Source organism: Carcharhinus amblyrhynchos, chromosome 2 (assembly GCF_965287045.1).
Source record: "Carcharhinus amblyrhynchos chromosome 2, sCarAmb.v2.hapA, whole genome shotgun sequence".
Taxonomy (NCBI): Eukaryota; Metazoa; Chordata; class Chondrichthyes; order Carcharhiniformes; family Carcharhinidae; genus Carcharhinus; species Carcharhinus amblyrhynchos.
In genome coordinates this window covers 97,913,216-98,352,190 of record NC_137325.1, presented here as the reverse complement: position 1 = coordinate 98,352,190, position 438,975 = coordinate 97,913,216, and the positions used below count along the sequence as shown (strand labels likewise).

The 438,975-nt window shown below is 42.0% G+C and overlaps 1 protein-coding gene across 1 annotated transcript; it reads right to left on the bottom strand.

Moving 5' to 3' along the window:
* Positions 1-25,134: 25,134 nt before the first annotated feature.
* On the bottom strand, positions 25,135-284,572 carry plcl2 (phospholipase C like 2). The gene is made up of 6 exons (XM_080209629.1): positions 283,865-284,572; positions 134,048-136,534; positions 99,641-99,841; positions 63,314-63,389; positions 44,982-45,091; positions 25,135-30,533 (listed from the first exon to the last, which is right to left on the bottom strand). Exons 1-6 carry the CDS (start codon positions 284,090-284,092, stop codon positions 30,291-30,293), a joined length of 3,345 nt encoding a protein of 1,114 aa, XP_080065755.1. The 5' UTR covers positions 284,093-284,572; the 3' UTR covers positions 25,135-30,290.
* Positions 284,573-438,975: the final 154,403 nt, after the last annotated feature.

Below are 438,975 nucleotides of genomic sequence, written 5' to 3'. Positions count from 1 at the left end.
TGCCAATCAAGTAGGTTGCTTTGTCCTGGATTGTTTTAAGCTTTTTGAGTGTTGGAGCTGCATTCACCCAGGCAAGTGAGTGCATTCCATCTCACCCCTGACTTGTGCCTAAGATTTGTGGATAGGATTTGGGGAGCCAGGAGGTCAGTTACTCTCCACAGAATTCCCACATTCTGACCTGGTCTTGTAGCCACAGTGTTTATATGACTGGTCCAGTTCAGTTTCTGGTCAATGATAATCCCCAGGATATTGATAGTAGGAGACTCAGCAATAGTAATGCCATTGAATGTTAGGGGGTGATATTTAGATTCTCTCTCATTGGAAATACTCATTGCCTGGTAATTCTGTGGCATGAATGTTACTTGTCACACATCAGTCCAAGCCTGAAAGTTTTTGAACTCGTGTAGCATCTGAGCAGAGATTGCATTGGTATCTAATGAGTCATGAATAGTACTGAACATCGTGTGATCATCAGCAAAGGTCCCCACTTCTGACCTTATGATGGAAGGAAGGTCATTGATGAAGCTGAAGATGGTGGGGCTGGGGACACCACCCTGATGAACTCCTGTAACGATGTCCTGGAACTAAGATGATTGGCCTCCAACCACCACAACCATCTTCCTTTGTGTTGGGTATGATCCCAACCAGTGAAGTGCTTTTCCCCAGTTCCCATTGGCTCCAGTTTTACCAGGCCTCCTTGATGCCACACTCTATGAAATGCCTTGATGTCAAGGGCAGTCACTCTCACCTCAACTTTTGAGTTCAACTCTTTTGTTCATGTTCGAACAAAGTCTATGATGAGGTCAGGAGCTGAACATCTCCTGTTCCTGACTTCAGTTTGATTTAGATGTATGCACAGTAATGAGTTTACAGCATGAAAACAAACAGCGTTTAAAGAAATACTAGGCTGTTGCTTAGCACCCAGGGACCACCCTGGGTAGAAAGAAGTTTTGAGATTAGTTTGAAGCTGGACTTGGAAGAGGAAGGACCAGGGAGCTGCAAAAAAACAGACTTCCCAAAACAACAAAAGGGAGTTCAGAAACCATGGAATTGTCTCAGGAAAACAGTTAAAGGATCATAGAACTAAGAAGTTGAAAAATGTCCACTTGGATGAAGTTAAAGTAAAAAGCTCTGAGTTAGAGAGATAATTGAAAGACCTAGATCTCAAGATGGCTAGAAGGGAAGCCAGATATCAGAGATGAATCAACAGTCTGATGATAACTTAATATAACATCTGAAACAATAGTGTTCCATTAGCATGGTAGGATACTTCAGAGAATGTGTGGAAGTCTGAAATCACATTGCAATCCAGGGCACAGAAATACTGAAAGGAGAGTTTAAAACTCTGGAAGTGGATCTTCGGTGAAGGCATCCAAGAAAACGTGTTGTTTGGGAAAAGAGTCCAAGCATGATTTTGAGAGTGCAGTTTGGAAATACTATTGTGGGAATCAGAGTTTCAGTGAGCACAGTTGGTTCACAGTGTGATGAGCATCTGGGGGGATTTGATGAGAAATCCACAGAGGTTATACTGGGAGGCATCTGTCACTTAGTTTCAGAGTGTGGTAGGTTTGACGACAGTAGGTACCGAGAACATTAGAGTGGAAGATATATTTTGTAACTTGTGTTTTCCTGACAAATCTGTGTATGTGTACAATGATAAAGGTGGGGTGAATGAGTAGTGTATTATAGTGAATCTTTTCTGGTGTAATAAAGATCTTATTATTTTATTAAAGGTTAATCAGCAGTCCTGCGACTCTGTTCATTCATGTTTCTTAAGAAAATGTCTGTTGAGCCAGGGTTCCATTCTAGGATCTAACTGTGTAGTCATCTAACATCAGCTTGGATTGTAACAGTTGTTAGTGTAGTGTAACTACCCCAACCAGCAGCAACAGGAGAACGTGCTGGGCATTGTTTGGGTAGACAGTTCCTATGACATTAGGGGAGCAGGAAAATTGCTCTGTTCCAAGATGCAAGCCGCAAGCTGAAGTATGTATAAATTGACAGCACACTCCGAGGTCAGATTTAATGACTGCTTAAGTCAGTGATGCACAGTACTGGAGCTTTGTCCTTGAAGGAGATGTATCGAAAACATCAACAAATGCACAGAGAGGGTAATTTCTAATTAAAACTAATGACATTTCTTAAACCTCTTTAGTGCTCTTTAGTGCACTTAGATTTGTTTTATTTATATTGCATTTTATTTTATATTTCTGATGGAGTTTCCCAGCACTTTATAGGATGATTGTACTGCACTAGTTCCAACTTCACATGCTTCCAGTTAAGTACTGTTATTGCCATGTACTATCATTTGAACTTTCCTCTATATTGATTGTATTTACAAAACTTCTCCTAAACGAATTCAACTTAATTATGTCTGCGTGGAATTTTTTGCAAATTGAGTTTATACGAACAATTATAATCCCTTGTTCTCAAAACCACAATATAGCAGCACCTTTTCTTAACACAAAAGGACTAAATTTGTAACTATGAGGCAAATTTTTCACCAGCATGATAGGAGGCATTTCTCTCCTTGATAATCTCATCACTGAAGCTTGCAGCTAAATTACTCTGGCGAAGGTGATTCACACAGGGGGCAGTCTTGCAGACAAAATAGACAAGGTCATCGGGTTGCAGCTAATACACTACCTGAAAAAACAAAGGCATTATCTGGTTTTCTGGTGAGAGAAATTCAACCAAGGATAGGTAATCATATGTTTAAAAAAGCAAAATACTGGGAGCATTCTGCAGATCAAGTGACATCTGTAGAGGGAGAAAAACAGAGTCAACCTTTCTGGGTGTCACTTAAACTTTCATCAAAACTGGAAGATATTATAGACGTACAGCTTTGAAGCATACCCAGAGCCAGGGGAACAGTGAGAGGAAGGGAGGTAAAAGGGGCAAAAATCTAACACGGTGATATAGTGGAGGGCAAGAATGGTGAAATGACAAAAGGAGTGCAAGGCAAAATGTATTTATAATGAAATAGAGTTCTATTATACTCTGATGGTTCCGGAGGAGGTTCAACTGTTCACAATAGAATAGCAGAGGAAGAGGGAGGAATGAAAGTTGGCAAAGAGATAGACTCCTCCCAGGAACATGTTGGAAGAAAGGCAGACAGACCCGAAGGATATAACACACCCTGTCTTTCATGGACTGATAGGGGATCCCCACTAAGTACCAGCCCACATCTCCTTCACTTCCAAAGGTTGAGGTACAGCCATCCTCCACTACCACTGTCTGAAAATGGGATTAGTGTTTATAACTTTAAAAATGATTCAGTTCAATGCCAAGGCTATAGCGCTGCAAAATGCATTGTCAATAGATGACAATTCCCTCAGTTTGTGTTGAACTTTATTTGAAAAGGCAAGGTCAGAGTGGGATGGAGAATTAAAGTGACAAGTGACCAGAAGCTCAGGTTCTGTATGCACTACTCCTCCTATATATCAGTTGCAGGATGTTTTCTTCCTACTCCTCTCTACTATTGCCAATGCTTCTCTTTCTATTTCTGTTTCATTATAATGTACCCCACAATGGCTGTCTTGGCTAGAAAACCCATCTGGTTTATTCTCTTTGTTTACTGTTGTGGAGTAAACGTGACTTGAATGAAGCACAATTTTTAAACTGAGTGCACAGCTGTGGAATGGATCACATGTTTATTATTAACAATCTTAAAGATCTGAACAGGAAAAAGACAATTTTTGTTTGTTATTTTTTAATCCATTTTTGAAGAGGTAGAAATTTTCAGAGCAGCATCAATGTATAGCCCATACGATTAGCACTTTTCATTAATCCACGTTAACCATTTCATTTGTGTAGGGATTAAGACTAAAGTTGCTTTGTCCCTTGCCATTTTCCCCATTAATTCTAACTAGTTTTTGCACATGATAATGGTCTTGAAATATTATTTTTAAACCAATGTCATGCTCCAGTTCACAGAGGAAATGAATAAATGACACATCAGCTGAAGCTGCAGCTATTGTATTGGCAGTGAGTGCTAAGCATTGATCCTGGTCAAAGCTCCAGTCAGCACTACAGTTAGTCACTGCAAATTAGATTTTAGGAACCACATTTCTTCTTTAATTTCCTCCCTCTCTTCCCTACATTATTAAAGACAGTAAATAGGTGAAATAGATTCATCAAATGCTATCTGTTACCCTTTCTTTGAGGATGTCTTGTGATGCAATAGAGAGGGTTCCTACCTCTGAGCCAGAAGCTCTGGGTTCAAATCCCACCCAACACCTAATGGCCATGGGAGGTGTATTAATGATGTGGCCAAACAGGTTGACTGTCCACCTATAAATCCTTTGAACACGCCTATGTCAGGTGATAAGAGCAGGAGAATTTTCTGGTCAGTCAGAACTGTGTGATTGCTGCAGCATAATGCCATTTTCATGTTAAAAGACTCCATACACAAGCTCTTGCCGTAGGTACCAGTCTGAAAGCAAAAGTAAGAGAAAAACCAAAATATGAAAAAAACTGAAACAAACTGAGGGGACAGAGTGAGAATGCTGGAGAAACTCAGCAAGTCTGACAGCATCCATGGAGACAGAATAGAGCATCTCATCTTCCAGCTGGCACTTTGCAGCCTTCCGGACTGAACATTGAGTTCAACAACCTCAGAACATGAACCCCTCCCACCATCTTCCACCCATTTCCATTTATTTCATTCCATTTCTCCTTTTCATCTTACTCATCCATTTCTATCACTTTTTATGCTTATTTTCAATGCACCTACTCCTCCCCTCTGCTTTCAGCATTCTGAATTGACTGTTCCCTCCATGATATTCTGGACCACTTTTCAGTCACCTGTCATGACACTGTACCTTTAGGGAATGTATGTGTGCCATGTTTCTTGTGAGGCAGATATTGGGATTCAGTTTCGTGTGCGTGGTGCTGATTTGTCTGCAACTCGTGGCCCACATGCTGATTATTCAGAGGAATGATTGGCCCTAATTACTGGGTTGCTTGTTTTGATCTAAATAGGTGCAGTTTTGTTTTTGGGTGTTGTCCCCTGGGGTTTCAGAGTAGGGTTTTATTAGGTTGATTAACATGTGCATGCATGCTAATGGGAGGGGCTAGGCTTACAGACAAGCAGGCAGTTGCTGTTTGAATTTGAATGGAGCAGCGTACTCTTTCTCTCTCCTTCTCTCTCTGCAGGCTGAAGTCTGGGACTTGCTGGAAAATAGGTATCTCTCTCCAGAGGCTGGAAAAGGTAAGAGGTGTTTTCTCTCCCTCTCTCTTTTTGAAATTCTGCTGCATGAAGACAGGTCTTTTTCTGGAGGCTGCTTCTGAGTGTCAGAAGATAGTTCCTCAATCCAGTGGTGTTTAAAGGATAAAGGACTGGCAACTCACATAATCCTATTTCTTTTCGCTAACTGATTCTGATGAGCCGCTTACATCAATGAAGCCTATTGCTTAAATTGGAACTAATAGAGATAGCTAGCAGATAAGAATTATACCTTGTCATGTTTAAGACATTATGCCAATTCCTTTTGGATTATAGTTAAACTGTATTGTTAAATAAAGTTCCTCTTAAATAAAGGTTCCCAGAGTGTCAATAGAATCACACCTGGAACAAAACACCTTATGCTCACACTGATGCCAAAATCAAAACAGTTGGGGTCTAGGCCTTAACTTTATAGTATACTTTGGAGTTTCTGATCAGGTTCCTAACACGCCCAAAACACCCTGTTCCCAACTTGTAGCAACTTACAATGCAAACATAGGAGATGTAATAACTGCCCTTTTGCCTCCTTCTTGCCATCCAAGGACCCAAAACACTCCTTCCATATAAAGGAGCAATTTACATGTACTTTCTTCAATTTACTGCATTTTTTTTGCTGAAAATGTGCTTTGCTTTACACAGGGGAGGCCAAAACCAGATTGGGCAACAACTTTGCAGGGTATCTCCATTCAGTCCACAGGTATTCCTCCATTCAGTACACCTTGTTCTCACATTGGCATCTCTGACCTTGGTCTGCTGCATTATTCCAGTGAAATTCACTGTAAGCTTGAGGAATAGTATCTCATCTTTTGATTAAGCACTTTACAGCCTCCTGAGCAGGTTAAGTTCAATAAGACTTGATCCCCTTATTTTGTTTTATTTTTTGAGCATGTATCGGTTTTTTTCTCTTTTTTTTCTCTTCAGGTGTAGCATACCTGCTCTGGGCACATCTTTTATTTCTTTTTTTGTCCCATCACTCCCTTTGGCCCTCTAATGCTAACCCTCACTGTTGTGTCATTCAATCTCTCCTGCCTTCCACCTGACCACTGACCATCATTGTCCTGCTTGCATTGTCGCTCAAAACCTTTTTGATTAGTACAAACGTTAGATTGAAAGGTCATTGACAGTAATCCTGTTTCTCTCTCCACGTCTGCTGCCTGACCTTCTGAGTATTTCACTTGAATTTCCAGAATCTCTATCTTTAGTTTCTATTTACCTGGCAAGAGTATGTGCTCCCTCCTCGTAAAGTATATGTCTTACATCTATAACTCAGAATGCTTGGGTGCAGGCTGGCATGAAGGAATGTTATGGAACCCAATTATAAAGAGGACTACAACCAACGACTTGCCAACTATTGGTCCAGCAACGATTGCCCTACCTATTAAGGTATCATCTTAGAATATCTGAAACTGAATGCAATAGAATCTCTCCTCCCCCACCAGCACCCCCAACCAAATGCCAACCCCCCACTTCCGTGGGACAGATCTGTCTCTCTCAAACTCATTAATTAGCCAGGCTGACTGGTTAATTGTTAACAGTAACCTGGGGAATTACCGTTCTGCCTGGTTTAAGTATCAGTTTGTTGAAGATGCCATGTGAGGTCCAATTTTCCATGACCAGGTATATGATCCTAATACGAGTTTAACCATAAATATATAGAATGACAGAGGTTTACAGCATGGAAACAAGCCTTCAGCTCAACTTGTCCATGCCACCCTTTTTTTTAAACCCGTAAGCTAGCCCCAATTGCCTGCATTTTGCCCATATCCCTCTGTACCCATCATAGCCATGTAACTGTCTAAATGTTTTTTAAAAGACAAAATTGTACCCGCCTCCACTACTACCTCTGCAGCTTGTTCCAGACACTCACCACCCTCTGTGAAAAAAATGCCCATCTGGACACTTTTGTATCTCTCTGCACTCATCTTAAACCTATGCCCTCTAGTTTTAGACTCCCCTACCTTTGGGATATGACATACAAATATATGTTTCTTATCTTCACCCAAAGAGAATAGTGCCTAAAATAAAGATGTTAAATGTCAGAAGTACTCGGGATGTCAGATCGTATCAGTAGTGAGAGAAACAAAGTTTTCAGGCAAATGATCTTTCATAGTTACTAATTGATCAAACTAGATCACAGTAAATGGAAACACAAGTGGATAAGATGTTCAAAAAAGCGTATGGCATACTTGCCTTCATCAGACAGGGCATAGAGTATAAAAATTGACAAGTCATGTTGCAGCTGTATAGAACTTTAGTTAGACTACATTTGGAATATTTCGCACATTTCTGTATGCCAAACTACCAGAAGGATGTGGAAGCTTTCATAAGGGTTTAGAAAAGGTTTAGCAGGATGTTGCCTGGTTTGGAGGGTATTAGCTATGAGGAGAGATTTGACAAACTTGGTTTGTTTTCACTTGAATGTCGGAGGCTGAGCGGTGAGCTGGTAGAAGTTTAAAAATTATGAAAGACACAGATAGTTGGAGTTCTTTTCCCAGGGTAAAAATTTCAATTGCTGGGAATGTAGGTTTAAGGTAAAAGGGGGCAAATTGAATGGGGATGTAAAAGAGAAGTTTTTTACACAGAGGATGGTAAGTGCCTGGAATGCGCTACTAGAGGAGTTACTAGAAGCAGATACATTAGCAACATTTAAGAGGCATCTTGACAGATATAGAAATAGGCAGGGAACAGAGGTCTACAGATCACGTAGCGACAAAAGGTCTTTAGAAAGTTGTTATGTGTCAAAGCAGGCTTGGTGGGCCAAAGGGCTTTTCTTGTGCTATATTGTTCTTTGTTACTGTTTGTTCTTTGTAGACATAAAATTAGCATAATCTACATTCTCTATTTGAATTTCCTTACTTTGACTTCTCTCCTAAAGTTATTCCAGCATTCATATGTATACAATGAACCAAAATAGACCATGTACAACATTTGTAAGAAAATACTCACCTTTCTGGGTGGCATGACGGCACAGTGGTTAGCACTGCTGCCTCACAGTGCCAGGGACCCAGGTTCAGTTCAGACCTCAGGTAACTGCCTGTGTGGAGTTTGCATGTCTTTCCGTTGTCTACCTGGATTTCCTCTAGATGCTCTGATTTCCTCCCTCAGTTAAAAGATGGGTTACAATTGTCCTTTTCTGTCGGGGGAACTAGAGGGTAAATACACGGTTACAGGGACAGGGCCTGGGTGGGATTATTGTTGGTATAGGCTTGATGAGCTGAAAGAACTTCTTCTGCACTGTAGTGATTCTATGACCTATGCCCGTAAGCACAAGGAGACAGTGGTATGGTGATTTGTCACTGGACTAGTAATCCATAGTCCCAGTATAATACTGGTTCGAATCCCATCGTGGCAAGTGGTGAAATTTGAAATCAATAAAATTCTGGAATTAAAAGTCTAATGATGATCATGAAACCATTGTCGTTTGTCACGAAAACCCATCTGGTTCACTAACCTGGTCTGGCCTATGTGTGACTCCAGACCCACAGCAATGTGGTTGGCTCTTAAATGACCTCTGAATTGAAGAGCAATTAGGAATGGGTAATAAATGCTGATCCAGCCAGCAACGCTCACATCCAGTGATTGAATTTTGTTTAAAAAATTGATAAAAGTTTACTTTTAGGAATGGAAACTGGTCATTAAAAGGAACTGATGGTCATCATTAATATTCCATGTTGAAAATTCTGCATCTTCTGTTAATTTATAGTCATGAGCACTTTGGAGATGAATGTGAAATGACAGGTTGTCACTGTTTTAAATTCCATTTGTCCCACATTTTTGAAACCGCAACGTTGTATTCCCCTGGAGGATTCAATGATTGTAAAGCACCAGTCAGTGTTTAAACAGGGCCAGTGTTTGGGTTAGTAAATGGAAGTCTCTAGCCCACTGATAGATGATATGCCGCAGCAGTAATTGAGCATTTGTCACAGCAACAAAAATTAGACTTGAAACCTTAGTGCATAAATGCAGAGCTTGAGAATTAATAAAAAGCATTGCATTTGTTAACTACTAATCACAGTAATTGACTTCACACCATTTTAAATTAAGAAACCAAGGTGAGAGACAAAGGCCCAGAGGGTAGAAGACAATCAAGACTAAAATGAAAAATCATCAAATAATAATTACAAACTTTGGACCAGATATCTCAAGAGCATTCATAGAATCCCTACATTGCAGACAGAGGCCATTTGGCCTGTCCAGGACCTTATCCCCATAACCACATGCCTTCAGAAGAATTTTCCAGATTAATATGGGCCGAATCTTCTAAGGGGTGGCAATCAATGTTGAATTGTCACTCTGCTCCTTTTTGTCCCCATCTGTCATCATGGGGGAAATACTGAGAAGTTGAACTGGTCAGCTCCTATGGGCTGATCTTTGTCTTTGACAAACTGAGCCAGATGCCATGAGGTGTGGAAGGAAGCAGCTAGGACTTGAGTGGCAGTGTGGGCAGGATGCCAGCTATTAGGGTGGCAGGTTGGGAGGGTCAGTATGGTCAGTAAAAGTTGGAAAGTCGGGGGGGGGGGTGGGGTAGGGAGTGAGGGATCGGGGATTCATTAATTAACCAATGCCTATTTTCTTCGCATTACCAATTAAGCTGGCTATTTATTCTGCTTATATGTATTGCAGTATTATAATTTCAAATTGGTATAAATTAAATCCTTTTGACTGTTGTTTTAATTTTTATAATTAATTCAATTTTATCTTGTACTGAAACTCATTGTGCTTATTTCTTTAGTATTCCTGATTCTGTAGGCACATTCAAAAGCAGGAATATTAGTTATGTACCTGCAAAAGGCACAACAAATAAATGAGCATAACATTGGAAAATAAATCAGTTTCTGGTTGCTTACTTCACCACATGCCTACAAGCTGTGTTGGATGCCACCACCAACATTGCACCATTTTTAACATCTGACAGCTGTGTAGCTCCACGAGATCCCTAATGTCTCCAAACTTTCTTCTGACAACTGATTCAGCTAAACAAGATGCCAGCTGCCAGCCTCCATTGAGTTGAAACAGATACTCAGTGGATTCAACATAACTTCAGATGCACCCACATAATCTTTCACTCGGAGTTTAAAATGTGGTGACTATTTCTGTAACCGTAAGAGAAATGAACTGTGTTAGTGACCCCTAAAAAACACATTGTTTATTTTACACTGCAAATACTGCTCTCAATAAATCTCTCAGAGGATAAAATTTTAAATTAACCAGCCAATGTTTCACCAGATTGGATACCAGTTTGTCATTCAAAACACAGTCATTCTCTTTGAAACTATAAAGATATCCTCTTGTTTCTGGCTAACTTTAACATTGCTAATATTGTTTAAAGTTCATTTCTCATAAAATAATGGGGCTGTTATTGAATTTGAGGTGTCAGAAAATACATGTATTTATCTGTTCAATGACAATCAATATTTCCAGGAGGAAATGTATTCCCATTTTAACAAACTAGGTTATTGTTACGATGACTAAAATTGGGTTGAAATTGGCACAGTAGCCCTGTGCTGTGGTTTATGTTTATGTGCAGTCAGCACCAAGGGGAAGGTTGCTCTATTAATAACAGGAATGCAGTCTGTTCCTACAGAGTGAAGGTGACGGAGGCTGAGATTTTTTTGCTCATTGGGCAGGTTTGGCAAGTATCGCAAGAAGTGCAAAGCTGTGTTTTACATCAGCATGAAAGCATGGCGAGATTATTTTCCCCCCTCCCCCTGCGGTCAGTGACAGGCTGCATTTGCCAACATTCAACATCAGAAACATTATAATGAATTTACAACTCATTAGCAGGCACCTAAACTGGAATAATTCCTCGGCCTATCAAAGGATCTACCCGTGACGGATGACGTGAAGCACAATTGGTCTCCAAAAGCATGTACCTGGCAAACAGACCTCCATGGTGAACTCAGGTAAGTGCAGCATTCAGGAGGGACAGAGTTTTGCCCGGGTACAACCTGGGCTACCTGGACACCCCTTGTACAGGTTGTACACACATGATGCCTGGTTGTGCTGGGTATATGCCAGGGATGGGGTGCCAGGGTGCCTGCCATGGTAAGTTTCTGGGTGAATTAGTTTGCTGTGTGTGTTCTGGCATCATCTTTAAGCTTTGGATAATTCAAAGAGGCTGCCAGTATAATACCAGGTATGTAGGCTGTCCGTTACAGTGATTGGCTGATTGAATCAGACATGTTTCTTCAGTTGTTCATAATAAACCGACTGTAGTCAATAAGCCCACGCTTGTAAAACCAAGAACAATGTCTACTGTTGAATGTGATTTTGTAATTGGGCAGCAATTGTTGAACAATGCAGAGTGAGCTAATAGCTACACTAACAACTATTTTAAAATAATCAGTTGAGCTCATAATGTGGTTCATTTTGGCTTGCTAGAGTGATATACGTTCTGTACCTGTTATCTGCAAACAGCAGTAACAAGTTCAAGCCTTGCACCAACTTTGAGTTACCTGGGTGCTTTGGGAGCCCACAGTATCATGTTGCTTTCACCAAGGCTACACTTCAGTCAATCAGAATTGACTTGCCAGAACCCTTTCCACCTGTAGTACAAATTGTTGCAATCATTTGAAATTTGGTAGTCTTAGATTTGTCTTGACCAGGACAAGGTGAAAAGCTTCAGCAACACGTTACCCCATTCAGTAATATTCAAGTTCTGAACTGTGATGCAGCAGTTTCTATTCTCTCATGGGTCGTGAGCATTGCGGGCAAGGACAACATTTGTTACTCATCCCTAGCTGCCTCAACTGACAAGGCAGTAGTGACTGGGAAAGCAGTGCAATAATGATTCACCAGGTGCAGCAGGTGGTCAGGAAGGCGAATGGGATGTTGGCCTTTATAGCGAGGGGGATAGAATATAAAAGTAGGGAGGTCTTGCTGCAACTGTACAGGGTACTGGTGAGGCCGCAGCTGGAGTACTGTGTGTAGTTTTGGGCGCCGCACTTGCGCAAGGATATTTTGGCCTTGGAGGGAGTGCAGAGGAAGTTCACTAGGCTGATACCGGAGATGAGGGGGTTGGACTATGAAGAGAGGCTGAATAGACTGGGTCTGTACTCATTGGAGTTTAGAAGGATGAGGGGGGATCTTATAGAGACATAAGGTAATGAGGGGGATGTATAGGGTAGAGGTAGAGAGATTCTTCCCACTCAGAAAGGACAGTAGGACTAGAGGGCACAGCCTCAAGATAAGGGGGGGTGCAGTTTAGAACGGAGTTGAGGAGGAACTTCTTCACTCAAAGGGTGGTGAATCTCTGGAATTCTCTGCTCGTTGAAGTGGTGGAGGCTACCTCGCTAAATATATTTAAGACATGGGTAGATAGGTTTTTGGTAGGCAAGGGAATTAAGGGTTATGGGGAGAAAGCGGGAAAGTGGAGCTGAGCCACTTCAGATCAGCCATGATCTTATTGAATGGCGGAGCAGGCTCAAAGGGCTAGATGGCCTACTCCTGTTCCTATTTCTTATGAAGGATTTTGCGTTAGTACTCAAGAGAAGAGAAAAAATGACATTGACTGTGTGGTTGTCCCTTTACGGGCTACACAGCAGAATAGGGGTCACCTGACTTGGGGGACCAATTGGGACAGAAAGTGACTAACCACTACCAGGGGGTGGAGTCCTCTCTTAGGCAGTAGACTAAGGGTGGCAGATGGTGATTAGCACTGCTGCCTTCACAGCGTGAGGGATTTTACATTGAGTTCCTAACATGTAGCACCTTATCTATGAGAAGACATATGGGGGATTAGGGTCGCCATGCAGCTAAAAGTTTTTCTTATTAATAAATTACTTTGTGTTTGTAATGAATTCTGTGGAATTGCATCACTACAGACTACATGGCAGGAATGGAGGAAAGCTAAGAAAAGATCCGTTGAAAGTAAAAAGGAGGGAGAAGCAATGGGGCATGTCAGGTGGCAGCCAAAGTGCCCAGGCATATTTTTACAAGGCATTCTGATTGAGACACGTTTTACTCTTAAAGTAAGGCTCTTCTGCCTTACTCCAGGCACCTTATAGTGCACAGATTAAAAATTGTAATACTCAGAACAGTCTGTATACTTGTGTTACCAAAATATGTTATATTATTTGATAAGCCAACTGCCAGCCAACAGGTGTAAACCCCACTGCATCCATAAGCTCCTCAAATGCTCAAGCATTCCACAGGGCAGGGCTCAAAACTACAGCAGAGGTTAACTTTTTTTGGCAGGGGGTGGTGGGGATACCCCTCTCATAATTTCCCCCTCCCCCCAACCCTGCAGGATGTCTGTTCACCTGCCTACTTTGCCATCCATATTCCTGTTCATTTCTACGTTGTGCCTTTGTGAAATACCCATGTATATCTATTTGAAGCTTCTATCTTTATTTCTTTCCTTGGAATGACGATGACCTCTGTAATCCGTCATTCTTTAAAACTGCAGGAGAATAGGGAGTCTTGTCAGTAACAACCCATGTTACGTTTTTTGTATCACAAACAACTTTTTTCTGAACTTAATCCTATATCTAACTTATTTAATTCTGCTGAGCAAAGGATTGAAATTTGGTTTCACTGTTTGTCAGTATTTTGTTGACAAACTAGTTTGCCCAATGATAGATATTTAGGGGAGTGGGAGCGGCAAACTTATCTTTGATCCGATTGGTACAAATTCTGTGGTCATTCCCTGTTTTAGGGTTTTACAAACAGTTATTTAAATTTTGGTTCGCCTTGGTCTCCATTTTGGTCAGATCCACCCATCTTTTTAAAATGAAAAAAAAGGCTAATATTTGTATCGCACTTTTCACAAGCTCAGGACATCTCAAGTGCTTTATAGTTAAGGAAATAATTTGAAGCATAGTCCTTATCATAATGTAGAATGAAATTTGGGCACAGCAGGATCCCACAACGGGTTGCGACCGTGACTGTTCTTTTGGAGGTGTTGAATCTGGGATAAGTATTGGCCAGGTCCCTGGGAGAACTCCCCTGTTTCTCTTCAAAATAGTGCCATAGGACCCTTTACATCTGCCTGAGAGGTGGGGCCTTGGTTTAACATCTCATTAGAAAATGATGGTACTTCTGGCTGTGCAGCACTCTTCCAATACTGCACTGGAACGTAAGCCTAGAGTTTGGTCCTCAAGTCTCAGCATTGGTACTCAAGCCTGGAACATTCTGACTCGAAGAAAGATTATTACCAAGAGTCAGCGATGGAACCATGGCTCACCCAGGACTGAACCTGTCAGGAATTGCCAAGGGAAGTTAATCAATCTCCAATTTCTTCTTAGAAAGAATGTTAAAAACAACTATTAAGTAAAGCCTTGAGGCCAAAGCATCATTTCTGATGTTTGAAACCTCAGAAAAAGATGGTCCTGGCAGACTGCCACAAAATAGGTTGGTAAAATAATTATGGGCTGCTGTACGTATTTCGATCACATGTTGCTGTGGATTCAATTAGAAGGACAAGATGAAGAGGAGGAACAGAAACAACATCAACAGCAGCCCAAGAGAGCTGCAGAGAAAATTGATGTGTCAGGTATTAATTTATAACTTTTTCCATGGAGAACAGCCTGTGGACCAACAGTGACATGAGTGACCTTATCCTTTATTGTAGAAGAGGTATTTGCTGGAGCAGCATAAAAGTAGTTAGTAAAATAGATGGCATCAAGAATTTGGTTGATAACTATTTTTTAGTAATTTTTAGACATAAATTAGTTGCTTAGATACTGCCAAAACATGGCAATGCATAAGCAAAAATGTATACCAGGCACAACATTTCTCAATGTATACAAATTGTGACAATTCTGAATTGTTCAGTATGAAAACTAACACAAATCGACAACAGAAGAAACGATGGTAGAACTCCAGGCACAGAATTGGATCCAAAACAGTTAAAACCACTTCTACCAAAGTGCAGCATATTGCAGACCCCTCTGGATTGATTTTAAGGTGATAATTAGTGTTTTAAGTCAATGGTTACAAATTTAATTTTTGCCATCTGTACTTATGATGCCATCTAACCCGCTCTTTAGATTAAGACCTTGTAAATACAGAAAAAGTATTTGCCATCCCCAATATGTCCGTATTTTCCATAAGTAACCCTTGCATCAGTCCTTTAGAACCAGTCCTTGAGCAGTTCTAAATTCCACATTGTTGCTGTCAATACTGTCTTCACTCATCCCAATGAACAATGGTATAGTTTTCATCTTTATGGTTTCCAAATTGATTTTGTTCAACTCATCTTTCCAGCAATGTATTACAATAAAACCATTGTAAAAGCTATGAAAGGTCAATCGTTCTAATTATTCTGATCAAACGGAATTACTTACTGTAAGTTTTAATCATTTAACATAAGTCAACAGTGTAAAATTGTCACTATCAAAGCAGTGGGCCATTACACACTGCTTCCCGCTGAAGTCATTGTTTAGAATGTCAGTGTGGAGGTCAGAGTGAGAGCATTTATCTTACATAAACTGCTGTCCATGAACCTTCAGCCCCAATCTTCAGAATTACAAATGACTGACATTTTGAAGTTTTCTCCGCATGGTATTGGTGCGATGTCGTCCCGTGAGATGGACAATGACTCTGAAAAGCCGATGGGGTACATTTTGAAGCTGGCTGGATATGTTCAGGGGCCCAGCACTTGGCCCGTGGGTGAGTCAGAGGGCCAGCAATTGGCGATCACAGGGCTGGCCAGCGATTGGGAGGCTGGCAGTGCAGGTTCACTGCGTAAGCGTTGATCTGTCAAAGCGGAGATCAGCACCTACTGAATGACCTGCTCAGCGGTATGCCGCTGGACTTTCCAGCTGGAATAGGCCCTGGCCCCTGATTTATCGTATGATTCATGCTAGGGATCTCTGCCAGTGCTTGGAGTGTGGGAGATTCATTTTGAAACTCCCTCTGAAAGAAACCAGCGGGATTTACTTCAGTTTTTACATGAATTCGACACTTAGAATTTTTTGGAGAGAATTGCCCCCAAAATATTTGCAGAAAGGGCAGATGAGCGCGGGAGTATAAAACAGTCACTCACCCGAGGATCCACCTCACTGTTCTCTGGAGCTGTGATTTCGACGAGTGGCTGCCTTTTGGTGAGTGTGCTGCATTGTAATTACTGTATTTTGACTTAATTCTAGTTCGAGAGGGTTTTTTGATTATTTTGGCGCTCCGTAGCGGGAGATAGGCACGGGGGCTGCTGGGAAGGGAGCGCGGGTGTATAAAAAGAAGGCCAGGGTAGATAGTGGGCAGCGTCGGGAGCGGGCAGCGGAGTGAGGCGGGAAGCAGAGTGAGAGGTAAAAGGGCTTAAGCTCACTGGGCTTGGGCGAGCGTAGGCTTGGTAACAGGAATTAATAGGACACCTTAAAAGGGGGCAAACATAATGGCAGGGTCTAGGGTTACACGTGTTCACTGTGTTCGTTGTCATATGTGGACATTTCTGGAGACAGCACATCTCCCGAAAGCCCACATATGCGGGAAATGTCTAGAGGTGCAGAGATTAAGGGCCCGGGTGAGGCAGCTGGAACTGAGGCTGGAGGATATGTTTTTAGTTAGGGAAAATGAGGAAATAATGGATAGGGACAGTAACACTGAGCAGATACCAGGACCTAGGAGGAGAGATGGATGGGTTACAGTTAGGAAGAGCAAAAAGAAAAGGAGTCATGGCACTAGGACCGCCCCGGAGGAATTACCCCGGAATATCAAGGGTGGGGTGACAGCTGGGGTAGAGAAGGCAAGGGAGGGAGATCAGAATACCTCGGAGGAAGGGAAGAGTGCAGGGTGTGAGATAGTAGTGGGGGATGGGAGAGTCAAAGGGATTGACAGGCGGTTCTGTGGGCAAAAGCGGGACTCCAGGATGGTAGTCTGCCTCCCTGGAGCAGGGGTACAGAATGTTTCAGAAAGGGTAGAGGGAATTTTGAAGGGTGGAGGGACCGAGTCTGATGTGATAGTGCACATAGGAGAGAAGGATGTAGGAACAAAGTGCAGGGGGGACATACGTAGGCAGTTCAGGGAGTTGGGGGCTAGGCTGAAATGTAGGGCCTCCAGGGTGGCGTTCTCTGGGCTGCTGCCGGTGCCTGGGGCTAGCAGGGCTAGAAATAATGAGATACTCCAACTCAATGCGTGGTTGAAGGATTGGTGTAGGGCAGAGGGTTTTAGATTCGTAGACCACTGGGAAGTCTTTATGAAAGAGAGGCAAATATACAAGAGGGATGGGGTACAGTTAACTGGGAAGGGTGTGCATATCTTAGCTGGAAGGTTAGCTGGAGTGTTTCGGCAGGGTTTAAACTAATATGGAGGGGGGGTGGGGATGTGGACGGAACTGGGATTGGGGATAGGGTAAGCCCGGAGGGTAGGAAGAAGGATCAGATTGTTTCTGAGGGTCTTCGGTGCATGTGTTTCAATGCTAGGAGTGTGACTGGCAAAACAGATGAACTGAAGGCATTAATGTTCGAAAGGAAGTTGGAAGTGGTGGCGGTGACAGAGACTTGGTTAAAGGAAGGGCAGGACTGGCAGTTGAATGTTCCCGGGTATAAGTGCTTCAGGCGTGATAGGGGTGGGTCGCTGAGAGGTGGGGGAGTGGCGTTGTTAGTTAAGGATTGCATCATAGCAGTGCAGAGGGAGGGAGGTATAGAGGATATAGGAATCAAGTCGCTATGGGTGGAGTTGAGGAATAGGAAGGGAGATGTTACTATGTTGGGTGTGTACTACAGACCGCCCAACAGCCCGAGGGCTGTGGAAGAAGGGATAAGCAGGGACATTCTAGATAAGTGCAGGAAGAATAGGGTGGTGGTAGTGGGAGATTTTAATCTCCCCGGGGTAGACTGGAAGGTGCCGAGATCAGAGGGTGCTGACGGGGAGGAATTTGTACAGTGTGTAATGGAAGGATCCCTGGAGCAGTATGTGGATAGCCCGACCAGAGAGGGGGCTATACTGGACTTGGTTCTGGGGAATGAGCCTGGGCAGGTGGTTGACGTTGAAGTAGGAGAGCAGGTGGCTAAGAGTGACCACAACTCTGTCTGGTTTAAGATATTAATGGATAAAGATGAAGCCTGTCCTAAGGGGAGGGTGTTAAACTGGGGGAGGGCTAGATACAACCGGATTAGGCAGGATCTTAAAGATACGGACTGGGGTAAGCTGTTTGATGGCAGGTCGACGCTGGGTATGTGGGAGTCTCTCAAGGGAAAACTAAAAGCTTTGCAGGAAAGGCACGTGCCGGTCAAGAGGAAGGATGGGAAGGGTAGGATTAGAGAGCCGTGGGTAACTAGGGATATTGAGGACCTGGTCAGGAGGAAGAGGGAGGCGTACATTAGATCTAGGCATTTGAGGACAGAGATAGCATTAGAAGAATACAGAGAATGTAGGAGAGAACTTAAAAGGGGCATCAGAAAGGCAAAAAGGGGCCACGAAATGGCTTTGGCGGGTAGGATTAAAGAAAATCCTAAGGCATTTTACTCCTATGTTAGAAATAAAAGGATGGTTAGAGGGAAGATTGGTCCTCTCAGGGACAGAGGAGGGGAACTATGCTTGGAGCCTGGGGGAATGGGGGAGATCCTGAATGAATACTTTGCGTCGGTATTCACGCAGGAGAGGGGCCTGATGTCTGGTGCTGTGCTTGAGAAGTTTGAGGATCCGTTGAGGGAAATAGTCATCACGAGGGAAGAGGTGTTGGGACTTTTAGACAGTATAAAGACGGATAAATCTCCGGGGCCTGATGGCATCTATCCCAGGCTGTTAAGGGAGGTGAGGGATGAAATTGCTGGGCCTCTGACGCAAATCTTTGTCTCTTCTTTGGACACAGGTGAGGTCCCAGAGGATTGGCGCATTGCAAATGTAGTACCGTTGTTTAAGAAGGGTCAGAGGGATAACCCAGGGAATTATAGGCCGGTGAGCTTGACTTCAGTTATAGGCAAGCTAATGGAGAGGATCCTCAAGGATAGGATGTATGAACATCTGGAGCGCTGCAATCTGATCAGGGATACGCAGCATGGCTTCGTTACAGGGAGGTCATGCCTTACGAATCTAGTGGAATTTTTTGAAGAGGTGACAAAAACGGTTGACGAAGGACAAGCCGTTGATGTTGTCTATATGGATTTCAGTAAGGCGTTTGACAAGGTCCCTCATGGTAGGCTGATAGAAAAGGTGAAGGCTCATGGGATACAAGGCCAGGTATGTAGATGGGTGGAGAACTGGCTTGGGAGGAGGAGACAGCGAGTAGTAGTGGAAGGCTCCTTTTCCAATTGGAGGTCTGTCACCAGTGGTGTGCCGCAGGGCTCGGTACTTGGACCTCTTCTATTTGTGGTATATATTAATGACTTGGAAGAGGGGGTAGGTGGTGTGATCAGCAAATTTGCTGATGACACTAAGATGGTTGGATTGGCGGGTACTGAGGAGCAGTGCTTGGCAATGCAACAGGACATAAACAGGCTGGTAGATTGGGCAGATAGATGGCAAATGGAATTTAATCCGGAGAAATGCGAGGTGATGCACTTTGGCCGGAATAATGTGGAGGGGAGTTATACGATAAAAGGTAGAACTATCCGGAGTATAGATACGCAGAGAGACCTGGGGGTGCAAGTGCACAAGTCCCTGAAGGTGTTGGCGCAGGTGCAGAATGTGATGAGGAAAGCGTATGGTATGTTAGCCTTCATAGGAAGAGGTATAGAATATAAGAGTAGGAGTCTGATGTTGCAGTTGTATAGAACGTTGGTTAGGCCTCACTTGGAGTACTGCGTCCAGTTCTGGTCGCCGTACTACCGGAAGGATGTAGAGATCCTGGAGAGAGTGCAGAGGAGATTTACCAGGATGCTGCCTGGTATGGAAGGGCTGTCTTACGAGGAAAGATTGAATGAACTTGGGCTGTTTTCCCTTGAGAGACGTCAGCTGAGGGGGGATCTAATAGAGGTTTATAAGATTATGAAGGGGATAGATAGAGTAAATGGTGGTAAGCTTTTTCCGCTACAAGAAATGGATAGAACGAGGGGTCACGGGCTTAGGGTGAGGGGGGCTAGGTATAAGACAAATATTAGAGGGCAGTTTTTCACGCAAAGGGTAGTGGGGGTGTGGAATGCACTGCCGAGTAAGGTGGTGGAAGCAGGCACGCTAGGGTTGTTTAAGAGTCACTTAGACAGCCACATGAGTGGGCTACGTATAGGGGGATATAGTAGGCCTTACTAAACATTGTAGGCTGGGAATACGTTTTGCCTCAGGGATGTTAGTCTTTGCCTGTTTAATAATGAATTTTTTTGTCTCCACAGGCATTTAAGTCCAGCAAGGGGCATGCATGCGGCAGGTTGTAGTGGGCTGCTCTTGGACGTTGCTTCGGGAGTTGCCTACTGCTTCATGTCGTTAGTGTACTTAAACTGGACCATCTCAAGGGCAACATGACAGCTCAGAGACTATCTCTGTTACTGTGCGGACACATGGATTTGGGCCTGTGTCTGTGGGAGTTTGCACATTCTCCCCGTGGTTGCGTGGATTTCCTCCGGGTGCTCCGGTTTCCTCCCACATCCCCAAAGATGTGCTTTTAGGCTGATTGATTGGGTACTAAATTGTCCCTAAATTGGACCTCCCTGATCCTCGCACGTTAGGTATAGACTAAAATCATGAATAGGTCACTGAGACAGTGGGACGGCGGCGCGGGCTCGTTGGGCAGAAGGGCCTGTTTCCCGTGCTGTGTTGTTCTTTGTTCTTTGTTGAGCCAACTTCTGAATGAAATAGCATTGTAAGGATGCCATCATGCTTTTATATTTATCCTTTTCCATAACTATCAAGATCTAATTGAATTATGATCCCTACCAATAAAATATTCTTTCACTGGTACTCCTTCCACTTGCCACATTTATTCCTGAAACCATGTCTCCATCTTTTGTTGCGTTTGCTACATACTGGCTAAATAAGTGCTCCTGAAAATATTTTAAGAATTCTCTGCCTTCTATCTTTTACACTGACTTTACTCAGTTAATCATAGGTTAGTTGAATTCCCCCACTAATACTGTGCTGTCATTTCTGAAATTCTCAGCTATTTGATTTGATTTATTATAGACACATGTATTGGGCCACAATGAAAAATATTGTTTCTTGCACTCTAACATACCATTCATAGAGTACATAGGGGAGAAGGAAAGGAGAGAGTGCAGAATATAGTGTTACAGTTATGACTGTCACTAGAGAGGTAGTGCTTGATAGGCTAACGGGACTGAAGGTAGACAAGTCCCCAGGACTGGATGGAATGCATCTCAGGGTTCTGAAAGAAATGGCAGAGGTGATAGCGGATGCCTTAGTAATTATTTATCAAAATTCGCTGGACTCTGGGGAAATGCTGGAAGATTGTAAAATGGCAAATGTTACGCCGCTGTTTAAAAAAGGTGGCAGGGAATTATAGGCCAGTTAGCTTAACGTCTGTGGTTGGAAAAATGTTAGAATCCACCATCAAAGAAGAAATAGCAAGACACCTAGAAAAGAACAGTTTGATCGAGTAGATGCAGCACGGATTCGTTAAGGGGAAGTCGTGTTTAACGAATTTATTGGATTTCTATGGGGATGTGACTAGTGCGGTAGACGGAGGGGAACCGGTGGATGTGGTGTTTTTAGATTTCCAGAAGGTGTTTGATAAGGTGCCTCACAAAAGATTGCTGCAAAAGGTTAGGGTGCATGGAGTGGGGGATAAAGTGTTAGCGTGGATTGAGGATTGGTTATCTAACAGGAAGCAGAGAGTTGGAATCAATGGGTGCTTTTCTGGTTGACAGTTGGTGACTAGTGGAGTGCCGCAGGGATCAGTGCTGGGGCCTCAACTGTTTACCATTTATGTAGACGATCTGAAGGAGGGGGCTGAGTGTAGGGTAACAAAATTTGCTGATGACACGAAGATGAATGGAAAAGCGAATTGTGTGGAAGGCGTGGGAAGTCTGCAGAGAGATCTGGATAGGCTGAGTGAGTGGGCGACCACCTGGCAGATGGAATATAACGTTAGCAAATGTGAGGTCATCCACTTTGGGAGAAATAATAGTAGGAGGGATTATTATTTAAAAGGCAAAAAGCTGCAGCAAGCTACAGTGCAGAGAGATCTGGGGGAACTTTGTGCACAAATCGCAAAAACCCAGTCTGCAGGTGCAGCAGGTAATCAAGAAGGCGAAATGATGGCCTTTATAGCCAAGGGGGTAGAATATAAAAGCAGGGAGGTCTTGCTGCAACTGTACAGGGCACTGGTGAGACGGCAACTAGAGTACTGTGTGCAGTTTTGGTCCCCGTATTTGAGAACGGATACATTGGCCTTGGAGGGAGTACAGAGAAGGTTCACCAGAGATGGGGGGGGGTTAGCTTATGAAGAGAGATTGAATAGACTGGGTCTGTACTTGTTAGAGTTAAGAAGGCTGAGGGGGATCTTATGGAGACTTACACGATAATGAAGAGGCTAGATAGGGCAGAGGTAGAGAGATTCTTCCCGCTTAGAAAGGATAGCAGAACTCGAGAGCATAGCCTCAAAATAAGGGGGGAGGGCAGTTGAGGAGGAACTTCTTCACTCAAAGGGTGGTGAATCTCTGGAATTCTTTGCTCATTGAAGTGGTGCAGGCTACCTTGCTGAATATATTTAAGTCATGGATAGATAGATTTCTGATAGACACAGGAATTAAGGGGAGAAAGTGGAACTGATCCACTTCAGATCAGCCATGATCTTATTGAATGGCGGGGCAGGCTCAAAGGGCCTACTCTTGCTCCTATTTCTTATGTTCTTATGTAATCAGATAGGGTGTATGGAAAGAGCAATATAAGGTAGGACCATTCAAAAGTCTGATGGCAGCAGGGAAGAAGCTGTTATTGAGTTAGTTGGTACACAATCGCTTTTTGCCCATATTTTTACCTTTATGTGATTACAGAAAGCAATCCCACAACAGCAACTTAAAGTCCAACAAGCTTATTTGTAGCAACTGCTGCAAGCTTTCAGAACAGGCTGACCCTTTGTCAGTGGCTGGGTCACAGCAGTGTGATTACTCATTTTTTTGTTCTTCAGTTCCACACTCATTTGATGCTCTTCAGGAATCATCCTTCCCTCCTTACAGGGCAATACAAACCCCAAGGAATATAAAATATTTTCCATTGGTATTGCTTGGAAAATGAGAATGGCATCGTGGATGCTGAGTGAGCTATGGATAATTATGTGGAGGTGCATGGAGGGGACATAAGCGTGTTAGATCTGAGTGGGCAACTTTCAAATTTCCAGGCATGATTTAGTTTTAATTTCCTTCCTTTGCCATTTAGGTGAGAATGTTTGCAACACCACCTTACAATTCCTGTCAACAGTGTAAATGCTTGCTCAGAGATAATTGATGATACTGTGCCTTTAAGAGCTATGTTTTAGTGCTGTTTCTTGTGCAGAATCTGTTTTGGCAGTGTTTTTAAACATTATCAGTGCCGATGGCTCTATAACCAGCATCTTCTATTGTTTCTGCTGCAGCAAAATTGCTCCTAATTATTAGAATGCTTATTTTAACCTGAACTAATGCTGTTCTATTTTAGTGATTTTTCCCCTGGGATTTTGCAGAATAGGCCTTGGTTAGATTGACTGACAGTAAAATCAGGTGAGTGGGTGGAGCTAGGCTTACACAGAGAAATCAAGCTTAGTTTCTGCTTGGAAACTGTAGAGAGTAGCCTTTTCTCTCTGAATTCTGGAGACTAGGATCTGTCAGATGCTAGGTTTATTTCTCTGAAGCTCTATTGCTTGAAGATGTATCCTTCTCTGGCAATTACTGTCTGGATCTCTGTCCAGAGGTGTTAAAAGGCTGGAAATCTGTAATTCACATGAGCATGTTGGTTTTTGGTGTTAACTGGGTCTGAAGAAGGGAATTATGCCTATAGTGTGCTGCTTGCAATGAGAATTATAGAGACTGCTATTTGTAAAGATTATACCTTGTCAAGGTTAAGTATTCCCAATTGGTAAATATTGTATCAATTATTTTTGTTATATTTTAACTTTCTAAATAAAGTTTGCTTTAATAAAAGTTTCTTAGTGGGTCAATTGAATCATACTTAGAGCGCAACACCTTATGCTCACCCTAATGCCAAAATCAAAAGTAAAAGCTGGTGTGTAGGCTAACTTCATAATAGACATAGGAATTTCTGATGTGGTCCCTAACACTAATAAAATCAATCTGCTAGCTTCATTTTGGGAGGAAGCATACTCTGGTAAGCAAGAGAAAGCAACTTCTAATTGAGTGAATCTTGTTCAATACAGGAACACTTAATTAATCCTGGCAGAGTATTTTCTCCAATATTTGTACCAGATTTTCTGATTTGCATCTAGAATACTGCTACAATGTATTAGGTTAGCAGATTTTGCCAGTGTATTTCATTTATTCACATGTTCCCGTTGAATTTTCAGACGCAGTTGTTTTCTTGGCAGTTTTTGTCAGCAGTGGTGGGACAATTCCTTTTACTTTCAGGGGCAGTGTGAGGAGTCAGGTCCCAAGTCTGGAACAAGAGTCTAACCTGCACTTCTGACATTGTTCTGAACCACACACTAGTCATTTTGCCAATGGAGCTTATGGTTAATCACAGTGATAACCCAATCTAACTAATACATAGAAAATAGGAGAACGCCATTTGGTCCTTCCAGCCTACTTCGTCATTCATTTTGATCATGGTTGATCAAAGTCAATATCCTGCTTCCTCCCCTCCGCCCCCCATATCTCTTGATCCCTTTAGCCCCAAGAGTTATATCTAATTTATTCTTGAAATCGCACATTTCGGCCTCAACTACTTTTTGTGGTAGTGAATTCCACACATTCACCACCCTCTGGGTGAAAAAATTTCTCCTTAGCTCAGTCCTAAACAGTTTACCCCTTACAGTTGCTCAGTAATAAAGAACCTTTGCCATTAGTATTAATTATGTATAATATACCTACTAAGGTCAGTAAATAATACAATAACAGTGGAAAAACATCATTTTATTCTGACAAATATGATCTTTTATTTTTATATGAATGTTGTATTAAAGCAGAACAGTAGGTTTCAAATTCCTTTTAAAAATAAAAAAAATGAATACTTTTTTCACATTGTTGCATTTCTAAGCAAAATTGTGGCATTTATTTTCACAATCCAGTGGTTCCCATAAGAATAAGTAAAGCGCTACTGAAACATTTTTTGGTAAGAAATCAGAAAACAATTATGTTGGTTACAAATTCAGTGCTACTGACAGAGGTGAATTGACGGAAATTCCTTGACTATATCATGAGTAGCAGGACTAAATCAGGTATTCCTTCCAAAATAAATCCACTGAAAACTCAGTAATATTGCTGCATGGTAGAAAAACACAACTTGTTTATAATGCCTCAGTTTACCTAATATCAGACACAATCATCATATTCATCATAATGGTCTTTCTTAAGCATTATCCAGAAGTCTAATGTTCAGATATCTCGTTACATGTATGATGAATGTATGCATTAGATTCTTGCAACTTGCAAATAACGTTCAGTCTACAAAGGGTGAAGAAATTTAGAATTTGCAAGGATTTAACAATCTTAGAATCAGGCCTAAACCTTGGCTAAGTGCTTTAATTTATCTGTCCTCATACAGAATGATTTGTTTCAGAAACATTGATGTGCTGACCATCATCCTCCGTAATCTGACCTAGTTGTACAGCAGCTAGCTTCCATAGTTTTCAGTAACTTAACATATATTTCCATTATGTCCTGAAGTTAGGCAAGATAAATTATTTGATTAAAATTGATCAATTTGTACAGTGCATTCTGAATTCTTCTTGGATGTATATAAGTGCCTTTTCCAACTCAAATGAGAATTTAGTAAAAGCAGATGGTTAGGATCAGATTATCTTATTATAGAACTGTGAACTGATGCTGCAGTTGTATCTTAATAGAGATTAAATCAGACATTAAAAATTGCAATATAAAACAGTTTATTACCTTTTCTAGAGTGATTCCGTCATGTTTTGATTGAATTTCAAAGCCAGTCATGTTACAAAAATAAATCTATAGAAATTTTGACGCTCCTCTCTTCTTTACAGTTGATAAAATCAGCTTCTTGCAGGGTTATTTTACAAGTCATGTCTCCTTGTGACTGAACCATGAATCAATAAGTGTCAAATAAAGTGACAAATCAATAAAGTTGACAGTGAATTATTTAAGAACCATAAGTAATATTTCTCTGATGAGACTGATCACTGTCACTTGCAGCCAGAAATATGCATTGGGCCATAACACTTCTGCCTGCCTTGTTCAAACATCTGATAATGAGGCAAAGGAGATGCAATTCAAATGAGGAGATAACCTCTTCCTCCTTTATAAGAGAGATCCTTGTGGTCCACTTGGCAAAATGCACCCATTTGTGGGAATGAAAGTCTAAACTCCCGAATTCAAATGATCGATTTGTTTAATTGGGCTGCAGTCCATTGCTATACTTCTGGCTTGAGTTTGTAAATGAAACGTTTTTCAACACGCCACAGAATGAAGTAAACTTCAACCAGTTTGAACATGTGCCCAGTCAATTTAGCTCAGAAATCTATAGCAAATATGAACATTAGTAAAAGAACATGCAATAAGGAAACTCAATGAAGCAAAGGCAGGAAGATGTGTTAGAGATAGAAATAGAGCCACAGATCTCGGACCCCGGAAATTTATTACGAAATGGTAAAAGAATAGACAACCTACTTTTTGTTTTCAATGGTTTCAATGATTAGATTTTAACTCATGATAAACCAAGTGCAAAGGATTATCGGATGGCACGTATAACAGACAATTGCTCAACAATGTTGAGTTTACAGTCTAGAGGTGCAAGTTAAAACTTACTTGTCACATATACAGGAAGGGCAATGGAGCAGTAAAGATTTACCCACCATTTATAAATCCAAGAATTATGAAATGTCCAATTCAGTAGCAGGAAGCGTTTGGGGGCATTTCAGAGGATTGTACCAATATTTATCTAAAGAAGCAGTGGGCATAATGCACTGTCACTAAATTTAGAAGCAACATATATTTCACAATGTCAGCAGAACATTTTCAATATGTAACTACACTGATTGGCAAGGATAGATTGGTTGATGTGATCTAATTGGATTTTGTGAGGACATTTTAGTAATGTTTCACAGAGGACTGTAAATAAGATTTAAGACTTGTGGGTTTGATTTCAAATGGACTAATTAGACTGAAAGTTGGTTTTTCAGTTAATGGCATTTTAAGTTCTATTACTCTTCTTATTATTTGATTCAAGATATGGAGACAAAGAGGTCATTTATTGTCCAATTTGAGTTTTGGCATGCACCATAACATAAAATCACCACAAGAGGTGGCTCTTAGTCAATGTATACTATGAAAAAATTGTAGTATTGTTTTTGATTACTCACTGAATAGCAATGTAAAACAGTTGTCAATAAGAACAATCAAATATTTGTTTAAATTAAAAGAAAATGTTATTTCTAACTTCCATGAATCATGAATCAAATCATATTTTGAATATCAGTAGACATTGCAACAAGCTATTTGAGTGATGTCATGTGTATCCAACTGCAGAACTCAGGTAGAGAACAAAAATCAATATCCGCCCATCCTACATGATTTCTCAAGCCCCATGTCAAGGTGGCACTCCATGCAACTGGCCCATGATGCATTGTGTAGAACCAATGAATCATATAGTGATGTTACAAAAAGTTCTTTTTTAAGTTATTCATTCATAATTTTCCACTATGTTTAGAAAAAGATTATTAGCCACAACACAATACACATGTCAATCATCCAATTTCAATAGCTGAAACTGCAAGCAATTTAAACCTCTTAACCTTTGTAAATAACTAATGCATAATGACAGATCTTTGTCAATCAAGCAATGTTTTATCTGGGACTCGGGTGCTTTAACAGACTAATTAATTTCTGGGCTTTGAGTCAAGCTTCATGTGTATTCTTGTTTAAGAGCCTGCATAATGTTTCTATATAGTGTACAGTGGATCAAGAGTCAAGGCGGTGCTATAGTCTGGCTTGTGTGGCGTGGCATGGCTTTGCACAAGGGCATGAGAAGCCATGTGCAGGTTGTTGGATCAGCATAGCTTGGCATGCTGGAGGACATGAGCTGGCATAGATGGAGCATGGGGAATGTGTGATGGTTAAGGGGATGTAAGGGACATGGGTTGAAGGGCCTGTTTTTACCTTAACTGGGCCAAGGCTCACAGCACCAAAGCAGACTTTTTAAACAACCACCTTGGCACCCAGCAGTCCCTGTGAATAGCTCTGATCTTTATCTTGGCTTGGCTGGCCCAACTCCAGCCCACATTGCCACCCCTCACCCCAAAAACAATATAAATCCCATCCTCATGGGCACTTCCTGGTGAGGCGAGCTTGTGTACAATTCTGTTTTCTATACCACCCCAAGGGTATGCAGTTACTGGTAGCAAGCAGGAAGGAGAAACCAAATTAAAACTTAGCATATAGCATCGCAGGGCAGATTTTCCTTTCTTTATGTTTGCTGTAAAGATCAAATAGTTACAATGCTTTAGGGACATTTGGGCAGAGACAACTGCACACTAATTTCCCTTTGTGCCACGTCCAGGTAACCCTTTACAACAGGTGCAAGAATAGGAACATTTCCTCTCTCACTGCAAGAAGTGGTTAGAGCAGAAAGCTTATGGTGGATACTAAAATAAAATAAAGTGAATAGATTAATTGAACCCTAATGATGCGTTCGAGATTACTACAATCTCTAGAGCCAGGAACCATTGAGAGGGTGGGGGTGAGGAGAGGAGGTGGTGGTGGTACACAGACCATTTACATTTAACTGCTTTGTAGTGAATTTGTAAAACCAAATGTCCAGAACACCAGTAAAAGCAGAATCTGAAAAAGTTTACTGAAGAATTGGATCAATATTTGAGAGAGTGGTGATTCAAGTGCAACAATTTTTTGGAATAGGGAGGTGGAATTGCACCTTTTCAATCTGTTGTACATTCCTCTGCTTCTTTCTGGGTAGGTTACAATGGTAAGTTTCTTAAAAGCTTTCCTTAGTTTTATTTTCATTTTCAGTGATGGAATAAATATGTTATATTTTGAATGAATGGTAACATACTGTACTGAGGAATCTGAGCAAACGTCTGCAGCAAAGCGCTATGCTTTTTTGCAAACTAGACCACTACTAGCTCTAATGGTTTTCAAATGGCTTCTGTTTTAAAAAATATATGCAAATCTTGTCTCTAACTCACTCTCCACGAGCCAGCCCTATTTAAGAAGTTCAGGCTTGTCAACACTGGCAATGTTGTTTAGCAATTTGTTGATTTTGGGCTGCTGTGCTCTATAGAAGAGAGAGATCAAAGTTTCTCACTTTCATCCCAGCGAATCATGTACATTAAACAATGCACATGATCATGGCTGCTGGTAATCCTGTGAATTAATGACTTTTCTGGACTAGACATTCTTCCTCGTGGGAATTAATAAGCCTACTCGCACTTTCACAAAATAGGAATTATATACAACAACCTGCTAAAAGCTGCTGCCTATTTGGTCACCAGACGGCGATACAAGCACTTCAAATGTTTTTTTGACATGAACAATTATCTCTGAAATAATAAGTTTACAGCAAAAGTTTTCCAGCTTTTCCTTGATTAATGGTCTTCATAAAGTGCACTGAAGCTTCAGTGACCACAATCAATAATACACTTCCATTTATGGCTCAACAGGCTTTAGAATGTTTGGGTAGCATCACTACACACACCTCATTGTATTTATATATACTTTACATATTCCTCTGTATAATTACTATTTTTCAATCAAATGAAGTCATGAATTTTAGGTATCTCGAGAAATGTTACATTTACAAAAAAGAATGCAAAATGGCAGCATAAATTACTAGAAAAGAAGTTACACTTCAACTAATTCTTTGTGACATATATACATATTCGTTTGGCAGATGAACATTTAATGGCAAGTCCACTACTTCTTTGAAGCAGTGGTATACTTCCACCACTAGTAGTATACTTTCATTTGGAGAAGTGTTACATTCATAGCTCCATTTGTCACATTATTCTGAGCCTTCAGAATTGTGCCTTAGGATTTACAAAGTACTAAAACCAACCAACTGAGAAGGCTTTGAAGTGCAATCCAAATGTTCTACATGGTTGCATTCATTTGGCAGCTTTGATAGATTTCTGAGTGGTTGTATTCTGGTGAGGTTCAGCACCTTGGTCTCCAGATCCAATGTTTACACTTTCTTTTTCAGGTATGGCCTCTAGACTCCGCCTCGCTTTGGGTTGTTCCGCACTCCCAGTACCTGGCTTGTTCAGACCACAAGACACTGCAGCGTAATGGATTTGCTTCAGGTTGTCCAGTGCTTCAATTTTAGCATGTTTCAACAGGTCAGCTTGTCCCTGTCAAGAATGAATAATTAATCTTAAAGTAAACAAATTGTTTGCGTAGGTACAACACGCAGATATAGGAGAGAAGCTCAAGGAAATTATACTTATTACCATGACTTTAGAGGCTTGAGTCCCAGCCAGAAGCACCACACTCATGGTTGGTAGATTGGATGCAAGACAACATTATTGGCCTGATTCTCCAACTGGTGTCCCCTGTGAGGGCAGCTTCCCACACACAGGGAATAGCACATCCTGGAGCTGCTGTTTAAAGTACATATTGTACAAACTTCCAAATTGCATTGATTCACATCAGGACATCAACTCAATATAATTATCCAGCAGGACTGAGTTGTTTGGGATCAGTGTTGTTTCTAATTTACACCAATGATTTGGATTTGAAAACTGAGCAAACTGGTCATATTTGTACAGGGACAGTGGAGTTACAGGAGGCAGTTAAAATATTAGAAAATGGATTAAACAAAATACTTAAATGGGCTAAAAAGAGCTTGTGTGACTGTATGTCTTTCCACAGATTAACAACCCTTTGAGAGAAGTTATTTCTCCTCATCTCCCTTTATCCTAAAATTATGATCTCTTGTAGATTGCTCCACAAGAGGAAACATCCTTTCTACGTCTACTTTGTCAGTCCCTTTTATCATCATATATACCTCAATGAGATCTCCTCTCATCCTTCTAAACTGAAGAGAGCATAGGTCTAAACTGCTCAACCTCTCTTCAAAAGACAAACCATTCATCTCTGAAATCAATCTAGTTACCTCCTCTGAACTGCCTCTAGTCGCAACTACATCTCTTCTCAAGTAAGGGAACCAAAACTGTACAGAATACTCATGCAATTACAGCAACACTTCTCTAATTTTATACACTATTCCTGCAGCAGTAAATGCCAAAATTCCATCTGCCTTCCTTATTACATGCTGTTCCTGCATACTAGTTTCCTGCAATTCATGCACGAGGACCACCCAGACCCTTCTGCACTCTGATGTTTCTCTCCATTTAGGCAAGTTGCCTTTCTAACCAAAAGCTATATTTAAATTTAATGTCAAGGTATTCTTCTCCACACTGATCAACATTTGGAACGTGAAGAACTCTTGAGTCATTTAAGAAATAATTTGATGCAGTAAAGGTGTGGAATAGGAGGAGGAAGGTGTATAAGATTATTTTGGATAAACTAATCAAGCTGACCCTTATCTGTGATTAGCATTACAAGCTGAGCGAAATCACTTAATGTGTTACATCAAATCATAAAATGGTTACAGCAGAGAAGGAAGGCATTTAATCTGTAACATCTATGTTGGTCTCTGTAGAAGCAACTTAATTAGATCCACTCCAACAGAATCTTGTGATCCCACACTTCACTATCAGGGTGGGCAGATTGGAGATAAAGCAACATTGATTTTACAACTGGTGCTCCTGATGAATGCTTAATCCGCACTTTCAATACATTGCAGATTTATGTAGAGTAATTGTATTAGCTAGATTCAATTTTAATAGGAGGAATCTTATGGGAATTTGCCAGTGTCAGTTCTGGCGAGGAAACCGGTATGCAACACTCCAGCTCCACTGGTCTGTTTTCTCTCCAGATCCTGACAATGTATGGCAGTACAGTAGTTAACACTGCTGCCTCACAGCACCAGGGACCCAGGTTCAATTCTGGCCTTGGGTCACTGTGTGGAGTTTGCACATTCTCCCCACGTCTGCGTGGGTTTCCTCCAGGTTCCTCAGTCTTGTAGGTTAGGTGGATTAGGACAAGAGGAGTAGAGACATTGCTGCCTTCTTAATTCCATGGTGGGAAGGCTCACAGATATCCTTCATACCTTGCCTTAATGCTCACTCAAGGGCTTCTTCATCCACTACTGATATTTACCCACTCTCCCGTTTGTCTTGTGGGAAGCCTGAAAAACAATCACAGCTGGTGTTGCTTACGGTTTCTGGGGTGCTGATCAAGGACTTGGCATTAGGATAAGGGGAGGGGGGAGGTGTAAGAACTGTTGCAAGTCACTCTTCTGCCCTTCCTACCAATACCTTTCCCCAGGCCTGCTTGCAAAACCCTTCTGTAGTTACTCAACTATGCTTGGGCAAAACTAGGGCCTCAGGTGGGTGCAGTACCAGTACTAGCCACTGTCATCTCGGTGATGCTGCCAACCAATGAAGAGATGCTAGCCAGGTTCTGTCTGGCTGGCAGCTCTTGATGGGCAAGGAATTCTTCCCCCAGGGTCTCTGATTCAAGAAGGCACACCGATGCCCAGCAATCTGCCTGGTCTCTTGCCAGCTCCCCACTCAGTTGCCTCCATAGCTCTTTCTCAGTCACATTATTTGGTTTAAAATGAACAGCTTTGGGTGGGATATTTCTCCCTCTCCGCAGTGTGCTTGGCAGTAGCAGGAGGCGGAGTGCTGCTCGCTACTGGCGGGATCTTACAGTCTTGCTCTTGCCAATGGGGTTTCCCTTTTAATGCATCCCTCACAGGCAAGAAATCAGTGGCAAAGTTGTGCTGTAAGATCCCATTGGTGTAAATGTCAGCAAGATTTAGCCGTTTGGCTCTAAGTTCTAGGAACAGAAGTTGAAGACGTGCTAGATTGCTCTAGCTTTTAACTTGAATGTTGACACAGAAATGCAACATTCAAGGAATACTCAATTTCAAAGATGTGACTTTCCTTATACAGTTCTGTTTTCAGCTCTTTCAATAATAAAGAATGCTTCTGCAATCATTCTATATTTTTTCACTTAGATCAAACAATCATCAGACAAGGAGTCAAAATGCAGTAACATCTAACTATATTCCCTTTGGAATAAATCACTTATATGGTAGTTATCAACAATAGTGGTTTATTGAAAAGTAGTACTGTATTTTAACTGGGTTTCACACTATATCTGGAAAAATTCAGAATGTTCCTAAAATAAAATTCTCTTGTTGAATATCAGTGACAATTTTCTTAATAATACATGGGAAAAATAAAACAAAATGCTTAACCACCTATCAGAACACTAACAAAACTTGTTCCTCTGCCCTTGAAGTGTCAATCAAGAGCAAATGATTTCAACACAAATTGAGTATTACTCTTAATGAAGATTTTACACGTTTTTATTGCTTTTTTTACATAGAGCCATATTAGAGTGAGGAAAGTGATTAAATAGACTGGTTCAGGGGTCAAATCTGGGGCAATAGCTTTTATACATTGTACATAAATAATTTCTGGCATTTACAAATTAAACTGTTCATAATTGATAGATAAAAAATGGTGAAGAATAATAGGGTGAAACATTCATTCAGCTATTGGCAAGGGCAGGGGCAAGGTAGATAAGGTATCATAGCCTCATTGGAAGAAGACCAGGAGATCTTGTTATATCTTATAACAAGATATAACAATGTGTCCTTGTTAATATTTATTCTTCAACCAATGCCTAAAACTGATGTACTATGTTATCGGATTCTAACATTGATAAGATCTATTCCCATAACTCACCAAGGATCCTTCAGTAGCACCTTACAAACCAGTGACATCTACCACCTAGAAGGGCAGCAGATGCATTGGAACTACTTGCAAGTCCCCTCCAACTCACCCACCATCCTAACTTGGAACTATATCATTTGAACACTGGATCAAAATCTTCACTCCTTAACCTGCACCACTCGCACTTAACATCACATGGAGTGCAGTAGTTTGCTCACCACCACCTTCCCAAGAGTTATTCGGGATGAGAAGTAAATGCTGGCCTTGCCAGTGATACTCACACTGCACAAATGAATGAAAAAAAAAGACCTGATCGTTTATTTTATTGTTGTTTGTGGTTCCCCGCTGCAAGAAAATTGGCCATTGCTTTTCCTATATTACTACAATGATTACATCTCAAAAAGTACTTAATTAGCTGTCAAGCGATTTTGGATGTACTGAAGTTGCAATGTAAGTGTTCTTTCTTTCGGCTGATAGGAATTAAGTGGAGTCACAAGTAGTGAGCTTAACGTGGACAAAAGTGATGTGATTATTAAAGGCAATATAAAGTGAATAATAATGAACTACAGGACACAAGAATGATGTCTATAGCTATTGTTGGATAACTTATTGAGACCATCACCATTAAGAAAGGCAAAAAAAATCTTGCAGTATGGGCTTATATATAATACGATAATACGGAATGATCAAATGGACAAATAAGTGGCAGATGGAATTTAGCCCTGAAAAATGTGAGAGGTGATACAATTTGGAAGGAGTAATTTGACAAGGAAGTAAGGAATGATAGAAAACTAGGAAATTTGGTGGAACAAAAGGACCGCGGCATCAAAGGAGAAGGGCATGTTAATCGGGTGGTGAAAAAGAATATGGGATGCTGCCAAGGCTCCTGAGCTGGAGCATTTAAATTATGAAGAAAGGCTGGTTAGGCTCGAGTTGTTTTCACTGGAGCAGAGAAGACTAAGGGGCGACCTGATCAAGTTGTACAAGATTATGAGTGGGTAAGGAACAGCTGTTCCCTTAGTCAAAGGATTAGTCACAAGGGGACATAGGTTCAAGGTGAGAGGCAGGAGGTTTAGGGTGAATGTAAGGAAAAGCTTTTTTACCGAGAGGGTGGTTGAAGTCTGGAATGCGCTGCCTGGGAGGGTGGTAGATGTAGGTTACCTTACATCCTTTAAAAAATATCTAGATGAGCACTTGGTACATCATAACATTCAGGGCTATTGGCCAAGTGCTGGCAGATAGGATTAAGTGGGAGTTCAGGTGTTTCTAATGTGTTCGTGTGAACTCGATGGGCCAAAGCCTCCTCTGCTCTGTATGATTTCATGATTCTAAGACTTATGCAGCCCCAAACAGAGAAGAAAATAGTTAAACTGACACTTGAGGAAGGGCAGGACTGGCAGTTGAATGTCCCCGGGTATAAGTGCTTCAGGCGTGATAGGGGAGGGTCGCAGAGAGGTGGGGGAGTGGCGTTGTTAGTTAAGGATTGCATCATAGCAGTGCAGAGGGAGGGAGGAATAGAGGATATAGGAATCGAGTCACTATGGGTGGAGTTGAGGAATAGGAAGGGAGGTGTTACTATGTTGGGTGTGTACTACAGACCGCCCAACAGCCCGAGGGCTGTGGAAGAAGGGATAAGCAGGGACATTCTAGATAAGTGCAGGAAGAATAGGGTGGTGGTAGTGGGAGATTTTAATCTCCCCGGGGTAGACTGGAAGGTGCCAAGATCAGAGGGTGCTGACGGGGAGGAATTTGTACAGTGTGTAATGGAAGGATCCCTGGAGCAGTATGTGGATAGCCCGACCAGGGAGGGGGCTATACTGGACTTGGTTCTGGGGAATGAGCCTGGGCAGGTGGTTGACGTTGAAGTAGGAGAGCAGGTGGCTAACAGTGACCACAACTCTGTCTGGTTTAAGATATTAATGGATAAAGATGAAGCCTGTCCTAAGGGGAGGGTGTTAAACTGGGGGAGGGCTAGATACAACCGGATTAGGCAGGATCTTAAAGATACGGACTGGGGTAAGCTGCTTGATGGCAGGTCGACGCTGGGTATGTGGGAGTCTCTCAAGGGAAAACTAAAATCTTTGCAGGAAAGGCACGTGCCGGTCAAGAGGAAGGATGGGAAGGGTAGGATTAGAGAGCCGTGGATAACTAGGGATATTGAGGACCTGGTCAGGAGGAAGAGGGAGGCGTACATTAGATCTAGGCATTTGAGGACAGAGATAGCGTTAGAAGAATACAGAGAATGTAGGAGAGAACTTAAAAGGGGCATCAGAAAGGCAAAAAGGGGCCATGAAATGGCTTTGGCGGGTAGGATTAAAGAAAATCCTAAGGCATTTTACTCCTATGTTAGAAATAAAAGGATGGTTAGAGGGAAGATTGGTCCTCTCAGGGACAGAGGAGGGGAACTATGCTTGGAGCCTGGGGGAATGGGGGAGATCCTGAATGAATACTTTGCGTCGGTATTCACGCAGGAGAGGGGCCTGATGTCTGGTGCTGTGCTTGAGGAGTTTGAGGATCCGTTGAGGGATATAGTCATCACGAGGGAAGAGGTGTTGGGACTTTTAGACAGTATAAAGACGGATAAATCTCCAGGGCCTGATGGCATCTATCCCAGGCTGTTAAGGGAGGTGAGGGATGAAATTGCTGGGCCTCTGACGCAAATCTTTGTCTCTTCTTTGGACACAGGTGAGGTCCCAGAGGATTGGCGCATTGCAAATGTAGTACCGTTGTTTAAGAAGGGTCAGAGGGATAACCCAGGGAATTATAGGCCGGTGAGCTTGACTTCAGTTATAGGCAAGCTAATGGAGAGGATCCTCAAGGATAGGATGTATGAACATCTGGAGCGCTGCAATCTGATCAGGGATACGCAGCATGGCTTCGTTACAGGGAGGTCATGCCTTACGAATCTAGTGGAATTTTTTGAAGAGGTGACAAAAACGGTTGACGAAGGACAAGCCGTTGATGTTGTCTATATGGATTTCAGTAAGGCGTTTGACAAGGTCCCTCATGGTAGGCTGATAGAAAAGGTGAAGGCTCATGGGATACAAGGCCAGGTATGTAGATGGGTGGAGAACTGGCTTGGGAGGAGGAGACAGCGAGTAGTAGTGGAAGGCTCCTTTTCCAATTGGAGGCCTGTCACCAGTGGTGTGCCGCAGGGCTCGGTACTTGGACCTCTTCTATTTGTGGTATATATTAATGACTTGGAAGAGGGGGTAGGTGGTGTGATCAGCAAATTTGCTGATGACACCAAGATGGTTGGATTGGCGGGTACTGAGGAGCAGTGCCTGGCAATGCAACAGGACATAGACAGGCTGGTAGATTGGGCAGATAGATGGCAAATGGAATTTAATCCGGAGAAATGCGAGGTGATGCACTTTGGCCGGAATAATGTGGAGGGGAGTTATACGATAAAAGGTAGAACTATCCGGAGTATAGATACGCAGAGAGACCTGGGGGTGCAAGTGCATAAGTCCCTGAAGGTGTCGGTACAGGTGCAGAATGTGATGAGGAAAGCGTATGGTATGTTAGCCTTCATAGGAAGAGGTATAGAATATAAGAGTAGGAGTCTGATGTTGCAGTTGCATAGAACGTTGGTTAGGCCTCACTTGGAGTACTGCGTCCAGTTCTGGTCGCCGTACTACCGGAAGGATGTAGAGATCCTGGAGAGAGTGCAGAGGAGATTTACCAGGATGTTGCCTGGTATGGAAGGGCTGTCTTACGAGGAAAGATTGGATGAACTTGGGCTGTTTTCCCTTGAGAGACGTCGGCTGAGGGGGGATCTAATAGAGGTTTATAAGATTATGAAGGGGATAGATAGAGTAAATGGTGGTAAGCTTTTTCCGCTACAAGAAATGGATAGAACGAGGGGTCACGGGCTTAGGGTGAGGGGGGCTAGGTATAAGACAAATATTAGAGGGCAGTTTTTCACGCAAAGGGTAGTGGGGGTGTGGAATGCACTGCCGAGTAAGGTGGTGGAAGCAGGCACGCTAGGGTTGTTTAAGAGTCACTTAGACAGCCATATGAGCGGGCTACATATAGGGGGATATAGTAGGCCTTACTGAACATTGTAGGCTTGGGAATACGTTTTGCCTCAGGAATGTTAGTCTTTGCCTGTTTAATAATGAATTTTTTTGTCTCCACAGGCATTTAAGTCCAGCAAGGGGCATGCAGGCGGCAGGTTGTAGTGGGCTGCTCTTGGATGTTGCTTCGGGAGTTGCCTATTGCTTCATGTCGTTAGTGTGCTTAAACTGGACCATCTCGAGGGCAACATGACAGCTCAGAGACTATCTCTGTTGCTGTGCGGACACATGGATTTGGGCCTGTGTCTGTGGGAGTTTGCACGTTCTCCCCGTGGTTGCGTGGGTTTCCTCCGGGTGCTCCGGTTTCCTCCCACATCCCCCAAAGATGTGCTTTTAGGCTGATTGATTGGGTACTAAAATTGTCCCTAAATTGGACCTCCCTGATCCTCGCACGTTAGGCGTAGACTAAAATCATGAATAGGTCACTGAGATAGTAGGACGGCGGCGCGGGCTCGTTGGGCCGAAGGGCCTGTTTCCCGTGCTGTGTTGTTCTTTGTTCTTTGTTCTTTGAGGTTAGGTATCCGAATTATGATAAGATTGGAGTCTGGATGCATTTGTAATAAGGTATGAGGGAGATTGCATTAATGTTTTCAAAATTTCACAGAGGAATGAGATTTCTCAAAACTACCTTCTGGTTGGCCAGGGTAGGGTAAATGTAGGCTTGGCTCCTGAACATGTTGAACAGATGTGTGTGCAGCTGCTGGGAGGTCAGGCTAAGCATACAGAAGAAGGGAGGAAATGTATTGAAATATTACCATGAAAACAAACAAAAAAATCTATTTTCTGACAAAAGTATTACATGAATCAGGCTTTAAAAAAACTTTTATCAGAACATTTACCAGAAGATAACTTGAATACAATAAATACCCTACAAAATATAAAAGCCTAAAGTTGTGTTAATAACTTTACAGTACGGAACACAAGAACACTGTCAACCATCACAGAATCCCTACAGTGCAGAAAAGGGCTATTTGGCCCATTGAGTCTGCACTGATTCTCCAAAACAGCATCCCATTTAAACCCTTATCCCTGTAACTCGCACATTTACTATGGTTCATCTACCTAATCTACATATCGTTGGACAATTTAACATGGCCAATACAGCAGAACAGCATTAGTTCAGATTAAAACAAACATTTTAGCATTAACACTGCAATGAAGTTACTGTGGAAGTTCCCTAGTTGCCACACTCCAGCATCTGTTTGAATACACTGAGGGAGAATTTAGCATGGCCAACACACCTAACCAGCATGTCTTTTGGAATGTGGGAGAAAATCTGAGCACCCGGAGGAAACCCATGCACACATGAGGGGAACATATGAACTATAGACAGACCCAAGTCAGGAATTAAACCCGGGTTCCTGGCACTGAGGAGGCAGCAGTGCTAACCACTGTTCACCTCCGCAATGGGCAGACAAAGGACATGATTCAAAGCTGTAGGTTACATAATTTGATGAGATATTTGTTGATTTGTTTGAAAATCCTTCAGACAACCTACATCACATCAGGCTGCAAAAGAAAACAATGTGTTTCCCAGGTCACAAATGGCTTTCATTCATCTTGTATGAACAGTGTTATTGTACGGAAAGCTTCAAATGTATTCTATCAGTTATTAATCCTTTTTTCTATAACATTGTTATATCCAATTGTTTTAATCATTAGAATCTTTTGAGACACACAATTGTATCTGCAAGTACTGTTCATTTTTTCCATTATAATTACAGGTTTGTAGTGAAATTAAATTCAATGTGACCTCTGAAATAAATGAGCAGAAGCTTTTAACTCTCCCTAGTCTGTGACTATTTTCCTGGAATTTGGTTTCAACAAATCAGATCAATAACTATTATTGCATTTTCATGGCCATGTTTTCAACTTACTGAGTTCAATAAACACAAATGAGATGGGCTTTCAATGGAGAGCAAACTTGACTGGAAACAGACTGGGGGACAATCTTACCAAAAAAATTAAAGTATCAAACAAATGTGAGAGAATTGTGCCCATTTTTTGGGTGAGCTCCCATATGCAATCATACAGTACTTAGAAAAGAAAGCGGCAAAATGAGATTCTCGTCAGTAGAGGGAGTGGGCAGAACCTAATCATTCCTGGAATCCAGCTGCTGAGCTCTAGGGTGCCATTGTTCAAGCATCGCAAACTCCCAAGTGCACTGTACAAGTATTTATACAGTGTATTAGGAGATTTGTCATTCCCCATTCTCCACCCCCCCCACCACCACTGATTGCCTCCCTGAATGTAGCCACCAATCTCACCCCAGATCTCCCCCACAGCATCCCCCCACCGATCCCCCACAGACTCATTAATCATATTTAAATAACTTAAAGAATATTCAACACTGCCTCGTGCCCTTCCCTGGGCATGAGGCTGCTTTCGCTGGCAGAACAGGGCTGGTAACATCGCAAGAGGTGAGAAGCTGAGTGCTAGCCTGATTTTTCACCTCTCGCCCGATCTCACCGGCTCGCCACACCGATCGACCGGCATGACGAGCCAATAAGATCACCCCCATTATCTTTTATACAATCATGACTATTGAACCATAGGCATTTACAGTACAGAAGGCCATTTAGGCTAATTGTTTTTGCGCTGGCTTTTAGTAGAGCAAATCAAAACTATTCCACTGTTTCCTTTTCTATAGCCTTGGTTCCTCTTTGGGCTTTTCCCACGTTACATGGGGTTGCTTCAATGCTGGTTGATCACCTTCATAGTAACCATCAATTTTGAACTTAACAGGTAGCTTTACAGACGAATGCCCATGCCCATCCTGCCACTAATCCTCCTCATCTATCCAAGCTGGGCACTGGCACCAATATTCTCTGATTTACCTGCAACTATGGCTGGAGTGGGACATGGTCATTCTCTATAGCCTTAGATGCTTCAAATATCTTTCTCTTAAAAGCTACAGTGGTGTCGTTCTCAACCAGTCTTTGCTTCAAATATGCTGCTGTGCAAATAATTTTCTCTTCTCATTCTCTTAATGGTAATTTAAAATTGACATTCCCTTGTCACCAACTCTCCAATCTTTCCCTATTGAATCTGTCAAAACCCTTCATCATTTGAAAGGCTGTATTAAATCAATTTTTAATGTTCTCTGTCGGATGCATTCCCAGTATTTCAAATCCCTTCTTGTAACTGTAGTTTCTCTATTTTTTATCTTTCTAGTGAACCTATGCTGAATACACTATGGCTTTTAAGTCCTTTTTTTCCACAGTAAGGCACCCAAAACTGCACATACTAATTTAACTAATCTAACTTAAACAATATATTTTGTTACACTATTTTTCCTTTGGAGAAAGTTTGATGGTGATATCCCCCAATGATCAGCGTTAAGACCCCTGCTCTTCCTGACGGCCTAGACCTTGTGTACAAGACAATTTCAAAATTTGCAAATGACGCAAAAGTTGGAAGTATTAAATCATAGAACTATAGAACATTACAGCACAGAAACAGGCCTTTTGGCCCTTCTTGGCTGTGCCAAACCATTTTTCCGCCTAATCCCACTGACCTGCACCTGGGCCACATCCCTTTTACACCCCTCTCATCCATGTACCTGTCCAAGTTTTTCTTAAATGATAGGTGAGCCTGCATTTACCACTTCATCTGGCAGCTCATTCCACACTTCCACCACTCTCTATGTGAAGAACCCACCCCTCCGCCAATATTCCCTTTAAACTTTTTCCCCTTCACCCTTAACCCACGTCCTCTAGTTTTTTTCTTCCCTAGCCTCAGTGGAAAAAGCCTGCTTGCATTCACTCTATCTATACCCATCATAATTTTATACACCTCTATCAAATCTCCCCTCATTCTTCTACGCTCCAGGGAATAAAGTCTTAACCTATTCAACCTTTCTCTGTAACTCAGTTTCTCAAGTCCCAGCAACACTCTCTGCACTCTTTCAACTTTACTAATATCCTTCCGGTAATTAGGTGACCAAAACTGCACACAATACTCTAAATTCGGCTTCACCAATGTCTTATACAACCTCACCATAGCATTTCAACTCTTATACTCAATACTTTGACTTATAAAGGCCAATGTACCAAAAGCACTCTTTACGACCCTATCTACCTGTGACGCCACTTTTAGGGAATCATGTATCTGTATTCCCAGATCCCTCTGTTCTACTGCATTCTTCAGTGTCCTACCATTTACCTTGTATGTTCTACCTTGGTTTGTCCTTCCAAAGTGCAATACCTCACACTTGTCTGCACTAAACTCCATCTGCCATTTTTCAGCCCATTTTTCTAGCTGGTCCAAATCCCTCTGCAAGCTTTGAAAACCTTCCTCACTGTCCACTACACCTTCAATCTTTGTATCATTAGCAAATTTGCTGATCCAATTTACCACATTATCATCCAGATCATTGATATAGATGACAAACAACAATGGACCCAGCATTGATCCCTGTGGCACACCACTAGTCACAGGCCTCCACTCAAAGAAGCAATCATCCACTACCACTCTCTGGCTTCTTCCACTGAGCCAATGTCTAATCCAATTTACTACCTCTCTATGTATACCTAGCGACTGAACCTTCCTAACCAACTTCCCATGTGGGACCTTGTCAAAGGCCTTGCTGAAGTCCATGTAGACAACATCCACTGCCATCCCTTCATCCACTTTCCTTGTAACCTCCTTGAAAAACTCCAATAGATTGGTCAAACATGACCTACCACGCACAAAGCCATGTTGACACTCCCTAATAAGTCCCTGTCCATCCAAATATTTGTAGATCTTATCTCTTAGTATTCCTTCCAATAATGTGCCTACTACTTAAATTTACCGGCCTATAATTTCCTGGATTACTTTTTGAGCCTTTCTTAAACAACGGAACAACATGAGCTATCCTCCAATCATCTGGCACCTCATCCATGGACACCGACATTTTAAGTACATCTGCCAGGGCCCCTGCAATTTCAACACTAGTCTCCTTCAAGGTCCGAGGGAATATCCCGTCTGGTCCTGAGGATTTATCTACTCTGATTTGCCTCAACACAGCAAGCACCTCTTCCATTTTAGTCTGTATAGGTTCCACGACCTCCCTACTTATTTGCCTTATTTCTATAGACTCCGTGCCAGTTACCTTAGTAAATACGGATATAAAAAACCCATTTAATATCTCCCCCTTTTTTTTGGTTCCATACAAAACTGACCACTCTGATCTTCAATAGGACCAATCTTATCCCTTACTATCCTTTTACTCTTAATATACCTGTAGAAGCTCTAGGGATTATCCTTCACCTTGACTGCCAAAGTAACTTCATGTCTTCTTTTAGCCCTCCTGATTTCCTTCTTAAGTAGTTTCTGGCACTTTTCGTACTCCTCAAGCATCTTATTTGTTCTCTGTTGCCTCTACATTTCATACATCTCTCTCTTTGTCTTTATCAGAGTTGCAATATCCCTCGAGAACCAAGATTCCTTATTCTTATTCACTTTGCCTTTAATCCTGACAGGAACATACAAACTCTGCACTCTCAAAATTTCTCCTTTGAAGGCCTCCCACTTACCAATCACATCCTTGCTGGAGAACAGCCTGTCCCAATCCACGCTTTTTAGATCCTTTCTCATTTCTTCAAATTTGGCCTTTTTCCAGTTTAGAACCTCAACCCGAGGACCAAATCTATCTTTATCCATGATCAAGTTGAAACTAATGGCATTACGATCACCGGAACCAAAGTGTTCCCCTACACACACTTCCATCACTTGTCCTAACTTATTTCCTAATAGAGGATCTAATATTGCATCCTCTCTAGTTGGTACCTCTATATACTGATTTAGAAAATTTTCCTGAACACATTTTACAAACGCCAACCTGTTTAGAGCTTTAACAGTATGAGAGTCCCAATCTATACGTGGAAAATTAAAATCCCCTACAATCACAACCTTATGTTTCCGGCAGTTTTCTGTGAGGATAGGATCAAACTTCAAAAGGAATGGACGGATATGTGGCAAATGAAATTTAATGTAGAGATGTATGAAACTATTAATTTTGGTAGGAAGATTGCAGAGAGACAATGGTCCATAATTTAATAATGGCACCCCAATAATGCACTAGGGAATCACTCAAGGAGGTTCCCAGGTAAGAGTTTACCTAGCAATCATAAGAGATCAGGGCAGAGTACAGCAAGTGACACTATTCCCATTGGTGGAAGGATCAAGGTCCAGAGGCACACATTTAAGGTAATTGACAAAAGAAGCAATGGCAGAAAATCTTCTTTGTACAATGAGTAATTAGGATCATGAATACACCGCCTGAGAGTAGGGTGGAGACAGCTCAACTGAGACTTTCAGAAGATGATTGGACCTTTATCTGAACAGGAAAAGATATGCAAGGCCATAGGGAAATGGCAGCAGGTGAGTTACTCCTACAGAGGATCAGTACTGCTACAGTAAGCCAAATGGCTCCTCCTGTAACCAGTGATTCTATGTTTTTTTTTTAAATCACAAAAAAATTGGGTGGCATAGTAGCACAGTAGTTAGCACTGCTGCTTCACAGCTCCAGGGACCTGGGTTCGATTCCCGGCTTGGGTCACTGTCTGTGTGGAGTTTGCACATTCTCCTCGTGTCTGCGTGGATCTCCCCTGGGCACTCCAGTTTCCTCCCACAGTCCAAAGATGTGCGGGTTAGGTTGATTGGCCATGCTAAAATTGCCCCTTAGTGTCCTGAGATGTATAGGTTAGAGGGATTAGTGGGTAAGATATGTAGGGATGTGGGGGGTAGCTCCTGGGAGGGATTGTGGTTGGTGCAGACTCGATGGGCCAAATGGCCTCTTTCTGCACTGTAAAGTTGCTATGAAAATTCTATTAGCCTATTTTATGGCTTTATTTACCTGTCAAGCAAAGAGTCTATTGTTTATCAGGCATGGCTTGTACTCTCAGTATTCTCAATATATGATTACCTTAAGAATAGTGATGTTCCAAGTAAAGTTCTCAACAGCTTTGTGCAGTTTTCTTCCTTTAAGACCTTCTTTAACTCCAATATTGTTCAGATTTTCATGGAATTCCATTGCTGGAAGCAACACACATTTGTTATTCTTAAACACAATACATGGGTATAAGTTACTGAATGATACTAAATAATTTATTTGCACTGTTCAGTGGTGCACTGATCCAGATAATTTGTAAGAAAGTAAGGAATGAGAAAAGGGGATCACAATGTTTGATCCTTCTAAAGCAGGCACCATGCAAGCTTCATGCTGTCTGCTAATTAAAATGATGGCAGTACACCATCCTGTACCAAAAGTGCTGGAGAATGGCTGGAAGCACATTAGTGTTAGGTGAGCTCGTCTACAATTCTTAAAGTCAGGCTGCATCTCTTAAAGAGAGGAATATTCTGGCAGGAGCAGGTGCTCAAAGTGGTTGGGCATGACAGTTTGACATATAAAAAGACTGATTATTGGCAAAAAGCATGTTCTAAGATTTTCAGATGCAGAACTGCAGGCCTTGGTGCTGGAGGTGGACAGGAGGACAAAAACCCCCAGAAAAATCAATGGTTTGTCTTTGTCAATGTCAGCAGTGTAGCCTCAAAAATCAGATACAGTGCTGCAAGAACTTTGTGACCTCACACCAATGGCCAAGTTTAGTGAATTCATCTTCAAATGCCATATTCTTATAACTGAAATACTTGCCTCAGACATTGATCAATAGACAACCCCACTTTCACTCACCTACCCAAAGTCTCGATCAATTATGACTCATACTTAACAATGTAGTTTCACCTCACCCTCATATATTTTGCATATCTCACACGCACACCCAACTTAAACACATGCCCAGCTTTCAAACTTTGACAACCAGCCCCACTGATAGTGATGGAACAGGACGATGGCATCTTGGTAGGTGCGGTGCACTAGCTCTATTAAAGGGTAATCCAGCTGGTCCCAGTGCCCCACTCTTTCATACAACTCTTCCAAAAAATTGGGAACAATTTGCAGAGTGACACAGTGCGCAGGAGAAACGTGGGGTGGAAGCCACCAGCCCAATGGCGGGGCATTCTCCGCAATATCATTCAGCTGATAAGTTGTAAGGAATTGAAGGGAAGGGGGAGGCTTACAACATAATGCCAGAGGTGTTGATTGAGCCTGCTTTGCCATCAACCTGGTTTTTTAAAAATTGGCGAGCCATTTCTAAAAGCTGCCCCATACAAAAAATTAAAAATAGAACTCCCTAGCCCCCCCTCCCATCACTTCATCCTACTCAACATCCATTGTCCCTTGATGTTGTGCCCCACAATTCACAGAGCAGTTTCTGGGTATGGCACTCTGAGAAATGCACTCACCTGAACTCCTCTGACAGTTTCTGCTCACCAGGTGCACGCCTAGGGAGACCTGCTTTATTTCATGAAACTGGGGGGCCAAAAGGCGCAATTATCAGGCATAGATCCTAACCAACGAAAATGGAACTGCAAAATCTGCCCAGATGCGAAATTCAATAACCATTTCACTGGGATCTTATGGTTGGCAACATGATCCCACTTTGCATATCTAAATGAGGTTCCAACCTGCTCCAATCTTTAGCTGTCTATGTCTTGGGTCTAATTAAAGTGACATTCTTCACTGCAATACTGTCCAGTTCCTGCCAAAAGCAGGGATAAAAGTCAGCCCATTATGTGCAGTTCAAGTCTATTCCTCATGTCCAGTAATCTGAATGGAAGCACAATCCTTTGAAAATAACAATGATGAGAACTGGGTGAAGATTCTACAGGAGGGCCACCAGAGAGACTAGAACATTGAAAGTCTCAGTGGATCAAGCAATCTCATACTTCTTCATGTAGTTGGCATGATTTTTTTACCTTTCCCCCCCAAATAGGCACTGTGATTAGGAAATTGAATAAAAAGCTTTTCCTCCAGACTTTCTTTCTTTTCAGGTTAACCATCTCCAAGGACAATGCTTAGCAGAAATAAAAATGTACTTAATTAACTTCATTCACTCTTAAATATACTAGAGATTTTGACGAGATAAATTCCCTTATACCTGATTGATTACTCTTACTTTCTGTCAGACATGTGATTCCTCTAGCAGTGTTAAGTATTCTGCTCAATTTACTTGAAGCAATAAAGCCATAATAAAGTGGAAACTACAACTCAGAACAATCTACTCTGACAGAATTGTTTGTAATTAGATAAAAACAAGTGGATAATGCCTTTTCCTTTGATAAACTACTGAGCATCATTGGTCCAATCTATTGAAAATCTTGCAATTTATTTACTGCTTTAATGCAGTTAGCATGTAATTGTTCAATAATTTATAAATTAAGTTCTCATGCACCTTTGTGCCAACAGTTTATAAAAGAAAGTTGTGAGTGCCAGAATTGATTCATCCATTTTTAATGAGACACTCCTACTGTACCTTTGCAGGAAGAGAGAGGCCTGTTAAAGCTATGATGGATGCAATGTGTTCACCCAATACTACTCACTTGTCCATGTCCATAGACATAGCAATCTGGCTTTGGCCAACAATTAGAGTATTGGGAGGCATTATTTTTGATTTGATTTAATTTATTATTGTCACATGTATTAACATAATTAAAAAGTATTTCCTTAAGCGCCATAATGAGAAAACATACTGTTCATAGAGAAGGAAACGAGAGAGTTCAGGAGATAGTGTCGTAGTCATAGCTAGGATGTAGAGAAAGATCAACGTAACACAAGGTAAGTCCATTCAAAAGTCTGAAAGTAGCAGGGAAGTTGTTCTTGAGTCGGTTGGTATGACCTCAAACTTTTGTACCTTTTTTCCGAAGGAAGGTAGTGGAAGAGAGAATGCCCGGGGTGCGTGGTGTCCTTAATTATACTGGCTGCTTTGCCAAGGCAGCGGGAAGTATAGACAGAGTTAATGGATGGGAGGCTGGTTTGCATGATGGATTGGGCTACATTCACAACCTTTTGTACTTTTGGATTTTTCCAAAGAAGAAAGTGAGGAAAACAGTTGCAGTGGCTCTACTGGGAGCTGTGAATGCCTGACCAACCCTGATTTTAATTGCTTCTTAGAAAGGCCCCAATTACAGTATGCCATATTTTCACTGGTACTAAACGAAAGAAAGCAAGACAAAGTGATCAAGTGCCAATAGAATCATAGAACAATACAGCGCAGAAGGACATCATTCAGCCCTTCGAGACTACACCAACTCTTTTGAAGGGCAAACAGTCAGTGTTGGTGCCCCACTCTTTCCCCAGACCTCTGCAATTTATTCTCTTTCAGACAAGAAATATATGCTTGGCTATACTTTTGCACACAGCAACCTGTCAGCTACAAACGTGTTCCACCTGCTAAAAGTCACCTGAAGCCACCATACAATATATGGCCAACGCATTCAATAATAGTCATGGTCAGCTGTAACCTGAAACTTGGCATTACCTCCTTGTAGGCATGTGTCTAATGCTGTGGAGCAACATAAAGACCACTATCTGCTAACAATGCATGGCATCACCTCCACAGCAGCCAAACAGAGAGCTGGGCTCAGAACTGCTTTATTATCTATTGGCACAATCATTCCTAAGAACATAGAACATTACAGCGCAGAACAGGCCCTTCGGCCCACGATGTTGTGCCGACCAATTAAAAAAGCAATGACCCTCTAACCCAAACCAATCCCTTTCCATCCATAAACCTATCCACGGATCTCTTAAACGCCCCCAAACTAGGCGCACCTACAACTGCAGCAGGCAGGGCATTCCAATCCCTCACCACCCTCTGGGTAAAGAACCTACCTCTGACATCCATCCTATATCTACCACCCCTTAATTTAAAGCTACGCCCCCTTGTGCTAGCTTTCTCCATCCGAGGAAAAAGGCTATCATTGTCCACCCTATCTAAATTGGCTGATAGGATTAAGGAGAATCCTAAGGCGTTCTATAGGTATGTTAAGAACAGAAGGTTGGTTAGGGCAAGATTAGGGCCAGTTACAGACAGCAGAGGGAAGTTGTGTGTGGAACCGGAAGAGATTGGTGAGGCATTGAACCAATATTTCTCTTCGGTGTTCATGCAGGGGGACATGAATGTAGCTGAGGAGAACACTGGGTTGCAGGGGTGTAAACTAGACAGTATTGCAGTTGGTAAGGGGGATGTGCTGGATATTCTTGAGGGTTTGAAAATAGATAAGTCCCCTGGTCCGGACGGGATTTATCCTAGGATTCTCTGGGAGGCAAGAGAGGTGATTGCAGAGCCTCTGGCTCTGATCTTCAGGTCGTCGTTGGTCTCAGGTATAGTACCGGAAGATTGGAGGACAGCGAATGTTGTCCCATTGTTTAAGAAGGGGAACAGGGACTTCCCCAGGAATTATAGACCGGTGAGTCTTACTTCTGTTGTGGGCAAGGTTTTAGAAAAAATTATTAGGGATAGGATTTATAGTTATTTGGAGAGTAATGAATTGATTGGAGATAGTCAGCATGGTTTTGTAGCGGGTAGGTCGTGCCTTACTAACCTTATTGAGTTTTTTGAGAAAGTGACCAAAGAAGTGGATGGGGGTAAGGCAGTGGACGTGGTATATATGGATTTTAGTAAGGCGTTTGATAAGGTTCACCATGGTAGGCTTCTGCAGAAAATGCGGATGTATGGGATTGAGGGTAATCTAGGAAATTGGATCAGGAATTGGCTAGCAGATAGGAGACAGAGGGTGGTGGTTGATGGTAAATATTCGTCATGGAGTTCAGTTACGAGTGGTGTGCCTCAGGGATCTGTTTTGGGGCCACTGCTGTTGGTAATTTTTATTAATGATCTGGATGAGGGTATAGTTGGGTGGATTAGTAAATTTGCTGATGACACCAAAGTCGGAGGTGTGGTAGATTGTGAGGAAGGGTGTCGTAGTTTGCAGGGTGACTTAGACAGGTTGCAGAGCTGGGCCGAGAGGTGGCGGATGGAGTTTAATGCGGAGAAGTGTGAGGTAATTCACTTTGGTAGGAATAACAGATGTGTCGAGTATAGGGCTAACGGGAGGACTCTGAATAGTGTGGATGAACAGAGGGATCTAGGTGTACGTGTACATAGATCCCTGAAAATAGGGAATCAAGTAGATAAGGTTGTTAAGAAGGCATACGGTGTCTTGGCGTTTATTGGTAGGGGGACTGAATTTAGGAGTCGCAGCGTCATGATGCAACTGTACACAACTCTGGTGCGGCCGCACTTGGAGTATTGTGTGCAGTTCTGGTCCCCACATTATAGGAAGGATGTGGAGGCTTTGGAGAGGGTGCAGAGGAGGTTTACCAGGATGTTGCCTGGTATGGAGGGGAGGTCCTATGAGGAGAGACTGAGGGATTTGGGGTTGTTTTCGCTAGAAAGAAGGCGGCTAAGAGGGGATCTTATTGAAACATATAAAATGATTAGAGGTTTAGATAGGGTGGACAGTGATAGCCTTTTTCCTCGGATGGAGAAAGCTAGCACGAGGGGGCATGGCTTTAAGTTAAGGGGGGGTAGTTATAGGACGGATGTCAGGGCTAAGTTCTTTACCCAGAGGGTGGTGAGGGATTGGAATGCCCTGCCTGCTGCAGTTGTAGATGCGCCTAGTTTGGGGGCGTTTAAGAGATCCATGGATAGGTTTATGGATGAAAAGGGATTGGTTTAGGTTAGAGGGTCATTGTTTTTTTAACTGGTCGGCGCAACATCGTGGGCCGAAGGGCCTGTCCTGCGCTGTAATGTTCTATGTTAAACCTCTAATCATCTTATATGTTTCAATAAGGTCCCCTCTTAGCCGCCTTCTTTCTAACGAAAACAACCCCAAATCCCTCAGTCTCTCCTCATAGGACCTTCCCTCCACACCAGGCAACATCCTGGTAAACCTCCTCTGCACCCTCTCCAATGCCTCCACATCCTTCCTATAATGTGGGGACCAGAACTGCACACAATACTCCAAGTGCGGACACACCAGAGTTTTGTACAGTTGCAACATGACGTTGCGGCTCCTAAATTCAATCCCCCTACCAATAAACGCCAAGACACCGTATGCCTTCCTAACTGCCTTATCTACTTGATTCCCAACTTTCAGGGATCTATGTACACATACACCTAGGTCCCTCAGTTCATCAACACTATTCAGAGTCCTACCGTTAGCCCTATACTCTACACATCTGTTATTCCCGCCAAAGTGAATTACCTCACACTTTTCCGCATTAAACTCCATCTGCCACCTCTCAGCCCAGCTCTGCAGAGTTGGTGTAGTCTCGAAGGGCTGAATGATGTCCTTCTGCGCTGTATTGTTTTATGATTCTATTGGCACTTGATCACTTTGTCTTGCCTTCTTTCATTTAGTACCAGTGAAAATATGGCATACTGTAATTGGGGCCTAAGAAGCAGCCCCTAAGTTTCTCTGTAAACTATGACACCCCTCTTCACTATCTACCACTCCTCCGACTTTGGGGTCATCAGCAAATTTACTGATCCACCCAACTATACCCTCATCCAGATCATTTATAAAAATTACAAACAGCAGTGGCCCCAAAACAGATCCCTGAGGCACACCACTTGTAACCGAACTCCATGACGAATACTTTCCATCAACCACCACCCTCTGTCTCCTATCTGCTAGCCAATTCCTGATCCAATTAACTAAATCACCCCCAATCCCATACATCTGCATTTTCTGCAGAAGCCTTCCATGGTGAACCTTATCAAACGCCTTACTAAAGTCCATATAAGGCTTGGGGTTTCTTTTTCTATTTGTTGCATCTGCCAATAGTCAAGACATCTTATAATCTTTGAGTTAACCTCTTGCAGCACTGCCTTTTTTGTACGCTCTCCTATAATTTATAATTGTGTAAAATATTCCCCTTCCACCACGAGTGTGTGCCCATCATTAATTTAAATCTGCACCTGGATACCAGGTTGACCAGGAAAGGTTGGGTGCAAACAGCACACTTCCATTTGAGTTGGTCTAAAACCCACGAACCACCAATGGAGAAAGATCTAGGCTTGTGAGTTCACAAGGAGAAAAATGACAATAACCTTTAAATTTAAGCACAGAAATTACAATAAGAAACTAGTTTTGTGCTGATTTCTCCCTATGTCATGAAGGACTTGTAGCTCTGAGGCAATGTATACTTCAACACTACCACCTTATAGGCTTTTAGAATGACAAAAGAAGGAAGCCCCTTTGTTAATACTCTAGTGTGGGTGTTAGTTCTTCAACTGAAATTACTGAATTCAATCTAATTTCTTTCGACTTATTTGCATATCAATCCTTTTGAAATTCTTTCTTCTCAAATATTTATCCTATTTCCAATTAGGTTATGTTGTACGTTGTGCCCAGAAATTTAAGCGTAACCATATCTGACTGCAGGATTGATGAAGCAGGGTACATTCCCTGTGCTTGTTAAGGCTCAAGGTTCCTAGATATTGTGCTTTGGCACAATAGTACAGCCATTGTGGTTTCAGGAGTGGCAGGATGGAGGGTGGAAGCAGCAATTTGTTCATAAAAAGCAGGACAAATCCAACCTGGCCAATTACAGCCCCAAATCTACCTTCAATCATCAGCAAAGTGATGAAAATGTCATCTTTCAGATGACACTCAATAAACTGCTCACTGATGTTCAGTTTGGGTTCCACCAAGGTCACTCAGCTCCTGACCTCATTACAGCCTTGGTCCAAACAAAGACAAATGAGCTGAGATGCGAGTGACTGCTCTTGACATAAAAGGTGGCACTGACTGAGTATGCTATCAAGGAGCTCTAACAAAATTGAAGTCAATGGGAATCCTAGCACAAAGGACAAAACACAAAGATGGTTGTTCAAGGTGAATCATCTCTGTCTCAGGACACCACTGCAGGAATTCCTCAGGGTAGTGCCCTAGGCCCAACCATCTTTAGCTGCTTCATCAATGACTTTTCACTCCATCATAAAGTCACAAGTGGGGATGTTTACTGATAGAGTCATAGAGGCTTACAGCATGGAAACAGGTCCTTTGGCGCAACCTGTCTATGTTGTCCTTTTTCCTAAACCCCTAAGCCAGTCCCAATTGCCCACATTTAGCCCATATCCCTCTATACCCATCTTACCCATGTAACTGTCTAAATTCTTTTTAAAAGATAAAATTGTACCTATCTCTACTACTACCTCTGGCAGCTTGTTCCAGACACTCACCACCCTCTGTGGAAAAGTTGTCTCTCTGGACACTTTTGTATCTCTGTCCTCTCATCTTCATCCTATGCCCTCTAGCTTTAGGCTCCCCTACCTCTGGGAAAAGATATTAACTATCTAGCTGATCTGTGCCTCTCATTATTTTTTAGACGTCTATAAGATCACCCTCAGCCTTCTACATTCCAGAGAAAAAAGTCCCAGTCTATCCAGCCTCTCCTTATAACTCAAACCATCAAGTCCTGGTAGCATCCTAGTAAATGTTTTCTGCACTCTTTCTAGTTTAGTAATATCCTTTCTATAATATTCAACTCAACTCAACCCAATTCAACTCAACTTTTCTGCACATTCACACAGCCCTTCAAACCCTTACTAATTAAAAATCTGTCCGCCTCTTCCTTAAATTTACTCAAAGTCTTGGCATCCATCATGCTCTGGGGTAGTGAATTCCACAGACCCGCGACCCTTATTTCTCCTTATCTGTTTTAAATCTGCCACTCTTTCCTGCCATTCATACAGTTTACATTCCCACAAAACCTCGCAAACAGCAAAATCACAAACGATGAACATGCTTTTGAATGGGAGTCAATTAGATAGGTTCCAGCAATGCAAGGACAGCATTGGTTTGTGTAGATAGTGTACAGCAAATTATGGTACAGTACCTGCATATGACAGATGGGGGGAGCCTCTGAGCAATGCAAGGCATGTACTGAAAATTTTGAAAAGAAACAATTCTCATTTGTATAAAAGGAATCGCCTCAAAACTGGCATACAAAATTAGTGAACATTTCAAAAGCTTTTATTGCAATTCTGGACTGAGATTTGGACATTTCCAGATTAATTTCTCCATTTGGACACATTTCAATACCATCTCCCTGTTAAAACATGTCAAAGTCTCCGTTCTGTTATGGCTGCCTTGTCTTCAGGGAAAGAAATTGTGAATAAGCAAACAATTGCTCATGCAATGGGCAACGTGGAATGTGGTGTACAAAGACTTCATCGTGGTTGGTAAATGAATACACCAACAAAGAAGGAACAAAAGACAGGACTTCACTGCATTGAAAACTCTGCTGCCTGCATCCTAATTTACAGCAGCCACCTTGTTTGTGCTTGCTGACCTACTGGTTCACAGTCTGATAATGCCTGGATTTTAAAACTCTTACCTTCGTTTTCAAATCCCTACACAGCTTTGTTTCTCTATCGCTGTAATCTCCTCCAAACCTTCTCTGAGTTGCTCCAATTCTGGCCTCTTGCACTTTCCTGATTCTAGTTGCCCTATCACTGCAGACACTGTTTTCAACTGCCAAGTCCCCATGCTCAGGAATCCTCTGCTGTAAACTTGCCTGAATCTCTACGTTTCTCCTCCCTAAGGGGTTCCTTTAAAATCCACCTATTTGACCAAGTTTCTACTCACTTGTCTCTGATATCTGTGTGTGGTTTGGCATCAAATTTTATTTGATAACTCTCTTTTGAAGCAACTCGGGAGTTTTACTCAATTGAAGGTAATTATCATAGAAATCAGCAAAATCACCTTTTCTTCTGATCACTTTTTTCCCCACAACAACATTAAGAGTAGCCTGAACTCCATGACATCAGCATGCTTCAGCTGATCCCATCTAAAGAAAATGGATGCACTGTTTAAACATCTGATAGAAATCACTAAAATTTAATGGACTTCCTCTGCCTAAATTGAAATATGTTTTAGCTTAATAGTTCTGACTGCCAACATGTGGAAAACGTGTGAAACTTAGCCAAGCTTAGCATCTCGCGGTCATTATGCACCTGCTGCTGCACAAGCTGCAACTCATGAATGTTTTAAGAGAGAATTGTCCGTATTTTCAGAGGGAAGGTGAATACTATAATCAGCATGGACGAAATATTTAAGTGATGTAATAAAAGATTGTGAAATGAATTCCTGTAATTCACGGAAGTTATGCCAAATAAGTAGTTGAGGAGAAACGATTTTGTCTAAGCATGTTCAGGATGCGGAACTTCCTACCAAATGGAATAAAGTGATATGCTGATAAGGTTAGATAAAGTAGGGTAGAATGAGACTCGTGCGCAGCATGAATACTGAGAAAGATGAGTTGGGCCACATGGCCTATTTCAGTGTTGTAAATTCTATGTAATACAGCAAGAAAGCAAGCTTTAACCATTAGGACAATTTTTAATGCACAGAAGCCCAAACAGGGCTGACAAACCAATGTGATCGCTGATATACTGCTGGCCTTTGATGTTCATTAACTTTATTGTTAAGAACAGAGGTCTCAGACCTACATTGTGCTGAAGGATCCAGTGAGCTCTTGTGCAACAACTATTCATCGGTAAAATTCATATTAAGCTGCAATGTGGAAATGCTTCAGGCCTCAAGTCTGTGACCCTAGGCAAGCACCAGAAGTGCAGCCCTGACTCAAGTACTATTTTGAGCCGAGTCACAACCTCTCTCCTCACCAACCAGTTTTGGATGTCAATTCCTCGTAAAACCACATGCGAGATTGGTTAGACAAGATGTATATTTTTGAACGCTGGCTGTCATGCAATTGATTATTTTCATCTTGATGCCTTACAACTTTGCTCCCAATTATAGATTCCACTAATTTTCTAATTATTAGAGTCCAGTAAGTGGGGTCTGGTAGTTGTCAGAAATCCTTGTTGAATCTAGGAACTCTATGGCGTAGAGTTTCTACCTTGAATCCAAATGGAAAGATTATTCCCAAAGTGTGCTTGAAATTTGCTGGTTAGGTTACATATCAAGTTTCTGTATATAAAATGTATATGGCAATAAATGTAAAATCTTCCATGAAGCAACACAATTGGGAACTGAAATCAAAGACAACTGTTTTTTATTTCCATTAAAAAGTATTCCTCATTTAATGGTAGCAAGAGGATGGTGAGTCTCTGGAACGAGCTGCCAAAGGCAGTAGTAGAGGCAGATATAATTTTATCTTTTAAAAAACATTTAGACAATTACATGAAAGATGGGTATAGAGGGATATGGGCCAAATGCGGGCAATTGGGACTAGCTTAGTGATAAAAACTGGGTAGTATGGACAAGTTGGGCCAAAGGGCCTGTTTCCATGCTGTAAACCTCTAGGACTCTAACCTGGGTCAATTTTATTAATAAAGCTGAAAATGGGTTCATCACAATAATTAAGATTTTTTAGTATGGGTACCATTCGCTGCCCGTACAAATTCAGATTTAAAATAATTGAAACACAGAATTGTTATGGTGCAGAAGGAGACCATTTGGCCCATCATGTCTGAACGAGCATTATGACTTAGTGCGATTCTCCTGTCTTTTCGCTGTACCTCTGCACATTTTTTCTATTCAAATAGTTAGTCAATGCCCTCTTGAATGCCTTGATTGAACCGACCTCCATCACACTTCCGGCAGAGCATTCGAGACCCGAACCACTTGCTGTCTGAAAACGATTATTTCCCCACATCGCTTTTGCTTCTTTTGAAAAGCACTTTAAATCAGTGCCCACTCATTCTCAATCATTTTACATGTGGGAACAGTTTCTCCCTATCTATTCTGTCCTGCCCAGTCATGATTTTCAACATCTCTGTCAAATCTCCTCTTAAGCCTTCTTTTCTGCAAGTACAGCAATCCCAACTCTGCAATCTAACGGAAGTTTCTCAACCCCGAAACCATTCTTGTAAACCTCTTCTGCAGTACCTCCAGTGTGTTGACATCCTTCCTATATTGTGGGTGCCCAAAACTGTACACAATATTCCAGCTTAGATCTAACTAGTGCCTTATACAAGTTCAGCATATTCTCCTTGCCCTTATATTCTAGGCCCCTATTACTAAAGGCCAGAATACAATGTGCTTTAATAACTATTCTCTTCACCTGTCCTGTCATCTTCAATGAGCTATGCACATATAAACACACAAGTCCCTCTGTTCTTGCACATCCTTTACAGCTGCCCACTCCAGCTTGTCTGTGTCTTTTTGAAGTGCTGCACTGTCCTCTTCACAGGTGACAATGCATCCAAGTTTTGTATTGTCCACAAACTTTCAAATTGCCTCTTCACACCTAAATTTAGTGCATTAATATACAGCAGAGATCGACCCTTGGGAACTCCACTCCAAAGTTCCATTCAGCCTGAAAAATAGTCATTAATAATTACTCTCTGTTTCCCATTATTCAGCCATCTTTTGTACCCACGTTGCCACTGTCCCTTTTATTCCATGAGCTACAACTTTTCTCACAAGGCTGTTTGTATGGCACTATATCGAATGTCTTTTGAAAGTCCATGTATATCACATCAATAAGTGACCCTAATCAACCCTTTCTGTTACTTCCTCAAAATACTCCAGCAAGTTAGAAAGAATAATGGAAACCCTACAGTAAAGAAAGTTAGTTAAACATAATTTCCCCTTTAGAAATCCATACTGGCTGTTCTAATCAGCCCACATTTTTCCACGTGATTATACGGAAATAGCTTATAAAACTATACTGAACAGTTTCATGATGTTCATTAGCCAGTTTCTTGGTAAATCAAATCTTTTTAATATGGAAAAGTCTTTTAAATCCTGCCCAATAGAGCTTCTGAAAGTAAGTACAAATTGTTGATCCCTCCTGAACCAGTACAATTGCTACCTTGGGCATACTGGTTTAGTAGGCGAAGATTGATTCTGGCATAAATAAAAACAGAAAATGCTGGAAATACACAGCAGGTCAGGCAGTATTAGAGAGACAGAATCAATGGGGGACTTTTACCAAAAAATGACAATGTGTTGTTTCCAGCAATAGGTGTGTTTCTCTCCAGGAAAACATGATGATTTTCTCTCCTGATCTTATGATACTCTGCCTAAAAAATCAAGAGAGCATATACCACACTGTCATGTAGGGGGCGGGGCTTCAACATGACAGCAAAACCTGGCTGCATTGAAGTCAGGGTGCCTCGAACATAAGAAGAATAAATTGTCCCCCCAGCTCACCTCGGCGATCTCAGGGGCTCTCCTCCCCTCTCCCAGTCAAAGTTGACACGTCTCTCTCCATTCGATCATCAGCCTCTTCCCCCCAGCTACAGTCAGAGCTGGCTCCCATCTCCCCTGTAGGCTATATTTATCTTTACACCCCTGGAGAGACTCCCACGACACTTCACGTCAAGGTGAACCTATTGTAAGTCATACTGATGTGACGTCATGTCAATATCTAGTGAAGAAGCAGATTAATGACATGGAAATATCTTGAAATTCATGTCAAACAGGTTCACAGCCAGTGGATTCTCTGCCCAGAAGAGCAATAGACTTGGCTACCTGGCTGGTGTGGAAGTGGTTGCAGGCAAGGAGCATATATCTGGGTTCACGGGAATGAATGAGGAGAGGGTGCAGGTCTTTGGGGAGTGGGGTATGGTCTGATTATGCAGTGGGAGGGGAGGGATCACGGAGCTGGGCAGAGGTCCGATCCCAGAAGGATTCTTTGCATTGAGCAGCTTGTCTGATGCCAGGCAGAAAAGCAGGGAAGTTTGATGGCTGTAAGGAAGCACGCCTACAGTGCTATAAATGCTATTTACCATTGCCCCAAAGGTGTCCCCTTCCCCCTTTAGCTGATGGGTTTCCTCTGGCCCGTCTAGCTTAAATTTGGAAGATAGGTTATATATGAGGCACACTGCCTCATTACAATGTCTTAGCAGCCAACCAGCTTTCTGAGAAAGATTGTTTGCACGTTGAAACCAGATGTGGGCAACTTGGAGGATGGTTTGAGTCAGAGTTGAGGTCTTATAACTTTTATTATCATATTAATAACTGCAATCCACCTTTTGTTTTGGTGTGAAAATTACCTTCCTCTTATGTCTTTGCTTTACATTTCTATGCATTTTAGCTCTCATTTTGTCTTTTCTAACCATTAAAGGATGATTAGACAAAATTGCCATCCAAGGGTGAAGTCTCATTTATTTCAATTTGAATTTATTCCCCATCATTTCCCATCCATTGACCCTGTCTACACTTCTCGCTGCCTCAGCAAAGCAGCCAGCATAATTAAGGACACCACACACCCCAGACATTCTCTCTTCCACCTTCTTCGGGAAAAAGATACAGAAGTCTGAGGTCATGTACCAACCAACTCAAGAACAGCTTCTTCCCTGCTGCTGTCAGACTTTTGAATGGACTTAGCTTGCATTAAGTTGATCTTTCTCTATACCCTAACTATGAGTGTAACACTACATCCTGCACTTTCTCATTTCCTTCTCTATGAACAGTATGTTTTGTCTGTAGCGCACAAAAAGCAATACTTTTCACTGTATGTTAAGACATGTGACAATAGCAAATCAAATCATTTTACATCCATTAAAAGGAATTAACAGAAAGTAATGGGGCACATACGGTCTCCAACAAACATGATGCTGCCTCTACTTCATGCCATTATTACAGCTCAGCTTCAAGTTGCCTCATTTCTATAAGCCACCAATAACTGCAATCATCTTCTCTCATACGTAAGTCAATCTTATCCTGAAGTAGAAGCTAGGTGCAGTAACATCAATGTTATGACCTTTTCTCCAATTTTATGTCCTGTTTCAATCTGGCTCTTCCTTGGATTGGTACAAGTGAAGTCAGGAAGAAACCACATCCAGTGCTGTGGTGCAATGTTGTTCAAATGTATCCCAATGTTTTGAAAATATTTATCACCTTCAATGGGCTGGATTATGTTTCCCTGCTGGCTTGTTTGAAGGGCAATTTATGGCCACTTAAGTGCCTCACCCCTCCAAAGCAGAGGAAGGTCCATGTTAAGTGGGTGGCCTGGCATTTCTTACAGGGTCAGCTGGTGTCAGGCAAGGGGGAAGATATTTCAGGTTTAATCTTGACTGGTCATGTGTCCCAGGCTTTGGGAAGCTCTTCAGCTTCTGGGGGCAAGGGGAGTTGGGTCCCCTTTATTAGAGGTGCCCCCACAGAAGTCATACCCTGCACCACTCCACCTTTCAGGCTCCCAGCTACCCAACCCTCTCACTGAGGTCTGCCAGCCAAGGCCTGCGGAAACACTGGACTTAATTTCAGTCCGATCCGCCTGACGGCCTCTTTTTCCAAGAATTGTTGTAGTCCCATCAGTGGCCACTGCTTGAAGCTTGTGCAGCTGAAACTCCAGGGCTGCCAGCCAATTGAGTTGGCTCTCTGAGATGTGACTTTGTTCCCAGATGGGGGCAGAATTATTGCTCTGAACCAAATGGAGTGCTGCCAAGCATAAAATGTCTGGGGAGCAGCCGGCGTTCTTGTGGGCAGGCTCCTGGCCAACATCTTAGTCTCGGGTGGGGGGGGGTGGGGGCGTGTTACTGGGAATACAGCGTCCTGTGAATTCCTGCCCAATGTCACACTTTGTGTAAAAGACCAAAAAAAGCAACTGAAAGCAAAAATAGACAAAGATATTTTGATCTTTTAATACCCTGAAGAAGTTACTGAGATGACAAGTGGGTGCCTAGCAGATGCTAATCTAATGAAACATCTAGCAATATAACTGACATCAAAGCCAATCTAGAAAAGTAAATTTCTGAGTAGTACCTTAAAAGGATATGCAGTTAAACATTACAACTTAAAGTTAAAGTTTATTTATTAGTCACAAATAGGCTTACATCCACACTGCAATGAAGTTACTGTGAAAATCCCCAAGTCGCCACAGTCCAGCACCTTTCAGGTACACTGAGGGAGAATTTAGCATGGCAAATGCACCTAACATCTTTGGACTGTGGGAAGAAACCAGAGCACCCAGAGGGAATCCACACAGACACGAGAAGAATGTGCAAACTCCACACAGACAGTGACCCAAGCCAAGAATTGAATCTGGGTCCCTGGCACTATGAGGCAGCAGTGCTAACCACTGTGTCATCGTGTCGCCGTATGTACTGTGCTCCAAACTATCCACAACCTATGCGATCAGTAACAATTTCTCCATATTTCACAATGTTTTCTTAAGGCATTGCCTTCTTTGAGGTCACCTCTGATTGAAAAAGTGGGTGTGAGTTCCTCCAGGCCTTTCTCAATTAATCATCATTGTTGGCAGCCCTTGAAATTGAGGATGATGTCCGCCAGGCTTTGAAAGTTTTCAGATGACCGAGGAGCCCAATTTTGGAGCTATGAGTTCTTCCGCAGTGGGGGCATGTTTTGGCACAAGGGAGTGGAATTTGCAGCCCTGGGTTGGCTTCTCTCTCCTTCCTTTGCTGCCGTCATTCTTCCTCAGTGTCAAGTTGCTAAGCCTCGATGAAGCTTGCGCATTAATGGACCAGGTGGGGTCCTGCTGAGCAGACCACAGTCTTCTCCTCCCAGTCAGTGGTGTTAACGCCTCTGATCTTTAGTGTATCTTTATACCTTTTCCTTCAGCTGCCCTTAAAATGTTGGCCGTTGGAGAGCTGGGAGAAGAGAACCTGCCAAGGGAGGTGATTTCAGGCGTCCGGATGCAATGACCATCCATTGGAGTTCATTCGCAGGAGCAGGGCTTTGATAGGTGCAGTTTCAAGGAGGATGCTAGTATTGGTTGGTAGTCCTCCTGTTTGATCTCCAGAATTCAATGCACTGCTAATGGAAACTCTTAAGAATCTTAACGTGGTGTTAATGGACAGTCCAGGTTTTGCCACAGTAAAGGAAGGCAGTCAACACAACATCCTTATAAACCAGGTCATTGATGGTTTCCAAAGGTCCCTTTTTTCAAAGAAACATTGGCACAGCTTGAAGAAAGCAATACTGGTGTAATTGACGCGGTTCTGAACTTGCTCACTGATGGTCATCCCTTGGGAGATGTGGCTGCTAAGATTTGGGAAGTGTTACACATACTCCAGAGCCACCTCATCTACATGGCACAGGGATGCTAATCTGGCCTGGGGAAGGTTGATGAAGGATCGTTGTCTTGGTGATGTTTAAAGTTAGGCCACTTTTAGAAGGTGTTGAAGAGGTCAAGTTCCCTTTGCATATTCTGTACAGAGTGACCCATCACGCAGCAATCATCTGCACACTGAAAGCTGTGGATATTCATGGTGATCAAATTTGCTTTTGCCTGTAAGCGACCACGGTTGAAAAACTTCCCATCCAGATGATACTGGATACTGACACTGGGTGGTAGTTCAACTGAATCAATATCCTGTTAGTAACTAATACACAAAAAAGGGTTTGTGGAATTTTATATTCTTTCCTTCTCCACAGAGAGGCATACAGTTTTCACTCAGAGCTCTCATATAGGGAATTATCATGAGCCTAAGCTCATATCCTCCTATTTTAGTCACTTGAGCTCCAGAGTCTTACACCAAACTGTTAATTTGATTATTATTCGCATTTTGTTACTCAGTTTAAAAAGCATTACAGGTATGACAAGGACTTTTAGATAAATGCTATTGGTATCTGAATCATTTTAACATATGAGGGGAACAACCGAGCAAGGTGTAATAAAATACTGAACTCCATCACCTCCACCACCATGGAATCAGAGCGGGTGAGAGTCTGATAAATCTCTGTTGACCTTGGGCAGGAATTTCTGTTCTCACCTGGGCGAGGCCGTAAAAGTACCGCCCACTGTGAAATTCTATCACCAAGTGAAACACGTTTTGTAACTACTGTAAAAACATGAAATAATTTAAGAAATCAAGTGATCTTTAGAGGTTTCCACGACTCTCTCTTTCCAACATACACTGCAGAATGTCTGCTATTAGCAACTGGCAGGGCCAGGCTCCTGGTCCACCAAGTCACAAATTTAAAATTCTCACCCCTGTGTTCAAAGCACTTCATGCTTCTGCCCAGCCATTCTCTATAATCTCCTACACCCTTCTGTGTCCCTCCAATTCTGATCTTTTATGCATTGCCAACCTTTTTTCCCCCACTGGTGACTGGGTCTATAGTGTTCTTCACTGGTGGAGCCAAATTACTACACCCCATCCTGGCAGTCTAGGCCCTAAGATCTGGAATCTTGTCCCTACATATCACCTCCTTGAAGCCTACTGCTTTACCCAAATGTTTGTCCATCTGTCCTAAAGTCCCTTTCCTTGGTTTAATGTTATTTTTTTCTCATTGCGATGAATGAATTGTTCTAAACCGATGTAAATAATTCAAGTGTAACTAATGTAGAGATTAAAGGAACTCATTAGAATTCACAACAATAATTCAATGTGGAAGCAGCTGCAGTACATGATTTAATTCCATTCTATTCTAGTGAAGTAGTAGCTTCAGAAGTTGCACCTGACCTACCTGCTTTTTGACACTGCATTATTTTTTCACACACTCCATCACCATTTTCTAGCAGCATTTTGGTTGTCTGGATCATCTAGGTGAAAGGAAGATAAAAGAAACAAAGAATATTAATATACTGCTATTTTTATTCACCATACAGCAATTCCAGAGCCAATTTTAAATGATCCATGCCCAGTAGAAACAATAATTTCCTTTCCTTATGGCAGTTAGGGCACCAAGATCACTGGTTATAGATCCAGGAGTCTGCCTTAAACATTGGGGAGTTGTTAAGAGTGGTATTTACAACCAGTAAGAATCACAAACCAAGGTTTATCAGTTTTATAAACTTCAGCAGATATATTGTGATGTTAACTCCTTCCCAAGCCTAGTCGAACATTATAGTAGTAATAATTATCTTAACCTGACCAAGTGCGAGGGAGGAGAAAAATCAGACATAGTTCTGCTTGATTGATCATCAGTCCCTCCTGTCAGAAAAGTGCACATACGGACTCCCAGTGTCAAACAGCTGACCAACATTCACTGCCTATCTTATTTTTGAAGAATAGTGAGATAATTAACAAACTTTTTTTTTATTCGTTCGTAGGTCGCTGGCCAGCATTTATTGCCCCCATCCCTACCTGTAGGATTATATCTTAAAAATAAGACAGCACCTTCCAGGGGAAGATTGGAAACAAAAATTAGAAGAGAAATAAATGTTACTTATGTATTACTGCATATCAAAATCTAATCTACTAATTCAGGGGAGGTCTAGTGGTACAGTGGGTAACGTGCCTGTCTCCAAGCCAGGTTCGAGTTCCATCCCAGGTCTTGACCAAGGAAGTTGCAATGTTAACACAGTCACACAGTTTGAATGTGTCAACTTGCAAATCCTTCCAAACACACCAATGGCTGATAGTAAGAGTGGGAAAGACTCCTGGTCTGCCATGCTTGATGTAGAGTGGTGCCCCTCAAGCTATAAGCCCCTGGTGACAGGTTAGCAACCTGTTCTGGGAATTATGAGCTATGGGAAATGGATGAAAGTCTGCCTTAGCACAGGAAGAGAATTGGAATTTACTAATTCACAGTTGTGTTTTTCTTAAAAAAAAAAGAATTACCCAGCATTTCTTATTACGTACATTAAACACTTAAAACAGTACAAATGGACTAAAACAAAGCAATGATTACAAATATATTTACTTAAATTTAAACACTTAAAGCTGCACAATATAAATTTGAGTTATTTTACAAAATACGCAGTGATTATCTTTTGCCGCCTGTTGATGGTACATTCACCCATAAGACTATCAATCCTGTTTAGTACGGTGAAAAGATCCAATGGGCACCTAGCTTGTCAATGATTTCACATGAATTACACATCATGGCCATGGTAGGCTTGTCCAGTATAGGGTTGTCAACTCTGGTTTGGTGCACTCCTGGAACATTGTTCTTTGAATGCCATATAATCAAATGTCAAATGATCCAAGAAAAGTACAGCCCTCCAAGCCTGTGCTGATCATGATGCTCTAACTAAAAAAAACTTCTGCCCTTATTCAGTCTGTATCCCTTTATTTCCTCCCTCTTCGTGTACCCACCCAGATGCCTCTTATATGTTGCTAACGTGTCTGCTTCCACCACAACCTCTGACAGCACATTCCAGGCACTAATCATTCTCTGTGTGAAAAATTTCCCCTGCACATCTCCCTTAAACTACACCCGCCCCCCCCCCTCACCTTGAAGCTGTACCCCCTTGTAATTCTACCTGAGGAAAAAGCCTCTGAATATCCACCCTGTCTATGTGTAGACCTCTATCAGGTCTCCCCTTAGCCTCCATCTTTCCAGTGAAAACAATCCTAGTTCATTCAACTTCTCCTCATTGCCAAAACCCTCGAGACCGGGAAACATCCTGGTGAACCTACTTTGCATTCTCCCCAAAGCTTCCATGTCTTTCTGATAGTGTGGTGACTAGAACTACACACACTATTCCAAATGTGGCCTAACTAAGGTTTTATATAGCTGCAACATAATTTCCAAACTCCTGTACTCAATGCCCGAGTGATGAAGACAAGCATGTCATATTCCTTCTTAATCACTTTGGCCACCTGTGTTGCCACTTTTAGAGAATTGTGGACCTCTGTGTATAAATGGTCCTATGAGTTCTGCCACTTACAGTACAATTCATACCTAAATTTGATCCTCCAAAATGCAGCACCTCACATTTGTTTGGATTAAACTTCATTTGCCATTTCTATGCCCAAGTCTCCGATCTATCTATATCCTGTTGCATCTTCTGACGATCCTCGACACTATCAGCAACTTCTCGTGTCATCAGCAAACTTACTAATCAGACCACCCACATATTCGTCCAGATCGTTTATATATGTGACATTTAGATCATTTATATTCAATGTGACATTTGCCCTGGGTATGAATATACTACTGTATTTATATTTGATGAGTACTTAAGGATCATCAAATCTCAAATGAAGGCCAGAATGTTACCACCAATAATGCCAGCGGGATTTTCTCATCCCACGGCAGTGAACAGAGATTTACCTGGGCTCCAAATTCTCTGACCTCGCTGCAGTGGGAATGCGGTGAGAACAGCTAGTAAGATTATACCCAATATATTTGATGTCTTTATAGTGAGATGAATAAAATAATTTATAAATCAATGGAAACATACAAAAAAAGGGTTTCAGGGTGAGTTATGCTTAAAAAAAGTATTACCTTTGTGTCATTTTTACAACATTATACATAGAACATAGAACACTACAGCACAAACAGGCCCTTCGGCCCACGAGTTGCGCCGATCACATCAACACCTATCTATAACCCCCAATCCCATAAAACCCCATATACTCATCCAGAAGTCTTTTAAAAGACCCCAGCGAGTTCGCCTCCACCACCACTGATGGCAGCCGATTCCACTCACTCACCACCCTCTGAGTGAAAAACTTACCCCTAACATCACTTCTGTACTTTCCTCCCCGCACCTTAAATCTGTGTCCTCTTGTAGCGACCATTTCAACCCGGGGAAATAGCCTCTGAGAATCCACCCTATCCATTCCTCTCAACATTTTATAAACCTTTATCAGGTCGCCTCTCAACCTTCGTCTCTCCAGGGAAAAGAGACCCAGCTCCCTCAACCTAACTTCATAAGGCATGCCTCCCAGTCCAGGCAACATCCTTGTAAATCTCCTCTGTACCCTTTCAATAGCTTCCACGTCTTTCCTATAGTGAGGCGACCAGAACTGCGCACAGTACTCCAAATGAGGCCTGACAAGGGTCTTATAAAGTTGCAGCATTACCTCCCGACTCCTAAACTCAATCCCTCGATTAATGAAGGCCAGTACACCATACGCCTTCTTGACCACCTCCTCCACCTGCGAGGCCGATTTAAGAGTCCTGTGGACCCGGACCCCAAGATCCTTCTGCTCTTCAACACTACTAAGACTCCTGCCCTTGATATTGATCACAAGGAGTAACATCTAGGGCTGGATTTTCACCACCGAGGTGGATAGTTAAAGTTTATTTTGTTAATGTCACAAGTAGGCTTACTTTAACACTGCAACTAAGTTACTGTGAAATTCCCTAGTCGCCACACTCCAGGTAGAATTTAGCATGGCCAATGCACCTAACCAGCATGTCTTTCAGACTTTGGGAAGAATCTGGAGCACCCAGAGGAAACCCATGTGGACATGGAGAGAATGTGCAGATTCTGCACAGACAGTGACCCAGGGTCAGAATTGAATCTGCGTCTTTGGAACAGTGAGGCAGCAGCGCTAACAACTGTGTCATCGTGCTGCCCATGTTTGTGTAACTTGAGTTGTAAAATTTTCTCACTCAGCCAACCCACCTTGATACAAAGGGTCCTGTCACAATTCCACAAAAACCTAGTAAATAGAACAAGTTTTTGTACATTTTTTGTGACTTTTTACAACACAGAGCAAGTTATAAAAATAAGCGTAAACCAAACATGGCTCGATTCATTGATTCCACCATACTGCTGTTGAAGTCCAATTTCAGGGACGTGCAGCTCAGTACTCAGGGAGAAGCATCAATGCTCCCTTACTACTAGAAAATAATGCATCATGCAACAGCACATTTCATAGGCTGAAAGAAGTACCTTGCACTTCTCCAGTTTCTATTGTCCTTTGCCTTCCCCAGTTCGTTGCTCTCTTTCTCTCCCTCCTTTCCCATTTTCTGTTCCTCTCTCTTAGATTTCCCAAATTTGTTTTCTCTCTCAACCTCCCTCCCCATGTTGTTTCTCTTTCTCTCTCTGCCAGGTCATGTTTCTCTCTCATGCTTTTCCTCCCCAGTTTATTTTGCTCTTTCTTCCACCCTCAATAGCTCTCAGCATATATGGGGCTGAATTTTAGGATCTAGCTAAGGTGTGAGGGCAGGTGAAGAGCGGTGTAAAATTAATGCCATGGCAACAGCTCCATGCCATCGTCTGCCGACCCATGTGGACATTGTAAGCGCAGCGAGGTTCACATTGATTAACTTGTATGTTGTGTCCATTGGAACCCCCCCCCCCCCCCAACCCACATTCCTCTTTCCTTCCCTCCCTGCCCTGTAGCTCTGGCCCCAAACCCATCTTCAAGGCCTGACAGCTGAAGAGGATCAAGGATAGAACCTTAGGAAACAGCACAAGTAATGGTGTGGGAGCAGTGAGAGAAGCAGTACTTCACTGGGTATAATCTGAAATGAGGAACCATGTGAGAGCAGTTCCACCCCAGCTGGATGACTGTGGAGAGGCATTAGAGGAGGATAATGTGGTCAACTGTATCAAAGTCATAGAATCATGGAATTCTTACAGTGCAGAAGGAGGCCATTCAGCCCATCAAGTCTGCACCAATCACAATCCCACCCAGGTCCTATTCCTGTAACCCCTCCTATTTACTCTGCTAATCCCCCTGACAGTAGGGTCAATTTAGCATAGCCAATCCAACTAACCTGCACATCTTTGGGCTGTGACACGAAACTGCAGCACACAGAGGAAACCCACACAGACATGGGGAGAATGTGCGAACTCCACACAGGCAATGACCCAACGCCGAAATTGAACTGGGGTCCCCAGCGTTATGAGACAACAGTGCTAACTACTGTGCCACCATGCTGCCCTAGTATCCATAAAGTTGAGAAGGACATAGAGGGAAAGTTCATCTTTGTCATAGTCACATTGGATGTCATTTGTGATTTGCTCACAGCTGTTTCGATAACATGGCAGATGAGGAATCTGAATAGATTCAAACATGGGGTTCATATCTAGGGCACAAAGAAATATTAAAGAATATTTGGCCAATAGGCTAGCAAGGAAGTGATGTGTTCCAGGCAGATGATTGGATTGTCTTAAGTTTAATGAGTGACTTTAATGAAGTCCAGGAGTGTGGGTGTTGCTACTGAGGCCAGCATTTATTGCCCATTCTTAATTGTCCCTGAGAAGGTGTTGGTGAATTCCTTCTTCAAGTGGTTTGCTCGGCCTTTTCAGAGGGCAATTAAGAGTCAACCACATTGCTGTGGGTCAAAAACATGCCAGGTCCTTACTTCAGGCCTCTGGATTACTATTTCACTCAAATATCCACCATACTGCTATACCCCCATGGAGCTAACTTTCAAGAGAGAGAAAGAAAACTGGTTCTGTGGTTTTAGAGAAAGTTGGACAAATATGTTTTATCCCTTTCTGGCTCAACAACATTCCTGACATCAATGGATTTCCCAATGTGAATTCTCCTGTTTGGAAAAGGAGGATAACAACTGAAGAGACTCCAGGCAGGACAGCTTAAATGCCCATCTTCCAGCACCTGCACATGCAGACAGAAATGATGAGGCTGTATTTTGATGGAAGGTTAGTGCATACTCCAATATAAACAAAACTGAGAGTACAGACAGGTGTGAAGACCTGACTGGCTGTTCTAATGCATGACCCATCAGAAGGACCCCAATTACAGCATATCTTGTGTTGCATGAAAGACTGATATCAAGATAATAATCAGACAACAAAGCCTTGTTAGCCACAACTACAGAAGGCCGTTCTATTCATGTGTGCATGCCCCATTTACCTGATAATGTCTCTGGGCAACTCTACGTACAGGGTTGTTATCAGCAGGAAGAGAGCTGTAGATTTGCTGTAATGTCAGATGCTGTTAACACACACCATGCATCTAACACAACCAGTAGCAATACCAGTCAGCTGTTAAATAAGGGATTTTCTCTTCCATTCTTTGAAACTTCTTAATACCCTGCCCACATGACATTGGAGAAAAGCTGCTCATGGATTGAAATGCCTTTTGAAGCTTTCGAAAAGCTTTCAGAATTTTTGTTGTTCTATTGTGAGCATTTCCTTGTATGGTGATCATCTTCAAATTCATTTACAAAGTTTTTTTGTTTCACCATGGAGTGTGCTGCATACAACTGGTCAAATCTGCAGCTGGAACTATGAAAAACTGAAAATCAGCTGACTCAGGAAGTTTCTCAGCCATGAGTCAATTGTAACATTCTCAACTTTAGAGACAGAAAGTTGAGTTCGGGGACTGGCACGCAACATCTAGGTCAACACTACAGTCCAGCACTGAGGGGGTACTGCACTGTTGAAGGTGCCTTCATATGGACGATACATTAAAGAGTGGACCTTTCTGCCCCCTCTGGTGGGTGAAAAAGAAGAACAGTTGGGGAATTCGCCCTGGTGACCTGGCCAATATTTATCTTTCAACAAACATCACTAAAATAAATTAGCTGGTGATCATCACAGTGCTATTTTTGGGATTTGCTGTATGCAAATTGTCCACTGTCTTTCCTGTATTACAACAGTGCATGTCAAATGTTCTTCATTGTAAAAAAACAATTCAGGGTACCTGAGGTTGTGAAAGGCACCACACAATATTTGAATGATAATAGCAGGATTATTGCCAGTGTGTAACCCTTTAGATCTGATGCACATCAGTAATCAAAAATCATCCCTCAATTATCCTAAAATTACCCTACACCTAACTTTCCTGTAGAACTCCCAGCAAGAACAACACCGCGACCCACATAAGCAAAATTCAAAATCCAAGAAAAAAAATTACCCTAATTATTAAAAAGCTTCTAAAACTATAGTGATAAGAATAAACTTTACCATTTGGTTCTGGCTGTCAAGGACCTGAGGTTAATAAATTCTTCATTGCTGGTGTAGTGACCTGTCCCTTTGTCACTATTTCCTTTCTAGTCGTTCTAATAAAACCTGTCAGTGTTTTTACAAACAGAAGATTTGCACTGAAGAAAATACTGGGATTATTCAGTGGAGGATAAGATTGGACATTAATGACTTTCAACATTACAAGCGACCAATATTTCTTACTGTTAAGCCAATTAAAGCAGTTCCACAATGCCTCAGCTGAGCTCTATGGCATTGGCATAGGCTGGGAGTAAACTCTCTGGGCCTGTGTGGCTCAGTTACTCAATGGATAAATTTGCTTAGCCACTGGAAGAATATCTGATAATGTGATTACTTTCCAGGCTTATAACACTGGAAATTTTCTTTGCTTTTTCATATGGATCAATTCCAAAATGTTATACATTAAAACATTACTTTTTGAAAATATTGTTTATTTTAAACTCCATTTGCAAAATTATAGTATTTTAAATAAACTGAAAGTATAGTCGCTACGAAGTCATTAACTCAAGGGAATTGAGATTCACTGACAGGATTTGTTTCCCTCACTGTCTGGTTCAGTAACTCATCACAGTTAGTTACCCGATGAGGCCACAAGCTAAAATATTTTACTAAATTTTTTTTTAGTAATTATTAAAAAATATTTTTGTATTAATTGATTATTAATTATTAAATTACATTTAATAATTTTAAATGTATTAAAATTTAATAATAAATGATAATTATCATTTGTTATTTGATTAAAATTACTTATAAATCTTCATAAAAACATAAAATAGACTGTAAGTATTAACTGCAGGTAATTAATTACTATTAAAATTGGATTGAGAAGTTCTTTTTCAAAAAGGGTTGTTAATAACCTTTACTTTAGACTTAACCACCATTCAAAATATCACGAGAATGCTTTTACTGCAGGGAATCACATGAACGACAGTAAACTAGCCACTCATGATGCATCTGACAGAATATTTCCTTCATTTCACATCACTTAATTGGTATATGACAAGCACTTAATTAATTCTGCTGCAAAATATGCAAAGCTTTAGGGTACTAACTCAATGTCAATTTAAAATCACGTTTCAGTGACTTTGCAGTGCAGGGATCTGTAGTTTGTATCCTGGAAAATAGGAGGATCCTATAATTAATATCCACATTGATGGAATAATAGCAATTCTTATTTTGGAATCCCGTGGGGTTGCTTGTTGGAACATGAATAATTCCATATCTTTGCAAACATCATCAATGTGGCAAAAGAGTGACAGTCTCTTTTGCAGTTGTTGACTGCTTCTGAAGCAAGGCTTCTGTTTTAATCCCGGTGAAGTGGTAAATTGCAGTCAGTGGCTAACTCTTGAGATGGTCCCTGAGGATCTCTTAAGCAAAGTTGTTGAGGATAATGATGACCTTTATTCCAACTAATCGTATAAGGTGATTGATTAATTCCTTATAGGTCACTGAGTCTTAGCTCAGCCTAGAGATTCAATATGGCCATTTTTGGCTAACTTCCTTGAGGTGATCGCTTCCATAGATTCAGTAAGTCTTATACCATGTTGATTATTGGCCGTCTGCTGTGCCACTATGCACACTGGCTAACTATCCAATTCTTTCACTGGGTGTGGGTGTCATTGCCAAGACTCATCTCCAATTGCCCTTGAAGGTGGTGGTGAGCTGACTTCTTGAACTGCTGCAGTCCATCTGGAGTAGGCACACTCACAGTACCATTAGGGACAGAATTTCAGAATTTTGATCCAGTGACAGTAAAGGAATGGCAAGCCTCTGACCTTCGGGTAAGCGTTCTCCAAGGCGGCCTTCACGACACACGACAGCGCAGAGTCGCTGAGCAGAGACTGATAGCCAAGTTCCGCACACATGAGGACGGTCTCAACAGGGATCTTGGGTTCATGTCACACTATCTGTAACCCCCGTGACTTGCCTGGGTTTGCAAAACCTCACTCATTGTGCTGTCTGGAGACAATACACATCTCTTTAACCTGTGATCAGTGCTCCTTCCACTCACATTGTCGGCCACTTTAGGACTTGAACAGCAGGTTAGGTGTAAAGATTCGCATTCTAATCAGTAATCTCTAAACTGTCTGTGCTTTATATGCTCTGTCTGAGGCCAGAACTCTCCATTCACCTGACGAAGAGGGAAACCTCAAAAGCTTGTGCGTTTACTATCAAATAAATCGGTTGGACTAAAACCTGGTGTTGTCAGACTTTTTACAATATAGTTCCAAGTCAGAATGGGATGCAGCTTGGATGAGAACTTGGTGCTCCCGTAGGTATGCTGCCCCTGTCTTACTAAGTGCTAGAGATGGCAGTGTTTGGAAGGGGCTGCTTAAAGTTTATTTATTTGTCACAAGTCAGCTTATATTCACACTGCAATGAAGTTACTGTGAAAATCCCCTAGTCGCCACACTCTGGCACCTGTTTGGGTACACTGAGAATTTACCATGGCCAATTCACCTAACCTGTATATGTTTGGACTGTGGAAGAAAACTGGAGCACCCAGAGGAAATCCAATGAAGTAGTAATGGAAAGTTACTGCAGTGCTTCTTGTAGATGGGACACACTGCTGCCACAACATATTAATGATAGAGAGAATGTATGTTTAAATTGGGGCATGGGTGCCAATCAAATTAACTGCTTTGTCTTTAATGGCATCAAGCTTTTTGAGTGTTGTTGGAACTATACTCACCCAGTAAGTGGAGAGGGTATTCCAGCAAACTCCTGACTTCTATCCTTAGTGGGTAGACTGGCTTTGATATCCATCTCTTATCATCACAGTATTCGCATGGTTGGTTCAATTCAGTTTATAATGAACAGTAACCCCCTTTATCTAAATTTTGCACTGAAACTATAGTAAGAATTTGAAAAGATTTCTCCAGCTAATACACTGAGCTACAAAAGAAGCTGAGAACTGGGTCCCTAATATATAAGGATATGAAGTGTTTAGAAAAACAGGGAAGAAAGGAAGGGAGGTGTGTGGCAGTATTGATTAAGGAAAACATTGTAGTATTGGAAAGAAGGGATGCCTGTGAGGGAACACGGATCGAATCCGTTTGATTAGAATTGAAATGCAAAAAGGGTATGATTATAATACTTGCGGTATTTTACAGGTCTCCAAATAGAAGGAGAAAGAATTAGAGGAGTAAATCTTCAGGGAAATCACAGAAATGTGCAAGAACTATAGTGTATGGGATTTGATTTGATTTATTATTGTCACATGTATTAACATAGTGAAAAGTATTGTTTCTTGTGCGCTATACAGGCAAAACATACCATTCATAGAGAGGGAAATGAGATAGTGCAGAAGGTAACGTTACAGTCATAGCTACGGTGTTTAGAAAGACCAACTTAATGCAAGGCAAGTCCATTCAAAAGTCTGACAGCAGCACAGTTCTTGTGTCAGTTGATACGTGACCTCAGACTTTTGTATCTTTTTCCTGAAGGAAGAAGATGGAAGAGAGAATGTCTGGGTGCTTGGGGTCCTTAATTATGCTGGCTGCTTTGGCAAGGCAGTGGGAAGTGTAGACAGAGCCAATGGATGGGAGGCTGGTTTGCATGATGGATTGGGCTGCAGTCATGGCCATTTGTAGTTCCTTGCGGTCTTGGGCAGAGCAGGAGTCATACCAAGCTGTGATACAACCAGAAAGAATGCTTTCTATGCTGCATCTGTAAAAGTTGGTAACAGTCATAGCTGACATCCCAAATTTCCTTAATCTTCTGAGAAAGTAGAGGCATTGGTGAGCTTTCTTAACTATAGTGTCAGCATGGGGGTCCAGGGTAGGTTGTTGGTGATCTGAACACCTAAAACGTTGAAGTTCTCCACCCTTTCTACTTCTTCTCTGTAGACAGGGGCTTCCTGAAGTTGATATCAATCTCCTTCATTTTGATGCCATTGAGGGAGAGAACATTGTTGCCGCACCAGTTTCCCAGATTCTCTATCTCATTCCTGTACTCTGTCTCGTCATTGCGATCCGATCCACCACTGTGGTGTCATCAGCAAACCTGAAGATCGAATTGGAGGGGAATTTGGTCATATGGTCATAGGTGTATAAACAGTATAGTAAGGGGCTGAGAACACAGCCTTGTGGGGCACCGGTGTTGAGGATGATTGTGGAGGTGGTGTTGTTGCCTATCCTTACTGATTGTGGTCTACAAGTTGGGAAGTTCAGGATCCAGTCGCAGAGGGAGGTGCCAAGGCCCAGGCCACGGAGTTTGGAGATGAGTTTCGTGGGAATAATAGTGTTGAAGGCTGAGATGTAGTCAATAAATAGGAGTCTGACATAGATAGTCCTGTTATCTAGGTTTTCCAGGGTTGAGTGCAGGGCCAGGGAAATGGCATTTGCTGTGGACCTGTTGCAGCAGTAGGCAAAGTGTAGTGGATTCAGGTAGTCGGGAGGCTGGAATTGACTCGTACCATGACTAACCTTTCAAAGCACTTCATAATGATGGATGTCAGAACCACCAACTGACTGTCATTAAGGCACGCTGCTTGGTTTTTCTTAGGTACTGGGCAGATAGTCATCTTCTTGAAGCAGATAGGGATCTCAGTATGTTGCAAAGAAAGGTTGAAGATGTCTGTGAATGCCCTGCCAGCTGATCTGCGCAGGATCTGAGTGCATGTCCGGGTACCCCATCCGGGCCAGTCGCTTTTCATGGGTTAACCTTCAAGAAAGCTGTCCTGACATCTGCAATGGTGACTCCAGATACAGGTTCATTCAGGGCTTCCAAGGTGGAGGGCATGCACTCGTTGACCTCTTGCTCAAAACAGGCGTAGAATGCTTTGAGCTCATCAGGAAGGGGTGTGTTGGAGCCAGCGTTAAGTGCCCAAACATCACTTGGGATAATATTAGAGTAAGTGGAAAGGAGGGGAATTTCGGAAATGCATTCGGGAGAACTTTCTTGTTCAGTTTGTTTTCAGTCCAACTAGACAGGAGGCACCACTGGACTTGGTGCTGGGAAACAAAGCTGACCAAGGACACCAAGTTGCAAAATTTGAGTAAGGTTTAGATTAGTAATGGAGAAAACCAAGGAATAATTTAAAGTAGAACATTTCAATTGGAAGTAGGTTATTTTAACACAATGAGAATGGGGTCTCACCAGAGTAAAATGGAACCAAAATCTGACTATAGTGGAACAATCTATAAGGAAATGTTGCTTCAGGTACATGTTGAGTACCTTCCAAAAAGGTTGAAAGGTAGGGGAACCAAACAAGGCTCCTTGGATGATGAGGGAAATGGAGATTATGATAAAAACATAAAAGGAGAGTGTCTGATGCATGTCAGGTGAATCTTTCAACTGAGAACCAGGACAAATGCAGTCTGCTGAAGGGGTGAAGAGGAAAATAAGATCAGCAAAAAGAGAACAAGAGAATAGAACTGTGGTTAACATGAAAGGGACTACTTAATATTTCTGTGCCTGGAAGGATAAAACCTATTGTTAGATTCATGCTGGACAAAGGTGTTTATATGTATGGGGGTTGGTTCAATCCCCGCTGTGAGGGTTATGATGTGAAGAGTAGATCAGCTAGCAGAAGTATGTGTGCCTTGCTTGGCAACTGCAGACCCTTTTAAGGGGAAAAAACTTTTTTGTTCTTAGTTCAGCTGAATTTGATTGCAGTTGGAAATAGGACACTGGGGAGTTAACATCTTTCAACTCTGCCAGGAAAAGACTGGACAGGACAGGAGCTGCAAAGAGGCAGACTTCTCAAAGAACGAGTTACTGTTCAGTTAAGAAGGGAATAGGAACAGTCGTAAGATGAATGAAGTCAAGAGGACAGAGACCAACATATTACTCAGAATTTGAGGAAGAATAAATGAAATGTTCCCAGTTACAAAGCAGTACCCAGATTTAAAGTGGGAAAACAGAATCAGAGATAAATCAAAAATTTGATGCCATATTAATCAAGTCTGGGGATTGAGAGTTAAAGCAATTGTGAACAGTTTGAACAGCAGTTAAGGTAAAGAAATCCTCAAGGGGGTGATGTAAAGCTGGATACTGGATTCACCGTGAAAGATGAAACGGAAGCTTTGTTCAAAGGACTAATTTGGAAAACCTGGACTGAATTTCAGAATGCAAACAAATAATGTAAAGAATTATTGTGAAAGAAGATTTTAAAACATAAGAACATAAGAAATAGGAGCAGGAGTAGGCCATTTAGCCCTTCGAGCCTGCCCCACCATTCAATAAGATCATGGCTGATCTGAAGTGGCTCAGTTCCACTTTCCCGCTTTCTCCTCATAACCCTTAATTCCCCTGTCTATCAGAAATCTATCTACCCGTGATTTAAACATATTCAACGAGGTAGCTCCACCACTTCAACAGGCAGAGAATTCCAGAGATTCACCACCCTTTGAGTGAAGAAGTTCCTCCTCAACTCCATTCTAAACTGCACCCCCCCACCCCCCCCCATTTTGAGGCTGTGCCCTCTAGTTCTGTTTTCCTTTCTAAGCGGGAAGAATCTCTCTACCTCTACCCTATCTAGCCCCTTCATTATCTTTTAAGTCTCTATAAGATCCCCCCTCAGCCTTCTTAACTCCAATGGGTACAGGTCCAGTCTATTCAATCTCTCTTCATAGGCTAACCCCCTCATCTCCGGTATCAGCCTGGTGAACCTTCTCTGTACTCCCTCCAAGGCCAATATATCCTTTCGCAAATAGGGGGACCAAAACTGCACACAGTACTCCAGTTGCGGCCTCACCAAGATTTGTGGGACTGGAGTTTGAAAGCTCTCATGTATCTGGGAGGATTATGATGAGAAATCCACAGATACTAACTTGAGTTCAGAGCAGAGTGTATAAGCCTAAAGCCAATCAGTGTGTTTAAAGGCATTGTGGCCAGAGGTTTACCATCCCGCCCTCCATGGGAATCAGAGCAGGTGAGGGGTGGACAATGGAAGGTCTGTTGATCTTGGGTACGATTTTATGGTTTTGGGACAAACAAAGCCATAAAGGCCTACCCTGTGTATTAATGAGACCATTGTAATTTAAAATGTACTTTGTAATCCACATTAATCTTAAAATGTGTGTAATTGTTAGGATAAGGGGAAGTAATAGGGTGTTGTATCATAATCCAACATTTTCATGTTTAATATTTTTTCTTGTTGTTAAAACCACTTAGGGGTCCTGTGCCTCTAAACCTCCCCATTAAGTACAAGCTATGGTCTTTTGAGCCTGGATTCAATTCTGGAATCTTCTCGTCCAGTTATAACTTCAACTAGGATTATAATAACGTTTTGTTCAGAGCAGGTACCGGGTTGAAACTGAAATCGCTTTTGCTATATGTGTTATCTGGAAGTTCCTTATTTGATTCCATTTTTACCTATTGGATCATAGTCAAAGTATTATTATCTATGGATTTCTTCCCACCCCCTCACTGTCAAATCTGGAATCCCTAAGGATTTCTTTTTGGTTTAATCTATTTTGCCATCTACCATGGTGCAGATTGGCAACATTACCCATTGACATAAGATCAGCATCCAACTCCATATTGCTTACAATCAGCTCCACCATATGCCTGTGCTATTAAATAACTTGTCCCAGGTTAAGCATCATGAAAACTGAGTCATTATCTTAGGCTCTTTCTGCATACCAGCCACTGTCCCGGGTTAAGCAAGACTGTTAACAATGCTGGCATCCTAATATATCCTGACTTGAGCATCTAACTGTGTATTATCCCAATCACTAAGACTGCCTTCTTTTGCCTTTGTATCATCATCCTATATCAGCCTTTCTGTTGCTGCAACTGTCATCCATGCCTTTGTCATTTCCATAAATCATTTCACCTCTCTCTCCTTGATGATTCGTATCAATTCTCGCTTAAACTATGTCTCAATTTTAAAATGTTCACACTTATTTCCAAATCCGTCCGTGGCCTTGTAACCTCCTTAGCTCTGTACGCTCCCCTGTCCCACAACACATCAAGATGTCTGCACTCCTCTAATTCTGGACTCTTGAGCATCCTTGATTTCAATCACCCCCACCATTTGTGGCCATGCCTTTGGCTGCCTAGGCCCAAGCTTTGGAACTGTTTCCCTAAATCTCTCCCCTTTGCTTTCTACTGGTAAGACACTCCTTAAAATCTAGCTCTTTGACCATGCTTTTGGTCATCTGATCTATTACCTCCTCATGGGTCACATTTTGGTTGATAATGCTCACTGGCAGCATCTTGGGATGTTTACTACATTATAGATGCTATACAGTTACAAGTTTTTGTTGCAGTTAGTTCTCCATTTGTGTCGTGCGCATACCTACAAATACATCTGGCTTGGCACGGGGTTTATTTTTAAAAATTGCACAATTTATTTTGGGTCAAACCAACTGTTTCCAATTATTTTGTTTGGTCACATGACAAGGGGATGACTATGACTCAGATAAAAATCTCTCAAAACTGACGGCACTGCTACAGTTTGATGATACATCTGTCTTTGCCAGTCTTTCTTCTATTGTATGCCATTATCGTAAATAAAAGCAACTGAAACAAAATCAAAAGAACGCTGGTGTTCTACATTTCCAGTGATGCCAGTGACCCCACTATCACAGTCTTGAAGATGACAGTAGTCTTTAATGAAAGGTTTGTCTACACATTCCCCACCAACTCAGAACAGCTGTGGGATGCAGTGATTATTTTGATTCAGACACCAAGGTGAAAATTAACTTTTTGTTTTGCATTGCCTTTGCAAAAGGGACGCCGGGAATTTCCTCCAAATGGAAGATTGCTGCAAAACCCAGTGAGCTGTATAACTGGATTTCTGCCACATTTCCACCAAAGTTGTTACGGCCAATTAAGAGGCAGCCAAAGGAAATTCCTGGCCAGACATTTGAAAGAAAATAGAGGAAATCACACAAGCTAATCAACAGCCAATTAAGTAATTGACAATTTTATAATATATTTTCACTGGGGAAGATTTTCTATTGAGAATTTGTTTTCTAAATGATTACATAGCCCATTTAAGACAACGCCTTGTATTATGTAGTTTGGATTTGGCTTATCATATAGTCAGAAATGCAACAATTCTGGTCTATGCATTTGGTGAGTTAGTTCCAAATATTGAGGGGAATCCTCAGTTATCCCTTCTATCAACATATGATGCTAAAATTCTGATACCATTCTGCTGCATTTGTTAAACAGATTGTATGAAGAAAGGAACACTTGGCTTTTCATGTAGCATTTATTTTGAACTAGTTTACTGTACACAATTAGTTTATTATCCAAAAATATTAAAAGAGAAAATATAGGGGAAATAGAGCACTTTTGGCTTAATGTACTCCCACTTTAGAAAAAAGTATCTATTTATCTGTCTAACATATATTAGAATTTGTGCTATGAGACAAACATTCATTGTCCATGTTTTGTGTGTCAGAATTTTTGAATCATGCTTTTTATGTCAACATTTATAACGTAACAAACCCCATGAGACAATTCTCCATTCCTGCTAGCTGGAGGTGGGATCGCTGCTAGCCCGTTGAATTGGGAATCGCGCTGGGTGCTAAACTCATTGCAGGTTGGAACTTAATCCTCCAAGGTGTTACCCCTTCTCAGGGTGTCCTCCCCCAAGACGCCTCAAAACCTCAACATTTTGCACCCTTCACTGAGGCCTGCCAGCATGGCACCTGGCAAGATCCCTACCCCCCCACCCCCCAAGGCACACCAAAATACTGATCCAGCGCTGCATGCCTCTGTCCTGAAGTGCTGTCAGCCTCAGGTTGTTTGGCAGCTCTCCGAGGCAGGACTTTCCTATCCAGAAGGGCAAAGTCCTTAACAGCCGGCTGTTAAATAGGGTAGGTTCAGACAGCTGGTGTCCCCAACCCCCTTTTATCCAAAGGAATCTGGCACCTTGTAAAATTCAGTGCAGTGTGACCGAAACCCCAAACAATTTTAATCCTTTCACTTCCAGCTTCAAGCCACAGCTGGCGAACATAATTTTAAGGAATGTCCTAACCTAGATCGGCTTCACTGCAAACACCAGACAGGAAAATTTCAAATTGGCTTCATTGCAGCTCCAGGGTCACTTGACTCCAGAGAATTACATTTTGGCCAGCAATGCAGTTCATGTTTCCTGGGGCTCAAAATCGCCATCTCATCCTGCATTGTAATTTGCTTGAATTTCTATCTCCCTCTGTTTGCGATGGAACTGTTATAGAACTCATGGGGACACTCCACTCAATTGCTGACATCTGAGAAGTCTAGTAGAATTACAGGTGCCACGGAAGCCGATTTTAAATTATTTTAATATTGTAGTTAAAATGTTCTACACTGAAGCTTGCCTTAAGGTAATTTAATTAGCTCAAAATTGAAACATAGCGAGGTGTCCTTACATATTCAGAGTGCTGCTGTAAATTACTTCAACTAATAATTTGAAACATTTGGCCTAAGCTTCACACAATTTCTACATCGAAGCATATGTTTAATAATGGTTACTTAAGACACAGCGATTCATCTCTCCTAGTACATATTGCATACTGTGCAAAAAGTTAAATTACAGATCCCAATTGGTTTGGTTATCTGGATTCAGCAACGCGGTGTGAATACATTTTTAAAAATGAGAAATATGGGTTAATAATTTGATAGTCCCCAAGGAACAGTGAGGGAATTGAAATTCATGATTAACCTGAACCTGTTCAAAGCAGCACAGAAATTTACTTCATCTCCGCAGAGTCCATAGGTGGGGACTGGTGATGTGTTGGAAGCAAAATGAGATCCACACCATGTGCTGGATACCAGCTTGGAGAGGGTGTCACATTCGGTGTAACTCCTAACCTTTACAATGTTTGAGGAAATAATTAATAATAGTACATTTGTTCTTAACATAGAATAGTACAGCACAGGAGCAGCCCCTTTGACTCACGATGTTGTGCCGAAAATGACGCCAAATTAATCTAATCCCTTCTGCCTGGCCTTGGTCCATATCCCTCTATTTGTTACAGATTCATGTGCTTATCTAAAAGCCCTTTAAATGTCCCATGTAATTTACAAGAATAACCTTTGGTCCTTAATCAATCTCAGGAGTTATTATTTTTGTTGAAAGATAAAATCAATAGAGCATTGGCCTAGTATTCACACTCACTGGGTGTTCCTTGTTTATGTAGCAACTTCTCAGTGCGAGAAATTTAGTTTATGAATGCTTGTGGTGCTAACAGCTTGTTTCTTTTCAATTTTACGCAGCTAAAAATATCCAAACTAATCTAGCATTATACTGGCATCTGGAATTACTTATATCTTAAAGTTAGTGTTTACACTCTTTTCTGCCAACAGAATTACTCAGCTACCATCTCCATGTGCCAGAAAATAATAAAATAACAGTTTTTATGCTACTTTAAGATGGTTACAAGAAAGAAGACAGAATTACATCATAGACATGTGGATGGGACTTTAAAAATTTTTTCACACAGTGACACTGCTGGCTAGACCAGTATTTATTGCTCATCCTTAATTGCCTTCAAGATGGTGGTGGTGAGCCGCCTTCTTGAATAGCTGCAGTCAATGTGGTGTAGGTACATCCACAATGCTGACACGCATTTGCAGGATTTTGATCCAACGACAGCTAATATGCTTCCAATGTTAGGATGGTGTGTGATTGGAGGGGAATGTCCAGGTGATGATGTTCTCAAGCATTGACTGCTCTTATCCTTCATGGTGTAGATGTCAAGGTTTGCAAGGTGCTGTTGAAGGAGCCTGTTGAGTTGCAGCAGTGCATCTTGTAGGTGGTACATACTACGGCCGCCGTGCTTCAGTGGCGGTGAGAGTGAATGCTCGTGGATGGGATGCTAATCAAATGGGTAGCTTTGTCCTGGATCATATTGAGCTTCTTGGGTATTGTTGGAGCTGTACTCAATCCAGCCAAATGGGAAGTATTTCATCACACTCTCAACGTGGGCCTTGTAAATGGTACACAGGATTTGGGGAGTCAGCAGGTGAGTTATTTGCAATAGAATTCCCAGCCTCTGAACTGCTTTCGTAGCCATCGTATTTACTTAGATGGTCCAGCTCAGTTTCTGGTAAATGGTAACCCTCAGGATGTTGATAGGTATTTGTATTCTTGTTGGACATAAGAAAGCATTTTGTACATCAAAGTCATCATCACTATCCAAGCTGAAAATGTGAATTACTAGCCGCTGCCCTCCAAATCTAGGTTCAAAATTTTTGTAATTAAGTCCTCAAATCTTTCAAGGTATCTGTGCTCTTCCAATTCGAGCCCATTGTGTATTCCTGATTTTAATCATTGATGGAATTGCCTTCAGCTGCCTGGGCCCTTCACTCTGGAATCCCCATGCAAATCCCCGTGTGGGATAGTCAGCATGGTTTCGTGAGGGTTAAGTCCTGCCTCACAAATTTGATTGAATTCTTTGAGGAGGTCACTAAGTATGTGGACGAAGGTAGAGCTGTTGATGTCGTATATGTGGATTTTAATAAGGCGTTTAGGTTCCCCCGGTAGGCTCATGAAGAAGATAAGGATGTGTGGGATAGAAGGAAATTTGGCCGATTGGATAAGTAACTGACTGTCTCATAGAAGAAAGAGGGTGGTGGTGGAAGGAAAATTTTCAGATTGGAGGCCAGTTACCAGCGGTGTACCACAGGGGTCAGTGCTGGGTCCTCTGCTATTTGTGATTTTTATAAATGACTTGGAAGAGGAGGCTGAAGGATGGGTTAGTAAATTTGCTGATGACACCAAGATTGGTGGAGTAGTGGATGAGGTGGAGAGCTCTTGCAGGCTGCAAAGAGACATTGATAGGATGAAGAGCTGGGCCGAAAAGTGGCAGATGGAGTTTAACCCTGGTAAGTGTGAGGTGATTCATTTTGGTAGGACAAACTTGAATGCAGATTGTAGGGTCAACGGCAGGGTTCTAAGGAATATGGAGGAACAGAGAGATCTTGGGGTTCTCATCCACAGATCCCTGAAGGTTGCCACTCAAGTGGACAAGAGTCGTGAAGGAGGCTTATAGTGTGTTAGCGTTTATTAACAGGGGGTTTGAGATTAAGAGCTGTGGGGTAATGTTGCAACTATATTGGACCTTGGTGAGACCACATTTGGAATATTGTGTTCAGTTCTGGTCACCTCACTACAAGAAGGATGTGGAAGCATTGGAGAGAGTGCAGAGGAGATTTACCAGGATGCTGCCTGGTTTGGAGGGTGGGTCTTATGAGAAAAAGGTTGAAGGAGCTGGGGCTTTTCTCTTTGGAGCGGAGGAGGATGAGAGGTGACTTAGTAGAGTTTATAAGATGATGAGAGGGATTGATAGAGTGGACGTGCAGCGACTATTTCCTCGGGTGGATGTAGCTGTTACTAGAGGGCATACCTACAAGGTTCACGGGGGGGGAGATATAGGAAGGACGTCCGAGGTAGATTCATCACTTAAACAGTGGTTGGGGTGTGGAATAGACAACCTGCTGTGGTAGTGGAGTCGGACACTTTAGGAACTTTCAAGTGGTTATTGGATAGGCACATGGAGCACACCAGAATAATAGGGAGTGGGATAGCTTGATCTTGGGATTGGACATAGCTTGGCACAACACTGAGGCCGAAGGACCTGTACTGGGCTATGATGTTCTATGTTCTAAACCTCTCGATCTCTTTACCTCTTTTACCTCCTCTCATCCCTTAAAATGCTCTTTAAAACTTACCTTTTGGTCAAACTTCTGTTCAGCTGCAGTAATATTCCTATCCGGTTCAGTGTCAAACCCAATTAAACAATTCGAGGAACCTGGGGCTACAACATGCCAGCAGCAGTCAATTAGTTATAAAGGGTAGCTGCCTGCCCCATTCAGACAGGTATGGGGGCACCGGGGCCAGTCAGGCAGGCCCCAGTGAAGGGAAATGGGGTGTTAGCGAAGACAGGCAGAGGCATAGCCAGTCACTGACAAAACTTAGGAGTACTGAACACTCTCCCCTGTGCTTGTGCACATGCAATGACAACAACCTTCAGGCCCGCTGGTACAATGAATTAAAACCAGCATTGCAAATGTACTTGCACACTAAGTTGCTTCATTGATTAAATTAAATTGACAGTGACTAATAATTGAATCAATAGTGACTACATTATAGAATAATGACTAAAATGTTAATGATTTGAGGATAAAGCACCCACCATAGGAACAAATAGTGGGCATTTTGAATCGATGAATGGTGTTGAGGTTAACATCTTAACGTCAATGCAGGACATCATGTGAGGGCAGTGTCGTAAAGCATACAGGCAGTCTGAGAAGACTTCATTGGTACTAGCTGACCTGGATGTGATAATAACCGATACTGAAGCTACATGACACCACTCACCCTCTAATCTTCAATGGATGATATCAAAGTCACATAAAATCATTTCTGTTGGTTAGTGATCAATGCCCATAAATAAACACCCATAGGGTGGAATTCTCCCAAAAAAAAACTCCTGAGTGTTGAATTTGTGTGAAAACTGGAGTAATTCATGTTTTTTCTCAGTGGGAGTTCAGAGAAGAATCTCCCACACTCTATGCACCTCAGAGGCCACCAGTGTGAACATCATTAAATTTCAGGGGGTCGGGCCTATCCCTGCTGGAGAGGCTGAAATCACTGTGCATGCATCAATCTGCCAGTGCCAAGATCGGTGCATGCGCATTGGCCCCCCAACCAACGGCCTCCCACTTAATCACTGGCCAATCCCACGAACCCCGCAACGTCCAGCCTCAACACTACCACCCCAACACCCCCGGCCCACTGTGATCTCCAGCCAACTCCCCCAACCCCCACCCCTCCTCCCCCCACCCCCAACTGATTCCCGCATCCCTGACAAAACTCTGCACGCCGCAGTCCTGACCACCAACCCCCAGCAGGTGACTGCTCCCCCACCTCCCCCAGCTGACTGCCCCAGCCCGCCCTGATTGCTAGCTTCCCTCCTTCCCTCACTGATCCGTATGCAGGGTGGTTGTGGGACACCCCCCCCTCCCTCTTCCCCACCAATAGTTCCCTAGACCCTATGGCCAAGATGGCATATCAGTGGGAAGAAATAAGACATTCCATCCAGCATTTTCCCATCACCATTTTTAGGCACCCTCCCCAGAGAGCTGGTAAAAGACAGCCTCAAAAGCAGAAATATTACAATTTTCTGAAAATAAAGATACTGCTTTAAGTCTTGACGTGAATGGTGTTTTCTCTGCAATTTATTGGATAATAAACCTGAACAATGTGCTCATAAACTACAATATCCTTCTGGACAGCAAAGAATGCTGCGGTACACATAATAATTAATTATATTATTCATGTAAATTACTCTAGATGTGAAGTTAGTCAAACTTTAATAAACATAGTTTAAGATCTGATAATAAAAAGCACAGAAGCTTAATTGGCTTTTATTTGCTTGGAAGTACTGTATCTGCAACAATTTTTAATTCCATCACTTTTTTTTATCTGCTGTAATAGATTATTAGTTTAGGCTTTATATATATTTGTTCAAACCTCGGCAAAACGTAGTTCAAATTGAGCTGTTTGCCAGTAGAACTCTTTCATGCATTTCTCCACAACACAAATTACAGACTGCATTTTTGAGATCAGAGATGGGTTAGAATTAAAAATATCCCCTTTGGTCAGCATGTTGAATCCACGGCTCCATTCCCTTCCAGACAATTTTTGTGGAAGTGAGGTTGGCGGTCAGCAGGGTTACCATAGGTAGCTTCTAGTTGATTAATCTCATTAAGAGCCTGTTTGACGGTAATTAAAGGAGGGTCAGTGACATTTTCAATTCAGTCTCTAGATTCCCTCTGGTAGTTGGGGCCAGTTTAGGTACCTGGTGCAGGAACCTAACAGTAAGCTGGGGATACAGATGAGACTGTTGGGGCCTTCTTCCTGGTCTGGTTATTCAAGCAGCCATTGACCACACTGCAGAGGGTCTTACCCCTTTCCACACTGGTGGCTTACCAGCAAAACCATTTTCTTAATTAAAGCTTTAATGACATTAGAGCGAAAGTTTTAGAAAGACATGCGTGAAATACTGGGTGTACAGATTAGAGCAGATAAAAGAGGTCTGAACTTGATGGATGTATGAACGCCTTAGATAGGGTCTCAGGTCACCTTTGGGAGAGGTAAGGCATCTTTTGGGGTCCAGTTGTCAAGAAAATATCAAGGAGCTGCCCAGCTACCAAGGAACTGTCCACTGTCAGGGAAATGTTAAGGTACTATCCAGCTGACAAACTTATCCAAAAAATTGGGCCAACACAATGACACAGTGGTTAGTACTGCTGCCTCACAGCTCCAAAGACCCAGGTTTAATTGCAGCTTCAGATGACTGTGTGGAGTTTGCACATTCTCCCGTGTCTGCATGGGTATCCTCTGGGTGCTCCAGTTTCCTCCCATATTCCAAAGATAGTTAGGTTGATTGGCATGCTAAATTGCCCCTTAGCATCAAAGGAATTAGCAGAGTAAATACTTGGGGTTATGGAGATAGGACCTGGGTGGGATTGTTGTCGGTACAGGCTTGATGGGCTACATGGCCTTTTTCTACACTGTAGGAATTCTATGATTCTAAGTATCAAAGCCGTCCAGGAAGCACGGACCCATCATCCTGCCAAAGCTATCCAGAAACTATCAACACTATCAAAGAACTGTCCAAGGATATTAGGTGAGTTGACATGTAGGGGGTAAGGACAAGACTGGTGAGTGAGGGTTTGGCATAAGTGGGCATTAAGTTGACATGGGTATATGGGGTCATGGGGACTGGTAGAGAGGTACTCAGTTGGCAGGAGGTGCGGGGAAATTAGGGGCAGGTAGGGGAGTATTAAGTTGGCACAGGAGATATAAGGACCATAGGTGTATGTGGTGGGTCACAGTTGGCGTGGATGGGGCATAGTTATATGTGGCATGTGAGAGGGGGGTGTTGATTGAAGGCTGGAGAAAAGTTATTTGTTCTATTATGTCTTAGTTATTTAAACAGGCATACTGGAGCACAGAAGCAGCAGGCCTTGTGTCCAGCCCACCTCTACACCAGGCAGCATTCACATTCATTCTGGGGTCACCCTGCCCTGACTCCTGTTTCAGCCCCCTCCCCCACCCCCCAAAAAAATCCAGCGGTGGGCATACATTTTTGAAGTTTGGGTTTGCAGAGTCAGAAAGTTTGCAGAGTGCAGGGATATGGAGGTACTACAGTGTTCCATCTTTCAGTTGAGAGTTTAAATCAAAGCTCAGTCCATCCTCTTGGGAGTCCATGAAATGCATTATTTCGAACTGAAGCAGTGAATTTCTCCCAAGTGTTTGACCAATATTCTCACCTCTCAACCAGCACCATTAAAACAGATCATGTGGTGATTATCAGATTGCTGTTGATAGACCTTGCTGTGTAAAAATTGGCTGCCACTTTTCCTATACAACAATGACCACACATTAAAAGTACAGCACTGGCTGTAAAGCACTTTGGGAAAGAGATTACAAAAATCAACTACTACTTTCCTTCTTCAAAAGAAAGTATTAATAGGGCATGAAAGTTCTCAACAAATTCAAGTTAAGATGGTGTGACTACCTTGGCCATATCAAGATTGGATATTGTTTTAAAAAATGTTACATCAATTTGAATTTCAGAAAGCCAGTATTTCTTTCTTTCTTGCCATCATTCACTTTGAATGAAGAAAATTTATGATGTTTTCTGCAGGGCCAGTTCTTACCAACAATGCTCTGGAATCCTGTTGTGCCAAAAGCCAGTATAAATTAACAAACCAATGTTTATTCAGTGACACGAACCAAAACTCAACTCAATATAAACAATAATTCCAGAAGGCATTGAAAGTGACAGCCTCATACACTCGATGCCAACCATCAGTCTGTCCTCATGACTTACGGTGGACAAACAATCAGTACCGGGGGTGTGGCCACACTTCACTGTGTACAGAGAAGCCTTGGCTTCCACAATGTGGCCCAAAAATCTCAAGCCACTATTCAGACTATGGGACTGCATTTCATTAGGGGTCATTCAACTTGGCCCAGAAGTCCACATTGTGAAATATCAAGCCTGGAGATGTCATGGTACAGTGACATTTTTGACTATCGGACAATCAGCAAGCTACCTGTTATATACCATATAAAATTAGATGACTTGATCACATAGAGAGTGATGAGTACCTGGAATGCGCTGCCAGAGGAGGCGGTGAAAGCAGGCACGTTAGCAACATTTAAGAGGCATCTGGATGTGTACATAAATAGGGAGGGAATAGAGTCTTATGGACCGAGTAGGGGTAAAAGGTTTTTTTTTAGTTTAGTTAGGGCATTATGATCGGCAAGGGCTTGGAGGGCCAAAGGGCCTCCAAATGCTGTACTTTTCTTTGTTCTTTATTCAATATTTTGTGTGCCAAAAAGGATATGAACTGTGGTGAAGTAAAAAGCATGACATTAAATGACAGAAATTAGCCCAGTGGAAGAGGCCACAGAATGAGTTTCAGCAATGGTAGCCTCAGAGAAAATGATGGTAGGGTCAGGATACGTGTCGACCCTGTATGTTTAAACAAAGCGCTACTCAGATCACATCACCCCATGAAGACAGTTTAACAGGCCATCTCAGACATGGTGCAGAACATTTAGTGTGTTAGATGCAAAATGCGGATTTTGGCAAATCCCACTAAATCTGGCATCCTCAGGATTGACAATATTCATGTCCCAGCTGGCAGATTGTGTTTTCTCTGAATGGCAAATGGTATCTCTACAGACAGTAATGTTTTTCAGTGCCTTATAGGACAGCTCTTTGCAGATCAACCACGTGAAGTCATAGTTGTTCACATCCTGGTTTGGAGTTATACTGTAGCTGAATATGATGAGCATCTTCAGCACGTCCTAAACAAAGGCTGGGAAGCTCAACCCTGCAAAGTGACAACTCAGGGTCAATCAGGTGCAGTATGTGGGCCACTGGCTGACCGACGACAGTGTAAAACCTGATCCTGAGAAGACTGTGCCCATGCGCCAGACCGGACATTCTTGGATATGACAGAGTATCTCACAAAATTCATTCTTTGCTATAAAGAAATCACTGGACCACTTCGTCAACTCCTACATCAGGACAGTCAAAGAGTCACTATATTGACACTCTATGCAAGCTGACATTAAGAGCAAGATCTCCAGTTGCTCCCCTGCAATGTGCTTAGCCACAGCAAACAAAAGAGCCCTGCCCTCACATGAGTTCCCAGATCGACTGTGGCTGTTCACGACAGCAGATATTTTTGAATGGAATGGCAAGCAATACCTGGTAGTTGTGGATGTGTACTCTGGATGGTTTGCACTGAACTATTTGCCAAGTACAACCAGTAGTTCAACATTGTGAAACACAAGAGACACTTTGCCACCCACGGCATACTACTAAAGCTCATAACTAACAACGCTTGCTGGCTTGTCTCTGCCAAATTCCATACCTTTTCTTTCATTTGGGATTTTCATCATGTAACAAGCAGCCCTTTACATTCACAATCTGATGGGTTTGCTGAGAGAGCTGTACACTTGACCAAACATCTTCTGAAAAAAGTGCACATGAAATGACACTGATTTCTAAGCTGCAATTCTAAGCCTAGGTAATGTTCCCTGACAGGGCCTGCCTTCGACAGCTCAACGACTCTTCTCTAGATGCTCCAAGATCATGATCTTGACCAAGTCCATGTTGCAGCCAGAACGTGTACCAAATGTGCATGAAGCACTGCTGCAACATAGATTAAACAACAAGGCACACAATGACAATCATGCCCATGCTCCATGTCCTCCAGCACCGGTGAAACAGTCCATTTCTTTCTGCATGAGGTTATGAACAACAACGCTCTGTAAACCAACAGCTATGTGTTGGTGTCCAATGGCAGCCAGTCTGTATACAATCGCTATCCCATTGCCAGTAGTTGAACCACCTCAGGCTCAACCACTTTTCCTGGATCTTAGGCCCCGCACGCCTCCCTCAACCCGGACATGGCTGGAGTCTTTGTAGTCCAAGGCCTTCACACTGTACGAGCGACATGCCTTGCATGCCCACCACAATGCACACTGCCGATGGGACAGTCCCACCTGCACCTATTGGTATCTATACATGTTCCAAACACTTGAGTAAGCCCAACATGCAGTACTAAGACTGTCACGTTTTAAACTGTCCTGACTGACCAAAGTCATTCTGTCCGTTTTACTTGTGCCATTTCCCCAACTTATCCTGAAAGAAAGCGGAGGAATGCACACAATGGGCATACAATGGTCTATGCAGTAGCTGTAAGAGCCAAATTTGTGCTCCATTATTTGTACAGACTTTTGTAAATTTGTTGTTCTGTTGGCACATACTTGGTTGTGAATAGTTATATGCGTACACTGTTACATCTCACGCAGCTGGGGGCACAAAAGAAATGGGGAGGATGAAGATGGGGACATCATGTGACAATGTGATGACACAATTACGTGGAATGTCACGGGGGAGGAGGTTGGCAGGATGAGCCTGGGACCTCAGGTAAAGTAGATGTGTTAGTCAGAGTTCGTATGTTTAATTAATAAACTTCCTATTAGTTGAAAGTCCCTTGTGCATTCTTTGATTTAATGGAACTCGCAAAACTACAGTTGCATAATGTTAACAGTTTATGTGAATGGGGAAACTGTAGCAACATAGGCAAGCATGGGGCCATGTGCTTTGGATCAAAAAAGGATAGAACAACTTACTTTCTAAACATAAATGGTTTGTTATCTTTATTACAAGGGGATTGGAGTACAGGAGTAAGGATGTCTTGCTGCAGTTGTACAGAGACGTGTTGCGAGCACACCTGAATTGGTGAGATTATCCTACAAGGACAGATTGAGGAGACGAAGCCTATGTTCCTTAGGAGTTTAGAGGAATGACAGGTGACCTCATTGAAGCATACAAAATTCTTACAGGTCTCAACAGGGTAGATCCAGGAAGGATGCTTTCCCTGGTTGGGGACTCTAGAACCAGCAGTCTCAGGATAAGGCCCTTAAAACTGAGATGATGAGGAATTTCTTATGTCACAAGGTGGTGAATGTTTGGAATTCTTTACCCCAGATGGCAATGGAGGAGCAGTCATTGAGTATATTCAAAGCAGAGATTGATAGGTTTCCTGACACTGACAACATTAAGAGATACAAGGATACTGTGGGATCATGATGTTGAGGTAGAATTGCAGAGCAGACTCGAGGGGTCGAAGGGTCTACTTGTGATCCAGGGCAAGATTCTCCGGCCTTTCTGTGGCATGTTTCTCAGCGGCGTGCCGTTGGCTGGCAGCGGGATCTTCTGGTCCTGCCACTATCAATGATTCCCATTGAATCCATCCTATGCCACCAAGAAACTCGCGCACTGTCTGTGGAACCAGAAAATCCTGCCAGCGTGAAGAGCTGGAAGATTTTATCCCCCATGTTTTTAAATTGTTAGAAGTACAGGAGGTTCAAAGAGACTTGGGGGTTAAGGTTCATAACATGTCATGAACTGGTACAGAAAATAATAAAAAGGCCCAATGCATTGATCACCTTAGTAGCTAAAAGACTAGAATACAAGCAGATAGAAGCTATGCTACAGTTTTACTAAGCACATATTAGGCCATACCTGGAATAATACCTGGAACCTGGGGATCCAAGTATTAAAAACCATGAGGGGCCGGGATACAGTAGATAGGGACAATCTGTTCTCACCAGCAGGAGAATCGAGAAGGAGGGGCATAGATTTAAATGTAATTAGCATGAGAAACAATGGAGACATGAGGAGAAATATTTTCATGCAGCAAGTGGTTAAAATTAGGCCTGACCGTGTGGTGGAGGTATGTTCAATCAAGGCATTCAACAGAGAATTATACGCTGAAAAAGAAGAATGTACAGGGTTACGGTGAGTGGTCAAGGCAAGGCACTAGGCGCATTGCTGATTTGGAAAGCTGGTGCAGACACAACTGAATGGCTTCCTTCTGTCCTACAATAATTCTGTGATTCTGCAAAGGAGTGCACGGGGAAGAATCTCTGATCTCCTCTGTATCTACGCAGCTGCCAGCGAGAATGGAGAGTTTGGCACTCAGCCAAAACTGCATTCACTGCAGTGGCATTGGAAAATCCCAGCTGTGGAAGAGGTCGCAAGTTTTCGGCACATATCTAGCCCAAGTCTCCAAAACTGAGATCAGTGTATCCGACATTTGCGTAGTGTCCCAGTTGCAGAAATCCAGCCCATCAGATATTTAAACATCCAGGACAGCGCACGTGCACACGTCGGACTTTGTCAGGCTCCTGACACATACCAGCTGCCTAAAGTTCAGGGCACACCAATACCAATAGCTGGTCCAAAATTTCAGGTTGATAACATTTAATCTAATGAACGTCTGATGAAAAGTCATTGAGCTGAAACATTAACTGCGTTGTTCTTTCCACAGATGTTTCCAGACCTGCTCAGTATTTTCAGACTTCTGTCTTTTTATTTCAACTTTCTAACATTTGTAGTATTTCACTTGTGTGCTAATCAAACTAGATCAACATGAAACATTAACTCCATGTGTGTAATGTTAGTTATCCTCAACCAGGAAGGCACGAAAGCTATAAATTCCCTCAGTTCCATGGTTGGCTAGGGATCTCACTTCCAAGTAGTCAAAACAGTAATTCTGGAAGTGCACGTGTGTAGGTGTTAAGAGAGGATCAGGATGACTGTGATGCTTCTAAAGTAAAGTGATTTGTCAACACTCACTTTGAGGATCACCTGAAAAGTGCCTGTGCCTCATACCTCAGTAAGTAAGTAATGCCTTCAGGAGAGAGGAATATTGGTTTAAAAAACAAGAATGCACATAGTACCATAGCTTCAGTAAAAATGGAGAATGTCAATGCTATAAAGCAGGGATACTGGAACATTTCAAAATATACTTTCTCACCTTAGAAACTTGCTTACAGGGAGCATGTCTTGGGAAATCATGGGCACGGTCTTTAATTTTCTATCTAATTAATGTAACAGAACATTGCAGAGGCTGTTTAAAGTTTTTGCCTCTGATACTCCTCTTCCTTTTGTGGAAAAATATATTACTGTAATGCTTAGCTTTAGTTACTGTGTATTTTTCCCATTTAATTGATTTTTTTTATTCATTCATGGGAATGTGGTCCTTGCTGGCTTGGTCAGCATTTACTGTCCATTCCTAATTGCCCTCATTCAGAGAGCAGTTAGGAGTCAGCATATTGCTGTGGATCTGGAGTCACATGTAGGCCAGACCAGTTAAGGATGGCAGATATCCTTCTCTAAAGGACATTAGTGGACCAGATGGGTTTTTACAATAGTTGGCAATGAAGTCATGGTCATGATTAGATTTTTAATTCCAGATTTTTCTACAGAATTCAAATTTCACTATTTGCCTTGGTGGGATTCGAACCCGGGTCCCCAGAGCATTACCGTGGTCTCTAGAATACAGTCCAGTGACAATATCATTATAATACCATCTTTCAACATGTTTTTCTAATTTCTTGTTATTATGTGAGTGACCAGCTTCACATCTAGGATTTGTACACACCATTCCCCTTTATTTCACTTCCAGTTGGTTACTGATGCACTTAGGATCACATCTACTTAATTTCAATTTTTTTTAGTTTTAAGCATGTATTTTTTCTACACGTTTGTTATAATATCTTGTTCCACTTGTCTTCTTTTGAAGTATTGTGGAATTACTTTCTCCAATTTATTTACTTTGGTTGTTCCTCATTTAATTGTGTTTGGAACTTTTTAAAATGATGTATCGACTCCAGGTCTTTGATGTTTCTGACTTCTACATCATGCTAAATTTTACTATTCTGTGGTTGCTGTTCTGCAAGATGCTACCAGAATAATTTCCTGTTCGTATTTTAGATAATAGGTCAAGATGAGCATCGTTTCTTGGTGCACTGAGTCAAGAAGCAGTGATGCAGTCCATTTACCAATTTAGTGCTACTCAACTTGAAACTCTCAATTTATATTTAGTTGATTGAATTATCCTTTAATAATAACTTGCCTATTCTGAAATCTCTTTCAAATACTTTCATAAGGCAATTGTATAATGATTATTTTTGCATCAATAATAATGGAGTAGTAAATGTTGGTTATAAGCACTTCATTTTGTAGCTTTTTACTTTTTACCATGTCTTCTTTTTGTCCGCTTTAGGTCCCTGAATATAATTTTGATCTTCTGGATTGACGGATATTTTTGATTGTTTCAAATGACGTGGTGAGACTAAGACCAGATAGTCTTGCTCTGAGACAACTGGAAGCAGAAACTGAAGGTAAAAGCAGAAGATGGTGGAGTAAAATGGGGTGCATAAATAACGTTGAGACATGGACTGACAGTGACTTGACAAAAGTCAGAGAAGATGCAAGATGATGTCAACAGCTCCACTAAGGTTATGGTGATAGTGAATGACAAACTCATCATATTATTATGAGCATATCAAGTTCCCAATTCCAGCATCTCATTTCTAATGCTTTTAATAAGTTAGCCTCAGTATAGACTTAGTATATAGTATTATAGATAAGCCTCCTCTTGTTCATGGTTTCCTGGTAAGTGCTACAAATAGGCAAGGTTCTGTGCCAGGAACATGCACTTGGAAACTTCAGGGAAAAGGGATAAACAAATAACCCGCAATCCAAACTTTGCCTGCTGTCAGGAATGTCAGTACTACCAGTTTGCTGTTGCAGAATTCCTGGTATCAAACAAGCAGTGGAGGGAAAGATTATCAAGAGGAATATAGAGCAGATCTTATGCGTCATCCATTGCAATAGCACAACATTCATTTAGATGCACCCTGCACATATTTTAAAATCATTTGCAGCACGTGTCTGAATTAACAATGATAAAGAAAACATGCAACAATCAATTTTGTACCACGCGAACTGTTCACATTGTAAAATAACATCAACTAATCAGCCTGTATGTAAATCACCGACAGCTCAAGGGCATATAAGTAATCAGGGGCCATTTTAAGTGCCACCCATTTGGTTTCCGCTAGGAAGGTAAGGTCTTATATTTACCACTTGTATTTTTGTAGAAAGGGAATCAAACAGCTCAATTCCTTTGCAAGGAAGATAAAAAGCATGCTATTCTCAGTTAACTACAGGAGAATAATTTAGTTATTTTAGACACCAGCAGTGAATACAAATATTCTAATAATAAATGTGAGAATATTGCATGGGCAAATGGAGCATAGAGAAGATATGGCAGAAAGAAACTAGAGCGAGATGAGTATTCAAGAGTCCTTGGTGGGATGGGGGAACATGGTCTGTAGGGAGGTTCTATCTCTTGGACTTAAGGGGTTAGCAATGAGAGCCAACCTAATGTATCAGTTTTTAAACTTCTCACTCTCAACACCGTCCCAGATTTCATCGCTCTTATTAAGGGGTCCTTCGCTTTGTACTTCTCTTGGAATCTTACACAAAGCTCATTGACATATTTGTCACTGCTTCTTTAAGAGCAGTAATTCAAAATGTCCCATCCCATTCTCTCACCAACCTTTTTGCTCAGCTCCTGTTGGACACTTATTTTGCCAATCCCCTTCTTGTCTAAGCCACCATTCACAATGCTGAACCTGTGTACTCTACCAGTAGATCAGCTCTCAATGCTCTGCACCATGTTCCCTTCCAGAATGTCTGTTTGCTTGTGAGCAGGGCTCTTGCCATCAATGAGCTTACTGTGGAATGGCCTTGATGGAAATTTAGTTGTGGGTTGATGACACCTTACCTGCAAATGAAGCTTTGCTACTTGGCTATATCTTAAACCACTTGCCCCTCTGAGACCATCGCGATGACTATGAGTCACTTTTCACCAAATCACATATTTGTCCTCTTACTGACACCACCTTCTCCTTTGACCCTCTCTTCTTGTTCTACCCCTCTAACCTCTCATCTAAAATCCATGTTATTTTCTACCCATTCAAATACAATAACTTATTCTCATTAAGATATCTCCATTTCTTTTCTCTCTCAGCCACTGCACTGAGCAATTTCTCATTCTTGGTGACTTCAATCGCTATCTCAATTCATCATGCTTCTCTGAATTTATAGCCCTTCTGTCCTCTCTGAATTTTTCCCTCCATATTGAATTTCCCAACCCATATTCATGGCAATTCACTTGATCTTGCCGTCTCAAGTGGCTTCACTATCACTATGTGTCAATACAGATAAGGCCACCTCTAATAATTTATTTACTTGCTATCGAGATGTGCCATCTTCTCTCAATATTACTTGTATTGGACTGTGGGAGGAAACTGGAGCACCCGGAGGAAACTCATGCAGACACAAGGTGAATATGCAAACTCCACACAGATGTACCTTAGCAAGCTACTTTTACTATTAATTAAGTAACTTGAAATTACAATAAATCCCAATAGCCAAGTCCTAACACCAATTACTTTTTACCCAGCAATAATTGTACTGATGTTGCATTTTAGGTGGCTTTCAAGAAGATGCTCTCACTTACTCCTGAACCTGAAGACTTGTGTAAATTGTGCACGTCTTCTCTCTGGCACTGGGTTGGCCAATGTTGTGCTCATTTTATTCAGCAGTTCTGCAGCATTTCTCCAGACATTTAAACCACAAAGAAATTGAGTGTGTCACCTCTGAACTACTCCTTTGAACAATCTACTTGCTAATTCATGAAGCAAAGATGTGGGCATAATGTAGGAAGCAACCAGGGTGAAAGAGAGTTACAATTAAGTGGGAAAAAATAGAATCAAAAAGAGAGCTGAGGGAATGGTTGAGAAAATTGATTGCCATAGATTTACTGCAGTGAATGAAGGACTAAAGGCTGGACAATTTGAATGTACAGTTTTAAATGATTTGGGGGGAAAAAAGTTTTGAGTAGAATAAGCAAAAAGATAGAGTGGGACTGGGGAAGTCGGGTGGGCAACAGATTTATTTGTTCCTTTACTTGTTAAGATGTACTTGAGCCTTCAATATCTAAGACTGATTTATGGCTGCAGTGCCAAACTACTTGACACTAATCCTTTCAATTTGGGGGCAGCACGGTGGCTGCCACATAGCATCAGGAACGCAGGTTCAATTCGGGCCTTGGATGATAATCTGTGTGGAGCTTGCATGTTCTCCCCATGTCAGTGTGGGTTCCTTCCGGGTGCTCCCGCTTCTTCCCACACTCCAAAGATGTGTGGGTTAGATTGATTGTCCCCTTAGCGTCAGTGGGATTAGCAGGGTATATATGTGGGGTTACGGGAATAGGGCTTGGTTGGGTTTTTGTACGTGCAGGCTTAATGGGCTGAATGGCCTCCTTCTACACAATAGGGATTCCCTGATTCTATAAAATTCTCTCATTTTTTAATTTTCCAATGACTGAATTCACCAACAGTTTCAATATTTTTTAGCTTATGTGATCCAATTCCAATGGTGAGAGGCATCATTGTTAATGCCTGTGCACATTCCTTTTTTATCCACAGATTACCTTATTATAACAGAACAGTTGTAGATTTGCTTCACTTTGCGTAGAAAATGACACATTTCACATCATGATGATAAAAGCCCATCCATGAATCCATGAATGAATATTTGCTTACCTACATAGAATCCCTTCAGTGCAGAAGAGGTCATTCCGCCCACTGAGTCTGCACCGACTCTCTGACAAAGTATCTATCATACCTAGATCCTCTTTCCAGCCTTATCCCTATAACCTCACAAATTTGCCATGGCCAACCCACCTAACCTGCACACCTTTGGACTGTGGGATGAAACTGGAACACCTGTGCACACCTTTGGACTGTGGGAGGAAATCCATGCAGACACAGGGAGAATACACAAACTCCACACAGACTTACCTTACTAAGCTAATTTCACTATTAATTAAGTAACCTGCAATTACAATAAATCCCTAGAGCCAAATCCCAACACCAATTACTTTTTACTCTGAAAATTGTAGTAATTGTACTAATGTTGCATTTTAGGTGGTTTTCAGGAAGTTACTCTCTCTTACTCCTGTTTCTCAAGCCTTGCGTAACTTGTGTAAGCCTCCTCTCTGACAATGGACTGGCCAATGTTGTGCTCATTTTATTCAGCAGCTCTGCAGAATTTAAACAATTTCGTCAGACATTTAAACCACAAGGAAATTGAGTCCGACACCTCTGATTTACCTGCTTGAAAAATACACCTGCTAATTCATGAAGTGAAAGCAACGAAGGCTATTCTATATGAAACAAAAAAGCACCCTTCTCACAAGCAAATACAATAAGCCCAACAAAACTTAGATAGTGCTAAGGTATTGGTGTGATTAACAGCCTGGATACATGCCTAGAAGTAGATGGCGCTTTGAAGTAGCTGTTACAAAGGTAGCCGGCTCATGTTTGCCAAATCACTATTTATCTTTAATTTATTATCTGCTCCTTCATCAAAACAATCATACTATATGCAGTTTCTGCCAAGAGAGAAACAGCCTATTGAACACTTACCATTCATGGTCACACTGCAGCACGGCAGTAATTCAAGCAGCAACTTAAAACTAGTGTGACAGATATCTTAAAATGGTTTGGCACTGGAAATCTTTGTAAGACTATTTTGTTGCTGAATGTATGTTGATTCATGGTTGGAAAGGATAGGTTACAGTATTGGCAGACAAACATCACTGTGAGGTTAAACATAATACCCAGAAAAAATGCAAAACTAGTGCAGCCATGATGAAAATGGCTAGAAATGGATTTCCCAGTCTCACAAATATTTGCAAGCAGGAGTCTTATGTAACACAATTATAACAATCCGATTCCAATCCAATCACTGATGTCTCTTCTTGCCACCCAACACACACATATGAATAGTTTCTCAAAGCCACTGAAACAGCATTTAATGGCACGTTCAGCTGCAGGTAAGTAGATATCATAGAATCTGTGACACCGACTGTTTGAATGACCAAGAGGGTTTCCAATTTCCAGGTTCCAGATTGCTTTTTTCAGACATTCTATGCCTTTCCTACTCTATTCAGTGGACAATAAATCAGTCAGCTCTCTGCTCTCGCAATCGCATTGGAAATATGCAATTGTCATCTGTTAACTACAGAACAATAATTTAGTTATTTTCGACACCTGCAGTGAATAGAAATTTTCAGCAGTAAATGTGAAAGTAGTCATCAAATGCCGCATGTATTAATTGAACAGTTCTGTGCAAAGAGCGAGAAATCACACGACTATATCATTTAAAATCAACACCCTGATAGTATGTGGTTTTCTGAGTGTCAGTGTGACTAAGGCAATGTAACATTACTCCGCTTTGATGGAGAGATGGGTTTAGATCTGTATAGATACTTACCACTTCGTATGCAGTAACGACTTTCTTCAAGACATCTGGGATTACTCCTTGGGGCTCCATTGAAGGGTAATCATCTTTTAGATTCAATACCACAATAGGTATATTATCATTGTTCAGAAGTGTTGACAATGCCATAAAGCACTGTTTTAGATTAGAAACCGGGGAGAGGCCACACAATTCCTTGAAAGAAACTATTGCATTCTGAAAAAAGAAAATAAGTTAAAGTTAACACCTCAAAATTGTAAATTATTTTTTGATATAGTTAAATGACCAATATCATATGGCAAAGAATATACACCTGAACTTCAACTGGGATAATAATTCTCTAATAAAGACCAACAAATCTGATCACTCCCATAAACACAATTTCATGAACACAGGCTGCTATAAATCATAAGAATCAAAATCCCTCAGTTTGTGGACAATTCATTGCATGAGACTACTCAATTATGATGTGGAGATGCCGGCGTTGGACTGGGGTAAACACAGTAAGAAGTCTGACAAGACCAGATTTAAGTCCAACTGATTTATTTGATAGTAAACTCACAAGCTTTCGAGGTTCCCCTCTTCGTCGGGTGAATGGAGACTTCACCTGACAAAGAGGGGAACCTCGAAAGCTTGTGAGTTTACTATCAAATAAATCGGTTGGACTTAAATCTGGTCTTGTCAGACTTCTTACTGTGACTACTCAATTAGTCACTGAGAGAAGTTAATAGGCCTTTTATTATGCAGTTAGAACCTGCAGTGGTTTATTTTGGAGCATTACAAAATATTTATAACATTTTTTTTGAACACCTTCAGTGGTTAGTTATAAAAATATTGAAGATGGAAATAAAGCCATTTCATTTCACAAGGTGTTTGGGTCACGTAAAGCTATCATCAGGAATAATGCAACAAGAGTTGGCAACTCTAATTTAGGAAGAGCAGCTAAAAGACTGGTCAAAGGGATCAGAATTAAGAAGAGCTGGAAAAGTGGTGAGGATTAAGGAGAAATTTGAGTTGAGGGTCTAGATGACTGAAAGCATGACTGCCCATGATGGGTGCAGATAAAAGAATATGCACAAGAGGCCAAAGTTAGATTAATGTAGAGTTCTTGCAAGGATGGGTGCTGGCTGGAAGATATTGTGGGGATAAACAGAAAAACCATGAAGAAATTTAAACACAAGCATAAGCATGTTTGGCAGAAGTGACTGGGAATCAACAAGATTAACTGTGGGGGCTATCAGAATTGAATTTGCACACATATATAAAGGTTTCTGGGCCATTCAGAGGGCCTGTAAGCAAGACCAGGTCACAGTAGCAGATGTCTTTCTCTAAATGGATTTTTACAACAATGTTAGTTTATTAATTGAAGTTAAATTCCACCAGCTGCCCTGTTGGGATTTAAACCTTTGTCCCCAGAACAAAACCTGGGCCTCTGGATAAATGTCCAGTCACTTGTCCAGTGTCATTTCTACAGCATCACCAACACCTCCAGCAGATGTTACTGGGTACCAATAAGAGGAGGAACCCTGGCTGAGATTTTTATCATCACTAAGTTTAAGATCAAATGTATTAGTATCACAGGTAGGCTTACAGTAACACTGTAATGAAGTTACTACGAAAATTCCCTTGTTGCCACTCTCCGGCGCCTGTTTGAGTACACTGAAGGGGAATTTAGCATGGCTGATGCACCTAATCGGCATGTCTTTCAGACTGTGGGAAGAAACTGGAGCACTGGAGGAAACCCACGCAGACATAGGAAGAGTATGCAGACTCCACACAGACAGTGAGCCAAGACTCGAACCCGGGTCCCCGGTGCTGTGAGGCAGCAGTGCTCACAGTTGTACCACCCGTAGCGTGCATACTAAAGCAAAGTGTACTGTCTCTACTAATGTTTCAGTTAAATACAGGTCATTTGCAAAAATAAAATATTCTAATAATCAAGAAAATACGACATGGGAACACTGGCATCTGATCCCTACAATTATCATTGTCAAAGACTCACACATTGCGTTAATTCCTGACTAGACTGATGAATGTATCGCCTGTTGGGTGTTCTCAGTGTTAGAATTGGTATCAGCTTGCAATGCAATTTATCCCACATGCCGATTTATCCCAAAGTGCCGTACATATGGAAATGCTGGATTAAAGCAAAATAGGCAAGGAATTTAAAGTAAGAAAGAAGGTGAGTAAAGGTAAACCTCTTTGTAAAATATTACTGCTCAGTTCTATAAATTATTAAAATTTGAATATTATGCACCTGAGCAACTCAAGTTCAGACAACATTTGAAACATATAAGATGATTAGAGGTTTAGATAGGGTGGATAGTGATAGCCTTTTTCCTCTGATGGAGAAATCTAGCACGAGGGGGCATGGCTTTAAATTAAGGCGGGGTAGTTATAGGACGGATGTCAGGGGTAGGTTCTTTACCCAGAGGGTGGTGAGGGATTGGAATGCCCTGCCTGCTGCAGTTGTAAATGCGCCTAGTTTGGGGGCGTTTAAGAGATCCGTGGATAGGTTTATGGACGAAAAGGGATTGGTTTAGGTTAGTGGGTCATTGTTTTTTAACTGGTCGGCGCAACATCGTAGGCCGAAGGGCCTGTTCTGCGCTGTAATGTTCTATGTTCTAACATTTAGCATTCATTCCTATACCATCATGTCACAACTCCAGCAGAATAATATTTGCTCAGAATGCGGCTCAGAAAATTAGCCAGTGCCGTACAATAACACAAAGTGCATTCAATATGCATGTAGCCTTGAACCTCAAACATAATAAAGGCTTGTTTAAACGCCCTCTGGGCTAACCTGCAATTGGAAAATTAATTATTAGCACACATCCTCAATTCAACCAGTCCCACTGGCCTCTGTAATGTGCAAAAGTTCCAAAGAGGCAGTGAGTTGATCTTTGGAACAACACAATGTGTACGGCTAATGTGTGACAAAGATCAACATTTTGGACGACAAATTATTGTCCTGTAGCACATGGGGTCCATTACAGACTGCTGTGCCATTAGTGCAATGACATTACATTTATAGTTTTTTTTTCAAAAACTAATTTCATCATTCATCTTTAGTGACTGAGAGGAATACACATGAAGATTTAATGGTAATCTTCATAAGAGAATTGGATAAGCACTTTAGAAGGAAAACTTCTGCGGAGTTATGGGAAAAACGCGGGGGGGGGGGCAGTGAGATTAATTGGACATCTTTTTCAAAAAGAAAAACAGGCGCAACAGGCTGAATAGTCTCCTTCTGTACTGTCTAACTCTTAAAAGTTAAAGTTTATTTATTAGTCGCAAGTAGGCTTACATTAACACTGCAAAGAAGTTACGGTGAAAATCTCCTAGTTGCCACACTCCGGCGCTGTTCAGGTACATGGAGGGAGAATTTAGCATGGCCAATGCACCTAACCGGCATATCTATGGACTGTGGGAGGAAACTAGAGCACCTGGAGGAAACTCATGCCAACACAGGCAGAACGTGCAGACTCCGCACAGACAGTGACCCAAGCCGGGAATCAAATCCAGGTCCCTGGCACCGTGAGGCAGCAGTGCTAACCACTGTGCCACCATGCCGATTTTATCATCTGCTCTTTCAACATTTCTATTTTAAAAAGCTGAAAATAATATAATGTTGTATTGTCTGTGAATAAGGACACAGCCAATAACTTAAAACAGTCGACTACTGTAGTACTCTACTGCTCTTACATGCTGCATCTGCAACCGCGTGCCCTTCTCCACATCCCATATCATTACTGGTGCACAGGTTGCTTAGCAATGTATAAACGAATGCACATTCTACATCTTTCCCATTTTAGTTACAACAATCTGTAACTGCATGGAAGAAGAATAGTGCAGAAAATGGCAGTAAAAGAAAACAATGGAGAGCTTGAATGCAGAGAACATGAACTCGAGCTGAAACTGGTGCAAAACACATACCTGTACCTTCCCTTTTTCAGAAACAGCATGTATTTAGGCAGGCATATGATCTTTAAACTTGGGTCTGGTCTGCTCAGCCTACCTGAGTGTATAGTTACACAAGGTAGCTTGTTCTAGGAGGCAACTAGGTTACTGTCTGCATGGTGGATAACACCAGGTGTACATGGGATGGGCAGATTGGGTCTGCAGTGGGGGGGGGGGGGGGGGGGGAGTTTGCACCTCTAAGCAATTGCCATGCAAACCTTACCAGTGAACTTCTAAAGGGGGTTGGACATTCAGGCCCATTACATTAAATAGGTGTTAATTGTATCGTGACCCCCCAGACTTATTTTTTGAGACTTTATTTTATTCAATTGAGCCTCCTTTGTGTTCTAAAATAGCAACATGACCTTGTTTATACTGCAGAGTTGGTTAGCTTGTGGATCATGGCAGAGTGACACCAACAGCGCAGGTTCAATTCCTGTATTAGCTGAGGTTAGTCATGAAGGCCCACCTTCTCAACCTTGCCCCTCACCTAAGGTGTGGTGATCCTCAGGTTAAATCACCCCTCAAGGAGGGCAGCAGTCAATGATCATCTTGGACTATGGTGACTTTACCTTATCGTAACAAAAACAATAATAAATGTAACATGTACAGACAGATTCACTATTTAAATAGCCCTAAAATAAACATTACATTAGAAACTGAAATGGAAACCAATGCCAGAAAAAAAAAATCATGTTTTATCAGCTAACTGGCCTGAAGTCATTTGACCACCATGCAGTGGTAAACAAGACCAACTTGCCTGAGTGATCTGTGCTTTGTTTCAAGCACGTTCTGGTTTGATTTCTGACAGAGTAACCCCTGAAGTGTAGGCAGCCTTCAGTTATTTGTGTGTGGGGATGGCAGATGAAAATTAAAATAGAAAAGTATTTTTTCAACCAGGTTTGATAATAGTAAAATTATGTTTTAATATTTTAAAGAACGTGACACAATCCATATTCACCTCAATATTCAAAAGCAATAAAATATTAACTGAGGTCACTCTAAAATATTTAGTCATTAAATGAATTGTAATTAAACACTGATTAACAACATTTAAGTTAAAGCTACATTCCTTCTTCAGATCAGATATGTAAAGGTAAAATTGCCATAGTCTTAATAACCATAGGCTGCTCCCTCCTTTGACTGGTGGTGATTTTAACCTGAGGACCATCACAGGCATGGCAGGGGGGGTACCATCCAGCCAACTGAGCTAACTGGCCTCTGGTACCAGATATGCAGCTGAAGCCCTGTCTTAATGTTGTGATAGCTCAGGTGAGCATTTCACTGCACTATTCAAAGAACAACATGGAGTTCTCTGGGTGTCCTGGATAACACTTATTTCTCAAAGCACATCACCAAACTAGACTGATTAACCATTCAGTTGCTCTGTTTGGTTTTGAAATAATCTTGCCAGGGATAGTCTTCTGGTATCACATTGCTTTACTTAACATAAAGAAGAGGCTCCGTCTGCAGGTTAAAGCAACACAACAACACCATGTGCAGGCTGCGAACGCGAGTTTTAAACTCCCGCTACTCGTTTCTCATTGGGTGAGTTCCCGCTCACTTAATAAGGAAATTCTAATCCATGAAGCCCACGGGAAGATTTACTGATGATCCGCCGTATCCAATATGACAGAGTGTTTGCCGTATGCAAATAGATTGGTACATTTACCTTCGCAATGAATAAAATCAAAATCTAAATTCACTGTGAAAATCCCTTACGTTGCAGCCACTCTTTGTAGATGATTATGCAGAGAAGACATGTGACTTCACACTGCTGCAGACAACTAAGATGTGGACTGGGATAAACACGGTAAGAAGTCTCACAACACCAGGTTAAAGTCCAACAGGTTTATTTGATAGTAAATGCCACAAGCTTTCAGAACACTGTTCCTTCATCAGGTGAGCGGTTCATTAGGGGCGGTTTAGAACGGAGTTGAGGAGGAACTTCTTCACTCAAAGGGTGGTGAATCTCTGGAATTCTCTGCCCGTTGAAGTGGTGGAGGCTACCTCGCTAAATATTTTTAAGACGCGGGTTGATGGGTTTTTGATAAGAGAGGGGATTAAGGGTTATGGGGAGAAAGCGGGAAAGTGGAACTGAGCAGCGACAGATCAGCCATGATCTTATTGAATGGCGGGGCAGGCTCGAAGGGCTGGATGGCCTACTCCTGCTCCTATTTCTTATGTTCTTATGTGAGTGCACTCACCTGACGAAGGAACAACGTTCTGAAAGCTTGTGGCGTTTACTAACAAATAAACCTGCAAAAAACTTTAACCTGGTGTTGTGAGACTTCTTACTGTGCAGAAAACCAAGTCAGTCTCATTGGTGACATTTCTTGGCAAACTTTGATTAGCTTGAAAAGCATGTAACACATCCGCTTTGCTGTCAGAACTGAATAATGAGAGTCATTTAGGGCAGAAAGAGAACACCTGAACTCAGTGTCATTGGTGAGATATTCTGTTTCTGGATATTCACACAGGCACTGTTTTAAACTAATTACAGAGTGTTGCTGATTGACGCCAGTCAAATGACAATTTGAAACTGTGCATTACACAGGGCTAACCGTATCATTTACCTCCATGGAAGAGTCATTTAATTACTGTAATCCTTCAGAGGTATAAAATTATTACTTCAATACTGCATACTTTTGTGCAGAAAATGAATCACCGACACCAGTTTTATCGAAAATAACATGTGACTCAATATAAATACTAGAACTTGTTGATAACTTTATCAAACAAAATATTTTAAATTCCTCAGTACTTATAATATGTATACCTGATAAGAACATTGAAATTAGGTACATCTGACTGTTTCCAAAGTTCAAAACACATCATATTCGACTGACAGAATTAGTCTGTGCTGGTGTTTATCCTCTATGCAAACTATACTAATACTATATCGTCATTCTCCTATTTCTTCAGTCACCTATTTAATCACTCATGAGGTGAGGGCAAGCCCAGACATGGCTGAAGAAATGGTCACCCTTTCAAAGATGAATGCAGTCTCACAACCATCAATAAAAAGAGCTTCTGCTCTTCTTGAAACCAAATCTTTCAAAAACCTTTCTAACCAAACATTTAATCTTCTGGTCTGTATTTTGCAATCAGCGGCGAAGAAAGGACTTTCATTGCCGACATGGAAGAAAGCTGCCCACAAAGATCCAGGGATTCCTGTGGCATGGTTTTCCCTTTTCCTTATGGCACCCGATGCCAAGTAAAGGGGATGTCGAGGCATGCAACAACAGTGATGTCAGCAAGCAGGTAAGGTGCCAATCGTGGGAAAGTATTCACACATTACAAACCAGAAAGTTCAAAGCACTTATTTATTCTTTGCTTTTAATGTAAGTTTTCAGGTAGTGAAACAAATGATTAAGATAAAAGCTGGAAATAGACAATATGCCCACAATTTTCACTTTCAATGATGTCTAACAGCTGTTTCAATTGGTAGCCCTGGACAAATACAGGGCAAACAAACCTGGTATAGCACACAACACATACCACACACGGAATGAGCGTGCAGAGTACATGCCATATTGCATCCATGATCACTTCTGACCTGCAATTCCAATTTCTAGGCCTCTGTTTCAATACATTTCTGTTGCGTTCTATCATATTTTTAAATATCTCAACAACAAATTAGATTTTAATAGTGCTATTAACATAGTAGAACATCCCAAGGCACATCACATGAATGTTATCAAATGATATTTTATGCTGAATCACATAAGTAAAATATGACAGGTGATCAGAAAATTTGATAAAAAGGAAGGTTCAAAGGAGCATCTGAAAGGAGGAAAAGTGGGGGAGTGGAGAGGTATGGGGAGGAAATTAAAAGGCAAAGGGCCTAAGTGGCTGAAGATGTGGTATCAATTGTGGAATGATAAAAATTGCAGATGTGCAACAGACAAAAATTGGTGTCACACTGTAATCACGAAAATAACCCCATTTTTTCAAAATATTCCTCTACACTTGTATTTCTTGGTACCAAGCAGCATTGTGATGAATTTTCATTGGTGCCCTGCCTAATCTTCCTAAAGAGTGGAACCCAAATTTGTACTATACTCCTACTGTGATCTTACGCTGATTCACCTTTTCAACTTCTATATTCTACACCTCTTGTCATAAGCTCAATATAGCATCACTTTCTATATGGCCTTACCAAATTGAATTGCTATTTTTAATGTCTTATGAATCTGAACATATGACCTAGGAGCAGGAGAGGCCAATTGGCCCTTTGAGTCTGCTGCACCACTCAATTATATTGTGACTGATTAGATTGTGATTCCCACTCTCCGCTCTGCCTCCATAGCCCTTGACTCCCTTGTCTATCAAAGGTCTATCTAGCTCAGCTTTGAGTAACTTCAATGACCGAGCCACACTACTCTCTGAGGAAGAGAACTTCAGAAGCTAACGGCCCTCTGGGAGAAAAATATTTTCCTAATTTCTGTCTTAAGAGGAAGGCCTCTTATTTTTTAAACTGTGCTCCTTAGTTCCAGTTTCTCCCACAAGAGGAAACACATCCCCCAGTATCCACTTTACCAAGTCCCCTCGGGATCTTTTATGTTTCAGTGAGATCATCTCTCATTCTTCTGAACTCCAATAGACGTAGGTCCAACTTGTTCAACATTTCTTCATAAAATAATCCCTTCATCCCAGGAATGAGTCGAGTAAGCCTTCTCTGAACTGCTTTTAACATAATTATATCCTTTTCAAATATGGAGACCAAAACTGGACAGAGTACTCCACATGTGATCCCATTAGGACCCTGTCCAGCTGCAGTAAAATTACCCTACTTTTATATTCCACTTCCCTTATAACAAACACAACATTTCATGTGTGTTCCTAATCATTTGCTGTACCCATACTAACTTTTTTGTGATTCATTTAAACTGATCTTTCCATTTAAATAATATACTGCTTCCTTATTCTCCCTGGCCAAAGTGAACAACTTCACACTTTCGCACAGCTCCGTGTGCAAACAATTTGCCCACCCGCGAAAACCCTTGATAAACACTCCACCTCCTCTGGATAACTTACTTTCCTACCTAACTTGATGTCATTGACAAATTTAGCTACCATATATTCAATCTTTTTATCCAAGTCATTGACATAGATTGCAAACATGTGAGACCCAGCACTAATGCCTGTGACATCCTACGAGTTACAACGTGCCAATCAAAAAGACCCACTTTCCCTACTCTCTGCTTCCTGTTATTTAACCAATTTTTTATACATGTTAATACGTTACCACAACTCCCACCCAAGCAATCCATAAACTCTTATTTTGTGTACTTTGATGTGGCACCTTGATGCCATTTGGAAATCTAAGTACACCACATCTATATGCTCCCCTTTATCTACCTTACTTGTTACTTCCTTAAAAGGAATTCTAAAGTATTAGCTAAACACAATTTGCCTTTCATAAAACCATGTTGACTCTACCTGATCCCATTATGATTTTCCAAATATCCTGCTAGAACATCCTTTATAATAGATTTTAATAATAGATTTTCCCCATGGCAATGTTACGTTAACTGCTCTATAGTTTCCTGCTTTTTTTGTCTCCCTCCTTTCTTGAATAATGGCATTACATTTGGTATTCTCCAATCTGTTGGATCCATAAGAACATAAGAAATAGGAGCAGGAGTAGGCCATCTAGCCCTTCGAGCCTGCCCCGCCATTCAATAAGATCATGGCTGATCTGTCGCTGCTCAGTTCCACTTTCCCGCCCTCTCCCCATAACCCTTAATTCCCTCTCTTATCAAAAACCCATCAACCCGCGTCTTAAAAATATTTAGCGAGGCAGCCTCCACCACTTCAACAGGCAGAGAATTCCAGAGATTCACCACCCTTTGAGTGAAGAAGTTCCTCCTCAACTCCGTTCTAAACCGTCCCCCCTTTATCTTGAGGCTGTGCCCCCTAGTCCTACTGTCTTTTTTGAGCGGGAAGAGTCTCTCCACCTCTATCCTATCCATCTCATTCATCATCTTATACGTCTCAATGAGATCTCCCCTCATTCTTCTAAACTCTAACGAGTACAAGCCTAGTTTATTCAGCCTCTCCTCATAGCTCAAGCCCCTCAACTCCGGTATCAGCCTAGTAAACCTCCTCTGCACTCCCTCCAAGGCCAAAATATCTTTGCGCAGGTGCGGCGCCCAAAACTGCACACAGTACTCCAGCTGCGGCCTCACCAATGCCCTATACAGCTGCAGCAAGACCTCCCTACTTTTATATTCAATCCGCCTCGCTATGAAGGCCAGCATCCCATTCGCCTTCCTGACCACATGCTGCACCTGCAAGCTGGGTTTTTGCGACTCAGGCACTCATCCCTTCTAGTATCTAAGGAATTTTGGAAGATGATTACCAATGCTTTTGCTATCTCTTTTACGGCCCTAGGTTGCAGGACATCTGGTCCTGCGAGTTTGACAGATCGAACAGTTTTCCCAGTATCTGGTGATGGGGACTGTTTTAAGTTATTTCTTCCTTTTCACATCTTCATTTTCAAGTGACTCCTTTATTATGCAATTCAAAAGGCTCCTTTATTATGCAATTATTGATTAATTCTGTCTCATTGCACATTACCAGGTCCAGAATAGCATGTTTTCTGTTTGCCACTCGAATGTGCTACTCTAAGAAATTGTTCCGAATATACTTTATGAACCAATTTTATAGTCACCCATGATTATAGCAGTACCTTTCTTACATATCCATTTATTTATTCCAATATACTCTGTCTACGGTGTAACTACTATTCAGGGGCCTCTGAACTGCTCCCGCTAGTGATTGCTTACCCTTACTATTTCTTATTGGTGGTACAGTGATTAGCACTGTTGCCTCGCACAACCAGGGACGCGGGTTCAATTTCTGGATTGAGTCATTGTGCAGAATCTGAGGTTCTCCCCTTGTCTGCGTGGGCTTTCTCCGGTATTCCGGTTTCCTCCCACAGTCCGAAAGACATGCTGATTAGGTGCACTGGCCATACTAAATTCGCCCTCAGTGTACCCAAACAGACGCTGGAGTGTGGCGACTAGGGGATTTTCACAGTAACTTCCCTGCAGTCTTAATGTAAGCCTATTTGTGACAATACATAAATGAATAAAAATGAACTACATCTTGCTCTTTTGAGCTAAGGTTGAACAATAAATCAATGATATAAATATAAATGTTTAAAAATATGAAAGGATCATACAGGGTAGATAGAAGCAGAGGCTTCCTAGTAGTCCAACCAGAATACCTGCATACAAGATTAAACGTAAAGGATTCCTGGTGAAGGGATACTTCTTCACACAGAGTGCTGCAAGGCCAAAAAATTCACTTCTAAAGTTAGTTGTTGCAGGATTCTTGTCAAAATTCAACTAAATAGATAAAGCAAAGGAGATTGAAGGGTTGTAATATAATTGGACGTATTTGTTCTCATGGAAGGGGAATGCTCATAGAACCCCTACAATACATTTGGCCCACTGAGTCTGCACCGACTCTCTGACAGAGTAGCTTACCCAGGCCCTCTCCCCCACCTACTCCTATAACATTTACAATGGCTAATCCATCTACCCTACACATCTTTGGAGTGTGGGAAGAAACTGGAGCACCCGGAGGAAGCCTATGCAGACACAAGGAGAATATGCAAACTCTGCACCGCCACTCAAGGCTGGAACTGAACCCCGGTCCTTCTGAGGCATTGCTAACCACTGTGCCACCGTGTCGTCCAGATAGGGATTGGTTGAATCAAATGGTCCATTTCCATTTTGTAACCTCAACGTATCCCTAAGTATATTTATTTTGGTCAATTGTGGGAAAACATTCCTCCATTCTCACCTTCCAGGCTCGCAAACATACCCTCCAGCTGAAACAGTCGTTTATTTGTACTTTCAATTTTGTGCACAGTATTCATTGCTCACAACAGTCTCCTTTACATTGTCTCATTTAATATCTCCTGCCTGCCACCCTAAGAGACTTGTCCTTTTATTCATTCCTCCTCTGCCCTTTTCCCTGCTTCTGAACTTGTTCAAAACCTTCTACACCTTAACTTTTTTCAGTTCTGATGAAAGATCAGTGACCTGAAATGTTAACTGTTTCTTTCCCCACAGATGCTAATCCTGACCTGCATTTTCTGCTATTATTTCAGATATTCGACTGTGTGATTGTTTTTCTGTTCAGTTTGCAAACCTGAGCTTCTGCTCACTTTCCCTTTTAATTTTTTTCCATTTTTCCCCCTCCTCCCCCTCAAACCCAACCTCACTTTCATTCTGACCTCAGCATCCTACATTGTTCCAATGAAGCTCAACATAAGCTTCAGAAACAACACCACATCTTTTTATCAGGCACTTTACGACTTGAGTTCAGCAATTTCAGATTCATAACCACTGCTCCCTTTTTTCCCCAAATACCAGGTGCTGATAATTGTTCTCTTATTAACATTGTGATGAAAATCTAGTTCATGGTTGATGTTACTATCTTAGAGATAATGTTTAGTTCTGGGAAGATTGTAGTTGTGAAGATAGTTTAGCTAAAATGTTAGGGTTTAGAGATTGCCAGAACACCTAAAATAAAATGGAATGTTCAACCAGTTTGCCTGTTAATTCATATTTATCTCATGTTACTTCTGAATGTTGGAGAATGAGATAGCGATTGTAGGTTATTTTACTTTTCTGACTTTCTACAGTAAAGTTTATTTTCTTTGTTCAAAAGTGTGGAATCTTGTGGTTTTATTCTCCTGGAGACAAACTGGGATGTCTATTTTAACAAAAAATTACTGATTCCTAGCTGGATGGTAACAATATTTATAGCGTTTTTAGACTCACTTTTTATTTCTTAACTTGTCCCATTACCATTTCTTTTTACCTTGCAGCAACATCCTTTTTGCCATTTATTATCTCTTGCCTGCCACCCTAAGAGACTTGTCCTTTCATTCAGTCCTTCTCTGCCCTTTTCCCTGCCTCTGAACTTGTTTAAAACCTGCTGCATCTTTTTCCAGTTCTGATGAAAGATCATTGACCTGAAATGTTATTCTTTGTTTCTCTGCAGATGCTACCTGACTTGCATTTTCTGTTATTATTTCAGATATTCCAGCATCCGTGGTATTTTGCCTTTCTGTCCACTCTTCTATTTATTTAACTAGCTTAAAAATGTCTTTTGTAGTCAATCTCCTTCTGAAACTCATTGCTTAAATAAGGAACCAACATAATCTCACAGGAGTGATTCATTTTGCATAGCTAAGGATACACAAAAATAGGTGTGTTTTGGCTTTTGCCCACCAGACTAGATAGTTCTATAATTGTAATTTTAATATGTTGTGATATATAGTGCTGACTGATTCCTTCTGTTGTGACTTTGGCCATGCCCTGCCAGAGGTAAGCACTGCAACAGATGGGTTGAGGAAGAACCAGCAAAAACCAATTAACAACTAGAAAGTTGATTTGGCCCAATGTCATAAACATGGTTACAAAGCAACATGATTGGAGACATGGGATGAGGCTGTGTTCTGTCCTGTTGCTTTGTTAATTAACTTTGCTCAATATTATGAACATTTTCACAAGTAATGGAAATTTTACATTTCATTCAATGGTCCCTTCTAGTTGTAAATCCTGTTCACAATTCACATAAATGTTAAAAAACACTCAGAACTCTGAATAGATTTTGAATAACTTATCCAGGTGGATATCCCACGAAAAAAATGCTTTTATTTGTCGCTGAACAACACCAAGAATTATCCAGAGACAAATAAGCACATCATGCCTTGGGGGCCTCACTGCATCTGCCGAAGGCAGGGAAGTGGATAATTAGCACAGCAGAAACATTTGCATTTTTTTGCTCTTTAAGTTAAGATGTGCTGATTAAAAGGAAAAGCCCATTACATTTTGTGGCTGATGTTTGTAATTGGGGAGTGCAATAATTTCACTTCACAACATTTAGCTGCTAGAGAAATGCTGTGGGGGCTAATTTTAGTATCACAATAGTTTGAAGTAAATTAAGATTAATATACAAGCAACTATTTAGTGTCTCTTCAACAGGATTAGCTTTTTAAAACTCATTTGAATTGCAAAACCACAATAAATAATATACTGCAACATTAGCATTTGAATTCAGAATAATACTTCAGATTTTTGTTCAACTTTGAAATGTTCCATTAAATTATTAAGGCTTCATGTATGGGATGAAGAATACATTAAACATAAAATTTATAAAGCTGTAATTTTATTTGGAAAACAACAGGAGAAATACTCATTTTCTTCCTTAATTTACAATCTATTATAAAATTGTGGAAAATAGATTTTCAAATGCAAATTCTCAAAATGCCTTTTGTTTGTGCCTGTGAAAGAACAGATGCTAATTATGTTGCAGTGGAAATAATGATGCTTCAAGAAGCCTTTTAACCAGTGTAAGTGCTGAAAACTTGAAAGAGAATCAATGGATAAAACTTGAGGAACCTTCGACCAGCTAGATCCTGAGTACTCAATTAAATTCTAATATGGGGAAACACGATCGTATCGTTATAATTGTGAAGTTTATGCGTTATTATGTTTTAGGATTATATCTTTTGGTTTATAAGTTTATTTAATTTTGGAACTGACTGTAACTTTAAACTTAAGGTAAATGAAGGTCATGTGGCTAGTTCTAGAGTCTGCCTGATGGTTAGCCTAGGTGGTTTGATTGTTAGAGATCAAAGGGGGCTCAGGTTGTTTTACTGAGAAGGTGGTGCAAGGTGTTTACGCTTGGGGACAATGACTGCTGTCTTTGAGTATACCACGAGGAGATCCTTGGGCCCTGATTTTACCACCATGCCCAGGCGGGCGAGGCTCGCAGAACGGCATTCTCCATTGGCCTCAAGCACGATCTAATGTACCTCGGGCAGGCATGCCAGTAAAATTCTTGCCTTAGTCTCTCAAAGTCCAAGAAAGGTGTTATAGGTATTAACTTGTAAACAGCGGTGTTGTAAACTAACCATTTACTTCTAAGATAAAAGGGAGTGAGGATTAAAGTTAACTAATTAGCATTTTTACTTAGATATAAGCTTGTGTTTCCTGTTGCCATACGGATGAGGTAGAGAGTGTCATTTTTGAGATTAGGTTACAGAATGCCCTGTAAAGCCATAAAAGAGAGACAGCAGTTTTATCTTCAGGCAACTGAGTGGGAGAAAGCAAGAGATCGACATCGAATGGGAGAATGGTTAAAAGCCAATAAGAAGTTTCCAATGTAAAAAATCACAACGTCTTCAGTTGACCAAAATACTCATACAACAATGAAATGTATTCAGAAAAGTGCACTTTCTTCACAGTGGTAACACAACTGTGACCCAAAAGTGATATCACAATTTCTTAACATTCCTAAATGTATCACTATGCCTGGGTGCAGCAGAGGTGGAGGCAGCCTGTTGGCTGCTACATCCTGATATCTGATGACTTTGGTGGACATCCTCTAGTAACCTAAGGGCTGAAGGCTCCAGCATTAGCTTGGCCAGAGAGGTGAAGTTAATGTGCTTCCTAGATCCTTAGGGATATAGGGCACACCTACATGCCAGCATTTCTCTGATTAAGGCCGAGAAGGCATGGCGGATGAAGTGGCATGTTGCCATCTTCTTGAAGCTAACAGCCTTCTTCTTGTGGGTGGAAGACATCTGTAGTGAGTCCCTAGAGAAAGGTGGGCTGGAGAGTGTTAGATGTCTGTGTTCTACTTGTCTTTAAATATGGCATGCAGACATTTGACCCCACCAGCTCCAGACCTACTATGTGATTCAGTCCAATACTTGCTTGTGCATAATTAATAAATTTCCAAGTGTGGGACTGGGTGCAGATTACTGCCATTCCAGCCAGCAGGAAGAGTGCAACTGAAAACATCTTAGACACATGAATGGGAAATTCGGCCCAAAATGTTATTCCAACCTTTATGCATACTTTGTGCATTTTCTCCTTTTTGGAAGACTTGACAATGGATTACCAATTTACCACACAGCGTCTGACCTTGGGAGAACACGTTTCTTCAATTTTATTTTTACTATACCTGTAAATCCAGTTAAAAGATATATTTTCCTTTGTTTATAAGTAGATGCTTTGTTGAGGACAGAAAGTTACTACTCAAAGGTAAGATTTATTCATTGAAAATAGTTTTTGTTGAGACTGGAAAACAATAGGATATGGGATAGATTTTGTTGTTTTAGCAGAGTTTGTATAATACAGGTGAAGGGATTTACTGTTTCATGCAGAGTTGTTTCTATGTATGTCTCTATGTTTTTATTTCAGCTTGTCAGAATTGCTTTTGTGAAGAATTAATTTTTATACATAAAATGCAGGTCTGCTGTCTCATGTAGTGTAGAACCGCTGCTTTCTCCTGCACTCAAGCACACTCATGCCCAACATCTCAAGTTCCTTGGCTTTGTTGTCAGAGGAGAACATTAAATCCATCATTTGCAACTTCGACGGAAAGAAAATATTCAAAAGTGCGCAGAGCGGACTAGCTCGTTGCCCCACACATTCTGGTCTCTAGTTAATAGGAGCTGAATAACTTTTTTGTTTCTGTCTTCACGGAGGAGGACGTGAATAATTTGCCGGGTGTTAGAGATGGAAAGGTGGTAGGACTGGAGGGTCTTAAATGACATTACTGTTACGAGAGAGGCGGTGCTCGATAGACTGGAGGGGCTGATTGTGGACAAGTCGCCAGGACCAGATGGAATGCATCCGAGGGTTCTGAAAGAAACGGCGGAGGTGATAGTGGATGCCTTGGTGGTTATTTTCCAGACGTCGCTGGATTCTGGGGAAGTGCCGGAAGATTGGAAAGCGGCTAATGTTACGCCGTTGTTTAAGAAGGGTGCCAGGCAAAAGGCAGGGAATTATAGGCCGGTTAGTTTAACGTCTGTTGTAGGTAAAATGTTAGAATCCGTCATCAAGGAGGAAATAGCGAGGCACCTTGAGAGGAATTGCTTGATAGAGCAGACGCAGCATGGTTTCGTTAAAGGGAAGTCGTGTCTGACAAATTTACTAGAGTTCTATGAGGATGAGTCTAGGGCGGTGGATAGAGGAGAGCCGGTGGATGTGGTCTTTCTTGATTTTCAGAAGGCGTTTGACAAGGTACCTCACAAGAGGTTATTGCAGAAGGTCAGGGGACATGGAGTTGGGGGTAGGGTGTTAGCGTGGATAGAGGATTGGTTGTCAAATAGGAGGCAAAGAGTGGGGGTCAACGGGTGCTATTCAGATTGGCGGATGGTGACTAGTGGAGTGCCCCAGGGGTCGGTGCTGGGGCCTCAGCTATTTACCATTTATATAGATGATCTGGAGGAGGGAACCGAGTGTAGGGTGTCGAAATTTGCTGATGACACCAAGATTGGTGGAACGGCAAATTGTGCGGAGGGTGTGGAGAGTCTACAGAAGGATCGAGATAGGCTGGGCGAATGAGCCAGGAAATGGCAAATGGAATTTAATGTTGGCAAGTGTGAGGTGGTCCACTTTGGTAGGAATAATGGTAGGAAGGATTATTACTTACATGGCGAAAAACTGCAGTAGGCGACGGTGCAGAGGGACCTTGGGGTCCTTGTGCATGAGTCGCAAAAACCCAGCTTGCAGGTGCAGCAGGTGGTCAGGAAGGCGAATGGGATGCTGGCCTTCATAGCGAGGGGGATTGAATATAAAAGTAGGGAGGTCTTGCTGCGGCTGTATAGGGCATTGGTGAGGCCGCAGCTGGAGTAGTGTGTGCAGTTTTGGGCGCCGTACATACGCAAGGATATTTTGGCCTTGGAGGGAGTGCAGAGAAGGTTTACTAGGCTGATGCTGGAGTTGAGGGGGTTGAGCTATGAGGAGAGGCTGAATAAACTAGGCTTGTACTCGTTAGAGTTTAGAAGAATGAGGGGAGATCTCATTGAGACGTATAAGATGATGAATGGGATGGATAGGATAGAGGTGGAGAGACTCTTCCCGCTCAAAAAAGACAGTAGGACTAGGGGGCACAGCCTCAAGATAAAGGGGGGACGGTTTAGAACGGAGTTGAGGAGGAACTTCTTCACTCAAAGGGTGGTGAATCTCTGGAATTCTCTGCCCGTTGAAGTGGTGGAGGCTACCTCGCTAAATATTTTTAAGACGCGGGTTGATGGGTTTTTGATAAGAGAGGGGATTAAGGGTTATGGGGAGAGGGCGGGAATGTGGAACTGAGCCACGACAGATCAGCCATGATCTTACTGAATGGCGGGGCAGGCTCGAAGGGCTAGATGGTCTACTCCTGCTCCTACTTCTTATGTTCTTCTGAGGGTGCATAGTTCAGGGGACAATTGGAAGTGTGGTAAAAGAGAGGTGGAATAGAGGGAAAAGAATGGGCAAATCAAGTCTGATCACTTTTTTTCCTATTTCTTAAAATCTTTCAAACACATTTTCCAGTTCTGGCATGCATACCATGGGAAAATATGTTGTGAACTTTGTGCTTGTGCATTTTATATCTTCCCAGGCAATCCTGATTATAATCAATATAAGGTAGGATTGGAAGAGCATATGCTTTTGGCCACATGCAAAATACCAAAATAAACTTTCAATTCTCTCAATCTGTCTTAATTTACCTATAATGCAGTAGATCAGATCTGCAGCCAAAGTTTTAACATGGAATTTTGGGGTAAATTTTCCAGTCCTGCTCACTGCAGTAATTTCTGGTCTCGGGGCCACTGAACTTGGAACATCTGCCTTTTGTTGCATGGGTATTTGTAAAAAGTTAACTCGCAAATAACCTTCCAATAGAGCCTAACTACAAGAAAGCAAATTACTGCAGATGCTGGAATCTGAAACCAAAAGAGAAAATGCTGGAAAAATGGAACAGGTCTGGCAGCATCTGTAAGGAGAGAAAAGAGTTGACGTTTCAAGTCCAAATGACTCTTCGTTATTTGGGCTTGAAACTCATCACTTTTCTCTCCTTACAGATGCTGCCAGACCTGCTGAGATTTTCCAGCATTTTTTCTTTTGGAACCTAACTGCATGATTGACATTCACTTATTCAGGCACGAGGTGGAATGCAAGGCAAGTTTATGAGTTTTAATGCATGTGTTCATCTAACAACCAGCAACTCAACATGACTCCTAGCAGAATTAGGCTACACATAAAAGGAAAGCACAAACAAAGGAGATGACAGGGCTTTTATCTATTATGTACATTTCAAGAAGTCACTCTTCAAACTCTGAGGCTGGAGATCATTGAAAAATGGGGCAGGGTGAGGTGATGGCCTCTCCCAAGCTCAGAGCTGTAAGAATCTATTTCCTGTTATTTTTTGTCTACTCAAATGCACATATCCGAACACATCACCACGCCACATGCAGTGAATAACACAATAGGAAGTTGGAGCCTGGCTGAGGCCTGTTGCATGCACAATGATTTTACAGGAAACCAAAAATGTTCTAGAGTCTGCACGTCATCTTTGCAATAGAAGTTCATAATGACCATTATTCAAAGCAGGCCAAAACAACATAATGGGCACTTTAGTAGCATTCCAAATGCTCAACACTCAGCAACAATGAAAATGAAGGGGAGAAAACTGGCATTAGAAAAATTATATCAGGAATATGCAGTTCAGGTTTTAGCAACAAGACCAAATTGTGCCTGGCCTTCACGGCCTATTTCATATCGACAAGGTGAGTGGTCACCTTGAGAAAACTTGAGGAACCAAGTGTAGCCTTAGATAAAATACAATGAACAATTACTTTAAAATTAAAATGAAATTTTCTCACAAAATGGGACTAAAGAGCACTTTATCCTTGTGTTGAATAATTTGGGTGGGGATTTGGTGATATCAATCTCCATCTGAGATCCTGTTTCTGATTTGTCCATTCTTTATCCATGTGAATTATCCCACCTGCTGGGAAGAATTATTCCTTTTACTTTCTTAGTGATAGATACAATAAAGATTTTCCGGGATAATTTGCAATTTACTGCTGGAATGTTGCAGAACGGGTGCCTGTTTATAGGAACTATTTAATACTTCTTTCTAAAAGATAATTCAGGTGATTCCTAGAAAGAGAGACTGTAAATTAGCCTCTCGGTTGCTACAGAAACCGAGCCAAATGTGGCATCCAACCACAGCAGACACTGCTTATTAACCATTATCATGTCAAAGATCAGTCAACCTGCGTTTCCTGCTGCCAGCTGCCTCCTCTGGCAGCTTTTATTAGGAGCTACTGAAGACAAATGGTCATTAGCTCATTTCTACTGTAACTCCACCCACTCTATCTGGCAGTAGGGGAGGGAGGTGGGAGAAGACAGTAAGTACCTGCTACAATTAAGTTGGTGCTTAATTTAGCAAATTAATTTTTTGCAGTAAGGATATCCTGCCTGTCATTTCCACATTTAGCACATTGCATGTTATGTTTAAGGAATTTGAAATGAGCAGCTAGAGTAACGAAAGAGGCAGATGTGGTGGATGGTGATCTATAGTCGAGGTAAATAACTTCAATCCTTTATACATTGTAAAATCTCCAGCCCAGAAATCTATTGTTTAGAACATCAGTTTAGTTAAATTGTTTGAGCAGACAGAGCAACCCTTGGCATAATTTTACTTTGCAAGTAGAAAAGTGGACTATAGAGTACGTGGATAAATAAAACATTTTTTGTTACTGATTTATAAGGGCAGTCTTACCAAAAAAATTCCAAGTGCTGAACGAGTGTAAAAATGGGGGAATTTCAGACCTGATTTTTCATGAAGAAAAAAATCAAATCTTATGGCACTTAGTTCAAAAAATGAGCCACAACGTGATTCTTGCCAGCTGGGAAGGGGACAGGGTCAAAGCTTATCAGCAAGCCAGCTGCAGCCTGCTACAGGGTACTATTGCACATGCACCCTGATCTCCCAGTGCACAGTGTCAAGAGTACAAAGTACACTGGGAGATTATCACTTCCCTACTCCCCCCCCCCCACCCCAAGACACCGCAACCTCACTGGTCCCAATTGCGCACCCCAAATTGCATACCCCATATCTCACCTCCCCCCACCAGCCAATCACTGCCCCAATTCCCTACCCAGCTCCCCCCCATCTCCCCAGCAGTCAATCATCTCCCCTTAGGCCCCACTCCCTGGCACTGTCCGCTGTCCTTTGCATTGCATGATTGTGGGGAGGAGGGGCAGGGGGAGGGGGTTGGTGGGAGAGAGTCGATTGCAGTTCTCGGAGCTTAGTAAATCCAAAGATTCTGTGAAGGCCTTGGGAAGGTGCACTTCTGCTCACAGGGAGTTCAAAAAGAGATGGTAATTATTAAAACATACTTTGGCTGGTCAGCTCCTCCAGTCATGTTCCTGGTGTCAGGCAGCAGGCAGTGAGAATCCCTGGGCTGAATTTTAGTTACGAAACTGCAAACAGGAGTTGGGATGTTTTCAGGTCAGAAACCTATAAATCAGTGGGAAACTGATTATAGTTCAGATTTTTACATGGGTAAACCCTTACTTGTTCTAGTGATGGCCTTCCTTTCCAATCAAGAGTCAATAGGGATGGGATTGAGGTGGATCAGATGAAATTTGGGATTGATTTGGACTCCCCATACTGGACATCACTGAGGCTGCTCGTTGTTCCAAGGGAAAAAAAATCTGCTGATTGTCCTAAAGCCTTCAATAGCACCAGGAGAAAGTGAGATATCACAGGAAAACCAGAAACCTGACACTCCATACAGGGCTGCCGCTTACTTCATCAATGCTGATCCGGGTCTACGACCTGGAAGTTTTAAGAGAGGGGATGGAGTTCTCTTCCCAGATAATGATAGGAGGGACAACTCTCTTTTCAGTGACATCTCTTGTTGCCTCCTGTTCCTCAAACTCCTGCTTCCCCCCTACCTCGAGCTGTCTCCTTCTAGGCTTCACCATCTTTAGGTTTCACACCACGGGATAGAGAACAAGAACACCACAATGACTGGGACTCTTGCAGGAGCATACTGGAGGGCACCACCTGACTTATTCAGGCAGCAGAATCATACCTTCAGAAGCCTGATGATTGCTGAGAAGGTGGCAATGGTTGTGCTACTTCTGTCAGTAGCTCTCATAGAAAGGTGAATAACTATGTATTCAGGTTTATCCTCTGTCCCCTAGAATCCATCCACACACCTTGAGAGTTGGAGTGAATGTCTATTGCAGCCTGCACTAGCAGATGATGAAGGAATCATGGTAGATGCCAAGAAAGGAGCATAGAGATGGTGCAAATTTACATTGTGATAGCAGGCCAACTGAAAGTTCAGCAAGTGGAAAATCTGATACTTGGATCCCCATTGCCAACTGTAGGCTTCCTTCTGGGCAAGCGGCTGCCTGATTACTTTGGCAGCCTTGCCCCTGCTCTTCTACCAGGTGATGCCAAAGGCATGACAACCCAAGTCAATAATTGAAGTCTGAGTGTCATATTCTCTGCCATCTGTGCAGCACCACAGGTACCTCCACTGCAAATGCCAAGTTCCACTCTGCACTGCTGACCCCCTAGTGCAGCCAGGACTGGCTTCCCACTTTATACTATCTATATCAGGCACTCCACAAAGCCTGTGCACCCACTTCAAAATTCCACCCTTTAACATTTATAGTCTCATTAAAAGCTTGCTTAAAGCTTCAAAAGATCTTAATAGAGAGAGGATCACAATCGCTGGCCTACCTCAGTAAACACTGCTTCTATTAGGAAAATGGCATCCTGAAAATGACATGCCGGCCAGCACTGATATTTTCTTCCCCACTTCACCCACTTCTTTCCAACACTTGGCAGCCTGAAATTTCAATTTCCCCAATCTTAATGTTTAATATTACATTGCAAAGGGATCAGAAAAGATTAATGTGTTCCATCTGGTTTGTCCTGATGTCCAAGAAATATCATATCACACGATACCGGTCACCATACTGAGTTTCTCCAGGCAGTTATCAGAAAATTCAGGACACAACAACTTAGATAAAATCAGCTCCAGATTCATACCTTGACAATACGTTCTGCTAATTCTCCAATTTCTGGTGAGTTAAATGTAAACTCTGTTTTGATATTTTACATTTAAGGCTATTCCCTCTTGTAGTAGCATCAATGATGATGCTGAATACTTGGATGTTGATTTTTCTTTCAATGCCTTTTAGATTTTTGAATACTTCTAAAGTCCTTACATCTTCGCTGTGAGCTATCTTAGATGCTACAGCCTCTTCAGGTGCCGAATTCTAATATTAATTGAGTTTTTTTTTGCACCTCACTAGTCCCTCAGTGCATTTTTCACATTACGGTGATCAGAATATTACAACTCATTCCACCAGTCCTCTGTATGAAATAGACTACTTCCCGAGATCAATGTCCTATAAAACTGCTTACACAGCCTAAGACCTTAATTTGGATTTATTCTACTACCGCCTTCCACTGTGCTGATATCAAAAGGTACCTATTCTGCAGAATACATCCAATTCCTCCCTTTTTTGTCTCGTGAAATCTTATTACTTAACCTTTATTGGCACTGTTGAGAATCCTTTCCCAAATCTCATCAGTTTGCTTTATCCACATTAAATGAAATCAGGCACTTGCTAACCTATGCAGATCCCTCTGTATTGCGACATCCTGTCCCCTGATGTTTACACTAACTCTCAATTTGGCATTACCTGTAATGGAGGTGGGTAGTTTTGAAGTTAATTAAAATTAAAATGGGGAGAGGTGCAAATGTAGGATGGACTGCCAATTTAGTATTGATTGTTTTGCACTGTCAACCCTTGTCAAAACTATCCCCCACTCCCAGAAATGTTTCCTTTCTCACCACCAAGTCATCACATACATTGCAAACAATGACAATCCCTACATTGCTCCCTGAGGAACCCGGCCAGTTAGCTCCTCCTATGATATGGAGATGCCGACTGGGGTAAGCACACTAAGAAGTCTCACAACACCAGGTTAAAGTCCAATAGGTTTATTTGGTAGCACAAGCTTTCGGAGTGCTGCTCCTTCATCAAGTGAATGATGAAGAGGCAGAGCTCTGAAAGCTTGTGCTACCAAATAAACCTGATGGACTTTAACCTGATATTGTGAGACTTCTTACTGTATCTCCTCCCATACAGATCTAACTCCATGTACAACCACCATGTGCATTTTGTTTCAGCCAATTTTCAGTCCATTTTACAAGTATCCCACCCACGTAATTTTCCGACAAAAGCTTTGTGGATGAATGTTGTTTGTTTAGGTTTCAGCCAAGTGTTACTACCTCAAGATGTCTCTCACATAAAGGCAGCTTGGCACCTTCTTGTAGTTCCATACTTCCCTATTTTCTTTCAGAATGTCCTTGAGTACTGCTGAAAAAAGACATTGCTTGTCAAATTTTCCATCTTGCACAAATGAGTGCAAAACAAACAGCTTTTATAAACAATGCCTGTTTCTTTCAGCAATACTCAAGGTCCGTACTAACAAATGATTAGAATGTCCTTTACTTCTTTTCCTAAAATTGCTGCCAGGCTAACTTGTCTGTAGTTCTCAGGGTTGTCTATTTGCTGACTTTTGTTGTACTGAATCAAACAGACTAGGAAGATGGCTGCTCTGTGTTCAATAAGCAAGTCCACAGAGCTGAACAATAAAATTGACCTCAGCATTTCCTGAGCTGAGAGAGTTGGGGAAAGGATGATAACAATCATAACTCAATAGTTCTCCTGCTCAGCAATGCATAAATAGTTTCTCTTCTCTTCCCTATCTGTGAGTTTCCATCTGTTTGTTGCTGACCCTAGCTCCATCTCTCCATCATCACCCTTGACTTCCTGTCTTCCCCCGTGCTGTCAGACTGCTTATCTGACATCCAGTACTTATCTTTCAACTGTCAATAGTAAAAACTGTTTCTCACCATTACCTCATTGCTGTCAGTGGGAAGTTGTTGTATACAAATTGGCTGACACATTTTCCTGCATTACAATAGTGGCTTCACTTCAAAATTACATGTAAAGAACATTGGAATATCCTTTGGGAGGTCATGAAGGACACTGTAGAAATTGAAGTTCTTACTTTTGTATAGTTGCAAATTCTTCCTTTCTCACGTCACCTTTTCAATAATGTTTTATTATGGACCTGACTAACAATTTCTGTGAACACTGGTATGAGTATGTTCTACTCCGGAAAGTCAGCCAGCAAAGGATGGTACTTGAGTTGATCTTCACTCAGTCTTACATTTACTTAAACAGCGAGACATTAGAAGTATAGTACTCCTGACTCAACACCATAGTTTCAATGTGCTCAAGTGAAACTCCATTAATGCCCTCCATCTGCATATCATTAAACACAATTGCTATACCATTAACAGTGTGCATCAAGTGGCTTAAGTGTCGGGGGCGATTCTCCCATCCTGCAGCGCTAATTTTTTAGCGCAGTGAGCTGGGAGACTCGCACGGAAGCTGTTTTGTGCGTTCTCCGCTGGGCAGCACAGCCTATATGCGTCTCCCAGCGTTGGAGTTTTGATGCCGTCAGCTTTGTGCCAGAAATCGGCACAGAGTTGCCTAATGTATTTAGCAGCTCATTTTAATATAATTTAAATGCTATTAGCAGGCCCAGGACTGAAGTCTCTGGGCTCATTAGCTCTCCATCCTGCCAGAAGTACTTCCAGCAGGGTTTAGTATAGCTCTCCACTTGCAGGGAACTGGCAGCCTGACTCTGCTGGAGTGAAGGGGAGGGGCAATCAAGGCACCCCCCCCCCCCCCCCCCCCCCAGAGGGTCGGGTGGTAGGGGAGTATCCCCTGGGCATTGCCACTTTGGCAATGCCATCCTATGCCCTGGCACTGCCAAAGTGCCAATGTCCAGGACATTTTGGCACTGCCCACCAGGCATAGGGCAGTACCAAGGTGGCAGGGCCTAATTGGGGGCGGGGGGGTGGGATCAAAGGGGATGGGAGGGGGTCCTGCTGCTACTCTGCAATTGGGCTGAGTGACTGAGGGAGGAAGGCCAGTGATCAGGGCCATCAGCACTGCGGGGTGGGAGATCAGGGCTGCCAGGGAGAGGGGGGTTGAGTGGGACTGAGGCAGACCAGGTAGGCTGGTGGTGCGGTGGGGGGGGGGGGGGTAGGTTAGTCGGGACGGGGCCAATGATCGGGCTGTGAGGCGGGGGAAGAGGGGGAGGTCACACATCCGCGATGCGGAGATGGCGGGGCTGGCCTGCGCACAAGCTGGCCAGCAATTGCAAGGCAGTCAGGGGTCATTGCACATGGACCAATCTCGGTGCTGATAGATCAGCGCAGGCACAGTGGTCCACTCAGTGCTATGCAGCCAGCCTCTCCAACAGGAATAGGCCTGGAACTGAATTCTAGAGTGATTCAGGCGAGTGCACTCTGCAGTGCACAGAGTGTGGGAGATTCGTTTTGAAACTCCCGCTGAAAAAAATCAGCGTGATTTACTCCAGCTTTTATGCAAATTGGACATTTAGAATTTTTTTTGGGAGAATCGCCCCCATAATGTATTTTTAGGGGATTATCCAGAGGTTATAACAGATAAATTGAAATTAACTTGGACTATAGCCACATTCAAGTGCATTAACCGTGTTTAAAACTCAATCTTAAGAAGGAATAATTATCAGTAGAAAAGTTACATCTGGAGATGAATATTTTGGAAGAACGAAAATGTACAATATCTTCCAGGATTTTGAGGAAGTCAATGAGGCTGTTGTGTTTGTGCTTGTATAGCAGTATGACTTAGGTAACACCTATATTTCCTCAGTAAAGGTTTTCCATCAGTTTAATTAAAACCAAGTGGAAAATCTAGCCTTATTAATTGTTCATCTCAGCCCAATAATGAAATCAGATGCCAAGTGAATGTTAAATACATTCTCAGAAAAAGGGGTAGGGAAATTCTAGGCCTGGGTCCTCTCAGACTGTTCTCATATACCTCATAGTAGGCTACCCAAAATCCAAAGTGGACAGAGACCAGCATGATTAACTGTTTTGGCAAAATATATTGGCATGTAGCATAACCATGAAAACAGCAGGCAGAAGAAACGAAACATTAAAATTTAAGCAAATTAAACAATAACAGAAATGTTTATCTAATACACAGAATTCTGAACCAAGGGAAAACAAAGTTAACACCCACATGGTTTAACAAAGCTAGTCTCCCTTGAGACGGCACAATACAGGAGAGATAATAGTTCCTCACCCTCCAAAGCAGACCAAGCATCAACTGAATATAGAATCCCAATTTTGCACAGAGACACTAATCATAGATCACAATATGGGCGTGTTCGGCACTATCACTTTAATTTTAAACCATGTCTTGTATCTGCTTGAAGGACTGAGTTATTAATGGGGCCAATTGCCAAATTAAAAACAATGAATTTACAACACAATATCCCATTTATAAATCTATGCTGGCATTTGTCGCTGGTATTTATTTGACAAATTATCTTAAATTACATTTTTTTTATAGAAAAAGTAATTTGGATGTCAAGCTGATAAATCGAAACTCTTCCAAAAATGCGTCACAGAAGTCACCTTCTTACTCTTAGATTTGATAAGCACCGATTTTAGCTACTTTCTACAAAATATATTTGAAAGAATAATTTAATCAACAATTGCCTCTGTGATTAATAAAATAAATACTTTGGACTTAAATCTCCATTTTTGTGTGCCTCAGAATGCAATTTACATCCATTAAAATGATTAGGCAGCAAAACCCTATCAGACCCAGCATTTTCAACTGAGAACACAGACATGTTTCCACATTATTCTAATAAAGAACAAAGGAAAGGTTTGCAGACAGAACTGATTTAATCAGTATTCTTGAAAATCTTGCCTTTCTGCTTTAAGTGATATTACTGGAGAATTATGAATTTTATGGCTGAAGACATTGCATTGTAAAGATAGATAAATATAAATTTTGTTAAATATATAAGTTCATTGTATAATATGGAGGTAAAAGGCGTTTAGGATTAAAGCACACAAGGTGAGAAATCATAAGGGCAGGAGTGGATGTTCGTTGATGATTTCATTATTTTCAGCATCATTCGTGACTCCTCAGATACTGAGGCAGTCCATGCCCAAATGCAACAAGACCTAAACAATATCCAGGCCTGGGCTGACAAGTTGCAAGTAACATTCACCCCATATAAGTGCCAAGCAATATCCATCTCCAGCAAGAGAGAATCTAACCATTGCCCCTTGAAATTCAATGGCATTAGCATCACTGAGTCCCCCACAATCAACGTCCTGAGGGTTACCATTGACCAGGAACTCAATTGGACTAGCCAAATAAATACTGTGGCCCCAAAAGCAGGTCAGAGGCTAGGAATCCTGTGGTGAGAAACTCACCTCCTGCCTTGCTAAAGCCTGTCCACAATATACAAGGCACAAGTCAGAAGTGTGACATGTGGTTGAATACACCACTTGTTTGGATGAAATCAGTTCCAACAGCATTCGCGAAGCTTGACACAATCCAACCAAAGCAACCCACCTGACTGGCACCCCACCCACAAACATTAAATCCCTTTACCATCGGCAGACAGTAGCAGCAGTATACAACATCTACAAGATGCACTACAGGAACGTACAAAGGCTCCTTAGACAGCACCTCCAAACCTATGTCCACTAGCATCTAGAAGGGTAAGGGCAGCAGGTATATAGGAACATTACCTGCAGGAATTCTCTGCAAGCCACTCACCATCTTGACTTGGAGATGTATCACTGTTCCTACAGTGATGCTGGGTCAAAATCTAGAACTCCCTTCCTAACAGCACCGTGGATATATCTTTACCACAGGGACTGCAGCAGTTCAAGGCAGCAGCTCACGCCACCTTCACAAGTGCAATTAGGAATGGGCAATAAATGCTGCTCTAACCAGTGAAGTCCACATCCCATAAAATTAATAATGGATATTTGCTAACCCCAAAACTTAGTATGGAGAACACAGTACGCAATTGGGACATGGCCATGCACTGCATTGCAGGCATCATGCTAGATTGAAGTTGCTCATTCTTTGACATGATATCTATGCTACCTGCATTGTTCATGGGCTGCATGCATTAGTAGGATCCTGATATTGTGAGTAGCTAACGTGCAATGTGCCAATTGCTACGCACATTAAAAATTAGGACAACCGAAGGGGTTGTGTGTTGAGTCAACCCATTTCGGTTAGATAGGCAATTAAGGTCACTACAATTGGAATAGATTCCCTTGGAGCACGGAGGGAAAAAGGATATAAATCAGCCAGGGATCAGTGACATCTTGTCTCTGATTGTAAGTATGGATTTAGGGTGAAGACAAGATCTGGCTCACAAGTAATGTATGAATGGAACTATAGAATCAGTACAGTTTACAGCACAGTAGGAGACAATTCAGCCTGTGTTTGTTGAGCTTCTTTGCTGCAGCGATCAAAACCTAATCTTACTAACCTGTTCTCCTCTCATGGTCTATAGATCCACAAGTTTACAGCACAAAAGGAGCGTTCACTATCAAAATGCCCTAAGATTTACCGTAGATTGTGACGTACAAGTGTATAAGACAATTCCATTTCTCGACACTTGCTTTAGTCAGTGCTCAGCATGTATGTCAACCTCCATTTTTCAGCTTTGCTGTCAGTCTGTCTTATTAATAAGACACTGTAACTCAAAGTGTGATGTAATTTGATGGACAAGTTGTCATCATTCTGAGTGACTGGAAGCAATCTCCTTGTAGTCAAATGCTGCTGTGCTTCAAGGACAGCTTCAGAATATCTTTGAAGCATTTTTCTTTGCTCTCCTCCAAACATTGAGAGTTGGGAAAACAGAAATTGGTGGTGAAATGCTTTTCAGCCATCTGGACACTGTCCAGTGTATTGAGGTTCATTCTCCAGGAGTTTTTCCCCGAATGCTTGTGGTGCTGCCTTCAAGAGAAACACTGGCACAAGGAAATTGTGCAATTGCATTGATTGAGTAATAGTTATTTTTTAATAAAAACCACAGCTGGGGAGGTGATGGCTAGTGGTATTATCGCTAGACTATTAATCGAGAAACTCAGCTAATGTTCTGGGGACCCAGGTTTGAATCCCGCCATGGCAGCTGGTGGAATTTGAATTCAATTTAAAAAGTCTGGAATTAAGAATCTACTGATGACTACGAAACCATTGTCGATTGTTGGAAAAACCCATTTGGTTCAGTAATGTCCTTTAAGGAAGGAAATCTGTCATCCTTATCCAGTCTGGCCTACATGTGACTCCAGAGCACAGCAATGTGGTTGACTCGCAACTGCCCTCGGCAACAAGGGCAATAAATGCTGGCCAGCCAGTGGCGCCAATGTCCCACAAATGAATAAAAAAAATTAACTTATTTTAGATACATCAGCAGCTCCAAGATACAGTTTGCATTCAGAATCTCAATTTCTTCTTTTACTATAAGTGACGGTTCTGACCACAGAAAACAGATGACTGGCAAGTCAATGATTATTTCTGCTTAAATTTCAATATGAAGAATAAGTATGGCTTCTTGGAGCTATCCCTAACATATGGCACTGGAACTCAACCCTTACTGCATTCAGCAAAGAAAGAAACAATCATCTAATCTCTAAAGGAGGTACAATGTGATCAGATTTAATATTAAATTCTATGTTTGATGCTAATATGTTCTCAAGATTGGCCACTGAGGTGAAATATAGGCAGGGCAATGAGCAATATATGTAAGTAGTGGGTTGGAATGGGATTACAGTGAATCTTTTACTGAGAGGTATTATTTAGATTTCTTTCATTGTTATTTTGCCAAATTGCTTCAACCTTTAACTCAGTTGTTGGTGAATTTCATATTTAGCAAATGTTGGTTCCCCAGAAGAAAACAGAACTATCTTTTAATCATTAAGTCTCACTTGAAACAGAATTTCTCAAAAAGATAGTGACAGATGTTCATGTTACACATTTAAACTGTTGCAGTGGATGCAATATGGAGAAAAATTTTATTGCTTCTTATATGGACAAAGTTTTAGGCAAAGTTTAAGTAAACCTGTCTTATTGTGCAGAAGATATCAAGCTGATTGTCTGAATTTTTCTGTTGTCAAGCTTTTGAACATGTCATCACAAATACTCTAATCAATCAGTTGATTAATCATCCACGTCTTAATCACCCATACGCTGGTAATGATTCGAGAAAAATAAAAACATTTTATTATCTATATTATCCTTTTAAAGGGAAGCTTTGAAGGAACTCTGACCAATGGTTACTCTCGATTAATCTGGCCTGTTTAAAAATGCTGACAATCCTACTTGTGCATAAATTCTGCATTTTCTGTGTTGGTTTAGATACAAAGCTAAGTAATTAGATAGCATCATCTGTGCAAAAGAACGCCTGTCTCAATTCCATTCAATCTTACATTAATTGTCTAAGAATGGTCTTGATTTAAAACTAATCCATTTACTAAGACTGAAATGTAATTAGTGACTGGTGAAATGTGAGTAATTTGTTGAATTGCAAGAATTAAAACCAAGCAGAACTGGGGTGTTATCCTGTAATGATCGAGGAATGAAAAATCACTGCTCCCATTTCAACAAATTTCCTGATTAGGTAATAGAATAGATAATATATGAGAAGAAATTGCCATCTCCCATCCCTCCCATATAGTCATAAAGACGTAGATGCAAGTAAAAGTGAGCAAGAAATGATTTTAGGTTGCTATGGCACATAACTAAATAAATAAATTGCCACATTGGAAGTTTTAAGAAACTAGTTTCTTACATATTCTTCTAATCAAATTAGTTATTTTCCAACATACTTAGGATTTTCATAATTCCCTTCTCCCATTTCTTTCTTTCATGTCTTCATTTTAAAAATTCTGTTTCAGTACACCAGCCAACAATGCATGAATATTACACAATAGCCTGGATTCTCTGACATTGCCTATAGCTGGGCTTTTCCAGTCCCGTTGCAGCGATAGGGGATTTGGCTGAACGCCAAAATCTCTGTTCTTGCTGGTAGTGGCAGCAGCGTGCAAATGGCTAGAGAATTCCAGCCTATGTTTCCAATTTTATAGATAAAAAATCTGGTTAAGTGGCAATGTCATTTAAAAATTATTTGTATGTTAAAATATATTTTAATAGCAGATCATCAAGGGGTAACATAGTTTATGAAGCCAATTTTGATCATGGAAACCAAACTGCAGAATTCCGAGGATATTTAAACTTACATTAGGTAAACTCTCCAGAACATTCAGGATAATTTCTAAATGAAAGAGTGGAAGCTATTGGAAATAAAACTTTTATAATAAAGTTGTCTATAACTATTAACTTTCTCTGGAATCACCCTCTTAAATGAGTGCACAGCCACAGCAGTCCACATCTATGTCCAATTGCAGTGGAGCCTGAACAATTTCCAGAGTAAGGCATTAAAATGGGTCAGGCAATGACCATCTCCAACAAGAAAAAATCTAACCATTGTCCCTTGACATTTAATGACATAAACATTACCAAATCCCCTGCTATCAACATCCCCAAAGCTTGTTCACCATCTACAAGGTACAAGTCAGAGGTGTGATGTAATATTCTCCACAGCACAATACTCTCTCATCACAAAGCAACCCACTTGATTAGCATCCCATCCACAAACACTCACTCCTTCCGCCACTGATAAACAGTGGCAGCAGTGTGTACCATCTATAAGATGCACTGTGGGAACTCACCAAGGCTCCTTAGACAGTAGATTCCAAATACACAACCATTAACTTCTAGAAAGACAAATGCATGGAAACTCCAACACCTACAAACTGCCATTCAAGTCACACACCATTCTAACTTGGAAATATATCGCTGTTCTTTCACTCCCACTAGGTCGGAATCCTGGCACTCCCTCCCTAACATCACTGTGGGTGTACTTACACCACGTGGACTACACTGATTCAAGGAGGCAGCTCACTACCATCTTCTCAAAGGCAATAAGGGATGGGGAGTGAATGCTGGCCTAGCCATGATGCCCACAGCCTTTGAATGAATTTTTAAAAATGATGAGCCTGAAGGATGCAGCACTCATCAGCAAGATAATCCATCTTCCAGATGAAGCTATTAGAACATTGGGGCCAAGAAACTTGAAATTGCAGCAGCCTCATGCAAAAAGCTTGGATGTGATAGGAAATAGCTCAGGAAGCATTTTTAGGTCTGTTGTGCGTGTAAAATGAATCCTTCCAAGTGGTTCCTGGACAGACATTTCTAACAGTTCGCTCTGCTCAGCTCCTGATTCCCTTTCCTCGATCTGCTATTATCATCATTCATCCCAAAAGAATCTTGACTCCCAACATCCTAGCAAATTCCTACCCTATTGCCAATCCCCCTTTTCACTTCAACATCTCCCAACTGTGCCCGTCTGTCCTGTAACTCCATGTTTCAAATCCTCCAGTCAAACTTCTATCCCTGCTGCAGATCCAAAACAACTCATAACAAAGTCACAAATGGCATCCTCGGTGACCGTGACCAAAGTAAGCTATCCCTCTTCCATTTTCACAGCCTGTTCATCCCCTTTGACACAGTTGAGCCCACTGTCCTCCTTCAGCACCTCTCCAATGTCCTCTAGCTCAATGGGACTGCACTCTTCTGGTTCCAGTCTCATCACCTGCTCTTAGCACTCCATTGTCACCAAAGGATTATTCATGGCACCCATCCGTTTCTCATCTATAAGCTGCCCCTCAGAGACACTGGGTGGGAATTTCCAGCGCAATTGCCCCAAAAATGGAAAATCCCACCTGAAGTCAATGGACCTTTCCGTGGTCCCATTTCCATACCCCCCACCTGCCCCCCTGCTATGATTCCTGTAGCGGGCAGGACAGGAAAATTCCACCCATCATCTAAAAAAATAGCATTAGCTTTGGTATGTGCATTTTTGATGCCTCACTGCCGTCATCTCCCGGCCCTTCTACTGTCTCTAAACTGTCAAGACAGTTCACCCAACTTCCAATTCCTAATGAGCAGAATTTTTCTCCAATTACATATTATGACGCCTGCTCTGGATGCTGACTCCATCCTTCTCCATGGCAAATGTCTGAGGTTGAACCAAACTGTTCACAACCTTGATTTCATTCTTGATCCCAAGATGAGTTTTTGATCACATACTTATTTCCACCACCATAACATTGCTCGACTCTGTCCCTGCCTCAGTTCATCTGCTGCTTCATCTAGGCCTTTGATACCTGGAGACTTAGCTATTCCATTGCACTCCTGGCTGGCTTCCCATATTCCACCTTCCAAAATTGAGGTCATTCTAAACTTTCCTGACCTTGTCCTCACTCTAACCAAGTCTATCACCCCTGGACTACATTAACTTCCAGTTATACAATTCCTCAATTTTAAAGTTTTCATTCTTGTTTTCAATGCTCCTTAAGACCTGTTTGAGAAGCTTTGGTTATCTACCTTAATGTCTCCTCCTGTGGCTCAGTGCCAAATTTTACGATGATGCTGCTGTGAAACCCCTTGGGATATTTCACTATGTTAAAGGTGTTATATAAATACAGTTGTTGTTTACATCCCATTTCTATCATACCATAAAATTAACCATTGGAAAACAATGTATCCAAATTTTTATTACATTGCACAAGAGTAAAAAGCTAAATTTATACAACCATACCTGCATATTTTCTCGAAGATCAGTTGCTTCACGCAATTGCTGGATAACAGTCTTGAATATTTCATCCACAGATTTTATCAAGATTGTTCTCATGTTAGCATACTCTCTTGATCTTTTACCTTTTCTCACAGAAAGGCCACGTTTGTGAGGTTTTCCTCCACCTCTGCGGTTTGTAATCGCCACATGTACAAATAACGAGGCATATGGTAGAACTTCACCTGTCAGTGATTGAAGCGTCAGGTGCCTGTATCCTGGCTGCAAACATTCAAACGGAATCGTATATTGAGCAATAAACTCATCTCCAATGTAGTCGTCATCTAGAACCACAAATCGTACCATTGCCAGCTCGGGCAGGTTAATCTGGAATTCAAAACTCTCATCAAAAATGGGGTTCTCTCCATTTTGGTTAACCGTTTTAGTTCTTTGTTCTGCACAGTCTGCAGGTATTCCATGGACCTCAACATACACATAAGGATCTACTACATCACCTTTAGAACCTGAGCCTTTGGGTTTGGGAAAGTTTTGGCCACTAATGATTTTGATGTGTAATAGTTGGGGAGAAACACCTGGCACAGAATCCTTGGTATTGGCACTAAAATAGGAGACTTCTTCTCTCATGATGGCAGGACGAAGCACGTATCCACAATTCCCATTCTGACGGAACCAACCAATATTAAGATCCATCATTAAACCAGGTGTCTGGTAATTCATTGCCACTACCTGGCAGCCACATTTCCAAAAGTCCTGAGGATTCATGTTGCTCGAATCTATCCTCATTGGATTTGGATATATTCTGGCAAGGAAATGCTTATTATAATTCACAAAGTCCTTAGGGTATTCATTGGCAAGTTTACTAGCAATTACTTCATTAAATGAACAAAATTCCCAGAATTTCTGATTTTGAAGCGAGTCAGCAAAGTCTTTAAACATTACAGATTTACAAAGACTCACCATGTCGGAGAGTTCTTTGCAAAGCTTAAATTTTCTATTTGGAACTACATTCTGCTGGTCTGCATTCTCACCTGCCACCTTTTTTGCCATCTCTGCACCTTCATCTTCGTCTGTAATATCACCTGCAAGGCCTACACTATTTTCTGGTAGCTTTTTTGCCTTTAACAAAATTTTGTACTTAAGGGCTTCAGGGGAAGGTAGGTAATTGTCGTCAATGCTTGGGGGTTTTGTGTACAATTTGTCTCCAAAGGTTTGCTTTATATGTTGGATCATTATCTTCTGCTGACTTAATGAACAGTGGTTCTCCAAACATAAAATCAAAGGGTATTCTGATGCAACAAAGGCATATTTGTTAATTACATCAATTACACTGCAGAAGGATATCTGTGATGTCTTAGTGTGGCCTGTGTAGATCACTGGTTCATTGTCGTTTCCATCCCATGCATCCACTTCAATACTTCGGCACCCCATTTTTAAAGCACGAATATATCCTGTGATATCTGACGGACCTTGGAATTGATCCTCAATCAAGTAAGTGTTGTGCGATGCATTAATGTAATAATGAGACACTGGCTGAGTCATGTCCTGACAAACCTTCTTGTGCTCTGGATCAAATATATGGCATTCAGGTGAGATGAGGTACCTGGTAAAACCATCTAAGGAAAGCCAACCTTTTTCTTGTCCTTCTTTGGATGGCTCATATTTCTGAATAATGTTCATGCTCACTTGTTCTGTAACATGTGGCATTCCCTGCTCTGCCTCCAAAAACATCATCAGGTCCTTGAAATCTAGAAATTCTTTATTGCTTGAAAATTGAACTAACAAAAAATATATTTCTGGTCTCGTGCAAAGCTCATGATAAACTTGTATAACTTCCTCTTTGATAACATCAGTTCCTACTTTTTCTTTTGCTTTGTGCAATTCTTTGAATTTCAATTCAATTTTGGTATTTTTCAATCCAGAGTTCAGGTTCTTTACAAGCTGCACAGCTTTGTTAAATGATATATACCCTAAATCTTTTGTATCAGCGGCAGCAAAAACACTTGACAGCCATGATGTCCGCATGTTATTGTGACTGCTCTCTATCATATCTAATGTGTGCTTCCCATAGGAAATTAGGTACCGTAAGCCTGTAACCCAAATATTTGCTACATCTGCAGAATTAGCTACAAGGTCCAATGACTCATAATTTTCTCCATAAATTATTGAAAATGCACTATCCTCTGAAATATGATCATAAATAGCATTGGTGCGAAACATTTCTGTATTTTTTCCTGTTCGAACCTCTTTGATTGATGCTATATCAATCTTTGCTTTATCCAGTTCTTTCTTTGAAGGGTCCCATCTAAGGGATTGCATATCTGCATCCAAAAGAAAATAGCGGTGGTAGACTCTGGAATTTGAGCGAATTTTTTTAAGCTCTGAGCCTTCAATCATTGAATTGATGCAATCACTGGCACTGCTGATCTTCTTTTCTGTTGGCATACTGCTGAAGGAGACTGTTTTCTTCCTCTCCCTTCGTTGTCTGGTACCATCCTGCAAAGAGGAAAAAGTTCTATCAATACAAATGTTTATGTGCAGTAACTTTGACAACACATGCAAAAGTCTTGTTCCTATTGTTTGGAGAATGGGTGGAAGGAGCAATCAGATGGAACAATTGTACTGCGAGTCTACAAGATGCTGACAAGGGTGGCAACGACCAATATTATAAAGCAGGCAGTTAATTTTTCTCCACGGTCTGTCAAGTATAATCAGTTTAGTGAAGCAATGCACAATGAGAGTGATAATACGGAGGCTTGCTTCTTCATTCAATTTAATCCATGACCTCTATAGAATTAATATGAGGCATTAGAAAGTGGCGACTGGATAATTCTCAACATTGTGGAAAAAGATAATCAGAGACACGAATTACTAGGAGTTCTAAGAGTGCGCAGCATAAACGGTAGTCTGGCAGTGGTTGCTTTATCCTCTTGTTGGGATGAGAATCCAAAAGGCCAGACAGAAAGGAATCATTAGAAGGCTATGTAATCTCAAAAACATTACAGTTACAGATTACTTCTTTAAACAAGTCATGCACCAACAGCAGTAGGTGTCCCAATCTCCTTCTTCCTGACTGAACATTGCCAGAGAATCTTAAGTATTACACAGCATGCAAATTACAAAGTAACTTTGTGATTCTCTTCCCCCACCCCGCGCCCCCCGCCCTGCCCACCCCACCTTCTCAGTTAAGGGAGAATGTCTCAATAAGGTCAGAAATTGAACTCTATAACCTTCTGAGAGTTCAATAAATGTTTTGTGTACAAACAAAAGACTGAATAATAACTATGATCTCTACCCATTTGAGATGATACCTGTAGGCTGCCTATTCCAGCATATTGCACTGCACACATCAAAGCTGCAGAGACAGTAAAGTGTCACACTGTCACCTGCATACTAACCACCCAAAGGGTGCTACTTTCATTTACTTCGAATTAAACACCGAAAAGAAATTCTACTGCTATAAAAATATAACCAATAGCTGCTTTCATTTTTATCATTAAACAGCATTGAGATAACATCCCTTGACAGTGTGCACTGCATAGCAGCAGGGGTCACAAAGCAAAATGTTATTTGTAATGTAGTGAATAAAACAAACTGGTTATCTCTCAGTAAATTGCAAAAAAGTCCACTGGCACCAGTTAGATAATGCCACAAATCTCAATAGTAAAATACAAAATGTTGAGAGTGGATTATGTCAAATTTAACTGAGAATGGCAGGCATCGTACTAGATAAGAGTAAGACAATTCTTGATTTAAACCATTTTGTTTGTTTCTTTCAAGTAATGATAGGTGGTAGGATGTCTTCTTCCATCTCTGCCTCCGAGCTAGAAGCTCTGGGTTCAAATTCCACTCCAGGACTTGATAATATTATCACAGTGGTACAATCCGGGTCCCTGCTGCCTCACAGCACCAGGGACCCGGATTTGATTCCCAGCTTGGGTCACTATCTGTGCAGAGTCTGCATGTTCTCCCTGCGTCCGCGTGGGTTTCTTCTGGGTGCTGCAGCTTCCCCCCACCATCCGAAGGATATGCTGATTAGATGCATTGGCTATCCTAAACTTTCCCTCAGTGTACCCAAACAGGCGCCAGAGTGTGGCGACTAGGGGATTTGCACAGTAACTTCATTGCAGTATTAATGTAAGCCTACTCGTGACAATAATAAATAAACTTTCAAACATTAATATCAACCTGCAAATCCTTCCACTATGCCTACGGCAGGCAGCAAGAGCAGGAGTCTCTCCTGGTCAGCCAGAACCACCAGTAAACCACTCCAGTCTCTTGTCAGGCATGGATTGGCACGTGGAAGCCTAAGGTCACCAATGCCCCCTTAAGGCATGGTCACTGGAGAGAGAGAGAGAGAGAGAGAGAGAGAGAAAGAGAGAGGGAGTGAGAGAGAGAGAAAGAATGATAGGTGGCCCAACTCCTCTATGTTATTTGTCAACTGGTGTAATGAGTTTCTCACAATTTCTATTTGTCTCCTTGCTTTGTAGTCTTTGGTCTTTGTGTTTTCCTCAATGTAGGTTAAAAAAAATTGGACAGTTTATTCACAAAAATTCTTTTAAAAAACTTGTGCTGCATTTCAGATTGTTTGAGTTAAAGCAAAATACTTTTTTGTGCAAAATCCAGAACCTACCAATCCATTTGCAGGATGTGTTAAATTGCTTTACTAATTTGCCCTATTAGCACACATTAACTGGTATTTCCAGAGTGAGCAATACAGAAAATGATCAATCATAAAATTATCAATTCATTTAACAAATTCACATTGCATTTTTTGTGATTTGTCCAAGATAAATATGGATGTGTTCTATATAATTCACTTTGTGGATTTTGTGAGCAAAGCCCACGGCATCTTTATTCTCATTCAACTGGAATTAATTGATAAATAGTGAAGGTTTATACCATTGCCAGTTGTAATCAGCCACCGGATATACCATGACATAAAATTAAACTGTACCTACAAGGCAGAAATAAACAAAGCTGCAAGACAACAAAAGGTTTAATGAAACAAAAAACTGTCAGCTACTTGAACAACAATACAACTGATATAGCACTAAATTTATTGAGGACAGCGCATAAAGGACCACTGTGTTCAAGAAAACTGTTTGGCAAACCTTGGTTCTGTTGGTAAGAAGAACAATAACATGTGGGCCGTGATTGTCCTGGATTGGGACTAAGTACCTACACCAGCAGGAAAACTGGAATGTTCCCTGCTGCTGCTGGCAGTATCTGTCAGGTGGGATTCACCCACTTGATGGATTCAAATTCATGCATCCCAAGAAACCTACTAACTAGCCCTGCTGTTCAGAGATCAAGGCGCCATTTTTAAGCACCATCCCAATCTCCATGCTCGGAAACAGGCCCCCTCTCCGCCACTGACCAGGACCCAAGGTATCTGGCAAGGTTGTCAGTACCAGGGTGCCAAGACGCATGGCCTGAAGGTGGGGCAGAGGGGGTCAGGTTGGGTTACCCTCATGCCTGCATGGTACAGGGAGGGGGCATTAGAGGGATTACATAATTATCTGGTTGCGTTGCCCGCTATGGGTGGGAACCAACTGGGGCTGGCGGAATGGGTTGGGAGTTACGTGCCATCGTGATCCTTACTGGCATCTAGCAGGCCTGGAGAATTGTCCCATCATGTATAATTACATTAAAGAATAATACACAAATGCCATAAATTACATATTCCAGTATAATGATATTCTCTCTCATGTCTGCAAATAAGCAAAAAAAAATCAATCTTTCAGCACACATTAAAACTAATCTTCCAAGCTTTCAAAGTCTAAATCAAGAGTTTGTGTATACAATATATCTAATAATGCAAATTTATGCATGGCCTTTTGGCAAACATTGGCTTTTGCAAATGGATACAGAGTGGGTATTTTACAGAATAAATGAAAAAAAAGCTGCAGTATAGACACAAGAATCTGAAGGCCTTCAATTCAATTCTTTGTCCTTTTAGATTTCACGCTCACTCATTTTTAAAATAGAAAGTACAGCAAATTAAGAGTGGATTTGAGGGCTGACAATGAAACACATCTGTTATGGGAATGATTCCAACTGCTGCAGTTTTAATTCTGCATCAGAGAAGGAAGATTATGTAACAGTAAACTACAAAACGCAGATTTATTTCCGAGAACAAGGAGAAACCAAGAACTGGTTTGCTGACTTCAGCAAAGTCACTTAAATTATTTGTGCAGAATATGTAATCCATACTTTTCTACTGAGTATTCAGGTTACAGAGATTCAGTAAAATGTATTTCATTTTCTTAGCTTTGAGACTGAAACTTGTTTTCTCTAACGTGAAAATGCAATTGGGTGGTAGCATCACATGCTCTCATGTCCACACAACCAGCTGCAAATTACAGCTGTCTGATTTGTCTCAACCATCCTTAAAAGAGCACCTCCCATTACACTAATATCATTCCTTTCCTTGTCCTATGATGAACTATACAAGCAGTGCCAACTTCTCACCTCTGATACTGGTAGATTTTGATGATCAAATTCTAAGGCAACATTAAACATATTATCTAGGATGGCACTTTAGTGCAGTAATTGAGAGTGCTGGATTGTTAGCCAAGTTGTCTCTTGGATCAGATATTCATTCTAGTTCCTGTATGTCTATTCCGAAAGACATAACAAGTCTCATGAACTTTTTGAACCAGAGCAAATGATTTTTTCTGAAGCCCTGGCCAACATTTATCCCTCAACCATCATCTCTAGAATCAATAAAGCAGTCCTTTATCTCACTGCTCTTTGTGGGATCTTCACTGATATGTTTGCCTTCTAAACTGCAACTGCACAACAAAAACAATTGTCTATGAAATATTTTGAGATATTGTGAAGACATGAAAGTCTTTTCTCTTTCAAGCTTTGGACACACTAACTTAAATCCAGAGTGAGCACACAATTTAACTCCAGAGGAAGACAGAAACAGACTCCTTGAAGCAGTCAATCTCATACTGCTTTGGCTTGTCACTACATGGACTTTGTGACGACAAATAGATTTAGCTTTATATTAGCTCCTTTAATTCTGAGGCAGCACATAAGTGAGGTAAAATTTAAATATCTCCAAAATATTTGACACTGGGATTGCTACAAGCAAGAACTTTGTAATGCGTGACAACTTAAATGAGAGTAGTATGCTTCCCAGCACTAAACATATTTTTTGAGTGGTTTCATATCTCAGCAGGGAGCTCAAGTTCGTGCAAGGCCAGCAGCACTTAAAGTTCATTTGCACAAATTCAGGCCGCAGAAGATGCTGCAAGTGGTTGGGAAAGTGTGTCCAAGGAAAAATAACTTAGAATAACGGTTCAAGAGCAAAGAGTGTGCTCCAAGAGAGAAAATGCTGGAAAATCTCAGCAGATTTGGCAGCATCTTTGAGGAGAGTAAAGAGCTGACGTTTTGAGTCAGGATGACCATGCGTAGAAAATGGGAACAAAGAAAATTACAGCACAGGGACAGGCCCTTCAGCCCTCCACTATGCTACCCGACTGAACTAAAACTCCTACCCTTCCGGAGACCATATCCCTCCATTCCCATCCTATTAATGTATTTGTCAAGATGCCCTTAAAAGTCACTATCATATCTGCTTCCACTATCTCCCCAGGCATTGAGTTCCAGGCACCCACCACCCTCTGTGTATAAAACTTAACTCATACATCTCCTTTAAATCTTGCCCCTCGCACCTTAAATCTATGTCCCCTAGTAATTGACTCTTCCACCCTGGGAAAAAGCTTCTGACTATCCACTCTGTTCATGCCCATCATAACCTTGTAGACTTTTATCAGATCGTCCCTCAACCTCCGTCGTTCCAGTGAGAACAGGCCAAGTTTCTCCAACCTCTCCTCATGGCTAATGCCTTCCATACCAGGCAACATCCTGGTAAATATTTTCTGTACTCTCTCCAAAGTCTCCACATCCTTCTTGTAGCGTGGCAACCAGAATTGAACACTATATTCCAAGTGTGACCTAGCAAAGGTTCAATAAAGTTGCAACATGACTTGCCAATTTTTAAACTCAATTCCCCAGCCGATGAAGGCAAGCATGCCATGTCTTCTTGACTACCTTCTCCAGCTGCATTGCCACTTTCAGTGGCCTGTGTACCTGTACACCCAGATCCCTTTGCCTATCAATGCTCTTAAGGGTTCTGCCATTTACTGTATATTTCCTATCTGTATTAGACCTTCCAAAATGCATTACCTCACATTTGTAGGGGAGTTGTGGGAAATACTTGTACTGTAGGGTGAGGGAATGAAAGATGAGTCATACCCACAAAACAAGAGGAAAGGCTGTTAATGGCAGTCCATAGAGTGAACAGAAGGTGCGAATGGCCAAACGGCAGAGAAGCTGAAATCAGAGGGTAAGTTATGACAGATGAAGATGTGTGGAGTGGGGGGAGATAAAGAACAAAGAGAATGAAAAACAACACAGCACAGGAAACAGGCCCTTTGGCCCTCCAAGCCTACGCCGTTCATGCTTCCAGCTAGACTATTCGTTTGTATTTGGGTGGGAGAGAGGTAAAATTGGTAAAATATTGGTAAAAGAGGTAAAATTGAAAAAAGGGGGCAAAGGGGAATAAAAGGTAAGGAAGCGGGGATAAGATAGGGGAAAAGGGGGGGGGGAGAAGGAAAATAAAGACAATAAAGAAATAAAAGGTGGAGAATAGTTAAAAATTAAATGAAATGAAAACAAAGGGGTTGAGATGGGGTAGAGCTAATCATCTGAAATTCTTGAATTCAATGTTGGAATGTGCTCCAAGTTCACTGACGCAGCACTGGGGGCCATGGTGTGGGAGGATGTGGTAGGAGAGTGGTCCTCCGACAACAGGATACCACAATGTCCTTCAGATAAACCATCAGAAGGCAATGAGACTAGACTGCCAGTCTATCAATACAAGCAATATTGCCCCAAAGATCTGCATGCAGTGGTGCAAAAAGTTCAAGTGGTCAAGGTCAGTGAATTTGTTCTTAAATGCCACATTTTGCATCCAAACTGCTGGCCTCATATATTGCGCAATTCACCATACTTCACTCATCTCCCAAAAAACTTGAACAAACATGACTCATCCTTCATATTCGTAAGTTCACAGTACCCTCACAAACTTGGCAATGCTGCATTCCTCCGAACCATATTTTGCATCTTGAGCGCAATGCCAGCTATTCAGCTATGACAGTTGTACAATTCAAACACACTGCTCCATATGCACTTACACTCTTGTAGAACAAGGTGGCACACAACTGTAGATAGCAGAAGCTAATCAGTGGTGGCCCAACATGGCTACACATCCTCATCCCAAGAAGTTGAAAAGCTACTTTATCTGAAGATCAGGTCAAAGGTTAACTCAGTGCATTGTACAGGATTGATTGGTTACAGGGCACTGCTTTGAGGAAGGAGGCAAACCACTCAATTCAAATCTAAACATGTGGGACTAGGTAAGTCAAAAATCTTCTGACATTTTCTTTTTCCAAGTTAAGACAAGTTCATCTAAGTGGCATTTTCTACTTTCACTTCGTAGTTATCCTAGTTTAACCCAAAGTCACTTCCTGAACTTAAAGTTTTCCACTGTAATATTTCAAGATGGTTATATTGGTCAAAATCACGAGGGGGAAAGGAAATGGAAGAAATGAACATGAATGCATTGTGCACCCATAAACACATCTGGACTAGGCAAAAGGAAATGCACAATTCATGCTGAGTTAATCTGACGCTGCTAGACATGCAAAATGTCTAGGCAAGATGTAAAGCTATGAGCAGAATAAAAACAGATGGCAATAAAGAGGTAAGACAGCAATAAGGGATTTTATGAATTCAAATGTGTTTAGAACTTAAAGTGAAGCCCAACAGTGATTTAGTTAAAAGCAAAATATTGTGAATGCTGGAGATCTGAAATAAAAATGGAGCGTGCTGGAAAAACTCAGTGCATCTGGCAGCATCTGTGGGGATCCAAAGACTGGAAATGTTTATTCTGTTTCTCCTTCCACAGATGCTGCCAAGCATGCTGAGCTTTTCCAGCACTTTATGATTTAATTAATTTGGTAATATAGTTTATTTTGGATTACCATATTAAATGGAAAGAACAAGAGTAAAAGGGTATGGTATAAACCTATATTGCAGTGACACTTGGGAAAAGCTGTTGCTACTCTGTGTGGGAGACAAAAATCTACCAAATGAACTATTCTGGATAGACATCACTGTCTTAAAATAGCCTAGTGAAAACAAAGGGTTGGATTTTTGGCCCCCGGCAGGAGCAGGAATGGAGGCAAATGGGTATAGGAATTCATGCCAACTACTTGGCTCCATCTGCATCACATTCACAAGCAGCATTCAGCCAACTGACTCAACTGAAAGCCTATTAACAAAGGCATACTGGGGTTCTTCAGATTCCTGGAAGCAGTGATTTAGTTGTATGAGTTTGTCCCCACACATTTCCAGAAAATCCCAATATTTGTATGATGCAGCAGAGGTGAAAGCTATTCAGCTGATTTTCTTGGTCTTCATGAGTCGTTCATGCCTCACTATGTAAAGGAAGGTGCTGAAAACACAAGCCTGGGACATGTTCTTTCAGCTACTTTGCTGTTGGTTCACATTCCACTTCTCAACTTTGACATGGCAGGTACAGCCTTGGCAATCCTGATGCTGATTTATTCCAGTACTGATATATATCATGATACAAGTAAAATAGAGGACACTCAGGCCATGCCAACTCAAGACAAGGTTGATCTTCAAAGTTGACTAGATATCTTATTTTCTAGTCTCCATGCATTCCCAACTTCACTCAAAAAGCTTAATGGCCATGATAATTGTTGGGAAAGGATGTGCCTTTCCTATGGAACAAAGACTACCAAAACTGCTTCAAAGCACTGAAACAGTCATTATTAGAAAAAAACAACATTGTAATTTTATAAATCTAGGGAGACAACTACCCTGGAGATAGATTTATCACAGACAGATCTGGGAACATACATAGTGCAAAGGAAATATTTGCTTCAAAATCCTGGTCCCTTATATAAAACAAGTACACCAACATTGAGCGAGAAACAGTAGTTTTAGCGTACGGAACAGTGCATCTTCATATCTATCTATTCGGCAGAAGATTTGTGGTAGAGATTACCACAAGTCATTGGAGATGATTTGGCAAAAGCACTGACCAGTGCATTGCCAAGATTGAGACGTCTCTTGATAAAAAATCAAGGTTACAGCTATGAGACCATAACAGTCCTGGGGTGGCCAGACCACAAACAATGACTTAGCTGCAAAATTAAACTATGCTTTTGAATATCTTATACTCCAGCAACATTTAAGGATATTTCTGCTCCACAATATCTTGGTAATGTGCTGCCTAAGTAGATATTTTAGCAGTCAACTTTTTGCAGCATACATTCATGACAAATACTCTGAAAGCACTTTACTGCTAAAATAGGCTGACTGTATTTTGTGATATTGGAAACTTTTATAAATAAAACACTTGAACATACTTACAAACTCTTTTCAGCATTTTAGCAAAGATGGAAATGTGGAGCTACATTTAGAGAACCACTACACCAGTTCCAGAATGGTCCCAGAAGATCTGTTAAGTTTGCGTCACCACTGCTCCCCGAAGAGCATCCCACAATAAATTTGATCAGACTGCCTTCCACTTTCATCAGCCATTGCGAACACCTCCAGGTATAGTGATGGTGAAAATAACAATTGATTTTCATGCATTTTCTCTGAATTCATCCTTTTTGGGACTATAGTTTATTCTCCTGATCTTCTCTCCATTTTGAAATGTAAAATTAAACTTAAAAATCATCCCAAAGAAGCACAGGTTTTTACATAACTGAAGAGAATTTGTAAAGTTCCTCTGATCTTACAATGTATCAGGAAGATTCTGAACTAAGGAAGTATACGAGATTAAATATTGTCTGTGCAGGTTGAGTAACGATCAATGCACTTAGTGTGTAAATAACTTTATTAATATGGTGTTCAAATGTGATAAGTAGGAGTTGACGAGCAGTTGATTTGTGAGAGTAACCTGCTGTTCACAATGTAGCGTGTGTGAATGAGTGTTAGTAACAGATGGTGTATAGTAACACTAGTCACTCTAAAATCCACCTGATGAATGCAGTGAAAACTAATCATGACAGTATAATATGGTATGATCATTTCCAGAATTGGAAGGGATATTTTGTGGGTTTTTTAAACAACATGATTTATTAGAAAATCGAAGTCCAGGAATAGGTTGAGTAACTCGATGTATCAATGTCACTCTGAACTGTGCTTTGGGTGTGGTGGGACTCTTGCGATGTAGAGAGAATCTGATCACAGGATATCAGCAGGGGGAAAGCCTGACAACAGTGAGTGAAAATTAGAGCATAACCCACCCATACATTGCTGTAGCCACAAGAGACCCGAAATGATGTCATTTCTTTGCTTGTTGAAGCAGAGTGTTAAAATTCAAAGCGAGCACTTCCAAAAGATCCCACTTGGAATACTGTGCGCAGTTCTAGTCGCCTCACTACAGGAAGGATGTGGAAGCTATTGAGACGGTGCAGAGGAGATTTATAAGGACGTTGCCTGGATGGGGAGGCATGCCTTATGAATTTAGGTTGAGGGAGCTAGGTCTTTTCTCCCTGGAGAGACTAAGGTTGAGGGGCGACCTGATAGAGGTTTATAAAATGTTGAGGGGTATAGATAGGGTGGATTCTCGGAGGCTATTTCCCAGGGCTGAAATGGTTGCTATGAGAGAGGACACAGGTTTAAGGTGCTGGGAAGCAAGTACAGAGGAGATGTTAGGGGAAAGTTTTTCACTCAGAGGGTGGTGAGTGAGTGGAATCGGCTGCCGTCGGTGGTGGTAGAGGCGAACTCGCTGGGGTCTTTTAAAAGACTTCTGGATGAGTATATGGGATCTAATGGCATTGGGAGTTACAGATAGTTCTATGGCTTGGTAGGTATAGATGTGATCGGCGCAACTTGTGGGCCGAGGGGCCTGTTTGTGCTGTAGTGTTCTATGTTCAAAAGGGAAAAACATGCAAAATTATCCCTTTGAGTGCGGGACTAAATTTGCCTATCTTTTTCTAAGGTTCAGACATCTGACAATATTTGCAAAAATCTGCCCCAAGGTGGTTAGGGAGCTGTGCTTCAGATGTACAAAGTCTTGATCATGTCCTAGATGGAATGGTGAGTTCAGTTTATATTTGCAATCTTAGGAAGGAGTTTTTTAAAAATTCTTTCATGGGATGAGGGTGTCACTGGTAACAGCAGCATTTGTTGCCTATCCCAATTGCCCTTGAGAATGCATTTGGCCTTCGAAGGAACCTTGTACGTAAGCTTTATAATTATATCAGGGCTTAAAGTGTTAAATTATGACACATTTCACAAATTTGGCTTGATTTTTTTTGTTCAGAATGTTGAAGAGTGTGCTAATTGAAATCTATAAAATGCCAACAGAATCTGATAAGGTAGAGCCATTAACACTGGTTCCTCTGATGAAGGAATTCAGATCCAGGCATAACCATAAAATCAGAGCCATATTGTTTAGGACTGAAATCAGGAAACAATTTTTCATGAAATTTATTCCCCCAAATTATTGTGAATGGTGGGTCAATTAAAATTTTAAGGCTGAGATCGATAAATCAACGTCAGGTAAGGAATATGGATCAAGAAACAAGTAAGTGGAGTTAAGGTACAAATCAAATCTAACTGAATAGTGCAAGAGACTTCAGAGATTGAATGGCCTAATTTGAATGTTTCTTTCAAGATTGAACTTTGGAAATGAAAACCCAATTTTGTTAAATTTGTTCCAACCTTCAAGCTGGTAGCCAAGATAAGTAAGGATAAGCAACAGCACTACCTCCATGACCATCCTCAAAACAGGTGCCTCGCAAGGCTGTGTTCTCAGCCCTCCTAATATACTCCTTATACACATATGACCGTGTGGCCAAATTCCCCTCCAACTTGATTTTCAAGTTTGCTGATGACACCAGCATAGTGGGCCAGATGTCAAACAATGATGAAACACAGTACAGGAAAGAAGCAGAGAATCTGGTGAACTAGTGTGATGACAATAGTCTTACCCTCAATCTCAACAAAGTCGATAGTCACCGACTTCAGGAAGCATAGTGGAGGACGTAACCCTGTTTACATCAATGGGGATGAAGTGGAATTGGTCGAGAGCTTCAGGTTTCTTGGTGTCCAGATCACCTACAACCTGTTCTGGTCCCTCTATACTGACTCTATAGTTGAGAAAGCCCACCGATGCTTCTACTTTCTCAGTAAGCTAATCACATTTGGCATATCCGCTACGACTCTCACCACCGTTTACAGATGCACCATAGAAAGCATTCTTTCTGGTTGTATGACAGCTTGGTATGGCTCCTGCTCTGCCCAAGACTGCAGAAAACTACAAAGGGCTGTGAACAAAGCCCAATCCATCACACAAACTAGTCTCCCATCCAATGACTCTGTCTACACTTCCCGCTGCCTCAGAACAGCAACCAGCGTAATAAAGGACCCCACACAACTCCGACATGTTCTTTTCCACCTTCTTCCATTAGTAAAAAGATACAAAACTCTGAGGACACGTTCCCACCAACTCAAGAACAGTTTCTTCCCTGTTGCCATCAGACTTTTGAATGGACCCACCTCGCATTAAATTGATCTTGCTCTACACCCTAGCTATGATTGTAACACTACAGTCTGTACTTTCTCATTTCCTTCTTTATGTACAGTATACTTTGTCTGTATAGCACACAAGAATCAATACTTCTGGTACATGTGACAAAAATAAATCAAATCAAAGATAACGATCCTCCTCCATAAAGTAATTGGAAAGCCAGGATAAGCTGAATTAGGCAGGACAAAAAATAAAAGTAAACGGTAATAAATATTTAAAAAAAGAGCTCCCTATGGACCAAGTCAGCAGATTACTGAGACCAGTGACTCGGACAGAGAAATGGCAGATGGAATTTAATCCAGACAAATATAAGGTGATGCATTTTAGAAAGTCTAACGCAGGAGGGGAGTATACAGTAGGTGGCAGAACCCTTAGAAGCTTTAACATTCAGAGGGATCTATGTGTACAGGTCCACAGTTCCCGGAAAATGACAACAGAAGTGGATAAAGTGGACAAAAAAGCATATGGCATGTTTGCCTTCATCAACTGGGGCAATGAATACAAAAATTGGCAAGTCATGTTGCAGCTGTATAGAAGTTTAGTTAGGCCACATTTGAAATATTGCACAGAGTTCTGGTCACCACAGTACCAGAAGGATGTGGAGGCTTTGGAGAGGGTACAGAAAAGATTTACCAGGATGTTGCCTGATATGAAGGGTATTAGTTATGAGGAGAAATTGGACTAACTTGGTTTGTTTTCACTTGAATGTTGGAGGTTGGAGCAACTTGATAGAAGTTTACAAAATTATGAGATGCATGGGTAGAATGGATAGTCTGAGTATTTTTCTCAGGGTAGAAATATCAGTTACTAGGGGACATAAGATAAATGTAAAAGGGGGAAAGTTTAAAGGAGATGTAAGAGGCAATTTTTTTTTTTTTTACACAGAGGGTGGTGGATGCCTAGAACTCGCTGCCAGGAGAGATAGTGGAAACAGATATGATAGTGACTTTTGAGGGGCATCTTAACAAAAACATAAATAGGAAAGGAATAGAAGGATACAGCCTCCAGAAGAAGTTTTAGTTCAGTTGGGAAGCATGATTGGCGCAGGCTTGGTGGGCTGAAAGGCCTGTTCCTGTGCTGTACTGTTCTTTGTTCTTTGCAAAACTTCAACTCCAGGGCATAGGTAATGCTGGAAAGGCCATATCTACCATCCATTTCAAGTGACTCACAGAAAACCATGACCTTCATGATTACTGCAGTGCTTGCTGCATGAAATGGGCAGCATGGTGGCACAATGGTTAGCACAGCTGCCTCTCAGTGTCAGGGATCTGGATTTGATTCCCAGCTTGGGTTACTGCTCGTGCAGAGGCTGCAAGTTCTCCCTGTGTCTGCGTGGGTTTCGTCCGGGTGCTCTAGTTTCCTCCCAAAGTCCAAAAGACATGCTGGTTAGGTGCATTGGGACCAGGGGATTTTCACAGTAACTTCATTGCAGTGTTAATGTAAGCATACTTGCGACACTAATAAAATAAACTAAATAAACTTTAATGATTGTATTACTATCTGAGTAGCCTCTTTTATCATTTCAGAAACACGCTATCAAATTTAATGAGGGCAACAGGAAGCCCAACAGCAAAACTGGCAGTGACCTCATCAGGATGTAAAAGCTGCAAAAGGTATGTAAAAAGGAAAAGAATGACAAAGGCACACGTGGTCCCATTACAGGCAGAGACAGGAGAGTTTATAATAGGGAATAAGGAAATGTCAGAGAAGTTAAACAAATACTTTAGGCTAGTGAGAATGGGGAACCAAAAGAAATTGTTAGTAGAGACAGCAGTACTAAAAAAATTCATGAGACTGAAGGTTGATAAATCCCCTAGACCTGATGATGTACATCCTGAAGTGTTGAATGAGGTGGCTGTCTGGTTACTGGTGGTCATCTTCCAAAGTTCTATAGATCCTGGAATGCTTCCTACAGACTGGAAGGTAGCAAATATAATCCCATTGTTAAAGAAAAGTAGACAGAAAACAGAGAACTACTGACATCAACAGTACAGAAAATGCTCGAATGTACAGGTACCAGGCCCCGTATCCAGGAAGTTTTAGGCGGATATGTGCGGATTTGGGGATATTATGGATTTTGGGTTCACATATACTTATAATACATAAAAGAAAAACTGAAAAATAAAGAATAAAAGAGTTTCATTCAAATAACTACTCAGGGTGCCAGCTTCAAGTATAGTCAGTTTTCGGGCCCTTATGGATTCTGAGATGCTGGATGAGAGATCTGGTACTTGTATTACAGACAAAGTGATAACTGAAACTTTGAAATTAATGGTAGGATTTAGCAGAGTTGATGTGGATTTATAAAAGGGAAATCACATTTGACAAATCTGTTGAAGTCTTTTGAGGACATAGCTAGCAGAACAGTTAAGGGAGAACCAGTTATGACGTGTTTAGATTTTCAGAAGGCTTTTAATAAGGTCCCACAGAAGAGGTTGGTAAACAAAATTCGATCACAAAAGACAGGGGGTAATATACTGGCATGGATTGAGAATTTGTTAACAGGTAGAAAACAGAGAGTAGAAATTATCAGGTCATTCTCAGGGTAGCAGGCTGTGACTAGTGGGTTGCCACAATAGGTACTCAAGTTCCGGCTAATCACAATCTATATCAGTGAATTGGGAGTGGGGACCAACATAATATTTTCACGTTTGTTGATGTGAATTGCGATGCAAAGAGGCATCAAAGGAATTTAGACAGATTAAGTAAATAAGCAAGAACATGTCAGACAGAATATGTGGAAAAAAAAGTGAAGTTACCTTCTTCGGGAAAAACAGAAATGCAAGGTATTTCTTAAATGGTGAGACATTGGGAATTGTTGATAATCAAAAAGATCCTGATGTCCTTGTTCATGAGTCACTGAAAGGTAGCATGCAGGTGCAGCAAGCAATTGGGAAGGAAAATGGTATGTTAGTCTTTGTTGCAAGAGACTTTGAATACAGGAGTAAAGACGTCTTACTGTATTTGTCTACAGCTTTGGAGAGACCATACCTGGAGTATTATGTACAGTTTTGGCATCCTTACCTAAGGAAGGATATATTCACAATGGAGGGACTGCACCAGACTGATCCCTGGAATGGCAGGATTGTGCTATGAGGGGAGATTGAGGAGACTCTATGTTCTCTAGAGTTTCGGAGAATGAGAGGTGATCTCATTGAAACATGTAAAATTCTTACATGACATAACAAGGAAGACGCAGGAAGGAATTTTCCCTGACTAGAGGAAGGGGGGAGGATCTAGAATCGGAGGTACAGTCTCAGAATCAGAAGTAAACCATTTCTTCACTCAGAGAATGGCTAATCTGTGGAATTCTCTATCCCAGGCAGATTGTGAAGGCTCAGTTAATGAGTATGTTCAAGAAGAGATTGATAGATTTCTAGTTAGTAAAGACATCAAGGGATAAAGGGATAGAGTGGGAAATCATATTGAGGTAGATGACAAGCCACGGTCTGTGTGAATGGCAGAACAGGCACGAGGGGCCAAATGGCCTGTTGCTGATTTTATTTTACATGTTCCTAACTGGGACAAAGTCCCAGCGCACTAACAGGGAACTTTTTAAACCGTTTGCCTCAACACATAGCAACCCCTGAAGCTGTCTCTGAACTTTTTCCAGGAGGTGTCAGGCTGACGCCAGCAAACATTCATTCACCCTTACAACGAAAATCCAGTTACTCTGGGTTGTTTCTCCAGAGCCAGATGCATAAAGCCAGGCATTTTTTTCTATTCTGTGTACCCACCTCTGACTGAAAATCCAGACCAGTGTTCAAAATTGAAACAGAAGCTGTTTTGCTATTCCACCAAGCAAAAATCCAACTAATATCACCACAGTAGCTGTTTATTAAACTACACCACATTGTGTAGACAAATTATGTTTCAAAAATGAATGATGCCAACATCTTTATTAATTTCACATAATCATGTGATGCCAATCTATTTATTCACAATGACTCACAGATGTAGCTGACAGCTTCAAAACACTGTTATTTCATGTCCAACAGAATTTGAAATACATGATTAAATGCATTCACCCTGAAAGTCATGTTAAACACAGCCACATAATAACATATGAAATAAATACAAATAAATATTCATAATTATTCAAATCTGGGAAACTTGTTCACTGTAACTAAAATGAAAACCTGTGTGCATTTAGCAGGCAAGTATAAATTGTTTTCATTTCATTAGAGGAAATATTTGTGGAGGACAATAATTATTTTACAGTGTTCAGAATAAATAAAGCCAATTAATCTTCAACTATTATAAATTACAGCAAGAAAATCCCCACAGTTTAAATTGTACATTCAACATACAGGTATTTTAATTTTACACAGTTTGCTTGAAGTTTACAGCTTCCATATACAATTTGAAATACACTGCAGCTGAAAACCAGACCAGCTGGATTCTTCCCAATGCTGATGCAAAAGCAAAATACTACAGATGCTGGAAATGTTCAGCAGATCGGTCAGTACCTGGCAAGAAAGAGTTAATGTTTCAAAGCGATCCAATCAAGTTCATCAGAACCTTACATATCTCGCACTCCGACACCATTCTGGTGAGGCTGTTAGCAAATGCACAAGGACACATAAATCAGGTGGTCAGGAGTAGGACATTGAGTACTGTCAGCCTGTTCTACCATTCAGTAATATAATGGTTGATCTAAATGTGTTCTCAAGCCACATTCCACCTACCCCCAATAATCTTTGGCTTCCTTGTTAGTTAAGTACCCTTTGGGTGCCTGCTGTGTGGGCAAACTATAATGTCTATCTGGGTTTAATGCTGATTTGATGAGAGTGCTAAAGCTATCTCCTAATTGTGCACAGCAGAACATGCATTTAGCAACATGAAGGACCCTCAAAGCAGTGCTATTTGCAGGGATGATCCACTACTTTCAGATTAATTACTGATTGCTTTTTACTGACTATTGCTGTGATTGTAAAAGTATTTGGTGGTTTCAAGTGCTGTTTCAAGTTTCTAAAGTCCAGAAGGCGTGGTATGTGCTGTTGGACTTTGTTCATTTTTCCTATCATGGTGTAGTCCAAGGACAATGCAAGCTACAAAATCCATATCTGGCAGCAAACAGTTTGTACAGAATCACTGAAATCAGAACAGAGGTCTCTTGGAACAGCACTGACTGCTGGAAGAGAGAGGAGGAGATGGAATCTTAGCAAGAGGCCATATTTTCCCAGGCTGTTCGCCTTCCTGAACTGAGGAACAGGATCTCAGCTGGGTACATTTCATCCTCAATAAATAACATTTTGATTTGATATATTATTGTCACACATATTAACACACAGTGAAAAGTATTGTTTCTTGCATGCTATACAGACAGAACACACTGTTCATAGAGAAGGAACTGAGAGGGTGCAAAATGTAGTGTTACAGTCATAGTTAGGGTGTAGAGAAAGATCAACTTAATGCAAGGTAGGTCTATTCAAATGTCTGACAGCAGCAAGGCAGAAGCTGTTTTTGAGTCGGTTGGTACGTGACCTCAGACTTCTGTATCTTTTTCCCAATGGAAGAACATGGAAGACAGAATGTCCGGGGTGCGTGGGGTCCTTAATTACGCTGGTTGCTTTGCCAAGGCAACGGGAAGTGTAGACAGAGTCAGAGTCAATGGACAGGAAGCTGGTTTGTGTAACGGATTGGGCTACATTCATGACATTTTGTAGTTCCAGACATCCTCAATAAAATCAATCACATGCTGCAGCCATAAATACTGCCTCAGTGCAGATGAAGAACAGCATTGCCTATGGCTCTGAAGGTGACTGGGGCCATGAACCGTTGTCTGCTTAGCTCTTTCCAGGTTGCTGTGGGTGAAATTTGCATCATTTACTGTCGAAAAAGGAAGGTCAGTGAGGTTCTTGTTTTTCAAGAGATCTGAATACATTTAGTTCTCTTTTTGCCAGAAGGACGCAGGTGGAGGTTTATGGCAGCAGCAGACTTCCCCATGAAGCAGGGTGTCATTTACCACATTCATGTCACTTTGTGGGTACCACATGTCAATTCTCAAATGTATTGCAACTGAAAGGTATTTCACTCCCTCAAAATCCAGCTGGTGTGTAACCAACCACAGTGTATCATGCAACACCATGACCAATATCCTGGCATACACTGGAGATGATGGCTTCCTAGCTTCCGCAGATGTCAGATTCCTCACTGCTTCTTGAAGTCATCCATCGGTTTTCTAGCAAGCCTGCCAATACACCAAGGATTTCATTGTGACTATCCACTGGCCTCCTTCTATAGGTCAATCCAATATCCTCATCTACATGCAGTGCAGAAAATCATGTGTGTGACCTTGCCCTCTCATGAATTGCTACCTATGCTACTCTTTCTCCTGCAGCAAGGCCTCCAACGTTATATCAGGAAATTTATGAATCTTCTCTCTGCCATGTTATGCTATTTTTGTGAAGTTCAGAATCTGTTGTGAAATGATACCCAGCACCTGTTCTAGCCTGAATGCACTTTAAGAGTTGCAGGTTGGTTTTAAGTTTTGGAGGTCAGCTTTAACCCCTCCCTTATCATTGCCTTGATCACACTGCTCACGTTCACCACTCTGCACCATTTCCAGAGGTTATCAAATTGTGCAGTAAATTCTACTTCCAAAATATATTCGGTTGCATCGGAAGAAGAGTTTTGTCAGGACAGTGAAATCCAAGTGCAGAATCCCTCTCCTTATTACTATTGCAAAATAGTTAATATGGACACTCATCTTTACTGCATCTCTATTACTAAATTGTTCATATGCTTCAGTATATTTAAAACATTCAGGCCAGTCAAAGCAGAAAGGGAGAGGGTGGATGTTTTGTTGTGGCTGATATTGCCCTGTTATCCTGTACTTCTCAAAAAAACGAGACCAAGTGTGTGGGAGGGCAGCTAAACAAGCCAGGCATGGAAGAGTCATGTTCAGCTTGCAAATCACCAGTTGTCCACCCGTCACAGATACTGGAGACAGCTGCAGTACAGCAATATGGTTCAGGCCCAGTTCAGATATGCAATCACGAACCTAAAGTCAGCTGCCAAGATGCAAGTAACATTTCAGTGAAATCATTAGTGTCTCCCAGAAACAATTCCCATCCTCAAAATAGCAAATCCATTCTCAAAACAGCATGGTGAAATGTTCCTGAAAATTAACATAATGGAATGATAAGTGCATTTTACTAACAATAAGGGAAAGGTAAATTTCAAATTTTACTGAAGAAATCAGTGCTCATAGAAAACACGTTCTGTAATTATTTAGTACTAGGTTAATTATGTTTCGGCCGATGAACTAAAGGGTAGCAAATTATATAACTCTAACATTGTAAAGGGAAGCAATGGCTTAATGGTATTTTTGCTAGTTTATTAATCCAGAAACTCAGTTAATCGGAGCCTGAGTTCGAATCCAGCCATGGCAGATGGCGGAATTTGAATTCAGTGAAAAAAATCTGGAATCAAGAATCTACTGATGAACATTAAACCCATCTGGTTCACTAATGTCCCTAAGGGAGGAAATCTGGCATCCTTACCTGGTCTGCCCTACATGTGACTTCAGTGCCACAGCACTCTCAATTGCCCTTGGGCAACAATGGTTGCACAACAAATTCTGGGCATCCAGAGATACCAATGTCCCACAAATGAATAAAAAAGGCATAGCAGAGCATATTATAAATTGTAATAATATCTTTACAATTATAGTACTTACAGCAAAATTACTTTCACTCTGAATTGGTAGGTAAAAATAAGTCATTTTCAGTTATCAGCTAAGGAACAATAATAGGCTTCAACTGTAACCATAATTCATTCACTCAATCAAAGCTCAAATTGGAGATCAATTATTCAACCCTGATTTAATACAGATCGTGTCCATCTTCTTTTCATTCAATCTGGTTTAAATTCCCAACTTCTCTCAACAGGTAGCAAGTTCTCATTTGACTCAAGTCTAACGTCAATATTTGAGGACATAATCCAGGAATTGCATTGGTGGACTGTTGGATTGCATTGTTAACCTTTTGGATGATCCGTTAAATTGAACCTTTGTTAGCTACACGCATGAAAAACATCCATCCCAACATTAGCTAATGCAGTGTAGGAAGCTCTCCTATTTTCCTGGACAATTCTGCCTCCAAAATAAAACAGATCATTCATCTCATTCACTGCTTGTGAAACCTTACACTGTGTAAGATTCACTGCACTTGAAAAGTAATTTTTTGGCTATGAAACATTTGGGCATGTCCTAAGGATCCAATACAATGCTATTGAAGTGTCAGTTCTTTCCTTCTGGATTCATTTTCTAGACCAGATCAGGGTCTGATGTCCAGCTCTGACGAAGAGTCATCCAGACTCAAAACACTGGCTCTACTCTCTTTCCACAGATGCTGTCAGACCTACTGAGATTTTCCCACATTTTCTGTTTTTGTTCTGTGTACCTGTCTTCATATCTGCTCATGTGAGCAAAAGAAATACATGGCACTACTTGGCAAAACACAGTTTCCTGGCCATAACCCATCTCTGAAACAGGGCCACCAAAACATAAAATAACGGGTCATTAACTCCAAATCTATCTGGAAAATGATTGTGCCAATTCCCGCTATACATTTCATACACCATACACTATGAATTTGTTGTGAAATGTTTTAGAATAACTTGTAAATATGGAAGTATTTTTTTCTAACGCTTTCCAAAACTATCAATTGACACACATTAGCTACTTTAGCCCAGAGTCTACTTCACATACATCACCCTTATTGAGGGAATGGGGTAGAAAAGTGGGGGTGCTAAACAGATAGGGAAGTGATTTTTTTTTTTAAATTGTCAAATTCTATAAAATGCTCCCTAATTTTAGAGATTGTGCTCCAGCTTTGGTCTCGCAGTTAATTAACTGTCTCTGCATTACACACTGGATTGCTCCAATCTCCAATTCCAGTGAAAACAAATTCAGTTTGTTGATAAAAGCAAAATACTGCAGATGCTGGAAATCTGAAATAAAAACGGAAATGCTGGATAATCTTGGCAGCTTTGGCAGCACCCGTGGAGAGAGAAACAATTAACATTTTGAGTCTGTACACCTCTTCTACAGTTCGAGCATTTTCTGAATTCCTTTCAAAGCCCTAAATTGTGAAATTATCCTTGTCTATCTTCTCTAACCCTCAACAACGCGCAAATAAGTGCGGCGTGCAGGAGTGGGACGGCCGTGGTTTTGGGGGATTTCAATCTGCATATTGATTGGTCAACCCATGTTGGACGCGGTGGGCTCCAGGAGGAGTTCTTGGAATGCTGCCGGGATAGTTTCCTGGAACAGTGTGTGTTGGAGCCGACGAGGGAGCGAGCTATCTTGGATTTGGTGTTATGTAATGAGGCGGGTAGAATTAGGGACCTTGCGGTGAAGGATCCTCTTGTGGAGAGTGATCATTGTATGGTGGAGTTTCTGGTGCAGATGGAGGAGGAAAAAGTGGGTTCCCGGACACGCGTACTTTGTTTGAATAGAGGGGAGTACGGTAGGATGAGAGAAGAATTGGCAAATGTGGACTGGGGGAGCGCGTTGGAGGGAGGGTCTGCTGAGGAGCAGTGGAGGATCTTTAAGGAGATCTTTCTTGGTGCTCAGCGGAAATTTATTCCGATGGTCAAAAAGGACCGTAGGAGGAGAGGTAATAAGCCGTGGATAATGAAGGAGGTGAAGGAAAGTGTTAAATTAAAAGCGGAGGAATTTAGAGTAGCTAAGAGTAGTGGGCGAGAAGAGGATTGGGAGAGGTTTAAATGTCAACAAAGATTGACAAAGAAGTTGATAAAGAAGGGTAGGAGAAACTATGAAGCTGGGCTAGCGCTTAATATAAAAAAGGATAGCAAGAGTTTTTATAAATATATAAAAAGGAAGAGGCTGGCTAGGGTGAACGTTGGTCCTTTAGAGGATGAGAAAGGGGACCTAGTGGTAGGGGATGGGGATATGGCTAAGGTATTGAATAACTTTTTTGTTTCTGTCTTCACGGAGGAGGACGTGAATAATTTGCCGGGTGTTAGCGATGGAAAGGTGGTAGGACTGGAGGGTCTTAATGACATTACTGTTACTAGAGAGGCGGTGCTCGACAGACTGGAGGGGCTGATTGTGGACAAGTCGCCAGGACCGGATGGAATGCATCCGAGGGCTCTGAAAGAAATGGCGGAGGTGATAGTGGATGCCTTGGTGGTTATTTTCCAGACGTCGCTGGATTCCGGGGAAGTGCCAGATGATTGGAAAACGGCTAATGTTACGCCGTTGTTTAAGAAGGGTGCCAGGCAAAAGGCGGGGAATTATAGGCCGGTTAGTTTAACGTCTGTGGTAGGTAAGATGTTAGAATCTGTCATTAAGGAGGAAATTGCGAGGCATCTTGAAGGGAATTGCTTGATAGAGCAGACGCAGCACGGTTTCATTAAAGGGAAGTCGTGTCTGACAAATTTACTGGAGTTCTATGAGGATGTGTCTAGGGCAGTGGATAGAGGAGAGCCGGTGGATGTGGTCTTTCTAGATTTTCAGAAGGCGTTTGACAAAGTACCTCACAAGAGGTTATTGCAGAAGGTCGAGGGACATGGAGTTGGGGGTAGGGTGTAAGCGTGGATAGAGGATTGGTTGTCAAATAGGAGGCAGAGAGTGGGGGTCAATAGGTGCTATTCAGATTGGCGGATGGTGACTAGTGGAGTGCCCCAGGGGTCGGTGCTGGGGCCTCAGCTTTTTACCATTTATATAGATGATCTGGAGGAGGGAACCGAGTGTAGGGTGTTGAAATTTGCTGATGACACCAAGACTGGGGGAACGGCAAATTGTGCGGAGGGTGTGGAGAGTCTGCAGAAGGATCTAGATAGGCTGGGCGAATGGGCCAGGAAATGGCAAATGGAATTTAATGTTGGCAAGTGTGAGGTGGTCCACTTTGGTAGGAATAATGGTAGGAAGGATTATTACTTACGTGGCGAAAAACTGCAGCAGGCGACGGTGCAGAGGGACCTCGGGGTCCTTGTGCATGAGTCGCAAAAACCCAGCTTGCAGGTGGTCAGGAAGGCAAATGGGATGCTGGCCTTCATAGCGAGGGGGATTGAATATAAAAGTAGGGAGGTCTTGCTGCAGCTGTATAGGGCATTGGTGAGGCCGCAGCTGGAGTACTGTGTGCAGTTTTGGGCGCCGCACCTGCGCAAAGATATTTTGGCCTTGGAGGGAGTGCAGAGGAGGTTTACTAGGCTGATACCGGAGTTGAGGGGGTTGAGCTATGAGGAGAGGCTGAATAAACTAGGCTTGAACTCGTTAGAGTTTAGAAGAATGAGAGGAGATCTCATTGAGACGTATAAGATGATGAATGGGATGGATAGGATAGAGGTGGAGAGACTCTTCCCGCTCAAAAAAAGACAGTAGGACTAGGGGGCACAGCCTCAAGATAAAGGGGGGGCGGTTTAGAACAGAGTTGAGGAGGAACTTCTTCACTCAAAGGGTGGTGAATCTCTGGAATTCTCTGCCCGTTGAAGTGGTGGAGGCTGCCTCGCTAAATATTTTTAAGACGCGGGTTGATGGGTTTTTGATAAGAGAGGGGATTAAGGGTTATGGGGAGAGGGCGGGAAAATGGAACTGAGCCACGACAGATCAGCCATGATCTTATTGAATGGCGGGGCAGGCTCGAAGGGCTAGATGGCCTACTCCTGCTCCTACTTCTTATGTTCTTATATCTCAACATTCCTCTGAAGATAGAATAACCAGCATCATATGATGTATTTTAAATATGGCCTTATCAACGATCTACACTTTAGAATCAGAAGACCCTTGAAACACAACTTAGTGTTTGATAATTTCATAGGGGCTGAAATTCAGGCAATGATCAATAATTATTCTCAAAACCACTTCTGTTTTTAAAGGAGAATCCTTATCTACAACAGTTGTATTCCTGTAACACTAATTATTTTATGCATATTAACATACCTCTGCTATTTCTTCAGGTATTCATTTAACAGTATAGCTGGCAATACCCACATAAATATTATGATTTATATTTGCAACTAAATTGGTTATCACAAGGCCTATGTCTGAAATTAGTGCAAATCTATCATAGCTATGGAAATGATTTGGAAGGCAGAGCTTATTCTTGGAAGATCATCCCAATATTTTTGAATCAGGTCAAGCCATATCAAAAGGGCCATTGGGGAGCCTAGGGATAGGCTGAAGACGGAAAGATAAGTAACTCCCAAAATGACCACATGCAATTCAAATCCTTTAGATCTTGATCTCCACTGGTTGTATTGGTTTTAATTTTTCAAAACTCCCTAAGATTATGGAAAGGTCTCATCAGATTGGAAAATAGCAAATGTAACTATCCAGTGAAGAAAGGAAAGAGACAGAAAACAGAAAACTACAGATCAGTTAGCTTAACATCTTTCATAGGAAAATGCTGGAATGTTTTATTAAGAAGGCTGTAGTGGGGTACTTAGAAAATCTTGATCTTGAGTCAATGTGGTTTTCTGAAAAGGAAATCACGTTTGACTAATCTGTTGGAGTTCTTCGAGGAAGTAACAAGCAACGTTATTAAAGGGGAATCTGCGAATATGCACTTAGATTTTCAGAATGCATTTGACAAGGTGCCACATCAAAGGTTACTACACAAAATAAGAGCTCATGGTTTAGGGGGGATAAGATATTAGCTTGGATAGAGGATTAGGTGGCTATAAGGAAACAGAGAGTGGACCAGATGGGTCATTTTTGGGTTGGCAAGACGTAACATGTGGAGTGCAATAGAGATCAATGCTAGGGCCTCAATTATTTAAAGCTGTACCAGAATTCTTTGACCCCCCCCCATAGCAGAAGGTGCACCATTAGCCGGTGATGGGATCTTCTGGTCCCGTTGCTATCAATATGATTTCCCATGGATTCCACCCCATGCTGCCTGGAAACACATGGCGGGATGCACCATTGGCAGGACCAGAAGATCCTGCCGGCATGAACAGCCAGGTGATCATGCCCTGTATTAATGGCTTCGATGGCAGGACTGATTGTATGGTTGCTAAATTTGTTAATGAAACAAATATACGAAAATAAGTTGTGAAGAGGATACGAGGCGTCTAGAAAAGGCTAAATAGGTGGGTTATGTAAGTGGGCAAAAATTTGGCATTAGAGGCGAATGTGGGAAAATGTGAATGTATCCATTTTCATAGGAAGAATAGAAAAATGGCAGGCTATTTAAATAGAGAGAGACTGCAGAATTTGGTAGTACAGAGGGATCTGGGTGTTCTGGTACATAAAATCACAAAAAAATTAGAATGCAGGTACGGCAAGTGATTAGGAAGGCAAATGGAATGTTGTCATTTATTTCCAAGAGGAATGGAATATCGAAGTTGGGATGTTTTACTACAGTCTTTACAAGATATTGGGTGAGACCACATCTTGACTTCTGTGGACAGTTTTGGTCTCTTTAGTTAAGAATAGACATAATTGCATTAGAAGCAGTTCAAAGGTTCACTCAACTGATTCTGAATGAGGGGGTTATACTCATGAGGGTAATCCTGAAGAAAAGTTGGACCTATACTCACTGGAGTTTAGAAGAATGATGGGAGCTCATATTGAAACATGTAAGATCCTGAGAGGAATTGACACAGTGGATATTAAAAAGATGTTTTCCCTTATGGGAGAGGACATGAACAGGGGACACAGTTTGAAAATAAGGAGAAGAGGAGAATTTTTTTTCTCTGAAGGCCATGAGTTCTCCAGAGCGATGGAGAAAGGATCATTAAATACTTTTAAGGGTGAATTAGATAGATTTTTGATCGACAAAGGAGTTAAAGAGTAAAGGGGATAGGAAGGAAAGGGGAATTGAGGACACAGTTAGACTCTATTGAATGGCGAAGTGGGCCCTACAGACCAAGTGGCCTACTCCTGCTCCTAATTCGTATGTTTGTGTCACCTACCTCTATGGCATGTAGCAGTATGCAGCTGAAACTAAGTTGTGCAAAAGGTATATCAATATCCTGAGACCAGAAATCTAGGCACAGATCTCAAGTGTACTCTTCTAGTCCATCACTGGAATGGAGGTTGATAGGGGGCAGTGGGAAGGGATACTGCCTTGTGGCTCTTAATTATCCATCTGCTGTTGATATTTCTGACCAATCAGATACAAAGATTAAAATAAGAACCTTATTTTTAAGTTTTAATTAACAAAAGTTTTAAAGAAATTGTTATTTATGTGTATTTGTTTGGAATTTTTTCAAACTGCTCCCAATAGCTACTCACAGCAAGCATTTTTTTAATAGTCAAAACTGCAGAGATGTTAAAATTTAACATACCACTGAATGCTACTTTCCACTTTCCACTGCATGTGGTAATTTATTTGTCTCCCAGCTTAGCAATTTCCTCTAATTACAACACCGTTCACATTACAAACAATATCAGTGGCATAAGAAAACAAAATATTAACTTCTGTAAAATTTTCTGAATATTTTAATTTTATTCATGAATGGGGTAAATTAACCTACTTGTGAAAAAAATGAATTGGTATCAACTGCATGCATTAAAGAAAATGGAATCAGGCTGAAGGGAAGAGTTGGGAGAGGAAAAGATAATAGGGGAAGAGAGAATGGAGGAGAGGTAGAGGTGGTAAAGGTGTGGGGTAGAGGCTAAGACAGATAAGCCTGAAACCCAATTCCCAGTGAGTCTCAGGCCAAAGACAACAGGTGCACATTTCCTTCAGGACACCCATTTTGTGTCAGTTTCCAACGCTGGTCCAATTTTTTCATGAAGGATGTTCAGTATGGAATTATTGCACAGAAATTGCCTCATTTTGTTACTTATAAATGTCACAGGAACTATAACTGACACCAAAAGAACACCTAACTAAAATATCCCAATAATAACAGATTTTCTTTTCCACTCACAGACCTGCAGGTTTAACATGGAGATCTACCGTGGTTCAGAAGAACTAGATAGCAGTTAAATAAACAGAATCCTTGCTGAGGCATTATCAGTTTCAGAATCAGCATTTGACTAATAATTCAAAAACATCAGATACACTAAGACCATGAAATTACCATACAGTTGTTGGCTCTTTACAACTTAAATATCTTGTTTGCCTGAGATATTCATTCAAAACAACTGGCATTATACTTACTGCCAATCAACTGTCGATTGGGTGTGGAACTCTCTCATTTATAGGGACAGATGGCTTGTACATACACAACCTCTCAACAGCACTCAAAAGGAGGGATAAATTCATTCTTATCCCTGATTCCTTCATTTAATAAATATATTGCTTCTCTCTGTACAAGGCAGAATAAATAATATGGGATTAATTATCCAAAACCCTGTAAATTTCAACTTAAGGTTTAATTAAATAGACCAAGCAATCCAAATGGGTGCTGTTATTTATATGGCTGCTTAATTGCAAATAATGTCATTTGCACAGAAGAAGCCACTGAAACAAATACGTGGATTATAGTTGCAATTCCATAACTAGCAATGAGTGGCTTTAACACTGGCTATAGATCAAGTACTTTTATATGATATAGTCATATATACTGTATATAGAGTCACAAATTTTGCAGTCTGCAGTGATGCACTGGCACTTGCTGTTGACCTCGAAGAAAGTTTTCCATAAGGATTTAATGGCCACTGTAGTGCTGACTTTCCTTTTCCAGGCCACAGTTTAAATGTGCAGCTAAGTTAGTAGACCTTCAGGTATGCAACAGCAGTGATTGCAAGAAACGGGATAAGCAGCCAATCACACTGAAGTATTCTCACTAACAGCAAAATATACTCCAGGTTCTATATAAACAGTAAAAAATAATGATTGAATGAAGGTAGGAGCTAAAATATAAAGAAAGAAATAAACAAACAGTGATTTGGTAGCACAGAGGTTGAGTATTGCTGGAAAAACAGATTTGCTGTCAAGGCTTTTTGTCTTGCACTCATTAGGTCAGATATGCAAGAATGCAAATGATAAACAGAGCAACAACTTATATTGCAAAAGAAGATTGCTGATTGGTTACGAAGTACAGTAATTGGTACAAAGGAAAATGCACCAGGGAACAGTTAATAATCAAGTTTTTGTTTAAATTCATACCAGGCAGGTTGACTCTGATTGTTCAAGGCAATGCCATGAGGAATGAACCAAGGATTGGCTGTCCCTCAAGTTTTTGTTTAGTGGAAAAAGTGTAATGTGGGGGAATGTTTTCTTCTGTTTGCAAAGGACAGGGCCCTGTCCTGCATAAGTGGGCCAAACTGCAAACCTGACTGAAAATTTTAAATTGGTTGTCAGTGTAATTCTTATCACACTCAAGCTTATTTAGGAAGTGTTGTCAAATCACAGAATCAAATCTAATGTTGGATACTATGTTTTGAATTTTTCAAGCACAGGTGGATGGGTGCAGTCAATACTTTACCTCTACCTTGAAAGAACTTACTATTTGATATGATCCACCAGGCACTGGGGAGTACGGCCTACATATTTGGCATCATGTTGGCAATGAAATTGATACATCACATTACTCATAAGCACAACATTTTTTGGCTCAACTGCAGCATCCTTTTTGTGGAGAATACCACTTGTGTTACTACTGCATAGTAGTGACTGAACCATTTGTTCACCTGTTGCTTACTCTTCCACAGTAATTTGGGCCATTCTTAGAATCAGAAGTGGCAGTCTGAGGCCCATTCATGAATTTATGCGATATATAATGAGCAATTATCTGATCAGGATAGCCATTATCCGGTAGGAGATCTTTGATGCACCCTATTTCAGCATCAAGTTTGTATGGTGAGCAAATAGCTTGAGTCCTATTTATACATTTGCTGATAAAGCCAATCTTCTAGCGTGCGGAGTCCCAATATGTATATTGACCAGTGAAGGTAGGCTTGTGACAGATAATATTAAAGAACCCAATGGCAGATTTCTCAACTAACACATCAAGGAAAGGGTATTCATTTCAAAAGGTGAGTTTGAGTACGGAATGGAGGCCATTGAGGTGTGTAAGGAAATCCTTACATGCAGCTGCAGATTTAAACATGACAAACATATCAAAGATATGCAAAGGGTAGAAGGTTAAATGCCACTCCATTAAAGATGCATTTCTCCTACAAACCAACAAAAATGTTTGCGAGAATTGGGCCTAGAGGGGAATCCCATGGCAACACCATCCATATCGATACACAAGCACTGGTTAATGGTGAACTCAACTGCACCAGTTGCTGAATTCTTAACTTCAATGAATACTGATTCAGACAATGTTGGTGCATCTAGATTGCCCTGATACAGTGATGTGATGCAAATATCAATGGCTTCCTCAAGTGGTAAACTGGTGCACAGGTGAGCAATGTTAAACGAGCACATGCACACGGCACTGCTGTCAAAATGCAAGTTCTATATGGTCTTCGCAAATGAAGGAATCCTTCATCATGTATATGGAAAACTTGCTCTGATTTCATTATTGCAACCCACCCAACCATTTGGACAATTCATGACACCCTACAGATAGGGTGAAAAGGGACATACTATTCACCAATGTAACACTCAAGGAAACCACAGATATTCACATACATGTCCCATCCTTTGCAAACAGAAGGAGCATGTCCTTGCTTTGCACCTTTTCCAAATAAACAAAAGCTTAGGGGACACCCATTCCCTGGTTCACTCCCCATAAAAATGCCTTGACCAGAGTCAACCTGAATGTTTGAATTTAAACAAAGGCTTGGCAATTGACTGTTCCCTGATGCATTCTCCATGGTAATGCCTCCACCAAACAGGGTCCACTTGCAACCAATCACTACTCTTTGCTTATTCTTATGTAGTATAAATTGCTGTTTCTTTTACAACTGGTACTTTTGCAAATCCATCCTGATGAATGCAAGGTAAAAAGTTTTGGTAGCATGTCTTTTTTCAGCAAGGAATAAACAAACTCTAAAAAATGTGGTATTTTATCACAATAGGGAGATATCCCATATAAAATTAAGTTTTCAGGCAAGAGATGTATTTATTAGTAATTCTGAAGTTAGTACTCTGCTAAAAACCTTCATTTTGACAAAGTATTACAGCAAGAATAACAAAAAAGTGGATTTTCTTCTCAATTCATTGATTGCTTAGAAATGTTTGTGTAAGGAAGGGTTAAAATTTCAGTTCATGTTAAGCAAAAGTTCCTGCATGTTTTGGGTTTTGTTTCATTTCAAACTGTCTACATCGTAATTAAAGGTTTGTAATATGAAAAAGAAACAAGGTGTAAAGAAAGGCTAGGCTGTTGCTTACCAACCAGAGGCCCAAACTGAAAAGCATAAGCATTTATGGTTCAGTTGGAATCAGGTATCTGAGAAGAAAACAGCCTTCACAGAAACTACCAGCAGAGAGGTCAAACAATGGAATAAGGGACAGGAAGCAAGTCCCAGAAACAAAAGAAATGATACTACTAGAAACCAGGGAATGAAGAGTCCCAGGAATTCAAAGGGACAAAGAACTGGAATCTGATGAATGGAATGAAGAAGATACTATTTGCAAGTTGAAGGGGCAGAGAGAGGCGCCCAGTTAAAAACAGAGCTGCGAAGTGCAGACCTGATGAAGTTGGCCAGCAAGAAGTCAGACATCTGAAGTAATCCTAAGACTGGTGATACCTCAATACAGTCTGTGAGACAGTGTTGTTCTGTTGGCATTGCAGGATACCTGTGGAAGTTTGAATGCACAAGGCAGTCCAAGGCAGAGGAATACTGACAGGACAGACTAAAATGGATCCTTGGTGAAGGCATCCGTGAGAGAGTGTTGTTCGGGAGAAGATTATATGGCATTATTTTTCGAGAATGGAGTTTGATAACACTCATTTGGGACACTCCAGTGAGACTAGTTGGCTCACAGTGTGACAAGCATTCGATGAGAAATCCAAGGAGTTTCTACTGGGTAGCGTTAGCCACTTTTCAGAGCATGGTGGGTATGACCACAGTTGGCCTGCTGGTTTCCATGGGTTGTGTACTTACTGAACATTATAGCGCAAGATAGCTTTTGTAACTTGTATTATCCTTAAAAATGTGTATGCATCTGTGAAGATGCAGATTGGGTGAAGGAGTAGTTTATTATAGTCAATCTTTTCATGTTAAAAATGTTTTATTCTTTACTTAAAAAGTTAATTGGCAATACAGTGACCCTGTTCATCCACATCCCTAAACAAAAAAAAAGCTACTGTCTATTGAGCTAGGACTCCATTTCGGGATCTGATTGTCCAGTAGTAACATCAGCTGGGATCATGACAAAAGGAATGAATATGTGAATATGTAGATCCCAAATGCAAATGATTTCACAAATGGAGACAACAGTAATATGGATTGTAATACACTTGTAATCTATTTCTGGATTTAACAATATCAGATACTGAAAATGAATCTTTACAAATTGCTCAAATATTCAAGTTCCCAGTGAATGTCATGAATAATACCTTCATAACATCATTCTTATTCCCTCTACGTTTTGATAAAATATGTTCCATAAATGCTCTTTAAGTCAATAACGAATACATTTAATCAGAAGTTTGCATTGGATGAGCATGTTGTACTTGTTAAGGTTAATTATAATTTAAATTTAAAAACCAATTATTCATCCACATTCCCTATTGGCAATATCTTTTTTCTCAAGTTACAGATAAGTATGCTGTCTGTGCATGTAATCACTGCTTATGTGTACCTTGTTGTTGTTAATAGCAATTATAATTTAAACTTAGAAATCAGTGCAAATAAAACCATTCACTTTTTATAATGTGAATTTTTTTTGTCATTCTGGGGTGTGTGGTTCTTCAATTTGAGGGTCGGTAGGTTGCCAGTGCATATAATCCGTGTATGTTTCAACCAAATGTTCCCGGAAACATTTAATCATACACGTAATGCAATGCTAATATTGTCACAAGGCCATTGCCCTTTATTTCGAAATTATGATTTTTCAACTTTTCCAAGAGTAGTTTAAACCAGACACTGAGTCAAAGCGATTTCGAGATATCCAGCAAAGGTGATGTCAGCAAGCACGATCTGAGGCAATACAGAATCACTGACAGCAATCTCTGGATTTCCACATTACTCGTACTTACACAAACTCCAGAAATTAATTGGTTTCGGTTAAGCATAGATGGAAACATTCACATTGTTGGTGAATGTGGGTGTTGAGCTTTTTCTGAGGACAGAAATAATAATCACAAGGGGGCACAAGTTCAAGGTAAGGGGGAAAGGTTCACTGAGCTGATTGAGGCAGATACATTAGTGACATTTAAGACTTATTTGGATAGGCACATGAACAGCCAATGTATAAAACAATACAGGCGATTGGTCGAGGTAGGACAACATGATCGGTGCAAGCTTGGCGAGTCAAAGGGCCTGCTCCTGTGCTATACCGTTCTTTTTTCTTATTTATGCTGTTACTTTCACTACAGTTGCAAAGGCAGAATGAAAATATCTAGGCTGTTGATACATGGTATATATCAATGAGAGATGAGAGTTCTAGGGCCAGATTTCTCTGTTGGATTTGAAAAATGCAAGTTGGGCCATTTCCCAAGTTCAAAATCAGAAAGGTCACCTCTGCCATACTTTTGCCTCCTGACAGTCAGGGTTCGGGTTTTCTGAGCCCTGTGTCAGAGTTGGAGGAATGTGGGTGTTGAGGATGTCTGATTAGATGGCCCACTACAGTTCACTGAAATAGCGGTCAGCTCTCGATTCCGCTTAACATTCACCTCCTCAACTGCCCCTCATACACTTCCTAGTCTTCCTCCATGCCCTCATGTATCACTACAGCTTTTGATCCAGTATCCATCATAAAGCCATTCAAAAAAATATAAATCCCCTCAAGTGGTCAACCTATTGTAAAAATAATTTAACACGTATCCACTCGTAACACCAAAGACAGATAATCCTTTAATAAACTCTTCAAACTATCAAAATGATAATCAAAAAGATACAAAAGCCTGAGTACGTACCAACTGACTCAAGAACAGCTTCTTCCCTGTTGCCATCAGACTTTTGAAAGAACCTACCTCACATTAAGTTGATCTTTCGCTACACACTAGCTATGACCATAACGGTACATTCTACACTCTCTCCTTTCCTTCTCTATGAATGGTATGCTTTGTCTGTGTAGTACGCAAGAAACAATACTTGTCACTGTATACTAAAACATGTGACAATAAATCAAATCAAAAAATGTGAACAGCACCACCCTACCACCCCCTGTCCACATTAAGTCATTCTGAGCTTTTTGAAATGCAAAATTCCATTGAAATTTAAATGCCATGGCCTATTTTCTTAAGCTACAGATTGTGTCCATTTCCATTTCAAAGTTGCCTGTCAATCAATGGAGTATAGCAAGTACATTTTTTTTAACATTCATCAGCAGGGCCAATCATTTGAAAGCTAATGATTGACAGCCATTTAAATCTCAGTCCAATATATGAGTTTTCCACCACAGTTTCTACAGCTGTTTCACTTTCTATATTGGGAAAAGTACTGTAACACATGTCAACACTTATGTAACAGTGGTCAATATGGTGGTCAACATATTGTTGCAAGACAGAGCCCTGTGATTAATCAGTGAATTAAAAACATATTTTTACATAATTTCAAACAACTTCTATTAGTGACATTGGAACATGTCAAAACATTTGACGCCTTGTAAGGATGTTCTAAGCTCCTCAAAAGCCTTCCCCCAGTGGTTACAAACTGTCAAAACTGGCATTTCCTTTTAGCACTTGCAAAACCAGCACTTGAACAATAAAATAATGTAGGGAGTTTGGACATGAGGACGTCCTGATTCACGGAACAGCAATACAAAAATAGCATGGGGTCAGGAAGGCAATGCAAATAGGATATTTTATTTCACTTCTTGACCTCAGTCCCTAGTGAAGTATTTGTGTCCGATCAAAGCCGAGTAGGACAGTCACCACCTCTGGCAACACACTGAGATGATTCTCTTAGTGTAGAGTTGTAAGTCAACAACCTGTCCACATGAAAAGGGTCTTTGTTACTGAAACAACTGAGAGCATAAGTTGCTGAATGTAAAGGTTTGGAACAATTGGGTTGCCTCATGTGGTCTCAGGCACAAAAGACCAAGAGAAGAATATAGCAGCAACATATATATTCTACAGAAATTGGAAAGTCCAGTAATTCACAAACACTGCAGGCAGTAGCTGGCTAACCAGATGTTTCCAAGGGTAACATCAAATTTAGAACTAAGAGGGCAGACTGATATGAATTTATTTATTTATATAAAAACAATTTGTGCAGTATGTGTTATTTTCTTTAAATGACCCCAATCTGATATTCTGGAGATTTTGTCATTGGATTTATAACTATTTCAGATGGCTTCCCAAATAGTCTATATTTGCATACAAGGAATACAAGGTTATAATGTAAGTGGAAAATATTTAACTAATAGTTAAATTGCTCACCACTACTGAAACTAAAGTAAAACACTGACTGGTCTAATGTTCCATTTTTTTAAGTGGTGAATTCTTCATTAAGTAAGGGGCAACAGAAAGTGAATGGGCAGGGGATAGGTATTTTCAGCATGCAGCCAAAATGCCTGCCCCAAAGCTAGCATCAAGAGGTACGAACTATAGTCTGGTTTTGGTCATGTTTGAATGCTACACTCCACTGCAGCTTGGCAGTTAGAACATAAGAACATAAGAAATAGGAGCAGGAGTAGGCCATCTAGCCCTTCGAGCCTGCCCCGCCATTCAATAAGATCATGGCTGATCTGTCGCTGCTCAGTTCCACTTTCCCGCTTTCTCCCCATAACCCTTAATCCCCTCACTTATCAAAAACCCATCAACCCGCGTCTTAAAAATATTTAGCGAGGCAGCCTCCACCACTTCAACGGGCAGAGAATTCCAGAGATTCACCACCCTTTGAGTGAAGAAGTTCCTCCTCAACTCCGTTCTAAACCGCCCCCCTTTTATCTTGAGGCTGTGCCCCCTAGTCCTACTGTCTTTTTTGAGCGGGAAGAGTCTCTCCACCTCTATCCTATCCATCCCATTCATCATCTTATACGTCTCAATGAGATCTCCCCTCATTCTTCTAAACTCTAACGAGTACAAGCCCAGTTTATTCAGCCTCTCCTCATAGCTCAACCCCCTCAACTCCGGTATCAGCCTAGTAAACCTCCTCTGCACTCCCTCCAAGGCCAAAATATCTTTGCGCAGGTGCGGCGCCCAGTTGTGGGAGGGTGGGGGGATGAGCCACTTTTAATGGTGCATTGGCCAGCATTGCTGGTTTAACATCTCACCTTGAGCACATGTTCCCTACAACCTGCTCACCCATCCCCTATCGTCCTTTACATGCCAACTTATGCCATCCACCACACTCCCTGGCCCTTCATATCTCCATGCCGAGTCATGCCTCCCACCTACCCCATTAAACTCTATGTCACCTCCATATGCATTTACCCACATCAATCACAGGCAGCCCTCCAGAGCCATGTAGAGATGAAAAAATATACTTACAACAATTTAATAAAGCTCTCATACTTGATAGTGAAAAAACTCCCATTCATAAAACTCATCCAAAGATTTGATTCTATTTTCGGACCTCACCTAAAAGACAGCTAATCCTTTAGTAGCCTCTTTAAACTGTCATGCAAACTCTGAACTCACAACCCGCTGCTGAATTAATTGTAGCTTGTGAATCACAGTCACACATCCACAATGACATAATAAAAGTCCTTGGGGAACTATCAACAAGGAACTGTATTGAAACTGTTCAACCAGCTGCTAATATTGTTTTTTAAACTTTACCAGATACCTGTCAATCAAAGCAGTACAGCAAATGTTTTTACAAAGTCAGTGACTGCTGCCGCCGCATTCTTTAACTTTAAAAAGCAGGCGATAAAAAAAACTAGATATGTGTTTCCCACCGGTGTGAATCATATCCCACCTCCTTTTTCCTACTGGCATAGGTAAAGCTGTTGGAAGTGGGGGCAGATTTCCAGGTTCAAGTCCCACTCACCATTTTCAAAGGTCTGTGGAATCTTCCCAACTCCGCAAAATTCTGGTCCTTCGTGTGAAACGTATTAATTATTAACTTTATTCATATTCTTGATGTGCCTAGAGATATTTTGCCACTTTAAAAGGTGCTATATATTAATGCAAGTTGTTTTTGTATAAATATTCGCATATGGTTATTTTCAAATCCAACCATGAGAAATTTATTTCTGTATAGAAGCCACTTTGTCGATAAGCACACACAAACAACTTTAATATTGCCTTCTAGGAAACACCCAAAATTTATGAGTACAACTAGAATGTATATTAATGGAGATGAAATTAAAAACCACATGTGAAAAATTTCATGAGCTGGCATTTCCCACAAAGAGTCAATACAATTCAGTGACAGCAACTTACAATTCTATGCTGCTTTCAACATAGTAAACACTTTCCAAGGTACTTAACAGATGCTTCAAACAGGCAAAAGGTGACACCAGCCAAAGGAAGAGGTGTGAGGATGGATGAAAAAAAGTCTAGAGCGACTTAAAGAAGAGAGAGGTGGAGACGCAGAGAACTTTATTGAGGGAAATGAGGGTTTCAGCTCTAAAGGTTGTCCATTATTATGCACACCAATATAGCTCAGATACCAAATTCCTGTTATTTTTATACCTCTGCTTCACCATAAATTATAGAAATAATTCAATTAGCAAGAACAGACATGCAAACTAATAACGAGCAGAGTCTGATACTAAAACAAGAGAAATTAGAAGAGAGAATTAAGCTGACCCAATATGTCAACTCTGCTTTTCTCTGCACAGATGCTGCCTTACTTGCTGAGTATCTCCAGCATTTTTTGTTTTTATTTCAAATTTTCAGCATCTGCTAGAGTATAAATCAGGCTTTGATGTCAGGGTCCCAGCTCTGACCTACAGTAATATAGAATTTTACTCTTGTACTGAGTGGAAATTCTCATTGAATTTACCTTCACTCACCCATGTTTGAGTGTAATCACAGTAAAAAGTCTGACAACACCAGGTTTTAGTCCAACCGATTTATTTGATAGTAAACTCACAAGCTTTCGAGGGGGCTGCCTCTTCGTCAGGTGAATGGAGAGTTCTGGCCTCGGACAGAGCATATAAAGCACAGACAGTTTAGAAATTACTGATTAGAATGCAAATCTTTACACCTAACCTGCTGTTCAAGTCTTGAAGTGGCCGACAATGTGAGTGGAAGGAGCACTGATCACAGGTTAAAGAGTTGTGTATTGTCTCCAGACAGCACAGTGAGTGAGGTTTTGCAAACCCAGGCAAGTCATGGGGGTTACAGATAGTGCGACGTGAACCCAAGATCCCTGTTGCATGAGGACGGTCTCAACAGGGATCTTGGGTTCACGTCGCACTATCTGTAACCCCCGTGACTTGCCTGGGTTTGCAAAACCTCACTCACTGTGCTGTCTGGAGACAATACACATCTCTTTAACCTGTGATCAGTGCTCCTTCCGCTCACATTGTCGGCCACTTCAAGACTTGAACAGCAGGTTAGGTGTAAAGATTTGCATTCTAATCAGTAATCTCTAAACTGTCTGTGCTTTATATGCTCTGTCCGAGGCCAGAACTCTCCATTCACCTGACGAGGAGGCAGTCCCCTCGAAAGCTTGTAAGTTTACTATCAAATAAATCGGTTGGACTAAAACCTGGTGTTGTCAGACTTTTTACTGTGTTTACCCCAGTCCAATGCCGGCACATCCACATCATGAGTGTTATCAGGCAGGTTATTCTTTTGATGTCTGCTTCATTAGTACGCTGCAAATAAATACTTCTAAGTTACTCCTTTCTGCAATTCAGACACAAATTGGCATTTAAATTATTGTAGGCCATGTTAAATATATGTAAAGAAATCAATGTTGTTCGTGCTATAGGAACATAAGAGTGCTCTGCATTTTGATTATGCTTTCAAATTAATCTTTGCAAGTAGAGTTAGTGCCAAAATGCTCAGCGGTACTTTTTTCAGTGGAGCACAACAATAGCTTAGAGACCTGAGGTGAGGCACCCAAAATAATCTGATCATTTTAGATGATGTTTTCTTGCAAGCACTGTTTCCTGTGGTTAACATTATGCCAAGTAGTGCAGAATAGAACATAGACCTGATGAGCCTGATTTTGATTAAGAAAAATAGTGCTGCTCAGATGAGGTGGCATTTAGCTTTAAGCTTGGAAGTAAACACATTGGATTTATGTAACGAAACAAGAAGCAAACACTTCGTTCATCATGCAGACTAGAATGAATGGGCAAGTACAAAATTGGTAAAACTCAGCTGCCCGAGCTTAATGCCAGGTGCCATATGCTGTTTCACTGATTCGATGTTTTTAGGATGTTGAAATTCATTTATAGTCAGCGGAGTCGACGATTGGGAATATAAGCTTAAATTGGAGCCAGCCCATTCTAAAGAAGCTAAGAAATACTTCTTTATGCAAAGGTGAGCAAATGTGGAAGTCTCACACAAAGATCAGCGAATGTTAGGTAAATAAATAATTTTAATGCAGAGATTGATTGATTTTTGCTAGTCAAGGTGATTCTCAAGCAATATGGAGAGAAAGAGGGTGCATCAATTTTGGATACAAATCAGGCCTGACCTTATTAGATGGCAGAACAGGCTTGAGGGGCTGAAAGGCCACATCCTCTTTCTGTGTCCCTATTACACGAACAACATTGATTTCTTTGCATATATTAAACATGGCCTACAATAACTTAAATGGCAATTTGTGTCTGTCTTGCAGAAAGGAGTAACTTAGAAGTACTTATTTGCAGCACATTTGCAATATGTCATTGAAGTGGACATCAAAAGAATAACCTGTCAGATTAGACCCTAACATGGGTGAGTGAAGGTAAATTCAATGAGGATTTCCACTCAGTACAAGAGTAAAATTCTATATTACTGCAGATCAGAGCTGGGACCCTGTCATCAAAGCCTGATTTATACTCTAGACCAGCAAGGGACTGCGTGGGAAATCTCACAAAATTACCTCCACACTCTTCAAATCCAGCTTACAGTCCATAAATAGAAACTCAGCTTTCAAATATCGGGATCATCATGCCACGTAAAACACTTTATATTCTGCTGCTGAGGTATGGTGCTGTCACTTCAATGCTGCAAGGTACAATTTCTGCAAATAAGAAAGCCACTTGAGGTCAATAACCCTAATTCCATTTAAGATGACCATCAGGACAGTCTACAAAGTTTATCAGTAGGCCAGCAGAAAGTTGTAAATCTTTTGACTCCTCCCCAGCCTCAAAGAACACAGCATAAAATGAATTGTTAAGTTTATTTTTTTAAGCGGTAACAAAGCGCGACGTTTGAAGTGTGACAAACTCAAAGAGCATTTATTAATATTGAAGTCAATATCCCCTCCTGTTTAAAGTATGATCCTAACCTCACATGTTAGTCATTTATCTTTGACTGCCTACACTCATGATCAAGCTCCAGACAAACTTCAGGAACAGGATCCCAACTTCATCCTGGATACGCTTCAAGTTCCACTCAGGACTGATTTCAATAACTTCTGGTTTTATTCTTGACTTAATCTTCGTTAGATGCTGCATTTAACTGATTTTCATTCCATTTTGGAGCTATTAAACTGAGACAAGTTAATGGAGGCTGTGATGTTAGAGCAGCTGAGAAGGAACAAGGATAAATGAAAGCTTTTTGACCTATACAAATTGCAACTGGTAGGGAAAACAATTATGTTAATTTTGACCCAGTGTGGAGTGAGCATCAGAACAGACAAGAAAGGAGAGGCAATAAAAATAATTAGAGAAAAATCATACAACACGAGAAAAAAATTACCACATCCAGAATTCAGAACTCAGTTCAAAACAGAGGTTGTTCTGTGTTAAAAGTGTAATTAGTTTTCTAAGTCTAAGTAAACAAGCATTGAGAATAGGCTCATATGTCAGATCTACAACAGGATAGAGCACCCAGATTACTGGGGAGATTGTGCGAGGTCTGTGCCCAGACGAATTGGGTTATCTAAATAAGAAACTTCAGAAAATTGGGTAGGTCAGCAATTAGGCAGGTTTCTCCACCTTTCATTTAAATGGACAAAAATTGAATGGGTTCCTTTGCAACTAATTTCTTCAACCAACCCAATTTTCATTGCCTTGAGATAACCCAGTATGCCTAGGCATAAAGCCAGCAAATTACCCCAATAAATGCTTATACACATTATAATCAACTGTTACTGCGCTGAAATTAATCCTGCTCAATATCTGCTGTTTTGCAACTGTTATTCAATTTTTTGGTCAAGCCTTAAGATAGATTCAAGAAGTCCTTGCTAAAAGGAGGCAACAATATCATTTTACTATAATTAGAAGCATATTACTACACAAACAATCTCCAGCCATTCTTGCCAGGAACCTGCGGTATTCTGATTTCACCCACATAAGCTGGACAATGAGAACAAACACATTCTATGCCAATTGAAAGTCATGATTTAAAATAAGCCAAACTGTGCTTTGAAAACAACGAGAAAGCTTACTACTAAAATGTTATTTTCAGAGCTAGATTATTTTTATCTTAGGATTTTGGCTGTCACATTTTTACTTGTAGCTATTCTGATTTCCCATTGGAGTTCCTCTCATGCTTCGTTATCAATAGAAAACAGGACACAGGACTGGTAAGGATATATCAGAGGCCACATGTCTGCTCTCTTCCCCGCAATTCTGTACCTAGAGGCATAAAGACTAGTGGTGACTAGTGGAGTGTCCCAGGGGCCAGTGCTGGGGCCTCAGCTATTTACCATTTATATAGATGATCTGGAGGAGGGAACCAAGTGTAGGGTGTCGAAATTTGCTGATGACACCAAGATTGGTGGCACGGCAAATTGCGCGGAGGGTGTGGAGAGTCTGCAGAAGGATCTAGATAGGCTGGGCGAATGGGCCAGGAACTGGCAAATGGAATTTAATGATGGCAAGTGCGAGGTGGTCCACTTTGGTAGGAATAAATGGGAGGAAGGACTATTACTTATGTGGCGAAAAACTGCAGCAGGCGACGGTGCAGAGGGACCTAGGGGTCCTTGTGCATGAGTCGCAAAAACCCAGCCTGCAGGTGCAGCAGGTGGTCAGGAAGGCGAATGGGATGCTGGCCTTCATAGCGAGGGGGATTGAATATAAAAGTAGGGTGGTCTTGCTGCAGCTGTATAGGGCATTGGCGAGGCCGCAGCTGGAGTACTGTGTGCAGTTTTGGGCGCCGCACTTACACAAGGATATTTTGGCCTAGGAGGGAGTGCAGAGGAGGTTTACTAGGCTGATACCGGAGTTGAGGGGGTTGAGCTATGAGGAGAGGCTGAATAAACTAGGCTTGTACTCGTTAGCGTTTAGAAGAATGAGGGGAGATCTCATTGAGACATATAAGATGATGAATGGGATGGATAGGATAAAGGTGGAGAGACTCTTCCCGCTCAGAAAAGACAGTAGGACTAGGGGGCACAGCCTCAAGATAAAGGGGGGGCGGTTTAGAACGGAGTTGAGGAGGAACTTCTTCACTCAAAGGGTGGTGAATCTCTGGAATTCTCTGCCTGTTGAAGCGGTGGAGGCTGCCTCGCTCAATATTTTTAAGACGCGGGTTGATGGGTTTTTGATAAGTGAGGGGATTAAGGGTTTTGGGGAGAGGGCGGGAATGTGGAACTGAGCCACGACAGATCAGCCATGATCTTCTTGAATGGCGGGGCAGGCTCGAAGGGCTAGTGGCCTACTCCTGCTCCTATTTCTTATGTTCTTATGTTCTTAAAGAAGACAATAATGAGTTGTGTCTTATCCTGGAAACTCGAAGTCAGCTTTTGCTCTCAGGATTACATTACCATTGGCTGTCGAGGTCTCCACAACATGAAGCATCTCATTCTAAAGTAGGCATTAACAAGTCCATTGTTCTCTGTGGAAGCACTTCTCTGGACATCAATCTACACAGTGAAGTTCCGCGAACCAAAAACATTTTCCGAATACCCCAACATGCTGAAACCGGAGAAATCAGCCTCCTGGAGTTTGGAATCCAAGGTTTCAATAGTAGCATTTAGAACATTCCTGCAAAAAACTCTGACCAATCTTGGAACATCTATCGCTGGGGAACATTGCTGAATTGTTCTGTGCCCAGACGCAAGCACTGAACTCCACAAATGCCATCACATCCTGGCACAAATTTGACTAGAGAAAATGGCTGTTTAGACAGCAATCCATTAAGTCTGAATCCAAGGGCAAAGTAACAATACAAGCTAGTCTAGGGGTTCCCACATCTCCTCTGTTGCCATCACTCACTACTGTTCACTTGAACTCAATGATTCACCAAATGTTACTTCCTCAAACTGATTGGTTAAATTACCCAGCTAGATGTACTCAAACTGGTGTTTTCCAAAGACAGAGCGAGCACAAAATAATTTGTTTCTCCAGTCATGCGAATTTCTGCAGGCTCCATCATCCAGATCACAATAAAACGAGCAAGCCAGTCACTAAATATGAAGGGCAGCTGAGCAACACATTTTTAAAATAAATACAGAAAGGGAGTTTGGAGCCTAGAGAAAATTCAATTCTGTTTATAGTTACTCCAGTCATGGATCACCAGCCTGGAAGCTGAATGGATCCACACTTGTGACTGAGTTTTCAGGCTTTGCCAAGTTTGGATTTGAGCAAATGTAAAAGTCATTTTTGTTGGCTCAGAAAAGTATCTTCCTATTTGTGAGTAAACATATTGCTCCAAATATTGAAAAGCAAAAACAAACAAGAGAGATGTATCATCATACCCCTGGCTGCAGAGCTCAGAATCAGGGGCCACAGCCTCAAGATAGGGGTCAACTATTTAAGACTGAGGTGAGGAGAAGTTTCTTTATTCAGAGAGTTGAAATTTTTTGGTGCTCTCTACCCCAGAGACCTGCTTATTCAAGATTGAGATTGAAAGATTTTTGGAAAGTAGTGGGGACAGGGGGAGAGGAAAGTGAAGTTGAGACAGAAGGTCAGCTTTGACCTTGTTGAATAGTGGAGCAAACCTGAGGAACAGTATAACCTGCTCCTGCTCCTTTATTTTATTCATTCATGGGACATAGCCGTCGCCAGTTGACTTCTTATGTCTCAGTTCTCAAAAGTGCTCTGTTGAATCATGATGTACATAATCACCTTCTTATCTGTTAGTGATCCTCTGGATTACAGCAAAATATGCTCTTTCTTCATAGCAAAAAGAAAAAGAGTTCAAGCCTACAAACATCACAGGGGATTCTAGTGGTTCTGCCTATACCTCCAATGACAACAAACTGCATCTGTATACCGCATTTCACTTAGTAAAAGACCCCAAAACAATTTATCAGAGCACAACGCTACAAAAACTGATAAGAGAACAAGGAAGAAGGTATCGGAGAGGTAATAGCACAATTCCACTGGTCTCCCTGACAAGAGATCAGTTGAGATCTGAGGAATTTCAGGGCCAGAATTACTGTCATTTTTCAAGGGAAAAGAAGATGAAGTTCTTTCACAAGCAATACATTGACTACTAAAAGAAACATGGGATTATAAAGAACCTATAGGCTTTGAAGAAAAAGCCACTAGAATATAAGGAGTCTAAAAGCTCGGTGGTGGACAGCCCACCCAGACCAATGGCTGCAAATTTCTGCGCACTTTATGTATTAGACACTCTGATTGTTGCAGTGGTGTAACAGAGTCCTGTGCTTATGGGGAAAAGAATGAAAGGGCGGGGGAAGGGTAATTTGGGACAATCCAGCCAACCAAATTAGAAGCCAATTATTACAAAAGATGATATGACACTTAAATATTCAGAACATAGTCTCCAGAAATGATGCTGTGATGTATAACAAGAAGGAATTTTGGATCGTGGGAAATCCATCTAGCTTCTAATTATTAATGACTACAAAGCCAAAAATTGGCACCCTTTCCAACAAACTTCTGCTATGAATGGAGTGTTTCAGATGCTCAGATAGATCTGTGATGTGGTCATAAAAGGCATACCAGCCATGCCATACAATATAGGGACCCTGAAGATTGAAGATGTATATTTTTTTCTGATTTAACTGCAACATCCTTACAAAGTATGTCCAGGCCCTTGACAGTGGGGAAATGGAATCTGTTACCCTTTCCAAATCTGGCAAGTAGGATCAAAGTATCTCATCCAAGGGACCAGGCTGATGGCTCAGTTTTTCCCAACTTGACACAAGAATCCATCATTCATATCCAAATCAAAGTCCACAGATTCCTCAAGCACCAGTGAGGTTATATCACAAGTTCATCAAAATAAGTGCAGGGATTACTAGTCCATGTAATTTCTGGCCCTCAAAACATTTGTACATTTCTTGTGGAAAATTTGTTCACTGGCCAATATGTGTGATTACTTTTTGCTGGAAACAACTTAACTGTGTACATAGCTAAAATATACTTGATCTGCCTCATATGTTAATGTCAATTAAAGGGCGAGTGACTCAATTCCATCGAGATAGATTGCTTTTTTGCCAAGTTCATATGTGACAGAAAACACTCAATATTGACTATCTGCCTGCAAGATAGAGCTCGATTTAATTGTTAGTGATTGCTTGTCCCATCAGGGAAAGCTACAACTAAAGCTTCCAGAGCATATCGCTCGTTGTTCTAGTGGGGATACATGGTTAAAAACAAACAAGCCAATTTAACCCTGGCAGACCAAGAAACTTACTCACCAAAGTCCCACTCCACTCCTAGTCTTATATTTTAACTTGTCGTACCAATCAATGGCCAGGACATCTGCCTAAAGTCCGGAAGCTTCTTTATATGCGTGGATCAGGCTTCAATAACCTTTTTGGGGTTTGATTGCAATTAAAGATCTTAGCCTGAGCAGGAAATGCTACTGTGGATTTCATACCAAGTGAAGTTCACTCACCATACTGACTTGGAAATATATTGCCACTATTCCTTCATTGTCGCTGGGTAAAAATCCTGGAAGTCCCTCCATAACAGCACTGTGGATATACCTACGGCACAGCAACTGCAGCAGTTCAAGAAGGCACCTTACCACCACCTTCACAAGGGCAATTAGGGATAGACCATAAGTCTGGCCTAGCCACATCCCACAAAAGTATGATAAGAGAAGAGAATAAGGGTTTGGAAGAGGCCTAAATCAGCATGTTCTTTTAAAAAAGTTTAAGTTACTTTCCTTTTGGGCTAGAAGGAAAAACAGTCACAGTGCATAAGCATTACTTGAGGGTTACCTGCAGTTATGTTATTCAACCAGTCACCAAAAGTAGGTGGGGTAGAAACTTATATATGCTATGCCCATTTTTCAGATGTAAAATGGATGGAAAGCTAATCACTTTAGCCACCGATGCCCTCAATCTGAGAATGATTTTTTAAAAAGTCAAATCATTCATAGAAATTCAGTTCCTTTTTTAGTAATGTAATCACCTGTTATTTCATGTGATAATATTTATCTACAGTACTTCCATAACTTGTTTACATAGGCCAATATTTAGTGAAGTACTGATGAACTGTTGCATTGTCAGAGATGCCACAAATCACACACTAAACCAAGGCTCAAAATGCATGCTCAAGTAAATCTATAATTGGTGCTAAACAAATAAAATCATTCTTGCTGGCCAGCATATATTCCTCAACCCATTCCTCCGAAAGAGATTAAATTGTCATTATTTTATTCCGTTTGTTGGACCCCTCTATGTGCACATTGCTTGCCATGTTTGCCTAAATAATGGCTATGTGCTGAAGTTTCCCATTCATGTCACAAGTCCAACACTAGGCTGATTTCTGGTCCAAGAACCCAGATGTGTGCATGATGGGACCTTGGGCAGGTTATATTCAGTGGAGGCCAATTAACAACCAGTCTCCAGGAGCATAATCTAATTAGGAATGATAGGCAGCCTGAGGACAAGGAGGAGCAATCTGAGCGCCTAAAGTGAAAGGCAGCCATGGACCCACTGCGAAAGCTGAATTCAATGAAGGAGGAGGGGACGACACAAGATGGAGACACCATATTGCTGATGGGACCAGCTACTAATTCCTCATGCACCATCCTATAGATCTGTTTGGTAGATCTGCCGAGGTCCTGAAGATTGTCAATTTTGATCTTCAAATTGACCATTATATACAAATCTCATAGCACTCTCATCTTCTGCTCTACTCTCACCTCCAGTGAGTACAGGAGGTGTAGACCGAGCCTGGGGTCTTGTGCTTCTGCCATCAGTAAATATCCATTGTTTTCAAAAATACAGCATAATATCTCCAAAATTACCTTATTTGCCTTTCCTTTACTGATGGTTACTGTCGCGCACGTATCCTACTCATGGGAATAGTGGGTGGATGAGGAGAGCACAAGTCCAACTGCATTTTTCAACTCACATCCACTTCCAGTAGCCTGAGAAAATACTCCCCTTTATTTCAAAAGTAGTTTACAGTGCTGTAAAATTGTTTAATTTCATGATTCATATGTTATAGGAATATAACTTTTAGGTTTGGGGTTTGAATTGTTAAAACAAGATGATTGAAAACCCCTGGTGAGAGGTTAGTAAACAGACCTAAGATAATTACCATTCAAAGGATAATCCATGTTTCCTTAAATATATTAGAGTTGGAGGTGTGAAAACAGTATGCAGGTTATCCCTTAGTTTCCTCATGGAGTCGAGTAGCTGGGTAAGATCGCAGTTGTCCCCATTTGTGATACAAGTTATTCATGTAACTCTGCTGATCAAAGAAAGATTGGAAAGTAACTAGTAAACAATGGATAGTCTTAAAGTGTCCATATACTTTTCAGATCAAAGGACAAATTTTGGTGAAGTTAATTAGTTGAAACCTCAATCTGAGACATCCTAGCAATACTACATTGGAACAGTTTGGAGGTAAGCTGCTTTTCTGGATTAGGTTTACCTGTGTGTTTTCCCACAGGCACAAATAGTTTATATCTCAAGTTCAAACAGCTTGAAATAGGTAGGGGGATAAAATTGCCAGGGGCTGTAGGCCACTAAGCAAGAAGGCAGTGAGGCCCATGCTTGAACTGGATGTCCACAAGAATGCTCAAGGAGAATTAGTGAGTCACCTGGCTGAATGCAAATAAAAGGACCCCAAGAAATCTCATACCTTGGAGAATAACAGGGGCACTGAGGAGAATCAAAGTGTATTACTAAGAGCTTGGCTGGTCCCAGGAAGTGAAAGAGCCCCCAAGATGTTGTAAAGTACTGGGGAACTTTTTGATGGGAATAAAAGTAAGACAAAGAGTGATCTGCTGAGATAGTCAGGCTTAAGGAATAAATGTTTACAAAATATGGTGCCAAGTTAGCACTACTTGCTTTGCTGAATTGTTGTACAATAAAAGTTTTTTCTTTAAAATGTAAAACCTTGTGACTTAATTATTTTTGTTAATAATGGGAATTTGAATTTATTTTCAAAAGTTGAAATAATAACAATTTATGATAAAATGCTTTAGACATGCCAAGGAGCAAAAGGCACTGTATAGATGCATGTTTTTTTGCATTTTATTAAAAGTTCTGCATCATATGGGAAGTAATATGGTAGTTTACAAGATATTTTACGATGTTCTAAAAATAAGTAAAATCAAATAAACATCAGAAAGCAGTTCTCAATGAACTTTGAGATACTCATTACTAGGATATAAAACTTAAGTTACATGATTACAATAACTACAAATCCTTTAACTATTGTTTATAGGTACAAACAGCTGCCAAGTTGGTAGCAATCTTTATTTATACTTGACTGCATTCCTCAGTTGAACCATATAAACAAGGATTCCTACCAACTTGGCAGTGTATCTTCTTAAACAGCTCATGAAGATTCAAGATACCACACAAAAGCATCTTAAAGTAAATGATACTTCTGGACACGGAGCGGAAAAGAATCATAAAACAAACTGATGAAGTTAACGAAGTGTTCAACTGTTTTGAATTGCTTACAAAAATGTTCATTTATGAAAGGCCTTTAATTTAGAAATACATACTAAGCATCTCAACAGTGCTGCTGTTCTACAACATCATTCAGAGCACCCCCGAGACACTGACATGATGTGATGAATGGACTCCCGCAGGGGTCAGTGCTGGGGCCTCCACTTTTTACAATGATTGAGGGGTGCAAAGACATGGCAGCTAAATTTGCAGCTGACATAAAGATAGGTAGGAAAGTATGTCGTGAACAAGACATAAGGAGGCTGTAGATAGATAGGTTGAGTGAGTGGGCAAAAATCTGGCAGATGGAGTATGTTGCAGGAAAATATGAAATTGTTCAAGTTTGGCAGGAAGAAGAAAAAGCAGAGCATTAAATGGAGATCAACTGCAGAATTCTGAGATGCAAAGGGGCCTAGGAGTTCGCATGCATGAGATACAAAACGTTAGTATGCAGCTATATCAAGTAATTAACAAGGCTAATGGATTGCTGTCCTTTATTTGGAGAGGAATTAAACATAAAAGAGAGAACGTTATGCTTTAGCTATACAAAATATTGATGAGACCACATCTGCAATAGTGTGCGCAGTTTTGATCTCCTTGTTTTAGGAAGGGTGCAAGTGCACTAGAGGCAGTTCAGAAAAGGTTTACTAGGTTGACACCTGGAATGAGCAGGTTGTCTTATGAGGCAAGGTCAGACAGACTAGGCTTTTTACAACAGGAGTTAGAGTGAGGGTGTTTTTATTGAAGTATACAAGATCCTGAATGGTCTTCCCAAGGTGGACATTGAAAAGAATGTTTCCTCTCGTGGATGAGTGCGGAACTAGGGGGCACCATTTTAAAATTAGGGGTTGCCCTCTTAGGATAGAGATGGGAGAATTTTTTTTCCTTGAGAGTCGTGGTACTTTGGAGCTCTGCCTCAAAAGGCAATGGGGGTGGGGTCATTGAATATTTTTACGGCATAAGTTGATAGATTCTTGTTAAGCAAGGGAATCAAAGGTTATCAGGGGCTAGATAATGAAATGTAAACAGGTCAGCCATGAACTTATCGAATGGAGGAGCGGATCCTGGATGCTGGATAGCTTACTTCTGTTCCTATTTCATATATTCGTAAATATTCTTGAGATTCTTGATAGCAATTTTTTGGGTCTTTCTGGACGTGCTGCCTGATCCCCTTTGCAGCACTATTGAACCCAAGATAGTCCAATTTAATCTCAGCTTTCTTCAGGCCCTCTGTTCTCCGAAGAGTGTGGGAGCATCTCATTTGACTTAATGTCACATCATTTGCCTGTTGTAGCCACAACTTGTCCTCACCTCACTGCAGCTGTCAACTCAGGGAGAGGTTCTAGTCATTGGTGTTTATGTCATCTTTTCCATACTGCCTGGTAACTGAATGCTCCCTCGTGAATAGAGCAAGTATTAGGACCAGAAGATTCATTATGTGAAAATCTATGAAATCCTCTGGACAGAATGAAAGAGGGCAATAAAATATTGGATTTCATTAACACAGGTAGAAATTACATTAATGGCCTGAATTTTACTTACTGCTGGCTTTTTGAGGGTTTTGTGTAGTGACTTTGGGTTGTTAGAGATCATTTCCATTGTAGTGCATATCGGGGATCTGTATTATATGTAAACAGGCAGGGAACCATGTTTCTCTTAAACTAATTTTGGGGGTAGAAGGGCAGGAAGTACTCCTGCTCTTCCTGGCCCATTGAGTGTGCTCCTGAGCTTGTCCTCACCTCACTGCAGCTGCCACTTCCCCAAAGCCTGAGAGACTCAGCCAGCCCTTTAGATGTGCAAAGCAGACACATCAGCAACTGGGTGCCGGCTTCCCAATAATGTTGCCATTTGACAGTTTAACGCTCACTTAATGCTACTTGTTTTGTTGTGTTAAAATTCCCTCCACAGTACTTAAAATAGGACATAAAAATTAGAATATTTAATTCAAATAGTCCCTTGGTAGTACAGAACTTGAGTACTACTGAAAAATTGACTGTACTCAACCAGCCCATGCTTGTAAAATTCAGAACATATTGTCTAATGTTAGATGTGATTCTGCACTTGCTGAACAATCCCGAGTGCCCTAAGAATTCCACTATCAGTTTAAGACTAAGAGTGCGATTTTACCATTTTGATTCTAAGTGCTGAATCTGGGCGCAATTCAGATCTGACTTGGAAACATGTTTTCAGCCACCCCCATATGCACTCAGCCTGAAAAAAGTCACGAGTCTGAACCACGCTCTGGGTGGGGCTTATCACACCTAGAGCGCTGCTGGTCCAATCTGAGCGTTCAACTGCGCATGCGCAGTAAAATGAAAATTTGAAAAACGCTCTGTTGCCACATTGCTCCCAGGCTGCAAAAGGCAATAAAGCAGCCTAAGAGCGATGGCCCCCACAGATATTGCTCCACCCCATAATATAACTGTCCCCCTTATCCAACAACCGTCCCCAACACTACCCAGACCAAACGTGATTCCCTGCCCCCTTTCTCCCTCCCCGATTGTCTGCAGAGAGTGGCAGCAGACTGCACCCCCCTCCCCCCCCCGCCCAACCAGAGATCCATTCGGCCTCCTCCTCCCCCACCACCAGAGAATGATCTGGCCCTCCCTCCTCCCCCCCCCCCCCCCCCCCCCCCCCCACCCACCAGAGAACCATCTGGCTTCCCCTTCTTCCTTCCTTCCCCACCCCCCTCAACGAGAGACCAATTTGGCCAGAGATACATATAATCCCCCCACTCCGAACTGAGTCAGAGAGCCATTATAAGCTCTGAATTTACCTCTTCAGAAGCTGGAGCACCCGAAACAGACCTTTGCCGAGCATGTCTGTTTCACACTGAATCTGGATGGGCAAACACGATGGCAAAGGGGAAAATGCAGGTAAGATTGGGAGTCCAGCTCATTAACCTGCTTCTGGTGCAGTTCCAATCTTGGCCATTTTTGGGCCTTGGTAAAGTGGGAATCTACGCAGACTCGGGTGCAGATAGTGCTGTTTGCCTCATGCCCGATTTTACCAAGTTTTCATGCCCGAAAACAGGCGCAATGCAATGGAAAAATCAGGCCCTATCAGTTAGTCTCGCAATGTGACTCACTTACACCTCACTGAAACTATAAACATCCATATGCCAGAATCTAACCTCAACGGGCAAAAAGTACACATCCGGGCATTGTGCCATTTTTGAATTAAACAGAATCATAACAGACCTTGATACATTTCTTGATACATTCTCTACCACTACCTCTCAACGAATAAGAACCGAATTGACCTGCCAATCCATTAGCACCCTTTTCTTTTGGTGTTCTTGCATGCACCCTGATGAGAAGACAAAAAGGTTTAGCAGCATCTCTTTTATCAGCAATACGTAATGTAAAATTATCTGTAGAAAGCAAAATAAAGACAGGAAGAGAAAGATAGGGTTAATGGAGAGCTAAGTGGGACCAAAAGAAACAGCAAGAAAAAAGCTTTACTTTTAAAAAATATCCCAACAAGAAACGAATGGCCCTCTACATTTCTAAAATCAAAGTTTCATTGCCTGGGAGGTTGTTTGGAAATATTTAAAACTTAGCACACCGGTAATAATCAGTGATAATGTTACAATGCAGTGTAGAGGCCTGGACAAATCCCACCAGAGCAACTAGAGGATTTTAAATTCAACTCAGGGGAGGAATGTGATTTCAGACCCACAGCAATGTGTTTGACTTTTAACTGCTGTCTGAAATGGTATGGCCACTCAGTTGTACCAAACCTCTACAGAGAAGCTGAAGACAGATAAAAGCAGGAGGGCCACCCAGCACTTCAAAATCTAAAATTATTCTAATTGACCTGTGACACTTTTGCAATTTGCATGTAAATGTTGTGCACCAGCACTCACAACCATCAACTGGCTGGATGCAGCAACCCAGATAAATGAAATGAAAATCCCAGGCCCATCAGAGATGTCCTCCCCATTGCAAAGCATTTCATTATATTAATGCTGTATTTTAGCAACTGTTTGAACACAAGCCTTCATCTAACTTGCTTTTGTGGAGCACTTTATTTACTGATATGGAACTTCTGGTGTTTTTAAAACTTGTTGCTAATTGTCAACCTCACCATCTTCATTTGATGCTTTTCCTCTACTGCTCTGCTCAATGGACTGGCTTCACTTAGCTCCTCTCTTCATTTCAATCTCTAGCAACGCCTTCCCTTCCAGACCCAACACTATGGTACCTGGAGGCCACTTGGATTTGGCCCTTTCTTTTCCCTCATCTACCAAATTGTCCTTGGCAATATCTAAAAACATGGAATAATTTCCCCCAATATCCAGTTTTATCCTTACTTCATCTCTCTTGATCTATTCATTACCTCCCAGCCATCAGAATGTTTGTCTGACAATAAATCTTAGATGATCAAGAGGACTGGATATGTGATCTTCCATCATAAACTGTATACCTTCACCAATGATTCCACTGCCTCAATTTAAACTGGACTGTTTGCAGCCTCAGTGTCAATTCTGCCACTCAGCCTCCATGTCCTCTTCATCTCAAGTTCACTGCTATAATATCACCTGGTCCTAGCCCATCAGATGCCAAAACTTTCATTCCTGCATTTGACACTGCCATATTTAACTATACCACAATGGCCTCCAATCCTATATATTGTGTAAATGACAGCTATTCTAACTCTTTGATGCTTACGTTCCACTTGCATAACCACTGCATAGTAGCAGTGTGAAACAGCTTGCTATTCAAATTTGAGATACTTTGCCTTTCCAGGATGACGTGAGGTAGACTAAGCATTTTTATTGTCTGAGCGTGTCAGGCTTTGACCCATTTGCAAATCTGATCAATGCGAACAGTCATATGATCAGGATAACCACTGTCCTTCAGGATAGCTTGGATACACACTATTTCTGCATCAAGTCTGCAAGGTAAGCAAATGACAAATTATCTCAGCAAGCTGCTGTTTCTATGCAGTGGTAATGCGAGTGGTATTTTACATGAATAGGATGATGCTTTCAGTCCAAATAATGTTCTGCCTCCCTCACAAATAATCAATATCTTGTTTGAATTTCAGTGCAGGAGTGATGCCAGGTATTTAGGTGACTAGTCTCATTGATTGGTTGATCAAATCAAACAATATGTCCTTCTGACTGCTATAATAGGCAGGCCGAATAGGGGGTCGGGTTAGCTCAGTTGGCTGAACAGCGGGTTAGTGATGCAGAGAAATGCCAACAACACAGGTTAAAGGCTGAGGTAATTCATAAAGATCCACATTCTTAACCTCGCTCCTCATCTGAGAAGTGGTAACCCTCAGGTTAAATCACCACCAGTCAGTGCTCCCCTTCAAAGGGCAGAGCAGACTATGGTCATCTGGGACTATGGCGACTTTACCTTTAATAGGCAGAGTACCGTACTCAATCAACCCATGCTTGCAAAACACAAAGCAAAATGCCTGCTGTCAGATATGATTCCATGATTGGGCAACACTTGTTCAACAATCCTGAGTGCACTAATAGTTACACTAAACTATCAATTTAAGATTATTAGTTAAGCTTGTAATGTGGCATACTTACTCTTCCTAGTAGCAACATACATTCCTATGCAGGAAACCCTTCTTTCCAAACATAGGAATATAGAAACATAGAAAATAGGTGCAGCAGTAATACATTTGGCCCTTCAAGCCTGCACCACCATTCAATACGATCATGGTTAATCATGTATTTTCAGTATCCCACTCCCGCTTTCTCTCCATACCTCCTGAGCCCTTTAGCCATAAGGGCCACATCTAGCTCCCTCCAGAACATATCTAACAAACCAGCCCCAACAGCTTTCTGCGGTAAAGAATTCCACAGGTCCACAACTCTGAATGAATCCTGAATAGTTTACCCCTTATTCTGAGATCATGACCCCTAGTTTTGTACTTACCCAACATCAGGAGCATCCTTTCTGCATCTAGCCTGTTCAGTCCCATAAGGATTTTATATGTTTCTATGAGATCCCATCTCATTCTTCTAAATTCCAGGGAATACAAGCCTAATCGATCCAGTCGCTCATCATATGTCAGTCCTGCCATTCTAGGAATCAGTCTGGTGGACCTTCGCTGGACTCCCTCAATAGCAAGAATATCCTTTCTTAGACTGGGGAGACCAAATTTGTAGGCGATATTCAAAGTGTGTCCTCACCAAGGCCCCATATAACTGCAGCGACATCCTTCCTCCTATACTCAAGTCCTCTTGCTATGAAGGCCAGCATGCCATTAGCTTTCCTCAGTGCCTGGTGTACCTGCATGCCAACCTTCAGCGACTGTTCCACCATGACACCCAGGTCACATTGCACTTCCGCTTTTTCTAAACTGCCACCATTAAGATAATAATCTTCCTTCCTGTTTTTGCCACCAAAGTGGATAGCCTCACACTTATCCACATTATATTGCATTTGCCAAATATCTGCCTATTCAGTCACCCTGCAGCCTCCTAGCAACCTCCTCACAGTACACACTACTACCCACATTAATGTCATCTTCAAATTTGGAGATATTGCATTCAATTCCTACATCCAAATCATTAATGTATATTGTAAATAGGTGGGGTTCCAGCACTGAACCCTGTGGTACCCCACTAGTCACTGCCTGCCACTCTGAAAAGGACCATTTATTCCCACTCTCTACTTCCTGTCTGCCAACTAGTTCTCTATCTATGTCAATACATTACTTCCAATACCATGAGCTTTAATTTTGCTCACTAATCTCTTGTGTGGGACCTTGTCAAAACCCTTCTGAAAGTCCAGATACACAACATCTACTGGTTCATCCTTGTCCACTCTACTGGTAACATCCTCAAAAAATTCCTTTGATTTGATTTATTATTATCACGTATTGATGTACAGTGAAAAGTATTGTTTCTTGCACATAATACAGACAAAGCATACCATTCACAGAGAAGGAAAAGGAGAGAGTGTAGTGTTACAGTCATAGCTGGGGTGCACAAAAAGATAAACTTAATGCGAGGTAGATCCATTCAAAAGTCTGATGGCAGTAGGGCAGCAGCTATTCTTGAGTCGGTCAGTAGGTGATCTCAGACTTTTATATCTTTTTTCCGAAGAAAGTGGAAGAGGGTATGTCAGGGTAGCGTGGGGTCCTTAATTATGCTGGCTGCTTTTCCAAAGCAAATGGAAAGTGTAGACGGTGTGAATGGGTGGGAAGCTGGTTTGAACGATGGACTGGTTTTTGTTCACAACCTTTTAGTCCAGGCTGGTTGCTGAGTTTTTAAACACTGACCAGTCTACTGACTCTAAACAATCCCGTAGAGGATCAGCCAATTCCTCAGACCAACACTGAATCACTTTAATGGATTCTCCGGTTTCAGTTTTTACTTGTTAGCCAGAAGCAGGAGCACAGCCTTGTGGTCTGATTTAGAATCACAGAATCCCAATAGTGCAGAAGGATGCCATTTGGCCCATCATGTCAGCACCGAACACACAATCCCACCCATGCCCTATCCCCATAACTCCATGCATTTACCATAGGGAGTCCCCCTGACCGCAAGGGGCAATTTAGCATGGACAATCCACCTAATCTTTGGACTGTAGGAGGAAACCAGAACACCCAATGGAAACCCATGCAGACACGGGGAAAACGTGCAAACTCCATACAGACAGTAATCTAAGACAGGAATTGAACCCAGGTCCCTGGTGGTGTGAGGCAGCAGTACAAACCACTGTGCCACCGTGCCATCCCAATTTGCAAAGTGTTTGATATTTGTCTAGGATGTTTAGGCCTTTCGTGAAACAGGAGACATGTTGGCTGCTGACATCACAGCTCGATTTCTTTCTACTCTTAACTTGCTCTCAAGTCTCCCTCACAGATCCAACTCTCCCCAAAGGAGAGCATCTCTTTCTTCTCAGCACCAAATTTTCGATACCCTCTCTCTGGCTGAATCTCACTCCGGCTGCAGTCTCTCTCCCATACCAATTACCGTTGACTTGCCAACTAATCATCACCCTTTTTTTCTATAGTATACAGTTGTGACCTTTGAAAGCTGGCATTCTTGCATTTGTCCCGATGAATGCAAGATGTAAAGCTTCAGTAACATGTTTCTCATTTCAGCAATATTCAAATAAATTAATATTAAAATAAATACTAATATGAATAATAAAAATACTAAGGGCAGAACTTTTTGGCCATTCACACCAACAGGATCTTCCAGTTGCGTCGATGGCACTCCGCTGCCATGACCTTCCTGGCGTTAAGGGGTACATTCAATGGGAAAGCCCACTGACAATAGTGGGACCAGAAGCTCCCACCACCAGCCAATGGCGGGCCATTTCCGCTACCACAAAACATGTGGTGGGTTGCACTGAAAATCCCTAAAAGTCCTAAGACTTTTCCCTTAGAAAAAGCTAATGAAATAAAAATATAAAATATTTTTCTTTCAAAAAAAAAGGCCGATAACACAAGACCCAATTGTAAAGTGAAAAAAAGTAATAAGATTCAATAAGCTGACACGAGTAACTGCAAGATGACAAAATAGGAGGTAAAGTAGAAAACATTACAAGTTGTTGTAAAAGGTCAGCATTTGTGACCACGTATGCACAACTGAACCTGAATTTACGAGAAATAAATGAGTAACAAAGTCCAGCTGAGAAAATGAGGGTGTGGAGAAAGACAGGGCTCTGAAAGACTCATAGACCTCTGTAGGGAAGTGTTGCTGAAATTTGGAAAATCACGCAATCAGATAGTTTAATCAATCTGATATCTATGGTCCCGTCACTTTGAGATAGTGAAGTTTTTCAATGATTTTAACTGTTGCTGGGAAATATGAGCCAATCAAAAAATAAAGATATATTTTTAGAATTCTCATTCTAGTTCATGGTAAAGTGGTCTCAAATATACTTAATATATTTACTGCGATAATAAGGGGTAATTTTCCAAATCAATACTTTTGATGGAAGTCTTGCATGCCAGCAGTACCCATTAGAAATTCGGAGATGCACTCCATATTACTTCCAGGTCATTATTTAGTTTTGAAGAACTGTCTCTGGCAGGCAAGCACCCCGCTGGGAACATGAAGGTTTGAATTACCCCTGCAGTCTTCCCAAAGGCTCTTCACTGTTAAATATTACCACAGTATGTGGTTGTGCTAGTTTGTATTCAGGACAGACATGTGAACTGATGCAATTAAACTACATCTAACTCTTGTAACACAGTTTCACCGTCAAAAAGTTAATACCTTTCACACATTACTTGCTCAGTTGGCTGGACAGCTAGTTTTGACGCAGAGCGACGCCAACAATTCCCCTACCAGCTGAGGTTATTCATGAAGGCCCCACCTTCTCAACCTTGTCCCTCGCCTAAGGTGTGGCAATCCTCAAGTTAAATCACCACCAGTCAACATCCCCCCTTTGGTGGGGGTGGGGGTAGCCTATACTCATCTAGGACTATGGTGACTATATCTTTATAAAGTGACGGTTAATGCACATGAGTAAATAATTGAGCTTCCAAAGTCAGAGATCTCTCTTCTATAAGCTAGTAAATTATTACTTAATCTGTGAATCAAAACACAACAGTTAAAAGCAGAATTTTACCAAAATGCAGTTGGTTGAAGAATATGTATGTTGCCAGTCATACCACCAGTGATTTACATCGATATCAGCTCTAAACTAATAGAACGGGAAGATACAAGGCTAGAGATCATGCAGCTCAGTTCTTGGACCTGAAGGGGGTGTTCGAGATTCTGATCAAGTTGGGCACCAGGTACATCTGGTGCACCCACCTACCTCCTCTAGCCAGGCTGTTTTAATGCTGTTCCTGATCCTTGCTCTGAAATCAACTATTTGCTATTCAAAAGGGCCTGCAACAGCACCTTCAAAACTGCAAGGCTGAAACGAGTAGGTTGATATTAGAGGTTTGCTCCACACATTTATCCCAGAGAACAACTTTAAGAACAAAAATCACTCCTTTAGGAGTTGCCTTGATCAATAACCCAAGTTGACAAGGCCAGGGTGCCAGGCATTCCTGGCATTTCCCTGACCACCTGGGGACTTCAATGGGTTCTGGGCCTCCTGATATCTCTTTGTTGAGACCAGTAATGATTCGTGCCAGGTTCCTGCTACATCCAAGAGTTGGAGAATTTCTGGGGCCAGGAGAAAATGGCTCCAAACCAACACTGCATATTTTAAATGAACATTTAGATGCGCTAATCTGGATCACTCCTTTGCTGGGTCTGAAACTGATTACATCAGAGAACAGGGGCTGGAAGGATCCCCAAAGAGGTTCTCACCAATGCTAACCATGCTATGGCCCATCCCCACATTTCCCCAGCCCAATTTGCATAAAAGTGCACAGGGTCTGAGAATGCAGCCCGTCATTCTAAATGCTATAATTTTTATTTGACCTCACCTCAATGGCTTTTTAGAGAAGAGAATTTCAAATTTCTATTGCTTATTATGAAAGGATCTAATTTTCAGCCTATCACTATTACGTTAATAAATTCACTTTGCATTATAAAAGGCAGGGCAAGCTCAAACACCTGCAGAGGAACTGTACTCAAACCACACATGACTCAGGAGATTGAGGCCTTATCAACAAGAAGGAGGAGACACATGATATGCATAGGCAGTTGGGATCAAGTGGACCCCTTGAAAAGTATAGAGGGGTGTAGGATTAGAGTTAAGAGAGAAATCAGGAGTGTAAAAAGAGGACAGGAGATTGCTTTGGCAAATAAGGCAAAGGAGAATCCAAAGAGCTTCTACAAATACATAAAGGGCAAAAGAATAACTAGGGACAGAGTAGGGCCTCTTAAGGATCAACAAAGTCATCTATGTACAGATCTACAAGTGATGGGTGAGATTCTAAATAAATATTTCTCTTCAGTATTTACTGTTGAGAAAGGCATGGATGTTGGGAACTTGGGGAAATAAATAGTGATGTCTTGAGGAATGTATATATTACGGAGAAGGAGCTGCTGGAAATCTTAAAGCGCAGCAAGATAGATAAATCTCCGGGACCTGATGAAGTGTATCCCAGGATGTTTTAGGAGGCTAGGGAGGAAATTGTGGGTCCCTGAGCAGAGGTATTTGAATCATCGACAGCCACAGATGACGGGCTTGAAGTTTGGAGGGTGGCAAATGTTGTGCCTTTGTTTAAGAAGGGCTGCAGGGTAAAACCTGAGAACTCCTGACCGGTGAGCCTAGCATCTGTAGTGGGCAAGTTGTTAGAAGGTACTCTGAGAGGCAGGATCTAGAGGCATTTAAAGAACAAAGAACAAAGAAAATTATAGCACAGGAACAGGGCCTCCTGCCTTCCAAGCCAGCACCAACCATGCTATCCAACTTAATTAAAACCCCCTACCCTTCTGGGGACCATATCCCTCTATTCCCATCCTATTCATGTATTTGACAAGATGCCCCTTAAAGGCTACTACTGTATCCGCTTCCACTACCTCCCACAGCAGTGAGTTCTAGGTACCCTAACACTGTATGTAAAAAATCTGCCTTGTACATCTCCTTTAAACCTTGCATTTGCATCTTAAACTTCTGTCCCCTAGTAATTGACTCTTCAACTCTGGGAAAAAGCTTCTGACTATCCACTAATATGCAAAGGTCTACAAGATTATGAGAGGCATGGACAGAGTAGATTTACTGTATACTTACTGTATGTTTCCTATTTGTATCAGACCCTCCAAAATGCATTACCTCACATTTGTCCGGATTAAATTTTATCTGCCATCTCTCTGCCCGAGTTTCCAACCGAGCTATATTCTGCTGTATCCTCTGATGGTCCTCATCGCTATCTACAAATCCACCAACCTTTGTGTCGTCCATAACCTTACTAATCAAACCAGTTACATTTTCCTCCAAATCATTTTTATATATTACAAACAGCAAAGGTCCCAGCATTGATCCCTGAGGAATGCTACTTGTCACAGCCCTCCATTCAGAAACGCACCCTTTCACTGCTACCCTCTGTCTTCTTTGACCTAGCCAGTTTTGTATCCACCTTGCCAGCTCACCTCTAATCACATGCAATTTCACTTTGAGAGAGGCAAGGACGGATTAGGGACAGTCAGCATAGCTTTGTGAGCGGAAAGTCAGGTCTCACAAATTTGATTGAGTGTTTTGAACTCACTAACACTTCTGTCACCTGCCCTTCCTTATTTCCCAATCATGGGCAGCACGGTAGCACAGTGGTTAGCACTGCTGCTTCACAGCTTCAGGGACCTGGGTTCGATTCCTGGCTTGGGTCACTGTCTGTGTGGAGTTTGCACATTCTCCTTGTGTCTGTGTGGATTTCCTCCGGGTGCTCCGGTTTCCTCCCACAGTTTAAAGATGTGCAGGTTAGGTTGATTGGCCATGTTATAAAATTGCCCCTTAGTGTCCTGAGATGTGTAGGTTAGAGGGATTAGTGGGTAAAATATGTAGGGAAATGGGGGTAGGACTTGGGTGGGATTGTGTTTGGTGCAGACTCAATGGACCGAAGGACCTCTTTCTGCATTGTAGGGTTCTATGGTAAGCAAGCAGTCTGCTTAGTCCTCTATCTCTATTTCTATAACATCCTCTAATACTCAGGTCTCTCCACTCATCTAATTCTTCTTGGTTTTGATTACTTCACCAACACCGCCCGCCCCCCATGGCCGTTCATATCTCCAGTGCCAAGCTATGCCCCTTTCACCCACTATACACTGAATGAATGAACCCTATAGTGACAGTTGAAAATGTAAATAAAACTGAAGAAAAAGTAATTCATTCACAACTTTCTACTCTATTAAAAAGCCACATCATCAGAATGTAATACAAGTGTCAATCATTCAAACACTTTAAACTATCAAAAACCACAAGATCCCGAAACCACTTAACCTTGTGTAAATAAACATTGTAAAATTGACAGCAAAGATCAGTCAGCCTGAGTTGTCAATCAAACCATGTTTTCTCTGGGCGCAGGCATTTTCAACAGATCTCTAAGCCAAGCCTCATTATGTGTGCTTCACTGAGAGCCCAGGTAGCCATTACCCTCATTTTCTGGATGTAGACTTTTGACAGAAACAAGCCCACATCTTTTAAAGGCACTCCTGAAAACCAGCAAGCCTGGGAATCCTGGAATCAGGACACATCTGCCATTTTAAAGGGCTCCTGACAGATACCTTCTTGGTGAAGGTTCAGCCCAGTATCACAGCCTTGTGAAAGGTGTTCTGACGCAAGTATACACTGACATGACAGGCCAAAACTACACACAGCTTGACTGGCAGTTCCAGATGGTAAAGTACAATATGGTAAAATAAACATATGGTTGTCAGATCTAATAAGCACCCATCAGTGCCTATTTGGGTTGGTTTGTTTATTTGCAGTCTACTTCATCATCTATAATTAGGTCTCTTTTCATTAAAAAATATCTGCAAACAGCAATACTGCATTTCAAGACCATTAACTGTGTAAACTATGGTTAAATAGCACAGTTTTAAATCACATTACCTTACAGGACTTAATAATATTAATCTTGAATAGTTAGTTCACACCAGGAATAACTTCAGGAATCAATCACAGAATAACAGATAAATAACTGATAGCATAAATAAACCATTTGTTCAAATGAAATAGCAGCCAGGAATGAACCTGCCTGTAGGAGACAGGTCAGGAGATGGAAAAATTGGTGAAATAGTAGCAAAAGGGCAACTTAACATCTTATCGACAGTTATTTGATATTCTACCAGAGTTGGAACAGCTCCCAGCTGCATGGAGAGTCCACTGGGCGCATCAAAATAGTCTCCTGGCAGCTTCCAAAAATATGGGGGTGGGGCCCTTCCATTCTTGAGGGTCCATCACGCATGAAGGAGCATTCAAGTAGCAATGGCTAACTCCATCAACGAACATCCCTACTTCTGGCCCTATGATAAAACGAAGGGCATTGATAAAGCAGCTGAAGATGGTTGGGCCTAGAACACCACACTGAGAAACTCCTGCATTAACGTCCTGGAACTGAGATGATTGACCTGCAACAATCACAACTATCTCCAACCAGTTGAGAGTTCCCCCACCCTCCCCACTGATTCCCATTGACTGCAGTTTTGCCAGGGCCACCTGCTACCATACTCAGTCAAATCCTGCCTTGATATCATGTGTGTGATTCCTACCTCACGTCTTGCGGTCAACATCAACAATGGCTGTAATGAAGTCAAGAGCTGAATAGCCCTGGTGGAACTCAAAGTGAGTTTGTGAGCAGATTATTGCAAGTGAGTGCTGTTTGACAGTACCATCATTGTCAACAACCCCTTCCTTCACTTTGTTAATAATTGAGAGTAGACTGATGGAGCAGTAATTGGCTGGGCTGGATCTGTCCTGGCTTTTATGATCAAGTTATACCTGGGCAGTTTTTGACATTGCTAAGTGAATGCCAGTGTCGTAGTCATACTGGAACAGCTTGTAATGCAGCAACACTTAGGGCACTCTAGCAGCACCATGGGCCAGGAGGCAGAAGTGGAGGCAGTGACTTGGGCTTCCTGCTGGGTGCCACCACCTCCGCGTGTCATCGGCTGCCGGGTTTCTGGCGTCATCAGCTCTGCACCAGTAATCAGCGCAGAGCTGGTTTAAATATTAAAATCAACACTTAAATATCATTAGCAGGCCTGGGACTGAAGTCGACCCCCTGCCACGAGTGGTTCACTCCAGCGGGGTTTACAACAGCTCCCTACTAATGGGGAGCTGGCGGCCTGTCTCCGCTGAAATGAAGGGAGGCCATGGGGACCCCTCGGAGGTCAGGGGGGTAAGGGGAGGGTGCCCCCTAAGCATTGTCAGCCTGGCATTGGATAGTGCCAAGGGGCAGGGCCAGGAAGAGGAGAAAGGGGGGCTTGGGGAGGCAGGGCCTATGGGGTGATTGGTGGGGGTAGTCCTGCTGTTACACTGGAGTCGGGATCGCAAGCAGAGTAAGGGTGGACAGTGATCGAGGCTGACTATTGGGATGGGGGAGGTGTGGTTCGGCCTGCCTGGAGGGGCGGGGGTGGAGAGTGATTTAGCCTCTGTGTGTGTGTGTGTGTGTGTGTGTGTGTGTGTGTGTGTGTGGGGGGGGGGGGGCTGCATAGTTGGGGGTGAGGGGTCGTACGGCCAGTGATGCGGTGTAATGACACTGGTCAGCAATCGAGCTGGGCAGCAAATCGGGAGGCCAGCAGCGCGAGCTACTGCGCGTGCACCAATGCCAGCACTGACAGATCGGTGCATGTGCAGTGGCCCGCTCAGCACTATGCTGCCAGCCTCTCCAGCAGCAATAAGCCCCACTCCCCGGCTTTTCATCAGGATTCACGTTAGGGCACTTTGCGATGCACACAATGTGGGAAATTCATTCTAAAAGTCCCACTGAGAAAAAGCAGCGGGATTTACTCCAGTTTTTACATGAATTCAGCACTTAGAGTTTTTTGTTTAGGAGAATTCCACCCTTAGTCGCAAACTGATTAGTGTTACCTAAACTGCTGCTACATTTCATATCAATGTTTATACCAGATATAACTGTGATATCAATAAAGCAGCATAGCTATTCAGCCCCTTATGCTTGTTTCACCATTCAATGAGACCATAGCTGACTTCATGGACCTGCTTGGCTCCAAATTCCTTTATACCCTTGATTTGCAAAACTCTTTTGATCTTAAGATTTGAAATTATAATGGGGATAGCACGAATTGCATTGTGTGGACAGAGCTCCATATTTCCGTGACAGGAATTTTTTTCCTGAATGACCAGTCTCTGAATCATAGAAACCCTACAGTGCAGAAAGAGGCCACCTGGCCCATCCAGTCTGCACTGACCATAATCCCACCCAGGCCCTACCCCCATATCCCTACACATTTACGCGCTAATCCCTCCAACCTACGTATCTCAGGACACTAAAGAACAAGTTTAGCATGGCCAATCAACCTGACCTGCACATCTTTGGACTGGGGGGAAACTGGAGCACCTGGAGGAAACCCATGCAGGCACAAGGAGACTGTACAAACTCCGTACAGTGACCCGAGCTGGGAATCAAACCCAGGTCCCTGGACATGTGAAGCAGCAGTGCTAACCACTTGCTACTGTGCTGCTCTGATTTTACATTCATGTCCCTTGTGCACATCCACCACCACTCATCTGTAAGACAATTTCTATCGACCTCATCAATTCTTTTCAAGATCCTGAAAACCTCAATCGAAGATGTCCTTAACCTCTGAACTCCAGGGAACACAGGTCTATTTTATGAAATCTCTCCTCATAATCTCACACTTGGAGCCCAAGTAACATTCTGTGACTTTGTGTTACACTCCTTCCAGTACATCCTTTCAAATGTACAGTGTCCAGAACTGTACGTGGCTCTCCACAAGTGGTCAAACCAGGGATTTGTATTGAAGTTGATTGAAAATGTGAAGAAAAAACATTGAAATCATAGGAAGGCAGCGAGTTTATTGGCTGCTAATATTGCTGTCGTGTTTGCCTTTCTCTGCAGTTAGGAAGTTTTTCCCAGATGGGAAATTTAAAATGTAGTTTTAAAAAAAGGTTAAGTAAAACATTCAGTTTTCTCACATTTAACTGATGTCAACAAAAGGGAAGTGAGTGGCAGGTAAGCCTTATGTAGTGAGGTTTATTATTAGTGAGGCCTATTAGTAGTAGCAAGGTTTATTAGTAGTAAGGTTTATTAATAGTGGCAAGATTTATTACCTAACAGATAGAAGAATTGCAGAGTAGCTTTGACCTCTCAAGTACACATCTTGTGCTATGTGATGCTTCTCATGTCCTGGATAACCATACATGCAGGAAGTGTTCTCTGTTGCAGCAGCTCAAGCTCTGGGTTTCAGAGCTTGAGCAATAGCTGGTGTCACTTTGATGCATCTGTGAGGTTGAAAGTATGCAGCAAAAGTCAAGAAAAACAGGTGCAGGAGTGCATTTCAATTTCCAACCAGTATTCAGTTCTGAATGCTAATGAAAGTGATGGTTATTGTGAAGAGCGCAGCCAGAGCCAAATCCAAGATTGCCTCAGCATTAGGGTCAAGGATGTCACTGAATGACTGCAGAGAACACTGTGGGGTTGTGCATATGTCTGCGTGTTGGGGGTTGGGCAGTAAACAGCCAGCAGTTACGGTCCACAGCACAGGTAGAAAGAGGGATGTGGTCCTGCAGTCTGAACTTAGGGAACCAACACAGACACAACAACCATTCTATGATTCTATAGCAAAACATTCCCCCATTACAACTGGAGGAACAGAACATAAAGAATAATTTTCCTTTAGTCTTTTTAATTATTTTATGTACCTTGACATTTTAATGTTCTGTGTACATACATCACTAAATTTCATTGAACCACCACTGATTTTTCACCATTTAAGAAATATTATCCATTTGAAGTTCAAAATGGATGATCTGAAACTTAAAATTCATCTGCCACAATTTTGCTCATTCAATTAATCTATCAATTGTAATTTTATGTTCTGTATTAAATATTTATGATATCAACAATCTTTATCGGCAGACTTGAGGACGTGGCTCTCCATTGTATAATCTCAGCCATTACAAATATAATGAATAAGCTGGAGCCCCACCACATATCCTTGTGGGACATTACTAGTCACATAAGGAATAGGAGTAGACCATTTGATCCCTCGAGTCTGCTCCACCCTTCAATAGGATCATGACTGATCTGATTGTTGCTTTAATCCCACTTTCTTGCCTGCCATGTCTTTACAATTTGAGCACTTGCCTACTCTTTGTTTTCTGCTGCTCACCAATCTCCTACCCAGGTCAATAATTTGTCTTTTATATTTCATGAATTTTAATTTTAGATAACCGTCTCTAATGTGGAACCATATTGAAAGCCTTCTTGAAGGAAATATAAACTACATCAATGGAATTCCCTAAATTCAGACTGCAGGACCACACCCCTCTGTCCATTATTGCAGTTACTCCCTCATAAGTTCCATTTGGTTTATTTTAGCTGATGTAGAAGTTTTAAAGATTCTAAACAGAATCTGTGTTGCATGTTGTTACACAGTCTCAATTTGCTGAATTACTTAATTTCAGATGGGCTTCCAATAAATGCACTACAATTGGGCCAGTTGTCTAGATTGAAGAGGGAAATAAGTTAGGGCTGCAGGACCCAGCTGCAGTATTATACCAAATTTTGTCCACTTTAGGAAAGATGTTAAGGTTTTGGAGAGGGTACAACGGAGTTTTAATAAAATGTTTCCAGGAATGAGGCATTGCAAGTTATCGACTGGAGAAACAGTCACAGAAGCTTAAAAAACAACCAGAGGATTGCTTTTCTTAGATATGGAGTTTTAAGAGATTTGTTAGAGGCGTTTAAAATCATGTTTAAATGAAGAAAAACTGTTTCCAATCGCTGAAGGGGTTATGAATGAGAGGGCACAGATTGAAGGTCATGGGCTAAAAAACCTCAAATGACGTGGGAAAAACCTTTTGCACAAGTGAGATTTGGAATACACTGCCTCAGAGATGGGAAGGTATGGATTCAACTGTAACTTTCAAAAGGGAAGTGGATAAATACTTGAAAGAACATAAGAACATAAGAAATAGGAGCAGGAGTAGGCCATCTAGCCCTTTGAGCCTGCCCCGCCACTCAACAAGATCATGGCTGATCTGAAGTGGCTCAGTTCCACTTTCCCGCTTTCTCCCCAGAACCCTTAATCCCCTTGCCTACCAAAAACCTATCTACCCGTGACTTAAACATATTTAGCGAGGTAGCCTCAACCACTTCAATGGCAGAGAATTCCAGAGATTCACCACCCTTTGAGTGAAGAAGTTCCTCCTCAACTCTGTTCTAAACCGCACCCCCTTTATCTTGAGGCTGTGCCCTCTAGTCCTGCTGTCCTTTCTGAGCAGGAAGAACTTCTCCACCTCTACCCTATCCGTCCCTTTCATCATCTTATACGTCTCAATAAGATCCCCCCTCATCCTTCTAAACTCCAACGAATACAAGCCCAGTCTATTCAGCCTCTCCTCATAGTTCAACCCCCTCAACTCCAGTATCAGCCTAGTGAATGTCCTCTGCACTCCCTCCATGGCCAAAATATCCTTGCGCAAGTGCGGCTACCAAAAACGCACACAGTACTCCAGCTGCGGCCTCACCAGTGCCCTATACAGTTGCAGCAAGACCTCCCTACTTTTATATTCAATCCCCCTCGCTATGAAGGCCAGCATCCCATTTGTCTTCCTGACCACCTGCTATACCTGTAGGCTGGGTTTTTGTGACTCATGCACAAGGACCCCCAGGTCCCTCTGCACCGTAGCATGCTGCAGCTTTTTGCCCTGTAAGTAGTAGTCCTTCCTACTATTATTCCTGCCAAAGTGGATAACCTCACACTTGCCAACATTGTATTCCATCTGCCAGTCCTCGCCCACTCACTCAGCCTATCTAGATCCCTCTGCAAACTTTCCACACCCTCCGCACAATTTGCTGTTCCACTTATCTTTGTGTCATCAGCAAATTTCAACAGCTTACACTCAGCTCCCTCCTCCAGATCATCTATATAAATGGTAAATAGCTGAGGCCCCAGCACTGATCCCTGGGGCACTTCACTAGTCACCAACCGCCAATCCGAATAGCACCCATTGACACCCACTCTCTGCCTCCTATTTGACAGCCAATCCCCTATCCACACTAACACCTTACCCCCAACTCCATGCCCCCTAACCTTCTGTAACAACCTTTTGTGCGGCACCTTATCAAACACCTTCTGAAAATTGAGAAACACCACATCCACTGGTTCCCCTCTATCCACCGCACTAGACACATCCTCATAGAATTGCAATAAATTCGTCAGACACGGCTTCCCCTTAATGAATCCGTGCTGCGTCTGCTCTATTAAACAATTCTTCACAAGATGCCTTGCTATTTCCTCCTTGATTACGGATTCAAGCATTTTTCCTACAACAGACGTTGAACTAACCGGCCTATAATTCCCTGCCTTTTGCCTGCTACCCTTTTTAAACAGTGGCATAACATTAGACGTTTTCCAATCTTCCGGCACTTCCCCGGAATCCAGCGAAGTTTGGAAAATAATCACCAAGGCACCCACTATCGCCTCTGCCATTTCCTTCAGAACCCTTGGATGCATTCCATCCGGTCCTGGGGACTTGTCCACCATCAGTCCCTCTAGTCTATCGAGCACCGCCTCTCTAGTAACAATGATCTCATTCAGGCCCTCCACTCCTACCATCTTTCCATCGTTAACACCCAGCAAACTATTCGCGTCCTCCTCCGTGAAGATCGAAGCAAAAAAGTTATTCAAGGCCTCAGCCATTTCTTCATCCCCCACCACTAAATCCCCCCTCTCATCCTCTAAGGGTCCAACATTCACCCTAGCCAGCATCCTCCTTTTTATATATTTATAAAAACTCTTACTATCCCTTTTGATATTTAGCGCTAGCCTAGATTCATAGTCTATCCTTCCTTTCTTTATCAACTCCTTCGTCATTCTTTGTTGATATTTAAACCTCTCCCAATCCTCTTCTCGCCCACTACTTTTAGCCACTCTAAACGCATCAGCCTTTAATTTAATACTCTCCTTTATCTCCTTCGTTATCCACGGCTGATTACCTCTTCTCCTACGATCCTTCTTTACCATCGGAATAAATTTCTGCTGAGCACCAAGAAAGATCTCCTTAAAGATCCTCCACTGTTCCTCAGCAGACCTACCGACCAATCTGCACCCCCAATCTACATTCGCCAATTCCTCTCTCATCCTACTGTACTCCCCTCTGTTCAAACAAAGGACACAGGTCCGGGATCCTACTTTCTCCTCCTCCATCTGCATCAGAAACTCCACCATACAATGATCACTCTTCCCAAGAGGATCCCTCACAACAAGGTCCCTAATTCTACCTGCCTCATTACATAACACCAGATCTAAGATAGCTCGCTCCCTCGTCGGCTCCAACACACACTGTTCAAGGAAACTATCCCAGCAGCATTCCAAGAACTCTTCCCCAAGCCCGCGTCCAACATGGGTCGACCAATCAATATGTAGATTGAAATCCCCCAAAATTATTGCCGTTCCATTCCTGCATGCAGCATTTATTTGCGCGTTTATAGCCCGCCCCACCTCCAAGTCATTATTTGGGGGCCTATAGACAACACCCACCAGCGTCTTCCTCCCCTTGCTGTTCCTAATCTCCACCCACGATTCCACGTTCTGCTCTTTGGCGCCTATATCTTCCCTTGCTACCACCCTGATACTATCCTTAATCAGCAGAGCTACCCCCCCCCCCGCTTTTTCCTCACGTCTATCCTTCCTAAACACTTGACACCCCTGTACATTCAGCTCCCAGACCCTGTCACCTTGCAACCTCGTCTCTGTAATGGCCACCAGATCATATCCATTTGTGCTGATCTGCGCCACCAGCTCATTCACTTTGTTCTGAATGCTTCGTGCATTCGAAAGGAGAATACAATGTGGGAATATGGAGAAAGCGCAGAAGAATATGATTAAACAGGTTGCTCTTCAAAAGAGCTGGCACAGGCTTGACTGGCCAAATAGTCTCTTTCCATGTTGTAATATTCTATAGTTCTATTGGAAGGCTACCTTTACATGTGGGCAGTGTTGGGCTATGACTCACTATCATTGTTATAATATTATTGATTTTCCCCTTTCCTACTGTTTACAACGTAAGCTTTCAGAAGCAGTAGGCATCATACTCAACTGTGTAATCTCAAACACTGAGGCCAGAATGTTACTGGCCTGTCTGCCACAGGAATCTGAGCAGGTGAGGAATGGAGCATGGGAAGCCCTGTGGACCTCGGGCAGGGCCATAAAATCCTGCCCCAAGTGTCAGCAGGATATTCAACTGAGGGGTATCACAACCAAGTCTGATCCTATTCTGACTTGAAGGCCACATATGCACGCGAATAAAGCTGCTTTTCCTCCTTATTAACCAGGTAAGCCAAAGGAAAGTATTCAGCAGAAAAAAGGTCACAATGAAAAGCACTACAGATTTCTTTGATAAGACAGTAAACAACTGAATGAGAAAGAAAGAATGAGAAGGACAGTATTATGAACAATCTAATGTGAATGGAGTTAAATTTGTAGTAGGTAAATGAGAACATTACTGTAATCGTTGCATACACAATAACAATATTTTTTGAAAAGGTTGTCAGAATAACACTTTCAGCTCTCTTCAAGTCCTCAGGTTAAGATAAAATTAATCCCAGTTTAGAAATTTGTAAATCCTCAAGCAACAAATAAATAACATGCCAACGAGCATGTCACACTATTTTGTGACAAACTAAATTCTACATGTTTCCTCTTCTTCTTGTCAAAGGTTTTCTGTTTTGCATAATACATTACCAGAAAAATTACACTGCTGCAAATTGATGTTGTGTTCTCATTCCAAATGTTATTAACATCTATGAATCCCTGAGAACATACAGCAGTGAGCATTACATTTACATCTCCATTAATGATTAGATATTTATTAAAGTGACTGGCATCATGTATAGTATGCACCATGTTTCAAACATAACAATCTGCCTTAGTGTAATCATCTTGCCTTGCTACAGAGTATTATAAATTAAATTCATTCCAATATCATATCTAATCATAGTTCTCATGCTGACTCAAATTTATTTTGAAGCAGACTACACATTTCAACACAGATGGTTAGTGTACTGTTCACAGAATCACAAAATTGTTACTGTCTTTTGGCACATTGTGTCTGTACTGGCAAAATTGTTTTGCCTTTCCTCCAACAATCCCACTACAAAGGAGAGACAAGTCTAATAGGCTATTGATTTAGATATAAAAATTGGAAAGAACCTGACATCTATGCAATTTATCTTATTTTTCTAGGTTCTTAAATTAATAAAAAAAGGTTTATTTAAATTAGTCCTAGCCTTGCAACTGCATCTTCAAACTCCCAACTTTGACCCTTCATTTTCCTTGAGATCTCTTCAGTTATTGATCTGGTCAACCACATCCACAGTTCTCTCTTTGATACCTTGACCCAGCAAAACCTCTATTCATTATCATATAAATGGTCAGTACACCTTGCAGGATTTTCTATCCGACAAACTTAACCAACATGCATATTCTTACTAAATGAAGCGTTGTGCCAAGAGTTCAGATCTATCCTGTAGACTACTCTCTTCTGTCCTGCAATCTTGACTTCAGGATCAAAATATTTATTTTAAAGCTTTCCCTGGTCCAAGGAAATTTCAAAAGTTCTTGCTGGACAGATCCAAGTACCTTTCCAGGGGAGTCACTACCTGAAAATGACTAACCTAAAAGATGACATTTATTTTCATAGTTTCCAGTCTATTTTATAAAGCACAAATTTTGGAAGGAAGGAGAAAGGCGGAAACTGACTGTACATTTCAAGGCTCAATACTAGTTATTTTGAGCAGGTTTCATATACTGAATATCTATATTAATTACCAACAAGCATTAAAATGGGACACTCAAGGGCTGAAAATCGACAGAATAAATTTGGAGTAAATCGTCGGCCATGTAGGAGAATTGTTAGATTTTTATTGAACAAGGGGCATTTCAGAAAGCAGAATACTTTTTATTGAAAGTGTAGAAATCTATTGAAAGCATAGCGATCCTTTAATTGTGAATCACCTACAGTATATGAGTTACGCAATTGCAATAATATTTTAAAATGAGTTAATAAAAAATTGTCTGCAAATTTATGTCTAGGGCAACACGGTGGCACAATGGTTAGCACTACTGCCTCACAGCACCAAGGACCTGGGTTCATTTTCAGGCTTGTGTCACTGCCTGTGTGAAGTTTGCACTTTCTCCCTGTTTCTGCGTGGATTTCCTCCGGGTACTCCAGTTTCCTCCCAAAGTCCAAAGATGTGCAGGTTAGGTGCAATGGCTATGCTAAACCCTCCTTCAGTGTACCCAAAGAGGTGCCGCAGTATGGCGATCAGTGCATTTTCACAGCGACTTCATTGCAGTGTTAATGTAAGCCTACTTGTGACTAATAAATAAACTTTAGTTTTTTTCAAATCAAAGCTTCAGAAAAAGCTCTTTGTAGGTTTCTTGATGGAGGTACAAATGCTTTTGTTCCAACGGTCATCTCATACTATTCTTTCAAGAGTTAGGTTGGAGAGAAACTAAAAAATAATCTCTACCTTTTGAGTGACTATAATCTCAATAATCTGATAACTCCAACATCTTTCATGGATTCTCCAGCATTACTGGAGGCTAAGTTTGATAGCCCCAAAAAAGGGACAGGAAGTCCACAACGCCCCTCCTGTGCTAATTGATTGCAATGCAGGTAGCACAACATCTTTCCCTGTGTATTCATTTCAATGATTTAGCATCTACTCAACTCTAACAATGCTCTATTTTGGCCGGATGTATCATGAGGAAGCCAATATCATGAGTAGCTAACATTTGTTAGCAAGACAATTAGTCCACTTTTCTAGTGGCTGTGTCCTGCACACAGTCAAAGATATTAGGCTTTTAAAAGAATTCTCCGTTGGTTGTACAAATTCCATGGGAAATAAGTTGGGGCAAAAACAAAAAACTGCACACATTTCTTGATAATGATTGTCTATTCCTAATTGCCGTTGAGTAGATGGTGATGAGCTGTCTTCTTGAAACACTGCAGTGGATTTGTTGTGAAGTTATAGAACCTGACCTCATGTCCATGAGGAGTATCACCTGGGTTAGCATATAGGAAAAAGAGGAGACCAAGGACAACATTTTGGAAAGCATCCAAGATAGCCAGCTGGGCATGAGAAATCACTGTAGGAGGTGCACTGAAACATGCAGAAGTGAAACCAAGCAATACTGCTCTACAGAAGTGGCCTATAGACGAAATATAATGAAGAAAAATCGAACAGTTAACTATATCAAACAGAAGGGTGAGCCAAAGGAAAATAAGAAGGGATAATGTGTTATGCTTTGTTCTCTAGGATATTTCTGTATACTAACAAAATATCCCTGGAATGAAGAGCTTGTCGTATGAGGAACAGTTGAGGATTTTGGGTCTGTACTTGTTGGAGTTTAGAAGGATGAGGAGCTCCTTATTGAAATTTACAGGATATTGCAAGGCCCGGATAGAGCGGACATAGAGAGGATGTTTCCACTAGCAGGAAAAACTAGAACCAGAGGGCACAACTTCAGCTAAAGGAACAATCCTTTAAAACAGAGATTAGGAGGAATTTCTTCAGCCAGAGAGTGGTGTATCATGAAACTCTTTGCTGCAGAAAGCTGTGGAGCCAGGTCATTGGGTGCCTTTAAGAGAGAGATAGATAAGTTCTTGATAAATAAGGTGATCAGGGGTTACGGGGAGAAGGCAGGAGAATGGGGATGAGAAAAATATCAGCCATGATTGAATGGCAGATCAGACTTGATGGGCCAAGTGGCCTAATTCTGCTCCTATGTCTTATGGTCTTATCCCAAAGTTGTCAAAGTTGAGGATAGACAATGAATTGTATTAAAGTAGAATCACAGGATCCCTATAGTGCACAAGGAGGCCATTTGGCCCATCAAGCCTGCACAGATAACAATCCCACCCAGCCCTATCCCATATCCCTATATACCTTGCTCATTCCCTTGATACTAAGGGGCAATTTAATACGGCCAATCAACCTAACCCGCACATTTTTGGAGTACATTAATCAAGACTGAAAGCATGTTGAAAAAGTGGTCGAGGAGCAGACAGATGTAGCACAGTTAAGAAGGGTTTCAGAACATGTGGAAAATGCAACTGAAGACTCCTCAACCAAATGCTGGATTAGAAGCATAACTGGGGTAGACAGCACTGATGCTGAGCATTGGCAAGTTCAGTGCAGAGTTTTTTTTTGCCCCAAGTGCTGTCATTGATGGTCTCAATTCCAGCTGGCCCATTTAAAGACACACCAAAACAAAGAGGGCTCATCGACATAACCAGTGCTGCCTATCAGCCTCATTGCCATCTCCCACAGGCAGCTCTCCCAATTGCAGACATCAATATTGGGATGCTGCCCTACCAGCAAGTATGTCTGCAAGAAGAAACTGGAGCAGGATATGGAGGTAACTAATCACAGCTACTGTCGAGTTAGTACAGCACTCCTGCTTCTAGGAAAATAACATCTTACCCGAATTAAAATCAATGATAACAGATTGTTAAAGTAATACTTCCACTGCATGCTAGCTTGATACAGTCTTTCTCACATCAATCCCTGAAAAGTAGCTACAAAAAAAAGCAAATATAATTTTTAGCTATTATAGCCACTTTGTGTCAACTGCATTAAAAGTGTGTGTAAATTTGTCAGTGTTAAATCACATCAAAAACATGTTGGGAGAAGCCAAATATAAACCACTACACATGAAAAGAACAGCTATCCATACAAGTATACAATCCACACAAGCATGCACAACATTTTCACTTAGTTATCCACCCACGCAAATAAACTTTAAATTTCTTATCATTCACACCCACACAACTCCCATATCTACCCAAGCAATAAAAGATAGCCTGATGGTAGCCACAACCACAGTAGCAGAATAGGTATGGGTGACATACTCACATGGCTCAGCGGAGAAAGCAAGGCAAAGAAATTAGAAGAAAAATAATAAAACAGCATAAATTTTACCCAGCAGGGAGAAAGTTTATTTGGGATTTGCATTTAACTGCTGAATTATAAATATTATACATATACGTGTGTGTGTGTGACAAAGTGACATCGATAAGGGAAAAGGCATTACAGTTTCTCAAGCTTGCAAGTAAACCCTCACTACTTTGTCTGCAGCCATCGTGAAGGATGTGTAAAGGAAGAAGAGCCCTTATATCTGACGGTGTCAGAAGTGGCTGATAACCTATGATCATTGAGATTCCAGTTTCTACAGTGCCACTATTAAACTGAAGCTCTGCAGTAACAGTGAAATGCAGGAAGTTCCCTGACTGCTCTGTCCTTGAAATTGTTTTGTACAACTGGCAGCTGCAATATATAATTAAGACAGCTGCACAGCTAACGACACATTTACTTAGCTCTAAAATATTAATTTCTTTAAAACCAACTGGCATTCAACTATAGCTAAAAGAAACATTGATTATCCCAAAATTGCAAACATGCGAAGATACAAATTTATGCAGTTTCGCAGGTAAAAGTCTATTACTGTATCTCAATTAAGAGTTCATGGTGTTACAAAGAACAAAAAACAGTACAGCACAGCAACAGGCCCTTTGGCGCTCCAAGCCTGTGCTGATCATGTTGTCCTATCTAGACCAATCGCTTGTACCCCTTTATTCCCGATCTGTTCGTGTGTCTATCCAAATAAGTCTTAAATGTGGCTAATGTACCTGCCTCAACCACCTCACCTAGCAGTGCATCCCAGGCCATCATTACCCTCTGTTTAAAAAACTTCCCCCGCACATCTCCATCGAACCTTTCCCCGTTACCTTGAACATTCTGCTCTGGGAAAAGGTTTCCAACTATTCATCCTATTTATACCTCTCATAGTTTTATAAACTTCTATCAGGTAACCCCTCAGCCTCCATCTTTCCAGGGAGAACAATCCCAGTTTATTCAATCTCTCCTCATAGTTAATATCCTCCATACCAGGCAACATCCTGGTAAACCTTTTTTCTACTCTCTCCAAAGTCTCCATGTCCTTCTGGTAGTGTGGTGACCAGGATTGGACACAGTATTCCAAATGTGGCCTAACTAATATTTTATATAACTAACATAATTTGCCAACTTCCAAACTCAATATCCCATCCAATGAAGGCAAAGCATGCCATATGTTTTCTTCGCCAATTTTTCCACTTGTGCCGCCACTTTTAAGGATCTGTGGACCTGTACTCCCTGATCTCTGTGTGTCTATGCTCCTGATGGTTCTGCCATTTATTTTATAGCTCCCACCCCGAATCGGACCTACGAAAATGCATCACCTCGCATTTGTCTGGAATAAATTCCAACTGCCATTTCTCCTCCCAATTTTCTTCATCACTATCCACAACTCCACCAATCTTAGTGTCATCCGCAAACTTGCCAATCAGACCAGCAGGGCTTATGTATTAGGTGTGATATATTAGTGTGAACGTTGCAAGAAAGGATGTCCCGAAGCATGGTACATTGGGGAGACCATGCAGGCGCTACGACAACGGATGAATGAACATTGCTCGACAATCACCAGGCAAGACTGTTCCCTTCCTGTTGGCGAGCACTTCAGTGGTCACGGGCATTCAGCCTCTGACCTTCAGGTAAGCATTCTCCAAGGCGGCCTTCACGACACATGACAGCGCAGAGTCGCTGAACAGAGACTGATAGCCAAGTTCCGCACACGAGGACGGTCTCAACAGGGATCTTGGGTTCATGTCGCACTATCTGTAACCCCCGTGACTTGCCTGGGTTTGCAAAACCTCACTTACTGTACTGTCTGGAGACAATACACATCACTGTAACCTGTGATCAGTGCTCCTTCCACTCACATTGTCAGCCACTTCAGGTCTTGAACAGCAGGTTAGGTGTAAGGATTCGCATTCTAATCAGTAATCTCTAAACTGTCTGTGCTTTATATGCTCTGTCTGAGGCCAGAACTCTCCATTCACCTGACGAAGAGGCAGTCCCCTCGAAAGCTTGTGAGTATTATCAAATAAATCGGTTGGACTAAAACCTGGTGTTGTCAGACTTTTTACTGTGTTTACGCCAGTCCAACGCCGGCATTCCCACATCATATCTAACTAGAAACAGAGTTGGGATAAATGGGTAATTTGCTGTTTGGCAAACTATAACTAGTAGAGTTGCACAGGGATCAGTGTTGGGGCCTCACCTATTTACAATCTATATTAATTACTTGGATAAAGGGTTTTGTAGCTAAGTCTCTGGTGATATAAAATAGGATCAAGTTATGAGGAGGGTACAATGCATCGGCATGGGGATATAGATAGGTTAAGTGAGCAAGCAAACATCTGGCAGATGGAGTATAATGTGAGGTTATCTCCTTTGGGAGAAAAAGAGTAGAAAAGCAGAATATTATTTAATTAGAGATAGATGGTAGAATGCAATGGTATGGAAGGATATGGATTTCCATGTACTTAAATAACAAAAAGGTGAGCAAGCAGATGCAGCAAATAATTCGGAATGAAATAGAGTCATCGGGCGGGATTTTATGACTTTGCTCGCGCCCAAGGTCAGCGGACATTTCCGTTGTCTGCCCCTCACCCACTCCAACTCCGTGGCAGGTGGGACAGTGGAATTCTGGTGATAGAGGCAGAAAGGTCAATGTTGGCCTTTCTTGCAAAGAGGATGGAGTATAAGGATAGGTCTTACCACAACTCCAAAGGGTATTGTTGAGACCCAAAGTGCTGCATAAAGTTTTGGTCTCCTTACTGAAGGAAATGATTTAGTATTGCATTAGAAGCAGCTCAGAGAAAATTCACTCAGACGATTCCTGGGGTGAAGGAGTTGATTTATAAGGGAAGGTTGAGCAGGCTGGACTTTAACTCATTGGAATTTAGATGGATAAGGGATGTTCTTATTGAAACATACAGGATCCTGAGGAGGCTCGGTAGAATAGGTGCTGAGAGAATATTTCCCCTTGTGGGGGAATGTAAAACTATGGGGCACAGTTTAAAAATCAGGCAACTCCTATTTAAGGAGATGAGGAAAAATGTCTTCTCTCAGGTGGTGATTTGTAGTTGAAATTCTCTTCCCTAAAGATCAGTGAAGGCAAAAAAAGACAGTAGGACTAGGGGGCACAGCCTCAAGATAAAGGGGAGGCGGTTTAGAACGGAGTTGAGGAGGAACTTCTTCACTCAAAGGGTGGTGAATCTCTGGAATTCTCTGCCCGTTGAAGTGGTGGAGGCTGCCTCGCTAAATATTTTTAAGAAGCGGGTTGATGGGTTCTTGATAAGAGAGGGGATTAAGGGTTATGGGGAGAGGGCGGGAAAGTGGAACTGAGCCACAACAGATCAGCCATGATCTTATTGAATGGCGGAGCAGGCTCGAAGGCCTACTCCTGCTCCTATTTCTTATATATTCAAGACTGGGTTTGATTTTTAAACAAGCGATTTAAGGGTTATGGGAGGGCAGATGAAAAAGTGGAGTTATGACCATAATCAGGTCAGCCACTATCTTAATTAATGGCAAAATAGGCTCAGGAGCCAAATGGCATACTCCTGCTCCTGTTTCTTATATCTGATGTACCCATGCCCTGAATTTTATCAATTTTTTTTTTTTACAAACAACACATTGCAATAAATCCACTAATATTTTTGTAGGGACATGGAAAGCAATTCATTTTTGATGAATCAGTGGTGACTTAAGAAAACGTTGTTACAAAATGAGCATTTATTGAAAGAACTCTATTTTAACCTTGAATATTACTGGTAGGAGGGAAGGAGGAAAATTCTTATACTGATTTATAAAAAGAAAATAATACTCATTATCATATACAACCATGATACAAGTGTGGCTCAACCCCCTGACTTCTCAAAGCCACTCCATCACCTGCAAGGTTTAAGCAAAAAATATGATGAAATGATCATTCCCTCACAACGCAATGTTGAAGAAGCTCCAGAGCATCCAGGAGGGAGCAGTTCATTTGATTGTGCCATTGGACTTAATATCCATCTCTACCTCCATTAATGGTTATACATGATTTGATCAGATCTGCACTGGGAAAATTACTGATAGCACCTCCCCTGCCTTATAATCACTGCCATGTATCATGAACAAGAACAATAATCTTCTGGAAGCACCATCACTTCCAAAATTCCCTCAGTCAAACCCCATCCAGACTTGGATGCTGTCCTGGCTAAAGAGATTACATAACAAAAAGATTAATGGTGCAGAGTCTTGGAATTGCTTGTCGGGGAACCATCAGTACAAGGACTTCAGTGGCTTGAGTAAAGGACCCACCACCATCTTTTTACCATGATTAGGGACGGGAAACAAATATTGCCAATCCCAAGAGGGTAATTTTTTAAAATGGACAGCTAATTGTTACTCTGAAAATTGATGAGTAAACACACCCGGGAAAAAAAATGAAAATGAAGGTATAAATGGTAGTGAAGGCAGGAAGAGTGCTGAAAAATGGCTAACCTTCAATGTTCAACCTAACCAGCAGGGCACACTTGCTCAATGCGTCAGAGGAATTATTCACCACAATAGGGGAAGTGAAAGGAATACTAAAGAAGCCAAAATGAAACTTGGGCATGGAGTGTATCAGATGAGATCACATAACATGCAAGAGGAAATACAGCTTAAGGTATGAAACAAAACCAGGAAACTCTAGAAAAACTGAATAGGCCAACCAAAGGTTGATGACCTTCATTTAAATGGGCAAATGTTAGAAATGCAATAGGTTCTAAACAAGTGAAAGGGAAGAATGGAGAAAAGAGCAAAATAAAATATCTGTGATAGGCTAATAGATTACAGGACAAAAAGATTCATGGTGTAGGATCAAAGAAAGCAATATTTCACCAAGGAAAGAAAAGATTTCTCTAGAGGAGGTGTGAGTGGTAAGATTATGAGCAGTTGCTGAAAGCAAAAAAAGAGAAAAGCAGAAAAGTAAAACCAAAACCATGAAAAGAGGAAACAAAACGGTAGAAGAGGTCACTATTTGAGTTAAAGTCAATGCTGAGTCCAGATGGCTATGAAGTGCCAATTGAAAGAATCGAAACATCAAGCTATGCTTGACCTTGACTCATAAGAACAGGAAAAGGCCATTCAGCCCATCAAGCCTGCTCTCCCATTTAATCATGCCTTTTACACCCACTATCTCCATAACCCTTCACATTATCGTTAATCAGAAATCTATCACTCGCTGCTTTAAACATTGACAATGACTGGACTTCCACAACCCTTTGGGATAGAGAATTCCAAGGACTCCCTGAATGGTTTACAGCAAAACTGTTCACAATCCTTGAATATCTTTCTGGGACTTTCGAAGACTCAGATGAATCATTGCAAACTCAAACTGCTGCCAACATCACACAGCAGTAAGACAACCTAAGTCTTCCTTTGACTTGGTGACAATCAAACCATTCAGACTTACAGTCAGGCAAACTGCACAACAGGACACATGACCGCCTTCATTTAACCTGAATTTAAAGTTACAATCCTAAAATATCATATTGTTATAAACTTCATAGATGTAATACTTCCCAATATCTGAGCAGACAATATGGTACATAAATCAAAAGGAATACATGCAAGTAAGTGTTTCATCTAGAAGTGTTTGTGACCTTGAACAGTAAGGAGTGTGAAGGTAAAAGGGCAAGTGTTGTACCTCCTGTGCTTGAATGAACAGCTGCCATGGGAAGAGGAAGCGTTGTTGAAGTGACTGAGGAGTGGACCAGGATGTCACTGAGAAACAGTGCCTTGGAATGCTGAAACAGGAGGGAGGCAAAGCTATATTTGGCGGTGGCGGCGTCATGCCAGAAGATGATCTGTTAATTACAGAGGTTGGTAGGGTGGAAAGTGAGGACAAAGGGAATCCTATCATAGTTCTGGGAGAGAGGGGAATGTGCAGGGAATGGGATAGGCATGACGAGGAGCTTTGACAAATAGATTAGACAGGACTCTTCAGTTGAGGAAATGGGAAAAAAAAATCAGAACAAAGAGCAATACAGCACAGGAACAGGCCCTTCGGCCCTCCAAGCCTTTACCTATCTAGACGTATATCCCTCTATTCCCCATTTGTTCATATGCCTATCATAATAAGTCTTACATGTGGCTAACGTAATTTCTCAGCCACCTCACTTAGCAGTGCATTCCAGGCCACCACCATCTGTGTAAAAATCTTCCCCCACACATCTCACTGAACCTTTCCCCCCTTATTTGGAACTTGCACCCCCTTATAATTGTTATTTCTGCCTTGGGAAAAAGCTTCCAATGGTTTACCCTATCTATATGTCTCCTAAGTTTATAAACTTTGAACAGCTCAGCCCTCAGCCTCCATCTTTACAGGGAGAACAATCCCAGTTTATTCAATCTCTCCTCATAGCTAGTACCTTCCTTACCAGGCAACATCCTGGTAAACCTTTTCTGTACTCTCTCCAAAACGTCCACGTCCTTCTGGTATTGTAGTGACCAGAAGTGAACACAGCATTCCAAACGTAGCCTAACTAATCTTTTTCCAACTGTAACATAATTTGCTAACTTTTCTACTCGATGCCCTGTCCAACGAAGGTAAGCATGCCATATGCCTTCTTCACCACATTTTCTACCTGTGCTGCCACTTTCAAGGATCTGTGGACCTGTACTCCCTGATCTCTCTGTGTGTCTATGTTCCTGATGGTTCTGCCATTTATTCTATAGCTCCCACCTGAACTGGATCTACCAAAATGCATCACCTCACATTTGTCTGGATTAAATTCCATCTGCCATTTTTTCGCCCAATTTTCCAGCCTACTTATATCCTGCTGTATTCTCAGACAATCTTCATCACTATCAGCAACTCCTCCAATCTGAGTATCATCCACAAACTTGCTAACAGACCACCTACATTTTCTTCCAAGTAATTTATATATATTACAGAGGTCCCAACACTGATCCCTGCAAAACACCACGAGTTACAGATCTCCATTCAGAAAAAACACCTTTCAGTCGCTACCCTCTGTCTTCTATGGTCTAGCCAGTTCTGAATCGATGTAGCTAATTCACTCCTGATCCCATAACAAGCAAGGGATTTTTTTTAACACTCCAGACATTTTGAAAAGATTTAAAGGTCAGAAGTTCTAAATGCCTTTACAGTTTGACATCTCTATTTAATGGGTCTTCTTGTCTCCGACTCTGACAGTTTTAACAGGTTCCCTTCTTGACAGCTCTATTGGCAGTTTCAATGAGCTGGATAGTTAATGAGTTTATGGACTTTTTTTGCATTAATGGCCTTCTTTTAACAATTCCAAAGGACTTGTACCTTCCTCTAAGTGCACCTGACCTCCCCCAAAGCGATCCTAAGACCAGATCCAAAGGGGTGCCTATCGAAAGAAACGCTCAAAGTTCCAACCTGTTCTTACCGTTCTAGAATAAAGAACAAAGAAGTGCCACTATGGGCTGTATCATCAGAAGAGATGCGTTGGATAAGTAGAAAAGGACTGAATGGAATGGGGTCCTTACAGGAAATGGGGTGTGAGGAATTGCAGTCAAGGTAGTTGTGGGAGTCAGCAGTTTTATTGTGAATATTTGTCTATAGCCTATCACCAGAAATAGAGAAGTCCGAAAGGGAAGAGAAATGTCAGAGATGGGTCATACGAATCTGAGAGAAAAATGGAAGTTAGAAGTAAAGTTGATGGAATGTCCAGCTCAAGACAGAAGCAGGAAATCCAAACATTTAACTCTTTTTTAGCATCTTCTACCAATTTTAAATTGTTGGCATGAATTTCTGCTTTCTCAATAAAACCACAGATGCAGAAAAATATGGATCAAGACAAGGATTTCCTTTAATGCTTCACTACTGGTGCGTACAGGAAAAAAAAATCAAGAATCCAGTGCCTTGATAATGCACAAAAAGGCGCACAGAAAATAAGCGTATTTTCTGATAAGCAAGTGCAGCTGAGAAGCCTGAAGAATTCTAAAAGCTGGTTACATAACAGCTATACTGTGGGTATGAGCTAAAGACTGACAAAATCTAGAACAGGAAGGAAAAAGACTGAAGAAATTAAGATTACAATGATGATCAAAAGATATAACAATATATTTAGGAGTGAACTACAAAGGCCCTGAGAAGAAAATGAGACAAAGACTTAATGGCCTGGATTTTGACCGTGATAGAGAGCCTCCCAATTCCCATTTTTGTGCAGGCAGGAATGAGCCAGTTTCAGTTTGCACATGCATGGGTCACAGATGCAGCTAGCCAAAATAAATCATCAGCTGCCTCTGCTCAAGTCAGACTTTTGTAACCCAGGAGCATGAAATCTGATGCGTGCAGAGTAGACCTGTTAAGAACCGATCGGAGCTTTGAGCATTTCTTTGGATAGGCAGGCCTTTGGAACTAGTGCTGGGACAGCTTTGGGGGAGGTTAGGTGCCCTTACAGGAAGGTACATGCTCTTTGGAATTGTTAAAATTAGGCCATTAGTGCGTGCAATAAAGTCCATAAACTCATTAACTATCCAGCTCAATAGAACTGTCAATAGACCCGTCAAGAAGGGGACCTGTTAAAAGTGCCAAAGTCAGAAACAAGAGGACCCACTAAATGGAGCTGTCAAACTGTAAAGGCATTTAAAAGTTCTGACTTTTAAACCTTTTAAAAATGTCTAAAATGTTATATATTCCTTTGTTGGTTATATCACTCTGAGGGCATCAATTATTACATATTTGCTGCATGTTTGACTTCACAACTATCCATCATCACAGCACGGTTTCTGCCAGTTCATAGTTTGACTGACAGCTACAAGTTATAGACGCCTCGAAGTGGGACTTTCAATCCCAATGCTTTAGCTGTCAGGGATTGTGCACTTGAAAGGAATGTTTGCTGCTGTAAGGTTTTATTTAGTTGAAGGAATACAAATGCAGTCATTCTTTTTGTAAACAAGTGTGCTTTTTCAAACATCGTTGACATCAAGAGCTTTATTTTATAGAAACTAATTTTATCTAATCTCTGCATGGGTCCTGAGATCATGGTGGATACTGGGTAATTTGGCATAATAGGTATAAGGGCAAATGGTGATGAGTTGGCACTTAATTGACACAGGGACTATAAAGGACCATGGAGGATACAGGCCATAGGTTGCATGGAGAGTACGAGGTCATAGGTTTTCACAAAGGGCATGGAGGAGCATAGGGGTTGGTACAGACATAATTTGGCGAGAAGGGTATGAGAGGTTATGGAGATGGGTACAGTACATGGGTTGGCATGAGGAGGATGTGCAGTTGAGGGATGAGGCCCAGCGGGATTTTTACTTTAATTTTCAGACACAATGCTGGAGCATCAAGGTAGGCCCATCGAGGCAGGACTTCCACTCATCCTGCTTCACACCGGCATTCTCATAGTATAGTTCATAGTAATTCATAGTATCCCTACAGTACAGAAGGAGGCCATTCAGTCCATCAAATCTGTACTGACCACAATCCCAGGCCCTATTCCTGTAACTCCACACACTTGCTCTGCCAGTCCCCTTGACACTAGGGTCAATTTAGCATGGTCAATCAACCTAATCCATACATCTTTGGACTGTGGGAGGAAACTGGAGCACCCGGAGGAAACCCATGCAGATATGGGGAGAAAATGCAAACTCCACACAGGCTGGAATTGAACCCGGGTTCCTGGCACTGTAAGGCAGCGGTGCTAACCACAGTGCTACAGTGCCTCCTCCTCCCTACTCCAGGGTTGACTGCCCCTTCCCCTCCCTGACCAAAAATCTGACATCTGGGCAGCCATTTTTAAAAGTCAGGCTAGCAGATCTGGGAATTGTCTTGATTCTATGCGAGCGGCACAGCAAAAGATATTAAACAATACACTGAAAACTTTGACTCACCGTAAGATATAAATGAATAATGAAACAAAAAAGAAAGCTCCAATCCTAACTTAGGGTCAGATGTGGTTGTGCGTGGAGATCGAACAATATGGTAAATCATCCAGATGTGTACAACGTGAGGCCCAAGGGTTTTTCATTCCCAGACCTCATGATCCAGAGACTCTTCTCAGTCTCCTGCCTAAATATCGCATCGATTGGTCATTTGTACACACAGTCCAGTTTTTACCCAATGTGGCCCCTGTTCAATTTCTGTCATCTTGCACCTACTCCAATTCAACTCTTTCCACCGCCCATTGTGGTTCTCCATCTCAAACCTAATGAATATCTATGCCTGATGATGGGGTCTCCTTGTACGAGTACATCATCTCCGTACACAATGAGATCATTCCCCCGAAGCCACGGGCCTCTCTTGCAAACTGGAGGAACAGTTTCCACCACACAGGCAGGAGTTTTGTGATTGGAGGAAGGAAGCGCAGGGTTGTGCAGCTGAAGGGAGCATGTTCCTGTTCCTGCTGACACACAGTGAAACACAAAAAATATAAAATGCACTTACCAGCCGTCTTTAGGCCCCAACTCCTTTCCACCCTGCTGTCCTAGTGAAAAGCTACAATTTTAACTGAAGGCCTGATGCCAATGGAGCCCAATTTGCATTTTTTAAACTTTATTTATTAGGGTCACAAGTAGGCTTATATTAACACTGCAATGAAGTTACTGTGAAAATCCCTAGTTGCCACACTCCGGCATCTGTCTGGGAACTGAGGGAGAATTTAGCATGGCCAATGCACCTAACCTTTTGCACTGTGGGAGGAAACAAGAACACCCTGAGGAAACCCATGCAGATACAAGGAGGACATGCAGACTCTGCTCAGTCAGTGACCTAAGCCAGGAATCGAACGCAGGTCCCTGACACTGTCAGGCAGCGGTACTAATCACTGTGCCACCATGCCACCAATATACAAAGAAAAGCAGGTTCAGGTCAGGATATGTAGTAAGGCAGCAGAATCGCTAACAGTAAGTCCCATGTGTCAGCTTAACTGTCCGTAATGTTTCTACTTAAAAGCCCCAAAGCCGAATTAAAAAAAGATCAAGCACTAAAATTTAAAAAATAAGAGAGACAAGTAGATAGGAACAGAACCAAGCACATTTTTCCTTTTCATGGGAAACCATCCATGGCAATCTTTACAAATGTCACAGATTTTGCACATTATTTTTACTAACAACAGAATTTTGAGCAATGATAGCATAAAATTCTGTGAAGCACTCATCTGTGAAATCTAACCCAAAACATCTTGAATATAGTACAGTATGTGTTTCCTGTAAGTTTAATACCTGCCTGCAGAGCTTTTTTTGTCATGTTATTTTTCTCAGTGATACACTTCCGTCAAACTTAAACTTGCTATTTTTAACACTTTTACTCATTTCATTTGCTCCTTTTCACATATCTGACTTGTACATTAGTCCTCCAGAATATCAACTGATGTCTCCGAGCTGTGGGTGGTGCTGTTCACAAAAGCTTCCACGAGATTTGTGAACATTGATTCTCTCAGCCAATTAGAGTTGCTGCTCCCTCTTTCCCAACAATCCATTGTCTTTAGACAATGCAGCTTCCCATTACTTTCCCCATCACCAATGGGAACCTGCTTTCTATTTAAAGCACTTCTTAGCTTCTAATCTAGAACAGGTGAACAGCCAATGGCCAAAGACAGGGTTTGGAAAAGCAGACCCCTTTGGATGCTTTCACACCACTCCAAGCCCTTCTGAATTCTAGCAACACTCCCCAAGGCTCCCACTCCCTAACAGTAATCCCTCCTGTTCCTGTATCTCAAGGACTTTCCATTAACATCCCAACAACCCAGAACCTTGGCTCAAAATTCCAAGAAAATATACATTTCTGTAACACCTATTGCAACCTCAGGACACCAATAAATAACAGCGAATTAATTGTGCATTGTAATATCAAAAACACAGTCAATTTATGCACAGCAAGTTTCCGCAAACTGTGGTGAATTAAAAGCCCAAATGATCCATTGTAGGCATTTTGTTCAAGTTATATACGGACCGTAAAAGAACTTAGTCAAATATGTCAAGGAAACAGAGGTAATTTTACGGGATCTACATTTGTACTGTTAAATATCAGAAATAAGTTCTAGATTTAAGTGTGTTTAATATAATAGTTTGGTGAAGAAGAATAAAACTCCAGTTGGATTCATGTTAGGCAAAGACATTTGCATGTCTGCCGGTTTGGTCAGTTCAAACTGTGTTTCTATTGTGCTCAAAGGGGGTTACAGCATGAAAAGTAAACAAGTGTGAAGAGAAAGTCATTGCTTAACAACCAGGGGCACCTATAGGGTTGTAAGGCTCTTTGGGGATTTTGTTTTAACTGAATACATAGCATTTGGTTGTAGGAAACTAGACAGAGAGAGAGAGAGAGAGACATCTCTCAGCTTTGCTAGACAAAAAGCCATATCACGCAGTAATAGTTAAACAATCTTTGCCAGAAACTTAAAAACAGCTAATTAAACAAATTAGAGAAATGAAGAGAAGTTTCCATGAATTCTGAAGTTGAAGGAGCAAAGGAAACAGCGCATAGAATAGGATACTTTTCAGTAAAATCACAGAGCTGAGGAGGAATAGGATCATGAGAGGTCTGAAAGATATCAGAATTAGATCTAAGGTTTGTGAGATCAGGTACAGTTTGTAAGGCATTATTCGAAGTAACTGCGGAAATTGGTAGCTTGATCTTGGAGTTTGTGCAAAAGCATTCAAGACAAAGGAAGCCTGAAAGGAGAGATGGGAAAGCCTGGAGCTGGAATCTTTATCAAAACAATGGAGTGGAAGCTTTGTTTCAAAGGATAGTTGGAAAACCTGGAGCTGAATTCTTAAGAAAACAGCTAATGGAAAGCATTGTCTGAAAGACAATTTATAGTGTGTCTTTTAGAGAATTGACTTTGGAAACACGTGATAATCATTTGGGAGGAATTTGAGAAGAAATCCGTGAGAGATCAGTTGAGTGGCATTGGCCATTTGCTTTCAGAGTGAGGTGTTATCTCATTTGTGAAACTGGGTGGGGGGGGAGGAAAGAGGAGTATTTTATTATAATTAAACTTTTTACATTTAACAAATATCATTTTTCTTGTTCTTAAAAAATAATTTGCAGTCCTGTGACTCTGTTCCTCTACATTTTTGAAAAAAATAGTAAAAGTTATGATTGTTTGAGTCTGGATTGCATTCTGGTATCTTCCTGTCAGTAACACCAACTGGGATCATAACGAATAGTGGTACAAGCAAGACCTGAAAAAGATAAACATCTCACCCAGAAGACAACACAACCTATGGTATAGCAGACCCTCAGAATTAAGACCAGATTCTGTGTTGAAGTCTCAGATTTTGAATTTACAACTTTCTAGTACAGAGGCAAGTGTGCTATCACTGAGCTGAAATACTTTTCCTGTTTCTTCAACATATCCAATATAGTGTTCCCACTACATAAATGGCAGAAGCCCATTCCCATTACTCAACATCCCAAACACACTTTCCATCTACACCCTGGAATATTTATCCAATTGTGACAGAAGCCACACCCATCCCCACACTCTTCCTTAGGACTACACAACTCGAAACACTTTCGACAAATAACATATCACAAAACATACTTCAGTAAAGCCAGAATTAACAGCAGATAATTTAGATTAAAATGAAGAACAAATTATCTGTGTGCATCCTAATTCAATTATCCTTGCTCTCAAAAACCTTGTAGCCCTAAAGGCCCCATTTAATCTTGACTCCCAAGGTATAATTTAATGCACCCCGCCACCCTCCCTCCCCCCGCAGCTTGGATTAAGTGGGGTCAGTTAAGGGAGGAAGGGTGCAAAATGGACATACTGTTGCCTCCCTGCTCTTATCTGATTAAATCTGGGGTAGAAGGCTTATAAGTGGCCTTCCTGCCCAGACACTAACTGATGGTCCGTCATCCCATGGTCACTAACATTTAAATCAGCACAGGTGGGCTAGTCAGCATACAGGTAGCTCGAAAACCTGATCACCTAATTCAGGGACTAGGCTTCAGAGCGAGGGCGAGAGGTCTGCCCTTTCTTCTTTAATCGTCCACTCTCAGCCAATGACTTTCTCCCTGCAAATGCCATCCCACCCTCACTCAAATGTGGCGTGGATCCCGCAGTGATCCTCGGCCTCTGCTGGGTACATTACCAATAGCTGCCTCTACTTCCAGTGTCACTGACGAGCAATGGAGAGTCACCAGGCTTTGATTGGCTGGTAGCTGTCATGGGGTATGGGGGGTGGGATTTCTGCCTCAGGGATCCAAATTCCAGGGAAGACCAGCCTCTGGCCAGTTAAGTTTCTGATGGGCACAATTTGGACAAGCCTACACCACCCAAGGTGATGTGGGGGTCCTGCTATTTCTCCAGTTAACAAGATGTTTGTTACCAACATTAAACCCACCCCACCATGTGCAATGCCACAAGAGACTAACTAGTTAAATAAGCAGCCACTGTGCAAGTTTTTGCATAACTGAGAAAACTTCAACATTAGAGTAATGCAATAGACTGGATGTCTCAATACCCAATTTTTATTTCTCAGTTACCACTTCTGAGAGTTATGTTATCCAGCTTTGGCTCAATGAATGGTTGTGTGCAAAAGGACAATGGTTGTGTACAATACTAAAAATTGTACTTCCGCAAAGTTGCAGATCTTAACTTAGTTGATGCCATGCTTGAAAGAGGAGCATTCTTACCTTCCCCTTCCTCTGTTACTTACCCCAATACAACCACACCCTAAAACCTCTTCCTTATTTGCAACTAGCCTGTGTTTTTACTGAAGAGTGGTTGTTAGCTCAGAATAGGGGACCCTCCCTTTGTGCACTTCCTGCAACTCCTGGGCATTGAGCCACAAAAGAAACAGCATTGCCCAAGTCTCCAAATGTGCCGCTGTGAATATTTCGCCCATTATTCAGGCACAACTGCAACCATCTCTTTTACAGCAAGGCAAGACAACTTAAGATTTTCTGCCTTGTGGGATTCTACATTCCCTAGGATGAGGTCAAGCTCTCCGAGCAACATTTATCCAATGTGCCAGTTGCCTGGTGAAATTGGAGAGAAATACTCATATTGTAGAATTCAGAACAAGCCACTCACTTGTCATGGGCCAGCTCAACCCTTTAGACTAGATTGGCCAAGCTGTGGCTGCAGTGTTCAGTAAATAAATGAGTTACCCAATGCTTCTATGGTATGCAACAAGAAAGCTCCAGTAAACAATTTCAGCCAGATACTACAATTTGCAGTTAAATGACCTGTGATATTAATAATGACAAGAATCTGCAATTATTTTAACATCTCAATGCAGTGTAGATTCTTGGTGGCAAATTGTAAACTTTGTATATTTAAAATTTGTTAGGTATAGTAAAGCTGGGGCTTCAGCTATTTTGTTAATCATATTTCAGATTTGTATTATGGTGCATTAAAAATAGCAAACTGAGCAGTTATATTGTTAACACCCACGGAAGCTGCAGGTAAGCACAACAAATAGCAACTACACTCATCACCACAGGGAACTGCAAAGCTTGCTTGAAAAATACTCTGAGATGTGGAAAAGATTGAGATTTAAAGTATGCAGGTTGCACTGTAAGAAATTCTGAACAACAATATTTATAAGGCTTTAGTAAAAAAAAAAGAAAAACAAATTATAGACATTAGCCTAAAGTTTAACATGCGTTGTGCTTAGGGGTGTCATGGTGACACAGTAGTTAGCACTGCTGTCTCACAGTGCCAGGGACTTGGGTTCAATTCCGGCATTGGGTGACTGGAGTCTGCACGTTCTCCGTGTCTGCATGGGTTTCCTCTAAGTGTCCCAGTTTCCTCCCAAAGTTGAAAGATGTGCACGTTAGGTGGATTTACAATGCTAAATTGCCCCGTGGTGTCCCAAGATGTGTTAGAGGGATTAGCAGGGTAAATATGTGGGCTTACCCTGGGTAGAATGCTGTGACAGAGTGTCGGTGTAGACTCAAATGGACCAAATGGCTTTCTGTAAGGATTCTATGAACTGTTAAAGCATGCCACCAGCTCATAATATAAAATTGTGGACAAAGTTGAATATTTGCCCCATCCACTCAGGAAAGGAATCATAACACCAACATATAAAAACCAAAATCAGTTTTTTAAAAACAGATAAATATTTTTCTCAGACACTAATCAATAATGGTTCGAAGCAATTTATCTACGTAGATTGTTATACCACTGGATTTTCAACTGTCTTAAGTTTCTGGACTGAAATCAATGGTATCTGCCTTTTTTAATTGAAAAAAAACTTTATAATTTTTTGGACAAGGCATTGAGAAAAATTGACTTAAAATTTCATTTGTTCCAGCATCAAGCCCTAAATTCTTTAGCACTGGCACAGACTAACCAAGATGAACATTTTACCCAATAGCAAATTCCCATATTCAGGCTTTGTTGTTTTGACACGTTTTTCCAAGCAACTTTACACAGTTATGCTTGATTTCCAAATTGATTTTACAATTTCACTCTATCCTGAGCTTGAGATTTGACTGCATATATCCAAGATGGGAAATATTTACAATGCAAAAATATACAAGATACTTGGAACATGCTGCAAAAAAAAACCATCGTGCCAGAGTCTTTCTCCACTGCATTTGCTTTTGTCTTTCTCATCTGACTCTACTGCAGATATCACAATCTTAAGTTACATTTTTCTTTCTCAAAAAAAATGCAGAAAAAGGCCTAACATTTTCCAATGACCACCATCATGATACTTTCAAAATAAAATGTAAAGCAACTAATTATAATCACCAAGAAAAATCTTTAAATAATCAAATAAAATAACAATAGGCCACCACACTATATTTAAATCTCACACTGTACCAGCTACACTTGTCAGTTTATGTAAAAAGAGCTTTGACAGTGGAATTTAAAACCTAAGACGTCAAGCAATAGCATTCATTAAAAAAAGCCAGAATCTATCATCATAACTTCTAAGAAACATTTACCTGTGAGTTATTCATTTCTGTCTGGTATAAAAATACAATGGGAAAGGTGGCCAAACTGTGGGTTATAAGGAAAATTAGAGATAGTATTAGATCTAAGGGAGAGGCATATAAATTGGCCAGGAAAAACAGGATTGGGAGAAGTTAAGGAATTCAGCAAAAGGGGACCCAGGGTTTGATTAAGAATGGGAACATGGAGTAAACTTGCAGGAAACATAAAAACTGACTGTGGAAGTTTTTATAGGTATGTGAAGAGAAAAACATAAGTGAAGACAAATGTAGGTCCCTTACAGTCAGAAACAGGGAAATTTACAACAGGAATGAATGGTTGACCAACTAAATACGTGCTTTGGTTCTGTCTTCACAATGGAGGACACAAATAAAAAGTGCCAGAAATGTTGGGGAAACACAGGGTTGGTGAGACGGAGCGCCTGAAGGAAATCATTATTAGTAAAGAAATGGTGTTGGGGAAATAAATGGTCTTGAAGGCTGATAAACCCCCTAAGCCTTATAATCCACATTCTAGAGTAGTTAAGGAAGTGGCTCTGGAAATAGTGGATGCATTGGTGGTCATCTTCCAAGAATCTATAGAGTCTGGAACAGTTCCTACAGATTGGAGGTAACTAATGTAACCCCAGTATTTAAAAAGGGAGGTGGACAGATAACATGGAACTGTAGAATAGTCTAGCTGACCTCAGTAGTGGGGAGAATTCTAGAGTCCATTATCAAAGATTTTATAGTACAGCGCTTGGTGAACAGTGGTAGAATCAGGAAGAATCAGCGTGGATTTCTGAAAGGGAAATTGTGCTTGACAAATCTACTGGAATTCTTCAAAGACATAACTAGCAGAGTTGACAAGGGTATGCCAATGAATGTCATTTCTTTGGATTTTTAGAAGGCTTTCAAAAAAGTCCCACATCATAGATTAGATTAAAATTAAAATGCATGGGATTGGTTGTAGTGTATTGAGATGGATAGAAAACTGGTTGGCAGACAGGGAACAAGAAGTAGAAATAAATGAATTTTTTTCTAAATTTCAGGGAATAAGTAGTGGCGTATCTCAGGGATCAATGCTACAATGGCAGCTATTCACAATATATATTATGGATCTAGAAGAGGGAACTAAATGTAACATCTCCAAATATGCAGATAACACAAAGCCGGGTGGGAGGGTGAACTGTGAGGAGAATTCAGACACCATTCAGTGTGCTTTGGACAAGTTGAGATGAGTGGGCAAATGCATGTCAGATGTAGTATAATGAGGACGTGAAGTTGTCAGCTTTGATTATAAAAACAGAAGGCAAATTATTATCTGATTATTATAGATTGAGTGAGGGAAATGTGAAATGAGACCCAAGTGTTCTTGTACACCAGTCACTGAAAGTAAGCAAGCAGATGTAGCTGGCGGTAGAGGTAAAGGAAGCAAATGATATGTTGGCCTTCATTGCAAGATGATTTGAAAGCAGGAACAGGAATGTCTTCCTGCAGTTACACAGGGTCTTGGGTGAGACCACATCTGAAATACTGTGTGCAATTTTGGTTTCCTTATCTAAGGAAAGACACTCTTGCTATAGAGGGAGTGCAGTGAAGGTTTACCAGACTGAGTCCTGGGATGGCAGGACTAACATATCAGGAGAGACTGAATTGGTTAGAATAAATTTGCTGGAGTTTAGAAGAATGGGGTGGGGGGGGGGGGGGGGGGGGGAAAGAGAGAGAAGCGGTATCTCATAGGAACCTATAAGATTCTAATAGGGTTAGACAGGATAGATGCAGGAAGAATGTCCCTGATGGCAGGGGAGTCCAGAACTAGGGGTCTCAGTCTCAGGAGATGGGATAGGTCATTTAGGACAGAGATAGGGAGAAATTTCTTCACCCAGCAAGTGGTGAGCCTGTGGAATTCACTATCACAGAAAGAGGTTAGGGCAAGATGTTGTATGTTTTGAACTCTGTACAATCGGGACGTAACAATGGAAATTATTAATTTGTTAATGCAGCATTAACAATTATAGATTTCAGTCTGGTTTCTGAATAAATGCAATGTGTAATTGACATTGGCTATCTTTCACTGAATATCAGAATCCTGATAGTAATTATTTGTAAGTCATAATCTACCTATCAATCCACCTGAACCTGCATGAATTAGGCTGAGTGTGGTTTTCCAGCTTTAGCCAATCAGAACTCAATCTGAAAATCAATGAGTAATACAAGGGCTGGTGCTTCTTATATGAATTACGGAGGGGCAATGTCAAAGCAAGGTACTTGCCTTGCTACCCTTTTGATTACTTATTGTGTGAATCAACAATAAAAGGTGTGAAGATCTTTTCAAACAGCCTATTAAACAACAACGTATCCTCCAGCAAACAAAATTGTAAAATGCAACTTGTTCTCTGCCAATACAAAAACGTTTAAAACAACAGGATACTGTGGTTAACGTTAACATGATTCAGTAGGTCTTCCGAGAATAGAAAAGGTAAACGTTCCACACTAGCTTCTATCAAAATGATGAACCTCTTTTATTTGCAAAAATCCCCAAGAAAATGTCCATACATTACCAGTACTTCAGCTTAAAATCATTTTTGCTCTGGTTAAAGGAAATACTTAAAATCAACACATTAGTACAACATCTTAAAAAAGTATGTTGCTTCAGAAAATATAATTATCTTCAGGATGTTTTTATATACTAGAATTTGTCGGTTGAGTGTTACTCATATTAATAATTTCATTGCTAAAGTTCGCGTATTTCCTTCCTCAACAAATATGAATCTGATGAGTGTTAATTAAAAATGTAAATTTATTTTTTTTAAGGTCAGTGACCTGAAATTGGACAGCTATGACTTTGTTGCTATTAATAGACAAAAATAAGAGGCAATTTGTTACAAAGATAGATTTCTCACCAAATTAATAATGAACTCGGAGAAATTGTTTTGGGTGCCAAGTGACAAAAGATTCCCACAGCCTAATCATAACTGTCAAGTATCCTTCGCTGGGAGGAACAATGACTCAATTTAATTTAAAGTCATGACCTGTCTTGATGTATAATGCTCCTAGAAATAACCCTTTTCAGACATTTAAAATAGCTTCAGTCTGTGTTATTTGTGCTGACCATGACTGTTCCATTTCCCAGCTCAATCTAATACATGCACTAGTTGCTCTGGTTCAATAGACAATAGTTAATATTGTTCCCTTCCTCTACCTTTGTAATAAAGGTAATGGTACATACTTGGAGATATGTTGCAGGAAAATATAAGTTGACATAAGACTAAAGTTTTAAAATGAAAAATTGGAAAACCATTGGGATCATTCCTATGATTTCCTCCATATAGATTCCCAGCACAAAGGCTCTGTAGTGAATGATGAACATTCTGATTTTGTAGTCTTACGTAATCAGAATTTACTAGGGTCAATCATCAATAAAAGCAGCGCAGTGATGTTTAATATACAGTACCACTGTGCAGTAGGACAGATTCTCAATGGTAAAGCCCAAATCACAGGTATGACGCACAGATGCTTAACTGACTGAGAAAAAGAATGGGTATCCAAAACAAAAATCAGATTTTACAAAGTATTGTATAAGAGGCTAGTGCATAAAGCAAAAACCCATGGAATTGGAGGAAGTGTGTTAGCATGAATTGAAAACTGTCTGTCATATAGAAAACAGAGAGTTGGAATAATTTGGCCATTTTTCCAGAGTGGAAAGATGTAACTTGGCCCAGAATTGTTCACTATTTACATTAATGACCTGAAGGAAGGAACAGAATGTAGGGTTTCCAAATTTGCCGATGATACAAAGATAGGTGGAAGGACATGTTGTGATGAAGATATCGAGATTCTGCAACAGGATATTGATAGATTGGGTCATTGACTGGGTGAACACCGAGCAAATGGAGTTTAATCTGGGGTAGTGGGAGGTCATGCACTTTGGTAGGAGCAGTCAAAAGGCAGATTATTATCAAAGTAGAGAGAGATTACAGGTGAGTGAAGTAGAGAGGATCTAGGTGTTCTAGTGCATGAATCACAAAAAACTAACAGGCAGGTCCAACAAGTAGTTAAGAAGGCAAAAGGCATTTTGATCTTAATTGCAAAGCGGGTGGAGTTTAAAAATAGAAAGGTTCTATTGCAATTCTATTGGGTGCTGCTGAGGCCTCACCTGGAATATTGCATACAGTTCCGGTCTTCTTCCTTAAAAAAAGGATATAGTGACATTGGAGACAGTCTAAAGGAGATTCACCAGGTTAATTTCTGAGATGAGAGGATTGTCCTATTGAGAGAGACTAAATAGTCTGCGTTTATATTCTCTGGAGTTTAGAAGAGTGAGGCATGATCTAATTTAAACATAGATGATCCTATAGAGGCTTGACAGGATAGATTGCAAAATGTTTTCACTGGTGGGAGAGTCTCAAACAAAAGGAATATAGCTACAAGATAAAGGGAGAGCTATTTAAAACCGATGTGCGTAGAGCACCTCACTTCAATTTATGTTTAAAACTATTAAGCTGATTTATTTAACAAAAGGAAAACAATCAAATCAGTAACAGCCATGCATTATAACCATATGTTTCTTTGAAGATTCTTTCACTTGACTGGAGTTATAAAACAATGAAAATGTCACAACACTGAGCTTCTTATATGTTTAATATAATGCAGTTATTTATTTTATATCCTGACTACTGTGAGGCTTGTCCCCTTCTAAACTATCTCCTGGAAATTTTAAACAAATCTGTGGTTCTGACAGTCTGTCTAATTGACACATAGAATAAAATAATTTTCTATTTGAGTCTATGTAAAAAGCTGTCAGGGCCTCCTGGATTTTGGATATCTTACCACTCAAAATGTAAAAAGAATTCTCAGTCACATACATACTGAACCATTGACATTGTAGTTTAATTTTCTTTCCCAGCATATAACTGGTTAAAATTTGCGACAATGTGGTAAGCATGGTACGATAAGCATGTTACAAGAGTTTTAGTTGATACTGGTGTGACTGAATTAAAGCAATAACCACTAAATCTCTACAATAACATTATTATTTCACAAGCGATGTTGACAAAAACCTAGATAAAGGTGTCTTGGCTCTCAGGAAGGTACCAATAGTACTTCATGTGGAATATAACGTATTTTCCAGCTTTCTCCTTCTCCCCTTTATTGCCCCTCTACTTGGGCAGCATAGTTGTTAGCACTGCTGCCACATAGCGCCAGGGACCTGGGTTCGATTCCTGGCTTGGATCGCTAAGTGTAGAATCTGCACATTCTCCCCATATCTGTGTGAGTTTCCTCAGGGTGCTTCAGTTTCCTTCCATAGTCCAACGAAGTGCAAGTTAGATAGATTGGCCATGATAAATTGTCCATTAGTGTCATGAGGATTAGCAGGGTAAATATATGGGGTTACAGGGATATGGCCTGAGAGGGATCATTGTCAGTGCAGGCTCGGTGGGTCAAATGGCCTCCTTCTGCACTGTAGGGATTCCATGATCAACTTTTCTCATTCATTTCCTAAGATGGACCCTTCAAAACTTTGTTTTAACAAATTTTACGGATACTGAAAATAGATTTTGTTTTACTCATTTACAATGTGCAATATCACTTCATTGCATAAGTCTTTCTCAATTTAAAAAAAAATCCACTGAAATGAGAATTTGGTCATGATACTCTTGGGTTAAGATTCAGTTGCCTCAGCATGTTTATTTATTTCCTTTTAACCTCAGAATGTTTCCGAGACATTGCCAAATAATTCCAAAGATCATCTGATTTTGTAGCATTAATAAATGAAAGCAGATACAGACTCTACCACAAGTATTATATTCTATTACAGTTGTGTAATCTGTACTAGATTTATAGACTAATATCCATCAAAGACAAGTTGTACTCCCTCAGGAGATGGGCAACCCAAGCTCACTCACTGCTTTTCACTATTGGTGCTATGCTTGTCAGATGAATTTATATTTCATTAAAAAGTCAATAAGGTGCTGCACTTCTGGACACATTCCGACATGCTTTTTCCAAAAATTTGCAATCTTCAACACACACCCTTATGAGCCAAAATGTGCTGGTTATCTACAAAATATTTTCAACATCAGGTTCCAGGTCAAAAAAAAATCCTTATACATATCTTTGAGTTTGCCAGAAATATTATTGCATGTCCCAGTATTCTTCCGATCTTTTTGAAGTACTGGAAAATGCCACACTGACAAGAGTGCATCTCAGGCTAAATACTAAGTCAAGATAACTGTTAAGAAGTGAAAATGGTGTAAAATAAATAACAAGTTGGCAGATTAGATAACAATAGGTAACTTAACATTAATTTAATTGTTGCTGACATGAAGAAAAATCATTTACAGTTTTATTTTACGTACAAGTGTCTGCCTTTACAGTCATAGAATTCTGTCTTGCCACAGTGACCTGTAAATGTACTGGATCCAAGTGGACCAAATAAAGAATATTCAAACATTCGTCATGCTCATCTCCAAGTTCAAACAGCTGCAGAGTCATCAAGTAAGAAAGGTTTTAAAGGTGTATGTTTGGCTTCTCAGATATCTGCCTCAAACAATTCACATAGTTTCAGGACAAGGCAAACTGCACAAGACTCTCCAGCTTGATTCTCCTAATCGTACATCAATTACAAATAATGGATTAGTCACTTCCAAACTGTTTGTAGATACTCCTGTGACTTGCGGATAGATCTATATTTAACCTACCAGAGCACTGGAAGACCACAAAATACAACGGATTGTCAATATGAGGATCAATAACTCAATGCCAATTGCCTGCGATTAGCTTTGCATCTTCTGCCACTTGAAAAGCATTACAAATAAAATCAGTCCCAAGTGGCCATGCCTGTCTGATAGGAGACTACAAATCAATCTATTCATTCAATCATTGATAATAATGTGTTCACAATTTGATTGGCAAAGTCAACAATTATAAAGGTAATCAGAGTTTTTACAGCCAGATGCAAATTCTGGTTGCAATTTAACATCTGGCAAAATGGTGTGTATTCACACATATAAAAGGCAGAGCAAACCCATTGCACATAACATTTTAAAGAAACAACATTAAATTTGGGCATTTTGCCCTGGCTAAACTTTGACTTAAAAAGGTCAGATTAACTTTGCAGAATCTTGGTGTAGAACTTCAGTAGATTGAAAATTAGACTGCATAACAAAAAAAGCCAATTTTGTGGCACCAACTCCCACATAGAGAGGCACTACATTCCAAAGCTGGAACACAATGGGAAAAACGTCACCAAAAAAAAAAGGCGCAGTATTGTTTCCAACAAGAAAACGAGCATGTTCTCTCTCAATCTTAGACACTCTGCCTAAACAAATTACAGGGGTGTGTTTGATGCCACCATGTAGGGGGGACAGGGCTCAACACGCCAACAAAACCTGAGATTGGTGCGTCTTGGTTCAAGGGCATAACAGGACTAAACCTTCCTCTCCCAGCCCACACTGAGGTTTCATGTGTTCCTCTCCCCAACCTTGGTCAAAGTTGGCACTTCTCTTTTCCTCTGGTGCCCTTACCTTGACCCTTCTCCCCAATCATCAGCCTCTTCCCCCACCCCTTCAATCACTGACCCTTCCCCCACCCCACAGTCGCAGTTGGCACCCAGCCCCTTCACAACAACCACTGCCAGCATCCCCTGCTCCTCTGGCCACTCCCAGCACACAAACAAATTGGAATGAATCCTATCACTCCCCGTCCCCATAAGGCTTTCAATGGGGCTCATCCCTTGGCCACTTTGGCATGGGCACAGTGCCAACCTGGCAATGTGAACTTGTGCCAAGGGACAATGCAAGGCCACTGCTGAGTCATACTTGCCTCTATGCTCCTGGGAACGTCCCATGACAGATTCTGGTCATTATGAACTTATTGTAAATAGCGCTGGAGTGACATCACACCAGCCCCAGCTGAATATCCTGTGTGGGGGAGAAGTCGAGAACAGTCCCAGACAGACTGCTCACTAATGACATGTTAATGTATTCAAATGAGCTCTCCACAGTCCTGCGGCATGTTTCAAACTACTCTGTGGCGAGAAGTCTGGAGGATCAGAGCTCAGAAACTCACCATCATGTCACCAGTTCAGTACTAAAAAAAGGGATGATTTTCATTTCTCATGCACCCAGTATCAGTATCAAGTATTCCAATATCTGGTACAGTGTGACAGAAAACAGATTATTTCCTTGTACATTTGGTAAATAATGTGTCTTAGCACAAACTGGAGGATACTACTTCCTAATTCACAATTGCTACATTTAACATTTTGCATATAAGCTAGCATCTTTGAGTTAAATTAAATTTCAGGCTAAATTTGAGACACTTTGTCTATGGAGCATGCTGGGCTGAAACACTGCAAAACATACCTGACTAAATGAGTACCAAAAAAACTAGTATTAGTCATAAAATTGAAGTTAGCATGCCAGCCATTTCCATCATTTAATAATTAATAGATTTGCAAATAATGTCTTATGACATGCAAGCATTTTTCACTGATTTGAATTATCTGTTCTACCATGAAATTTCCAATTTCCATAATTTTGATTCTGACAACTGTAGTTAATGGAACACAAGTACAGATAAAAAAAAAACTTGCATTTATATAGAACCTTTCACTTCCTCAAAGTATGCCAGACAATTTATGGACAAGATATCACTTTCAAAGTTTGGTAGCATGCACAGCAGCTAATTTGCCCACAAGAGATCCCACAAATTGTAATACGATGAATGACAGTGAGCTGATGGTTTAGGAAAGTTATTAGTAAAAAGAAGTGTTCCCCTGTATTTCTTAGCATCCCACTGGTCTTTGACATGCATCGGAGAGGGCAGGCCTCTCCTTTGGGTGGCATGGTGGCTTAGTGGTTAGCACTGCTGCCTTACAGTTCCAAGGATCTGGGTTCGATTCCCAGCTTGAGTCACTGTCTATGTGAAGTTTGCACATTCTCCAAGGGTTTTCTTCAGGTACTCTGGTTTCCTCCCTCAGTCCAAAGATGTGCAGGTTAGGTTAACTGGCCATACTAAATTGCCCCTTAGTGTCCTCGGATGTGTAGGTTAGAGAGACTAGCAGGGTAAATATGGGCCTGTGGTGGGATTGTTGGTGGTGCAGACTTGATGGGCTGAATGGCCTCCTTCTGCACTGTAGGATTTCTATGATTTTCTACGAGCGTTACCAGCGGTGTACCACAGGGGTCAGTGCTGGGTCCTCTGCTATTTGTGATTTTTATCAATGACTTGGAAGAAGGGGCTAACGGGTGGATTACTAAATTTGCTGATGACACCAAGATTGGTGGAGTAGTGGATGAGGTGGAGGGCTCTTGCAGGCTGCAAAGAGACACTTATAAGATGCAGAGATGGGCCGAAAAGTGGCAGATGGAGTTTAACCCTGATAACTGCGAGGTGATTCATTTTGGTAGGACAAACTTGAATGCGGATTACAGGGTCAATGGCAGGGTTCTGAGGAATGTGGAGGAAATGAGAGATCTTGGGGTTCATATGCACAGATCTCTGAAGATTGCCACTCAAGTGGATAGAAGGTTATACTGTGTGAGCGTTTATTAAAAGGGGGTTTGAGTTTAAGAGCCGTGGGGTTATGCTGCAACTATACCGGACATTGGTGAGACCACATTTGGAATACTGTGTTCAGCTCTGGTCACCTCATTATAAGGAGGAGGTGGAAGCATTACAGAATGTGCAGAGGAGATTTACCAGGATGTTGCCTGGTTTGGAAGGTAGTTCTTACGAGGGAAGGTTGAGGGAGTTGGGGCCTTTCTCTATGGAGCGGAGGAGGATGAGAGGCGACTCAACAGAGGTTTATAAGATGATGAGAGGGATTGATAGAGTGGACGTGAAGAGACTATTTCCTCAGGTGGATATAGCTGTTACTAGGGGGCATAACTGCAAGGTTCATGGTGGGAGATATAGGAGGGATGTCCGAGGTAGATTCTTCACTCAGAGCAGTTGAGGTGGGGAATAGACTACCTGCTGTGATAGTGGAGTCAGACACTTTAGGAACTTTCAAGCAGTTATTGGATAGGCACATGGAGCACACCAGAATGATAGGGAGGGGATAGCTTGATCTTGGGATTGGACATAGTTCGGCACAACATTGAGGGCTGAAGGGCCTGTACTGTGCTGTAATGTTTCTATGATTATACGGTCTCAAGCAGGAGAGCAACTCTGTAATACTCCCATGACACCACACTTAAATAACAGTCCAAATCTCATGCTCAAGTTCTACAGTGAGCCAAGACAGCAAGTTATTTTGCACATTTTTCGGTTAAAGTATCCACTGAAACAGAATGATGTAGTTTATATTTGGCTGTATTATTTTGCAATGATTGTGCCAAGCAATTGTCATTCTGATATAATTTTATACGTCTTATCTCTTCTCAAAAGTAACAGGAAACAATATATCTTCTCTGAAAATTCCAACATATCCTTAACATCACAGAATTGTTGCAGCACAGAAGGCGGCCATTTGGCCCATTGTGTTTGCGCCAGCGGTCAAACAAAGCACCATGATTTAGTGCCTTCTCCTGCCACTCCCCTGCACCTCCGCACGTTATTTGAATAGAAACAATCAGCTAATACCTTCTTGAATGCCTCAATTGAATTAGCCTCTACCACATTTCCAGGCAGTGCACTCCAGACCCATACCATTCACTGTCTGAAAAAGTTTTTGCTTCTTTTATAAATCATTTAAATCTGTGCCCTCTCCTTCTTAATCCTTTTACTCGGCCCATCATGATTTTAAGCATCTCTATCAAATCTCCTCTTAGCCTTCTAGTCTTCGAGGAGCACAGTGCAACTCTTTCTAATTTACACTCACAACTAAAGTTATGGCAGCTATCCAAATGACTTCATGGAAACCAACTAATGCAGAAAGCACAAATTAGCCATGTTTCAAAAGTACAAAAATAGGTCAAACATAATGTCCAAAAAAAATCCTCGTGGAATGGCCTATATATTTTATCTTCTTGCCACACATCTCGTCACAGTAAAAAGTACCAGAAATGTATGATCCCACTGAGATTTAAACAACAATATTCAACACATTAATTGCTGTTAGCTAAAACAACCTAATATTGTACAGTGATATTACTTTAAATAAACAATTGTTTTTCAACAATTTACCAGAGAAGTTAAGCTTTAATTGGGTGAGACCTGTGGTGAACATGTCAGTTAAATTGCAGGTCTAAGCTACCATTAGGCAGTCACTAGTATGCAGTTCCCCACACGTGATCAATGTACAACTCTATGTTTATAGCACTTGATCTATTACTCAGGAGCAGTGAGTTGCATCTACCTAGTGGTCTGAACAGGTGAGAAGGGGTGAACTTGCTCTGCTCTATCCAACCTCCTGAACGGTCTAAACAAAGATTTAGGTTTCTTTTTCACAAGATTATGCCTTTTCTAAATCAAAATGTTTTAACTAATTACATTTGAGCAATAAGGAGCCAATCAAACAAGATTTTCTTAGTCAAAGGGAGAGGAAATTTATTCACCACAAAACCAGACAAAAATAACGTGCACACACCCTGCCTGCCTGCCTCACTTGCAATCTCTCTCTAATAGCTGGGCAGCCTTGCCTTGAAATATTTTACTCATTATATATTTCCAAAAGGTTTTGGGTGTCTATCTGTAGCAAACCTTGTTTCAATATGCAGAATGTTACATTTTTGATATCTCTTCTTCAGACAGTTAGGAGTTTCAATGGGTGTCTGGATTATAGGAAACGACTCTCTCTTCACACTCCCCTGAAGGTGAGTTGTTGGTTTTTCACTTTCAGCTTGGAATGTGGCCTTGTATTTTTAAGCAGTATTTTCCGAATCAGTTCAAATTGCAAACTTTCCAATTGGTTGAAAGTTGAAAAATTATATTTTCAAAAATAAAGGGATATAGCCTCATTGTGCTGGATATAAATCAATAAATTCAGATTCTGTGATAATAATCACAAATGCTAGTTTTATTGTAAATATGAAAATGCAGCCAAATGGGTAACTGGGTAAACATAGTCTGGAAGTAGGACTTCTGCTCTTCTGAATCAGGAAGTCTGGCCTCAACCAGCTGCTCACCAGAGGCCAGCAGCTTTGCAATACCACCAGCACCATCAGGAATGATGGCCATTGCCCCATATTGCACTGAAAAGGCATTCAGCAATGGGCCCAGACCTACAGCAAAGTCCACAGATCTCCTTGGGGCCAGGCTGGCAGGCTCTGCTGCAAGTGGTTAGAGGGGGATGTCTTTAAGTGAACGTGGGGAGGGAAAACTGTTTGCGGAAATACAGGCACTCTGATTGGCACCAGGGTCCTGATAAGGAGGCACCGCCACTCTTGACTGATCCCTCATTTGGATCAAACTTGCAGGGGCAAATGTTGGGTGCAAGCCTCTCCCCTTGCCTGTTAAATTGGAGAAGTGGGATAAGGCCCTTAAGTTAACATTAATTAGCCATTTTCACATAGCCCTCAATGCAAAAAGACCAAGCAGAAGGTGAGCATGCTACCAATGGCATGGCATCCTACTTTATGGGTCCACCTACCCGCCTTCTCACCCACAAATATCCGAATAACATTCAGTTCATTGTTTCGCAAGTATGGCTCTTGGTGAGGAAACAAAATTTCATTAAAATCCAAATCAAGAGCCAATAGTTGGAATATATATATCATAGATCATCACAGAAACCCTTCAGTGCAGAAAGAGGGTCTTTGGCCCATCGCGTCTGCACTGACCATAATCCCACCCAGGCCCTACCCCCATATCCCTACACATTCGCTCTCTAATCCCTCTAACCTCTGCATCCCAGGACACTAAGGGGCAATTTTAGCATGGCCAATCAACCTAACCCGCACATCTTTGGACTGTGGGAGGAAACCAGAGCACCTGGAGAAAAACCACGCAGACATGAGGAGAATGTGCAAACTCCACACTCAGTGATCCGAGCCAGGGATCGAACCCAGTGCTAACCACTGCGCTACCGTGCCGCCCATATATAAACATGACATTGCATTTTGTTTACTTCATTCAAGCGTAGGCATCAAGACTTAACTAAAAAAATGCAGAATAATTTATTGAAAATATATGTTGTAGGTAAGGCTCAAATGATTTCTACAACCTGCTGCATTAATATTGGCAGCTCAAAAACAATCGAGTAACTTGATTGTTTATTTTTATGTAGCTTATTCATGCCTTATTCACACTCACTGGCTGAACGTTTTGCATTTGTTCACTGAATTAGTCTATCAGGTATTTGGATTGTGTTTAACGGATTATTTCAGGCAATGACTAATATAACCAGCAACATGCCCTAAGGTCTAACCTTATGAGATATTACAACTCTTAAGGCCTCATTTTCAGGTGAAGTGCTTTCACCAGTTGTGACGTAGTGGCCATGTACTGAATTTTAGTTGAACAAATGTCATTTTTAGCACTGTAAGATATTTCAGCGTAACCACACAAATAATACAACTCATTATAGACACGGCCAATTAGTCTGGAGCATTTGCTGCCTAGATAAATTTACTAGACAGCAGTATATTTCCTTTTGAAAGGGGGGGGGGATATCAGTGCTACACAATGCATTTTATATTTTTATCTTAAAGGTGTTCAGTTTCACAGAGACATTTGCGGAGGAGAGCAAAGCTCCCTTTACTGCGTCAAACCCATGTATCTTAATCCCAATCTCACAAGAGCACCACTGATTGCAGCAGCATCAATTTTCTGCAAAACATTCAGCGATCTTTCCGCATAACAGTCTATTTTGTATCACTTTATGGAAAAATCTGTAGTGTGAGCTGCTAAAAAATGAATTGAGAATCTTAGACGTTTTGACAACTTCATGGCAGTTTACTAGTTTGATCAGATGGGAAAGTGCTCAGAAACATGCTCAACCACAATTCAATCTCCCCACACCATTGTTGCCTCCCCCACCCGCCTCCCACACCTTTTTTCAGAGGGGAGACTGGTCACCTAAATGTGTCTATTCATTTGTCGATGGGTGCCAGCAAATCAGACTGAAATGAGGAATCCATCACCACTGTGTTTCTCGCCATTCACCCAGTTTGAAGTAGAAAGGGCTGAAAGCTTCAAGTTTTTAGGTGTCTAGATCACCAACAATCTGTCCTGGTCCCCCCATGCTGACACTATAGTTAAGAAAGCCCACCAACGCCTCTACTTTCTCAGAAGACTAAGGAAATTTGGTATGTCAGCTACAACTCTCACCAACTTTTACAGACATGCCATAGACAGAATTCTTTCTCATTGTATCACAGCTTGGTATGGCTCCTGCTCTGTCCAATCGCAAGGAACTACAAAACGTGAATGTAGTCCAATCCATCAGACAAACCAGCCTCCCATAATTGCCTCTGTCTACACTTCCTGATGCCAGCATAATTAAGGACCCCATGCACCCGGACATTCTCTCTTCCCCCTTCTCATTTTGGGAAAAAGATACAGAAGTCTGAGGTCACATACCACCCGACTCAAGGACAGCTTCTTCCCTGCTGCTGTCAGACTTTTGAATGGACTTACTTTGCATTAAGTTGATCTTTCTCTATACCCTAACTATGAGTGTAATACTACATAGGACATAGAGCATAGAACAGTACAGCACAGTACAAGCCCTTCGGCCCTCACTGTTGTGCCGAAACCCAAGATCAAGCTCTCCCACTCCCTATAATTCTGATGTGCTCCGTGTGCCTATCCAATAACTACTTGAAAATTCCTAACATGTCCAACTCCACTATTACAGCAGCAAATGCATTCCACACCCCAACCACTCTCTGAGTGAAGAATCTACCTCGGACATCCTTCCTATATCTCCCATCATGAACCTTAAAGTTATGCCCCCTAGTAACAGTTACATCCACCCGAGGAAATAGTCTCTGCACATCCACTCTATCTATCCCCCTCATCATCTTATAAACCTCTATTAACTCACCTCTCATCCTCCTCCGCTCCAAAGAGAAAAGCCCCAACTCCCTCAACCTTTCCTCATAAGACCTACCCTCCAAACCAGGCAGCATCCTGGTAAATCTTCTCTGCACTCTGTCCAATGCTTCCACATCCTTCTTATAATGAGGTCACCAGAACAGAACACTGGTGAGACCACATTTGGAATATTCCAAATGTGGTCTCACCAATGTCCGGTATAGTTGCAGCATAACCCTACAGCTCAAACTCAAATCCCTGTTAACAAACGCTCACACACTATAACCCTTCTTCACGGCTCTATCCACTTGAGTGGCAACCTTCAGAGACCTGTGCATATAAACTCCAAGATCTCTCTTTTCCTCCACATTCCTCAGAACCCTGCCGTTGACCCTGTAATCCGCATTCAAGTTTATCCTACCAAAATGAATCACCTCACAGTTATCAGGGTTAAACTCCAGCTGCCACTTTTCGGCCCAGCTCTGCATCCCATCAATATCTCTTTGCAGCCTGCAAGAGCCCTCCACTTCATCCACTACTCCATCAATCTTGGTGTCATCAGCAAATTTAGTAACCCACCCGTTAGCCCCCTCTTCCAAATCATTGATAAAAATCACAAATAGCAGAGGACTCAGCACTGACTCCTGTGGTACACCGCTGGTAACTGGCCTCCAGTCTGAAAATCTTCCTTCCACCATCACCCTCTGTCTCCTATGAGACAGCCAGTTACTTTTCCAATCGACCAAATTTCCTTCTATCCCACACCTCCTTATCTTCACAAGCCTACCATGGGGAACCTTATCAAACGCCTTACTAAAATCCATGTATACAACACCAACTGCTCTACCTTCATGTACACATTACCTACCTCCTCAAAGAATTCAATCAAATTTGTGAGGCAGGATTTACCCCTCACAAAACCGGGCTGACTATCCCACATAAAACTGCATCTTTCCAAATGGTCATAAATCCTATCTCTCAGGACCCTTTCCATTAACTTACCGACCACCAAAGTAAAACTAACTGGCCTATATTTACTAGGGTCATTCCTATTTCCTTTTCCGAAGAGAAGAACAACATTCGCCACTACATTCTGCACTCTCTCATTTCCTTCTCCATGAACGGTATGCTTTGTCTGTATGGTGCGCAAGAAACAATACTTTTCACTGTATGTTCAATCAAATCAAAGAAGAAAAACAAGGAACAACTCATGCCTCAGATTCAAAGGTAGTCAGAAGAGGTCTCAGGGATTTGTTCACAGAATTCCACGCTCAGCCATGCTCAAAGATTGCTATACAACGGTCCCATAGGAGAGCTTCAAGACATTTTGAAGGAAAGTTTTCCAAGTTCCAGGCATTTCATAGAAAGATAGATCATAGAAAATGTAGAAGATTTACAGCCCAGAAAGAAGCTGTTCATTCCTTCATACCCGTGCTGGCTGAAAGAATTATTCAGCTTGACCCACTTTCCAGCTCTTAGTCCACAGCCCTGTAAGTTACAACACTTTAAGCTCTTTAACATGCAACTTCAAACGCTGGGCGGCACCATGGCACAATGACTAGCACTGCTGCCTCACAGCACCAGGGACCAGGTTCAATTTCAGCTTCAGGTGACTGTGTGGCATTTGTACGTTCTCCCTGTATTTGCGTGGGTTTCCTCCGAGTGCCCTGGTTTCCTCCCACACTCAATGTGTGGGTTAGGTTGATTGACTGTGGAAAATTGCCCTTTAGTAGCAGGGGCACTAGCAGGGTAGATATGTGGGGTTACGGATATAGGGCTTTGGTGGGATTGCGATCAATGCAGTCTCACTGGGCCGAATGGTCTCCTTCCGCACTGTAGGGATCCTATGAATCTATGACAGGAATGCAAATTTAAATCTAATTTTGTTTGCATTTAACATCTAACTGAAATTCACTGCTTAAATTCTAAATTTCATTTTAAGCAGGAATACGCTGCAGAGCATTTGAAGTTAGCTAATTAAGCAAACTAGCTTAAACTTTTTTCCTCTACTGGGGACAAGCTAATTTCAGAGCAAACAAGTGCCAGTTTCTCAATGTGACCTGGCACAAGAGTACGACTTTGAACAGAGTGCTGAGTGTTGGATGAGAAGACAGTTAGGGGAAGGAGGTGTTCTTTTGCTTTTTCTAACTTTTTTATCCTGTAGGAATTGGTTCTTACTCTACTAGAGTGAAGAAGCTAGCTGTTTGGTGAGTATTTGTTAAGTGTTTAAGGTCTAACTGCTCCTACTGGAGAGGCACCCCACTTAACAAGCACAGGATAGAATGTCCAAACTTTTTGTTAAAGTGTGCAGCTGAAAATGGCTTTCTCAATGGGACTAGCAACCCTGCAGACAATAAGTCCATCTTCTTTGCACCAACCACAACATAATTCAGGCATAAATTCTATGCTTCAGCTAATGAAGATAAGTATCCTGTTTGCCTTCTTAAACACCTTATCTACCTGCCTTCAGGGATCTCTGGACACACACCCCAAGGTCTCTCTGTATATCCTAGCAGCCAACTGTTCATGTATATCCCTTGTACCCCCTTGTCTTGTTAGCCCTCCCAAAATGCATCATCTCACACCATGTGCAGGTCATTGTACAGAAGATGGTACAACTTTTTAACAATCTGTGAAGTAGAGGAGGCAAAGGCAGTTCTTCTCTGACATACCTAGAGGCACATCTCTGTTCAGCGAGGGGTGTGACCAAACTCAGGGCTTGGTGTACTTGTATTTGTTGAATCCTCACGAAACTTTTCCTTATCTCCATTATACAGCATGTTCAAAACATCCAAGGGTGTACCCACCTTTGTGCAATGGTGCGGTATCAAAGCCAGAAAAATACAATAAATACATGGAACAAAATGCAGCAAAGGATTGATGAAAATACACCTAGAGGTCCAAACTTTAAAATTAAACTGCATGTGGCACTAGAACAATCTCCTTGCTTGGCCCCAAGTGGAAACCTATGAAGCTGAGAATAAGGCAAAACCATTTTCCTGATTTTACCACACCCATCCACTACATTAAATTATATAAACCATCCATGCTACTTTTACTCCAGGAATGCAATTTACGAGCATGGGCTGTTAATGGGATTGGTTTATTTCAAAGAAACTTCCCATCTGATTTTATCATTGAAAAATATTACTCTGTGAAAGATCTGAAGTAAGCATTGGTATCCATGAGATCATGTGCAAAATATAGATGGATTTTGTTAGCTGAAACACTAAACTGGTTCAAAAAAAATGACATGGGCATTTAAATTCTCTGCGGGTATAGACTTCAGCTCATTACCATTGTCATATCAGCTCAAATCATCTTTGAAAGTTATATATGGCAAATCAAAGGAAAACTGTACACAAATTCCAACTTTTAGCAAGACCATTATGCTTACAGAGCTTTTAGTCCTAAGGTCGGGCATAAGCAAATTCAGCCTACTGCTTTTTTTTAAAAGGATGCCTGGAGGCAAAAACTTCTCAGTCTTTATTTCCATCATCTATTGAAAACACTGTGCAAAGAACTTATCCAAATAAATACAAAGTAATTAATGTTATATGGTTAATTTTTGGAATTGAATAACGTGTTAAGCCTTTTTGATAAGTCACTGAATGCAGAGAATCATTGATACATATTTGGCTTAAAATCAACTCCGTTTTATTTAGAGAAAACTGATTTTAAACACGCTCTATATCCCCACAAGCAACCCAAAACAAAGAAAACAGTTAAAATCATGCAGCATGCAGTGCACTATTAGCAATGAATATATTTATATCTTCATCATGAATATCACACAGTTATATCAATAATGAATACATTAATATATTATTGCATTTTAATTACCAGTTATTAAAAGATCTTAGTGTGCAATTGTTTTACAAATGCAAGTCTAAATGCTATTTATATCAAATACAGAGATTAAAGCACTGTCTCATGGTAAGTGAGATTTTTGAATCCACGATTCCACTTACTATTTAAATTATCAACCCATTGCTATGAAAACAGAATATTCAGGTTTCACTTAACTATGTCAGACAAACTAGCCTAGCTTTGATACAGATACAAAGGAGAAACAAAATCTCTATTAGTGCCGACAGTCATTAAACAAAAGTGGCTGTTGTAACAAAAGTTAAGTTAGAAAAATATTTATAGAAGGATGTTCCAACGCTTGTCATCTTGCGGTGAAGCGGCTCACAATGATTGACAGATATATTTGTCTGAATTTATAACAGCTTCTGAGACTGAGCTTCAGCCTCTTTTTCAACTGTCCCTTACTCTACTATGCTACACTACATATTACTTATTGGTCTAGAAAGTAAGCAAACAACTTGCTCACAAACCTACCCTAATGTCAGCTGTATGTGTCATCTGGAACAGTTCAATTAAATTTCATGCTGGATGCAGAATGGCAGATAGAAAGGTCCTGCAAAACAACTCTTCACAACTGCTGAGGCCACAACATCAGCACAAATTTTGACAAAAAGCACAAATCCAAGCACAAAAGCCAACTGTCCACATTTCATACTAACAGTGCCTTCTGCTTACCAACATTTGAAAGAATAATCACGCTGTCCTGAGACTGCCGTTTATCAAAGCCATTTCTTTGCACGTATTGTGCCTCAGCAATTACAGCAGATTTAATGGGGGGCACTTTTAAGAGATGCCTGTCCTTTTATAATCGATAAAATCAGTGGAGACCTTAGAGATTCACTGCTCTGTGCTGGAGGTGCATCCAGTGCCATTTTTTGGGTCAAGCATCCCCTTAGACACTCACTGAAAATGGCTGTTACTTATTACATGCAAAATAAGGTCCACAGCTTGCTTGAGGGCTTAAAAAATGTTTTCACCAGCTCTAGCATCCTATTTGTTAGTTCTCTAGACAACGACAAATCCCATTGGTGGGAACAGTAGTGGGCAGGGTTGAGGTGTGGCATCATTTCTAGTGGTAAATTGGCAGGAAAGTAAGCTGGCAGAGACCTACTGAACAGCACTTGGCACTCAATTAAGTCCATGCTATGGGTTTTCAGTAGGATCTCACATGGTTATGGGGTAAGGAAGAGCTAGCAGCACGGAAGGCTTGAAGGACACAGAGGAAAGTTTATTTGCAGAGGCATGGAATAGGGAAATATAACGCCAAATTACTTGTTCGGAGGAATGAGGACAAAGACTTTCATGGTCACTGACTGGAGAGCCTAAACTGAATTTAATGGAAGGAGTAACACCAAATCAGCAATGGAAAGAAAATTCCATTCCAAATTCATTGTTTTAATGCATAGTGATGCAGACAAGTTTATATATACCCAAGAAGGAAGAAATCCCTATCCGAGTTGTATTGCAGAGCAGTGGAGAAAGCAGGAACTTTTTTTCCAATTGTAATGCGCAGTGGTTGTGTGTGTGTGCTTCTGCTTGAGGGGAAGGGTGGTAATAAGGTAAATCACTATCCCTAACTGTAACCATAACAGTTAAGTGGATTCCCAATTGTAATCTTCAGTCAGAGAGAGAAGTTGGCTTTGAAAACAGATCCTTAGCCAGGAGGGACTGGCAGTGTGGTCACAGTTCCATAGTCAACATTTTTAATGTGGAGACGATTAATTAATCAATGGGGAATTGGTATCGACTTCTCTATATTGGTCCTTTCAAGCTACTATGGCGCAATGGAGTGTACATTTTTGATGGGAAATATTTGCAGGAGGGGCACAGCAATTGAACTGGGAGATTGGAAGATACTTCCACCTCATTTGGTTGTAGAAAGATGATAAGAACTTTGCCGCACCAATGACCTCATGCAAAATATTAGAAGGTGGCTGATATTATAAGCCTGAAGCAATAACACAAATAGGATAAACAGAAATACATGAAAAGAGGAGGGAGAAATGAATCTTTAATTCACAGGATAGAAAGCACATAGAAGAGTGAATAGTTCAATAAAATGAATATGTGTGACAAGCTAAACTAATACTTGAAGAAGCTAAAAGCTAACTTAAATTAAAAGCGCAAACTTACCTGCAAGGAAAGCAAGGTGGTGGTCCAGGGGTCTGAAATTTCCCAGGGAGGAACGTTTTGAACATAAGACAATCAGTTACCAGCATAACACATTTATATTGGCAAAACATATTATAAATAAACACAGGAATTTATAATAGGAAGCAGTAGGCATGCAAAGTGTTACAAAGACATTAAACAAGTGGTGTAGACAATAAGTATGGACAGATGCAAATTATTTAATAATATTGCAGATTTAAATGAATGTAAAGGCCATTTTCTTTTACATAGGCCCATTGATTATATATGGTATCTGCATTATGCCCCAAATATTCTGAGTTTCCCAAATGGTGATAGAAAACTCAACATTGGAAAATCACAGGAATATTTAATTCTGGTGTCAGGTGAAGTTCAATGCTTCTGACCTGTACATGAGAAATCAAAACCACTGTGCATTATCTCCCTGCAGAGAAAAATCTATGGGGATCACAGGTAGACAAGATGGTGAAGAAGGCATTTGGCATGCTTGGTTTCATTGATCAGAACACTGAATACAGGAGCTGGGACATCGTGTTGAAGTTGTACAAGACATTGGTAAGGCCACACTTGGAATACTATGTACAGTTCTGGTCACCTTACTATAGAAAGGATATCATTAAACTAGAAAGAGTGCAGAAGAGAGTTACTAGGATGCTACCAGGACTTGATGGTTTGAGTTATAAGGAGAGGCTGAATAGACTGGGATTTTTTTCCCCTGAAGCATAGGAGGCTTAGGGATGAACTTATAGAGATCTATAAAATAATGAGGGGCATAAATCAGTTAGAAAGTCAACATCTTTTCCCAAATTAGGGGAGTCTAAAACTAGTGGGCACAGGTTTACGGTGAGAGGGGAGAGATACAAAAGGGTCCAGAGAGAAAAAGGTTTTTTCACACAAGGATAATGAGGGTCTAGAATGAGCTGCCAGAGGTGATGGTAGAGATAGATACAAATTTGCCTTTTAAAAAGCATTTAGACAGTTACATGGGTAAGCTTGGAACAGAGGGATATGGGCCTAACTCAGGCAATTGGGACTTGCTTGATTGTAAAAACTGGGCTGCATGGACAAGCTGGGCCAAAGGACCTGTTTCCATTTTGTAAAGCTTTATGACTCTATTAATTTCTGCATACATTCTCCTGCCTGCCAGCTATGAGCTTCAAAAACCTGAGAAAAATGACACAGATGCTGGGAAAATGGCATAAACTTAATTTCCATGGCTGTTGCCAATATAATGATGGATGATTAGAGAACCCCACCAAAGTTCACCTCTCAAGTCAATTGTAATTTGTAACAACTACTTTCTTTTCATTTGAAATATCTGTAACTCTTCCAGGCAAAATCAGATTTGGCTTCAAAAGCTACAAGATTCCAAGATGTTGGCAAAAAGTCAGAATTTCCCGGGAGGTGGTGGGTATATACCAGACTACAATGCAAAATAGATCTCAAGTTCGTGATGCTTACAGCTCCATTTATAAATTCACCATTTTTAAATTACACAATGATATACTTTTGTTTTCTCATACTACACAAGTGAGGAGTACATTGGGCATACTTGCAGCTTGAATTACTTATAGCTTACATACCACTGCATTTGCATCATAACTACTTGTTTGCATGTTGTAAGAAAAGCTAAGTAGGTTTTCATATAAGCATACAAATTAGGAGCAGTAGAAGATCAGTGCTCCTCGAGCCTGCTCTGCTGTTCAGTAAGATAATAGCTGATTGATTGTGGCCTCAATGGCACTTTCCTACCTGTCAATGCCCTTTGAATCCCTTATAGTCTTGCTAGCTGAATAATCTTCTTTACATACAAATATATTACCCCTTACACCAAGAGTTCTTATTTTGTGCAGTAACCTTTGATGTGGCACCTTGTCAAATCCAGGTTCACAAATTTCAAAAGGTTCCCCTTATCCACATTGCTTGTTACTTCCTCAAAGAACTCCAATAAATTAGTCAAATATGATTTCTCTTTCGAAAAAACTGTGTTGACTCTGCCGATTGCACTGAGATTTTCAAAGTTTGCTGCTATAACTTTGTTAATAATAGATTCCAGCATTTTCTTTTTGACAGATGTTAGGCTAACTGGCCTGTAGTTTTCTGCTTTCTGTCTTTTTCCTTTATTGGAGAGGAGTTTCATTCACTGTTTTCCAATCTGATGGGACCTCAGGGAGTTTTGGAAAATCAAAACAATGCATCTACTATCTCAGCAGCCTCTTCTTTTAAGAACCTAGGATGAAGTCCATCAGGACCTGAGTACTTGTCTGCTTTGTTCTAATAATTTTCCCAGGATCCTTGGCTGATGATTGTGCTTATTTTAAATTGCTCCTTCATTTTCACCTCTTGATTTGCAATTATTTCTGGAATGCTGTTTGTATTCTCTTCAGTGACGATAGATAAAATATCTGTTTGATCCATCTGCTATTCCCTTACATCCTAATATTAATCCTGAAGACTTATTTTTGGAAGGACCAATGCTCACTTGAGTTACTCTTTTCCTTTTTAAATAGATGTAGAAATTCATACTATCTGTTTTTGAATTTTTCTAGCTTTCTCAGATACTCTAATTTCTCCTTGTTCATTATTATTTCAGTCATGCTTTTTTTTAATATATTCTGTCCAATCTTCTAACCTGTACCTAATCTTGGTGGAAATGTACATTTTTTCTTTCAGTTTGATACTACCTTTAATTTGCTTAGTAACTATGGTTGTGCATCCTTATTCCTCAAATTTGCTGCATGTTACGAAATATCACCTTAAATGCCTGCCACTGGATCTTTGTTGGCCTATCTCTTAACCTAATTACCCAGCCTACTTTGGCCAGCTTTGTCTTCATATCTTCATTATTGATCTTATTTATTAACTTGTGTCAAAAGTAGGCTTACATTAATATTGCAATGCAGTGATTGTGAAAACCCCGCAGTTGCCACACTTCTGTCCAGGTACACTCAGGGAAAATTTAGCATAGCCAATGCTCCTAACCAGCACGTCTTTCAGACTGAGGGAGGAAACCAGAGCCCCTGGAGAAAACTAACACAGGCACGGGGAGAATGTGCAAACTCCACACAGACAATGACCTAGGCCAGGAATCGAATCTGGGTACGTGGTGCTGTGAGGCAGCAGTGCTAACCACTATGCGCCATGTCCAAGACCCTAGTCTTAGAGACACTCTTCTTTCCCTCAAACTGAATGTGAAATTCTATCATGTTATGATCACTGCTACCTAGGGGTGCATTTAACATGAGGTAATTAATTAATCCTGTCTTGTTGCATAAGAAACCTGGGTATCTGGGATCTAAAAATCCACTTAAAAACAAGTTTTTGCTAGAAGAATTCATGTAACTCATTCATTCATTGCTCTCTTATTAACCATGAATTGATTGGAAATATATAATGTGAGACAAAAATCTTCTCAAAATATGGAATACAAGTTTTTCCCATGTACTTAAAATACATAATTTATTCCTTCTACATACATTGCATCTACATCTGCTCCAAGTTGAACTTGTACCAACATCTGCTCTTGTTTTCCTAAGCGTGTCTGTGTTTCAGTTTCCAAGTCATGCAACTGCTGGTAGGTAACCTGCATCAACTGACATCGAAACATGTTTACAAGAACTGGATTAATAATTTAACCCATTTCTGAAAGACAGTAATTTACTTTGTCTCTTTGCAGATGATGAGAGATCTGCTTTTCATTAGTAGCATTTCCTTCTTGTATTTCAAAATATTTTTTCATTTCGAATCTCAAAATATTCGTAACTCTGCAGTTTATAGTTCAATCTGCAAATGCATTATCTTCTGTTGTTTTCAGCTTTCAGGAACACGAATGGCTTGTTCTCTTCTTGGTTGGGGTTGTGTTAAATGATCTGAACAAGGGTGGTGATAAGGGTTCCATAATTGGTCCCCAAAATTAATCAGAAAAACAGGTAAAATTATACTTGGCCCTGTTGGGATATCAACCACTTAGTAGCCAAATTTGATCTACAGATGCAAATTTAGTGAGAGGTGGATCTGGCAGGAGTCTCTGAATAACCTACAAAAAACAGTGTTTCTGTATTAGCATAATGTGATAAAGCTATTTTGGATTTAATATTTTACAATGAGGCATTTCCAGTAAAAGATCAGCTGGGAAACACTGATCACAATATAACTGAATTCCATATCAAATTGGAAAACAACGTACTTTGATGATGAACAAGAATCTTAAATGTAAACAAAACCAATTACATAAGCATGAGGGAAGAGCAAGCTAAGGCTGATTGAGTAAATAGACTAAGAGATATGGCAGTAAATAAGGAGCGAGCAACATTTAAAGGAACAATTCAAAACGTTCCTTAAAAATACATTCCACTACAAAGTGAAAACAAAGTGATAAAGAGCCATCTGTGGTTAATAAGGAGTTTAACTATAGTATTAAAGTAAAAGAAGAGACTTATAAATGTTGCAAAGATTAATAGTATGTCAGAGGGTTGGGAGTGTTTCCAAAACCTGCAAAGGGCCACCAAAATGTTGATACAAAGGGGAAAAAAAAGATTGAAAATAAACTAGCCAAGAAAATAAAAACAGACTATAAAAGCTTTTGCACATATAAAAAAGGAAGACAGCAGCTAAAGTAAGCATCAATCAAGAGGAATGAGGAAAAAACAGAGTCACTGAACAAATATTTTGTCTTGGTCTTCAAAGTAGAAGGCACAAGTTATAAACCAGAATTGGATGATTACCTCACTTTTATAAGCCCCTAGGTTATGAATTTTGTATCAGAGAAAGTATCGCAGAAACTCATGGGACTAAAATCTGACAAATCTCGGGTTTACACCCTGGGGTTCTAAAAGAGATAGCTGCAGAAATAGTGAATGCATAGGCTATATTTTCCAAAACTTCCCCAAACTGTCAAACACAAAGGTCTGGCACATATAGGGTTAATGTGGGACTAAGTACAATACCACCCATGTAGTGATGAAAGATAATAATGACCCACACCTCAGGGTGCATTTGGTATTGGACACAGCTGTATGCTCAAGCATGGAAACTGTTCCTAGCCTGAACCAACACCAACACCCATACCCCCACACTCGCACTCACACCCCCATCTCCTTACCAAATGATATATGACACCTTACACCACTCTCTGGAACAGGCCCAGCAGATTGGAAGTTTGCAAATATATTACAACTATTCAGAAAAACAGGGAGAGAATAAAAAAGAACTATTGGCCAGTTAGCTTGACATCAGTCATCAGGATAATTTTGGAATTTGTTATTATGAAGGCCTTAACAATGTATTTGGAAAAGTGAAGCATCATCAGAATAAGTCAGCATAGTAGTGCGGAAGGAAATTCTTGCTTATAAATATTTTAGAATTTATTCAGGATGTGACTAGTAGGACATAAAAAGGGGAACCAGTATATTTAGTATATTTGGAATTCCAAAAGGCAATCAATAGCGTACTAAAAAAAAGGTGAATACACAAAATAAAGACTCATGGATTTGGGGGTATAATATTAGCATAGATAAGAGGACTGATTAATGAATTGGAAGGAGAGTAGAGACAAATTGGGTATTTCCAATATTGTGACCGCAGAATTTTTTTAAGAGGCACATAAATTGTAAACAAAAAAAAGTGCTGAAAAATCTCAGCAGGCCTGACAGCATCTGTGGGGAGACAGTTGAGCGAATATTTCCAGTCTAGATGACCCTTTGTCAGTTCTGATGAAGGATACTGAAAGATATGCTTGCAGGATAGCAAAGGTTCATTAGATTGATCCCTGTAATGAAAGGCTTGGCCTATGATGAGGCTCAGTAAATTGGGTCTATATTCTCCATGCATTTAGAAGAATGAGAGGTGACGATCTCATTGAAACATTCAAGATTATGAAGTGACTTGGTAGGATAGACGAGAAGTTATTTCTCCTGGTAGTGTAATTTTAAAAAAGGCACAATCTCAGGATAAGGGGATAATAAGGATTTAGGACTACGATGAGATGAAAGAAATTTGTTCACTCAAAGGATTGCAAATCTTTGGAATTCTCTATCCTTAGAAGGTCATGAATGCGCTGTTATTGAACATATTTAAGCCCAAAATAGACATCTGGTCTCTCAGAAAATCAGGAATATTAGAAGCAAGCCGGAAAGTGGAACTGAAGACGAAAATCATCCATGATCATACCGAATGGCATAGCGGGCTGCATGGTCTGCTCCTGCTTCTATTTATTTATTCTCCTTGTTACATGGAGCCTAACAGGACAGGCTTTTTGTTATCTCTTTTACAATAAATGCCTTAGTCACCGTACATGTATGTTTCTTTATTATAAGCACTGGTCTGCAATAACTGTTTTAACATATGCCAGCTTGAAGGGATGAACATTTCCTTCAAGGGAAATTTTACTCTTATAAAGAACACATACGTTATTAAAATCTAACTCTCTAGAGCATACACATATTGAAATAGTTTGAACCTAAAATCTCCAAAAAACCCAGTGAACAACAAAAAGAAATTAAAAGATTGAGAAAAATAATATTTTTAATATGGGCAGTGAAAAAATTAAAAGGTTTGGAAAAATGAACTGCATCAGTCTAACTGCAATGATTAATAAGAAACTGAGAATCCTACTGTTGAGTCCAATTGTCTTGTCTTTTTTTTCTTACCGTATTCTACTCCCTCCTTTTTGGCTTTCCTTCTTTATCATCATTCTTTGATTTCATTTGATTTGCTATTTTTTGCCCAAACATAAGTATTTTCTTTTCTCCCTCTTTCCATTTCTTTGATATTTGTTAGTATTGTGCACTCTTCTCTTTTATTATGTTTTTCTGTCCTCTTAACATTATCAAGAATAGTTCTTTTATTATCCTTTTATATTTGAAGTCTATTATGTCCCTGAGCTATTCCAGTATATGGAATCCCTTTATTCCTTTCCTTTCTCAGTCTCTACCTGATGCGCATCTTTCTGAAATGTCACCGAAGTCCACTCTCTGAAGCAGGAATACAAATGCATCACCTGAGAGTTCACAGCATGTGAAAAATAAAAGCAAGCATAAATAATATAAACATAAAGGAAAACTAGAAGACCCACTCCAAGGCCTCTATCTCCCCTCATGCTTGCTCTGAACTTATCTTGTCCATGAGGCCAACCCTCAGTTCCCTTGGTCACATTCCTAGCAATATGCTGACTATCCAAAGTACCTTCCTCATTACCAAATGGTTCCCTCTCCTTGGATACTGTTTCCCCTTCCTTTCAAACTATCTGAAATAAAAAAATCCTTAACTTCTCAGTCTTTGAAAACTACCACCCATCTTCAACTTTCCTTTCTTCGCCAAAATCCGGTGACTGTTTCTTCCCAAACTCAGGCCCATCTTTACCCCATTTCTATGCTAAAATCTTTCAAATCAAGTTCCTACCCCACACAATACTAAAAACAGCCTATAGTGCAGATGAGATCAATCCTTATCTTTCTTGCCTGTTTGCAATCCTTGACATGGTCAATCACTATCCTTTAAAGCCACTCCTCCACTGATCAGCTGAACAGGATTGTTCTTGTCCAATTCCTATCAAATCGTAGCCACTGAGTCGCCCACAATGGTTTCAATTTCTACCTCCACCATTATTCCTCGAGTCTCCCAGACATCTATCCTCGTCTACATGCTGCTCTTCAGCAACACTGTCCAAAAGACACGGCATCAGGCTCCACATGTACCCTGATGACACCCATCTTTCCTTTTTCTACCACCTCTTTTAATATCACTGCTGCATTCATGTCATCTTGCTAATCAAACATCTGGTCCTGGATGAATCACAATTTCCAACTTTAATATTAGGAAGATTGCTATCGAACCAGGCCACAAATTCCCTACCCTTGCCACTGGTTTAATTTCCCCTCCTGAAAATGATCTACCCCTGTACGCCCCTTTCTGGATTCAATTTTTCAGCCAGTTAAATAGTTTTCAGATCTGGCTGAACACTGAATCTGACCTATCACACCGCATTAGATCATAAACAAATTATTCTATTTCATTAAAAATATATATGTAATTTAGGAGTACTTTAACCCACAACAGACACTTATCGAATCATCCCATTCACTATTTTTATTGATTTACCATACTTTTTGCTTTTGATTGCCAATTTTCATTCCCACTTGATAGTTTGCCATTAATTCCATAAGGTACTTTAAACTGAAGTACAGTACATTCTGCCATAAGTTAGAAGATGGATGCTCTTGTTTAATTGAACTGTAGGAACAAAATAGCTCAATATTCATTATCCTGACCTTACTGAAAGAATACTAATGTTATAATGATTCATAAGTAGATTTTAATCTTGCTTCGATTTTGTCTGGAAATGTCGTCAACATTTAAGTGCCGCCACTTAATGCTGCCTAGCCAACTGCCACATGCTCCTCATCATCCAATAACTTCAAGGATAGCATGGTTCACGATTAATTTCAGAATAAATTAATTTGAGGGTGAGTAAACATAGAAGAACATAGAAAAACTACAGCACAAACAGGCCCTTCAGCCCACAAGTTGCACCAATGATATCCCTACCTGCTATGCTTACCTATAACCCTCAATTCTATTAAGTCCCATGTACTCATCCAGAAGTCTCTTAAAAGACCCTATCGAATTTGCCTCCACCACCACCAATGGCAGCTGATTCCACTCACCCACTATCCTCCGAGTGAAAAACTTACCCCTGATATCTCCTCTGTACCTACTCCCCAGCACCTTAAACCTGGTGTCCTCTCGTAGCAACCATTCCAGCCCTGGGAAAAAAGCCTCTGAGAATCCACCCGATCTATACCTCTCAACACCTTATACTCTATCAGGTCAGTTCTCATCCTTCATCTCTCTAAGGGGACAAGACCGAGCTCCCTCAACCTATCCTCATAAGGCATGCCACCCAATCCAGGCAACATCCTTGTAAATCTCCTCTGCACGCTTCCAATAACTTCTACATCCCTCCTGTAATGAGGCAACCAGAACTGAGCACAGTATTCCAGTTTTGCCTGGTGAAAGACTGTTCCCTTCCTGTTGGTGAACACTTCAGTGGTCACGGGCATTCAACCTCTGACCTTCGGGTAAGCATTCTCCAAGGCGGCCTTCACGATACACGACAGCGCAGAGTCACTGAGCAGAGACTGATAGCCAAGTTCCGCACACATGAGGACGGTCTCAACTGGGATCTTGGGTTCATGTCGCACTATCTGTAACCCCCGTGACTTGCCTGGGTTTGCAAAACCTCACTGACTGTACTGTCTGGAGACAATACACATCTCTTTAACCTGTGATCAGTGCTCCTTCCACTCACACTGTCGGCCACTTTAGGACTTGAACAGCAGGTTAGGTATAAAGATTCGAACTCTAATCAGTAATCTGTAAACTGTCTGCGCTTTATATGCTCTGTCTGAGGCCAGGACTCTCCATTCACCTGAAGAAGAGCTTAACCTCGAAAGCTTGTGAGTTTACAATCAAATAAATTGGTTGGATTTAAACCTGGTGTTGTCAGACTTTGTTCTGCAGGCAAACCAGTTCTGGATCCACAAGGCAACAGCCCCTTGGATCCTACACCCTCTCACTTTCTCAAGAAGTCCTGTATGGGGGACCTAAGAACATAAGAAATAGGAGCAGGAGTAGGCCATCTAGCCCCTCGAGCCTGCCCCGCCACTCAATAAGATCATGGCTGATCTGAAGTGGCTCAGTTCCACTTTCCCGCTTTCTCCCCATAACCCTTAATCTCCTTGCCTACCAAAAACCTATCTACCTGCGTCTTAAATATATTTAGCGAGGTAGCCTCCACCACTTCAACGGGCAGAGAATTCCAGAGATTCACCACCCTTTGAGTGAAGAAGTTCCTCCTCAACTCCGTTCTAAACTGCCCCCCCGCTTATCTTGAGGCTGTGCCCTCTAGTCCTGATGTCCTTTCTGAGCGGGAAGAACCTCTCCACCTCTACCCTATCCATCCCCTTCATCATCTTATACGTCTCAATAAGATCCCCCTCATCCTTCTAAACTCCGAGTACAAGCCCAGTCTATTCAGTCTCTCTTCATAGTTCAACCCCCTCAACTCCGGTATCAGCCTAGTGAACCTCCTCTGCACTCCCTCCAAAGCCAAAATATCCTTGTGCAAGTGCGGCGACCAAAACTGCACACAGTACTCCAGCTGCGGCCTCACCAGTGCCCTGTACAGTTACAGCAAGACCTCCCTACTTTTATATTCAATCCCCCTCGCTATGAAGGCCAGCATCCCATTTGCCTTCCTGATCACCTGCTGCACCTGTAGACTGAGTTTTTGCGACTCATGCACGTCCTTGTCCCCAGGTCCCTCTGCACCATAGCATGCTGCAGCTTTTCGCCCTTTAAGTAGTAGTCCCTCCTACTATTATTCCTGCCAAAGTGGATAACCTCACACTTGCCAACATTGTATTCCATCTGCCAGGTCCTCGCCCACTCACTTAGCCTATCTAGATCCCTCTGCAGACTTTCTACACCCTCTGCACAATTTGCCTTTCCACTTATCTTTGTGTCATCAACAAATTTCGACACCCTACACTCAGCTCCCTCCTCCAGATCATCTATATAAATGGTAAATAGCTGAGGCCCCAGCACCGATCCCTGGGGCACTCCACTAGTCACCAACCGCCAATCCGAACAGCACCCATTGACACCTACTCTCTGCCTCCTATTTGACAGCCAACCCTCTATCCACGTTAACACCTTACCCCCAACTCCATGCCCCCTAACCTTCTGTAACAATCTTTTGTGCGGCACCTTATCAAACGCCTTCTGAAAATCTAGAAACATCACATCCACCGGTTCCCCTCCGTCCACTGCACTAGACACATTCTCATAGAATTCCAATAAATTCGTCAGACACGACTTCCCCTTAATGAATCCATGCTGCATCTGCTCTATCAAACAATTCTTCTCAAGATGCCTCGCTATTTCTTCTTTGATGACGGATTCAAGCATTTTTCCGACAATAGACGTTAAACTAACCGGCCTATAATTCCCTGCCTTTTGCCTGCTACCCATTTTAAACAGCGGTGTAACATTAGCCATTTTCCAACCAAACCATTTTCCCACCTTATTGAACACCTTGCTGAAGTCCATATAAATCACATCCACTGCTCTTCCTTCATCAATGTATTTAGTCACATTTTCAAAGAACTCAACCAGGCTCGTAAGGCACGATTTGCCTTTGACAATGCCATGCTGACTGCTATTGAGCATACTAAACTTCTCTAAATGTTCATAAATCCTGTCCCTCAGAATCTTCTCCATCAACTTACCAACCACTGAGGTTAGACTCATCAGTCAGTAATTTCCTGGGCTATCCCTATTCCCTTTCTTGAATATAAGAGCCACATTCGCAATCCTCCAATCCTCCGGAATCTCTCCCGTCTCCATCAACAATGCAAAGATCATCACCAGAGGTTCTGCAATCTCTTCCCTGGCCTCCCACAGTAACCTGGAGCACATCCTATCCGGTCCCGGCGATTTATCTATCTTGACTCTATTCAAAACTTTCAACACATCCTCTTTCTTAATGTCCACATACTCAATCTTTTTAGTCCATCGCAAGCCTGCAGTACAACCATCCAGATCTTTTTCAACCATGAATACCGAGATAAAGTATTCATTAAGCACCCCTGCTATCTCTACCGGTTCTGTATAAACTTTCCCACCTTCACATTTTATAGTTCCTATTCCTTCAGATCTCATCCTTTTACTCTTCACATAGTTGTAGAATGCCTAAACCTCTCATTATCTGCTGCAGCCAACACATACAGAATCAATCTCAGCTGCTAAGACTGGAAGTTTTCAAGTTTTGGGCATTTCATGTTGCAGCAGTTTCGTTTGATTTCTAAAGGTTGATTCTCTGGTTGGGTGCTTCCCAACCATGGCAGCTTGTGAACACTGTTCCTCAGTGGAAACTCCTGACCAGTGAATCAGCCCAATCATTGCATGTAACAAATAAATGCTCTAGTGACAAAGTTCAACACCACAAAACAAGTCACTGTGAAATTTTTCAAAGGTTCTTCACCAGGTCCTATGATATTTGCCATTGTGGATAACAAAATTAGCTATCATACCAGTGACTCACATCAATGTCACAAATGGCATCTTTTAGGACTGTGCCTTGGTCCTCTTTATCTGTGTGGAGTTTGCACATTCTCCTCGTGTCTGTGTGGGTTTCCTCCGGGTGCTCCGGTTTCCTCCCACAGTCCAAAGACGTGCGGGTTAGGTTGATTGGCCATGCTAAAATTGCCCCTTAGTGTTCTGGGATGTGTAGGTTAGAGGGATTAGCGGGTAAATGTGCAGGGATATGGGGGTAGGGCCTGGGGGGGGGGGGGGTGGATTGTGGTCGGTGTAGACTCGATGGGCCGAAGGACCTGTTCCTGCACTGTAGGGTTCTATGTTCTATGTTATCCTTTGTGACCTCCTCTGACATGATATATCACATAATCAGTCTCCAACACCTCTCTGCATTGTTCGGTTTAGTACAATTTCCTTGCCTGGGTGCATGTTTACCTATCATTACAAGAACAGCTCAATTTCCTGCCTCACAGGGTTATCTCTGGAGTCATCCAATGATGTATCCTTAAACCCCCAATCCCCAACCAACAACCTGCTGCTGATAGGCAACAATATTCAAAAGCATGGAGTCAGCTTCCACATGTAAGCTGTCAACACCCAATGCTACCTCTCATCTCTTGCAACTCTCTTGAACACTGCACTGCATCAATGTTATCAGACAGCTCATTCGACATCCAGTCTGGACAAGCCACAATTTTCTCCAGTTAAACAATGAGCTTCATTGTCAACAGACCTCGTACCTTAACCAGTGATACTATTCTCCTCCTCAGCCGTCTCCAGTTGAACAAAACAGTTTGTCACTTTGATATTCTATTCAACCCCCAACTCAGCTTCTAACTCCCACAAACTCTCCATCACAAAGACGAGCTACCCCTACCACTAGTAGATAGGAAGAAATGTTGCCCCTTGGTAGAGGGTTCAATAATGATGGGGTATGAAAGTAAGGAGCAGGAGATTTAGAGATGATTTGAGGAAAAGCTTTCTCCCCCAGAGATTAAAGGGAATCTGGAACTCTCTGTCTGAATGGGTGGTAGAGGGGGAACACTCCCAACATTTAAGAAGTATTTACATGAGTACTTGAAAGGCATAGCAGAACAGGCTATGGATCAATTGTTGCAAAATGGGATGAGAATAGATAGATGGTTGATAGCACAGACACAATGGGCAGAAGGGCCTCTTTCTATGCTGTAAAACTCTATGAATAATGGAGGGCATCACTTAAGTTCCCAGTCCCTCTGCAAGAAACTCTCAGAATTTTTGAAATGGAGAAATATTCAATCACTCTGTATTTTAATGACCCTCTGTGTGCAACACTCTCAGATATTAAAAGAATTGTAGAAACACTCATTTGTGAAAATATGTGAAGAAATTAATTTAATGCTGCCTCAAAGTGCTAAACTTGGTAAAATTAAGAATAACAGCACATTCAATGATACTTAACATACTTGATTTCACACAGTCAAGTTCTGTAACACCTTATTACTTTAATGAAATTAAATATTAACCATTTGGCATGAACATATTTCAATTTTAGTTCAAAGAATGTTCTTGTATTTGAAGAGATCCTGACCATATATCTGTATCATCACTCAGACCTCCTTCTCCAAAACAACCAACTCATCCTGCTGCTGAAACTCTGATGCCTTCCCTTGGATCACTGAAACTTGACTATTCTCGTCTTATTCTTTCACAGGGTGTGGACATCACTGGTTAGGTGAACATTTATTGCCCACTCCTAATTGTCCTCAAGAAGGTGGTAGTGAACTGCCTTCTTGAATTGCTACAGTTCCTGAAGTGCAGGTACACCCACACTACTGACAGGGAGGGAGTTTAGGATTTTGACCTAGAACAGTGAAGGCACAATGATATATTTCCAAGTCAGGTGGTGTGTGGCTTGGAAAGGAACTTGCAGGTGGTGGTTTTCCCATGTGACTGCTGCTTTCGCCCTTCCAGGTGATAAGAGGTCACGGGTATTTTGTAGGTGACCTCAACGAACATATTTGCATAGTATATACATCTGTAATTGAACCTTTCTTTGTTTCCACTGGTAACATTGTAAGAGGAAAAGCAGAATGAGCAAAGCGTTTGACCATTGGGAATGCTTTCCTTCCTTGGTTACTTAACAGTGCAGATGTTTGTTAAGTAAACATTTACATGCAAAGTATATTTACCTGTGTTATTTAAGTATGAGGCACTTAACTATTAAAATTAATGGATGTCATTAAAACAGTGTTAACAATATGAACTATGCTGTTCTGAAGAAGTCATGTTAGATTCTAAATGTTAACTCTGCTAGACTTGGTGAGTATAGTAGTTTCAATTTATGTTTATTTTCAGATTTTCAGCATCCACTGTACCTTGCTTTTATAAAGTTTAAAACCCTCCCCTTCTTACCCAAGAGAGTTAATTGATTGGGGTGCCAAACCAGACGAGCGAAGTTGACACCCCATTCAGTAGATGCTTAAAGTGGTATTGTGATCCCACCAACACGATGAGGCTCCTGCCAAAGTCAGGGGAAGCATCTCGGCTACCTAAAGAAGTAGCCCAGTTAAAATAGCAGCAGGCAGGCAGGAATGAAGCTAGTTGATATTGCAAGGTTGTTTGAAACGTAATCATGTATCCCTGAACTTAGGGCTCGATCTTACTATCAAATTGTGACTGTTTTTGGGCGCAGTAAATTGGTAAAGTCAGGCGTGAGGTGAGTAGCATGATCCGCGCCTGCCTCCGCTCCGGTTCCCCTCTACCAAGGCCCAAAAACGGCCATGATCGGGACCACACCTGAAACGGACATGCATTTAAATTGACTTAATGAGCTGCACACCCAACCTTATCGGCACTTCCCCCTTGACCACTATGTTTGCCCATCCAGATTCGGCGTGAAACAGACATGCCCTGCAAAAGTCCGATTCGGGCGCTCCAGCTGGTGAGGAGGCAAGTGTTGAGCATCCGACGGCTCTCTGCTTGAGATCGCTGCCACTCTGCTGGAGATCAGTGAGGGGAAGGGGAGGAGGGGGCTGCGACCTGTCGGTTTGGTGGGTGGGTGTGGGAATAAAGGGAGTCAGTGATGTTGTGGGGATGCGGCAATATCTCTGGAGGCCAGGGAGAGGTTTTATCCAGCCCAGGAGCGATGTGGAAAGGAAGCGCATGCCATCATTTTTTTTCTGCACATGCAGTTGGAAGCGCCGATCAGACCTGCAGCATTTCGGGCATCTTAAACCCTGTCCACAAGCTTCTGCAGTGCAATTCGGCATCACTGATATTTTTTCAGGCAGAGTGCAGGTCTAAAATTCGGATCTGAAACACTCCCAATTTCAAGTGTGCCGAGCACTTCGAATCAAAATGGTAAAATAGGGCACTGTGGAGGCTGTAAGTTTAGATGGTACAATGTCATTAGATCAGTGTTTAAAATCATGTAGAACCTGGATGTTACACTCTTGATGCATTGTATATTCTCCTGTGCTAGTGAGCACATTGCATTAAGTCAGCTGCGCTACTCTGGATCTGCTTGACTCAGACATGTGCTGGGAAATCCAAGAAGCTTTAATTTTCATTTTTACTCCACAGAATGCGTGATTTTTAAAAAAAATAGATTCCCTGTTCAGAAGCCAATCTAATTGACAGGTTTGACTCCCTGGATGGAGAACACAGGAAAAGCATGCTACAGCCCAGCAGCAGGTAGGTTTCACACTAGTTGGCGTAGAAATCGTGAAGGGGGACTGGTGGGTACAGTGTATTTTGGAGTTTTGGGTAATTCCTGAGAGTCAAACATGAGATGTGGGTTTTGGTGATCACTGCAAGTTGGCATTTCTAATCTTGTGGAGTGGTTAACAGTTTTAATGTTACGTCTGTGAATCTGGAGATGTGCAATTCCTCCTGACACTACAAGGGAAGCATAATCATTCTCCTCATGCTGACTGACATAGATACCAATAAGTGGCTACTTCATAATGCTACACACTGGAACATCTGCCATACAGACCAGGAGTCACAGAACTCGACATCCCACTGATTTCAAAACAGACAAGGGAATGGCATTTTAGTGGTTGTAACGAAACCATTAAGTTCACAAAACCATAAATTTCCTTCATTTGTCAGCTATGGCTCAGTTGGTCAGTAGGTTGTGGGTTCAAATTCCACTGCAGGACTTAATGCAAAAATCTATACCGACACTCTAGTACAATGCTGCACAGTCAGAAGTGTCCCCTTTCTAACGGCACACCTGCCCTCTCAGGTTAGATGTGAAAGATTCCATAGTACTGTTTGAAGAAACTGAACTGGACTGGCCATATAAATACTATAGCTCCAAGAGCAGGTCTGCACCAGGAATCCGGGTTCAATTCCAGCCTAGGATCACTGTCTGTGTGGAGTTTACACATTCTCCCTGTGTCTGTGTGGATTTCCTCCGAGAGCTCCAGTTTCCTCCCACAGTCCAAAGATGTGTGGGTTAGATTGATTGGCCATGCTAAATTGACCTTAGTGGCTAAGGATTAGCAAAGTAAACAGAACATAGAGCATAGAACACTACAGCACAAACAGGGCAAGCCAGTTCTGGATCCACAAGGCAACAGCCCCTTGGATCCCACGCCCTCTCACTTTCTCAAGAAGTCTTGCATGGGGGACCTTATCAAACACCTTGCTGAAGTCCTTATAAACCACATCCACCGCTCTTCCTTCTTCAATGTGTTCAGTCACATTTTCAAAGAACTCAACTAGGCTCGTAAGGCACGACCTGCCCTTGACAAAGCCGCGCTGACTACTTTTGATCATACTAAACTTCTCTAAATGTTCATAAATACTGTCCCTCAGTATCCTCTCCATCAATTTACCAACCACTGAGGTCAGACTCACCGGTCGGTAATTTCCTGGGCTAACCCTGTTCCCTTTCTTGAAAATAGGAACCACGTCCACAATCCTCCAATCCTCCGGAACCTTTCCCATCTCCATCGATAATGCAATCTCTTCCCTCACCTCCCACAGTAACCTGAGATAATTCCGTCTGGTCCCGGCAACTTATATATGGGGTTTAGGGGGAATAGTGCCTAGGTGGGATTGTGGTTGGTGCAGACTCGAGGGGCCAAATGGCCTTCTTGTGCACTGTAGAGATTCTATGATTCTTTGAAATGAGAAATCCTGCATCGAGTAACTCATCTCCTGACTCCCCGAAGCCTGTCAACCTACAAAGCACAAGTCAGGGGTATGGTGGAATACTCTCCAGTTGCCTGGATGAGTGCAGCACCAAAAACAATCAAGAACCTCAATACCATTCAACTAGAAGCAGCCCACTTAATTAGCACCCCAATCCACAAATATTCACTCCCTCCACCACCAATGCACAGGGGCAGCAGTGTATACCATCTACAAGATGCACAGTGGGTACCTCAGTGGCATCGTGGTTAGCAGTGATACCTCATTACGACAGGGACCTGGGTTCAATTCCTGACTCGGGTCACTGTCTGTACAGAGGGTGCACATTTTCCCCATATCTGCGTGGGTTTCCTACAGGTGCTCCGGTTTTCTACCACAGTCTGAAAGACATGCTGGTTAGGTGCACTGGCCATGCTAAATTCTCCCTCAGTGTACCAAACAGGAACTGGAGTGTGGCGACTAACGGATTTTCACAGTAAGTTTATTGCAGTGTTAATGTAAGCCTAATTGTGACACTAATAAATAAACTAAACTTAAGTACTGCAGAAATTCATCAAGGTTCCTTCAACAGCACCTTCCAGACCCATGTTTGCTATCACTTACATGAACAAGGGCAGCAGACAGATGGGAACACCACCACTTGCAAGTTCCCCTCCAAACCATTCTCCATCCTGACTTGGAAATATATCGCCGCTTCTTCACTGTCACTGAGTCAAAATCCTGGAAGTCCCTTCCTAATAGCACTATGAATGTACCTACATCATATGTAATCCTGCAGTTTAATAAGGCAGTTCATCACCACTTTCTCAAAAGCAAATAAGTATGGGCAATAAATGTTTGCCTAATCAGCAACGCCCATACCCCTCAAATGAATTTAAAAAAAAATGACCCAGGGAGTTATCTCTGTATACTGGGCCAATATTTTTCCTCAATCAACATCACAAATAACTGATTATCTGGCCACTATTACTTTGTTTATGGGACTCACTGCATGCAAATTGTCTGTCACATTTCTTACTTTACAACAGTGACTACATTTCAGAAATATATAATTGGCTGTAAGTGCTTTGCGATGCCCTGCAGTCTTGAAAGGCACTGTGTAAGTGCAAGTCTTTTTTTTCTTTCTCTTATGAGTAACAAGGGAAGCCCGTACTTATGTCAATACATATGCAAAATTTTAAATACATTTTGCTAGTATTGTATACTACTACAGATAATACGATAAATGTACTCATCATCATAATGGTGAAAATGCAGAATTTATTTTAACATGTTTAAATATTCAGTGTGTTGTGGTCAACAAGGCTGTAGTGTTTGTAAAAGATGACACACATATGTAAATATTGTCATAATTTAAGTTCATCTATAAAATGTCAAGTAGTGAGAACCATAACAGCAGGTCTTTAATCAACTACTCTCAAATTAACGATTAGCAATGGCAAATGCTACACAAATAACACTAGTCTGGCAGTACACCAAGATTTTACAGCTGTTAATTCAATCAACAGTCAAACCCTTCTAAGGTAACTCAGTATGGCAATCAATAAATGGCTTGTTACTCTCGCCTTCACAATCTACTGCTTCTACTGTTATGGAAAATAAACATAAACCATGCAAAAAATACAATAGGATTTCTTCTTGATCATTACTGGACTGCCCAATCTGGACTTCAATGTAAATTTCGCAAAAGAAATTAATCTTTTCACTGTCTAGTCACACAAATATTTCAATTGAGCAGATTAAAAAGTTGGAACTCAAGCAATCATTTCATATTGTTTAAGTTACAGAGTAAGTATTATGCATACAGTGTAATTTCAAAAATAAAACAAATTACTGGAAAAACTCAGCAGGACTGGCAGCATTTGTGGAGACAGAAACAAGAGGTAATGTTTCTAGTCCATGTGATTCTTCTTCGGAGCTGTGTTGCAAAAGCGTAATTTTGAATTTCTCAGTTCTCCATGTGGAGATTAAGCACTTCCCTTGATGCACAAAGTGGCCTCCTGCAACTCTTGGGCAGTGCTTTCAACTTGTTACCCAAAAGTAATATCAATGTGGATTGGTTGCCTGATAAAAAAAAAGCCTGAATGCAATTTCCATTAATTTCACTAGAGTTAAAAATAAGTTGCTTTTTATAACAGGCAGACGATAATGTAAGATAAGTTTTATGCCCTGGTGCCAAATCAAGAATCTTTCTGCTACATACGCATGCCCTCCAAGTTTATATCCAAATTCAAAAGCTGCTGCAGGTACACTGCAATATTTTACACCAGTAGTGACTAAACATAGGATACAGTGTCCAGTGTTTAGTCTCTAAAGCAGGTAGTCAAGAATTCAAGGTCCACTGCAGGAACCAGAACTGTGGAAGTTTACAGCACAGCATGAGCCATTTGGTTCTTTGTGTCTATTGCAACTCATTTGTTTAGCACTTCAAAGCTAATCCCACTGCTAGAGGCAGATTAAAACACAGGCATACAGGGTCAATTCCCAGATGCCCCAACTAAATAGAACACCACACCTATAAAACTCACCAAAATGCAAAGAAACTGCAACAACTAATTCTATTTCATGTCAACGTGGCATATTGCGATATGATTTACCATTAATGCAATGTGCAAACATTCTATCGACCTATTTCTGCGCATTGCAATGCAAATGGATGGAGTTCACTAGGGGTTGTGGAGCAAAGCCGAATATTTTTGATATCCAGAGTCCCAGGAATTCTTAATTCAGCTCAGTCCATTGTCCTATTCTCTTTACAGCCACGTTTCTTCCTCCACTTCAAATAGTCAGCCTATTTACATTTACAAGGTGCAGTAGTTTCTGCCTCAATCATTTTCCAGCAGCAAGGCATTCCGTGCGCCAAAATCAAAGTGCAAAGAAATTTCTCCTAATGTCTTCCTTCATTCCCTTAGTGATTATGTTAAATTATTGACCTATCACTTACTCCCCAGAGTAAATAGGGAAGTGCCATCAAAACTTTTCACAATTTTAAAATCTTCATTACATTTCAACTCAATTTTCTCTACTCCGATGAAAATTGGCTCAGTTTCTCAAGTCTCTCATATAGTTTCCCATTCCTGGCCTCACCTTGGTGCAGAAATACAGTTTGCCCACTGTTTCTTTAACATTCTTTTTGTCCTGGGTCACCCAAAACAGCACAGAGTATTCTTAGTTATGGCCTAACCATACTTAAAACCATATGGCTTTATATAACTGGTTAAGCATGTAACCAATGCTAACAATTCAGTGCAATACAGTAGGAATATCATAGGTACCATCTTTTGTATGAAACATTGAACTGAACCCTCATCTGCATGCTGACAAGGTTGTAAATGATCCCATTAAAAGAACAGCAGGATAGTTCTCCCAGTGTACTGGTCAACATTTGATCCTCATACAAAACTACCAAACAGATTAAGTGGTCATTTCTGAGTCTTCTCTATGCTCAAACTAGCTGTGTATTTGCCTATGTAACAGCAATAACAGTATTTCAAAAGTAATGCCTCAGCTTTGAAGTTCTTGAGTCATCAGTAAGACAGGAAATGTCCTATTTACTTCAACAAGGCGTTTGATAAGGTCCCCCATGCAAGACTTCGAAGAAGTGAGAGGGCATGGGATCCAAGGGGCTGTTGCCTTGTGGATCCAGAACTGGCTTGTCTGCAGAAAGCAGAGAGTGGTTGTGGATGGGTCTTTATCTGCATGGAGGTCAGTCACCAGTGGAGTGCCCCAGGGATCTGTTCTAGGACCCTTGCTGTTTGTCATTTTCATAAATGACCTGGATGAGGAAGTGGAGGGATGGGTTGGTAAGTTTGCTGATGACACGAAGGTTGGTGGTGTTGTGGATAGTCTGGAGGATGTCAGAAGTTGCACTGAGACATAGACAGGATGCAAGACTGGGCGGAGAAGTGGCACATGGACTTCAACGCAGATAAATGTGTAGAGGTCCATTTTGGCAGGTCCAATGGGATGAAGGAGTATAATATCAAGGGCAGGACTCTTAGCAGTGTAGAGGATCAGAAGGACCTTGGGATCCAGGACCATAGGACTCTTAAATCAGCCTTACAGGTGGAGGATGCGGTCAAGGTGGTGTATGGTGTACTAGCCTACATCAATCGAGGGATTGAGTTTAGGAGTCAGGAGATAATGCTGCAACTTTATAGGACCCTTGTCAGAACCCACTTGGAGTATTGTGCGCAGTTGTGGTCGCCTCACTACAAGAAGGATGTGAAGCTATTGAAAGGGTGCACAGGAGATTTACAAGGATGTTGCCTGGATTGGGAGGCATGCCTTATGAGGATCGGCTGAGGGAGCTCGGTCTTTTCTCCCTGGAGAGACGAAGGACGAGAGGCGACCTGATAGAGGTTTATAAGATGTTGAGAGGTATAGGTAGGGTGGATTTTCGGAGGCGATTTCCCAGGGCTGAAATGGTCGCTACGAGAGGCCACAGGTTTAAGGTGCTGGGGAGTAGGTACAGAGGAAATGTCAGGGGTAAATTTTTCACTCAGAGGGTGGTGAGTGAGTGGAATCGGCTGCTGTCAGTGGTGGTAGAGGCGAACTCGTTGGGGTCTTTTAAGAGACTTCTGGATGAGTACATGAGGTTTAATGGGATTGAGGGATATAGATAGGCCTAGTAGGTAGGAATACGATTGGTGCAACCTGTGGGCCGAAGGGCCTGTTTGTGCTGTAGTGTTTTATGTTCTATAAATCTTGTATAAATACAAGATTGCCTTCTTTCTTTACCTTATGTCTAGTCAGTGGACTGAGTCGTGGAACACTTGCTAGACTTGGGTTGCTGAACATATTTTCAGCTGCAGGGAGGTATGCTGACCACTGAAAAGTTTTTCTGTAAGCACTCAGACCTCTCCTGTTAAAGCTATACATAATGAAAACTGCATTCAAAGACATGTATCTGAAAAACTGTCTGAATTTTTATATAATTAGCCTTTGTGTGAAACATATTAACTGAATTATCTGTCCTACAAAAAGTTTGAAAAATCAACATATTGCTCAGGTTTAAGTACAAAGGAACCACAACCAAGCTGCTACCTTGTTTGCTGCAGAGGGAAAGGAAAATATTTTTTGAAAACTATTTTATTTTGTCTTCAGTTACTGAAATATACTTCCACTTTTTTGGAACAATTTCTTCAAACTCAGATATACATCCATCCTTTGGTTGCAGTCAAGTTTAAGGCTGAAAATCCAAACCAAGACTGCACAAAATACTTACTGGATACCCTTTGGAACCTAAATAAGAATCAAGATACTTTTTCACAGTCACTATTACTGCCGTTTGCTGCACACAGGCAAAGCAGGCAGTAAACTGAAAGCTGGCTTGCTAACCCTAACATACTTCCTTTGGCTGTGACACGCTACACAAAGCACTGAACAGGTAATACTCATGCAAAAGAGAAGTTGCTACACAGTACAACCACATCCTCTTCAAGAAAGCCAGAACTGGATTATGCAACCAATGCAGGACTGCATGCAGGTTTTTGATAGACTTCTTCGATTAATTGATTTCACCATTTTCACTTTATTTATTTAAAAACATTCTAAAGCTTTTGTACTATTTTGTTGCTTCCAATCATACAAATTAATCAATAGCAATTAAACTTTCGAAAGTAAAATGATGCACATTTTCTTTTAGAAAAGCAAATATGCAGCTCAGTTTAGAAACTATAGTCGGTTGTAATACTAAGCTCATACTTTCAAGTGGAAGGCCACTCCACTACTTTCCTGTCCAGTTTAAAGGCACTGATAACAATCAGTTATTGCTGCAGAACTCATCTGCAAATCAAGTTCTGAACAGGAAACTGAAGAAACACTCGAGGGAACTGACGATTTTAGCAGCAAAAAACTGAACAAACCTTTCAATAACACAATACACTGTTTACAACAAAACGTATATATTACAAACACTAGAAGAAAAAAAATTAAGGGCGAAGAAATTTGCATTTACATAGCATCTTATCACATCATTGTGACGTAACACATCATATGCAATGCCTTATCTAGTAAAGTGTAGTATTTGTTACATAGCCAATTCTTGTCTTGTTTCGTCCCTTTGAGGCCCTCCTGAAGAAGGTTTTGAACTCACACGTATAGGGAAAGGTTCAAAGCACGTTGAGCACCAATCCATTTTTCATAACATGCAGACAATCCCGATACTGAAGCAGTTCAATAATACAATACCACAAAGGTAGAGTAATGGATACCTCTAATTGCAAGGCATGGGGCAGGCCTCCACAGCACAGGGTTTGATCATATAAATAACCAAATGAAGCCATGAACAGCTTACTCTCGAATGCAAATGACTATTTTTAACATTTTAGATATATGTGGTTGGTCCTGAACATGTCAGAGGTCTACAAAGTAATGGGAAAACATTTAGTGACTTCCAGGTTAAGAAACAAAAGAGGACTCAGCAACTCCCTCCAGAAATACACTTAATGAAGAAGGTCTGCTAGTTAGTGACTTCCAATCATTCTTTGCAATCAATTTCCAGGCGACAACCCAGCAAAATTTACATCTCCAGCGTACATCTGGAGGAGTGGCTTCACTCATGTGAAATTGCGTATTTCATTAATTCTCAGACAAGACTGTCCATTACACAACAGAAAGTGGGAACAGATCCCCAACTTCCAAGCTCTTGTCAATTATGAGAAGGAAGACCCATAGATTCTGTAGAGCAAGGAGTTGGTGAAAAGGGAATGGATGAAGCAGCATCATCTGCACCATGAGTTTCAATGTTACATCTTTCTCATACGACCATGTCATTTGCCACTATGCTAGGACCTGCAAATTCCATTGGCCATACTTTACAGTTTGTGTAGGCACTAGGGTTGACATTACAATTGGAAAAGTTATTATCTGCACGTGTAGAATCATGTCCTTGTAACACAATTGAACCCACAGCACGTTACATGAATTCTGGTTGTCAATTTGCCACAGTACGGAACCCCTTCAAAATACTCAGGACTTCAATAACTATTTGTAAAACAATAAATTGATTCATTCCCAAAGGCATCAGAACTTTCAGGATACATTTTGTGAGACAGAACTTTTGATAAAGACCCAAGCTTGAAAGGAGTGTACGATGACAAATTCAACGGAAGCCAGCCTAACAATCTCTTAATTTTCCAACGGTTAACATTAACTGCTATAAAAAACATGAATGACACAAAGTGATCATACTGACTCTCATTCCCAATTCTCTGAAACTGAGGCTCTGATTTAAAGCTTCATTTATTTAACATCAATTTGATGATGGATTGAAAGTTTCATTTTGCATTAATATTTGTTTTGATGGTTCATCTTTTCAAAGACAAAACTGCTCACTTACTCAAAAGCATACAAATGCATACATTTTTAAAGTTAGAAAAATCATGAGCTGAACTTTATCAGCCTGATGGAGATAGGTTGTGAGCAAGAGAGCTAGTAAACTGGCAGCAGAAGGCATTGAGAGGGAGCTGGACATCTTCATGCCATCACGACATATTACCAGCACTCAGAGCCTCAGTGGCACAGCAACGTGCAGGGTGGCCAAGTCTGGCAATTGTTGCCCCATATGGAGACTGCCAAACAGGTTCAGCAGGGAGGTGGGGGAATGTGGATGGGGTAGGGGGAGGGTGAGGAGGAACAGCAATTGGGGGGCCTCCTTCATGGCTTGCTATGGACCACCAAGGGACTCCTTGACAACAACGGTCACCCTCACGGTTACAGCACCACTGCTGGGTGATACATTACATGATCATCAGGGCCAGCCTGTCTGGTTCCAGCATCCTCTGCCTATCTTCTCTGAGGGTGCCTCAACATGAAGGCTGTCTCTCCTTTATCCTCCAACCTTAGCAGCGGCCACATCAATGATGTCTCTGACAAGGGCCCTCCAATTGGCAGAGTAACTTTAGGAGGCAGGTTGCCATCCTTCATTGGACAGCGTGATGCAATAGTGGTGGCCTTTTAATGGCCACCATGATAAAATGCTATCCCATGGTTCTGCTACTAGCCCACTTGGGGTCAGGTACTGACTTTGGTTCTGGCAGCTGGACATGTTCGCTTTCAGGAAAATCAACCCTGTATTTTTTTGCAACCGAAAGATAAACTTAATATCAACTTCACTACAACTTCTGACATAATAAAACTGCTTTTAGAATTTCCTTTGTACAGAATTGGGATTAACAAGTGAGCTTATGGTGGCAACATGCAGAAGTTATAGTAAAAAGGAAACAGCGTATTCTTCCTATTGCACAAGCTTGCTAAAGTTTCTAACGGATCAGCTACAGAAATGCTATTAACATTTAGTTACATTGTCTAGGACTGTGTAGTAATCTTGGTGTGATGTTTAAAATTATTCAATTTAAAATTAATTAATTCAATATGGAGGTGGGGAGGGTCATGGAGCAGCTATAAAGGAGGGCACCGCTCGTGGGACCCAACGGGAAAATGCTGTAGGGCCAAGAGGTTCAGGTCCTGAATTAGCACATTTAATCACTCAGCATGTGGTAGCTCTGCTAAAGTTGCTGCCTGTGGTATGATACAGCAGAGGAGAAACTAGGGCTCCCCTCCCAGTGCTTTCTGCCACCAGTTTACTAGTCCATCTCCATAGGGGTGGTAAAATCCAACCCAGTGTGTTTATTTTTCCAGTAGCTATTTCTGCTACTCTACATCCTGGAGTCCAGCCAACCTTTACACATTTGGCTGCATCCAATACTGTTAACAGTGCCGACATTTGTGGACAGAGAGAGCAATCACCTGTAAAGACTCTCACATACCGTATGTACATTCCATATAAGTTCTGTGCAATGCACCGTAATTTGTAATGAACCACCAAAAATTTGTTAGCAAAGATTAATCTGTCACTATGAATCTGCAAAGTAACCAATGAGTTATTTGAAGCTGGTATTGTAGGAGTGACTTTTTCTTGGCAGGAAAGTAGATCTTTTTCATGGTCCTACAGCATGACCTTCTTGGTCACAATAGTGACCCATGATTAAAATCTTTCCTAATCTTTAAAACAGGCTATTGATGTTTTCTTTGTCATGGATAACATAACTCTAATACTCATGGAGCAGTTTCAGAACCCTTCCAAGTATGTGTCAAGTTGGGCGGGTGGTAGTACTCTTGCCTAAGTCAGAAGGCTGTGGATCCAAGCTTCACTCCAAGAGTTAACCTATAGGTTGTTAGTTCAGTGCAGAATAAAGGGAATGCTGTGTTTCAGATGAAGCAATAGTGTCTTTCTGGGTGAAGGTAAACGATCCAATATTAGTACTCCAAGAAGAATAAACACACTTTTCCGGCGAGCAATCATTTCATAATCAGTATGTCAGGCAACTGATTATTCAGCCAGCCATTTGCCTCTTTACTCGTAATTGGTGTGCACAAATATTCGCCACTAAACAACACTGAAGTGTCGTCAAAGTCATCAATTGTCTGTGAAATGCTCTGGGATATGCTGAAATGTAAGCTTTTATTTCCTCAAGAACATAAATAAAATAACAACAAACATCGATCAAGTATCAAAGAAAACAAAGGTGTTAAAGAAACAAAAGAATGGACGAGAGCAAAATTTGTCCACTAAGCTTTTCAGGCAATTACTCTGTTTGGGAATGATAATCATTGTTACTTTTTGATAGGGGTCAAAATATCTTTTCTTTGCTGAGAGTGCTCCTTGAGATTTTCTCAAGGATTTTTTTTCATTCACTAAACCCTTTATTAGGTAATACAATTACGTGGTAACATTATCTTCTGTATTTGTGCTAATATTTTTAAGGTTTCCTTCTTTAGAAATAAGGTAGCACAATACCAAATACTACAAGAATATAAAATTAAATCTTCTAACTTGTAAGATGTTTTGCTAATTTTTTATAACTAAATCTTCCATACTTCAAAATGGAAATTCAACTTGGTGCAACGTAACTTATTGGGAAGAAGTCTTACACCTGCAGCATTTTTCAAAAAATAATTGCAAGCAATTAGCACTCTCCAGCATCTTTGGTTTTGTTCTGTCAATTTCAAGTTTATGTCCCCTCAATACTTCTGCTTAAAGTAAGTACTGTAAGAAGTCTCACAACACCAAGTTAAACTCCAACAGATTTATTTGGTAGCAAACACCACTAGCTTTCGGGGCTTTGCCCCTTCATCAGGTGAGTGGGGAGTTCTGATCACAAACAGGGCATATATGTCCACATCATAAAATAAGTAATGACAGACACATCAAGGGTTACCACTGACCAGAAACTGAACTGGACTAGCCCATATAAATATTATTTCTACCAGGCGAATGAAAGGCTAGGAACCGTGCAGTGAATAACTCACATCCTGACTCTCTGCCACACCTCCCAAGATCCTCCCAAGCTTGCCCACCATGTACACGACACCAGTCAGGAATATAATGGAATGTTCTCCAGCTCCAGCAACTCAAAAAGCTTGATACAATCTAGGACAAAGCAATCTACTTAATTGCTATCCCTTTACAAACATTACTAAGTTTTCTTAGGCAGCACCTTCCAAACCCATGACCACTGCCATTTAATAAGACAAGAACAGCGGATACCTGAGAACAGCAACACGTGGAGGTTCCCTTCCAAGTCGCTCACCAACCTGACTTGGAAATACATCACCATTGTTCCCTCACTGTCACTGGGTCTAAATCCTGGAATTCCCTCCCTAACAGCTCTGTGGGTGTACCTACACCACTGGGACTGCAGCAGGTCAAGAAGGCAGCTCACCAACACCTTCCAAAGGGCAATTAGAGATAGGCAATAAATGCTGGCCTAGCCAGCAATGTCTACACTCCGTAAATGAATAAAAAATACTGATTTCCAAAGGACTTACAAAAAAAAAACCACAAATTAATTCTGCAGCAACAGCTAACCATCAGGTAACGAATGGTTTAATTCACATTTCAATGATTTTTTTCCAAGCTGACGCACTTCCTCAGATGATCACTTGTGCTTTAGTGAATAGATTAGAACCTCTCAGCACAAAAGCACCTGAGTTACATTAAAAACACATACCATTTTATACAGGTAATTAACTCACTAACGGTACCCAGAAATGCCATACATTTTAGAACAGACATTGAAACTCTGTACACAAATACAGAAACAGAGGAATTATCTTTAGTAAATTTCCCCAGCCTTAAGGACCAGAAGAAGCCATAATCCAGTTACTACACTTAGGTTTATCAAAAATAACTTTGAATTCAACAATAATGTTTACCTTTAAATCAAAGGCACAGCTATGAATAAATCATGCGCTCAAGGTCAGTATCTGAGGAGCTGCGAATGATTTTGAGCCAATATAACATATCATTCATTTTTAAAAGTGGTTAAAACCTAGAAGATTCAGTAGTCTGGAGCAGAGTGAAGTCACAAACAACCCAACTTCCTCACACGCCTCACCTCCACAAACAGAAGACGACCCAACTCTCCCTCGCGGTCCTTCTCGCTCTTTGTCTTCGCCACAGTCTCTATCTTACTTGCAATCTCTCGCTTCCCCACAATGCTTATAGTCTCTCTTTTCCTAGACAATCTCTTGTACCCTCATTCACCCCTGCATTCTCTCTTGCCCTTGACCCCCCCACCCACACCCCCCCTCCCCTCATCATCCTCCCAGCTGAACCTTGCATTCTCTCGCTCCCTCATTAATCTTTGTTGTCTATCTCCACCTCGCAGTTTCTTTCCCTGTTGCCATTCCAATGCGCAGGCTTTTGTGTTGCCAATTTCCCATTGCTTCTCCATTCACAGATTGTATCTCTTCCACAATTGCTGGTGATAGGCTCAGTTGTGAAATGTAGTTGAGTGCAAGATTAAATTGGTAGCTAAAGTAGCGCAAACCATTTTCTTTTATTGTGAGCACACTCTTCTTTTTGATGTGTACATGTTTCCTGCCTGCCATAATGGAAGTTTGGTAAATCAGTTCGTGTCCAAAAGTCTGACATTGAGTGATTGAATTTACGCATTATACTAGTTACAGAACTCTTTGCAATATATCCCAGATCCCTTAACTTAATATATTTGGCATGCATCTCTGTTTGTTATTCAATACTGTAAACAACTTTAAAAATGCCAAAGTTCTATTTTACTATTAGCTGGGCAACAAACCGGGCAAGTGGTCGAGTATCGGTGGGGGAGCATTTTGCAGACAGCAATAACTTGGTTAAATTCAAGATTGTATTGGAAAAGGACAAATATGGGCCAGGAATCAAAGTTCTAAACTGAAGGAAGGCTGACTTTAATCAGATCAGATATGAGTTGGCCAGAGTGGACTGGGAACAGACACTTTTAGGTTAATTTCTGACAGAACAATGGGATGCATTCAAGGAAATAGGGAGAGTACAGGATCAACATTTTCCAATAAGGGTGGAACCAACAAATCCAATGAACCCTGGATATCATGGGATATATAGCATTGGATAAAGAGAAAAAGGGAGGCAGACATCGAGGGATCAAAACAGCAGAAGCCCGAGAGGAGTGTAGAATGTGCAAGAGGGAACTTAAAAAGGAAATTAGGAGAGCAATGAAAAGGGATATGAAAGGATACTGGCAGGTAGAATAGAGGAAAATCATCAAATTGTTTACAAGAATATCAAGGATAAAAGGACAACTAGGGAAAGAATAAAGCCCACTGAGGGCCACCATGATAATTTGCATGTGGAGCAGGACCACGTAGGTAAGATTCCAAATGAATACTGTGTGTCAGTGTTCATTAGTGAGAGAGACAATGTGGATGTAGAAATCAGGGAGGAAAACTGTCATACAATTTTAAAAATTAACATAAAGAGGAGATTCTGAGTTGTTTGGTAGGCTTAAAGTAGATAAACCTCCAGGACCGGATGAAATGTATCACAGGTTGTTGCGTGTGGCAAGGGAGGGAATAGCAGGAGCACTAGAAATAATTTTCAATTTCTTTCTGGTCACAGGAGAGGTGCCAGAGCACTGGAGGACAGCCAATATAGTACCATTATTCAAGAAGAGAAGAAGGGATAAACCAGGAAACTACAGGCCTGTCAACCTAACCTCAGTGGTGGGAAAGCAATTCTGAGACAGAGTTAATCTACATTTGGAGAGGTAGGGATTAATCAAGAACAATCAATGTGGTTTTGTTAAGGGGAGGTCATATCTGACCAACTTGATTGAACAAGTGAGCAGGTGTGTAGGTGAGGGCAACGTATTTGCTGTATTCCACTTGAATTTCAGCAAGGCTTTTGATAAGGTCCCACACAGGAGACTGGAAGTGAAAGAAAGAAACCATGGGATCCAAAGAATTTTGGCAAATTGGATCCAGAATTGGCTGAACGGCAGGAAGCAGAGGATGATAGCTGAGGGACAATGTGCAGACTGGAAGTCTGTGTCCCGTTGGGGTCCTTTAGTGATCAATTTTGAGGCCCTTGCTGTTTATGGTTTACATAAATGACTGAAACTTGAACGTAGGAAGGTTGATCAATAAGTTCATGGGGTGGTAACTAGTGAGGGGATAGCCGTAGATTACAGGAGGATATAGATGGGCTGATCAGATGTGCTGATCAGTGGCAAACAGAATTCAATCCTAAATGTGAGGTGATGCACGTGGGCAGGACAGATAATACAAAAGAATATATGATGAATGACAGTTTCCTGGGAAGCACTAAGGAACAGAAGGACCTATATACACTGTACACTGGTCCCTTGAGGTAGCAAGACAGTTCGATAAAGTAGTTAAGGCGGCATATGTTATGCTTGCTTTTATTAGCTGAGACACAGAGTTCAATAGCAGGGAAATTATGCTGCAACTATATGAAGCATTGGTTAGACCACAGCTAGAGTATTGTGTGCAATTCTGGAATATATTGTAGGAAGGGTGTGATAGCACTGGAAAGAGCGTAGGGAAGATTTATTAAGATGTTGCCTAGACTAGAGAGTTTTAGTTAGGAAGACAGATTGGATTGACTGGGGTTGTTTTCCTTGGAGCAGAGGACACCGAAGGGGAGACACGATTGAGATGCACAAAATTATGAGGGGATAGATAAACAGGAAGAAACTTTCCTCTGTGGTGGAGGGATCAGTGACGAGAAGGCAAAGATTTAAAGTAAGGGGCAAGAGGTTTAAAGGGGATATGAAGAAAAACTTTTTCACACAAAGGGTGATGATAGTCTGGAACCCACTGCCTGAATAGGGTGTTGGAGGTAAAGTCCCTCATAACATCAAATAAGTTTTTAGATGTGCACTTGCACTGCCAAGACACACAAGGTTATGGGCCAAGTGCTGGAAAATGAAGTTAGAATAGGTGGGTGGTTTGTCTTTGGCCAGTGAAGATGCAATGGGCTGAAGTACCCTTTTCAGTGCTGTAAACCTCTATGTCTCTTGTAATATCATTAAACAGACAAAACACACTTCAGTAGAAAGCATTTTGGTTTCCAAAATGTTTTAGGTATATAGGCATGAACTTTATTACAATTTCCAGTTTCAAAATTATTAAAATAAATATAGTCACCAATACACGCTGGATTTCACAATTACTTACTCTTTCCCTAAAATATAATAATAGATTTGGAGCCTTTGAGTGGTCCAGCAGCTCAATAGTATATATTATCATTGCTGAATGTTCTATTTATTAAACTGAAATGTTGACCTAAACATTTCAGAATGGCAGTGTATGATTAATAATAGAACAATGTTATCTCATAGCTTTCATACGTAGTAAGTTTATTCATTCCAGCAAAATAGATCCTGTGCCATGAGGTCTCGCAGAATGACCCACTTTCATGTCTAAAATGTATATGGAATTCTTCTGTCATATTTTTCATTTCTTTGCTACCAAGAAATAAACTTAATTCATTTTTGACATCAACTGTTACAGAATATAAAATAGAATCACTTACTGTTTATGGGTGCAAGTTATGCAACTCTGAATTTAAATGGCAACTGAGTACACGACCTCACAAAATAATGGTTGTGCCAGGAACTCAGTCAAACCAACTGAAGTGATCCAGTGCAGCTTTTATTTTTTAGACCTATTATTTTGATCTATGTGCAATGCACAATAACATTGATACACTGTGGTCATACTTCACATGGATGGAAAATTAACTTTGACCTTACATTGCTTTGTGTTTCCCATCCAAATTTTTTGGGTGGTTAGTCTCTGCCTGTAATTTTCACATCCTGCTGTCCAAAACTGCATCCATTATGAAAAATAAGAATTTCAATAAGTGCTACATACAACACAACATATTGACTAGGCAATCATGCTATATGCAGGATTTAAAAATCTGAGAGTTATTCCCACTAAGCAATCATACATTGCTTTTGCCACATTTTTAGGAAGCAGATAATAGCCCAATCAATTTGGTAGTTCTGGAGGTGACCTTCAGCCAAATCTAAAAATAACCATTTCGATAGCAATTATTAATCTATGATCATTCAAAGATTACTGCTCAAAATCTGACAGCAATCACACTATGTTAGAGAAAGAGCAATATTACAAAAATTGTCTGAAAGCTTAAAAACAGTTTTCTATAACAGAAACAAAATAAAATATCATTGCTGATGATTCGAGAAAGCACCAGTTTTATCAACTGATTCTTCATGATCAGTACTCCTACAGTGGAATACTAAAAGGCCAAAAGGCACATACAAATTCTACAGTATCTCAGATGTTGTTTATTAAGCTTTCACAAAGATAAAGTGCAGCTGCAGTCTTCAACCTGATAGTTGAAACATTATCCAACTTGTACAGTCATATCATAAATTTGGGATTTGTTTTTGCTGCACTTACTTCTCCTTGGCCTCAGACACATTACAATTCACATGCCATTTGTACAACTACAGGCTTGAATATCTTAACCAATTACAACCTCATCCATTCAATGATTGTTACTGTGATCATTGCTCATGTCCATGTCTGAATGAGCTGAAGTAGCTTAAGGAACTACTAATGTATCAAAGATCTCATTTGCACTGGTAAGCAAGTCACTTAAATTCAAGGGGAATTAACATTTTTATTTCACTTGTTGCCACAAGTTGTTTGCTCAGCCTTTAGGTAAAGCCAAAGAAAATTAGTATGTCATATTAGTGATTTTAGGTGCAAGATTTTTTTTCTCTCTTAAAATGCTGCTAGAAACCCCAACAGCCGCACCAGATAATAATAGCATCTTGCAATCTAACAATTTTCTCACTGTGAACTCTTTCCTCTCTTGCCTTGCAGCAACTTCTGTGAATCATAACTCAGTACCAACAATTCCTTTGTCTTACAGGACTTGGAATTAATAGGTTTAGTGTAAAAAGATCAGTCCATTTAACATCAGACGAATGACAAAGCATGATGAGAGAACATATTTCATCGCCAATACATGCAGATTGCATTGTTCACTGACGTACAGTTCACGTGCTGGCTTTTTACAAACTTCCTTTAATGTCTGTGCAAGTATGCAGCTTTTTCTAAAGTGTTGGAGAACCACATGACTACAAGCTCTGAGATTTAATGCGTTTTGTTTTCATTCTGAACTTGGCAAATTAATTAGTACATCAAAATTGTATAGCACGTATATCAGCACAGATACATACGTTTCATGTACTGATATAGTAACAACGACCAAGTATTGGGGGAAGTAGGAGAGACTTTCCCACATGGAATATGAGCTAAAAATGAATTTAAAATAATTCAATCTGTACAACCTTCAGGAACCCCACTTCATGATCATTCACAGAACATTGACAGAGACTTCCAAATTACATTACTTCAAACAATGTTCAAAGTTGGTTGCTGGTGGGAAGAGAGCAAAGAAACAGAACTAGGATATATGGAAATTGTAAAACGCTACTAAATAAACTGTATTATGATCTTTATCTTTTCTTAATAGCACCGCCATACATTTCTGCTGCAAAGGTAAATATCAATGCCACAGAGTTTTATACTATTTTAAAATAATTAGTTATTGCAATGTTTTATTTACTTTAACTTGATTTTACATATCAGGCCTACTGCAGCTTTACCAAAAACATTCAAATACAAATCTCAAAATTATTAAAAGAATAAATATTTCAAAGCAATCATTACTGCAAAAATATACAATTTAGCTACTCCAAACCTGATCATATAGCATTAAGCTATAAGCAAATCACTTATTATTACTATAAGAAATATTAAAATTACTTGTCAAATTCAATTATCATAACCATGACAAGCACATAATAGCAAATATACCCAACTCAAATGTCAAATCCCCTACAACAGTCCAGAATTCAATACACATATCTGCAGGGTAAATATGAAACCTTTAACGTTGCTTGAAAAAGAAATCACTCACTAAACCGAGTAATTTCATCTGATAAGCAACGAGTACAAAAGGATAGGATTAGGGATGATCCTGACGTGCTGTTTATCGTTGTTTTTATATTATTTGTACGTATTCAATGTTCACAAGTATTTGAAAGCAAAACTTTTAGAATGATACATTTTTCAGACAGCTTTCGATTTGTTTTAGCAGAGGTTACTTTTTGATCTGTTAAGTTTGCCTCGTATATTTTCTTCAAAAATCCTGTAATTGCACCTGTAAATTATAGTAGAGTTCATGTAAATATACGACGGCGGGCGGGGGTGGGGAGGAAATGACTGCCGACCAAAAGGCATGAGGCATGTCCCTCCAATGGGTTTGGATTCTTCTTGCAGTTTGTCAAGCAGTTTTCAACCCTTATTTCTCATGGAAACATGCCCCTGTCTAAAGACTGGGAGGGATGGGAAGGATGGTGTCGGGGGGTGGATAAAAATTGAGCAATTCCCAGCATTTGTGGTCGGATTTTCCCATCTTACCTTGATGATGCTGCTCCTGCGAGGGATGCCAGGTTTTCCATCTTGGGATGATGCTGGTGAAGGTGTGACTGTCCCTGCTCCGGGAGCTCCGGCTGCAGCCGCCGGCTCCTCTCCCACACAGTCCCCGTTCGAGACGGCTTCAACTCCCTCCTTTTTGGTCGAGGAGGGCGAAGCAGAACATGAAGGCACCAGAGACGGGACACCACGTTCCGCCTTTCCTTCCGCCATAGCTTTTTCTCTTTTTTTGGGGGGGGGGTTACAAATAAAAATTAAGCAACTTACAAACAAAAAGAAACCATCCCCCAAAAAATACAAAACAGGAGGAGACTTTTAACTCTTTTAAATTAAAAAGCAGTCCAGAGTGTCCGCAGTGTGCATGGTATCAATCATTCCTTAAAAATTGCAACAAAAAAAACAAGATCCGAAATACGTGTTGCAAAGCTCCCGCTATAATAGTAAGTGACAGTCCCTCCTGCATGGGAAGGAACTGCTGCCACCAACCGAAACCCCCTTTCCTCGGCTCGCAACACCAGAAAACAACATGTATCAAAAAGCCGCAACATTTACATCTCAGCGCCTCTGATGGTATCTCCGCCAATCCATGGCAGGGATGTGTCCGAGTGGCAGCTGCAGGAAGGGGAGCCTAATCCGGCCGCCAAGACAGGGCGCTGACAGCTGGGCTCCCCGGTTTCCCGGGTGATAGGCTGGTGCTGCCTTCCTGCTGATTGACAGCCCCGGGGCTGCTATCCCTGTGTGCTCGGGCGGGGAGGGAGGGAGGGCGGAGGCACTGCCCCCCCCCCCTGTCAATCACTCCCGCATCGCCGCCAGCGCCTGTCAACAAGGAAACACCTGATGGGGTCCGCCCCCCAGCCCCGCCCCGCCCCCTCCAGCGTCACCCTCCCATTGGATACACCCGCAGGCGAAGGCTCAAACCCATTGGCCGGCGCCTCACAATCGCCCACCTCCCATTGGTCCCCTGGTCCCGCCGCCCGTTCATTGGCTCGCCCGCCCATCTCAGAGGAGGCTCTAATTGGGCGCTCGCTGGTTCCCATTCAACGCTGAGGTACCATTGGGCGCTGGTGGAGGAACTGAGCGTTTTCAAACTCAAATAGGCGAAGTACCATTGAGCAATTCACGCTCAAAGCAGATATCCGGTGACTGCAGTTCTGCCACACTAACTTGCAATTAAAGTTTCAATGTAATGAGGGGGATCAAGTTGTTCCACTCAGTTAAATATCTTGCATGCAATTTCAGTAATCGACTCTCACCAATTTTTACAGATGCACTACAGAAAGCATTGTTTCTGGATGCTTTCTATGGTGCATACAGCTTGGTGTGGTTCCTGCTCTGACCAAAACTGCAAGAAACTACAAAGGGGTGTGTCTGTCATGCAAACCAGCCTCTCAACCATTGATCTCTGTGGTGGGTAAGTTGTTGGAAGGTATTTTGAAAGACAGGATCTACAGGCATTTAGAGATGCAGTGACTGATTAGGGATAGTCAGCATATCTTTGTGAGTGGAAAACCATCTCTCACAAATTTGAGTTTTTTGAAGGGGTAACAAAGAAGGTAAATGAAGGGTGATCTTATAGAGGTCTATAAAATAATGAGGGGCATAGATCAACTAGAAAGTCAGTATATTTTCCCAAAGGTAGGGAGTCGAAAACTAGAGGGCATAGGTTTAAGGTGAGAAGGGAGAGATAAAGTGTCCAGAGGGGCAATTTTTTCATACAAGGTGGTTAGTGCCTGGAACAAGTTGTCAGAGGTGGTAAGGCAGGTACAATTTTGCCTTTTAAAAAGCGTTTAGACGTTTACATGGTAAGATGGGTATTGAGGGATATGGGCCAAATGCAGCAATTGGGACTGGCTTAGGGGTTTAAAAAAAAGGCGGCATGGACAAGTTGAGCTGAAGGACCTTTTTCCGTGCTGTAAGCCTCAATGACTCTTATGACTCAGCCAACATTTCTTGTTGCCTCGAAAAAGCAGCCAGCATAATCAAGCACCCCACACACCCTGGATATACTTTGTTCCACCTTCTTCCGTTGGGAAGTAGATACAGAAGTCTGAGAACATATGCCAACCAATTCAAGAATGGCTTCTTCCCTACTGCTGTCAGGCCTTTGTGTGGACCTACCATATATTAAGATACAAGCAAAATACTGTGGATGCTGGAATCTGAAAGAAAAGTAGAAAATGCTGGAAAATCTCACCAGGTCTGACAGCATCTGTGGGGAGTGAATGTTCCGAGCCTAGATGACCCTTCGTTAAAGCTGAGCCACATGAACAACAGCACCATTTGGCCATGATTAAGTGTCAAGTCAAGCCCAAGATGAGGTGCAATGCTTCACCTTGTCAGCTTGGATCTTGCTCCTCACATTTGTAGGGACCATGAATTGCATTCAATTGGAATTTGAATTTGGTTTTTGAAGCAAGAAAGGAATGGTTTTGGGTTTTCCCAGTCCACGCTGAACTTTGGCTTTGCAACTTTAGAAATGCAATTAAAAAAATTAAATTACATGTATCTCTAGAGGCGAAGATCAAGTGTCAGATCAAACCCAAGGTCAGATGCAATGCCTTAGTATGCTTTTAGATCTTGTACATCTCCATTGTGGCGACAAGGAATTGGATTCATAAACTCTTGACAGCATGGAAAAAGGCCCTTCGGCCCATTGTGTCACCAAGCACCTATCTATTCTAAACCCATTTTCCAGCACTTGGTCCATAGCCTTGTATGTTACAGCATTTCAAGAGCTCATCTAAAAATTTCTTAAATGTTGTGAGGGTTTCTGTTTCTATCACCTTTTTAGGTAGTGAGTTCCTGATTCCCACCACCCTCTGGATGAAAGGGAGTTTTCCTCACAACTCCTATGAACCTCCTGCTTAAATCTATGCCCATCATAATTTTATATGCCTCAATCAGATCCTCAGCCTTCTCCGTTCCAAGGAAAACAACCCCAGCCTAAGCAGTCTCTCTTGATAGCTGAAATGCTCCAGTCCAAGTAACATCCCATTGGAAACCCACACAGACATGGGGAGAATGTGCAAAATCCACACAGACAGTGACCTAAGCCAGGAATCAAACCCAGGTCCTTGGCGCTGTAAAGCTGCAGTGCTAACTACTGTGCCACCATGCCACCCTTCCTTCCTTTTGACCCTATCTAGGAAATTCCTTCCTATCCATCCTGTCATAATTTTATACACCCCAATCAGATCCCCCCCCCTCAGCCTTCTTTGCTCCAAGGAAAGCAACTCCAGCCTAAATAGTCTCTCTTGATAGCTGAAATGCTCCAGCCCAGGTGACGTCCTGGTGAATCTCCTCTGCACCTTCCTTACTGTAATCACATCCTTCCTATAGTGTGATGACCAGAACTGCACACAATAGTCCAGCGGTGGCCTAATCAGTGTTTATACAGCTCCATCATAATCTCCCTGCCCTTATATTCAATGCCTTGGTTAACGAAGGCAAGTATTTCATATGCCTTCTTAACCATCTTATCTACCTTTCCAGCTGTCTTTAGAGATCTATGGACATGCGCCTCAAGGTCTCTCTGATCCTCTGTACTTCCTAAGGTCCAACCATTCAATGTGTATTCCCTTGCCTTGTTAGTCCTCTCAAAATGTATCATCGTGAGGTGATAGAGGGTTAATTTCAGGATTAAATTCCATTTGCCCAGTTCTGCCTATCCGCCAGCCCATCTATATCATCTTGTAATCTAAGACTTTGCTCCATACTATTTACCACACTATCACTATGAATTCAATTAGAATTGGTTTTTGGCACAAGCAAGGAGATGGATTCAGGATTGCCCTGTCCATTCAACACATTGGTTTTGTAACTTTAAGAATGAAGTAAAAATGAAACATATATATTACATCTCACAACAGAAGTACCTCACAGTGCACCTTGATCTATGTGCACAACTGAAATGCCATTGCACTTTTTGTAATGACTATTTTGTAAAGCCTATAGTTCTTTTGATGAAGCACTAGGATGTAACGTGATCTCTGTAGAAACTTTGAATATTATTGAATATTGTTGCACTTTCTGTGGTGGCCGTTTTGAAATGTTTGGCATGTTCTTTCAAATATTTTACAAATAAAGAATATTTTTGTGAAAAATCATCACTCCCTAATTAGCACTGAGAGACTCAAAAGGGATTGCAAAGTTTAGGGAACCATGAAACCTCACTTTGAATCCCTGACGCAATGGTGCAAAGGGGATCAACGAGAATATTAAGAGGTTTATCATCCTCTAGCTCGAAAGGAAAGCATCCAGAATCTGCCCAAGCTTCAGTTAATGAGGGTTGATGTCAAGGAGGACACCCAAGAGATGAAGAGTCAGCAAGCCTTGCTCTTTGCCTTCCTGCTCTCTGAGATCATCTTCTGGTCTAGAGTGCACTTGGTGGAACAGGATAAGACCTGCTCATGTTTCTTATTCGAAAAGATACACACACACAGATCGGTGATCAGCAGCCTGAATGAAGAAAATGGCTCAGTAAAGACATCGCAGTCCAACATTTTGAAAATCAGCAAACCCTTTTTTGCCAGTTTCCATAATGTGAAGCTCAGAGACAGCACAACCTTTCATTCCTTCTTGTGCTTTACCGCAGAAGTCTTAGATCACAGAATGTGAAAGAGCCTGGATAAAGCACTATCTCTGGAATAGCTGACAAAGGACCACAAATCCCTCGAGAAGAGTAAAACACCCAGAAGGAACGGCTTACCAGCTGAATTGTATCCAGCTGTATGGGACTGAATCAGACCAGACCTGCTGAAGGCTTCTGGCTGGCAGCATGTCAGAATCCATGAGGAAAGATATCATCACCCTAATCTACAAGTGGAAGAGAAAAATGGAGGAAATTAGAATTTGGATGCCCATTTCACTGTTGAATATGGACTATAAATTACTGTCCAAAACTATAGCCAATTAGGTCAAGTCTGCTCTGAAGCTGGTGATGCACCCTGACCAGAATTGCACAGTACCTGGCAGGAAGGTCCCTGATGCCTCTTGTTACTCAGGGATTTTATTAGCTATAGGGCGTTCAAGAATGTGGACCCTGCCCTGTCAGCCTGGACCAAGAGAAAGCCTTTGTCATCTATATGATGGTTCTTCAAAATGGGGTTTGTGGTGGGAATCCGCAATTGGATTCAACTGTTCCACACAAACTTCAGCAGCCTAGTCTCAGTCAATAAGTGGGAATTAAATCTGGAGCCAGGCAGGGTTACCCTCTCCCTGTTGTCCGTGTGTTGCACAGAATCCTTTCCTGAGTCCTTCTGGAAGGATTTGGGCAAAAGAGAAGTGACAAATCCAGGCTGTGGAGGCACTCAGGTCAAAGCCTCCATTAATATGAATGGTATCGCTGTCTCCTGCTCAGATCTGCTGTTGGTGCACGGACTGATGAATCCATGTGACCAGTTTGAACTGGCATCAGGAGCCAAGGTAAATCATGTTAAGAGAAATGCCGTGTTCTTTGGGAACTGGGCTGATTGATCCTTTGCCCCTTTCTCTTCAGGACAAGCTGTTTGAAGGTGCAGGGCTTAAGGACCAGAGTATGTGCTTAAAACTGGAAGGAGTGTGCAGCTATGGTCAAACAAAAAGTGGGCATGTGGTGGCAGTGCTCCCTCTCCAAAGCAGGTAAGAACCTGGTCATGTTGTGTGAGACACTTTTGGTGTTGAGAAAGGTGACACAGGTCTGGTGCATTCCTCACTCCGTGCTGTGGGATTCACCTGAGCCATCTTCCGCTTGATCTAGAAGTCAAAAATGGACTATATTCTCAGGGTCACCATGTACATACCTCCAGATGATTGGGGAGAGAAAGTTCTCAACATCAGCCTTATCCTGATGACCACCTTTGTGTATGGCTACATCAAGCTGTGCATAGACCCTTAATATGCAAACACCAAGTATCATGACATGCTAACGTTTTACCTATCTCCGGTGTTGCAAAGGACTGGTCTGGCTACACTGTTGCAGAGCTCCAGGTAGTTGGACCATACTGGATCACTTGTCCACCATGGTAAGATTTGTGCAGAAAAACATCTTTGACCACAAGTCCATCAGACAATGGACTGCATGTAACATCCTAGAGGCCCTGCAGATCCTGTCAGATGGTTCCTCGGGCACTGTCAAAGTCATTTGGCAGATTGCCTTATTACCACAACTTTGCAACAAACACCAAGACGTAAGTTGGCTGCTGGTGAGAAGCACCTTCTGCATCGGATCCTTCCTTCATGCTCAACATCACACTCCCTGTACACATCGCCCTCAAGGCAGCTGTGGTGAGAAGAGACCATTGTCACCTAAGTGTTGCAGACACTACCATAGAGTTGTACTGGGAAGAGGTCACTGTCTAAGACCTTTCAGCTATAGTACCCTCAAGCTGTATGCCTGACATGGAATGTATAGTCTAAATATCAAGATTATTAAAACTGTATTGAAGCACCTCACAGTGGAACTTACTATATGGAGACAAATTGACTTTATTGCACTTCTTGTAGTTTTCAAGTTGAAATGTTTTGTGATGTACTTTTAGAGTCCCAAACATTTGACTTGCAAACAAAGAATGCAAAAGTGCACTCATCCAGAAAAATATCCAATGAAAGGTTGAGTAGGAAAAGTTGAACTATAGGACTGTACAAGTCTACAGTAATGGAGGCGGTTCTGTTCGTAGCTCCTATTCTGGTGCTTTGTCAGACAAATCCACTTAGATTTGTGTCTTACTGTAATAACACCAAATTGGGGGCAATTTCAGCCTGCATTGGCCATCAGCAAGAACAGTGATGCTGGTGCAAGATATGGCATGAATAGGGAAACATGATTCTTGCCAGTGTGTTCGTGTTTCCTGATTTTCCAGGCCCCTCGCAGGTGGAGTAATGAGAATCCTGCCTCGGAAGGTCACGAGCCTCACTTAACTACATTACCATCTTATTAGTGAGCCTTTCTTCCAGGACTTCTCCCCTCTGAATATTCACTGGGATACAACAGTTCTAAAAAAATGAAGATCTGGCGATCTCACCTCCAAAGCGGATAGTGGAAGTGAGCACTAGGGTCGCCATTACCCTCCAGGATGCCAATTGCGGTCCTCACAGGTGCCCCTTCAGCAATTGGCATTTCAGCAATTATCTGGGTTTCCTGTGTCCTCTCAGGTGCCCCTTCACAGGAAACCCAGATAATTGCAACTTGGGGCCGAGGGTTCAATACCAATTTTTGGGGGTAGTGGGGTGGGCAGGGTTGGGGTGGCTGACTCACAGGACTTAGTGGTACTTCGTAGCTGTGAGCCTTTGGGTTTAAAGTGTTAGGTGGTTAGTTTACAGGCAATGCTTCCCAGGCCCTCCTTGCTGGGCTTGTGGTGATATCACCAATGAAGATTGCCCTTCTAGATTGGCAGCTGGAAAGTAGATGGGAGCAAATGGATCCACTGGGTCAGTGCTGTGAGACAACTATGAGGTTCTTAGGTGAGGTCTCAAGAGAAGTCTGGCTGCATGGGCAGAGCAGGGAACTCTGCTAAGGGGTCTTATGAGGAAAGGCTGAGGGACTTGAGGTTGTTTTTGTTAGAGAGAAGGTTAAGAGGTGACATAATTGAGGCATACAAGACGATCAGAGGATTAGATAGGGTAGACAGTGAGAGCCTTTTTCCTCAGATGGTGATGGCTAACATGAGGGGACATAGCTTTAAATTGAGGGGTGATAAATATAGGATGGATGTCAGAGGTAGGTTCTTTACTCAGAAGGTAGTAAGGGTGTGGAATGCCCTGCCTGCAGCAGTTGTGGACTTGCCAACTTTAAGGGCATTCAAATGGCCATTGGATAGACATATGGATAATATTGGAATAGTTTAGGTTAGAGGGTCATTAGATTGGTTCCACTGGTCAGCACAACATCGAGGGCCGAAGGGCCTGTACTGCTGTAATGTTCTATGTTCTATGTCATTTCCAGCCGCAAGAGGGCTAAAGACCCTCACATAAGAGAGGATGAGTGCAGTCAGAATGAACCCCCATACTCGGACTGCACTTTGAAACCTGAGGGCATATCATGTCTGGTAGGTCAAGGCCACTGGTTATGGAGGCCAGGCTGTCAGGGATTAGTGCATGGGTGCAGGTTGTTCAAATTGGATGACTCATTTAATCTGCAGCCCATGAGAGCGGGAGGGAGTGAAGATGCCCTCTAAGGATGAAGTTGACTGCAAACTGCAGTCCTTACATGATTCAGCTGTGCCTCACCTGCCATATGGGGAAGCCAGTTACTAAATCAACTCCCTGACCCGTCCTTGATGAGTCAGTTGTGCCACTAAATCATAGGTCAGAGTGATTAGCCATGGTAGATATGCTTTAGTAAGCATTGCAATGACTAAATTGCAATGTCATTGCACTGGGGGAATGAGTGAGTCAGCCACCCCAACCCTGCCCACCCCACCACCTCCAAGCCACTGATTGGCACCCAATAGTTAACCCTATCTCCCTGAGCACCCCAGGGACTTGGACTCCACAGAGACTGGGTTGCCTTTTTGACCCCCTTAATCACATTTCAGATTGATGTTTTAAGCTTTGTTTGTGATTTGTTTAGCGCACTATCCCTTTAAGGGGCTGCCCTTTTATTTTGTCTCTGAGTTTGTTTTATTTAGCTTAATTGTTTAACTCAAAAGAGTTGGAAGCTTAGGTTCCAGGTATTGAACTCTAGGGTGACACGGTGGCACAGTTGTTAGAACTGGTCCTTCACAACGCCAGGGACCCGGATTCAGTTCCCGGCTTGGTTCATTATCTGTGCGGAGTCTGCACGGGTTTTCATCAGGTGCTCCAGCTTCCTCCTACAATTGGAAAGATGTGCTGGTTAAGTGCATTGGCCACGCTAAATTCTCCCTCAGTGTGCCTGAACAGGCACCGGAATGTGGTGACTAGGGGATTTTCAAAGTTGCTTCATTGCAGTCTTAATGTAAGCCTACTTGTGACACTAATAAATAAACTTAAACTGAGGCTCACTCATGGATCCATAACAGAGAGGTGATACAGGTAAGGTCCTAATGCAACACATTATAGGAAAGTCACTCATCAGTTACTCCATTCAGGAGATGACTGATGGCAGCATCTCATTCCCCTATGAGAACGTTGGGGGAATATGTGTCTATTGGATGTATTCAACTGCCCTCACTTCTTACCCCTGGGAGTGCTGAGGCTCTCAAGGCTTGAGGCAATTTATCCAGGTGGAGTTGAGAGGGGCAATTGTGGTGAAGAGGCTATTGTGTAACTGGGGAGGGAGTGAGGCTCATGGGGAACATGCTCACTTCGAACCATAGAATTCCTACAGTGCATAAGGAGGCCATTTGGCCCACTGAGTCTGCATCAAGTCTCCAAAAGAGAGTCCATGCTCCCCACCCTTTCCCTGTAATCCAGCATACTTACCATTGTTAATCTCCTTAACCTACACATCTTTGGGAACTAAAGTGTAATTTAGCATGGCCAATCCACCTATCCTGCACATCTTTGGACTGTGGGAGCAAACCAAAGCACCTGGAAGAAACCTATGCAGACATAGCAGAGAATGTGTAAACTTCACACAGACAGTCACCCAAGGCCGAAATTGAACAAAGGTGAGGCAGCAGAGCTAAACACTGGGCCACCTGATAGTGGGAGGGTGAGGAAGAGAAAGGAAGGAAAGGCAGCTAGTGGGTACAGATGAACATTGCATGGAATACATATTAAAAGTTACTTTGTTCACCCATACAGAGCCTTCACAATGTTGTGTCATGGCATATGGCCCACAAGCCCCCATGCAGGCTTGGCACCTCATCCTTCTGCAACATGAGAATGGCAACGCAATGTTTCTCCCACCTCCCACACTGATGATGCAGTAAAACCACAACACTATCCCAAAATGTGTAGGTTAGATGGATTAGCCATGATGGATGTTTGGCGTTATGGGATAGGGCGGGGAACAGAGGCGTGAGTAAGACGCTTTGTCAGAGAGTTGGTGCAGACTCAGTGATCTGGATGGCCTTATTCTGTATTGTAGGGACACAAAATCTAAATATTCCTAGGATCCACAGCTGAGATTGAGGTGGCCCACTACTTCCAGGCCATGGTGCCTCAGTTGACCCTGATGGGTGTCCTCTGGGACGACCTGGACCTTGAGGATCTGGACCTACTTTGGACTGTACAAGTGTTACAGTGTTGCCCTCCTTGGTGTGTGGGTCTAGAGGTGTGTCGATCACAGAGAGATAGGTTTCAGAAGGACTGGACACCTCTGGGTTCTTCTGGGTTGAAGACTCTGGGTTGCGCTTCTACTGATCCTCTTCCCTTTGGTGTCCAGAGGCCCCTGGGCTCCACCATGGGACAGAGGGGCAGCTAGAGTGAGATTGAGAAGCCCCACTGTCTTCTGGTGCTGCCACTTGTGGATTCCCACCAGTGTCTGAAGCATACAGTTGAAGTCTGTGCCATAGAACTCATACCCTCAAACATGGTGGTTATGAGCTGAACAATGGAACGGACAACCCCACCATGGGGTGCAGATCTCCATTGCGGACACCAAGCTCACATTGTTAACCTCGGTGCCTCAGAGTGAAGGCACCATCTCCTTGGAGGGAAGGCATTGGGACTTCTCCTTGCACTACTTCCTGATGCTCATTAATCTGCTGTTGCAACTCAGCAGCTCTAGAATGACCAGAACTCAGGAGCATGTTATCGGCCAGGGAAGCACAGTCCCTGGAATGTTCCTTCCTTTGCCTGCTGTGGATCTTTAGCTGTGAGGTTCTCACCAGTGAGTGGCTCAGAAACTTGGAATAAGTGTTAGAGAGGCGTTTGAAAGGAACGCCCCAATGATTACAGACATTGTTGTTTCCTGGGGTGAGCAAATCTGAGGCAAGTTGCCTTGAGCATAGCATGAATCATATGAAAAAAATATTGGTTGTACAATAAGTATATACATTAAGTTTCCCTGCCATCAGCGCTGGCGGATTCCCCCGGTTTTCACGCCAGGACAGACACTTTGCAAAATATGGGAAAATTCTGCCCATTGCATTTATATAGTGCTTATAGTGTCTTGAAACATCCTGAGATGATTCACCGGTGTGTTGTAAAACAAAATTTAACATCAAACCGTATATAATATATATAATATGTAAGCATGGTGAAATTAAGAGGTAAGTTTTAAGGAGCACCTTAAAGGAAAGAGAGAGAGAGACGGAGAGAGATTTAGGGAGGAATGCCAGAGCTTATAGGGCGCTTGCAACTGACAGTGTGACCATCAATGATAGAGCGCCTAAAATGTACTATAGACCAGAGTTCAAGGAGCGCAGAAAACGCAGACAGTTGTCGGGTTGCAGGAGATTGCAGAAGTAAAGAGGGGTAATGCCATGGAAGCATTCAAAAGCAACGTTGAGAATTTGTTCAAGATGTTGCCAGGCAGGGATAATGCAGTTCAGCAAACACAGGGGTTTTATTGAAACTATTGCAAATATTCCCTTTAAAATTGCAATGCTTTCCTCCTCTATCATTCCCAATGCAAAGAAAGGCCTGGTTTAACTGTCAGTGAAAAGAAATGTCTCTGAGCATCTTTCATTACTAATTTAGTGATGATTTCAACCTGATGTTCCCTAGTCACCAATTCTCCAACCAGCAGAAATTGTATTTCTCTATTAACTTTATCAAAATCCTTCAACAATTCAAAGATTCTGTTAAAGTGTTCTTATCCTTGTTTCACACTGTGGAAATAGTGCAAGTATCTTTGTTCACTACCATATTTCCATCTCCTTCCCTGTTAAGATTTTCTTTAAAATTGACCCCTTTGACATACATTTAAACATCTCAAAGTACTTCCTTTTTTTCCCAATTTTTTGCGATGGAACCTCTTTGGGGTGATTTTATACATATCAGGCCCTTACAATTCTGTCATGGATTTGCATTTCAACTCCATTTATCTTTTCTCCACATCCCTTAACTCCCTGCAGGACACAAAGCTATTGGTTGCAGTCTTGAAGATTCCAGCACCCAAAGCTCTTTGGAGAAATGATTCTCAGGTTTCACTACACTTCACATAAAAAATGGCTTCCCAATTTCATACCTAAATGGCCAATGTCTAATTTTTAGTTTGTGCACAATTAATCTCGATTTCCCCACCAAAGTAAACCCATTCTTTGTATTTACCCTAGAAGCCTGTAGCCATTACTAATGTGTACTGTATTCTCTACAAGTCAAATATACCTTTACTGAGGCTCATTGCTCAAATGCGAATGCAGTCCTCCAGACCTGGTTAGACCAAGGCACTATAAACTGAGTAAAAAGTCTGACAACACCTGGTTTTAGTCCAACCGATTTATTTGATAGACTGAAACCAGGTGTTGTCAGACTTTTTGCTGTGTTTACCCCAGTCCAACGCCGGCACATCCACATCATGACTATAAACTGAAGCAAACCTTCCCTTTATATTCAAGCCCCATTGAGATAAATGTCAACATTCTGTTAGGTTTTTTGATTACTTTTTGTACCTGCGCAATTACTTTTAGTGATTCAGATCATTTTATCCTTTCATCATTATTGGATTCCATCATTAAGAGAAAAATTTTGAGTCACCTTTCTGGGGGCTAAAGTGAATGATCTCACAACTCCCACACTGGAGTCCATCTGAGGTCATGTAAATGGAAGATGTAGCTATGTTTTATGAAACTTGAAATGCTTTTGCCCTTCCACTTGTAGATTTGAGGAATTATACATTTACAATCCCACTTTCAGTTCCTCCATATCCTTTAACATCTTTCCTTGAAGTGTTTCTATTTCTCTCCAAATGAGTCATACTTGCCTACATAAATTGCACCTACTACTTTTCTAACTAATCATCCAAACATTTCTGCATCCCCTCGCGATGTTTGCAGTCCTTCTCCCTTTTTTGTTGTAGACACGTTTGGTTCTATTCCAGATACGAATCACCTGTACACTGTACATCAAGAAGAAAAATGGTTCAGGTCTGAACCCCAGGGTACTTTTACTTATAAACCTTCTCAAATAATATGATGAGTTGGACCAATTTCTATTTAATTCTATATTTTTGCTTTTCACTTACTTTCTGTGTTAGGTTTCTTACATCACATGCTTGCATTTTTTGGCAAAACTGTGAAACAAGGGGGTTTTCCGATGAGACAAGGGGGTTCTCCGATGAGACAAGGGGGTTTTGGTAGGTCGCGGGAACCGTGGTGCACAAAGGCTGTGTTGAACCTAGTCAGGAGGAAAAGGAAGGTGTACAAGAGGTTCAGGGAATTAGGAGAGGTTAAAGATCTTGAGGAGTATAAGGACTGTAGGAAGGAACTTAAAAGGGAAATTAGGAGAGCCAGAAGGGGTCATGAGAAGACCTTGGCGGGCAAGATTAAGGAGAATCCCAAGGCCTTCTATAAATATGTGAAAGGCAAAAGGATAAGAAGTGAAGGGATAGGACCTATAAAAGGTGAGGGGGGAAAGGTTTGTGTGGAACCAGAAGAAATGGCAGAGGTGTTTAACGAGTACTTCGCCTCAGTATTCACAGTGGAAGCGGATCTGGGAGATTTTGTTATGGATTTGCAGCAGATGGAAAAGATTGAGTACGTGAATATTAAGGAGGAGGATGTGTTGGAACTTTTGAATTCTATCAAGGTAGATAAGTCGCCTGGACCAGATGGGATGTACCCCAGGATACTGTGGGCGGCGAGGGAAGAGATTGCAGAGCCCCTGGCGATGATCTTTGCGTCGTCAATGGAGACGGGAGAGGTTCCGGAGGATTGGAGGATTGCGGATGTAGTTCCTATTTTCAAGAAAGGGAACAGAGATAGCCCGGGAAATTACCGACCGGTGAGTCTGACCTCAGTGGTTGGTAAGCTGATGGAGAGGCTTCTGAGGGACAAGATTTACGAACATTTGGAGAGGTTTGACATGATCAGGAATAGTCAGCATGGATTTGTCAAGGGCAGGTCGTGCCTTACAAGCCTAGTTGAGTTCTTCGATAATGTGACTGAACACATTGACGAAGGAAGTGCCGTGGACGTAGTGTACATGGACTTCAGCAAGGCGTTTGATAAGGTCCCCCATGCAAGACTTCTTGAGAAGGTGAGAGGGCATGGGATCCAAGGGCCTTTGGCCTTGTGGATTCAGAACTGGCTTGCCTGCAGAAGGCAGAGAGTGGTTGTGGATAGGGCTTTTTCTGAATGGAGGTCAGTCACCAGCGGAGTGCCTCAAGGATCTGTTCTGGGACCCTTGTTGTTTGTCATTTTCATAAATGACCTGGATGAGGAAGTGGAGGGATGGGTAAGTAAGTTCGCTGATGACACTAAGGTCGGTGGTGTTGTGGATGGTCTGGAAGGATGGCAAAAGTTGCAGCAGGACATAAATAGGATGCAGGACTGGACGGAGAAGTGGCAGATGGACTTCAACACAGATAAATGTGTAGTCGTCCATTTTGGCAGAACCAACGGGATGAACGAGTACACTATCAAGGGCAGAAGTCTAAGTAGTGTTGAAGAGCAGAAGGATCTTGGGGTCCGGGTCCACAGGACTCTTAAATCGGCCTCGCAGGTGGAGGAGGTGGTCAAGAAGGCGTATGGTGTACTGGCCTTCATTAATCGAGGGATTGAGCTTAGGAGTCGGGAGGTAATGCTGCAACTTTATAAGACCCTTGTCAGGCCTCATTTAGAGTATTGTGCGCAGTTCTGGTCGCCTCACTATAGGAAAGATGTAGAAGCTATTGAGAGGGTACAGAGGAGATTTACAAGGATGTTGCCTGGACTGGGAGGCATGCCTTATGAAGTTAGGTGGAGGGAGCTGGGACTCTTTTCCCTGGAGAGACGAAGGTTGAGAGGCGACCTGATAGAAGTTTACAAAATGTTATGAGGAATAGATAGGGTGGACTCTCAGAGGCTATTTCCCCGGGTTGAAATGGATGCTACGAGAGGACACAGATTTAAGGTGCAGGGAGGGAAGTTCAGAAGTGATGTTAGGGGTAAGTTTTTCACTCAGAGGGTGGTGAGTGAATGGAATTGGCTGCCGTCAGTGGTGGTGGAGGCGAACTCGCTGGGGTCTTTTAAAAGACTTCTGGATGAGTATATGGGGTTTAATGAGATTGAGGGTTATAGATAGGTCTGTAGGTTGGTAGGTGTTGATATGATCGGCGCAACTCGTGGGCCGAAGGGCCTGTTTGTGCTGTAGTGTTCTATGTTCTATGTTCTATGTTTAAACACCTCACAAAATACCTTTAAAAAATTTGATAAACATTACATGTACCCCATTTATTTTATTGTAGGAAAATTTATTACATTTGTTAAACATAATTATTTGGCCCATAACTACCTTGGAGTGGCAATCAGCAGTGGATTACCAATCCATAGCGACTTACCTGCACTTAAAATGGGAAGCGCCTGTCTCGCCCAACCTTCCTGACTCAGGCTGGGTGAGACTGAAGAAGGGAAACGCTTTAGTTCCAGTGATGAAACATAAAAGGCGCAGAGCGAAGGAGGATACACCCTAGATCGGGACATGGGGGAGGAATCTGGATAAGAGGAGGGAATCCGGACATGTGGGATGCGGGAGGTCCAGATATCAGAGGATGGATCTGGGGGAGTGGAGGTCAAACATCAGGAGGTAAGAGGCTCAGAGATTGTGGGGCATTCGGACACTAAAGGAAGGTGAGAGCTTTGGACATTGTGGTATAGATAGGGGTTTTGGACATCACTGGTGGAATGTTTGGACACCAGGAAGATGGGAGATTCAAATATTGATTGGGAGTCGAACATTAGGGGGGGTGTGGGTAGAGTCGCGGGGCTGGGTTGGGGGAGGTGGTGTTTGGGTTGGAGAAGCGATTGGATCAGTGGGTTCGAGTCGGGGGGCAGGGCATGGGTTGTTGGGCTTTGTGGGGTTGAGATCAGTCGGGTCAGGGGCACGGGGCAGGTTAGGAGGCATGGGGGGTGTTGTTTGGGACTGGTGAGGAGGGAGTGTGGTTGGGTCCAGGGGGTGGGGGTGGTTGGGCCAATATGGGCCCAATCGGGTTGGGGGTGGGTGGTAGGGAATATCTTCGTAAGTGGTATGGTTAGTTGGGGGTGGTGTTGGTGAGGAGGAGTGGGGAGGAGGGTGGTGGTGGTGGGGAGGTGGTTACGAGGTTGCTCTGGGATGAGTGTGGGAAGCTGTTCCATGGAGGCTGGTTAAAATTGTTACTCTGAAGTTAGAAGTGGCTTTTTGCTTTCTAACTCTTTCAGAGAAGCGATCAGGGTAAAATCTGCAGAACCATCCAAAGTTAGTGATTTAAATCTCTTTGTTGGATGCTTCCCAGCACAGCGTAATTGTTCAGAGAACTTCTGGCCAGTTGCCAGATAAACCCTTACCTAGGACCTTGAGGGATTCCCCAACGCATCATTGGGATACCTCCTAAATCTGAAATTGGGGAACCAGGAAGTTGCGACCCAATGTATTTTGTCAAGCCCATGCCAACAGTTCTTGATTATCTCATTTATTACTAAATTCTCATGAATATTGCCACAGTTTAAAGTTCTTAAATGTTTACCCATAACTAACTTATATATAGGATGAGGTATTTCTCCCTCTCCATGGTGTGTTTAGTGTTTGTGGGCAGTGGTGTGCCACTCGCTAGCGGTGGGATCTTATGGTTTCCCCATTGTTACCGGGAGTTACTGTTGAGTCCACCCCTCCCTGCCAGGAAACCTGTGAAGGGGGTGTACTGTCGATGAGATGATTTGATCCTATCAGCGTGAACAGTGGCTAGATTTTGGCAATAATCACCTATCCTATTCTTCTGTTGCTTTTTGTGCAGATGTATTATTATGGAAATCTTCTAAGCTTGCAGCACCATTTATATATCTAAGATAGATTTTAAAAATATGGTCAGAAATTTTGCTATTTTGTATCTGGTCTCCTTCAATATCCTAAGGTGCATGTCATCAGAACATAAGAAATAGGAGCAGGAGTAGGCCATCTAGCCCTTCGAGCCTGCCCCGCCATTCAATAAGATCATGGCTGATCTGTCGTGGCTCAGTTCCACATTCCCGCCCTCTCCCCATAACCCTTAATCCCCTCTCTTATCAAAAACCCATCAACCCGCGTCTTAAAAATATTTAGCGAGGCAGCCTCCACCACTTCAACGGGCAGAGAATTCCAGAGATTCACCACCCTTTGAGTGAAGAAGTTCCTCCTCAACTCCGTTCTAAACCGTCCCCCCTTTATCTTGAGGCTGTGCCCCCTAGTCCTACTATCCTTTCTGAGCGGGAAGAGTCTCTCCACCTCTATCCTATCCATCCCATTCATCATCTTATATGTCTCAATGAGATCTCCCCTCATTCTTCTAAACTCTAACGAGTACAAGCCTAATTTATTCAGCCTCTCCTCATAGCTCAACCCCCTCAACTCCGGCATCAGCCTAGTAAACCTCCTCTGCACTCCCTCCAAGGCCAAAATATCCTTGCGTACGTACGGCGCCCAAAACTGCACACAGTACTCCAGCTGCGGCCTCACCAATGCCCTATACAGCCGCAGCAAGACCTCCCTACTTTTATATTCAATCCCCCTCGCTATGAAGGCCAGCATCCCATTCGCCTTCCTGATCACCTGCTGCACCTGCAAGCTGGGTTTTTGCGACTCATGCACAAGGACCCCGAGGTCCCTCTGCACCGTCGCCTGCTGCAGTTTTTCGCCACTTAAGTAATAGTCCTTCCTACCATTATTCCTACCAAAGTGGACCACCTCGCACTTGCCAACATTAAATTCCATTTGCCATTTCCTGGCCCATTCGCCCAGCCTATCTAGATCCTTCTGCAGACTCTCCACACCCTCCGCACAATTTGCTGTTCCCCCAATCTTGGTGTCATCAGCAAATTTCGACATCCTACACTCGGTTCCCTCCTCCAGATCATCAATATAAATGGTAAATAGCTGAGGCCCCAGCACCGACCCCTGGGGCACTCCACTAGTCACCATCCACCAATCCGAATAGTACCCATTGACCCCCACTCTCTGCCTCCTATTTGACAACCAATCCTCTATCCACGCTAACACCCTACCCCCAACTCCATGCCCCCTGACCTTCTGCAATAACCTCTTGTGAGGTACCTTGTCAAACGCCTTCTGAAAATCAAGAAAGACCACATCCACCGGCTCTCCTCTATCCACCGCCCTAGGCACATCCTCATAGAACTCCAATAAATTTGTCAGACACGACTTCCCCTTAACAAAACCGTGCTGCGTCTGCTCTATCAAGCACTTTCTCTCAAGATGCCTCGCTATTTCCTCCTTGATGATGGATTCTAACATTTTACCTACAACAGACGTTAAACTAACTGGCCTATAGTTCCCTGCCTTTTGCCTGCCACCCTTCTTAAACAACGGCGTAACATTAGCCGTTTTCCAATCTTCTGGCAGTTCCCCGGAATCCAGCAACGTCTGGAAAATAACCACCAAGGCATCCACTATCACCTCCGCCATTTCTTTCAGAACCCTCGGATGCATTCCATCCGGTCCTGGCGACTTGTCCACAATCAGCCCCGCCAGTCTGTGGAGCACCGCCTCTCTAGTAACAGTAATGTCATTAAGACCCTCCAGTCCTACCACCTTTCCATCTCTAACACCTGGCAATTATTCACGTCCTCCTCCGTGAAGACAGAAACAAAAAAGTTATTGAAGACCTCAGCCATATCCCCATCCCCTACCACTAAGTCCCCCTTCTCATCCTCTAAGGGACCAATGTTCACCCTAGCCAGCCTCTTCCTTTTTATATATTTATAAAAACTCTTGCTATCCTTTTTTATATTAAGCGCTAGCCCAGCTTCATAGTTTCTCCTACCCTTCTTTATCAATTTCTTTGTCAATCTTTGTTGACATTTAAACCTCTCCCAATCCTCTTCTCGCCCACTACTCTTAGCTACTCTAAACGCCTCCGCTTTTAATTTAACACTTTCCTTCACCTCCTTCGTTATCCACGGCTTATTATCTCTCCTCCTACGGTCCTTTTTGACCATCGGAATAAATTTCTGCTGAGCACCAAGAAAGATCTCCTTAAAGATCCTCCACTGCTCCTCAGCAGACCTACCTTCCAACGTGCTCCCCCAGTCCACATCCGCCAATTCTTCTCTCATCCTACCGTACTCCCCTCTGTTCAAAGGACGCACGTCCGGGAACCCACTTTCTCCTCCTCCATCTGCACCAGAAACTCCACCATACAATGATCGCTCTCCCCAAGAGGATCGTTCACCGCAAGGTCCCTAATTCTACCCGCCTCATTACATAGAACCAGATCCAAGATAGCTCGCTCCCTCGTCGGCTCCAACACACACTGTTCCAGGAAACTATTTCGGCAGCATTCCAAGAACTCCTCCTCGAGCCCACCGCGTCCAACATGGGTCGGTCAATCTATATGTAGATTGAAATCCCCCATAACTACGGCCGTCCCATTCCTGCACGCTGCACTTATTTGCGCGTTAACAGCCCGCCCCACCTCCAGATCATTATTCTGGGGCCTATAGTCGACACCCACCAGCGTCTTCCTCCCTTTGCTGTTCCTAATCTCTACCCACAACGATTCCACTTTCTGCTCCTTGGCTCCAATATCATCCCTTGCTACCACCCTGATGCTGTCCTTAATCAGCAGAGCTACGCCCCCCGCCTTTTTCCTCCCGCCTATCCTTCCTAAACACTTGATACCCCTGGACATTCAGCTCCCAGTCTCTGTCACCTTGCAGCCACGTCTCTGTAATGGCCACCAGATCATATCCATTTGTGCCGATCTGCGCCACCAGCTCATCCACTTTATTCCGAATGCTTCGTGCATTCAGATAAAGTGCCTTCATCCCAGCCTTCACCTGGACCCTATTTGCCGTAACGCCACCAACCATACTCACGCCCCCTACTCCTTCTATTATTGGGACATTCTCGGCCTCTTCCCTTACCTGTACCCTCACCTTAACTTTCGACCCTGTAATGTCACCTACCCTCGCACCCTCCCCCCCCAATTAGTTTAAAGCCCTGTCTACAGTCCTCTTTACTCTATTCGCCAGCACTCTGGTCCCAGCACGGTTCAGACCCAGCCCATCCCGCCCGAACAGAACTGTTGGTGTGTCCATTTGGCATAGCATGAATGTTTTCAGAACCAAATTCTTTACTGCAGTTATGTCTTAATTCATGTTGTTCACCTATATTCTCACTTTTAAAACATTTGTATATATCAACAAATAATTACCTTCATCGTCCAAAAAACTCCTTCCATTGCTGAACAATCCTCTTTAGTTGTCTTTTTAGTTTTAATATGCTTATAGAAATCCTTACTAATTCCTTTTTATATTATCTGCTACCTCATTTCCCATTTTGTTTGCGAGATTCCATTTCACTATTCCTTCCTCACCAATCTTCACCAACCGCGTTTACATTTTCAGCCCTAATTTAATTCCAGAGAACTTTATCCTTTAATGCTCTTGTTTTTTGCCCTAAAGGCGAATTTATATTCTATCTGTCTCATATTTCAGGATTCCTCATTACTGATCTATTGTCCTACTTTCCCGCTGAGGGAATTTGGGCAGATCCCTTCTTATCCATCTGAACGTTGCCCTTTTCCAGTTAAGCATTCTTCTGTTTGAATCTTCAGCAAGCTTTTTCATTTCAGTTCTGAATCTATCTGTTACCATTTTCCAATTGTTTTCCCACTCACATATCAGTTATATGTCCCAGTTCATTTCCAAGGACGAAAACAAGCTATACTTTTTTTTCCGGGTCGGATTAGATATATAGTGAGATAGAAATTGGTGTGTGCTGTGTCCATTTGTCAGGTGTAAATTGGCCACAAGACTGACTGATTTAACAGTGGACTGCAAAGTTAAGCAGTCCAGTCCACTGCTACGTTTTTCCATAGTTTCTAATTTTTAGTTTGCCAGGCAGCCATCTAAACCAGGTATTAGGCCTCTTTGCACCTGTTGATTAGGACCTAAAGCCTATTTGGCTCCCTGGCTGCCCTGGGTAGTAGGTGAGGCAGATTACTTGAAACTCAATTTTTCTGTCTGGTGAGCTGTTCTTGGAGGTGATTATGTAATTGAAGCTCCAGGACCAACTTCTGGCAATCTTTTGGCTGCTGTTTTTTAGGTGCAGGGATAATACCCCATGCCTATTTGCTACTTTATAACTGGTCTAAAGGAATTTCTAAAGCCTCTGATTTTTCAAGTTGACTTAAATGTGTTGCCACACACATTAGCTATTCTGTCTGTCTATCTGTGAATAACATCCCATTGAACCTCTTCCTCTGTCTGAACTAGGCTATTTAGTAGCCTGTAATTCACTTGCCTAATTATACCATTTCCCTTCTGATTTCTGTCTGAATGCAAACATGTTGAACAGCTTTTATTTCTAGCATTGTGATAGTAAAGCTTGGCACCAGGGGGTGGGGGGAGATGGAGAAATAATAGTAATCTAAAGATGAGAAAAAGAGACAAGAGCAAAGATCAGAGGACAAAAAGAGATAAAGATAACATACTCTGGTAACATTCGAGGAAGTAATAATGACAAGATATGGAAAAATAAAACTGGAGCAAGGAAAAATAAGATCATCACTACTTATATAATGATGTAAAGTTAAAGTTTATTTATTAGTCACAAGTAAGGCTTACATTAACAGTGCAATGAAGTTACTGTGAAATTCCCCTAGTTGCCACAGTCTGGCACCTGTTTGGGTCAATGCACCTAGAATGTGGGAGGAAACCAAAGCACCCACAGGGAAGCCACACAGACATGGGGAGGACGTGCAAACTCCACACAGACAGTGACCCAAGCTGGGAATCAAACCCAGGTCCCTGGTGCTGTGAAGCAGCAGTGCTAACCACTGTTCTACCGTGGACAGAGTTTGCACAACAAAACTGAGGAATCAAAAGTATAAGTTTATTAAAGATGTGTCAAAATTGGCAGTTCAATACCCATAGAGCCAATAATGCAGAAGAGGGCAATTTGGCCCATTGAGGCTGCACCAACAACAATTCCACCCAGGTCCCATTCCTGTAGCCCCATATATTTACCCTCCAAATCCCCCTGACCCAAAGGAGCAATTCAGCATGGCTAATCAACCTAACCTGCACATCTTTGGACTGTGGGAGGAAACTGGAGCATCTGGAGGAAACCCATGCAGACATGGAGAATATGCAAACTCCACACAGACAGTGACTTGAGGCTGGGGATTGAACTCGGATCCCTGACATTATGAGGCAGCAGTGCTAACCACTTTTGCCACCATGCTGTGTAATTGCAACCTAAAAAGCAGGTAGAAAAATAGGCAAGGAAGAAAATATGGTAGTACAGATGAGTTAATGAGAATTATTGAAATAGCAATAGAGCGCCAATTGAGAAAGAGATAGAAAAAGAATCCAAATGGATTTAGATTTCAGATATAAAGGATTCATCACACTTTTAGAGATGTGCTGCAGATCACCAAATAGTTATCCACTATTGCCACACTGGAGACAGTTAGAAAGGTTCAGCTTTGTATGATAGGAATCACTGAATTTTTAATAGTGTTGTAATTAGTGATGACCTCTGAACAACCTCTCTAGTCATGAAAATCAATGTTACAAGCGTGAAGTCTCATTGCCTGAGAAGAAAATGAGTGCTGTAGATTTAACAAAAATTTTAATCTTATTTCTGCTTTTAGCTTTTATGTCTGTCCCAATCTCTAATTTGCTTCAAGTACAATTCATAGAATCATACAATCTCTATAGTGCAGAAGAGACCCATAGAGCCACTCCCTGGTGCCAGGCTTTACTCTCATAATGCTGGAACTAAAGCTGTTCAACATGTTTGCATTAAGATGGAAAGAGGGAAAGATATATCGGGGAATATATATTAAAACTGTTAAAAAATTAATCAAGGAGGAATTTAATTACCCACAAATAAGCTGACAAGAACAGAGTTTGGAGAGCCTTTGCAGACAAAATGGACCAAATGGCCCCCTTCCACACGTAACAATTCTGTGAAAAGGGAAAAGGAGATGAAGTTTTATAATGGAAATGTGTACAAGATTCCTTTCTGACTTAAAATGTGAGACGCCTAACAAGAGAGCAAGCATTGCTGAAATAATTAGAAATGAACTGGAGCAGATAAGAGAATTCAACACAGGGGTCATTTATGGAGAACTGACGAAAATATTACCGCTTGAATTTTGCTGTGAGTATCCAAGAAACATCTTTTGTCATTCACCTCACACACAGTTAACCATAGACATGTCAGCAGAGATTTTTAGGTTCTAGTTTGCAGCCGTGTAATGCAATGCAGCGCCTTCTGCAGAGAATCTGTGAGCAATTGAAGCAGCAGGGAGGTTCTGCAACCAGTACATAGAGGAATCCTCACTGACACACAAAAACAGCAGAGCAGGATGTATAAATCAAGAAATATAAATTGCAGTTAAATGATTAATAATTATCTAAGAAAAACACATTAGTTAAATAATTAAATAATAATAATCCGAAGATGTGCAGGTTAGGTGGATTGGCCTTGCTAAATTGCCTGTTAGTGTCCCGAGATGTGTAGGTTAGATGGATTAGCCATGGGAAATTTGTGAGATTATAGGGAGAGGGCCTGGGTAAGATATTCTGGATGGGATTTTCTGGCTGCGCTTGCCTGAAAACCAGAAAATCCCCCCCGCCGAGGTCAATGGACCTTTGTATGGTCTGCTCCTCAACCACTACAATTCCCGTGGCGGGCAGGACAGAAAAATTCCCCCCTCTGTCAGAGAATCAGTGTAGACACGATTGGCTGAATGGCCTCTTCTGCACTATAGAGATTGTATGATGCTATGAATTGTACATGAAACAAATTAAAGATTGGGACACCACAAAAGATAAAAGTAGAAATATAATTAAAATATTTTTTGTTAAACCTACAGCATTTATTTTCTTCTGAGGGAATGAAACTTCATGCTTGTAAAATTGATTTTCATGGCTAGAGATGTTGTTCAGAGGCAATCATCAATTACAACACTATTAAAAATTCAGTGACTCCTGTCATACAAAGCTGAATCTTTTTAATTTTCTTCAGTGTGGCAATAGTGGATAACTAACCTAAGTTCATGCCAGTCAGTTTTTTCTGTGAAGGTTCCATCAGTGAAGACTGTAAAAGCTTAGCTTGTGAAAGAGGAAGATATCACTGAGAACAACTTCTGATTTCTACATTTTTCTGCATAAATGTGCAGATTAGCCATAACTTGTGACAAAAGTGATGATGATAGATAGCCTTGCCACTATTAGAAAATCAAAATCCAAACCAATGAGGTTCAAAAGACTGATTGACAGTGATGTAGGAAGTACAAAGGCCCAGTTGATAATTTAGGCAAATGTGGTAGTGAGGATACGGATAAGAAATATAAATTACAACAAATATTGATAAGGTGTTGAACAACATGGGGAATTATTTAAATGAGACAATGCTGGTGGGAACAGTGACTTCTGGATCTTGAGCCCTCACCTGCATGCACATGGATGGCGATCATGGACTCAAGTTCGCCCCATTATGTGCAGTTTTGTTCTCCTTCCCTTAAATAGGATATACTTATGATATAGAGAGTCCAGACTGATTCCTGGGATGGCAGAATTGTCATATGAGCAGAGATTAGGCCAATTGGGGTGCATTCACTGGAATTTAGAAGAATGAGAAGAAATCTATTGAAATTCATAAAATTCTGACAGAGCTGGACAGACTTGATACAAAGATTTTGTTTCCTTGGGCTGGGGGGTATTTAGAACAAGGGCCACACTCTCAGTATACTGGGTAAGCTATTTAGGACTGAAATGAGGTCAAACATCTTAACTCAGAGGGTGGAGAAACTGGAATTCTCTAACACAGAAGGATGCGGAATCCAAGTCACTGAATATATTTAAGAGGGAAATAGATAGTTTAAGATAGATTTCTAGATTCTAAAGATGTCGAGAGGCACGGGGAGAGTGCAGAAGTGTGACGTTGGGATAGAGGATCAGCCATGATCATATTGAATGGTAGAGTAGGCTTGAAGACCAAAATGACCTACTCCTGCTCCTATTTTCCATATTTCTATATTTCAGTTACATCCCTAAATATATTTGCCTTAATTTTTATTGAAGAGGCTAACAAAGACAAAAAAAAGTAGAAGAAAGCAAAGTTGGATAACATTACAATTAAAATAGAAAGAAAGGAGATCATATGGAAATGTTAAGGATCAGAATGGATATTCATCAATCAGTGAAACAGAAGCATTGAAGAAAACAATGGCTCTAATGAGAGACAGATTACCAGGACTAGATGGTTTCCATCTCAGGATTTCGAAGGAAGTGATGAGGTCATTGCAAAATACTCTCGATTTGGGAATTGCTCCTTGACCTTGGAAAGTTACTTTGTCATTTAAACTAGTTGAGAGAAAAAAAAGTAGGAAATTAAACACCAGTTGGTCTAACACCTGGCACTGACACACTGGCACTGCCCAAAGGGGAACTCCCTTACCCCTGATGCCCAGGGAGTCCTCAAGGGCCTCTCTCCCCTCCAGCAGGGTCGGCTGCCTGTTGCCCGTCAGTAGGGAGCAGTAATAAACCTTCCTGGAGTTAATCACTCCTGGCCAGAAGGGAAATGCTACCAGACCAGGAAACTTCAGTCCCAATCAGAATTGAAATATACCTGCCCCCTGAGGCCTCAGTGTCTCCCCTCCCCATCCTGGATTGAGGTCAGCATTCACTCCCCCCCTCCAGTGCAGAATCATTGTCCCTTCTCTCACGCCCCCCTCCCCAGTCATTGGACCCTTCTCTCTCCCACCCCTGCAATCATTGCCCCTTCTCCCGCACACTCAGAGATGCCACCATCCTCCCTGCACTCCTCTTACGGCAGCCAATGCCAGCATGCCCTTCTGGTCAGATTGCTCCTGGTCCACAATCACAGCTACATTAACCTTCCATGCACTCTCCCATTAGTCTCCCACTATAGCCCACCCCCTGGCACAGATTGGCATTGCAAATGGCAAATGCAAGTTCAAGATTGTGCCCACAGTTTCTATGGACTTCCAGAAGGTAGTTGTCAAATACCCTCTTAAAAAGCTGTCACTAATATTGAAGCCTGTAGAATTGAAGACAAATAATTGACTTGGTTAGAGAATTTTCTGAGCAGCAGAGTGCAGAGGGCTGGATCTTACAGGGGATATCATGTTCCTTACATGACCACCCCCCCAACCCCTCCACCCCTCAATTTAAAAGTCAGTCGGGAGCTCACCCATGAAAAACACGCAACCCCATTGTCATTTTATGCTCGATGGGGCATTAGTTGGGTTGAGTGCATGACTTCTGTCACCTTCCTTCTCTGCCTCCACCATCTATGGAAGAAGTCCCATCTTAGAAAGAGGGCAGCCAATCAGACTGGTTGACAGTTCTCTGGTCCCTATAGCCCTGGTTTGAATGACAGCCACTGCTGGGAGTGCAGGCAGACTCTGAAGAGAAGGAAATTATGGAAGGCGGACTGAAGGTAAGTCTGGGGTGTCACTGGGGCAGAGCCCAGTGAAGCGGGTGAGCAAATTGGAGGGCCAGGTTTGAGAGGGCAGAGGAAGAAGATTAGAAGGAGGTTTTGACCTTGTGGGTCACATCTCTGATAGACACAGAGGACCCCCAAAATAGTTCCCTCCTTTCCTGACACTATCTCACCCAGTAAAAGCTGCCTGATTGCACAAATGGCCTGTGCCTTTTCCTGCAATGAGCCATTTAAAGGTCTCAAAAGTACAAGGGTGCAGAGACCCATTGCCTCCACCAACCACCAAAAAATGGAAGCAGGCAAGGTCAGCAGCAGGCCAGTCACTCACTGTATTTGATGAGATCTTCTAACTTCAAACATGCTGGTGGCAGACCACCAAAACCAGCCCTGAGAATTGCAAGTTCCCCTCCAAGCCACTCGCCATTCTGACTTAGAAATGTATCGCTGTTCCTTCACTGCCACTAGTTCACAATCCTAGCATTCCCTCCCTAATAGCATTGTGGGTCAAACCACAGCCCATCGACTGTAGCATTTCAATAAATCAATTCACCACCACCTTCTCAAGGGCAATTAGGGATGAGCAATAAATGCTGGACAGCCAGTGTCACCCATGTCCCGCAAAAGACAAGTAAAAAAGGGATGTGACTATTTGATTCCCATGAAGGTCTGATATGGCACTGAAATATTCATCATATTTGTTAATGACTTAAATGACAGGATAGAAAGCCACAGATTGAAATTTGTTGATGACACATTATAAGCAGTGTCGATGGAAGCATAAAATTACAATGAGATATTGGTAGATTCAGTGACAAATGGATTCCAGTGAGGCACATTTGAGGTCATCAGCTTTGGAACTAAAAACGATAGAACAGGGTACTTACTAAATAATAAAATTGAAATGGTGATTTGGCCATCCTAGTATACAATCCCATGAACAAAAATGGAAAATAATCAAAAAAGGCTAATGGAATGCTGGCCTTTATATCTTAAAGACTAGAATACAATCAGGTAGAAATGGTGCTTCAGTAATACAAAGACCTTATTAGACCACATCTGGCATACCATAAGCGATTCTGACCATCACACATCAGGAAGGATATATTGGTCTTGGAAGGAGTGCAGCGTCCTTTTTCCAGACTGATACCTAGATTTCCAGAGTTACAAGGAGAGATAATCAGACTAGGGCTATATTCCCAGGAATTGAGAGGATCAAGAGATGATTTTGGGGGGATTGGTTAGCTGAGCTGGGAGACGGCTAGTGTGTGGTTCAGAATTACTTCAACAAAGCAGGGTTTGATCCCCATTTCAGTTGAGGAAGACTTGGGTCCTGCCTCCTCGCCCTGTAAAGTAGTAAAATTACATCATGAAGCCATGGTTTGGCAATCCTCAATTAATCGAGAATGCTACTTGGAAAATAAGATGAGTTAATTTGATCTTGAAATTAGGAAATACTGCTCATCATAAAGACTTGTAGAGGTTTGGCACTGTGTCCCACAAAGGTAATTGACACTACATCAATTGTAATTTCTAAATCTGAAATTGATAGATTTTTGTTTTCCGAAGGTATTAAGGAATACGGGAAACAGTGGCCTTATGCTGATAGGTTGCAAATCAACTATGGATCATTGAGTAGCAGAACTGTTGCATGTCCAATTCCAGTTCCTCTGTTCCTATTCTTCTGCCCTTTCTTTATACTCTTTAAAATGTTTGTTTTTCTAAATACTTAAAAAGCTGTTAATTTCCACAATTATCACAGCAAGGCATTCTGTGTCCTAATAACTTTTTGTAGAAAGATACTTCTAACAATTCTCTTCACTTCTTTGGTGATGATCTTAAATTCAGATCCTCCAAATTAAAGTGACTTCACTGTATTCGTCTCATCAAAATCTTACATAGAATCCTTACAGTGCAGAAGGAGGCCATTCAGCCCATCAATTCTGCACCGAACACAATCCCACACAGACCCTATTCCCGTAACCCCTCATGTTTATCCTACTAATCCCCCAATACTTGGGTTAATTTAGTGTGGCCAATCCACCTAACCTGCACATTTTTGGACTGTGGGAGGAAACCAGAGCACCTGGAGGAACCCATGCAAACACATAATTGTGAACAATTCTATCAGACCTATTTACCAACCCCACCCCCTGCCAGGATCGCCTGGTTCTGCTGAAAGTCAATGGACTTTTGATTGGACTGTCGTCTCCTGCATCGGCACTCGCTTTGGCAGGACCAGAAAATTACAGCCTTAAATGTCTCTGTTCCATAAGAATGGGCTGCAATATTTTCTGTCTCTCCTCATAACTGCAGCTTTTCATTCTGGCATTATCTTGATAATTTTCTTCAGCATTCTCTACATGACCTCAACCCCTTCCCAAAAGTGCCTAACTATGAATGCACACAAATCTAGCAAGATCCCTTGATTTTGTGTTATGTTCCTATTTATAGAGTAAAAAGTCTGACAACACCAGGTTTTAGTCCAACCGATTTATTTGATGGTAAACTCACTAGCTTTCGAGGGGATTCCCTCTTCTTCAGGTGAGTGGAGAGTTCTGGCCTCAGACAGAGCATATAAAGCACAGACAGTTTACAGATTACTGATTAGAATGCGAATCTTTACACCTAACCTGCTGTTCAAGTCCTAAAGTGGCCGACAATGTGTGTGGAAGGAGCACTGATCACAGGTTAAAGAGATGTGTATTGTCTCCAGACAGTACAGTAAGTGAGGATTTGCAAACCCAGGCAAGTCACGGGGGTTACAGATAGTGCGACATGAACCCAAGATCCCTGTTGAGACCGTCCTCATGTGTGCGGAACTTGGCTATCAGTCTCTGCTCAGTGACTCTGCGCTGTCGTGTGTCGTGAAGGCCGCCTTGGAGAATGCTTACCCGAAGGTCAGAGGCTGAATGCCTGTGACCACTGAAGTGTTCGCCAACAGGAAGGGAACAGTCTTGCCTGGTGATTGTCGAGCGATGTTCATTCATCCGTTGTCGTAGCGTCTGCATGGTCTCCCCAATGTACCCTTGCAACTCGGCCAACATTGTCTACCTGATACGTTGCAAGGAAGGATGTCCCGAAGCATGGTACATTGGGGAGACCATGCAGACGCTACGACAACGGATGAATGAACATCGCTCGACAATCACCAGGCAAGACTGTTCCCTTCCTGTTGGCGAACACTTCAGTGGTCACGGGCATTCAGCCTCTGACCTTCGGGTAAGCATTCTCCAAGGCGGCCTTCACGACACACGACAGTGCAGAGTCACTGAGCAGAGACTGATAGCCAAGTTCCGCACACATGAGGACGGTCTCAACAGGGATCTTGGGTTCATGTCGCACTATCTGTAACCCCCGTGACTTGCCTGGGTTTGCAAAACATCACTTACTGTACTGTCTGGAGACAATACACATCTCTTTAAACTGTGATCAGTGCTCCTTCCACACACATAGAACATAGAACATAACAGCGCAGAACAGGCCCTTCGGCCCACGATGTTGCGCCGACCAGTTAAAAAAAACAACAACAATGACCCACTAACCTAAACCAATCCCTTTTCGTCCATAAACCTGTCCACAGACCTCTTAAACGCCCCCAAACTAGGCGCATTTACAACTGCAGCAGGCAGGGCATTCCAATCCCTCACCACCCTCTGGGTAAAGAACCTACCCCTGACATCTGTCCTATAACTACCCCCCCTTAGTTTAAATCCATGCCCCCTCGTGCTAGATTTTTCCATCAGAGGAAAAAGGCTATCACTATCCACCCTATCTAAACCTCTAATCATCTTATATGTTTCAATAAGATCCCCTCTTAGCCGCCTTCTTTCCAGCGAAAACAACCCCAAATCCCTCAGCCTCTCCTCATAGGACCTCCCCTCCATACCAGGCAACATCCTGGTAAACCTCCTCTGCACCCTCTCCAAAGCCTCCACATCCTTCCTGTAATGTGGGGACCAGAACTGCACACAATACTCCAAGTGCGGCCGCACCAGAGTTGTGTACAGTTGCAACATAACGCTACGACTCCTAAATTCAATCCCCCTACCAATAAACGCCAAGACACTGTATGCCTTCTTAACAACCTTATCTACTTGATTCCCAACTTTCAGGGATCTATGTACACATACACCTAGATCCCTCTGCTCCTCCACACTATTCAAAGTCTTCCCGTTAGCCCTATACTCAACACATCTGTTATTCCTACCAAAGTGAATTACCTCACATTTCTCTGCATTAAACTCCATCCACCACCTCTCGGCCCAGCTCTGCAACCTGTCTAAGTCTTCCTGCAAACTATGACACCCTTCCTTACTATCTACCACATTGTCGGCCACTTTAGGACTTGAACAGCAGGTTAGGTGTAAAGATTCGCATTCTAAACAGTAATCTCTGAACTGCCTGTGCTTTATATGCTCTGTCTGAAGCCAGAACTCTCCATTCACCTGAAGAAGAGGGAATCCCCTCGAAAGCTAGTGAGTTTACTATCAAATAAATCGGTTGGACTAAAACCTGGTGCTGTCAGACTTTTTACTGTGTTTACCCCAGTCCAACGCTGGCATATCTACATCTTGCCTATTTATAGAGCCCAGACCCTATATGCCATTAAAAAAAAATTATCAATTTATGTCCTAACTTTTGAAGATTTGTGTTTATGAACCCCTAATTCTCTCCTGTATTTTAATCATTCTATTTTACTCCAGTATGTATTACTTCTACATTACCCTGAATTAAGTTTAATCTGACAATGCTGTAAAGATTAACCAAATTCCCTGTTCCTGTCCTTTTGCTGGTTTGCTGTCTCTATAATACTGCATCTTCAATTCATCAACAAGCTTCCTATTCAGCAGCTTATCACATGCCTTCCGAAAACGCCTACCTACAAAATCCAAGATTAACAATAAACTCCATAATTTCCTAAAGGAAGCCCATTAAATGTACATAGGTATAAAATTAAATTGTTTTGTGCACATCTATTAACTGAAACCAAAATTATTTTTAGTCTGTAGCATGCCAAATGATGGCTGGCAAATATTTTAAAAATAAACTATTTGTGGGATCACAGCTTATTCATGGCATTGGACAAAATAAATTTTTTTTCAGAAGACAATAAATGAAAGATTCATTATATCAAACTGTGATTATGACGTATTTCAACAAATGAGTTATTGTCAGCTTTTCGAGTGAAAGTAGTTCATATCTGTTCAGGACTATGCTATTTATACCAGATTGACATTTAAGGAACTCTGGAGCAGCTCAGCAGTTGGGCTAATGCCTGCAATAGAGAATATAGATATCCAGCCGTAACCTTGGTAGTGCTCAACCACCAATATAATGCCTCTCCTACACACAGACTTTTCCGGAGGAGTTTGAAGGAACACCCAGGAAAGGTGTTTGCTAAATGTTTGTTCCTTTATTTGCCAAACACATAATTCAATGACACGTGTAGGATTCTATTGCTGGGTTGTGAAAATGTCAATCCATCTCTTGTACATTATGTTCTTTTAACAAAATTGATATTTGGCTATTTTAGATTCCTCTTTCTTCCTTGACTATTACAATACATCTTAAAGTTATCTGGCAGTAAACTATCATTAATGAGATCAAGTACAGCACTGGGCCCTCTCATCACCAATGCTTGGATTGACAATAGTCACCTCAAATGCTATCAACTCTAGGGATGATGGTTACATCTCCCTGTCACTGTCTGTGATAGACTGTGTATAGTGTCAATGCTTTCAACTGCATTGAACCATGGAAAGAAGGTTTATTTCTGTGTCCTGTCAAACAGATTTAAAATCAATTGGAGAGCGTCTGATCTGTATAGCTTTATATTGATCGATAAGGTTTAATACTGTTCCACGTGGTGCATTTACCCATTGAATTATTTAGGGAGCAGTAGATCAATACTTCTGATGAAATTCACCAAGTGAAAACAATGAAAAAATAGGAACGTGTATACATCCTAACGGAAGCCAGCAGAGGTGTAGGGATAAAATGATTAACCCTGCTTTCTAATAAACGGGTGTCATATATTGAGTTGGACAATTCATTAGATTTACATTAAAAAGCCAACTTTGGAACGAAAGTTCTGAGGTTCTAGAAATGCTGATCTCGTACTGAGCATCGAGGGGCATACAACATAAGATCGAGAGCATTCAAGTCAACTATATTTTTCTGAATCTAAATTGATTCCAAACAGAACAATGTTTCGTTATTCAGTCATGGATGGTGAATATCATTAGCAAGGCCAGCATTCATTGCCTATTCTTCTCCTTCAAAAAGTGATGGTAGACCAACTTCTTGAATTGCAACAGTCCATGTGGTATGGATACATTCACATGCTTCACAGCTCCAGGGTCCTGGGTTCGATTCCCGGCTCGGGTCACTGTCTGTGTGGAGTTTGCACATTCTCCTCGTGTCTGCGTGGGTTTCCTCCAGGTACTCCGGTTTCCTCCCACAGTCCAAAAGATGTGCGGATTAGGTTGATTGGCAATGCTAAGAAATTGCCCTTTAGTGTCCAGGGGTGCGTAGATTAGAGGAATTAGTGGGTATAACATCTAGGGATATGGGGGTGGGGCCTGGGTGGGATTGTGTTTGGTGCAGACTGGATGGGCCAAAGGGCCTGTTTCTGCACTGTAGGGTTCTATGATACTATCTATGATACTATGATACATTGCTGTAGGGTGGGAATTCCTGGATTTTGATTCAGCAACAGTAAAAGAATGATATATTTCCATGTAGGGATGGTGAGTAGTTGGAGGGGAACTTTCAGGTGGCGGTCTTCCCTTTTGTGTGCTGCTTTTGGCTTTTTGGATGGTAACGGTCATGGGTTTGAAAGGTGATGTTGAAGGAGCCTTGGTGAGTTCCTGAAATGTATCTTGTAGATGGTACACACTGCTGCTACTGTGCGTTGGTAAGGGAGAGAGTGAATTTTTCTGGATATGGTGCCAAACATGTGGGCCGCTTTATCCCAGACGGTGTCAAATTTTTGAGTGTTTTTGGAGCTGTACTCATCTAGGCAAGTGGAGAGTATTCCATCACACTCCTGACTTGTGTCATGTAGGTGGTGGACAGCTTTGGGGAGTCAGGAGGTGAGTTACTTGTCTCAGGGTTTCCAGCCCTCATAGCCACACTGGCTGCTCCAGTTCAGTTTCTGATCAATAGTAACCCCCAGGATGTTGAAAGTGGAGATTTAGCAATGGTAATGCCATTGAATGTCAAGGAGCAATGGTAAGATTCTCTCTTTCTACCTCTTTCTACTTATGTTATGTTTACAGTTTGATTTTCATGTATTTTTCCAGTAAGTTTTTCTGCTGATAATTTCCTTCATTATTCTTGGTTGATGCAGACATTTAAATCATACTATACATTGTGGAGAAATTGGAACTGGCTTCTTTGATTTCTGAGAACTGCTATCAAAGTTCTACCGGTTTATACTTGGACTTTTCAGGCAAGGCCAGTGTTCATGTTCTACGTTTTACAAGAACGGATTTCACACAGTTTCATCTTCTTCTGCAAATGACCTGCAGAGAAAATTTAGATCATGGAAAGTTTTTCCTGTCAAAGTGAAGGTTACCCCAGTATGAAGCATTCGTGCTAATGGATAATCACAAGCCACTGCAGCGCATCCACGAGATCAGCTGATCTGCAGTGCACAGGTGCATCAAGCCATTACACAGTTGTTAATTTGCAAGATACAATATTTGAATCACTTTATCCTGGAAAAGAGGTATCAGCTTGACAGAGCACAGGACTTATTTCACAGGACAATAACATGCCCTTGAGTGCAGAGCTTTGAGGTGACAACGATCTGAGAGTCAGCTTTCAGCACAGCAGCCCCATACTTTTAATGAACTGAAGCAGTTTACTTCAGAAAATTTTCATAGGGCATCTAATCAGAGAAACGTGTGGGGGGATTTTGAGCCCGCACTCTCTTTGCGTGGGATTGGCAGTGTGTACACAAAATCTGGAGAGATTCGGAAACCGTGATTCTCGCTGGCAAGTTTCCAAGTTCCAATATTACAGCCCCTGTGGAACCAATGGAAGCTCATTTTAATACATTAGCGTGTCACTTTGAACATTCTGTTTGGGATTTCCCCTCCATCAGATATTCAGCGGGCGCTGGCCTGACGTTACTCTGGCGCCATTTACAACAGCTCTATACAAGAGTGAACCTAGCACTTTCACCTCCAAGGGGATTTCAGAGGTGAGGCTCAGATTGCCATTACCCTCCACTGTGTGCACTGCTCAGGGGGCACAGGAGAGAAAGTGGGGGACACAAATAAGTGCAATTTAGGGCCAGGTGTGGGCTCTCAGAATCGCCATCTCAGGCAGAGAGGTCGAGAGGAGTCACTTGCAGGCCTTACCTTCTCTTCGTCTTGGGGTATTAGAGGACTGGAAAGTAGCTGATGTAACACCGCTATTTAAGAAGGGAGGGAGGCAGCAGACAGGAAAACATAGGCCGGTTAGCCTGACTTTGGTCATTGGCAAAATTTTAGAGTCCATTATTAAAGATGAGATCGCAAAATACTTGGAAGTAAAATAGGACTGAGTCAGCACAGCTTCGTCAAGGGGAGGTCATGTCTGACAAATCTGATAGAGTTCTTTGAGGAGGTAACAAGGAAGTTAGATAAAGGAGTACCAGTGGACATATTTATTTAGATTTCCAGAAGGCCTTTGATAAGGTGTCACGTAGGACACTGTTAAATAAGTTAAGTGCATATGGTGTTAAGGATAAGATCCTGGCATGGATAGAGAATTGGCTGACTGGCAGAAGGCAGAGAGTGGGGATAAAGGGTCTTTTTCAGGATGGCAGCTGGTGACTAGTGGTGTGCCTCAGGGGTCAGTGCTGGGACCACAACTTTTCACAACATACATTAATGATTTGGAGGAAGGAACTGAACACAGTTGCTAAGTTTGCAGATGATACAAAGATATGTAGGGAGACAGGTAGTACTGAGGAAGCAGGGGGGCTGCAGAAAAACTTGGACAGGTTACGAGAATGGGCAAAGAAGTGGCAGATGGAATACAATGTGGAAAAATGTGAGCTTATGCACTTTGGAAGGAGGAATGAAGACATAGACCATTTTCTAAATGGGAAAATGCTTCGGAAATCAGAAGCACAAAGGGACTTGGGAGCCCTTGTTCAAGTCTCTCTTAAGGTTTACATGCAGGTTCAGTCAGCAGTTAGGAAGGTAAATGCAATACCAGCATTCATGTCGAGAGGACTAGAATCCAAAGGCAAGGATGTACTTCTGAGGCTGTATAAGGCTCTGGTCAGTCCCCATTTGAAATATTGTGAGCAGTTTGGGCCCCATATCTAAGGAAGGACGTGCTGGCCTTGGAAAGCGTCCAGAGGAGTTTCACAAGAATGATCCCTGGCATGAAGAACTTGTCATATGAGAACTGGTTGAGGACTCTGGGTCTGTGCTCGTTGGAGTTTAGAAGAATGAGGGGGGATCTTATTGAAACTTACAGGATACTGCAAGGCCTGGATAGAGTGGACGTGAAGAGGATATTTCCACTAGTCGGAAAAACTAGAACTGGAGGGCAGAATCTCAGGCTGAAGGGATGATCCTTTAAAACAGAAATGAGAAGAAATTTCTTCAGCCAGAGAGTGATGAATCCGTAGAACTCTATGCCGCAGAAGGCTGTGGAGGCCAGGTCATTGAGTGTCTTTAAGACAGAGAAAGATAGGTTGTTGGTTAATCAGGGGAGCAGGGATTATGCAGAAAATGCAGGAGAGTGGGGATGAGAAAAATATCAGCCATGATTGAATGGCAGAGCAGACTCGATGGGCTAAGTAGCTTAATTCTGCTCCTATGTCTTATGGTCTTGTAGTTATAGACTACTATCTATTTCAGTCTATGTCATGGTCAGTGGACCCCACAAACATATGCAAAAATAAGAAACACATTAACTTACCTACTTGCATTTTTCAGTTTTATCACCAGACAGGATTGAAAATGGTTTAGGCCTGTTTACTAATGAAGATTGGTTGATAATAACAGAGCGCATATCAGACGCTGGAGGAGACCGAGGCTCGTCTGAAATTTGGCCTAGGGTCTTTTTCATTAATTATGGCAAGCTTGTTGATGCCTGTCACACCTGTAAAAGCAAACTCGTCACAATGATTGAAAGAAAAATGCTGTTAAAAGACATGCTTCAATATTGTCTAATGTTAATGTAGCACAGATGCATTTTAAGTGTCCTTGGGGCACAGAACATATTCAACTAAATTAGTTTGATTTGTCCCTTGTTTTCCATCTATAGATAGACACAGTTGGGACCCATTTCTCTTCTTGCTACTTGGCTCTGCAACCCCTCACCCATCGCCAACAAAACTACCTCAACAGGGCTGGGAATTTTCTGGCCAAAATCACTATTTACTTGGTGAAATTCTGCTCTAGGGCTTCATTTAGCTCCATCACCTGTTGGCTTTACATTTTTTGACTGATTGATTAGACAAGCGAAATAAACCGACTGTCGGAAAGTCCAGACTACAAAAATGTCCATCAAAGAGACAACAACAAAAACATTCATGCTGCATTTCTTACAAGTCTGAACTATGTCTTCATCAGAAATCCATCAGAACTGTCAACCTACATCACTCACGGTGAAATTCAAGAAGAATATTTATAATCAAATGAGATAGTTGACTTCTTTATTGGCCTTCAGAATTCCAAGAACTTTGAATTAATTATGAGAACTTAACTCTATCCAGATAAAATAATATATTAAAGCTGTCAAGTTGACCAAATGAATAGAATTGTATCTAAACTAAAGTTATCAGGAAATGCTTCTGAAGAACAAGACATTTTCTTAATTCATTTTAAACTGAATATTTATAATAGGTCTGGATAACCGTGACCTCTACGACTAAGAAGGATAAAGAATAATGGGGATAGTATCACGTGCAGGTTTCATTCCAAGTCACACACATTCCTGACTTGGAACTATAGCACCATTCTTACATTGTCGCTGGATGAAAATCCCTAAACTCCCCACCTCACAGCACATGGGTCACAGCAGTACACTTTCTTAATCTTCCCTTATTTTCTCATGGGATATGGGCATACAGGTGGCCAGCATTTGGTGCTCATCCCTAATTGTCTTTGAGCTGAATGGTTTGCTTATCCATTACAGAGGACAGTTAAGAGTCAACCACTTTTCTGTGAGCCTGGAGTCATATGTAGGACTGACCTAACATATGTAGGCAAGAATGTTAGATTCCCTTCTCTGCAGGGCGTTAGTCAATCAGGTGGGTTTCTACAAGAATCAATGATAGTTTCATGAACACCATTACTGAGGCTAGCTTTATATTCCAGATTTATTGATTGAATTTAAGTTGCCATGATGGGATTTGAATTCATAAGTCCAGACCATTAGCCTGGGCCTCTGGATTACTAGCCCAAAATAGTACCACTGCACCACCATCTCTCCCATAGCCGATCAGTCACAGAAAGTTTCTAATTTATTAATATCCTTGAGGGAGGGACATAATTTTTGATGCAAACTTGATGGGGCGAATGGCCTCTTCTGCACTGTATCCGTTTGTCATTTATCTGCTGTCCTTACCTGGTCTGAGCTACATATGACTTCAGATTCACAGAAAAGTGGTTGACTCTTAGTGGGCAATCTTAAGCCCATGCACTCCATTCGCAGGAATGATGACAGAGGCTCATGATCTGGTAAAACTCGGAAGTCACGAATTTCACCAATCTCCAATTTTTGCTGTGGGCAATAACCTGATTTTAATAAATTTAAATATAATTAAAGACGTGCTGGTTAGGCGCATTGGCCATGCTAAATTCTCCTTCAGTGTATCCGAACAGGCATCGGAGTGTGGAGAATAGGGGATTTTCACAGTAACTTCTTCGCAGTGTTAATGTAAGCTTACTTGTGACTAATAAATAAACTTTAAACTTTAAAGATCATCCCTTGCTACACATTCCTCCATAAACATATTTTCAAACTTTGCCGATGTGGGTGCTGGGGATGCCAGCATTAACTGTTTGGGGGATGGGGTTGGAAGGGTCCAATGCTGGCAATGTTTGGGAGGAAGGGGGTGGTGCTGTCACTGACTGTTTCCGAGTTGGGGAGGGAGGGGTCCGATGCCAGCAATGTTCAGAGGGAAGGGTGGGGGTGGGTTTGTGCAGGCATTGATTGTTTGGGGGGGTGGAAATGGGGTGGGAAGGAGATGCTGGATCATGGAGGGGCTTTGTTGGCTCTGATTGTTGTGGTGGGGGGTGGTTTACTGGCTTTGATCGCAGGGGAGGGCGAAGTGGGGTGGTGGGGGGAGATGCTGGCTCTGATCCTGAGAGCAAAGAGTGGGCAGAAAGGGTGGGTAGGGGAGCCCTGAGGCCTCCGTGGTGGAGTGGGGACGTTATTTTTCCCTCCGAGTGGGGCGTCCTTTAAAAACGGCACCCTGATTTCAGTTCAGCTGTGGTTTGCTGGCACATTTAGACCCTGCCCAACAACATGATGGTATGAAATATGCTCAGCTGTTTATTTCTACAAGATGTTAGAAGATTTGGAGAGAAAACTGACCTGTTTCTTCAGTGAGAAAGGTGCCGGTTTTCAGTCAGATCCTGACACTTTGACATTTTTTGGTAAGCCTCTGCCCTTAGCATGTGGCAAGCTACACAGATCAAAGGCAATGAGGGATGGGCAACAATATTGGCCTGGAGAACAAAGGCCACAACCCATGAAAAGAATGAAAAAAGAAAATCAGCTCAATATTCGATTTGGGCAGTTAGGGGTGGGCAGTAGATGCTGGTCTTTCCAGCAATGCTCCAATCCCTAATTGAATAAAAAAAAGTTACAGAACTCAGCCCTTCACCACACAACTTGCAGCTGAGATTTTGCTGGAGGGTGGAGTTCAGCATGAAATTGGGAAAAGCTCTTTTGGTGTACCTCCAGCTGCTGGCCAACTACTCAGTGTTAAAAAGAACACCTGTGCCCACATTTCTCATTTGTGCCTTTTTGAACAGTTATTACCTTTCTCAACAATCACTTCCACACTTAAATTAATCATTTTAAGTGTTACTACATCACCAGATTATGCATCTTCGAATTGTGCTACAGAATAAATTTCCTGGTCAATTTCTTTTGTGTGGCTGGATGCTTCCAAATAAGGAGCAGGGCTAGTAGTGCAAACAATCAGGCAGGCCAGACAAAGGGTCATCCTGACTCGAAACGTTGGCTCCATTCTCTCTTCACAGAAACTGTCAGACCCGCTGAGTTTTTTCCAGCATTTTCTGTTTTTGTTATGCTAGATACTGGCTTGGGCACACTAACCCACAAACAAGATTATATCCAGTTTCACAAGCCTCACAAACTGAAGTATTATAGCTTCATAACGAGATTTGCTTCAGAGATCAATTTTCTTGTTCTCTTGTTGCCTGATTTTCCTCATTACTTAAACCATTTCCACTTTTTTCTTGTTCAGTGTTGGAATTTATTAGGAATTTGATAGCAGTACACTCATTTTTTCAGGCACTGTCACTGCCAACTAAAACATTAAATATGGCACACAAGCCTGATTACATCTTTAATGTGGCGTGTAAAATGGCTCCATTCCAAAACCTTTGTTTCATTCAAGGTGACCTCAGAGATCATGCAAGGTGAGTGTGATTGCCCTTGACATCAGGATCACATTTGACTGAGTGTGGCATCAGGGAGCCTGAGCAAAAGTGGAGTCAATGGGTTCAGGTGTTGGAGGCTGGTTGGAATCATACCTAACACAAAGGAAGATGGTTCTGGTTGTTGAAAGTCTGTCATCTCAGCTCCAGGATATCACTGCAGGAGTTCCTCAGGGTTGTGTCGTAGGCCCAACCATCTTCAGCTGCTTGATTAGAGACCTTCCCTCTATCGCAAGGTTAGAAGTGGGGATATTTGCTGATGATTGCACAATGCTCAGCACCATTTGCAACTCCTCATATACTGAATCTGCCCATGTCCAAATGCAGTAAGACCCGGACAGTATCCAGGCTTGGGCTGAGAAATGGGAAGTAACATATGCGCCACGTAAGTGCCAGACAATGACCATCTCCAACAAGTAAGGATCTAACCACTGTGTCTTGACATTAACGCAAACCAGCCTCCCATCCATTGATTCTGTCTATACCTCCCGCTGCCTCAGCAAAACAGCCAGCATAATTAAAGACTCCACTCAACCTGGACATACTCTTTCCATCTTCTTTCATCGGGGGAAATATATAAAAGTCTGAGACACGTATCAACTGACTCAAGAACAGCTTCTTCCCTGCTGCCATCAGAGTTTTGAATGGACCTACCTTGCATTAAATTGATCTTTCTCTACACCTTAGCTATGACTGTAACACTATATTCTGCACTCTCGATTCCTTCTTTTTGAACGGTATGCTTTGTCTGTATAGTGCACAAGAAACAATACTATTCACTATATATTAATTCATTTGATAATAATAAATCAAATCAAATCAAATCAAATCAATGGCATTACTATCACCGAATCCCTCATTATCAATATCTTCAGGTTATCATTGCCCAATATCTGAACAGGACTAGCCGCATAAATATTTTGGCTAAAAGAACACATTATGTTCTAGGAATTCTGCAGCAAGTGGCTCAGCCCCTGACTCATCAAAATCTGTCCACAATTCAGAAGGCACAAGTCAGGAATGTGATGGAATACTCTCCACTTGCCTGGATGAGTGCAGTTCCAACAACATTCAAGCAGCTCAACTCTGTCCAAGACAAAGCAGCCTGTTTGATAGGCACCACACCCATTTCATTTACTCCGTCCACTAATGACGCATAGTGCTACCATCGACAAGGTACATTGCAGAAACTCACCCAACTCAACTAAAGCATTCCAAACAACCAGTCGCTGCCAACTAGGACAGGGGCAGCAGATACCTAGGAACACCAATCCCTGGAGATTTCCCTCCAAGCCATTCAGCATTCTGACCCCGAAATATATCGCCGTCTCTTCACTGTCACTGAGTTCAAATCCTAGAACTCCCTGCCCAAAAACGTTGTGGGTGTACCTACTGAACTGCAGCATGAACTGCAGCAGTAAAAGAAGGCAGTTCACCACCACCTTCTCAATGGCAATTAGGGACAGACAGGATGTGGGTGTCATTGACTAGACCAGCATTTTTGCTGCCCCAGCCAGTGACACCCACGTCCCTTGAATGAATAAAAAGCAATTACACAACAGGCAGCATTGCACAAAAGCATTTCTCCAAACATCTCCCTTTTCATAACATTTTAAAAAAGCAAATTGCATGTGGTACTGTTTTCAGTTGTACGGGCATGCCTCCAACTCTGGAACAGACAACAGGCTTTTCAAAACTGTTGAGCTGAATTGTTCACTGTGCCAGAACAGGATTGGTGTGTTTGGAGTGAAAGAACCAGGAAAATTCTGGAAGCACAACTGACCCATCAATAAAAAAGGGCAGACAGGTTAATGTATGGAGTGGAAAGTCTTTTTGATTTGGGAAGTGTATGTAATAAGTAGCTGACAGTTTATAGTTGCGTAAGATTGTGTGGTGCCAGTCATAGACAACACCTCTTTTCTCCACCCTCAACTTGAATAGCCCCTGGCTTAGCCAGTCCAACTCAGTACAAACTAACATGGTACAGAATCAATTGGGTTGGACCAAACCTGTTCCATGTGGTGCATGAAAATGGCTTCTTCCCAAAGCCCTTGTTTTACCCAAGATAGTCTCAGGGGCCACATAACTATGGTAAGCCACAGTATGCAACAGGCAATAATGCACAAAGGCATTTCTCCAGACATTAAGCCTGGGACTTTACTATCAATGGGCAAACATTTTGAAACCTTGCCCAATCTACTGTGTCCAAATAAAAATTGGAAGTGGCTGGATCAACGTGAGAAAGCATTCGTGCAAGCCAAGGGGGTACTGCTCAAGTCAGGAGTCCCAACACATTTTAATTCAAATCGATCCCTATAATAAGCATGCCATGCATCATCCAGTGGTGTTGGAGCAGTGGTTTTTGACATCATACCTTCAGGTGACGAGAAACCTATAGCTTTTGCATCCAGAATATTGAGCAAAGCCAAAAGCTGTTATGTGCAAATCAAGAAAGAAGCCTTAGCAATTATCTTTGCGATGGAAAGTTCTATCAGTTCCAGTATGGGAGAAAATTCCAATTATTGGCACACCAGTTTCTTTCCATGACAATTTTTGGGCTGTATAGAGGGATTCCATCGTTGACAGTGTGCAGAATGCAGAGATGGGCATTGCTGTTGTCAGTACATATACATGCTATCAAGTATCATCAGTCAAGCCTTAATGGTAATGCAGATGGGCTTTCCCAACTACCCTTACCAACTAGTTCATCAACAAATAGTTCGAGCAGAAGTATCTTCGACTTCAAACAGGTAGATATATTGCTCTCAGCTAAGGACAATTGAAGAAGTACACCCAAAGTGATCCTATACTCTGAGGTAATGGGCATGGTGATTTGAAGTAAGATCTTAGGAGTAAATCCTGATTTGAAACCGTATTCCACTCAAAGAGTTGAGTTATCTGTACAGGAAAGATGTCTCCTTTTGGGAATGAGAGTATTCATTTGACCACCACTAAGAAGATGAGTGCTGAACCAATTACAGGAGGGTCATTGTGGAATTGTGAGAATGAAGGAGAAAATCAGGAGCTATTTCTGGTGGCCTGGATTAAGCATTGAAATTAAGGAGAAAGCGAAATGTGTTCATCTTGTGAAAAAGTGCGAAACTTACCACCATTAGCACTATTGTGTCCATAGAAATGGCCAGAACAGGTTTTGCAATGGGTAAACGTTGATTGTGATGGACAGTTTGAAAGACACATGTTTCTCATTATAGTTGACACTCATTCAAAATGTCCAGAAGTTTTCATCATGAAGTCAATGTTGTTGCCTTCGAACTCAGGTCAACTGATGCCATGGACAAAAACACTCAAATTCTCAAATTACTGTACAATAAATCTCCTTAATTGTACTCTGCTAAGTTACCAGAGAAGTATCAAACTTTTCCACAAAACATTAGCACACAAACATCAATATTGTTATACACAAAGAATTCAAACTCTGTCTTTACTTTGTTATGCACCAAGTATTTGGATTTACTTCATTGTACACAAAGTAACTAACCTTTTAAAAAAGCAAAATAGTATGAATGCTGAAAATAAAACAAAAGCATAAAATGCTGGAAAAATCATAGCAGCTCTGACAGCATCTGGAAACAGAATAGAGCCAACTATTCGAGTCTGGATCCTCTCTCCATAGATGCTGTCAGACCTGCTAAAATTTTCCAACATTTTCTGATTTTGTAACCTCTGACCTACTATGTGATACCCAAATTATTCAAAAGATATCAAAACTTCGCAAAATATCTAAACTCACGATTTGGACTTCGAGATACTACCCATGCAAAGGCAAAATGATCAGAGTCCCTGCCGATGGACTATATTCCAATATCCCAGACATGGGATCTTGTTATGTCTTTTGTAGTGGTTGATATCAGGTTACTGTTGCTGATGTTTCTGAATCTCCTGTTCTTATACAGATAACACTGGCACTGATCATGCTTCCAGTCATGCACTCACAGGACAAACACTTACTCAATCACTATCCTTTTGGTCATGGATGCTGAAGAGTTGTGCTCGAGTAGTAATTTTCTCAGGAACACAACATACAGGGGTTCATGTTTAATCACTGCCTGTTTAAGGCATAGTAACAGCCATTTTTCTATCAACTCCCTTGCTTGTTCTATAGCTGCATGCCCGTTCTTTGCTGCTCCCACAGCCTTGGCTGGATACAGAGCTTAACTATCAGGCTTTGCTGGTGTCTTAATTTTGCTGGTGCCTTTATGATTATCCATCAGGCTACAACATCATCAGAGAAGACAGTTGCAAGATTGGGGAAAATCTTGAGCAGATTCAGTTTCCCTGAGCAGTTAATGAGTTACAATGGACCACAGTTTGTATCTTAAGAACTTTAAAATTTCTTGAAGGAAAATGGAATACAACATATTAGGTCCACATCATACTATCAGCTAATGAACAGACTAGGAGAAAGTTTTGTGCAAACAATGAAGAACACATTAAATGCAACGAGGGAACAAGATTCATTGACCAAATGTTTGAGTAAATTTCTGTTCATGTGCAGGAGTATTGCTCACTTAAAAACCAATATTGCTCCAGTGTTACTGATGATTAAGTGGCAACCACATACAGCACTCAACTTATTAAAACCACCCAAGGTGAAAGAAATCATCCAGAAAAAACAACAGGAACGAAGGTACAATGGGAAAACAAAGAGAAATGTCATGTCATTTGCCAGGGACAAGAAGTCCAGGCAAGAAACCGGAAATAACAGCATTGATTATTTGCATGGGTAACTGTGCAGAGTAGGTGTGCAGCCTGTACTGAACACATCACCTTAATAAAGCTTCTCAGGCCTCCTGACCTCAGTCCTGTGAACACCATAATGTGTAGATTTATTAGAACACCACAGGAAGCTGAGGACAGATAGGTCAGTGTGAGAACAAAGTGGAGAATTAACATCTCACAACTATAGAAGTGGCACAGTGGTTAACACTCCTGCCTCACAGTGCCAAAGACCCAGATTCAATTCTGGTCTTGGGCACTGTCTGTGTGGGGTTTGCACTTTCTCCCCGTGTCAGTGTAGGTTTCCTCTGGTTTCCTCCTCTGGTGCAAAGATGTGTGAGTTAAGTTGATTGGCCATACTAAATTGACGCTAGTATCAGGGGGATTAGCTAGGGCAAATATATGGGGTTACAGGAATAGGGCCTGAGTGGGATTGTGGTCGATGCAGTCTCGATTGGCCAGATGGGCTCCTTCTGCACTGTAGGGATTCTGTGCTAACTGTAATATTGGTAAATCTCTGGTCCACGGACTGCAGCAAGAGTTGTCTGGTTTGTTTGATTGTGAACACAGAACCACCTTGTCTGACATGCAGAGAAGTGATATTGAGATATTGAAATTTTAATCAGTGGCTAAAGAGGCACAGAGTGGTCCATTCTGTGTGAATAAAGGAATAGGCATCGTGCTGTTGGCTGTATTAAAATTCTTTTTGTGTATACCCTTTTAAGCTTCATTGTAAGATTGCAGCTGAAATATGTGACTTACTGCAGCATGACAATGAATTGCAAACAACAAAAGCTGTAAGGATGCCCAAGTACATCTTAAGATACAGGAGAATCAAAAAATGCATATTAGGTTAAGAGCAGTAGTAGAATTTTCCAGCCCCGACATTAGCGTACATCCAGCTCTCCAAATTTTCCTGTCCCGCCTGTGATGCCACCTGTCAGTGCAATGGTCGGTTTGTGGTATGAATACTTGGCAAATTCATTTTTTAAAGGGAAATATTGGGTAGGCATAACATGAAAATCTTTAACTGGAGTGTAAAGATTGTAATTTACTCTCACATTTTCTGAATAATGTTGGTGACATTTCCTCTTACTGCAGCCTCTTGCTTATGGGATGGTACCCTAAAGTGCCACACACCGCAGCACCATTTTTTCTATACAATGCAACTTTTATTTTTAATTGCTGCTTCCCTTTAACTGGTTGTTGCAGCTTTTAAGTAGTTACAGTATTTTAATAGAGCCTGCCTTCTGTTGTCTGAGCAGGCTAATCCATGGGCAGGTACTTGCACAGAATAGTGATCTAGATGTGCTGCTGTGAGCTTTGAGCAAAGCAGCCATGTAGGAGCAGCCAGATAAATGATCATCCGCACATCTGACTTGCCACAGGAGCACGGATATTGGAAAGTTCTTCCTTTTATTCAGTGATCTGCAATACAAAACATAACTGATGGATTGATTTTGGAGAAGTGTTTTGTCGGGGATAATGGGATTGAAGGCTGAGATGTAGTCAGTAAATAGGAGTCTGATGTAAGTGTTCTTGTTATCCAGGTGTTCCAGGGTTGAGTGTAGTGCCAGGGAGATGGCGTCTGCTGTGAACCTGTTGCGACAATAGATGAACTGTAATGCATCCAGGCAGTCTGTGAGACCAGAATTGACTCGTGCCATGAATAATCTTTCGAAGCACTACATAATGATGACTGTCAGAACCACTATATAATAGTCATTAAAGCACAAAGTGGCTTTTCTTTGGTACTAGGATGGTACTGGTCATCTTTTTGAAACAGGAATGGGCCTCAGATTGGTGTAAGGGAAGGTTAAAGGTGTTTGCAAATACCCCTGCCAGCTGGTCTACACAGGATCTGTGTGTTCATCTGGGTACCCCAACCAGGCCAGTTGTTTTTCATGGATTAACTTTCAAGAAGGCTTGTCTGATATCTGTGATGGTAGACTGAGGCTTCTGCGGTGCAAGACGTCCACTTGCTAACGGCTTAGTCAAAATGGGCACTGGATGCATTGAGCTCATTGGGGAGGGGTACACTGTTGTTGGTCATTCTACATGCCTTCATCTTGTAGCCCAAGCATAACAAATGGTTGGTAAATAGTCTTCCAAAGCCACTATTTTTTTTACTTAATATTTTTCCTTTTGTCTGCTGTGCTCATATCATTTCATTCTGTTTAATCTAATTACAATAGACTCATATCACTTGACATCATACTTGCTCACGTTCCCTACCTGGGCTCAGGAGGGTGGAGAATAACTTTTCCTAAGTACACAGATTGTAAATTATCACAAATAGGAATATTCATAACTTACAAAGCTGTGCAACATGTCACTTGTCAATTTAACTCATGGGATCGGGTTTTATGTTGGGGATGATGGTTGTACCACACCCCCTTTAAAATTTGGGCGTGATTCTGGCTTGCCCCTCAGCCATTTACTGCCGATTGGCCATTAATGAGGTAGAGATAGGAGTTCCTCCCCTTAGCAACAGGAGGTCCTAAATCAGGGACCTGCAAGTCAATCAAAAGCTTGACAGCTCTTCAGTGCTGGCAGTGCTACCAGCCACTGCCAGCACTCCAGCAAGACCTGCAGGAAGGCCCCTTCCACTGGACCCAGGGCTGGAGGTAAGTCTGGGGTTTTTGTCAGGGTCAGGTTGGCAGGTGCAGATGAGGGGGAGGAGATTAACGAAGGAGGTGAGTGGCTGAGGTGGACAGGCCAGATGGGAGGTGAACCAGAGAAGGGAAGACCTTGAAGAAGCCTTCTGTGGGTTAAGGAGGCACCATTCTTGCCTGCCACCAGTCTGTACAGAGATAGCTGCCAGGCTCAATCCTTTCTGTGGACCTCTCTCTCTCTCTCTGGTTAAATACCAGGATTGGCAAGATGTGATCCTTAATTGGCCATTAACTGGAGTCATAAGAGCTCAATTGGCTCAAAGGCAGCCAGATAAACAAATGACTTCCTTATTGCTGGCAATATTGCAGGCAATATTGCAGTTGGGGCGGGTTGGTAGGTGAAGGATATGGCATCCATGTCATTTTACAACTTTCCAACTCACCAACAGGGCAGCCATAAAATTCAACCTATGGTGAGAAAGGAAGTCTTCCTGTGGGATGCATGACCTTCTGCATCATTTTACTGTTCTGATGCTAAAAAATTATTATTGTGTTTCCAACTTTAAATATCATGATGTGAAAGCAGTGGAAACATTTGCAATTCATGACACTGGTTATGATGAATATCTTTCATGATGTCAGTTTGCATATCGGAAAGAAATGATAGTACAGAAAAGATTTTGTTGTAATATTGAAGAATGATGTAGATTTTATACAATTTGTAGGACATAAATGGTGACTGGGAATTTAATTTTAAAAAACTATATCGTAGTCAAGAAATTATATGCTGAAATGAAAAGAGTCAGCTGACTGCACATAATACCTATACTATCCTTGAACACATTCCCGGTTATTTTTGTACTCTCTTTCAGTAATATTAATATTCTGGAACTTTCTCACTCAGATTTTAATTTTGAAGTGTGTGCATTTGACATTTAGTTATTGTTACTAATTTGTTTAATAATTCTCATAATATGCAACAAGAAGAAATTAATCCAGTGTTCTAAAGGACAATAGCAACAAGAAACTATTTTAGTGAGAAATCATGCAGTATCTTGCAGAGATGGGTCAATTACACAGAAGATACATTTCCCAGAATTAAAGCTTCGGTTTGAGTCACAGGTTCTTATTTTGTTTCAGGCTGAGTTATGTGGTTTGCAAGTGATTGCCCTTCTGGCTAGTTATGTTGCTTTTTTTCCCCCCTACATATCAGTTGAATTCTCTGTATTAGAAAGAATAAAAAGGCCTTGATCAGAGAGGCATGCTGAGTCATAGTGACTCCATAGGCCAACCACTGACCAGAATCATTTCTGTAAAAAACTAGAAGTAAAATGATATATAAATGGTCATGTTGGTTAAAGTTTTTGACCAGTTGTTATATTTCATGATTGACGTCTTTAAAGGCTGAGTACAGTATGGCAGCAGTAATCAGCACCTCATATTGCTAACACAAACAGATACTTGAGTAGTCTGAATTTGGTTATCTTTCTAGAAGATAACAGCAGTCAAAATATGGGTTAACTTTGGTCCTCTATTCGTTTTTCTGAAAATGCAAGACTTTGGCAATAGCTTCAGCACCAAAGACATAAAGCATCAATCAATGTCGTTGATCATTCTACTGACCTGCTGTGGACCACGTGCATGGCAATTTGATTTACTAATGTCAAAGTTGTATTTTGAGAGAGAAAAAGCCTGACAGAATTATTCTTAATGTTTAGTTTTTGTTACTTCAAAACCACAAGAAGCAAAAGTTTAAGTTTTTCTTAGCGCTGAAGCAATAAACAATTCAATTTAAATGGTGTTAAAAGTTCATTACCAAACCAATCAGGCATTTGACAAAGCAGTTCTTTCTTTTCACCCACTATTAATCACTCTGACATTGCAATTATTATACTATTATAATACAGCTGGAGTCCCCGAATACCAAATTAGCCCTTCACATAATTTTAAATGATAGGAAAAGACAATTTGGGTCTGTGTTTCATCCTCACTCTTTGAAACAGAAGTAGATTTTTTGCCACTAGTCTTACTTTGCCTTTTTTCTCAGATGTTAGGACATATTGAAATATACTAGAAGCATTTGAGCTTTGATCTTGATTCTGAACACCGTGAGCTCATCTTGTTGAGACTAATAAATGCTAATAGTTAGTGATACTATTATATAATAGTCCATTGTTTCTCTTCAATGTTTAGTGACACATAAGGCAACCTAATTCTTCCATTGTTTTACGCCCACCAAGTTGAACCCAGAGCTGATTTTGGAACAAAGTCCTCTTTATATGGGCTGGCCTTGAGTTGACTCAAAGCTCCCTAACAGGAGGAGCAAACAAATGTACTGAGGGTTGCCTCTCTATGCCAATCAGATGTGAATAACTTGCTGGATGTAAATCTTGGGGGTTGGGGTCAGATTCTCACCATTGAGGCCGAAAACTCAAGTCAGGGAATTTCCTGACTCGGTAGATTTGGTCTCCATATAAACATTCCCCATGTAACCAATTTTCATTTTGAGTGTGGGGGTGTAGATGTGGGATTGAGTCAGATTTAACAATCCCCGAATGCAGTTTGAATATTGTCATGGAGGCAGATGAGTGCCGAAGTGGGATGGTTAGAAGGCATTTCAGTTCTCAGTTCTCAGGAACTTTCCCCCAGTTGTAATGAAGGCTATTAGACCCTTTAGCCTTCACATCCACCACCCACTCTCCATGTCAGCCTGATGACTTCCCATCGCGTCATGCCCCTTCCATACCATAACAATCTAATTAACTTCATTTGTGTAACATTATAGATAGAATGATGAATCTGTTTGATTGGCACTTTTATACAGTTGTAGAAGCAGCAGTTTTTTGAAAGTTTTTTTAAAATTCATTTCAAGACTTGTTATTGTTTTTATGTCTCATTGCTTTGAATAGGGAGGGCAGGTTTCCTGGAAACTGGTCCCACTTGCTATTTCCTTAGGGCTCCAGAGTTATCTCAGCTCCACGAAAATCCATTTGCAGACCTCAGGTCTCCTGCATGACAGAGTACAATATAACAGTATACATTGTTTCTTCAACTTGTTGAATTATAAGGAATTTCTTCCAGTAGTGCACTGGTTAGTATATTCTTGTAAGTTTCTTTTTTTGTTGAGCCAGTAATTAATTAACAGCTGCAGTACACAATGAACAAAGGAATTTTATATGAACACATTAATGAGCATAACACAGAGAGAATTAGCTATCAGAATAAGTTGAACTGCTACTTGGATGACAGCCAAGTGCAACATTTCCTGTTTCACTTTGGAGCAGAGAAAGGTGATATTGACCAGTCCCAGCCAATTCAATTGGCGAAGCTACAATGAGTTACTGGAGGAGAATGCATACTTCTCAAATTGAGTTTAAAATGTAATTATTGAGTCACTGTGAGTTATTCATTTGAAGATATGCACTTCGACAATGACATTTTAGAACAGATGATAGCCAAAGATTGTTGATTGTTCCTGGCATTAGGCTTAAAATCTAATATGAAGACCAGCGTCAAAATAGTGACCCCAGCCAACAAGGTCTCAATGTTTTTAGAGACTGCTTAAACTTTTCTGAGTCACATTAAGAATGTGTGCATCAAGGAAAAAGCTTTATTGTTGGGGTGTTTATTGCGAATTTGAGTAGTAGACCCGCCTGGATTTTGTTTACATTAAAATTAAACAGAAGATCCTGTGTCACCACCATTCATGTCCAAAATTGCTAGTCCGTGTTTGCTAAATGTAGCCATCCACATAGATACAAGGGTCTTAAAAATCAAATGAAGATAGAAAATAAATTAGTGAAAAACTGAGCAGTAACATATATGCATGCAGAGATAGAATAAATAACTGAAAAATAAGAAACTAACAAAATTTTAAGGTGTATGTATTAGTGTCACAAGTAGGTTTACATTAACACTGCAATGACGTTACAGTGAAAGTTATTTGTACAACAGAGGTTTTTTGGGGGGAAATTGCAGTGGAAACGTGGCCTGTAACTCAGTGTTTTTTTTCTATTTCCATTTTCTCTCCTGTCAGCTATTGCTTTTTCATTCCGTTCCTCATTGTATCCACTAAAACTTTGCTGCTCCTCACTTTTCTGCCACCCCCTCAATTCCACTGCTAACCCCATATATTCATCACTATCACCATCCTAAATAAAAAATATAAATCATACCTAAATTAGCCCTTCAACTATTATATCTCTTCAATCTGTTGTCATTATCTCATCTTAACTCCACTTGCTGTGCCGAAGAGTACATAGTGAGGGGCAAGAGAAACCCTCACTCAGAGGATGCATCCCTTCCCTAAACATTCAGTTGTCTGAATAAAACTTTGATTTTAAAACTCAACTTCCTTTTTTTGAGAAAGTACATTACGATAAAGGTAAACTATGGTTAGAATTTTACATGAACAGATGAAGGGTGGGAGGCAGGGCCGGAAGCAAATGACACTAACGTGCTTGTCCCAGTCCCTGAGTGAATAAATGGGACGTAAGATTTTCTCCTCATCTTGATGAGGCAAGATACTATTGAGGTGGTGTCCAATTGATATTGCTGCGACACACCAGTACTATGGATTATTCTCAACTCATATTATATAAAGAACAAAGGACAGTGCATCACAGAAACAGGCCCTTTGGTCCTCCAAGCTTGTGCCGATCATGATGCCCTAACTAAACTAAAAAAAAATCCTCTGTCCATATCCCTCTATTCATGTGCTTATATAGATGCCTCCTAAATCTTGCTAATGTGCCTGCTTACACCACAGCCTCGGGCAGCACATTCCAGGCAGCACTGGTGAAAAACTTCCCTGGCACATCTTCCTTAAACTTTCCCCCTTTCACCTTGAACCTTGTAATTGACTCTGTGAAAAAGCCTATGACTATCCACCCTGTCTGTGCCTCTCATTATTTTGTAAACTTCTATCTGGCCTCCCCTCAGCCTCTGTCTTTCAATGAAAACAATCCTAGTTTATTCAACCTCTCCTTGTAGTCAACATCTTCAGTGGGCAGACCAGGCAACATTCTGGTGAACCTTCTTTGCACTCCCTCCAAAGCTTCCACATGCTTCTGGTAGTGTGGTAAGATTAAAAATGGGATTGCACTGAGAGATGCATTCTGGCAAAGAAAAAGCTGCTGCCAAATAAGACAGTCACAGATTACATTCTCAAATTGAAGAAACTCTCTCATCATTGTGGATATGGCACCAATTAATATGTCAACCTTAGAGACATATTTCTGAATGCTGAAAGAACATTAAAATCCAGGCCAAGTTTTTGAGCAAAGGCAATAATCTCATTTCGGAGGAGGCCTGTGATGGGGTCACAGCCATGAAAGTGCACATTACAAGGAGGTTCAGTTCCTGAGCTAACAGAAGAGGTCCACCAGATTTCAGTGAGATCCAGGCCATGATAGCCAAGTTCACAGTCTCAAAGTCAGGAATTTGGATTTTATCATTACCATGACAGCTACCATTTACAATAAAGGTGCTGTGCGTGAGGGAAGAATTGTCATGTCCAGTCGGCATGCAGGAGTAAACAGTAATGTTCACATTGCAGCAGTGCTACAGGTTGCAGCCATGCAATAAGTCAAGGTTGTGGTAAATCCTCAGGAGCATGTAGATCCTCAAATGCACATACGATAGACATGGAAACAGAAGTTGATGTTATCAAGCAGGGATATCAAGAGACTAATAGCCAGAACAAGAAAACAACACATGGAAGATGAGAATAATGGGCTGAAGATGAAATTCTCATGCCCACAATAAAAATAAATGTCAGAAATTTACTATTTACTTTCATCATTGATAGAACTACGACCATATCTGTTACTTCGAAGGAGAGAAGAAGTCTATAAGACACATTCATTTACACAAAACTGGCGTGAGTGTTATCCTTTCAATTTCTTATAGTATACTATTGTAACAGTGTTAGGTGAAGTTTATGCTAGTCTGAAATACAATGATACATCCCATTACTTGCCTTTGGTAGTGGTAGTAGGGAACAAAATCTCTGATGGACAGAGATGTGTGGCATGCATCCCAAGACAGTCACATATTGTAACGGTAAAGTATACTTTCTCAACTCATGGAGATTGAGCTTAATCACCTTGGGAGTGTGCAGGGGAACAGGTTTATTTGTCTATCACTTAATGTCATACAGTAGAATAGTTTTATAAAAACAATAACATTATTATTCAATATATTATCGTTGAAGTATCAATTGACCACTGAAGCCTTGACAAAACCCTCCAAAACTGAGAGTTGACTCACACATAAGTTGACTTACATGTCAAGTATGCAAGTGAACTACTAGCATGAGTGTGGGTGGTCTTGATCCCTTGCACTCACTTATAAAAGGTACCATTAAGTAAAACATCCATTTGTGGGGTGAAAGTTTAGGCTATTGTGAGTCCAATATGACATAGGTAAAAAGGGAGGCCAATTTATATACACCTTTATTCTTGGGTATGGGAAAATGGGGCCTCCTTATATGCCAGGATCTGCAGTTGCTGTCTTAACACACTTGTGGTAGAATCAAACAGAATTTGTTTCTGGGGATCTAACTCTAACAGTCTTACAATGCAACAGAGTAGATGGGGAGAGACTGTTCCCCCTGATGAAAGGATCTAGAATAAGCCAGCACAAATTGAAAGTAATTGGTAAAAGCAGCAAAAAACAACAGGAAGAAAAGTGTTTGGTTAAATTCTGGAATGCTCTGGCTGATTAGCCCAATCCTGGAGCCGTAGGCTCTGCCACAGGTTTGGCAGGTGGTGTTTGATGCTGTGCCTAAGTGGGATACTCTGGATATTGTGCTTTCTTTCTGCTGTTTATGCTTGGCCTCCATGTGCTTCATCCTGTGGCACTCAGTGATTGGTGCATTTGTGGATACTTTTTCTCCAGTTTGTGCATTCTAAGGCAAGTGATTCTCACATGTTTATGGGCAGTTGCATTTATTTAGGGAGGCTTTCAGAGTGTCCTTACAGTGTTTCCTTTGCTCTCATGTTGTGATCACTTGCCATTGTGGAGCGCAGAGTGGAGCACCTATTTTGGGTGTCTTGTGTCGGGCATGTGGACAATGTGGCCCACCCATTGTAGTTGGTCAAGTGTGACCAGTGTGTTAATAATATGGATATTGGCCTGGGAGAGGACGCTCACATTGGTATACCCATCCTGCCAGTGGATTTGCAGGATTTTGTGTAGGCAACATTGTAGATATCTTTCCAGGGACTTGAGGTGTCTGCTATAATCATCCATGTTTCTGATGCTTACAGGAGGGCAGGGATCACAGCTGCTCTGTAAACCATGAGCTTGGTGCTGGATTTGAGGTCTTCGAACACTGTGTTCTTTAAGCGTCTGAAGGTTGCAATGGTGCATTGGAGTCGAGGCTGGATTTCATCATTCATGTCAGCTCACACTGAGAGGAGGCTCCCAACGTATGAGGTATGGGAAATGATCCACATTGTGCAGAGACACACCATGGATCTTGATGGTCAAGGGGCAGTTTTGTGGGACATGAGCCACACAATCATATCGTACCTTCACTATCCTACAATGGTCGTTCATCTCCAAGGTGTCTCGCTCCAGATTGCCAATTAATTATTTCTCTTTAAACAATACCCAGTCTAAGATGGCCTGTTCTCTAGTTGGATCCTCAACGTATTGATCCAGAAAGCCATCCTGTATACACACCAGCAATTCCTCCTCTATGGTACCGAGGCTAATTTGATTGTCCAATCTATATGCAGATTGAAGTCATCTATAATTACAGATGTGTCTTTATTAAAAGCATTTCTAATTTCCTATTTAATGCCACTCCTAATGTCAACACTACAGTTTGGGGAGGTCTATATACAACCCCCACTAACATTTTTTGTCCTTTAGTGTTGCTCAGTTCTAGCCATACAGATGCAACATCATTGGTGCTGATATCTTTCCTCACTATTGTGTTAATTTCCTCTTTAACGAGCATTGCAATTCCACTGCCTTTTCCTTTTTATCTGCCTTTCCTAAATACTGAATACAACTGGATGTTCAATTTCCAACTCTGGTCACCCTGCAGCTATGTATTCATAATTCCAACTATAACACACTTATTTACATCTATTTGCACGATTAATTTATCCACTTTAATTGCGACTGCTCTCTGCTTTAAGGCACAAAACCTGTTGGGCTTGTCTTTTTAGCATGACTTTTCCCATTCCCACTATCTTTTACTGTGGCCTTATTTGATTCTGACCCTCAATTTCTAAGCTTTTTCTTATTCCCCTTCCGTGTATTCTGTTCTTGTCCTTGATTATTCCTCGTCTGACTACTTGCACAAGTTCCCATCCCCCTGCCATTTTAATTTAAACCCTACCCAACCACTTCAGCAAACACTCCCCCTAGGAAAGAGGTCCTGGCCATGCTGTGTGTAAACTGTCAAGTTTGTACTGGTCCCACCTCCCCCCAGAACTGGTCCCAATGATCCACAAATCTGAAACCCTTCCCCTCACACCAGCTCTTCACTATTTATTCATCCGATATTATCCCGCTATTTCCACTCTGACTCGCATGTGACACTTTTTTTTATTCATTTGTGGGACATGGGTGTCACTGGCTGACCAACATTTATATCCCATCCCTGGAGAGCAGTTGAGAGTCAACCACATTGCTGTGGCTCCAGAGGCACATGTAGGCCAGACCGGGTAAGGACAACAGATTTCCTTCCCTAAAGGACATGAGTGAACCAGATGGTTTTTTTCTGACAATCGACGATGGTTTCTTGGTCATCAGTAGATTCTTAATTCCAGATTTGTTTTGAGTTTGAATCTCACCATCTGCCCTGGCAGGATTTGAATGCAGGTCCCCAGAACATTAGTTAAGCTTCTGGATTAAGGATCAAGTGACAATACCACTAAGCCATTACCTCCCCATAAACATCATTTCTTTTGAGGCCCTACTTTAATTTACTTCTTAATTCCCTATAACTATTTGAGTATTGTGTACAGTTTTGGTCTCCTTACTTGAGAAAGGATATACTGGCACTGGAGGGGGTGCAGAGGAGATTCACTAGGTTGATCCTGAAGTTGAGAGGGTTGGCTTATGAGGAGAGATTGAGTAGATTGGGGCTATACGCATTGGAATTCAAAAGAATGAGGGGAGATCTTATAGAAATATACCAGATTATGAAGGGAATAGATAAAATAGAAGCAGGGAAGTTGTTTCTACTGGTAGGTGAAACTAGAACTAGGGGGCATGGCCTCAAAATAAGGAGGAGCAGATTTAGGACTGAGTTAAGGAGGAACCTCTTCACACAAAGAGTTGTGAATCTGTGGAATTCCCTGCCCAGTGAAGCAGTTGAGGCTACCTCACTGAATGTTTTTCAGGCAAGAATAGATAAATTTTTGAACAGTAAAAAAATTAAGTGTTATGGTGAGTGGACAGAAAAATGGAACTAAGTCCATGAAAAGATCAGCCATGATCTCATTAAATGGGCGAGCAGGCTCAAGGAGCCAGATGGCCTATTCCTGCTCCTAGTTCTTATGTTATTATTCACACACTTTCTATTCCTCCCCTGTGCAGCAGAGCCAACTGTGGTGCAGCAAATTTGGCCTTTGTTGCTTTCCCTTGAGAGCCTATTCCCTCAACAGTATCTAAAGCAATTCATCTGTTTTGAAGGGAAATAGCCACAGTCAGCTTAATATCTGTCATATGGAAAATGTTGCAATCCATTCTTGAGCAGGTGACAACAGGACATTTAGAAAATCGTAATACAATCACTCAGAGCCAACTTGATTTTTTGAAAGGGAAATTGTACTTGACTAATTTGTTAGAGTTTTTTAAGCAAGTAACAAGAGAGGTGTTTAAAGGGGAACATATAGACGTGGTGCAGCTGGATTTCCAAGAGGCAGTCATTAAATATTACTTCACAAAACAAGACCTCATGGTGTTGGGGGTAACATATTAGCATGGATAGAAGATTGCTTAGCTAACAAGAAGCAGCGAGTGGGGATAAATGGATCATTTTTGGGTTGGCAAGATGTACCTAGTGGAGCACCACAGGGATCAGTGCTGAGGTCTTATTTGTTTACAATCTACATCAATGAATTAGATGAAGGATTGAAGCTAAATTTGCTGCTAATAACAAATGTAGGTGATCTTCTATGTGGAAGAATTGTCTTCCCACTTTGGACTCTCAGCATGGGATTAGGTTCTTAGACAGAGTATAGATATACTCTGGTACTTGCTTAACATATTTTTATTAGTACTACATCTGAACAGGCTAGAGGAGGCACATTGTTCCTTGACATTATTTCAACATAGTGAAAGAGCGAATCTAACACATGACTGAGTGATATCAGTTGTACTTCATTATCAATGTCAGACATATCCCATCTATTAACCCTTTATATTATACCTCCAACCAAGTATACTATGCTACTTTTTAACAACAACATGACATATCTCTTTAGCTACATTACTTTTCTGTCTTCCTCTTTTTATTACAGGTTCTAGCCAATGCCAACTCCTACTCTACCCTTTCCCAAGACATGGTCTTGGGGACATAAGGATTTTCAAAATAGGACAACATTATCTGCACTGCTGTCAGCATTGCTGGAAAGCAGAGTATAGGTTGCAGGAAGACTGAACTGCAAGGATACCAAACATTTTTGCACAGAAGACTGATCCAAAAGGGAACATTGAAGAGAATTGATCTTTGGAGCTTGGAACTAGAAGAACTCAATACTCTGAGGAACATGTTGTATCCATGAAGGACTCAGGGAAGAAACTTCAGGCTGAATTTTCACTGCTTTTAAACAAAAGGTTGAAGATTGTCGCATGAAAGACAGTGGGTTGTTCAAATGATGAACAACATCCATTTTTTCTAGGATTACTGGAAGTATGCTTCAATCACCGGTTAACAAGGTTATGTGTTGATTGTGAAGAGCATAGAGAGAATCAATGACCTGGATAGCTAAGAGGATCAATAATAGTGCCTTTCATTGGAAGGTCCGTTTCACCTGGATCGTGTAGTTTGATGTCCGATGGATAAAAGGTCATTGGTTGAAGCCAATTGAGGTCATTTGCTAATATGCTAACAGCAGCACCAGTATCAATTTTTGAAGTAGTATCAAAATCTTTAATATGGACTATAAGTGACCAGTAGTCTTGCTAAAGATGACCTACTTTCCCAAGGTATTTTGTAACTTTGTCTTTTCCTTGACTTTCCATTTCTTGAAAAGAATATCTCATGAATGCTTTCATTTTGACTTCAATTAAAATTAATGGATTTGCAGAAATGTTTGAAATGCCCAGTTTTGCCACACTGAAAGCATTTTGTGCCCCCTGTTGGGCTGTCTTGGTATCTTTGCTGGATTTTCATGCTACAACACAATCATCTCAAAATGGTTGCTGACAAAAAGTTTCCTGCCCTTTTGTTTGGTTTGGGGGTCTATCTATCTGCAGTCCTTCGGCTTACCCAATCTACAGAGTCATGTGAAGCCTCAGAATCAGATTGGATCAGATCATGGTAGGCCAAAGTATGTGTCAAAGGTTTCGAGTATAGTTGAGAAGTCCAGAGTGGAATACTACACCCCCCGACTTAGGAAAACATCATCTGTAGGTGGACCTATCAACAAAGAACGGATCTAACGCAAAACTTCTTTTTTCTTTTGTGAGGACCTGATGCTGCATGTTACTAGAGATAGTGGCATTTTCATGACTCTCACCATTAGCCTCTCTGCAGGCCCTTGAAGTAGGCAAACAGGTGGGGAAAGGGGAGAGACTACTCACCAGGTACGTTTATCGTTACCATTCTCCAGTGCCACTCCTTCTTCTGCCAAAGTCTTTTGAGCTACTGTCAAAGGATTCTTCACTCTGATTTCTTTGATGCCATAAAAAGTCTGACAACACCAGGTTTTAAGTCCAACCGATTTATTTGATAGTAAACTGACAAGCTTTCGGGGATAGTCCCTTTGTCAGGTGAATGGAGAGTTCTGGCCACAGACAGAGCATATAAAGCACAGACAGTTTATAGATTACTGATTAGAATGCGAATCTTTACACCTAACCTGCTGTTCAAGCCTTAAAGTGGCCGACAGTGTGAGTGGAAGGAGCACTGATCACAGGTTAAAGAGATGTGTATTGCCTCCAGACAATACAATAAGTGAGGTTTTGCAAACCCAGGCAAGTCACGGGGGTTACAGAGAGTGCGACATGAACCCAAGATCCCTGTTGAGACCGTCCTCGTGTGTGCGTTCCGCATGTCGCACTATCTGTAACCCCCGTGACTTGCCTGGGTTTGCAAAACCTCACTTACTGTACTGTCTGGAGACAATACACATCTCTTTAACCTGTGATCAGTGCTCCTTCCACTCACATTGTCGGCCACTTTAAGACTTGAACAGCAGGTTAGGTGTAAGGATTCGCATTCTAATCAGTAATCTATAAACTGTCTGTGCTTTATATGCTCTGTCTGAGGCCAGAACTCTCCATTCACCTGACGAAGGGACTAACCCCGAAAGCTTGTCAGTTTACTATCAGATAAATCGGTTGGACTTAAACCTGGTGTTGTCAGACTTTTTACTGTGTTTACCCCAGTCCAACGCCGGCATATCCACATCATGACTACTTTGATGCCACCAATGTGTTGTTTACATTGATTGCTCCACTGCTGTCACCAGTTTCTGAGATAGCTCCTTTTACCTGGGGACCTAGGTGTGGGACTTGATTCTTCGACAGACTATAATTATATGCTATTATCTGCTTAACATTTGTTGATTAGTTTTACAGGTGGGATTTTCTCGATCCTGCCCACAATGATTCCTGCTGTGAGTGGGACCAGAAAATTTACCCTTACATCTAAACATTTTACAGAGTAGGCAAAGAACAAAGAACAAAAACAGCCCAGGAAACAGCCCCTTCGGCCCAATGAGCCCACACCGCCATCCCAACACCACCAGTCCCCCTCTCCACCCATGACCCTTCTCTAATGTTTTATGGCCATCCACATTGAGGGAAACTAATTTAGGGACAATTTATTACTGCCAATCAGCCTAACAGCACATCTTTGGGGTGTGGGAGGAAACCGGAGCACCCGGAGAAAACCCACGCAAGAACATAAGAACATAAGAAATAGGAGCAGGAGTAGGCCATCTAGCCCTTCGAGCCTGCCCCGCCATTCAATAAGATCATGGCTGATCTGTCGTGGCTCAGTTCCACTTTCCCGCCCTCTCCCCATAACCCTTAATCCCCTCTCTTATCAAGAACCCATCAACCAGCTTCTTAAAAATATTTAGCGAGGCAGCCTCCACCACTTCAACGGGCAGAGAATTCCAGAGATTCACCACCCTTTGAGTAAAGAAGTTCCTCCTCAACTCCGTTCTAAACCGCCTCCCCTTTATCTTGAGGCTGTGCCCCCTAGTCCTACTGTCTTTTTTGGGCGGGAAGAGTCTCTCCACCTCTATCCTATCCATCCCATTCATCATCTTATACGTCTCAATGAGATCTCCCCTCATTCTTCTAAACTCTAACGAGTACAAGCCTAGTTTATTCAGCCTCTCCTCATAGCTCAACCCCCTCAACTCCGGCATCAGCCTAGTAAACCTCCTCTGCACTCCCTCCAAGGCCAAAATATCCTTGCGCAGGTGCGGCGCCCAAAACTGCACACAGTACTCCAGCTGCAGCCTCACCAATGCCCTATACAGCGGCAGCAAGACCTCCCTACTTTTATATTCAATCCCCCTCGCTATGAAGGCCAGCATCCCATTCGCCTTCCTGACCACCTGCTGCACCTGCAAGCTGGGTTTTTGCGACTCATGCACAAGGACCCCGAGGTCCCTCTGCACCGTCGCCTGCTGCAGTTTTTCGCCACGTAAGTAATAGTCCTTCCTACCATTCTTCCTACCAAAGTGGACCACCTCACACTTGCCAACATTAAATTAACGGGGACAATGCGCAAACTCCCACAGATACTGGCCCAAATCCATGTGTCTGCACAGCAATCAGTGATAGTCACTGAGCTGTCGTCTTGCCCAGTATCTGGTCCAGTTTAGGCACACACTAACGACATGAAGCACTAGGCCAATCTCGAACAACCAAGAGCAGCCCAAGTATGACCCATTGCATGTATGCCCCTCGTTGGACACAAGGCGGACTTAAAACCTGTGAATAAAAAGAAAAAAAACATTATTATTGTACCTTGCTTTGAGGCATGACTCCAATATCTGTCTCAAGAATCTAACACATTACTGACTGATAGCAATGGTAGATCAACATCTATGTCATACATCAGTATATCCCACATGTTAACCCTTTATACTGCAGGTAGAATGTAAGTTGTCAATTGAACATAAAGGGTGAGATTCTCTGGCTTCTTCGTGGCGTGTTTCTTAGTAGTGGGAGGTGGCGCACCGTTGGCCAGTGGTGCGATCTTCTGATCCCACTGCTATCAATGGGATTTCCCATTGAATCTACCCACACTACTGGAAAAATAATGGCTGGGGTGCTCTGTCAGCGGGACCAGAAGTCTCACTAGCGGGGACAGCCGGAAGATTTCATCCAAAGAGTCTACAAAGGGATTTAGATAGTGAAGTGAGTGGACAAAAAAGTGGTGGATGGATTATAATGTGGGAAAATGTGAACTTGCCCATAGGCAGGAAAAATAGTAAAGTATATTTAAATGCAGAAGTACCGCAGAACGCAATGTACGGAAGGATCTGGGTGCCCTGGTATATGAGAAAGTTAGTATGCAGATTCAGCAAGTGATTGGGAAGACAAGTAGAATAATAACATTAAATGCAAGGGGGATCAAGGATAAAATTGTTGAAGTGTTTCTTCAGCTGTACATGAATTTAGTCAGAGCATATTTGGAGTAAGGATATGTTTTCATTAGAAACAGTTCAGAAGAGGTTCACTTGATTGATTCCTGGAATGAAGGGATTAACTTATGAGAAATGGTTGAGCAGGTTGGGCCTGTATTTATTAGAGTTTGGAAGAATAAGAGGTGACTTTATTGTGACATGTAAGATGCCGAGGAAACTTGACAGAGTGAATATCCTTGTGGGGGCTCTAGAACTAGGGGACACAGTTCAAAAATAAGGGATCTTCATTTAAGACTGAGATAGGAGAATTTTTTTTCTCTCTCAGAGTACTGTTAGTCGATGGAAATATTTTCCACAGACAGTAGTGAAGGCAGGGTCATTGAGTATATTCGAGGTTTTGACTGACGAGGGTTACGGGAGGGCAGATGGGAAAGTGGAGTTGAGGCTGTAATCAGATTAGCCATGATCTTATCGAATTTCCACGCGGGCTGAAGGGACAGACGTCCTGGTGTTGTTATGCATCCAAAATTTAGATTTCTGTTGTCAATGTTTATACTCTCTTATTTATGGCAGATATCTGACTGCTGGTTGAAGCTGAAGGGCTGGACCGATGTGTCAGCGTGGCCAAAACTGTTTCTCATGTTTCAATTCTGAGGAGATTTCACATCATGATTGAAACTGACAAAAAAATTCTCATTTTTTGGTTTAGTTTTCAGTCCACGGCAAGATGGTTCACTCATTGCTGCACTGACAAACATTTGCACCAGTACAGGCTTGTCAGGTTTGTCACAAACAGCTTGCAGTCTTTCCTTGCGTCATGAGGTGATTTGTTTGCCAAGGATTCATGATTAATCAAAACAGTAACATTACTAAGAATTCTTTCAATTTGTTGATCTAAACTCTTTAGAGTTTCACTTATTCCAATAATCAATTTTTGCACTGTTGGATTTATGCATGTGGAAAATTGCAGCGTTTCACTTTACAAGTAAATATTTTTGCAGATTGAGGGGACTTTGGGTCTGAGTAACCAAAGTGTTAAAACAAATGCAATGTCAACACAGGATGTTTCCAATCTGCCTGGATGCATAGGACATTAGGTCTCCTATTGTTACATTTGCTTTCACTGGTTGGAGGTTAAAATGCACAATGGGTCAAAATATGCTATCAAAATAATGGAGGGATTAATTCTGCTCACTGTTATTTGTACATAAATGCACAGCAGCAACTTCAGGGTGACCAGTAGATACATGGTTAAATGAGAGTATCCAGAAAGTTGCTGTTTGAATTGCATCTTGCTGCCTGCTTCACAATTGACATGCATTGAATGTCATAAAATTATTGTCTTTGCCTGGTAGAAATGAACTGAACAAGCAGTTAGTATTTAGGGCTAGTAATTGGTGGCTCACCCTGCTTTCTAAGGGCCAGTTGGTTCAGTTTCAAGTAAAGTTTATTTATTCTTGTCACACGTAGATTCACACTGTAATGATGTTACTGTGAAATTCTTCTAGTCACCATATGCAAGTGCCTGTTCGGGTACACAGAGGGAGAACTTAGTATTGCCAATGCATTTAATCAGCACATCTTTGGACTGTGGGAGGAAACTGGAGCACTCGGAAGAAACTCAGTCAGACACAGCGAGAATGTGCAAGCTCCACACAGAGAACCAAGCTGGGAATCGAACTTTGGGGTGACCAGTAGATACATGGTTAAATGAGAATATCTGGAAAGTTGCTGTTTGAATTGCATCTTGCTGCCTGCTTCACAATTGACATGCATTGAATGTCATAAAATTGTTGCTTTTGCCCGGTAGAAATGAACTGAACAAGCAGGTCCCTGGTGCTGTGAGGTAGCAGTACTAACCACTGTGCCGCCCAAGTTAGCTAAGAGTGTGTTGCAGCATAATATCAAGAGCACGGATTCAATCTCTATACTGGCTGAGTTAGTTCCTAGGGCCTACCTCCTCACTGTGCCTCATGGTGATATCATGATTAACAACCCTCGGTGGATTGCAGCAAAGACTGAAAGTGGAGAAACACCCTGTACTGGTCATCCACTACAGCAGCCAAGATACCAGGATGTCTTGGATCATCCTTGCCTGTAGGAGCATGTGAAACAGCCAAGGGAGTGGGAGCAGTAACATGAACGTTTCCACCACTATAATCAAATTCCTTAGTGTAGCTTTAGCTGGAAAAAGTGTGACCTTTGAAATCACTTACAGCTTGACATACTCAAACAGTGAGAAGTCCACTACCCCTAATTATCCTACTAACATAATAATTCTTTTAATTTCTGCCAATCAGTATCTCTGGAACCAAGAATTATCTATTATAAATGTTGAGTCTCATTCTTTCTGATTATGAACTTCTCAAGGAAATTGTAAAAACATTACATTTTAATGTTCTGTTGTTGTTTGCCTTTAATGTCTCTTTAGTTCAAGATATCTTTCCCTCCCTTTATTTCTCTCTACCTGATTTGATGTTGAACTCACTTCTTTTAAATTAGTTACATTCTTAACCCTTCTTTTGTTTTGCCTCATCTTAAATCTCATTGATGAACCAGCTATATTTTTAATCGTTGTGATATATGTATATCTATACATTGTACGTTGGGGTTTGGGGTTTTAAAACTGCAGGTTAGATGATCCTGGACTATTAGCTCTGCCCAGTGTGGGACCCTATTGAGCAGTCATTGACCTGACTGTGAATGAGTGTATACCTTCAATAAACTGCACCCAGTATTGAAGTATTGGAGCCTACCTCGTGATTCTTTCTGCCCCTTAGTCCACAGTGGCATACATAATAATCATCCTGTTCAGTCAGGTCCCAGATGCTTACTTGCCCTTTGCAATGCTGTTAATATCCCACTCTTCTAACATTTTTTGGAGAAAATGTATTTGAATTGAACGGGACAGGGACAAAATTGAATGTGCTTTAGTGTTTTTATATGATTATATACTCTTATATACACTGAGTGGCACGGTAACACAGTGGCCAGCACTGCTGCTTCACAGCTCCAGAGACCGGGGTTCAAATCCCTACTCAGGTCATTGTCTGTGTGGAGTTTGCATGTTTTCTCTGTGTCTGCGTGGGTTTTCTCCCAAAGACCAAAGATGTGTGGGTTAAGTTGATTGGCCATTCTAAATTAGTGGGATTAGTGGGTAAATATGTAGGGATATAGGGATAGGGCCTGGGTGGGAATTGTGGTTAGTGCAGACTTGATGGGCCGCGTGGCCTTTTTCTTCATTTAGGATTCTTATGTTTCATTTGTTTCCCATCTTTTCATTTTATCCTCTTGCTACACACATTTTTCTAGCTGAGAATGTGTCCGGGTGATCTAACATGTACTGTTGAACAATGGTCAGCTAACAAGAGGCACTTTCAGTCTCCCTGTGTCTGGATGCCTGATTCATCTCTGAACCGACCTACAATAAAGCAGAGAAAAAGAATCACACACACAGCTTTGCAATAGAAAAATGTTGCAATTTCTGAAGCAAAAACAGAAAATAGAGGTCAGTAAATTCAAATTTTTAAGGCATACAATTTTAAGAAAAATGTTAGGTTCCATAGTTTGAAGTAAAACTTCCTCAACCCACCTTCCTGAACACAGTTCTCCCCTTCTGCTTTCATATTTCCAGATATTCAAGCGCTTCTATCTGGACACCTGCAGTAGACCCAGGAAAAAGAGAGGAAACAAACCCTCAGGAAACACTGTCTCCTGAAGTCACACCTGCAACAACCACAACTTCAGATACAACACAGAACATATCTTAAAGGCCAGCATTGAGTTTGGATTAACACATGGTGAGTTAACAGGTTCACATGAGCTGCCACCTCGCCAGGGGAAAGGATAGTTATGTGCCAGCTCCCTATAGGGTGAGCTGCCAGGGACCCAGATGAGGACATTGATGGGGCAGCCTGCAGGAGAACGCTGATGAGCATGCAGAATGAGAAGCTTGTTGCACTGTTAGACCTGCCTCAAAGCTTCCCATCACTGTCAAAAACCATAGAGAATGCTGTGGCACAGGGCATTCTGCAGAGTTTGGCACTCATCCTTTCCAGTGAGGACATTTTTTATTTTATTTATTTATTACTCACAAGTAAGGCTTACATTAACACTGCAATGAAGTTACTGTGAAATTTCCCTAATCGCCACACTCCAGCGCCTTTTCAGGTGAATGCACCTAACCAGCATGTCTTTCAGACCATTGGAGGAAATTGGAGTACCTGAAGCAAGCAGACGTGGGGAGGATGTGCAAACTCCACACAGACAGTGACCAAGCCAGGAATCAAACATAGGTCCCTGGCATTATGAGGCAGCAGTGCTAACTACTGTGCTACCTTGCTACCAATAGTGTTTGCATCTTGAAGACGGCAATAGAAGCCAATGGTGTCAATCTTCTAAATACTTAATTGAAGTTTAATTCTGCTTATCCAGTACTGGAGGTTGGATAAGCTGTCTGATAATTGAGTGAAAGTAGAAGAACTGGAGAAAGGTGATTGTGGGCTGCGTGTGCTCGACATATGGGAGCTCTTGTGTTTCCTCAAGAAGAAAATCAGGACCAGAGGATTGGGGTGAGGGAAGTGGGATGGGCTGAAAAGCGAGAGTTCCATTATCAGTCACTTTTTGTTGGTGCTTTAAGCCAGATAACAGGATGAGGTTGAGGGGGGCATAAGGCAGTAACATACTGTCATCCTTAATGTTCTCAGTGACATATGATGCGTAAGGTCCTCTTGCAGCTGGATCAATGGTGGACACCAGCATCTCCTCTGTAGGGCTGAATGGCCCACTCCAGTTTCTATTTCTTACAGAAGAGGTTCTGCTTATGAGCAGCGAGGGATAAATTAGAAAGCAGAAACTCAAAGGTAATAAACTCTGGATTATTACCTGAGCCATGAGCAAATTGGAGTAGGGTTAATAAGATTCAACAGTTAAATGTGTGGCTCAAAGACAAGCTTGGGCAGCATGGTGACACAGTGGTTAGTACTGCTGCCTCACTGCACCAAGAACTCAGTCCAATTCCAGTCTTGGATGACTGTGCAGAGTTTGCACATTCTCCCCATGTCTGCATGGGTTTCGTCCAGGTGCACTGGTTTCCTCAATCTAAAGAGGCGTAGGTTAGGTGCATAGCCCATGCTAAATTGCCTCTTGGTGTCCAAAGATCTTTAGGTTAGGTGAAATATTCATGGTAAATGCACAGGATTACTGGGATGGGGTGGACCTGGGTAAGATGTTCTTTGATGCAGACTTGATGGTCCAAATGGCCTCCTTCACTGTAGGGATGCTATGGAAATGGGTTTCGATTCATGGGGCACTGGCACCAGTACTGGGGAAAATGGAAGCTGTACCGTCAAGGTGGTCTTCACCTGAACTTTGCTGGGGTCGGTTTCCCAGCGAGCCACTTAACTAAACAGAAAAGGCTTTAAACTAAATAGTGCAGGGGAGAGGTCAAGTGAAGGAAGATGTGATCAATTAAAGACAGAGGACAAGGAAAGAAAACAAGGTAGCAATAGGGAATTGATAATCTGTATGTGACAGGAAGAGACAGAACATAATTAATTACTCTCTGAAATGGCCAAACAAGCCACTCAGTTCAAGAGCCTATCCAGTGTCACCCACACCCTATGAAAGAATAAACAAGAAAATGTTTAGGAAACTGCGTAAAAAGATATGATGGTGCAACAGGCATTGGCTGGTACTTAAAAAATTAATACATAGTTTCCAATGAATTTACATTCCTTTGAGGAACAAATCCTAACAGGAAAGGTGATCCAACCATGGCTAACAAGATAAATTAAAGATTGTATTAGATCAAAGGAGGAAGCTTATAATGTTGCCAAAAAAAAGTAGTAAGCCCGAGGCTTGGGAAGATTTTAGAACTCAACAAATTCAAAGGGTGATCAAAAAAACTGGTAAGGAGCAAATGGAAAATGAAAGTACATTAGCGAGAAACATGAAAACGGACTATAAAAGCTTCTACAGAAATATAAGAAGGAGATGATTAGCAAAGACAATCTGAGCCCATACAGTCGGAGACAGGAGAATTTATAATAGAAATAAGGAATTGGCAGAGAAGTACTTTGTTATTGTCTTCACAGGGGAAGACACAAAACCTCCTGGAATAGGGAGAACCAAGGGACTAACAAGAATAAGGAATGAAATAAATTAGTATTAATTTTAAAAAAGTACTGAAGATATTACTGGGGCTGAAAGTTGATAAATCCCCTGGACTGATGACCTATATCCAGACTGTTGAATGAGGTTGTTGTAGAGATAGTGAATACGTTGATGGTCATCTTCCAAAATTCGATAAATTCTGGAATGGTTCCTGCAGAATGGAAGGTAGCAAACGTAATCCCCCACCTCACCTCCAGTCTAAGTAAGGAAGGTGAGAGCCTGTTATCCAGACATCAGTGGTAAGGAAAATATTGGAATCTAGGGTCAAGGGTTTAAATCCAACCATGGCAGCTGCTAGGATTTATATTATATCAACTAATTAATAAAAATCTGGAATTAAGTGCAAGCCCCAGTAGTGCAACTATTATTTTAAAATGCCATCTGGTTCATTAATTACCTTTAGAGAGGAATCTGCCAAGATGTGACTCCAAACTCACAGCAATGTGGTTGACTTTTGCCTAGCAAGCCATTTATTTTTACCAAACCACTACAGAAAAGTCAAACAAGGAATGGAACTGTACAGACTACCTGTCATTGACCTCAGCACCAGAAATGAAATCTGCATGTCCAGCTGTGTCAAAATTGAAAATTCCTCCCCATGAAAATCTGGGATCAAGCAACAGCCTGACATAATAATACTCACCAAATCATACCCTGATTCAAAGAAGAGTTATTTCATAAAATGTCTCATCCCGCTGACAGCACAGACATGATGTGGAGATGCCGACGTTGGACTGGGGTAAACACACTAAGAAGTTTCACAACATCAGGTTAAAGTCCAACAGATTTATTTGGTAGCACAAGCCACTAGCTTTCAGAGTGTTGGTCCTTCATCGGGTAAGTGGGAGTCCTGGTCACAAACAGGGCATATAAAGACACAAGCTTAATTTACAAAATAATGGTTGCAATGCGAGTCTTTACAGGTAATCAAGTCTTAAAGGTACAGACAATGCGAGTGGAGAGGGGGTTAAACACAGGATAAAGAGATGTGTATTGTCCCCAGCCAGGACGATTAGTTAGATTTTGCTATCCCAGGTAAGTCATGGGGGTTACACATAGTGCAACATGAACCCAAGATCCCGGTTGAGGCCATCCTCATGTGTGCGGAACTTGGCTATCAGTCTCTGCTCAGGATTCTGCATTGTCGTGTGTCATGAAGGCTGCCTTGGAGAACGCTTACTGGAAGATCAGAGGCTAAATGCCCGTGACCGCTGAAGTATTCCCCAACAGGAAGAGAACACTCTTGCCTGGTGATCGTCAAGTGGTGTTCATTCATCCATTGTCGTATGGTCTCCTCAATATACCGTGCCTCGGATGTCCCAAAGCATGGTACACTGGGGAGACCATGCAGACGCTACGACAATGGATGAATGAACATCACTCAACAATCACCAGGCAGGAGTGTTCCCTTCCTGTTGGAGAACACTTCAGCGGTCACGGGCATTGGGCGTCTGATCTTCGGTTAAGTGTTCTCCAAAGCAACCTTCACGACACATGACAATGCAGAGTCACTGAGCAGAGACTGATAACGAAGTTCCACATGCATGAGGATGACCTCAACTGGGATCTTGGGTTTATGTCACACTATCTGTAACCCCCACAACTTGCATGGGCTGGAAAATCTCACTAACTGTTCTGGCTGAAGACAATACACATCTCTTTAACTTGTGCTGAACCCTCCCTCCACTCACATTGTCTATACCTTTAAGGCTTGATTACCTGTAAAAACTCACAATCCAACCATTATTTTGTAAATTGAGTTTGTGCTTTTATTTGCCCTGTTTGTGAGTGGAACTCCCACCTACCTGATGAAGGAGCAGCGCTCCAAAAGCTAGTGGCTTGTGCTACCAAATAAACCTGTAGCACAGACACACCAGAGTTGGTAGCATAGTAGTATAGAGTCAGGAGGGAGTTGTCCTTGAAGTCTGCAACATTAACACCAAAACCCATGAAGTCTCATGGTATCAAGTCAAATAAGGCAACTCTTGCTAACTACCACTTACTAACCCTGCCTCTTCAGTTGATGAACTTTCCAGGTGGAAAGTGACAAAGGCACTGAATGCACTCTATGTAAAGGACTTCAATGTCTGCTATCAAGAATGGTATGATAGTACCATGACTGACCAAGCAAGCTGTGTCCTGAAGAGCATTGTTGGTAAATTAGATATCTGGCTGGTGATGAGGGAACCAAAACAAGAGGAAAACCTACTTGACTTCATCCTCAACAATCTATCTGTTGCAGATGCTTTTGTCCATGACAGTATTGACAGGAGTTGTTGTGATATGAGGTACATGTACCTTTACGAGAGTATATCTTAAACAGTTGACAATCTCTGTCACCTTGACAGAATGTGACGTGTATTCAGTTTACAAGCAGCAGCCACAGAGATCAGATATACTTTACTTAGTGTCCTAGTTAATATTACTTGTATGTGGTCCTATCTTCAAATAAGGAACACATATCTTTCTCACATGATTAGTATGTTTACATCAAATAAAGAATATAACATAGTGGCAGTGGGTTTTTGAAAAATTAATTTAGCAGTACACAAGCCTCAACCCTTCCACATCCAGCAGAAGAAATGGCAAGGAATTTTTTTTATATTCATTCATGGGACATGGACATCACTGGCTGAGCAGCATTTATTGCCCACCCTGAGATGCCCTTGTGAAGGTGGTGGTGAGCTGCCTTCTTGAATCGCTGCAGTCCATGTTCTCTGGGTTGACCCAAAATGCCATTAGGAAGGGAATTCCAGGATTTTGACCCAGCAACTATGAAGGACTGGCAATATATTTCCAAGTCAGGATGGTGAGTGGCTTGGCGGGGACTTGCAGGTGGTGGTTTTCCCATGTGCCTGCTGCCCTTGTCCTTCTAGATGGAAGTAGTTGTGGGTTAGGTGGAAGGTGTTGTCTAAGGATCTTTGGTGAATTGAAACAACTATAAAAAACTCACTGTGTATAAGTGATTTTGCAGCTCTGTATGGATGTTACACACTCTGCCTTCATCCTGGGATATCATCACTCCTGGCAGCTGGCATCAAGCATCAGATTCTCATAACATTGCTTAAATTTGGGAGAGCTTAAATTGTCAAGGTCTATTTGCTAAAAACTTTGTGCGGGAACAACAATTTAAAAAATTGACCCTGAAAAGTCTAACTTTAAACAGACTTCCACAGACAGAGGAATCCATTATTGTGCTTGCTGTTTCTACAAGAGAGCTAAAGAAATTAAAATACTGCAGGCTGGCTGGGCAGAAAAAGTCCATCCAGTAACATCCCCTAACAGCCAGCCTTTAAAAAGCCTTTTTCATTGTTTTATTTTGCTTTTGAAGTCTACAATTCCTATTTGCACTAGTCAAAGTTTTGTGGATGAAGCTTCAAGTAAACTGGGACAATGAGAAGCAGAGCTCAACAGCAACTCTACCGCAGTCAAAGTATAACCAAGTGAGGCAGTGCCCACTAAAGATACTTCAACTCAGAGCTAAATTAAGTTTAGGAGAGCTGTCAAAAAGCTAGAATAACTGTCAAATGATCCAGATAGCATCAAAAAGTGTAGAAAGCCAAAAGATGACCACAAAATTTCCATCACTCAGCTGGAAGGCAGCAGACTCCTCCCTGAGTTTATTTTGTTCTGACAAAGCCCAGGGCTGTTTTTCACTGATGTCAATATTTCAGAGCAAGAAAAACAAGCTATTAAAATTAAAGTTGCTATCGGCAATGGAGGCATCCACAGACTGAACTCGTCAAACCTGTCTAATGACTGTCTCCAAAATCCAGCTAAAATTTGGCCAACTCTTGAAGATCAATTACGTGTGAAGCTCAGCTTCTGAATATAATGTCTGAAATTTGTGTCCTTTAGGCAACAACTGACCGACATCATCGATCAATTAATAAATAGATGCAGAGATGAAAGGCTTGATTGTGACTTTATGGTAGAAATAGCTGGCAGAATAATCAAACTCATGATGGCAACTATCTCAAAGAAAATTTTCCAAACAGCTAGTTTGGACCAAAGATTACAGCACTGAAGTATAAGTACAAAGCAGACACAAGTATGAAGAGATACTGTCAAGTAGAGAGGTCTACAGCTATGCGTAATGTGGTTTCTTTTTCTTTATCCTTTCATGAGATGTGGGCATCACTGGCAAGGTCGGCATTTGTTGACTTTTAACTGTGTGATTTTCAAGGTCATTTCAGAGGATAGTTAAGTATTAGCCAAATTGCTGTGGGTCTGGAGTCACATGTGGACCAGGTCAGATCTGGTTAGGACAGCAGATTCCCTTCCATGAAGGACATTAATGAACCTGATGGGTTTTTACGACAATTGGGTTTGATTCCCAGCTTGGGTCACTGTTTATGTGGAGTTTGCATGTTCTCCCCTTGCCTGCATGGGTTTCCTGCAGGGGTTCTGGTTTCCTCCCGCAGTCAAAGAGACTAGCTTGCAATTCCAGGTTTTTATTAATTGAATTCAAATTCTCACCAGCTCCCACCGTTGATTTGTACCCATGTTCCCACAGCTTGGGCCTTTGGACTATCAGCGCAATGACATTGACACTATGCTGCTATCTCCCCTAAATGCTTCCACCATTGGCATTACAACCAACGCAGGCAAGCCTGGTAAGCAATGCAGGCAATGCAGTTTCATACATGCATCCAGGAAATGCCTAGCACTTAGTGCTGTGTGTGAAGCATATGGCAGCAGAGGACACTGGAAGTGTCAGCATTCCAAACAACAAAGAGCACAAACCAGGCAGCTTCAAAACAAGATCCACCAAATGGATATAATTTAGCATCTACATGGTCAGATGGTGAAGATGACCAGAGTATCAAATCACAAAGTGAGCTGAATTTCAGCACAGTGAACATCAAAAAATGTACAGTGATACCAATAGTGCTTTTGCCAGCATTCAGGTCACACAACTACAGATACAGGGTCAGCATAATCTTTATGCAAAACTAGAAACTGGTGCAGTTGCAAAGATCCTTCCATTTCACATCTTGAAATGTATGTATCCGCACAAGTGGTAAATGATAGTTCAACCGATCAATGCCAAACTTACCACGTACAATGGCTGGGATATTCTCCAGTGTCACTACAGCCTGGTCACCCCAGTTATTTTATGTTATGGACACCATGGGTCCAAAGATCTCAGGCCTATTGGTGTGCAAGGACCTGTACTCTGTCATTATTCAGTGACCATCGAGCCAATGATGATGAGCACAGACCAAAAGCATGCCATTGGAAACCCCATGCTTACGATTTGAAGCAAAAGTATATTGCATTTTGAATGTGCTCCCTTCATTGTACTGCGGAACCAATGTTTAACCACTATTCAGCAGACAAAATTTTTTCCAACCACAATCTTTAATCCCATGTCCCAACATACCTCCCATTATACCATTGCCAACAAGCTGGGGGGGAATCAGTCCAGCTTCAATGGAGAGTGCAGGAGGAAATGCCAGGAGCAACACCAGGCATACCTAAAAATGTGATGTCAACCAGGAGAAGCTATGACACAGGGCTACGTTCATGCCAAACAGTGGAAGTAGCATGTGTAGACAGGGGTAAGTGTTGCCTCAACAAATGATTAGTTCAAAACTCTGCAGTCCTGCCACACCAAGTCATGAATGATGTGGACAGTTAGCCAAAGGAGGGGGCTCCACAAATATCCCAATCCTCAATGAGCTGCCTCACAGCGCCAGGAAGCTGGGTTTGATTCCCGGCTTGGGTCACTGTCTATGTGGAGTTTGCACGTTCTCCCCTTGCAGGGGTTCCGGTTTCCTCCCACAGTCAAAGATATGCGGATTAGGTGGATTGGCCATGCTAAATTGCCCTTTAGTGCTAGGAGGACTAGCTAGGATAAATGCATGGGGTTATGGGGATAGGTCCTGGGTGGGATTGTGGTCGATACAGACTTGAAGGGCCAAATGGCCTCCTTCTGCACTGTAGGATTCTATGATACTATCATAAATGCCAGTCTTAGCCCAATTTATTTCACTCTATGTAATATCAAGAAGACTTTAAAGGTACTATGCAGCAGGCTGACATAGTGGTTCAATTCCGGCCTTGAGTGACTGTGTGGAGTTTGCACATTCTCTCCATGATTGCGTGCATTTCCCCCGGATACTTCAATTTCCTTCCATGGTCCCAAGATATGCAGGTTAGGTGGAATGGCCATGCTAAATTTCCCCTTAGTGTTCAAAGATGTGTAGGTTATCAGAATTAGTAGAATAAATGTGCAGGGTCATGGGGATAGGACAAAGGGGAGGGATGCTCTTTCAGAGAGTCAGTGCAGACACAATAGGCTGAATGGCCTCTTATGGCACTGTAGGGATTCTATGATAATAAGTGATCTCACTGGCTACTGCAAAGGCTATGAGCACTTAAAATATAGCGGCTGAAGTACTGAAGATGTGCTCCAGAACAAGCCATGCTTCTCGCCTAGCTGTTCCACTACAGCTACAAAACTGGCATCGACCTAACAATGTGGAAAATTGCCCAAATATATCCTGCCAAAAAACAAGACAAATCCAACTTGGCAATTGGAAGATGTTGTCAACAGTGTTATCAAGCAGCACTTATACAACAATAACCTGCTCAGTGATGCTCTGTTTGGATTCTGCCAGCTCCTGACCTCAAGACTTCATCCAGACATGGACAAAAGAGCTGAACTCAAGAGGGGAGGCAAGAGTGACTGCCCTCGACCAAATGTTGCATCAAGGAGCCCTAGCAAAACTGAAGTCAATGGGAATTAATGGAAACTCTCCACTGGTTGGAGCTTCACAAAGAACAAAGAACGATACAGCACAGGAATAGGCCCTTCGGCCTGCGTTGATCATGTGTTCTTAACCAGACCGTCCCTTTGTATCCCTCTATTCCCAGTCTGTTCATGTGGCTATCTAGATAAGCCTTAAATGATCCTAGCGTGTCTGCCTCAACCACCGTGCTTGGTAGTGCATTCCAGGCCCTCACCACCCTCTGTGTAAAATACGTCCCCGCATATCTGTATTGAACCTTGCCCCCCTTACCTTGAACTTGTGACCCCTTGTGTTTGTCATTTCCGACCTGGGAAAAAGCTTCCAACTGTTCACCCTATCTACGCCCTTCATAATTTTATCAACTTCTATTAGGTTGCCCCTCAACCTCTGTCTTCCCAGGGAGAATAACTCTAGTTCATTCAATCTCACCTCATAGCTAAGTCCCTCCATACCAGGCAACATCCTGGTAAACATTTTCTGCACTCTCTCCAAAGCCTCCATGTCCTTTTGGTATTGTGACGACCAGAATTGGATGCAGTATTCCAAATGTGGCCTAGTTAACGTTCTATATAACTGCAACATCATATGCCAACTTTTATACTTTATGCCCCGTCCAATAAAGGTAAACATGTCATATGTCTTCTTCCCCTCCTTTTCCACCTGTGTTGCACACCCAGATTCCTCTGCATGTCTATATCCTGATGGTTCTGCTGCCCCCCTCTGCATTAGATCTACCATAATGCATCACTTTGCATTTATCTGATTAAATCCCATCTGCCATTTCTCCACCCAATTTTCCAGCCTATCTATATCCTGCTGTATTCTCTAACAATGTTCATCACTATCCGCAACTCCAGCAATCTTTGTGTTGTCTGCAAGCTTACTAATCAGACCAGCTACACCTTGTTCCAAATCATTCATATATATCACAAACAGCAGAGGTCCCAGTACAGAGCTCTGTGGAACACCACTAGTCACAGACCTCCAATCAGAAAAAGACCCCTCCACTATTATCCTCTGTCTTCTATGGCCAAGCCAGTTCTGTACCCATGTAGCTAGTTCACCTTTGATCCTGTGAGATTTAACTTTTGCACCAGCCTGTCATAAGGGACCTTATCAAATGCTTTACTATAAACCATGTAGACAACATCTATGGCCCTTCCCTGTCAATCATTTTTGTCACCTCCTCAAAAAACTCAACCAGATTTGTGAGGCATGACCTCCCTCATACAAAAACATGTTGTCTATCGCTAATGAGACTATTCAGTTCTATATGTGTATACATCCTATCTCTAAGAATCTTCTCCAACAATTTCCCTACCACAGATGTCAAGCTCACTGGCTTATAATTAACCCAAGTAATTATAAGGATAACCCAAGTATCCTTGCTACCCTTCTTAAATAAGGGGACCACATCTGCTATTCTCCAATCCTCAGGACCTCACCTATGGACAATGAAGAAAAAAAGATTTCTGTTAGAGGCCCAGCAATTTCATCTCATGTCTCCCTCAGTAATCTGGGACACATGTCATCTGGCCCCGGGGATTTGTCTACCTTAATGCTTCCTAAAACACCTAACACTTCCTCCCTTGTAATTGTTTTTTGTTCTAACACATCCCTCTGAGACACTACCAATCAATGTGTCCCTCTCCTTTGTGAATACTGATGCAAAGTATTCATTTAGGATCTCACTTACTTCCTTGGGTTCTAAGCATAATTCCCCTCCTTTGTTCTTGAGAGGTCTGACTCTTTCTCTGACAACCCTCTTGTTTCTAACGTATGTATAAAATGCCTTTGGATTTTCCTTAATCCTGTCTGCCAGAGACATTTCGTGACCCTTTTTGCCCTTCTAAGTCCCTGTTTGAGTTCTTTTCTACTTTCTCTGAATTCCTCCAGTGCTTCATCTGTTTATAGCTGCCTGGATCTTATGTATGCCTCTTTTTTCTTTTTGATTAGACCCACAATTTCTCTGGTTATCCATGGCCCTCGAATCCTACCTTTCTTGTCCTTCCTTTTTATGGCACATGCCCGTCTTGCACTCCCATCAATTGCTCCTTAAAAGACTCCCACATGCCAGATGTGGATTTACCCTTGAATAGCCTCTCCCAACCAACAGCCACCAAATCCTGCCTAATCCACTTGTAGTTAGCCTTCCCCCAATTCAGCCCCTTACCCATAGGACAACACTCATCCTTTTCCATGACTATCCAAAAGTTTACAGAATTGTAGTCATTGTTCGCCACATGTTCCCCTACTGAAACTTTAATGACCTGACCCGGCTCATTCCCCAATACTAAGTCCAGGATAGCTCCCTCTCTAGTAGGACTATCAACATATTGTTCCAAAGAACCTTCCTGGATACATTTTACAAATTCCCCCCCCGTCCGGACCCCCAGCCCTAAGGGATTTCCAGTCTATATGAGGGAAATTAAAGTCTCCTGCTACAACAACCCTACTTTTTCTACATCTGTCCAGAATCTCCTTACATATCCATTCTTCAACTTCCCTTGGGCTGTTGGGAGGCCTGTAGTGTACCCCCACAAAAGTGACTGCGCCCTTCCTGTTTCTGAGCTCTACCCACAGTGTCTTGTTACATAATCTTTCCAAATTGTCCACCCTCTGTACCACTGCAATATGCTCCCTAACCAGTATTGCTACTCTCCAACCTCTTCTAGCCCCTTCTCTGTCTCGCCTAAAACACTTATACCCTATTTACCTACTGCAAAGGAAGATGGTTGTCATTGTTGCAGGTCTATCATCTCAGTTGCAGGACATTGCTGTAGAAGTTCTTTAGGGTAGTGTCCTAGGCCTAACCACCTAACCATTTTCAGCTGCTTAATAAATGACCTTCCCTCCATCATAAAGTCAAGAGCTGAGATGTTCACTGATGACTGCAGAATTGGCAGCACTATTCACAATTCCTCAAACACTGAAGCAATCATGTAATAAATATGCTTAAACTGAAAGGAGCAAGTAGTACACACAAGGGCCAGACAATGATCAACAGCAACAAGAAAGAATCTAACCATCCCCCCTTGATGTTCAATGTAATCACCATTTGTTAATCCTCCATTACCAACATCCTGAGGGTTACCATTGATCAAAACTGAACTAGACTAGCCGAATAAATATTGTGGCTACAAGACCAGATCAGAGGCTGGGATTTCTGCAGCAAGTAACTCACTTCCTGACTCCCCAAAAACTGTCCACTACCTACAAGCTACAAGTCAGGAGTATTGAATACTCCCCATCTGCCTGCTTGAATTTAGCTCCAACAACATTAGCGGAGCTTAATACCATCCAGGAAAAAGCAGTTACTTGACTGACACCCCATTCACCATCTTCAACATACACTCCTTCCACCACTGGAGCAAAATGGTAACATATACAAGGTGCACTGCAGCAACTTGTCAAGCTTCCTTCAACAAGACCTTCCAAATCCGTGACTTTCACTAAGGCAGCAGATGCATGGGAACATCACCAGCTGTAAATTCCCCTCCAAGCCACACATGATTCTTACTTGGGACTGTGTTGCTATTCCTTCACTGTGTCTGGGTCAAAGTTCTGGAAATCACTTCTGAACAGCAATGTGGATATACCTGCACCACATGGTTTGCAGCAGTCCAAGAAAGTGGCTCATGAATACCTTAAAACAACAAATGCTGGCCTAGCCAGCAATCCCACATCCTGTAAAAAAGCATCAAAAGTTGACACTGATTTCACTGCTGAGTTTCTTGGGAGTTATGATTATAGTACAGCTTGTAGAGGGCAGGGAAACTCCGAGGACAGCCTGTGGGTTTCTGTATTTAATTGTACACGTGTGTACTCTAGTATGTTCCATAATGGTAATGAGTGCAGATAGCATCACCATTATCGTCAACATGAAATCCAGGTTAGAGTCTATATTGTTCTTTATTGCAACACTGAAGATCTTGTCAGATGCAGCTGCCTTTATGATGAAATGTTAATGCAAGGTCTGCTGTATCTGTTTAGATAAATGCAGCAATTACACAGAGTTCTTTCATCAGACAGATGAGAGATTATTTAACCCATTGTACAGTACTGTATGCAAATTGGTGATCTGTTTTGCCTAATGAACTGATTTAGGATGTCTAGAGAATGCAGGAAGATGTTACGTACATGGTGTACCTTCTTTCCATTTCTGTCAATTGTAATTCAGCATCTTTGTAATCACAGACCTTTAGCCAGGAGGACAACAGCTGAACTGTGTCTCCACAGTGATGCTGTGTGTTGTAATTGTACAGCAGTGGAACCTACAATGCGACATACAGGTAGAATTTTGTTAGACTTTCTTAATTTCTGTGTTTGTTTTTAATTTTTCTTTAGAAATTTTCATCTTGATAATTTAATCACATTACTTTTGAAAACAAAATGTCTAAATCAGCTTTTGATTTCTACGTGTAACTGGTATTAAACAAGATGAATTTCATTATTCTTTCTCTTGGTTGGCAACATTGTTCAGTGACTGGGCAGTCAGGCATATTGTAGGACTTAAAATCATATCTACTGAGGATTTTCTGTGACTGCTGAAGGACCCATTTATATATATTTCAATTGCCTCTAGTAGTCCTCAGACATTTTTATAGTTGAAATATGGAATATTGTTGGCAGTGAAGGAAGAAAATTTTTGCTCAGGAGCAAAGCTGCGCTGAAATCCAGTTTTGATCTCCTGTCCATCTAATTGCATGAATTTATGTGCCTAGAGTCTTTGCTGAGGGCATGAGTCAAACCCTGTTGTGGAATTATTCAAGTATCTCCTGCTGTGAGAATGAATAAATTTACGGCCCTTGCTACCACACCTGTTTTTAAAAGCCAGAACCAGGGGGTGATGGTAATTCACTCTGATTCACCCTCATTAGCACAGTCCAACCATGCAGACAACAGATCATTAACAAGACAAGGAGCAAGGCAAATAGCAGATGGACCTGAATACAACAAGATACATACCATTGTGATTAACTTTATCTGTTTCCCTATTTCCATTTTTATTTGAGCTATGACTGATGACTGATGATGATCTGATTCAATTGTTTGGCTATCTCCATCTATTATTAATATAATTTCCAAGGAATATTTATCTTCTTTCATCCACCTCAATTGCTTCAATTATCTTCTTGAAAACATTCTTATGAATTTGTTTTTGACTGATTTTTAAGATTATATCCCCTGTAAACCTTAGACGATAAAAGTAGTATTCACAAAAATGGATACAAGTCCTAAGTATATCACCTGCAAATTTAGGAAAATCTAGCTTCACCCTTGATCAATGTCTTTTCTATATATATATATTGCAAACAGCATCAACCTTAGTACTGATCTCGGAATTATCCCAATAGTTACATCCTCCCAGGATGGTCCAATTTATATGCAACCATTACGCAAATCAGCCTCTTATCCATTGATTCTGTCTACACTTCCCACTGCTTCAAAAAAGCAGCCAGCATAATTAAGGACCTCACGCATTCCGGAATACTCTCTTCCAATGGGAGAAAGATACAAAAGTCTGAGGACACGTGCCAACCGACTCAAAAACAGCTTCTTCCTTGCTGCCATCAGACTTTTGAATGGACCTACCTCACACTAAGTTGATCTTTCTCTAAACCCTAGCTATGACTGTCACATTCTGCACTCTCTTTTTCTTCTCTATGAACGATATGTTTTGTCTGTATAGCGTGAAAGAAATAATACTTTTCACTGTACAGTAATACATGTGACAATAATAAATCAAATCAAATCAACCTTTCCCACTTCTGCTTAAACAGTTTTCAATGCATTTTGGAGTCCATCCATGACATGTTTCCTAACCTTATGGTCAATATTCCATTTGGTGCTGTTTATATCATTCCTAGGAATTACAACTTAAATTTTAAAATGAGCTTAGCAGCCGGGTCACCATTATGGAGGGGAAACCTTGACTCAACCTACACTCCTCTGAAACTCTGATCCATGCGTTTCCATCTCCAAACTTGACAATGATCTGACCACCTGTCATCCATTCACTGTAGATTCAGCTTTACAATAGTATGGCTGTCCTGCTGCCCTCTCTCTCTACCATCAGCCTTGTTCTTGCTGATGCACCTGGGTACCCAACACCTCAAGTTAAATATTCTTAGCACTTTACTTAATTCTCTCAGCCTGTCACTTCATAACTTTTTCCACCTTCCCCCTTCTGTGTGTTCTGTTGTTGTTCTGAATCTTCAGGAAAGAAAGGTACAAGTTAAGAAGCATTGACCATTATGTCCTTTGGATTATATGACAGAGATGTGTGGGGACGCTTATGGCAATGTATTTCTTCACACAGATAATGAAATGAAAGGTAGGTTTTCAGTCACTAAGCTGGCTGCAGCATTATCCCCTTGGCCAATTCATCTCCCATGACAAGAACAGAATGAGTTCTATCGTCTTTTCATCCTAGATCTTGAGGTGTTTTCAGCTGAGGATTTCCCTTCTGGTGTTCTGTGTCTTTTAGTATTTTGCACCATTTTCATTTGAAAAAACACTGGGGGAAAATGAAATAGATGAAAGCTAGCAGTTAAATTATGGTTGTCAGAACTGACGCAAGGGGAGTTTGGTAAGAGATTTGATGGTGTTAGTCTGTTAAAATGAGGTGGGTTTTTAGGGGTGGATGTGCCAGTAATTCGTTTTAAGGAAGTAGGTAGCCATACTGTAAGATCCCAAGTGAGTGTTCTTTCAGCAGTCTTTAGAGATGTTGTAGGGACTGGGATTTTTAAATAAAGACAAAAATATGCAGAGATCAGTCTATAGACAAGAGCTATCGAAGCTCAATCCCCAACTCTCTGTTGGTGCTGATGAAGGGTAGGGTTGTTTCCCAGGCAGGGATGAAGAAGGGGGAGGTAACATCTTGAGGGGTGTTCCCCAATGTGCACTGGGCACCTCCCCCCAAGGGAAGCATTCCCCCAGTAAGATGTTTCCTTTTCTCTCCTGCCTTTTAAATATTTTTAAAAAATGATCTGTCCATGCCAACCATATCACAGTGTGGACAGCATAATATTTGGGTTAATTAGCTTGGTAACAAGCATAATTGACTATTAATTATTTGTTTAAAAATGACTGACAATTTCAGCACCCACCTACCCACAGCTTGGGAGTGGACAGGAAAATGATGGGCTGAGCACCATTCATGAGGGAGCCATAGAATCCAGCCCTTTGAAATTTTGATATATGTTGAAATGAAGCATAAAGTTCAGAATCTTTTATATTTATTTCAGCACAGATTGTTCAGTACTTATATTTATTTCTGTTAGCTCACTGGAGCTCTGCTGTATTCATGGTGTAATAGACTTAGTGTAGGAAATACAGAGAAGAAGCAACCACAGAAGAGACCACACGCCATTAATAAAGCTCCATACATTTTTAACCATAGTCTGTTCCACCTATCATATTTCTAATACACAACACAGATGATTTAGCGGACTTATTCTGATAACTCTAAATGCCTCAGTTAAAATTATACCTGTAATATATATCAGTCAAGCAATCAAACACATGTAACAAGTCCCTAAAGTTGCTACTTGGTTATGAATAGAATTATTTGTATAATATTTCTTCAAATTGTCCAAACTTGGATCAGTTGACTTCTGGAGAACTATGAAGTTGCAATGAGTTATTTTTCCATAGAGAGGGGAGGATTACAAGGCTTGTAATTAAATTATGAAATTTCTGCCAATTTCTCTAAAGAAATAGCAACTCCATATGGTTAGCACTAAGAATGTCATGCATACTAATACGACATTTATGATTAATTTATATAAAGGTCTCAGTATTTCTAAATTTGTTTTTGTTATTTCACATGTTTTCCAGACCTTAGTAATACAGGTTACCGATATGCAATAATATGTATTGTCTGATGCTGATGTGAATCAGATTGCAAGTAAGAAAGAGAGAAAAAGAAATGAAAAGCTAAGGATATAATTATAAAATAACAAAGTAAAGGTATTGGGGAGGACCTCAGATGATAAGGAATTGCAAACGTTCCAATTGAATCTCTTGTACTCCTTGTTGTGGCATTTGTAGCCATTCTTTGAAAGCACTGGGAAGGGAGGAGCAGACATTTCCTACAAGAGGTTCTACTTTCTTTTCGAACTTAAAGAATTTAAAGAAGTCTTTGCAGAAATAATGGAATGCATCAATAACAAAATACGATGACTATTATAGAAATAGCGTTACAAAATCTCTGTCATGAGAGAGGATGTTAGCAATTACAGGAAGTTGGTTAAAGGCAGGAAAGAGAGTTCATTGGACTGGAGATGTCAACAAGGATGTTTCTTTGGGGAAGTGTTTGCACCATTACTTCCCTCTCTCTCCATATATGAATACACCCGATTTCGACTTTGGGTGGTGGCAGTGTGTTACATGTCACGCAAGGAGTTCTTGTTGCTACAGCAACATGCAATTTATACAGGCATGATGTATTCTGGAGCTATAGATAGTGACTGGACTTATTCAACCTCACCAGGGGCTGGGGTTCTCCAATCCTGCTGCAGTGAATGGAGATTTGGCTGAGTGCCAAATTCTCTGTCCTTGTTGGCAGTGATAATGGGGCAAACTCCTCCCTGACTCTCTGGATTATTAGTGCAGTGACAATACCACTACACCACCCCCTCCCCTTTTCTTGGCCATCAAATTCTGAAGTGGGATGCAAACTTGAAAGTTCTGGCTCACATTCAAAGACACTGAGAGCTGGTAAATAAGAGAGCTTTAAGGGCTAATTTCTATGTGAAGTCTATTTTTTTTTAATTTAGTAATTGACAAACATTAGTCCTTAATTAAGGGAAATTAAGTTTTATTCCAGCTTTAAAACTAGGGTATATATGCTCACTGAAAGCAGACACAGCTAGTTAATTAGGTAACGAGCTTAAACTGGTTTTCAGAAGCTTGAATCAGTTGTTTTTCAAGGAACATAAAAAGCGATGTTCCTCACTACTGCCTTGTCTACACTGCGAGTAAATTGGGTGCTTGGTGAAGAGGAAGAAAGAGGGGCTCTTTTCCTTTTCAGCCTCCTGTACCTGGTTCTTACTTTGGTACAGGGGAAGAAGCTAATTGCTGTAACTGGTCAATTGTTCTACTTATCAGAATTTTAATAAATAGTTTATAAGTTTATGGAATGGTAGGCCAGCTTGGCCCTGTGGAGTGCACACCCTATGTTATGTGGGAAGCCAGGAATGCGACACACATCCCAAACGAACACATCTCCAGGAAGTGTCACTGGCCATAGAATCTTGGACTCCAGGTTTTGGGACTTGAGTGGTGCTGGAGCCACTGTTTTGCATCTGTGAGGTTGAGAACTGTGGATAGCACACTTTCAGAGTTGGCACATTGTAGGTTAGGGGCATTCAGGCACAGAGGGAGTGGTGACTGCCAGGTAGTCTAGGAGAATCGGGCTGGTAGTGCAAGAGTCTTCTGATTCCATCATGTTTGACATTTCATTTTCCATTTTGGAAACTAGTGAGGGTGATTGTTCCTCAGGAGAGTATAACCAGAGGCAAGTCTGTGGCACCATGGGTGGCTCAGTTGTATAGAAGAGAGGACGAATAATAGAAGTTGGGATCCAATAGATAGGGGAACAGAAATGTGTTAATGGTAGTAATTGTGATTCCAGGATGGTGTGCTGCCTCCCTGGAGCCAGGGTCAAAGATGTCACTGAGCAGCTGAAAAACATTCTTCTGGTGGAGATTGAACAGCCAGAAGCCATGGTCCACATTGGTATCAATAAGCATTCATAAGCTTCAGCAGACTTGTTTCTGGAATGGCTGGACTGCCTTCTGAAGTGAGATAGGGAAAGCTGGGTGTGTATTCTCTCAAGTTTTGAAGAGTGAGAGGTGATCTCATTGAAACTTACAAAATACTAAAGAGATAGATAGACAAGGTAGATGTATGCCGGGGAGTCCAGACCTCCCTGGTTGGAGAGTCAAAGTTTCTATGGCCGGAAGCTAGTGGCATTTGCTACCAAATAAACCTGTTACACTTTAACCTGGTCTTATGAGACTTCTTACTGTGGAGAGTCAAAATCAGGGGATACAACTTCAAAATAAGAGGGAAACTACTCCAGACAGATGAGGAAAAATCTTTTTACTCAGAGGGTTGTGAATCTTTGGAATTCTCTACCCCAAAGGGCTGTGGAAGCTCTGTCATTATGTTTAAAGCAGGTTTCTGAATACCAATCCCATATGGGATAGTGCAGGGAAAAAGTCATTGAAGTTGTTGATGATCAGCCATGATTGTACTGAATGGTATATTTGGCTTAACAGGTTGAAAAGCCTACTCCTGCTCCTATGTTCCTACTCAAGATAGCCTCTATATTGAAAATGGGGTTCAATTTTAACATTTTCAGATGAGGCAGAAAGGTGAACTACTAACACGAATGTGTGTGATTTCAGGAGGACAAAGATACTTTCTGGGTCTCAGCTGATAGATATCATGTGGAATTTAATACGGAGAAATCAGAGATGGCACATTTTCAGAGGAGGTATAAGGAGGGGAAATGTATGCATTCACCAAGATTCTATGGTCAGCATCGAAGTGACAGAGCTCACTTCAGCTTTGAAGAAATCTGTCCACAATGATCAATTCTACAGTATGAATTTCATCTTTCCTGACATCAGTTTGCACATTGTCCCTGTGTCTGCATGGGTTTCCTCCAGGTGATCCGATTTCCTCTCACACTCCAAAGATGTTTAGGTTAGGTGGATTAGTCATAGTAAATACACGGGTTACAGAGATGGTGGGGGTGGACCTGGGTAAGATGGTCTTTTGGAGAGTCGATGCAGTGTCAGTGGACCTAATGGACCTTCTGCAGTGTAGGGATTCTGTGCTCCTCTGATTCTATGGTTATTGCAACACCAGCTACAGAGGATATCCAGGCATCGAGCAACAGTGATGTTTTCAAGCAAGCTAGGCTGCCTATCACATTGCAGGAAGTGAAAGTTACATACACATGGATTTAATCATGCGTGCTCTACCTGAAGGCAGGTCTTTGGTGCATTGTCTGCAGATACTTCACCCTGAGTCTTTTTTTGGCAGTTTCTGTCAGTGATGGTTTGCCATCTCAAGGCAGGGTGAGGAAGCAGGTCCCAGGTCTACTTCAGCCAGAGCAGGAATTAAACCCAAGCTGTTTACATTATTCTGAACCACACAATAGTTATTTAGCCAACTTGCCAAATATGGGATTGCAATATGAAATATTATACACAATCTTCTATAAAACAAGTTCCTATTTTAAAACATCAATATAACTTTGAAGCACGTAATGGGGAAATATAACCTTCTACAATTATAGTTGTTCAACAGTAATTATAGCTAAATATGTCATTAATAACCCAGTTGCACTTCATAAAACAAGGTTTCTACAATGGCAATAAGAGCATAAGAAGTACTTTCTAATTGACTTCTATTAGTGAAGACTCTTGGGGAGGAGCAGGAAATTGGCAGCAAGTTGCTGATTTCCACACTGCAGACTTGAGGCTGCTTTCATTCTCAAATGTATGTTAGTAAATACTGACTGTTTGCTGATTGTTCTTACAATTGCAAAGTAAAAAACTTGAAATGAGGTTGACGAGCATAGAGACCTGGCACTCCGACGTAAAAATCTTCACAAATGGGGGACTCTGAAATAAAAATCTCCGAGTAGAAGAACAAGCTGATAAAACTATTAAGAAAGAGAAAGCATGTGGAATTGCAGGCTTTGTAATTAGGGGTTTGGGGTGTAAAAGCAAAGAAATGATGCAAAATGTATGCAAACATAAGAACATAAGAACATAAGAAATAGGAGCAGGAGTAGGCCATCTAGCCCTTCGAGCCTGCCCCGCCATTCAATAAGATCATGGCTGATCTGTCGTGGCTCAGTTCCACTTTCCCGCCCTCTCCCCATAACCCTTAATCCCTTCTCTTATCAAAAACCCATCAACCCGCTTCTTAAAAATATTTAGCGAGGCAGCCTCCACCACTTCAACGGGCAGAGAATTCCAGAGATTCACCACCCTTTGAGTGAAGAAGTTCCTCCTCAACTCCGTTCTAAACCGCCTCCCCTTTATCTTGAGGCTGTGCCCCCTAGTCCTACTGTCTTTTTTGAGCGGGAAGAGTCTCTCCACCTCTATCCTATCCATCCCATTCATCATCTTATACGTCTCAATGAGATCTCCCCTCATTCTTCTAAACTCTAACGAGTACAAGCCTAGTTTATTCAGCCTCTCCTCATAGCTCAATCCCCTCAACTCCGGTATCAGCCTAGTAAACCTCCTCTGCACTCCCTCCAGGGCCAAAATATCCTTGCGCAGGTGCGGCGCCCAAAACTGCACACAGTACTCCAGCTGCGGCCTCACCAATGCCCTATACAGCTGCAGCAAGACCTCCCTACTTTTATATTCAATCCCCCTCGCTATGAAGGCCAGCATCCCATTCGCCTTCCTGACCACCTGCTGCACCTGCAAGCTGGGTTTTTGCGATTCATGCACAAGGACCCCGAGGTCCCTCTGCACCGTCGCCTGCTGCAGTTTTTCGCCACGTAAGTAATAGTCCTTCCTACCATTCTTCCTACCAAAGTGGACCACCTCACACTTGCCAACATTAAATTCCATTTGCCATTTCCTGGCCCATTCGCCCAGCCTATCTAGATCCTTCTGCAGACTCTCCACACCCTCCGCACAATTTGCCGTTCCCCCAATCTTGGTGTCATCAGCAAATTTCGACACCCTGCACTCGGTTCCCTCCTCCAGATCATCTATATAAATGGTAAATAGCTGAGGCCCCAGCACCGACCCCTGGGGCACCCCACTAGTCACCATCCGCCAATCCGAATAGCACCCATTGACCCCCACTCTCTGCCTCCTATTTGACAACCAATCCTCTATCCACGCTAACACCCTACCCCCAACTCCATGTCCCCTGACCTTCTGCAATAACCTCTTGTGAGGTACCTTGTCAAACGCCTTCTGAAAATCCAGAAAGACCACATCCACCGGCTCTCCTCTATCCACTGCCCTAGACACATCCTCATAGAACTCCAGTAAATTTGTCAGACACGACTTCCCTTTAATGAAACCGTGTTGCGTCCGCCCTATCAAGCAATTCCCTTCAAGATGCCTCGCAATTTCCTGCTTAATGATGGATTCTAACATTTTACCTACCACAGACGTTAAACTAACCGGCCTATAATTCCCCGCCTTTTGCCTGGCACCCTTCTTAAACAACGGCGTAACATTAGCCGTTTTCCAATCTTCCGGCACTTCCCCGGAATCCAGCGACGTCTGGAAAATAACCACCAAGGCATCCACTATCACCTCCGCCATTTCTTTCAGAACCCTCGGATGCATTCCATCCGGTCCTGGGGACTTGTCCACAATCAGCCCCTCCAGTCTGTCGAGCACCACCTCTCTAGTAACAGTAATGTCATTAAGACCCTCCATTCCTACCACCTTTCCATCGCTAACACCCGGCAAATTATTCACGTCCTCCTCCGTGAAGACAGAAACAAAAAAGTTATTCAAGACCTTCGCCATATCCCCATCCCCTACCACTAGCTCCCCTTTCTCATCCTCTAAAGGACCAACGTTCACCCTAGCCAGCCTCTTCCTTTTTATATATTTATAAAAACTCTTGCTATCCTTTTTTATATTAAGTGCTAGCCCAGCCTCATAGCTTCTCCTACCCTCCTTTATCAACTTCTTTGTCAATCTTTGTTGACATTTAAACCTTTCCCAATCCTCTTCTCGCCCACTGCTCTTAGCTACTCTAAATTCCTCCGCTTTTAATTTAACACTTTCCTTCACCTCCTTCGTTATCCACGGCTTATTACCTCCATTGGCTAATCTCCAGTTAGAATACTTTACCCAGTTTTAGGTGCTTTTCTTTAGAAGGGTGGCCAGACTGCAGAGAAGCCGTTTGCAGGTAGAGGGGCATAAAATATTTGATGAAGGTGTATTCAAAATTCTGAAGTGTTTTAATGAAAGAAGAAGGTTTCCCATTGATCAATCAACTGAAGAATGTAAATTTAGGATCGTTAACGGGATGGACTAGGGGTGGTGTGGTTAAGGCAATTAGATAAATATTCTAAAATAAAGCTGAAATAAAAATATTGAGAAAAGGCATGATGAGACTGGGACAAAGCTCAGAGAACAAAGGCACACACAATGTTGAATAATCTTTGCACAGCAGCATTCTTTGAGTCCATGATTTTCATTTTATATTTTTAATTAAAATTAATTGTAGGTTCTTGGAATGAAGCAACAGCACCATATTCCTCGATCTGATGTCAAGTTGTTTCTATTTTGTATCCATGGTGTGCATTTCACTTGGGCAGCTTGGGAGGGAATTATCTTTCTGGATTCTCAAGGCAATAAAGGTGGAAATCAATATGTGACTGACAGCTTCCATACAGACACATTGGAGCTCAGTCTGGCTGAAGATATACTTGACAGTCCAAACATCCTTTGGTCTCCATCAAATGCTGATCAAATCAGCTGTTCATAACTCAAGGGAAATTTGGAGAAAACCCTTCGGAATAAGGTTTTTCAGTCAATTACTTCTATCCTAAATATATAACTCCAGTGAATTCAAGCTGTTGTCATGGGAGGTAGCATTACACTTTTGCACTGCAAAATTAATACTAGGAGGAAACACTGAGTCGAGCGAATGCTCTTTATTCTGCAGTATTACGGATCTCATCTGTGCTGCTTTGGGAAACATTGAGCAGATTGGGGCGGGGGGGGCGAGGTATAGAAGTGAAGAGAGAGAATGGGAGAAAGTCATAGACGAGCCATCCCCACATCACTGTTACACAGTCCCAGACACCTGGAAACAGTTTGGCTGCCTATTCACCAGTGAAAATGCTCAGCCTAGAAGATTGCAGAGAGATTAGAATTTTATAATATATAATACCTATTATATGTAACACATAATAGGGTGGCATGATAGCACAGTGGTTAACACTGCTGCTTCACAGCTCCAGGGACCTGGGTTTGATTCCTGGCTTGAGTCACTGTCTGTGTGCAGTTTGCACATTCTCCTTGTGTCCACATGGGTTTCCTCCCACAGTCCAACGATATGCAGGTTAGGTTGATTGGCCATGCTAAAAGTGCCCCTTGGTGTCCTGAGATGTGTAGGTTAGCGGGATTAGTGGGTAAATATGTGGGGATAGGGCCTGGGTGGGATTGTGGTCGGTGCAGGCACGATGGGCCAAATGGCCTCTTTTTGCAGTGTAGGGTTTCTATGATTTTATAATGAATATAATATATATTGTAAGTTGATCAACTTATGTTTGATAAAGTTTAATATAATTTATTTGCTTTTGCACCCTATTGTAACAAAATTCAGTCCCTTTGTACTTAGATTTTCAGCATTACAGATGTCTTTTGGCTGCAAAATGAGCTCTTGGACACCATTTGATGAGGGCATTTGTGGGGGAAACGTCTGCCAGAAGCATGCAGAATAAACAGGTCAATATATAAATAACACAGATCAACACTCCAGCTAACACCCCATGCAGTACAATTTAAAGTGATCAATTACTTATGGCTTAGTGCTGATTGATTTCTTGTGGCTGTTGTTGCAATTGTAAAAGTGTGTGGTGGCTTCTAGAGTTCTTTGCAGTGAGTGGTGTGGCACATGCTATAGGACTTATTCCTTATTTCAAGGATTCTGTATGAACCATCTATTCAGGGAATAATTCTCTTACCTGAACCAAAGCAAGGAAGTGTGCCCAATATCTGCACTTCAGTTCATCATCCACCATTGCACAGTTGAGCTCACTATGGATATTTTTCAAGAGAACTGGATACACTCTCATCAGGGAGAAGTAGGCACCGTGAGCACACAACTTCACAAGGATTATGAGGTTCCCAGGGTACCATTGACTGCATGCACATCACTTCAAGGTAGTTGCCTATCAACAAGGAGATGTATTGCAACCCCACTCCCCCATCCTCTAGCTGGAGTACAAGTGTATGCAGCAGAATCATGTAGGTCAATGCTCAGTATGTTGGCAGCATTTGTGATGTTTCTATTCTATAGCAGTCTACTGTACCAGCAATATCTCAGCCACCACAACAAACCAGAGAGTGGCAAATGTGTGATAAGGGTTATTCTTTGATGATATGGCTCATGACTGCATTGCACAACCTATGCACAGGCAGGCAGGATGTGGATAATGAATACCATGTGGCATATCAAGTGTGATAAAGCAGACCATTAAGATACTGAAACAACACTTCTGCTGCCTGAACCAGACTGAAGGAACTTTGTAATACTCAGCAAAGTGCATGCCAAGACATGTGGTGATCTGATACATGCTGCACAACCTTGCCACCACGCCAATACAGCAGTCCCTTTATGGCTCAGCTGACAGTGGATGAGTCAACCAACTGTGATACTAAACACAGTCTCAATTTTCCATTCACCAACCGTCTCACAACTCCTCTCTGTGACTCTCCAAAAATAGGCTACAATGCAAACAAAACTAACACAAAATAAACATGGCCTCCTAAAGTCTGTTACTATCTTCCTGATTGATTATTACCTTTCCGAGTTTTATGTCATCTGCAAATTTTGAAATTATTTTCTGTGTACCCAAGTACTGGTCATTAGCATATAACAAAAATATCTGTGTTCCTAATACTGACCCTTGGGTGACACCACTGTATACTTCCCTTGAGTCTATTTTCCATCACTCTGTCAATTTAATATCCTTGCAGCCACTGCCCTTTTAATCCCATGGGCTTCATTTTTTTAAATTTATGCCACTATATAGTACATTATTAAATGTCTTTTGAAAGCACATGCATACAACATTCAACAAAATGGCCGTTATAGAGACATAGAAGATAGGAGCAAGAGGAGGCCATTAGGCCCTATGAACCTACTTCACCATTCATTACAATCATGGCTGATCATCCAACTCAATAGCCTAATCCTGCTTTATCCCCATAGTCATTGATGCCATTCACCCCCAAGAGCTACATCTAACTGACTCTTGAATACGTTCAATGTTTTGGCATCAATTACTTCCTGTGGTAATGGATTCCACAAGCTCACCACATTTTGGGTGAAGCAATGTCTCCTCCCCTCCATCCTAAATGGTCTACCCTGAATCCTCATTCTGTGACCTGTAGCTCTAGGCTGTCCCACCATGGGGAGCATCCTCCCTGCATCTACCCTGTCTAGTCCAGTTAGAATTTTATAAGTCTCTATGAGATCCACCCTCATTCTCCTGAACTATCTATCCTCTCTGCTATTTTGTCAAAGAATAAAACCACATTAGTCAAACACAATTTGCCTTTAACAATGCCTGTCGGCATTCATTTATTAGCTCATATTTTTCCAAACACCAATAAATTTTGTCCCAGGTTAGTGTCTCTAAAATGTTCCACCACCATTGACACTTATTGGCCTGTAATTGTTGTGATGATTTTTCTCCCTTTTTTTGGGTAAAGAAATTTGTAATTCTTTAACTTTCTAGTATTAGCCACATATCAAAGGCCTCAGTCTCACAACATCAGATTAAAGTCCAACAGGTTTATTTGGAATCGTGAGCTTTCAGAGTCCTGCTCCTTCATCAGGTGAGTGGAAAGGTGGGTCACAAATATGGCATACGTATAGACAGAGATACAATTGCAAAATAATGTTTGGAATGCAAGTCTTTACAGGTAATCAAGTTTTTACAGGTACAAACAGTGCGAGTGGAGCGAGGGATAATCACAGGTTAAAGTGGTGTGAATTGTCTCAAGCCAGGACAGTTAGCAGGATTTTGCAAGCCCAGGCAAAATGGTGGGGGTTACACGTACTGTGACATGAACCCAAGAACCCAGTTAAGGCTCCTTCATGTGTGCGGAACTTGGCTATCAGTTTTCGCTTGGTGATTTTGTGTTTTTATGTGCCCTGAAAGCTGCCTAGGATAACGCCTACCCAAAAATCAGAGGCTGAATGCCCTTGACTGCTAAAGTGCTCCCCCACTGGAAGGGAATGCTCCTGCCTGGTGATTGTCACATGGTGTCTGTTCATCTGTTGTCTGCATGATCTCAAAGGACCATGCCTTGGGACACCCTTTCCTGCAGTTTTGACGTAGACAAAGTTGGCCGAGACATATGAGTAATGCAACTCATTATTATTTGGCAAACATTCTGGAGTGTTCCCTTCTAGCCGGGGAACACCTTAACAGTCAAGGGCATTCAGTCTCCGATCTTCAGGTAGGTGTTCTCCAAGGCGGCCTTCAAGACACACAACAACGCAGAATCGCTGAGCAGAAACTGATAGCCAAGTTCCTCATGCATGAAGACATCCTCAACAGTGACCTTGGGTCCTTTATTGAAACCAGGTTGCCTGTACATTACTCACAATGAAATTTAACTAACGAGCCCAAGAGCGGTCCAAACTGACTGCATCTAAACTTCCTTAACAAGTTAGAGCTTTATATAAGCTGTAATGATGGACACATGAGCAGTCATGCCAGGAAGATAGCCCCAAAGAATTTTCTGACAGTGAGCAGGCCCGCCTGATGGACATAGTGGAGGAGAGGCACCAGATCCTGCATCCCACTCAGGGCCATCACCTTAGGGATCGCGCAGCAAGCATGCGATGGGAGGCAATGCCAGCTGCTGTGAATTCCAGAACTCTGAACCCTCTGTCCAGAGAACAGTACCAGTAGAAATTGAACAACCCTATTCAGACTGCAAGGGTAGTGTCATCCCATTCTGAAACTTGTACATGTGCTGAACTTACAATGTCAAGGCATCCCCAGTCACCTCAAGGGCATTAACACCCCCTCCCCGCCACCAGTACTGCCTCCAATCCCTGTGGCATCCCCCCAAAATGTGGACCCATTTCCCCGAAACAGTCAACACATTGCACCCCATGCTCTTCAAAAGATCACGCTTTCAATGCTCCTTATGTCCCCACAGGAGAAAAATGTGCACAACCACAGACAATGTGGTTGCAGGGGCGCAGCACATAGAACGGTAGCTGACAGCCATATGGCCATGGGTATTGGTGGCATGTTAGAGACACTTCTGACCATGGCTGGGGCTCTTACTGGAATTCTGGAAACACAGCAGGCAGTGGCTGTGGGCTTCGACAACTAATCCCAATCTCACCGGGCTACTGCTGAGGGGACCCAGAGCTTGGCCCAATCTCAGAGAACCAGGGCTGAGGGATCACAGACTATGGGGCAGACCCATCTGGGCCTCCAGGACTGGCAGAGCCAGGTGACGCCGGGGTCCCATAGAGTGTCCCCAGAGCCTCTGGACACCCCAAGGGAAGAGGAAGGCTAGAAGTCAAGTTGGGGTCTTCCATCCAGGAGATGCCGGACGTCCTGGGGCCTTCCGATTCCCCCTTACTCATTCTGGGGTATCTCAGGACCAGTTGAATGAACAGGGTGGCACAGAAACATCAGTGTCATCTGCAAGTCAGCCTGGGCCCTCCAGGTCTTGGCCCCCAAGGGACGTCTGCTAAGGGCATCACAGGCAACAGGGTGTGGATCACAGCTGGACCCTTCCACCTCCAACGTGCATCCTGAGGGAGCACCTAGACGAAGCAATAGGACACACAAGATTAGAAAGTTGTAGGGTCACTAAGAGGGCACGGATGAAGGTCACCAGTAGTCAGGGTTAATTTTTGATCACTGTTAAAAGCACAATTAAATGTTATTTGCACCTTACAGCAGTGACTAATCTGTCTCTGATTCTCACCCACAGAGCTAGAGCATCGAGGTGCTGACTGCAGTGCTGCTCTACACCAGCTCCTTGGCCAGATGTTATGGGCCACCTGCTCTACTTTCCCCAGCATCCCTTGGATGATTATCAAGCACCGCTCCTGGCATTGCCTCCCCCGCCTCCCTCTCCGCCAAACCCCCAAGTGAGGCCTTACCAATGTCTTGTACAATTTCAATAAGGCATCCCAACTCCTGTATTTAATGTTCTGACCAATGAAACCAAGCATACTCAATGCCTTCCTCACCACTCTATCTACCTGTGACACCACTTTCAAGGAGCTATGAACCCATACCCCTAAATCTCTTTGTTCTGTAACTCTCCCTAATGCCCTACCATTAACTGAGTTAGCCCTGTCCTGGTTCAATCTATCAAAATGCATCACCTTGCATTTATCTAAATTAAACTCCACCTGTCACACGTCAACCCACTGGCCCAATTGATCAAGATCCCATTGCAATCTGAGATTACCTTCTTCACTGTCCATTATGCCACTGATCTTGGTGTCATCTGCAAACTTACTAACCATACCTCCTATATTCTCATCCAAATCATTAATATAAATGACAAATTACGGTGGACCCAGCACTGATCCCTGAAAAACAGCCCTCTACCACCACCCTCCTGCGTCTGTCATCAACCAATTTTGTATCCATTTAGCTACCTCATTGTGGATCTCTTGAGATTTAACCTAATGTAACAACCTACCATGCGGAATCTTCTCAAAAGGCCTTGCTAAAGTCCATGTAAACAACGTCCCTCATCTGCCATCATCTAAATTCTTGGTTACCAGTTCAAAAAACTCAATTGAATTTGTGAGAAATGACTTTCCACTCAAAGCCATGCTGACTGTCCCTAATCAGCCCTTGCATCCCTAAATGCCTGTAGATCCTATCTGTCAAAATGTCTTCCAACAACTTACCCCCATTTGTGGGGGTAAGTTGTTGGAAGGTATTTTTTAAAAATTTAGCCCATGTCTTTAAGCGTTCGCTTATGGTGGCTATACAGGGTTCTTCCCCAACATCTGGAGTTGATATGGGGGCAGGCTGCTGTCTTTCTTGCTCCATGCACAACATGGCTGTGGCATGCTTCCTCTGAGCTCCTGAGCACTTCTGGGACCTGGAACATTCAGAACCACTTTTATCTTTGCAGGATCCTTCTCATTCATCAGACGAGCAGGCAGAGTTGGTATCACCTTCAAAGGGGTTGAGGATCTGCCTTCAGCAATTGTAGCACCTTGCGAGGAGCCCCCATTGCCTGGAGGAGGCCACCCCTCCTCGGTTCTTTCAGATCCTACGCCTGGAATGGTTCAGCTCCTAGCAAAATGATGTGTGGCTGGCCCATCTTGCCCAACCTTCACTCCATAGATCTCATGAAGGACGCTATGCCATGGAGGTCTACGTGCACCATCAGCATCCATTTAATGCTAGGCTTCATGTGTTGCTCCATGAGGATCTTAATTGGAGGATACCAATGTGTTCACACGCCAGAATTAGAGCACCAGTCATGGTATGGATGGACTCCATGGATGTACGGTGCCTCTGGAAACTCTGACAGATGTTCAGGTATTTGACACTGTTGCTGAGACATCTGCCGATTTATTGATGACACCAGAGATTCACCACCTGCATGAAGCTAAACCTTGCTGGGTTTATCCTCACTCTAAGTGAAGTTATCATTGCCTCAGTTACCTATTTCTATGAATCTATTCAGTGTTCACCAGATTGCACCATCAATTCTTACACACTCACTATGTGGGTATGCCGGAATAAAGTGATACAATGTGCTGAGATGGTGTTGCATCCTCTGAGATCTCCAGTAGCACGAGCCCTGGTCTCTTCTTCATCTGGAGAGACATGATTCAAGTGAAACAACTGCTTCTTCAACTAATCCTTAGTGCCTCCCCTTGATTAAGAGCATGAAGTGGGGTTAAAGGCTCACACCTGTCCACAAGGTATCATGAAAATCACCACTTTACTTATTGCCCATTGCTTCCACTTCTCTCACTCGGCAACAAGCTATCCTGCCATGACTGATCCGATGTCTATGGACTCCTCTTCCATCTGTCACAACGATGATGACAAGCATTCCACCTCTGCTGCATTGATGTCCCCTAGATTATGCAGAGGTTATGAGCAATCTTCCCCTGCGATCATAGATGCATGATGTGGGTATGCCAGCGTTGGACTGGCGTAAACACAGTAAAAAGTTTGACAACACCAGGTTTTAGTCCAACCAATTTATTTGATAATAGACTCACAAGCTTTTGGGGTTAGTCCCTTTGTCAGGTGAATGAGGCCAGAACTCTCCATTCACCTGACGAAGGGACTAACCCTGAAAGCTTGTGAGTCTATTATCAAATAAATCGGTTGGACTAAAACCTGGTGTTGTAGACTTTTTACTGTATCATAGATGCATGCAGAGTTACTCCTGTCTCATCCATGTTGGTCACTCTGTGGCACTGTAAATGTTCAGCCCCATGATATTGGGATGACGATGTGGCCTGATGACATGGCCATTAATCGCATTACCAGGGCACCTCAATGTGGGCACAGTGCAAGTGTTAACATATGCTGATGATTAATGTAGATGCTGATGTATCATTGATGTTATTCAGTCGTCTGCTAGACCCTAGGGAGAGAGAGGCTCAGAGTTGCTCAGGAGCAACATACACTACATTGTAATCTGTTTAGATGCAGCGTTAATGAGCTATTTTTATGCAGATACCAGAGTACAGGTCATACTGGTTCAACTGCAGTCTGATGGAAGGAAAATATGTCATGCATACCAGTAACCAAGAACCAATCAACCAAGATCAGAGGGACCATCCAGAACAGTATGCATCAATGCTTCTTCCTCACGATGGGTCAACCACCTAGTCACACAGTTCACAGGCACCTTTTAGTTCATGCTGGGCATCCAACTTGCCACTCTAAATGACACATCTTTCCAGACTGCAGCAGATCACTAAATTATTTCCAGCATTGGACACACCTTCCTCTAATCACCTCTTGGCCCTTCACTTACAACCGCCCCTTGGCCCTTCACTAACTTTATAATCGCCTGCCGTGCCTTCCTCATTAGGTTTGCTGGCCTCCTCCTCCCATGTTCTGGTAACAGAACAATTTTGTTTTTACCTTGCTACTTGCAGGGTTGCCGCCAGGGCAACATCACTGAATTGTGGACTAACATCATGACGAAGCTATTCCTTGAAGCCTGCATTGATATGCTTCCCCTGTAAACTATGTTTGCAGCCTGCCTGAACATTGCATATCAGTCTTTATAAAGAGCTCCTCACAGCGAGCTGCCGGCAGTATGACCTGTCCACTACTCTTAATTGGCTGACTCCAGCTTGCTGACCCATAACTGCCTATTGCTTGTAAAACGATTCGCCTGTGCATACTGATGACCCAAATATTCCTCCAAGCGTTGGGTCACCCACCCCATCCGTAAAATTCTGTCTACTTTCTCATGCTGAGGAATTACTTCTTTGCAGCAGTTGGATTTAGATGCATCCCATCTGGTTCCTGTTTTCCAAAGCTTAATTTAAGCTAATTATCCTTGCTTTTGTTAGTTGAATTGGCTCTCAATATAACTGGCAATTCTCTTTGTGTGAATGTATATTGACTATGTCAGAAGTACCAGGCATCCAAGAGCATAGGTGATCATTTAATGGCGACACTAAGTAAGTAATTTTTATTCTTTGTGATCTTATGGTCAATGATCTCAAATACTTTATCAATGAATTAATTTTGAAGACACTCAGTGGATAATTCTGAGTTGGATGATTAAGATTTATAGCATAACCTGAGTAAACAGTTGACTTTGTCCACTATACTGAGTCATGGTCAATTTATATCATTTATGCATTAGTCAAGCATATTTTAAATTTGTTATTATTATACTAAAGTTTGACTGATATTCAAGGGTGCCAGAACCATGTTTGCAGATATAGAAAAAGATAAAGAACAGGAAACTAAAAATTAATTATTCAATAAATTAACAACATAAAACCAAAATGTACTGAAATATAAATCCATAGCATGTATTGATTCATATTGAAAGGTAGGTCCTCTCTTAACAGCATGGAAACGCAAAATCTATTAAATTTATGTAACAAGGCTGTGTGTCCTGAACATTTCTTTCTGTGAGTTTCATTACTTGAGATGCGGTTTTAGTTCAACACAGCTGGCTGCAGCAAGGCAGGTAACATTACATTACATTACATAACGTTAGACCTGGGATTGTAAACTTCCCAAACCAACCCTAAAATATTCATGCAGCATACTATCTTAATTGGTTTATTTTGGCTTCATGACAACTGCCCATTCCAGACAAGAGAAAAGAATATTTTGAATTCAACATGACTAAGTTGAGAGATTGTAAGAAATATCTGTCCAATAAGGTTCCAAAATCTTGAGTAATTAATTGGATATCTTAGAAATAGCTCCCTGTTACAAAAATGCTTCAGCAACTGCCAGAGTTGACATAGACAGAGAACAACAGGCAAGGTAGATTCACTGCAAAATGAAAATGCTGGAAAATCTTAGCAGTTCTGACAGCATCTGTGGAGAGAGAACAGAGCTAATGTTGAAATGTTAACTGGAGTTTAAAAGGGTGAGAGGAGATCTGATTGAGGTATCTAAAGTTTTAAAAGGAATTAATGAAGTAAATGTTTCTTCTTATGGGGCAATCTGGAACAAGACATCACAGATATAGGTTCCAAGATGTTAGATTTAAAATGGAGTTGAAAAGGAGCTACTTCTCGCAGAGGGTGGTGAGTTTGTGGAACTCGCAACCCTATAGCGCTGGAGTCTGAATCGTTGAATGGTTTCAAGAGGGAAATAGATATATTTCTAATAAAAAAAAGGGAAAGAGTGTTATGGGGAACAGGTGGGGAGACCAGGGAGAGATCAGCCATGATCTGATTGAATGGCAGAACAGGCTCGAAGGGCTGAATTTGCCTACTTGTGCTTCTAATTCCTGTGTTCTTATATTCTACGTTCCTATGTTCTATTTCAGATACCGGCATCCGCAAAAATTTGCTCTTATTTTAAAGTAGTTTTACATTTTGATCAGGGAGCTTGAATATAAGAGTAGGGAGGTCTTGCTGCAGCTGTATAGGGCATTGGTGAGGCCGCAGCTGGAGTACTGTGTGCAGTTTTGGTCGCCGCACTTACGCAAGGATATTTTGGCCTTGGAGGGAATGCAGAGGAGGTTTACTAGGCTGATACCGGAGTTGAGGGGGTTGAGCTACGAGGAGAGGCTGAATAAACTAGGCTTGTACTCGTTAGAGTTTAGAAGAATGAGGGGAGATCTCATTGAGACGTGTAAGATGATGAATGGGATGGATAGGATAAAGGTGGAGAGACTCTTCCCGCTCAGAAAGGACAGTAAGACTAGGGGGCACAGCCTCAAGATAAAGGGGAGGCGGCTTAGAATGGAGTTGAGGAGGAACTTCTTCACTCAAAGGGTGGTGAATCTCTGGAATTCTCTGCCCGTTGAAGTAGTGGAGGCTGCCTCGCTAAATATATTTAAGACGCGGGTTGATGGGTTTTTGATAAGCGAGGGGTTTTGGGGAGAGGGCGGGAATGTGGAACTGAGACACGACAGATCAGCCATGATCTTGTTGAATGGCGGGGCAGGCTCGAGGGGCTGGATGGCCTACTCCTGCTCCTATTTCTTATGTTCTTATCTGACCAAGGACGCAACAAAGAAGTTAGCTTTTTGGTAGACATGGAGGTGGAACTTTGTACTCATTTAACCAAACCATTGTCTGGGTGATCTCATAAATGAGGAGCTGGAGTGAGAAATGTATACTTTGGGTACCTACCCTTTAATAATTGGACAACTGGATGGGAGAATATAATTGAATGAGTGATTAGTATACGATATCCATCAACCCCTAGAAAACTAACATTATAAACACAGTTATGGACAGCACAGTGACACAGTGGTTAGCACTGCTGCCTCACAGTGCCAGGGCCTGGGTTCGATTTCAGCCTTGAGTGACTGTCCATGTGGAGTTTGCACATTTTCTTTATGTCTGTCTGGGTTTCCTCCGGATGCTCCAGTTTCCTCCCACAGATGAAAGACATACAGATTAGGCAGACTGGCCGTGCTAAATTACCCATTGGTGTCCAAAGATGTGTGAGTTGAGTGGATCAGCCATGGCAAGGGATTACAGGGATGGGGCAGAGGGGCAGGCTTGGGTTCTGATTCAGTACAAACTCAATGGGCTAATGGCCTTTTTCTGCATTGTTAGTACTCTATGATTTTATAAGAAGGAAAAGGTATGGAAGGAGAGAGGCTACACACCCTGATCATCTGAAGGAAGGCAGCAGGGATTAGGTTGTTCCATCTATCTGATCCAGGACTACTAAAACTAGTCAAGTATCACCTACTATATATATTCTAATTTGTGTTGTATTTGAACTGTTGCTTCTTATTAAAACCACTATAAACCTTTAAACTAAATTATTTGTGACTCCTCAACTCTTTTGATTAATCTGTTGCCCTGATCAGCCCACTTAAGACTGAGGTAAGGAGCAGCATTTTACTGCCTCACTCGACCCAAGACTGGAAAATCCCACTCGAGGTCAATGGACCTTCCTTTTGTATGTCCCTTGCCCACTCCGATTCCCATAGCAGGTGGAGCAGGAGAATTCCAGTGAATGATCTGACTTTAGACCAGAGTCAGAGACATTTATGCAAGGTCCTGGGGAGCAGGGGAATTTCCTATCAGAAGTTCGAACTTCCCAGGCAATTCCCACGTTGATCCATGCATCAGGACTTCCATAGGTTCCTGATGCACATTTCAGTTGTATGTCCAGTCTCTGACAATCTAAAGACTGGAAGATTTGGCTTAATGTCATAAAAAATACTTACTTTCTGTGTTAAACACATTTCTGCTATAATTAATACAACTGCATCATAGGAACTAGGGACCATTTGGCCCCTCAAGCTTGTTCCAGCCTTTAATTAGATCATGACTGATCTAGCACCTCAACACCATCTTCCTAAACTACCCCCAAACTTCTTGATGTCTAGAAATCTATCAGCCTCTGTTTTAAACATACTCAATTGGTGAACCTACACAATTCTCTAAGGCAAAGAATTCCACAGATTTATCACCCTCTGATTGAAGAAATTCCTCCTCATCTCTGTCTTAAATAGCCAACCCCTTATTCTGAGATTGTGTCCTTGGGTTCCAAAGTTCCCAACCAGGGGTAAACATCATAGAATCGTCAGAAGAGACCTTTTGGTTCATCGTGCCTATGCTGGCCATCAAACACCTATCTAATCCCATTTTCCAGCACTTATCTTTAGCCTTGTATGCTATGGCATTTCAGGTGCTTATCTAAACATTTCTTATATTTTGTGAGGTTTCCCACCTCTACTATTCAGGCAGTGAGTTCCTGAATCCTGCCATCTTCTGGTGAAAAAGATTTTCCTCAAATGCCCTCTAAACCTTCTGCCCCTTACCTTAAATCTATTATTAATGACCACTTTACTAAGGGGAAGAGTTTCTTCTTACCTACCTTATCTATATCTCTATAATTTTGTGCACAATTAAGTCCCCCAGCCCTCTCTGCACTAAGGAAAACAGCCCCAGAACATCCAGCCTCTTCTCATAGCTGAAATACTCCATTCCAGGCAAAATCATGGTGAATCTCCTCAGATCCCTTTCTGGTGCAATCACAGGCTTCCGAGAGCTGTGGCCTAACAAGTGTTGTATACAGCTCCACTATAACCTCCCTGCTCTTATATTCTGTGCCTCAGCTAATAAAGGGATATGCCTTTATGCCCTCTTAACCACCTTATCCATCTGTCCTGCTTCCTTCAGGGATCTATGGACATGCACCCCATGGTCCTTCTGATCATCTGTACTTCCTAGTTTTCATTGTAAATTCATTGTAAATTCCCTTGCCTTGTTAGTCCTCCCAAAATGCATCACCTCACATTTAGCAGTATTCATTCTTCTATCTACTCTGTTGAGCCCTATAAGAATTTGCAGGGCTATGGGAAAAGGGTAGGTATGCAGAACGAGCTAAATTGCTCTTCAAGTTCTAACATGGGCTTGACAGGTTAAAGGGTCTCTTTCTGTGATGTAACCTGTGAATCTAATTTTGAGTACAATATATGCCCAAATCAAAAACTCTATCCCTTGTATTTACCTTAACATGCTAGTAATAATCCACCTTTGCTTCTAACTACTCCAACCAAGAGATCTCCTATCATGGTATGCCACTCTTGTCTGCCTTGCACCATCCTCACACATTGACTATAGCATATCTGCAATCTCTCTGTAATGTCCATCACTATACCTAGGTCAATCCCTCTTTCTACTGCCCTCCATTTTGCTCCTTAAAAGAGATCTCTGTAATTTTTTAACTCTGATCAAATGACCAAAATACTGTCACTTTTTTCAGTATGTCATTTTTTGAGTTTTTTTTGCTCTTGCAACTTGAAGCACTTCTTCATTTGTCTTACGGTTGGCTGTGAAATTTTAAACATATGTCATAGCACACAAGTTATAAAGCTCTCAATTTTTTTCCACAGATCTTTATTATTGTCTAGGTATCTGAGGCACATTATGGATTTTTTTCCTTGTTACAAGCTGGATTTTTCTTGTTGACAACAGATCCTTTCATCTTCACAAAATTCCTAGTAATGACACCGAGTTAAAAGAGAACTGTGGTTGCTGAATATCTGAAATAAAGTAAGAAGTCTCACAACACCAGGTTAAAGTCCAACAAGTTTATTTGATAGCACAAGCCACTAGCTTTCAGAGCGTTGCTCCTTCATCAGGTAAGTGGGAGTTCTGTTCACAAACAGGGCATATAAAAACACAAACTCAATTTACAAGATAATGTTTGGAATGCAAGTCTTTACAGGTAATCAAGTCTTAAAGGTATTGACAATGTGAGTGGAGCGAGAGTTAAGCACAGGTTAAAGAGATGTGCATTGTCTCCAGCCAGAACAGTTAGTGAGATTTTGCAAGTCCAGACATGTCGTGGGGGTCAAAAATAGTGTAACATGAACCCAAAATCGCGGGTGAGGCCGTGCTCATGCGTGCGGAACTTGGCTATCAGTCTCTGCTCAACGACTCTGTGTTGTTGTGTGCAAAATCTCACTAACTGGCTGGAGACAATATACATCTCGTTAACCTGCCCTTAACACTCTCTCCACTCACGCTGTCTGTACCTTTAAGACTGGATTACCCGTAAAGACTCGCATTCCAACCATTATTTTGTAAATTGAGTTTGTGTCTTTATGTGCCCTGTTTGTGAGCAGGACTCCCACTTACCTGATGAAGGAGCAGCGCTCCGAAAGCTAGTGGTTTGTGCTACCAAATAAACCTGTTGGACTTTAACCTGGTGTTGTGAGACTTCTCACTGTGTTTACCCCAGTCCAATGTTGACATCTCCACATCATATCTGAAATAAAAGCAGAAAGTGCTTGGCTTACGTTACAGGATCGCTAATATCTGAATGAGAAATCTAGGTTATCATTTCAAGTGGAGACCTTGGTCAGTTTTAGAGGGAGGATTCCTTTAAAGGTCGTAACAATGCAAAGCTTGTATTGACCTAGTTAAAGATGAAAGAAGCCTGCATTTTTGATAAGTGTGCTGTGTAATTCACTACACCAGAACTAATATTCACATGATAAACAATAGTATCACAATTATAAAATGATTTTCATAATGTGTTAGTTTCTTTTAGTTGTTGAACTATTATCTGCAGCGCTACATTAATGTGAGAAAATCACCTAGAAATCTACAGTAACCTTTGGGTGTAAAAGGCAAATGCTTATCAAATTCTCCAAGATATTTGCCTACATTTGTTAAGTAATCCTGATGGATTTACAAATTGCTCATGTATTTACTCAATATATATCCAAACTGTCATGGTTTATCTTTAAAAGATAAGCATTGGATTATTAAGAATTTATATTGTGCAAGTCATCATTGTTGGCCTGCATGAAGTGTTTACAATTTTCATAGTTTGTCCTTGAATAAAGTTTTTGTTTAAAAAAATAAATATGTGCTCTTATCAATCCATTCAATTTCCTAGGGTTGATATTTTTTCTTAAATTAAATTTAAATAGAATAACCTCAATTTACATGTTCCACCATAATTTAGGAATTGCCGAAGCTGCAAGTACAGTGACTTGCAAGATAATAAATGGATCATTGCTGTTGTCATGCTTTTTCCCAGGGTGGAAGAGTCAATTACCTGGGGGACATAGGTTGAAGGTGCGAGGGGTAAGGTTTGAAGGAGATGTACGAGACAAGTTTTTTTTTAAACAGAGGGTGATGGGTGCCTGGAACTCACTGCTGGTGGAGGTAGTGGAAGCAGGTATAATAGTGACTTTTAAGGGGCCTCTTGACAAATACATAAATAGGATGGGAATGGAGGGATATGGTCCGCGGAAGGGTAGGTGTTTTAGTTCAGTATGGCAGCCTGATCGGTGCAGGCTTGGAGGGCTGAAGGGCCTCTTCCTGTACTGTAAATTTCTTTGTTCTTTATTCCATGTGTTGCCACACAACTTGCATTTAAATAGCAATTTTACCATAGTAAAATGTCTCAAGATGCTTCACTGTAGTGTTATTAAGCAAAAGCTGACACTGAACACTTAAGCAGATATTAGAACAGTTGGCCAAAATCTTGGACTAAGAGGAGAGTTTTAAGGGACATCTAGAAAGGATGAGAGGGAGGCAGAAAGGTTTAAGATTGGAATGTGAGTTTGGAACTAGACTGCCAAGAGTTGAGTGATTAAAATCAGGAAGGCACAAGAGGCCAGAGTAGGAGGAGTGCAGAGATTTAAGGTAGTGCTACAGGAGGCTAGAGGATGGGAGAAGAAAGGTTCTGAGGGATTGAAAATCAAGGATGAGAAATATAAAATAGAGGCATTGCCAGAACAGTGGCCAATGCTGGCCAGAGAGCATAGGGTTGACAGTTAAACAGACCTTAGTTGTTGTTTGCTTGTAGTCCAAGTTAAAGCACAGATAGCAGAGTTTTAGATAAACTCAAGTTTATGTGTTTCTGACAACCTGCAACATTTACTTTGTTTCTCTGTCTACTAGTGCTGCCGGACCTGTTGTGGCTCCTCAGCATTTTCTGTTTGTATTTATGTTTATTTAGGATGGAAAATTGGAATCTATTCAGGAGACTATTTGAATGGCCAAGTCTAGAGGTAACAAAAAAAAGATGAGGGTTTCAGCAACATATGATTCGAGACAGGCAATTTTACGGAGGCGAAAGTAAGCAATCTTGGTGATGGAATGGATAAGTCGCCAGAAGCTCATCCATAGATCTGCAGAGATCAGTACAGACACTTCTGTTGTTTGTAGTATATGTAAATGATTTGGAGGAAAATGTGGGTGGTCTGATTAGCAAGTTTGCGAATGACATGAAGATTAGTGGAATTGCTGATCGTGCCGAGGATTATCAAAGAATATAACCGTATATAAATAGATTGGAGAATTGGGCACAGAAATGGCAGGTGGTGTTTAATCTGGACGAATGCAAGGTGATGTATTTTGGTGGATCAAATTTAGGTATAAATGATCTGTAAATGTCAAAACCCTTAGGAATATTAACATAGAGATAGATCTGGGCGTACATGTCCGCAGTCCCCTAAAAGAGGCAACGCAGATGGCCAACGTAATTAAGAAGGCATATGGCATGCTTGCCTTCATCAGCTGGGGCATTGAGTACAGAAGAGTTGGGAAATCATATTGCAGCTATATAAAACCTTGGTTAGGCCGCATTTGGAGTATTGCATGCAGTTCTCATCACCACATTACCAGAAGGATGTGAAAGCTTTAGAGAGAGTGCAAAGAAGGTTCACCAGGAGGTTGCCTGGTCTCGAGGGTGTTGACAATGTGGAAAGGTTGGATAAACTGGAAACAGGAAGGCTGAGGAAAAACCTGATCGGGATCCACAAAATTATGAGAGGCATAGACAGGATGAATAGTCAGAGGCTTTTTCCCAGTGTGGAAATATCAGTTACAAGGGGCACAAGTTCAAGGAAAGTTTAAGGGAGATGTGCAGGGGAAGTTGTTCATGCAGAGAGTGGTGGATGCCTGGAATGCGCTGCCAGAAGTGGTGGTAGAAGCAGGCACATTCGCAACACTTAAGAAGCATCTGGGTATATGAGTAGGGAGGGAATAGAGGGATACGGGCCAAGCAAGGGCAGAAGTTTTTTTTAGTTTAGTTAGGGCATCATGATCGGCACAGGCTTGGAGGGCTGAAGGACCTGTTTCTGTGCCACACTTTATTTTTAAAATGGAATTGCGTTGTCTGTAATAAGTTTCAGCTAAATTGATTTGGATTTTGCTATATATTTTAAGCAGTGTTGTTTTTCCCAATTTTATGCATCTCCCTGATGCAATATTAATCTTTAGAAGCCTCTTATGATATACTTCAGGTTTTACACAAATTGGGTACTTTGGAATTTTTTTGGGAGAATTCCACCCAATAGCTTCTCAACAGTTATTGAAGATACAAGAAGTGGATATAGCGACGTAGGAGTAGGAATAGGCTATGACTGTAATACTATAATTTGCACCCTACCCTTTCCTTCTCCCCTATGTATTCTATGAATGATATGTTTTATCCGTACAGCAAGAAATAATACTTTTCACTGTATCCCAATACACGTGGCAATAATAAATCAAATCAAATTAAATCAAAAGCCATTTGGCCCATTGAGCCTGCTTCGCCTTTCACTTTGATCATGGCTGATCATCTACCTCAATGCCACTTTCCAGCACTATCCCCATATCCTCATTAATCTCCAGAAATCTATTGATTTCTGTCTTCAACATACTCAATGACTGAGCTTCAGGGGCCTCAGGGATGGAGAATGCCAAACATTTACCAACCTCTGAGTGAAGAAATTCCTTCTCATCAGTCTTAAATGGCCTTTCACTTGTTCTGAGATTGTGTCCCCTGGTTCTAGATTCACCATGATGTGGAGATGCCGGTGTTGAACTGGGGTAAGCACAGTAAGAAGTCTCACAACACCAGGTTAAAGTCCAACAGGTTTATTTGGTAGCACAAGCCACTTTCACGAGCCAGAGATGCTGAATCCACAACTATAAAACGTTAAAAATGATGAGCTTTTAAATAAATTGACTTTGAAAGTGACAAATGTTCAAGTACAATGCTGGCCTACAGTAGGATTTTATACTGTCCAATCATTAAAGCAGTGAGGGTAAAATCCAATAGCCTGGGAAAACATATGCAGAGACAGTGATTAACCGCGCTTGTTGACTGCAACAAGACAACTTTGTTTTGTCTACCCATTTCCCTAATCTCTACATCCAGCCAGCACTAACAATGCTGTTTATTGGTTCACTGGCTGGACACAACAGGGGAAAATTATTGTAAATGGCTGACACCTCTTAAAGAAAGCCTGCACATTTTGAAGGGGAAGTGCACTATGGTTGGTGCCAGTACTGGAAGTTATGGATGAAGAAAATCTGACCTGGGATAGAGCAAGGAATGGCAAAACAGGGAGGGAAGGAGTTCAAGGCTTTTGTATATTGCACTGGGGGTCTTGGTAAAAGCTACTCCACAGGCTGCACCACTGGTTTAATAGTTTAATCCACTCACCAAAATGAGTGATTATTTACCTTCACTACCTTTAGACCCAGAATAGTCTGGGTGGCATGATGGCACAGTGGTTAGCACTGCTGCCTCACAGCTCCAGGGACCTGGGTTTAATTCCAGCCTTGAGTTACTGTCTGTGTGGAAATTGCACGTTCTCCCCATGTCTGTATGGGCTTCCTCCAGGTGCTCCATTTTTCACCCACAGTGTAAAGATGTGCAGCTTAGGTTGATTAGCCATGGCAAATGTGTGGGGTTACACACATGTCCTATGTCCACCATGGGAAGAAATGGCCTCCGATTACACTTAGAAAAAGGCAATGGGAGCAGATAGCCATGAAGGTCAAAGTTACCAATCAACCTTTTCCCTCTACAAGTCACTTGTCCTGCACTGCATATTTTCTCATCACTCCCCTCGTCACCCTGTATTCCAAGAGAAGCTTTATCATTCTATGTTTTGGCTACAAAGCAGCTTTGATAATTGGAGAGGCTGATTGCAATCTCTTTCAGATATTGGTGCTTAAAGCAATATGATACAAAACATTTTGTCTTGGTTTAAATGGATGTGTTTATAACATGTGAAAGTACAGATCCACAGGGGCAAAGAATATTAATTATATCAAATTAATTACTACATAACCAGTCAAATAGCACTTAACTGTTCACAGTTCTTTTAGCAATCTCAAAAAAAAACCTGTTCTTACAACAGATCAAATTGAGAGAGATGTTTTTTGAACATTAAGTTCACTTTCAATTTTCTTACTTTGATTTAATTCTATCCTCCATTCTGAAAATGACTGGAATGGAAATGTTACTCCCTGACTAACTATTGTTTCCTCCTGTCTGGTTTCTCTTGATCCTATAAATATTTTTCCGTAGTATCAACATGTTGCACTTGGTTGAAGTCATTAGGTTACATTTTAGCTTCATTTGGAGCAATTTCTAAAAACGGTTTCTCAACATTTTGGCTAAGATGCAAATGAGATCAAGCCTTGGAGCTATGCCTACTCCAATCAGCTTGGATCATGTAGATCAAGCCCAAGACAAGAGGTGAGAGCCCTGTCTTGTCAGCTTGGATCAGGAATGTCTCAACCTGATGACACTCTGAATTGGACTTGATTGGATTGAATTGGAATAAAAACAAAAAATAAAATAAATTAATAAAAAATCTGCTGTTATATTTCTTGAGGAATCCTTACTGATTATTTTTAGTTACCAGCCTCCTGTCTCTCAGCAACATTTGCCTGTATTAGCTCCAGAACAAGAAGTTCCAGTATTGATTTACATCTTCTACTGCACTGTTTAGGGGGACCAGTGTGCATTTGCAATATTCATGTGTTGTTTGCATGTTCTATTTTCAGAGAACATAAAACATTAACTTTTCACCTACACTGGTTTTGCATTCCTGTGGTATCTTTCAATTTATGCACTCCTCATCTGTTACATAATTGAATTGTTACAAGGGGGATGGGAGCACTATTTATCTAGCCAGGCTACTCCACAGACTGCGCCACTAGTTTAATAGTTTAATAGACTCACCAAAATGATCAATTATTTACCTTCACCATTTTTAGACCCAGAATATTCTGGGGTGGCACTGTGGTTAGCACTGTTGCCTCACAGCTCCAGGGACCCAGGTTCAATTCCAACCTTGAGTTACTGTCTGTGTGGAGATTGCATGTTCTCCCCATGTCAGCGCGGGCTTCTTCCAGGTGCTCCATTTTTCACCCACAGTGTAAAAATATGCATCTTAGGTTAATTAGCCATGGCAAATGTGTGGGATTACAGAGATAGGATGGGAGAGAGGTCCTGCATGAGATATTTTGTCGGAAAGTCAGTGCTGACCGATGGGCCAAATGGCCTCGTCTGCACTTTAGGGATCCTATGAATAAAAAAGACTGTAATTAGGCCTGCGATTTTCCCATCGCAACCTGCAACTTTTCTGGCAAGTCGGGCTGGAAGGTGCTATTTCGCGAGTTCCCTGTGAGCTTTTATGACCTGTATGCACCTCCCTGTTGGAGAAAAATGGCGCCACTGGGAACCCACTGAAAATCAGCAGGCCGCTGTTTAGCATGAGTTTACATACCTTTATATGCCATTATTGGGATCCACACAGCAATCTCCACCCACGTCTGTGTCTCCAATCTCTTTGGCATGATGTAACTTTGCGCGAATCAGAGTAGGTAAATAAGAGTCTTAACCTAGTGTGGTAGCCTTCAACTTGCCTGAGGAGGTAAGTCTGCTAGCGGAGCACGGGGGATGTTGCAGGCAGGTCCTGGAGATGCCTGGTGGCCTTCCTCCTGGTGCCTTCAGGTGTTGGCCCATGGACCAGTGATATCTGTGAGGGGAAGGGGGAGTGGTCAGGGGGGCTTCTATTTCTTCACAGGTCTCTGAATAAGGTTCCGTCAGGGAGTCCCGACGCTCCCCCCCCCACCCCCCACCCCCGACACCGGCAGCGCTGTCGCACACTGTGGGATACAGCCTCGAGGGCTCCCGCCTCCCCCCTCCACCCCACTTTCAAGCAGCACTGAAGTGCACTATGGGAAGTAGCCTCGAGAGTTCCTGCTCATTCTTCCCCTCCATGGCACTTTGCACTGGCATTGTCTTGCTGCGGGGTGTGGTCAGGGGCCTGATTAAGTACTGGTTTTCCGGGATGAAGGAGGAGTGCTGAGGTCTAACCAGATAAAGCAGGTGCTGATGGTGATGCATGTTGCCCACGTCTACACACCCAACTGCATAATCTGTGCCAGCATTTTGTCATGATGGAAATCTCACACAACCCTAATCAGACCATGCACGGCACCAAGGATTGTGTGGTCTCGAGAGGGTGCACAGAAGGCGGATGGCGCTGAGGCAAGGAGGTACAGTCTCTGCAATTCCTTCGAGACTCTCTCGGAGGAGATGTGCCATCGCCAGCTGCGCCCGTCCAAGACCACAGGTGCATCACATTTGTGAGGTGCTCTCACACCTGGCACCTGAGGGGAGCGGCAACCACTCGCTCCCTGTGGACGTGAAGGTGTCTGTAGCCCTCAATTTCTATGCCTCCGGATCATTCCAGACTCCCAGTGGCAATCTAGGTGGGATCTCCCAAGCCTACGTGCACAGATGTGTGCGACAAGTCACAGATGTCCTGTATGCCCGGACAGGGCAGTTCATTAATTTTGATGTGGGCCGGGCACAGCAGGAGGCCTGGGCCCTTGGTTTCAATTCCATCGCCGGGATTCCCAGTGTGCAGAGCACAGTGGATGGGACAAACATCGCCTTGTGGGCCCCCCATATAGGGCTGCAGCAATTTTTGAGCCACAAGGGGTTCCATCCCTGAAGTCCAAATTGTCTGCGACCATCAAACGAAGATCATGCAGGTCAATGCATGCCATCCAGTGAGTGTACATAACAGCTTTATGCTCAGGCAATCAGACGCCCCTGGGCTCTTTGAAGAGCAGCCCAGGCTCCCAGGATGGGTGACAAGGGTTAGCCGCTAAGGTCGTAGCTGATGACACCTGTGTGGAGGTCCCAGACCGAGGTGGACACCCGCTACAATGAGGCCCATGCAGCCACCAGGTCTGTCATTGAGTGGTGCATCAACCTGCTGAAGATGCGGTTCTGCTGCTTGGACTGCTCTGGTGGGGGCCTCCAGATGACTCTGTGCATGCTTCACACATCGTGATCATTTGCTGCATTCTTCACAACATCACCCAGCAATGGGGAGGTCAACTGGAGCAAGAGGATGAGGAGGAGAGGGAGGAGTGGCGAGGGGGCAAGGTGGGTATCCCACCACATGTAGAGCTGGAGGAAAGACAGCGGGCGGCGATGGGAGGTGTCCGGCATGGAAGGGCACCGAGGGATACCTTGATTGCAGCCCGCTTCACCTAGCTGGTGCTGTGCACTGAGGGGGGTGCAACTAACACACATCCACCACACCCCACGATCAAATGCAGCCGCTATTCCCCTTCCAAACCAACTTGAGTCCTCAAACCATCACATAACTCTTCCTCTGCTCCTGTCATCCTACCACTCTATCCCCCAGAAACATCCGACCCTATTATTGTACCTGGGCTGGCAATGGTTGCGAGCCTTGGTTGAAGGCTGGAGGATGATGACGTCTTACTGGGATCCTGACCCGGTGCAACTTAAGTCTGACTCCTACCTGTACTCTGAATGCACACTGCCACCCTGGCCCACAGAACTATAAGGGTTGGGACACATTTTCTGGCCGAGAGAGAGGGCACTTGCACCGAGGGTCTGGTAGATGTTGGGGAAGGTAGGATAGGCACTCTGTAACATGTGGCTGAGTCTGCAAGGCTCAACAGACAGCACCTTTATGTTTGGTTATTGGGAAAACTCAGGTTCATTGGGAGAGGGAGGTTTAGAGAATCAGGGATACATTAGTCACAATATGATGTGCAATTAACAGTTTAATTTGCTCTTAATATAAATGATTACCAAATCCCAATTAATGCTGACCTTCACCAGTGCCCTCTAGTGAACTACAACTTTCTAAATTTGCGCTGTCTACTGCTTCTTCTCAGTGCTACCCCCGAATGCACATCCGAGGTGGAGGTATCCAGTTGTGATGCCCTTGGCAAACGTTCCCTGGATGGCTGGGACTTGGTGGGCCTCAGTTGACTTGTGGATGGCATGGTTTGCTATCACCCTGTTCATCTTACTGGCCCTGAGATGCCCTGGTGTGAGAACGGGAGGAAATTGGAATGTCTCTGGACGTCGGGGATCTCCTGGGTGGAAGACCCCGGCGTGGGCTCAAGCCCTTCTTCTCCCCTTGGATGCCCAGAGGCTCCAGGGGCACCCCATGAGATGCCAGAGTGGCTGGACTGAGCTCCAGAAGCTCTGGCATCACCTGGCTCTGCCAGTCCTAGAGGCCTAGATGTGTCTGCCCCATGATGTGTGATCCCTCAGCCCTGGCCCTCTGAGACTGGGCCAAGCTCTGGAGCCTCTCCGCTACAGTATTCTGTGAGCAAGCCAGGTTCTGGAGCCCCTCAGCAGTAGTCCTCTGAGCTTGGGCTAAGTTGTCGAGGCTCACAGCCATGGCTTGCTGTGTCCCCAGAATGCCAGAGAAAGTCCCAGCCATGGCCGTCTTCCACATGCCCTGACATCCATGGCCATCAAACACTGTGCCTCCTGGATGCCAAAAACACACTTGCCAGTGGTCCATAGCGTCTTCACAATGGCCTGGACCCTGTCACCCATGAGGACAGACCCCTGAGCCAGAATTTCCACTGCGGTTGCCACCCTTGCAGTTCAGGCCTGCGTCTCACACTGTGTCGGCACCACCTCCTGCAACAGCACTCTGTTTAACTCTCCTAAGCAGCCTTGCAGTCGCAGCATGGTTGCTGACAGCCCTTCCACAACTCCCCAGGTTTCCTGGTGCATCTCCACCAGCCTTGGGAGGAACAAATCCAGAGGCCCAGCAGCTGGCTTGGGGAAAGCTGAATCCTGGCCTCCGAGAGACCTCTGTGTGCCTGAGCTCTTGGATGTGCCCGCCTCCACCCAATGTGCATCAGCGGCTGTAATGTGCTCACCAGATCGTGACCCAGAAGCCTCAACACTAATGATACCCACCATAGTGATAGTTCTGTTGGTGGATTGTGTGGTACATGCCGGTGCAGTTTTAGTGGTGCTACCCTCGGAGGATTCCTCAGTGCCTCCCTCTGAGGTGTCATTCAGGGGGCCGTGGGCACTTCAGAGCAGTGGGGGCGGTGGCAACACCCGAAAGGATAGGCTTCTCTGGGCCCAGAGCTGGAAAAAAACATACATTAGGGAGAGGGAGGCAAAACATTCCATGTAGTATCGCACTTACTTAAAGGAGGACCAAGGTTGAGAGTGCATTTCTGCTCACTTGCATGCCTTACGCTGACTTGGTTGCCAATGACCACTTGGTATGGCCCATCACCTCCTGCCAGCTCCATGGAATGCTCCTCCATGTAATTCAGCTGCCGCACATCAGGAACAGCACCACCAATCTATGTCGGCTCCGGTGTGTTGTGGATGTTCTTTTCCTGTGGGAACATGAGGTGGATAGCAAGCATTAACATATTGCAGTGAATGGTGCGTAATGTGGGCCTGTGTCCCGGATGTTGTGCTGACAGTTTTGGGGAAAGCGGTCACCACAAAGAGTGCTCATGCACAAAGGGAAGGGGTTAGATTGTCTTCCTGGTGGAAGAGTCAACAGGGTTGGAGATGTGTGCCAAGCACATGCAGGGTTCCAAGTGGGATGCTCACTCACCCTTGCTGCTCACAGTAGGATATACATTTTTTTGCAGCACTGCCTGCCAGACCGCACTGTCACCACTTAACAAAGAACAAAGAATAAAGAACAACCCAGCACGGGAAACAGGCCCTTCGGCCCAATGAGCCCGCGCCGCCCCTTCAACAAAGCATTTTCCGACACCGACCCTGCCCTGTGTGTATGTGAACGGTACCCCTAATGTAGCCAGATTCAGGGGAGAATAGTGTAGGGTCAATTTGGTACACCAATCAGCCTAAGAGCACATCTTTGGGGTGTGGGAGGAAACCGGAGCACCCGGAGGAAACTCACGCAACACAGGGAGAATGCGCAAACTCCCACAGACACTGGCCCAAATCCATGTGTCTGCACAGCTAGCAGTGATAGTCACTGAGCTGTTGTGGTGCCCGTCTGCTGGTCCAGGATTAAGCACACACAACGACACGAAGTACTAGGCCACTCTCGAAACCTCCAAGAGCAGCCCACGCACGACCCACCGTGTGCATGCCCCTCATTTGACAACAAGGTGGACCGACACCTATGGATTAAAAGAGACAAAACATTAACATGTAATATTACATTTCCAGTGTCGTCCCAAGGCTCTGACCCTTTTTAATACCCTCTACTATAACCCTCCATCCCTGTTTCGCTCATGTGTCTATCTAAGTAAACCTTAAACAAGTCCAATGTGCCTGCCTCCACCACCTTACTTGGTAGCGCATTCCATACCCCCACGACCCTCTGCATGAAAAACCTTCCTCTAGTTTCCAAATTATACTTCTCCCCCCTCACCCTTAGATCGTGACCTCTCGTAATTGTCCCCAATCTAGGGAAAAGCCTACCACTGTTGACTCTATCTATTCCCTTCAGTATTTTATACACCTCTATCAGATCCCCCCTTAATCTCCGTCTTTCTAAGCAGAAGAGCCCCAGTTTCTCCAACTGTTCCTCGTAACTCAGTCCTTCCATGCCAGGCAACATCCTGGTAAACCTCCTCTGCACCCTCTCCAGGGTCTCCACGTCCTTCCGATAGTAAGGTGACCAGAACTGGACGCAGTACTCCAAATGCAGCCTAACCAATGTTCTGTACAACTGAAGCATTAGACACCAGCTCTTATACTCTGTACCCCTTCCTAGAAAGGCTAGCATTCCGTAAGCTTTCTTCACAACCTTCTCTACCTGCGTTGATACCTTCAGAGACTTGTGCACCTACACTCCCAGGTCCCTCTGTATTTCTATACTCTTAATTGGTCTACCTTTTATCATGTAACTCCTCCCTGCATTATTCCTTCCAAAATGCATCACCTTGCATTTGTCAGGATTAAATTCCATCTGCCATCTATCTGCCCAATATACCAACCTATCTATATCCTGCTGTGTCACCTGACAGTCCTCCTCAGTATCTGCCAATCCTGCCATCTTGGTGTCATCCGCAAACTTGCTGATCACACCACATACACCCTCTTCCAAGTCGTTTATGTATACTACAAAGAGGAGAGGTCCCAGTACTGACCCCTGCGGCACACCACTGGTGACTGGCCTCCAGCCAGAAAAGGACCCTTCCACTGCTACTCTCTGTCTCCTATTACCCAGCCAGTTCTCAATCCATCTAGCTACCTGGCCTCGTATCCCACGCGCCTTAACCTTTTCTACCAGCCTACCATGAGGGACTTGGTCAAAAGCCTTACTGAAATCCATATAGATGATATCAACGGCTCGCCCATCGTCAACCGTTTTTGTGACCTCCTCAAAAAATTCTACCAGATTCGTAAGGCAAGACCTCCCCCGAACAAAGCCATGTTGCGTATCCCTAATCAGATCGCAACGCTCCAAATGCTCATACATCCTATCCCTAAGAATTTTTTCCAATAATTTTCCTACCACCGATGTCAAACTCACTGGTCTATAATTACCAGGGTTATCCCTACTACCCTTTTTAAACAGCGGTACCACATTAGCCACCCTCCAGTCCTCTGGGACCTCACCTGTGTCCAAGGAAGTGACAAAGATTTGCATCAGAGGCCCAGCAATTTCATCTTTCACCTCCCTAAGCAGCCTGGGATAAATACCATCAGGCCCCGGAGCTTTATCCGTTTTTACGCTACCTAAAAACCTTAGCACTTCCTCCCTCGTAATGGATATTTCCTTCCACTGATCTACAGCTCCCTCCAAGACATTACACGACACCAAACCCCTCTCCTTCGTGAATACTGACGCAAAGTATTCATTCAGGATCTCCCCCATTCCGTCAGTCTCGATACATAGCTCCCCTCCTTTGTCCCTAAGAGGACCAATTTTCCCTCTAACCACTCTCTTGCTCCTAATATAAGAGTAAAATGCCTTTGGATTTTCCTTAATCCTAACAGCCAAAGCCATTTCATGCCCTCTTTTCGCCCTTCTAACTCCCCTTTTTAGCTCCCTCCTACTCTCTCTATATTCCTCCAGCACACTCTCTGTTCCCAGTTGTTTCAACCTAACATACGCCTCCCTTTTCTTCCTGACCAAGTCTTCGATACCCCCTGTAATCCACGGCTCTATAATCCTGCCTTTCCCATCCTTCCTCTTTGCCGGCACATGCCTTTCCTGCAACATTATCAGTTTGCCCTTGAAAGCCTCCCAGTCACCAACCGTGGACTTGCCAGCTAACAACCTCTCCCAATCAGTGTCCTTCAGCTCCCTCCTAATCCGGCTATAGCTCGCCTTCCCCGAGTTCAGCACCCTCCCCTTTGGATGGCACTCATCCCTTTCCATTTTTATCCTAAAGTAGACAGACTTGTGGTCACTGTTAGCCACATGTTCGCCTACCTCAACCTCAACCACCTGCCCCGGCTCATCACCCAACATTAAATCCAGTATAGCCCCCTCCCTAGTCGGGCTAGTTACGTACTGCTCCAGGGACCCTTCCAACACACATTTTACAAACTCCTCCCCATCTGTACCCCCGGCTCTAAGCACCTTCCAATCCACTCCAGGAAGATTAAAGTCACCCACTACACCACCTTATTCTTTCTGCACCTATCTAAAATGCCTCTGCAAATACCTTCCTCCACTGACCTCGGGCTGTTGGGTGGCCTATAGTATACCCCTAGCATCGTAATCTCTCCCTTTTTATTCCTCAACTCCACCCACAGCGACTCAATCCCTAACTCCTCCATATTATCCTCCCTCTGCACTGCTGTGATGTGCTCCTTTACTAACAGCGCCACCCCACCACCTCTCTTCAACCCTCCTCTGTCACACCTAAAACACTTATACCCAGGAACATTCAGCTGCCAGTCCTGCCCTTCCTTTAACCACGTGTCCGTCACTGCCACCACATCTAACTTCCTCACAAACATCAAGGCTCTAAGCTCACCCGTTTTACCCGTCACACTCCTCGCATTGAAACAGACACAATCCAACCCACCAGGGCCACTCGGCACCTCCTTCTCCCTGATAATTTTCCTTTCACCCAAACCTATTCTATCACCCAACTCACTCCCGACCCCAGTGTCTAATGAGCTATCAGTCTCATCCCCACCCCCCCTCCCTATTAGTTTAAACCCTGCCTAAACACTCCAGCTAACCTCCCTGCTAAGACATTTGTCCCTCTCCCATTCAAGTTTTCCCCATCCCTCCTGTACAGTTGCCCTTCTCTCACAAATACTTCCCAGTGGTCTACAAAAGTAAAGCTTTGCACCAATCCCTCAGCCATGCATTCAGCTGCATGATCTCGTTATTCCTAGCCCTGCTGGTACTAGGCAGCAGCCCAGAGAATGCCACCCTGGAGGTCCTGCTCTTCAGTTTGGACCCCAACTCCCTAAATTGCCTGCGTACATCTGCCCTACTCTGTCTTCCTACATCCCTCTCCCCTGCGTGTATTATTACCTCTGCCTGGGTCCCCTCCCCTTTCAAAATTCCCTCTATCCTCTCCGATATGTCCTGTACCGCTGCTCCATGGAGGCAGACTACCATCCTGGAGTCACGCTTCTGCCCACAGAACTTCCTGTCAATTCCTTTGACCCTCCCATCCCCTACCACTATCACATTGCCAGCCCCTTTCCGTCCCTCTGAGTCACTCTGGCCCTCCTGTCTATCCTTTTGTACCCCTGTCGATGAATTCTGGGGGGCCAATGGGGCGGTCTGTGGACCAGGACTATTCTTCTTCCTCTTCTTCCTCTTAACAGTTGTCCACCCATCCTATTCCTCAGCCCCTGGGACCTCCACTTGTTCATGGTTCCTAGCCATTAACTCCTCATTCTCCCTGACCAGAAACGCATCCTCTAAACGCACCTCTAGTTGCCTGACCCTGGCCCTCAAGTGCTGCAGCTCTAAACACTTGACGCAGATGTGGGCCTTCGGGAGACGTGATGCCTCCAAGAACTCCCACATGTGGCACCTAACACAGCTAACGCTCCTCCCCATAGCCCCTGCCATGTCCCAACCTCACCTGGGTTTGTATGTGCGGAAACGCAACCCAGGAAAGATAAAAACTGCAACTCACCTCGTCTAAGCCTGCTCTCGCCTAAGCCCAGCGAGCCAAAGCCCTTATAACTCTCACTCAGCTCCCACTCACTCCGCTGCCCGCTCCCGACGCTGCCCGCTGTCTATCACTACCTTCTTTTTATACCCCCCGCTCTCTCTTCCCGACTATCCCCTCGCCTAACTTCCGGTATGGAAGTAAAAAGCACAAACAGAAACCCTGTGAACCGGAAGTACAGTCAGAAAGCGTTTTAAAGTAAATCCAACACTCACCAAGGCCACCAGGTACACTGCTCCAGAGAACAACTTCTGCCACTTCCTCCCACAATGCTATGGTAGATGCGCCCCTTGGGTTAAGGCCCTGGTCCAGGAAGATCCGCTCACGCCCCTCCTCCACAGCACCTAGTAGGTACTCCTGGTTGGCGTCTGAAAATCTGGGAGCAGGTTTCCTTGCAGCCATCTTTGTGGCATGGCTAGCTGTGTATCCATTCCTGCAGCTTATACACATCTCTGGGTTGTTAGGGGAGTGCAATACTCAGGGCTCCCATTCAAGAGAGGGAATGATCACAAGCTGGGGCTATGCATGTCAGCACAATGCTAATTCTCTACAGGGCAACTGTGTGGGGGGGTTCTGGGGGTCAACGATGAGGCCAGTGATATGTGTGGGGGGATGTGGGAGGACAGCAATGAAACCAGCAATTTCTCTGTGGGGGGCTTGTGGGGGCTAGTGACGAGGCCAGCAATGTCTATGGAGGTTGGGTAGCAGTGATCTGGATGCAAGGAGGTCACTTCTGTGATCTCCCAGTGACGTGCACATGTGCGGGTTCCCGCTCATCCCACCAATCTCAGCCTCTCTGGTGCAAATAGGCCCTGCTTCCCAAACGTTTAATGATATTCATGACTGGGACCTCTGCAATGCAGTGTGTGGAGATTCAGGTGAGTAGCTGAACTGAGAGGACAGTCGGGATTTAGAACTGTTTTCCTGCTCATTCAGCACTTTTGGGAGAATCTGGGTTTCTTCTAATAAACTCAGAATTATTAATTTATTATAAAACAAAATTTAGTTTTTAAAGCACAGGTTGCATCAACCAGTTAACACATAATTGTAATCTGGAGGTGTAACCATTGATCTCTTTTAAAATTCCCCCCCCCCACCTCCCACTTCACCACCACAGATAAACAAACAAAGGACAAACAAATAGGGGTCGCTGCAGAGAAGGGTAGTTGAAGAGTAGACATTGAAATAAAAGGATAAAGTTGGCAGTGTTTCAACGTTGTTGATCTGGGGCACTCTAGCGTGAGGACAGATGATTAGTCCTAGGGGGGGCCTGGAGTTTCTCAATAACCGAGCTGTGATATGGAAGAAACCAGAGCTAGATCAATCTTTCTTTTCCCAGCCTCTCGGGTTTCCAAAGACAGACAAGTTTGAATGAAACGAGGGCTCCTCACTTGTTACTAATAATCACAGTTTCAGACAAGGCAGAGAGAGTGTGAAATGGGCAGCTTTTCAGTTGCTCAGTTCATTTCCAACTGAATTCAAAAGCAAGTTCAAAACTTAAAGCTCATCTCTGTCACGTGATTTCTAATAACTCACTAGCCTTTACTGTTAAACCAATATTTCCCAATCAATTGAGATAATTGCAGTGCAAGTAAGTAAATAGATGCCCCCTCCCCTTCCCCCTCAAGTGCCTTGCTGGTCAGGTGATTTCATGAAAAAGGCATTTTTGCTCCAAGTCCAAAGGTGAATTTATGACTTCTTGAAAAACTAGTCTGAGTGTATGAATAATGCAATGTCCTCCCAAATTTCGAAAGGAAAATACAATTCCTCAGGATAAGTTTTCCCAATAGAATGATCTTTAATGCTACACCATCTCCAACTGACTGCTTCCTGCTACCTTCTATTAAACCAACCCTGTAACAGGGGTTAAGCCTCTCACCTATCATTGGGTTTGGCCCAGCACTATGCTCTCACTGTCATCTATTTCCCCACCCCCCACTCTCCAAAAATTGCTCACAAACCCCAGCTTTAGTCTAGAAGGACGTGGTCAGCAGATACATGGGAACAGCATAAGCTGGCTGTACCCCAACAAATGGCTAACCATCCTAATTTGGAAAAATATGAAAAACCTTTCCTTCACTGTTGCTGGGTCAAAATCCTGGAACTCCCTTCTTAACAACACTATGGGTGTACTCTACCACATGGACTGCAGCTCACCACCGCCTTCACAAGGGCAATAGGGATGGGCATTAAATGTTGACTGAGCCAGCGAGGCCCACATCCATTTAGTTTTTTTTAACTCTTCAGAGTGGACCACAATATTTAAGCCTGAGTATAACTTCTTTGCTTTCTATTCAATGTGTCCATTTAAAAAATAAATGGATGCCTTAACGGCCTCCATAATTTGTCCTGTCACCTTCAAAGACTTGTATTTGTACACTCCCAGTCCCTCTGTTCTTGTCTGGTTTGTCGTATGCTTGAGGTCTAGCTGAGATTCTTTGAAGTTAGTCTATTTTCCCTAAGTAAGCTCCTCAAAACTATTGCTTGTCAAAATCATGATTATTTATTTGCAGCTCTATGTATATCTTTGGAACTCTGCATGAGGTTGGGCATCTCCTTCCTTCAAATTTCCGTTACTTAGTCATATGCCATTTCTTCATAGTTACATCAACATCAGGTATTTTTTGTGTTAATCGTTCACTCGATAGTGCAATTTTAAAAATTGTACCAATTGTGACTCTACTATTCCTATCAAATGAATCATGTTATTCAAAACAACTAAAATCAATCATAAAAACAGACAAAGCTGGAAATGCAGCCCCTGTGGAGATAGAAACTGAGTTAATAGGAGAAATGTTAACTCCAATGTTCTAAGATTTCAGCAGAGCTGGGATCAAGGATTGCTCAAGAGAGATGTTTGGAGGAATAGGTGAATTGAATGGGTGTCAGCAGAGCTCTTAGGTAGGGGGTAGTGTAAAGAAAGAGAATTAGGAAAAGGGGATGGGACAAAATGGATAGGTTTGAAGAGCTGATACAGTCACAATGAGCTGAATGGTATCTTACTGCGCTGTATCACTCTCTCTAAAGTACCATGTCCTGAAAAAGTGTTGGTGACCGTGGACTTCCATGTATAGGTCCATGTTATGCTTGGCAAGGTACTGTAGTGGTTTGCTGTTGCCTACTGCAGTTTCTGGCTGACCAGGAGAGTTTCCTGCTCTTACTACCTGCCCTAGGCAGATTGGAGGGGTTTACAGGTTTATAATCAGCTGGTTTGGCCATATGGTGAACACATCTTCCAAGGCCAACAAGTTGCCAGAATGGGATTCAAACAAAGAGCTTATGCCTCAAAGTCAGGGATGCTACCAGTGCACTGCACCACAAGGCCTCCTCAATGATTCTACATCCTTTAAATTGTCTAAATGTTATAGCAGTTATTTTTAACACTGGAGCACAAGTGTCTGAGTCAGACTGAGTTAAATACACAAGGATGAGTTTCTGGCCCATTTTCATATAGATTACACTACAAGCAAATGATCAATTAAAACACATCAGAAAATACTTTGTAATTTTATTACACCAAACTCAACTATTTTAAAGAGAGGCAAAGGAACAGGTAAGAGAAATACAATCTCTTCAAATGCATGAGAGCTCCTATGAAGCAATGCATGTCATGGTAATTTCCTTCACCCTGTTGCTAGCCTAGGTTGCTTAGTCTGTTAACACCAGCATGTTTTTTCTTGCCCTATACTGTTTCAGGTAATGTTGGTTCAATGTAGAGGAATATGATAATGCCCAGAGTGATCTTCAAATTAGAAGATTTTATTGGGCAGTCCCTAAGCTGGTGCAAAAAATACTTTGCTGTAGTAGGGTTCAGTGTCATCAACATGTGTCCTTTGTCTCCTAGGACCTGGCAAACAGTCCCTTTAGACAAGTGAGCCACATTGGATTTCCTCCATGTAAAAGAGTCAATTATGCTGGCTGGGTAGCATGCGCTGACATGCATTATTCTGAGCTAACTATCTGTACAGCAAGGGAGTGGAAGGCTTTCCAATTATATTGGATCATTAGCAAGTATGTAATGGCAAAGAAAAGCAGCCAGTACACCTGGCTCTAACAACTGGTAAAAGTTAAGTTTCATTTTCTCCTACTGATCATGGCTCATGCAGAATCTGTGAACTGGTTTGCTTTTCAGTACAGAGCTTCAGTCACAGCATAAATGCAGCTTTTGCATATTGTAGCTGATTCCAATCTAGACTGTGAGGGGAGCCCAGGTGAAATATTTGCGTAAAAAATCAGTAGAGTGATTAACTTGACTTGAGAACAGACACGTGGCTGTCATGAAAAAGAAATATTAATCTTTGTTGTGACCAACCCAGGAGGGTAAATGGAGACGGGAGCCAGTTCACTCCTTCTCACCTGGTCATAACAAAACTGGGGGTTTGTGTCTGGGATTTGTTCCCACAGACTGACAGAAGAATTATGGTGGGGAATGTGAGCTATTCTTCCAAAAGCAATTCAAAAACCTCAAAACGATTCATAAGAACATAAAAACATATGAACTAGGAGCAGGAGTAGGCCATCTGACCCCTTAAGCCTGTTCCACCATTCAATAAGATCATGGCTGGTCTTTTCGTGGACTCAGCTCTACTTTCCCACCTGCTCACCATAACCCTTAATTCCTTTACTGTTCAAAAAGTGATCTATCCTTGCCTTAAAAATATACAATGAAGTAACCTTCACTGGCCGGGGAATTCCACAGATTCACAACCTTTTGTGTGAAGAAGGTCCCCCTCAACTCAGTCGTAAATCTGCCCCCCCCCCCGTATTTTGAGACCATGGCCCCTAGTTCTAGTTTCACTTGCCTGTGGAGACAACCTTCGTCCTTCTATCTTATCTACTCCTTTCATTATCTTATATGTTTCTATAAGAACCCCCTCAATCTTCTGTTCCTGTGCTGCAATTTTCTGAGTTCTTTGTTTATATTCCCAGTCTACTCAATCCGTCCTTATAAGCTAACCCTCTCAACTCTGGAATCAATCTAGTGAATCTCCTTTGCACCACTTCCAGTGCCAGTATATCCTTTCTCAAGTAAAGATATCAAAACGGTACACAGTACTCCAGATGTGGCCTCACTACTGACTGGTAGAAGTAGGGAACCCTGGATGATTCGGGATATTGAGGCCCTTGTCAAGAAGAAGAAGGAGGCACAGGATATGCATAGGCAGCTGGTATCAAGTGGGTCCCTTGAAGAGTATAGAAAGATGCAGAAGTAGAGTTAAGAGAGAAATCAGGAGGTCAAAAAGGGGACATGAGATTGCTTTGGCAGATAAGGCAAAGGAGAACCCAAAGAAACTCTACAAATACATCTTTGTAGAGGCAGAAGAGTAACTAAAGAGAGAATAGCACCTCTTAAGGATCAACAAGATCATTTATGCACAGATCCACAAGAGATAGATGAGATCCTAAATGAATATTTCTCATCAACATTTACTGTTGAGTAAGGCATGGATGTCAGGGAACTTGAGAAAATAAATAGTGATGTCTTGAGTGTACATATAACAGAGAAGAAAGTGCTGGAAGTCTTAAAGCACATCAAGGTAGATAAATCCCTGAGACCTGATCCTCGCCTCAGCATGTTGTGGGAGGCTAGGAAGGAAATTGTGGGTCCTCTAACAGAGATATTTGAATCATCGACAGGTCAGCTACCTGAAAATTGGAGGATGGCAAAAGTTGTGCCTTCATTTAAAAAGGGCTGCAGGGCAAAGCCTGGGAACTACAGGCTGGTGAGTCTCACATTTGTAGTGGGTAAGTTGTGAGAAGGTATTCTGAGAGATTGGATCTACAGGCATTTAGAGAGGCAAGAACTGGTTAGGGACAGTCAGCATGGCTTTGTGAGTGGAAAATCATGTCTCACAAATTTGATTGTGTTTTTGAAGGGGTAACCAAGAAGGTAGATGAGGGCAGTGCAGTTGATGTTGTCTACGTGGACTTTAGTAAGGCCTTTGACAAGGTACCACATAGCAGGTGTTGCATGAGATTACATCTCATAGAATCCAGGGTGAAGTAGCCAAATGGATACAAAATTGGCTTGATGACAGAAGATAGAGGGTGGTTGTAGAGAGTTGTTTTTCAAACTGGAGGCCTGCGACCAGTGATGTGCCTCAGGGATCAGTGTTGGGTCCACTTTTATTTGTCACTTATGTTAATGATTTGGATGTGAATTTAGGAGGCATGGGTAGTAAGTTTGCAGATGACACCAGGGTCGGTGGCATAGTGGACAGTGAAGAAGGTTATCTCAGATTGCAAAGGGATCTTGATCAATTGGGCCAAGGGGCTGACGAATGGCAGGTGGAGTCTTATTTAGACAAATGCGAGGTGATGCATTTTGGTAGATTGAACCAGGGCATGACTTACTCAGTTAACAGCAGGGTATTGGGGAGAGTTATAGAACAAAGAGATCTAGGGGTACAGGTTCACAGTTCATTAAAAGTGGAGTCAAAGGTAGACATGGTGGTGAAGAAGACATTCAGCATGCTTGGTTTCATTGGTCAGAACATTGAATACAGGAGTTGGGACGTTTTGTTGAAGTTATACGAGACATTGATAAGGCCGCACTTGGAATACTGTGTACAGTTCTGGTCACCCTATTATAGAAAGGATATTATTAAATGAGAAAGAGTGCAGAAAAGATTTACTAGGATACTACCAGGACTTGATGGTTTGAATTATAAGAAGAGGCTGGATAGACTGGGACTTTTCTCTCAGGGTGATCTTATAGAAGTCTATAAAATAATGAGGGGCATAAGTCAGGTAGACAGTCAATATCTTTTCCCAAAGGTAGGGGAGCCGAAAACTGGAGGGCATAGGTTTAAGGTGAGAGGGAAGAGATACAAAAGGGTCCAGAGGGGCAATTTTTTCACACAGAGGATGGTGAGTGTCTGGAATAAGCTGCCAGAGGTAGTCTTTTAAAAAGCATTTAGACAGTTACGTGGGTAAGAAATGCAGGAGGGGCTGACGGCCACACTGGACCAACTACGAGGTTGTTGGGCAGAGTCCCAAAGCTTTCAAGCGGACCAGCTATTGCCTGTCTTGCATGCCAATACCTCAATAGTGGTATCTGTAGTAGAATGCCAGGGGTAGGGATCCTCACCATGAGTGACAGGCTCCAAACAATGGCCGAGTCACAGCAGGCCACAGCTGAGGAACGAACAGGCTTCTTGAGATTCTGCGGCCCATGCCTCAGAGGCTCGAGAGCTTGCAGGAGACCTAGTGGGACAGTGCTGGGACACAGTGGGCTACATCAGTGGATGTGGCCCAGCCGCACGTGGCCCACGAGTGATTCCCTCCTGTCCCCCACCCCCCCCCCCCCCCCCACCCCAGGGCCCTGTATGGGGGTTTCAGGTCTCTTACCCACTACACAGACGTGGCCCAGGTGCTCACGTGCATGCAGAACTCAGGTAGGAGTGGTGCTTAGCGAGTCGTCATCACCCTGCCGAGAAACTCACTAACCCAGAGTATCCAGGCCCACCACTCTGGTGTGACAATGTGCAGATATAGAAGGGATTTGGGGGGGGTGGTGGGGTGGTGGGGGAGTGGAGATGATGATGCAACCCACAGTCACAAACCCCTAGCAAGTGAACCGCCGAGTGATCAGGGCTTCCCTTGCTACCCTCACATGCCTCATTTGGGCTGCCAGCCCTCCCGAGCCTAGTTGGTTTTCCTTGGCAAGCTCTTCCTCATCTTCCTCCTCCTCCTCCTGCTGGTCATTCACCCCAGTGACGCCGTGCTGGTCAGCCTCCGCATCCTCCTCCTCCTCCAGTAGATCACCTCACTATAGAGTCAGGTCACAGGGCTGTATTGGAGGGTCCCGCCAGATTGGTCCAGGCACTGAAATGGTATTTTGAAGAGCTGAATGCACCTCTCCACTATCGTGCGGGTGGCCCATTGTAGCGGGTCTCCACCTCAGACACAGGCCTCCACACAGGTGTCATCAGCCATGTCTGAAGCAGGTAACCCATATCACCCACGAGCCACCCCCACAGCCTGGGCTCTTCCTCAAATGCCTCTGGGATATCAGAGCTCCTGACAACAAAACTGTCATGCACACTGCTTGGGTGTCTTGCACAAACATTCATAATGCTCATGTTATGGTCACACGTGAGTTGAAATTTCAGGGAGCAGAACCCCTTTCTGTTGACTAAGGTGAATGGCAACCACCTCCTGCCTCTGGTGTCATCTCCCTCTACTCCTGCAAATGGCAAGGCTCAGGCCTCCTGTGCCCCAATTCTTCCTCCAGCTCCTCCTCCTCAGCTCCAGCAGTAACCAAAAGAACAGCAAGATTGATTGGTTGCATGCAAAGGCCATCTCATCACTTTGAAGTGGGGGGGGGGTGGGGGGGTGGTGGGAAGGGATGGAAGGAACACATACAGAGGTTAAGGGATGCTGCTTGCCCCAGCACATCAACAGTCACAGGTGCCCCCCCAATTCCCCCAGCCACATGCTCCCCTGAATCACAGCACCTCCCAATTCCCCCAGCCACATGCTCCCCACAATCACAGCACCTCCCAATTCCCCCAGCCACAGGCTCCCCACAATCACAGCACCCCCCAATTTCCCTAGCCACTTGCTCCCCTGAATCACAGTCCCCCCACCCCAATACCCCCAGCCACTTGCTCCCCAGAATCAAGGTTCCTTGCAAAGTTGAGAGGCTGCAGCAGTGCAATTTGCAAGGGCTTTGTGCACATCCTTCAGGGTGCTCTGTGACCCAGCAGCACTGTAAGTCCTGAGGTCAGTGCTGAGACCTGGGTCCGTGCTGCAAGTCAGACATTGGAGACCCTGCAGAGCAAAAGCCCCCCCATAATTGAGGCATACAAGATGATCAGAGGATTAGATAGGGTGGACAGTGAGAGCCTTTTTCTTCGGATGGTGATGGCTAACACGAGGGGACATAGCTTTAAATTGAAGGATGATAAATATAGGATGGATGTCAGAGGTAGGTTGTTTATTCAGAGGGTAGTAAGGGCGTGGAATGCCCTGCCTGCAGCAGTAGTGGACTTGCCAACTTTAAGGGCATTCAAATGGTCATTGGATAGACATATGGATAATATTGGAATAGTTTAGGTTAGAGGGTCATTAGATTGGTTCCACTGTTCGGCGCAACATCAAGGGCCAAAGGGCCTGTACTGCTGTAATGTTCTATGTTCTATACACCTGCAGAGCCACCACCAACTTGAGACTGAAAATGGCCGCAATAAAAGGACACCTGTAAGCAGCAGTGAACTGTCAGACACTATGCACTTACCTCCTCATGAACCTTCACTGATGGTGCGCCTGAATTGGACGTGTATGGAGCATGCCTGTTTCACGCCAATTCCAGGTTGGCGAACGCAGTGGTCCAGGGAAAGTGCCAGTAAAGTTGGGGTGCAACCCACTAATTCAATGTGAGTTTAAACAAATCCCTGAGAGTTATAAGGATTTTGTATCAGAAGGAAGAGTGATCACATTTCCCCAGAGTGAGGTGAGTAAGCCGATAGTAATACTAGGCTTTTTCTTTGTTTCAAGAAAACATTTTTTGCTCGTCTTCTTATTGTTCACAGCTCAAATAGTTAAATATTCTCTTATTTGGAAAAAGGAGATCTTTGCTGTGACCATCCGAGGATTTTGAACTGAGAGGAGTCATTTTAGTTTTAATCTGGTTTATTTATTAGTGTCGCAAGTAGGTTTACATTCACACTGCAATGAAGTAGTTGTCACATTCCGGCACTTGTTCAGATACACTGAGGGAGAATTTAACATGGCCAATGCATCTAACCAGCACTTCTTTCGGACTGTGGGAGGAAACCGGAACACCTGGAGGAAACCCATGCAGACATGGGGAAAACATGCGGACTCCACACAGGCAGACACCCAAAGTGGGAATCAAACCTGGGTCTCTGGCACTCTGAGGCAGTAGTGCTAACCACTGTGCCACCTCTTCTATCTGGTCATAACTGGTGCAATGACCTTTGGTAGAAAAAATAAAGGAAAAATGAAGGTTACAATTCTAAATGGATGTAAGAGCAGAGGGACCTATCACCATGGATTGCCATATTTAGTAGAATTCCTGGAAATTATTCTGCAGCCACTATCTCTGCGATAGATTAGAATACATGGGGTTAGACATCAAGCTGCAACTATATAAATAAAAGCAAAATAATGCAGATGCTGGGAATCTGAAATACAAACAGAAAATATTGGATAAACTGAACAGGTCTTGCAGCATCTGTGGAGAGAAATAGAGTTAACATTTTGAATCTGTATGACTCTTTTCTGTACACAAAGCCAAGCTTAGACCATGAGTTAAGTATTATGTTCAGTTCTGGACATCACAACTCAAGGATATATTAACCTCAAAGGAATTGCAGTGTAAATTTACCAGAATGATAGCTATGCTGGAATGTTATGGCCGTATAAGGAGACCAACACTGTTCACTACACTCCAGGTATGCTGTAACCAAGATTCCATACAACTGAAGCAAGACATCTTTACTCCAGTACTCAAATCCTCCTGGAATAAAAGCCATTTGCCTCCCTAATTGCTTTTATTGACTCATGAGCTAAGACACCCAGGTTTTTTTGGACATCAACACTTCCTGTGTTGAGTCCAAAGAGTAAACACTTTACTCTTAGCAGTGTTGAGGAGCAGAAGGACCTTGGGGTCCGAGTCCATAGGACTCTTAAATCGGCCTCGCAGGTGGAGGATGTGGTCAAGAATGCGTATGGTGTGCTAGCCTTCATTAATTGAGGGATTGGGTTTAGGAGTTAGGAGATAATGCTGCAACTTTATAAGACCCTTGTCAGACCCCACTTGGAGTACTGTGCGCAGTTCTGGTCACCTCACTACAAGAAGGATGTGGAAGCTATTGAGAGGGTGCAGAGGAGATTTACAAGGATGTTGCCTGGATTGGGAGGCATGCCTTATGAGGATAGGTTGAGGGAGCTAGGTTTCTTCTCCCTGGAGAGACGAAGATTGAGAGGCCACCTGATAGAGGTTTATAAAATGTTGAGAGGTATAGATAGGGTGGATTCTCAGAGGCTATTTCCGAGGGTTGAAATGGTCGCTACGAGAGGACACAGGTTTAAGGTGCTGGGGAGCAGGTACAGAGGAGATGTCAGGGGTAAGTTTTTCACTCAGAGGGTGGTGAGTGAGTGAAATCAGCTGCCATCGGTGGTGGTAGAGGCGAACTCGCTGGGGTCTTTTAAGAGACTTCTGGATGAGTACATATTAGGAATAACAGATGTGTTGAGTATAGGGCTAACGGGAGGACTTTGAATAGAGTGGAGGAGCAGAGGGATCTAGGTGTATGTGTACATAGATCCCTGGAAGTTGGGAATCAAGTAGATAAGGTTGTTAAGAAGGCATACGGTGTCTTGGCATTTATTGGTAGGGGGATTGAATTTAGCAGTCGCAGCGTCATGATGCAACTGTACACAACTCTGGTGCGGCCGCACTTGGAGTATTGTGTGCAGTTCTGGTCCCCACATTACAGGAAGGATGTAGAGGCTTTGGAGAGGGTGCAGAGGAGGTTTACCAGGATGTTGCCTGGTATGGAGGGGAGATCCTATGAGGAGAGACTGAGAGATTTGGGGTTGTTTTCGCTGGAAAGAAGGCGGCTAAGAGGGGACCTTATTGAAACATATAAGATGATTAGAGGTTTAGACAGGGTGGATAGTGATAGCCTTTTTCCTAGGATGGAGAAAGCTAGCACGAGGGGGCATGGCTTTAAATTAAGGGGTGGTAGTTATAGGACTGATGTCAGGGGTAGGTTCTTTACCCAGAGGGTGGTGAGGGACTGGAATGCCCTGCCAGCTGCAGTTGTAAATGCGCCTAGTTTGGGGGCGTTTAAGAGATCTGTGGATAGGTTTATGGACGAAATGGGATTGGCGTTGGAGCAGAGTCGAGAGGCAGCGATTTTTGCGAGTAAGGAGGCAGTAAAAAGGTGCGTTTTTTCTGTTCATTTTTCTTAAACTGTTTAATTCTAGTTTCAGTTGCGAGTTTTTTCGGCGGTCTTTTTTTTAAATTAGTTAGAAACCGGAAGTCGTCACTAGGGCGTCGACCGGTAGTTGTAGTTTTTTTTTTCTGGCCCCTAACCCTATAAATTAGTCCAGAGAGGATACCCGATTCTCTACACTAGTAGAGAATCCCACCCTCCCACCTCCTCTAACCTAATTATAAGTGTGGGGAAGTTTTTTTTTATATTTTTTACTTTTTTTGCTGTTACCTGTTTCAAGGATGGCAGTTCGGGCAGTGTGCTGCATCTCCTGTGGGATGTATGTGGTGAGGGACTCCAGTAGTGTTTCAGGGGATTTTACTTGTAGGAAGTGTCTTAGATTGAAGCTTCTGGAGGAGCGTGTTAAGGAGCTGGAGGAGGTATTAGATGAGCTCCGCATAATTCGTGAGGCAGAGAGAGACATTGATAGGAGTTTTAAGGAAATAGTCACTCCTAGTAATCAGTCTTGGGTCAATGTCAAGAGGAGGGGAAAGAAGCATGTGGGAGGAGAATCCCCTGGGGTTGTTCCCCTCCAAAATAGGTTTTCGGTCCTGGAGGCTACAGTTGAGGAAGCATCAACTGGGGATAACCAAAGGGAGCAGGACTCTGGGGGTGAGCCTATTGTAAAAGCTCAGGTGTCTAGGGGATGTAAGAGATTGGGCCTCGTGATTGGGGACTCTACAGTTAAAGGGACGGATAGGAGAGTTGGTAGTAAGGGTAGGGATTCAGGGCTGGTGTGTTGCCTACCAGGGGCTGGGGTCCGGGATGTGTCAGAGAGGATATTCAAGACTCTTAGGGGAGAGGGTGATCAACCCCAAGTTATAATTCATGTCGGGACACATGACATAGGGAGGCTAAGGGAAGGGGATATTAAGCAGAGTTTCATGGAGTTGGGATGGAAACTAAAGGCCAAGTCAAACAGAGTGGTTATCTCTGGACTCTTGCCTGTGCCACGGGATAGTTTAGAGAGGAATAGGGAGAGGGAAAGTTTGAACTTGTGGCTGAGGGGATGGTGCAGGAGGGAGGGGTTTAATTACTTGAGCAATTGGGGCTCATTCTGGGGAAGATGGGATCTCTATAAGAGTGATGGTATACATCTGAACCAGAGGGGGACAAATATCCTGGGGGGTAAATTTGTGAAGGCTATGCGGAGTGGTTTAAACTGATTCAGAGGGGGGGTGGGATCCTGGGTAGAGGGGGTGAAAGTGAGGGGGGCATAGAAGGGGACGGCATTGCAAGGCATTGTGGGGGTGGGGCAGAGCGAGGTTTGAAATGTATATACTTTAACGCGAGGAGTATTCGCAATAAAGTGGATGAACTTGCAGCGTGGACCAGTACCTGGGACTTTGATGTTGTGGCCATTTCAGAGACGTGGATAGAGCAGGGTCAGGAATGGATGTTGCAGGTGCCGGGGTACAAATGCTTTAGTCGGAGTAGAGAAGGAGGTAGAAGGGGGGGTGGAGTAGCATTATTGGTCAAGGACTATATCACAGTGTCAGAGAGGAAGTTTAATGAGGACTTGTCTGTTGAGGTAGTATGGGCAGAAATTAGAAATAGGAGAGGAGAGGTCACCCTGTTGGGAGTCTTTTATAGACCTCCAAAAAGTTCTAGAGAGGTTGAGGAAAGGATTGCAGAGACGATCCTGGTTAGGAGTGAAAGTAATAGGGTAATTGTTATGGGTGATTTTAACTTTACTAACATTGATTGGAATTGTTATAGCTCTAGCTCGTCAGAGGGGTCAGTTTTTGTTCAGAGTGTGCAGGAAGGTTTTTTGACTCAATATGTAGATAGGCCAACTAGAGGTGAGGCTATATTAGACTTGGTGCTGGGAAATGAGCCGGACCAGGTGCTAGACTTGGAAGTTGGTGTGCTTTTTGGTGATAGTGACCACAATTCGGTTACGTTCACCTTAGTGATGGAAAGGGATAGGCATGAACCTCGGGTCAGTAGTTTTAGCTGGGGGAAGGGTAATTATGAGGCCATTAGGAGAGAATTAGGAAGCATTGATTGGACTAGGAGATTACAGGGACTAGGAACGTCTGAAATGTGGAGTTTTTTCAAGGAGCAGCTACTGTGGGTCTGTGATAGGTATGTCCCTGTCAGGCAAGGAGGAATTGGTAGGGCTAGGGAACCGTGGTGCACAAAAAAAGTTGATTTGTTGGTTAGGAAGAAGAAGGAGGCCTATGTTCGGATGAGGCTTGAGGGCTCGGGTAGTGCAGTAGAAAGCTTTAGATTGGCTAGGAGGGAGTTGAAGAGGGAGTTAAGAAGGGCTAGAAGAGGGCATGAGATGACTTTGGCTGATAGGGTTAAGGAGAATCCTAAGGCGTTCTATAGGTATGTCAAGAACAGAAGGTTGGTTAGGGCAAGATTAGGGCCAGTTACAGACAGTAGGGGGAAGTTGTGTGTGGAACCGGAAGAGATTGGAGAGGCATTGAACCATTATTTCTCTTCGGTGTTCACGCAGGACGATATGAATGTAGCTGAGGAGGTCACTGGGGTGAAGGGGTGTAAAATAGAAAGTATTGTAGTTGATACAGAGGATGTTTTGGATATTCTAGATGGGTTGAAAATAGATAAGTCCCCTGGTCCGGACGGGATTTACCCTAGGATTCTATGGGAGGCAAGAGAGGTGATTGCAGAGCCACTGGCTCTGATCTTCAGGTCGTCGTTGGTCTCTGGTATAGTACCGGAAGATTGGAGGACAGCGAATGTTGTCCCATTGTTTAAGAAGGGGAGCAGAGACTTCCCTGGGAATTACAGACCAGTGAGTCTTACTTCTGTAGTGGGCAAGGTTTTAGAAAGAATTATTAGGGATAGGATTTATAGTTATTTGGAGAGTAATGAATTGATTAGAGATAGTCAGCATGGTTTTGTAGCGGGAAGGTCGTGCCTTACTAACCTTATTGAGTTCTTTGAGAAGGTGACCAAAGAGGTGGATAGGGGTAAGGCAGTAGATGTGGTATATATGGATTTTAGTAAGGCGTTTGATAAGGTTCACCATGGTATGCTTCTGCAGAAAATGCAGATGTATGGGATTGGTGGTAATTTAGGTACTTGGATCAGGAATTGGTTAGCAGATAGGAGACAGAGGGTGGTGGTTGATGGTAATTATTCATCATGGAGTGCGGTTACGAGTGGTGTGCCTCAGGGATCTGTTTTGGGGCCACTGCTGTTTGTAATCTTTATTAATGATCTGGATGAGGGTATAGTTGGGTGGATTAGTAAGTTTGCTGATGACACCAAAGTCGGAGGTGTGGTAGATTGTGAGGAAGGGTGTCAAAGTTTGCAGGGTGACTTGGACAGGTTGCAGAGCTGGGCCGCGAGGTGGCGGATGGAGTTTAATGCGGAGAAGTGTGAGGTAATCCATTTCGGTAGGAATAACAGATGTGTTGAGTATAGGGCTAACGGGAGGACTTTGAATAGAGTGGAGGAGCAGAGGGATCTAGGAGTATGTGTACATAGATCCCTGAAAGTTGGGAATCAAGTAGATAAGGTTGTTAAGAAGGCGTACGGTGTCTTGGCGTTTATTGGTAGGGGGATTGAATTTAGGAGTCGCAGCGTCATGTTGCAACTGTACACAACTCTGGTGCGGCCGCACTTGGAGTACTGTGTGCAGTTCTGGTCCCCACATTACAGGAAGGATGTGGAGGCTTTGGAGAGGGTGCAGAGGAGGTTTACCAGGATGTTGCCTGGTATGCAGGGGAGGTCCTATGAGGAGAGACTGAGGGATTTGGGGTTGTTTTCACTGGAAAGAAGGCGGCTAAGAGGGGATCTTATAGAAACATATAAGATGATTAGAGGTTTAGATAGGGTGGATGGTGATAGCCTGTTTCCTCGGATGGAGAAATCTAGCACGAGGGGGCATGGCTTTAAATTAAGGGGGGGTAGTTATAGGACGGATGTCAGGGGCAGGTTCTTTACCCAGAGGGTGGTGAGGGACTGGAATGCCCTGCCTGCTGCAGTTGTAAATGCGCCTAGTTTGGGGGCGTTTAAGAGATTGGTGGATAGGTTTATGGACGAAAAGGGATTGGTTTAGATTAGTGGGTCAATGTTTTTTTTTAAAAATAAGACTGGTCGGTGCAACATTGTGGGCCGAAGGGCCTGTTCCGCGCTGTAATGTTCTATGTTCTATGTTCTATGGTTTAGATTAGTGGGTTAGTGTTTTTTTTTAAAAGCTGGTCGGCGCAACATCGTGGGCCGAAGGGCCTGTTCTGCGCTGTAATGTTCTATGTTCTATGTTCTACATGGGATTTAATGGGATTGAGAGTTATAGATAGGCCTGGTAGGTACGGATATGATCGTCGCACAGGCACAGGCCGAAGGGCCTGCTTGTGCTGTAGTGTTCTATGTTCTTTATGTTTTATGTTCCCAATCTCACACTATATAAGAAATACTCTGTACCTCCATTCCTCTTACCAAAGTGAATAACCTTGCATTTATTAACATTATATACCATCTGGCATGTTCTTGCCCACTTTAAGTCTGTCAAAATCCCCTTGAAGCCTCTTTGCATCCTCCTCACAACTCACATTTCTACGTAGTCTTGCAACATCCACAAACTTGGAAATGTTACATTTATTCCCCACATCCAAATCATCCAAAACTTGGAAATATATTTATTCCTCACATCCCAAGCACTGATCCTTACCGTACTCCACTAGACACACCTGCCAACCTGAGAATCACCCATTTATTCCTACTCTCTGTTTTCTGTGTATTAACCAATTCTCAATCCTTGCCAGTATATTACCCCCTTAGTCCCATATGATTTAACTTTATTTACTAACCTCCTGTGGAACCTTATTGAAAGCCACATACACCAAATCCACTGATTCCCCTTATTTATATTGTTGGTATCATCCTCAAAAAACTCCAAAAGATTTGTCAAATATGATTTCTCTCTCGTAAATCCATGTTGACAATGCCCAGTGAGATTATTATTTTTGAAGTGTTTAAGTATCACATCTTTTAAACTAGACCTAGCATTTTCCCTACAATTGACGACAGGCCAACAGGTCTGAGGTTTCCTGTTTTCTCTCTCTCTCCTTTCTTAAATAGTGGGGTTACATTTGTTACATTCCAATCTCTAGATATTGTTCCAGAATCTATAGATGATCACCAATACATCTATTATCTCTACAGCCACTGCTTCTAACACTCTGGGATGTAGATCATCAGGCCCCAGGGATTCGTCAACTTTCAGTCCCATTACTTTATCCAACACTTCTTTTTTACTATTACAAATTTCTTTCACTTTCATTCTCATAAGTCCCCTGGTTCGCTATTATTTCTGGGGGATTTCTTATATCCTCCTCCGTGAAGACAGGTACAAAGTAATTATTTAACTTCTCTGCCATTTCTTATGCTCTCTTATAAATGTTCCTGTCTTTACCAGTAATGGATCCACATTTGTCTTTCTCTTTTTAAATAATTACAGAAGCTTTTAGTCCATTTTTATGTTTCTTGCTAGTTTACATTCAGATTCTATTCTCTCTTTACCTGTTTCTTGGTCCTGCTTTGCTGAATTTTAAAATGCTCAGGCTTACTACTTTTATGACAATTTATAAGACTCTATTTAATCTTGCCCGCAATCTAACCAATCTCTAATCTTCCCTATTTGCTCTTCTTGACCCTCCCACTTTTTCAATTGCATGGAATCCTCTATTCAGTTCTGAAGATTCATATGGACTTAAAATGTGGACTCTGTTTGTCTCTCCACAGATGCTGCCAGACCTGTTGAGATTTTCTAGCACTTCTTGTTTTTATTTCCGATTTCCAGCGTCCGCCATGTTTTGATTTATTTGAAGTATCTTCCTTTGATCCATTATGTCTTTAATTTCCTTTGATAGCCATGGTTGGTTCACTATTCCTATTGGGGATTTTATGCCTTAAATAAATACGTATTCATTGTAACCTGTGTATTACTTCTTTAAATGCTGTCTATCATATTGCTTGTCTACCATCATATCTTTTAATATGTTTTCCCTCTCCACCACAGCTATCTTGCACCCCCATACCATTATAGTTTCCTTTGTTTTGACTGAAAGCCTTAGTTTCAGATTGAACTTGGAGAGTCTGCAGAAGGATCTAGATAGGCTGGGCGAATGGGCCAGGAAATGGCAAATGGAATTTAATGTTGGCAAGTGTGAGGTGGTCCACTTTGGTAGGAAGAATGGTAGGAAGGACTATTACTTACGTGGCGAAAAACTGCAGCAGGCGACGGTGCAGAGGGACCTCGGGGTCCTTGTGCATGAGTCGCAAAAACCCAGCTTGCAGGTGCAGCAGGTGGTCAGGAAGGCAAATGGGATGCTGGCCTTCATAGCGAGGGGGATTGAATATAAAAGTAGGGAGGTCTTGCTGCAGCTGTATAGGGCATTGGTGAGGCCGCAGCTGGAGTACTGTGTGCAGTTTTGGGCGCCGCACCTGCGCAAGGATATTTTGGCCCTGGAGGGAGTGCAGAGGAGGTTTACTAGGCTGATACCGGAGTTGAGGGGATTGAGCTATGAGGAGAGGCTGAATAAACTAGGCTTGTACTCGTTAGAGTTTAGAAGAATGAGGGGAGATCTCATTGAGACGTATAAGATGATGAATGGGATGGATAGGATAGAGGTGGAGAGACTCTTCCCGCTCAAAAAAGACAGTAGGACTAGGGGGCACAGCCTCAAGATAAAGGGGAGGCGGTTTAGAACGGAGTTGAGGAGGAACTTCTTCACTCAAAGGGTGGTGAATCTCTGGAATTCTCTGCCCGTTGAAGTGGTGGAGGCTGCCTCGCTAAATATTTTTAAGAAGCGGGTTGATGGGTTCTTGATAAGAGAGGGGATTAAGGGTTATGGGGAGAGGGCGGGAAAGTGGAACTGAGCCACAACAGATCAGCCATGATCTTATTGAATGGCGGGGCAGGCTCGAAGGGCTAGATGGCCTACTCCTGCTCCTATTTCTTATGTTCTTATTATGTTCTTATGTTTTCAAACTTAATGTGAACTCCCAACATATTATGGTCACTCTTTCCTCAAAGTTCCTTTAATGCAAAAAGTTGTATAAAAAAACAATTTTGTTAGATAACTCAATTGGGCAGGTGTTACAGAAGTAGAATACCAGCAGGATATGTGCAATGGTAAAAGTGGGGAGTCCAGGCAAGGACCATTGCTAGCACAGAAAGCTTTGATATCAAGTCTTAAGCAAGCCCCAGAAAAAGTCACTGCAAGAGAGAAAAACAGCAAGGGACCAAATGCCTGACATTACAGGTTTGAGAGATCAACTGGGTTGAGAAATCAAATATAATTTTTTGAAGAACATCATCCAAAAAGGGGACAAAAGCAAGAAGGAAATGCAACTTGGCAGAAATGCAAATCTATAAATACACAATCAGCCACAGGTGACACCCAGTGGCCAGGGTGTGGAACAGTAGGTAGATTGGAACCACGTTTTATTAGGAAACTGCGCAATCATTTTTGTGCCTGCAAAGTATGAGAAAAAGTTGAGTGCTCTAATTGGAGTAACATGACAGTGCCAGTGACAGGTCTCACAAACAAATATAAATATTATAGCAGTGTAGACACAATTAATATTAAGAATTGTTGACAGGTGACAGAGGTGCTGATTTTTAACAAAATACTGGTCCTTCTCTTCAGCATTTTACACATAGTGAAGGTTATCACCACTTTCATTCTTGCTTGTATCTGATGTCTTCATGTAGTTGATTCTTACTCTTCCTCTCTGCTCACTCCTTCTCTGCTTCTTCTTTCCCCTTAGCTCATTTTTCTTTCCGTTTTGTGCTGACTCGGCCTTCCCTGTTTTTTTATTGGGTGAGAGATGCTATGATGTGGTAAGAATATGTGGTTAGGTCCAAAGGTACAATATGACCTTCAGCCCATTTCCCATTCTCCCCTACAAACATCCAGATCCCATCATCTCTCCAAATCTTTACCTTCTCTTGTCCCATTACCCATCCTACCACTCCCTATTTAATGAAAATTGAAATAACATTAAATTAAGAAAGGCAATGATATAAATGAAAGCAAATCCAAAAGAAAAACAGTCCATGTCCAAATGCAAGAAGGCCTGGACAATGTATAGGCTTGGGCTGGCATGTAACAAGTAACATTTGCTCCATACAAGTGCCAAGAAATGACCATCTCCAAAAAAAGTAAATCTAACAATCACCCCATGGTTTTGAGAGCATTGCCATCATTGAATCCTCGACTAACAATATCATGGGGTTACCATTGATCAGAAACTGAACTGGACTAGCAATGTAAATACTATGGCTACAAGAACAGTTCAGAGACTAGAAAGTTACCTTTCCCATCCTGCCCACCTTGGGACTCGTGGAGGGCAGACCATGAAATGGTCCGTTGACTTCAGGTGGGATTTTCCGGTTTTGGGGTGAGTGCAGCCAGAAATTCCTGCCCTAGGAATCCTGCAGTGAGTAACTCACATCCTGACTCACCAAAACCTGTCCACAATCTACAAGGCACAAATCAGAAGCGTGATGGAATACTCTCTCCTTGCCTGATGAGTGCAGTTCCAACAATACTCAAAAAGCTTGACATCAACCGGTCCACTTGATTGCCATCCTTTCCACAAACATTCACTGCCTCCACCACTACCGCTCAGTGGCAACAGTGTATACCATCTAAGAGGTGCACTGCAGGGTCAGAATCCTGGAACTCCCTCTCTAACAGCACTGTGAGTGTATCTATACTACATGGAATGCAAGGTTTCAAGAAGACAGCTCACCACTTCCTTCTCAGTTGGGAGTGGGCAATGAATGCTGGCCTAGCCAGTGATGATGTGGATATGCCGGCGTTGAACTTGGGTAAACACAGTAAAAAGTCTGACAACACCAGGTTTTAGTCCAACCAATTTATTTGATAGTAAACTCACTAGCTTTCGAGGGGATTCCCTCTTCTTCAGGTGAATGGAGAGTTCTGGCCTCAGACAGAGCATATAAAGCACAGACAGTTTAGAGATTACTGACTAGAATGCAAATCTTTACACCTAACCTGCTGTTCAAGTCCTAAATTGGCTGACGACGTGTGTGGAAGGAGCACTGATCACTGATCACTGATAAAGAGATGTGTATTGTCTCCAGACGGTACAGTAAGTGAGGTTTTGCAAACCCAGGCAAGTCACGGGGGTTACAGATAGTGCGACATGAACCCAAGATCCCTGTTGAGACCGTCCTCATGTGTGTGGAACTTGGCTATCAGTCTCTGCTCAGTGACTCTGCGCTGTCGTGTGTTGTGAAGGCCGCCTTGGAGAATGCTTACCCGAAGGTCAGAGGCTGAATGCCCGTGACCACTGAAGTGTTCGCCAACAGGAAGGGAACAGTCTTGCCTGGTGATTGTCGAGCGATGTTCATTCATCCGTTGCCGTATGTCAACACATCATTGATGAAGACGAACATCTCGCCAGGGCCATCCCCACTTCTTGCCTTCAGACAACCACGCAACCTCAAACAGACCATTGTTCACAGCAAACTACCCAGCCTTCAGGAGAACAGTGACCACAATACCACACAACCTTGCCACAGCAACCTCTGCAAGACATGCCGGATCATCGACATGGATACCATCATCACACGTGAGAATACCATCCACCAGGTACACGGTAAATACTCTTGCAACTCAGCCAACATTGTCTACCTGATACATTGCAAGAAAGGATGTCCCGAAGCATGGTACATTGTGGAGACCATGCAGACGCTACGACAACGGATGAATGAACATTGCTCAACAATCACCAGGCAAGACTGTTCCCTTCCTGTTGGCGAACACTTCTGTGGTCACGGGCATTCAGCCTCTGACCTTCGGGTAAGCATTCTCCAAGGCAGCCTTCACGACACACGACAGCGCAGAGTCACTGAGCAGAGACTGATAGCCAAGTTCCGCACACATGAGGACGGTCTCAACAGGGATCTTGGGTTCATGTCGCACTATCTGTAACCCCCGTGACTTGCCTGGGTTTGCAAATCTTCACTTACTGTACTGTCTGGAGACAATACACATCTCTTTAACTTGTGATCAGTACTCCCTCCACACACACTGTCAGCCACTTTAGGACTTGAACAGCAGGTTAGGTGTAAAGATTCGCATTCTAATCAGCAATCTCTAAACTGTCTGTGCTGTATATGCTCTGTCTGAGGCCAGAACTCTCCATTCACCTGAAGAAGAGGGAATCCCCTCGAAAGCTAGTGAGTTTACTATCAAATAAATTGGTTGGACTAAAACCTGGTGTTGTCAGACTTTTTACTGTGTCTAGCCAGTGATGCCCATATCGCATGAATAAATAGAAAATAGCAAACATGATAAGGTAACCTATTTGGGTTGAGGAATGGAAGTTGGTCATGATAACAGTAGAACTCAATGCTCTTTGAATGCCATCATTGGATCTCTTACATTCAGCTGAAGAAGCAGAGTCTTGAATTCATGACTCATTTGAATGATAGAATCTCTGACAAAAAACACTCCCTCATTACAACATTGAAGTGTTTGCCTAAATTATGTTGAACTCCTGCAATGGAATTTAGAACACACAATCCTCTGACTCAGGCGCAAGAAGGCTGCTGTTGAGTCAAACTGACAACAGTTAACAGCTTTCTTTCAATTAAGCTGGTATGTTTCCCTTCAATGAGTAATTTTGTACTTCAGCACAGATTGACTGCCCAAAATGGCATGAAGTTCAATAGGTTATTTTACCACATCTAATTTGCTGCTAATTAAGCTTTGCAAGTTTTTCAGTGCAATGTGTCTTGTGCAATTGTAACCTAGATGCTGCAAAAAAGATTTTCCGTGATTAGTTTTCTATAATTTTAGAAATAATTTTGACATTCAACCTCTTGTGCAATTTTCAGAAGGGAGTTTACCTATTTAAAATGTATCAGTTTATTGCAGGGCCGGAACAACGTGTTAAGCTCTTGTTGAGCTATTCAACATAATCAATAGGACTCTCATCATGAAGACACTGCAGAAGAAAGGGAATTTAAATTCTTTAGAAGACAGCCAAGGTAAATACTCTGATGAATTAGAAATGAAAGTTGTCCTGTCATCATCTTACTAAAGTTAGAAAAGGATCTAAAGAGGCCTACAATCACTAAGGAAAAATGTCACCTTTAACTTAACATCAGTCTTGCTTGTTATGGTGTTTTTGTAGACTTTTTCTAATGATATCTCATACAGCAATCTGTCCTGGTTCCCCCATCCCGACACTATAGTTAAAAAAACCCACCAGCACCTCTAGTTTCTCAGAAGACTAAGGAAATTTGGCATTTTAGCTACAACTCTCACCATAGCTACAACTCGCACCAGAGAAAGCATCCTTTCTGGTTGAATCACAGCTTGGTATGGCTCCTGCTCTGCCCAAGATGGCAAGAAACTACAGAAAACCATGAATGTAGCCCAATCCATCACAGAAACCAGCCTCCCATCCCTTGACTGCCTACACTTCCTGCTGGCTCGGCAAAGCAGCCAGCATAATTAAGGACCCCACGCATCCCAGACATTCTCTCTTCCACCTTCTTCCTTCGGGAAAAAGATGCAAAAGTCTGAGGTCACATTCCAACCGACTCAAGAACAGCTTCATCCCTGCCGCTGTTAGAATTTTGAATGGACTTACCTTGCGTTAAGTTGATCTTTCTCTACACCTAAGTTATGACTGTAACAATACATTCTGCATGCTCTCATTTCCTTCTCTATGAATGTATGCTTTGTCTGCATAGCGTGCAAGAAACAATATTTTTCACTGTATATTAGTACATGTGACAATAATAACTCAAATCAAAATTGGGGCAGCACAGTCCCACAGTGCTTAACACTGCTGCCTCACAGCACTAAGGACCCAGGTTTGATTCCCGGCTTGGGTGACTGTGTGGAATTTGCACATTCTCCCCATGTCTGCGTGGGCTTCCTCTGGGTGCTCCAGTTTCCTCCAGTCCAAAGATGTGTGGGATAGGTTGATTGGACATGCTAAATTAACCCTTACAGTCCTGGGATGTGAAAGGTTAAAGGGATTAGCAGGGTGACTAAGTGGGGAATGGGGCTTGGGTGGGGTTGTTGTTGGTGCAGACTCGATGGGCTGAATGGTCTCCCTCTGCATTGTAGGGATTCTATGATTCTATGAACTAGAACCCTTTAGACTTACTTCATTTTTATGTAGGATAAAAGAATTGATTATCAGGAGCAGACTTGTAGATCATCTCTATTTCCGACTACTGGTGGAAAGCCATGGGCCACCAAAAATAATTGAATTTGATGCAAAATTACCTGAGTCAAAAAATCCCAATCCAGATTGGGAATGTCCATTAAGGTCCAGCTTTGAAACAGCAATTTCAAAATAAATCAAAGAATCCCTATAGTGCAGAAGGAGGCCATTTGGCCCATTGAGTCTGCACTGGCCACAATCCCACCCAGGCCCTATCCCCATTACCACATGCAATTACCCTAGCTAGTCCCCCTGACACGAAGGGGCAACTTGGCATGGCTAATAACCTAACCCACACTTCTTTGGACTGTGGGAGGAAACTGGAGCACCCAGAGGAAACCCACGCAGACACAGTGAGAACGTGCAAACTCCACACACCCAGGTCCTTGGCACTGTGAGGCAGCAGTGCCACCCACTGTGCCTCGTGCCCCCAGTAAAGACAGAGACATCAAAAGGATTCCAAGCTATCATTAAGGTTTTTTTTTGTTTTTTGCTATTTCTTTTCAGTCAATCCTATTTTATTGGTTCTTTTAAAGTGCAATCTTTAATTTCAGTTTTTTGATTGAAGATGAGTGTTATTTAATATGTATGAATAAAGGGGAGGGTGAGGAGCAGGTGGATAGAGGGTTTGGAAATATCAGTTGTTCATTTTACATGCTGCCTGACTTCTCTCATGATCTCTGCACTTACATCGAAGCTTCAAAAGAACTTCAGTGATTTTACGAAGCCAAGCTAAAAGTGTGGTGTACCAGCAGCGGTGGAACATGACTCCAGATTCTCAATCTGCACTGGATTCTGCAATACCTATCAGAGAGGGAGTTTACATCAGCTTACAGGAGGTTTGGATATGTCATCTGAGGGAATAAACTTTCCTAAAACATTTGAACTAGCCAAGTTGCATACTTCCCACTGTAAAGGTAGAACTCATTTCACCCTACATCTTAAGAGGCTTCTGAGGATCAACATTGCATCAGGGAGACTCTTAGAAACAACACTGCTTAAAATACATTGCAAAATCCAAATGAACTTTAGTTGAAACTTATTACAAACACTGCAATTCCATTTTGTTATACATGAGCGTACTTTTTAATGGAATTAATGATATGGCATGACAAAGTTGTAAAAGAATAAAAAAAAACTTTCTCTCACTTTCTGTGCTTACATATACTTTAAACAACTTTTAAACACATTTACAAAAAAATTGACCCAACAATGAATCTCTGTTGCCTCTACTCGCAGCAGTTAGAGCAGAAAAATGTGTGCAAATAAATAAGCGCAAATACTCACCTATCATAAGAACATAAGAACATAAGAAATAGGAGCAGGATTAGGCCATCTAGCCCTTCGAGCCTGCCCCGCCATACAATAAGATCATGGCTGATCTGTCATGGCTTAGTTCCACTTTCCCGCCCTCTCCCCATAACCCTTAATCCCCTCTCTTATCAAAAACCCATCAACCCGCGTCTTAAAAATATTTAGCGAGGCAGCCTCCACCACTTCAACGGGCAGAGAATTCCAGAGATTCACCACCCTTTGAGTGAAGAAGTTCCTCCTCAACTCTGTTCTAAACCGCCCCCCCCTTTATCTTGAGGCTGTGCCCCCTAGTCCTACTGTCTTTTTTGAGCGGGAAGAACATAGAACATAGAACATTACAGCGCAGAACAGGCCCTTCGGCCCACGATGTTGCGCCGACCAGTTACAAAAACAATGACCCACTAGCCTATACTAGTCCCTTTTCGTCCATAAACCTATCCATAGATCTCTTAAACGCCCCCAAACTAGGCACATTTACAACTGCAGCAGGCAGGGCATTCCAATCCCTCACCACCCGCTGATTAAAGAACCTACCCCTGACATCCGTCCTGTAGCTACCCCCCCTTAATTTAAAGCCATGCCCCCTCGTGCTAGCTTTCTCCATCCGAGGAAAAAGGCTATCACAATCCACCCTATCTAAACCTCTAATCATCTTATATGTTTCAAAAAGATCCCCTCTTAGCCGCCTTCTTTCCAACGAAAACAACCCTAAATCCCTCAGTCTCTCCTCATAGGACCTCCCCACCATACCAGGCAACATCCTAGTAAACCTCCTCTGCAACCTCTCCAAAGCCTCCACATCCTTCTTGTAATGTGGGGACCAGAACTGCACACAGTACTCCAAGTGCGGCCGCACCAGAGTAGTGTACAGTTGCAACATTACGCTGCGACTCCTAAATTCAATCCCCCTACCAATAAATGCCAAGACACCGTACGCCTTCTTAACAACCTTATCTACTTGATTCCCAACTTTCAGGGATCTATGTACACATACACCTAGATCCCTCTGTTCATCCACACTATTCAAAGTCCTCCCGTTAGCCCTATACTCGACACATCTGTTGCTCCTACCAAAGTGAATTACCTCACACTTCTCCGCATTAAATTCCATCTGCCACCTCTCGGCCCAGCTCTGCAACCTAGGTGGAGAGTCTCTCCACCTCTATCCTATCCATCCCATTCATCATCTTATACGTCTCAATGAGATCTCCCCTCGTTCTTCTAAACTCTAACGAGTACAAGCCTAGTTTATTCAGCCTCTCCTCATAGCTCAACATCCTCAACTCCGGTATCAGCCTAGGAAACCTCCTCTGCACTCCCTCCAAGGCCAAAATATCTTTGCGCAGGTGCGGCGCCCAAAACTGCACACAGTACTCCAGCTGCGGCCTCACCAATGCCCTATACAGCTGCAGCAAGACCTCCCTACTTTTATATTCAATCCCCCTCGCTATGAAGGCCATCATCCCATTCGCCTTCCTGGCCACCTGCTGCACCTGCAAGCTGGGTTTTTGCGACTCATGCACAAGGACCCCTAGGTCCCTCTGCACCGTCGCCTGCTGAGCAAGTGAGCAAAATTAGGCCTTTTCTTTAAGGAACTTCAACACAGCACTTCAATCCCAACGGCTTTAAAAAACAAAACCATAGTTTTAAAATTGGCACACTTTCAGCGAGCATGTCCATGCATCAGGACTTCCATATTGTCTCGACATGCATGTGCACAGTCTCAATAAATCGGAATCCAGGACATAAATTATGGGCCATAATTGTGAGTAACATCAGGCAGCATGCATTCAATAGCTAACATCCTGTCTGAAAGACCTCTTTCATTTGTTTGAGAAATGATTACTGAAGTAGAGGTGACAAAAAAGAGATTGAAAAAAAAACTAGAAATGGTCAGCTGGCCAATAAGCCTGTCCCATTTAATCCTGTTGAGACTTGGCATTATGATTGTTATGCTCTATCTTCACCCACCAACAGCTATATAATCACCAAATAAAATAAATCCTGGGCCAATCCTTGGAAATTGCTTTTGGCCCCTCAAACATAATTAAGAGTAACTTCCAGGAGATATCAATTACCATGAGTTTAATCACCCAACACCTGCCCTTATGTAGCAATATCAGTAATCTCCAAGATCACCTTCGTCTTTTTTTAGTGAATGTAATGAAACTGCACTGTGTGCATGAACTGGAAACGTGTTCATTTTAAATATTTCAATCAAATTATCCTGAAGTCAATCATGTCCTGGGTGGATTGCCAAGAAATAGCAGAACCATTCAAGCAGTGAAGAATATGCATAGAATAATATTACAGGCTGAATCTCAGCGTAAGATGTCTATGTTTTCAGGAAACACAGGAGAAAACTGGTCTTGTCAACCTAGAAAGGAAGCATCTGAGAAGTGATCTTATGTAAGTATAAAGATTTGTTAAGGACTTACAAAAATTAATCTGGAATATTAACTTTATAAACTGCAAAAGTAATACTAGGTGTTCAACTAGTAAAAGTAGATTTGGGATGAATGTCAATAAGTTCTTCACTCAAAGGGTGATCAATGTGCAGAATAAAGTTCCAGATAGAATAATGGAGCCAAACATCCTGGAATCATTTAAGAAGCATATAGTGGTTTGGGGAAGCATTTCCAGATGATGAACTAAGATTGGTTTATCATAATTATCTTGTGACTGAGGTGGATTCAGGTTGTGGGGCTCTAACATAGAAAAGCCAAAAGAATTGTGATTATTTTCACAAGAGAAAATTCTAAATTAAAAGGAACATGATTTAGATTTATATGAAGCTGAGGTTGTGGGGGAATTTAATGGGTAATTCACGTATGAAGGGTGATGTGCGGTGGAGAAGATTTATCCAGGAGGAATTGAATCCAGCAGGTGTAAGATTTGGATGTGGTAAAGGTTGATAGTGTGGACGTTTGTGAAAGTAAACCAAAGTGATGGGGGTGTGCAGTTCCAGCATGCTAATATTGCAAATTGAGATGCAATTGGGTTTGGGGTACATTCACATAAGCAGCATATTGATTGGGTGGGGTTCAAAAAGAAATGTAGCCAATTCAGGGGATGAGGTATTATGTTAGCAGGATTTGTAGGAAACCTTTCTGGTATGGTGTGTTTGATGCAGATAGCGTGACCATGGACCTCTTATTTGACAGTACACTTCTCCTCGCCCACCCCCACTCAGCACCCTCATCTCACAAATCCTCACATGCACCCCAACTCCCCCTTCTGATTTCATGTTTTCAGGAACTCAAGCACTGCAACCTGCTTAGCCAAAGCAGTCCCAGGAAGAAAAGATGGAGCAACACCTCACCACTGGTAAAGAATAACCATTACTTGTTATAATACCCAGCCATCAGCTCAGTTCCTGGCACCACACAAGCTTTAGAGGTGAGTAGCATGAGGGTGAGTCACCAGCCAAGAGCAGGCTGCAGCCAGGGGGGAAAGGATAGTTTGTGCCGCAGCTCACTGGAGAACAAGGTTGTAGATAAATTCTGCTGCAGGGAACTCAGACGTGTATTTTGATATGGAGATATATGGGAGAATGTTGATGAAATTGCACACCAAAATGCTTGATGCATTGGCAGGCCTGCTGGGCAGTCTCTTGTCACTGTTAAGGAGCAGAGAGGAATCTGGCTCCAACATTGCACAGGACACCATGCAGAAGTAGAAGCCCACACTTTCCACTGTGAAAGCAGTGGCCAACCTCATGATAGTGCTTTTGGATCACACATGAGACAGCATCTGATGGCCAAAGTTTCACCTTACATTGCAGCACAGGCAGAAGCCATCAGACATCTGAGTGCTCTGAAGCTTCTGCTCCATCTCCCTGTGTTGCTACAGACCCAGTGACACTGCCACTGGAACCCCCATAACTTGCAGCTTTGGAGGGGGAGACAGATCACCAGATCCTTTCATTATATCAGATACTGAGAAAAAGTGTTTGGCAAATATTTATTGTGATGTGACACCCTAGCAAGAGCAAATGTTTCTTATAGATGAATTATACAGAATAATATCACCTTTGTGGCTGGACAAATATAACCAAAGTCTAAGAGTTCTAAATGGGAAATGAGTATTACAGTACTAATTACAGACGTCACAAACAATTACTTTGTAACAGGAATGTAGATGCCTGTTACAATGTAGATGTAACTGACATTGAAAAGTCCAAAGGTAGCATTTACAAGTATCATGACATATGATTTCCATCACATAGTAGTGGAACAATTTTGACTCTGGCCATGGAAAGGCAAACAAAGCACATTTCTTTCAACATACATTAACTGTATGTGGGTATGGATATTTGCAGCTACTAATGCTTACAAAACTCCATCTAGTGGCTAAAGTGAGTCAGCTATCAGCAGGTAAAGAACGTGCTTTGGGAGATAGAGCCGGACAGGTGCAGCTGGGAGAAGGCAAGCAGAATGTGAACTTTGACATATACTCTAGATACAAAAGAAATAAATCTATAATGAAACGTTTTGGAAAATGTAAGTTGGGACTAGGCCACAAGAGGTGGCAAGGACAGAACCTTTTGCCAAAAGGTAATGAAGGAAGGTGGGCTGACAGCCAACAGGACAGGGCCCATAGCCAAACAATAAAAATAAAGTTTCATGGGAAATGCACCAGTCTGTGAGAGATGACAAGGATAAAAGGGCCAGAAGTATGCATGAAAGGCTGCTGTGGGTCGCCAGAAGACTGAGGCCTCCAGGTATTTTAGAAGGAGATGTGATCGATTGCAGTGAATAACAAAAAAGGAGTACATTTATAACACTACATTGAAAATTAAAACTGAAGAACTTCCCCACAAGGTAGGAAGGTAATGATGTTGAGAAAAGAAACAAGAAAGAAAGGACCTGGATTAATTTATCACCTTCACAAAGTGTTCCACAGCAACTGAAATGCTTTTGTAGTGCAGTCGTTTATTAAAATTCTTTCATGTGATGTGGGCAACGCTGGCAAGGACAATATTTGATGTCCAGACCTAAATGTCCTTGAGAAGGTGATGGTGAGCCATCTTCTTGAACTGCCACAGGTTACCCACAGTACTATTTGAAAGGGAATTTCAGAATTTTTACCTAGAAACTGGAGTGGTGATTTAGTTCCAAAGTAGGGTATGTTTGGCTTGGAAGGGAACCTGCACATGGCAGTGCTTGCATGTGTCTACTGTTCTTGCTCTTCCAGGTAGTAGAGGTTGTGGGTTTGGAACGTGCTGTTGGAGGATAGCTGGTGATTTGCTGTAGTGCATCTTGTATCTGGTACACATTGCAGTGATGGAGGGGGTGAATGTTTAAGGTGGTGAATGGAGAGCCAACAAGTGGGTTGCTTTGACGAGGATTGTGCCCAGCTTCTTGAGTATTGTTGAAATTGTCCTCAAACAGGCAAGCTGAGAGTATTCCTTCACATTCCTGTCTTGTTCCTCATAGATAGTGGTAAAGTTGGAGAATCAGGAGGTGAGTTAATTTGCTGCAGAATTCCTAGCCTCTGACATGCTTTTGTAGCACGCTGGCATCTCCACATCATGACTACCATCGACACTGCAAACTAACAGCTCCAAGTGAAGAGGATCTCCAAGAAGATTGACACAGACATCAAGTTTCTACATGCCGGCATCTCCACATCATGCTCTTATAGCCACAGTATTTATATGATTGGTTCGGTTCAATTCAAATTCCTGTCAATGGTAATTCTCAGGATGTTGAGGTGGGGGATTCATTGATGCTAATACCATTGAATGTCAAGGGGAGATAGTTGAATCCTCTCCTGTCGGAGGTGACCATTGTCTAGCAGTTGCATGGTGCAATTGTTACGTGCCTCTTAGTCACTGAAGCTTGAATGTTGTCCAGGTGTTGTTACATGTGGACATGGTTTGTTACTATAACTTAAGTGCTGCAACTGGAATCAAACATATTGCAAACATCAGTGAAATCTGGCCTTATCAACCATGGCTCAGTCGATAATATTCTCATCTCTGAGTTAGAGGTAATGGGTGAGATTTTCTGGTCTCACCATCCACAGGAATCATAACAGGTGAGACAGAAAATTTGGTGGACTATTTAAAGGTCCATTGATCTCAAGTGGGAATTTCCAGCTTTGGGACATGAACGACTGGACAACTCTGCACTTTGATTTCAAATCCCTCTCCAGAAACCTGAGCTCAAGAAGCAAAGCAATGACCACGATACCACACAACCCTGCCACAGCAACCTCTGCAAGACGTGCTGTTCATCGACACAGATGCCATCATCTCACATGAGAACACCATCCACCAGGTACACGGTACATACGATTGCAACTCGGCCAACGTTGTCTATCTGACATGCTGCAAGAAAGGATGTCCCGAGACATGGTACATTGGGGAGACCATGCAGACGCTACAACAACGGATGATGAATGAACACCACTCGACAATCATCAGGCAAGACTGCTGTTTTCCTGTTGGGGAACACTTCAGTAGTCACGGGCATTCGACCTCTGATCTTCGGGTAAACGTTCGCCAGAGTGGCCTTCACGACACACGACAACGCGGAATCGCTGAGCAGAGACTGATAGCCAAGTTCCGCACACGAGGACAGCCTCAACCGGGATCTTGGGTTCATGTCACACTATCTGTAACCCCCACAACTTGCCTGGACTTGCAAAATCTCATTAACTGTCCTGTCAAATAAACCTGTTGGACTTTAACCTGGTGTTGGAAGACTTCTTACTCAAAAACCTAGGCAGACACTCCAGTGTAGTGCTGCATTATTAGAGGTACTCTCTATCAGACAGAACATAAAGTTAAGGCTCTTTTTGTCCTCTCCTTTATGGATGAGTGAGAGTAGACTGATTGGACGATAATTGGATGCATTGCATTTGTCTGCTTTCTGTCTACAGGGCAGCTCCTGCTGTAGGCCCCGGGATTTGTGCTCCTGATAGCTAGATTTCAGGCCTCAGCCAGTTTAGTTAGCAGCAATGCTACTGAAGCACTCAGTGATGGACCTCACCAAGAGTACATTTTTGTGCCTTCTCTGCCCTCAGCGGTAAGTTTCCAAATGGTTGACAGTTCTCTATTTTGCCAGAAAGATGCCAATGTAATAGCTATACTGGAACAGTTTGGCTCAGGATTTAGTAGTTCTGGAGCACAAATCCTCAGCACTGTACTCTGGTGTTGTTGGGGTCCAAATCCTTCATTGTAATTGGTGCCTTCAGCCATTTCTTCAGATCACATGCACATAGGGTGAATCAAGTTGGCAGAAAGTTGGCATCTGTGATGCTGGGAACTCAGCAGAAGGCTGAGATATGTTATTCATTTGTGGCTTATGGTTAAAGATGGTAAAAATACTGTAGACACCTTTTGCACTCAGGTGTTGTGTTCTATCATCATTGAGGATAGGGATGTTTGTGGACCCTCTTCCTGTTAATTGTTTAATTATCCACCACAATTAATTTTTTTTCTTTATGCTTCCATGGGATGTAGGTGTTGCTCACAAGGCCAATATTTGTTGCTCATCCCTAATTACTTTTTAACTGAGTGGGATGCTAGGCCAGTTCAGACAGCAGTTAAGAGTCAACCATTCTACTATGTGTCTGGAGTCACATGTAGGCTAAGAATGGAAGATTTCCTTCATAGATGAGGTTTTATGGCAATCATAATGATTATATAATCACCATTAGTGAGACTAGTTTTGTTTTAGTTCCAGATACTTTTAAATTTAAATTATAGTTCATCATTTGCTAAGATGGAATTTGAACTCATGTCCCCAGAGTCAGTAGTCCAAGCCTTGAGGTTAGTAGTCTAGCAACAGTACCACTCTACCACTCTACCACAAGATGCGGAAGAATTGCAGAGCTTTGTTCTGACTTGTTGTTATGGGATCATAAAGCTATATCGCATGTTGTTCTGCAGTTCAGCATACACGGAGGCCTGCATTGTAGCTTCACCAGGTTGACAAATACACTTTATTTGTAGATATGCCTGATAATACTCCTGGCATGCTCTTTTACATTCTTCATTGAACAAGGGTTGATCCACTGGCTTAATGGTAATGTTAAAGTGAGGGATATGCCAGTCTATGGTGTTATAAATAGCCATTGAATACAATTCTACTGTTACTCATTACTTATTGGATGCCCAGTATTGAATTGCTGGATTTGTTCTGAATATGAAGCACATTTTGCTCAGCAGTAGAGCCAGAGAACATGACGGATGGGGTCCTCAACATGAGGGTAAATCTTCTTCTTCACCAGGACTATGCAGTGGTCACTCCTATCATTGCTGTCGTTATAAGTTCATCTGCAAGAGGTTAATTGGTGAGGACAATATCAAATATATTTGTTGCCTCATGATCTACCATGACCCAGTTTGACATCTGCCTCCTTCAGGTCCTGGCCAGCTCAATCAGAAGTGGTGCTCAGCCACTCAGTGATGGATGTTGAAGACGTCACCAATAGTACATTCCTTCCCAACTGTATACTACTGTGCCATCACTGTGTGTCTTCAGATCATTAGTTCAGAATTGCCAGTCCAGTAATATATCCATTATGCTGCTGCTGCCATGGACCCAAGAAGTATCACTGAAGGAGGATGTAGTTATTTGTTCTAATGTCAGGTTATCCAAGAAAGTGAGCTAGTTTTAGAGGGTTCCAAGCTTTTTGAGCATTGTTATGCCACATTCATCAGGATGAATAGTGAACAATTCATCAGCCTCCTGAAATTAGCAGATAGGTTTTGAGTCATGAAGTGAAGCATTCATTTCAAGGTAGCCTGCTTTGCTTTTGTAGCTATGCTACAGTATGGCTGTTCCAGTTAAGTATCTGGTCAATGATGACTGTTAAGATGATTGTCGGGATTCTGCAATGGTGGTATTAGGTGATCAAAGGAGATAGCTGGGCCTTCTTTTGTGGGATACAGTCATTTCTTGGCTTTACATGGCATGAATGTTACCAAGCTAAGACTGATGCATTATTTGAGGAGCTAAGAATGGAGCTCATCAGTGTGGAATCATCTTTGATTACATTTGACTCTTACAATTAATCTGCTGAAGATGTTTGCACCAAACTTCTTCTGGAGAGCCACTGCAGCAGTGTCTTAGCATTGCAGTAATTGGTCTCCAAAAATGATGACCATATTCCTCCACTAAAACACCCTCCCTTCTCTAATCTCAATAATGTTTGATCTCTTCAGTGTTGTACTTAATTGAATTCTGCCTTAACGTTAAGGACCATTATTCTCATTCCTCCTCTGGTAATTAGGTCTTCAAATATATTTGGTTCGAGAGTGTAACTGGAGCTAAGCATCAGTGAGTAAGTTACTGATTAGTAAGTGTCGCTTAGTTGCACTTCTGATGACTCGCTTTACTGATGGGAACGAGACTGACTGGGTGACAGTTGGCCAGATTGTACTTATTCTGTTTTCTTGTGAACTTCTTTCTCTCTCATGTGGGACATAACTTGCAAAATTCCCAGTAGTTTGACACCACAATGGACACACATTTTCTTTGTTTTTTGAGCATAAGGTGCAGAACATATTCAGTGTCCAACACATGAAAATAGAATAATTATTTTCTGAGTACCCTCATGAAAGACATTGATAGAAACTCTTTAGTTCCTACTAACAGCTTTGTTTTTGTCTCTTTTTTAGGTATTCCTATTTTCTGAATAACTTTGCAGAATAATCTGACATCCCTCCCTTAATTCACTAACAATGTATTTTTGCAACTGCTGATCTGAAAATAAAAATGGGGTATCTTACTCAATGACTTTTTCTGTTCTTTGTTGACTAAACTGATATCAGGAATTCATTAGGGTAAATTTTGTGATGGCTCATATAACTTGCATACTCATATAGAGTCAGCATTGAATCAGCCTGTAATTTTTAATTTATTGAGTTTGAACTCTCCCTCTACTGTGTGAGGAATTGTGACATTTGGCTACTCTGCTGTGAACTTCAACTGTATCATTATATTAGTGTGTAATATCACCAGATTACCTTTGAAATTACTTTAAAAATAACAGGGATGCAATTCTTCCAAAAAAATTGTGAGAAAAATGACATAAATCACGATCTATTTTCAGTGGGAGTTCAGTCTCGAATCTCCCACTTTTTGTGCAATGCAGAGGTCACAATCGTGAACATAAGAACATAAGAAAATAAGAAATAGGAACAGGAGTGGGCCATCTAGCCCTTCAATAAGATTCAATAAGATCATGGCAGATCTGAAGTGGATCAGTTCCACTTTCCTGCTTTCTCCCCATAACCCTTAATTCCCCTGTCCATCAAAAACCTATCTACCCATGACTTAAATATATTTAGCGAGGTAGCCTCCACCACTTCAAC

Coding starts and splice junctions, on each gene's coding strand:
- plcl2 (XM_080209629.1), bottom strand. CDS start 284,092: ATGGCGGAAGGAAAGGCGGAACGTGGTGTCCCGTCTCTGGTGCCTTCA. Junction 99,842..134,047: donor ATCTTCGAGAAAATATGCAG/GTATGGTTGTAT, acceptor TTCTTTTTTCAG/AATGCAATAGTTTCTTTCAA. Junction 45,092..63,313: donor AATGCAGTGTCAAAAAGCAG/GTAGGTCAGGTG, acceptor TGTTGCTTCCAG/CAATGGAATTCCATGAAAAT.